This window comes from Aythya fuligula, chromosome 2, assembly GCF_009819795.1.
Source record: "Aythya fuligula isolate bAytFul2 chromosome 2, bAytFul2.pri, whole genome shotgun sequence".
Lineage (NCBI taxonomy): Eukaryota > Metazoa > Chordata > Aves > Anseriformes > Anatidae > Aythya > Aythya fuligula.
This window is the reverse complement of record NC_045560.1, coordinates 20,872,508-21,425,557: the sequence shown is the minus strand read 5'-3', so window position 1 is coordinate 21,425,557 and position 553,050 is coordinate 20,872,508. Positions and strand designations below refer to the sequence as shown.

Sequence of the window (553,050 nt, the reverse complement as noted above, 5' to 3'; positions counted from 1 at the left end):
CTCAGATAACTGGATCTGCTGTGCAGACCATAAGTGGCTTCCTCAAGATGCTGATGCCCTAAAAAGCTGCAGCACCTTTTATTTGCCACTGAGGGGAGTGCTTATCAAGATTGCAGATGTGCAAGGATCTATTCCCAGTCTGCTGCACAACATTTTGCTCAGAGCAGCTTGGCAGTGAAGCCATATCCTGGATTGTTCAGGGCAGGGCTCATACAAGAGCCCTTTTGGGGCAACACTGTCAAATCTATAGTTTCTACCAATGGTTTAAAGCAAGCAACTTTTATGTAGCAAACGAGAGGTCTGGTTATAAAAGAATATTAATTTCAAAATACATATATCTTTACCTGTTAGGGATCACTGGTACTTTCTTACCTGCATTTTCTGGATTCTCTTCTATGGCCATGATTACTATTTCAACCAATATGGAAAGCTGAGCTGATGCTCCCATATTTTCAATGCCTATGAGTAATTAAAGGATTTTGGTTGATCCTGCAATCTAGATAAATTATCATCATAGATTGGGGTGGGGAGAAGAGAAAACACTTACACACTCTAGAAGTCATAAGTGTTTTATTCCTATTTTTTTAATAATAATTCAGTGGGAATATTTAGCATCTCAGCATTCTGTGGAAGCCTAATGTGCAACAACACAAAATCTCTCTTCAAAACTACATAACTACATATATAAGGCTATTGAAGAGCTGTTTTATTTTATGGTTTTCTAACTATGTAGGAGACCTTTCTGATTGATTTAAATATAATTATTACTTCAAAATGACATCTCTAGCATTTTTGTGATCTGAAATATAGTGAGTCATTGCAATAATTAAGTTTGCAGCTTTTTTTTTTTTTTAAACTATATAATTTGTTGTAAGTGAAGATTTAAATATTCTAAGTAGTATCTGAAAGTTATGGTGAGTGAGCTGGCTTGAGAACTTACACCTAAAGATAGACGGATGTCCTATTAATGATCTAAAAAGACACCAAAATATGCTTGTATTTATTGACATCTAATAAAATTAACTACAGAAATTCAAGAAAATATTGCTGAAGTTATAACTGAGATTGTTATATCTCTTGTCTGTCTAAAATCAAGACTCTTCAAACTTGATCTCATATAGACTTCAAATTAATTAATTATGGGTTGAACATACATTTTACCATACTATTTTTTGTAGAAAATATACCAGGAAATATTACTGATTTTAAAATCAGATTCCAGTCAAGGAGGCCTGATTTTCAACTGAGCATGTAGAAGTAGCATTAGTTTCAGAAGTCTAGAAGTTAGATTTTTCAGAACTTCAAAGATATCATTCTTTCCCATAGTCAAAGATGATCTTTGCACTTGTCTAAAGCATTCAGAAGAAGCATAATGTCATTGATACATCTTCATGAGATCAGTAGCAGTAAGTAGTTCTTCTTACTCTCAAGAAGTAACAAAGCCCTGGCAGACTTCAGTCATACACAGTAATCTAAATGAAATTGCTTCTGAGAGATTGATTAGAGAATATTTTTGTCATTAAAAAGAAAGAAAGAAAGAAAAAAAAAAGGAATATCATTCCATGACAAGTAAATAAAGCTTCTGATGGATGAAGGTACTTGTACTATGAACAGTCAAAAACAAAGTGCTTTTCTCCTGGAAGAAATTGTTCATTTTGCCTGAGCAGTTTTACAGTTTGCATGCTAACCGAAAAACTATCCCTATGATTATGTTCCAGGATATTGAGTCTTATCTAAGCTTAATCCTGGGATAAATATTGTGAAACCCACACGCTATGTGAAGCAGTTACCCACCTATTCTAGCCTGTACACAGTAGTAACATCACTCAGAGAGAGTCAAATTGTGAAGTTCATCTAGATAACTTCAAGAATAGCAATTATAATTCTGAATACACAGCATCTGTGAAAATCTTTTGTAGTGCTGGAAATGTCAGGCTCTTAGCTGATAACATTGCATTTCACTTCATAGTCATAAAAAATCGGTATATAAATCTTTCATACAAAAACACATTTTGTTCTTGTACTGTGATCTGTCATTTTCATGTCACACTAGCTCTGTTCTGTGTATCACTTCAGGTTTTTAAGCTCCAAAAAAATCTTATTTTAGAATTTAGGATAAACATACTCTCTTTTGTTCTGGACATGACTGAAAGAAAAATGTGAAAGGATTTTATTCCATATAATGCCATGGTAAGTGTTAGGCAGCATGATATAATTTAAAGGTTAAAGATCTTAGAGATGTATATATTCTACCAATATGAACCCTTTATCATATTCATAATAGAAACAGGGAACTGAAAAAGTCCTGCCCAAAGGCAGTGTCAGCTAAAACTAAGCAGCTGCTGACAGATATAAAATCATCTTATAAAGTTTCTGACAATTATAGTGATTTCACATGTCCCCAGGCAACATATCCAAAGCTTATTTATTAATAATGTCTGTGTGCTTTTTAATGTCACCAGCTCCTTGGGACAGCTGGGCTAGAGTGGTCCAGATGTATGCCAGTAATAAGCTTGTGGTTGCTGCAGACAAGGCTGGCAGTGGCTGCATCCAAACTGCCTTGTGGGAACGGTCACTTGAATGCTGTACATGCAAAACTGGGCCTAAAACACCCTCTGGGAGAACGCTTGCTGGTGTGGGTGAGGGACATATGCATTATCCACTCACAGGATAGGCAGCTCTGCAGTAATGCCTCTTCATGGGCACTCTTTAATTTCAGTTAATAACTTATTAAGTTCTCATTTTGCTATTATCTGAATAGTTAACATTTAAAATAGCACAAAATTTGTCCATAAACGTGCTGTCAGTACACCTTCCCATTCTACATAATCTTAATTACCTTTCTTTCCTTAGAGCTTGACTGTGATGCCTGTCTTTTCCTTTCTAGAAGTTTAGGTTATGCCTGAATTCTTTGGTTCCTCTTTTTCCTCATGCTGTTTTTTGATATGCTGAAACCCTATCCTTTATAAGGTAGAGTTTACTGAGAATTGTACATGTTTCTGAGTACTCCAGCCAATTCTTAAAGTGCTAAGGCTAATCAAATAATAATAACAATAACAATAATAATAATAGTTTATTTATTTTTATTTTTTATTTATTTTTATTTTTTAAAAAGCTATATAAAGCTATATACAGTTTTGAAAATAATGCATGGAGTTGTTCTGCAGCCCACATATCATGTTTCGTTTTGATCTTTAATCCATACTGTTTTATGCAATGTTGTGCACATCTTTTGCAGAGCTAATCAATGTTCATGGTATAAGAAATGATCTTGCAACTCCTTGCCCATCTTCAGGTGTTTATATGTTTATATAGTGAAGCAGCTGACAAAATATTACTGAAGTGAAAAGTACTTTAAATAGTGCAAGCATTTGTTTTATGTGAAGAATTATGTTCATGAATGCAGTGACACTGTCTCATGCAAAATAACAAGAAAATGAATTCTTCACTGAAGCTTTCCAAAACAGACTTACGTTTGATAGACTGTGCTGCTGCCAACAAAAAGGGCAAGATTTCTAAAAATGTGGGCAGGAGCCCAAACTGATTTTGCATGCACATTGGCTTTGGAAATATGGAAATTCAGCTAAGTTCAAAGCACCCCATACATGCAGCGAATGTTTACAGATACAAATAGCATCTGCAAATGTATTTCTTGATGAAGTGCCTACTTAGATGTGTGTTTAGAGATAAGTGTTAATTGAAGACATTGGCTGCAGAGTATGTTGCCTTGGATAGTCCTTTAGTAGGGAACTGGCTGTGGTTCGAATCTAAAGTTTTGGCCAAGGCTTACCAGCTTTCTACAGATATTTCAGGTCAGCTGAGCAATTCTGTAATTCTAAGTGTCATGACATGAGGCCTTATATTCGAGGAGCTGAAAACATTTTTATAGATGTCAGTTAGACTTTGCAACACCATCATTTTATGCAGGTGTGGGAGTTACAGGATGTGTGGTTTGCCTGGAAGGGAGGAGGGCCTGATAAGTTGCATAAGTGCAGGTGTAGGAACAGAAAGACTACACTTTTCCTGTGTCCGGATAAGTTGAAAATCAGGGCAGCTTTGTGCAGTACAAAATTTTCTTAATCACTGTAGTGATTCTGGTTTGTTCATGGAAATCTGCTTGGAGACCACCAGCTCATTTCACAGTTGTTTGTCAAATGCATGTTTCTACGTATAGCCAGTGGCTGCAGGTTACTGTCCATCTTGTTTGTAACGACTGAGATGTTTGAGGAAGACCAACAGTAAGTAAAAGAAGTTGAAGCTACACTTCTTCAAAGTTCCCAAAGTGCCCAGTTTATCTTATCTGAGGACACTCTCCATCTCTCATCTCTTGTCTGTGTAGCAAGGAGTAGATGAGAGAGAAAGAGAAAAGGCAAGAGGGAGGCTGGTCTAACTGTGTGCTCATGATCAGCACTTGTCCTGCAATTCTGAACCATAAATTGAAAATACGACCATAACCGCTGCAGCTCTTTTCAGGCTCATTAGTGAAGCTCAGATCCCTGGCTGCCTAAATATGGATTGCTTTAGGTATGGGTTAGGTGCCTTTCCCCAAAACAGACAATTCTGCATAGAGTGACCAAAGTTGTGTGCCCAGGGTAAGGTCAGGCTAAGTAAACTAATACATTAGACAGTCCTGAGAAGTAGGTAAACTGCACTGATAGCTGCGCCTTAGGCAAAACATCTTCTGTTCCCAGACGGTTGTGAATTCAAACCCCAAAAAGGCATCACAGAAGAATAAATTGCATTGCAGTGATATCGCAATGCTCAGAATATGCCTGGAAGAACTGTGATAGATTTAGATGCCCCTCATAACACAGAAATCTGGAAACCATTTCAGATTAAAGTCATTCCTTAGAGCAGCTCACAGAGTTCCTTTCACTCTTTATAGGAACTCTCCTGTGTGTAACTGCCCAGGAAATAAAAGTAGGAAAAAAAAGGAAAACAAAAACAAAACAAAACAAAACAACAACAACAAAAAAAAGAGCCCTACAGATCTTTTTATCATTTCATAGTTAAAAAAATCCTTTGGTAACAGCTCATGTGAATGTCTGCTGTCTTTGTCTTCTCTGCTGTTAATTATGGAATTTCCTTCCTCTTCCAGAAAATAGGTATGATACAATTGCAGATGGCAGGTGTGTGAAGAAAGGACTAATGACAGAGTCTTCTTTTCAGGCTGATGAAGAAAGAAGAAACTTGAATTACTACAACTCTCCCACCTCCATATGGACGGACAGATTGGTCAGGGCATGGATCAGTGTTGGGCAGCTAGCTGACATACGGACTTTTTTCAGCTGACATAAACCATTGTTATTTAATATTTAATATGAAGCTTTGGACCTCATCAATCTACAGTTAGTGGGGGAAGAAAACAGCTTTAAATACATCTTTCTGCCAACCTTTCTGCTTCAATGAGTTTCTCATATATTCAAGTCAAATCCCACACTTAGATATGGTAGAGAGCTAACATAAAAAGAAAAGATTTAAAAGGTGTAGAAAATAGAAGTATTATCCCATGGAAAATATTTTGAAACATTTCTTTCTGGAAAGCATTTTATTTTATTTTATTTTTTAATACGGAAGGAAAAAGTGATAAAGCATGGGAAGAAAACAATACCAATCACAAAGATAATATAAAGAACAGGGATTTTTCCAGTTATTTTTAGAACTATATACTGATATCCAGGAAATACGACTGGACAAGTTAATTTTTCTTACATGAGCTGTGTATTTAAACAATAGTCCAAAGATGTATGCTGATTATTTCTAATGGTTACTGAGGTTCAGTTAGTGAGAAGCTGCTAAAGGGTAGTACAAAAGGTTGATGAGTGTATCTATAAATCAGCAGTCATGGAGCATACGTTAGCCTTTTGTACCTCAGCCAAAATATTGAGGTTCAAATGCTCTTGGGTCATTGGGCTAGGCAGCTGTGATATGACCCTTTGGTGCAAGCCTCCCATGTGGGCCCTTCCATCCCTGAAACATGTTGCCTGCAGCCCCAGCGCTGGGACTGGTTCCCTCAGATATCTGTCAGTATATAATGACTTTGGCTCTGCAGTTTACTCTCTCATTTTAGTATGCCACTCTAATTTTAGCACCCTAAAATTGTGGAAAATAAGAGAAGTTTCCATGCAGTCAGCTCCTTCTTCTCTCCATTGAAGGCTTGGGTAGGTCTCACCAACCCCTGTGAGCCCAAGGCCAATACTGCATGAGGGACTTAAAGATTTGGTCTTCACACCAGAGATTTTTGGGCCTCACCCCTACCTCCCATGCACTCTGTAGCTAGAGTAACCTTGTTCTGAGCTGCTTTGGCACAGTAAGGGGGAAAAGAAAGGGCTATATTTCAGTTGGATTTGTGTTTTGAAACGGTTCTGTACAAAAGCTGGCAGATTCAGTCCTATTCCTGGGGTGAGGGTGGCCCTGCCCAGCTGGTCATGAGATGCGGTGAAGCCATTGCAGGCCATGGCAGAAGGACTCAGGCTGTCAGTGAAGCCCAGCCCCAAATCTTTTTTATTTTACTCACATTGCAAAGGATGGTTGAGTTTGTTTTTCACCACATTTGCTTGCTTTTTTAATTGATCCTGTGTCCCTTTAGTTATATGATTGGTCTGAGGAGCTGCAGAACCAACTTCTTCCCCCAAACTAGGGTAACATTAGTGCCCAATGGGCCTGGTAAAGCAGCTGAGAGGCCACCACAGTGGAGGGGGCACCCATGACAGCTTCTCAGTGGCAGTCACACATCTGTTGTCATGGTCTTTCCCTGTGTTCTGTGACTGCCTGAGACTTAGTGAACTGCATGTCGAAACCCTGGGACTTACCAGTGCCACAAACAGAAGGAGATGGAGCAGAAGAGATTAATGGTGTGATTTTTCATACATATCTGAAATGGGTGACAAATCCTTTTCCAAGTCTCTCACTAAATAATCTGTCCAAGTAATTAATTCTTAATTGAAAAGATTTTTTTTTCCTAGTATCTCACCCTCCTCTGCTAAACTGATTCCATTGTTTATTTTCCTGTACTTCTTGTCCTTTCCTGAGTAGATATGTAGAGTAATATATTTTCCACATAGAGACATTTTACAACTTCACAGATCACTATTGTGTCCTTCTCCAGTCTTCCTTCCGGTGGTTTAGGTTCCTCCAGCATCTCCTTGGAGTTCATGTAATTATTCCACATCCTTCTGGGTTTATGGTATTCTTTTACGAGGAAAAGAAAAAAAAAAGTTTTAAAAAGTTAAAAAGTATTCTCTCTCTTTTAAGAGTTTCTTGTTACAAAAAGAAAACAGATGTGTAAAAGTCACAGACAGTAAATAGTATTCTTAGTTTGAATAACAAAAATAAGAGAGGAGCCTTGAAAACAGAAGACTGCTTATGGTTTTATGAATTAACAAAGTGGCCATATAGAGAATTGAGGTGTTAATTTGGAGTATGCTTAAGCAAGGTGTAGAGATGTTTTAGCCTTGGAAATCCCTACAAATTCTCTATGAAATCAGGCTGGGCTGATACCAAACACATGAAGTGAAACACTTCACAAGGAGTGAAGGACTGATGAAGTGGCTACCTATGTTGAATGTGTAAATGTACATCTTGGTCAGTAGAATATGTCACTCAAAACATATCATCTTACAGAGTTTGAAAAGGAATATATAAATTAGATGGTTCTATCAGATGAAGAGAGCCTTTTTCTCTGAAACATATTTCCTTTATTCCTACTCAAGAAAAGATCACTCATATTTGTTACTTGTGCTTGCCAAATCTAAGTTAGAAGAATGATAAGGAGATTGTCAGAATTTTTACACCAGTGAAATGCTTTCTTGAGTTGACCTGTAGTGTTTTTTTTACATCTTGCTTGTTTTTGCTTTGGAAGTGTACAATGTATAGCAGGTGTACAATGTTAGGCAACAGGTCCAACAACTTTCTGGTTACTCCTAAAGAAAAAGACTATTAGAGAAGTAGGTATTTAAGGAATATCTCCATATATCAGTGAAAAATCCATGCTATTTATCATTATCTTTCTGTTGAAGTCAGTGTAATCCAGAATTTCGCCTTCTTATAACAAATAAAATTTGTTGTTAAATCTGATTTAAGCATGTGTAACTCTCTGCTCCGGTATTCTAAGACTTTATACACGCATAATTTCTTGGAGATTACTGTTAATGGTTTAATATTACTACCAGAAATATTTCAGTCCTTCAGTCATAATGTAAGCCCAGAAGGTAAGTCTTATTTCATTTTAGTGTGCATCCTTTCCTTGCTTTAATTTCCATTCTTTCTTTCTCAATGTAGTTAACACTGTTGACCATTCTGTCACAATTAACTCATTTTGTGAAAATTAAAATAACAAAAACTTGGTGTATTTTTTACTTCTCTGTGTCATTGCAGTACTTAATGGAGCTATGCTTTCTTTGCATGCTGTTTTCCTTGTTCTAGTATATTTATAGAGCACATGAAATTTTCCTAATTTGTGATTAATTCTAGATGTGGAAACAATATGGTCATTTTTTATTATTAACTGCATTGTATTATTGCTAGTATAATACAGACCGGATCATATGGAGCAAATTATTCATCCCATTAAAAATATTCACAGCATTTTTTGTAGAAAATGTAAATCAATTGTATGACAATATGACAATTGTTTTTTCATTACCTCAGAAAAAACTTGCTGTCATTTCAAAATTTGTGTCTAATTTAATACTTCCTACTCTGGATAATAATAAAGTGCAGACTTTTTATGAGTTCCCATTCTAATTAGTGAAGATTCATTTAATAATTCTGTATTAGGGAAATGTTTTTTCATTTAAAGTTTCATTTTTCATTTGTATGTTGCTAAATTTGCTTTTAAAATGTCTATTTTCCATGTAGTACCCACACATGTAGTTTCTGGCAGTGCATAATGGACTTAAGATGTGAGGATGTCATAATTATGGTCTTCTGAGATGAAACATGTAAATCCCAATTCTTTAGAAAAAAAAGTAAATAACCAGACAATATCCCTCCTCAAACAATGTTAAAATTTGTTTCTCCCCAGGGAAAATTTTTGGTCTCCCTTTCATGATGAACTTCATGATGATGCTGCCTTTCTGCTCGATTTCTTCTTGCTTTCCATTTGCTTTCAACAGACATGTGCAAAAATCAAGAAAAAGAATGCATTAGCAATAGTATTTTCAGTCCAAGTGTTTGTTTTCCTTATTCAGTTTTTATTTTGACCTGTGTGGATTTTATTGTTTGAACTACTGATAAACAGCAGCTTTAAAGTGATAATTTTATCAGCCTGATATTTACAATGGATGCCAGATAGCACCTGTCTCCGCTTTCTGGAATTGGCCCAGAAAAATAATGGGTAACAAAGACTCATCACATCTCTATATCAAAATATTCAACTAAACATGGCACAGCATGACTAATTAATGCTGTAACACATGAGAGCAATCCGCTCACAATCAGTCCCTAATGGTCAGGACTGGACTACAAGCACAGGAGCGCATCAGCTGCTCTCAACCACTACATCTGAGTGTGTGGGAAGACTGGTGTGCTGGGACTGGTCTTCCAGCAGAGCAGATCCTAAAGCCTCTTTGATGCCAAAGGATCTCAGAGCACTTTCTGGGCTCAACAGAAAGGTCTTTTTATGTCACTGTAGCTGTCAGTGAACACCTGACATCAGTGTCTGGCAGATTATTACCTGAAAAGCAAGCATCATTAGGTCCCTCCTTTTTTTCATTTAGGCACATCAGATATACTGAGGTACAGGGTGCTGTTGATATTGCACTGTTCTTTTTCTCTCAATATTTGAGTAAGTAAAAGTTTATTGAACTGATTGTGATTTCCAGGTGAACCTCTAGCAAGTCAACTTCTACTCTATTAGTGATCAATCTCCTTATAGGATTAGTGTCTTGGATGTAGGTCTAGCAACTAACACTGCAGTCTCCCTGAATTTGAAGGAAAAGAGAATTGACAAATTCATGCTAAGGAGTATAACTCTGCTTTTAACCCAGCTTCTGATCTTTTAGATCAGGAATGGCCAACCTGCACCCGCACAAATGCATCTTGGTGGGATGGGGGGGCTACCCCTGTGGACAGCATTGAGATGAAGGCACCTGATGTTGCGTGATGACCTAAGTGCCAGGGAGCAATTAAACAATGCCATCTTCTGCCTGGCACTCCCCAAGGTCTGGTGACTTGCAATGTCAGGAGGTGTCAGGCACAGGTGTGACGATGCGATAATGATGAAGAACACTTCTGGCTTTACTTTTCCTCAGAGTCTGGTCCTAGGGATTTTGATGGCCTTGATCAGCCATCCCCTTCCAGGAACCAGCACAGTGCCTCATAATTCTCCATCCTGGGCATACTGGGAAAGGTGTAAGAGCATTCAATCTGTTAACGAACCAGTGTTATACTGCCAGATGTGTCAGTCAGTGGATTGAGGAACTGCAGAGGGCAAAGTAAAGGGACCATTCCCCTTTTACTTTTTTTTTTTTTTTTTTTTTTTAATTTTGCAATTACAAAGAGAAAAAAGAGGACTGTCTCATACTGTATCAACTCCTGAATAAAACAAGGCTGTTAAACTCTTGACAGAATAAGTGACAATCTATCTTTTATATAACTAGGCCACATGCCATAAGGAAGTGCTGTCTATTTGAGAGATACCAGTTCAGGCTAAAGAAAGCTTTTAAAGAAATCTTTCCAGGCAAAATGTTTGGCAGCTGATTAAAGGACTTAAAAAAAAAAAAAAAAAAAAAAAAAAAAAAAAAGTTCTAGAAATCTCAAATGTCTTTTCCAGGAAAAGGTATTGACTTAATTGTCATTGTTAATATATTTTGTCACTGTCTGAAAAAGAAAATTCAGTTAACTTTGTCCTTAACTTCCTAACTTCTGTACCTCCTGTGTCCTTGTACTTTCTTATTTCGCAATTCAATTTCTCCTTTTTATTTTAATCTTGCAGACCTTCCCAGAGACTAACTCTCTTTCTTGTATTGTCTTTTTGCTGACTAGCCAAGTATAAAAAAATCCTGTACTTAGGAAATGCAATCGTCATGGCAATGAAGAGGAGACAATGCCAAATTTCCTTGCTATCACACTTTTGCTACAGGTAAAGAATAAGTATGTTGCTACACTTTGAATGATATTCTCATGCTGTAGTTTGATTTTTCTATTTAAAAGTTTTTCTAAATAGAACAAAACATTTACCTGGTAGAAATCCACTGTGGTAATGTCAGAACTTTATGCAGTTATAGGGATAGTCTATTGTGGATCAGACAGGAACACTGTGTTTTCCAGGTTTCCACCAATATGCTCATGAGTTTGGTTCTGTGATCTATATAAGATCCCAGATCTTACGCATCTGTAGATCTGCAATGCATCTGTATACATGGCATTTCATGAAATTGTGGATGGCTCTTGGGATCACTGTCCGACAAGATTTGCAATTTCCTGTGCATTTTCATGGGAAAAATGGGGACTGTTTTAAAAATGAGACATTTTTCAGGTAGATTTGGGTCTTGGTCTCCTAATTGTATTTCTACAGAACTCAAGGTCAGTAAGGTAATGGGAATCTCATGTAGAAGGAAACAAATTTTAATAACATCCTGCACAGTGAATTTCGCTGAAATCCTGGTCCTTTAAAATTGAGTTCTGACTCATCTCACACATGAAAACATGAGACTGACATTTTCCTGATGGTGTTTTTTCACTGTGTGATTAAGGTGTTAAGGTGTTAGATAGCTGTTAGCTCCATGGGTGTTTCTTCAGGAGAGAGAGCTACAAAGTGTTGAGATATAATTTTCTGTCTATCACCTGCTTTCTCAAGGCAGCACAGTTTGCCATCAGTTAGAAGTCCAAAGGCAAAACTGTGCTGTGTGGTCATTTTTTTTTTTTTTTAAATATGGCATGTGACAGAATATTTCCCTATTTAGCACCCAGAGCTTTCTCTTCAACCAGCCAGCCTTTGAAACTGAGAAGGACTGATCACTGTCCTCTCTCCAGAAGGACTTTATTATCAGCAACACTCATTATACATCTTCTGGTGGAAGAAAGAAAAGAAAGTAGCATTTGCAATGTTCTCTGGCTTCTTGGTTGTTCTTTCTGTCATTCACAGTGCTTTGCAGCTGGCGGGTAAGTGCCTCCCGCTTGTCTCCTGTAAAACTGCATGAAAGTGCTTCCGTGTTTCCTGACATTTCAGAGTTCTTTACAGTCCTGCAACAGTGCCTTTATGTACATTATTAGTTTGGGACATATAGATGGGGAGTTCTTCAGGGCAGGCAAAAAGCAAGGGCGGGATCTAGGAGTTTAAAAAAGAGAATAGACATGGAAACAGAGACTGAATTCTTAATGCCTTTATTCATGTATAGTGGTAGGTCATTCTGAGGTCATTTCAATGACCTCAGAAGATCAAACCTAGAGAAAATTATAAGATAATTTTAAATGTCTATTTTTTATTTTTTACATCTGTGTTCTTATTTTTTGAACTGTTTTGAGGTGTTTGAGTAATGTTTAGCAAAATCAGTCAGGAAAAACTTAAGGGGTGGTGAAGTGTGGGATTATTTGGAGGACATTAAGGTGTTCACAGCTGATGGCAATCCAGTATTTACTGGATTATTCCTCTTCACTCTTTTGAACAGACTTTCTGAATTCACTGATACTGATAAAATGAATGAAGTAAAATTTGTGTGAAATAAAGTTGGAATACCTTTGGGAAGTTATTGTAGAACTGTAGCGATAATAGTACTTCCATTCCTTTCGTGACACTTCTATTGTAGATGTTAAGCAGACAACTTTGGAGAACCAGATGTCTCCTGAGTAAAACTAGTTGTTATGGATTGCCTCAGAGTATCTATATTTCTTAATTGTGCATAGTATCACTGCAGGGGCAGAGTAGTTATTTTATCTGTGTTGTAAATTATCAATTAAATTGATTTAATATTTTTGCAAGCTTTTTTTTTTTTTTTTTCTTTTTTTTAATTTTTTAAGAATATATGACCCCCAGTGATAAAAAGATGTATCACTGACCAAATTAAGTTATGAATCTCACAAACTTTGGAGGGAAATATAGTTGTATGTGTCACAAGGTACATCATAAAACAACAGAGCACACTCATAGATGTGCCTGTATTGATTCACTATTGCTACCAATAAACTCATTGTGGGACTGAAATTAGCGCAACTACTTCTACTTTACATCAATGTCAACACTGTGGACATGATCAGTGACACTACCCAGAGAGCTGAAGACCCAATTCCTGTTACAGGTGGACCTTCTAAATTCCACCAGCCTTTTCCATATTGCCAAGTGGTGGTCAGATGCCCCTGCTATCCAGTCCTTGCTACTTTCTTAGACTGTTTGGCTTGTCAGTGTCATTCCTAGTTTTATATTGCCTTGGCTCATAGTGGATACTGCAGGTCTTGTAGGTCAGTGAGGCCCATAAACCTTCTTTGAGGCCCAGAGTTGTTCACCCACATTTATTCAGTGAAAAGGAACAAAGATATGGCTTCAGGAGGGAAAGGATAAATGGCTCAGCAAAGATGGCTGTGACCCTTCTAGGACACCTGTAAGGTCTGGCAGCATTAGGAAAATTTGCAGAGGTCAGAAGGCCAAGCATCTGAGAACACATGGAAACAGGGCAATGGTGATAGCAGTGTGGTTGAGGGAATTCACATAACTAATATAAATAAATCCAAGAAGATGTGCTTAGCTCTGCTGTTGCTGCTGGCTGCCACTAATCCACAATATAGTGGCATATAATAAAGAAACACATATTCTATTGTCTACCTTATTGCTTTTTAACCAATAAAATTGATGTTGCAACACACTCCATTCAAAAGCATCTGATAAGAAAGAAATGCTTTCTAGTTTATGTGAATGGGAAATAGACTTATCATGTCACTTATCTTGACTATATATATTCTTTGCATTACTTTGTTTTACAGACACTGAAACATTTTTAATGTATAATAAAGTCAGCAAACTCTGTCTTCAGGCTTCTGTTGCACAGTCAGTTAGAACTGCGACTTGCCACCAAGACAATGAAGCACAAAAATTCAGGTGGATTACTGATCATCAGCTCATGAGTGTGAGACTGAGCCTATGCTTGGGTGTGCCACTGAAGGAAGATGAGTCTCTTATCACCCTATACCCATGTAACCAAACTAGTGAGCTCCAGTGGTGGGAATGCAGAAATGAAAGCCTCCTTGCAATTCAAGGAGAAGATTTGTTTTTCAGTCCTGGCAATGGAGAATATGATAATGTTATATTAAAGAAAGGCCTTAGTCCAAAGAATAACTGGAAGATGTATGGGACCATGGATATTTTATGTTCCCAGAGATATGAAGGTAAAGAAAATCTGTTCTTCAATCCATTGCACTAATTTCGTTGTGTGTTAGTGTTTTGGATCTTTGGTTCTGAATATTCTGATTCCTTCAGTAACCACCAGAGCTTTAGAAAATCAGTGCACTGGTGAGAGCTTTGAATTTAATTCCATATTTTTTGCATTATGTATAATATATATATATAAAACATGAATTCACATATTTTATGTATATAGTATACACAGTATAATATTACGGTATATATAATATACTCTATTAGTACTATTAGTATTTTAGTTATTTATATAAGTGCTGCCTTAATATAGTAACATAATTGAATAGTTAATTATGTGAATAATGTATTTCAATATACTATTATTGAAAATTATATAATCAACATATTAATAATACACCATAATGATATTCAATAATAAATATGTTACATAAATCAACAGTATTAAAATATTAATATTATATCATATCATTATTAAACACCACATAATTATATAAATATATATTATACTATACTACATTATACTATATTATATTATATTATATTATATTATATTATATTATATGTACTTATGTACTTATGTACTTATGTACTTATGTACTTATGTACTTATGTACATATGTACATATATACTTACTTACTCACTCACTCTTATTTGTAAGCATTCTCTAAATCACTATCACTCACCATATCCTGTCAGTATATTTTTGGGAGAATATAAATACTGAGAATTTTCTTATACAGCAACATGAAAATGAAATTATATCCTCGAGAGAAAAGCACAATATGGTTGAGCTGGGAAAAGGCTCACTGTGGGTGGAGGAAGCGTGGCTTTTGTGACTCAGAAGATAAGGATGCTCATGGCATGATTATAATTACCAGTGCAAGAAGTCTGATTGTTCTGAATGGCTTTCCCACATCCAAAACAAATGTTCTGAAACCACTAACCCATCTTGCAGAATATTCTCAGTATTCGTCCCCCTGCCTTGTATATGGGGCTGCTCCACTGTGTGTGAGGTGATTAAATGCTCACTAAAACAAAAACAGAGAAGAACCTGATGTTTACTTTTTTCCAGGAAGTAGAATATCCAAATATTAATTCCTGCTCTTGTGCATTTTATATAACTCTTGACATTGTTTAAAGTAGTACTACCTTAGGGTAGTGCTCTGGAGCTTTATTAATAGTTTCTGAAAGCATCTTGGTCAGAACAAAGAACTAGTTTTAGACTTAGCTGTTATTACTTCAAATAACACTGCTCTACAACATATATCAGCCGTTTAAGTTTGGAAAGGTTCAGGTGCAATTCTACCATTGGCATAGACTTCATATTTTTCAAACTTTTTTTTTTTTTTTTTTAATTTTCCATATTGTCATTATCATTTTGTCTTCTCAGAGACTTTTACACTGCTAGGAAATGCTTTTGGGGCACCCTGTGTGTTCCCTTTCATGTACAAGAAGCAATGGTATGCTGAGTGCACTGATGCTGGCCGATCAGATGGCTGGCTCTGGTGCGCAACAACTGCAGACTATGATGCAGACCAGCGATATGGATTTTGCCCATTAAAAGGTAAGATATCTGTTCCCACACAAGCCCCCCCCCCCCCACCTCCCAGTGTGGCATTGTCAAACCAGCACTAGCAGAGCATCAATGTCTTTATACTGATGGGTAGTTTACATGAATAGATTTTAGTAATATTGCCACATCCTACAGCATTCTACACAAAGAAATAACATGTGTTGCATAAAGACGTGGAGAAAACTGTGACTGAATAATAAAATAACATGCAGTTCCCTCTAATTGTGGTGGTGTTGCTGAGCAGCAGGGTAATTTTGAGTTCCTCTCTGTTTCCCAGGCAGGATGCAATCTGTCAGCATTGTACAACCTGTATAATCCCTTTCTGAGGATCCCCACTGTGATGGATGTGGGCATAAAAATAAGAGCTGTAGGAAGCTTGGTGACGAAGTTAACAATTCAGTCTTTGTGATTTTCATATGGATATATATATATATATATATATATTTGCTTAAGTGGTACATGTCCATTTACTGATCTTATTAAGACCTCTTCACATTGTCTGGAAAGCTGTCTTTCCACTCCCCTGACAGCTGCCTCCCATCCCTGGCATTTCTCTACTACTACTTCAATTGCTTTCTGAAAATTGTCCTCCATTTCTGTGGTCACTTCTCTCTCCATCTCCCTTTATGGCTTGATGCTTGACAAATAAGCTTTGGACATCTGGCACTTCTCAGCTCTCCTCTATCTTTGTCCCCATTGCTTCTGATCAACGTTACTTCTATTATTAAAACACTCCTTTACCCTAGTCCATTCAAAATGTGCATTTGGTTTGATTCAGATCTATAATCAAATACATTTTCCAGGTCCCTGCAATGATACCTATTACAATGAGTCTAAATAGCATGTGACATAGGGTCAATGAGTAATTTTCAAATCCTTTGAAAGCCAATTCTTAGTTCTTTTAATTTAACTTCATACTGGTTTTTGAGACTAATCAAGCATCTAACTCAATTTCATACTGCACTTTATTGAGCATGTATAGATCCTCAACAGATCAAAGAAGCAGAGATAATCAGGAGATGAGCACCACGCAGCTCAGTACTACTGCAGTGCGCCAGATCTGAAGCTGTGTGGCAAGCACATCCAGAAGCTTTTAGCAGGGGAAGATTTATCTAAAAGCAGTCTGATGTTAAATTCAGTTCTATAGCTAGGTCTCACAGATCTCAGTGGGAACTGCTGCCAAGAACGAGAAGGAGAACTTATGTATCTTTTTATAGATTTCAACTACAGTATCTGCCACAGCATGCCATGCAATATATTTCTCCATGCAATCACTTCCCTTGTAGTAACTCCTGAATTATGTATCTTCATGCAACAGGAGGGAACATTTGCCAGCACTACCTGTCAGATGACAGGCCTTAACTTCTTCCTTCCCTATCCTGCTTGTTACACTTCCAGTGCATTTGAAAGAATAGCACAGCCAACTTCCCATTCTTTAATGAGAATGTCATGAATAAAGAGAACCTTCAACTTGTTTTTCTGTGAGTGAATTACTATCACCCCATAATAACTATTTTCTCCACAGATAAAGAAACAACCTGGACTACAGATCTGTCAACAAATGTCCACTACCAAGTAAACTTGGAATCTGCACTCACTTGGCACCAAGCAAGGAAGAGCTGTCAGCAACAAAATGCGGAGTTATTGTGTATCACAGACGTTCATGAGCAAATATACATTAAAGGTAAGGAAATAAAGCAAACCCTGACATTCCGGATCCTTTCAGTCTATCATCACAGCTAAGGACTACCTGGTACAGTTTTGGCTAATGCCTATGGGCCTAAATATACAAAAGTAAATTAGCAAAATCTTTTAGAAATTGCAAATTCATCTCAAAATCACTGTCAGCTTTAAACAAAATTCATAGTATTCCAGCATCCTGCTAGTGTGGCAGTTTGACTTTCTATTTAGAAATATCTCATTTTAAGAGAAAAAAACTTCCTAAATGTAAATTAAAATTTCCTTTTTTTTTTTTTTTTTTTTTTTTTTTCATAATACGTAAACTTAAAAAAATTTGAAAGTAAGAGAAATGACTTATATTTATGCAAAAAGAAAGATATGTTTTTTGTCAAATGCAGCTTGGCACCTGTTTATTTATTTATTTATTTATTTAATTTGACAAATTGAAAAATGTCAGTTGTTCATACATCCCGTATCATGTATGAATAGAAGAAATATACCACCTGTGTATTTCTGGAGGAATTGCATGGAAGAAAGTCTCAGTTGTTTTTCTAATGATGAATTTAAATTATAAGACTTTTGCTTGGGAGTTTACACTTACACTACACCAATATTTCCACTTGAATATCTCCAATCTTGTAAAGTGTTTGGGCTATTCTACAAAAACACTTTAATTCTGAATTTACTCTGTGGAAACTCATTTTGCAATAGGTGATTGAAAGAATAAGAGAATGTTGTTGTTTACATTTTACATTGATCAAAGCTTTGGAATATTTCAATTTATCAGGTATCTTAATATCTAAAGACATTTGTAAATAGATATTTAAGAATTGCAAATCTTCCTATAAATATTATTAATGAATAATAATGATTAATATTATTTGCTAATAAAAAGTGATTTATAAATCTTCCTTTGGTTATTTAGAATTAACAGAAAGTACAGATTCTATGCTATGGATTGGGCTCAATAGACTGGACTTGAAGAGTGGCTGGGAGTGGACTGGAGGCAGCCCTTTCCGGTATTTAAACTGGGCTCCAGGTAGGTGTGACTTTCCTTGATTTTGTATTTCTGAAGACAAAAGATACATACCTCAAATACTTCTTTAAATTTTATTCTCAGTTTACCTGAGCATGAGAAAAAAATAGAATGTTAACATTAAGCCACCAAAACAACATGGATTTTAACTTTTATTGTGTTAGATTTAGAAAAGGTTTTGTCTGTATTTTTCTATAGCTTTTTCTATACTAATAGAAATCAGAAACTTCTATGTATTGCAAAAGTTTTTTAGGCCTGAGAATAATAATACAATCCCCATAAACACGTATTCTCCCATTTCTGGTCTCTAGCAACAATATTAATTTACTATATTTTAGTATAGTTACAGTTAGTATACTAGTATAGTTATAATTTATTATACTACTAGCAATATTACCAGCAAGTAATATTAAAAGTCAGAAGAATGAGTTACCTGTTCACGTACACTTAAATGATGATATATTAGACATCATGGAGGCATTCCCAGTACCTCAGTTCTTGTTGAAGGTGGAAAAAGCTTGATCTTTGGGGCTGTCACTTCTAGCAGTAGTAATCACTTCTGTGCATTTTCGGGCTTAGAGTTCTACTTGGCTTTCAGAAAAGTTCACCTTTTTTTTTTTTTGTACATTTCCCAAAGGAAGTCCCTCTCCAGAATCTGGAAAACTCTGTGTGGTTTTGAATCCTGAAACAAAAGCTAAATGGCAAAATTGGGAATGTGATCAGAAACTTGGCTACATTTGTAAAAAAAGAGACACTACTTTGGTACCCTCAGGTATGTTAATCTATGTTGATAATTAAAAATAAAAGCCATTATCTGAATTGCTTGGTATTCCTAATGGCAGAGACAAAATTAGAAATAAGATCTAATTTTAACCAGTACTGTTTTTGTTGTTGTTGTTGTTTGTTTGTTTTGTTTTGTTTTGTTTTGTTTTCTAATTCATTTTTTAAAACCTTTGCACCCTTTCTAGGCTGCTCTCCAGTCCACAATACACAGAATGAAAGAGTCAGGTCTCTTCTTTGAATACACACAGTACTAAGCATGAAAAAAGAGAACAAACCAAAAATTATTTTTGGAAGAGGGGAGTTAGTAAATATCTTTAAAGGAAGGAGAATGGACACATTGCAAAGATAAAAGATATTTTAAGTGAATAAGTATTTTGTTGTTGGTATTTCCCTTTGTATATATCTAGCTGCAAATTTGTCTCGATGATTTTCACTCTACCAACATACTTATCTTTTAGAAACTTGTAAGCAGTCTGTTAAGTGCAGATGATGACTTCTGATTTCCCTTAACTGCTAAATAGCTACTAAGTAATACAGAAGGTGTTAAAATTTATACATTAGTTTATTTTATTCACATTTGACTATATAATAACTCTAGAATTTGTGTTAATTAATATCTGTATTAAAAATCTTTAATTTTCCTAATTAAACATGCCATCATGGAATCATATTTGTGTTTAAGGTTTTCCATCCATAATTTCACTATAATAGGAATCTCCAAAGAAAATTCTTAGTTTAGAGCTTTTACAGAGAATGAGTGAAATAATTTTCAGCTTCATGTCTTTTGGATAGCATTTGAACTGCTCTAACACAGTGATGTTTATTTCTAGGTGATACTGGTTTTATTACTTGCCCAGATGGATGGGTACCATATGTAGACCACTGTTACAAAATCTTCAGGGAGACCAAAGGATGGCAAGAAGCTTTGACCTCCTGTCAAAAGGAAGGGAGTCACCTGGCCAGCATCCGAAGCCTTGAAGAGCACAGCTTTATAGTGTCTGGGCTTGGGTACAGTAAGTGTTTCCAGGTTTAAATTTGCTTGCTTGTTTTTTTGCTTGTTTTGTTTTGTTTGTTTGTTTTGTTTGCATGAAAGAAGTATTAGCTGCCTCAAATGAGGTGTAGAAATTGTATTAACATGAAACATTGCAGCCAAAGACATGCAAGGACACACAAATCTGCTAGTGTTAGTGCAGAACTATCCTTTTTGCTTCAACACTGATGCCTTCCTCTATGCAGCAACTTGCAGACTTACTCAACAGTCCTGATGTGTTTTGCCTTGCACCAGTGCAGGGGGCCAGTCACCCAAGTAAGAAGCTTTCTCAGTGAAGTATTGTGAAATATAACTGTGAATCTGTTTTATATGGAAAAGCAACTTGTACTGCTTTCAGCACATTTGGGGAATTTACAGTGTGGCTCTAAAGCATTTGCTGTGCTTTGCTGGTCACCCAGCACCAAGATCAGCAAGATCAAGAGTTTCTGCAGAAGCAATGGAAGGAACCACCTACTGAAGAAAAGTGCTGGAATTTACCAGAAGGAAAAGATCTGCAGAGCAAGCCAAGGGGGTTTCCCGGCAGACAGCTGTGAAATTGCTTGGGCTTCTTGAAGAAACCTACTTAGATGACTGGATCTAACATCATGATCTCACCATGGCCTATTTTAATAATACTGACAGAAATGTGTAGAGTCTGTAGACATGTTGCTACTTTTTGACCCTGTCAACTATTTTGCTTTTTCCTATGCATAGAGGTAGTGAAAGCCCTAATTAACTATTTGAAAAGTGCAAAATCAAGACAGAAAATTTTTGTTTTTCATCAAAAGTAACTTATCTGCTTAGTGTCCAACCATTCTCACAACCAGCTCCTACAGTGAGATATTTTTGCTTTTGGTTACTTTTTGGTTCTGGTATCATCCCTCAGTTTAATTACTATTGAGAAAATTGTGAATATCCTTCCAGAATTTTTTCTATCTTTTCCGAATGCTGCCTAAATTTACCATTCATTTTTCTCACTTTCCTTTAATTTAGAATGCCTAAAACCATTGGATCTCACACTGATTTAGGCCAGAATGGACCCTGAATGTCATATGGTCTGGCCCCAGCTTGCATGGCTAGCTTCAAAGTTAGATCTGGCTGCTGATGTCCTTTCACTGCTGAGTTTTGGGTAGTATCAGAGATTTAATTTATTGCCTAAAGAAATTATCTAGGTCTTGGGGGATGGACTTAGGGAGGGTTCTCTGCTTTTCTTTCTTTCTTTCTTTCTTTCTTTTTTTTTTTTTTTTGAAAGACAATTAAAACATTTATATTCCAAGTTAGATCAAAACAATATTTTAAAATCTGACCAGTGCAATAGAACCTGAAAACTAACTATTCACACAGTTCCACCATTGTACATCAGCATCAGCACTCTTCTTCCAGTGCTATGAGTAAAAGAAGTGATTTATTTATTTATTTAGATTAAGTAAGGGATTTTTAGGTAATCCTGCGTAGACCCAGGAGTTGGTCTTGATGATCTTTGTGGATCCCTTTCAACTCAGGATATTATATGATTCTGTTATTTCATTATATCTTATTTTTGCAACGCACTGAACACACTGTATTTATTGTAGTATGTGTGAAAAAATTAACATTTAAAATGATCATGCAACAAACTAAATACTGTTATGTTTGATAAATTAAGGGAGTATGTGTTCTAGAGCTTGAAGTTGCTGAGAAAGGGATGCAGCACCGTAAGAGGTCCTTTCTAGTTCTGTTTCCATGTTTTAGAGCCGACAGACAACCTCTGGATTGGTCTGAATGACCATAAGGTTCAAATGTATTTTGAATGGAGTGATGGTACACCAGTGACATACACAAAATGGCACCTGGGAGAGCCATCCAGCACCAACAACAGACCAGAAGATTGTGTACTGATCAAGGGCCAGGTAACATTATTCAGCATGGATCTGATTTTAACATTGAAACTAAATGCTTAGCAAAAGAATAATGTGCCCTGCTATTTCATCAACCATTTAGGGCCAGGAAAAAGGATGTGAGGAGAAAAGATGAGACTAAAATATGACCATTCATTTAAATAAATAAATTAATAAATAAATAAAATGAAAACATTGCTGCATTGTTAAAAATTTTTTCTCTTCAAGTTCATCTCAAAGTCACCACTGAAACTGGGGCCATAAAGAAGGTCTTTGAATGTCATTTGGATATATTCTCCTCTTCCTTTTCTTCTTGTGGCAATGGTGTAATGTGGGGATCCCTGCTGCTGCCTTTGTGTCTGCTTGTTTGCCTGTCCCTGTGTGGCACAACTGCCTGTGCCTGCTCCTGCAGACCAGGCTGAGGACCAGCTCCAGCTGAAAAGAGGCCAGGAAACCCAGCACCCATATTCCCATTCATCACTACTGGCCATAGCAGTACTACCATAGACCACTCTGCCATTTCACTGAGTGTGAGAAGATTTAGCTTTGTTATCAGCTTGGGGGACTGCATAAGAAAAACAATATGTTTCTGTTTCAGAGTCAAAGGAGAAAGAAAATTCTATTCAATTTCTTTAAGTTATTCATCTTAATCTCATTGCTATTTCTTTCTTTTTCCTGCCTCGTAGGATGGCTACTGGGCAGACTATGTCTGTGAGAAGAAAGCTGGTTACATTTGTAAAAGAAAACCTGCATCACAAATAGCTGGAGAAAAGGAAAGTACTGATGTAGGTTGCAAAAAAGTAAGTATAAAAGACTGAAACATTAATTTTTCAGATCAAATAAGGCCCTTGTCTGAGAATCATCCAGAAATATTTGAATTTGCATCATTTATATATAAAAACAATTTTTGTATTTATTATGGAATTTATCTCTCTCTCTTAATGTTACTATAAACTTTATTAAGCTACTTACATAAGCCATTTAGAAAGAATCTAATTTCACTGCAAAATTTTGCTAATTCATAATACTTATGATTATTTTGCTTCATCCACTTAAAAATTGTATAGCTCACTTAATACATGACACTACAATTATTTAAAACTCATAAGGAGATCCTATAATTACATTACAGGGCTGGAGACGATATGGGACCTACTGTTATTTTATTGGACATGCACCAGCAACATTTTCAGAAGCAAACAGCACTTGTGAAGGAGAAAAAGGTTACTTAGCCACAGTTGAAAGTAGGTATGATAATCACTTTTCTTTGTCTTTTGAATAGGTAAAGGTTATATGTTCTTAAATTACTCGTGGAACTACTTCACAGTTCTCACACAAGGACAGACAGTAAATTACCCAAGTTACAGGTGAGATCTGTAGCTGAACAAAAAAATCCTTTTTTTTTTTTTTTCTTTTTTTTTTTTTTTTTGTGTTGTTGATTTATGTAGTGCAAGAATGCCCTTGTAAGGCCCTTCCTCTAATCCAAAGCAAAGAAAAGGAGAATAGGATTCATCATCAGACCAGACAATTAGAATTTGGATAAAGGCTTTTGCTTCCACTTGTGTTACTGTGATCTCCCTTACAGGTATGAACAAGCCTATTTGACTAGCCTTGTTGGGCTGAGGCCTGAAAAATATTTCTGGCTCGGTCTCACTGACATAGAGGACCAAGGCACCTTCAAGTGGACCAATGGTGAAGATGTCTCCTTTGCACACTGGGATGTAGGAATGCCTGGTAGGTGTCGATGGTGGATGCACTCTGACCCCACGGTCCCTATTCAGGTTGGCATTGGCAACATCCACTGAATTTTATCATTTAGCCCTTCAGTATATTTCAAAGGAACTGGAAGTTCCCCAAATCCAACTTTTAATTTTAAAGGAATAATTTGAATAGCAGTTTTATATTTGGACATCTGATATACTTAAGTTTAACCTTTTGGCTCATCTTCACAAAGACAACCATTATCAGAATCTTGAAAATTGCCTGCTTTCTGATAAACAGGCTACAGACAGTTCCTGAGACCATTCTGCAGTCATAAGAAAGAACCTGAAATGGAACAATTGTATTAAGATTTTAAAGTTAGAATTACAAAATCACAGTATCAAAAATGATCATACCATATATTTTTTACTTGTGATGCTAAGAAAACTGCATTCACATCACCATACTGAAACTGTCTTTCAGCTAATCTGACCTGACAGAAGAAAGCTCTTGAAAAGAGCTTTTCAGAAGAAAATTTGGTTAAAAGACAGGTAATGGAAAAGGCTAGAACTAATGTCTAATTTCTATAAGGAAAGAGTGCTCACCAGCAGAGTTCTGTAATGATCTGTGCCAAAGCCCATGTTGTTCAATATATTTACAGATGATCTGGAAAAGGTGGTGAATAATCAGATGACAAAGTTTTCTGATGACACTAAATAATATCTGATAGTGAAAATTTGACTGTGATAAAATGCAGGACAATCTCAGGCAAATGAGCATGATCAGAAAAATGGCAGGTAAACTTTGATGCATGTATAGTGATACATACATGTAGGAACAAAATGTCTTGAACTGGCATAAAATGATGGTCTTATAGCTGACCATTTCATTTCAGGGGTGAATTATTGTGCCATGGTAGACATGTCCATTAGAATTTCAGCTCTGTGCTCAACAGGAATGAAAAAAAAAATAAAAAATTAAATGCTAAGTAAACTCAGAAAAAGAAGAAAGAACACAAATATGCCATTGTATAAGCTCATTGTATGCATGTGACTACATCTTGTGTGGTGTGTGCACTTATGAAAAGCACTAGTAACTGAGGATATACCACCTGATATAAAGTGTGCTTAATGTAAGTAGGAATGAAGTCCTCACTTGCAAACAAATGTTTTACCTATTAAAAAAAAAATATTTTCTGCCATATAATTAATTATGAAGGACATTAAAAAAAGTTAAAAAAAAAAAAAGCAGAATCTTCAAGTAAGAATTAAACAAGTTAGACTGTATAAGATAGCCAAAGTGTTTTTTTATTTCTCATAAAGGAAGTAAGCCAGGATGTGTTGCCATGAGAACTGGAACTACAGCTGGATTGTGGGATGTTCTTGACTGTGAGACAAAGCAAAAATACATCTGTAAACAGTGGGCATATGGTGCAACTGCCCCACCTATTCCAACTACTGCTCCAGCACACACATGTCCTGAAGGCTGGGTGTCAAACAAATATAGTAGTTCCTGTTTTAAAGTAAGTGCTTAAATAGTTAAAAGAAGAAAGACTTTGGAATGTTGGGTTTGGGGAGAAAAACAAAACAAACAAAACAAAAACACAAAGGGTGGAAGGACAAAGGGACATCTTCATCTGGCAATATTTGCAGTGAAGGGCGCCTATAAGAAAGATGGAGTGACACTTTGTTAGGGAGTATAGTGAAGGGAGGATGGCTTTACATCCTCACAAGGGGGAATGGCTTTAAACTAAAGGAGGGTAGATTTAGATTAGATATTCAGAAGAAATTCTTCTCTATAAGGATGACGAGGCACTGGCACAGGTTGCCCAGAGGATACCCCAACCCAGGAGGTGATCAAGACCAGGCTGAATGGGACTCTGAGCAACTTGGTGTGGTGGGAGCTGTCCCTGCCCATGGCAGGGGGATTGGAACTGCATGATCGCTTCTAATGTAAATCATTTTATGATTCTATGAATATCTGAGATAAGAACAAGGCCAAAAAAAACAAAAACAAAAACAAAACAAAACAAAACAAACAAACAAACAAAAAACTCCAGGAATCATCTGTAATCATCTGTAAGGGGGAAGAAACTGAGGAAGGAAGATGATGTTTAAGGAACTGGGCACAAGGTGAGGAAGAAAGATGCAGGAAAGAAAATCAGGAAGTTTGTGCCCCAGGGGTAGAATAAACTGGAGTAGAAAATGGAAGAAGGGGAAGAAATATTGAGTCTCTAAAAAAAAAATACATGTATATGGAAAAGATAAGAACAAAGATGAAACAACATAATATTTGCAACATTATTAAGACAGCAATGTTGAGAGTTTGCATTAAATAGTAGTAGCAGCAAAATTTGGCTGTAAGCTTGGCTCTTTATATCAGCTGTGGTCACTAGGTTGTGCAAAAATCCCATGTTTAGCCAAGGTATGTGAGAGCTCAGGGAATGAAATAAAGAAACAATAATGTCCGCCCACACACAGCAAAATGCCTAAGGCTTAACCTTGCTAAGAAAACCATGTTACCCCCAAAATAAAGGATAATACATCGCTTGAAAGATTAATCATCCAGTTTTTGTGAAGCTTATGAACATTTATTAGATAGCTGTAGCAAAGCTACAGATAACTTTTATTTGAAGCACACTCAATTGCAACTATCAGGCATATGAAAGGACTTTGATCAACAAATGAAGATAGAGTGTAAATATTGATTTGGAATCCTGCAGAACAGCAACATTCTAAGTGTGAGATGTTAGTATTTCTTATAACTTTATTTGAATTAATGAGGTCTTGTCTTTTAATTGTTGTTGGCTTTGTTATTATTATTATTTCCATTTCTTTCTTTCACTCAGTGGGAATGATATTTACTTGGTCTCCTTTATCCCCATATCATCATTTTCAACTTTGGTCAAACTCACGCTTATTCTCTTTTAAACTACCAAACTGTTAGATATCATACTGCAAATGCAAAGTGAGACATATATACAATGAGTTCAAACTTTTGCCCATGTCTTCAGAATCCTCTGTTCTGCCTTGGCCACAACTAATCTCCTTTACCTTCCTTTGGAGGGTGGCCTGGGCCCTCCTACAAGCAAAACAAGTTAAAGTGAATTGTTTTCCCTTCTAGCAACTCCTCCCCTTTGCTTGTCACTCTAGTGCAACTAATTAAACCACTCTAATGCAAAACTTTTATGAACAGCATAATCCATGCTATTTCTCATGTGGGCTATGACTTGGCTTGTATATTTGAGAAAGAGTACATTTCTTCATTTTTTTATTTTATGTGTATTATACATAATGTGCATTACATTACATGTTATGTATGTATATGTGTATATCTTTATTATCCATTTTAAGTGTAGAATATGTTTTAAAGTAATTTCTCTCCAGAGCTTTTGCAGATCAGATATTAAAAAGAAATCCTGGCTTGAAGCTCGAGATTTTTGTAGACAAATGGGAGGGGATCTAGTGACCATTAACTCTGAGGAGGAGAAAGAAATGTTATCAAGAGCAAAAATGTGAGTATCTGCTGTGTGTTTATCCTACCAGGCCTAAAAAAATATTTAATATGAGCTATTATAAACACTCTTAAATTATTTCTGAAACAGACTCCTCAAAAGCCAAAAACACTGTAATAAGCTTGAAGTTTTATCTACGCATTAGTATTAACTGTTTCATGAAAAAGGAATTGTTTATATCCAAGAGATTGAAAAATATGTATAATGGCTAATAGATATCATTCAAGAATACATAAAAATATGGGGGCTGGTATTTTTAGCAGGATAGAAAATATGACCAATGTATTTACTTTTGTCTCACTGTGACATAGTCAAAGCTGAGGCAATTTTCAAGAGGATCAGCCTCTTTGAATCAGTGAAGGCTTTTCCATTCCTAAGAAAACTGAACACAAAAACAATACTAACAATAATTTTGATAAATAAGCCATTGGCACTAAACAAGTGTACAGTGGCTTCTCATATGGCAAGTAGCAGGGCTAAAATGTGAGCTATTCTTACAGCACCATAGTTAGGGTATTGATGATTAGTTAGGGACTTTCTGATCTTTAACATCTTTACTAACCTAAATGATTCTATGATTCTATTATCTTTGTTCAAGAAACATCCATGGTCTAAAGTATGCAACAATTACTAATGTTTTTAAAGACTTTAGTTACATTTCTGAGTTGATACAACAGTCTTCACATAGCTCGTGATGTCAGAGCTAGCTCTTGGCAAGGTGCTCCGCTGGTTACATTTGTTGCACTAGTACAGTCAAACTGGGGATACTTGTTGAATGTAAGCTCTTGTACATTCCAGAAAAACTGTACAAAAGAGTAAAAGCAAGCAAAGCAAGTAAATAAGCATATAAATAATAGATATTTCCAGGGAGAATATAAACATCTGTATGATCTTCATGAAAGCTAATAAGATAATTATTACAAGTTCAGTGCACTTTGGAATCTGCTGTAGAAGTTTTCAAGGTGTGTTCCTGGATGTTGATTGTTTTGGTGTTTACACACTGTTCTGTCTTGTAATTTGTGTTAGGGTTGGTCGCTGTTCATTTGAAACATTTTGGATTGGTATATTTTCCTTGAATCCAGATGAAGGATTTGCCTGGAGTGATGGCTCTCCAGTGAGTATTTTAATTTTTCATCAGATTTGTTTGCTTAAGAAGTCTTGGGGTTTGTACACGTGCTTTCTGGGTTTTTACTCCTCCTGTTGAAAGAGAACTCTAATCCTGCAAACATTTATATGGTTGTTAAACTTGATAACCATCGGTAAAATCACAGCAACACATCTGAATACATGGAAATGATGTGCATTTCACTATGATCTGCAGCTTTCTGCACAGCATTCCAACATATTTTCTTTTTCAAGAATATAATATGAACTCATAATGTCAGAACATTAGTCATATCAGACCTTGTATCCTGTCTTTGGGAGTGGCCAGAAACATCTTAAGAGCTAAGCATGCAGCAAACAGATTTCACAGTATTCTCCTGTATCGCCCAGAAAGTGATGCCTCAGGGTCTTTCAGAACCAGAGCTCAGAACTTTATTCTTAATTCTATATTTCCATTAATTTATCCAGTCATCTCTTGAGCCTATGTAAATATCCACAAATGTGTGAAATATTCCTGCAGAATTCCACTCATTGCCCTCCATGCACTCCTACTCCCTATTTCCTATTTTTGACCCAGGCAAGGAACTTTTCCTCTTATCTTGTAATACATTTACACATTTGTTTCCTTATTTATTTTTCCTAAAGAGATCTGGACAAAAAATTTTGAAAATCCCAAGCAGGTTACAGCAAATGGATCACCCTTCCCATTTGGATCTCAGTTCCTTAAGGTAGCTCCACTAGGTTTGTAGGACAAGACTTCCCTGCTAAAAGCCACACTCATTACCCTCAGTAAAGGGAAGCCGTGAATGCTGAATTGAGGCACAGTATGGTCACAGCTACCACAAGGTTGTTGGACAATATCATTTTGAACCAGGTTACAGCTGATGAAGTGCAAACTACCTTGCTTGCATAGGATCAATGTGACTGTGTTGGGGCTGTGACTGTGTTCCAAACTAGATGGAGGCCATTAGAAACTGTCCATTTGCATGTTTTTATTCTGCCTGTGTTCAGAGCTTGAGGTACAAACAAGGCAAAAAGCCCTCTATGTCAAGACAGCCTGATCTCCCAGTCAGTGACATTTCCCCACTGTAAAAATTCTTGCACCTATTGTTTTTCCTGTATTTATCCTAGTGAGAGATGGAGTCTTTCAAATACCCTTGTTTCTTTTTACCAATGGAGAGTACACCTGCTGAAACAGATGAAAATATATTTTCTTCTATAGGTTAGGTACACAGTCTTGAAGGATCATTCAAGAAATTCAGGACGGTACAAGTTCTGTGGTGTGCTGGGTGGTGGGCCATATTCTATGAAGTGGCTCCTTTCAGAATGTGAAGCGCTACATAACTGGCTTTGTCAAATAAAAAAAGGTATTTTCATTCTTCTTTTTAATCAGGAAGCTTAAATAATTTTTAAAGTAGAAGTTTTCTAATGTAATTTGCTGGAGAAAGGTACAAAATTTTGAAAACTGTACTTCCAAACGCATGCCAAGATAATTATGTAGCATTATGTAGGCAAGGATTATTCAGTGATAGATGATCAGAGTAAATGAATTTATTCGTTGGTGTATATTAGGATGTATTAATAACCCATACATTTGTGAGGGTTACATAGATTGCAAACATTTTGTTTATTAAGAACTTTTTGTTTGTGTGCTTGTGGTGTAGGAAGTAAGGAGTTGTACAGTCCTTACAACACTTTTACTTTTATACTAACACAGGTAAAGCTAAGAAAAATAAATTAATATTTGTACACCAAACATATTTTTGCTTTAAGATATAACTAAATTTACCACAAATCAATTAAAAGGGTTGAGACAAGGTGATGAGAGATGGACGGAAGCAGAAGGCTTTGTCTTGCCTTCCTGCAGCGTTTCAGCCCTGATGCTGAGTCTCCTGGGGCTGGCTGAGACCCTGCCCCATTTTTCAAAGGGCGAATAGCTGAAGAGTCAGACATGCCATGTCACTTGCCATGCAGCCCAGCTGGCCATGGAGGACAATCAGGAGCTGCACAGTATTGGAGATTCCAGGTTTCCTGTCTGACATCCACCAAAACTTTGGAGTATTGAAATATTTGTCTGGGATATTACATTTGTCTGTGATGTTTTAGTTCTGCCAGATCACTTTTATTTATTTTTTTATTTTTTTTCCCCAGTTCCAGGAGAAAATTTTCTGCTGTTTTTTGTTGTCTGAATCCACTTAATGAAAGAAAAGTGTTCAGGATCACAGTTGTGTTGGTATGTTTGGCAGTTGTCACTGAGGCTAGCCATAGCTTTAACAATATCGTTAGAGAAAATTGATGAAACAGGTCTGTAAGCAGTGCTCCAAGCTCTCTTTTACAATTATTCAGTAGACATCTCTTTCTAGAAAAGGAATGGTTTAAAACAGTGGTATTTCTTTTTCCAACCAGAAGCAGAAACAACTTGCAGTCAGTATACAAAGTCATATTTATTTTTGCTTATGAATATTTGGGACTGAGAGAATATTTGAAAGAGTCGAAGGAATCTAGTGGAAATGTTCTGCCTCTTGATGAGAAGATCTTTCTGGAAGTTTATGATATATCTATTGGGGTTTCACTAAAGGGCTACAAAACTGAAGTTTAAAGAATTTCAGATAAATCTACTTTATCTTACAGACTGGAAAACTGATTTTCCTTTATATTTCTCTTCACAGGTATGTGGTCCAAGCAAAGTTATGACTCTGCTGGAACAAAGCACAGTTTATGATACAAAATTATAAGTAGATGACCATGCATATTTCATAATGTGTAGCTGAAATGTGTGATTAAGCCTGCTTCTTTTCTAGTCAATGGCAAATGGGTACAGAATTCTGCCCTGGTCCTCACTTGGTTCCTTGCAGTCAGTCATAAAAATGTGCTATATGGACACATTATGCCTTCTGTTCTCTTGTTTTGCAGGAGTGATGCTAAAACCTGAACCAACTGACACATATGGTAGGTTTTTGCATACATTTATTCGTTTTGTTAATTATTTTTTATCAAAATCATTACTCTAAAATTAACTTTTATGTCCTATTGATGAAGAATTTAAGAACCTTATTTATCTTCCAGAATATAAAACCACTGTGGATGGATGGGTCATATATGAAGATAAACTATACTACATCAGCAAAGAACAGGTCTCCATGGAAAAAGCCCAAGAGTTTTGCAGGATGAATTCTGCAAACCTGGCTGTTGTTAGTAGTAATAGTGAGAGGAGGTTCCTACAGAGAGCTCTGAAACAAAATGTAAGAATCAATATAAAGTAGAAATGCTTTTGACAGCCTGCTTGCAAAATTTGAATTGTCTCAGAAATAGAGCCATCAGCATTTTTATTAATTAATTCTACCTGAAATTGATGAATTCGCCCCCCCTCTCCTCTCCCTTTGCCCCAAATGTCCTTTGTTCCTGTGTGATTTGGTCTCTTGTTTGGCACCAGGCATGCTGAGGTGGTGAGGAAGAGCAGTGGAAAGAATGAGGTGTAAACTGTGCTGGTTTGGGAAGAAGTTGGTTTCAGAGAGGATTGAGGTTGGCACTAGACAGTGCTGCAGCCACAGAGGGAGGAAAAGACATGTACCAGTCTTTGAAAAGACATGTACCAGTCTTTGCCTCAAACTCTGCTTCCCTCTCCTCATCCTAAGGGTCCTCAGAGCTGCAGGTCTCTGCTGCTCCAGCTGAAAAGCTGACGTCTGCCCCTGAGCATGTAAACACAACTATGTTTAGCTGTAAACACATGCCTATTGCTGATGACTTCTGTAATTAATAACATATGCATTTCTGCTTGTTTTATTTCAAAGACTTTTTTTAATTAAAAAAAAATAAATAGTTGCTTTCTGTTTTAGGATGGTTACTGGAGTGAGTCAAGAGATTACTTCATTGGTTTAAAAGTGAGTCTGGATAAAAAGTTTAGGTAAGTTCAGATCATCACAGCAGCTCTTAGCATGTAGAAACAAACAGTATTTTATGTAGCTGGAGGTACTAAATGTGTTGTTTTACAAGGACTGAAGGATGTATATAACAAGTACAAAGCAGGATCCTAGAATAGTCTAAGTCCTAGTAGCGTAGCTTTTCCCAAAAAGAAAAATGAAATCAACATTTTTTCTTGAGTTGATACTTAGTCAAGAAAAGCTTGACATCCATACTCTCATGCTTTGTCAAGCCTGTTTCAAAGATTGGCCCCATAAACTAGAGAGATGTCTTTCTGTGCTGGATTTTGTACCTACAAGCACACACACATACATGTATGCATGCACACACAAAATATGTTTGATTCCTCAGAGCTTCATTCTTCATCTACTTTTGATCTCTATACTGTAGCTCCAGAGAAACCCTCCAGAATTAGGAAGGACTACATAATGAATTCAAAAGCTGCTTCTGATTGAGGTTTTCAGGGTAGTCTCTGCATACTCCCACCTCAGGAGGAATATAGGTATTAGCAGAAGTTTACACTACAGTAAAATTAACAAGTATTTCCAAAAATCATCAACAAACAAATAAACTTAAAATTATAGTAAAAGTTACTAAAGAGCACAATACAGACAGTGCCTACCTTCTCATCTGCTAGTTAAGACACTTCTGGGAGGTGACAGACTGTGCTTTTAACTGACCTGAAGCAGGGTTAGAGGAATTTTTAGTAGAACCTTTCTATATTTTTCCTTCACTACTGAGTGTCTGTAAACCATTAACCATGGAAAGAGTGAAAGAGAAGCACGAGGTTATGAGTGGCTGAGCCTGTGCCTGACTGTCTTCCTGATTTAGTACACAAATCAGGGGAGAAGGGCTATTGCTTGGGTCCAGTGAACATCTCATCTGTATAGATTTAAGGGCAATACCCTTCAATAGCAATTTATTAAGTAAAAAGCATGCAGGACTAAAGAAAAAAAAATAATTTTGATACTTCAGAAAGAGTAGTCTTAAAGGTGACAATGTATTTCTGGACACATGACTTAATTAACCTATTGAAATATTTCTCTTCCGAGTAAAATTTACAGAAGAATATTTTTGTCCTTAATTGCATCTACGGAAACATCAGGAATACTTAGACTGAGGAGCATAATATTATCTAGATGATAAAATGTGATCAATTAAGATAAATATATATATTTTTTAATATTCTCTCCATTACTTATTATGGCTAACTGAATAATGGTTTCTGATATTAAATGATGACTGATCACTCCTGCCTGTCAATGGAAAATATTCTTGGTGTTTTCTTCTGTTTTGCAACCAGCAATATTTTACACTTCAAATTTGGATAATCAAGTAAGGAGAAAAAAAATCTGTAACAGCCTTTCCAGTTTTAGCCAGTTCCCATTAATGCTCTTTGACATTGTCTTCATGTCGAGATGTTCATTAGAATTTTCATCTAGTGACTGAAGTGTATTAACTAATAACTATTTTTGTATCTTTTCTTTAAGCTGGGTAGATGGGACTCCAGTAACCTATGTGGCCTGGGCTCCTAATGAACCGAACTTTGCAAATAATGAGGAAAATTGTGTGGTAATGTCATCAAAGCCAGGTAAGTAACAAGTCTAAACTATTAGATTTTACTTCTCTTTGTTTGGATTATAACTGATGGTGTCAAACTTCTGCCTTTAGCTGCGATACAGTCTTTTACAGCTGTTTTTGGGAATTTCTGAAGAGGGACAAGCTAACAATATATGGTAACAGGCATAAACTCCAGTCATGGAAGAGTCTATGTCTTTAGAAGGGGGAGACTTTAGAACCACGTGTAATTTAATGTGGGCATCTGTTAACCTTTATAAGATTGACATTACACATTATAGGGTCTTTTACTACTTCTCTAAGTAAAAATCTAACAGATGAGCAGAGCCTATCTTTACTCCTATGAACTTGAGAAAATATTTATGATTCAGCTATAGAAGAAAGGGAATTGAAAGTAAAACCAATGAGTAAAAAATATCAAATATTTTATAATACACTCAAACAGTATAATGTGCTCTCAGATTGATCCAGAATTTCCTATCTCATCCATTTTACATCTGTTTTCTTTCAAATTTGTTTTCTGGTGTATTACCACTGCTGCCTGCAATGTAATGATGTCATGGCTTGAACCAGTCGTCAACAGGTAAAGACACTGTGGAGAGCCCTGGAAGAGCAGCAGGGTCAGGCATTCAAATTAAGCACAAAGTGCTACAGCTGTGCTACTATGAGAACTTCAACTGGCTCAGTCAGATCTGCAGTGGTTACTTTGCTCTCAGATCAAGCTGAAACCTGAGATATAAAATGCAGCAGATTGTGTTCTGATAAAAGAATATTCATCAGATTTTTTTTTCCTCATCCTCTGTCTTCTGTAATTCTCCTACTCAGTTGTCTTGGTGTGGGTGGGGGTAGGGAGGGTGGAATGGAGTTAACTGATGATAGAGCATCTCTTCTGAGTCACTTGCCCTTTCTTTGCAGTTCTTTATGTTATTTATTTATTCATTTTTGCAATTGCTAGGCAGTAGCCCACAAACTAATAGTGTTGAGCAGCAAAAGTCATAGAATCATAAAATCATAGAATGGTTTGGGTTGGGAGAGACCTTAAAGATCACCCAGTTCCAACCCCCTGACATAGGCAAGGACACCTCCCACCAGACCAGGTTGCCCAAAGCCCCATCCGGCCTGGCCTTGAGCATTTCCAGTGATGGGGTATCCACAGCTCCTCTAGGCAACCTATTCCTCACCACCCTCATTTTCTTCCTCATATCTAATCTAAATGCACCATCTTTTAGTTTAAAACCATTAGTCTTTGTCTTATAACCACACCCCATGACAAAGAGTCCCTCCCAAGCTTTCCTGTAGACTCCTTTTAGGTACTGGAAGGCTCCTATAAGGTCTCCCCAGAGCCTTGTCTTCTCCAGGCTGAACAACCTGTCTTCATAGGAGAGGTGCTCCAGCTCTTTGCTCATCCTTATGGTCTATGAAGACCTTCTGTTTGTAAACAATAGCTGATTGCATAAATATAGCATGCATGTCTTTTAATCACTTCGATGGTCTGAGAAACAGAGATTACCCTCTTTCTTACTCAAAACAGGGAATTATATATTATTGTTACAAATGTTATAACATCTTGACTTGTTTACTCAATCTAACTATTTTTAGGTTTGTGGAACGATGTAAACTGTGGTTCCTCCAATAAATTTGTATGTGAAAAACATAATAGCTCTATTAATTCAACGTTTGCTTCTCCATTGCCTCCTGGAGGATGTCCAGAAAGTTGGCTTCTCTTTAACAACAAGGTATGTCAACAAGCATCTTTAGCGAATTATGTATGACAGCGGGCCTGAAAAAAAGAACTGCAAAAATATGTTTTTATGGTTATGAAATAAATCTGCAGTGTAGTTACCCAGTCAGTACATGTTGGGTTGATAGCTGGACTTTTCTGGAAGTAACTAAACATTTAACTTTGCAGAGGGATACAGTAAAAATAGGTGTATGCTGAATAACTTTTAGAGAATATAGCCTGTGCAAGCTCAAAATACATTGTTACTGTTTAATAATACTTCTGTCCTGTGTTATGTATCTAAGTTAGGAACTGAAGCTTATAGTGGTTCATCTCAAAAAAAAAAAAACAAACAACAAACACACACCACCAAAAAACTCTTCAAGTGAAGTGATTTAGAAAGAATGCACTTGAACAATCCTGTTGGCTTGTATAGGAGCTCCCAAAGCTCTGAGTTCAGAAACATGATGTCAAACTACAATTGTTTTGAAAGCGATTTCACATACAGTCCTAGTCTGGAAGTCCTCATTGCTGTAACATAAGAATTTGTACCAACTGGAGGTGAAACTCCATTTGCCAAGGGCTGTTTTATCTGCTGTACACACTCTGCACTGCACTTGCATCCTCAGAATGTTAGGTCAACATGTCAATGATATTTCACACAGTTTGGCAGGATGAGCAGTTATAATCACAGTCATTAGAAGCAGGACAAGGAGCAGTGGAGATCGTTTTCTGCAGCTGTGTTACCCAAAGCCACATTTTCTTGAATTTAAATGATCCTTCTGTTACTGTAAGAAGCAGGCAGAAGAAAATGTGAAGCAGATTTATAGACCTGATGTCATTATGATAAATTTAGATGATACTCAATTCCTGGGTTGCACCTTATGTGCAAAGAGGGGCCAAATACCTACTTCAAAAGATGTATGTATTTTGTGCAAAGATCTTGCACGCCATTAATTTAGCACTCTTGAAATCTGTTATTTATTTTAGCCCTGATTTCTTCTGGAGAAATAGTGTCCTATAACTGGTTGATACTATTCATAAATAACAGTTTCCATGTTTGTTTGAGTAAATTGCTTGCTTTTTTTTTTTTCCCCAGTGTTTCAAAATTTTTGCTTCCAATATAACAAGAAAACTTGTGTGGCATGATGCACGAGATATTTGTATTAATCTGGGAGGAAACCTGGCTACAGTACCAAATGAGCAAGTGCAAGGTACATATACAAGCTTTACTGAAACATGTTACCTCTCAAAGAAAAATGTTCATCTCCTACTAAGGAAAATACTATACTTTCCAAAATACATAAGCAAATTAACTGCTGAAAATGTCTTATTAGCCAGGTCAGTTTATACTTGGTTTTAATTCTGAAGTGTGAAACAGTAGATAAATTATTATATGTAAGAAATAATGTGTGTTTCTAGTTCTTTCAGTTGCTCAGTTTTCATGAAACTTCCAGTCTGTTTTGAGTGTGGTTGCACAAATCTCTCAATCTGACATCTGTATTCTCTGTCTGTCTCTCTTGCTCTCACTGGAAAACTGGCAATATGATTTTCTGAAATGCTACATGTACATATGTAGTAGGCAATAGCACATTTTCTAATTTACTCCAGTGTCTTTTTTTTTTTGGGGGGGGCTATTTTTTCCAACCATAATGTTGTGTAAGTTCCTGCAGATGCTTTTCTAAAAGTTAGTTAAAAGTAGATGGGTTCTATATTGGGAAATATGCTTTTAATATGGCTCCAGTTTCAAATTTGTCCACATCTTTTCATGCTTTGGGTGAGTCATGATGAGCTTTCCTTAATGAGTTCTTTGCTTCTCTCTAGCTTTCCTCCACTATCATTTAAAGGATGCTACAACTAATGTTTGGATTGGGATGAATGATATCAACAGAGAGTCCACATTTCTTTGGACAGATGGGAGCACTGTTTCCTATACCAATTGGGTTAGCGGTGCACCAGAAAAGGCACAAACCTACTTCAACTATTATGACTTTGAGTGGTTGGCAGACAACACTGTAGAGGTACAGAAAATTTAAGTAACCTGTATATCTTAGACAGACAGATAATTTTTCTTAAGGGGAAGCTACAGCATCAATAACAAGATGCTGAAACAGGACCTTTTGCATCAGATTGGGGTAGCAAAGTACCTGATATCCCTTCCAAATATACCAAGAATATTTGGCAGAGATTCTGAAGAAGGACGTTGTGCTTTTCATCATTTTTATATTGTAAAATACCAATTCTGTAAAACAAGCCCAGGGAGGAATATTTTAAATCAGTTCCTGCACAAACCACATTACCACTGACATTAAAGTTGCAGCACCAAGCAGAGAAAAGTTACAATAAACCAAAATTAAGGTTATTGTTGAAACATTTATTTGTCTACCTATGTGTCCCATTTCTGGATAATATGATCCCACATAGTTTCATTAGTTTCTAATGGTAAAAAAGGACATTTTCAACAAAAGAGAAATCATTCTGCTGAAATTAAATCTCCTTCCCAAAGGAAGGACATGCATAGTTTCTGCAGAAATTGTAGGCAACTGGAAAGCTGGTCATGGAAAACTTTTGACAATTGCCATCAGTCAGAGTTTTGAGTTTTTATGATTAAAACTTGTTTAAGTCAGTATAGCAGAGAAACCTGGATATGCTCAGAAATGCTGAAAGATGGACAAGGCCAATCCTGAAACTAGGAGAGCCATCTGAAGAAACTCTTGAAGAAATTAAGAATAAGGAAGTAAAGGGAAATTTTGGTTGTTCCCCAAAATACCTGATAATGATATCTTGATAATGACTGCAAACAACTGATAGCGAGTTCATGCTTTCTGTTAAGATAAATCCAGACTATTGTTTTCAATAATAGTTCATATTTTATTTTTTTCATACATGGATTTTTTTTTTTGAAGTAGTTGTACATAATTGTAAATCAGCATTGAGAAGACATATTGCAGGTACCCTAATAAATTCCGTAGTCATTAAAGGATTCTTAATAAAACTAGTGGGACTGTTTTTGTAGACAGTTCTTTCAAACTTTGACTGATATCAGTGAGAGCCTAGGTCAAATGGGCTGTTGAAAAATACCGGGTCAAGCCAATTTGAACTTAGGCAAAATGAACTATTTACAAAGGTGCTCAACGAGTTCCTCTCTTCTCACCTCTCTTCTCTGTCATCAGTCTTGCATTAGGAATATAGGAGCACCTCACCACATCCTGTTTGCCATTTCTAATGATTGCATACATTGTCCTCTCTTTCAGACTGATTGTGTTTTCATCATACATTCAGATGGGAAGTGGCGAGATGATAGCTGTGAAAATGAGAGAGGTTATGTATGCCAAATGAATTCACGTGAGTTCTGTTTAACCCAGTCTCCTAAACAGCATAAGTAGCTCAATTAGACAAGCATAATATGAAATGCATGGAAAACCGATACGATTTTTTTCTAGATTTGAGCCTCATTCTGAGTCTCTCAGATTTTCTGAGCACCACCAGTCTTAAGAGAAGTCTGTTTTTAAAGTACTTTTTATGCTGTAGATATTACTGGAGAGGATCCACTATCTCAGTTAGGATTATGTACCTAAATTACAAACAATACTAGAGAATAATATTTGAAAACAGATTTCTTACTGAAACAGAAGTCATTTTGGCATCCTCTTTAAGTACAATGTAAACCATGGAGTTGCATACTCCTGTCTATCTCTGAGTAGAGCATGTAATCTTCATCTATGAATGTCATATGGAGTCTATTAAAATGTACAGCCTCTTGGCCGTGTCTTAATTGTTGAAAAACATTTTACACCAAAGCAAATAATGAATGTTTATTCTCCTGCTATAGATTTGTAATCATGCAAATTGTGTCAGCCCAGCTATGCAATAGGAATAGAGGAGCCAAAGTATGGGTAAAAAAACAGTTTTACCTCACCTTTACCACATCATTAGTAAAAACTAGCTGCCTCATTTCAATTAGCTTCTGCAGCTTGTTCACTCTCAATGTAGTCTGTGAGAAACGCATCTCACTACACAGCAAGTAAGTTTTTTAAGAGCTTTAGAGAGGCATTTTTATCTCATATAATCCCACATACAACTGTTCTTTACACATCACTGATTCACATGGTAGAAATAGACCCTGCTTGGCTCAAATGTTCAGACAGCATTCACCTTATGGACAGGCTAATGACTTAGGGTGAACAGAGTGGTGGTCAATTAACATCAAATATCAAAGTCTCAAGTTGTGATAATAGAGAACACCAGTAAATGCCTTTAAATACTAGCCCTAAAACCTCTGTACCAGTTACTCAGATATCCAGATTTAGTCAAAATATATAGAAGTGTAGGACGCCAAATATCTAATTTATGAGTCAGGCACCTAGCAAATATACTGCCTACTTCATGGGATTTTAATCTGCTTTTTACATTAACAAATTTGGTTTTAAATTTTTTTTTGTTTGTTTTTCATTTACAAATTGCTCATGAGCTTAAATGAATATTTTGGCCTTTTGCTATTTTGCAACTTTTTTCTTTTCTTTTAATTTCTTGTATGCTAGATAGCCATGGTATGTTTTAAATTCATGCGTTCAGTTTTCTCTCCGTAGTTACCACACAGTTTGAAGTACCAGCAACAAATCCATCATCTGACTTTGTCCGTTATGGTGACAGTAGCTATTTAATCATCCCATCTGAAATGCAATGGGAAGAGGCTAGAAAAAACTGTCAAGATAAACATGCAGAGCTTGCCAGCATTTCAGACGCCTACATCCATTCCTTCCTGTGGATTCAGATGTTGAAATATGGAAAGCCGGTATGGATTGGTCTTAACAGCAACATGGTAAGTGCTGGACAGATGGGAAGTTCAGGTGCTTGGTGAGCTCTCCTGCTTCTTATAGTCCTGCTGTATGCCCAGTTTGTAAAAGTGCTGAAACAATCATCATGCTAATGGTTTCACTGTGTGTGTAATGATTTTATGTCTGATTTTGACTGTTTACTGTCAAATAATCTTTACTCATCAAATTGCTCACAGACTAAATTTAAACAAAACAGATTAGAGGGGGTGAGTTATTTTTAATTGCTTCTCTTGGGATGAGATTTGATACATGACTTAAGATGAACTTATCTGATTTTCTTGTTGTGTTTTAGAAGTTTGTGTTACTTCCAAAAAACCTTCACAAAAAGTAATGCACTGTTGAACACTATTCATATGTATACTGCATGTAACTTATAACTACAGCATTCAGTGACATTGCTTAGTACAGTGAACAGTGTTTTAAAAAAAACGGGCAACAAAGGGCTTTAAAGGACTTCCCCCCCACACCTTTTTTTTCCTTGGAAAACTCCAATAAACATGGAATGTCATGTGTCAGAAATTTTTATGTGGAAAAAATGAACCAAACCAAAACACAATGTTACCAAAACTTACGAAAATTACCAAAACTTAACTGTTTTCAGACTGGGAGCTATTATAAATGGATTGATAACTGGAAAACCAAATTCACTAAGTGGGCAGCAGGGGAGCCAAAGGAGAAAAATGCTTGTGTCTATCTAGACCTTGATGGTACCTGGAGAACAGCATCCTGCAATGAAAGCTACTTCTCAGTTTGTAAGATATCAGATGGTAAGCAAATGAATGTACTCACAAATTGTATGATTTTGTAGAAGTGTGTTGTTTTCTCTCCTTGGGGTTTTAAGGTTGCATGATATAGACTGTTCCATATTTGAGATTCAAGGGAGCTTCCAAGTTAAATTTTCTAGCTGTAAGTTTGGTCATTGTATGCAGTTCAAGACCTGCAGACCAACAGAAGTGAACAGGAGTTGCACGGATTTGGTGAAAGTATGTTCCACTAATGGCACCTTCCTATAGTGACCACACACAGACAGCAGGCAGCTGTATGATGTGGGACTGCAGTAGTCATTAGACTATGAGAGCCTGCTGTGATGTGAAAATAAAAATTTGGGATGGGTGTCATCATTTCTCAGGGTTTCTTTTCCTCACAGTACTACAAGCCACTTAGGTATTGCAGGATGTGTTTTGCTTCCTTGTCCTGAGAAATGTGATTGGAGAAGTAAGATGTTTTGCACTGCTGACGGCCTAGCTTTCCCCAGTGTCTGGGCTGGGGGCCTGAAGGAATAGTCAGGAGCAGACGTCTAGGAAGTTAATGCTTAGTGGGAGAAATCCCACCCTACTTATGCACATGTCCCGCTTGGTGGGTTGCTCATAATACAATACAAATTTCAGCCCATATGTCATCTTTAGTTGTAGCTCCTACTGACCCTGCTCAGCTGCCTGGAGACTGCCCCGAATCAGCTGGTCTGCAAGCTTGGATCCCTTACCATGGCCACTGCTACTACATCGAAGCATCAATTGTGACAAGCTGGGCCCTGGCTTCCCTTGAGTGCACTCGGTTCGGTGAGAGGCTTCTCTATCAAGTGACAAGATTTGTAGAAATTTATACAAAACACACAAAAATGTAAAAAGATTGTTTTAAAAAGATCATTTAAATACTTTATTTACCTAAATCTGCAGATTTAGATGGGGCACAGCAGCTCCCTGTCAGTCTCTGGCCTCTGGGGCTTCATCCTGAGTGAAGCGGTGGGGAACCATGGCCACCAAGCACTTGCAGGGCTCTGTCCTCCACAAGAATCATAAAATCATAGACTTTCCTGAGCTGGAAAGGACCCAGAAGGATTGTTGAGTCCAACTTTTGGAGATGAAATGAGTGAAGCCAGCACGCATAAAGCTTTTGAAAGTTTCCATTTTTACAGACTTAAAAGAGGAGGTCAGTTTAGTAGTTGCTCATATAGGTTATGGTTGTTTGCTTGTTAATGCCTTTCAGGTGCTACCTTGGTTTCAGTAGAAAACATGGATGAATCTGACTTTCTGATCCATATGATACAACCAGTTGTAAACAAAGTAGGAGGCTTCTGGATAGGACTTTACAGAAATGTGGATGGTAATGTCTTATTTTCAATGTTTAATTTAAAAATGCTTTTCTAACATTAAAAAAATGAGGATAACTTTTACAAAAAAAATGTAGCATCTAATTTTACTTTTTTAATGCTTAACGTCAATAAATAGAAAGATATAATTCATGACAATAGGATGGTCCTTATTTGGTACAAAAAGTTTATCCTACTACTTGAGCTGGCAGATAATTTACACTAATGAAATGAAGTGAACAATATGATGATGCTTCTGCCTCCCGGTGAACATCACTGAATGCTTTGGGAGGAAGTAACCTCCCTGAATGTCCATGAAGAAAAGAAACTTCCTGCCTCTCTGACACAATCTTCAAATTTTAGTTAGCAGATTTGTTGAGTTGTGCCTTACTCAGGATGTCTCTTCTGGGTTTTTGACCTCAGCCTTCCCATTGTGAAAACAATGTATATATTGTGTTATAAATTCCAAGTCAATTTAGCTTCATAAGGTTTATTCATGGGGCAAGTCAATAAAAGGCAAGTAAACAGCGCTGGGTGCATGGGGAGTCTGGGCTCCTCCAACACGCACGCCCGTTACATCAGGCGGCTGTTTTTTATGCTCCTAGGCTAATACATATTCATTACTACTTCTAGAAAAGGCAGGTTTATTATAATTAGTTCCCAGAATCCGAACCCTCCCACTGGCGCATGTGTATCAGTCTCCAGTGGTCCCACTGGGGTTTGTTTGTGCTGAAGGCTTGTAGTCTTCCTTCCAGGCTTCGTACGTCAGTCATCCTTCAGCTTCCCCTTTCTCCTTAATCTCTTGGCTATCAGAGACTTGGATATCAGAGATTTGCACAGCGTCCCATGCAATAGTTACAATAGTTAGCAGTTATTCTGAAACCCCTTTGTTCTCTTATCTCCGGATGTCAGAGACTCAAGCTTTACCCTTCAAACCCTCTATTGACATGAATTGGTGGACCATTCCTTACATATTGTAATTAATTAGGCTGAATTATCTGGATGACTTCCAGATCATGTTGCTCACTACCACCCTGGAAATGCTAGAAAAAGCTCAGACCCAGGATGTGAGTTAAAATCAACCCAATAGTCAAAAAGTGCAAAATGGTCACGATAATCATTGTGACTTGTTACTGTCTCCACAAAGAAAGGTGAGACCCTACTGGCATTGTAACTGTTTGAGTATACTTTCCTCTAAAAACAGTGTTGCTTGACATGGTGACTTGACGTGTCTTTGGAAAGGACCCGGCTTCTTCCTAAGTGAGAAAAATAAAAAAAAAAGTGCAATAGCTATCAAAACTTGGATGATTCAAATGTTCTCTTATAAATTTGGTCACCATCTGTATAAATAGCTATACAAATTTCTCCCCACCCCTTTACCTCTCCTTCTCTCTAGAAATATGTTATGTGCATTGTGTTGATCTACAATCTGTTTCTAGTGGTGGCCAGAAGCTGGTCAACTGTCAATCTACATAGATCACAGAGTCATAGAATGGCTTGGGTTGGAAAGGACTTCAAGGATCACCCAGTTCCAACCCCCTGCCATAGGCACCCACTAGATCAGGTTGCTCAGGCCCTCATCTAACCTGGCCTTGAACACCTCCAAGGGTGGGGCATCCACAGCCTCTCTGGGCAACTTGTTCCTGTGCCTCATGACCCTCTGAGTGAAGAATAGATCCTGGATCCAACAATTTACAGCATGACTGTGGAAAAGCACCAAACAGAGCCTGTCTGTTCATAATTTCCTACAAGAAGGCAGTGCTGGAAAATTGCTCATCTAGTCAGTATCACTCTAATGCAGGGTGCTCCATATGCATATGTCACAGCTCTTCTTCAATATATATGAACTGTTCAGGGCATAAAGTAAAGATTTATGGTGTTTCTGGAGATTTATTGATAGCCAGATGAAACTGAATGCAGAGATTACTCCATTTAGTTAAGTGATATTGCAGGTATGGATAACCTGACCAATAACAAAAAATATCCTGCAGCCAATTCTATCTGGAAGATAATTACATAGTAAATTTAAAGCAGATTTCTAGAAGAAGCATACAGAAGCATGCAGCATACAATCAAAAGACTTATTTTGCCATTAAGTAGTATTTTATTAAATGAATTAGCTGTGAAAATAATTAATGAATTATCTCTCCTACAATAATCCACTGCCTTTTTATAAGGTCTTTTTTTCACAAATGTGAAAAAAATCACAATGAATGGCACTCAAATTCTAGCAGAGTCTCATTTCTAATATTCCATGCTGTGGCACTATTTTTGTAATATGGACAACTTTAGCAATTTCCAGAACTCAAATGTTTAAAAAAGTTTTTCAGTTGCAACTTTAATGAAGGCTGTTGTACTCTGGAATTTCTCATTCTATCTATAGCTATTTTGGGTGCCAATTAATGAAATACTATTATACCTATAATAATTTTCTACTGTTTTGGTGTAGCATTTCCTGAGCCACCTTACTTCAAGAATCTTCTAGCAAGAAAAATGATGTGGTCTTCTAATGAAAAAATGGATTCACTAATTTTTTCAAGTAATTTGCTGAGAAGTTATATATCTCATGGAAGTTTTTCAAAAATTTATTGCTCTATATGTTGCTCTTTAGACCAGTGGTTGTGGCTAGACAATTCTGCAGTGGACTTTGTTAACTGGGAGGAGAAAGAGACCAGTGTGGAGCACAATTGTGTGGAAATGACTGCACCATTTGGTTACTGGGCCAACACTGATTGCTCTTCTGAAAAGGGATTTATCTGCAAAAAAAACAAAGGTAAATCTTTGGGAATAGAGCAGATCTGTTTACTAGTAGCAATTGTACTCCTCTACAACAAGTCTGTAAATAATTTCTGATGGTTTGGTTTGGCATATCCCACTTTTTCAGATATTTGTATTTGCCTGTGTTTGCAGTAATGTCTGCTCTCACATGGGAATATGGTAACTTACTGTATACACTCTAGATTGAGAATGAGACTTTTAGAAGACTTTTGAATACCTAACACAGACATTAGTATGGCATCTGTCAAACACTTGTCCAAACTTATAACTTTTCCAGGAACTAAGTATTGTCATAATTGTTATAATCTTGCAAGGAAGATTTTGTCTGAATATTCAAGCTTCTTTTTCAAGCTTGTTGTACAGTAATTACATTACTGCCCAACATCAAAAACCAGAGTAACATTGGACCTGATTCAACAACCTCAAAATGCCTCAGGAATACAAAAATAACAGCTGGTTGTGTTGCAATATCAAGCAAACTTTCCTGTTAAAAAGAAGATTTCAAGAAAGTCACTACAGAACCTGTCAAATCAGTATTTCTGGAAAATTTGGGCCAATAGTTGATATGCCAGACCAAAGTTTTGAAGGTGAAAAAAATAAAATAAAAAAAAAAGCAAATTGCCTTTTCTTTTTTTTTTTTTTTTTTTTTCTTAAAGAAAGCACTATCATGCCCTTTTAATTTAGGTGCTAAAATCAATCTTACCTAAAAATGGTTTTTGCTGTCTTTAAAACTGTGTACTTTCTTTTGTAGTACCTGTGAGACCAGGTTTAATTTTACAAATTTTGCTTTTTGTTCTGTCCTAGGCCTGGCATGTAATACAGTGGGGAGTCTTGTGCCAGTCGATAGTGAATCGTGCAGAATGCTTAATAAAAAAAAAAAAAAAAATGAAAGAAAAGAGAGAGAGAGAGAGATTAAAAATACAACCATGAAGCAGTTATCCTCAATGCACTTTTAATTTTCATCTTTAAATAACCCTGTCCTTGGCAGTAAATGAGTTTACTGCCATTAAGATTTTACTAAGAATTTACGAATTATAATTCAGCTATTCCTTTCTGAGGTTTGAAATATATTTCTTGTTATAGTTATGTTGGGACTGTATGCAAATAACCAAAAGAATTAATATCAGCAGTTAACGTCTTAGTTTCTGTGAAAAAATATAAAATAAATATTATCAGCAAATAAAAGCTAACCACATATTTTATCTAATTAAAACAGTTAGAAAGCACTAAAATCTTATCCATGGAATCATAAGATATTCTAATATACATGTATAGCTATTCCCTGCCTAAGTAGGGAGTTACTGTTCCTTTGTATCCATTTATTTTAAGTTCAACTCTGCTTTTTTGTTGTTGTTGTTTTCTTTTACATTTTGCTTTAATAACTTGTCCCTCAGTAGTGAACTTGTCCAAACTGTAATGCAAAGGAACCCTGAGGAGAAACACTTTCTTGATAATTTAGGAAGTCTTCTTTCAGCGTAATTTTTCTTGCTGACTAAGAACATCTGGTATGTTTTATTTTTCCTCTTTTCTAAATTTAGTATATTTTTACACCTCTTTCTTAAACAACAACAATAACAACAAAAGATTTTTTAGTTATTTTATTTCTCTCTGTTCCTCTCTTTCGTATAGCCACATTGGATGATTAAAGACTTGGTTCACAGGGCATTTTCTAGGGAAGATATTTAAGAATCTCAGACTTCATTGTAACAGTGGCATCCTAGAAACATGAGGAGCTTCCTAGAATATACTATGTGAAATTAATCCCCAGTGTTGTACATCATGTTCTTAGTAAATTAAAACTAATATTAGAAGAAAAATATGAAATGATTTTTGAATGAACATAGAAAAAAAGTCAATATTTAAGTGTTATTAAATATTAAAACAAAGATTTTAATGAATTTACTAATGTTACATAGGAAGGTAAAACCTTAGCAACTTATTTTTTGCTTAAATTATGATGCCTTTTATAATAGACATATATGACATTAACACAATGGTGATACTTCAGGTTTTTTTTGTTGTTGTTGTTCCTGTACAATTTTAGTGAAACAGTCAAACTTATGAATTCTAATGAAGTGTTATATTGTTTCTCTCTGATATTCATTGAAGTTGAGCCAAGTGGAAGTCCTCTATATGAGAAAGGTAAGAGCTTTCATAAGAAAATTAGAGAAAACTTAAATAGGAAAACAAACAAACAAAAACCTTAAAATGAGTTTTTCTCAATCATCTCTTTTTAGAGAACAAGCTTTGCTGACAGTTACTGAGATTCATGGTTATAAATCTCTCAGGATAATCCCACATACACATGAGTTCTTGGGTGACTGGATTGCCACAGGGCTAACCCTGAGCTGACAAGCTCAGCAGTGATCCAACTAGTGACTAACATTGAGAACAGAGAGCTTTAACTTGGCTGTAAAAACCTATATAGGTGTATATGCAAATTGATTCCATAGGTATTATTGTAAATAATCGGATAGAAAAATATTGTAAAATTGACTTCCAAATAATTAGCACCCCTTAGCCATATATAAAGTGTGACCTAAAGCATGACCTAAATCATGACTGTTAAAATTGTGGCTCTCAAGATCTGCTCTTTATGGAACAAAGGTCTTGAGTTTTTCCCCCATTCCCTCATTAAGGCACTGGAAGATGCTGTAAAAATGATACTTCCGTGTATCACCGTAGTCCAGATCCACTGAGACCACATTAGTGTTAGCAAAAGTGATCAGGCTACTGATCAGTAACAACTCAGGGCTCAGACATACTCTGAACTGACTCCAAGTTCAGACAGGAGAGAAGAGCTCCTTGCTTTTCATGTTGTACATTTAATAATAATAATAGTAAACAATAACAATAACAATAACAATAACAATAACAATAATAATAATAATAATAATAATAGGGTGTCTCACAGTAATATGCATTCATTTCAGACAAGGAAAGGAATGAAGAGACTCATCCACCTGTTCATCTCTCTATTTGGCTTCTCCTTGTCTTGGCTATTCTCACTCTTCTTGGAGCTGGCATGGAAATCTACTTCTACAAGAAAAAAAAGGCAAAAACAACTATCAAGAGATACAGCCAATGAAACACTTCTAAAATTGCGGGTTTAGTCATTAAGGAATTGGTGAGAATGGGTTCTGTGGCACCTACTAATTTATAGGAGCAAGTTACATGCTGAAACTATATATATCTGTTGAAACTCTTCAGTGAAGACACCTGTGATTTTAAATCAAGCCCTCTGTCTCTTTTTGTGATAGCAGATTTTTTTATCATGTATCATTACAAAATAAGAATTACAGATTTATGTTGTACTTTTGTAAAAGTCAAGATGTTACTCCTAAGCATCTTAGCAAAAACAACAGTGTGAATAAATTGTCAAGAAGAAACTAACATACTGAAAAAAAAAATAAAAGTGAACTGCTGAGAATAAAAAGTTCTATCAAATATGATTATTATTTAGAACCGTATTTCTATTACTTTTTGAATCTGCAAAGAACTCAAAAAATAAGAAGAGCCCAACTGTGTTGAAATCAAGAAATCCTTTTGTCTGATAAACTTTACTCCAGCTGTCCACTTGTTTTATTGTTCCTTACAGCTGTATCCTCTTTAGCATAAAAATGGGGCTTGGGGCTTCGTATACTTGTTTCAGATAACTTTGGCATATAAAACTTTGCCAATTTCATTTTCTCCAATGGAAAACATTCCATACCCCATACCTCTCTATCTTTCTCTTTCTCTCAAGCTCAGAAGTAGACTTCTTTTTTTTTTTTTTTTTTTTAATTATTATTATTTTATTTATTTTTGCTGTCTGCTGATATGATTGTTAACAGTAATACATTCAATAATGTGAATTAAAATATTTTGACTTTTCCAAAGGGTTTAACATTGCATTCCTCCTGACTGTTACTGTTGTAGAAAAAAAATACAATTTTTATTAGTATAATTTTCAAAGAGTCCTCTCAGCTTTACACGGTGCTGGTAGATCCTTAGTGACATACAGCACTGCTTCTCTGGATGTTGGTGTCTCCTCTCCCACGTTTACAATGCCCAGTTTCCCAGTACTTTCCTTTCCCATGGGCCGGGCCTGGCCTTGCCTTGCAGCCTCTCGTGCATATGTGATGGCTGTGCTCAATTTAGCTCAATAGAGCCAACATTCGTCTATGCTGATCGTGTTAGGTACTGATTGCCAAAGGCTGTCTCTCAGAAGTGTCACAATATTAAACAGGAAACTAAAATAAACTAGAGTATAAAAACACTTGGCAACACTTAGAATATCACTTCAGCTGCATGCTGCTGAATGTTACCAACAGGCAAAGCACTGGGACCATCACTAGGACTATTTGTTAGTCATATGGATGCAGCAAGAAGCCACAGCCAAGATGCTGAGTACCAATACGGTTGCTCCCAAGCACCTTGGGGGCCATTTGAAGGAAAGGGAAGGGAGGTGCTCCCATCTGAGCAATCACTTTTTAATAAAAGGAGGGCTTCTCTCCCCATATCTTTGAATTCAGCTTGAGTAAACACCAGTCAGCTTGAGTAAATACCAACTTGCAATTTTTAAATGCAAGAAAAAGGAACTGAAAATTGAGGAATGCAGCAGATTATATGAGGAATCTACAAGAAGATAAACTTTAAGTCATTAAACAGCAGAAATCAGTACAAAATAAAATTTAGGTGAGCTGCAAATACCAATTAATCACTAACCACTTTGTGGGGAGTACTTAGCCATAGCACTTACCATTTTACACACAACTTGCCTTCTCTAGGCTATGGAGAACAATCAAGAAATTTAAAAGCAATAATAATAAAAAGGAATAAGTTTTCCTTTCTAGGCACTGGAACCCAGTTTTCTTAGCATAAATAAAATTGAGAGTTTAGCACACTGCTACATCAGCCTCTGGCACAAGCATAATGTGGCACGCAGAACACTCCCTGAGGCACTGGTAACCAGCATCAGTTCCTCTGTTAACTTTTAGCCTGTCTCAGTATCTGCACTGAGCTTTCCCAGTCGTTCTGCAGCGTTGGGGAGCTGAACCCTTAAAGCATTCATGCAGTTTCACTGATACAAATAAACAGAAGGAACAGCAGGATTTGTCTGCATGTGAACATTTGCCAACAGAACTTTGTCAGCATAGTTGTACAAGAATTGCCAGGCCAACATAAGTCTTCGGGTGAGCGCTTTGGGCACAGATTAAAAGGACCTTTTTGATTTTAGCTTACTTTAGTTTAGTTCTAGAACAAGATTTCTCCCTTGTTGGGAATTTCTTAGATAAACAAATATATAATTTTGCTTGACAGAGGTACTGCAGGCCTTAGTTTTCTTCCTGATGCAGGGAAACTTATCACTAGCCTGTGGCATTGAACATATTCACTTCTTTCAGATCTTCAACCAGTAGTTTTAAACAGCCCAGCCTCAACTATGATCAAACTGTGATCAAAGGAAGGAGTGTAATAGTGCTGAAAGCAAACAAACAAAACCTCCATAATTTTAGCCCTCAAAATGAGCAATAATGCACAATGCCCTGAATACTGCAGATTCTGTAAACTATGCTGTCTTCTAGACTTTTACTGTGACACTATGGTGATGTACTGAACCTCTGGGGTCTTGTCTCCCTCTTCTTCTAAGGTGTAAGAGTAAAAGCAAAGGTTAGGTTTTTAGTCCTTGATATTTTGCTGCAGGTTTCTTATCAACACTTTTCATCACAAGCTGCTTTTTTACAGATTTGGCTCTTGTAGCACCTCAGCATCTGACCCATTTTTAATATTTGCAAAGTCACAGAAGGGACAAACGTCTCCCTTCTGTTTATCATCTCTAGTAACAAGGATGGAAACTAGTTTTGGAAGCAACTTGCTCCTCAAAGAGAGCAATGTTTGCTATGTGCACTTCAGTTATTTCAAAATGCCATGTGACAGGATATTTCCTTATTCAGAGTACATCAGCCCTTTGACAGAGAGAAGGACTTGCATTAGCCTCACTCAAAAGGATTTTATACACTACTTTTGGAAGAAGATTGAAAGGAAAACAAAATTTGCAATGACTCTCACCCAGTTCCTGTTTTTTCTTTCCCTCATGCATGGTACATTACAGTCACTGGGTAAGTCTCCTGCTGGTTTTGTGTTAAACTAGATATGAAAATTCTTTTCCTTGGTCAGCTTTACAGTGTTGATTATTTTTATTTGTTATCAGATTTAATACAGGATATAAAGAGTATGTTAGGTACTGTACTGGTGGCTCTGGATTCAGAGAATTAAAGGAGGGATATTTGGAAATGTTGAGGGGAAAGCAGGTATTTAAACTGGTGTTTCTGTGAAAATACTAAAAGAGATAGGAGTGAACAGGAGGGTGTTGGGAGATGGGGAAAGCTCTCTCCATTTACCCTCCCATAATCTCCATGTTGCAGTAATCAGTCACAGGTATTTAGAGCCATATGTTCATGTTAGCTGTAGAAGTTTCTCTTCTACTTCAAGAAGTGAGGTAAGAGCAGAAAGAATTGGCTCCTCCCCTCCAGTCTGACCGAATTAGAAGAGTAGTTCTAGTCTAAAGGCATATGTCAGTCACTGGGTATAGCCACAGAGAAAGAAATAGTAAGACAATAATGTATGTAGAAAAAAAAAAAAGTGGATGGCTGTGTTTGCATGAATGTGAGATTGGGAGCAAGTGTTGGAAATTTCAAGATAAAATAACTCTTCTGCAATACTGTGATAATTTAAAAATATGAAGCATTGCTACCCTTAAAGAATCTGAGTTGAGGGTGAATGTGCAGTAACTCTACAAATACGGAAATGTGCAGTTGAAAATTAAACTTTTTACTGCTTAGTTATGTCTGTCACAACCTGACCAACTGAGCTACACAGAATACTACCATGCAATGAACTCCTTTATTATCTGAGATATACTTGAGGCTTTTCTGTCTTCAAGAGCCACAACTTATCATCACAGGGCGGAATTAGACTTTCCTACAAGGTGTATATCAAACTCTAAAAACAACATTTAAAACCCAAAGCAGACTAATGCAACATTTTATTTAAAATCTCTAGCTAAATTAAATTAATAAAAAGGATGGTATGATCCCTCAGTTTAGATAGGCAGAGAGACTGATAGGTCTATTGCTAGGAAATCAGATTTATGAGTTTATGATCATTTTCATACGTTCTCTTAACTCTTTCTTCCCCATAGAAACCTTTACATTAAGAGGAAATGCCAATGGACAGCCTTGTGTGTTCCCTTTCCAGTATGAAGGCAAACAATACAATGAGTGCACAGATGCTGGTAGGTCAGATGGCTGGCTCTGGTGTGCAACAACTGAAGACTTTGATGCTGATAAACTGTATGGATTTTGCCCACTAATAAGTAAGTCCTGAATTTTATTTATTAACTTGTCATGAAATGGTGTTGAGAAAGCAATCTATTGAGCTAGCAATGAGGTTTATTATCAGATACAAGCTTCACAACCTCATATCAAACATTTTCAGGGTAGCCCCAATGAAAAACAACTGTCTGAATATTAGCTCCAGTAGACAAGTGCTCCCTCTAAAGTGAGTGGAGGGGAAGAGTTCCCTCCAGAGCATGGTTCAGCCCAGCCAGGTTCTGACTTTCCTGTTGGAGGTGCTTGTTTCTCTTCAGGGACTAAAGAACTGAGGAGGCTCTTAGATGTCTCACTTTGTGGCTTAAGTGCATAGCATGACCAGCTTGAATCTAGACTGTTATCTTCCTTTCTTCTTATTACTTTTTATTCCTCAGGCGCATACTGTATCAATTCTCACTTACAGTAGTGGATGTATATACATATATATATATATATATATATTTTTTTTTTTTTCTCCCTTAACATACATATCCTGTTTTGTTTTTGTCTCCTAAGGATAGCCTAGAAAATGCTGTTGCTAAAATTATCCTCCTCTGCCATCTTTGTACTAAACCTATGTTTGGGATTCCTCTACCTCAGAACACAGACTGCTTTGCTTTCCTTGCCAACTGCTTTCCCAATAGCTCAACAATTTCACGAGGATTTGAGTTGTTCTGCAAACAAAGATTGCAGATGATCTATAGATTGGTGCTACACAGACCATTTTTATAGCTCCTTGGACTGTCAAGGGCCAGGTACTCAAATGTCTGAAGAAGCTACTTCTTTTGATGATGAACTAAGAGGGAATTCCTCTCCTGGAGAGTCTCCAGTGTCATAGTTCTTCCTTTGACTTCATCCAGGATTTTTTTTTCTTTAATATACAGACGTGTCTGGTTTACCTAGTATTAGTACCCATTTTGTGAATAAAAACAAATATTGCATACTGTCTCATACCTTCTAAAAACTTACAACATTTAAATAAGATTTTAATTTAAAAAATACACTTTTTTATTTGATGACTAATCCAATTTCAATTTTTTTAGACTTGATGACACCATACAGTTAATACTGTGCATTTTTATAGCTTTTGCAGCTTCACATACTTCATTTGCTTTTAGTTGATGCAATGCCAATCCTCTAAGAACAGCATTCAGTTTCACTTCTTCTTCCAGATGACACAGAAAGATTTTGGATAGAAGATGCTTCAACTGGCATTCACTATCAGATAAATTCAGAATCGTCTCTAACATGGCGCCAAGCAAGGAAAAGCTGTCAGCAGCAAAATGCAGAACTATTAAGCATCACAGAGACACATGAGCAAGCATATATAGGAGGTAAAATTATAAAGAACAGGACTGTAAAACCATAAGTTATTCATGGGAGTTGTGCTGCCCCAGAGCTCTACAGGACAAAGTTGGCTGCCTTGTCTTCTTCCAGCTCAGTGAAGAAGACAGGCTGTCAGGTGTGGTTTGGCAGGAGACAAAAGGGAGGTGCTCTGTGCCCTTACATTAGCAGTTTTGTTTGTTTGTTTGTTTGTTTGTTTGTTTGTTTTTGGGGTAGGGGGAATGACTGGTCATGAATCAGTTCTGGGAAGAAAGGGGCCCCATTCCACCTTTGCACTCCAAGCAGGAGTTGCCACATCTTCTGCAGCTTGCTCCATCAGGGAAGGTTTCCTCCACTTGCCTTCCCCTTTAGTGCACTCATTTTAGTGCACTTCAGTCAACAGCAGGACTGTTGACTGTTCCTCAAATGTACCTCTTTCCTCTGTGGTTCAAGGATTATTTTTAATAATATAGAGGATATAAATGATAACATATGATGGTGGCTAGATTTGCGGATACATTTTCATACAAAACATTGCTAGCGCACTGTCTTATTAAGCTTTTTGATGTGTTTACTCCGTGAAATCTGTTACAGAAATATTTTAGTGTAATACTCTTATGAAAATATTTTTTGTTTTGTTTTGTTTATTTAATATCTCTTATTTTGTAATGAAACAGGGACTTGTGGCAGAGTGAGAGATGTAATTACTTAATAAGTAGTAAAAGCAGATGTTAATTTTTCATTTTTGCTACCAAGATGGGATCTTTGCTATCTTTTTACTAACTCATTTGCAAATCTTACTTTTTTAATCTGTGAACTTCATTAATGTGGAAAGCAGTATTTTTAGTCTAAACTGGTTTAAGCTAAGAAATGTACTTTTGACTTTATTTCTTTTAGATATACTAATATACTAATAATGAGAATAAGGAGGTACCATGACTTTCTTTTCTAATTTAGAGCTAACAAAAAAATTCAGTTTTGCATTTTGGATTGGACTGAACACTTTGAATTTCAACAGTGGATGGCAATGGGCTGGGGGCAGTCCTTTCAGATATTTAAACTGGGCTCCAGGTAAGAACTATTTTATAATCTTTGAATGGATTCTGATAAGAAACCAACTAAAAACTACCCCAGCTGCTTTTATTTCAGGGAAGTCCATGCTGATTTTCAAAAGCCAAAGACCTAACACTTTATTTTTATAGTACACTTTCAAATTACAAAGTTCACTGTGGACATCCGTTATAGCTGGTTCTTTTATTTTCTCATATAAGCAAAGAACTTGTTTATGAATGGAGAGTCTCTTTTGGAGTGATGTATAACCCTGCAGATCAGAGATCAGAATTTTTCCATAACATCTTATCCAAGAGTATAAATTTAAATCAAGCCTTCCAAAAGTAGCAAAGTGTTTAGGAAATAGTGGCACTATGCTGTCTGGTCAAATTCTAAATATTATTGAGAGCCAGCTCATAATTCCTCAACACTACATGCAAAGCAGCACTGGGCCACCTGTAAGAATAGAGACAAGGGTGGGCTTGTGATGCTCCTCACATAGGGGGAGAAAGATTACCCAGAGAGGAGGAGAAGCAGCCCAGAGCTGGTGGCAGAGGTGTGGGTGGTGGGTGTGGAGTTTGCCACTGCCAGGGCAGTGAGGACTTCAATTTGGCCAATACCCAGTTATGTTCATGTTTTGAAAACTCTAAGTTTTCAAAAATTCTCTATCAGGCAATTTCCTCTGCTGTTTATAGATGTTCATTCACACCACAACAGAAAAAAGAAAAACTTTTATAGGAGAGTAGAACTGGAAATTCTTGAGTTATACTGGAGATATATAATTTAAAGGTGAATATTTTTAGTTATGAAGTTTTTGAAACAGAATGGAGACCTAGTTTCCACTGTTCTGTCTATGAGCACCAGGATATAATGAAAAGATATAGAAAGTTCCCAATATTATCCTAGGATGAAATCAAGATAGAGTCATTCATCTCACTCAGTGTACATACTCCACTCTCAAAACATAGACCAAAAACAGCATCCTGCAAACTACAACAGCAGTTATCTTATGGGGGAGGGCTTCTTCATATCAAGCACAGAAAAAATCAGAATAATCTCATGTTTCTACTGATCTTTTTGTTGATCTTTTTGTTTACATTTGTTGTGAGATACTATTTTCTCTCCTACTCAAAGGAAATCCTTTCTCAGCCTCTGGGAAAATCTGTGGGGTGATGAATCCTAGACAGAACGCTAAATGGGAAAACCAAGCATGTAACCAGAGACTTGGCTACATATGTAAAAAGAGAAAGTTCAGTTCAAAACCTGACAGTATACCCAAGGGTAAGTTAGTCAAATAAAAAGAAAGATTTTTCTCTAACTTCCAGAAAGAGCAATCTATAAACACCCGCAAGACATAAAGGTACGCAACATTTTTTTTCAACCTCTCATTATGTATTAATCATCCATCGGAGAATATTATTATTTTGTTCCTTCACTCTATCATTCATTTTAGTGAAACTGATAGAAGTTGCTCTGTCACAGTAACCAGTGTCAACAATCACATTTGCATAAATACAGTAGGAATTTTATGCTTCTCATTTGATTCAAATTAGCAATTGCCATTATTCCAATATTTATGTAAAAAATTTCCTCAACAGCAGTGTGTAACTCGATGAGTGCATACGCACAGAGCAGGAGGAGCAGCAGTATTCGTGCAGGCGGCATTTCATCCGTGGGCCATGGCTTCAATGACACCACCTTGTGTCTATGGACATGCCCCATGCAGGAGGGATCTACCAGAGGCTGTCATCTGGGAATGTTATAAAAACTACTCTTATAGCAGGAAGAAAACAGAGCTTTGGTCTCTCTTTCCTCCCAGAGTATAATTTTAAATTGCATCTCTGACATAATGTGGGTAGTTTTCAGTGATGCTCTACTTAAGATACGAAGACTTATCATTCTTATCACTCTATTTGCATATTGAGCATACTGTGCCTTAATGACATTTGTTTTTCATTTGAATGTATTTGCATTTCTAACTGCAGCTTTATGTTTATTCATATAGTACTACTTGTAAAAAGTGCTAGAGAGACCTCATTCTAGTGTTCTTTATTTTTCTCTTCATGAAATTATGCTGAAAATGTGTGCTTTTATTTTAGAGGAACTGAGACCTATTAAATGCACAAATGGTTGGTGGCCGTATGCAGGCTACTGTTACAGCATTCAAAGAGAACCCAAAACATGGAAGGATGCTCTGACTTCATGTAAGAGGCAAGATGGAGATTTGGCAAGTGTCCACAACATCGCTGAGTACAGCTTCCTAGTGTCACAGCTTGATAACAGTGAGTACGCATGTAGTTTCTTTGTCCCATCTGTAATAAAAAAGCTGGGCTTTGTTAAATATTAATGTTTTCTCTGAAATGTCACAAGCTGAAGGCCATATCTAACCTGTGTTCTGGTTGCTGCAGTTACATAAACAATGATATATATTTATCAAGATATAATCTACATTTTAAAACATTTTAAAGCAGGAAAAGAAAAAAAAAATATTCCTAACAGAGACACGTAAAAACCTCCAATAATCACAGTATTTGTGCCTTTTTGCTATGTTAATTGGTTTAGAAATGAGCTCCAAATCTAAAAGAAATTTAACTTCTTGCTGAGGTTAACCTCTTGATATATCTTCTTCCAAGAAAATAAAATTTTTGATTTTCCTTGGGTCTGTAGCAACCATGTGCCTTACATACTGGACTTGGTGACCACCACTGGTTGGCCATTACAGACCCTCTCATGCTCCCCTGTTAAAGACATGTTTTGACAAATGTCTTCATGGCTTGTGTATGATCAGTATGATCTCCTGACTGGCAGGACACACACAGCCACTCCCTGCTCCAAGTATTTTGTTTTACCAAGTCATAGGCACTCAGAAAATTTGCAAAAATCTTCTGCCAGTCATAAAAAGCCATGTGTTTATTTATTTCAGAATTCTTGGATGGCATCTGAGGCCAAGATACATACACTCTTACAGATCTGAACAGAAACCAGAGCTTTTGTTGAAGCACAAAATCAGCTGTCGCGTACCACATCCCACCTTCTATCAGTCACTGTTTGTTACGGGTTTGGAAGTATTCATAGTATTGCATAGCAGACCATAAGCAAACCTGTCTCTTTTCATGTTTCAGAGCCAACAGAAGAGCTATGGCTGGGTCTGAATGACTTGAAGGCTCACTTCTATTTTGAGTGGAGCGACGGGACTCGTGTGACATTCACCAGATGGCAGCGCAGACATCCCACCTACATGAGTGGTCTAGAGGACTGTGTTGTTATGAAGGGGCAGGTATAACTATGCAGTCATTGTGTAGAAATGCAAGCTAATAACTGCCTCAAACTGAAGTCACTTGTCCCTACATACTTGTTCAGGAAACTTTTTATATCTTAGCTTAAAATAATTTTCCCCATAAATTTGGCATCAGCCAGATGAGACTTCAGAGTACAGTGGAGATCAGAAACAGAAAGGCATTATTTTCCTCGGGCTACTTTTTGAAATTTCTTACCTGGTACAAAGCCAGGTTCAGAAGTTTTACGTTAGCCTTATTCTGCTGGCTGCAGCAATAAAAAAGGTTGTAGCTCTGGAGAGGGAGGAGAATGAGCAAGTAATATGTTATGCTATCATAGATGCTATTGGCATACCTTGTCTTCCAGTCTGATAGACCATTAAGTTCCGCAGTGTCATTTCATTAAGGCATGAAGACCCGGCATTAGGGCATGGTTCTTCAGCTGTAATGTGAGTTACATCTATCTGCCAAATAATCTAACCTAAAACCCTATAGTGTTTCTCACGGCTTGTCTGTCAGACTTTATTTTTATGCCACATGTGTTTGGCTTATTAGATACATGGACACACAAGTACACACATACGCACACACACACAAAGGCACACACAAAAAGTGTCATGAACTTTAAAAAATAAATAAATTGAAAATGCACAACTGATATGCTGCAGAACGTTATTAATGTTTGTCACTATTAGGCACCAAAAGAATTGACCCTAAACCAGATTTTATGGAAAAAAAAAAAAAGCTTTACATTCAATTTTATTTTTTACATAATTCTATTTTTAAAAGAAATCAGTCATTTTCAGAGTCTCTTCCTTGATGAATGAAATAATAGGTTTTACTGTCACACACTTAGATACGCATTATTTCAGTTTCATTGATCTCTTGTCCATAAGTATAGTGAAATAATGCCTCTGTAAATGCAGATCCATCAGGACCAGACGAGATATATCTTTACAAATCCTTTCATGAAACAGATAGTTATAATAGGCAATAATGCTGAGACTTCAAGATGTAATTTATTTCCTTCTTTCATCTCAAAATATCCTCGAATGTTAAACTATTCCTCAAATATATATATATATATTTAAATAAGTCTCCATTGACAATTCTACAGTCTTCTTATGTAATACATTTCAGTGAGCCTTGTAGTGAAGAAGGAGGGAAGTAGCAGTTTTCTTATGTTTATGAATGCCAATATTTTTACATGTATTTCTTTTTCCTGCTGTTCCAGGATGGATACTGGGCAACTGATGTTTGTGATAAGCAACTTGGTTACATCTGTAAAAAGAAGCCTTCACCACAATCTCTTGAAAAAGAGATGATCATAGACCCAGGCTGCCAAAAAGTAAATGTTCTCTCACAAATGTTGGGAAAAATGAATAGGAATTAATTTACTTGTTGTTTCTTCTTTTAGAGTCTTTACATTTGTTTGTATCTTCTACTCTTGAGGAAACTTAGTCTTTTCCCATAAGCAAATTACTAATATATGTTCATACTTCATTTGTACTCTGAAAATACTACAGAATGTCAAGATTCATTTATGTGTATATTAATACTTTTCTTTCACTTCCAGGTGACCCACCTTGTAAAAAAATCACATATATCTTTGAAATAATTTCATTACTATTCTCTCTACTTATGCTTGTAGCCAAACATGCAAAATTACCAAAAGGCACTTTGTCCCTTCTCTCAGATCTACTATTTACAGTCCCCATACATAGCAAAATCTTTACAGTAAGAACTACAAAAGAAATAAAATATTTTAAAATATAAGATTAGCTTTTCCATACCATGTTACTACTGATAGACTACTTAGTTGGCCTTTCAGTGATATCAGCAGGTTATTTTTTCCCAACTAGTATTTTTTCCAAAATTCACGTTTTATTAAATCTATACCAACCAGCATAAATCTCTCTAACAACAGGAAGAAGCATGGGTGTTTGGGTGATATTCCTTCTTTCCACCCTCCCTACAAACAAGCACCATCTGGATTCCTCTTGGCTCAGAAAGTTTCCTTACACATTCCTCTAAGGGTGCTAGGGGCAGCTTTGGGGAACTGTGCTTACAGCTGAATTAATTTCAGAATCAGAATATTTTTGCACTTCATTATGTCAGATCCTGTAGCTCTGGAAGACTTGGCTGCAGCTCCCTCTGAATGAATCACTGGTTTATTATGGTGAGGTTTGCATAATCTCAACCTTACAAAATACTGGAATATGATAGCAGAGTCAAAATTTTCTTTGAAAATTTGAAGAGATAAAGAGTAATGTCATGATGTCATCCTTTAAATAAAAAGGTCTTTGAAGGAGCAAACAAAAACAAAAACAAAACAAGGCTTTTTTTTTTTTTTTTTTTTTTATTAACAGATTTGCCTAGTCTTATCTTGTTTTTAAGCCTATCGGCAACAAACTAAACATCAAATATTTACATACAAAATAGTGGAGATAATTTCTATACTGAAGTTTAATTCAATTTCAAATTAAGAACCTCATGTTTTTCACAGGGTTGGAAAAGATATGGTTCTCACTGCTATTTGGTGGGTTCTGACCTTGTAACGTTCTCAGATGCAAATAAGAAATGTGAACAAAGTAAAGCCTATCTAGCCACAGTGGAAACCAGGTAGGAAAAATATCTTTCTTTCTACTTCCAAGTTAGTACTTCTGATGATGAAAAAAAAAAAAAAAAAAAAAAAAGTATATTTTAGAAAGCTTTTCAAACCATTTCAATAACAGTTTTCAAAAATAATCAGCAAAACAAAATTATCTATGTAGTAAAAAAAAAAAAAAAGACATTTTAGGGCATTTTATTTAACTAACTAAAACAATTTTCAGATTTTGAGGGTTCTTGAGTTCCATTATCTCTTAATTTTCAATTCCTAATTAAAGAAACCTCTATTTTGTTTTTGCTTTTCTTTTGAAAAGTGGCTACTACAATTTTCCTTTATTTACTGATGAATGTTATCTAATTATTGGAAATCTTTAAAAATATTCCCTAAAATACCACCTATGCCAAATTTTGAACAAATATAAGAATGCTTTCTGTACATTCCTTCCATAGCCAGAATGTGTCATCTCATGTATCTATATCTCAAATGGTCTTTGAAGGCTTCATGGCCTCTGAGGAAGATGAGTACTTTGAGAGACAATGTGTAGCAAAGCTAACAGTGGTTTGGTCCTGACTTGCTGGTAGATTTGAGGCATCACAAAGTCTTGGACAATAGCAGTATACAATTATAAACTGATGTGAGTTGTGATTTGTGATGTTTCACAGAACCAGGTGGAGAGGAAAGAAGATACCTTTGGAGGTAAAAATACCTTTGGAGAGGAAAAGGTGTCTTTCACTAAATATTTCTGACTACACTTAAGAGCTTGCTGAGGTGTTGCTTGAACTTCATTAAGGACCAGTTTCCTTGGGGCTGTGCTGGCATGGTAGAGATACATCTATTTGTATCAGATTTATATTGCAAATAGTATTTTGTGTTTGAATAATGTTTTCCACTTCAGAAATGAGCAAGCCTTTCTGATTAGCCTGACTGGTCTGAGGTCTGAAAAATATTTCTGGATTGGTCTCTCTGACACAGAAGAACAAGGGACTTTCAGGTGGACCAGTGGTGAAGCTCCTCTCTTCACACACTGGAACTCAGCAATGCCAGGTAAGCTCTGCATGGGCACATCCCTTGTGATCAGAGTCTCTCTGAAATTCAAGCAGGTTTCTGCTTTCCAGCTCCTCATATTGGAAATTAGAGCAGGTACTTTTGTGTTTACAGCTGTAGGTGACCAACACTGTCAGATCTTGTTTGCCCCTGGTATAACATACACTTGCAGCTGAGTGCCAGGTGCTGCTTTACTCATTATTTGTGAAGTTGTAGAGAAGCATATGTATCCTGAGCTAGACCAAAACCAACAAGGTAGAGGACTTAACAAGGTCCAAGGGTCTTCTTTTTTTTCAACGTTTTAAACACCTTTTTACAGCAACTCATCAAATTGAGAAAAATGACTATGAGCTGAGTATTTGACCCACAAGGTGCCTGTGTGAGAAATGGACAGCAAATGTCCTGCTCTACTGCATTTCAGCAGAACATATGACTGGAAACCGTTGCTTTCTCTGTAGCTAGTTATGTTTCAAGAAAGTCTTACTGTAGTTGATATCACCTTTCCTGAAATTGAATTACTCTGATATTGAGAATCACAAAGTAATTGACAGTCCATTTGCTGTAAATGTAAATAAAATCAAGTGCTATTTGTCCTGTGATTTGCCTGGCGTTGGCAAGATGAGGAATATTTGTATCCTAAATCCATTTTTGGGAAAGGTGGGTCTCTGAGACATACTGACCCTTATCTCAGCTGTGGCAGGAGACACTCAGAATAATTTTATATCCAGGATGGCTTTTAATCTGCATCTTCCTTTTCACAGTTTTATATGAATAAAAACAAATATCCTATTTCTTATAAAGCAATTAAACTTTGGTTTCATTCATTTCTTTTATATATCACAAAGGAAAAGAACAAGGCTGTGTTGCCATGGGAACTGGAATGAATGCTGGATTATGGGATGTCATTAGCTGCCAGGAGACAGCAAATTTTCTTTGCAAGCAGTGGGCAGCAGGCGTTCCTCCCCCTGCTCCTCCTGCACAGGTGCCTGCAGCTGCCTGTGCTGAGGGCTGGGATGGAGCCTCCCAGGGAGACTCGTGCTACAAGGTCAGTGTGCGTCTCCTTCCCTGCAAGCCTGAGCACGGGGGAGCCCAGGGGTCATTGCACTGCTCATCCTGATGTGCAGGGACCCAGTGCTGGGACATTTTTGGAGAATCATCTTCTCCTTGGAAGAGGAAAACCAACCCGTGAGACATAGCCATCAAAAATAACAAAACTCAACAACAAAAAGCTTGCTACAATGAAAATAGAGAGCTAAAAATGTTTCTTTTATTTACATAACAGGTGAGAACCTCACTCCATTTGTTTATGTCCAAGAATTTTGGAGTTCAAACAAACATATCTCAAGAGCTGTCAGTGTCACTTGCCTATGACATTATTTTCTAAGAGAAAACTTATGGGAGCCTGGTCCTTCAACAATCTTTTATCAGAGAATGTGATACTTTTAGATCCAGACTTAGTTTGCCATTGGTGACACATCAGCAAGTAAAAATTCTGTGCATTCCTTTCATTCCTTTGTTTTAGCAAAAAATGCCTAGAAATGTCTCTCTCTCTCTCCCTCTCTCTCTCTCTTTTTTTTTTTTTTTTTTTTTTTTTTTTTTTTAAGAAAAAAGCAAAAGCAAAATAGTACAAGGAAAGGTTAATAATCTGAAACATTTCTCTTCCAGATCTTTACATAAGTTTCCTCTCACTTTCTCTCTTGAGACTCTCCGCCTGTTCGAAGGACAGAGATGATTTTAGCTCTGTATTTAAAAGTCTCTCGACTTTTATGTCACACCCAGTTAATTACTGTTACTCACATTATTGATTTTGCCATTTACCAAATTGCTGCTTTCTCAAAAATGCCAAGCATACAATTCCTTACTTCATGAATGTGTGTACTTCACATCAGGAAGCAGAGCTATATGTATGCTTGAACAACAGAAAAATCTCTTCCTCACCCTGTAACAGCACCTTGTATTATAACTCTTACTGTTCATGCTATGTTTTCTGTTCTAACATATTGAACTACCCACCTCCTTCAATTTCTCAATAATTTCCTCCTTTCTACTGCACAATGCTAAGACTGGACTCTTCTATTTTTCTTTGAGCCTTTCAGTGGTCAAAGTTCCAATTAAGTGATAAATTATTGTGACAACTTTTGTTCTCCCTAGTCTCCTACACTACTCTTCCCTTATTATTTTAAAATAGAGGAAAGTAAGAAAAAAATACAGTCTACATTACTAACATTTAATATTATAGGTCTTGACAGATGTTATGTTGCCTTTCTCAAGAATAAAGAGATGCTGAAGTGGTACTGATCTTAATTACATAGTTAATTATACGTTATATTATATTTAGTAATTTATTATCACATTTTTTCTCAACAGTTTTTTGTGAGGGAGGGAAACCTAAAGAAGTCTTGGTTTGAAGCTGAAGAATTCTGTAGAGAAATAGGAGGAAATCTGGTCACAATCAATTCAAGAGAAGAGCAAACTTTAATAAGGCGGTTAGCATTGTGAGTACTTGCACAACATTTCGTTTTCATGTTAGTGCTAAATAAGAATTCTATCAAAATGTATTGGGAACTGGACAAGCGAGCAAATAAAAACAAGCAATTTTTAAAAGAAAATGGAAAGATATAATTTGGAAATATCATAATGAATTACATTTTCAAAAAATATGTATATTTCAACCTGAATATTTCAAATATTTCATTTTTTGATATTTCTGAAATTTTCATAATTTTTTCATCAATGGCTTTCTCCAAATTTGCTCAAGTGTGTACATGTTAGCCCTGTTCCAAAAGGGAGGTGTTAAATGGTTTGGCTCTAATTGTGCCTTTTTTTTTTTAATGGCTATGGTTCATATTTTAAGACACACATTCAAAAACCAAACCAAAACTAAACTAAACAAAACAAAAAACAAACCTTGAGCTAATATGTAACATAAACTGAAATGCAAGGAATTAATGTGGAAATCTTCAGACTATAAACTGAAGACTTAAATCAAACAAGCAAGAATTCATCTTCATTCTTTTATATAAATGCTGTAAATGCCACATTACACACAATCTAGAAATTATAGCATTTTCCCCCCAAATCAGACCACTACTTTTTGGTCGCATTTCATATTCAATATTAAGACATCTCATTGATAAATAATATATAGGTATTTAAACAAAAAACTGTGTTTCACATAGTGGTGTATTCAGGTGTAATTTCTAAAATTTTTCAAATAGATTTAAAACTATTATATAGAAAAGTCTTCATGATCTCATCCATTTTCATTTTATTATTTTTTAATATTGTGAAGAAGTGAGCATATTTTTCTTCATCTGCTAAAGCTCTTTGATTTAGCCTATTAAAATTTTGGGAAGGGAAAGTTTCCTGCTATATAGTGAGTGAGATAGGAACCTATTGTATCTGATTCATAAATATGAGGAGATAAACAACAGAAACTTTTAAATAAACTTCAATTGAAGTGTCAAGAAGGAAATCAGAGAAGTTGAAAAATATATATATTTTTAATTTTTTTTCATTCATATCATATTACATCTCTCTATTCATGCTTTACTTTTACTAAAACCTTTCCTGTGAACTCCTGCTACAAGCAAGAACTATGCTTCTGACTCAAGGATGGGAGCCCAGACTAGTGCTATGCCACTCCACTTGCTTAATTCAAAATAAATTCAAATAAATTCAAATTAAATTCAAGTGCAACATGCCTTGTCTCAAGAAAGTACACTTGGAAAGGGTGCAAACAGTGAGCCTGGCTATGGGCCAACAGTGAACAAGAAGCTCCCAATTCAGATATGACAGAAAAGTGTATGATTTCATGCTTTTTAGCACTTATACCATAGCTCCTTTTTCTACATTCAAGCATTGATATTGTATGATTTCTTTAGGGATAAAGGAGTGCACGTGCAGGGATTCTGGATGGGTTTGTTTCTCTTAAATCCTGATGAAGGATTTGCTTGGATTGATGGCTCTCCTGTAAGTACTTATTTGCTGAAGGTTAATTGCCCTTCTGACTTTTAGAATATATAGATTTTCATGTTTTTATGCTTTTCTTCCAATCTCTTTAAAATTTTGGCAGGTGCAGGGCAGCACTTAACACATCAGCTGAAGAGCTGCAGTGCTTAGCGATGGCACTATCTTAGCACTATCTTAGCACTCTAACAGAAGCACAAAGCTCTGTATTGTCATTCCTGGTGCCATGTTATACCCCATCTTCCACAGTACAAGCTCCTAGATCTTTGCTGCATCCCAGACTAGGAAGTGCTGTGTGACAGACAGTACAGAAAAATCAGCTTGCCATCTCTTACAAAGCTAGATAAACATGACTTTCTCCATCTATCTATTTTTCCTCCACAAGAAACATGCTTTACCATAAAGTGAAATTTTTCCACCTTCTCTGGGGAGCAAGGGGTAAAGTGAGCTGATCGGCATGACTTCCACAGCCCTCTCAGAGCTCTCTGAACTCCTTTTAATCCCATAAAAGAAGTGCTTGGGATGATGAAACCCTGAAATTGTGTGATGATGAGAAACACAGTCACTTCCACTCAGTTTGAAACACATGGTAATTGAGATGTATTTTCCACACAGGTAATTTATGAGAACTGGGATAAAGATGAACCCAACAACCATGAAGAAATTGAACATTGTGCTATGTTTAATAGATCACCCCAAATGCGCTGGAATGACTTGTACTGTGAACACTTACTTAATTGGATTTGTGAAACAAAAAAAGGTATGATTAGTTCACTATTTAATTGGAGTGATAAGCACAAGTTCAAAGGCAAATTGTATGGATTTCAACCAATTGAAAGGAAGAAATATATTTGGTATTTTTCATTTGAATGGTAGAGTAGTGAATGCAACACAAAAGGAGAGGAATGAACTGAGCTATTTCAATTGTACTCAGATGCAGGAAGTTAAAGATATCCCTCTTACTTTATCTCTGGCTTTATCTCGTCCTGTCACAAGTTGAATAAATTTGCAAGACAAAGATACTTATCTCTTTAGCAAGGATTTCTCTGCTTTTATCTCCTCCCTCAATTTTTATCTGCTCTGGGTTTACCCAGGAGACCTAAAGATGGAAGGGACTAAGAGTTCCCTGTACAAAAGATAAAAAAAGCTTTGGTTCCCGTTGTGAAACTAACAATGGGAACCAAACAGAGGGAGATGTTGCTATAGGAACCAGCAACTCTGAAAAGCTGATCAAAACCAGAAGCTAGCGTAACCTTGAGGGATTCCTAGAACCACCTTAAAAGCTCCCTAAAATTAAAAGAAAGCTGACTTCACACAGGGAATGAGTAGGAGGCGTGATAGTGTGGGCAAGGGAGAAGGAGCTGCACAAACAGAACTGGGTATACCTCATATACTTCTGCCAACAAACAGCTATCCTTAAACAGTGAAAAATTACTTACTGAGTAATTGAAAAATTACTTATGCAAATAGGAAGAATCACTGTTCCCTTGTGAGTAGATTAGTCTTGCAAATACACCACCAAACCCCTGACTTCTGTGCACCAGCCTGGAGCAGCACATTCTGTGCAGCCCTTTCTGGCATGCTGGGCAAGCTGCTTCATACAGATGTGGCTTTCTGCTCTTGATGGGATTACTCAAGGGGAGTTCAGAAAATATGACAGAGAGACTCTGATCAGTTTATCTTGACCCTAGATGATCTTTCAGAAGTTAAAAATAAATAAATACTTAAATTAGACCTTGTTATTGTGAGTATAGATTAGATGATAATACCTGTGAGAGGGGAGAAACTCAGCTGTTAATTCTCATTTTTCAGCACTTAACCTCATTGTTTGACCTGGTGTGCCTTGAAATCCATGCATAACGTTGTTCATTAAGTGTCTTACCATACTGCTCCTGAAAGAAGGAGTTGCACTGAGCATATTTTTCATAAATTATTCACTGTTGGTCACTCCCACAGCATTGCAAATGGCAGCAGGCAGCACTACTGGAGCTAAGTCCAACAGAGTCAGTCACCAGCCACTCATGTTGGTGGGTGCTGCCTATACAACCACTGTCTGCACCATCAGCAACAGCTCACCTTTAGCAATTCTGCTCACCTGGAAACCTTGTGGTTTCCAGAATTTTCCAGCTGCTTCTCAAGGAGTTAAAAACAAAGAACAACAACAAAGAACAAAAAAAAAACACACACACACACACAAAAAAACCATCATTTTATGACCATTCTATTAAAGTCTCTTAGATGGTATGACATTCATGAAGACAATTTTTTTTGTTGAGATGAGAACAAGGGTGCATATACAACAAATTATTATTTTTTTCCTTTTTGAAAAGCAAGGACAGTTACAGTTAATTAGGATTAAAAAATAAAATCCAAACTAGGTGAACAATGTAAATTCACTATGAATATATTTGAATAAACCTAGTACTATTCTTCATTATCTGCTTAAGGAGAAAATATTTAGAAATTTCCAACAGATTTTTATTATTATTATTATTATTATTTTGCTTCACTCTCATGTAAACTGTTTTTGTTCTTTCTTTAATAATGTGTTCCTCTATATCAAAGCTCAAAAGAAATGAGGAAGGCTAATTAACTGAATGAGTAGAAAGCTAATAGAATTTCTGTTGTTTGTGAAGAAAAACAAACAAAACAAAACAAAACAAAACAAAACAAAAAAAAACAAAAACAAAAACAAAAAAACAAAAAAAAAACAGGCATCCTAGCAGAGCTACCTTTGAGGAACTATAGCTAGCCCTTGGTATAGCATCAGCTTCATTGCTTCCTCCTGGTCTGTACTGTAATGAGGAAGTGGGGTATATACTGCTTCTCCATACATCAGCTGGCTCTCTCCAGGACTCTCTTAAAAACAAACTTGCCAAGTAAAGGGGAAGCCATCAGGATAGTAGGAATATATCTAGACAGTGGAAAATATGTGTGGTGTTAAGAAAATTATGCTTTCAGTACTTGTGAGTAGTTGACTATTTGATAGGTAAGCTTGAGAGTTGAATAGATGGATTATGATGTCTGGTACTTGTTCCGTGATTGTAAATAAATATCATTAGCACGATAAGCTTAAAATATAAAATACATTTTCAAACGGATGTAAGTTTCATCTACAAAGTGTTTGCTGCATATCCTGACTTATTTAATATAGTGTTTTTGGAGATACCTATGTACACATTAAACATATGTGTTTTTCACTAGCTAAATGTTTCTAAATTATCATTTAATTTAATATGGTGGTATATGCCCTAAAATTTTGAGAAGTTTGTTAAATAATTCATATTTGTATTTTCTTTCTCTGTTAATAAAATAATATATATTTTTTTGTTATTGTTATTATTAATAGACTATTGCTCATTATGATGTTTTATTTTACAGGTACACTGCTAAAACCTGAACCAAACTACAAGCTTGGTAGGATTTTTTCCTCTTTCAAAAGAAGACTTACGGTATAGTTTTTAGACTCTTTACAAACCAGATGAGAATGTAACATATATGCTTCTTTATCTTCCAGAATATCAAGCCACTGATGATGGATGGATTATACATGAGGATAAACAGTATTATTTCAGCAAAGAACATGTCCCTATGGAACAAGCACGGAGAATTTGCCAGAAGAACTTTGCCGATCTTATTGTCATTGAGAACGAAAGCAAAAGACAATTTATATGGAAATATGTAAGCACTGTGTCTATTAAATATTTCATATATCATATATTATTTATTTATATTTACGTCCTAATTATTAGTTCAGCGTAATGAATGTGGGCACTTTTGAAGCCATGATCAATTTCACTCTGTTTTACAAGTAAACAATTTGATAAGATTGTATTGGTCATGGATTTGTCCCTTGGATTTGTTTTTTTCTTCTCAGCATCCAATACAAAACAGTAATTTGCACCCCACATGCTCAGGCAATTCATAGGCAGCATGACTTATACTGCAGCCTTCCTGTAGGGACAAGGTCAGTGGCCACTAATGCTGACTTTTAACAGAAGAGCAGCTTGAAAAATAAAGAGAATGGTCTAGCTGTTTAGCTAGGCTAAAATCCTGAGCTACTGCCCTACATTACTTATTTGGTATATTTTTTCAGGACCTGTCAAGAACTAACATTAGGTAAGTAGAGAAAAAATGCATGTGAATATTAAAGGAGTAGCAAAGGGCAGCTCAGGGCTAGGTTGCTTATCTCTTCTAAGACATGTAGCCTACAGAGCAGTTACTATTATTTTCCTGTCCATTGGGTTCCTCCCTCCAGGATCTGTTTCTCTGTAGCCTTCTTGCAGTTCAGGTCTGAACCTACAACATTCTTGCCTGAGACTCAAATCATGTAAAAAACAAGCAAGCAAACAAAGAAACAAGGAAAGCATAACTGTGGAACTGTTTAGTGATTAAATTGCTTTTGTTTTAGATTAAGACAAAAGAGAGGGGAATATTTCTCGCAGTGGAATCATTTTTCATTGGCTTAGTTGTCAGCTTTGATCATAAGTTCAGGTGAGTAAAGGAAGAACATTAAAGATAGTAATGTACAACAATGATGGCAATTTCATGTCAGTCTGCGGAGGTATTTGTGTGTGCTTTCATCTTACAAGTTAATAATTCTTACGCATTTATCCTCTAGATAGATTTCAGAAGTTTGAGATTAGAAGTACTAAGCTTTCCTACATTTAAGCAAATAATCTTATTTATTTATTTATTTATTTACATCTGGGTGAACAAAACCAATAGTATTTCATGAGTAAGGGTCATTTCATTTGATGTCTTACACTGAGAGATCTGAATTAAAGACCCAAGCAACCCCTCATAAGTAGTGAGGATAAGCAGCTAAGTTTAGGATGATGTTCACCTAGTTCACTTTAGACATCAATTTTAAGATGAGATTAACTCTGATTTAGACCTCTAATGGCTATGTAGAAGCTCCAGAGGTTTAGACATAAGCATTTAACCATATGAATCCCACTTATTGATAAATAAATCCCAAATTATGTGAGCCTGAAGAATGAGCAATATCTCACCCAAAAGGTTGCTGAAATTTCTGGCAGAGTACCTGTTTTAGCCTTCTACAAATAGATTTATTTCTGGAGGATGCCTTTCTGGAATGAAAGAGAAATTCAAACTCTGGTGTTGCAGTCTCATCCAGACTGTAAGAAGCTGTTGAGTATGACATTGTTTATCTAGCTTGTGACAAAATGGGACACTGATGGGACTTGAATGTGATAATACTAAATAGGTGAGAGGCCGTAATATTTGCTGTGGAACTGTCCTTTCAGTTTTAGAGCCTTTGCCCTCTAGTCACTATTGATACCTTGATACTTTGCTTAGCCCATTTGCTGAAGAGACCTCATATCTCTAAATGGCTGCTGGAGATATCTGTCCTGCAACCACTTTGCCGTTTTTTCTTTCAGCTGGCTGGATAAGACTCCAGTGGACTATGTTGCCTGGGCTCCAAATGAACCCAATTTTGCAAATAATGATGAAAACTGTGTGATAATGTCAAAAGATTTTGGTGAGTAAAATAGCAAAGTGAAACACTTGGTTGAGCATCTTGAGGAGATAATGGTATCAAAAGCTAATATGTTTGCCACGTATTTAAATCTGAGGCTCCCCACATAGCTGAACAGCAGAGACAGTTTTTCATAACAAGTACATTGAGGTTAAAATCATGCCTTCACTATTAGAAGACAAACACACTGCAGTGGAAGGAGGATTGTATTTGGGCTAATAGTGTATGTGGCAACTGTTTCACCTACCTCTGGAAGGTTTCATTTGTGCTTTATGAATATTGTCTGTGTTATCCTCTGTAATGGTGGTACAAGAGTTTCCATGAGTGTTTCTATGTATTTCATTTATTTACAGGGTTTTGGAAGGATATAAACTGTGCTTTGAAAAATGCCTTCATTTGTGAAAGGCACAATTCAGCTTACTCAGGACTTGCTCCTACTGTACTTCTGCCTTTGGGAGGATGTCCTGAAACTTGGCTTTTGTTTCATAATAAGGTGAAGTAACAAATCTCAGTAGCTCTTAGCAGATTTGCTAGAGGTAGAGAAACCAATTATCCCTTTTATCTCACTATATATATATGCTCTTATTTTATACAACAGTCTTTTATGTGGTATTCTAAAAGTGAATTTTCATGTTTTTAAATCCATATGTAAATCTCAAAAAAGTGAACTTGAATATTTTGTTATAATTTGGACCAGATTATCTTGAAGGTCTATGAAAAGCATCTGTTCCTGGAATGGATTGTGGGAGTTGCTCATTTCTATTCTATGAAATATTTAGGTGTCCACGTTGTAATAATTCATAGAATTATTAAGATTGGAAATATCTCCAAGATCATCTGGTCCAACCATCCCCCTACTACCAATGTCATCTCCTAAACTGTGTCCCTAAGTGCCACATCCAACCTTTCCTTAAACACCCCCAGGAATGGTGACTCCACCACCTCCCTGGGCAACCCATAAACTTTTGCAGTTTCTATATTTTTTTTCCAGTTTATTTTAGATGTACTGTACAGAATTACTGTTCCATTATCCCAATGTATAATTGTAACCCCCTTTATCTGAGTGACACTGAACTGAAAATATGAACACACTTTCCATACATAATCAGTTACCACATTTCATCTTTAGTTGAGTAACACAAGCAGCAATTAAAGTTAAATTAAAAGTAAAAAACAAGCAAACATTGTTTTCCAATAAGTCGAGCATAAGTATACTTGGACACATAGACACTAGAAAAACGAAACAAACAATAAAACAAAACTAAAAATCACTCCCACAATGCAATCAATAGGAAAAGGATTATTTTTTATTTCAAAGGAGGAAAAGAAAAAGGTAGAAGCAGCATATGTCAGTTAAAAATATGTCCCTCAGAACATATGCAACTATGGAAAAAAATTTTACACCAGTATTAATAAAAAAAAAAAAAAAAAGTGATACTAATATACTGTACAAAACAGCAGTTCTCAATGCTGCTTCATTCATGTTTAATGCTAACCTAAGCACAGGGTTTAGTAATGTCTGTGGCACACAATTGAAAGAATTTGATCTGAGAGTTATCTGTCCCGAGTAATAGTCTCAATCCAGCAATAGTTTGTCCTTCAAAAACTTTACTTTTCAGCAATGTGACCCCAAACCTCTATCCTGATTATCTGCTAAATGTTTCAGTAGCTTTGGGAGGTTGAGAGCTCTGCATGTAAAATTCTGTTATTAGCTCTGTCTCCTTCTTGCTGGCTGAGTGGATTGGCATTTCAGCAGCTCCACAAATTGCTGCTCTTTGCATGCAAGGACTGGAACTGAATTAATCAAATCAAATTTAATTCGCTTTGACACCTGAAATTTTGCCTAATCCTTTTTTCTCCCTACAGTGTTATAAAATATTTGGATCCAGAGAAGAAGAGAGACTGACTTGGCACTCTTCAAGAAGTGCTTGTATAGAATTAGGGGGAAATTTGGCCTCTATTCACAATGATCAAGTGCAAGGTATGAAATCCCAACCTTTTGGTGTTAGGTACGATGCCAGTAAATGTCACTAAAAACATCATAATTATTAGCTAAAATTGTAAAAGTGGCTGCTGCAACCAAATATAGTCCTTCTAGAGGTTAGCTTAGATATTTGAGCACTCTGAAGTGACATATCTCAACTACTTATTTTGCACTGGATCACAATATTCAGGTCCTGTATATACTGATGACGGTGCACAGAACCTCATAGAAATACTGGTCCTGGGGAAATAATTGTAAAATAAATCACATAGTGACAATAAAGATGAATACTTGTGATTTCATTGCAATATAACCCCTCTGCCCCCCCCCCACCCCCCCTTCCCAGTAGGTTAGGTTACTAACCTAACAGTAGGAGAAACCTACTATCCACATCCATTTATAATCTTAGTGCCTTCTTTGTTTCCTCCTCACCTGTCCCTCTCCTGAATCCCTCTGACCTTCCCCAGCACCTTTCCTTTCCTATAAAACTCATTCTTTGAAGCCACTAAATGAGTTTTTGGCCCATCTAATGCTCCAAAACAGACTCCGTATCTAAATAGCTCCTGTGAAGGAAGACCCAGAGCTGCTTAATCCAGAGAGCAGACTGGAGTGAGCTATTATGGCACTTCTCATCTCTTGGCAAAACCATAGGGCAGAAAGAGCAGAAGGATCTGTTCCCTGTGGTTTTGGAAGGTAGGATAAATAGCAATGGCTTGAAATGGCCCCAGAAATTGAGGTTTGACAGTAAACAAACATCCATCAGAAATGACATATGGACAGTTTATGCTACCTTTAGGAAGGTAGATTAATCCTTTGAAGTCCCTTCTAACCTTAATTTCTATAATATTTCTAAGAACACTGTGAGTAGCATTTTTATCTTAAAAACTATCCCTTTGATATTTTTTATAGAATGAAGATGCTTCTGTTAAATTACCCATTTTTAAATATCTTTTGTTTTAGCCTTCCTCACCTTCAATCTAAAGGATGTTTCCAGTGAAACTTGGATTGGATTAAATGATATTAATAATGAGGGCAGTTATCTGTGGACGGATGGAAGCTCTTTTGACTATTCACATTGGGCAAGACAATTCCCTTTTAGGGATAAATATATTGAAGTTAATAGGAGGTATACTACAATACAGGTAAACAGAAACAAAAAAATCAGCAAGTGCATAACTTAGATAATATCCTCTAACATAGTGTAACTGGCCTGAATTCTGAATTCTCTCTCAGCTAGAATCTCTATACTTTAATGTCTTTAAGTAGAAAAAAAAATGAATAATATTTCAGAGATCAAGTCTTTAAAGATGTACCCAGTGATTAATAGGCCTGTTAAGAATATACATGTAAACTTATTGTCATTCCTTTGCAGAAGTTTAGAACTGCAGAAAAATAATGCTCTACTATAATTACTGTTAGACTTATTTAGAATTATTAAATTTAGGAGATCTAAATGAAAACATTCTATTAATATAAAATATATTAATATGAAATACATTATATTAATATATTAATATCTATAATATATTAACTGAAAATACAAATTCTACTAAATGTGCTGGGTTTCTTATTTCATTTAATTACTTCTTCTTGACAGCATGAATCCAAATGAAAGTTCAACAAGTTAAGTATCGATTATCATAAACCATATAGCAAAAATAGCTTTGGTGCACTTCAAGAAATTTTAATAATGTGACAAAATTTCTTACAGTAATCTGCCAGGGAAAATGCATTGGCTTATGATCTAAACCATGATACATTTCTTTTCCAATAAATTATATAATAGAACAAAAGAAAAAAAAATCAGAGAAGAAAGCTATTAATTTGGCCTCCTCAGAACTTCCTCTGTTAATTTGCCAGACATTTTGTTCTTTATCTACTATAACTTTATTTTTCAATTTTTCCCTAGACTGACTGTATTGCCATGACAAAAAGATCTGTAAATGAAGCAAGGCGCTGGGAAAACACTGACTGTCAGCATAACAAAAGTTATGTTTGCCAGATGGACAGCAGTAAGTTTTATTTTTCACCTTCTTTTTTGGAAGACTTACTGAACAATGTGAGTGTACAAGTCCTTAGTTACAATTGCCTGTCTGTGTCTGTAGCAATTGGCGTGAAGGAAGCAGGGATCCTTTCCCAACTCAAGAATTCCAGGTATGAAACCTTCTCTAGAATAAGGATCACAGAAAAGTTTTTGCTTTATGGCCTCTCCCCACCGACATACCTACCAGCATTCACAGAGTCTGAATACACCTACACGTCAGATCTGCATTTAGATCTGGTGCCTGCACATGACAAGTAGACACTTTGAAGGCAGGATTCATCTCATCCTGAAGGATGAGCTTAATCTAGCATAGGTTAGAAGACCCAGGCCTTCAAAATCCTGTTTTTATCTGTTGACTTAAAAAGGAGTTTAGCCATCTGTGAGATAGTCAACAGGCCCAGATACATGTATCTGAATAAGGTGATTTTGTAAATGTAAATAGAAAGCATGGAGAAAAGTCCAACAGTAACACCCACCATAGGTACATAGGTATCTCAGCTAGCTTTACAATACAGCAAAAGCCGCCCCCACCTCCAGATATCAGCCCTTCTCTCTTACCAAAAACCCTTCCTCACACATATTCCCTTGGGAGGAGATTGTGTGTGTGTGTGTGTGTGTGTTAATTAAGGTCAGTTACACTGGTTATTTCATCACTCCCTAGCAATGTTTTTGTAACACAAGACTAAGGATCAGAAGGGCAAAAGCTTCAGTTTTCTTCACATATCCTCAGGGTGGGAGACACATCCGGAACATAGCTACACTGCAGAGTCTGCAGGAAGAGAAATGGGAACTGCTAGGTAGCAAGTCATGTTCTGCAACTGAAAATACAGGAAGAAGGCACATCTGGGCCACATGCTTCAGGCTCTGTCCCATGCAAGTGCAGAAAGCTACACAAAGGCATCACTAGCAGAAACACTTTCCAGGGCATTCTCAACACCACATGAGCATGTATGTCCTTTTTCTGTACCCATCATCATTTCTAGGTCTTCGTCTTCTCCTTCCACATTTAAGGCAGAATTATATATATATATATATATATATATATTTCATTTTATTCTTCATTGAAAAGAAGAAGTAGAGTCTTCTTAGACTTAAATGAAATTTGTTCCTGTTGATTTGATCCCAAAATTGATCCTATTTTTAAACTCAAGTGGAATGGAGATTCTGCACCATGCTTTTACCTGCACTGCAGGAAGGGAACCTAGAGATAGGAGGAGAATTCCTGTGTGACGAGTATTCACATAATTTTATCTGGTGAGAGTGTATGTCTACAAACATGCACAACACTTCCTCTGCTTCTCCCTAATCTCTGAATGCACTATATATGCTATAGTTACAAACAATTCTCAGTTACCATTAAAGTGTGTCCTGCATTTTAAATACAAAATATTTTACTTGATATTTAAGTTGCCACACAATATTAATCTATTACTTAAAAGTTTTCTCCTCTTCCTCTCAAATCTATATCTCTTTCCTGCAGAGCCTGAACTTTTTCATTCCACAACTGCTCCAGATTTTGATTTCGTCCATTATAGTAACAGCAGCTATTTGATTATTCCTTCTAAAATGAATTGGGAAGAAGCAAGAAAAGCCTGCAAAGAGAAATCTTCAGATCTTGCCAGCATTTTAGATTATTACAGTAATATATTCCTGCTGCTGCAGGCAGTGCCATATGGAGAGCCCTTATGGATTGGGCTCAAAAGTAATGCGGTAAGTTTAATAAGTTGAAGCGTGGTGTGGTTAAATGCTATGGCTGGATTACTATCAGAAGGGAGATTTGTAGCACAAAAAGGGACCTAGGACTGGGGGGTCCATTTAACTTTATCCATCTTAAAATCATGAAACACCATCCCAGGCAGTGGAGAAGGATGGGAACCTCCGACAGCACTGGTGTCTTTGATAACTCTGGGAATCTTAGACACTTATATGAAACTACCTGGTTAACTTTTAGGTGACCAGCCTATGATCCAGGCTCACCACAACATTTGAGTGAGCATTAGCTTGTCAGCTCTGTGACTGAGTGCGAAAATGAATCTCAGCTTCTCTGATGAATGAAATTGTCCAATGTACTTACATTACGTACTATCTTTACCGTAATTTATTGCATCTTTGAGCTAAATAAATTACATTGATATTAAAAATTAGTTCTTCCATCAGTAATGATTTTCTTTACTAGTGTTTTTTTTTTTTTTTTTTTTTTCTTTCTTTTTTTACTAATTTTGTTTCTGCATTGATATATAACATAGCAAAATGTGTTTGAAACACAGTATCCCTATGGAGGCCTTGCAATAAATGCTTGATGTAGATTCTCCCAGTTGCAGAACTCCACAGGGGTTGTCTATCCAAAACAAATACTAGTGTTTAAGTACACTTAATATCAAAGTTGGCTGATATAACAGTTGTAGAAATGTGGTTTATAAAGCAGTCAAAATTCCATTGTGATCAAGTTTAGATCACCAGACATCATCTCACCAGACTTCTAAATAAATGAGCTGGCCCTGCTGGTGCAGAGTGAGACACTGAGCTTCTTCCCGTTCTTTGGGCAGTGATCTTTCTCTGATTATGCTGAGCTCAGCAGGAGCTTGTGTACTTGTCCTTTTGACACTTAAGGCTTCTGTTCCTGTGTTGTTCTTTTGCTCCTAAGAAACTTCCACTTTTCTGAGATTCTCATAGTAACAGCTGTGGTTTACTCCTGTATGTTTCTCCTGCAAACTGTACTTGAGCTTAGAGTCCTTGTTTGACAGCCAGCTTCAGAGCTCCAGTTCCCCTGAACTCTCTACAGGCTTTGTGTTCCTGGTGCTCATGTTACACTTTGTGGTGACCTGACTCTTCTGCAACAGTGATTCTACCTCACAACATTGCCCAGCAAGGGACTGAGCGCCAGAAGTACCTGGGAAGCCCCATTTAGCTTTCAAAAAACCTTCATGGGTGGTGTTCTGCTGTTGTACTTTTACATTGCTTTTACATATTAATCAAATTAGAATTTGATTAATGTTCTAGCAGGGCTTGCACAGAAATACAAACTGAGCTTCTAATATCACTGCAAGAAGGTGCATTTTATAAATCAGCGTATCTGAGTTTACAGTGTAGAAAAAATATATTAAAAAGTCTCTTTCAATTTTAGGGTTACGGATATTACAGATGGACTGATAAAAGGAAAATTGATTTTTCTAATTGGCACTACGGAGAACCAAAAGAGAAAATAGCCTGTGTCTACCTAGATGTCCACGGGACCTGGAAAACAGCACCTTGTAATGAAAAACATTTTCCTGTCTGCAAAATATCTGAGGGTAAGATGATTGATGCATGATGACATTTGGTTTTAAGGAAGAAATCTTGATGGATCTGTTTCAACTAAAGTACATATCTTTAAGTAAATATTACAGAATAATAACCCTGTGTGTGCAGTGTCAATACCTTTGTTTTGCATGAACAATGTTTTATTTTTAAGAAGTTGTTATTCATGGGCAAAGATCCTGCCATTTTATTGGACTCGGGTGATAAATGCAGTAGGATTTCAATGCTGCAGGCAGACAGGAAACACAGATTGTGAGAATACTAAACTTTTTACTACTTTAGAGTATAAAACATGAAACTTTTTGCTGACAGAGATTTTGTGAGAAGGATTAGAGCCAATAAAGCCCATGAAATATAAAATAATTTTTGTTCCTTCAATGTAAGTAGTGTTCAATAACAGCTTCATTGTAATTGTATTCTAAAAACTGGGGGAAGGAGGAGTAGTTATGTTTGGTTATTAATGAAATAGGAAGTCTGGTGACTGCTGATCATGTATGACAGTATTAGAAAAATAAAGTCTGTTGTAGGCTGAAACAAAAGTTCTTAATTCTCAGTGTTTCTATGGACTTCACAGAGGAATACTACAAATTAAAACACTACAGGCAAACTCTAGGATGGGAACTTTTTGTCCTTCATTTGTCCTAGGTCAACTGCTGTTAGCTGTAGTAACAGAGTTAATGGAAATTCAGAGATTCTTTTGAGCTGTTTTAGTGTAGTTCAGCTTTAATTTCTTCTCCAGGACATGTTCTAAGCTTTATCTCCATTCATTTGCAACTTTCATTTTACTTTAAAATGTATGTACTGACTGAAACTGTACTCACTGTTTCACCCCATAATGTCATTGATTGTGGGAAAATGTGAACCTTCTACACAAATATTCAATGAGCTTCCAATTATTTCATGTATTGTCAAACTGTTTAGAAACTTTATGTAAGAATTATCTCAAGGAGAATATTAGATTGGAAATTTCCTTAGTTATTTATGATTTGTGTTGTAACTCATTAAAAATCAAATTATTTGAAACTCTTGAGGGTTTTCTAGTTTTCTAGTTTTTTTATTCTTTTTACTGTATCTCTTATTTGTATGAAGTTGACAGTCATAAGAAATAACTGAAATTAAAAAACCTGAACACCCATATATTCTTTGGGCAGCCCAAGTTTCATTTAACTGGTAACACTGAAGAGTTCAGGCTCATATTGAACTGCTTAGCTGCAACTGAGCAGTTCTGCTCCTTGTCACTCTCCCCATAGTCACTGATAATTCTAGCAATTCAGAATACTTACAATACTTTAAGTAGTTTTAAGAAAAGTTTTTTTTTTTTTAATTTTTATTTTTTATCATAAACTCAATTTCATATCTGAAAAACTGCAGTGCCTATTGAATGAAAGCATCCATAATATCACATTTCTTTTAGGTATACTTCCTTCTGATCCGCCACAGGATATTGGAAAATGTCCTGAATCTGATCACATAGCTTGGATTCCTTTCCGAAGCCACTGCTATTATTTCAATGCCAATGAAATGAGCTGGGCTCAGTCTGTGACTCAATGCATTCAGTCAGGTAATTAGTTTTACTCAAATGGAATTTCAATCTTGACATAGAAAAGAAAATCACATTTAAAAAGTCTTGAAAACTACTGCAATTTCTATACATATGTGTATATACGTATGTACACACATATGTATATATGCAGATTTAAAAAGAAGTCAGTGTCTCTTTTCCACCATTGATGCTGTTTGGTTTTCACTTATACTGAAATAAAGGTGATCAGATTTTTGTTTTGTTTTCTTTCTTTTTTTTTCCTTCTTTTTCTCTTTTGCGGGTTTTTTTTTTTTTTTTTTTTTTTTTCCCTTACCAGCTGTGCTTAGTTCTAACACTGTAATATTTGCTTACATATATATATGTTATATTTATTCACAAAATTTCTACTTTTAGTGAGATTTTAAAGTGGGTGAACTTCTTTCTGGCCATATCTCTTCTTTTCTGTATATCTTCCTATGCAAGGACAAAAGTAAATGTTATAATAGCAATCACTTATTTTTAACTCAGGCTGTGTGATCTGAAAAGGATTGCAAGTACTGCCTGACAGCCCTTGCTTTACCAGCGATGGGCTCCCTGGCAGCCTGCAGAGCCAGGGGAGGGCAAATGCTTTCCTCCCTCCTCTTGGAGGTCTGGACCTGGCCAAGACCATGAGCTTTGTCTGTCTTCCACCCACACTGGTGAATTGTCTGGTAGCCAGGTACATCATCCATGTCTTCAGAAGGCTGTGAAAAAGAAAAAGAAACATTATGCTGTCCAAATTAAATGTGTCCTGTTTCACGTCATTAGATCCTCTTAGCCCTCTTCCTCCAGCACTTCTAATTTGCAAACGCTTTCAGAAAAATTAATACTAGTTTGAATTAAAAACATGCTTGCTGTGCAGTTTTACCTGCTACATAATAACCTGTCAAGGCCATGAAGAAGAAATAAATAGCGATCCATAATAACCATCCATAACAAAAATATTATCCAAGCACTTGAAAAATAATGTGCTCTTTTATTATTTTTTTTTCCTGGTGTTTAAAAATTGCCATCCTTATTGTGCTTTCATGTTTTTTATTACAGACTCACAGTCTGTGCTTTAAGCAGTCTCTGCTTAAACCCTTGCTTACTCCTACTGTCAGGAAGGACTTTTTATAGTTAATCTTGTCCTATGTCAAAGGCTGAAACTTTGGCTGACTTCTACAGCAAGGCGTATCTCCAACCATCTTCTGTTTGTTTTCTTATGTGTGATAGGTGGCACCTTGGCTTCTGTAGAAGACTTGGCTGAATCAAACTTTCTAGCAGAACAAGCAGACTTATACACAAGCAAGACCAGTGGCTTTTGGATAGGAATATACAGAAATGCAGATGGTAAATATTTGTATTTCTACATATAATCACAAATAGGATTCATGAAATGAACAGAAATACAATGTATTGCTGCTTTTGAGGAACTAATTCAAGGTAAAAGGTAGTTAAAACCAAACAAAAATAGATTTATAGCATATTAATTTAAAAACTCTTGAAAGTGTGTGGGTTTATCCAATAGGTGTGAAAGGCTGTAGAAAAGAAGTCAGCTTGGCTTCAGTTATGGATCTTGGCTATTCTCTGGATCCACCAGAGGGGATGCGCCTTCTTGCCAGCATTGGCACTGCCTCCATTCCAATATTTTTATTGTATATCTGGTTTAGTAGCAAAGGTGTGGATAGGTGTTGGGAATGTTTTGCCTCAAGAGGCAAAGCACAAAAGACACTATTCTATGGGAATGTAGGATGCAATGTGTAATTGAGACAATGATTGGGCCTCATTCCTAAATTCCACTGATTGGGAAGTGCTGTAATCTGTGACAATTTTGCACAGCTGCTAATTGGCTGCCATGTAACCAAGACTTCACAGAAGACACCTATCCCTGACGCATACCATTGATCATTCCCTCTATCTTTATCCTGGCGATGGGTCTCCCACTCCTGGTCTGTGAGAAGGCAATGCCCTCCCTGTTTGCTTTGTGCTCCAGTTGGGAATGCATCTCAGCAGGCCCCACCTTCTCCTGGCCAGGCAGTACCCATTGAAAGGACTGTGGGTGTCTGGTTGGAGCTCGATCACACTTCTCTGAATGGAGAAAATTAGGCTACCAGAGAAATCATCCAGTAAAAAACATGTAATTTCAAAAAACAAACAAACAAACAAAAAAACCACCACCAACAACAACAAAAAAAACCACAACATTAGTTTCAGCCCACAATGATTCAGAAAGGATTTTTTTTTATGATTCTGTTTAACTCATTGATAATTCAATATTTTTATTTTAGAGCTTATGCTAAACATAAATGTTTTAATTTTAAATAAGTGTATTTCAAGCTTTGCAATAAAAGTTCCTTAATTTTCAGCAAGTGCTGCTGAAAAAAGAATTTAGAAGGTCAAAAAAAAGAAAAAGTCTAATTCTACTTTGAAAAGTAGAACTCTAGAACGCTAGAACTCTAGAGAACTATAGAACTATAGAACTCTAGTTCTGTTTGAAAGTATAGTCCACTAGACAAGAAAACACGGAGATATGTAAATTAAGTGTTATGATTAGCAAATCCATAAATCATAAAGCTGAAATGCAATTATATTTTTTTTTAAGATGCGAATTGAGAGAAATAAAATGCATTAGAAAATAACCACAGAGGGGATTTTTGAAGAGGAAAAATAACACTAGTGAAGATCTTTGATGTGAAACTATTAGTATTGCTACTAACATTTGCACCACCAGGGCCGCTGCTTTGGCAAGACAACAGTGCCTTTGACTTTGTCAACTGGGGTGAAGAAGGGCCCTCAATGGAACAGCTTGATTACTGCGTGCAACTGTCTGCCTCCTCCGGGTACTGGAGTGCCATTCCTTGCTCTTCTGAAAAAGGGTTTATTTGTAAGAAACCAAAGAGTAAGTGACTTGTTTAATAATTGCTCTTGATGGTTATGGCTTTATTTCAGTAGTAATAATACAATATCTTTACTACAAAAGACCCACAATTTATGTCAAATAAAATGCTCTATTTACAGACTTATCACTTGTTTCAACATTCATCCAAAAATATTACAAATACATAGTATGTACTGTTCATGTTTTATTACTTTATAACTTCAGATTTTCTCACATTCTGTAATGAATATTCAATTAGTAACCAAAGATTATCAATGTTTTCCGGAAAATGTTTAAGCTCCTCTGTGGTTTTTCTCCCTTCCAACATGCACACGCATTTTCCTGGTAACATTAATTCCTGTTCTATGGAACAAGAGTTGCATCAATTATTTGCTTTTCTTCCTCTTGCTGCACTGTTACATGCTGTTCCAGCAAGAGATGGATGAAACAATTTCATTTAAATAATAACAGAACGGAAGCAGAATCCAGAGCACGTATAGTGACCTTTGAAAATAGTTGAAGTGTTTTGGTTAGCATTTATTTTTTTAATGTTGTGTTTCTGTGTAACTGAGGACCATCTGCTTTGGTCAGGAAGTAGAAATATCAGAATATAGTGAGCCAAGCAGCCATGTGGTATTTTTGAGTTCAACTGTTAATTTTGAAAAAGATTTATTTATTTATTTATTTAAAGTACAATTTCCTGCCCTATTTCGCAACCCCCAAGCTTCAGCACATTTCTGAGGTTCTGTCCTTTCTCCTAGCAGAGCAAAGCTGCAGCTGGTGTGGCAAACAACTGTACATGCTTTGGTAGTGGCAGAGCATTTTCTGAAATGGAAAATTCCTCTTTTAGGGCAACTTCTAGTTTTCTTTGGGTAGGTAGAGAAAAAGACACTACAGGAAGATAATGCCTTGTTACCAGTTATATCAGAAAGCACAAACTCAGGATCTACACATAATTTGTTTTGAGGGTTTGATTAGGAGTGGTCCTTAAGTGCCGTGCCAAAGTGCTGATAATATTCCCTTGACACCAGGCTCTCCAGCAGAACATTCTTTCTGAATAAGTACCCTTAACAACACAGCGAGCCCTGGATCCTCCCAAGGGACAATTTAACAGTTGTATTTCATCCTTGCCCATGAACAGGCCAGAGCTTAATGTCGTGCTGTGCTTCTGCTGTGGCTGCACAGCTCCTTTTGCTTGCTGCACTGAAATGCTCAGGCCATAGGCCAGCTTGCACCCAGCTTGCACTGTCCAGTGTGCAGAGAAATATCTTGCAGACAGCGCCATCTTTGCACAGCTGGGAAAAACTTCATAAGAAAGCTTGAGTTGATAAATGTTATTACAGATGCGAATGGATTACAGTGAATTAAAAATCTGCTGGGTCTCAAAGGAACCGTGTGCTGTACAGGAAAATTGTCCTATAGCCTTAGCATTTGATCAAGTTGTTCCCATCTGCTGATGTGCAGACCCAACAATGACAAGATTTATCAGCCAGAGGGGAAGGGAAAGCCAGCCTGATGCAGTCAGGAGCTATCTGTGCTTGGAGATTATTTGGTTACTAATAAAGAGTCAAAAAGGAGGCTCTGAAATGCAAAACAATGTAGTTTCATACGTTGAATATCAGGTTGAAATCAATCACACATTTTCATTATTAATTTAACAAATGTGTTTCTAGAAGATGCGTTAAAGTAACCTTGGTGTGCAGGTTACCAGATATTTAGCTGAAAATGGTCTGTCAGGATGGGAATGCAATTTTGACGAAACATCTGTCTTTCTCTTTGACAGCTATTCTTAAAGTAACTGCAAATATGAAAGGTAGGCTTTATTTTTCCTTCCCAATAACTTCAAAGTGACATGTAAACAAACACTTGTATTTTTTAATGTATTGAATTTATGAAATTATGATTTTTTATAATTTCATATGATTACGATTTCATGAAATATAAAATTTATGAAATATATATATATATGGTTTATATATTTATTTATATGTTTTTAGTTTACTTAGTTGCCATTGAATTAATTGCCATAATGATTTAGCAGTACCTAGAAGACACGCACAGCATCCCAAGAAAACTAAATGCTTCGGTAAACTGATCACCCTCTCTTTGCTCCTTCATATGCTCTAATGTCTGTGAGGGGGCTGACACACAGACACCGCGACAGATTTTTAATACAGCTCTCATCCTAAAAAAGCATGTGAGCGTATTTACACCTTAACAACCACAGCATCTTTGTAAACTTCCTATACTTGCCTCAAGAGAGCAGTTGAAGAAGGCCATGTTGGAAGTTATATTCCACTTCCTTCATAAACATGGGTTCCTGATTAACACCACAGTAACTAAGGGGAAAATTAGTCCAGTAGTCTACATATTTTTGGCTCTAATAGGCACGCTTCTAATAACTTTGTATTTATTTACAGATGCCAAAAAAGACAAAGAACATGGTCAGAGCACTGTTTGGATACTTACTCTGGTCGTCATCATTTTAGTAGCGATGGGTTTCATGGCTTATTTCTTATTCAAGATCAAAACCCAAAGTGAGACTCAACAAGCAGTGAGGCAATATAGCACACTGCTAGAGCACAGCAGTAACCTACCTGGAGGAGACGATGATAATGATCCTGCCAGCAACAGAGAAAAAGATGAACACAGCATCATCTAATGTGATTACATAGCTAAACTGTAAAGTCGAGCTTAAAAAATAATTTAGCCAGAACAAAAGAAGTCATAATAAATGTTACATACACCAGCTTACATTATGAACTAAAGTAGCAATTATTGCTTTTGTATGGATTAAGGACTATTGCTCTATGCTTTTCAAGACATTCTCTCAGGACTAAGACTCAGAGTACTGTGTAAAATCACTAATTAAACAAGCATGACAAATAAAAGATCCAGTGTGTATCTGGAGTTAAAAGATATGGATCAATAACCTAGTGTTTGTTTTTTTTTTAGAGATCTGTGGCACCATCACACACAGAACAAAGTACAGATACACATTGAGCGTTCGACACCACTCAGCCCCAAAGCCTGCCTTTTGAGAGTGCATACTGATACTCAAATGAAATGGTGTTTGGAATAACCAGAGATTTACATGAATTGCTTTCCTCCATTATCACACCTTTATTACACACTAAACAAATAAAATTGCCATAATATTGTAACTTGCCATATTGCCTTTCTTGTCATAATATTGTAGCTATAAGTGAAATATTTGTCCTTCATTCATGGAGTTTCAGAGCTTCAATTTAGATTAGTGATATTCTTTGACAATGTATATTTTGCATCAATTAAATATTACATTATATCAATAAAGGATCTATATCTTACATAATAATACTTCAGTGCTGTTGAATTAGCATGCTAATGCTCAACTGTGTTATATGGATTGGTGACCAAATGAGTCATGTACATTATAAGATTATAAGGAAACACAGAAACATGAACGAGGCATATGAATAAAAATAAATGTAAATAAACTATAAAATAATGTGAATGCCAAATAAAGCTGGAAGAATCCTTTCCTGTTTTATTTCACTTGACACCTCATTTTTCTTTGCCTTCTCTTAACCTCCAACTCTCTGACAATTCAACTCATGATAGGACATTGTATTCATGCTTAACCTCAGATGGTTCGGGCCAGTAAGGCAGTGGGGCAAAGAACAGCATCTTGGTAGTGTATCATGTGTACTGTGCTGTTTGTTTATTCTATGTTGTCTACGCAAGACTGGGAAAAAGAAAAAAAAAAAAGGAAAAAAAAAAGAAAAAGGAAAAAACAAAAAAAAAAAAAAGAAAGAAAGAAAGACCTTAAGGAGGTCCTCTGGTAAAAACAGACCCTTAAAAAGTGCATAGAAACTGTACAGGTGAGGTTGTTGGGAAGGAGAGGTTCATATGATGTTGGATTGGTGGTTGATGGATATTGAAGTCAAGAAGAAAATATTTCAGAGGACAGGAAATGAAGGGCATTCTGTGCTCGAACTATTTTTACTGTCGGTCCTCTTGATCTTACAATTTTTTATTTATTTTCCTTCATGTAAGTTAGAAAACGTACCAATGTTTATGTTTTTGTAAATACTGACATTGAACTAAATCCAGCACTCTTTGGTGGCTAGTGATAAAGCCAAGGCAAATGAAGAGTAAACAGAAAAACAAAACTATAAATATAACAACTAATAACATGATTTATAATTTTGATATTTTGATAGCTGATATCGTTAACATAGTTCTGCAAGACCCTATATTCTGTAAATGGATTTCATCAAGTCTTACATAAAGTGATGCATCATTCTTGCAGAATATACTAGGGGATTTGTTTTCATAATAAAGCTATGAAAACAGAGACAAAATTCTAAAGGTAATTTTTGCTGAATATCTTTTTCCTTCAAAACAAATAATGTATATTTTTTTGCCACATAGCTAGAATTGATTTCTGCTTAAGAAAGGGCTACAGCTTTTTTTTTTTTTTTTTTTTTTTTTTTTTTGAGAATATTTCTTTTTGCTTGTCTCACGCATGGTGCAAAGAATGAATTTTAAGCGTTAAAATTCATTCATATTTTATGTATTAAGTAATTCTGAAAGGTAGTTTTCAATCTGTTTTGTTGTCAAAATCATCAATTAACAGAAAGATTTGTACAGATTTGTCTAATTTGCATTGGTTCGCCTGAGTCAAATTCACATGAAATTATGACACAATAGTGTCACCCATTGATAACCTGAAGAAGACAAAATGAATGTATGTACATAGTATTCTCTTTGTCAACTTTCCAACCAAAATTAAATCATCTTGTTCCAGTTAACTTTTCACACTGTGATAGTTAACACTGCTTGGCAAGCCAAATTAAATACATCCTTTATTGCAGTGACCTGCTATATATACCTGCATATATCTGTATATCTGGTCAAGAACTTTTTTTTTTTTTTTTCTTTCAGTTTCACAGGCATGAGATTTAAAGTAAATACCCCAGAGAAGAAAAATCAATAATTAAATAATAATAACAACAACAACAATAACAATAAAAAATAGCAGAACTATGTCAAACTGTTCAAACTTAGTCACTTGCATCTGAATGGAAGGAAACAATTTTCAGATGCAAAGTTTAAATTTTGTAATCGTTTGTAGAATTCAAAATACCACACGTGACAGGATATTTCCTTATTTACAGCCCAGAGTTTTCTCTTTCAATTAAAACTCTCCAAGGAAGTGTTTTAGAAGGACCCAGCACCAACAACTCTTTTTGGATCATTACTTCAACAATGAATTTCTGTTCATCTTTTTGTGAATAAGAAGAAAGGAATGAAACCCTTGACTTTTTCTACAGTCTTAGTTTTCCTCTCTTTCGTTCATACTTCTTTTCAGACACTCGGTGAGTTTCATTCTTTATCCTCTGCAAAAATACATGTGAAAGTGGAAGCTTTTGTTCTCTTGCTCATTTCTTAAGCTCTTTAAGATTTTCATGCAGCTTGATTATCCTTTATTTCGTATTCATCCTAACTGGAGTTACAATCAGTAAAGATAGAGATATTGGTTCACTTTTAAAGAGAAAGGAAAAGTCTGGATAAGACAAAGCTAAGAGTCAGAAGTCAAGACAGTCATGCATTCAGCTAATGATTTCTTTTGGATGCATCTTAATTACTGGTTATGTCTATTATGTGAAGTAAATGGAAAGAGTTGTGAAAAATAAGAAAGTGTAAAGAATGAAAGAGTGCTTTATGTGTATATCCTGTCCTTAGGATGACAATGTGTAAGAAGCAATGGAGTCTGTGCTGTAATATTGGGGCAACTGAAAAAATATTGTAAAAGTCAGAGTCAAGAATGGCCCAGGAATAACCACTGCAACCTTTACTGTAAGGCAAAGAGATGCAGTGAATGCTCTGTAGCTGACTGTGAACAGACTTCAGCTGGCTTTCCCTTTTGACGTTAAAATAGTGATAAGGTTCAAGGATATTTTCCCTACCCATCCTTCAATTCATTAAATTTGTGGAGGATCAGGATATGAATTACAGCTTCTGAAAGCAGACACTGTGTCATGTGAGCTGTGCCAGCACCAGCCAGTGAAAAAAGGGTGCCTACCCTGCACTCTGCCAGATCACATGGGCCAACCCCATGTGATGGCCCAATCACAAGCATCACAATTATTAGTGAGAATTCCTATTATTAGACCCAATATGATTCAATTATGAGGGCAAAAGCTGAAATTTTGTATATTACACTTTGCACTTAAGTAGTAATCTGTAATAATTAAAAGATTTAATATAAGTTAAAACTTATAAAATCTAAACTTATCACTATAAAAAACTAAAACTAAACTAAAGGAAAGAAGAAACTGTGTTGTAATTCTGAATCCAGATTTGAAGAAGTGAAACTTTCATAAATTACAAAGCTGTTAAAAATACACAGGACCTTCTGTGGAGAGAGAATATTAAACACAGATATAACAAGAATTGTCATAAATACATTAATCAAAATTTCTCCAGCACTTTCTATTCTGCTCAAAGTTCGACACTGACAGTGCCCCTAACATCCTGTCCCTAGCTTAGGAATTTACTTTAATGTTTGGAAGGGTATTGCATATTCTGTTGTGCTGTTACTCTTGGACAAATAGAAAGATGTTACAGGAATGTACAGACACATGCCTGGTATCTCTATATGCTGCCCAGTATTGGTTCTTGTAACAATTTCTGAGTGATTTGGTTGTGTTTATTTGTATTGATTTCTGATGATAAATGAATTACTAAGAGGATACTGGAAGAGGGCAAGGTAATAAGTCATCATTTTTCATCCTTAAAAAACAAACAAACCCCAAACAAACTAAAAAAATCAAATAAACAAAGGTCATGTGAAAAACAAACAAACAAACAAAACAGAACATGTCAATTACAGAAGGCAAAGGTCAAATAAACTTAACTTATTAGCTTTATTAACCACAAATATAGTCTGGTGGAAATTTATGTGCAGGAAGTGATGGCAGACCTCTGAATATTCAGTGAGGCCTCTTTTAGAAATCTTGAAAGAAATGTATATTTCATCATGGATGTGGAAAAATAAAATCCAGTATACTCATGAAAATTCCATTGTACTGATGATATTTTTGAAGCTACGTCATAATATAATTTATGTATTGTTATTGCTCTGCACTATATTTACATGAGATGCATTTATTTTTCCTTACCAGAAAGAAAGAAAAGGCTTGAAAATGCTGTCTGACGTGACAAAAGTGACTCAAATTTTGTCTTCTGACATGAGTCAGGAGATTAGCATAGAATTGTCAACAAAATACATCTCTCTCCTTACAAGGTCCCTCATAATATGTTCACGATAAATACATTAATTCTGATTATTTTTTTTACAGATGATAAAATATTTTTAATATACAATGAGGATAGCAAACAATGCTTAACTGCTCAGAGATCTCATGAAGTCACAACAGCTGCTTGCAACAAAAATAGCGAATTACAAAAATTCAGATGGGTGTCTGACCAGCAGGTGATGAGCATGGCATTTGCACAATGTCTGGGAGTGCCTTACAAGCAAGACCAGTCTAAAATTTCTTTGTATCCCTGCAACAAGAAAAGTGAATTCCAAAAATGGGAGTGCAGAAATGCAAGCTTGGCAATCCAAGGGGAAAATTTGTTTCTCAGTGCTGGCAAAAGGAGAAAAGACAATATTGTACTGAACAAGGTGTCAGGTACAACAAATAAATGGAAGATCCATGGAACCAGGGATGACTTGTGTTCTCAAGGCCATGAAGGTAATGTTTGAAGATTAATCCTGACAGTGTCATGTACTCACTTGTTTGCCATCACAGACTTCTTTTATTTCTGCTCCCCTTAGTCTTAGCAGCTGTTCCCCCTGAAGCAATGTTGGATGATCAGTTCACACACTCAGGCTGCCATTCCTCCATCCAGAGATGCAGAGGTGCTTGGCTACAGAGTGAAAAAAAAAAAAAAAAAGTCATTTTTTTCTTCTATTTCTTTACTTTAAAAGCAAAGGTGGATCTAAGTTATTTTAGTGATTAGCTTTATTCTAAGCACTTTATTTAATTAAACAAGTTTAATTAAATAAACTAAAGCAGTTTACTAGTACTAGTGAAATTGTATTATCATTCTTGGATGAAAGACAAAAATCCTTAAGGTTTTTACCAATAGTAAACATAAGGAAATAATTCTGTACATGCTACCATTCTGTTACACAAGATATTTTCAGAAAATAGAGATTCCTATACGTATATTATCATTTCTCTTTTGTCCCCTCAGATCTGTTTACACTGCTAGGAAATGCCAATGGAGCTCCATGTGCCTTCCCTTTCAAGCTCCATGGTAAATGGTACACTGGGTGCACGGCTGCTGGCCGGTCAGATGGCTTGCTCTGGTGTGCAACAACACCTGACTTCGAAGTGGATCACTTGTACGGATTCTGTTCAACAGTCAGTAAGTCTCAAATGCTGAAATAGGTGTTATCACACAGCATTGTTAGGTAAATACATCAATACTGAAATGCTGTTACAAACATGGAAAGGAAAATTCTTACTTTTTTAGTAAAAAATTCTTTTTACTAAAAGATGTGTTGCCATGACATAACCTTCCTTACAGAAGAAACAGAACACATCTCCTGTGAGTCTACAGTCAAACTGAAGTTGTCTGGGTATGTCCATCAGTAGTTAATACCTGAGAAAATACCAATATGTTTTAAATATGACCACATTTAGCCAAATCTCAAAAAAGAGATGCTACTCACAGTCTATAATTTTCCATACCCCATTGCTATTTGTGGTAACGGTAGTACAACTGTCTCCATCCATGCAAATCTCTATTCTGCGCGACAATATTGGTCTACAGTCCATGGGAAGGTAGTTTGTTTTCTGAAAACAAAAAGGAAGAAGATTGGTTCACAGGTCTTACTGGAAGAGCTGCATCATCAGCCTTTCGCCTGTAAAGTTTCCCACGTGATGGCTTCTCCCTTGCTTTGCTTCATGCTACACTGAAAGCCAACAGATAAATGTATGTGCATCTGAGAACAGACTCTGAAGGACAGCAAAATATAGTGTTACTGAAAATAATGAAAATACTGCCTAATATTTCAGTGTTATACCACAGACTCATTTTTCAATCAAATTTGTCATTTTGATAGATAGGAGAAACAAGGTTCAGCTCATAATCAGCCAACAACCACCACCATCTTTTTCACTGACATTGCTGAAGATGACTACCTGGTGCAATATTACACACAACAGCTTAAAAGAGGCAAAACACCCTCCCTGTACAAACTGGGAAACAAGAAGTATTTGGCATTATATAATTGTTGGACATTGTCATCAATACCTGGGTCTACATTTCAAAATGAATATTAAATATTGAAATGGATTAGCAAGAAAGAAACACAATAGAAAAATAGGGAAGTGTTTTTTTGTTTGTTTGTTTGTTTGTTTGTTTGTTTGTTTTTGTTTTTCTCTGAGGAATGGTTCAAGAAATCCAACTTATTTTCCTTAACAAAAGAAAAATCTAAGGGAAGTTGTAATCACAGTGTATTAGCAAATACTCAGAGATCAGTTTTGCTAAGAAAAAGCTCCCAGAAGACAATTTCTAAGTTCTAGTGACCCACAAAGAGTAGAAATAGGATGTACAAAAAAAAATAATAAAAAAAAAGATGACATAACTTAAAGAGTAAAGTTTCCATCATTGAAAATCTTTGCATTTCAGCTGTATTTCAGAGAAGAATTAATTCAGATATAGCTTATGAGCTTCTGAAAATCTGAAAAGATTTTCAGAGTAGATAATGGCTAAGGTGCAGTTTTGTTTTACTGATTTATTTATTTTTTTTAACCTGAAGAGTATCAGATTTGGCAGAAAATTTGTAAATGAAGGATGAAAGATCATCTCTGTTAATGTCAATAGCAAACCCTCTTTTACTTAATAAAGAGCACACTAACTGAAAAGTATGGGTTTTAGGGGTTTAGGCTTGTTTAGAATGATCTAATTTCACGAGTAAATTTGTAGTTAAATTTTCTCATAACATTTTTTATATTTCTAACAAACTACACTATTAAATATCTTTTCTCTCACACAGGCAGTGACAATGACAAATTTTGGAGTGTAGATCCTTTGACAGGAACCTACTACCAGATAAACTTCCAGTCAGCTCTCACATGGCACCAAGCAAGGAAGAGCTGCCAACAACAGAATGCAGAGCTGCTAAGTGTCACAGAGATACATGAGCAAATGTATCTAAGAGGTGAGCAAACAAGCAATAAAAGAGTGTCAAGGAGTTTTTGTCTGATTAAAAATCTTTTGGTGCTTTAATCACATCACAATGAATAATTAAATTATTATTAGCATTTCCGCTGCTAGGAAAGTATTGACATTACTGTAAATTACACTTTTAAGAAGTGGAACTTATAAAAGCTGTGGAATTGTCATTTAAGATTAGTTTTATTATTATTATTCTTTGCAAATAATTTAAAATTTTCCAGTTAATTAAGCAAGATTTGGATCAAATTCAGAACATATGAACATACCAGTCCAAGAAAAGAACCTTATAACAAAATCATTATAGTAGATAGTCAATATATGACTTTTGTACTAAGAAATCAGTATTCTTTTTGTAGACCTAATAAAACAGATTTTTTAAAATCACATAAAAATTTTGTACAAAACACCAGTGAAAATCTGCATAAAGACTTTGTGGCTTTATGCATGAACTCTGTAGAATGAAGACCCTGAATTAATTTCACCAAACTTTACTAAACTTGTAAATGTTAACAGTTGCAATTCAGTAAGCCCTTTTTTAGGGCTTATTGCTTACATACAACCATAGAATAATATTAAATTCAGATAAAGTAATATGTCAACTAGTCTTTTCCCATTCTCTACCTTTCACCTGAAGAATAAAGTCTCTGAATTTATTACTAGTAAACACAGATTCTGTGCTGAACTTGAAAATCACTAACAGACATTTATTATCCTCCTCTGAAACTTGAGGTCGTGGAGCATTTCATAACAAATGTGATGAGAATTCCCACTCTTTTGGTTACCTAGATCTAATTGACAGCAAGAGATCCCCCCTCTGGATTGGGCTTAACAGTCTGAATCTCAACAGCGGCTGGCAGTGGAGCGGTGGCTTTCCTTTCAGATACTTAAACTGGGCAACAGGTTGTAATCTTATTTTGTTAACAGCTTTTTGAATGAATCATTCCTGACCGAATGTTGAATGCATATTAACTACAGAAATGTAGTATTCCCCATGAATACAATGAATTAAGTTTGAAAGGTTTATGAGACATGAGATTAAAAAACTGAGAACTATGATTTTTTTTTTTTCACTGTGTATCAAAAGGAGTTTCTAACAGAAGGGTTAAATAAACTCATGCTCTACCAGATGTAGCTAAAGTGAAAAGTGCTGAGTTGTAGCATACCATACTTACCTTCAAGTGAGCTAAAACCCATGTCTCCAGCTCACATAAGGGTTATCAGACCTTGCTGCTTGCAAGGACTCAGCTGTCCGAACATCAGCCTTTCCCTTCGCCTCCTACACTTTTCTTCCTTTCTAGTCTCCTCTTTAAAGTTCGAGAAAGGCTGTAAATGGAGTTCACAGCACTGGCAGTTTGTCTTTGAAGATCTCCTGCTGGTTGTCATGGTAGCAGTGTGCAGCAAATGCCGAATGTTCGTTTACTGAGTAAGTCCATCTTTTGGCTCTCCTTATGTCTCAAAGGCTCCCCTGCACCACCTGTTTTTGTCTGGCACAAAGAATGGGGGGAAAGCCCAGTGCCACTGAGCCTGACAGAGGGTTTTCTACCTTCTGTACCACTAGTCAAATCCCTTCAGGCTTGCAGAGAAGAGGAGAAGGTGGTGCTCAGGTCAAGCAGCCCACACCCTGGAGTTCCTGTATCCAGACACGATGACTACTATATATTTCCAGTTTAATGCATAACTATTGTAAATTGTATCTTTTGTGAGGGGAGAGACTCACTGAACTATGAACCTCTGTGAGAAGAGGAACACTGCTCATTCCCCTAACACAGTGGTCCTAGAGAACCTCCTGGAGGGCAGGATGCAGGCGGGGCAGAGACATGCACCCAGCAGAAGGGCATGTGAGAAGACCTTGCTTGCAGCAAGGAACAAATCTGCAGTTCTTACTGAGGGGGCATGCAGAAAAGACCTTTCTGAAGGGCCTGAGTGGACATTTTTCATTCCAGCACAATGCTGAAAGATGCTGGACTGGAAGCTAACATACAAAGGAAAGACTACCCTGCAAGGGCAATGTGGAAACAAGGAGATTTGCTTTCCCATTTTGTGATTTGGCATGTCTCATCCAACTGATTTGTTATTATATTTTAGGAATTCCATGTTATGATTTTTGTGCTCCACTGAACACAGTTGTAGGAACTTGAAGCCATTTAACATGCTCCCACAAAGAAGAATCACACCCTGCTGGACTTTGATCAATTCACATCACTCGCTGTTCAACTGCTAGACAACAGATCCCACAGATCAGTTATTATTTTTTTTTTATATTTTCTCATTTTTTTTTTAAATAATATTCACTCAATGAACTTGGTTTTGTTCTATAATACAGACATAGAATTCTAATTTTCATTTTCTGAAACTTCTTTTTATCACTAGCAGATCATGGCTCTTACTCTGAAGAACGTTTTTCTCTCTTTGCATCTGAAAAATTCCTTACCTGAATATCAATTAAGAAAAGATGCTGCCTTACTGTCTTCCTGCCCCAAAATATTAGCTGAAACTGTGTCCTTTGACTCCATGAAAGTCTCTTAGGGCTTTAAGCTCATTACTAATTAGTTCTATTAGTATAACAGGGTACTGACTGCAAAATGTACACAAAACAAGATATTTCATGAGTTATGAAACCGTGAGCTCTAATTTCCTACAGTTTGAGTGCAGCATCACTACCATGGCAGTATCAGGTACCCCTTCAGTGTCTGGAAGGGGTCTTCTGTCCAGTATCTACTGACTGGGCAAGAGCATTAGGTGTGCTGCAGCTGGTTGTGAGCTATACATTTGATGACTTTTAATGGATCTATGGCTGACACCTATGTATGGGCTGATTAAATGGTCAATGGGACAAGGAGAGAACTTGCTGCACCATTTCCATCAGTGTGGGCTCTAAGTTTAGTCTCTCTTTTGTGCAAACTGACAACTTTCACAAAACTTATAGGACCATCTTATTTTTGAGACTGTAATTCTGCAATCAAATATGGCAGAAAATGTGAATTATGCAACAAGCATTGAAAAAAAATGTTCTGATGGGTACTTTTAAATTACACTTCCTTATCTGCAGTAGAAAAATAACTGTAGCAATGAAGTCATGAGTCTATAATTGACACATGAAAAGGCTGGAAGTAAATTGTTCTTTCAGCTACTGACATAAAACCTGTGCTACATAAAAATAATTTGTTTTTCACTTAATGAAGGAAGTCCTTCTCCTGAGCCTGAGAAACTCTGTGCAGTACTAAATCCCAGAAGAGATGCTAAATGGGAAAACCAGCCATGTGAGAAGAAAGTTGGCTATATCTGTAAAAAGGATAACTTCACATTGGATCCTTTCAGTCTTCCATCAGGTATGTCAAGCAAATAGAAAACCTTTGATAAAAGCAAAATTTGTGTCACTTAGATGAAATTCCACAGCTACTTAAAAAAAAAAAAAAAAAGGAAAGGTCATTTTCACTTGATGTGAAACTGCTTTGTCTACTGCTTTGATGAGTAGAACAGAACAAAGAGTGTTTTATTTCTTAAACCAAATACATTTAAATATTGGGAATGTTCCTGAAACTTAGGAACCACATAAGCAATTTTTAAGTCATGCTAGTATACATGATTCCAGAGGCAATGATCTATCCCATGCGTTATCACAGAAGTACCAAGACTGTACATCCTAGTGTGAAAGAAAATAAAGTTAGGTGTGCTTCACCATCCCTGAGGCATGTTCTAACAAAAAGATCTAGGATTCTCACTGAAATCTGGGAGATGCCACCAACAGGCTAGAGCCTTTCTCTATGAGATTGTATGTGACCTGCAAAGATGGCAAAATAGATCGACTTCCTTCAGACCACTTTTCCACTGCACTGTTTTATTTTTTTCTTCTTTGGTGATTAATTTAGTGACAACTATCAGGGAAAGCCATGGAATTACTTGTGCTGCAGTAATAATGCCTGTATGAAACTTGCAAAATAAAATTGGATGGGATATATTGTATGAAAACATCGAATGTGCAATTTCAAAATATTTCCCCATCCAAAAGCGAACATTTCACACTAGTGAAGACCAGTTACCATGGGCTCCATTATTTTATGATTTTTTTTTTTTTAAATACAGCATGTTTTCTGTAAAAGTACAATGTGCAACAGCAAACAGACTAAAATGTTTTACACATCTGAGGAATGAATAGAAGTACTGCTTATTTGTAATCACTCAGTTTTCACTTGAATTAGCTTATTATTTGATTTCAAATGTCATTGTATTGTTTGCATCATTTAAAAACTTGAAATATGTATTTATTTTGAGGGGATGCGCTGCCAGTTAAATGCCCAGAAGGATGGTTGCCCTATGCAGGTCATTGTTATGTGGTTCATAGAGAGCCCAGGGTATGGAAAGAAGCCTTAACTTCCTGCAATGAGAGCAATGGCAATCTGGTCAGTATTCACAATCCTGAAGAGCATGGCTTCATACTATCTCAGCTTGGTTACAGTGAGTATTTATATAGGGAGGTGTTTATGACAATTGGGAAATTATATTATTCTAAATTTTACAGCATTTAAAAAAAGTTTCTTATTTGTTTCATATGATTATTTACAGGGAAACATACAGATATATAGCTAAAAATAAATAAAAAGAAAAAAATATCACAAAAATCCCCATAAACACGAGAGGAATCTTTAGCACTCTCTCTTTTATTTTTCATTGTTTTCAGTTTGATTTTCATTTGTTTTTGACTGCATAAAATCACTTTAAGCAAAAAACAACTCTATTTGGGCTACAGTGTTTGGGCTGATTTTCTGCCTCAGATACCTTGTAGCTATAGCTACAGGGAGCAGCTTTTACTGATAAAGCTAAGGAATTTCATTTCCTTCTGGTATCTCACTTTTTAACTTCTTGAAAGAAGAATGTGAATGAGATCTTAAAATTCCCTGTCATTTAATCCAAATAAATTTGTATTGAAACATGACAATTTCAGCTCATCTCCTTTCAGAACAGGTGTCTCTCACAGGTGGATTTTTGTTTTTAGAAGCTACAGATGAGCTGTGGATTGGCCTGAATGACCTCAGCATGCAGATGTATTTTGAGTGGAGTGATGGGATTCCTGTAACATACACCAAATGGTTGCCTGGAGAACCAACCCATGCAATCAATGGACAAGAAGATTGTGTTGTTATGGCAGGAGAGGTAAAATTATCCCACCTTTCTGCAGCATTATACTGTTTCATTTTTGTTTCTAGTATGAGTGCACAGAACTAGAGAATGATGTCTTTATTCACTCAAAGGATGGTTGTTCTAAATTAAATTAGAGATAACTAGATAAATGCTCATATCTGACTGTGGGTGTACATTATATGCCAAGCAAACCTTAACAGACTGCCTATGACATTTAACACAACCTCACATTTAAGCACGAATACTTGGAATTCATTCAAAGAACACAGAACTTTGTTTTCCCACTGAAGAAATATTGTAAAAAAATAACCAATAAAATTTCTAAAGGAAACACATCCTGTCCGGCTAATTTTCACCTCTTCCTAAATTGCACCTAGGATGGATACTGGGCAGACATTCCTTGCGATAGGAATTTAGGTTATATCTGCAAAAGAAAGCCACTACAGGGAGTTTCTGGGACCCTAAAGACTGATCCTGCCTGTCTGAAGGTAACAATAAAATATCTTCAATAATCTGGTTAACAAAAACTCATTGTCTTCACAAGGTCCACTTGACATTGAGATTATCTTTTTCCTCTAGTAAGTGTGTTTGTAAATCAAGAGTGATAATTTTCAATATATTCTCTTACTTACAGTAAAGCTATTCTTAATTTTGTTATTGCTATTATGAGTCATCCGCATTATTTTCAGAATGGTCTGCGAAAAAGGCTAAAGCCATTACTGTGGTTTTGTGCATATGTTATATTCTTCTACTAACCATATGTGGTTATCTAAGATGTAGTAGAAACTGGGAACCATTTTTGAACAGTGACGTGATGTAAGATGAGAAATCTAATTGCTAATGAAGTCAAATCAAAACAATCTTTTTTTTTTTTTTTTTTTTTTTTAATAAATGAATTTATTTTCAGAACAAGTTATTGTATCCTACTGCTTTTATTCTTCTCTTTATTTCTTCCATTTACTTTCCTGTTTACTAGTGCTCAATAATTAGTAACATTTCCCACAGGGAACATAGCAGGGAACATAGCAGAGGCTCATTGCACTAACTGGAACTAGGCAGATACAAAATATTGAGCACAGATATACATATATATATACATTAACCATTAACCTTTCTTGGGCGCAGCAAGTATACCTTGAGCTGGTAAAGAAGGGGAAACTGGAATTCAGCTGTAATTTTGAATATTTTCTTTCTCAATATAGAATCACAGAATGGTTTAGATTGGAAGGGACCTTAAAGATAACCCAGTTCTACCCCCCTACCATGGGCAGGGACACCTCCCACCAGATCAGGTTGCCCAAAGCCCCATCCAGCCTGGCCTTGAACACCTCCAGGGATAAGGCATACATAGCTTCTCTGAACAACTTATGCCAGTGCCTCACCACCCTCATAGTCAAGAATTTGTTACTTCTATCTAATCTAAACTTCACCTGTTTTTGTTTAAAACCATACTCCTTGTCCTATCACTACAGTCCCTGACAAACATTTCCTCACGAGCTTTCCTGTAGGCCCCCTTTCTGTACTGGAAGGCCCCTATAAGGTTTCCCCAGAGACTTCTCTTCTCTAGACTGAACAACCACAACTCCCTCAGCCTGTCTTCATAGGAGAGGTGCTCCAGACCTTTCATCATTGGTAGTTTTTATGCTATATCTTCAGTTGGACTTTTAAAGTGAACTGATGGGTTAAATCAATTAATTAGCCTAGTTACAGTTCTTTTAGCCTAGAAACGTAAGTACATTTGACTCAGTGTCTCACTATAACACAGACCATTCTCTGTGGTTCTGAGCAAAGAAATGTTTTATTCATCTACATCTGAATACACTCCCCATTCTACATGCCTCTGACTTTTCTTAGTTAAAATGTATGATTTATTAGTTGTTGAAAGAGAGGGAATCATATAAATTAAATCTCTCTCTGTAGGCTCACAAAACTTTATTATTATGTCTACTGGATTTCAAGTGAATACGTTATCGCATTAGCTTATATTAAAAATGTGTGGATTTAAAACTGTACATTGAAATTCAAGTACTAAAACATATGCTCTTTATCTACAAGTGTATTACATGTGCTCTTCTTGACAGGGCTGGGAAAGGCATGGCTTTTACTGCTATCTAGTTGGACATACACCTTTAACATTTTCAGAAGCAAAGAAAACCTGTGAAAGGAGTGGTGGTTATTTAACAAGTATAGCAGACAGGTATGAGAAGAATCTAAACATTGTACTTCTGGTGGAAAAATTATGACATTTTATAAAATAGTTGAGAATGTCAGGAAAAAAAAAAATGGAACCATAAAAGAATGACCTTTTTCTGGAGAAAAATATTAAATACAGTACATCTTCACTAACCAAATGTTCATTACACCTTCATGTTTTCCAGTACTCAAAGAAAAGATCACAATTGCTTCTTCTCTGTGTGGAGCAGTTTTTCAGTATATCACAGCCTTGACTACTGTTGAAGCTAGTTCCTCTGGTATCCACTTAAGTGAGGCATTTCCACAAAAAAGGAAACCTAAAGGGGTTTGAGGGTCATTCCCTAAAGGGAATGACTCCATTCATTCTAGTGTTGTATAGTTTAGGATGCTGAGAAACAGCAAACTAAAGGATAACTAAGTTTCATCCCCATCTAACTTCTCACCTCATTTCAGATATGAGCAAGCCTACCTGACCAGCTTTGTTGGTCTGAGCTCTGAGAAGTACTTCTGGATTGGTCTCACAGACACAGGAGAGCAAGGGATCTTCAAATGGGTGACTGGTGAAGGTGTTTTCTACACAAACTGGAACTCAGCAATGCCTGGTACTCTTTTTTATGTGCAGTCTTTGTAGTTTGTGTTTAAAAGCAGGATCTTAAAGTCCTGTGCTGGAGAAGAAGGACACAGAAGTTACAAGCTTTCAAATGTCATTTAGGAAATGGTGTAATGGTTAGGCAGATCTTTGTACCTTTGCATCCTCATTGATCTGTCCACAACTGCTCCTCTCTGTCCCCAAGATATCATGCTTGGGGTATGTCACATATATATGCTTTTGGAAATTAAGGCGTGAAATCTTGCAGTTTTGATGGGTTCCCTGCCCTGTATGACAGCATCCAACTGTAAATCTTTCCCTTGGCACCCAGCCTTGGTGACATATGGTCAACATGACAGCCTTCTTCAGGCATTGCTTTATTTCACCATGTGAAAAATGTAAAGGAAAAGAGACTTACACAAAGCATGTGTACACCTTTGCCCTTCTCACTGCCTCTTCACTTCTCAATAGCAGCAAAGACAGAGTAGGTACTGAGGACTGAGATCTTTGTCTGGTCTTGCCAGTAGCTGTTCCCCAAAGACCAATCCTTTTCCTGTGACGCTGCACTTAGTAGCATCCCTGAAGTCAACCTGCAAGGTTGCTGAAACTGCAACTGCAAGTAGTCAGTAGTCATTCCTTAAGGTTTTGGTCAAAGGAGACTATCTCAGGGCTTCCCTTCTGTAATCCCAGACAACCCTCTGAGTTACTGCAGCAAATAAAAACATTTCAGTAACTGAATCAACATAAAGAGGCATAAATTACAGTAGGATAATCACAAATATGTCTCAGCTAGTGTCATTTCCAGCTCTGGGTTTGCTTCTGGACTCTCCTGGGCTGTTTCTTGGTGACATCAGTTTAGTCTGCTATGACAGCACCTGGAGGCAGTCAGGGCTTGGACGTGCTCTGCCAGCACCTCTAAGTAAGCACTCCAAGCACTAGAGGGTTAGTTGCATAGATTTCTTGTTTGGTTGTTTTCCTTCTTTCTTTTGTGTGTATATATATATATACACAAAAAAAAGGAATATATATATATTCCTTTTTCATTGCAATTAGCTTTATTTAATCTACATTATAAGGGCCAATTTTTAATATAGAAAATTAAGAATGTGACAGGACAGCTTGGCAGCCAGATGTACCCATGCTCCCCACATGCTGGCAGGCAGATTGTTTTTCTCTGGCTCTGAACCCAGCAATATAAGGACTTTCTCACTTGCAACTAATTCCCTGCCCACTGGGTCCCTGAAAAACTCTCCTTGTTTTCATAATAGCTGACACATGGCTAATACCCGATCCTGTGTTGATGTCAGCCTTGGACACCTGCTGATTCTTTCAGGTCTACCTGCTCTTTTCTTCACTACAAAACTTCCACCCAAGTAGAAGCGGAATGAGTTCTCTGTATGTGCACATTTGGGGAATACAGAGGCAAGGAATCTAGCAGTTTGGTTAGGCTAGGAATTTAACACTGAGGTGTATGCAGTAATCTTAGAAATTAAGATTGATAGTAATACACTAATAGCAGCTCCACAATTGCTTTGTGGAGAGTCACAGACTATTGTTCCACTGATTCTGAGAGCAGAGAATGAAACTCATCAGATGACGGAGATAACATTTCAGAAAGATGCATGCTCCTTGGTGGAACAGGCTGCCAAATCCTTGCAGTGAGTGGCACAGGAAAAAGCTAGGCAAGTGAGTGTTCATGCATTTGGGCTACAAAGCTTTTCAGGGGACAGTGAAGATAGTGAAGTACTCTACTTGCTGGTTTCTTCTTTACAAAGCAGACACTATATATAATATTTCAAAGACTTTTGTAAATGAATTGTATGAACTGTAAAAATAGCAGGGGAAGCACTTTAAAACACATTTTAATTTTCTTTCGTATCTCACAAAGGGAATGAAGCAGGTTGTGTTGCCCTAAGGACTGGAAATGCAGCTGGACTGTGGGATGTTCAGAACTGTGAAATAAAGGCAAAATTTCTCTGCAAAAAACTAGCTGAAAAAATGACTCTTCCTTTTGCTCCTGAAAGAATTTCTTATTCCAAATGTCCCTTGGGTTGGGATACAAGCAATAGCACTAATTCATGCTTCAGAGTAAGTACTACTTTTTCCAATAATCCTGCTCATGAGATAGAAGAGTTCCAAATTCATAGGAAGTCTGAACTTCAGAGAATGGCACATTATTGTACCATATTGTAGTAAGCTTTTACACAGACTACTCATGGAAATCTCTGCAATGATCACTATCACTGCATCAGTAGGGTTATCCAAGTAGCATATTGTTTGACCAATGTTATATATGATCTTTTTAATGGAATGTTTTCCCTATTTTTGCCATACGTGGCAGTCAGCAGATATATTTTTAACACACTGTAAACATAATGTTCTACTCTAAAATTTATCTACAGCTTTTTGTTAGAGAAAACAACCAAAAGAAAACATGGTTTGAAGCCCGAGATTTCTGCAGAGAAATAGGAGGAGACTTGGCTGCCATTAATAGTGAAGAAGAGCAAAGAATGATAGAAAACTTAATAATGTGAGTAAAATAATATCTAAAAAAGAAAAAAAATATAGGTACCATTTCCAAAGACATCTTTGGAGTTGCTAAAATTAATCAAAATCCACAAACTATTAAAATTAAAAAAAGAAACAACAAACAAAACCAACAGAAAAAAAAATAAAAAAATAATCAGTTGAATGTTTCTCCTTCAGACTCATTTGTAACTTTATTCATTGAACCATTTTGAAAATAAATTGTCACTTCAAGTAAATATAAACATTTCACTCTTCCAAGAACACAATAATTGCAGCATCAATGAATAAAATCAATATACTGTATATTCAACAAAGCCATTTCCAAAGTGGAAAATTTTAGGTGGTAAGCACTTATTTGCTAAAGAGAGTTAACTGACCGACATCATTTTCTTTTTAAAATTTCAACTATAATTTCCTTTTAGTAATTCAACAGTTTAGTCTTTAAATCCTCAGAAGCACTTATCCTACCTCACCGTTACGGACCGAGTACTTATCAGCCAATTGTTGTGACTATTACATACATTTATACTCTTGGTTTCAAAGTTTTGACTACTCAAAACCTTCAGTAAGTGTGAGTTACTGTCCCACGCAACTTGCAAAACTTAACACAGCTAATGTGTCCTTTTCTTCCTTAATATATATTTTTTTCACATTCTAGAAAAAAATCTCCATCATCTCAGCCTTTCTGGATAGGTTTACATCATTTGGATCCTGATGGTGGGTACTCCTGGAGTGACAGATCCCCGGTGAGTGCTCAGACTTTCCAGTTTCTCTTCTGGCTTTTTCAATGTTGGAGTTGTTTACATTACTGGCACAGATGAAGGCTGTATAAGAATTCCCAGAAATGGCTGCCTTACCATTACATACAACTCATGGTCATTATTCTTCATACTGGTTTGGAAAATAAAAAGACCGATAAACCCCGAGGTAAAACCATCAAAACAGTGCTAACATGGGGTACTAGTTACAGAGACAATTATCTAGGTGACAAATATATGAGAATGGTTTTATTTGTCTGTGGTGATATATTGCAATGTTCCTTTCCCCTGCTTTTGATTTATAGCCTCATTCAATTCCACACCACAGCGAAGAGGTTTCATGTGACTTCTGGCATCAATTAAATGGTCTATTAAATGCTGTGTAAGATGAGAGACTTTTTTTTTTTTTTTTTCTCCTACAAAATGCTATATTGATTTAATAGCCCACATAGAGTCATGTGAAGCCACATGAGGAAAGTAAGGAGTGGTTTGAAACATTTTGGTGCTACCTCTTTTTCCTTCCAGAGTTCAGCTCTTTTACCTGTAAGATAAGAATAAAAATCAAAGCTGTGTTTATATTGTAGGTGAATTATACAAAAAAACTTTCTTTTGATGACACTGGATTTGAACATTGTGGAGCAATCCATGAAGAGTCTTTCAGGTTATGGATTACCATGCACTGTGAATACAGTCATGACTGGATTTGTGAAATAAAGAAAGGTAGGCTATTTCATAGAATCCCGAGTTGGAAGGGACCCACAAGGATCACTAAGTCCAACTCCTATTTTTTACTCTAAGATCACCTTAGAAAAAGAATTTAAGTTGCATCATGTTGTATCAAAATAGGAAATTTTGCAAGTTGCATGCTTGTAGAAAATTTGGTTGTTTTCACAGAAATTTTACAGAAGGAAAAATAGACCAATATATATCAATATTTTCAGAATACAATGCTTCAACTGATAACTATCAACTTTGTTTTAACATTAAACTGTATTTTTCTTGGATCTCTCAGATGGAGGGAATTTCCTTGTAGTTGCAGATCTTATGTAGTTATTATCATTTAAATCTTTTAACCAACCAGCAAGAGAATATTTTTATAATGTGACATGATGGTTTTTTACTCAAGCATATATGTCACACACTTCATTTAAAACAATTACAGATACAGCAACACAGAAAAACACGATGAAGTCCTGTGGGGGGAAAAAAACTTACAAAGATGATATTTGTTTTACATTTGTGTAGCTCCTGGCCTTGCATGTTTAGATACATTGCTCCAGTGTCCCATTCACTGTTATATTTTTCCATTTAAGTTATTTCTCAATGGTTCATGGGTTTTCAATCAAATGTGATTCTCCACAAAGTAGTGTCATGGAAAAAAAATAAGTTTCACCAACTTATGAATAGTAAAAAATATATATATATATATATATTTGAAGGATAAATTTGTTTAGTATTTGATTTTCTTGCTCAAATTTGACAGCATCCATACAGAATCTTTTATTGTTGTGCAGAGTACACCAACACTGAAGTAGTTTTACTTGTTTGTTTTCTTTCAGAAACAAGAAAGTTTAGTCAACCTTCAAAAGGCACTTACCAAAAGTTTACCAAGACAGAGATGTAGGGCTGAAATACATCCCAAACCTTCCTTCTTACTTTGAACCAAAGATACTCAATAAATATATACTTTATTGATAGAAATTTGAATCTCATTGAGATCATTTCCACTAATTGAACACTTAACATTGGATCAATATTTAGGAAACAATTTACATCTTCATTTCTTTCCCATTTTGTTACAGGGACACCCTTAAAGCCAGAACCTGTGGGTCCTTCTGCCAGTAAGTTTCTGTTTTATTTCCTTGCATCCAAAGGAACAACAGCAACTTTTGTAAGGACTGTGCAGAATACAGAGACTCCTCTTCTGTGTTGCAGTGTATGAAGTCACAGAGGATGGATGGATTATAAAAGGGGTCAAACAGTATTTCTTCAGCACAGAAAGTAGCTCTATGGAAAAAGCCAGAACATTCTGCAGAAACAATCATGGAGATCTTGCTACCATTGGAGATAATAATCAAAGAAAATTTTTGTGGAAATATGTAAGGAGAAAATTAATTTTTTACCATATATTTTACCATATACATCATATATGCACCCTACTGCATATGTTTGTGAAGTACAGGAGGACATGCTTGTTGCATAATATTACTACATTTTATCAGCAGTAGATTTCAATGTTCAATGAGTTTTGCCCATGACCAAATGTGTATAAGGAGCAATGAACAGGCAGATATTGACAAAACTGTCCTTTTGCCAGGATAGTTCTCATCTAAATACCATATTCAGAAGTGCAGTGTTACGTGCAGATTTAAGGCTACTGCCAGGGTAGTTCTGATGGTTACATACCAAAGAAAGATTTGTCCTTCCTCAGGTCAGGGACTGACTTGTAAAAGAATCTGTAACTTCATGAATTAATTTTGCTGCAAAACATATCAAAACCACCCATGTATTTCAAGAGCATTGCTTGAGATGATGCTGGCGGGCACATGGTGGGCCATGGCAGGGTCATGCTAACAATCAGGTAGCATAGGCATTGGTTCAGACTTCTGCCAGAACTCTGTTTGGTTTATTAATACCAAAGTATTCCCACAACCTCCTTTCTGTGTCACGTAATTAGATGTTTTCTTTTATTATGTGTGGGATAGGATATGAAAGGAGTAGCGGACAGACAGCTTGAGACACAGGAATTACACAACTGCCTAAGTACAGAAAAATTTACATTTACTTACTGCTAAGTGCCAAATTATTTTATACTGTTTATTTATTTATTTAGTTTTCTCAAGTGTTCTGTGTGTCTTTCAAAATTGAAAGCACAAACACATTTTGAAAGCTTTGATTATACCACCAGTACAGCAGCCAAAACTAGGGAATCATCAGTAAAAGCAACAAAGCAGAAGTATGTGATTTATTATATTTATTTCAACAGGAGTCCTCTCTGGTGACTAGTCATGATTGTTCATAAAACATGTATTCATCTATTTGCTTCAATAGCACAAAATATACACTTTTAAATATCAGATAACTAAGTAAGAGAAAGCACTAACAAAAAGTATATTTTTGTGTTTAGATATTAAAAAATGGCAAATTGGAGTCATATCTCATAGGATTAATTCGGAATGCCGATCAACAGTTTAGGTAGGTATTCAAGTGTTAGACATTAGAACGGGCTGCCCAGGGAAGTGGTGGAGTCACCATCCCTGGAAATCTTTAAAAGACATTTAGATGTAGAGCTTAGCGATATGGTTTAGTGGGGACTGTTAGTGTCAGAGGTTGGACTCAATGATCTTGAGGTCTCTTCCAACCTAGAAATTCTGTGATTCTGTGATTCTGTGATAATTCATAAAATGAAGTTTTGTCCTGCCAGAGTTCCTTCTGCAGGGACACCTGCAAGGGAGTTAAAAGCAGTTTTGGAGAGATATATTGCATATTGAAACATGTGCTCTCCCTTGGCTTAACTATTTTGTAAAATCACTGGTTTAAATGGCATTTTTATAAGGAATATCCATGCTACAAATACATAGATAAGATCTGTTAAAGATGAAGGTAATTTTGTTCTTGGACTTGGCAGGCAGGATTTTTTTAATCTAATGTTTTTTAATCCTAGTTTAAAATCAAATTATAGACAGACTCAGCTGTAAATATTTCAAAATACATATTTTTAGTATATAAAAATATATATATTTTTTTTTTTCCTGAACTGCCTGTGAACATTGTCTGATCAACAGCTACTGTGTGGATTTTTATTGTTTTTTTTTTCAGTTGGATGGATGGGAGCCCAGTGTACTATGCAGCTTGGGCAGCAAATGAACCCAACTTTGCTTATCATCAAGAAAATTGTGTAGTCTTAAATAAAAAAAATGGTGAGTTACACTACTTTTAAAAAATATATATTTTTATGGGTATAATTCTTCCCATGTTTGCTAAGTATATTTTGTCAACTTTAATCCATTCTTTCCCAGTAATCTGAGGGAAAATATACATAATGAAGTGTAGTCATTATAACTGAGGTTAACTGAGGGGCAACATTTGCCATAAGAGATTTGACATCGATAGGGATGCAAGGATAAAACAGTCATTGATTTTTCAGCTGTACGAGCAGTATGTTCTATTCAAATCAATAGCAAATTTTTCTTTCAAAAAAATAATCAGGGAGTATTTAGCAAAAGAATAGAACATATAAGCAAGGACCTAACAGACATATGGAGTTTCACATTTAGTTGTGTTTTCACTGTGAAACTGTTACTTTCCACTAGAAGGTTTAAATATAACAAAGCTGTTTGTGGGTTCACTCAGAGTCACCATGTCAGCCGTATCTTATGGCTACTACAGTCACAGCAGGATCAAAGTCCTCCTGCAAGCAGTGATGGAGGTAGAGTCTAGCTGAAGCACACAGTCTTACATTCCCAGACAGAGTGCCTTCAATGCTATAAGCATGGAAGTGAGTTCAGTTTTCCACAAATTTCTGTCTTTGAATCAATGTCTTATTATCTATATTTAAACTGATTTCAGGTTTGTGGAATGATGTCAATTGTGGTTTTTCAAATGGCTTTATCTGTGAGAGGCACAGAAGTTTCATAAATGCAACACTTGGTCCAGCAGTAACTTCACCTCCAGGAGGATGTCCTGAAGATTGGCTTTTATTTAAAAATCAGGTATCGTAACATGCATCTAAGTGCAATGATATTTGTCCTTGAGAAGATACCTAAAGCTACACAAGGGGTCTTTTGTATTCCAAATATCTTTTGACAGGGATTATCCAAAGTCACGTTAAAAATTTAACCAGCTACCTAATTCTTACAAAATTAAATCATAATTATAGTTATAGATTTTTTTTGAAGAGTATTAATCTGAGATACACTAGAAAACTGTTACATAGTATATACTAAAAACAAACTAACAAAAAAAACCTACAACTGAATTCAACTGAAAGCACTAATTGTAGTGTACAGTCAATCATTTGAGCTGGGACAAATCAGAAATAGTGCCTGATTTTTCCAAACTAGCTTCAATGTAATATACTTTCCTCTCCCTAAAAGGGAAAAACTCTGATGAGCTTACTAACCAAGGGCTCTATTTTCTAACATAAAGAATATTGTGTTGAAAGCACCCATATGCCAGTACAGTGTTGTGTTGTTTTTTTTTTTAAATTTTAATTTTAATTTTAATTTTAAACTTTCATTTTTTACTTTTACTTTTACTTTTATTTTTATTTATTTTTATTTTTATTTTTATTTTTATTTTTATTTTTATTTTTATTTTTATTTTTATTTTTATTTTTATTTTTATTTATTTTAAGATTTGTTAGAGTTATTTTCCGCAAACTGAGTATGGCATTCTCTGAGAGTGCTACCGGTACAGCAGAGAGGAGAGGGCACATGGGGCACACTCATAATTGCCAAAACTATTGCCAGGGTGAGTGTGGTAGTGTGGTGACTACATGACTATGCACTTTTAAAGAAATCATAATATACATTTATTTTTAAGAAGCCATCATACATCTCCATTTATAAAAGAGCTAGTAAATGGGAAAGGCTGAATACACACATGAGAATACCATAGGCCAAAACTACTTTTCAGAAAGTTCCGATGATTTCACATGGAGTCCTGGGCTGGGCTTCTCCAGAACAGTTAACACATTAAGTTCTCATCAAGCTCCTACCATGAACTATAGTTTATAAAGCTTATAGTTTATAAAGGTCTGTTTGAATTTTGTTGTGACATTCAGAGTTCCTTTCAAAAAGATATGGTATGGAGTAAATTTAAAAAGTATGAATGGTTTTGACTTGGTTACAGAGCTGAGCCCCTGCTAGCTCTAGAAAATTCTCCTCTTGTATGATGGGGCTAATTTCTACTTAAACTGGTGCAATGCAAACATAAATTCCATTTGGTGTCACTCACTGATGGCCTAACTTGTTTTTCGTAGTGTTACAAATTCTTTGGTTCTTCCTATCAATATTGGCATACTGCAAGTAGAGCTTGTATCAGCCTTGGAGGACACCTAGCTACCATAACAAATGAACAAGTACAAGGTATAGTACAATGACCCTTTAGGTAATAGCATTTATTCTGTAGACACTGGTCATTTTCTGCAAATAAGAATATGGCAAAAAGAGACAGCATGTAAATACAAGTATTTTATAATACACATACTTAACATGAGTTATATGGCCACAACACAAAACATTTTTTGAAGAACTAGAACTATCTATTTCATGCTAATGATGCTAAAGGTTGCTTCCTCCCATTCCATGCAAACTGCTTTATGTTATTTGTAGGGTATTAATTACCACAAAATAAAAGATCCAGATGTAGTGTTCATAGAGTTTGACACCAAGAAAAAGAAAGGAACCCATGGTCTGCTTTTGCCAGAAACAGAAAAAGATACTTTATTATACCTCTCTGAAATGACTGCCTAAATTCTGCAAATTAATTCAGCAGTACAATGTCAAATGAGGGCACTTTTTCACCTTAAGTGCATTTCTGGGCTTCCATTTGCAGTTCTGTCAGTCAGTCGGCTCATCTTGAGGGTTGAACTAAAGGAACTCATTAGACAAAATGGCAGTCAGGCAACTTTCTGCCTTTCTGATCTTGCTTTATAGTTCCAAATACTTTCACTCTTTGAGACTTTACATGGGCAAAGGACTAGTATAATATTGACATAATAAATTTTACATAATCAAATTGGGTACAGTTCTGATCAAATGCTAATTTAAATGCATTTAAATTACTTCAACAAAATGAACAAAATGCTTAAAAATTTGTTTATGAGCTGATGTCTTGACTGATGACATGACATGTTCACCTTTTTTTCTATTTTTTTTTTTTTTTTCCAGCTTTTCTCACTTACCATTTGAAGGATGTTTTTTATGATCCCTGGATTGGCTTGAATGATGTACTCAGTGAACTCAACTTTGTTTGGGCTGATGGAAGGACTGTCTCTTATACAAACTGGGCTCCAGGTTCTCCAAAACTTGTAGAACCCATTTTGTTTGACAGCCTACGTCCAGAAGATGGTCACAATCGGTTACAGGTAAATATCACTCAGAGTTTACAATGAAGTTAAATCTGGAGAGTAATATCACTTCAAGTAAACATCTCATGTTGCTTCAGACTTTGCCTCAGCCTTTTCTCCAAATTGTATGTGTATCTTTAAACTGGGATTAGAAATACAGTGTTTTAATTTTTGGGTCTACAAGCTAACTCAGAGCACAAGAGAATAAGATATCGTTGTAAGATTGCCAAAGAATTTGTAAGTATTCTGGGACAGAATGACAGATAGAATGTTCTTTTTTTTGTAGTAATTTTCTGTTCATTTTGGAGAAAATGTAAATGTAGAATTCAAATTTTAGAAGTTATCATGTTAGAAACATTTTCACATGCTTGATAAGTTAAATCATTTTTGAAAAAGGAGAGCATGCAAGAGTTCATTTTTTTTCTACTTCTTTCACATTTAAAATTGTAACTGAATTGTGAAGAGTTAATAGGTATAAATTATTTTTAGGTATCAACAAATTTCTAAAGCAGTTATTACCTAGGTCAACCCCATAATGTTGTAAACAAATTAGCTTTCTACAAATTTGAACCACATTTATTTCCATACCTTCCTTTCAAAACTTACCTTTCACTTTCTATGTCACTATTCTACTTGCTGTCCAACCATCCTTCATTTTGCTATTTACTCCTGCAGAGAAGTCAGAAATAATACTAGAGAACCAGCTAAATCTGCACCTCAGCCAATTCATTCTGCTTCTGCTCATTACATTCTAGTCAAAGGTGTTCAGAAAGACAATAGGATACAGCACAATACATTGACTAAACTTCACTACAGCTTTAAAAATACTCCTGGGAAACATACAGAAAAAAACAAAACACACACACAAATAAACAAACCAACCAATCACCACCACCACCACCAAACAGAATACACTAAGTTACATTCTAATTCTCTTCTTCACCTTGAACATATTCTCTCCTTCAGAAAATCCTCTTCTGAAAGATCCTGGAACAGGTTCCGCCAGGGAACTGGTCATGGCACCAAGCTTTCTGGAGTTCAAGAAGTGTTTGGACTGATTTTGGGGTAGTCCTGTGTAGAGCCAAGAGTTGGACTCTTTTTGTGTCCCTTCCAACTTAGGTTATTTTTTCATTCTATGATTTCCAAAGGAATGAAATATTATTGAAAAATAATATTTCATATATTATTGAAAAAGTTGCTCAAGCTTAAAAAGCAATTGCCCATCTTCTCTACTGTTTCATGATCGGCTTCTTTTCTTCTACCTAATCTTCTTCAGAGTAAGACCACAAAACCCACTAAACCAGGCATTCCTAAACTTTTTATATGGCAGCATAGCAGGCTGTTGCAGATTGTAACTAATTTGAAGTTCCAGCTTCTAAAGCACTCAGCACTTGATCTTCTATAAATAAGAGATATTCTAAGAACTAAAGTTGATGATAACTTACTGTCAAGGATCATCAGTCAGACACATCTGTAAAGAATAAGCACTATTTGTCTTTGCAAGCCAAATACAAATCATGGCCTTCATTTTTATTTTACTTTTTCATTTTTATTAAAAATATTAGAGCTGTTCATTGAGACAGAAAGTGTGACAAAGTTCTTGAAAATAACAGCATCTTTCAAATATGTCTTCTTGAAAATGATTATATGAATAAGCTGGTTGAAAAGATTTGCAAGACAATACCAAGGTGGAGCTGTCTATAACAGAGGAGGCCAGAAAGGAGAGAAAGGGAAAAATGGAGGGTGTTTCCAGAGCTGTAATAAAAAACCCACAATGTCAGAATTCAAAGAAAAAAAAAAAGGCTGAAACTTCACAGGGTTAGAATACTTTGTTTTATAACTTCTAATACCAATGGATGCTCATACTCCTTCCCTTTCTCCAACAGTATGATTGTGTTGCTCTGAAGAGAGGTCCTCCTGATAATACAGGAAAATGGAGTGATGAGCCATGTTATAAATCCAGTGGGTATATATGCCAGAAGAATAGTGGTGAGTTCTGTATCACTAAACTTGGGATTTATATCACAAAGATTAAAATTAACTTTTTATTTAACATGCTTTATGTTACAGTTTGTTTGTTTGTTTTTAGGTAAAATATCAATAAAACAAGAGCCCCTCTTTTATCTCAGTGCTACTTAGCAATCTTGTGGAAAAGCGAATTTAGGAAAGCAAATCAGAAGTTAGAAAAGCAAAATGATCTTATTTTAATAAGTGTAATTAAATAGCTAAAAACCATAAACATAATTACATAATTTAATAATAATCTATAGATATGTAAGTGGTAAGTAAGTTTTACATTCAAATAAACCTGACAGTCATGAAGATGATAAGTCACAAAGAGTATTTTGAAAAAGCAGAGCAGGTGTACTATTTTTGATTCATGGTATGAAGTTACCTCTGCTATGTAAAATTCTGAGAATTTACAACAGTACCAAGTTCCCAGAAGCTGAAAATGTATTTCTTTCATCCAGAAAGCTCATTGCTGTTTTGAAGTTATCTGTTACTTAAAAGGAATTAATGAGAAGATCTATTGAGAACTTCTATATGAGAAGGTGTATTCAAATTAGCAATTTTCTAGTAGGTTCATAAATAATATTGTTATTCATTTGCTCAAGTCAAATATATGTTCTCCAAATATAACTGTTCTTGTGTTTTGTTTTTCTTTTCCTTTATTCCTCCAGATCCTAAATTCTTTAAGTCTTCAGCAACAGTGTTGGATTTTGCTTTTGACCATTCTGATGGCATTAGCTATTCTGTCACTCGTTCTAGAATGAACTGGGAGGAAGCACAAAAATTCTGCAACAACAATGCCTCGGAACTTGCCAGCATTTTAGATGCATATAGCCAGTCACTGTTGTTCTTAATTGCACAGGAATATGGAGAGCCTCTGTGGATTGGTCTTAACAGCAACATGGTAAGAACACATGCAATACAGATAGTTAAGCTGACACAGAGGCTGAACTTACTGTATGCTTTCATCTTGAAACCTATAGGAATTTCTGCCACTATACTGCAGAAAACAGCATATCAGTGCAGTACCCATCTACATTGGCATTCACCAAAAAGGATGCAGTGGAGACTTTAACAAACTAAGAACTCTTTAAGTGTTTTAGCAGAAGGAAATACTCCTGCAAGCCGGTATTTAACAATGCTTTGTATGGTTTGTAGTCATTTAGAGGGTCTTGATGATAAATAGTGAAAACTCCAACATTATCAGTTTATTTTAATCTAAAAGATATACTAGGAACAACATGCATGAGTACATTCTGCCCTCTTCTCATGTGTTTTTTTACCTGAGTCATCAGTGACATAATATCTCTGGTTGCATATGAGAGATCTGTGAAGGAATGGTTTTGATATGTGTATCTATGTTCACAAATAATTCCAGAGTAGCATTACTCTAGTCGCAATAGAAAAATACAATTCTGGACAGAATCAAGGCAAAAATTAATTAAGGGAATCTTTAGTCTATATGATATAACTGTACATATAAAGCAATGGATATATGTTTTCATGGTGTAATTGCTCCCGTGAAAAAATTAGAATATAATGGGAAAAAAAGAAAACAACAAACTTTTCCATCTTTGAGACATATAGACCAGCTGTATGACAGGGGAGGTGAACATTTGGATGGTAGGTGTTATTTTTGACATGCTACACTCTTCCCCATGAATCACAGTCATGATAACTACAACCAAAGCAATGGTGATCAGCACTGCTTATTAAGAACACTTCCACCCACACCATCCAGGCCTTTTCATGGTGGTACCAACATGACGGTGGTAAACGGAACAAAAAACTAATTTGTGCCTTTACTTATGTCCCCTTTTTATTCACTTCCATTTCCCCAAACTTGAAAAATTGTTCTGAATTAATGTTAGATACTTTTTGGAGGGCAGAAAGAAAATTTGTTTGTGTTCATATTTGTGTATAACAGACACTGCAAATCTTCTTGCAATTAGTGTTTACAAGCACAAAAAGGTGGCAATAGTAAGCTGCCAGGCAGAGAAGGACCTGGGAGTATTGGTTGATAGTCGGCTGAATATGAGCCAGCAGTGTGCTCAGGTGGCCAAGAAGGCCAGCAGCATCCTGGCTTGTATAAGAAGCAGTGTGGCCAGCAGGGCTAGGGAAGTGATCGTCCCCCTGTACTCGGCTCTGGAGAGGCCGCACCTTGAGTACTGTGTTCAGTTTTGGGCCCCTCGCTACAAGAAGGACATCGAGGTGCTCGAGCGAGTCCAGAGAAGGGCGACAAAGCTGGTGAGGGGCCTGGAGAACAAGTCCTACGAGGAGCAGCTGAGGGAGCTAGGCTTGTTCAGCCTGGAGAAAAGGAGGCTCAGGGGTGACTTAATCGCTCTCTACAGGTAAATTAAAGGAGGCTGTAGCGAGGTGGGGGTTGGTCTGTTCTCCCACGTGCCTGGTGACAGGATGAGGGGGAATGGGCTAAAGTTGTGCCAGGGGAGTTTTAGGTTGGATGTTAGGACAACCCTTCTTTACCGAAAGGGTTGTTAGACACTGGAACAGGCTGCCCAGGGAAGTGGTGGAGTCACCATCCCTGGAGGTCTTTAAAAGACGTTTAGATGTAGAGCTTAGGGATATGGTTTAGTGGAGGACTTGTTAGTGTTAGGTCAGAGGTTGGACTCGATGATCTTGAGGTCTCTTCCAACCTAGAAATTCTGTGATTCTATGATACCAGTTACATGACAGTCCTCTGAGTATCTTGTGTAGTGAATATGTCACTATCAGCAGCCTTGAAATTACAACATGGATTTTACTTCCAGACCAAGGGCACATATCAATGGACTGACAGATGGAGATTAGTTTACAGCAAGTGGTCCAGTGGAGAACCAAAACAGGCATTGGCATGTGTATACCTAGATACTGATGGAACCTGGAAGACAGCTTCGTGCAGAGAAAAATTCTTTTCTGTCTGTAAAAAATCAGATGGTAAGCATACGTTTTAACTACAGGTTGTGGAGATTTATCAACTGTGTTAATATAATTGTTAATATAATTGTTAATATAACCAGTGGAAAAAAAAAAATATTTGTTTTGCACTAGTTTATAGGAAGGCATAAGCAGCTAACTACTAGATCTAAAAATTGTCTGGAATTCTTCGCAGAAGTAAATCAACCCATACTAATCATTACCAAAATTTCAAGAAAGTGAGGACTCAATGATTTCTTATCTATTCAGTCTAGGAAAAGTCCTTCATGAAATTCTGTATCCAGTTTAAGATACAGAAAAGTTTGAAAGTAGGGTTTTCAGATGACTTGGAAACAAGAATTATAAGGAAAGATTATAACTGGGCTTGTGCAAAAGACTAAGAGAAACCAGGTAATTAATTGTTGGGAATAATTAATTCAACCAGATAATCAATTTTAATTATGAAAATGAGCCCTAAAGAAATGGAATTAAATTATTCCCTATGTCTGGTATGAGTAGGAAAAGGAGGACTTAAAGGAAACAGGAAGGAAAGCCTTCAGATTTTAACTGTACAAAAACCTTTAACACAGGACAAAAATATACATAACACAAAATAAAAACAGATCAGGGAGTCTCCATCTTTAGAGGTTGTTAAGAACAGCCATGACAAACATCTGCTAGAAATGATGATATTATATATCAACTTCTTGTCACCTGTTAGCACAAGGATGAATTAAATAAACCTTTGAGGAACTTTCAAGTACAAACACCCAAACTTTCTGTGGAAGTTAGAATAAATATGATTTCACAATTCATCTAAGTATTCTTATGTTTTCTTCAATACTATGAAGATCTTGAACCATTAGAAACATTAAAATTACATACCAAATTACATCCCAAGAAGCTGTAATTTGACAAAAATCATCAGAGTTGATATATAATATCTCTGTCTACTTCAATATTCTGGAAATCTAATTTGAGAGCTGAATGTTCCTTAATGGGGAAAGAAATAGACTGTGGAAGACTCACAGGAAGAAAATGTAATTTGGCAGAACATTTAATTTTCATTCCATCTGCATTTATCTTCTCATCCAAAATCATCCTATTATATCAGTCACTATGGAACTTATTCAGGATGCAGTTTAATGAAAAATCCTGCAAGCCATGTTAAGTCATATCAACACTTTCTTTCATAATCATAGTTTCTGTTATAAGGTTTTGATGCTGTCAAAAAATGAGACCATAGTATCAAAAGCCATTTTAAAAATAGTGGTTTTAACTAATTAGGCAAATATTTATGCCAGAAAACCAGATGGATATTATATTGATTAGTCACTATAAAAATTGTCATAAGAGAGAATCCATACTTCTTATAGACTAGTGCATCTTCCTAATCACCTTGATTAACAAATATGAAGTAAAATATATTCACAAACAAAGCCATATGAACCCAACATGCTTCATTTCTTCTCTGACGACAAACTTAATGTAATCTTTTTAGTTTTGCCTTACTTGTATAATGAGAAACACAAATCTTATAAAATTGTTGGATTCCAACTACCTGATCTCTTACCAGTAATGGCTCCAACTGAGCCCCCTCAGCTTCCTGGAAAATGCCCTGAATCAAAAGGACACAAATCTTGGGTACCTTTCCATGGTCACTGCTATTACTTTGAGGCCACCAGGAAAAAAAGCTGGTCTCAAGCTCACCAGGAATGCATGCGACTAGGTGAGTATTGTGTTTTAGAAGGATTAAAGATGCAATGAAATAGATGAAATAATGGGTGACATTGCTAAGAAAGTCTTAGATTACTTTAAAACTTCAAACAATGCTTTTAGATTGCTTTTCTGAGAAAACTATATTTATGCTGTCTCGCAACAGAACTAAACCTTGTCAGATACAGGTTTATCAAAGGCATCTTTGATTTCTCAATTACCAGAAGAAAAAAAAAAAAAAAAAAAAATCCCTACTATTTTTATGAGAATTTGTGATTGGGTAGAGAGAAACTTAATATCCCACGGAGGCACAGACTGCAGTTACCTTCCTTTCCCTAAACAAGAGGGAATCCACACTCAGCATGAACTAGGATATAAACTAGGAAAGTTTTTCTTGTTATTTCCAGGGCACAGTTTATTAATTGGATTTGACTGGCTGGACAACAAATGAGATGGAAGAGTCACTTGGCTTCCATGAACCAGTAAAACACATTCAGCTGTTCAGCTCCTTCTCTGGAAAAGTCCCCACTGCTATGTGTGATCTGCGGAGAAGAGATGTAGATTAAAGGAGAGATGACACTACTACACATCTCTGATTTCACAGTTAACTGAGAATTACTGTGAAACAGAATATATTTCAGTGCGAGTAAGAATAGGAAACATCCAATATATCAACACCATATTTCTGAGTGATACTCTTTTAATTGCAAATACCCTGATAACCAGAATAAAAGATCATAGTTGGATGGTCCATATTCTAGATTCCTATGCTTTTGCCTACACACTACCTGGGCAGGCCAGGAAGGTGATTATTTTCTGATGAACACAACACAGCTTTGTGCTGTTAGGATATATGATAAGTATAACTCAATTTCTAGACATCTTCACATTTCTAATAGCACAGTGCTGCTAAAATGCTGCCTAGCCACTGGCAGGTGACAGCTGGATGCATGGTGCTGACAACATCATATGTATCACATTCAGCCTACCTGTAGTTTGTGGTGTGGTTGGACCTGTCCAAAAGTATTGTAGGAGAGCAATTTTTCTTCTCTCAATTACCTAAAGACTAAACAAAAATTCCTCTCTTCATACTGACTGGCATCCACACAGTTCAGAGGCCTGCTCAAAATACAATTATAGGGATACAATAACCATAAAAAGATTACTGAACATTATGTGTAAGAATCAGTAATATCTTTTAAGAGTTTTTGACTTAAGCTGCAAGAAAATGAGACATTGTGATGTTTTTTGTTAATACTTTTCAGTTGCTGATTTGGTATCAGTAGGAGACTATACTGAAGCAAACTTTCTGGCAGAAACCATTAAGATTCTTCATGGAAAATCTCCGAACTTTTGGATAGGGCTAAAGAAAAATGACATAGGTAATATCTTCAATATTTAATCATATATTCATATTTCATACAAAATGACTATGCATTATATTAAGAAAGCAAACTTGTGTATTTGAAAATATAAATATATATCAAACATATGTTTATTTGAAAGCAGGTTTACATACACTTAGAACTGTAACTGAAACATTAATCTACTCATACAATATTTTTTTTTATTTTCCCTATCAAAACCTGTTCTATCTAAAACATTGTTTTATATGTATATGCTCATTTTAAACGTCAGGACAATGGGTATGGACAAAGTCTGCAGTGGATTTTGTCAGCTGGCAAACTGGAGAGCCTGCAAACGAAAGGTTTAAAGACTGTGGAGAAATCTGTGCATTGACTGGGCACTGGAAAAGCAATGTCTGTTCTTTCAGAAAAGGATATATCTGTAAAAAAGCAAAAAGTAAGTAACATTTCTAATACACTGTGACTATTAATGTCTTGTAATATATTTAAACTGTATATTGTAGAACATGTAAAAATGTAAAATATTATAGCTTTAAGTGCAAAACCAATAAACTACAATAGCAACATTCAGTTGCCAAATACTGAAGAACAGGATACAAATACTTTTCTCAGGATCAGCTGGATATCCCATGTGGCTTCTGACTGCCTCCTCACAAGTCTGCAGCTCCTGCAAGTCCTATAAAATCACTATCAGCCCCGTGCTACTCTCATGCATACTTCAGGTATCTGTGTTTAGCCAAAAGAATGGAGGGACACCACTCATTTTTAATAAAAAGAATGTTTTCCTTACAATTTTTCATTAATTATCATGCAGTCTAAGTTCAAAAGCAGTGAGTTTTCTTTCATTTCAACTGAATATATTCTCAGAAAAATCTTGTTCTGATGAGTGCAACAAAAACTGTCTGATAATAAATGCCTGATTTGGCACTTACTTTCATTACTATCATTTGAACTGATAAAATACCTTATTGTGGCACTTATCATGTGGTAGAATTATATGTGACATCAGTGTGGCAGAATCAAGTTTAATAAAATGCTAATAATATCTTGATACCAAAATGATCACCTGCAAGAAAATTCAGGGGTTTTATTACCTAAGGAGACTAAATGAAAGTATTTGAGAACATGAACATTTTGTTTGGTAAACTACATATTTCTGTTCCTCTTTCCCTTACTTGATACATTTAGGAAGTACAATTGAAATACGAACCAAATCCACAAGGAGTGGTTGTTTCCAACAGAAGAAGCTAAACTCCTTTTCAGCTCATGTAAAGTTCCTCATGATACATTCCTAACACCTTAATTCAGGAAATGTTTCCTGTTCCAGAAAACACCTAAAAAATAATATAGATCCCATGTTTGTTTCTTCAAAAGAAACATATTTGAAAACACTTTTGGAAGTAACAGAAAACTGACTATAATTTTATTTCTTGTTGGGTATCTTGACTGAGGAGGTCAGATGCTTTTAGAAGAAAGTGCAAAGCATTGTATTAGAGGTTACACACGCTTAGCTCCATTGCCCTGGGAGAGCAGGTGGATTTACGGGTAATTCTCAGGAGCATCCAGACTTTGGAATTTTAAATTGCCTCATTTTTCTAAAGCATTCAGAATAAACATTTTCTTTTCCTTCCAAAAGCTCCTGAAAAGACAGAGATGTCACCAGAAAACACAGGTAAGTAGACTTCCTGTTAAGTAGAACTAAGGAGAAACTCAAATATAACAAGAAAATAATTATATAGTTTCTAAATATTGTTTTGGAGAGTATTTAAAAATAAAAATAAACTTAATAAACTTAATCTGTATCTTGGTACAGGAAATACAAGAGATTCTGAATTAAATTGTTTTATGATTAGACATGTTTAATTATATTTTATTCAGTTTTGATGGTAATAACAACTTGTTGAAGGGAAATTCTAATGCTTATTGCATTCTTCTGATTTTTAGTTTAGTGTGTTTTTTTGTTTGTTTGTTTGTTTGTTTGTTTTATGGATTCTGAAATCTCTTAAAATCAAAGGTGTTGAGGTGTTGATTCCATTTCATCCACTTACAGGAGAGAAAATGGAGGAAGCACTTTCCACTGGCATTATATGGCTGCTTGTTGTACTAGCCTTTTCTATAGTTGTAGCTGGAATTATAGTTTATTTCTACTTGAGGAAGAAAAGACAAAACCAACCATATATTTTAACCAGAATGAGTGGATCAGAAGCAACTGTGGATATACAAGGAAAAGATGCACGTACCAACATGTAGTCTGACAAAATACCCATATGTCCCAAATAACGAAAAGCAATCTGTGCAACTCTCAGTGGAATCTTAGGCCAGCTTTGCATTTTCTTACCCAAATAATAGTCTTCTCCCATCACAGATATAAATTTAATGGATTTATTTAAACATATTCACATATATATGCATTCCCTCCAAAATGCCCTCCAAAGTGTTAGAGTTTCTGCTGTTTCTTTAAGGGGGAGTACAAATACATTTTTCACGTAAACGAACATGGCTAAAAAGCTGGCTCCAGAGGTGTCAGGGCAAAACTCTGACTGATGTTTAATATGTGAAATTGCTTTCTTTAACTCATTTCTCCTTTTTGTATAAAGAGGAAATCATTAATCATATCTTTACATGATTTTTCCTGCTGTATTGCTTCAGTTATGATGAAAAACTGCTCGTTTCAGACTTGCAGCTTCACCACTTATGATACTATTTTTTCATTCACGTAAAACCCACTATAAAACCTACCTTGATGAACTCAATATTCCTTTGTTACCAGAAAATAAATATATATATGGAAAACAATTGAAAAGGCTCTTGTATTCCTACTTCTAGTCTGAGCTTTGAGAACAATTATGTCATTTTCTATAGCCTTGCATTTTTGCAGTTTTCTGTAAATATAAGCGTTTTTCCAGCAGGTTCAAATTAATAATAAAAATACAATATTAGATGATTCTGTTGGGTATTATTTTGGTAATGATGCTTGCAGTATGCAATGGAGATGCATCTTTTTAAATCTAAGAATGTATAACAAATGGCTATTTTATACTGCATTACGTAACTCTCCAGTTTAGAGAAATAAAATCACTTGTGTATTTCTTGAAACTGAATTCTTACATTTTTGTTGTAATATCATTTGATAATGTGCTCAGATTCAGAGTTTCTTCAACTGTACACAATAGAGGCATTTTCCTCAGGGGCAGTCTATTATATCATATTTTAAGACATGCAACAACTCTGCTGAGATACGGAAACACCTTGCTGCAAGGTTTGGGGGACAACTGTCACTAGCAGCCTCAGCAAAGAAGTGTCTGGAGGAAGAGAGGAGCTTCTACCAAGTATCTACAAGGGGAAACAGATGCTCTCCTAGGCCCATCTGTAAGAGCTGTTGTCAGGATTTCTTAAGCTTAAAGTCTCTGACTGACAAAAAGATGATGCAATTAAGGCTCTCTTTTAAAGAGAATAAGTTGTATGTGTGGAATAGGTTTCTACACCTATGTCTTGAGAACGCATTTTATTACCTCTACTATTTACCTTTCATCTGGATAGCCAGTAAACAATAAAGTCCCCTAAGTAAAAATATTATTGTTAGCAACTTAGAATGGAAGTAGCTCCATCAGGAATACTTTCTTGAGCTGTTTTATCATGAGCAGTCTTAAAACATGGGGCGCCCCTGCTAACTTATGTTTCCTTCTCAGCTTTCATTTTTTCCCCCTGCACTCCTTTGCTGGATAGACACACCTTACTCTACAGCTCCGTCTGAGTTTGTAAAGGGGTCTTTCCAATCATGGATATTGAAGGACTTCTCAAGACGGTATGACTCTTCCCTTTCTGTATGTCTGCATGACATTACTTAACCAAGAGACATGATAAAAAACCTGACACCACTGCCACCAAAATTATAGGTTATTTAAAGTAAAGATAAAAATGCAGTAAATAAAAAGTAATTTTACAATTAAAGCCCTTTGAACACTTTGTAAAACTCTGAGATGAAAACCCTTAAAAAATAATAACAAACTCTAACTAAACCCTAAATTACTACAGCAAATCCCATAATACCAACTCACTGCTGTTCTCAAGAGGAAATAGGAAATAGCTCAGAGAACTTTGGATAAAACTGGAATGAGAAAAACACCACCTGCTTCCCATTTAGATGACTGAAGATTAAATTGTTTCCTGGTATGTATTACATCAATCTGGGAATACAGTTACACTTGCCTTTTTGGATGAGCAAATAGGGAAAGTGCTTTTCCTGTTCTATACTTAAAACCAATATAAGCTGCTGGGTCTTATGGTATATATGTCCATCTCAGTGAGCCCCATAATTTAAATTATCTTTCTTAAAAAAAAGACAGCATTTTTAAGAAATGTATAATATAGGGCTCTATTTTTTTTTTTTTTTTAAGTTATTTGCAGGTTTTATGGTCTGTACCTGTGAAAATTGAGAAAAAAAGAAAAAATTGATCCCAGTATGCTAATACTTTCAGAATAAATAGCAGTTACAGAATTATTATCATTATTATCATTTTAACTACACAACAATTAAAAATGTTTAGAGTTTTTACGGACTGATATCCCTTCACAAACAACTGTTATTACAAATTTTAAGTAAGACTTTTTAACAGATCTCCTTGTTCTCTACTCCTCTACTTAGAACAATTTTTTATAGGGAGGAAAAAAAAATTAGCTTGTCAAGACTTTATATGGTATTAAAGATGATCACAAATTTCCTTTCTGGAAAATCAGGAAGTTATCTGAGATGTGCTGCAGCTGCCGCTATTCAACTGCATTCTTAACTGTTTTAATATAAGAGAAAAACATGCCCACAAAAGAAAAGCAGAGAAGATGAAAGACGAAAAATGTTACTGCATATAATCACTGTAGGTAGTCCAGGAGCTGACAAATCTCCAATACCATTCAGAAGTTTAAACTTTTGGTTCTACTTTCTTTACAGCAATGCTTCAGAGATGCTGTCTTGATTCATTTAAGTGGATTCTTTTTAAACAGATGGATCATTTCAATACTAGGAAACAGAAAAAGCATGATGGAGAAGAAAGAATCATATGGAAAGAGATGACAATAAAGGCAGTAATTTCACTTTTCTGGTTGCTCTGCTGAGGCCAGCAGAGACGATCATGTTCATGCGTTGCAAGAGACAGACAGGCAGTACCAGTAGCACCACAGTGAATCATGAGCCTTTGGAGACAGTAAATACAGTGCCCAAGATGATCAAATTTATTCTTCTCTCCCTCCTCCCTTCTGGTATCTGTCTAACTGCAGACCACAAAAGGAGTGATGAAACAATTCATCTTGTTATTTTTCCCATCAATTATGTACACACTAGTTTTAATTAATTATTTTATATTCTGCTACCTGTTTGCTTATTATCTTATTATCTTACCTGTTGTCTTCAGAAGGTAGAGCCTACTTTTATTTTTGCTGACCTTTATAAACTTCTAATATGTAACAGGCTGAATCACTCCTGGGCCATGTGGTTTACTTTATGAATAATATCAATTTGTACCATGCAAATTCATTCATTACAATTATAAAAATATTTTCAGCCTTTTGCTTATTTACAGCATTTTAAAGAGAATGTAAACAGAAGCAAAGTGTACCTTTTTTTTTTTTCCTTATTTTTTTTTCTTCTTTTCCCTACATATATATTTTAAAGCTTTAAACTTGGACAAAGTATTAAGACTTAATCCAGGTAGTAAATTGGTTTTTAAGACAATCTTGTAATCTTTACAACATACTTACAAATAAACCTACTGTATGTTAAGAAGGAACAGGCAAACACATTCTGTGGAAATGGTTTTAGGCCAGCAACAACTTGTCACAAAAAGAAAAATTCTGGACTCCTTTTCACATAATCTTTCCCTCATTTTTCATTATAATAATTTGCAATGACAACATAATCTCTTTCATGCACAGGCTCAACCACCTAAGACAACTGAATGGAATGAACTCATCCCATATAATTTAGATATGAAATATCTATGTAGTAGCTAAACTACACACCCATAGTCCCCATTGTGATCAATACAGAGAAATAGGTACATCGGGGTACAACTACTTGATCTACTCCAGAGAATCATGAGAACTAGACTCTCACTGATACAGAGAAAACCTAAACCAATTATTTCAAATGTAGCTACTACAGATATATTCAAATGGTTTAAATTCTTGTTGGTGTTTGTTACCTTTATTTCTTCAAGACATATTGGAGCAAACACATGTGGTGGTTTTACCGTGCTGGGCAGCTAAACCCCACAACCACTCTCTCACTCCCCCTCCTTGAGATGAGGAGAGGGAGAAGTAAAGCAAAGAACAACTCACGGGTTGAGATAAGGATAATTTAATTAAAGGGAAATAATTATAATAATTAAATAAAGACTACCATGAACTAAACAATTTAACTAAGGGGAAATAAAAGGGAAAGGGGAAAAAGGGAGGAAAACAAACAAACAAAATAAATGAAAGCTATATGGAAGTGCAGAGGAAAGAAATTACTCTCTACTTCCCACAAATGAGCGATGATTGACCACGTCCTTGAAGCAAGGCCTCAACGCACACAGCCGGTGTTCGAGAGGAGGACCGACGCCTTCTCAACGAGAGCCCACCCCTCCCCTCTTCTTCCTGTTTCCACCTTTTATTGCTGAGTGTGACACCACATGGTATGGAATATCCCTTTGATTGGTTTAGGTCAGCTGCCCTAGTGATGTTTCTCTCCTCACTTTTTGCCCACCCCCTAGGAGGGTTAGAGAAAGGCCCAATGCTGTGCCACTGCTGCTCAGCAGTAGACACAACACTGGTGTGATAACACTGCTGTTCCAGCTACAAGTACAGAGTACGGCACTGTATGGGCTGCTGCCGGGAAAGTTAACATTCCAGCCAGATCCAGTACAACCTCCACCCCTTATTCCATAACATTTGTGTCACACTCAGATCCCCATACTTTAGCATACAAGCATTCTCATCATTATCCCTTGTCCTTTAACAGGACAAGGATTTAACAGGACAGGATTAATAGGCAGGTGTATCTTTTCATTCCATAGGTCTTTCTTGGAAAATGTTCATAAGAACTGTTGATGATTAGGTCTTCATCTGCCAAAGTGGCCACTCAAGGCAGGCGGAGTTGGATGTCTGGACACCAGCACCAGCTTAGCTCAAGTTCTTGTTGCACTGCCCGGCTCCTTGCAAAGTTGACCTGTCGTTGATCCTACAGCATCTTCCTACAACATATAACTTAGATTATAGATTAGTTTTCTCTCAATGTCAAATCTCCTTGAGGCACACACTTGATATCCCCATTCTTTTGCATGACCCACCAGGTATACCCTGGTCCTTGGGCGAAGACAATCCCACGAGTGGGTTTGCCTTTTCCCGAGGCAGGAGCAACCCACACTGCCTTCCCCATCCACCTTCCTATATGCACTACGGGAACCTTAGCTCCTTTCACAGTGTGTAGGGGTTTAGTTTCGGCATGACCAGCACGGCTGTCAGACCCCCTGTTGTTAACTAGCCAAGTGGCTTCTGGTAGATTTGTGTCCCATTGTTTCCACGTCCCAGCACCTAATGCTCGTAACATAGTCTTTAACAGTCCATTGTACCTCTCAATCTTCCCAGCGGCTTGTGGGTGGTAAGGGATGTGGTACACCCACTCAATACCATGCCTCTTTGCCCAGGAGGTAACAAGATTGTTTCGGAAATGACTCCCATTGTCAGACTCAATTCTCTCTGGTGTACCATGACGCCACAATACTTGTCTTTCCAGGCCCAAGATAGTGTTTCGGGCTGTGGCATGGTTTACAGGGTATGTTTCCAGCCACCCAGTAGTTGCTTCTACCATGGTGAGTATGTACCGTTTGCCTTGGCGAGTTTTTGGGAGTGGTCCGATACAGTCAATTTGCCAGGCCTCACCATATTGAAACCCTAGCCATCTCCCCCTGTTCCAGGGAGATTTTACCTTCATGGCTTTCTTGATTGCAGCACAGGTCTCACACTCATGGGTAACCTGTGTGATGGCCTCAATGGTCAAGTCCACCCCTCGATCACGAGCCCATCTGTAAGTGGCATCCCTCCCCAGATGTCCTGATGCTTCATGGGCCCATCGAGCTACAAACAGCTCACCCTTACGTTCCCAGTCTAGGTCCACCTGAGCCACTTCAATTTTCGAAGCTCGATCCACTTCTTTGTTGTTCTGATGTTCTTCAGTAGTGCGACTCTTGGGCATGTGGGCATCTACATGACGTACTTTAACATCCAGGTTTTCTACCCGGGCAGCAATATCTTGCCACAGGGTAGCAGCCCAGATAGGTTTACCTCTGCGCTGCCAGTTGCTCTCTTTCCATTGCTGCAGCCACCCCCACAGAGCATTTGCCACCATCCATGAGTCAGTATAAAGATACAATACTGGCCAATTTTCTCTTTCGGCGATATCTAGGGCTAGTTGTATGGCTTTTACTTCTGCATACTGACTCGACTCACCTTCCCCTTCCATGGCTTCCACAACTCGTTGTATGGGATTCCACACAGCAGCTTTCCATTTCCGATGGCTCCCTATCACACGGCAGGATCCGTCAGTAAACAACGCATACTGCTTTCTGTCTTCTGGCAACTCATTGTATGGTGGTGCCTCTTCAGCACAGGTTACCTCTTCTGTTGGCACTCCGAAATCTCTGCCTTCCGGCCAGTCCATAATCTCTTCCAGGATTCCTGGGCGACTGGGTTTTCCCATTCGAGCCCGCTGTGTAATTAACGCTATCCACTTACTCCATGTAGCATCAGTTGCATGGTGTGTAGTGGGAATTTTCTCTTTGAACATCCAATGTAACACAGGTAGCCGCGGTGCCAAGAGGAGCTGTGCCTCTGTACCCACAACTTCTGAAGCAGCTCGAACACCCTCATATGCTGTGAGTATTTCTTTTTCAGTTGGGGTGTAATTGGCTTCTGATCCTCGATAGCCCCGACTCCAGAAGCCCAGAGGTCGACCTCGAGTTTCTTCTGGGGTTTTCTGCCAAAGGCTCCAGGTGAGCCCATGCTCCCCAGCTGCAGTGTACAGTATATTTTGCACAGCTGGTCCAGTACGGACAGGCCCAAGGGCTACTGCACGAGCTATTTCTTGTTTGATTTGTTCAAATGCCTGTTGTTGCTCAGGGCCCCACTCAAAATAGTTTCTCTTTTGAGTCACTCGATATAGAGGACTCACAAGCTGACTATAGCCTGGCACATGCATTCTCCAGAATCCCACGAGGCCTAGGAAAGCTTGCGTTTCCTTTTTGCTAGTTGGCGGAGACATTGCTGTTATTTTATTGATCACATCCATTGGAATATGGCCACGTCCATCCTGCCATTTTACCCCCAAGAACTGGATTTCCTGTGTAGGCCCCTTGACCTTGCTCTTTTTAATGGCAAAACCAGCTTTCAGGAGAATTTGGATTATTTTCTTCCCTTTCTCAAAAACTTCTTCTGCTGTGTTGCCCCACACGAGGATGTCGTCAATGTACTGAAGGTGCTCAGGAGCTCGCCCTTGCTCCAGTGCAGACTGGATCAGTCCATGGCAAATGGTAGGGCTGTGTTTCCACCCCTGGGGCAGCCGATTCCAGGTGTATTGGATGCCCCTCCAAGTGAAGGCAAACTGCGGCCTGCATGCTGCTGCCAAAGGAATGGAGAAAAATGCATTAGCAATATCAATTGTGGCGTACCACTTGGCTGCCTTTGACTCTAGTTCGTACTGAAGTTCTAGCATGTCCGGCACTGCAGCACTCAGTGGTGGCGTGACTTCATTCAGGCCTCGATAGTCCACTGTTAGCCTCCACTCGCCATTAGACTTTCGTACTGGCCATATAGGACTATTAAAGGGTGAGCGAGTCTTGCTGATTACTCCCTGACTCTCCAGTCGGTGAACCAACTCATGGATGGGAATCAGGGAGTCTCGGTTGGTGCGATATTGCCGTCGGTGCACCGTTGTGGTAGCAATTGGTACCTGTTGTTCTTCAACCTTCAGCAATCCTACAACAGAAGGGTCTTCTGAAAGGCCAGGCAGGGTAGACAGCTGCCTAATCTTCTCTGTGCTCAAAGCGGCTATGCCAAAAGCCCACCGGTATCCTTTTGGATCCTTGAAGTACCCTCTCTTGAGATAGTCTGTGCCAAGGATACACGGAGCCCCTGGGCCAGTCACAATGGGATGCTTTTGCCACTCATTCCCAGTTAGACTCACTTCAGCTTCCAGTACAGATAGTTGTTGGGATCCCCCTGTCACTCCAGAGATACAGGTGAGTTCTGTCCCTTGGTAGCCTGATGGCATTAAGGTACATTGTGCGCCAGTGTCCACTAAAGCTTTGTATTCTTGTGGTTCTGATGTGCCAGGCCATCGGATCCACACAGTCCAATAAATCCGGTTATCCCTCTCCTCTACCTGGCCAGAGGCAGGGCCCCTCTAGTCCTGGCTGGAGCGTCTGCCACTTAATTCTTGCAAATGCACAAATTCTGGCAAATGAGAGGTAGAGGTCCCTTCATCATGGTCAAGAATAACATCAGCTCTTCTACTGCCTCTGGGGTACTGCCCAATAGAAACTGGAGCAGCATTTCTCTTAGGAGCCCCTCTTCTTGCTGCTGTATTTCCTTTCAGTTCACGTACCCGAGCAGCTAGGGTTGAAGTAGGTACACCATCCCATTTCCTCATATCTTCCCCATGGTCACGCAGATAAAACCACAAGGTGCCACATGGTGTACGTCTTGGGTACTCTCTCTCTTGAGCAGGCGAATGCTGATTCTTAGTGGCTGAAGTATCACTCTGTCTAAATGAGGGGGAATATACTTGTTCCACGAGCTTGTCAAGTCCTTTAGACAGTTTCTCCACAGCTGAGACACAGGACTGTAGTGGAGCAGAGAGATTGTCTTCATATTGTTGAAGCTGGCAGGAGACATCATACATTGTTGGTCCCATCCCCTCGTCCCAGCGAATTGCTGCCAGGGTACTGGCATGTGCTGATGGTGCACTCTGCACAAATTTACACCACATGGATGTTGTGCACTGGACTTCATCGGGGTCTTGAGGTGTCTGGGCATTGTCCAAATCACTATAAATCATCTCCCGCACAGCTAATTCCCGCAAATGCTGGAGACCTTTATCCACGGTGGTCCACTTGCCTATGTGATATACAATATCTTCCTTATGGGGATATCTTTCTTTGATAGCTGCCAGGAGTCGTCTCCAGAGGCTGAGGGCCTGTGCTCCTCTCCCGATTACTTTGTCGATTACCCTTTCTCTAGAGAGGGATCCCAGCTGCTTGGCTTCATTGCCTTCTAATTGTAGGCTACTGGCCCCAGCATCCCAGCATCGGAGCAGCCAAGTGAGGATGTGTTCACCTGGGCGTCGACCATAATCCTTTCGTATTTCTCGCATCTCACTCAGGGATAAGGATCGAGTGATTTCTGATTCCTTTATGATTTCCGTCTCGTCTTCCTGCTGTTTTTGTGATGGCTCTGCTTTAGAGGTACCTGCCAATTCCCCTTCTCCCTCCTTCTTAGGAGAGCCTTCTTCCCTTACTAAACGAGCTGACCTCCGTTTCCATTGTTTTGACTTGACTATGGGGGCGACTGATACCATAGTTGGTTGGTCCTCTGGGTCAGCCACAGCGTGTGTTACTTGGTCATCAGATTCAGAGACTTCCTCCCGCTCTTCAAATTGCTGGATGATGTTAAACAGTGTTTGATAGGAATAAACCAAGACCCAGCACAATGCTGCAAGCTGTTGTTCTCCGGCATTATCAGGGTCAGGACATACAACTCTCAAACATTCTACCAAGTTTTTAGGATTTAGCACTTGCTCAGGGGTGAAGTTCAAAACTATTGGAGGAGACACTCGTGACAGGTATCTGCTAACATCATCCCACACACCGTGCCACTCACCACAAGACTGTTTCGGGACAGATTCCCAAATAAGTTTTCTAAACAATCGACTAATCTTAGAGAGAAAATGAAACCTGTTATTCAGAATTAGAAATAGCAATACATGGGTTACAGATGGATCTTCAAAATACTCCCAAACTGTTGTAATTAGCCCACTGTGAAAGAAGGGAAAGGTACCATTCCTAATATTATTAATAAACTGGTGTCCAGATGAGAAAAGGAAGGCAGTGTAGTTCTGAATATTCTCTGAAAGATAGTTTCCATGGGACCCAAATGATAACAGCGCAGAGCCTGAATTCCAGATTAAAACCAAGGCCAGTGCTTGGCAGCACAGCGAATTAAAAACAGTGAACACAGATTGTAGCACTTTGTCAGATCGGATATATAGGAGAAAGGAGAATATGACACGGATTGCATGACATATGAACAAAGCTATTATTATTAACAGGGCAATGTACATGGTTACTAGCAAGCAAGTGTGTTAGTTGTATGTGTTTAATCAATTCTATTGTTATCTCAACCCTTCGAGCCCCACGTTGGGCGCCAAAAAGGACTGTGGTGGTTTTACCGTGCTGGGCAGCTAAACCCCACAATCGCTCTCTCACTCCCCCTCCTTGAGATGAGGAGGGGGAGAAGTAAAGCAAAGAACAACTCACGGGTTGAGATAAGGATAATTTAATTAAAGGGAAATAATTATAATAATTAAATAAAGACTACCATGAACTAAACAATTTAACTAAGGGGAAATAAAAGGGAAAGGGGAAAAAGGGAGGAAAACAAACAAACAAAATAAATGAAAGCTATATGGAAGTGCAGAGGAAAGAAATTACTCTCTACTTCCCACAAATGAGCGATGATTGACCACGTCCTTGAAGCAAGGCCTCAACGCACACAGCCGGTGTTCGAGAGGAGGACCGACGCCTTCTCAACGAGAGCCCACCCCTCCCCTCTTCTTCCTGTTTCCACCTTTTATTGCTGAGTGTGACACCACATGGTATGGAATATCCCTTTGATTGGTTTAGGTCAGCTGCCCTAGTGATGTTTCTCTCCTCACTTTTTGCCCACCCCCTAGGAGGGTTAGAGAAAGGCCCAATGCTGTGCCACTGCTGCTCAGCAGTAGACACAACACTGGTGTGATAACACTGCTGTTCCAGCTACAAGTACAGAGTACGGCACTGTATGGGCTGCTGCCGGGAAAGTTAACATTCCAGCCAGACCCAGTACAACACAAAACAGTATTTAACTATGCATACAGTTTCCACTGTTATGATAAATTCATTATACAACATGAGTTAGCTGTTAGCCTGTGTAGAATTAATAACCGACGTACATCCACGGTGCTAATCAATGAGCTTAAAGTTTAAACAAATGAAAGATTCACATATATTTGAATTTAGTAATAACAATGCTATGACACATCCAATGACACTGTGAAGAATCATTCTGAACAAACAAAATCCAGGGTGAGTGTGATTAAAATAGTTGCAATAAAACAAAATTTTTATTGCTGTTATTTTGTGTGTTTTATTAATTCTTGTCTCGAAGCCCATGGCCTATGGCTTGGGATGAAAAAGAGATACAAAAAAACTGAATGACTACTGGTAAATACAGTGACTAGCTCTTCTGTCAGGGTTTTAAGGAAGCATTTTTAAAAAGACAGCATGGCAGATTTGAAGACTAGTGCAGGAATGTGGTATTGGAGATACTGCGCATACAGATGAAATGAAAAAAAATGAATACCTCAGAATCCAGTTACTAACTGATATATTATGCAGTGTCTGGCATGGCCCATACTAATCTTTTAATTTTTCTATTTTTTATTTTATTTTGTTTTTTATAATCTCTAATGTTAATTCGTGAAAGAACTCCAGGATACTCCACAAAACAACTATTAAAATCAATCTCAATAGGCGCCCACCTGCCTTTGTATTCTCATGAACACTTTCCAGGCTCAGTGCCATGATGGGTGAGAAATCAATTAAGCGTGCTTGCCTACAGTCCTATACAGTCTTTTTATTCAAAGTTTGCATGAGCTGATGTGTACAATATACCAGTGAACCCTTGATAAATTGTGCTGAGTATCAGAAATGAGGGCTGTGATGCTCCTACAAGAGATGCATATTGCTGAGAGGAAAATGGTTTACAAAAGTCCAGTCCAGTCTAATCCCCAAATTACGTTTAGTTCAGCTAAATCTGGCCAGAATATATTTTTATTTTAATTTATGTAAGTGGAGTCTCCAGGCAGGGAGCTACTTACACCCTCCAGTGCCTGTGTCACTTGGCCATCCTCCCTACCACATGGGTTGCCATGACGGCGTTCAATGTGGCAGGCCAAACCTCACAAAGCAACAGCGCCCAAAAGTCGAGGGGGACTTCCAAAGTCCTCCATCTGCACCTCACTCCTCCTCATCGGGCACGGCCCCTTCTCATGAGGAGCAGCTGCCTGCTGCCCCACACCCCGTTAAGGTGCCTGCACGGGAACTGTACAGGCGCCCACCCGGCCTTTGTGGGTTTTTCGCAGATCGGCGGCGGGGTGCATGAGATGAGGTGGCGGCGATGATAGCAGAGCAGCGGAAGGCAAAAAGAAGGGAGTGAGTCAGGAGCCGGCGAGCGGCTGGGCTCTCCGCGAGGCTGCGCCGCCGCCTTCGCGCCCAACATGGCGGCCGGCGGCAGGAGCGCCATGTTCCGCGGCAGCCGGCGGCGACATCTAGCGAGCGAGCGGCAGGCTGCGGCCGGGAGGGAGCTCCGGGCTGTGCTCTTTATTCTGTTTCACCTGTAGTAAACACAGACGGAAGCTCAGGAGCCATCGACGGTATCTGTGACATGACAGCGGACTTTCATCCCTGCTGGGGAGTGAATTACCTCAGCCTGAGTTGTCCAGGTTTTACTCCCACAGACAGGCAGGCTGCGCTCTCAGACACAGGGTTTGCTTAGAGCAAACCAGATACGACCCTGAGCATCACTGAGAAGCAGAACCTCAAGGCAAATAAATGAACTGTTACGGAGATGATGAGAGGGAAATGATTCTGATTTCAAAATTAATTTTTTAGCAGATGAATGACATAATGTGCTGGCCATCTTTTTCCAGTTGGAGTACTCTTACTAGCCTAAAGAATTGTGTAGGATTTTTTTTTTTTTTTTTTCCACATAGCTCTTATGTTTAATTTTTAAATAAAGCAAACACAGTAAAATGTTAATAATTGTCTTGTTTTTCTTTCTCTCCCCCTCCATTCCTCCCCCTCTTCATTTTAATGTTCCAGGTAGCCATTTGTGCATTATGTGGCAAATCAAGAACTGTTTTCCTCAGCTTCTCCTTCAGTGATAAAGTGTTTTTCGCTCTCAGAAGCATTCTACAGAATAGTTAATTGCTTTTAAATCTTAAAACTGAAAAGTCCACAAAAATGCAAAGTACATTAACTTATTAGTGACACAGAACTGTCAGGAATTCTTCTGGCTCAATTTCAGAAACTTATTTACACACCAAACTTGGCCCACTGGGGAATACTTAATGGCCACTTTTATTTCCAAATTTCTTTTTATTTCTTACTGTCAGGATGAAGATATCTCACTCCATCACCAGTCTTTCAGTAATTGTTCTTTATTGTCTTTCAGTAAATGCTGATTTTGGTGTTTTCATATTTTTCCAGACTTTCATTAGGTACATTAATTTCTTTGCAGATATTTCAAAAAGGTGAAATGGGATTGCACTTAGAGGCAATATAACATTGACACATCAGAGATCATCAGTATAATTGCTAACAGTACTTCTCTCTTTTTTTTTCTATTTTTGTTGCCTTTTCATCTGCTCACTAAAATGCTAGAGACTGCAACAGATTGAGAGACTTCAGACCCAGAAAGCAGGAATAATGGAAAATAGACTTGTACTTATCCTATTGGCAAGCATGCAGAGAGCAGGTGTATAAAATTTAATAAATTACTGCTTTTTGCAGTGAAAACTCACAACAGAAGCTTAATCCCAGGAACACAAGACCTTGTCAGGGTAAAGGAAGCAAGGTAATACAGATCACATAAGAAAAAAAAGAACTTTGAAGTTGCTGTTTGCTCTAGTACATAATCTATTCCTAAAAGAAATTTTCAAGTGCCAGAGGAAAGAATGTGACAAATACCTCATCAGTCTGTAAAACCATCTGTGTTTCTTGAGCTCTACAAAATAGATAGTCTAACTTTTTCCAAGTCTAACTTTTTCCTCTAACTGAGGTAAACACAGTAATAAGAAAATTGGAAATACAGATGAGAGTTTATAGAAGAGTAATTTTATTTTTATTTTATTTATATACATATATTTTTGTATTATAAAATCATGCCGCGTGACTCTGCTAGAATTGTAGAATTGTAGGGACCTGGTACACACGTGGAGCTCATAGGTCATGTGCTATTGCAGCTCACTTGGAAGAAAGAGTTAATGGCAACATTTAGCAATGACTCAAAATTATTCATATTTGTCAAAATTAGACACTGACTGTTAAAACCCACAGAAGATTTGTCCACTGCTAAGATACGAGATAATTACATGGAAGCTAAAAGCACAGCTATGAAAATCAAAATGATGTATGTGAGGGAAAAATAATCCTAAAAAATATATATATCAAAAACATGTTCAGTGACAGGCATTTAAGAAGCATTTGGTCAGTCCCTTGTAACATTCACAAAGCAATAAAGAGTATTAGGAAACATGTAACTATAACTGTAACTTTATGCTGTGTAGGTCTCTTGAGTCAAAAAGGACACAGAGGATCTCTATAAAAGGTAAAGAGAAAGGTTATCAGAGTAATCAATGTTGTGACTGGGTTATAGCATGCAAATACACTAGGAGCTTTCAGTTATAAAACAAGGTGATAAAGGGCAAATATTATGGAAGCATATAAAATCATGAGCTTTTTAACTGCTATGGGATAACATAGCATCAAAAATGGATTTCCCATGTTTCTGGAGGATAAGTCCATGGGTGGCTGTAGAATACAATTATCCAAATGTGACTGCTAGCTCAGGAGGTCTGTAAAATGTGCTTCTCTCTTTCGTGTATCCACTGATTTGGTTCCTTCAAAGCATTTTTTTTTTTTACTGTCTAAAATAGCCAGCTTTCATTTGTCTGTCACTGAAGAATTCTGAAAGCATATAGCATCGTTTAATTTTGTCTTGGAAAATAAAATTAAGCTTTTTATAAGACCTTGCCAGGTGTATTCTACTGAAGAAAATACACTCTCGTATTCCATGCTTGTTTACTTAACGATTTTCCAGTATTTGAAGCACAAACCTGAAAGATAACCTGTTTATTTGTATGAAATCATTCATGGAGATAGAATTTACTGACCAAACAGAAAACACTTCCTGTAACACTAAAAGCCACAAATATACTTCATCAGGAGAGACTTCTAGCTCTATTTACTAGTACACTTGAGAATTTCCATATTAGTGTTATAATAGGAGCTGAGAATATGAGTAGAAGGCAATACAGATGAGTGTTGTGAAAGATGTTGGGTGTTTGACTTTATACTTCAAGGTACTGCTTTTACATTGATTCAGGTGATTAGCAAGTATGTAGGGCTATGACAAATAGCTTGTATTCAAATAGATATTTGTATGGTACAGGCAATGCATACATTGAAAGGCCAGAAATCACCATAGTAATTGCCTACTTTAATCAGAGCCCAGTGATAGTAAAACTTACCAATTCTTCTACTGTATCTCTTAATTATTTCATAAAGAGATTACATATTTTCCCTCTACCATCAACAAACAAAACAAATATTTAACAATTTCCCAACTTTGTTCTTGTAGTGTCAGCTTTATTTCAGAAATATGCTGATATATATTTCCTGCAAATTTCCTTTCTGTGCATTTAACTGCTTCTGACTTACCTTAAAAACATCCCCTTTAGGACAATGTTCATGAACATAATGAATATTCAGCACCATCTTTACTTTTGAACTATGCTGGAAATACAGAGCAGCATAGTTAATTTATCCTTCAAATCAAAGGATACTCAGGATGCCCATTGCTTAACCTATAAAGACTGAGCACAGGGCAACAAATAATGCTTTCCTGCATAGCAGCCTTCATAGCAGCCATTCAAACATCTTATTCAGAGATATGTGTCTTTTGATTACTTGATCCACTGATTTGTTTTGTTTTCTGCTGTTCTGTTATCTCTGTCATTTCTCAGGGTTTACAGGAGGAAGCCAGCTGTCCTGTTAAATTAACAGTCTTTTCAGGAGGAAATCAACTTCAGTTTCCATTAACTGATAAACCTACAGCTTCCTGAAATAAAGTGCACTCTGTGTCTAGCTACATGACCAACACACGCTCTTCTTCTAGTGCTGTGGGAATGAGCGATATCTAGAAGCTGTCTGTCAGCTCAATGCTTTTTTTTTTTCTTTTTTTTTTTTTTCTTCTCCATAACTGCAGTTAAAGGGCAGTGAGCCACTGAAGAAATTGTTTCCTATTCTATAGAGTAAAATAAAGCAGAAAGGGTAATACTACATGTAAAGGTTTTAGTGGGATTAGAATTAACTGGTTATTCCATAATATCTTTTCTTATTATTACTCCCATAAACATTTGTTGGTTTTATCCTCTAACATATACATTAGGATACACTTCACATGGTTACTAACATGATTGTATATTTACTGGTTAGATAATGGACTGTCAGGAAGCTAATATTAGTCTCATAACAGTTTCTCTGTTAGTGTCTTTAGTTTGTCTCTAAGAAAACAAAAACTAAAAGAAACCAACACCAAAATATACTTGCCCATTTGTAAGTTATTTCTATATTCTATATTTATGCATGTGCATTTTGTATCTATATACCTTAAACAAAGGGCAAGTAAAGGGAAGCTACAGAAGACTGAGCAATCTCAAAATACGGATGAAAGGGAAGATGGATGATTTGTAGGTGAGGTGATGCAGGAACTATTCTAAGAGGAGAGTTGTAGTGGCTGGGTATCACAAATTCAGTGGAGTGTATTGGATGGTGGCCATACAACAAAAGTTGTATCTAAGGGAAAATAAAAACAAGACAGAAGTTAGGACAAAGGTTTGAAATCAGGACAGAAGAATCAGGATTTTGCTGTACCAAGGGGAGTATGCACACCACAGGGGCAGCGCCACAGCATTTCTCATTTTCATGTAATTGTCCAAAATGTTTAATACTGGCTGTATTGCATAATAGTTTGATTTATGAAGGTGTTTAGATATGAAGTAAGTAGATAAACTCAAGGAGAGAAAATTTGCAGCTGAACTTGTGGAGGCAATTACTTTAGTTAGAAGAAGGATCTTGCAGGAAAGTAGAGAAGGTTTAGAATAGTAGGAGAGTTGGAGAAAACTTTTGAACAACTGGAATCTCTCAGTCAAGTTAGAAGATTGCAGAATAGGAGTTCTGACTTGCTGTTCAGTGCAAGATAATGGAAACAATACTGTACCCTCAGTCCCTCATATCTCACAACCTCCCCCCTCCATAACTGCTGGTTTATTGGTGTGCCTGGCTGTGAAACACAAGTCATGATGCAGTTGAAAAAGTAGTTGAGCCCATCTGTTATGTTGCTAGAGAAAATTATGCTTGTACATGAATATACTAGTGAACCACAGGACAGGATTTTAGGATTCTGTTTGGTACAAATATATTTTTGTTGGTAGATACTTTTTTGTGCTCTGTAGCCATTAACATTCTTTTGATTGTTTTTTGTTTGTAAATGCCATAGAAATATCTTTGGACCAAACAGAAATTCCTGTAGCAATACACTCTCTTACTCTTTGGTTGCCATACTTTTGCTGTCTGGGAACTAAAAAAGTCGAGGAACACTGACTATAGTCAGGGATAATTAGTTTCAGGTTTTATCCTTGTTTGTACAGAAGATTGAATCAATCATTAAGTTGATTTGGTCGACTGCATAGACATGCCTATATTCATTGAAATGTAGCTTGACTTTTAGTTTAAAATGAAAAATGCAAAGTTCCTTTTTATAACAATACACTTTTTTTTTTTTTTTTTTTTTTTTTTTTTTTTTTTTTCCAGTTTAAGCAAAAGCAATTTAAAAATCACATGCAAAAGTGAAATGGGAAACCTACATGTAAACAAGCCCGTAACCACGTACAGCTGCTCCCTGAAGTTTACTTGAAATTCACTGCTGCCAAAAGTGGAGGTTTGTCTAATGCAAGTAGGGTTTCTCTGTGCTCCTATGCAGGCTCTGCTCACTCTAGTCAAGTGCTCTTTTCTGTACATCGTGCAGGATGTACTGGCAGGACTGGAGCATTATGTAAATATGATAGATGAGGTATACCAAATTAATTCAAGTTCAATAATTTGTGAGTATCTAGCCGGTGTACTTTATCTGTCTTTCCTGAAGAAAATGTCTCAGAGAATTGAGACATCTGCTGTGATGGATTTTGCACGGCAAATGTCAATCCCAACCAATGAGTTATTTTCTATATTTAAATTGGTTTTGGAATATCATAAATTGTACTTATGCAAGCCCTTTTGTCAGTGAAATTCATCTCAGTCTTACAAATTCAGCAGAGATTTTGGAAATACTATCTTTTCGGCATGTCCCACAACATAGCTTTTAACCTTGTGGTTAAAAAGCTATTGTAACAAATACCTATAACATATTTGACAGTTGAGTAACTTACAGACAAAAAAAATCTTTTTCAAATTACACTGTTTAAAACACTCATTTTTTGTTGTGCATTTTTTTTCTTAGAAGTGGTTTTGATAGTAAACCTTAATCCAATGCTTTGTATTGAATCCATTAAGGAAGCAATCTAAAATTATTTCCAACCTTAAGCAATCATTAGACAGAATTATCATTGCAGATGTGCTATGTTCAGTAATTTTACTGTTTTTGTTTTCTGCTTGTAGTAGAAAAATAGCGAGCAACTGCAAGTGCCATCCTCTCACACAAAAAAAAAAAAAACACAGTCAGTTATCCCAGCTGTGTGGAATCAGAAAAAGATAAAATTAATACAGAAGTTTAAAGGATAAATTTATTTTGTGGTCAATAGATTTCCCTGTTAAAAAGGACATGAATTTAAGTCTGAGTAGGGTCATCAGTATAGTGTTGTATTGCATAGGGAGTATGAGGCAATGTGTGAAGAAGGGAAATTTAAACAGTCTGCTAGTTTTCTTTGAGATTTTCTGCTAGTCTGGATTTTTATGGCAGTGTTGAAAACCATGTTGCTGAGAAATGAACTGCAGAACCGCTACAAGTTTGAGATTATGAATATTCATTTGCTCAATTAGCAAATTAAAAATGAAAGCTTGGTAGGTTTTAGTGATAGTGTTGCAGCTGTCTTCCATTCTTGTACAATAGTATGTAATCAAACTCCAAATGAATTCTTTGTCTTGATGATAAATTTTTATTATGCTGTTGTCATCCTTAATATTTCGTGTATGGCCCTGTGTGAAACATCATTTAAAAACTCCATTCTTACAAAACTGAATGGATTTTTTTTTATTAAACTAACTACTTATGAAGATGTTTTACACTCTGTTTAAGATTCTTATTCCTGGGTTATATTATCCTGGATAAATTCCCAATTTGAATTATAACCAAAGCTAGGAATTGAATTTCAAAAATGCTTCATATGAAGGTTTAAAGAAAATGTCATGGGAAAAATATCCAGGTGTGCCACTGCTTTCTCCAGTTTCCTGCCTGTGGATGAAGCCAGGATTTGACTTTGAGCTGCTGCATATTATGTAGTTTTTACGTTTATAGCCGCTGTAAGGGGACCATTGGAATTAAAAGTATGAATGGTCATTTTTTGAACCTTAAAAATTACATCAGCGATGACTCCAGTGCTTACCATCAAAAAATATATCATTGTATTTTATATGGAGAACATGAATACTGTTAAGGAAACTATTGGCCAGTTTCTTCAGAGCCAAAGATTATCTTTTAGGCATGCTAACAGAACAAATGTTGGCTTTGTTGATGTATATGCTAAATTATAGCACCCTCAAGCAGCTGGGCATTACCTACTGCTAGCATTTCCACCTGTTCTAGCATGTAGCATTATGTTTACTGTCACAATTCTGCAAATCCCCATGGTAGGGATGTGCCCTCTTAGGCACTGCTTCAAAGGCTCACAGTCTGCCCTGTGTCTGTGAATTGAATGTCTTAGTGCCTGGCAGTTCAACAACCCCCTGTCTAGTAAATAGCGACTGGAATTTATGCCGATAAGTAAGAAAATATAACTCAAGTCAATGAAGGAGGTTAATATATTTGGCTAGTCTTCTCTCACATTGGATCACTCCAGAGAAGCTCCTTCCTGAACTATTTTAATAGTATAAGTAATATATTGGATATATTACCCTAACACACCACTAGCCAATGGAATCAGCCACGATGGCTGAGGTAGGATGTATCTATGGATTAGCTTCGGCCATTCCTGCTCAGGTACGAACTCAAAGACCATGAAGAGTACAAGACTAGTCATACCTAAAGTGGTTTTAATGTTCTCTTGAGGCCATGAGTTACATCTCTCAACTCCACTGGGTAGTGACTCCCTTATCTCTGAAGCTTTCTTCAACCCTTGGTCAGCATGATTTGCTATGTCTTATATATAAAAAGTGTCACTAAATTATTCCTGTGTTATCATTGGTATGCTAATGACAACTGAAAGCAGTCACTAAAATTTAAGACAATGTAATCATGTTTCCCATGAGTCATCACATACACTGTTTTAATTCCTTTTCCTTTTAGACTAAAGGTGTTTCTGAGTGACTTGCAAGTCAAAAATGCAAGACATTGCTAAGAAAGCCAGAATAAAACAAAAGCAGACTGTATCCTGTGTTTATATGGAACTAGCTGAAACCTGGAAGACAATGGCATGGAATGGCATTCCATGGAAATATTCAATGGAATTCAAGGAAAATTACTTCTCTATAAACAGCTTGAAAGTAAGCAAATTAATGTAATACTTTCAATCTAGGGACATGACTTTTTCTTAAGTGCACCAAGGACTACACTTTAGAAGGTTAGATATTAACACAGAACATGGGGAAAAATTGGAAGTTTGTGAAGGACGAAGGATTAAGTACTTCAGTTCTTTTGTGATGGAAAAAAAGAGAGAAATCTAGGAGTCCTAAGGAGCAAGCATCAGCTCCTTATGAGCCAGCAGTGTGCTCAGGTGGCCAAGAAGGCCAACAGCACCCTGGCTTGCATAAGAAACAGTGTGGCCAGCAGGGCTAGGGAAGTGATCATCCCCCTGTACTCGGCTCTGGTGAGGCCGCACCTCGAGTACTGTGTTCAGTTTTGGGCCCCTCGCTACAAGAAGGACATCGAGGTGCTCGAGCGAGTCCAGAGAAGGGCAATGAAGCTGGTGAGGGGTCTGGAGAACAAGTCTTTTGAGGAGCAGCTGAGGGAGCTGGGGTTGTTCAGTCTGAAGAAGAGGAGACTCAGGGGTGACCTCTACAGGTACCTTAAAGGAGGCTGTAGCGAGGTGGGGGTTGGTCTATTCTCCCACATGCCTGGTGACAGGATGAGGGGAAATGGGCTAAAGTTGCACCAGAGGAGGTTTAGGTTGGATATTAGGAAGAACTTTCACAGGTACACTCAACAGGAGGCAGTAACAATTCTAATATTTCCAAGCTAACTGAGAGCTGTGTAGAACTGATAATAGATTGCAGATAATGTGCCTTAAGACACCAACAAAATGCTAAGAAACAAGATTTTCTGCAGGAATACAAGATGAATTGTTCATAGAAAACTGTGGTGAATACAAGCATCATTTATTTGTAGTTGAGATTTGGTAGGAATTCGTCATTTAATTCCTTTAAAATGTTTAACTAGTCAACAGATGAATCCATATTTATACGTTATTGTCATGTCAGCAGCAAGAGGCAGCTCCCTTTAGCTTCTATTGCAATGAACTGGCTGTAGGACTGCACTCTTGGAAATAAAGGTATGTTTTTTCCTGCCCTCAGCTTCTCTAGTCATAAGCTTCAGTGTAAGTCAATACTATATTCATCTACCGCCCCAACCTCAATACACATTTTACTTGTGTTGATTTTTAGAAGCAAGTACCTTGAAGAATGTATGTGAGAATGATATAAACTGCTTCAGACTACTGCCTTTATGCATCACTACCAAAGTTAAGATGACCTACAAAACAATATAATGATTCCAGGAACTAACTAAATCAAATGTCTGCTACCAGTAGTCACTAAGAAATACATAAGGAGAAGAAAGGGTTCTGCTAGTTCTGCTAAAATCTGATCAAGAAAATTCTGTTTCAGCTATGCCAGACTGGGGTACTATCCTCATCTTGAGTATTTTCTGAAGTTGTTGTTGGTCTCCACATCTCAGAAGTATATGGGCTTAAAATAGGTACAAAGATTAAGGGATAGAGCAACTGTCTTAAGAAACTGAAAGAAAAATACATAATTATAGTCTGGAAAAAAATGATGAGGTATATTGTTGGTGGCTGAAAAACTATTAAGGTTGTGTATAAAATGGATGCACAACTGTTATCGTTCCAGTTTTATAATATATGAACTGAAACTAGGAGATTGTGGTTTAAAAGGGAATTTAAAGGGAACAGACCATGGTGCTAGGCTTGCATGCACTAATAACATCATCTGTTGTTGATACAGAATAGTGAAATAGATAAAGCATTTCCTCAGAGCCAGTAGGACATTTCTTAGCCTTTATGGTTCTCTTTCTAGGTGTCTTTTTGGTTATTTCTTTCATTTCACTTCCATCCTTCTCTTCACAAGGTTCATCTCGCATTTTGATTCTCAATCCAGCCAAAAAGTCATGTATTAAATAGAATAAAATTAACTAGTGTCATGGACTTTAGAAGGGTTTTCAACAAAACCATAAATCCTTCTGAAAATCTAAGGGTAGAAAGAGAATTTGCTCGAAAAGTGTCTCATATTTGTGATTGTGGCTAACTTACTGATGAAGCTAAGCTAAGCTTCATGCTGGAAAACCAAAACACTTTATAGTTTTTTGTTTCTGTTAAGAATATGTGACAAGCATCATGTAGGTGTCTATGGCTTTCATTGCTAAATACAAGGGTGGTTTGATGTGTACCCATTTGAGGGTGTCCTTCCAAAGGTATATTACCTCATGAGGTAAGTCATTCTTCTTTGCAAAACAAATTTGAGAATATATTTCTTCTATATAATAAAACTAATATTGGCTTTGGTAACAATTTTAAGTTGTACTTTCACATTCTTCTGTTGCCAGAACTTTAATTGAACGTTAAAGGAATGAACAAAAGCAATCTTGTCATATACATTTGAATATCTGCCTCTAACACTAATCAGTCACCAGCTTTGTAGGAAATACATGCACTTGGAAATTGTTCCATACAGCAGAGGGCAGCAGTGGTAAAATGGCATGTCAAGTAGTGATTACTGTATGTCTACTTTTATCATCTTTAATATGACTGCTAGTTCCACAGTTCCAAGATTGTTTTATTACATCCTAGTAGGCAATATCCCATTAGAATTCACTAATTTAAATGAAGTATTTCTCATAAGCATAAAAATAATTGGAAATCCATTAAAAATTAATCAAACGCCAAATCTAATGAATATTGATTTTGTCAAATGGATTATTTTCTTTGTTTTGAATAAGCTGGTTTCTGGCATTCATAACACTGCTCTTCCATTTCTTTCATGTCTATAGCTGAGTTTGCAGCTTTCAGATATGAAGACTTTAGTAGAGTATTCCATCTACCCCTTGGTTTTGCACAAAACTTGCAGAAATGAAATATCTTTGAGCATTCTACTACTCCATCAAATATATTTGAAATGGGAAAAATTGTTCAAGACTTACTGTGGTGGAAGAAGAAGGGGAATTCGTACAGAGGCATGGAGGGTTTCAGCTGGCAAAATGTAGTTCCATGGTACAGATGTCTACAACAGAGACAAGCCCTACAGGCTCTCTTAACTTTAAAGGAAGCCATATATATGAATATATAACACTTTTTTATAATTTATGTAAAAATATATAAATACAATCTCTGACCGCAGAGTGCAATTCCCCTCTTCCAAAAGCAGACTATCAGAATAGGCCAGATAAAGTCTGTCTTAAATCTGTTTCTTCCAATGACTAGCCCAGACATAGACTTCTACATACACCAAATTTAAAGAAGCTTGATCTTTACTGCTTAAGCATCACTTCCTTTTTTCAATGTGGGAAATCACACTGAGAAAATAAAAAACCTTCCCCCCCCCCCCCCCCCCTTTAAATGAGGAAGAAATGGAAACAGAATAAGAAAAATACAATAAGGAAAAAAGGTAAATAATTGAGACTATGCTCATATATATATATAAAATAAATGTAGGATTTTATTATTTTATTTTATTTTTACAAAAAGGTGAAAGAGTTAATGAGCCTTATGCATATAATACAAAGGCTCTCTGGAACAGCATATTAGCTTTTTGGGAAAACATTCAGATCAAAGACAAAAGAGTAGCAAGCATGGTAAGAGTGGCAGCTTTACTGTAAAGTTTGACTTTTTAAAAAAAATGGTTAATTGACATACACCTACATATTTTCATTCTGAAAGATTTGATTTGGCTTTATGGCTGTATTAAAGAAAAGATGATATAAAGGAACATGCCAAGAGGGATCATGGAATATTTTCTTCTCTCTTGTATGCATATACTTCCCTCTCGCACAATATCAATAAAGACAGTCTTTGGAGGGTGTATCTCTTTATTATTATTATTTTTTTTTTTTCTGCAGTAAGAGAGCAAACTAATACATAGCCAGTTATCCCAGCTTGCAGACAGTCATTCTCTTTGTTTATGTTTATTGCCTTTAGTAGGTAAGATTTCCTAGTAGTACAGTTCCATGTCACTCAAAAGGATGAAGAGAAGCAATGCAAGGAGACTCATCACTGAGAAGATAGGGATGCATCCAGTACATTGGATGCATCCATTCTCCAGACTTTTGTCTGAAGGTACATGCAGAGTATGGGTTCTTAAACCCAGAACTCCCACCTCCCTTTTTAAACCTTGCCACTGGTTTAAAAGGAACCTTAGTTTTCCTGATGTTAAAGAAATTTGCATCAGCTTACTCTAGTTCTTGTGAGGATTTCTGGGGGGGGGGGGGGGGGGGGGGGGGTGGAAGGAGAGAGAGAACTCTAGGTAAAAAGAAAACCAGACCTCTTTATAAAGAGTTAATTAAAAATTTAACCTCAATGTGCTAACGCTCTGCATACTAATCCACACGCTTTCTTTGTCCAGCTAACAACTGCCAGGCACTGACTTGTTCTACTAGGCTACTTTGAACTTTACACTGTGCTGCAGATTGTATGTTGTTAATTGTAAGTAACTGTATCTAATGGTTAATAAATACACATCTTAAGCTCAGCTAAATTGTGAAAAGTGAGATTATACTTTGCATTTATGATTTTCCGGACTCTTGTGGTTCTGTATGTGTGCATGCATGCAGTACTTCAAAAAGTACTGTAATGCTGGAAACAACACCGAGCAAAACTAAATGAGTAGAGTTTTTAAAAAATTAAAATGTGAGTAATTATTAATAACTAAGAAGGCTGTATTAAACAGAAATAGCACAAATTCTGCAATTAATAAAAAGGTCAAATTTGACTTAAGAAGTATTAGTATGGGAGAATGCAATAAAAATCGTAACAAAAATTTAGAAAGGCAATCACATATTTTGTTTTATCATTTTTTGAACATTGTAAGGTAATTTGTACTGTGTCTTCTCCTCTTCTAGTTGTACTTCTGTACAGAAAAGTATAAATATAATGCCATCAAATAATGTATAAAATAAGATGGAAAAAAGAATGGTTGATGGGAATGTAAACAAGTAAATAAACACAGTCATCATTTATGATAAAAAGAGAAAAAAAGAAGAGCACAAATATGAAAGAAAAAAAAAAAGCTATCAAATGCTAAGGTTAAGGACAAAGAAAGGTTTAATACTGTATCACAACCAAAGTAACCAGTATGAAATCAAAGTAATCAGTAGTAAGTATGAAGAGGTATATCAAAGCCAAAGTAAATTCTAGCCCAAGTGTAAGGTTTAGATAAGTCTGTTTAAAAGTGTATGTAAAGTACATATAAGTATATTGATACTCTACCTTTCAAAAGAAATAATGTAGTGCCTTATTCTGATATGAAGGTGTTTTCTACTCTATCATAACCAAGCAATTATTTGAGTTAAATATTTCTGCATCTGCCAGACAGGATAGCATACTCTTAACCAGCAGCACTAGTCACAGAGAATTATGAAACATTAATGTTGCTTTTTAATAAATTTGTTAATATGTTCAGAAGCATGGAGAAATTTCAAAGAATGGAATAAAACCTTAAAAGTTTTCAATATTTTAAAAGGGGTAAACAGGATGAGAGGGTAACAGTAGGCTATTTCACCAGATGTCAATCCCAGCCAACAGCAGAGAAGGGCACTGTAGAATGTAAGGAGTTTAAAGATGGTAAAATAGTTAATATTAGTCAAGATGATTTTATGGGAAATAGATCTGGAAAAACAAACTGTGATAATTCTCTTCTAAAATTATAAATTTGTATGAAAGAGTTAACAAGGCAGAAGCCGAGACTTCTATGAGGCTTTCACCTGATTCCTGAATGATTCTGCAATTTAAAATTACTTTGTGGGATCCCATAAAGCAATATTGACTCAGTTAAACAAATAGTGAATGGTGAGTTAGCAAAACAGGTTTTCAGAAGGGTCTTTTTGATCCATTGCCATTCAATATTTCTCTCAGCACTGAGAAAGTATAAAACAGCTGAGTGCAAAATTTATAGACAAGGCAGAAATTCATAGGGTTGTGAGCAATGGTGGAACATTGTAAGAGGAATTCATTGAACAGTCATAACCTTAGCAAGCTTCCAAACTCAGAAAAAAATTGGGTCATCATCCCAGATTCTCTTATCTCCATGGACCAAGTTCCTGTAGTCTTTTTATTTATTTTATTTTTTGTTTTCCTGACCAGAAAGTCATCAACAGAAAAGTTGTATGAGGGACAAATTCCTTGTAAAATGAAGGCATTAGATTGCACTTTCCATATAAATGAACATTTTGTTAACCAAATAAAAGCTTTCATGCCAGGACAGGAACATCTTAAAACAATAAATGTCACAGATTAATTCTTCAGTATTTGAAAAAAAATACTTTGGAAGGTATTTTTTGCAAAACGTGAAGCTTCACTTACCCATAGTCAAAATAATCCATGAATTCTTTTCTTCTAGTATAAATAGATTTGCAATTCTTGCTCAGGAACCTTTCTGTAACAGGTGAATTTTGCAATCTTAAAGTAATGCAAGGCTTGTTCCAGAGACATATATTAATATATAAAACTGTATTAATGTCTGGCTCTGTTCATTTCAATAGCATTCATTTATTTTAATTCATTGGTGCTCAATATATGTGATATTGTGAGGATTGGCATGTGAAGCCAATGAAGCTGAATAGACTGTGGTAATTTTAAAGTACTGACATTTTTTATTACAGCACTGTGGCATTAATTCTTTGGCAAGTATATTTTATATAAAGAAATTCTACATAAATTACATGCAAAATATAGTCTTTTTGCATGTCAGTATGCTGCCTATGGCTGTAATTATAGTAATGTGCACACTTTACATTAATAACATGGAGGAAATTTGCAGTACTACGGGATTCTCATCTATTTGCCAAAATTTCTGTGATTAGTAAAAGGGCAAAAAATACATTTGCTTAGTCCATCAAAACAAGTAATAGACTAGTTAAAGAAAAAAAAAAAAAAAGTTATATGGCTGCATTTCTCAGTAAGCTGTGAAGTTCAGCAAGGGGTCTTGCAAAAATGATGTTTGCATTGTCTCCCATTCTGTTGCATGAAAAAATAAAATAAATAAAAAAAATATTAAGTGGTTTGCCTGGTTGATAGAACTCATAGGAATGTCCTTGTCATCTCTGAGTGAGTTCTCTAAAGAGTTTTCCTATTCCCACATAATTTTATTCACTGATCCTTTGAAAACCAGTAAATTGCAGAGTGCAGTTATTCATGGCATTTGTGAATGGGCAACTTGCTTTTGTTCTCGCAGCAGGTGCGTAGGTGGGAGAAACAACAAGACAAGCTGCGGTAAGTCGTATTGGCTCACTTAAAGTGAAAATCAAATAAATAAAAATCCTGTAACCAAAGATGGCTTGCTGCATGTATTAATGTTCTGTGTCTGGTATGCTATTGGGAAATTGCCTTTACTCCTACTCACTAAAAGTCATAAAAGATTGCATTTGTATGTGAAGATGATTTGCTATAGAGTTGTCTGAGATCATGATACCAAACATTAAATAAAATATGAATTCTGAGAAGTTCCTTTTCTTTTTTTCTCCCCACTCTTTTCCATTACTCACTTTCCTCCAACACTCAGCAGTTTCTGTCAGCAATCAGTTACTCTTTCAAGTATCTCTCCATGGTATATGTTCAAATTGATTTAAAATAGTGGTTTATCTCCACAGATTCTTGACCTCATGTCCTTGCTTGAGCATGCCAAGGTTGTTAACTAAGTGTAGAATAGATTAAAAAACAAAACAAAACAAATAAAACCATTTCATTTACTTATTTAATCAGGAAGTTTACCTTACCTCTGGTTCTGATACATATTTGTTGTCGTGTTAGAATGGCAAGCTATGTGGATTTGAGTTACCCCAGTTCTGCAGTACCTGAGGGCTTTTTCTTCCATACACACTATCACTCTACAACAAGCAGAGACTTATTGGATTATGTGCATTGTGCAGACTTTCTGCTCACCCTTCCCCCCTTATTAAAAATCACCAAAAGACACGCAATCACTTTCAAGCCAAAATGGCAGAGACTGTTACAACTAATGAAAGAATGATGTTAAGGAGAGGTACTTTGTGAGGTTTTGAGCCGTTTTTGAACTGTATCATTGAATCTCTCTATCTCAGCAAACTTACAATAGGCATCTACATAGCTCTGTTGTTATCAATATCCCATTTTATCAGGTGAATGGTGTCAGCATGGGTGGGTTGTAGGGGAGCAATGCTATTACAGAAAAGTTTCAAAAAAGGAGTTAGCAATTGGTTTTAGAAATTACTTTAAAAATAGTCCTCCAAGTGTTGTGCTGACAGAAAAATTATTTGATGACAGCTCATGACAGAAAGCAGAGGCAATGCCTTGTCAGGGGGTAAAGCAGAGGTGGAAGCTTGAGTCGCCATCAGTAACTTTGCCACCTCTGAGGAACTCATTTGCAAGCCAGAGAAGAAGGTTTGCAACACTTAGTCTTAAAAAGGGAAGTGAATTCTCATTTGAAATCAGTCATAGTACCCTCTACCAATTTTTATTTGTTGTTTTTTTAATGCATATGATTTGTAATAATGAGCATCTCCTTTTACCATCACTCTGTAATATAAATGTTAATGTGTAAGATACTGTCAGTATTATTATGTAAATCTTCTCTCAGCAGCTTTCAATAGTTATAAATCATCAAATGTGTGATTTTTGAATGATAGCTTCTCTCAAATTGAAGCAATTCACCCTCTGTTTATACACATTAATTGGATAGAATAAATTCTTTTTTTCAATTAGTAATTACATACAAACCACCAAATTATATATGGATAAACCTATTCTATGTTTGTTTCAAGATTGAGCAATCCACAGAATTAAATGCTGGAAGCTATTCCCTCATTATCTGAGGAACTATTTTTATTAGTGGAACAAATGTGGATGTAGTTAGCTTTGTTTCACAGAGCAAATTACATAAAGGCTAGAGGAGATGCATCTTATGTGTTTCTGCTTTTCAGTCATTCATATTTAAAAAAAAAAAAAAGGAGTTTGGGAAAGTAAAATATTTTGATATTGATGTCTGAGGGTTTATGTACTTGAGTAACTAATAGTGATTCTTAAAACGCTCAGCTTTGATCACAAAAGAGTTTGTGCATAGTTCCATGTACTTGTACTTTGTATTTTTGAGAACATTTGTTTATATTTTGCACTTCACTCAAGCTGCTGTAGTTGGTTTCTTTTATTTTTTTGGCAGTGTCTGTTGCCAGCTCTCAGCTTTACTAACACAGGACTGTTCCCTTTCAGCTGACCACCTTGGAAGAAGCATTAGCAGCATTTTAAAACTCAGGATTTTGTCAACATGGCTTTAAAGAGAATTACAGCATTTCTATTACTAGTAAGGTAGGCAGCCTTACTGTTTCACAGGACTTGAAGAGACAAATTTGATTCTAATTCTTCATTACCACGCTGAATGTGTGGAAGGTGGGAGAATGATATGACTGCTGTACTTGTTACTATGGAAATCTGTCAGTCATGAGTTTTCACTAACTTCCAGTGCAATGACATTGTAACACCATGGTGACATATATGTCAACTTTGCAACAGCATCCCTCAGGAAAACCTGAATATGTATTTTTTTCTTTTCACCAGAGTCTGAGCTACCCGTTTTTAATTGGTGCAGTTGTGGTACAGAATGAGTTTGGATAAAAGAGCCTGTTCTTCCCAGTGTTTCCCCCCAGAAAATAGAATTTTCTTAATGGAGGTGCTTGAAAAATTTCAGTTTCTATTCTGTTCTGGTATTTGCAAAAAGACAGAAAGTTTTGATGGAAGAAGAAATTCAGGTGCATTATGAAATTGCTCCAATAATGTGGTAAAATAGAGAACAGCTATGTTGTGCTTGCATGTATTATTCATTGTAGTGAAAGATTCTTCAATATATTTTATACATCTTGTTTGCTACAATAAAGCAGGGACCGTTTACATAAACTGATAACTACCAAAGTATGAGAAATACATTTAATAATGTGATGCTTAGAACTTGCCAAGAAGAACATGTACTAATTCCTATCCACCTCCATTGTTACCTTAAGAGCAGCTCTCTCCATAGCAACTGAAAACTTTTCAAGGCAGCAATAAACTAATCCTCTCCAGCTTCCAGAGCACCATCAAGAATTTTAAAAACATTGGACTTCCAGCAGCTAAATACTTCTGAGGATTCAAAAGGCCACAAAGCTAGATACACAAGCATTCTTTTTCCCTTCAGAAGGTAAGGAAATAATGTTTAGAAATCAATGCATCCCCATAACAATGATACATATTCATAAATGTTAACAGTAAAATATAACTAAATATAAATATATCAAAAGATTTCCTAGAATCTAAAACATACTAACCTTTAGTTAGTGAATTAATGCTAGTTTGAATTCAGCAGTCTTTTATATATATATATATATATATATATTTAATTTTTTCTTTTTAAATACTGATTTAGCAGAGTTTCCTCTAAAATAAACCACACATGTATCGTATTGCATTTAAAAGATGATGATTGTGTTTGTGGTTGTTTAACACATGCGCATTATCATCTGTAAATGTATATTGCTGCCAGCATCAAGAGAGTGAAAATGTCCTTTTTGAGAACATAATTGAAACTTTTTATTTTTCTTCTACATTGGGATAGATTATTATTAAAGCAAAGATAATGATGTATTAGGAAAGATAGTGTCAAGACAGATTTACAGTGCAAAATGTCTTTTGTATCTAGAGTTTTAAAAAGTTGAACTTGTTGCTTGTGTTGTGATTTTCTTGTTTGTTCACTGAGTTCTATGAATGAAATTATGTCAGTCTTGAAACTTTCCTCTGATCATAAAATAGCACTAATCTTTAAGTACATCCTGCTCATTCTTGTTTTGTGTTGTATAGCTGGAGTTTAGTAACGTTGATAAAGTGTTTTGAAAATAAAACCTGCTCTATATTGCTGCTTTGTAATATAATTACTATGCAGTTGTATCAGAAATAGACTAGTAATCTTTATTTACAGCTATTTTGCTACTAAAAAGCTGTTTCATAATGGAATGAAAGTGAAAGCTACAGTATTTTCCTTTTCTTACTGAAGAGGATTATTAGTGAATGCAATAACATAACACTGAAATGAAAACCATACACTTTACTTTTATGAGGAGGGAAGGGCAGTTTGAGTCAACCTCTTTTTGGTAATTCTACAGAAATTTTAAGGCCATGGTTGTCTTAGTTTCCTGCTGTTCTGGGCTGTAAAGCCCTTACAGGCTCCCTGTTGTTCAAAAACAGCTTGTCACTGCAAATCAGCTTAGCCGACCAATTAATAAATCCTTTCAAACATATTGCATTCACACTAATTAAGGGGTTGGGTTTTTTTTTCCCCTTTACTATTCAGATTCCTCAGGTTTCAAGTTTAAGCTGGAAGTGCAAACAACAGTCCAACATTCAGTGCATATCACTCACTGCAGGAAGAGGAGATGCATTCTCTGACCAAGCATCCAGCTCTTGGGGTGGTATGTTCTGCTTTCATATTCAGCGTGCTCATTGCTGAAGGACAGCTTGGGAAAGAGCATGGGCAGGATGGCAGCTATGCTCCCAGCCGAGGCAATCTGATGGAAGTTTTACGCGTTCTTTCAGCTGACAACACTGAGCTCCACATGAACCACTCACAACAACTGATCAAAATGTTACTGGAGAGAACTGAGTGCCCACAGCGGATTTATGGCATGCAAGAGGATTGTAATCTGGTTAGTGCTTCAATTAATGAGGGTATATCTTTACAGGATTGTCAGTGAGTTCTAAAATTGTTTATTAGAGTGAAACCCTCCTAAATACAAAACCTAAAGATGTAAAAGACTTGTTGTTGCAGCCAAAAATTGATAGTCCCCATTTTAATTGTTTCATTGTAAATTATTAATGTTAATTGTTTGATCTTGTAAAAAGGAGATATTCCAGACACGACAAGTATGCCTTAAAAAGCCTATGGTTCAGTCACATAACAGTAATAATTTTCCTTTAAAGTTTTCAGCTCTTTATTTTCCAGCAAGGTTTTTCTGTTTTAATTCTTACCTAACTATTAAGTCATGAGTTTGAATTTGGGGTACAGATTTCCACTGTGGAAAGACATAGGTAAAAACTAGGCTCCAGCTCTGTCACTTTTTGTTGTTGTAGTAAATTTAGTTCATAAAAATAAAACCCAGACAGGATTCTCACAGATTCATCTGCCAATTCACTGAAATGTTGAAAATTAAGGGAAAGTTTTGGTAAGCAGTTCAGGTCAAGGAAAATCAAAGACAGAACAATGAATCTGCAAATCCAAATTGAAACTGGAAATAGTCCAAGGTACAGTTTCACAGAACGTTTGACTGTCTAGTTGAATTGAGACTATTTTCAGAACTGATTCCTGATTTGACAAGAAAAGGAACAAAAGTAATAAGATCATAGGTTCTGGTAGGAGGGAGACAGTGACAAGTGAGCGACTTAGCTGAAAGTAAGTACAAAGGGCTTGGTCAGTCTTGGCTTTGATTAATGTTATTCTAGCTCTGGCTTGGTTCAGTGACCTACATGCAGCTGACTGTCTCTTTACATCAGAATTACAAGGATGCTCATAAAGGTGATTGCTTTGAGAATATACTATTCTTGTCAATCAGATTAGCCAATGAAATTGAGATATTTTTCTCCCGTGCAGAAGAAAACTACTCACTTCATTGTCTCTTCCTTCAAATGTTCTCCTTTTTTATATGATACCCAATGTGAAATTTTGTACATAAATAATGTAGGTGTCAGTTATTCCCTGTGGGTATTTGTTATAAAAGAATTGAGGCAGGAGCTTTTCCTCAGTTTACATATAATTCTCAGTTACAATATGGACCCAGATCAAAATCTGGGAAAGTATTAACTGGTAATGGATATAGATGTCTCCTAAACTTCACAAAACAGGGGTCTAGGCTTTCTTGTTCTCCCTCTTTGTCTTGCTTCTTTGGGTTGCCATAGTTTTTCTTCTATTGGTGATCTTTTTTTTTGTGGAGAGCATAACGACTGTGTCCCTGAATGGAAGAAATTGAAGTGAAACTTGTCTGGGGCTTACTTTAGTTAGGACTTCCATGCTCTTTAGGCTTCTTCTTGAAACATTTGTGTGGGAAAAACATGAAGAATTTCACCATTTCCAGTACTTCTCAGTGTTGGATGTACCAGTAATACTGCACGCATCCTTCAGTGCCACATGAACACAGTTCACAATAGAAAAACCATGAGAGAGACAGACGGAATCTTCAGTCACATGCAACCCACACGGAGCTGTGTTGAAGTATTCCAATATGTTTTAACAACATTGGGTAAGCCGAGATAGCAAAAGCTGTGTGAGAAGTCCTGTCTTTCAAGATCTCCAAAACTTGAAACAGAATGCCCCACCTTACATTGGCATTTTCTTTCTCATGCTCGTTGGGAATAACTAATTGATTTCAGACAATACTTTCCCTTCTAAATCCAGGATCCTTGTCATACCAGATGACTTTGGGTTTAGATTTCTTTCCTTTCTAATGATGTCTCCAATAGATATTTAAAATGAATGAAGTTTAACACTTTTTAGATCCTCTTCTGCCTTGTCATTACATATTGGCTCCCAAGACTCTTTAGATAGGGGCTGACAGCTCTTGATTGAACATGTGACAGTCCTTTATCTCCTAAGCACACAAAGGTCAGGTATTTCCTGCAATTGTACGGGTGGTGGTTTTTTGTTGTTTGCTTTGCTTTGCTTTGTTTTGTTTTTAATAAATTCTGGTCTCAAACAAAGAAAGTCAGCTCATGGTTCCCAGTTTCAAAGATGAGCTCTTTTTTTTTTTTTTTTTTTTTGTGGCAAATAAGTTTTTCTAAACCAAGACTATGCAGGAAGAGGTTATACCTATAAAATATTTCTACAAGAAATATTTCTACTTATATTTCTAATCTTGACAGCAAGATTAGAAATGATGAACCTATTTATTTTCTCACGATATCTCCTTAACAATTACCTTTTATAGGCTGACCATATACTATGGAATAACAGCATCTTTTACAATGCACCTGATTCCTTCTAATAAGCAATTTCCTTTTTAGTTATCTTCCTTGCAAGAGCAAACAAAAGCTTCGCTTGATTAAAATTTATCCTTACTGGGTTTTGAAATGTTGTAGAAACCTTTGAAAATCTTTCCACTACATTCAGGATATTTACTCTACTACTGTTGGGTATTTGAAAAGGTTAGTTAACTAACTTAAGGTCTTTACAGACAGAAAACAGAATAGCTACGTTCTCATAGCTGAAATACTAATGTTTAGAGATGTAGACTAGAAAAAGTTCAGCTTCTAGATCTTGATAAACAATTTAGGCAGGGCACAGTCGATCATATTTTAATCTAGTTTACGTATGAGTATAAATATTTAATTTGGAGATTACAGACACAGTTGTCTTTTTTTAGATTATTTGTGACAATTTTTGCTGGAATTATTTCTGTTAAAATGTGGCAGCTCTCTCGATTCCTCCAGGGAACATTGGCTTCTGAATACGACAAAGTGTGTTTGATTCTACTCTGCTTCTGTGTAGGAAAATGAACTAACATACAAGGTGAGCCACACTGCTGAACACATCATGCTTGTAGCCATAAGCAATTTAGTCTGACAAAATAGGTTCTTTCTAGGACTCATGAATTTATTTGAGTGTAATTATGGTCCTTCTGGACCTTATGGACCTTCACATGTTGTAGTGTCTTCTCATAAACATACAGTCTGTCTGCTCTGCCACAGTGGTTGAGATTAGCTGGCATGGCTATAAAATGGTTGGAAAGAGACAGTTGGGAAAAATAAATAAGTTAGCTACAGAATGAATGACAATAGTTACAGGATCTCTTCAAGAAAGACTCTTTATTCTGGAATTCACTATCTTATTTCCTGTAGCCTGACTTAGAGCCTTATTGGTCTTTTGGCCTAGTTTTAAAGGCTAACTTTAGTTTGAGCTAGCAAAAATTTCTGGAAAAATGTTTGTTGCATCAAGAACAATGGAGTTTTACATACATATTTTTATATTTTAAATCTATGACTTCTCAGATAGAAAGCCTACACACAGTGAGTGTATCAGTTCAGTCCTTCTTGAAATCCATTTAAAGGACTAAATGATGTTGAGATGACTTTCTGCACTGGACTGAATTGTTCCAGTTATCAGGATTCACTGAGAAAAAATAAAGATATGCATATGATCGTAGGGTCAGTTAAGTCTCTTAACAGTGCACTGAATATGATATAACTTCTGTTCACATACCTTGAATTAACGACAGTGCAGATATGGTCTTTTTCTCATAACAGAAACACATACAGCATGCGGAGGTGAAAATATGATTAAACTGTAGACCTTATCTAATATATTAGTAAAATCTGTTGAAGCCAGTAGAAGACTTTCAGTTCTCCACAGTGAAATTTTGATCAGAATTCTTTCTGTTTTGTAGTAAATCTTAAATCCCTTGGATGCTTAATGTTTCTTAAAAATAGAAGAGGCTCTGGAAAAAGACACAAGGCATGATCTTGAGCAATAGAACTGCAATGACTTACACATGCCTTCCTACTGTATATCCATCAGCCTGCATCCTCATAGTCTTAGGTTTGATCCCTTATATTTAAGAGATGAATTCTCCTATTACCCTCACTAATCAAATTTGCAGATGACTGGCAATGTGTTACTTGAATTGAATTTCCATTTATTTTAATTTTTTTTTGCAGTGCCTTGAACCAGATGCTGTGTTACTAATAGCTGGTGGAGGTTTAGAAGACCATCTCAGTGAAGAAGTATTTGAGAGAATTTCTCTTATTCTCCTCTACTACATTCTTCATCATAAAGACGTGTGTTCTTCAGAAGTCAGCTTGAGTAATAAGGATTATAAATTTTACCTACAGAGTATGCTCAGTTTAAGGCATGATGAAGACTGCTATTATTTTTCACGGAATGAAACAGAAGATACGTTAGCTGCAGTAAAGCTACATTTTAAAACTCCTGAAACCCAGGTAAAGAAATTTAAAATAACTTCATATTTGCTACTGATAAGCCTGTAAGCTAGTTCAGATATCATGTCTATATGATGGCTCTCCAGACTACTGGTAAATAGCAGTGTGAGATCACAGGCTGAATGTTGGTCTTTTGTTGTACATGTTGTTCAATGCTAGCCTTCTTGACTTGCTTTTGTCATGTGCTACCTAACACTTCCACAGACTGCTGAGAAGTGGTTGGGGAAGTAGCATGTTAGGGACTATTCCCAGTAGATAATTTAGAAAAATTGCTTTGCTTAAGACAGCTATAAAGAGTGTAGGTATGTTACCAATGATTGTACCTAAATGGCATAAACCAGAGCAGTTCTAAAACTGGTCTTGCTGTATAACAAAAATGATAAATCAGTCTGCTGTAATGAGATCCTTGCCAGAACATTTACTTCCATATCCATCCAAAGTAGGGTGGAATGAGGAATCTGTCCAAAGATCTTATGGCCTCCTTTAGTTGGGACACACATCTAATTATCTGTGAGAATGAATATGCCTTGCAGAGACTGATACAGATAAACTTAAATGTTAAATTTTATTATTAGTATTATTATTTTAAGTAGTCTATTGAGTATATTAAAATTAAAACATACTTTTAAAGTCAGGAAACAGGCACCAAGTTTTCTCAACACTATTTATTATTCCTTATCTCAAGTAGGACCTATAAAATAATAAGATATTATTCATGATTTCACAATCTAAAAAAAAAAATGTTTTCTTTGTAAAGGGCAATAAAATAAGGTTTTGCCTGATTAGATAACTCTTAAAGTACAAGTTGACCTGCTGTGAGAAGCCCGTTAGATCTGCTCATGATATATATTTAAATTTGGAAATTAAAATTGCAAACTTTGAATTTACCTTTTTTTTTTTTTTTTTCATTCAGTTGTAATATATATCATACTGTAGTACGAGTTTCTTATGTGAGCAGAAGATGGTGAGGAGTCCTAGCTGTGCAGCAGGATGCTGAGGGCCTCCGGTCCCTTTTTCTGTGTTCTTTGTGTAATCGTTTCCCATCATAAATTATTCATTGACCCGTACTTTTGGTTCTAAGTCTTGGTGAACGTGCTGATTTCCCCCCAAAAATCCAATGGTATCTGGGCAACTGTAAAGAGACATTGGTGGGTATTTGGCATGTCAAGATAGAACAACAATCCATAAAGTGCTTTACTGTGTAGTCTGTTTGTTTGTGCTGGCAGTATATTCAATTATTAAGTCTCTTCACTATGTGGGACTTATCCACTTACTGGCACGGGAGGGGGAGGGGAAGGAAGGGACAGGAGAAGAGCTTGTTTGTTTGTTTTTTTGTTTTAATGAAAGGTACTCAAAACATTATAGGCTATCTAATGCTTAGAATCACAACACTTGTGAAATGGGAAAGGGCCAATGGTGTAAGACAGTGATAGAAGAAAGACATTTTTAATGCCTCTTTATATGTTTTTGTCTTCACAGAAAATATCTTCAGTCATAACAGCTAATATGTTATTTATCATAGAGTCATGGAATGGTTTGGGTTGGAAGGGACCTTAAAGATAACCTGGTTCCAACCCCTGCCATGGGCAGGGACACCTCCCACCAGACCAGGCTGCTCAAAGCCACATCTCACCTGGCCTCGAACACCTCCAGAGACAGGGCATCCACAGCTTCTCTGGGCAGCCTGTGCCAGTGCCTCACCACCCCCTGAGTGAAGATTTTCTTCTTTATATCTAATCTAAATCTCCCCTCTTTTAGTTTAAAACTACTACTCCTTGTCCTATCCCTACACTCCCTGACAAAGAGTCCCTCCCCAGCTTATAAGGTTTATAGTTATATAAGTTATTAGGGCCGCTATAAGTTATAAGGCTACTATAAGGTTTCCCCAGAGCCTTTTCTTCTCCAGGCTGAAAAAACCCCGCTCCCTCATCTTCTGTTCATAGGAGCTTGAGCCCCTTGATCATCCTCATTGCTCTCCTATGGACTCACTCTAATAGCTCCATGTCCTTATGCTGGGGATCCCAGGGCTGAATGCAGCACTCCAGGTGGGGTCTCACAAGAGCAGAGCAGAGGGGCAAAATCCCCTCCCTTGCCCAAAAGTGACCATGCTGCTTTTGATGCAGCCCAGGATACGGTTGGCTTTCTGGGCTGTAGGCGCATGTTGCCAGCTCATGTTGAGATTCTCATCAACCAACACCCCCAGGTCCTTCTCCTCAGGCCTGCTCTCAATCCAGCCTGTATTTTTGATTGGGATTGCCCTGGCCCAGGTGCAGGACCTTGCACTTGGCCTTGTTGAACCTCATGAGGTTTGCACAGGCCCACCTCTCAAGCTTGCCAAGGTGAAAATTTCAAATGAGAGATGAAATTTCAGGTTCTGGAAATTAAAATGTGTAATGAAAGGACAGGAAAAAATGCCAGCCTTCTCCCCACAGTGTTTAAGGCATATATATAGACAGATGTAAAATATATGTAAAATAAATGAACACTGTATTGGCTCATCTAGCTGACTTTTCAAATTAATTTATATGGAAAAAGATAAATCAACTTTTATAATTTTCACTCAATTTTTGTTGTTGTTTCTCTCAAACCCAAAGCATTTGCAATGCATAAACAAGAAAGGCAGAAATAGAGGAAAACAGGGATACATTTCCAGGTAAATAAGAGAGCTGTAGCCTGCTCCCTCACTTCAGACCTGCACACATCCATATACGTAGGTGTTGTATATGACTGTCTATTGCATCTCTTTGATCACACAGGAGGGAAATCACCTTTTATCTGTAGAATAATTGCTTTCCGTATTGTCCTAGATAAGTGCCCTATAACAAATTATTGATTTCGTTTAATAAATAGGGAATGAAAATCACTAAGAAAATTCTTTCTGAAGTCTGAAATAGAGTTGAAATTACATTTTTTGAGTAAATGCCTTGTACCTCCACAAAAATTTCACCTTTTCCTGCCAATTTCTGGAGTTAGTTGTGGAAGCAATTGATGATGACATAGGAATAGCAGAAACAACATGAAAATACTGCTAAAGAAAAACATTTTTCAAGCCTTTTTATTTTATCCCCATTCTCCTGAAACTGTTCTCTGTTCCTTATTTGCTGTCCTGCTGTCAACTGCAGCTTTAATCCTAGTATTTTTTTTTTTTTTTTTTTACCCTGGTTGCTTGTGAAAATGTTCTCTCCAGTTTCTTCTCCTGTCACTCATTATTTAAATGGAGGTGACCAGGGCTGTCTTTATGCTGTTTTGTCCTGATTTCAGTGTGTTGATGTGAGTACTCTGGAGAAAAATGCTGATATAATGGACAGAGATGGCGCTGATGAAAACACTCTTCCACGCCTGGCTGCTTTAATCATTACTCTGGCTCTCCAAGGAGTCTGTATGGGGAAAGCAAGTTTGCCCTCTCCAGAATTCTTTATGAAATACATTTTCAATTCTTTAAACAGTACCACTGAGCTTCAAGTGACAGGTAAGCTATTTATTCATCTTTAGGTGCCTTTCACAACACACATTTTATGTAAACTATGTTTAAATGCCTAAAGGACTTTCTGCACTTCATTTTAGCCTTTTCATCAAATGCCATTTCATTTTATAGCTGTTAAGTAGACCCTTCTAAATTTAGAAAATAAACTCTTTGATAATTCTCTGGGAGATATAAAATAGTGTTACTGTGGTAAGTACTGTCATCAGAATTTATGAGTTAGTTTCTCAGTGTAGTCTGAACTCCAAGGGTGGCACTCTAGCTGTGAGGGCAGAGTTTGCTGAGGCTTCATTTACATTGCTTCTTTATGCAGTTCATTATGCTACTGTAACTATATCACAAGATTAATCTTGGCGTAGAGGGGATAATTCATGTATCGTAGCCAGGTTAGGCACTTTAGTCCCTCACACTTCACCGCAGACATACCCCCAGAGGAGAAATAGATGCAGTCCACTCTTATTTGAGCAAATATATATCTGCCTGATATATATATATCTCTGATATCTGCCCACTGTAACTTAAAACATCTTTATGGTTTGTGTTTCCCTACCTGGAAACACAAGGACCCATTTTCTTCAGGAGTTCTATTGCTAGACATATTAGAAATGCTACTTGACCATAAATAAATAGATGCATTTGAGATTTCTAAGTGGTCCAATAAAATAAAATAAAATAAAATAAAATAAAATAAAATAAAATAAAATAAAATAATGGAAGCATCAAGCTCTCAGTAGCTGCTACTAAGTCCTGTAAAAGATTCTGGATGCTTAGCAGTTTACGAAGCTAAACCATCACCTTGGGCCTACTAGGGGTTTAGAAGGCTATTATAAGATACCTACTTTGTTGTAATTACTAAAAGCAACACTTACAAGATATTCAAAGCACTTTTTTAAAGTTACATTAAATAAGTGTTAAAACAGTTAAAAAAGGTTTAATTAAGCGTAGGTAAACATGTTTTACCACTCTTAGAGTGCAAAGAACTTTATTGAATCACATAAGTAAATCATAAAGCAAAGAACAAAATTCTCAGTCCTAAACCTAGATTGCATTTGCATAAACTAGTTTTGCAGCAAAACCATTCCTTTAAAATTGCCAGTGTAGATCTTATAAAATAGTTGACTCACAAGAATGGATGGAGCCAGCTGGGTAGAGTGCTTCTAAATAGCTATATATGGTAAAATCCAGTCCCCAGTGAAGACAATAGAAAGACTTCCCTTATGGTTAGTAGAGTTAGAATGCCATTCAGAGAAGCTGAAAAATACTCTTAACTGGTTTGTTACAGTGTAAGAATATTTTAAGCTTAAGCTAATTAAATTGTTCCTTTAAATTTATTTAAATTCATAATAGAAACTGGAGAAAAAAGCAAGAAATGAGCAGTGTGGGAAAAAAAATAGAGTTGACTACATTTACAAAACAAATGCAGCTTGAGCTGTGTTCAGATCTGTTTGTTTAAGACAAAGAAAGTAGACAGATAACTGAGCACAAGCCTTTTTATAAGATTTACTATTAAGATTATATCATTTGCTCTTTCTGAATGATAACATTAAAAATAGAGGATTATCACATGGAAACATTTTTAATCTGATTGATCTAAATTCCTTTGAAATTTTGTGGACTGCTTATGTTCTTAATGAACAAACTTGGATTTACAGAAACAATCATAATGACTTCATCCTGAAAATGAAGGGGGGAAGGAAAGTAACCAGACTGAAAATAATGGAAGGGAAAAATAAGGAATGATGGACCATGCTCCTCATAAAACTAAGCATTTCATTAGCAGACACATCCATTGCACTCAGTTATGTCTTTGGTAGAGGAATATGAACTGCTTTTCAGTCACATCTCTTTTCCTCCGAGATAGCCATAGGCAAAGTATTATCACTGTGGTACTGTAAAGGTGGAAATGCTGAATAAGTAGTGGCTTCTAGAGGTGTTAAACTGAAATTATATGCGGTACCAAACTGAGGAAAGAAAAATATTAGAATGAGGAATCAAATTAATATTAAGGTTTATATAATTATATAATTAAGGTTTATAACCTTAATGTATAAAGTTTTGTCTGTTTAAATGTGTGTTTTCCTATAGTAACATTTCCTTTTATTTATTTATTTATTTTTTATAAATAACCAGATCTAGAACAACTCTTGAATGTGCTTACAGCCAGAAAGACCTGCACTGTAAATGGACAATTCCACAGTCACAAAAGACGACGTTATAGTATGACAGGTAGAGATATTGGAACCAGAAATATTTCAGTCAAAGCAAATTATACAAAAGAAGACTACCTGAAAGATTATTTTGAAGATCACGAAAGTAACACAGATTGGGATCAGGTTATTTTATTTTTATGTTTTTATAATGTTAGTGACATAATGTCAGTGATAAAAATTGAAGTTTTGTTGTTGTTGTTTTTAGTTATGAATTTCAGAAAGTCACATAGTTACCAAATAATATTTTAATTATTTATATTTATTTAAACATTGATAGGCAGAAGAACTTTATGACTGCTGAGTATATAATGAACATATGTTGTAAACTGTTAGGAGGGGCTAAGAGAATGATGAGTATTAGATAGAATCAACTGCTCCTTCAAGACAGAGGACTGTGGCTTCAATATTTTCACATATTTTTTTCATTCTTATGTCTCAGAGTTTATAGGGCCCCTTTGTAGAAAGAAAACTGGTTATGTACAAAGTAAAATATATCACAGAATCACAGAATCATCTAGGTTGGAAGAGACCTCCAAGATCACCGAGTCCAACCTCTGACCTAACACTAACAGGTCCTCCACTAAACCATATCACTAAGCTTTACATCTAAACGTCTTTTAAAGACCTCCAGGGATGGTGACTCAACCACTTCCTTGGGCAGCCTATTCCAATGCCTAACAACCCTTTCAGTAACAAAGTTCTTCCTAAACTTCCCCTTGTTCTATATGACTTCTTTTTCTAAAAAAGGTCTTTGTAAACTGAAGTATATTTCCAAACACTTTTATTATCCACCTATGGTGTCCAGAAGCTCCCTTTAGAAAATGTGTGAAGTCTGTAAGACAAAACTTTAGCTGCCAGCCAGTACCCTAGTTGAGGAGTTTGAAGGACAGTGGTTCATTACAGATGACATCATCCTTATCCTAAAAATTAAATAATAAATAATTGTTGCTTATAACAGCGATTAAGATTGTAATTTACTTCCATCCTTTAAACTGAAAGACATTCCTTGGACAGAAACAGGAGACTTCAAAGTATATATACTCTGTATATATTTTGAAGTATACATTTGAAATATATGTTTCAAATAATATGTTTCCATTGTTTTTCACTCTTTATACTTTAGCTTAACTCAAAGGCAATTTTTCTTCTCCCTGGAGATGTGCAGTTGTCTTTTGCTGAATGGTCATTTTGTGATGTGGAACTGAGACAAATGGCATCTGGTTAAATACTATTCTGATAGATGTTTATCTGCATAATTTTATTATATTTGGGAGTAAATAGCCTTTCAAGCATTTAACAGGGTCTCAAAATAACTTTAAATGAAGGCCACTTTAAGTCTATTTCCTATTAATTTTAAATTATAAAGCTCAGATATCAATAATATTTGTACAAGAAGCAAAGTCATTCCCCAGTAATAGAAGAATTTATAAAACAGAAGTTCTGATTTCTTGAACTTCTGAGAAAATAAGACTATAGAAAGATAGTTGTGCAAGGGAGTTATTTGAGGCTTCGGAGTCAAACTGAGAGCCAAATACTCTGTACAGATGCTGAGAAATCACGAAGGAACATCTGGACAGAAAATACTTTTTTCTTTATTGATTCCTAGCTTTTATTTTTTATTCCATTCCTCTTCCTTTTAGATATATCTATTTTCTTTGACATATCATTCTATCAGGGAGCTTTTTGTCTCAGTGTTGTTGCTAATTTTGTCTCTTGTTTTCTGCACATATCTGTGATAGCCATTGTGCTCCATGATTAACAGATGCTGCTACATATGAGGCATTGACTGGTTTACAGCTTCTGTTTGCTAACTAGATTAAGATCTGTAATTTGATTTTTAGATAGGAATTATATTTTGAAACATCATTCCAAAAAAATAAAGGTCACTGCTTTCTTTTTTAAACCATCATTGTCTCTACAGATTTTAAAAATGCATTTAAAACAAATAAGTAGTAGAAGGTCAAATAACAGCAATAATATTAAGTTCCATTAAACTATATCACAACAGCTGTGGATTCATTTATGATTCCTCATTAAAGAAACATTTTGGGGTGGAAACAAATCCATCCATCCATGTAGCCAGCTTTTCATATGACTGCAAATTCTGTTTTCATGTTTATTCACTATCACTCTCCTTATGTCTTGCTCCCTATGTTATAAAGTTTAAAAAGCTGGCAACTGGAAAAGCTGCACGTCCTTATGCCCCAAGACTCACAAGAACACTTTACTAAATGAGTATTAAGGATTATTTATGTTTGTGCATATGTGTATTTTCCAGATGAGACTTTTTTTTTCATTTAATATTTGTCATCATAAAATGACATGAAAATTTATGATAATATAGGTTCCTCTAACCCTCTCAAAACAGGGTCAACATCAAAGTCAAATCAGGTTTCACAGGGCCATGTCCAGTTGAATTCAGAATGTCTCTAAAGATGGTTTCTGGGAAACTTGCACAAGTGATTTATTGCCTTTTTTTTATTAATTAAATATAATTGGAATTTCACATGCTGCATCTAATACCTATTTCCTCTCACCCTTTTGCTGTACACCTCTGAGAAGGCTGTCTCTCCATCTACTATATAACCCCCATTAAGTAGGTGAAGATCTCCTGCATGACGTCTCTCCTGCAAAGAGAAAAAACCCACTAACCCACTGTCCTCAGCCTCTCCTTGCTGCTGCTCCCTGGTTGTCCTGGTGGCCTTCCCCTGTTCGCCAGTATCTTTCTCCTTCTGCTGGTTATTAGACTGGAAATAGTCCATATGTGAGCTCACGTGTGCTACATAGAAGGCAGTAATCATTTTCCACTACCTGTTGGCTATGCTCTTGCTAATGCAGCCCAGTATGCAGTTATCCTTCATTGCCACAAGGGCCCACTGGTGACTCATTCAAATTGCCGGTTGGGACCCCAGGGACTTTTTTTTTTTTTTTTTTTTGGTGCCATAAGGTTGTCCTTGCTAATCTTCATGAAGGGCTTGTCAGCCTTTGGTGTGTCAAGATACTTGTGAATGGCAGCCATACCTGTCACCATATTGGCTACTTCTCTCTACAGGGTTTCATGAGTGTGTATGATGCACTCTGTTCCACCACTCATGTCACTGACGAAGGCATTAAATTATACCACTATTAACCTTTGAGGAATACTGTTCATAATCACCTACTCTTCCAAGTGTTGATACCACTCATTGGTGTTGCACGCGTTTAGTCAGAAAACGTTTAGAACAGACAAACTGACCTATACTTCTAATTCAGTAGTTCCTGAATTCTCTAATTCTCTTCCTGCTGTCCTTGTTCTTGAAGGCAGGACAGAATAAATCCAGGCAGCAAGATCACCTACTGCCCTGAAGGGGTATTAAGGGGTATCAGATTAAATGTACCAGTACTCAATTCATTCAACTTAGTGAGCAACCAGCCATATTTTAATTTACAAAGATGAACAAAGGCAGGAAGACTTTGCTCTTCAAATAGGTCGTTTAAAAGTAAGGATAATTATTATTATTATTATTATTTAAATAATATTTTTTCTTAAAAACAAATAATAAAAAAACACCAACCAACCAACCAAAAAATATCTAAGCATTTTACAAGCTCCAGTGACTAAAAAAAGTAATATTTAGGAATTGTTTGATTCTCAGTTGCAGACTATTTTAAGTGAAAGAAACAAAACAGATGGCATTAAGAAATGAAGACTTTTCCTATAAGTGAGATAACATATTTGATATGAACTTCTTTCTAAAAGTTCTTAAAGAATTTTTCACTGGAACTATTTTAATGTTAACTGTTCATGTTTTAACCAGGAGTTTCAACCTGTAGATGAAAAAACAATTATTCATGAAAATATTTCAAAATAAATCTTCACAAGAAAACCTTCAATTTTCACAGAGACTTTATAAAAAGAACAAAAAGTAGATAAAGTTCTTGTGTGCCTCTAATAATAAAATTAAGTAGTCTTTAAACCGAATCTAGAGTATGTAGCATCTAGTGTACTGACCCTGAAGTGATATGCCATTGTTAAAACAATTTGAAAACCATCTTAGTCCCATACCTTACTAAAAATACAAGCATGTAGCTTGGAAAAAATTCAGTACTGCATTGATACAGAGCAAGACATTCATTTTTACACTAATAGCAAAGAACATGATTTGTGTTAGCATTAAAATATTTTTGTTAGTATGTACGATAATAAAACATTTAGAGATACTATTGTGTCAGATCCTCAGGTGCTATTAATAGGCTTCAGTAGAAATTGTGCTTCATACCAAAGATTCTGAAATATCTATATATCTACCTGAAATATCTATTTGAAATATAAAATAGTATCAAGTTTAAATTGGGAAAAAGAAGAATTAGAAGCGATTGAAGTTATTGAAATAATTTAACCTGAAGAGTGTATATGGAAAACAAAATTTTCTAGGTTGTATAACCCTCTTTCCTTCAACAATTGCATATTTCACCTCAGCATTAAATGCAAATGCATGTGACATATTCAGTAATTTTGTATACTTTTCTATATAGGTTTGTTTCTCTGCCAATGAACTTGTGAAGATATTTTTAAAAAATAGTTCATCATCCATTTCTAAGGAGCACTTCAAGCAAATCAGTCCAGCTATCATTCAGCAACTATTAAGTTGTTCATGTCAGCTTTCTGAATCCAAACAGTCAAAGCTTCCACCAACAACTTTGGAAAGTGAGTTACATTGTTGTTATCATCATATATAGTGTTCGAACTCAGGTGAAAGGGTGCAGGGGCTTAACTTTTGGAGACATTTCAGTCATTATTAACCTTAAACCAAAACAGGATGAGGTTCTCTGTAATTTCTCACTCTGATTTCATAGCATACGTGTCAGATAATAACACTATACTGAGAAGTGAAGGAATCTAAATGTTTCAATTTTATATTAGACAGAATTCTTTTTTAATGTGTGATGGGTTTGGTGGTGATTTTTTTTTCCTTTTTTTTTTTTTTTTTTTCCCATTTCATAGAGGACTGCAGATGAGCCATAGGAGGCCCTCATCAGTGGGTTGCTGGGCAGTGATTTTGCACAATTTCCACCAAGTTTATACTGGAATCATTACACTAATTATGTGGTTAGAAACATAGGTATGCTGATGCAATGGCAGGGAACATTAATTTCTGGAAGGGGATTTGGGAGCCAGGGATGAGCAACAGGGTTGAGTACCTAACAATAATCAGCTGTACTGAGAGCATCTCTTTTGATGCTCCTAGAAAAGTTTTGTGGGCTACAAATCAGTGCCTTCGTTACCTTTACCTTATTACCTACATTGTTAACTCTAGATGACTAGATCCATTAGGAAGTAGTAAACTTTCCTCATATCCTAGCTGGCCAATGATCCTTAGTTAGTTTATGGGAATGAGCTGAGCTATCATTCTGTGGTGTGCAAATTAATTGAATTTATGAACATGAATTAAAATAGATTAGATAAGGATGTGGAAGACATTCATGTATATCCCAAGAACAGTTACAGGAGTAAGAAACATGCAAAATAGGGTGAATCATTAAATCTCCCCAGAAGGTGACTGTCCTTTCTTGTTATATCTCTTCTCATTACCTGAACACCTTGCAATCTTAACTGCTTTTATATGCCTGTTTTTCAGATGGGGAATCAAGGGACAAAGTAAAGAACTTATCCAGGTCATATACAAGTTTCATAGCAGATTCACAGTTAGAGTGAGAGTCTCCCAACTCTAAGACTATCAGCCCAATCATCAATATTTTAGTAATCTCATAAAGGTGAGAGATCTGTGTAGATGAGAAAAACGGAACTATTCAAATACATAGTGGAAGGAGTAAGAGCTCTTTCTACAGCCTTTTTCCCATGCTGTTTGGTTAAGGAAGGTTTCCATGACCACAGAGATTTTCTGGCTTGAGACAGACAAAGGGCTTCGTGTTTGACCTACATGTGACATAATGACCTGAGCATAGTCTCATTAATTTTATTCTCAGTTCTATTTTACTGACATGCTGTGCTGTTTTGGATAAGTCACCAAGGCTTGACCTTTCATGAGTATCTACTATAACCTTGTATTTGGATGTGCAGTCTGTGAAATTTACTGTCTGATTTTATGAGGTGCTGAGCACTTGCAGTGCTATTAAAGTGTGAAACATTAAGTGACGCTTTGGAATATTTTGGCATTAGTTCCTTAATGTCTGTTTTTCATCAGTTTTACCTCCATCATAAGACTCCCATACAGATTAATCAGGATTCATATTGTGCAAAAGGCTGGAAACGTGAGCAGCATATAACTTTCAAGAATTTTAAGAGAAACCTTTCAAAAATCCCAGTAAACTGGGAAAAATAGGTTGCTGGTCCTGATGCGATAACTAAAGGGATATATTCTCACAACACACTAGTAAACAATGTTCTGACCAGACATTTTATGCTTAGATCCTAAACAAAATGCTTACATTTATTTGAGGTTTTAGGTCTCAGTCTGTTTACTGAATATAGTTTGGTTAATAATGTTGTGTTGACTGTAAAAATACACAGGTGATGACATAAGATAACAAGCACAAATCTGTTGAGACAGGGAACAAATGCAGACCAGCATTCACTGTGCTGCTTTAAGTGTCTCTAATCTGTACAGTTACAGTCTACTTAAGGCCTGAAATTTGAAGATATTGGAATGTATTACCTGTAAAATCTGAAAAAAAGTTAATTTTTTTAGGCTTCCAACTCTGTCATTTGAATCACACGACTAACAAAATGTATGTAGAACAGTGATTTACTTCTCTGTGTGCTTGTAGACAGAGGTGGTAAAGCAGCCTCAAAAGCAAAAACAAATACAAAACAAAGACTCAAATACAAACACAAATACAGATACTGAATGGTTAAAGGCGCCCTTGGTTTATTTTGTTTCCTTTTTCCCTACAGAATATGGTTACAGCACTGTTGCAGTTTTACTTATTACTATTGGATCTATGTTTGGTACAACCCTCATTTTATTTAACTCCTGTCAAGAAATCTATACACTCATTTTACAGCTGTTTGTTGGTTTGGCTGTTGGGACTCTTTCTGGAGATGCATTGCTACACCTTATTCCTCAGGTAGGTAATACACTCTTTTATGTTTTTGAGATCTTCACACAAGCACTTACACACACACAGTCACACACATGCACACACATTCACACATGGAGGAAAGTTTCATTTAAACTTGGCTAATGATAATCTGTTTAAAAATAACGCTTTCCACGAAATCTGTGAATCAACTATCAACATTCAAATTACATCTGCAATTTGTAGTTCAGAGAGAAATTCCAAGTAATCAGAAGCAGAATTCAATAAATGATTAATACAGAGAAAATAAGGTATCTATTTTCACAAACAAACAAACAAACAAACACCTTTTCAGATAACCCAGAAGTTGTGTGAAAGTCAGGTTCTCTAAAAATTCTTTCCTGAGGGAGATTCTTTAACACATGTTGGGAAAAATTGTTCATATGTTCTACAAAGCATCAACAGTTCCCTCAAATACTTCCAGAGGTCCAGGGGCTCTCAGCCAAGTTAATACTGCTGCCTTAAACTGTAATAACATGAATGGTACATTTTTTTTCCTAAATTCATAGAATAAATTCTAAGAATAGGATAGCATGAAAAACAGAACCATATTTTCCATTGTGTATTCATTTATTTTTGACTGAGTCTCCTCTGATATGACACAACTATTACAAGGAGACTTCCACTGGTCATGTAAAGAGATCTTCATACCTTCACTCGAGATTCTGATCAAAATGTTCTTTGTACTCTATACATGATCTCTGGAAGATGGACTGAGAGAGTGGTTTGAGGAAGGCAATTCTCAGTGAACATCAGACAAATAACTCCCTTTAATAAACACCTTTTAAGTTTGAAAGCAGTCTTCACCACTTTTAAGTGATATATCCAGTAGCTTTTAAAGTTGCTCCTTCCAGAAAGGATGCAAAGAAAGGCTACTACGCCCTTCTGCTGGGGAAAAAATTGAAGCATGCTCATCTTCTGCTGGGGAAAAAATGGAAGCATGCTCTTCAGCAGAAAGCCTTAAAGATTATTTTCAGAATGACTTCTGAAGATGAAGTAACTTTTTAGATTGTAAAGATCAAGTAACAGCCAAGTAACTTTTTAGATTGTAAAGATCAATATACTCCAAAAATATATACTCAAAAATGTATAAACGACAATTTCATAAAACTTTTCTGAAAATAATACAGCTTTCAACACTGAAAGATGATGAAGTGTAGTAGAAACTCATGATAATTCATTTAATCCATCTATTATTCAGCTGATTAGCTCAAAACAATTTAAAAAGGTGGCAAATTTGGGGAAGAAAATGAATTAATATTCACGATGCATTATTCTAGGAAAAGCACTTTGATTTTAAATGTTTTGCTTTATCTGTTTTTTTAGACTCTTGGTTTGCATAAACATGAAGTACAAGAGGTAGAACATTTCTATGAGGGGAAAGAATATATATGGAAACTTTTGGGAATAATTGGAGGAATTCATGGATTTTTTCTGATAGAAAAGTGTTTCTTTCTTTTGGTAACACCACATGACCAGGTACAATTTTGTACATTTTATCCTTTTACAAATCAATTCTATTTAGAGATTTTACAGTTTGAAAAGTGTTAAGATGAGTGTGGAAAACAGTTATCACTTGTATGAGTGAAATGAAGCTTTCTAAACTATTCCTACCGGACTGACCTTCAATTTCTATTTTGCTTTGCTCCATAGATTTTTTATGCTCTGTGAATGTGCTCCATATATTTGTAACTCAAAAAATTAATTGAATGTGGTCTGTAAGCATACTTTATGGCTAGCAGTGGAACAGGGGAAGAGTCTTTGTCCATATGAAATGGATCATAATCATTTACTCTAGTCTAGGTTTGAAGAGGAGAAAGACATAGATGTAAGCACAAGATGTTTTAAAGATATCTTAATTTTTCCAAATGGTTTTTGACCCCTATCCCAATGTTTTTGAAAATCCAATATAAATGTTGCGGTCAGTGGAACCCAATCTTATATTAATAATACCTCCCTGCTCAGTTACATGCTTATAGTAATTCTCTTATTTTATTTCAGTGTGGCTGATGTCTGAAAATATAACTATGCACAAGGATATAATGTAACACGGTGTGATGGCTCGTTAAGTTTCTCAGCATGGGAGATTATGTTAATGTCTCTTAAGAAGGCTAAGCCTCTGCTTGTTTTGTTTTACAGAGTGTTTAATGACTGGCCCGATTTATATATTTAGTACTGAGTCCCTGGTCCCCCGTCTTCGAGTTTTCCATAAGCATTGAAAAATTGAAAAATTAATAGAATGAGAATGTTTTGATAATATTGATATTCAGTTTGGTAAAAATAATAGTTATTATGTTACATACTTGGAGAGAATTATGTATCATCATCCCACAATTTTTTTAAACATGTTTAAAACATATTTAAATGTGTAACATATTTAAAATGTGTAAACATTTAAACAATTTTAATCTTCAGCTTTAAAATGAAATAAATTTCAACAAACCATTATGGTCATTTATGATCTCTTTGATTCGACTTTTTTTTTTTTTTAAACCAAATAAAGATTAGGAGATGCAGATGCCAACCAACAATCTTTTTTTTAATAGTTGTTTTGAAAAAAAATAATTCTTATAAATGCCAAACTTTCACAAAAGTCTGAGAAAGACTGCACCTGTGTTCATTGGGTTTCAGAACTAATTGCAAAGCATCTTCATTCAGCAGGGCCTTTCTTTAGTTAATGGGCACTGGGAACATTCCCATGATCTTCCAGTGGAATCTGAATTAAATGAACATTCAGTCAGAGGCAAATCTACTTCAACCATACAGTTGGTAGGTTACCAATGTGAAATACTTCCCTATTTTTATATCCTTCTTTCTCTGCTCCTCAACAAAATGAACCAAATAAATATAATAATCAATATTATTTTTCAGTCTTTATTGATTTGTCTTTTATTATATGACATGATTGAAAGGAATCTATAGATTTTGAAGCTTAAAATAAGCTTTTACAGAGACTTTTCAAACACAAATTTTTCCAATGACTTCTCTTAAGTGTTTCAGATTAATATAACAATACACTTCCCGTACTACCTTTTGTTGAGAATTTGTACCAAATTCTTGAAGATTTCACTCCTCTCTTCTTTTCAAAAACATCCTATATATAAGGGCAGACTCTCCCATGGGAAAAACTTTAGGATTTTCTGCAGTGAGAGCTAAGTTTACAATTACTGAACAGAGGAAATCTTGGAATGTTCTTGAATATTTTTTCCACAAATTTGAAGAGTAATACAAACAAGCTGGATATCTGGGAAGAGTGCTTGCCTATAAGAAATTACGTAATTTCCTCTCCATCTGTGGCGAGTGTATGGACAGATGTATCTTTGCAAAGTAAAGTGACTCATACCTTTTAACCTGTTTTCTCTTTTTCCAACCAACCTCTTCAGTTTATATGTAATACTTTGATGCATAGGTTTCTGCTTATTTAAGTCAAAGATCATCCATAGTGTTAACTCCATTTTAACAAAGCACTTGTGATGGGTAAGAGTCTCATATCTCTGAAGCATGGTTGGGAAATTGTCAAGTGAATGCAGAGCAAACAGCCTAGAGAAGAATGTTTACTAATTTGTGAGCCCTGTCATAGCTTCCTGTTTATGGTAATGAACAATCTAGTCATTCCTTTCAGCTGCAAGATCACCCTAAAGTTATGTATATCACATGAACTAGCCTGACTTAGCTAGTTTGTGCAAGAGCAGCCAATTTTTCAGAACCATGTGAGTAACAGTAAGAAAAACACTGATCAACTAAGAAAAGCTTATAAATCCTTCAGGTCAGTGATTAGTCTTGCAGTTTTGACTCAGAGTTCAAAGAAGTGGCATGTGAATAAATATTATAGGAGAAGTGAAACAGTTACTGGAATTCATATGACTGGCTGCAATCATGGGAATTAAAGACTTTTATTTTTCCTTTAAAATCTAGAATTTAAAAAACAAATCCTTTCTTTTCCCTCCTCATGCCTCTACAGCACAAATCCCACTTCTCAACCAACCTAGTACCAGCCAAGAAACATGTTCTGTTTTGCAGCCAGTACACTATAGTTTTTGGAGTGCTTCTTGCTGACCCTAACAAAGCACTTTTCTGTGCTGTTGTCCGTTGTTGACTCTTCACTAGCTGCCAAGCTGTAGCTTTTTTTTTTTTTTGGAGGGGAGGGAGGGGGGAAGAGAGAAGATAGTGATTAGAACTAAGCCCCAGGAATCTAAGGGGTCAGAGAGAGAGATTCCTCACCTTCTTTCTTCTCTTTCAACAATCTCTCAGTCTCTGTTAATTAAACATTAGGGCTGATGCATCAGTTTAACTATCTGGGGTAGGGACAAAACTACTGTCTCTTTCCTCACATGAAATAAGGCTAATTTTCATTCCTCATAGTGAACTGTACTCATAAGCTATTATGCTTGACCAGGGATGCCTGGTGCCAAGACAAAGACAAACTGAAAGGCCAAGAGGCAGGGCACTGGAGGTTGTGCCACTCTGAAGGGAAAAAAAAAAAATAAAAAATACCCCCCCTTTTAATTTTTTTTTCCTATTTTCTGAAAGTGTTACAAGAGTTCTGTTTGACAGAACAGTTTTCAGTCTCAATGTAAACAAAACACATCCTGATGGACTACAGTTTAATAATTGCATATGCTGTGTTTTCTGCTTTTAAAATAAAAGCCTTACAAACAACAGGAAGAGCAGGGAAGGAGGACTCAGCTACAGTGCTTGCAGCTATTATGAAACCTACCTATGATCATCTTTTTTAGTCTTGTGTTTTCACAGAGCAAATGTGAAGAACATGGAATACCAAGGATATTCTGATATATACACATTTTTCCTTGGAAATCCCATAGACACACTGTCTACCAGGAAACTACAATCATCCTGTTATGAAAAAAATTGAAAGATAAAGTTTGAATTAAGATGTTCTTTTTAGTTCTGCATTTGGCTTGGATTTTTGTGTATTAAAACAGAAACATGATTTTTGGGGGTTACAACAGTGCTTATGAATGTCTTTCTTCTTACTTTAATTAGACTGTAATCTTTTCTGATCAAGGGAGGTTTCTTTTTTATGTCTCTGCAGTATCACATTGCCAGCACTCAATAAATAATCCTAATGATATCTATGCAAAAAGTAGCAGCTATCTTTATAAATATAAATGCATGAATTTATCTGATATTTTCCTATATTTGTAGCATCAGCTGGAAGAGCCCCGTAACACTGTTCATCTTTTCCTTTTTATTAGAGAAGCCCAGAAGATTCTGAGGCTACTGAAGTTCCTCCTGACAGTAAGGTGATCAGCACAAAAAGTTAGTATCAATAAAAAGGCTAGGCAAGCAATAAGAAAAGTCTTAAGACCTAAGATGGAATTAAAAGTGTGAAGTTGGCTTAGCTCAGTGTTTGCTATGTGCTACATCACCACATCTGATGGTGCTTGGCGACATAATTAAATCTCTGCTTAAAGACCTTTACAGCTGCCAACTCTGTAATTGTGAAGTTCATTAATCTTACAATGTCCATGCTTTAGTGTTTGTTTACTCACCGTTCCAAACTACTTTTTCTAAATCCTTTGCTTAAAAAGAAACATTCAAAATTTAATATAAACCAAATAGTTATAATTGAAAAATTTGATGGGGTCTTTACTTTTAAAGGTAGTGTAGTTATTTTGTTTTGTTTTTCTTTTTTTTTTTTCCTTTTTTTTTTCTTTTTCTTCTTTTCTTTTCTGCTCATTATACTAATATAATTCTGTTTCCTTCTTCTCTTACATGGTAAAGCAATAGCCCCTTTAAACTAGAAGCAGTTTATTACACATATAGAATTCTGCACTCAGAATGGCTCTCTGGCTCTGTTTTAGGATAACCAGTGTTCTTCAGAGAGTTTCAAAGTAATTCTTATATTCTCTGTTTTGGTGATATTGATAAGTATTTGCTTTAAACTCTTATTCAAAACTTAAAAAGCATTGGTGGGAGCCCTGCACCTATTAGCTTTATGAAAATTATGGAAGAGAATTTGCTATGAGTATCAACCCTCTTATTAAAGCAGAGAAAATAAAGTTAGGATTGTTTAAGAAGAGGCTTTGTAGAAATAGTTATGGTAGTAATTTGATAGTTAATAGTTAGACTTGCAGCAACATAATTCAGTGAGATAATTGCTAGTAGCAAAGTTGCTTTAAAATAGGCTGAAAGTAAACGAAGAAAAGCATTCAGATTTGTTTATATATGAATCTTAACTTTCAGTCAAGTAAGTTCACTATGCTTACATTTGTAATTGCTCTATCATGTTAACCTGACCCCTCTGTTATATTATAGACAATGCACTGGAAAGACTTCCAGTAATTATACTATGTCTTTTTCAACAATCACCTACTTGAGTAAAAAAGACTAATAATATCTCAGGGCAGACCCTGATTTCATCTTCACCGGTGCTTATTACAAGTCACAAACTTAATGTAGTGCAGCAATCTATTACTTCTCTGTGACTCACGTTCTGCACTATTGATTATAAACTGCCTATAGTGTTTAGAAAGAACTGTGCAAACTGGGGACATCCATGTCTGGCTCTGTAAGCTGGCAGGAAAATCTAACAAGCCTGCCAATTTTTCTGAACCCACAGAGCTCCCAGGCAACTGGGCAGGATTTTCTGAATACAGTTGTTAGGCTTTTATGTGCAGTGTGTTGGTTTTTCTTTTTTTCTTTTTATTTTCTTTTTATTATTTTTTTATAATAGCCTGAAAGCTTCAGTTCTAGCCAGTCTGTGTAAGAAAAACATCTCCCCCATCACCATAAAATTGTCATATCTGGAAAAACATTGCTGAAGTAAAACCTTGTAATAACAACAGAGCTGGTTCTGCATACATCCTTAGACTGTCATATTATGTCTGTGTGGGACCAGGAAAAAACGTGATGCTTAAGATCCAAATTGTGACCCTGCTTTTTCAGTCATAAAAGTAACCCTCTGCAAAGTGTGCTGTCTATTCTGCATAGAGGTAAGGTGTATGAGTTTCCTGGGAGGCATTAGAAAGCCCTGCTTTTAGGATTGCGGATAAAATAGCGGTGCCTATGAAACGTGTTGCAAAGCCTAGACATTGAGCCTAAATATTGAGCTTCATTGCTACTTGAAGAGATATAATCCCTCCCCATGAATCCACTCAGCATGCTACCCAACTGTCTGGATTACAGGCTAGACAGAGAGACTGTCCAATTCCCTAGCTTGATTTTAGTACTTGTATCACCAGTAGCGCCTTTCCTCTCAAGAAGTCTGGTTTGATGTTGTGAGCATCAAATGTGCTGTTCCACACTAAGCTCACAGAACAGTATGGGAAGGAAAAACAGCCATCTGTGTCCAAGAGTGATGCTGTAGACAGGAATACTATGAGCCTAACTGCTATTAATTGATTGGAACAAAAGTTAGAAATGAGCATGCTGTGATACTGAGCTAATAGTGACACTCTGGGGCTTATTGCCTTTCATCTCTATTTTTCCACTTAATACAATCTCATAAAAAACAGACCCTGAAAAACTCAGTATTGAAATGCTTTACAGTATCAAAACAGTCAGCTGCATGAGACTTCATCTTCATTGCAGTTGTGCAATTCTGAGAGTGATGGTGGAAAAGCTCCCAATTTTAAGGAAAAAAAAAATAATGTAGGATGCAGGAAAACTTGTGTGAATTTCACCAACCAAAAAAAGAGTATGGAAACCCTTAGGGTTTATCACAAAATTGGACTCAAACTGAACTCTAGCTTTTAGTCCAAAGAGTTGACCTAAAAAAAGAAAAAATAAAATAAAATAAATATCTTCCTGGTATTTTAATTTCTGAATTGTTCTACAATCTCCCTTTTCATTTCAAGTGTATTGAAGGAAGTACAATTTCAAGGACATAACAGATAAGCACAATTGTCTTCTAACTGTTGTGACTTTTCATGATGTTATATGTGAATTCATAAATGAATAAATAAATTTTAACCTAGCAAAAATTACAATACTTTTTATGTTTAAACTTCTGGGCTTTTTTTGTTGTTTGATTCTTTTTCCTTTTTCCTAGGTAAGAAAATTAGCTTGTTAGCAATAATGGTTCTGGTAGGTGACAGTCTTCACAATTTTGCTGATGGCTTGGTAATAGGAGCAGCTTTCTCATCCTCAACAGAAACAGGTGTGACAACAACTATTGCTATATTATGCCATGAAATTCCTCATGAAATGGGTAAGAAATATGTATGTGAATTTTTCCTATTTCCTGATTGGCTTTGTAGTTACAACTTTTCCACACAATTCTTTCCTGTATGATGTCAGTAGAAATTGCTTATAGCGTCATGAACTTTAATGGGTGAGGTGGAATGTATCAGATGGGTATATGAAGAGGTTATGCACTTCTCTTTCCCCTCCACAAAAAGAAGAGGAGAATTCTGCCATAATTCTTGGCTACCGTCTCATCTCACCTTCTTCAGATGTAAATGGTGTCAGACCTGACTGACCCTTTATTCTCATGTCTATAGAAACAAAAAGATAGTAAGTTGTGAGAAAGAGCCATGTGTGCAAAAATGGGCATTCCTGACACAATGGGCTATCTGAGTTTTCATATACAGCAGAGCTATTTAACAATGCAACCTTTGTGCTACCCTCATTCCTGCTACTAATCAAGAATACCAAGATAACAAAAGAAGATGTATGACCTATTTTACTAGCAGACAGGACAGTAAGATAGTTCTGTTGAAAAATTTCCCCAATTATCGCCTTACTGTAAATCTTTCAACATGGCTGAAGTTCCTGATATTGTGCTGATGAACATATATATAATGGCAAGACTGAGTTGAGAATTTTAGGTTCTCCTTCCTTCCTCTCCCCCTCCCTCCCTTCCCCTCTCTCTCTCGTTTCCTCCCTCCCTTCCCTTGTAAAAGTACTGAATACCTAACTCCAAAGCCAGACTTTAATTCTGGTGCAATGGTACCACAGTGTCTAAGTCATATTTCCACATGGATACAGAAAAAAAAAATTAAATCTATTGCTGTGGACCCCTGATAAGATCATTTAATTTACAAGGAAAAATATGGAATAGGATTCTGATATATAGTTTAAAAAATCTAAAATCAGTGCAATCAATCAGTGAACTCAATCTGGAATCAGGCAGACATAGTTTTTTCTGACTTGCAGCACCTGTAAAACACTCAAAGACCTTGTAAATATACTCACATGATTTAACTGGCAAGTTCCCAATCAAAAAAAGATTTAGAAACTCTGGGAAAGCATGTGACTTCACTTTTGCATGTATCCAAGTTGGAAATATCACAGAACATCAAGAACTAACAGAAGCCACTCCTGTATACTGTATGCTATCTTTAGGAACAGCTAAACAAATACTTTTTTTTTTTTTTTTTTTTTGGTTGAGTTCATAACCAATTCTATAGAAATCTAAGGGCAATCCTCCATCCTTCACTGTCTTCTTTGTACATATCTTAATTATTTTACTTCATGTTTTATTACAAAGAATCCTACAAATACATTTATGAGCTAAATAATAATTTTTCTGTCTTATTTTTTCTCTTTGCAGGAGATTTTGCTGTGCTACTAAGTACTGGGCTCCCCACAAAGATTGCAATTTTGATGAATTTTATAAGTGCACTAACAGCATTCTTAGGGCTCTATATTGGCCTTTCTGTTTCAACTGACCCATGCATTCAAAACTGGATTTTTACAGTTACCGCTGGAATGTTCTTGTATTTATCTTTAGCAGAAATGGTGAGAAATTCTGTCTATTGTTATACTTTCTGTTTAACATATCCACATTACAGATGAATGTCAGATGAACTTAGAGGGAAAAAAATATTCACATAGGCTTCTTGGGAAGAACACATCTGCCATGTATGTGTACAGTGCTTAGATCAATAGTCTGGTTTTATTTGGTGTCACTGCCATTACAGGTGTGATTAGTAATAAAAAGGTGAAATAAAAGCTATAAAAAGAGTAACATATGAGAAAGGCACAGAGGACTTTTAAAAGAGGATTTATATATTGATATAAATCGATATATATTTAGGTCTGGAAGAATTGCTTAAAGGTAAATTAAAATAACATTTAAAAAAATTGAACCTGTACTTTTTTTTTTCCCTTTTTTTTTTTTTTTTAAATCTTATATAACTATAAGATTTAGATAGTTATATAACTATAAAATTTAACTTGTATATAACTTATATATCTATAACTTTGTTATATTTGGTCACATTTTTCTTGGTACTTTTTTTTTTTTTCCCTCTGTATATTATTCACCCATTATTTCAACATGAATTTGTAGTTTCTGAACTAAAATACAAGATGCTTATCCTGTGCTCTCTGAGGCCTGCCCTTCTATCTCAGAGAGGTTTGGATGAGTTCCTAAGCAATTAAAAACCTGTTATATTGTCTATTTTTTCATATTTTCCATCACTTTTTATAATGCCAGTTCAATAACGATGATCAAACTATAGAAAATAAAATCTGAAGACAAAAAAAAAAATTGGGAGAGAGAATTGGGAGAGGTCTAAGGGCTGTGGAAGAACATAGTGGAGTCACTCATGCCTCTGGACACATCATTTATTGAAGAGATGCCTAAATGTTACACTCATAACAACACAGACATTAATTACCTTGCCAGATTATTATAATTTTAAGTGTCACAAGGCTCTTTAACTAATGTTTGTTAAGATAAATTTGTTTTCAAGCTTCTGAACAAAGACTGAGTATATTGAGTCATTAGGTCCAGAGGTTGAAAAAAAAAAAAAAAAAAAAAAAAAAAGAGGTTTCTCTCCTCATAAACTGTTACCATGCCTTTCCCAAGTCTGGCTGTCTCTGTTTTGTTTACTACCACCCCTCACCTCATGCCTATGATATCATTTCCCAGGTTCAGAAACTATACTTGAAACCTCATATGCCATGTCAGTATTATAACCCATTAAAAAATCTACTTGTAATCATTGGCCTTAGACCTTGGGTGTTTTATAGTCCATTTTTTTCCTCCTGTAACATAAGTAATGTGAATATAAAATGCACCTAAGAGCTTATGAAGGAACTGACTGAGGACTGTGGATGTGTCAACTGTCCTGACTGAGGTTGTGAATAGCAGACAAGAACATTGTGTACCAAGATACCATTGTGTATCTTCTTCTGACACAGAGAAATTTGGAGGTGAGGTTGCCTTCCTATTGAATAATAGGCATGGATTTATTAACTTGGTTAAGGACTTAGTCATATCTTTCCTTCAGAGAAGGATCAGGAGGATAAAGTTCCCAGAACAACACCACATTTTTTTCCCAAGTCTTCAAAACAATGTGCCAGCTGTAAAGCCCAAGAAAAGACACAAATTTACGCAGAAAGAGAGCGCACATTTTTTTCTTGTTCTCAGGTCAACACTGTAACCTTGTTCTTGATGTGAGGAGAAGGAGAAGGAGAGAAAGAGAAAGATCTTGCTTCTCTCACCTCCCTGCTATGAACAGTAGGGTTTCCAATCAACTTTTGAAAAGTTCTTTTCACTGCTATTGGGTTGTTCATCTCTTTGCCAGAAGTGCAAGTACTAAGTATCACAGATATTTTATTTCAAAAAATTCCTCTGGCATGGCAGGAATCTATAGATCTGAAAAAAATCATGTGTTTGTATAGTACATCTCAAAAGATAATCAGCCATGCTTTATATATTTTTCAATTTTCTGCATGCAAATAACTTTCACTTTCTGTTGCATTCTCATCTACAAACAGCAATCATCAGTGTTCCTTCCAAAGGTGCACAAATACCTAAGGGTGTGCAAAGCATAACAATAATTTTCAGAATCTGTTTTATGGACTTTCACATACTTCCATGTTAGTTAAATAAGACTGAACAGTTTCACTGATCTCTGCATTGTGGAACATTGAGGGATATGAGATGGAGGTTCAGTCACAAGACAGCACTGTGAGATTGCTGCACAATCAAGATTGCACAAAAGTACTTTTGTGCTTAACTAAATAATTTTCATTCTTAAAAATGGCATTCTAGTTCCATTAATAAGCAGCATAGACTAATCATTTTAAAAATCTGAGGGGAAGGACAGTGGATAAAATGATTTATAGCCTTCATCATTTTTCCCCAAGGAATTTTGCAAAATTTTTCATCTTCCTAGCAATTAGGGAAGGTAGAATGGAGGAATGTTTTGATTTGCAAATGTGTATGCACAGGTGAAATATTACAATGTGAACTGATTGTTGGCTTCAAGATATGCATGTAAGTAAAAGCCCGTAATAATCTTGTCTTTAGATTCTGTTTAACCAAAATTAAATCCCCTGAAAAGCAGCTTTTTTATGAAAAGTATAATGAGATTTTTATGTTTGCCCTCTGTTTAGAGGTCATAACTATAATCATATCATTGCACTATTTCCAAAGATGTTTTCATCAAAAGCATATCTTTTCTTTAACATTCATTTAATCTGAAACAAAACTTGAGACACCTATACATGTAACAGAACAGACCAACTCACTCCTAATGAATTGTTTCTTTGATAAAACATGTCCTCTTTTCCTCTTGAGAAACAAACCTGCAAATCCTTAATCAGTCTTTAAAATGAGTATCTATGAAGTAATCATTATGGATAAATATTTATGAAATCACTTGCATTGTATTCTAAGGGCTAGGAGATCATTTCTGAGTGATTGCTCAAATCCTATAGGATTATATAGTTACTGACCAAAAAGACTTACTGTCTAATTTGAAAGGTGGAAGATAGAAGCAAGAAAGAGAATAAAGGTATCAAAGTAGTGTGAGCTAGCCAACCACTCCATGAGGTACCTAATTGAAGTATTCTCTGACTAACCTTAAACTTATCTTTTGGATTTTGGCGTCAAAGGAGTATTTTCAAAGAGGCTTATTGTGCTGTTGTGGCACAGCAGCACAGCTGTACCATATGTGCCCCAGCTTGGTAGAACTCATGTTTAACCAGCCCATGGCTTAGAGCCCTCATTCCTTCATTCAGAATGGTGTTTGCTGATTCTTCCTGTACTCACGGATAAAAATATAAGCTGAAGTAGGAATAGAGTAGTCCTTCAGTTAACAGTGACTCTTTGGCCTCAAACAGATTTCAAGCTTTAGCAAGTGTGATGGCATCCAATAGCTTGGTTATGGTGCTATTAAATTCTGGTGTTGTGCATCTGCCAATTGAATAGTCTTATGCTCCCCAACTGGAAGCACTTCCCTGCTGTGCCACACACATTCTGTGCGTGCAAGTTCACAAAGAATAGGGGAACCATCAATGATACTGTGGCAGCAGTTGGCTTTTATTTTCAAAGAGATAAAGAGGGATGTCACACTAGGTAAGGCTATAAAAATTATCTGTGCATTTGGTAATAAGCACATAGGTTAGGTGGAGGGAGCAGAGATCTACACTGGACACAGGAATGATACAGCCTGTGGAGAATTACTTTTTTAAACTTTCTTAGCAACTTATTTTACCCTGTGTATACCATAACTCAGCAGTGACACCAATAACAGAAAATAGTGACTTTTGCAGTGGAAGGGGGAAAAGTTTCCTCTTGTACACGGTCAGAGAACTTGTTCATCCATGTACTGGGGAAGAAAATAAAATAGACTGATTATAAAGATAAATTAGAAAGAACAAAGGTCTGGACTGAAAGCCTGGATTCAGGCCTAAGCTGTAATTAACCATTTTTATTTATGTACAAAACAAAAACCACATGCTCTGAACACTTACAAGATGACAGTTTAGATTTTGATTTACATCAGAATTCTGAGGTGTTTACATTTGCTCTAGGTTAAATGCTTCTGAAGCCCCTTAAATATAAATTAAATATAACTACATGAGTTTTTAAGATGCACATTTGTAACATAATTTAAACTGCTGCCCAGTAGTTTCAAAGATTTAGGGCTTCTGCATTTGCCTGTTATTTTTATGCAAAATGTTAAAGTGTGGGCAGACTTTTCACTCCAGTGCCTTCATCTGGGCCCACTCCTCTTTCCAGAGAAAGAGGAGTGCCAAAGAAGCAGACCCAGAGACCCCACTCTGAAATAGGTGTAAATGTGCCCCATCAGCCTCCTTGCTCAGCACCACTCCACTGTCTCCCAGTGGCTGATGTTGTTACAGCGTGTGTGAGGAGACTCTAAAAGAGCAAAGGAAATAAGTGGCTTCATTCCAGCACAGGCTGTGAGTGGAGCAGGAAGGCAAGGCAATGGGAGAGTGCCAGGACAACTCACTCATTTTTTTGCATATTTTGTTTTGAAGTTCTCAAAAAAAACAGACAAAAACAAACAAACAGCAACAGCAAAATAAAAATTAAAAAGTGCAGTGCCAGGCTGTTACTCTATCTTTATTTCCAAAATGGATGTGAAAATAGCAGCAGTTGTTAGTATCTCCCTTGGTGTCCACAATACACAAAGCATGAATACTAAGAGAGTCTGAGCCCGAGGCATTATTTTCACAGGCTCTATTGAGACATACTTTTTGTTTAAAACTTTGATAAAAGATCATGTATGGTGGAAGGTCAACATGTAAGTAGCTTCTAATATGATTATAAACAGATGCTGCTCTTTTACTTGATTGAAAACTTTCATAGAAAAATATTAAAGGTATTTTCTTTCCAGCATATTAAAAAAAAAAAATAAAAAATCTGCTTTCTACTTATGTACTTACCAAAGCCCAAGTAAATAGGAGCTCTGCCAGTTATTTCAGCAAGAGCAGGATTGACCCTATATATAGTACAGAAACAAAATAACTCAAACTCGTTTATTCCCACAAAAGGGAATCACTAATTTTACTAAATAAGAATTTCCTTACAGACAGCTGTATAAAATTACTAAAAACTATTGAGAAGTTAAGAAATTTTGTAATCTCATTTATATTTCTTTTTGGTATTAGTAAAAGAACCAAAATGGGTAGAATTTTATTAAATTAAATATTTCACTGTCAAGATCTGTGTCATTACAATGTACAGAACATGCAACAGATTAATAGCTATATTCAGAAGCGCAGTATTTTGAAACTCTTTTTTTTTAATGAAGTTTGTCTTGTTTTCCCATAAGACTTTTTTCCCAGAGATGAATATATCTGGCTCTCATTCTGGTGTCTTATTCTTTTTTTAGCTTCCTGAAATGACTCATATTCAGACACGGCGACCCTGGTTGATGTTTCTCCTACAGAACCTTGGATTACTATTAGGCTGGCTCTGCCTCTTACTTTTGGCTGTATATGAACAGAAAATTAAAATATGAGTTTTCCATCGGAAATCTTGAAGTACCACTTACGACAGTGGATAGCATTATTCACAGTTTTGTCATGTCTGTTATAGTGATATATAAATTAAGTTGTTGGGATTTTTATATCTGAACAGTAGATAACTATTTTACTTTATTAACTTATTGTTCAGATTTTTTTTTTTTTTTTTGTAGACATGAATGTTTAGAATTATGTTTTATTTGTTACTGAGTTTACCAGATCCCATGTTCAAACTCACAGGAGCTTTTGATTAGTTTTTATTAAGACTGTTCTAGCTGAATGCTCTAAGTGATCTCTGCCAGTCTGATTGAAGAAAGAATAAAACACTTTTATATGCAATAATTAAAGTGGACTAACCATATTTGAATAATTTGAAACAGAAAAGTTTGTTGCCTCATAGTATAAGGAATAAATGTATTTACATAAAGCTAAAACGCATAACAAAACTAAACAGTTAAATGCATACAGCAATCTCTGTATAGTATCTTCATCATTTATTTTGCCATCATAATGATCCTTGGTAGTCATATCTCACTGGTCCACTGTAGTAGGTACAAAATTTTGAGTGTAAGTGCTTTTCTGATTGTTGCATAGTTTGTCATAGATGTGATGGAACTGTGACACTCAAGCACTGGACCATAATAACTGTCATAGTAACCACTTTCTGCATTATCCTACTCCTGACAGATGTTTGAGGAAGATTTTAAGAAAAGTTGAAAGGATTTCTTCACGAATATCCCTTCCAGCCTTCTCAAATCAAGGGATTCCTTGTGCCAGATGTTGCTTTTGAGCCATCATGTTTAATAAACTCCAATAGTGCCTTCCAGCCAGCAATTAGCTTATTCATACAAATGCGATATGCATAGTGGAAAGAGCTTTTTCAATTGTCTAAAGTGTATATAGTTGTGCTCTCTTAGGGTCTGATTCCTCCTAACTGAGTGATTTTTGTGTAATTAGTCCTCTTGATTTTATGGGAATTCTACGTAAGTTACAGATGACTCATTTAATTTTGTGTTACAGAATCAAGCCTGAAACAAATATATAGATTCTGTCCTGACTCTGAGGTGCTGAGCAGCTTCCAGGAGGAACTGAGCAGCACTCAGCTCTGTGATTTCTATTATTAAGATGCCATTTTTTGGCACAAGGAATCCTCCCGTACCTAATTTACTCTTTTATTGGAAAGTTGAGGTGCATTCTTTTTCCCTTCCTTCATGTGTGTTAATAAGGAGAGCAAGTTACAGAACAAACCTATATTCTTTATTCAAACGGGTGCATACTTTTCTTCTTTGTCTTAATTAACCCTGAAAAACAGCTACATTGTGATACTTTTTGACTCTCAAAATGTTTTTTGCATGTATTTGGCAGCTTCTATTGAAGGCACAATATTCTCATATTACAGAGATCATACTCTATACTAGAGCGTTGTCAGTTCTTAAATGCTTCATTGGCACCACACTACCTTAACATCAAAATTTAAAATAAGTGTGATTTTTATCATTTAGAACAGCCTGGGCTTGTGGGCTTGTGGACTTCTGGTCCGTCACAGGCCACCCTTAGGAAAAAACACAAAAATCATTTTAAAGGTAGCTATGCACTCATTTTCAGTGCCTGTAAATTATGGGAATCTCTAGCAAATACCCTAATGCACATCTAAGTGTACATACACATACCTTCAAAAACCTTGTCACAAACAATTTATCCAAGGTCACACAGGAAGTTTCTGTGTGGCTAGGGAAATGAACCAAGCTGTTTAAAGTCCCAAAGTAAAATACAAACCTGTTTTATGTAGGTGTGCAAATATTATGACTGTTTTTTTCTGTGAGTTTAACTTTGAAAGCTGCCTAGTCAGCTAAGGAGTCCTAGCTAATGCTTCTCTTTTCAAAGGTTTCATTTTTCAGGAGTTTGTGCTTGTTTGTAGGAAGGTAAGATTTTTTTTATTTTTTTTTAATGTTTTTCCAGTATTTCATCTGTTTGTATTGGCATGAATTCAATGACCTTCAGCTGCAGCAGTCAATTCAAGCAATAGAAGGACACCACTGGACGTAAGCAAAATCTATTCTTGTATCAGATGGTGCAAATGAATATTGGAAACTTGTTATTTCAAAGAGCAGAACTACTGTGCTTTGTTTATATATGCTTAATGCTCACTAGAACAGGAAACAAGGTTACCAACATGATCATGTTTTGGCAATATTATTATATTCTGAAATATTTTTTTATCATCAATGTGTCAGAGAGAGGGCAAGTAATTTCTGGCAGTGTGTTCTTTACAGTTGCATACAAGCATAGGTTCACGTCCTGAGGAGATCTGTGAGCATACTGCATTTACATAAATCCATTCAGAAAATACTATCTTTTGTGTATATGTATATATATTTATCAGATTTTTTCATCACACTTAACAAGCAAGTATATTCATACAGCTTCCACCTCATACACAAATGCATCAATCAGAATGCCAGTTACTCTATTTCTGTTGCAGAGTTCTCACGTTTCCGTGGTGTTTATCAGTATGTGAGCAATTTGGTCACCATTTTGACTTGGTACCAAGTCTGAATACCCAGTCTCATTAGCCCACAGATGTTTGAATTCTTACGATACCTATGAGAGAACTTTTGCTTCTGCTTAAAGTTGGTTACTCTGCTTTTATTCTCCTGGCATTAGTATGTTTAAAATTGGATACTGAAGATGGAGCATTACCAGACATAAAGCAAAACTAGATTGTATTTCAGGAACAATGCATTTTACAGAGTATTGGAAACTATTTTATAGGTCACTGAATTTGAAAACTAGATCAGTTTAAATCTGAAGAGTTCATCTTTTTGTCAATGATCTCTGGAAAGCCCAAGAAAAAAGAGAGAATATGGTTTTGTGTCCTCACAAGAGGAAAGGTGGTACAAAAGTATTCCTACGATGCATTCTCTTTTTGTTTGTTTTAAATGCTGTAGAGTTTATTCATACAGATTTCAAACAAGTCTCTATTTAAAGCCAGATATTTCTTTCTGTTCCTCCAAACCTAACAGACAAAGAGCATAATATGCCAATGTTTTCATTGAGTCAAATCCTGAGTAAGGGCTGCAGAACTTCATCACTTGCAGCCTCTAAATCATGGCTGGGTATCTCTCTAAGAGGTATGCAATTACTCAAACAGATGTTATGTGCTTGATGGAGAGATTACTTGGTGAGGTTTTACAGCCTGTCAGGCAGTTCTGACTAGATAATCATAATGTTCCTTTGAAACCTTAAAATACATGAATCTATAGATACAGGAATTTTTTTCTGCAAGAAGAGGGTTAGTATTTCTCTCTTTCATCTATTCTTAGTTTTCAGACACTCTCATGATGAAAAAAAAAAAAAAAATTGCTTTCCTACATACACAGAAAATGAGATAAGAAGAAAAGTTGAAAGAATTTGTTTGCTACAGTATCTTTTCCTGGAAGTAAAGTGGTAGAAGGCCTCGTAAAAAATGCTTCCAACTCCAAATTATAAGGGATCCTAAGCATAAGAGAGTTGACTTTGTACCTCTCTCTCTCTTTTTCTTTCTTTTTTTTTTTTTTTTTTTTTTTTTGTATATGTTACACATTACCCAGTGACTCTTAAGATAAATAGTACCTTCTTTGCAGCCAGCTATCCCAATGCCCTTAGAAAGTTTCTGGAGCTCATCTGCATGTTTTAAATACTGCCATCTATTCCACTGTTGTATTTTATGCTTTAAACAGGAAGGTGGCATTTCTCCAGAGACAAAAAAATGCCGTTTTTAATGTAGGAGAACATGGTTGCTTTTGATATAGCAACCCTTAGCAAATACATTTGGATTGTTTTTCTTTTACCTTGCCATTGCATGGGAGAAAGTGTATTATCATTGTAACAATGTTTGGCCTGCATCTGGAAACCAACAACAGATTTACTTCAAAGTGAGGATTAGGGATGATAATTTTATAATAAGGGATTACTTTGTCAATGTTATTAGCTTCTCTTGCTTTACTGTAACCTGTTGTCCAGTCTTATCTTAAAAATAAGCTGCTTTCTATTGTGATTGCAGCCTTAGGAATGTGAATGCAGAAAATACAAGCAGTAGTTACACAACGGCTTTAATCAAAACAAAAACTCCTGTAATTTATTTTACTAGGGCTACCTTCATTCCCTTCTCCCCAGAGAAGCAAAAGATCCACACGCAGCACTGCTACTGTGGGTCACACAGGGGAATGTAAGAAGTGCCTTCTTCCTTTTATGTCTCTGATAATGGGCCGGAGCACAACAGGAGACGCCGTAGAGCAGCCCCATCGTATTGAAGTCACTGCCAAGCTCCCATTGCTGGCAGCGCAGAACAACATCCTGGAGCTAGTGGGGGTGAGGGAATCGTAGAGGGCTGGTGCTGCTTCCTCTGCAGAGATGACAGGAGACAGAGCAGGCAGGGTGGCTCCTCAGCTCTCCCTAAGAGGCCTTCCTGCAGCTCCCCCGTACTGCAGCGGGCATTTTGACAGCTGCAGAGAAAGGATCAAAGGTTTTATAGCCGTCTCTGCGGCGTCCTGAAGGGGCTCACTTCAGGGCAAATTCTCAGACGGTACGTGTAGTCTTGGCTTTGGATGCCAAGGATATCGTGAAAGCGATCTGGCTGATAACCCTGTGAGTGCAGGCTCAGGCTGTGCACTCCACAGCACTCCAGTGATCCAGTGCTTTAGACATGTCTGTATGTGACATCATTTTCATCCCACTGAAGCTGGCTTGGGAATCCTTCCTCATCCTTTTCCCTGGGGTCAGCAGAGACTATCCTGGCCTATCCCATAACAGAGAGGAGGTGGGTATAAGTGACTAGAGTAGGCAATTTTTGTGACACATCTCAGTCTTAATTTAAGACCACAGTGATTTCTGCTCTCTTTTCATGGCCTCTACACTGAAGTGGAATCATCAGGACAATGTCTGCACTGGTCTGTTGGGTAGGTGCCCAGGTTTCCCTCACCAAGGTAGGTGGTGGGCAAGTAGAACCCATGTCCCAGGCCAGACAACTGTTTCAGAGTATCCCAGGTGTCTCTGTCATTGCCTACCAGGCACAACATCCACCAGCACACCACCTCTCACAAAAACTCTTCTCTGACAAGGACTTTCTAGAATTTGCCATATCATCTTGTCTCTGGTATACAAATATCACAATCCATAAAATAGTCCTATATATGTGCTCTTACCTGTCATTCTCTTTCAACATCCATACTGATGGTTTTGGAGCTATGTGTTGCACATACTTGTGACTTCTGAATTTCAGAAAGAGCAATACAACACTGGAAATTTCACTGAGAACTATACAGAAGTAGAGATTATTATCTACACCACGGTACCAGCAATTTGATTCTTCTTATTCGAGAGACACTGCTATGAGTACTAGATATAAGGACAAGTCCTTTTTTTGTTTCTGTGCTGAAGTGTGTTGGTTTAGCCTTGGTGGTCTTGGGTGGTTTTATCAGTAGCAACTATACTGTGTCCTAATTTCAAGACTTCAAAGTCATTTTCATATTTCTGTGCAAATGTTTAGTTTTAGCTCTGGAGCAAGAGCACACCTACTTTCTGGATGCTGTCCTAATCCAAAAGGGTATGGGCATTGCATTTGTGAAGTTCACACACAGAAGTCACCTATACGCATGATACAGCAGTTCAAAAGCAAGTAGCTGTAATCATCAGCAAGTTCAGAAGGGCATAATTGGACAGTATACATCTGTTTAATATGTCCAGGACAGCATAGCAGCATAGATAGAAAATGACACTGCTGAGCTAAAGGAAGAATGCAATTCATTCTGCAAGTACTATACACATGAGGAGTCCAACAAGTATTAGAACCATTCTGTCATTCTCCAGGACCTCACTAATGATATTTCTAGTGCACCTTGAATAAGGCTTCAGAAGGAAAGATGCAATGGAAAATAAGTCTGCTTCTTTAATTTGGTGAAGAAATGAATGCAAGTAGTGATGCACTCTAAATTGCATTGTGATTCATCATCGTGTACAAATGCAAAGCATCTCCTTTTCCACTTGGAGACAAACAAGGCAAAACAGATACATACCAGAAAAGCCAGAACAAGGAAACATCTAAGGAGAAAGTTCTTGTAGTTGATAGGGTAAATGCCAAAAGAAACAACAAATATATAAAGCAAATCAGCTCCTCCGCATTGTAGTTCATTCTCTTTGGCAAACATTAAACCCACACAATTCTCTACAAATATTGCTTGAAAATATCGTGTCTAAGAAGTAGAGTTTCAACACTGGAAATAGTTTAAATATTACAAAACAGATGACTTTTAATAACTCTCAAACTTGAGACATGCATTGCAAATATGATCCATATGTTCATAGCCATATATTTTGGAAAATACATATTCATAGTTGATTAAATCAGTACAATTTCATTTGCAAGATTTAAATTCCATCTGAAGTAATGAGAAATGAAAAACTTATGAAAGCATAGTCCATCTTCTAACATTTCCTACTACCAAACCCCCTACTTCTTAATTTGGCTTGTTGTGCTTGTAATTAACATGAATATGCTGTTTGTCTAGACAACAGAGTAGCTGACTGTCTGGCATAGTGTTATGTGGCATTATTAGAGTGTACTAAGAAAGCACATGACTGTTGAAAATTCTTTTCCAGTACATAATATTTTAATATGCCATCAAAATTCTTAGGTTGAATTGTACTTAAATAACACTCCACCCTCGACCTTGATTCTCCTTTATGGAGAAATAATTACATGCACTTTACTGAAGGGCTATAGAAGGGCTATAGTGTCTTCCTTCCTTCCTTCCTTCCTTCCTTCCTCCCTCCCTCCCTCCCTCTCTTCCTTCCTTCCTTCCTTCCTTCCTTCCTTCCTTCCTTCCTTCCTTCCTTCCTTCCTTCCTTCCTTCCTTCCTTCCTTCCTTCCTTCCTTCCTTCCTTCCTTTCTTTCTTCCTTTCTTTCTTTCTTTCTTTCTTTCTTTCTTTCTTTCTTTCTTTCTTTCTTTCTTTCTTTCTTTCTTTCTTTCTTTCTTTCTTTCTTTCTTTCTTTCTTTCTTTCTTTCTTTCTTTCTTTCTTTCTTTCTTTCTTTTTCTTTCTTTCTTTCTTTCTTTCTTTCTTTCTTTCTTTCTCTTTCCCTTCCTCTCCTTGCCTCTCTTCCCCCAGAATAAGCTCTGCTATGTGTTAAATTTCAGTATTGTGGACAAAACCTAATTTGTTAGATCTTTTTCCAGACATTTCATAATTACAGCATGTGTAGGATTAGGGGCTGGAGGGACCTCAGAAAGGATGCTCTGAATTTTGAGGAAGCATAACTAGAGCTAGAGCAGTTCCTACCCACTTTCTGTTGATATCAGAAAACACATTCCAGCTTTCTGAGCATACCTAACAAAAGAAAAATAAGAAGATTTAATTGACGGTACAAATACCAGCACTGGTATTCAGCAGTAAGTTTACATCAGAATGCAAAAGATCAGAACTTCTGCACTTCTTCAATCACTGTTTTTTTGAAGTCTTTGCTTCCCAGATGAGATTTATAAGCTGACAATGGATATGTGCCTAATCTTTTTTTTAATTATTTTTCTGCAAAACAATAACTAACCACTTTCACTTTTACAGCATGCTAGCATTATATGAAGATTATATGAAGACATAGAAAAACAGTTTTTAATAATGGATAGTCATCTGATTTGAGTGATGTGAACTGGAAATTGCTGATGACCTGAAGTAGCTACTAATGAACCTACAATACAGTCTTGCAGATTACAATTTTGGCATGAATGTAAACCATAGCCTTAACAAGAGACTCTTTAATTCTCTTGTATCTCTCATATATGATATATTTCATATCTTTCTCTCTTTCTCTAGGATTCACAACACAAAAGGTATCCCAGGTTCAAGACAATAAGAACAAACCTATAGGTCCATAGTTTACTAGAGAACTACTTGTCTGTATGTTCAAAATGGATATTTTAATAGTAAAAAGTCCTCTTCCTTTTTTCTGCACTTATTTATGCCCTATTTATGTCAGAAGTGGCTGCATTTGACAACAAATTGTCAAGTTTGTTCCCCAGCGTGGAACAAGCTCAGCTTCGTGGTTTGCATGGTAAGAAACAGAAAGCCTTGGCAGAAGAGACATTCACATTCACTGTATATATGTTTATAAAATAGCCTTAGATTCAGGGTTCACTCTCTAACCATTTTAATAATCAGTGAGAATTACTGAGAATTATAGTGTGTAAGTGCATAAACCACTTCTGAGTTCTCATGTCATTTTTTTACTGGTGAAACATTACTAAAAGTGGTAATTTCTGCTTTGTACTATTTGAAACAAAAGCAAACATACGCTTTTTCATGTCTTTGTAACAACAACAACAAAATAAATAAATAAAAAACATAAGTCCACAGAGAGCCTCTATTGCTGTGATCTACATGATAAGGAGATCATCTGAAATACAGCCGACAGCCAGTACGGTTTCTCAAGCACTGAAAGTTCCTAGGCAGTATGTTTGATGAAAAACACATTGCATGTTCATTTATCCCCTATGTCTATTTAAAATGTAAGATATAAACATCTTTTCTATGAACGCACTCAACAAACCTATATCTGGTTTGCATCCTTCAGTCACTACAATGACATTTCATTAGCTAATCCACTGTGGAACTGAGTTTTAGCAAAATAGAAGCAAACTCAATTTGTTAAGTTTAACCTGATCATGTAATACCCTTCCAGTAAGTCTACCACTGTAATTTTGCCTGCCTTATGTTATTGCATTCTGGTGACAGATAGGCTGATGCAAATACTTCTTCCCTAATTAATCTTTTCCAAGAGGAAGGAAGGAAGGAAGGAAGGAAGGAAGGAAGGAAGGAAGGAAGGAAGGAAGGAAGGAAGGAAGGAAGGAAGGAAGGAAGGAAGGAAGGAAGGAAGGAAGGAAGGAAGGAAGGAAGTTGAAAGTAATGTTCTAAATGCATGGTATTACACCTTGTATTGTAAAAGGGTCCTTGTGACTTTTAGCTCTATGAAGATCAAATAAGAAAATACAAAACCCCTTGCAATGAAAGAGAAAAGCAGTGCTTGATATCTCTGTGACTATGTGTCTACTAAATAATTATCATGAGTGACAGCATAATGATTTTGGCACTACATTGCTTTTCTTTACCTGTTGGCTACATGCTCACATACCGCTATCACTCTAATTATACAGGTTTTTTTTATTTACCTACTTAAATGATAAAGAAATTAATCAAGCTCTTTCAGGGAAAATCTAATGAAGAGGGAAGCTCCTCCCCAAGACAGATTTTTCCATGACTTTTCAGTCATATTATCCTATCAGCTGAACTCTGGATCTAGTAAACTGGATATAAATCTCTCCTGAGGATATTCATCTTATCTTTCAAAGATCTGAACAAAGTTACTCTTCTCTTCTAGAGGCTGTCTGAAGGAGTTTTTTCTACCAAATTTTATAAATCAGCATGACAAATTAGAATGCTCACCAGTTAGGGGGATTCTAGTCCCAACACCAGAGATTTCTTATGCGTTTTCTCTGAGGAGTATGCAACATAACAAACAGAAACTGTTATTGGAGCAGACTAGAGTCTAGACACAAGTCTAGACACCTGAGAAACAAAGTGGAGTCAGGTCTGGAGGTTGACTAGTCCAATCCATTTGCTCAGAGCATTCTCAGCTACAGCAAATTACTCAAGGTTTTGTCAAGTTCAATTTCGAGAATTTCTGAGGATGATAACTGTATACCCCCTCTGGGCAATGTGTGTTCAGTTACCTTCATAGCAAAAATTATTTTTTTTCTTATGCTTAATTAAAATTTCCTGTATTTCCAGGATGACATATCTTGTCACTAGATACCACTGAGAATAGTCTGGCTCCATCACCTTTTCTCTTTCATGTCTAGGATAGGATAGGATAGGACAGGACAGGACAGGACAGAATAGGACAGGACAGGACAGAGCAGGACAGTTGGAAAAGACATACAAAAATCAAGTCCTGCTGCCTGACCCCTTCAAGGCTGACCATAAGCTGAAACATCACTGAGGACATTGTCCAAGCATCCCTTGGTGCTTGATGGGCAAGGGGCACCACCTGCCTTTCCAGGATGCCTGTCCCAGTGTGTGACCACCCTCATGGCACTGACATTTCTCCTCATGCCCAGCCTGGCCCTCTCCTGACACAGCTCTGTGCTCTTTCCACCTCCTGCCATTCCTCACCAGGGAGCAGAGGCCAGCACCTCCCTTTGTGCCTCCCTTCCTCAGGAGGCTGCTCAGAACCATGAGGCTGCCTCTTGGCCTCCTCTTCTCCACACCAGACAACCCAGGTGACCTCAGCTTCTCCTCACAGGACAGTCCTTCTAATCCTTTTACCAGCTTTGGTGTCCTACTGTGGATTCATTCAAGTAATTTAACATCCTGTTTATATTGGGAAGCACAGAACTCATGCAATATTCAAGGTGAGGCTACACCATTGCCAGATATAGTGGAATAATCACCAATTTCCTATTCATGGATAAGATCCCCTGAAACCTTCTTTTCTCTGTGTTGAACAGTCCCAAGCCTCTCAGTTTCTCCTTGTACAGCAGATGCTCCAAGCCCTTCACCACCTATGTGGCTTTTCTATGAGCTTGCTCCAGACTGTCTATGTGTCTATTTTCCTGGGGAGCCCAGCAGTGGGCACAGTAGTCCAGGTGTGTCTCAGCACTGATTAGAAGAAGGGAAGTGTGACGTTGCTCAACCTGCTAGCAATGAATGCTCTTTCTAATGTAGCCTGGGAGGCTTTTGGCTTTCTTTGATGCAAGGATATGTTTCTGGCTGACATCCAATTTGTTGTACAACAACATCCCCAAAGGCTTTGCTGTAAAGCTGCAAAGATGCTTTCCATCTAGTCCCCAGCCTGTACATGAGGTAATTTCTCCCCAGGGGCAGGATTTAGCATTTACTTTTGTTGAGCTTCATGAGATTCCTTTTTGCCTGTTTCTCCAGCCTGTCAAGATCTCTAAATGCGAGCACAACCCCTAGGAGTACCACCCTTCCCAATCTGTACCATGTTAGTCCTATTCCTTCATTGCCTTCTCTCTGGCCTACTACCTTAAATCAATCTTTATGGAGTGTTAATGGGAATATAGAAGCACCATTCCTTAGAATGGCCAATAAGCTTGATGTAGTGCAGCATAGTCCTTTGAGGAGTAAGAGACGGGGATTTCAACCTCCTCCTAATGAAAACAACAACCCATTATCCCCAGCAAAATTCTCCAGTTCTCCTTCTCCCCAAAGGCATTAGACACCTTGCATAAGGAAGGGGATCTGTGTTTCTCTCAACTATCTCTAGAAAAGATAGCAACCACACTTACTTATTTAGAGGCCAGCTCACACATTGGCCTCTTCAAACTTGAAAAGTTTGATGCATGTCTTCACTGGGCCCTACAGAAAATGCTTAGTTTCTAGATCCTGAATCCTTAAGAGGTACTTTCTGATTTGCTCAGACTGTGACAGAAACAAACAAACAAACAAACAAACAAAAACCAACACCCACTCGCCCACTTTATGAAGCTTACAATTCAAATTAGAGCTATTCATTACACTTATGTACCTCCAGAGATTATTCATTAATTGAGTGGATGCTCCAGGGTTGCAACTTTTAAACTAGGTGCCTGAATTCTGCTTAACTCCTGCTCCAACCATCTTAATAGTTTAGGAGCTCTGGCATTACAGAAACAAAACCAAATCTTGCAAGCTTTTGGTCCAAGGTCATGACATACAGGAACTTTCCCCCCACCTTTTTCCTTTTCATCCAGCATTGTACAGCTCCCCCAGTGTACAATATTCACTGTATACTGCTATAGTTTATAGAGAAAGGAGAATGAGAGATGAAATGGACTGCATACATGTAGTTATTTCATCTTTTCTAACACACCCAACCAGTCCACAACCCTGAAAATTGGTACAGTTTATGCTGTACAAAGAGTATTAGAACTACAGATTGTTATGTTTAAAAGTTTAAACAAGTAAGCCTTTTTGAAAAACAAAAATTGCAAATTGTACCTACTATCAACTCCAGCGATATCCGTTTCTACCAAAGCTACACAAACAAGAGAACGAACCAAAAATCAGTTCATTAATATGCTTGTTTGGAAATCTGAAGTTCAAAAAATAACATCTTATTTTCAAAAGTTAACAATTTAATTGCTATCAATAAACTTCTTCAGTTTCCTGCACTGCACAGTTCTAACTGTGCTGTGAGCTTTCCATGCTTTTGTTAATCCTCAAATGTGCCCATCAGATAAAGTTTTCTATTTGGATAGCACTTCTTGTCTTTCCAAAGTTGTTCATAACTCTGGAACCTATGCTTAAAAATGCCAAGTTGCTAAGATGTCTCTTTATCTGAGTGAATGCATCCTCAGTTAAAGCAATAGTCCCCAGTATTTCAAAGATTGCCTTGAGAGAAAACAAGAAGAAATTGAAGATAAACATGAATAATGAAATACAATAGTGAAACTAATATATCTCAAAGGTGAGCTTAATGCAATTTAATTGTTTAATTTAATTTAATACAATTTTTATAAACACCAGACCTTTAGATTAGAACAGCTTTCAGAGTGCCTGGATCAGTCCTGTAACAGTTTCAGGCCTGACATCTATGTGAAGTCTTTGAATTTCATCTGTATAAAGCAATGCTAGAACCCTGGAGGGACTCAAGGGGATTGTTTCAACTGAAAAAAAAACAACACAGCTGGAAGACATCAGGGCTCCCCTGGTGTCCTCCAGGGTCCCGATATAAGATGAGAAATCTGTACTCACTGAAGAGAAATGTTTTAGTACAATGAGATGATGTGTACAACTGTGATTCCTTCAGAAGACCTGTAGATATCTGTGAGTGGAATTAAAGCAGCATTTTTGCCTTATTTAGTATGTCATCAGTGCAGAAAATAACCAGTACTCAGGTAAAATATGGGACATGAGAAGACTAAAGACTGAGACATTGGCCAAGAAGGTCAATAGTATCCTGGCCTGTATTAGAAATAGTGTGGCCAACAGGAACAGAGAGGTGATTGTCCCCCAGTACTCTGCTCTGGTGAGGCTGTACCTCAAGTACTGTGTTCAGCTTTGGACCCCTCACTACAAGCAGGACATTGAGGCCCTGAGGCATGTCCATAGAAGGGCAACGAAACTGGTGAGGGGTCTAGAGCACAAGTCTTACAAGGCGTGGCTGAGGGAGTTGGGATTATTTAGTCTGGAGAAGAGGAGGCTCAGGGGAGACCTCATTGCACTCTACAACTTCCTGAAGGGAGGTTGTGATGAGGAGGAGGTCAGCCTCTTCTCCCAGACAGCTAATGATAGGACTCCAGGAAATGCCCAGAAGTTGAGCCTGGGGAGATTTAGATTAGATATCAAGAAAAACATTTTCTCTCAGAGTGGTCAGGCACTGGAATGGACTGCCCAGGGAGGTGATGGAGTCATCATCCCTTGTAGTGTTCAAGAAGCGTCTGGGTAAGGTGCTGTGAGATATGATTTACTAGTTTAGTGTGTATCATTGGTGATAGGAGGATGCTTGGACTGGATGATCTCATAAGTCCTATCCAACATTGTGTTTCTATGATTTTATGACTCTATGATTCTAAAAGGTGCTTAACAAGGCAGACTATACGTGAGAAAATGGCTCTCTAACAAGCAAAAGCTTCTGTACCTGCAGAATTAACTGACTGACTTTGTTACCTACACAAGCATTTTTCTGTTGTTTCAAGTACTTCTAATACTTCAATCACATATTTTCTCAAAGATTTTCCAGGTGACTACAACTAGTTAGCACTTCACAAAGGTGTTAAAAGTTAAAGTGGAGGACATTCAGTTGGTTTACTGCATCAGTGTTTGCTCCTGTTATTCTTTTAACAAAATGTTCAACATTCAGCTACTCTTGAAGAGCTTTTGGTCACCTTCAGACTCAATCATATTTTGCTGTGGTAAAATGAAATATAATTTCTTTCATATGATGTAAACAACTACAGAACTGCAAACAATTCTAAGTACTCAAAGGAATGTTAAGTTTCAGTAATACTTAAATCCCTAATAAATATATCAAAAGATTTATTTAAAGTGAAATATTTAAAACACTATTTCCATACGAAGCATAACCCCTACCCTTTTCATGACAGGATAGAGGGTTTAGCATGAAATCCATTATAATCTCACTGGTTTGTAATCCCCTCTGATTTCACCATGGAATTTTTCAGATATTGTTTCCTAACATCTATTAAATATAGAGAAATAAATCAGAAGCTGATGCTATGGCTTCTATAAAGAAACAAATATCTATTTCTCAAATGTAATTCCTTCAATACATGGCACTCATAAATTCACAGCAAACAATATTTGATGTCGCAAACCAAGTGAAAATACTAACTTTTTTTGTAAAGTGACCCCTACCTGTATATTGCATGTTTACCCACAGAACACATTTATAGTCTGGAAAATCTGGAGCTAATGAAAATGGTAGTAAATGCATTCTTAGGAATACTCTATACTTCATGCTAACCATTTGTTTATGATGTGGGCCAGATCCAAGATAGTAGAAAAGAAAATTAATAGCTATTTTCTGGCAGGAGAACTTACTCCATTATTATGCACTGGATATCACAACAAAGAAAGCCTGTTTCTATTTGGGATCTCCCAATGAATTGACAAGACATTTGGCTGTCATCCTCAGGATTTTTAGATATACAGAGCCAGACTTTGCAATAAATATTTACATTCGTTGTTTCATGTAAAGCACTGTGCCAAGACCAAATGAGAAAACGGCTTTAAACCTTCAAAAATGTTGAAGTAATATTTATTTTTTTTTATTATTTTTTTTTTATTGTAAAACATTCTTTTCTTTTAACTGTATTTGTGCTTTTCATTTGGGAATTCCTTGCAAGATCAAATTGCCTGAGGCTTTTAAGATAATGGAAGAGAAAATTTGGAAGTTGTGTGGCAAATGGGTTATTATCCTGCAAATTTGTTTTCTACCCAATATTATAAAGAGGTTTGGAATCTTAAATAGATATTTCAAACCTCTACAAAATTTTTTTTTAATTATTTTTTTTTGTAAGGAGATAATAATATCTATCTGACATGCTCTTATTTTAGGATTTACATAATTTAAATAAAGGTTGCTACAAAATCTTTAAAGATTTTTTTTCCTTAGAGGATCACAGCCTAAGTAAGCTAAGCTGCATTCACATGAAGTTACTATAGAGAAATGGGGAAAAAAAAAAAAAAAAGACAGTAAATGTACCTGTATTATTTCCTGCTTTGTCCTTCAGCCTGCAATATAACAGAATATTGGGGTGAGGGTGGTGGATTTCCCTGGAGTACCCAGATCAGACAGGTAGGGCACTGCTACTTTACTGTCCCAGATTTAAAGTTTCCACCAGTTGTGACTGTACAGGTAAGTTATATAAGGTAGGAATGAGATAAATGTATCATTCAGGCTTGTTGATTATAAGCCAAACTTTGGTTCTTTAGTACTGTAGTATGACGTTATTACATCCATAAAGGCAAACAATGTAGACTCAATACCTCAACCTGTTTTTCAGGCTACTGCACGAAAAGGGCTGTTTAATAGTCAATGTTATAAATTATCTGAAGAACAATAGTTCCAGCAAATATAGAGAAATGAACAATAAACCAGCTTCATTTTATGGTAATTTTAATACAGATTAAACCAGCTTCATTTTATGGTAATTTTAATACAGATTTTTCTGCCTAATCACTTCATAGAAGCCCAGAGCACTGGAACAATCACGCTCTAAAAATCTGATCTCCTTTCTGGAGTGACTGATCTGGTAATGCTCAGAGAACCTGACCTAATTTTCAGCAACCCTACTTGCACTCATGCTAATATGAAATGTGACAAGAGCACTTAAAAACCATTGCTGATAAAATCTAAGGGGCAAAAGGTGGCTTGTGTCTGTATCCTATCTCATTACCCCAGCAGGCAACTATACAAACTGATCTGTCTTAGCTGGAATCCAAGTGACTCATTACTTTAAAGCCAATTGCAATGCTAGCATATATTTAAAGCAGGCATTCTATAGTAGCTTGAAACATTCCCTATGACCTGTAAAGGAGATGACTATTTAGAAAGAGTGAATGTTTACATCATTAATGTTTTATCTTTCTCTTAAAGATTTATGATAACCTTTCCAAAATAGTTCATCTATATAGAATATATGAGGGATTTGACAAGAATTGATTGTTCTAAATGACTGTTAAAATAGTTAGAACTTGGATAGTCTCTGTCTCAATTCAGAGCTTTTCTACAGGAGTTTATCAGTGGAAATAACAAGATATCACAAATAGATTTTATTGAGCTGGCCTACTTGTAAAGGTGTAGTCATTCCAAGACAGCTGAATTCACAGAAAGTTTGTTTGTTTTCTTTTTTTAATTAGTAATATTTTTGTATGGTCAACTCAGATATAATTTATTAAGCTTGATTTGAGTTTTTGGATATGAAATAAAGATCACCTTTTCAAAAAGTTATTTTTACACCTGTTACAGCATGGTGTGATCATCCATCAGTATCAGCTAGAAACACAACCACTGGTAACATGGGTATGATGGTTACAAGTCTCTCAGGAGAGTTTTGTTGCTTATGAGTAACACTACTGAAATGTTATTTTTGGAAATGTTACCATGTGTAGTGTTTTTAATAGCATCATTCTCGCTCAGCATAGTGTTGTTAGAAGTGTGTTCACAGCATTGTAGTTAATCCGAGAAGGTTATGACTGCTAAAACCCATCTACATTTAAAACAATCACAATGAAAATTCTCTAAAGCTCTAGTAACAACACACACACACTGGTGAAAGAGCACTGATAACAAAAATTAAAGTGAGATTAAATACCAGAGCACATGAACATGGAAGAGCGTGTAAAAACATAGAGCAACAGAGATACTGTTGGTTTGATGAAAAGGCAAGAGCCACCACTGAGTTGACTGCAGTATTTAACCTCAAGAAAATGACCAGACTCATTAGGCAACAAATTATATTTTCACTCTGTAAGGTCACCTTCTATGTTTGATGGCTTCAGCAGCTATTGGATCAGTGTTTCCAACATGCTGCACTTGATTGGGTGTTACTCAATATACCAACTTGGTGGGTGTGTATAAGCAACTGTCAAATAAATTTCAAACTCTTAAATGGAGAATAACTAATCTGTGTCAATAAGCCTTGTTCTTTGATGCTGTTCCCCTTATAGCTATTTTTTTTTCCATGATATATATCAGCAGAATGTAGCTTTTTGACATTTTGGCTCTTTCTAAATGGGATGTATAGCTCTCACTATGTTTTCCTTTTAAAGTTCTTGCTGTAGAGGCAAAGGTCTTTTGGCATATGCATAATATTTTGCTAGAGTGAAAAGGAATTAGTCATGTAAGCCAACATTTAAAAAATCTTTCCAAACTAAGATTAATTGTCAGATGTTCCAGGAACTTTATCATCAATCCAGTCAGTCCTGATGTCCTTGCTTTGTGGTATATGTGGTAGTTGCTTTTTTGGCACAGTATATTACTTCCTAAACAGCTTCAAGAGCTGTAGTTACATGGCTTTTTGAGTGAACTGATTTTGCTGTATGCATTTTTAGGCTGCAGGAAATGTGACAATTCTGTATGGATTCTCTTGATTATAGTACAATCTGGAAAGTACCACCACAGGAGTCTAATCTGTCTTTGCTCTAAATGCATGCAGATTAGTGCTAACAGAAGTTGCGTGTCAGACTCACTCATAATATCCAGAGAATACACTCTTTAACAAGCATCACTTCCCATTCATGAAATCCTGATATATTTATTTCAGGCATTTTGGCCTCATAGTTTCCATGTATGTAGTCATAGCCACAGGGAGAAATCTTCAGTTAAACCAACTCCCCTTGAAAACAAAAAGGAAAATATACAGAAGAAATGTTAGAGGTAGCATGTAGTCACCACAACCAGAGATCACACAGGCTGCAACCATAAATCAGAGATGGTTTTTAAATAGCTGGCCAGCATAGAAGAAGCATACTTGTAGCAGGACAGAGCACAGTCCCTACCAGACACCTGAGCACTACCAGCCTGGGCAGGATTTACAGCCCTAGCTGTGCCCCATTGCTTTTTATTATCTGAGCTGGATCTCTTTGCCTGTTTGCAGTACAGTCTTCCTTCTACTGCTGAAGGGGCCTTCCTGAGACACCTTCACTCACACAGTCAAATCATCTTGTCACAGGACAACTGCTGTTCCACAGCAGGCTTTCATTTACCCTTGGCTTCATAAATCTTTGTGGATCAGCAGTGCTGTTTCAAAATCGTTTTGAAACAGGGAAGAATGTGATGAAATAATTTGGATTTCTAATTTGCAACAATTTGCTTTCAGTGAAGCCACTTACTGACAAATATTTAACAATTTATGGTTGTTTTTTTTTTCTTCTTTTTTTTTTTTCTTTTTTCTTTTTTCCCTAGAAATGTGAAGATGCAATCCATCTGAAGTTGTAATTTATTAAAAGTACTAATAGCATATTGGGGTATTTTTACAAAGATCAATATAAGTCCATGCAGGGATTATGAAAATGCCTCTTGACAAGGCTGATAGCTGTTAATCACAGATGCCATGGAGAACTGTAGGTTCTGATTGACAAAAATACAAAGAAATTTCACAGATCACATGGTCGACGTTGTCAGACTGGGATTGGTTCACATGTTAACAATCTGATTTATTTGTTGCTAGCTTGGATGGTTAAATAAAGACTAAAACTATTTCGAAAATGTTTTATATTCTATAGAAAACAATAACTTTTCATCAAAATCTCATTTAAACTCAATTTGAATGGGGAAAGGTATAAAACCGGGCTTAACAGAGACAAGCCTTGGGGTGATATAAGAATGGTTATATGATGGTGTGCAAGGTCCATCAGTCTGCTGCCCCTGCGGTAGAGGATGGACAGCAATGCAGCAGCAAAGGCACAAGGGACATTGATGGGTTAGAAGTCACCAAAGTGTCTGGGAATGGTCATGCAGGAACTGGGGCTTCTCACCCCAAAAATGTGGCAGGATCGCCACCCTAACTGAAGTACATCTATGCCAATGCACACAGCATGGGCAACAACCTGGAGGAGCTGGAAGCTGCTGTGCAGCAGGAAAACGATGACATAGTTGCCATCACAGAAACAAGGTGGGATAGCTTGCATGACTGAAGGGCTCCGATGGATGGCTACAAACTCTCCAGAAGAGATAGGCTAGGAAGGAGAGGTAGTGGAGTAGCCCCGTGTGTTAGGTGTGTTTGGATTGTCTTGAGATTAATAATGGTGATGACTGGGTTGAATGTTTATGGGTAAGAATCGAGGGGAAGGCCAGTGAGGCAGATGTCCTGGTGGGACAGGCCTAACCATGGCAAAGAGACAGTTGAAACATTCTACAAGCAGCTGGGAGAAGTCTCGCAATCACTAGCCCTTGTTGAAGTCTTGTGAGGGACTTCAACTTACCAGATGTCTCATGGAAATACAACACAGCAGAGAGGAAATGGTCTAGGAGGTTTCTGGAGTGTGTGGAAGACAACTTCCTGACACAGCTGGTGAATGAGGCAACAAAGGGCAGTGCCCTGCTGGACCTTTTGCTTGTAAATAGAGAAGGACTTGTGGGTGATGTGAAGGTTGGATGCCATCTCGGTCACAGTGGTCATGAATTAATACAGTTCTCAATTCTTAGAAAAGTCAGGGGTGGTTTTGATGTTGGCAGAACTACCATCTTGGACGTCCAGAGGGCAGACTTTGTCCTGTTAAGGATAGTGGTTGATTGAGTCCCTTGGGAGGCAGTCCTGAAGGGCAAAAGAATCCAGGAAGGCTGGACACTCTTCAAGAAAGAAATCCTAAATGCATAGGACCAGGCTGTCCTCACATTTTGAAAAATGAGCCAGTATGGAAGAGCACCGGCTGAACAGAGTGCTGTGGCTAGAGCTCAGGGAGAAAAAGAGGGTTTATGACCCTTGGAAGTACTAGAAGGAGTACTACAAAGATGTCATGAGGCTGTGCAAGGTGAAAATTAGAAGGGCTAAAGCCCATCTGAAGCTCGATCTGGCTACTGCTGTTATAGACAATAAAAAATGCTTTTATAAATACATAAACAAGAAAATGAGGTCTAAGGAGAATCTTCATCCTTTACTGTATGTGGTGTCCCCCAGGGCCAGAGCCAGTCACTGGGGCCAGTTTTCTTCAATATCTTTATCAATGATCTGGATGAAGGAATCCAGTGCACCCTCAATAAGGTTGGGCTCTTCTCCCAAGCAATAAGTAATAGGACAAGAGGAAATAGCCTCAAGTTCCCCAAACAGGGATTTGGATCACAAAGAGCGTAACCTGGGTTAAGTTTTACAGGTAGGTTTTGCTGTATGCTTTTGTTAATAAAGTTGGCCAGTCAAACCTAGTTCTCTTTTTTTTTTTTTTTTTTTTTTTTTTTTCAAATATAATAAGCACAGCGATTAATTGCATCTAATTATTCTAAATATGTTTGAGTCCACCTGTTTGTGTGATGACAATAGTTAGGCAGTAAATAAATTTAAGAAACTAACCCTTATAAAAAAGTGGTTGTTGTTTTGTTTTGTTTTGTTTTATATAAACTTCTTTATAAAGGAATTTGTCCTTTACACTTGTTGAATATGGCTCCAAATCTGATCCCTAACTTTGAATGTAATGAAATGGTACTTGTAATGCATCAGTCTTCCCTTTCATAGTGTTGTATCTGTTATTCTTAAGTATTTTGCTTACAGAAGCTTATGCTTAGTTGTGGAAATGTTAGTCAATACAGTATGTTACTTTACATTGATGGTTTGCAATACATTATTTTACCTCCTGGACATTGTTTTTTTTTTTTTTTAAGAATTGTTTCTGGAAACGGAATTATTTTTTTAAATATTTTCAGATATAATGTTGGTACTTGCACACTACATTTACAAGGAAACTACACTACATTTACAAAAAATCTGTATTTTTAATATTTATGTTGCTCATCAGTAAAAATGTATATTTGCACAGACAAACTAGATATACAGTAACTGTATTGATAGAGTTTTCTTTCTGTTTTTAAGGATTTTTTGGTTTCTATTCTGACAATTGTTTTACCCCCCAAAAAAACACAAAGGGGCATTCTAAGGAATGCAATATCAGTTTTGTGTTTTATGTTTTCCATGCTCTTTGTCTTATTTTTCTGCTTGGAGATGGATTTTTTTTGTTTTGTTTTATTTGACAATCATAATGGATTTCCTCTAAAAGATGTCATGTAGTATTTCTGCAATTTAATCTAATTCTACAAGATAAAGTTTGATCTAAAATTGGACTATGCACATTTAATGTGATCTAAAGTGTATTGAGGTTGCACAATACTAAAATGCAAACCTGAAAAGCTCTGCTGGGGTGCCAAGTGGTCTCAGAAGCACTAAACTCAAATCTATATTTCCTTTTAGGGTTGCACTTGTGAGTAAGGTAACTTTTTAATTTTTATTTTATTTTTTTTCTCTCTAAGAAACACCTCTACAGATGCTTAGATCTACAGTCTTTATCTGTCAGGAGAATCCTGTAACCATCAAGAGTAGTCTCTTCTGCAAAAAAAGGCTCCTTGGGACCAGGGATGAGGGGAAGAATAAATATTAGTTTTTAATCTAATGGTTAAATATTCCAAGAAGACAAAAATCTGGAGATCTGATTCCTGTCATTAAGGACATTTTAATTTATTCAATGCCTGTTTTGGTTAAAATACAGGAATGAGCTCACCTTAGAAACATTTAACTGCTCTGTACTTCTGTTTCCTGATCTGCAAGTTGTAATTTAACTGGCTTATTATACTATTATTTCTAATCAACATTTGACATCTGTGAATGGTTTCTTTCTGTTCAAGAAACCATAAATAAAAATGCTTGAAAAAAGATTGCATTTAAATTATACAGTGCAAGACAATTAGAAAAATCAGAAATTCAGTGTAATGAAAGCATTAAATGTGCTGGAATACATACTCTTTCTGCATATAAGACACTTATCTTGAAGTTGTTTTTCTCTTTCTGAATGAAGCATGGTAGCAAGTGTAGAAGACTGGTGAATTTTCTTACAACACAGAATTTTGGTATGCAAATGAAGAGATATATAAACACTGTTCTGGTTTATGGTAAACAAACTTTTATTGCAGTTGCAAACAGCACCATGAACGCTAATTAAATAGAGTTTATAGACTGTTATTGCACAATAGCATATGTGCAATCCAAAAAAAAACAGAGCAGAGACTCAGATACATAGTGAAGTGAGAGTACGGTGTGGAGTAGCATGCATTTTTACAGCAGCACTTTATGAAGAGTACTTATATGCAGCACATGGTTTTGAAATCTCTGAACTACAGGCATATAAGAAGTTTCTTTCTCCTGTGTGATCTTCACTTTCTCCCTTATAGATTGATATGCACTCTTTTTGCATTATTGTCAGGTAAGAAAAGCGAGTAAGAGTCCTTATTACAACTTTAAGCTTTCTTATTTAGAAAAAGAAAGAAAAAAGATTGTATGTTGTATACATACACTGGTGAAAGTTTCTATGGGGTTCTTTTAGTTTATAGTAGTGGCTGAACAAGTACTGCAGTCAAAACAATACTTTCTCCTGAAAGAGCCATGCAGCCGTTGAAGTTGGAGGGGCTGAATGGGTGACCGTCCTCAGATGTCTGCTTTAGGACATTGCTGCCTTTGCCAAAAGAGTGAACAAATAGACACTTTTATGGTTTGAGAACTATTGCACTCAACATATGAGTGAGAAACAAAAATTAGTCTTGGTTTATATTACTGTGCTGGATTTGAAACAGCAGGAGTCCAGGAGTTGATTCATGAACAATAGTTTGGCTGCAAAAAGCTGAAATTTCTATCCTGACTATCTCACTCTGTCTACTGTCATTGTTTCCTCTATGCTGGGTGACATATATAGCAAAACTGAATTAAGCAGTATTGTTTTTGGTAAAAGCACGTGGTAGAGATTTTTCTCAAAGAGAACAACCTCACAGTGGACCAAACTGCAAATCCCTGAGCAGATAGTCATATGATTCACTTTGATAAGTAATTTTTATGACATTGGCCATACTACTTATGTAAGTAACGTTCACCAATGTATTATTCAATTGTTAGGAAACTTACCCTAGTACACAGTGTTGCTTTTTTCAAGTGCATTTTATCTATTCTAAATGTTCTGTGTCAACCTGTAGAAAGGATAACATATTTTTACTATGCGTTTAATAGTAGATGAGCTTTTAGAAGATATCAAAATATTTGCTACAGTAAATATTTAATTAGTTTGTATAAAGTGCTTTGGAATACTTGTACGAAGGACGAATTGTGTTACTGTTTATAAGCCATCGTGAAGTATATCCAATAGAAGAGAAAACTCATTGTTTGGCATTCTGGCATCCAATTAAAAACTGGTGTATAGCACATTGTAACTTATGAAGAGTTCTGTGAAACTAATGAAACTACTTACATGAATGATTTACAAGAATCCTTTTGGTACTAATTTATATACAGCTCATTCACAAATCAGGAATACTCAAACTGTAGAAACATCCAGTGCTCAATTAATAGATAAACATGAACTATTCTCTTTTTTGATGCTTCTGTATTTGGGTGAACATGAACATTTCCACTGCAGTCAGTAGGGCCAGGCTTCAGGATTCCATCCAAACATGCTTTTCTTAGCCACTAGAACATGGCTAACTTTGGGATTCTCCCCAAGTTTATCTGGCCAAATCTGGATGCCAGCGAATGAAAGATCAGGTGATCCTGTTGAAAGATCAGCTAAGAAGCCAACAGGATTCATTTGGAAAATATTTGACTTCATCAACCTTCAGAAAATTCTTTCGTGTTACTCAAACTAGGTTATTTTAGAGTAATATCAATGTTGAGCCTTACTTAAGGAAGCTATGATATAAAATTGTCTCTGACTAGGTATTTTGAGGATCTTAAATATATCCATCTCACTGAAACCACATTAAAAAAAAATAAAACACATTGATGATTGAGTTTCTTAGCTTTCATGGGCTCCACAGTGATTCACTCATGGGGAAACATGGATTAATGTATGTTACTATCAAATCTGCAACAACTGATTTAAAGCCATTTATTTTTGTGGTGGGGTAATGGGAGTGTCAAATCTGAAATGTTAAGATTTGTCTTATGCAACAAACTCTTTCTTAATGTTGGCTTTGGTTAATGTGATATTAAAAAATATCTGTTTTCAATGACTCCTTGAACAAAAATAGTCCCCACATGCTGGTCTAGCAATACAAGACTGACACTCTCCTTCTAGCAATTCCTAGTTCAGGACTTCTTAAGTTGAGAGTAAATAAACAGATGCACACTGAGGATATTTAAGAAAATGAAAAGAATCAAAACAACTGTATTAAGTTGATTTGAATGTTGCCCAAATAAAGACTGTAAAATCTCATCCCAAAATAATTTTGTTCTCAGAAAAAAAAAAAAAAAATCATTTAGTGTACAGAAAACTTACTAATTACCAAAGACCGTGATCATCTTCCAGTCTTGAGGAGGAGATTATCAAGACTTTGCTTTCTATCACTATCTGAAATTAGATTTCCTTCCTGTTTTGCTAAAAGGGAAAGCCCACCTGGCTCTAACTTCCACTCATGCACAGAAGTTAATTAAACCTGGCAGTAACACGTCTTCAGTGACCATTTGCACCACAGAATATCATAAAGAATGTAAACAGAAGCAAGTTCTACAGAAGCAATTTTCCTATTAAGGGACATTTTAAAGCAAAATTAAAGATTTATTTTTGTGTTGCATGCTTTGTTGCATGGATAACCTAACACTCCGTCCCCGAAGAAACAATGCTTCAAGGCTCTTATTTTCTCTCCTTTGAAAATTATTCATTGAGGAAACTAATCAAAGAGAGAATGTGGATGGGTTTAATGGCTTTCACCATGAGCAGCAGTTCCTGTTGTACCCAGAAGGGGTAGTACTGTCTTGCTAGATTTGGCATGTCATGTGTGGTACAGGCTTACACACCATTAAGAATCAACATTAGCTGTTGATTCTTAATGGAATCCTAATTTTAAAAGTTGACCCATCCTATCACTTTTGCCAGTGCAATTCAATAATGGGATAAAAAAGGTTGTTTCAAAAGAAGGTATATTTATTTCAAGCTGTTTCTCCTATAAAATGGAAACAAGAACAAAATTGATTTTGTTTTGTTTTGTTTTAGCTTCTAATAATTTTAAGAAACCATTCAGATTTGAGAAAAGTGTCATGAAAAGTATTTGAAAGAGTATTATAGAATACATGATTTCAAAATAGTTTTAAAAATATATTAAGCTACAAAATGTAGAGCTTGATGCTTGCCAGTTTGTTTTATTTTCATGTGACAAGGAATATAATACTACTGTTAGACTTCTAGTAATTTTATTTTTTTTTCTACTGAAGTCATAGGGTATCCCATAGTGATAGGGACAAGATATAGGACAAGAGGAAATGTCCTCATTTGCACCAGGGGTTGGAGATTTAGGTTGGATATTAGGAAAGATTTCTTCACTGGAAGGGTTGCAAGGCTTTGGAGCAGGCTGTCCAGGGAAGTGGTTGTCTTACCCCTTGAGGAATTCAAAAGATGTGTAGATGCAGTGCTTAGGGACATGGTTTAGCAGTGCTATATTAACAGTTAGACTAGATGATCTTGCAGGTCTTTTCCAATCTAAATGATTCTATGATTCTATGACGTTCTAATAAAAACTATCATCTCAGCCCAATCTTTAATTTTTAAGCTTTTGAAGGACACTTTAAGGACAGTTATCCTAACAAAATATAACAGGCTTGGTATGACTCATACTAAATCAGTGCTTTTGATTTAATGTAGGATGTTGGAGCAGGATAGCACAGAATCAGAGGGGAGAATGGCAAGGTCTTATGCACTGTTTCATGCTTCTGGCAGACAAAATTTTCTCTCAACATTTTACTTTGGAAATGCATAAGTAAAGATGAGTTTAATGGCAACTAATTGACTGTGGCCAATACAGAATATACATCATGGCATTAATGTGACTGCTGATACCTTCTTTTCCAGAATCACTTTTCTTATGAAACTTGAAGGCTGGTAAAGATTTATTGAAAATTGCTTTCTCACAAAATGAGAAAACTTCAATTTTGGTCAGGATAGTGGGGCAACTGAGTAAAAGAAGTTTAGCAATAGGGGAGAAAAAAAAGAGGCACAAATAAAAGCTTTAAGACTTGTCTTCCTCCCCCTCATTTTGCTGCATAAACTCTAAGTGCTTACCAAATATTACTTTTCAGAAGCCAAAGCAACGTTATTCTGCAGTAATGTTTTCAAAATTGACCCTGTTTGCAGCTTGATGTTTATAGCCAAGCTGTTCTCAGGACTGGTGTGCTGCCAGGAAGGAATTCCTGCAGCCCTGCTTGGAGCGCTGTGCTCCTGCTGCCCCCCCTGCTCCACCCGGCAGCTGCACTTATCTGACAGTATGATAGCTCATGAAGATAGAGCAGCAGAGAATTAACCCTATGGAAAGGTAATTCATTTTCTGCTATATTTTAATTTCAGTTCCTGAACAGAGTGCTTCATGCTGGGAGAAGCACAATGGTGTGCAGTGGAGAATCAGGTTAGCACAGCCAAGGTGAAGAGTGAGGGAAGCAACTTCTGGCAAACGCCAGGCGTTGAAGTCAGCTCGATGCTACTGTGCAGCTGTGCCACCAGTGACCTGTGCTTCAGATCCATGAAGTATAAATCTGCAAGCTCTGAGGCATATTAACTCTGCTAACTATCTTGGTAGCAATGAGTTAACTGTCAGCCATGTTGATGGTTTTGCAATCCTCATATAGATTAGAGGCTGTCATTGTCTTTTCTTACACCATTCATTGTGAATGAAGTCCTGCTTTGCTGCCACAAATTAGTGATTGTTGGGTGGGGAACAACAAAAAAGAAAGTCCTCCCTAAAACAGAAAAACCCAAGCTGAGCATGGGGCTCAATGAAGGGTAGAGGAAAGGCCAACACTACAGAGCTGAGAAGAGCTCGGATGCTTGCTGTCCTTGGACACAGTCCGCATGGTCTATTAAAAGCTGTCTCTCATGTTAGTAACTCACATGGGCTCAGCATATTTGTGGGTGAGAGTGCTATAAAGCCTTTTTGTGCTCTTGTGATTCAAGTATTTAATAATAAGAGAGCAATAACACTATAAATAGGAACACCATAGTTGGTAAGGACTGGAGATACAAAGGAGATATGTGGTCTTAGTTATGACAGGAGGGCGAAGAAAAAGGAAAGAAAATATTAACGGAATCAAGCAACTTCTGCAGAAGTGCTTCATGAAACACGAGCTTCGTACACAACCCATTGACAACAAAATTGCCGTTTGTAAAATGAACAGCTAGCAAGCAGGAGCGTGCCTTTTTTGGTCACGTTTTGAAAAGGGTTGAAAAATATGTGCTTAGTAGGTGTTGTGGCTGTTGCAAGTGTTGCGAGCCTTCTTGTGCATTAAGAACATTTTTGCCAGTATCTTGCTCATATATTCCGTCATGGAAAAAACTGGCTCCTCCTAATACTGTCCTATGTCCTGTTCCCCCCTTTCGCCTTACCCCAAATATACCAAATGTATCATAACCATATAAATGAAGGTTTTGTTGCATATCACCTATACCCCACAGACTAAAGCACAGTGAACGCAAGCTGGAAGGACAGATCCACTCATTAAATTCTGCCAGCCAGTGTTGTGTCTTGAGACAGACTGATAATAGATTCATAAGTAAGCTTGTCTGGACATTAGCTGAGTGCTTTTGTTCAGACTTGTTGTGGGAAAGATAAAGTACAAAAATAAGGAGAATCTCTTTAGTTTGCACTTCTGACAGCCAGCTTGCAATTTATCGCCAGAGAAGATGGACTGTGTCTGTTCCGAGATATTAAATCCAGGTAACCAATTGAATTTGTGTTTTCACAGTATTGAATTTACTAGCTACAATGCATTTTAAGCAGAAAGTAGCACAGAGTAATAGGTAGCCAGCACTTCTTTTTAACTGATACTCCTAATGAATTTGTTGTATCAGGGCTTTAAACACACATTCATTTACAAGCATTTTAGTAGTTTCATAGCAGTCATTGTAAGCTCACAGGCCTATATGCAAGTTTTTAATCACGTCCCTTGGGCCTAAGCATTTAGCTTTTAGCTGCATTTACAGAAATATCAGAAAACCATTCTAGGCCTATTTGTACACACTCGGGTGATTGCTATAGATTATATCAATCCTGCACATGCATGCATAGTTACCTATAGAACACAATGCTGGACACCGACATTCTTGTACTGGTGGCAAAGGACAGTTACATGTGCAACGTGAAATACTCCTTGCTGTAGAACAACATCTAATCTCAAACAGTAAGAACAATTTTTTATTTTTTTATTTATTTTTTTTTATTTTTTTTTTGGGGGGGGGGGGGGGAGAGGGTTATCTTCTCTGCCAGCCTAAGGTTTTGTTGTTGTTGTTGTTGTTTCCCAACCCCCCCCCCCCCCGACAAACAGCTTATTTTTTCTTCTGGTGTCCTAAAATTTGCATGTTTAAAAAAGTCCAAATAAGCATGCACAACACCTCTCCATTGCAGATAAAAGTCTAAAAGAGAAATGCAGCAGAGTGATTTTCTGCTGAGAAGTGGTTAGGCATAGCAGGTTGTTTTCCCCTTGAGAAAGACTAGCAATTTGGGATCTCTGCATATTGTTTTTACACTTTGACCCTTATCCTGGAGTAGATGTGGCCAAAAACAGCATGCAGAGGGATGACAGCATGGGTATGTGTTCAGCTGAAGGATTTTCATTGCACATTTCAAGGTTAGAGAACTCCGTTCAACTGCTAAACAGAAGGGGTGGAACAGTTATTTTTTGAGGTTAACTGTGGCCATTCACTGCATCAAGGCAATAAATGATAATTATTGTTAAAGAATAGTTAGGTAGAATATCAGGACAAAAAATGAAATAAACTTACTAGAAATTTGTAGATGATTGATATTTTTTGTTGTGTTGTTGCTGTTTCATTTTGGTATACAGCATAACTCTCTGTATTTATCTTTATCTATAGTTACTGAGTCCCTGTTTTCTGCAGCCCTTGTATGTCTGTATATAAACAAAGTAAATCATTTTTATATTTTATAAAGGAAAGAAAAGAAGAAAAAGCAATCATAAAAGATATAGCCCTTAGAAGAAAAGTGAACTTCATTTGATATACTCCAGCTTTAATTTATGAGGAAGTGAAAAAACTTTTTCAACACAAATGTACAATTTACGCTTTCAGAAACTGTAATGCTTTCAAAACAATCTGTTACTCTTAAAGAAATGGTATACTTTAAAGGAAAAAAAATGGGATACCCTGCATGTAGTGAAAAATTCAGAGAACAATATGAAGGACAACTGCTACATGAATAAATAAATACCACTCCCTTCTTTGTGTGAGAGGAGGCTGACTTTGAAGGATGCCTGAAAATCCACCAAGTCCAGGCTGTATGGTCACATTGGATCATGAGCCGTTCATACAGAATGTTTTGAAATAGAAGGATAAATGGTTCTGAAGCTATAAAGGTGTTAGAAATAAAAGCCAACATCGTTCAATAAAAACACTCTGCTTAGCAATCATAAACAGGAATATTGTGTTAGGTTCTTCTGTAAATATTTGCTTATGATCTATGCCATTATGATCTATGCTTATGATCTATGCCCTTCTTTAATTATTGAGGTGGTCACAAAAAGTAACTCCATTAAAACAATCTAATTTGGAAGCGACAAAGAAATAATTACTGCAAGGCCTATGTTAGAAGATGAAATGTGCATTCTTCTCACCAAAAGTGTAAAGAGAAAACATCTTTTTGCTTATGGTCATCAAGAGAACATCTGGAAGCAGCCCAGGCTCTAGCACCTTTATAGTTTCAAGATACATCAGCCTCTCTATTTAGCTATTTGAATGACATGTAAACATATCAGACATATTTTTCACTTATACTTAAGGTTCTGTTCTGCCATACACAACAACTTGTACAAAAGTACTTTTTGAAAATACTATGACAACTTTTCAAAACAAAACAAAACAAACACATGCACACACAATAAAAACCTTTTTGGTTTGTGAAACTTTTTGGACAAGTGGAGTATCTGAAGCTTCTTCAGATCTCAGAGCTCTTCCATTTGGAGGGAAAGCCAATTCCCTCACAAAAAGTAGGTGGTTTCTGCAGGATATTTTCATATAAGAAAATCTGCAGGGCTAAGCTTATTCGGAGAGGAAGTTTATTGCTGCTATGAAAAAAGAGATAACCCCACAGTTGGGAAAAAGCTTGAAAGTGTTTCTTGAAGTTGAACTAGCTTTTGTGCTGTTTTTGGTTTGTTGGCTCTTTTTCCTGCACATGACTATTATGTTACTCTTAGTTATTGTGATTGTAAATATAAGGTGCCATAGGCCATAGGCCGTTCGAAGTTTATTTACTGATTGTTCATTGTTTTCAATGAACTGATAAGAGACTTCATGAATGCAAAGCGGTATCAGAAAGACCAGCTTCTCTCTTGTGCTGTCTGGAGCATCGCCTGGTCCAGTCCAAAGACAACGAGGAGATGTAACAAGCCTTCCTCTACAAAACATGCTCTGCCTGTGGGAGTTGTGTTGTGTGCTGATGTGCTCAGACGCTGCATCTCTCCAGCCCAGTCGTCATCTCGGGTGTGCGTTTTTTTTTTCCTGGTTTTGAAGAGATCTTTCAACCACCTGCCACGAGGAACACGATAACTACATTGAAATTTCCCTACTGTAGGCAGCGGGCTCCATCTCACCTGCCAGCTAGGAATTCCACCTCCCTTGTCGCGGTATGCGTGGAGATGTCCGAGGACGGGAAGAAGGAGTACCCTCGGGGCAGGGGACCAAGAGTTTCGAAGGAGCTCTGTGAGCAGCACAGCCCCAGCTGTGGCAGGGGGGCGAGATCGCTGAGAGGGGGGTCGGGGGAGGGCGGGCAACCGACCCCCAGCAAGCCTGCGGGAAGGTGCTGCCGTCCCGGAGGCTCCATGAGCACCTCACCAACGGCTCGCCCACCACCTCGAGGGGAAACCACAGCGCCCGCATCCCTCTCCCCCCGCTTCACCCCCGGGGCCCAACTTCTCCGCCCGCCCCCGCGGCGCCCGGCGGGGAGGCAGGCGCCGCCCCGCTGCCGCCGCCCGGTAGGTGCCGGGAGGGAGATGTTCGCTGTCACTTTCCCTCTCCCCCACGCACCGCCCCCTGCCCTCCCTCCATCCCTCCCTCTCTCCCTCCCTCCCTTCCTCGCCCGCCGCCGGCGGTGCCCCGTCCCCCGGCGCCGCGCTGCGCGCTCCCCGCCGGCTGCAGGCAGGGCCGCGCCGCCGCCCGCTTCCCCCCCAAAAAGAAAAAAAAAAAAAAAAAAAAAAAAAGGGGAAAAAAAAAATAAATCCTACTCCGGGCATGGCCGGGCGCTGAGGGGCGCCCCCCCGGCTCGGCTCGGCTCTGCCCCGCCGAGGGGGCTCGGCAGGCAGCTCCACTCCAATGGTGCAGAGCGACATGTCCAAATCGCCCCCCAGCCCGGCGCAGGAGGTGCAGATGGAGCTGCTGGACAACCCCCCGCCCGCGGCGGCGGCGCAGGTAGGGCCGGGGGTGGCACGGCTCGGCCGGAGCCCCGGGGCTGCGGAGGCAGCGGGGAGGGCTCGGGGCGCTGCCGGCCAGGCAAGGGGGTGACTGCCCGGGGGGGTACCGGAGCGCCCGGCCCTTCAACTTGCCCCCCCCCCGCTGGCACAACAAAGTTTGACGCCTCTGCTCGGCCGCCCCCCTCCCCTAAAGGGCGCTTGGGTAAGGCGTCCGGCGGGATGCTCGGCGCCGCAGACCCAAGAAGCCTGCGGTTTGGTTACCCGTTGGTTAGGTGCGTAGAGATGTGCTGCCGCTGGGATGTTCGCGGTGCACGTATAAATCACGGCTGAGGTTCTGCAGGGACCTGTTGTGCCTCTACCTGATGCTCGCCCCGCGCTGCTGCCGTGGCCCCATCGGGTACCCAGGCTGGGAACAGCCTCTGTGGTTGGGGGAAGGATCCCTGCTGCTGGCCCAGCACCACTGCCAGGGGGCCGGAGGTGCTGAGCACGCTGCAAATTTCAGCTGCTTGATTACCGTGCCGAAGGTAGTTGTACAGTCAGCTCGGAGATTTTAACAACTCAGGCCAAGCACACTGCCTTCATGTGGAGGGGTATGGAGAAGGAGACAGGGAGGGGATGTCAGCGTGCCTGGTGAAAGCTCTATTTTGAAAGGTGGTTCCTGTTTAATATACAAACGTTGCATAATATCTTCGAGTTTGCAATAGTTGGCTACAAAGACTTTCGGTGCTATTTTTAAACCCAGTAAAAGGGTGGTAAAATCTGATTGCGTGCGTTTTAAATTACAAACATGCTTGTTCTCGTTTGGACGGAGTTTTTTCCCTTTTGGGGTGGCAGTTTTATTTGCTGCTGCCAAAGCTATCCCTGATGCTTTATTTTATTTGAAAAGGCAGTCCAGTGTCATCACAGGAGTGCTTGATTGCCACAGGAAAATGCTGTCAGTCTCAAAGGAATCACTGAGTGATCTTTAGGTACTGGGGATTGGTGACAGACGAACAAAATCCAAGCATTGAAACAGAGGCTAGATTAAGCTGAAAAAGTGTCTCTTTGGATGTGAATTTGACTGCAGTCTCCAAGCACAGAACAGATATTGCAGTAGGGCCATATGCTTTGCCAGCTTCTCCAGAAGTGGTGGCAAGGGAACTAATTTCTGACCTACAAATAGCCCCCTTTTTATATCTTTTCAGCCCTAAGCACAGATTGGTGACTGTGAAATCATATGGTGCCTCGCTACTATGGATACGTGTCAAATACTGATCATAAAATTGGTTTTCACCCCTCCTTTTAACTAGGTATAAAGAACCTCTGTTTAGAGAGGAAGGATGGTTTGTGAACACCTACAGTATTTGTGTTTCAGATAAAGTACTTCTAATTTATAGAATTGGTTTCTGAACACTTACAGCCAAAAAGATCCACTTTTTAAGAGAGTGGTAATGCAGCTTTTTGGCTCAGTGGGTAATTTTCAGGTTTTGGAACCAAAGTCTATCAGGCAAAACAAGAATCACATCTTCTCCATATATTCATATTCCAGTTGTACATAAACCTTTGGTGTGGAAGGAATAAGATTATGGAAACAAAAGAACTTTTTGTCTGAATAATAACGTTCAGTTAATTCCTTAGCATGCACTGCACTGAGACAATTACTTTGATTTGGGTTTTTGCTCCATTAACGTGATTTCCAGAAAATCAATATGGTAAGATCTTGCTGCTTTAGAAAATGCTCACAGTGAGAAGGAGAAGCTTAATGACTGCATGTGAATCATTAAGTAGATTGCCTACAGGTCCTTCAGTTATGCCCACTGCTATCTTTTTCACTGAGGAACATGAGTATCAATCCTAGAAACATTTCATGCCAAGTAAGTAATGCATCTGGAAGAAAAAAAGCATGCAAGCTTACAGAGTGATATCACTCCTAAAAGTGTTCACTCCGAAGTACTACTTCTGGTAATTAGGATTTAGCAAAATATAATTAAAGAGCCTTTGTATACTTGTAACAAGCCTCAAAATTTCTTTTATCTAAGAATTTTACTTTTGCGAAGCTGAGGATTTCTTTTAATCTGGCTGTACATCATGGTTGATATCTTGGAGTATATCAAGGCTGTCCATAGATTTTGGCCAAACTTGTCACTGCTTGGCAGGGGCACGAATATAGTTAACATTCTGAAAGCAATTTCTCTGAAAAGATTCTTAAATATGTGAGCTATTCCTGGATAGTCTTTGAAAAAAATCTATTTCTTATTTTTATAATGTATTTTTTCTAATAACATCTGCAAACAAATAAAATCCCTATAGGTGTTGATTCTGGCAGTAACACCATACTTTTCCAGAGAACTTCTTTGTCATAGAATACCTTGGGGACAAAGTATTTATGTTTGTTTCTGTATTACCTAGAATAGGTAATAGAAAAGGTGGCTTTTAGTTCTATATTACTATAAATATATAGTTCTAGGTACTCTCTGTGATTTGAGTCCATACAGGGCTTGTGATATACCTTTAGATGCCCGCTTTTGTCCACATGTCTGCACTTGCTAACAGTTACACTGCTCACAACATCCGTGCATATGTCAGTGCAACGTAGTAGTTTTAGGTGTGACCCTTCTGTAATACACTCAGCAATTGCTTTTCAAAAATCACAAAACAAGCAAACAGTTGAAATATATTAGTGTGGTGATCTATATCTGATTTTTAAAAAATCAAATTAATTGCCTTATTTAAATCTTTATTTCAAGTACCTCTCAAACGTAGAAATCTGAATTACTAGAATATTCAAATTAGTCATTTTAATTAACGGAGATGGTATGCTGATTTGTTTATAAGATGTTACAGCACAGCGTATTAATTCCTTTCATGGTAATTCTTGGTTCCTCTTCTCCTTTCCTCCCCTCATATTTATTTATATTTATTTTCTGATCCTACTTCAGACTCCATCAATTCCCAGAAATCATTGGATTCAATTTCTATTTTCTCATCCTACAGCTTCCCGGGTTGTGTCATAGGAATGGTCAAAGCAAGTCAGATCAGGAAATTACATGGGATATTTCAAAGAAAATATAATGAAACCTTGTACCAGGCAACTATAGGCTACCTTGCTGAGGGAGGAGGTAGCCTTCCCTGGATGAATTACTCCCTATTCCCCATTATCATTTTCCTCCTGTTCTTTTCCTTGCCTTGTTATCTATCATCTGTCAATGCAGGTCGTAACAACCTGACACATTTTAAATGAAAACAGTTCCCTTCTTGATTGTTTTCCTCAGCTCCTTCACTTGCATTTAGATTTCTCCTATGCTCTGATACTGTTCCATGTCAGAGTCTGAAGGCTTCCCTTCCCAGTCTAAAGGAGCACTTGCTTGTGGCATGTGGAGGCTGCCCTCTGCCCTGATCCCAGCTGCAGCTGAAGCTTGCATTGCTGAAGGTGAACTGCAGTCATGGGGTTAGAGATGGGCTTGCTCATTTTTCATTCTGTATTGACCACAACTGATGCTGACATGAATTTTAGAGCAGCGTGCATGCTGGTGGCTCCAGAACATCAGCTTAGTTATTTGGCCCTGGCTATGGCTGTTTTCCTTCCTGGATCTCCAGCTGTCTTTTCAGTTGCATAGCACCATCCCCTCCCTGCCTGTCTTGTGGTAATGAGAAATAAAGGGAATAACCAGAGATTTATTCTCCACAGATTAATCACAGTGCCCTCTGCTGCTCTGTTCCAGCTAAGCTGATTTATCACAATTCACACCCTGTTTACCTGTTCTTCAAATAAACATTTTGCAATAACATATTTCCCAGTACTAACTTGTAAGAATACATTGTAAGTGATAAACAAACAAAATTTATATCCCTTTTCTTATTTAAACAATAACAATAGCCATTTATTATGGAGGCATGGAAGGTTTTACTCTCTTCTGGCAGCATTCCTACAAGCCAGATACAATCTTGCTGGAGCCTAACAGAGCATATACAAATGAAGAAGAGATGAAGTCAAACTCCCATTAATTGGACTTTCTCATGGTCCTAGGCAAGAGGTAGTGTTTTCTCTCCCAATGTGTTAACCTCCTTTCGGCATTGTAGTCCTTGCTGACAAAAATACATTTTATTAGTCTTTGACTAAAGAAAGCCCTTCATGTTTCAGCTGTTACTTTTCTGATGATTCTTCTTAGCTCTGAGGGGTTGATTTATATTGTCCCAAACTTCACCAATAATAGGTAGGGCTCTTGTGTGGTCATCTCTTCCAGAGACATTTACTTGCAACTTGGGTATTGCACATTATCAGCATATGTGGGTTACAGTTATTGTTCTTTACATTTTTCTAGACTGTGAAATCCCTCTGAAACAATTCAGCAGCTTCACTCCTAACTTGTTTGAGTATGTTAGCCATTTTCTAGAGGCAATCTCTGTTTTTGTCTTGTTTTGTCTCTGGGTTTATAATTTCAAACTGTTATGGATGAAAAGTTCCTGTATGCTTCCAAGCTTGGCTTCTCTGGAGTCTCAGATACTTTTACTTTTGCTTCTTTTTCTCAGTTCTTTTCTGTGCCAGGATAGAAGAGTTTCAAAATAACACAAAGCAACTGAAATCAACCTTCCTGCCCTCCAAGGGCTTGTCTTAGTCTCTGTCAGCAAGGCAGGGGGAAGCGTCCCTGTAGCTGGCTATGCTTCCCTGAAAATCTCTTTCTGTCACAGAGTCAGATCTTTTCTGCTGTTTACTTGTGTAAGAGAAATACAGAAATCCCTGGAGAGCACACGGGGAGGAGCAGGCACGTGGCCTACAACTATAGCATCCAAGCTTAAGAAGCTGCAGGAGGCACAGTGGGACTTGTATATGATCTCCAATGCCTAGTGATGTTATCTGCTCCTGTTTTGCCAAGTGAGGAGCAGACATCTTCATCATTGATTTAATGGGGGGACGGGCAGCAGATTTTGACCAAGGTGGTTTTTTGGGTTACTGGGGAGGAGGAGAGCAGGCCAGGTCTGGTGGAGTAGAAAATATGGGTGACCTGGCCTGGGGCCAGGGCAAGAGCACTGGGAGATGGCTCAGAAGCATAGAGCCTGGTGAGGATCGGGCTATTTCTAGTTGCATTGTTGGCAAGCCAGCACCAGTCAACAGAGAGGAGCATCGAAGGTTTCTCAGCAGATTTGTGTGTGTGTGTGTTTCTTTTGTTTTATTTTGGTTTGTTTGTTTGATTGATGTAGGTATAAGATTTTAAAGGACTGTGGAATGGACTTAGCAGACTCAGCACTGTAGCTCGTGTGAACTCAATGACTGTATATGGAGATCCTCACCTTGATAGTATTTCTCAAGGGAACCCATTGTCTTCTCTGAACTGTGTTATAGCAAATGGTGTTTGCTTGAAGAAACACCTTTGCTAGAAGGTTAGGTTTTGACACCTAACCTTGGGATTTTTCCCTGCTATAGGAACATGAGTCTATGCTCCTCAGGCAATTTCTTCACTGAAGGTATGTCACGGGGCTGAGTACCTATCACACGGCTGAACTATAATTGGGTGCATAGGGTGACCTGAAACCCCAGCCTTGAGACAGAGGCAAGCCGGGATATGTTTCTATGCCAATCATTTCCTTATTGTCCCCATTCTTATTGTGGAATGGAGCTGTGGAGTCCTGGGAAGCTTATCACTGATGTCTGTGTACGTCTTTCAACATTCAGCTGTACTGTCTGAAGGCTGACCACCCATCCTTTATGAAACTAGTGAGATTTGAGGTGCAAAGATGAGAAATATTCATGCCTCTTTCTGTAGTTGACCCATTATACCTAAAGACTTGATATATATATATATTATTTATATATAAGATACATATTTTTTAAGTGATAAGTGATACAGTTACTCACCAGATGACTATGCCATCCAGTCACTGAACAGTGTTGTTCCTGAGTGGTGGCATGCCTGGCTGTTGACCAGAGCATGGTCAACAGTTCAGGAGCACTGCAGGACCTACAGGACTGTTGCCATATCACAAGGAACTGATTGAAATAGATAATGATTGTTTTTTCTAAGAGATGAATAGAGATGAATGTACATATTCTGCACTGACTTGGGATACTATTCTTCAACTGGGACATGGGCATTTTAAAATATCTTTCAAAGTTTTTGCACAGGAAGGAAAAACACACTTTAATTTCTCACTTTTCTAGAAATTCTTTATTCTTTCATGGGGTCAATCAATTCCCTTACCTCTAGGTATTCTATTAATCCTTGTAATTGATCATTTGTTCATCTGAGATCATGTAAGCTTCATTCCAGCACTGGATTTTATTTTTTATTTTCTAGTTTTTTTCTCTCCAGTTACTTCCTTGCATCATCTGCTGTTTCAAGACCGGAATCCAATTTGATTTTGATGCGTAAATATTCCACACCTTCTTTTATTCTTTAAATAGGACCAGTAGGCTAGTTTTTTAACAGTTCATCTTTGCCACTAACCATGGTATCAGTATCAATGACTGACGCTATTCTACCCATTGTAGTTAGTAAAGGTTCAGGCTTACCCTGTGTATACTTCCCTTTGTATAAAATACCATTGGAGTGGTTGCTTGGGAAGGGCATTTTTAAGACTTTCACTGAAGATCAGTTCCTTAGATGTAGATAGTTGGTCATTTGAAATGTTTTATTACCTCTTCCAGATGATAGTATTTTGCTGTAGTGATAAACCATGCCTCCTGCTTGTCATGTGTGTTAGAGGATTAAATGTAACAGATGGATGCTTTTCATGTGTTGAGGCAGAACCTCATTAAAATTAAAGGGTTTCACTGAGCAACACTAATCTCATCTGTTTGCAATAACTTGAGGTAGTTGTATATGAAACTGTTAATTATCAGGAAACTGCTGTGCATGCCTTTAATACTTCATATGATTCCCATATTTTGTTTGATCACATGGGACGAATAAAAGTTGCACAATGTACTTTCATGTCAGAGTTGGAAAGCTTTGCTTCGTTAAGGCTCTGTTGATGAAATGTTTTTTGCAAGATGGCTTTGGTAGAATTTGTTTGTTTGTTTCTTTGTTTGATTTTAAGGCTTCACATATTCTGCTAGATACTTTAAGAAGCTGTAGAACATAAATGCATGTATTGTGTTTCTCTGGCAACTCCACCAATTTTAAAAGAACTTCACACATCTGATAAGCCATGCTACAGTTCTGATCTTCTAAACACATGTATACATAAGTTCATTTGTGTAAGAAGTTATGTTGAAATCCAGTCAGAATGTTTTCATCAGCAAACTTTCTATGTAAACAGTCTTGTTTATAGGGCTGAAATCTGTTGTATTAAAATTAGCTGAGTCAAGTTACAGGATGGCATAGGCAGCTGGTTGTGCAGGGTTTATGGCTGTTCTGGTAGGCAGGACTACTGTGTAGTTTAAGGAAGGCTGCCCCAGGTTGCTGCTTTTGCTGGCCAATGTCCGCACGTCGTGATTCAGCCCTTTATTTTTAGCTACCTAATTACAGCCAACTGCTGCACAGAACATAGATAAGGCAACTAATTTTAATATGAAAATCACAGTAACATAATGGGTTCATTGTGGATTTTTTTTTCCAGAATTGTAAGTAACTGTCAGATTTTTATTTTTTTATTATTATTATTATTTTGGTATAAAGGTCTTCTTCTTGCAATAAGCACTTATGGATTAAAAAAAAAAAAAAAAAAGCAAAACATAATGAATATGAGACAATGAGTATTCATGATTTTCCATATGACAGAGATGTTTAATCATTTTTTAAAATCTGTTTGTTTGTGGAAGACTCATCATATGCTTAGAACAAAGTTTCAGACATTTCTGACTTTGGAAAATAACTTGGAAGGCCTAGAAGACAAATATAATCCCAGATTGGTAACCTTTAAAATAACAAAACCAGCCGTCAAGTCACATATGCTGAAATTGACCTCCTTTCCTCTAATTCAGAATCAGTCCATGCAAAAAAGCAGCTGTTAGAACAACCGTCCCTACACCCTGTAGACATGGCCTGCCATCCTGTCAAACATTTCTTCTGTGTGAAGTTAGCATTCAGTTTGTGTCCTTGAATAGTCTTCACTTAAATAAGGCTAGAACAAAAATGTGCAGGCTGCTGTGCACACAAAATAAAGTAAATAAATAATTAAATAAATAAAAACCAGCAACTGAAAAATCAAGGTAAGCACAAGTTTGAGGTGGATTTGCACTGTGATGTTGCCTGAAATAAATCTTCTTAGTCGTTGCTACACAGGTAGAGAAGTAGTTTGTCTGTGCTTGTAATGCATTTTTATTCAGGTCTTTTTTATTTTACCCTCATAACTCTAGATACAGTCTCTGTTTTGCCATTGTAGTAATATTTTGCATTATAAAACTTGTAATATGATTCTATAAGTATATATTGAAGAAACTAGGTACAAATACAGGAATGTGACTGTAAAAGAGAATATATGTACATTTTTTCTATTATCTCCTTGGGGATTACACAATATTATAGTGTACATTATGAAATTGCCTAGATACTGTGATCTTTATGTAGTTTCTTTATACTCCTGAACTGCTATGTGGATGTTTTGAATTCTTCTTTTTTTTTTTTCTTAAAATATTTTAGTATCCTTCCACAAAAAAATGGAGAAAAGATGGTCAGAATGTTGACAAGTAACTGTGCCATCATTGTCACTTCAGTAGTAGCAATTTTTAATAACTGGTAAATTTTTATTAAAATCAGTTGCTTTATTTAAAGACCATCAATGTCAAAGATTTTTTTTTTTTATATTTTACGTACCTTAGTATTCTGTACCTTAGTATTCTTGTATTGTGTAGAAAAAGACAGTACTCTAAGAACTGTCTATTCTAACAGTAATTGGAAAATAATTTGAATAATATTCTGTTAACAGTGCTTCCAATCTACTTTTTATTCTTACAGATCTATGAAGTCCTTTGTATTAGCAAAATGTTCTTCTGTTGTCAAAGAGCCCTTTTAGAAATGCAACCATGTGAAATCATTCCTCATTCAATTTTCATTTTACATTTTGTGACTTACTTGACTCATCAGCAAGCCATATTTTCATCCCGATAATGTGCAGCATGCTGATTTTTGTATAGTTCTGCCTTAAACAACATGCATATAGTATGAAATCACGTGCAGTTAGTTTTCACAGAATAACAGAGTGGTTGAGACTGGAAGGGACTGCTTGAGGTCATCTGGTCCAGCCCACTGCTCAAGCAGGGACACCAAGGCTGCTCAGATGTCTAGATGGCTTCTGTAGATCTCCAAGGACAGAGATTCCACAACCTCTCTTTTTAAAAAATCATTAATTTGGCAAAATAGCTTGGCTATAAATCCATGTTTTTGGGAAAATTGTTTCTCTTAAGTTATCTGTTATGCTACTGAAATAGCAATATTAAGTTATTTTATTGACAATCAGCGTCAGGTTGACAGATCTATTGTTACTTGAGTCATTCTTTTGAAAATATTGGTATAATACTAGAGTTCAGCCAGTGCTCTGGAGTCCCCCAGAGTCAACATTAATGGTTCACATACAGCCTGAGATTGTTCTGTTGCATCTCTTGGAGACAAGTTATCTGCATTTATTGATTTGAAAAATTATCTTAAGTTAGTAGTGGCTATTTGTCCTCCTTCACAGTTATTTCTAGACTCCAAACTATTCTGTCATATTTATCATGTGTTAGCTATGAGTTAAAGCTCAGATTTTGAGGTCATGATCTTAGAAATCTGCCAGTATGAGATTTTAAGAGTGCCTCCAAGCCTGCACAGGAACCCATCCTTCCCTGTTATGAAAACTGATGGGACTCATGCCTGAAACTCAGCATGGTGCTCTGAAGATTGCCCAAACTCAGGGAAGAACATTCTTGATGCACCCAAGCAGAGTTTTATCCTGGGGTTTGCTGTCTCAGAGCCAGCTTGCCAGGAGTGTTGTGTTGTAATACATTCATAGGCATGTTCACCAATAAGCTGATCATATTTTCTTATGGTGCCTAAATGCAGGACCAATAGCAGCAGCTTAGAGCCAAAGACAGAAACAGGATGTGAATTCATGGACTTGGAATTCTAGGAAATAATAACGGATAAATAATGGATAAATAGTATAACTAATTAGTATATTGTTGTGGAGATATCAGCACACTAGCACGCTCTTATCAAGAGGATTTTTTGTTGTTGTTATGTTTTAAGGAGAACAATGAGATTTCTGTAAAGGAATTTTTATTCTTGGGAGAAGGATTGTGAGATAGTCTGGGGGAAGATATGAAACAATTCACTGAAAATTTAGCATGTAGGTGATGAAGGCTGGTAGTTGTTTTTTGGTTGGTTGGTTGGTTGGTTTTGTTTTCTCCCTGACTTATTGTAGAACTTGAAAGTTCAGTGCTGAATGCAAGATGAGAGCTAAGATTGGGAATAAGCCAAGGCAGACCTTGAAAGTGAAGACAAAGACCCTATTTATTGCAGGGAACTGTGGGAGGTATTTAAAGACAGGAGACGTGATCTAGAGAGATGGATTAGTAAAATGACCTTTACAGCAGAGTGATGAGCGAGACAAAATTGCGTTTATCAGTCTCGAGGAAAATAATATTTGAAGTAGTCAAGACATGGTTTTATTGCAAATTTAGATGAAGTTAAGAAACATGACTAGATACAAAGGGGTGTATCTCAATGTAGTTGTGCAGAATCAATCTTTGGAATTTTGCTTTACCTGGAAGGCTCGTAGCTGTGGTGTACTGGAGAGTGGTCCAGTATTACCTTTCCTAGTTTGTGTATTTAAGCTAGCTGCAAAACAAACTGTGTTTTTTAATTGTTATGACTTGTGTGAATAATACTACAAGGCTACACGTCTATAAATGGTCCTTCAAACCTGAATGTGAAAAATAAACATTCACGGCTCAATTGGCCAAACCTAGTTGTGTTAGTGAGTACTTACGCACATAGTCCCATCAGTTACTGAATGCGTGCTTATTAATTGGCACAAAGCTGATCATTTGAATCCCTGCTAGCCTAGCAGACGTCAATAATGCTTGTACTGAGAGCTGTCTGTGTAACATAAACTAACTCATATCTCTTTTTTTTTTTTCTTTTAACAGTCTTACAGTAAAGGGGCAAGAAGAAAAAATCGATTTAAAGGTTCAGATGGGAGTACATCTTCTGACACTACCTCTAACAGTTTTGTACGCCAGGTATGTGTTTTTCAGCTTCTTAGACTGGAAGACTTGCTGATGTTAATGTTCAAATTATTTTCTTTTACAAATTGTAAAATCAAAGAGTGATACTGTAGCCTGAGAAATAGCAAAGGTCTCTGCCAAGACAAGGAAAAATACTTGGTTGCTATTGTTTTGATCTTGGCAGAAAAATACTTTTTTATTTCTTATTCATTTCCATGTATAGTAGTTTTCTATTATTTTTATTTCTGTAATGCTGTCAGGTGATTAAGGCTGGAGAAGAAGGAGGTGGAGTCTTATGGAACCGCCTAAAGTTGCAACATTTGGGAGAAAGCATCAAAACCCTACCAGTCCTAGGGATTTCCTGCTTAAAATAGTGCTGTGCAAGGCAGTGTTAACTTCAAAGTTTTCCACCTACATCCCAGTGTTATTTTAAGACATGGGTTGGAGGGGAAATCCCTGGCAGCATTGTAAGGATGCTGAAAGGCCTGTGGAGGATGGAGGGGTGCTATAGGCTCCCATAGCCTGTGCCTATTCATGTGTGTTTGGGGTGCTCCCTCACACAGAGCCTCATGGACCCACCCAGACCTGTGTGGGTGCTTGGAGAACAGATCAAGCGGGTAAACAGAGGTGATGAAAAATGCAGTGAAGAGCACCCAGAGCCTGGTGTGGTCTTTGGCTGCAGGCCAGTGCTACTGAGGCTGTGTTTGCATGGAAGGAAATTGAATTTCTGAATGCTTATGTTGGAGAAAAACCTGAAGAGCGTGAAAGGTACTCTGACCATGCTTGTCCAAAGAGAAATACAGGTTTTCATGCCCTCCTGATTTAAGCTGTGGTTTTACAAGTGTAGACTTTGTCATCTTTTTTTGAGGGTTTCTGGAATTCAGGAGGTTTCATTGCAGAGTTTTTGGTTTTACCATAAGGAGACACCAGACTTACTTCTCACTGGCTTGCCTTCCTGTGTTTCTCCAGCTCATTCAGTGACTCCACTGCTGTTGCACTGGTTGTTTCAGTATGCATCTTCTGTTTACAAAATATTTCTGATTTTTCCTGCTGCAGTCATGCTGGCAGGTTTTGTGATAGGCTGTGGATTTGATAAAGGCAGGTCCCTATTAAATTTCAATGTCTGTTGGACATAGGTTTGAAATGTTACTTGATCATGAGAATTCATCAGTGGCAATAAAAAACATGAAGGTAGAAACCCTGGTTCAATAAATTATTAATATATACTAATATATACTAATAATATATTTAAAATACTCTGAAAAACAAACAAACAAAAAAAACCAACAGTCAAAGTAGCGTTTAGGGGTGGCAGCAGATCTCTCTGTCCCAAGCATTCTTTGTAAGGAAATCTGTGTTGCTGTTTTCCTTAGCCTCCTCATGAATGTTGAGCTCAGCTTGGAACATTTTTAGCAGACTACGAGTGTTTATTTTACACCAGCTGCACACAGTTCTTTGCCTTTCTCGTTTACTTAAATGAGTTCTGAAATTGGTCTTAAATATCCCTTGTTGCTGTCATTCATGGGAGCAGGACAAGGAGGATGGATGATCAAACTCCATATAGACGTTGAGGTGGATTCCTGTAGCCAATGGCGATCTGACGGACTCTATAGAGTGTGGGGCATGATTAATCAAATCTTTGAAAGCAAACTTACAAATCAGGGTAAGTGAGCTACAGTCTAAAAGTGTCTGTATCTTTTCCACTGCTACGAGGGGAACATAGACCATGACTATGTCAAGCACAGATTTTTAGAGAGGAGATTTATATATTTCCATGAAGTAAATCTAAGTTTAGTAGTTAAAGTGATATAATACAAATGACTGAAGGGTGAAATGAGCTTCAGGGAACAATCAGATTTAATAGATTGCTGAAGCAAAGCTCAGTATTGAGATGGTACCGTGACTGAAGATAACGAAGGGATGTTAACAGATAAATGTTGTTATTTTGCATTGTCCAAAAATTATATATATATATAAATACAAAACATTCCTAGTAAATCACATACAGGTACAGATTGAGTTGAAGCAGGTGTATAGGAGAAGTGCATCTTCACAGTTGAGTTTATTTCAGAGCTTAGATTGCGTCTTCAAGAGGCTTACCTGCTCTGATCCTCCCCCCGGGACAGCTTGCTTTTCTCCTGTATTAATGAAGATGTGCCACCAGCCACTGCGTAGAGTCACTTGCTGCTGTCTCAGCTGCTCCGCCCTTCCCTCAGTGCTGCATATTGGATGGATGTGTCTGTCTTCCTTGGAGGATATTTTACATGCTATAAGTGAATGTAATTGTGGAAAAAGTGAGTGCAAGACATTGCTGTTTCTACTGAGATGGGTGAATTTTGCAGAAAAGCAGCAGAAAAATAATCCACAAGCCAGTAGAATCAATGATGCATCCACTTAGTTTACTTTTATTTTATTTTAGTGTTACCTTAAAACTGGAAAGTAATTTTTTTGCATGGAGAGATGTTTGCAGGTTTTTTTTGCAGTTGCTGTGATCTATACATGGTTACACACAACGTCTTTGTTTTAGCAGTGCTCATGATGCCTATAGCTGCCTTTTTTTCCTCCACTTTTTTCCTTCCCCCTCACTTCCTGTCTCCTTTTACATTTACTTTGAACTTGTCCTGCAACTTTTATATGCATCTCTACAAATACTCCCTTCTGCAGTCAAGAAGGAATCCTGATTGTCCTGAACATTTATTGCTAAGGGCTGTCTACATTACTCATAAAGAAGGAGGTATGTCTGGAAGGCGTTTTTGCGTCTTCTTTAGCTGTTCTTAAACTAGGAGAGATGGGAAAGTCGTGCAGGTTCTTGTTGCAGGAATTGATGGGAAATGGTGCTGGAAGAGAGAAGTATGTCTAGTCCTGAAAGAATGGTCTGTATGTGTAAGGCAGTGGAGATGCTGTGCAAGAACAAGTTTTGTATAGGATTCAGTCATCTGAATCCAGGGAGGCACTGGCCATTTAAGTTAAAGCTGCTGCAAGGGAAGGGAGTTGGTGTCTATTACTTACATTGACAAAGCTTTGTTGTGTTTGCATTTTATTATTTCCTTAAGGACATACGCACCTCTGGCTCCAATATGTGCACCTGGCAATTTTCTTGCAATGCATACTAAATGCTATGCAGTAAAAGCTATGCCAACTTAGTTTTATTTGAATGACGAAGAACAAAGTGACATTTTATTCAAATTGCTTGAAAATTCCTGCTGTTGTATAAGGAGTATGAAATGCACCCTGCACAACTGTATGCACAATGATCTTTTCCATTTAAATTTGTTTTTCAAAGTACTGAAATAGGGAAGAGCCTTATATAAAAGAAGCATTAAACTGAAACAAGAGCAAATTTTAAAATGGTTCTGTTCCATCCAATTGAATCTCATCTGTACTGTGAATTTTATCTGTTACAGATTTTTATTTCTATTTTTCTCGTGATACTGAAAATCTATAAGGTTTTAGGATAATGCTTTGGATTATGTCCCAATCTGTTAATATTAGCAGAATTATTTGTTTAGTTTTGTCTCCAGAATGTTATTTATGAAGTTGGAGCTTAAGAAAATAACAACTTGGCGTTCCTTCCACTTGCAAGCAGCTCCTGCTTGACTTTTCAGTAGCAGGAGAGGGAGAGGGAGGGAAGCAATTTTTTTTTCCTTGTGTCGTGTTGTGAACTCGTATCGGCAATTACACAGTGTATTTGGAAAGGAGAAGCCTCACTGCACACCACGCTTTAATCAGCTCCTAACTAACTTTAATCAGTTGTCTTCAGGGAGATAAAGAACATTGTGTTACATAGTTTTCATCATCTTTTCTGAGCTTTGGAGTGATAAGCAGCTTGTTCTTGGGGTTAGCTATGAAAGACTGAATTGAATCTGATCTGTACTTGCTGCCATTTTGACTGATGCATGGTAATGATTTTGTTCCCAAGGGTTTTTCAAAATACGGATCAGACAAAATATTTTGCAGACAACACTGTGGCACTTCCCAGCAACATTATTTTAAGCAAATTGCATGTTCTGATAGCATTACATATTTTGTGGTTGCACTTCAGGACCTGTATTTGTCAAGGTTTTATTTTAAATCCTAATGATTAATCACAGAGGCAGTCTGAGTTGTTGGGATTTCTATGTATTGCAAAAACAGATTAGGTTGTGAAATAGACTGTGGACTATGGACTTGCTTACTGAAATATTTAACGTTTTACAAATCTATTTTTTTTTCCCTTTAAATATTGGCTTGATGCCTGTTACACTGTGTTCACTCAAAAACACAGCTATAAATAATTATGTAGGGAATTCATTATTCTGCTACTTTCCTCTAAGGACATGTGCCTAGCTGTGTAATTACCTATTGAATTTTATGAATGGTAAAACTAAGATTTGCACTGAAAAACTATTTGAAAATATTGACTAAGTTTTGCTCATAAACAAGCCTCTTAGTCTTGAGTTCACCAGAGATTTGGGCTGTGTCAGAAATTTCTTCTCATTCTTTTAATTGATTTTCTTCCAGATATAGAGCTTAGCTTTGATTTTCCTTTTTTGCGAGTGGAAGAGCTGTTATATTCAGATTGTACATGCAGCCTGCCAGTCTGTGCATTTACAGGCTGAGCCACAAAGAGGTAGTGCAGCCTGGGGACAGGTGTTAGCTTTGGTCTTACTGCCTAGGACTAGCAGTTGTCTGCTGAAAAACTGCATGTGCTTTTTCTGCTAGCACTATCCTTGCTTCATGAAGACTGTGTGTGAACAAGATAGATATTCTGGCTAGCCAGAATATCTAAATTTAAAAAGGCTCATTTGCAATTAAATATATTCTTACTGTCTTTGTGTGCCTTTAATTATGAGATATGTTTGGCTTGTAGAGAAAAAAGGAGCTTTTCAGGCTTGCCTGTAGCTTTTATACATAACAAAATGATATGTGTCAGAACTTTCTAGAGGTATTGTGCAAACACTGATTCTAATACACGAAAACATATACCTACTGCTCTGCTTAATTTTTATCATCTTTTATTCCTGAAACTTCTGTCTGGGAATATTTTGTTAAGTTCATCGTGTTTCTGGTCTGATTTATATTGATTCACTGAAGGCAATGCCAGTGATGCCTGTGGCCTGTACTTGCTATTGTGGCTGCAGTGAAGCTGTACATGACACACACTACAGCATCTGCTCATTTGAAACAGATTAAAACCTTTTGTGGTTTTGTGGGTTTTAAATTTGATGGAATTGCAGGATCTTATGTTTTTCACTGTGAAATACAGCGTTTTGAAGGGAATGTATTGAACTTGGACAAAGCCACCTTAAGTCATGGTTTGTATATAGAATGTGATTTTGGTACAGCTTTGTTCTTTTGGCAGTAGTGGGAGCTGGCAAGCTTCGCTGTTAAGGCCAGCATGCGACCATAAATCATGGTCAGGCAGTGTTGTTTCAGAGTGATGTGCGTTTTGTGTCAAGCAATATTAATCTGTCTTTAGTCAAATCTAGTGATTCTCTATTTGTTATGATACGAAATTAGATAATGTCTCTAAAAGTAGTGCTGGTATAGGAAATACAGTATATTTTATGTATTTCTTGTCATATGAAACATACCAGGTTGATAAAAGAAGAGTGGGTAAAGCATTTAGAGCAATGTAGGGATTCATAAGAATATGTCATTTCAGCTGTTGATTTAGGGTTTCATTCATGGCTGATAAATCACTTCCTCTGTCATGTGGTAAAAGGTAGCTAGACGGGGAGTAGTAGGAGAAAAGATTCGAGGAAAGAAATGGATTGGGAGTGTGTGGCTGGAGGAAGGAAGTGGGGAGGGAGGAGGAAGGCACTTTCCTTTTCGTGGCAGTTGTGAAACTGCACTCTGTGTAGTACTCTGTGTACATGGGAAAACTTCAGTAGGCTCATTGGGCTATACATTTCCTCATCTGTAGTAAGGGTTTGAAAAGTCTCCTTTTTTGGCCTGGAGAGAATAGAACAGATACCCCTATAAAGCATGGGATTTTGGCATGCGTGACTGGAGGGGACATGGCTGAGAAAAAAAAAAAACAGCGGAAAGGAAGTTCATCTGTGGCCTTCAATTCTTTCATGGGCCCTTTTTGCCTCAAATGGTTACTAAGAATAGAAATCAAACTGCTGCCATGTGTTTAAAAAAATAACAACAAACACACACACACATAAAAACACACCCTCTAACCAAAACAAACAGGCAAGACATCATAAAAAGTCTTCTTATACATCTGTTTACTCTTTCCATAGTTATAGCAGGGTATGAGAAAATTACAGGGGAGAACAACTAAATATAATATTTTATTAAAAACTGAAGGCTATGAGTCTTTCTTATTGCCTTGAACTGACGTACATGTTTGATATTACTTTGCAAACAGCTGAAGTCAACATATCCTTTTCCAAGCAGCAGTGAGAATGATGAAATTTTGAAGATGGGGCTTACACTTGTTGGCTGCTGAGATGATTGCCAGAGCTGCTTTTCAGATTGCTGAGGTGATGAGGGAGTGTTCAGAGGCATCTGAGAGGATGTATATGGCCCCCTGTGAGAGGACATGGGGAGATGTGAGCTTGAGGTGAGAGATGACACCTGTGTGGGTGGCAGCTATTGGACCTGCTGTCATGTCTGTGTCTTCAGTGCTCCCATTGCTGCCATCTTATGCATGCCTCCTGGCTCTGTGCTTTTCCTCTGTGTATGCCAGGGTGAGAAGAAATGTCTTTTGCTGGCTGCTCAGGGTATACCACAGCTGGCACCCAAATTTGGCAGCATCGCATGCATCCCTTTGTAGCAAGACATTTGAAGGACATGACAGGACTTGCGTGTCCCAGAGATTTCTGCAGGTGAGATTTCTGCAGGTGACAGGGCTGCCTCTGTGCCATGGGCACGGCTGCTCAGGCAGATGTGAGGTGTTTTAAGCAGTTAGGCAAACTGGTAGACAGTTGCATCATCTTTGCAACGTTGCTGAATGTACAGTTGGAGATTTCCATCATAATGAACTGTATAGGGAAAGGCTTCAAATGTCTTCATGAATGGTGATTAGTCTCTGTCTGTCTCTTTTGCAGTTTTACATTAATTGCAGTGTATTTTTGCATGACCTAAATGTACAAAAGCCTTACAGCTGCTCTGAGAACCTCCTTGTCTCTGTTTGTTGATCCTTTGGATGCAGGAGCTATGAGAAAAAACTGCACAGTTGTAAAGAGTTATGAACAAAATTAGGAAAAGGATTGAACAAGAATCAAGTGTTTTGTTTATTTTGTCCCCTGGTTCTCCCAGGAAATTCACTGTGGTTTCTGGTTCTCATGTGCAGCATTGTCTTACTTGAAATAATAATTTTGAACATTGTGGTTAGATGTAAGGTTCTATTATATGCTATCATAGCTGTCTTCTAGTTATAATAAACAGACTTACAAAATATCTGCAATAGGATGAGATTTCCACTGCATATGTTTAATTACATTTAATGCAAAACCTGTCAAAAATAAGTTATGAAGTTAAATTTTGACATTCTTACAGGCCTATTTAGTTGGAGTGGATTTGTTTTGGGGTTGTTTTTCCGATTTATTTATTTATGTTAATGGAGCAGGCCACTATAAAAAGAACATTTTTAACACTTTTTTTTTTTTTTTTTTTTTTTGAGAAATAAAGTATTATAAGCCACTTTTAAAATTCAAGCTTATATGTTAATGTGTAGTAAATGTAGCTGCTGACTTAATTCTTTTCACAGAAAAGTAAATTTGAAATTGTTTTTGTTATTTTAAATATTACATTGATTTTCAGGACTTGCATTTGTGCTCTATGGTTTTGATTGGGAACAAATATTTAATGCAAAGAAACAGCTTGTCCTTTGGTAAAGCAAATGTCAGCTTAGACTCCAAAATACAAGCAATTTCAAGGAAAAATGAACCCTGGTTGGATGCTGTGTAGCAAGCTGCTTCACATTCACTTCAGCAAGGAGCAGAGCCCATCCTAGTCACTGTCAGGGCTCAGGGAGTGAAGAAATGCACTTTGCAATTAGCCAGAGGGATCTACTGAGTCTTTTGCCTTTCACAATGCCAGTGCATTCCTGCTCAAACTCTGGAGTGCTTGTTTTCATATGTCACTAAGGAGGTACATTACAAGGTATACAAGTGACATCTCTGTCCAATTACAAAGTTACCAGCTTTATGGGCAGTAGCAGCAGAGAACTATCTTCTCCTGGCCTATTTATTCAGACAGTACTTCCAACACTGATTATATGTTTCTGTAGATTTGTATGTTGCTTTTTTCATCTGATCGCACTCAGCCTTTTCTTTTCTGGAACAGCAGTTGCATAGAAAAGCTTTGTGTTCCACTGCTGCTAAAAGTAACTGCAAATCTTCAAATGAATTTATAGTAAAAGGTTTCCTGGGCATTGAATTGAGGAATGACATCCATGTGTGCACAATTAGTGCATGTCCTTTCACTACTAGGCACGTAATATTTTAGTTCCCAAATACGATTGACATGAAAAATTGTAAGACCTGAAGCTATCCTATGTATGTGAAAAACTGGAAAGCTGCCCTTCCTTACCATTCGATCTTGTGGAATATCTGAGTTGTTTGATCTCTTTTCAAATGCATAGCGTTAATTCTAAGCTTCACATAAACTGGTAGCCGCCTAAGTGATAAATGATTGTCATTAAATGGTTTACTCACAGAATAACCAAGCCTTGGGTAGGAAAGTGAAGTGGTTCTTGCAGATGAGTAGGGAGCTGAAAGAAGGAGTGAGGGGTGAAGTGAGGGGAGAAATATATCTGTATCTGCCTTTTATATCTTTCTTCTTATTGTCTCCAGTGGTATTTCTGAATTTTCAGTTATTTTGCAGGATGAACCTGAAAATATTTGTGAAATTTGGAAAGGCTGTTACATCATGATAACTAGACTTCTGGTTCTACACTGAAGGAGATTGCTATCTCTTTTGTGACAGAAATTCAGCTGTAAGCCGCTGTTGATCAGTTGGCTTTCAAAGGGCTGTATATCACATCCTGCTTTTGGAGGCATTGACCTGAAGTCAGACACCAGTGAACAACTTCACCTAGAAAGTGAAGTGTGGCTAGTTGACATTACTTTTTCCTACAAACTATTAAAATTACAGTACATATCAGTAATGTCCCCTTACTACATTTCAACACGTTACTTGTATGGATACCTCTCTGAAAAATAAATCTTTTTTTCCACCTTTTTTTACATTAGGAAGAAATTCTTTTGAAAACAGTAGTGTGTCAAGAAAATGTTTGGTTATAATAAGAAAAGATCAAAGCTTAATTCAGCCTTGTTCTGGAAGTAGTTTCAGAGGAAACAGCCAGAGTTAGTAACAGAGCATAATCAGAAATCAGTTGGTTTTACACAGCTCGTCCCGATATTAATTACAATTTATCCATCATATGCCATTTATACTGAAATGGAAAAACATTTTCTGAAGTGGCTTGTGTTGTTACAATAACAGGCCAAAGTGAAATGATAAAATTTCACAGAATCACAGAATCATCTAGGTTGGAAGAGACCTCCAAGATCACCTAATCCAACTCATGAGCTAACACTAACGAGTCCTCAAATAAACCATATCACTAGGCTATACATCTAAATGTCTTTTGAAGACCTCCAGGGGCAGTGACTCAACCACTTCCCTGGGCAGCCCACTTCAATGCCTAACAACCCTTTTGGTAAAGAAGTTTTTCGTAATATCCAACCTAAATCTCCCCTGGCACAACGTTAGCACATTCCCCCTTATCCTGTCACCAGGCATGTGGGAGAATAAATCAATCCCCACCTCACTACAGCCTCCTTTAAGGTACCTGTAGAGAGCAGTAAGTTCACCCCTGAGCCTCCTTTTCTCCAGGCTGAACAACCCCAGCTCCCTCAGCTACTCCTTGTAAGACTTGCTCTCCAGACCCCTCACCAGCTTCATAGTCCTTCTCTGGATATGCTCCAGGGCCTCGATGTCCTTCTTGTAGTGAGGTGCCCAAAACTGAACACAGTACTCAAGGTGTGGCCTCACCAGAGCTGAGTACAGGGGATAATCACTTCCCTAGACCTGCTGGCCACACTGTTTCTTATACAAGCCAGGATGCTGCTGGCCTTCTTGGCCACCTGAGCACACTGCTGGCTCATATTCAGCCGACTATCAACCAATACTCCCAGGCCGTTCTCTTCTAGGCAGCTTTCTAACCGCTCTCCCAAACTGCAGCACTGCTTGGGGTTGTTTTGTCCCAAGTACAGGACCTGGCACTTGGCCTTGTTGAATTTCATACAGTTGGCCTCAGCCCATCAGTCCAGCCTATCCAGATCATCCTGCAGAGCCTTCGTACCCTTGAGCAGAACAACACATGCACCTAACTTCGTGTCATCTGCAAACTTACTGAGGGTGCACTTGATCCCCTCATCCAGATCATTGATAAAGACATTAAAGAGAACTGGCCCTAGTACTGAGCCCCAGGGGACGCCAGTACTGACCAGACTCCAACTGGATTTAAGTCCACTCTCCATGACTCTTTGGGCCCAGAAACCCAGCCAGTTTTTAGCCCAACAAAGCATATGCCAGTCCGAGCCATGAGCAGACAGTTTCTTCAGGAGAATGCGATGGGAATGTTGTGTCTGTATTTCCCATACTTAATATTTGCTCAAAGTTCATCAGCAGTTTGAAGATATCAAAGGGTAAAATTTGCAAAGTGTTTATGTTCTTGTTATTTTCCAAGAAAAGTGAACAGTATTTAAGCTGCTGTTAGCAAAAAGACAAAGAAATGAAAGCACAGTAACAGATTTGACCAATTCAAATGTCGTTATACTTTGCAATCTGAATGTAGAAAATGAGTTAACACCTTACATAAATGTGGTGATAAAGTATGTTTTTAAGATAAAGCCTCTGAGTCAGATGATACAACCAAGAGGAAGAGATACAGCTTTGGTTTAAGGCCTAGGAAGCAGTGATTCATTGGAAGTAGTCTGGAAAAATTGGCAGTGTGCTGCGTGCTTTTTTTTACTTTTTTTTTTTGTGGAAATGACTTAACCCTTGAAGGTTTAAGATTTTTCTGATTGTTTGATCAATTGTTCATAAGCAAGGGCTACTTAAAACGATACTTACATCTTATACACATTGTTCAGCCTGCACGCAATATTTATTTCTTTTAGAAAGCCTGCATGCAGTGTAAAGTAATTCGAATTTGCATTGCTAGGTAAAATATTGCTAAGGGTTTGGAATTGAGAAACCTCTTAAAGGCTATAATGCTGTGTCGAGACCTGCAGAAAATCTGGGGACTGCCTCCCATAGCTATTACTATTATTATAAGAGATAATCATAAGAAATGTATTTCTAGCTGGGAAAATCTTTTACAATAAGATACTTGGGCTGTTTCTATCCTCCCTCAAACTAACTTTCTCTGTAGTAGAAAGAAATATTCAGGTAAATTGCGGCTTCTCTTATAACTTCCATGTTTTCTGCAGATAAATATTTGAATCTTGCTAATACATCACATCTGTTGGATTTCAGAGCTTTGAGACTCTTTCAAGAAAGTTCAAAACAATGTATACATTTTTCTGGAATTTCTTCCAGAACTAGTTTCAAATGTTACAGATTCTTTTTTTCCAGTTTAATGTATCTGCTTTAATAGCCTCTCAAATAGACAAAACTACCGTAAATCCTGTAGAAACCCTATGAACAGATTATGTGAGTTGTTCTGTGTTGAAAAAGAGCCAAGAAATGTAATTTTTCTTCCAGTGGGGCTAGATTCTTTTATTCTCACTCACAGATAGGATCTCTCATGGCACAGTTGAAAATGAATAATCTAAGCTACAATTTAAATATATAACAAAAGATTGAGAAGCAAAACATATTTTTGTACACTGCCTGTAAATCCTAAATGTAGTTTCCCTTATATGTAAATAACACCTATTAACTTATATGAGCCACAGTCACATTTCTTATTAGACTCTGAAGACAGGTGCTCCTTAAGTTAAAATAATTTATTAAAGTTTTGTTAACTGATGGTTCTTGAATGATGAAAAAAATACTTTTCAAAGTTTACATCTAAGGTTTCTGCAAATCTGTTTGATTTATGGATTGCACGTTAACTCATGAACTCCCGGTCATAATGTGTAGTAAGTTTTGTGGAGTTCATGGATGTGGCACTGACCAAGAGGTTAAAGACACTCTGATGGTCTTTGTCTGGGCAGGTGAGTGAATACAGAGTTCTCTCAAGCCCTTCAGATTGGTTTGAAGATCTATGAACTATGCTTTATTCCATCAAAGTCACTCTTACAAAGAAATATATTATCTACGCTTTCTCATATATCCTTCCTATTCTTGTATTATGTATCCCTGGCAGGCCACTTTTGTTTTTTAATTTCTTGGAACTTGACAGAGTTTACTAGAAGGAAATTGTAATTTTAGAAAAGATAGTAATAATTCCTTTGTTGTCTGCTTTTAGGTTGTCACTTAACAGGATTTCCATCCCTTATTTCTGTCAGTCAGTTAACTTTCTTCAAGTGTCTATACTGTCATTGTCTCGGTCTAATGGATATGAGATAAAATTACAATGGGATAGTTCACATACACCTACCTATTTCAATCTCTTCTTGCATACTTTCTGAAAAACCCATATCTCAAAGACTGATACCATAAATAATTACAATATATTTCCAAGAGAAAGATTTTTAATTTAAACACTGACTCCTTCCAAAAGAAGAAAAAGCAGATAGCAGTCAACTCAGACCAAGGGTTTGAATCTTTTTGTGACAAAATAAAACTCTATGGTTACGTTTACATTTATAATTCTCTAAAATGTGGAAACTTATTCTGGATTCGTCAGGGCTGTGCACTTACAAAAATTGATAATTCTAGAAATTTTACATACTTATAGTTTGATCATGAACACTTAAAGTGTTTTAACTTTTTATCCTTTCAGCAAATTTTTGCTTTTCAGAGTGCAAATCAGAATTTACTTCATTTGGTCCCCATTATATGCTTGACAGTCAATGTGGTGAAATCCTATTTAACATCACTTGAGAATTTGGCATTTATTCTGGTATTCTTCTTTCTGTCAGTAGTTGGCTTTCTACCTTGGCAAGTTTTGTCATGTCAGTCTGGAGCTAAATACTTACACCATACTCAGAAAATCCTTTGGTCTCCTTTGGCATGTGATGTCATGCACTTTTTGTTATTCTACAGCTTGTACTTTCTGTCAAAGCAGGGTCAGCTAAATCTAAGGTTTATTTTCAGCATTCATCAACTGCGCTTTGGAGAAATCCTACCAGTTCTTACTTTCAGAAATGGCTAAAGGAGACCAGTAACTTAAAAAAAATAAAATATCTGTACCTTTTGTACTTCATCTCATGATAGTAAATCTAGCTATGGTAGTTTCATTGCTGATGTGTGGAAGCACTTGCGGGTGAGGTATATTTGGCTGAGTTACTAGTCACCAAGGGAAACAGAAAGATGTGTTAATAATAACGAAAAACTCTGTTTCAGTATTTCCTTGATTAAATAAGAGGAAAAGTTCATCCACAGGAAAAAGTAGGGTCTGAAATGTCATGATTTTAGCATATCTTTACTTAATTTGTGTTTTTCTCACTTCCACAAAACAACTGATAGGCAAAAAGTGCACAGCTTCCCTCATTGCCCCCTGTCTGGAATAGGAGTTGGTCCTCTCTGTAGTGTTTCCCCTGGGGTTGCTTTGAGCTGTACCTATTTGTACTGCACTGCTGGCTTAACACTGAAGCATGGTGTTCAGATGGTGGCATTGATCTCCTTGTTTGTTTGTTTGTTTCTAATCTTTGGGCTGCAAAATACTAGCCCATTTAGGCTTACCAGTTCTGTTGATCATGCAGGCCATCTACTAGTATATATAGAACTGGGCTGTATGAAATTATTAATTTTGCTGTTTCCAAGGTAGTTGTAATTTTCCATCAATGCAAAATTTGTCAGCATATGTCAGTGTATGATTCTGGGTCAATTTTCACATTTGAGAAGGAGAAACATTGAATTGTCATTTAGACATTGAATCCTTTGCTGTTATTGCTGTTATGTTGGTAGATGGCTTTGGACTTGGGGAAATCCCATTCCTAGTTTACACAAATCTTAAATAGTAAGTTTTTAGGCAGATTTTCCTGGCAGCATACAGAAGATTTGTGTGTGTGTGTGTGTTATAAATGTTCACTGTATTTATAAGAACAGTATTATTCATGGTTATTCAGAACACATACTTGAAGTCAAGCAGCTGCATCTTACACTTAATCTGGCAAACATTTACCTCTCTGTTTACTTAGAGCATCATCCTGTGATTTTTCTCTTCTAGCTCTTTATAAGGCTTTATTTTAGAGATCTCACTAACGTGGTTCTGCCAGTTATGCAGAATATTAGGGCAACCTGATCTAGGGGGTGGTATTCTTTCCCATGGCAGGGGGGTGGAATTGGATGATCTTTAAGGTCCCTTCCAACACAAGCCATTCTATGATTCTATGGGACAGGACCGTAACTTGGTCTTAGTTGTACTAACAGACCTTACTTTCAAATCTGTTTAACTTTGTATGCGTTGATACATACTCTGTGAAAGTGGTATTTTAATGGTCTGTCAAGAATTAGAAATACAATAGCTCTTCAGTTTCCAGTAGAACTGAATCACTCTCCAATCGTCAAGCATTGGAATGGGCTGCTCAAGGAAGTGATGAGTCCTCATTCCAGGAGGGATTTAAGAGACATGTGGACATGACACTAAGGGATATGGCTTAGTGGTTGGACTTCATAGGTCAGGCTGATGATTGGACTTGGTGATCTTGAAGGTCTTTTCCAACCTACATGATTCTGTGAACTTGGGGCACCTCAGTCCCTCTTGTTTTAGCCAAACTGTGGGAAAACCCAGGGTTTGGAGTACACCTTACTTGCACGCAGGCAGGAAGAGGTGTGCATGGACACCATCACCTCATGTGCCCGTGAAGGAAACTGGAGTTTGCAAGGCATACACAATCTGCTGTGTACTTCCAGAAGGTTCTGAGATTAGCCAGTGAAGGTACCACTCTCTGACGCTGAAGGGTGTTCCACACATTTATGTTTGTCTTGTTGGCGTGTGTGTCCCCATCTACGAAAAGGAGAAATCCAACCCTGTTTTGAAAGAGAGTTTTGACCAAACATAAATAAATAAATAAATAAATAAATGAATAAATAAAAAGAAACAGCATTGTAAATTGTGAGGTAAGCAGGTGATAACATAGTTTTGGAAACAGAAATGGAAATTAAGTTAATGTGTCAATACAGAGATTAATTCCAGCCTTTGTGAACAGAAGACCAAGAATATTAGGCTGAATGAAGTGAAATTTTCCCACTGCAACTACAAACATATTATATTGCCCAGTTACTGTATAGAGTATGTGATTTCTAGATAGAAATGATTTATCTTACTGCTAGCAGTCTGTAGTTTGTTGAGTCTCTAGGTACCTTTATGGTTGTGATTATTCACCTTTATGAAGGTGACTAAAGCATTTGGGTAAATGTTGCTTCTTCTGTTTAGGGTACATCCTTACCATCTAAGAGAGTGTCTATTAATTATTATCTACATTGAAAAACTTGCTTGCTTTTTTCATGAAACAATAGGATACAATTTGTACTAGCCTGTTTTAGACTTTTAAACTTTTTTTTTTTTTCTTTTTGCTTGTTTTTATCTTGCTTTAGGAGAAAAGGTACAAAGTCAAACCTCACTGTTGCTTATCACAATTTGTATATCTTCAGTGGATGCTGTTGGGAATAGTCAAGGCAGAAAGTGCCACTTCAGCTCTCACCCCAGCTAGCAGGACTCCTGCTTGTGCTTGACAGTCATGGTGAAAGACTAGTTCCTCCAGAAGTTGATTTGTATTACCTAAATTAATCTTCTGCTATGAATTATGCTCCAGAAGAGGGTAATTTTAGTTAAACTGGTACAGGAGGAACATCAGCAAACCAGCTATCTCATTTGTCTGCCTTTGGTTGGTGGTTGTGAATGGCCTCTTTTGCTCATACCTGTATCTGATGGTCAGGCTCTCTTCTCAGCTGATGTTGCTGCAGCTGTTTAGCATTAGTTTTATCTCTGAGTACAGATTCAGCACACATTGCTACAGTGTTTTCTGTGTCTATGTAGCTTACTTATTTCTATGGGACATTTCTGCATCTGTTCTACTATATTGAAATCATATGGTCTTTACCTACAGAGTGTAGAATACAGCAGCACATAAGCTGTTTTTAATTTTATTGCTGTTTTGCATTTAGGAATGACTCATGACTCTGGAGATTGAGTTGATAAAACATTTGCACATCTCATTAATCTAATACTGTAATTCCCAAGAAACATTACAGTGAAAAAGCCTATTGTTCAGATGTTGCATGTTGAGCTTTACTTTATTGATAATACCATGGTCCACATATAACAATCCTAGGTGTAATTTTCTAACAAATGAAAATACAATGCAAGGACTCCATTACAGAATCCAAAAAATGATGTCTTGGAACTCAGACCTCAGGGAGCATTGGATCAAGAGTTTTAAAAGGCTGCACTTTAATTCGGTTACTCATACCATTCATTGTCATTAATATCAACCTTGGTGCTTTTCTGAGCAGTGATATTTTTCTTTCTTTTTTTCACTACAAAGCTTGGAAATTGGTGACAGCTACCTGATTTAGCAAGAGATTGGTTTGAAAGCTATTTTAACACTCTTATTTTATGTAATGGTAGTCTATAATGTTATGCAGAATAATAAAACAAATGGAAAACCTCATACAGCCTTGCTTCCCTGTAGTTTTATGATTCTCATTTAGACAAGAATTTTAATGTATAGCATAGCTAGTGAGCTACTTTTAAATTTTGAGGACTAGATTCAATTATATTCTTGTTTGGCTGTCTATGTCTTTCTACTTTGTCTTGGAGTATAATGTCTCCTGTCTCCCCTGCTTCCCTTCCTGTCCAAAAAATCACCCCAAAACTCCAAAGAGAGCTAGTGAATGATCTATATATAGTCTGGTGTTTTTGTTTTTTGCAGTGTAAGAGAATCTGAAAGTGAGGAGAAACAGAAGTTAATGTGGACCCTGGCAAACAATCATTCCCAATATTAATTGCAATGGAATGTGCCTACTGCAGAAACAAGTAAAAAGTAGGAAACAAAATCAGTGGAGAGTCTACTAGGAAAGACTTGGCCATAACTGGGATTCAAATCTCTCCCTTCAGAGACAGTAGGTTTAGGCCAGGTTTAGGAGCATCCTGTTTTTGTATATGTGTGTGTGTATATATCTTATTTGATTTTTTTTTTTTTTCCTCTGGAGGACATAAAAATATATCTCTTGTCTTGAAAGTTCCAGTCAGGCTGGTGGGCACCTGATGTGTGAATTTGCCCCACAGTTGCTGGAGGGCAATGTTCCCTGACCTGCAGTGAGTTTTTGGGGGGCTCGTGTAAACGACATTTGCTCTGTTCAACATTGTATGCATTCCAGGGACTTTCTGTTTATTGCAAGTACAAGACTGGGCACAGACATTCCAGTTTAAGAAATACTTCTTAAACATCCTATAAGTTCAGATTTTGACTTCCAGTTTAGGTTGCAGATCATGCCTACAAGCAATGAAATCTAATGCATAGTATTATCACGTCTTTGCTATAGCAAATGTAAAAAGAAACATAAAAGTGCAACTGAGCAACAGGTAAACTGTATGAACAAATGTGCATATAATTAATATGTATTAAGTTACCTGAGATCTATGGACGACCTTGGATATTTTCCCTGTAGTCAGTCTTCCTTATCTGCATGGATTTCTTATGATAAATGCCGAAAAGTCACCTTTTTTTCATTTTGATGATTTTGCCCAAACTTGTATTCTTTTATTGTGACTTAAGACATAGTGTTGGTCTGTGGATAAACTCTGGTAAGGGTTTTCCTCAGTAAAATGGGAATTTTATCAGAATGTTATGTCCCAAATACTATCAGATTTACAGTAAAAATGATGCATACGTGACTATACCTTTCTGAAATTAATAGCCAGATAATCTTTGTAAGACTAAATAACAGTATGTTTGTAACATATGTTCAAAAATGCAGTTTTATCTTAGCTTTATTGTTTTTAAATTTCTGTAGAAGTTTTTTTTTTTTTTTTTTTTTTTAGCTTTTAATAGCAACATTCACTATGTGCTGCAGGCAATAAAACAGAGTAAATAATCTTTTTAGAATGTGTTGGACACACTTTCACATCACTGCTCTCTAAAATATTTACATTTATTACAATAGGTTGTTTTCTTTTTCTTTTTTTTAAAGTACATCTTCTTGGACCTTTTATTTCCTTTTTTATCCTTTAACAAAAAATAATAATTAAAAAAACATTGTATATTATGTAAATGATTAAAATGTGAATTGAATATCCTTTGATCTAGAAGCAGCTTTGGTTGAGGCCCCTACATGAGGCAGATGCTTAGGAGCAAGGGAAGTTGGAAGAATAATTAGAGGGAGCCAGAACATGATGAAAACTTGATGAGGTGCTGAGACAAGTGCTTCAGAGCCAGGACTCATCTCACGGTTTGCTGGATTTGGGGAGAATCTCAACAGCTGCTAGACCAGGCAGTGTGAAGAAGGTGAGGAGCAGCGCCATGAGTGGGCAGGGAGTGAGGACAAGGAGGAGAGCAGAACCCTGAGCAGCTCCTGGTGTCCCACGTGGGCCCTTCTTTCCCCTGGGGCCTCATGAAGGCTTTGGAAAGGTGCCTTGTCTTTGAGCAGTGAGCGAGTGGAAAAAAATGGTGGAAGAGAAGGTTATTGGGGGTGAAAATCTCAAACATTGAGGAAATGCACCTCCTTGTGATTTCTTTGATGTGTGGGGCCAGCTCTGTGAAGAATGAGCTGTGGATGGTTGTCCAAGCAAAGCAAATGTATGCTGTGTTTTGTTTTTTATCTTGAAAAGCAAACAGCAGTGATTTTTTCTTCACAGCCTCTGTCAGCATATGGGCAAGGCGTATGTGTCAGGCTGTAGTATCGCTGTGTGAGCGGGAGCAGGGCGTCCCTTTTATACATGACCCTTTCTATTGTGGTGCATGGGCGGAAGGGAGGGAAAAATGTGAAGTGCTTGAACAGCTGACAGTATTTAATATCCTTATCTGCTCAGAAATTTAAGCACTAAAGAGGCACGATCTGTAACAGCCATTTTCCCCTCTTGGAGCTGTCATCTGGACTGTAAGTAATGGATTATTTTGAGGGGAAAAATGCCACGAAGACTCAACTTGCTGCCCTCACAAATGACTTAATATCTTTTTTTTTTTTTCTTTTCCACATATGTTTGAATTATTTATATCAGAGATTCTGAAATACTGCCCTGGCACAGAAGTTGTAGGAGAGTATTGGAAGAGCTGGTTGGTTTTGCATTCTGGAGAGTGACTTGCCCTGATCTTGATGAAATGCAGACTTGATAACCACTGATGAGCACTACAGTGTCTTGGAGAAAAAGCCCGTGCCCCCTTGGAGCAGAGGTAGCTCGTGCCATGCAACGGCTGTGGTTGCAGTCCTGCGTGGGCTTTGTGTAAGCATTCAGTCAAATGGGGGAGATGTAGAGGCAGTGATTGGCAAACTATTACTTTCTACTATTACACTTTCTTTTGGAGGTCTGTTTCATAATGTTTTCAGCCATTGGTGCTTTTGATTTAGAATACAGTTATTACTGTGTTAACAGCAGCAGAACAAGAATCATCCATCATTCAAAATCTTTACATCTAAAATTTTATGCATTGCAATTAATTTCTTGATTAATAAATAAATGTGTTATTCAAAATAATATGAAACATTTTCACACACAGAATCACACACAGAATTTTCTAGGTTGGAAGAGACCTCAAGATCATCGAGTCCAATTTTGGTTTTATTTAGCAGTACTGTCCAATGATTTTGTATCAGGCTTTAAACCTTGTCCGTCAGTGGGCTTCCCCTTGTTGGTGCCATACCATGTTGTGTTGTCCACCTGTTTCTTTAATTGACAATTTTATTATTTATGTGTGAGCATACACCTATTCACAGAATATTGAGTGTATTAATGCTATTGAAATAAACTTCACATTTAATTATTATTATTATTATTATTAATAATAATAATAATAATAATAATAATAATTATTATTATTATTATTATTATTATTATTATTATTATTTTCCCTTTTCATCATTCCAGGCTTATGCTAGTTCTTTTATTCATTCAGCCTGTGGGATGATAGGCACTTTCTGCTCCTGTCTAAGGGCACTGACTGTCATGGTAGTCTAACAAAGGCTACTGCTACTTTCTAAAGATGATTGCTAAAGTTTAAAATACTTCATTGCTTTTCCTTTTGTATTTTTCCTTTTTTTGTTGTTGTTGTTTTGTTCTTAGATATGCAGACTGGCTCCAGTCATGATGTTTTTAAATTTATGCTTTTGTTTCTACCTTAAGTTAAAGGAAACCAAACTCTCTAACAAAATAAAATGTTTTCTCTTTGCTGAGATCAAGATGTAGTAGATCTACTATATCATGCAGAAATCTGTACTTTGTTTTCCAAGTTGTTCCCAGTTGTTTCCAAAAGTAAGCAAAACTAGATATGGGAAGAACAAACAACAACAACAAAAACACCACCACCAACAACAAAAACACCTTGAACAGGAAGTGAATCAGGAATTTAAAATTTTTCTTGCCAATGTCGGAAGTTAACATCATAAGTGTCTGTTTCTAGATAAGGGAGAAATCACCAAAAGTACGTTTTGATGTCATCACTGTTTAGAAGTCCAGGTGGCATTGTGCCTTGGTCCTTGCAGATAAAAAAGAATAGATCTCAGATATTTAACTGTCTGGATGATTCATGAAAAGCAATGAGACATGCATGATGATTCAAAGAAGTGATCATGGACTTGCTAAAACTTAACCCATGTTAGCCTATTGTTTTATTCACATTTTAAGTAATAAAAAACAAATTGCAGTATCTTATTAATTGTTAGTCTTTGTGCATTGTTTAATATGATACCAGATGTTTCCTCTTCTAATTAATCCTACAGGAAAAATATTTGAGCTCTATTAACAATATTATTAACTGACAATCCTGACTCTATAAAGCTTCCATCAATACTTTGATAAAGACAGTTCATTTATGTAATCTGTTTTTAATATATTTTAAGATACACTTTTAGCTAAAGAGTTGTGACAAAAGTGGGTTTTTGTTTTGTTTTGTTTTGTTTTTCCCCTAGAGATTCAAATGATACCCATTTTTACTGCAATTCAGGTAGCTCAGTAAGATGTTAATTAAGTACACACAATTGACTGAAGATGTAGTGACATTTTCCCCTTTGCCCTTTCCATTTGCCCTTTTCATTCTTCTTTTCTAATATTATGTATTTGATCTTACACTTTAAATTGGCAATCCCCTTAGCAGAATCTTGCATCATCTTCTACTTAAACTGGATAAATCTAATTAGCAAATTCCTGCTCCAGCAGCTCATGTTTGATATAACACTAAATTGAACACAAACTGGATAACTCTTGTTCGTGTTATTTATGTATGAGTGTGAGAGCTCCAATGCTGTTGCTGGTTCCATTACACTGGGCAGAGTTTGGTACAAGGGAGGCATTTCCTTTCCCTCTGCTCTCCGTGTTATCCTGATACTTGCACAATGGAAGAAGTTTGTTCTCGGTTCTGTTCCTGACCCACTTTTGGTATTACTTTAAGCTGTAGGGCTGGTTACTGGCTGCTTAAAACACACTCCTCAGAGCACACAGGTATCAATAAACCTGCATGACTGGCCTCAGTTTTGACTCTGTATCGCCACTGCAATGCCTAGAGCTTGCTTCCTGTAGGACACTGTGCTATTTGTTACCCATAATCTGCTTTTAAAATAATTCCTTCAGGTAAAATTAAATCTAATCTTTAATAGATACAGCTCATGAATATAGTAAGAGATTGCTAGTTTAGCATTTTAAAATACAACTACTTTAAAACAGAAGGGTTTATTGTTTAATTTACTTGCTAGGAGGAGATCTCAGGTGTCTGTAATCTGTCCCTGCCAGAGCTGATGCTATCATTACCAGGTTGCTTCTGCAAGGAGCACACCTCCTTTCACCATGCTAGGGCAGGCGATGGAAGCATCTCTTGCAGAAGAGACACGGGGCCCAACGCCTGACAGTCTGAACGAATCAAATAGTTCAGACTTTCCAGAGGAAAGTCCAAATCTTAGACCTGAGCATGAGCTGGAAGCAAATCCTGTGGAAGAAATTCAAGACCTCGAACCAGAGAACTTGCAGGAGTTTGCTGCTGCTGAAACTACACAGGACACTAAACCTGAGAACGGGCAGGTACAGCAAGGGGATACTTTAGGTTAAAGGCTTTTGGCATGTTTTTATGGTAACAATAATGCCTTTCTTCACAATTGTAATCAGATTGTTTTCTGAATTGTACTTGAGAAAGCTTACCTGCATTTCATAGACTTAGTGTGTTATTTCCATAGGGTTAGGAACTGTGAAGCCCCAGAAAAGACTGTGGTGCAGAATTGGTCAGTGCATGCGATGCAGACCTTCTTTAGTCTTTGCTAGGCAGTAAACATCAGTGTATGCTGCTAACATTTTCAAATGCTTGGATGGAATTAAGGTCTCTTCATAAGCTGACCAGTATACCTAACACATAGGTGTAACTCTGGACACTATCCATAGTGGATAAATTGAAGTTGTTCTAATGTAAGATGGACTTTTGTGTGCAATTTGAAATTATGTGCCTCTTTTCAGATTAAGGCTAAAAAGGCCTTTTTTTCTATCTGCAACATAGTTTGTATGTGGTGTTGTCTGTGTCTTTCTGCAGAAAGTTGCACTCCACCCTGCCATAGCACAGCTCAAGGAGATACATGTATATTGGGACTTAAAGCAGAGCAGATGAAAAATAATCTTTCTACATCAGAACAAACTTAAGGTCTTATTTAGTGTCATTCCTAACAAAGAAAAAATAAAAAAATATCAGGAATGAGAGACAGGCCTTGGTGAAGAGTCCTGGTGATCAGATCCTTTGCTCTGAGTCATTGTTCTCCTGCATTGGTGGAAGCAGATGTGTCCTAAACACTAGGACTGCTCTTCCCCAGAAATTTGCTCCTCTTCATGTTTCTTTCCCATTTGTGTGAGGTGTTCATCACTCGCTGCAGCAGGCACATATTCCCCATCGTATGAGAAATGTGGGCTAGTAGGTCTGTATCTTTTCCTCCAAGTCAGTAGTCCAAATCTAGCAGAAGCTAGGTAACAGCCTGCTTATGCACAACCTGCATGGGTGTCATTCTGTTCCTTGAATGCCTGAATGCCTGTTTTGTGATGAGGGCTTTGTCTTGTTTTTTTTTTTTTTTTTTTTTTTCTTTACTTTAAATTTTCATCAGCTGTCCTATCCTGAACTTGAAAATTCTGTCCCAAATACATTTTGTTAAAAATAGAATATTGCAAAAAGTCAGCACGGACAGATTGACTGCTTTTATCTGAAGGATTGTTCTTTTCAGAAACTCCTAATCTAGAAATGTTAGGAAGAATTCCGTGTCACAAAGAAAAGATGACTGGCTCCTGGATGAAAGAATACTTACTAATACGACAAAAAAATTAACAAGTGTCTAACATTATAACAATTCAGGAATCTAAAAACGTCTTTTTACAGAATGCTTTGATGCTCTGTCAGAAAAACCTTAACTTCTGATGTTCAGAGGGTTTTCTTTTCATCACTTGATGAGGATTTTTCTGTGCTTTAGAGAAAAAAAAAAAAAAAAGGATCAGGATGGGACAGCAGTCCTCTTAGTAAGGAACTGTTTGAACCACCTCAGTGTGACCTCCAGAAGCTTGTTTAGGTATTACAATTTTGAAAAATTAACTACTCTTAAAAAGGGACTTTGTTTTTACTTATGAAAATTTTGTCTTAGTATGAGCAGACTTCATTATAAATCTTAGTATTTAATATTTGATTCTCCTGTTTATCAATATTCTTACTCTCTACTAAATTACAATATTATTTCATCTATAAAGTTGAAGTGTGAAGAAATTCACAGAATCATCTAGGTTGGAAAAGACCTCCAGGATCACCTAGTCCAACCTCTGACTAACAAGTCCTCCACTAAACCGTATCACTAATCTCTAAATCTAAACATCTTTTAAAGACCTTTAGCAGCCCATCTTTTCTATCTTTCATCTAGGTAAAATTTCTATAAAGCTTTAATGATGAAATACGAAAACATTTGTTCATTATTTTAACAGTCGGCTATTTTTTGTTGTTGTTGTCGCCAGAATCAGGTGCTCACCTGATAGATTTCTCCATTTGCATGCAATTCTGTAGTTTCCACCAGAATTTCATCTGCAGTAATTCAAAGAAGCACATGTGCCATTGTTGGTGCTCTTTTTTGGTATGACATATACCACATGCTACCACGTGTTTGTGCTTAGCGTTGCAGAATCTAACAGCGTGCTTGATTAATGAGCAGTTGTGATCTTATTACAAGTGTCCTACATTCTCTAGGCTGGTTTCTAAAGTAGCAATTGACAGGAAATCAGCCCTGATGGGCGTCCTCCAGTATGTTAGTCAGAAAAGGACAATGGCTATTTTCAAAACCTGGCCATTAAATCTTGGCATAGTTTATTACTTTGCTTTGGCACAGCTAAACGTACAGTTTTAGAACATTCGTAATGCAGAGCATAGGAGTAAAGCTCCATGAAAGCACTCACCCCTTTTCTTTGTCTAATAGCTGGGAACAGTTCTTGCTGTTAGTTCTGTAATGTTTTCTGAGTTCATTTTACTGTTGCCGACTATGTGTGTGGGACCTCATATGTTATGGGGTTCTATGTGGACATGGTCCCTTTCAAAATGAAACAATTAATCATGTTGATAAAGTTGCAAAAATCTTGGAGCATTTACAGGACTTCTTTGCTTATGTTCAGAAGCTCTTTTTATTGTTTTTAAAATTTGTCTGAAGTGCATCCCAATGCTTCTTTAAATTCTCTAGTGAACATTTTAATTAGCTGAAGAAAAAAGGGATTCACTAGAAAATAAGATCACTCTTAGGAAATTTCTTAGTCTTAATACTTTGAATTTGATATAAATAAGATTAGGAGTGATTTCCATTAGTGTTTTGATGTGACGTAAATAAAAATAAAGAGCCATTTATAAAGAACTAAAGAATGCTATTGTTAGTAATGATACAGAATGTTCAATCTATGCTTTTAAAAATATTTCTGCCTTTTTAGGAATGTTAAGAGGCAAACTTTGAGTGTATTCTGGAAACTAAGTACTTGCATTATATAATGATGTGTGTGTAGTTCTTGAACTTTTAAAATAATGTTTAGTTTATGAACTTTTCAACTTGAGATACAGCAGATTCTGCCTGGTGACAGAAAGTAAACAAAAGTTACAACCTGCAGTTTCATTAGATGCCTGGACTAAATACAGTTTGTTTTCTAACACATCAGTATGAATGCCATTCATTCCCCAGCCTTTATATTCAGGGATGTCTGGTAGATTTATGGACCTTGAGTGTCTTTTTCTTTTGGTCTCTTTGTCTCTCCCTCCCTCCCTCCCTCCCTCCCTCCCCTTCTTTTCTGGCATCATTTTGTAATGATTCAGATATTCCACTATTATTCTCTCTTTAAAGTGAAAGTACTGCTTGTAAGAAGTGCCAGACAAAAGGGGTAGGAAATTCTGTTTTCTTGTATCTAGAACCATTACAGGATAGGCAGTGGCCAGCCCTACCTCCTCATCCAGATAAGAAAGCCACCATTTCCCATCAGTCTCGGTCTATGAGTGGGGAGTCCTCAGTAGTAAATGAGAGAAGATTGTTTTCTCTGAAGGCTGTGTTTGTCCTTGTAAAATGTGCATGTGCTTACAAGTGAAATGCTTACCCAAGTATTTGGGTAACCCAGAAGGGTTTGGAGACTTGCTTGGCCATATCAGCCATCTGGCACTGTGCTCCATGGGCATACTCCTGGTGCAGTGTAACTCTCGGTGATACTCAGCACCTTACCTGATCACTCTTTTACGTTTTGTTCTGTTTGCTCTGCTCCTTATCTTCATGAAAATAACTTTGATGGCTGGACCATGTGGTGGATAAGGAATTCGCTGGATGGTTGCACTCAAGGAGTTGCAGTCAATGGCTCAATGTCCAAGTGGAGATCAGTGACAAGTGGTGTTCCTCAGGGGTTGGTATTGGGACAGGCACTGCTTAACATCATTGTCAGTAACATGGACAGTGGGATGAAGTATACCCTAAGCAAGTTTGCCAATGACCCCAAACTGTGTGTTTATGTCAACATGCTGGAGGGAAGGGATGCCATCCAGAAGGACCTGGGCAAGCTTGAGAGGTGGGCCTGTGCGAACCTGAAGAGGTTCAACAAGGTCAAGTACAAGGTCCTGCACCTGGGCTGGGGCAATCCCAAGCATAAATACAGGCTGGATAGAGAATGGATTGAGAGCAGCCCCGAGGAGAAGGCCCTGGGGGTGTTGGTTGGAGAGTCTCAACATGAGCTAGCAACATGCGCTTGCATCCTAGAAAGCCAACTGTATCCTGGGGTGCATCAAAAGCAGCATAGCCAGCAGGGTGAGGGAGGGGATTTTCCCCCTCTGCTCTGCTCTTGTGAGACCCCACCTGGAGTGCTGCATTCAGCTCTGGAGCACCCAGCACAAGGACATGGAACTGTTGGAGTGAGTCCAGAGGAGGGCCACGAGGGCTGCAGAATTTTTCCTGTGAAGACAGGCTGAGGGATCTGGGGATGTTCAGCCTGGAGAAGAGAAAGATCTGAGGAGACCTTATAGTGGCCTGCCCCTAAAGGGGGCCTACAGGAAAGCTGGGAAGGGACTCTTTGTCATGGAGTATAGTGATAGGACAAGTAATGGCTTTAAATGAAAAGTGGGGAGATTAAGCTTAGATAAAAGGAAGGAAGAAGTTCTTTATTCAGTGGGTGGTGAGGTACTGGAGCTGGTTGCCCAGAGAAGCTGTGGATGCCCCATCCCTGGAAGTGTTCAAGGCCAAATTGGATGGGGCTTTGAGCAATCTGTTCTAGTGCGGGTCTAGATGACCTTCAAGGTCCTTTCTAATCCAAACCATTCTATAATTCTAACTTCACTGGTTACCCCAAGTTTGTTCAATAGGTCTCACACGAAAAAACATTAGTTTGCCTTGGACTGGCTCCTTGTTTTAACGTATGAATTCATACCAATAGTTTCTTCTGTCTATGTTATCTTCAGATGCAAACAAAAATTAGCCTGAAAAGGACCTGTAGACAGCACCATTGTCTCATTCCCAACATTTGTTACATCATACCTTCTTCGGGGAGTGAAATCACGTCATCTTCACACATGTTCAGAGTACATTAGAATGAGTAGATATTCTTCCCCAAAAGAATATGAAGCTCTTGTTTCTTTCTGTGATCAAGACCATGTTAAGATTGATAATACCCTTGGGGGAAGGCAAAATATATTCACAGTCAGGGATTTGAAGCAGCCTGATGTCTGTTTTCTATTCTTAATAGCATCTTATTTGTTAGAATTTACAGTGCCTGTGGTGGTTCATGTCTAACTTTTGTCAGATTGCCTAATGCTTAGTGAGTTTTCTGTGAATTCTTTTAATTGTATTTGAGATAGTTCCCCTGATCTTTGTCTTTTCGTATGGTCTGTATTAGTTGCTGTACTGGGGTTCACAGTGTGTTCCCCTGCATCATTGACCTGCCCTGAATGTGTCCTGTTTTATAAATGTGTAACTTGCTGAATCTGAACCAGCAAATTAAAATAAGTTTGACTTGTTCAAGCTGGTCCACAGTTTATTGGCACGTATTTGAACCTATGTAAGCTATTAGTTTCAAAACAGATTATTGCATTAGAAAGCTAATGCTTCTTTCAAGCTAAATTTTGCTGTCTATACTCCTGAGCATTGGTAAGCTGGTGCTGAAACAGTTGAAGCAAGTGCCCTGCATGACTTACCGTACCATGCAGAAAACCCTTTATGATCACAGCCTGCCCAAGGTCCTATGTGAAGCCTGGGTGAGCAGCTGGAGAATTATGAATCACTAGCCATAATGAGGAGCCATCACTTAGGCAAATATAAGTGGTGACTCAAGGGGCCCTGTGAACTGTGAAAACAGACCACAGCAGATTGGTTTCAGAGGGGCAGGTAGCTGAATGCCCAGCAACCTCGCTTCAGCAAACCAAGTAGTGAAAATGAGACTTAGCGTTAAATGCCAAGTGATCCAAAACACAAACATGAATTCTGTGTGTAATTTCAGATTCTAAATGAAAATTGGAAGCTTTCATAAATCAATAACAAGTTTTTAGGAGGAAAAGAAAGCATGAGGTTAAGCTTGGTTTTATAAAAGGCTTCTTTAGAGAGTATAGCATTGAGAATCATATTTATTATTGTCTCTCAAAAAAAAGTAATTTAGGCCTCACATTGCCTAAACTACTTAAACACATCAATGGGTGATATATTTCTCTACATTCCAGTATTTTTGGGTTAACGGTGTTCATTGCAAATGTCTTCTGTACTTTTTAATGCAAAAAAAAAACCCACCATCTAACATCTTTCTTCTTCTTCTTCCCCTTTCCTTCTCCCTCCCCTCAAATAGCCTTTTCTATCAAAAGAAAATATAAATAGTTCCACCTTTATTCTTGAAAGGCTGTTCAACATTCAGTTACTTTTACCTAATTTGTCTAGCTTTGGTTACTAATCCTTTGCTTTTGTTGTGACTTTTTCTAGGAGATGAAGGAACTGTTTACTGTTAGGAGCCTTTCCGGCTCTAGCTGACATGTAGTCCTTGTTTAAGTCATTTCTTAACTTTCTCACTGAAATAAACAGACTCAACTGCTTTAACATGGCTGAAGTCATTTTTCTAGCACTTCTCTAAACTTTTAGAGCTTTCATCAGCCAGCCTAAAGGATGTTTGGACACATATTACCTCAATAATCTTGCTAATACTGTAATACTACCTACCTGCCTTCTCTGGACATTTCTTTTATAGGTTAAAAGACCAGGTTGATCTTCTAAGCTACAGGCTGGTAGAGTTTGTGTGAACTGCCATTGTTCAGCATCCATAAGTACTTCCTAGGTTGCTGCTTTCCTAGGTACACTATTACCCACTGCCCCTTTTTAAATATTTCTGGGTTAAATTAACTTATTTTAAGCACACCAGATTCCATGTGAGTTGTCCATCATTGTTTATTTGTTCCCGAGTTTTTCAGATGACCCCACCAGCGAAGTAGGTTTTATGCAGAGACACTTTTCTTCCACTTTGTTGAATAGCTTTTTCTTGCAATCTTGCTGGCTCATTTCAATGAAGTTGGCAGAACAGTGGAGGTCATTATGTGAGCATACAGGTGAAATCTGGCCTTTGCCCACTCAGTATTTCAATAACTGGACAGTTAGTAAATGTGAAGCTTGTGGAGGGCCAACAAATATGTGCATAGCATCAGAAAAGACGCTGCCTTCTGCATCTTGCTCTTGCAAAGACGGGATAGGCTACAGGAGAGCAGCAGAGCTGCTGACAGTAGGGATTTGGCATGACGGAGACAGGAGACAGTGGGATGGCATGGTGGTTGTGGTAGGGAAACATTTGAGGATGTAAAATGGACAAATGTAGTTTTTGCTGGTTTAGGCTTCCATTAACTTCACTGAGCCAGTCTGATCCCATGCACCCATGGTTGCGCTCACTGCTCCCAGAAGAATGTTATGAATATCTTGCTGTAAATGTGTTCACAAAATAACATAGGGGCTAGGTTAGATGTCTTGTGTGTGTTAGCTGTGTATTTAGCTTGAAACGTAATTGCTTGCACTTTGCTTTCCTGTTGAACATTGCTTATTTGTCAGAGTAGTAAACACCCAACTATATCTGAGAAGAATGTTTTTATTTAGGATAAAAATGATTGTACTATCCTACTTCTTCACAGGGATAAAGTTCAAACAGGACATAGCTGTGGCTGGAAACACTAAGTGAATATTTTTAAAACAGCAGAAGAAACCTAGCATTGCATTAGTTCAGGTACCATGTGACAAAACTAATTATAGTTCTGTGTGAGACCTAGCCTGTGTTTTTGAAGATAAATCCTACATGGTTACGCAGCTGATGCATTATTCATGTGATTCTAGGGAGAGGTATAGATTTCTACTGATAGTTACATATGGATGGCCAGAACAGTAGTAGATAGTCTTGCTTGCTGTTGCTTGCTTGTGGCAAGACGAGTAGGCAGGCATCCTGCTGTTACTAGGCATTTTAGAATATATCCTCTGCTGTATAGAAAGCCACCAGACTATACAATACAAAGGGCTCAGTAAAAAGAAGAACACTTTTCAATGAATTTTTCAGTGACATTGATTCAGTTTCAACTAATATCTTTTAACAATGGTGTGCTTGTGTATTTGATATTTTTGGTCTAATTTATATTTTCTTTCTTAAAAATACCCTAGAAGAAATGTGTGTAAGCACGTAAAAAGAGAAGAAATATTAAATGGCATTCAATCATATTTTTCAGAAGAAATTTTAAAAAAAGTTTTCAGGTTTTCAAGCCAGATTACTTGAGTTTGTATGTGTTACTTTCTCTTGCCCCTCCCCCCCCCTTTTTTTTTGATTAATAGCTTCTAAATAATAATACATTCTGATATAAATATAGAAGTTAACTCATGTTGCCTGTCCTTTTTAAATTATTTGCCCATTGAATTTGCTCTACCAAAGCTATCTGTTATAAATATTTTGCTGGTGTCCAAGCACTGTTCAAATAAACTTTGTAATAACGTCTCTCAAGTCTGACATAGCAGGAGATTTGTTTTGGTTATATAAAGGTGGAACTTGACAAGATTAAGACACTGGGCCATGGAGCATTTGAATTTGAAGTTCAAATGTTCAGTTTGAGTGGAGTGTATACAATTACTTTGTACCACTGAAAACACTTTCTGTAATGGTAGGTTTCACTTATAATAAAATTACTATGAAATCAGGTCATGGTGGAGTATTTTATTTATACTGAAGATTGTGCTTCTCTTAATGGGATGGAAATTGGGTTAGTCATATCTCCCCAACCTTCTGTGATCCACTGATACCTAATTAAGCTTTAAATATCTACTCTCTTTTACCCTATAGGTGTCCACTCCCATATAGACTTAATGTTGTTCTCTGTAGAAATACCAGGAACAGTTCTGATTATGAGACCATTGAGGCCAGTATTGTATTATATACATCTGTGTAGTGCCTGTGATGTTTGTTAAAGTGGAATTTGAGGCTGAATTTTTACTATGCCTACTATTGGCAATAACTGGTTGGAGTGTGAGCTAATATTTTTCAATTTTATTAATAGAGATGTTTTGTTTTATTTATTTATTTATTTTTGTCAAGACCTTTTGTTACAGAATGCTGTTTTGTCTAAGGAGTTTAATGAGAAATATATTTTCTCCTAGTGGTTTTCACTTTATTTTCTTCTTCCTCCCCCCCCCCTTCTTTGGTGTTATTGAGAAAATTCCTTTGCCTGCTTGGAAAAGCACATCAAGTCCATTGGGTGGTCTACAAAGGGGCTGCCATCAGCTGCTTCTACAGTTCAAATAATCAGATTCTGAAGATCAGTGCACACAGAGCCACTCTTTTCTTTGCTTGTTTCAGAAGGTTTTGTGATCATATATAAGGAAAATACTTTAATAAATAAATAATAATAAAGCAACAAGCACATTTGAAAATGGGCAGTGAAATTTAATGTGAGTTCATTTCTGTGAATGGCAATTAATTCACCAGAATTCACATTTCATTTCTTGTCAAATACAAACACACTGAGTGTAAACTTGACGAAGTTGATCTAAAACTTCAATTAGTGTCTTCTGGAAATCATGCTGAATGATAAAAAGTGCTTAAAAGTGCTATTGAATGTCACGAAGACAGAGAAGGAAGTAATATTCCAAATGTGTGAGCATGATAGATTCATATGTTGAATATAAAGTTCAATAAAATGTGTTTTTTTTTTTTTTTTTTTGACCAAGATATTAAATAGGTTATTTTATATATATATATATGTATATGTGTATATAAATGTATAAATATGTTTTTAAAATAAATCCTTGGTTAACCTGAATTATTTTAATTCTTGTGGCTGCAAATATAATCAACTATGTTAATTACTGTAACTGAAGATATGTGACTGAGCAATCAAGCAAAAGAGGATAAAAAGTCATCATCACTTAGGTAATAGTTGGGCAAAACATACTGCAAATGCAAAATATAGTCCAAACAGGGGTGCATATGGAGATATTTTAGAGATGCTGTTTGAAATGGGTGCTGTAACTCTGTCTGATCACTGCTGAAATACGGCTATGTGTCCACGTGTTTATCACACAAGGGATAGCACTTTGTGGTCGTTATCGCCTATGACTTAGAAGCTATTTACAGGGTAAAGTGGCATTAAATTTTTACACTATGTATCATAATAGTAAATAAAAAAGATTCAGAATATAGTAATAAGTACTAATGTTCTTCTGCCAACTACAGTGTTGTTTTTTTTTTTTTTTTTAATGGTATTAGCAATGTTTATTCAGGTAAACAGGAAAAATATAGTCATCGATAGTTTCTAAAATATAAATTGCTGATAGAAAAACTTACAATACATGTATAATCTATGTAACTTTTAATAACCGTGCAGAGGCATGTTTATTCATTTAAATAAAACTAAAACATTTTTGAATAGTAAATTGCAGGATTTCTTTGCAAAATAAGTTTGTTATTTTTTATGCTCAGCAATCAGACTTAGGTCCCTTTGAGTGTAGTTTATCTTTGTCATTTTTGCACTACAGCAGCACAGAGATAAATGTGATAGAACTGAGATTACTACACGCTGCCAGTACGTGTGTATTTCTTTTTCCTAATATTTATTCTGTTGTACGTACTGATCAGCAGCCTGTGTGTGTTTCCTCTTTTTGTGTTTTCATATACGCTTGAGTAAAAATCCTTTGCTGTGTGTAATTGTAATCTTCAGTAATATTCTGTCAGTAACATCGAATGTTAAGTTTTGTCATGATTGTAGTGTTGCTACCAGCTTAAGGGATGTCTAAGGTTAAGGACACAAATAGATAAAAATGTGCTTCCAGAATTCCAATTTTGTCCTTTGTATTTTAATATTTTGTAAAGATTCTTAGTACAGTGAAAAACAAAGCATGGCAGTTATACAGTTCTATTTGAATTAGGCTGCAAGTACCTCTAGAGCTTAGTGTACTAAATCACTGTTGCAAAATGGTTTTAGAACGTCATGTCAGTTGTATTGACTGATTGATTCTCTGATGAAATGAAAACTGATGTTGCCTACAATGCAAATGTATTGTGTGTTTTAAATTTTGCAGTTGCAAGTCAACAACATATGTGAAGTTTTATTAATGACTGTTGAAAACAGCCCTTTATGTTATTTAAAACAATTTAAATTAATTACAATAAAGACTTAATGTGCAGAAGCCGTTGTTAAATTGTTCTTTAGCATACTCAAGGAGGAGATGAAGAAGAATAGTTTATCTTTTGTATACTTGCATAGTCTGTTTTGGAATTTAAAGAGTTACAGTAAAAAAGCAACTTTAAGAAATCATACTACAGTCATAAACATCTCAACAAGGAAGTTATTCATGCTTTCCGTCAGCTTCCATGTAATTATATGCAAGTTCTAGGTGAAATGTAAGTACAATCAGAAGATGAATAGTGAACTGGTTAATATTTGTGGATTTATATTCTTGGATACAGAACTGTTGCTCTTTTGTTGGTGTGGAAAATTAAATTCCATTTTTTATTTCTAAATATATGGCTGTTCCTCCTGCTCTCTGAATTTTATATTTAGTCCAATACACATGACATGGATACTAAGTTTACCTAAAACAAGTATCAATCTTGCCAGCCTTGACAAGGTTAGGGGAATTGTTCTGACCTTTTGCAGTGTCATATAAAATGGGATATATCTCATGATAGAGTTTTGCAGATGTCAGAGATGAAGTAAAACTTTCTGATAAGAACAGTTTTGATTTCATCTTTTAGTTCACCATCCTGTAGTAGAAGTAGATCTCTGTTTCAACAGAATTATCTGTGGCTAAAATTGATACATTTTATTTTTCACATTTTCATAGGTTTTAATTTCTCTGGTAGTGCACATATATTTATGATGCATACAGTCCCAAAGCAATTAAGTCATAATGGATAAAGCAATATAGAATTCTCAGATATCATAAATTTGATGTTATTTACACAACTGCAGGGAAGAAATCCTCTTGTACTGTGAACATCTGAGAATATAATTAGTATTTATTAATGATGGTCATTAACTCAGTAAGAAAAATATTTTGAAAATATGAAGCAAATTGCAGTAAACTATTTTGTCACTATATGAAATGTTTTCATATTAATTTTACGAAGGTTGGTTTAAATCTATTATTTTTGTTTGTTTGTTTGTTTGTTTATTATCCCCCCAAATAGTCTGTTTGCTCTCATGTTCCCACTTTTGCTGTGAGATTTGAACACATCAGAAACCAAAACTAAACAGAACTCATGAATTTCCATGACTTGGTTCTGAAAATTTTCACATCATTTTATTAGAAATATAAATGAACTCTAGTTTACTGTGAGATTTGAGGGTCTTGTTTTTTTATATATTGAGAGTATTTTAAAAAAAAAAAAAAAAAAAAGGTTACAGAATGATTTTGGTAGGCATCATAGGCATGGTAGTCCTTAACTAGGAATTTAAAGTGGACACTGCACTCCAGGTGTGTCCCAAAATGTTCCCCAATATTTTATAGGGCCAGAAGGGTCAAAATAATGACCTGAAATATTTTACCTAGGGGACCAGACTACATCTGGTCTGAAATAAAAACATTTCTATGTATAGTGGAAGCAGGTAGGGGCTTTGACATGAACTTCTTTGAACTACTGAATGGCTCCCATTAGCTAATATAGACACAGCCAAGAATATAACCTCCTGTGGATGTTACTGGCTTCCTCAGATAAACCATTGCAAGACTCCTTCTTAGCATCCCACAACCTCCCCAGTTCTTGTTTGTATAAGTGCTATCACATTTTGTTAAACCTATTATCGGAGTTAATTAAAAGTTAATATTATTTTGTTAGACTTTGGTTCCTTATACAGTGTACAAACCTATTGGAATATATGTTCTTGCTTTGACTTTTGGATAAAAAAGAATAAGGGTTGTTAGCAGTATGAGGCTCTTGTAAAGCCTTTGCTGGAAGTAAAGGATCTCAATCTTTTTGTTGTTTTATTCCCATTGCACCTAGATGTCTGGGTGTGTCCATGTTCCTTTTTTGTATGGTGTGAGAAGACAAGATACTGTGGAGCTTTTGTGCCCCCTGGGAGACAAACTGCCCCCAGTCGCTAGATTTTCTCATGGGCCATTCCCTGTGGTGTCTGAAGAAAGGATGGTGGCAGGGCATATGCAGTCATTGCCACAGCAATTCACCTAGCCTGTGCATTTTTTCCAGTGCTCATTGGATGTGGGCAAGGAGTAGGTTTTCAGGAGTGGTAAATATTCGGCCATAATTCTTTTCTCTTGGCTGCCATCTTGTATGGAGGTTTTTGATTGTTTGTTTGTTTGTTTTCTCATCTCAGTCCCTCAGGCTTTGCAGAGAAGGATGGTGTGTGCTGGAGCAGTCACCAGCACTGCAGTCCAGCCACCTTGCTCCCAGGGAAGTGAGTCGGGGGATGCACAGACCATAGCGGTAGTAGGCTAAGAATCCATGTTTTAGTTCATCCAGATGGTGAGGAAATGGGCTTAAGCAGCTGTCATGCAAGCTCTGGGACAAGTGTCATGCAAGAACAAATATCTGTCAATGTCAGATCCCTGTGTTGGTTTCTATAGTGCCCTTTCCCCATACTGGGGAGGTGGTTTTACAGTTATTCCAGGCTGCCCCTTTTCTAATTCATATGAACCCAGAGGGCTGTAAATACCTGCCCTCATCATAAGTGATGTTCTACAAATCAGCATCTTACCATGCCAAACAAATACTGCAATCATTTTTTTTTTCCACTGATTTCTGGTTCTACAAGTTATTAAAGCCTATTTATGGGCAGTTAATTTCCACCCAAAATCACTTGTAATACAAAAGTATTTTCCCACCTGAGTATAATGGTTTCTCTGATTTTCTCAAGATTTAAAATACTGAAAGGTAAAAATACTGAAAGGTAAAGATACATTCCCTTGATAACATTTAATCTACCTTTTGTTTGTGTGTGCTGTGCCTTAATACAGTAATATTCTGTTCAGTGCACGAACTGCGCCACACAGGTATCTCTGTGGTTATAGAGGAAAATGTATCTTAGTGAAGTGTTTTTTTTTGTTTGTCTGTTTGTTTTTATCCTTTGTTGTTTTCTCATATCCTAATTTCTTTGGCTTATAGAACCCAATTTTCAAAAGCCAAACAAGCCTTTATATTTTAGAAACAGGCTGGCTAAATATTGCTGTCTGAAATTATATGATGTTCTAAAGCAGTTCTGCAAAGTAAACAATAAGAAATATTATACTAGTAACTCTCAGAATATTTCAGTTTCAAACTAAAATAGTAACCAAATATTTTATTAGCATATGGGTTATGCATCACAAGGGTTATATATATTTGGTGTCTAAAAAAACATTGCTGATTTTTATGTGTCATTTGTGTTTAGGGATATAGAACTGGCAAATTTTAATTAGTGTTCTATTAAGTAAAGATTTTTTTTTCAGCAGTTTATGTAGATTTCTTGCATTTAAATATTATTTTAACACTAGAGTTGAGCATTAAGCTGCAATGCATTAGTCTCCCACTACTCTGAACCCCCCATTTTGTTTCCCGTGCTACGATTCCTTTTGATTACAGATGGTCTGTGTGATAGTTGCTATAGGAACCAGACCGTTTTACTTCAATCTCTTCCCGTTGCTATGGTGTGTAGGGAGCTGCTATGTGTAAGGTGTCATTTAGATGTTTCGTGATAGTCCCTGTAATAGTCAACTCACAATCAATATTCTCTAACAGCAGATAGACTAATGTGGCACACTAATTAATACTTTCTACCACCAACTGTTGGACACAACAGAAATTAGTGGAAAGTTAGTTTAATGACTTCTGCAGATACAGCCTTCTTTAAATGCTTGTCATCGGGAAACAACATAAAAATAACAACAAACATCTAAACACCTCAGTTAACTCACTGTTAGGCAGAATTATTTTTCTTGCCATAGTGAATTCCCTAACCAGGCACAAGGCACCCAGAAACTCTGAAGGAGAACCTGCAGCTGCGAGGCTGTTGCTGATGGCAGCTCCAGTTAGGACTGCAGAGTGGGAAGGGGAAGGGGGCAGCACTGCACCCACCCTGCCCTCCCACCAGCACCTGTCTGCCACCCTGAAGTAAAACCCCTGCAGAGCTGCTTGTGATGCTCCTAACATGTTAATGTTGCTGCTTTCCTTGTTGGATTTGGCACCTAAAAATCAAAAACCAGTTTCTGTTGGATGTCAAAAATTAGATTTTCAGGAAATGAGTTAAGGATGGCATGAGAGAGTCCTTAGTGAAACTGAAGAAGCTATATTGTACTGAAAGAATAATAAATCATCGTCATTACTGTGAGATTATCAGGTTATTTTTCATGCAGAACAGCTGTATCCAGAACAAAAGCCTCTGAAGCAGGTTAGGGAGGATGTCTGAATCCCATTGCAGATTTTCACTAATTACTTGCCTGCCATGATCGTCATTCCACTTTTCCTGCATCACTGCAGTAATGAATATCAAGGAGATTGGTGGATATTAGTTTTGTCCTGAAGCTTGCTCAATCAGCTGCTCTGCAGTTCTGTGTCTAGTAGTGGAAAATGGTACCGTTGGAGCACATCCGCATGCAGCTTTGTTTCAAGGGAGTTGTTTCAAGGGAGAGCCTTTGAGTTATGAAGTGGAAGTCATTCTGAGAAAGGAAAACTTGACAGTAGTCCCTTCTGACATGTAAAATGTTCTTTAATGTTATTTAACTGCTGGTAAAGGGGAGTGAAGAGAAATTCTTTGTTCTGGGGAAATTCTGTTTGTTCTTTGGAAACATAAGGAGCTAAATCTTTGCAAACATTTGGATTCCACTGTCAGTCTATGTATTATGCACTATTTATACATTAGTATAACTCCTCTGATTGTGGTTAATTGTTCAGATTAAGTCTACTATAAGTTCAATCAGAATTCTTCTCCAGCACAGCCAACTGCCTCACAGCTCACACTTCATCTTGTTTTACATTTTGCAAGGCATTTGCATAATAAATATATGGAGTTAAATGTGGTGAATTGAATTTTTTCTTAATCTGACTTGCAGTGCTAACATTGAGTAGCAGATGTGCCTATTACCTACCATCTGAGCAGCTGAATCAGTCACAGCACATACACTTCCCACTGTTTTTTATCACTTCTCTTCCTGTTTGTTCTTGTGACTCAGCTTAAAATGAAATAACTGAAACTTTTGATTTAGGTCCCATGCCTTTGTTCAGTAAAAAAAAAAAAAAGTATCTTCAAAAAAAAAAACACTGGATCACATAGCTATGATTACAAAGCACACTTCTTATACTTCTTGGTTCTTTGTCAGAGTTATGCATTTATCATGTTTTATTAACCGGTTCTAAATTTTACCCTTTCCAACACACAAATGTGTACAAGCCTTGCACTTGCAAGGTTTATATTTCACATACATGCTTCTGTGTGAGAAGGGGAACCTTCTGTCAAAGCCTGTGTGGATCTTAGGTTTGGGCCCATTAAAAGAATCGCCACTGTCTTATGATATAGCATGTCATGCTATAATAATATAGATTTTTATAGTCTTAATACTTTTTTAATATTTGCAAAGGAAAGGATAAACTCTATTAAAGAGTCAATACTGTACTGGCCCTCTACTGGTAAAATAGGTGCACATTTCAACATGATTCTTCATATTAAAAGTTAAATAGTCTGCTTAATTAAAATTTAAATCACCCAAGATACTTCAGCATAGAGAAAATCTGAAGCTGTTGCTGTAATAGTCAAAATAGGAAAGAAAAGAAAAAAAAAAACAACCACAAACAAAAACACCAACCAGCACATATTTTACCCTCCATTTCAATCTAATTCATTCTTTTTGTTGTTGTTATTGTAGCATGTGAGCTAATGAAAATGGAAGACCACTATTCCTGATAATTGAGCCTAGTCATTCAAGAGGCAATATCTGACATCTGGAACCATTAAGATATGTTAATTAATTTCAAGTGTTTGTGTTTTAAAAGACACTGTAAAGAGTGCTGTGCTGTATTTATGCTTTGGTTTATTTCCCAAATCAATCTCTATCTTAAAACATTTGTTTGTATGAATGGTACCAAAGGCAGGTAGGCAGGTGAATACATAGGGACAGAATCTTTTTTTTTTTAATTCCTGTGCTGGACTGTTCATCTGGCTTTGGTTCTCTCAAAGAAATGCTGGATTTAAAAGTTATAGCATAACAGTCTCAATTTTACCTTTTATTTTTCTGTTTTTTTGTATTATTTATTTCTATTTTTGTTTTATTTTATTTAGAAGGAAGTTCCAGTGACGTATTTGGTATCATATAAAATGTAATCCAGAGCTTGCTCTTAAAACGTGATTATTATTATTATTTTTATTTTGTAATGTATTATGTAATATGTTATTGTATATGTTTATTATATATGCATATATGTTTATATATTGTAAACTATGTAAATTATGTATCACATCAAAGCAAAAAATAAGTCACAACTTATTACCACTGTATTACATTACATTGTAGTTTATGTGCATAGGTCTGTCCATTTCTATCTTAATCTATCTTCAGCAAAAGAGAGATCATGACACCTCTTGCTTCTTTAATTGTGTACTTGTTTGGTTTGTAAAAGAAAAAAAAAAAAAAAAAAAAAAAAGGAATGTTGCCTTGAGGTTGTAGAAATGCAGAATATGAAGGAGATGTAATGAAGAGTGCCATGTGAGATAAGGAGCAAGAGAAGCTTATTTGTGCCATTTCAGGGAGAGACACTTATTGTCCAGTTGCAAGTTCTTTAAACTTCTCTATCGAAAGGGTTGTTAGGCATTGGAACAGGCTGCCCAGGGAAGTGGTGGAGTCACCATCCCTGGAAGTCTTTAAAAGATGTTTAGATGTAGAACTTAGGGATATGGTTTAGTGGGGACTGTTAGCATTAGGTCAGAGGTTGGACTCGATGATCTTGAGGTCTCTTCCAACCTAGAAATTCTGTGATTCTGTGAAGTTTGTGTGGAAATAGGCTGTGTGCATATAGTTATTTATTTATTAAATTATTTATTTATCTTAAAAGATGTTTAGATTCAAAATAGGACATGGAAAGCAAAACCACAAAGTCATGCCTGTGTGTTTTGTGGGGTTTACGTCAGTTTTACTGTAGGCAATATATTACCAGGAACATATCTTTTTTTTTTTTTTTTTTTTTTTTTTTTCTTTTCAAGAGATGTTTGATACTTGATACAATAGTGCTTTATGGTTTACCAAAGAGGTAGTTTTTTCTAACACTTGTCTCAGTAGAAAAACAGTCATAGCATGGTTATTGGATGTTCTTATATTTCTAGAAGTGAAGTTTACCTCAGTTAAAGAGTTGAGACAAAATGAAAAGAAGTTTCCTCTGTGATCATGATGTTTGTTGCTTCTTTGCTGAGAATGGCCATAGATTTAAATCTATCTTTTTTTTTTTTTTTGTATGTGTGGAATTGACTTTAATGACTCAACATGCTGTGAATATTAAGTAAACATTCATTGTATTGGTTTGTCAACGAAAGTGTTTTATGTATTATTAGCACTAGAGTTCTTGTTGGTTTAATGAATGTCTTTCCTCTGTCCTCATGCTTTTATTTTCTCTTTATGATACTTTTAAAAATTGTATGGTAATCTCTTTGGAACCCATGCTTTGCTCTGTTTGAGTTCTGTCAAGTACTTATGGTTGGACTTGGTCTTTTCTAACCTCAATGATTCTATAAAAGCAGACAAGATAAAACTAAGATTTAAGTAAATAAAATGGAAAAAATATACATAAAACTTAGGGAAAAAAAAAAAAGCAAAGTAAAAATTATCTTTATCTGTTTCCTCCCAGAATTCGGGAGACATTTTGGGCTATAACTTTATTACTCCTACTGCTGCTCAGCTTTTACAATTTGTTTGTGAGATATGGCAGGTAGAATAACTCATGAAAGAAATTTGTAGGAAGCACAATTTACTTCAATAAATAAATAAATAAATATACTATTGAGGCCCCTAGTGATGATCAAATCTACACAATCTGATAGAGCACAATATAAGTAATCCATCTTTGACAATTTCTTCATTCAAGAGAAAACTCCCTCCTCTTTTGTTTCATGTAAATCATTCTGTGTCTATTGTATATTTGGCAGCAGCTGTATAAAAAGATTTCCTATACTGTGAATGTAGTCGATTACTACAGCTGTCATTTCCCTTGGTGGAAGAAACAAAATAAATCAAAACAAAACATGCCATCTGAAGGGGAAAATTAAAAAACAAACAAACAGAAAAACAACAACAACAAAAAGGATCTTCAGGATTTGAATTGTAATTGTGGATTTGTTTTCTCTATTCTTTGTCAAAGTAGCTAGGTACTGAAAAGATAAACCTGTCATTGAGATTGAAAGTGGCTCTGGTACTGGAAGGTTGCTATCCTATTGATTAATGCAATGCCAACAACATGACATCTGTGAAAGCTGTACCAGCTACCCGTCTCAATGAGTCACTTACTGGTATGACTGTTCTTGGTTATTCTAAGACATAGGACTGTGTTGAGAAATGTCTTCCCTTTTCATGAACAGGATGGACCTGTTTGCCACTTATGCCTTTAATTTTGCTGAGGGAAGAAACAGCCTGGTGTACAAGACACATCCTCTTTCACCTACCTTAAAAAGTTGTCATGCAGTTCAAAAGTGAAAGATGTACTGAGCTCTTTCTTCTCTTCTGCCATTTACCCCACTTGTCTGAAGATTAGGCTACTGCCTGATTATATTAACATATAGATTTTAGCCTATAACTTTGATTTTGTTCATTTTTTTCTGCATTTGCTCCATATAAAATAACCATAACAGGTAGTTGTGTAAAACATGACAGTTTTTATGTTGATTATTATGATTCCATTTAGAAACAACAGGTGTGTTTTGAAGGGGAAATAGTTGTAAATGCAGAACCAGTTTCAGTTCCTGGTATAAAAAGATTTAAGTTAAAAATATTTAAATTTTAAAATATTTTAATAATTCCCTTTCTGGATGTTATTTTTTTTATCTGATTACTCAAAAATAATCTCATTATCTTGTTCGGTCACAGTGGCATGTTATGGACAAACTCGAGAGTCTGGCTAAGTGTAAGATGTACAAATTCTCCTGTGTCCTGGCAGCAATCATCTCTCTTGTAACAGAGTGTCCTAAAAGGAATGAATTATGTCACAGGATGGAAGAAAGCAAGATTAATGTAACTACTTTTAGTGACCTGTTAAAACTGTGATGAAGGAAAGTAAAGGCTGTATTGCTTTTAAAAAGAGCTATAGCCTACTCTTATAGAAGAGATCATCCTTAAATAAAGATAAAACAGTCCTGAAATAGAAGCAGTTAGGATTGTTATGCATTGTGAAGAGTAGGTGAGAGACTGGAAGGGATAACAGACCATCTTTTTGCATAAAGATGTGTTCTCTTTTGACTTTTATGAAGCTGTAAATTGGAATACCAGCTCTGCATTCCCAGCACTCATGTATTCTCTAGCAGTGTGAAAGGGTATGATGTACTCACTTTGCAACATTTTTTAGCTATTTAAGACCAAACTTAGTGGTGTTGAATAGGAATGACATTAGACATTCTGGGGCCTCCCCAGGCCTTCTCCAGATTCTGCAGGGATAATTTAAACTGAGCAAACTGGGCCATCAGGGCAGCTGCTGGGAGCAGATTTCAGGTCCAGAGATGTTCTTGTAGGCTGCACTACAGAGCCTAGGACTAGTCCAGGCTGTGCGTGGTCAGGGGGAGATGGCTCCTGTTCCCAGCTCTCTGGTAACACTGGTGGCTGCTTAGCAGCCAGGCTGGACTGCTGGAGCATGCAGGAAGGTTCATGTTTGTTTTACTATGAGCAAGGCTGGGGGAGATTCCCAGCCTTCTCTGTGAAGGAGGCAGTGGGCAGTGGGGAAGCATGGGGCCAGCAGCCAACATGGTCCTGCAGAAAGCTAAGCTACAATACAAATTGCTTAACTAGGTGAAGTGGAACTAAAAATGTATACATTCAGTGATTTCAGAATACAGAAACTAAACATTTCATTGAAGATGAAATGAAAGACTTGGGGTCATGTTTATGTCAATGTATACAACCTGATTTTTCTTTTATTGGAACCCAATTTACCTTCTTCATCTGCGACTGTATGGAGATTATTTTCTTGGAGAATATCTTTAAATGTGTGTAATCCTTTTAGCTTTTCATTCTCTTAGAATGGAGTTGCTGCTTTCCTGTTATGGTGGATGGTGACTCCACCACTTCCCTGGGCAGCCCATTCCAATGTCTAACAACCCTTTTGGTAAAGAAGTTCTTCCTAATATCCAACCTAACACACCCCTGGTGCAACTTTAGCCCATTCCCCCTCGTCCTGTCACCAGGCACGTGGGAGAACAGATCAACCCCCACCTCACTACAGCCTCCTTTAAGGTACCTGTAGAGAGCAGTAAGGTCACCCCCGAGCCTCCTTTTCTCCAGGCTGAACAAACCCAGCTCCCTCAGCCACTCCTTGTAGGAAAAAACATGGAAGCCAGGATTACTCAGACAAGTAATTTTGTGCACAATCTGTTAGGTGGCAAAAACTTTCTGACACCACATCAGGTTTAAAGCAAAGTAGGGCTGCAAAGTTTAAAATGTTTTCAAGTGAAATGCTTTGGTACCAACTGAATTTGTCCAGGCAACAAGTAGCTGGAGGAAGTAGAAATTTCATTACTTAATACCCCAGGGATGTCTTATTTGAGTTCACAAGACGTGCCATCTGGAAATTCGTGTTCATTCACATGATGCAGCCTTTTTTGGACACTAAAGAGCTCCAAGGTGCTTGGTTTGAGTTGGTTTGGGAGAGTCCAAATAAAATGGAGAGAAATATTTGAAAGTCTTAACAAACAAACAAAAAAAAGTTTCCATCTGAGTTGCCCAGGTTGCTGTCCATGAAGCTCGTCCAAACTTTGCTGCTGCATGTTGCTATTCCCCAAGTGCTGCCTCTTTTCTTTCTCCTACTTTTCAACCAGTTATCACTCTGAGTTCATCAGAGGTCACCGACAGCAGGGTATCTTTCTCTTTCCCCATCTCTTTTTTTCTTCACTCAAAACTTTCAGCCACCAGAGGCTGTGGCAGGATCCCTATGGACTGTGGGTCCTCTGCCAACTCCAGCTGAGCACGCTCAGCACAGTCATTATGACACCCTAAAGTAACGTGGGCATCCTTTTTGGGTCTTGTGTCAGGTTGGAGAAGACTTTAATGTTCTGAAGGATGCCAAAATTTTAATAATAAAGCAGGATTTATTTTTCTTATTAAAAAGTATTGTTATCTACTTAGCCTCTAGTTTCTAAGGATTTTTGTCTTAACATTGAGGCTCTTTGTGACTTGTTTTAGTGATGGGTGTGTTTATCCCTCAATGTTTCCTACAGAATTTATAGTTTCTTTTTACTTGGCTACTTATTTAAGCAAATCTGTAAGAAATTATTTTTATTGACATTCTTTTCAGTGAACCACTACCAAAACTGGCAAATGAGCCCGGTACTTAATAATGGAAGGAGTCAGGTAGCCATGAATGGTGAAATGTTTTATTTCTTTAGGACACTGGGCTACAAGTCAATTATTTTCTTATTTCTGTTTGATTAGAAACTTGACTTTTGTCAGCAAATAATAAAATAATCTTCATTATGTGCAGAAACTCCAGTGACTACTTTTACCTTACTAGATTGTTTATTGTTTGTTTTAAGGAGAAGTGTGTTTTATACAAGCAATGATATATATATATATATTTATATATATATATATAAAAGTGTTTTCTAGTTTAGGAAGAAAGAAATACGATGTTTCGCTGAGTAGTCTGAACCTCTTAAAAAATGTGTTTTATGCTGCATTTGAACTCCTCACTTCTTTACGTTATGGTTTGCCGACCAATATAAGAAAATTCTGTAGAAATACTTTAGACAGCTATTTTTTAAGAGTCCAGCAAGTTTTTTTAATCATTCAGGGAATAGTTGAAGTAGGCTTTGGAAGATACTGTAACTACTGTAAAAGAAAAGTTTTGTTGGATTTTTATCTTTGTATTTTATGTTTATTTTTTACATTGTAGCTTATGTTTACTTTTTTTCATAGCAGAGCAGTACATTCTTGAAAATTTCCAGTCATCTTAATAGCTAAAAAAGCTTGGCAAAATAATTGTAAAACATCATGTAATTATTATTATTATTATTTTTTTTTTGAATGCATTTCTTCTTGAATTAGTAATAATGACAGGTTTAGAGACAGACTTTTTTTCAATAAAATTAAAGAGCTTATGTCCTTTCTTATTATTTATAATGTATAATTAGTAGAGAATTACTTTCCCATTGTTTTCTATACACTGTATGTTAAGTATTATAAGGAATGGAGATTGACAATTGTTTCTTTAAACAAGAAGGCTACTGCAAGTTAAGTTTGGCTAAAACCTCTGTGGAATTTTACATATTTTGTGTTCATAGAATCAAAGAATGGTGCACATGGGAAGGCACCTTTGGAAATCATCAAGTCCAACCCACTGCGCAGAGCAAGCTCAGCTACAGAAGGTGGCTCATAGCCATATCCAATTTGATTTTGAGTATCTGCAAGGACAGAGACTTGCACACCCTCTCTGGGCAACCTATGGCAGTACTTGATCACCATCACAATAAAATAATTTTCTTATATTTAATTGGGATTGCCTGTATTTCAATTTGTACCCATAGTTTCTTGTCCTGTCCATGGACACTACTGAGAAGAGTCAGGCTCCATCTTCTTTACTTCTTTTCTTCAGATACTTATAGACCCGGATCAGATCCTCTGAGCCTTCTCTTTTCCAGTCCAAACAGTCCCACCTCTCTCAGCCTCTCCTTGCATGTCAAATGCCCTTCTTCAATTTAATGGCTTTTGGCTAGACTCACTCTGGTGTGACTCAACCTCTCTTGATGTGTGTGTGTTTTTGTAGGAAAGAAGACTTGCAAGATTGTACCCTGTTGGAGATATGTGGTGAGCTACCTGAGAGAGTATCTGTCTCTTGTCTGCTCTAGAAACTGGACTTTCTAAATGTGCTTAGTAGGTGGTGTGTCTTTTGTTCCTCTGGGTCACCCTCCTGCAGTGCCCTCTGGAAACTGCAAGATGTGGTTAGAGAGCTGCAGCAGTTTAAGTTAAAATCTTTACAGTTTGAGCTAGGGTTAAGGTAGGATTCTGCCAATGTGGTTCTGTCTGTTTATTTTAACCTCTCCTGTGACACAGAAACTCATAGATTTTATAGATACGTCACTGCAATCAGCAGTTTACTGACATGTTAAGTGACACAGATCTAGGAATGGGAGTGGATGCTACTGGGCAAAAATACATTCCACATCTACTGCGTGTAGCTGGTAACTTTCCAACTGGGCAGTGCAAATTGCTTTGGAATGACTCGTTCTCAGTCTGGTTTATTCTGTTCTCTTTCCTCCTTTCATCCTTCTGAGTGGGATGATTTTTATTGACTTTCACTTAGAGAAAAAAACAAAACAAAACAAAACAAAACCACACACACACAAAACAACTAAATAGTGTCAATACTCAGCATTAGCATTAGTTTTTTCCACTTTACTGTAAAGAGTACAATCAAAACTGCCAAGCACCTAATATCTGCAGTAGTTGGTTCCTCTTTGATGCTCGCATTCCCTCTTCTCTCGTCTCTTGGTCCCTTGATGCAGTGATGCTCTAGCCCCAGTGACTATTAAAGACTTTGAACTGGGTACAAGAAGAGGATGTGGTTTGCACTTGACATACTGCTGGTACACAAACACACAGTAAGCCCAGTAAGACTATCATTTTATGAGTGGGTAAATTGCTTAGTACTGTTGCTCACCGTACTCATGCCTTGGAGCTAGCCAAATTTGTCCTGAAAAAAAAAAAAAATAAATAAAATAAAAACACCCCAAAAACTCAGGATCCTCTGGATCCTCAGGATACTGCTTGGGCACTTCTTGCTACTGGCCCATATTGGAAATGAGAGTATATATTATAATATTGAGAACAGATATTTGGAAAGTGATTGTTTAGTAGATCTATGACGATTGAGGGACTAGAAATCTTTTCTTTCACATGTTCCTGAAAGTCAGATGGGGTTTGGTCTGCAGTATATTTGCAGTGAGTTTATGAATGTGAGTCAACAAACAGATGTGCAGAAATAAAGGAGAAAAAATAAGAATATCAAGAAAAGGTTAAAGAAAATGAACTGCAAGAAAAGGTTAAAAAACTGGCTGTCTTTCTAAAATATTTGCTAGAATTTAACCATATGGAGGAAAAGCATGCTTATGTTTCTCCTTGAGAGACATAAGGGGTGTTATGTCCTCTACCGTCAAAAGATAGCATTAAAAGAGAATCATCATGCCTGGTGTCAAGACACAAGACAGCATATGTGTTCATAGGTATTCTTTTCTAAACTTAAAATTTTTATTCAATATTTTCATTGTTTCCTAGTGCAGTAATTTCTCCATGTGTTTCAAACATATTAGCTAAAAACATTTTGCTTTCAGTGTTTTGAGACTTTTTTTGAGATAAATTAAGTAGTTAAATAATATTTACAGATAATCCCATAAAAATAAGTGTATGATTATTGACTTTTTATTATTTCACACAGGTTTTACTTTCTGGGGCATTTTATTTGAAACACTGTATTCAACTATAAAGATGCAAAGTCTAGTTTCAAGTCGCTTAGTTACTGGTAATTGTTCTTTGGCCAACTTTGCCACCTAGTGGCTGTAATTAAACAGAACATTTCTTCGATTTCTTCGATTAAAAAAAAAAAAAAAAAAAAAAAAGTAATATAGCACGGTACTGCTATATTTTTTCCTTTGCATTGAATTTTCTGTCACTTGTGTATTTGCATAACTTTCTGATGCATCTGAAACATCTCAAAATATTTCTGTGATAATCAACACTTTTTTTCTAATACTTTTAAAAGCTTAGTAAATGAGTGACTGCAAATATAGAGAAGTTCAACACTATACAATTTTTTATTTTATTTTATTTTTTAAGGAAGGAAACTTCTCATAATAGTATCAAAAGAAAAATTCTGAGCCCATTTAAAATCCCACATGAGAAAGACAATTTTAGGTCTACTTTTATATCTACTACAGAATGATTTTCCTCTAATACCCTTGAAAGATATGTAAAATATATCATCCTTTTTCAGAGACAGCCACTAAAAAGTAGAGAAAGGAAAAAACTGTGTCAGTAATGCTTTTGCTTCAGTATGCTATAAAGATATCCTTGGAGGCTGGTACATCCATGAATGGAGGAATAAAAACTATAAATATTGTTTTTTTCTCCCCTTCAGTGTGCTCCTAGTTTTGATGTAAAAACAGATCAAAGAACAATAAATTACTAGAGCCCTAAATTGCACTTTAGTATGTTGTAGTACCCTTATTTCTATGAAATACAATTAAGATAGAAACTCTGCAACAATTGTTTTCTCAGCATCCTGGTATCCTGTGATGGTGTACATTATGTGAGCAACTGCGGTAGACAAGAAGTGGTGGGGCACTGATGAACCCTAAAACCTTTGGGCAATAATCCAGCTGCCATCTCACCTCTGGGCTACATCAAGCTACTGTCAAGGCAGCTATCCAGTCTGTAAATTTAATATAATATTTTTATTTTCTTTTTATATATATATACACACACACATATATATAAATATGTGTGTTTTTTACCTTAACATATATATAAATATGTGTGTTTTTCACCCTTTTTTACCTTAATCAAGTGTTTGCAGCTGGCTTTCTTTAATACATTTTCTGTAAATTATAAATGAAACGTTGAGGGGAAAACAATCCTTTCAACAAGAAAAAGACATCTTTACGCCATAATATGCGTATTTTAAATTAACAGAGATATTTAATGTTGCAAAATGTTATGACCATGGTTGCAGGAAGCTGTTTTTTGTATATGGGTTATCTTCTTTCAATCTCTTTGAGATTCCAAAGCAAAAAAAGTTCTTGTTCTCTTAGCAGAAGAGTTACAGAAGCTTGATTTCCTTTTGATATAAGTACTTTTTTTTTTTTTCTTATCCTTGTGACAATAATGATTTCTAGGCAAGGGACAGTAAGCTCTGTTACTGATCAAATTTATATGTATGATGGTTGGCCAAACATATAGGCATGACACAGTTTAATTGCCTTGGCACAGCGTGTGATGTTTGTTTATAATTTAAGCTTTTTCTCAATAATTTGGTAATTAACAGGGTTTTGGGTGTTTCTTATTTTATCCGTCTTGAAACTTCCACTTTTGAAACCAATTTAAAATGGAATGGCGTGCAGAAACTGAGATGGTGAAAGGGAGGAGGATCTGCTAGGTGAAAAGAAAGAACAAGCAATCACATAAAGCTTTGTTCCCTAAGAAACGTGAGATAAAAATTTACAGAAAAGGGCATCACGCATCAATATGGCCTAGAGAGCATTCTCCACATAAAAAGAAACTAAAATAGCATAGTCATCTTGCTAATGTTGTCATAATAATATTCATATTATCAGATTCAATATATTAAATTATGTAACTGCTGGAAAACGTTCAATAAATCCCTGAACTAGAGGAATGAGTAAACATAGCAACAGGAAAAAAAGAGGGGAGGTCATACAGAATTTGCTTGTAATGAGAAAGAAGCGAGTCCCTGATTTCTGAGTTGAAGATTAAGGAGAGAGATTGTTAGTCTCTGAGATGCCATTCAAGATGACCTTAACAATGAAGGAGAAAACTAAGATGATTATATGTAGAAGCTGACAAATGTGTGTTGTTAATGAGATTTCTGATAACATCTGTGTATGCATGGTATGATCTGAACTCCTGGCAGAACATGCCTGAGAATTCTCAGTGGAAACAGTGGGATTGTACACAAATTGAAGGAAAGAAGAGAGGATACTGCATAGAAATGTGGTGTGTTCAAAAACCATCAGACAGGAAAATCTGAAAAGCAGGCTGACAATAGATGATGAATACAGGTAGAGGATCACAAGAGAAAGCAGTCTGGTGAGAACTGGGATAATGAAGAGATTTAGCATGTTAGCTAACTAGTTAGGATATGATAGGATATTTAGCACTAGTTAGGACATGAGAAAGGCTGTTGGCTTTATGAGGTCCCTTGTCCTATGACTACATTCACAACCGTTGTGTTTTGTTAGATGGTAGATCCCTAACTATTTGCATTTGTATCAGTTTATGGGTCTGCTCTTCTTGAATTTGCCCAGTCTCCTGTTCCCTTGGTAGTGTTCTTAGTACCACCAGCGGTAGCAAATTCCAGAAGTTTATGTTGCTGTCATAAAAAGTATTTTGTTTAACTTTGTTTACTTCATTACTGATCTAGGAAATTAAAACTATGACATGCTGATTACAATTTGCTGACAGATCTATATGAGGACAACTGTGCTTCTAGACAGATCATGAGGAATTTGGCTAAAATGAACACTATCCTGGTCTGTATGAAGCTGTCAAGCTACCACACTATCTTGGAGACCTTTTAACATGTTGCAAAATGATCTTGCAAAAATTTTGTTTTGCAAAAATTTCAGTTTGTGTTATCTCTCTAGATTAACAGGCACAATAAGAATTTTATGTATTGCTTCTTTCAGGATCAAATATGGTAACAATGAAGGATTGCATTATTAGAAGATAATTTGATTGCCTTATTAAAAGATAATTTGAAAATTGTTTTTCAGCAATTATGTATGAATACAAGATATAAGCACGAAGGTTTTAAATATTGCTAATTAATATATGCTAACTACCAAAAATAGCATAGTGATCACTAAATTAAAAGATTTGAGTCTAAATGTGCTTTGTACATTTAGTACACTCAGTGTATATTGAGAAATAGTTGTCTGCAGCTTCAGCATCTATATAAAAAATAGAAAAAAGAAAAGAGCAGTAACGCTCTGAAGTAAAGCCAAACAACATGAAACCCTTTTAATGAAAATGAAGACTCCTTAGTGCTAATATTCTTTTCCAGAGAAGGGCTGGCAGAGAAGAAGACATTTATAACATTAATAGAAAGTCAACAACATTCATTTCTGGTGGAAGACAGGAAGGTGGGAGCCATAGCTGGCAAAAGCTCATTGTCAATGATTAAATCAGCAAACTGTTAAGAATGTTAACTGAATACAGAAGCCCTGAACTAGTATTGCATATATATATTTTTAATTAAATTTAGTTGCTTAGATATTTCCTGGATGATACAGATCATATATGTATGATGCAGTAGAGGTTATCCATTTGGAATACCATAAATAAGTAGTTGAGAGAATGGCATTGTGCTGTTCCAAGTGGTGGGAGAGTTTCTGAACATCAACAAAAGTTGTCTCGGAAAGCCTTGAGACAGTCCAGTATGTGATCAATAATACATCCCATACAGAAAGATGACATATTATTAAGGTTATTTTCAGCAGTTTCCAAGAACCCTATTTTTCATACTAATCTTTTGTGTTTGTGTGCAATATATTGCATAATTTTTATCAAACGTTTTGTAAAAATATGACTTGGCCTATTTTTGAGAATTTTATATAAGGTTTATAGCTCCATTTTTGTAGGCAAAAGGTTTTGTTTTGTCTTTGATTTTTTGAAGGGGAGGGCCTGCATCTCTTTTTCTACAAATCATAAAATATAGACAAAATCAAGGGTTTCAGAAACATCTTATTCTGCCAAAAAGTCTTAGACGTATTTGTCACAATTTCTCTGTCACCATAGACCCATCATACAGTTTTCCGTGGATGCTTAATATGCTTTATTTATATATAGCTGACTGACTTAAAATATCTCCAAATGAGTTTCTCTGAAGTTCTACATGGAAAGAATGTTAAATAGTACAGAGTAAATTCATCCATTTAACAACTGGAAAATAAGCCAAAAATCTTTAGCTAAAAATAATATGTTATTTCATAAATGCTGACTCTGATAAACTATCTAATGGATCTGAAAAGCTTTATAAGAACGATTACAGTTAGAAGCAAATTAAACATTTTGATGTGAATTTAAGAATGCTTTCAAGTACTTGAAGTTGTTATGATGCAACTGAGAAAATCAGACCTAAATATTTGTGTGTATAAATTCTAGGGAGAAAAGCCTTTCTGAGTATCTATACCACTAAGCTGAGGTCCTAGAAAAACAGCTCTCAATCTCTGGAGTGTCACGGGGATTGACCAAGATATGTGAGTGGGGGAAGCAAATTTAACCACAGTGTTCAGGAGGGACAAAAAGTAGGATCTGGGGAGCTACAAGCTGTCTAGCCTCACTTCCATGCCTGTGAAGATGATGGAGCAAATCCTTTTGGTAACCATTACCAAGCATATGAAGGACAAGTAGGTGACTGGGAGTAGTCAGTGTAGATTTATGAAGGGCATATGAGACTGGACCAACTTTACAGCTTTTACAAGGAGATGATTGGCTCAGAGGACAAGGGATGTCCTTGTCAAGGACAAGGACACACAGCGGATGTTATTTATCTCATTGTTGGCAAAGTTTTCAAGACTGTTTCCAGGTCATCCTCACAGACAAAATGATGGACTAAATAAGGGCATAGTGAACTGTCAGCCTCAAACGGTTGTGATCAGCATCAGGAAGTTCATCCCAGCTGGAGGGCAGTCATTAGTGCTGTGCCCTAGGAGTAGATCTTGGGGCTAGTACAGTTTAATATTTAGTCTTACAGTTTCATCAGTGGTATGGATGATGGGGCAGAGTGTACCCTCTGCAATTTTTACAGATAATACAAATTTGGGAGGACTGGCTGATAACACCAGAGGGTTGTGCTGCCATTCAGAGGAACCTTGACAACCTGGAGAACCTGACAGGAACCTCATGAATTTCAACAAAATCCTGCATCTGGGAAACAATAACCCCATGCACCAATACAGTCTGGGGCTGACCATATGGAAAGCAGCTTTGCAGAAAAGGTACTGGGTGGACTCTAAGTGAACATGAGGCAGAGGTATGTCCTTGCAGCAAATGCCAACAGTCTCCTGGACTGTGTTACGAAGGGCAGTGCCAGCAGGTCAAGGAGGGTGATTACCTCCATTCTAGTCAGCACAGGGCGAGACACATCTGGAGTGCTTGGTTCAGTTCTGGGCTCCCCAGGATAAGAGATATGGACCTACTGCAGCAAGTATAGCCAAGGAACACAGATTTGATTAAGAGCTTGAAGCATGTGTCATATGAGGACAGGCTGAGAGCTGGGACTGTTCAGACTTGAGAAAGAGAAGGCTCACGTGGATCTCATCCAGGTGTATGAATACTTGAAGGAAAGAAATAGAGAAGTAAACAAGATGGAACAAGACTCCTCTTAGTGGTGTCCAGGGACAGGACAAGGGGCAACAGGCGTAAATTGAAATACAGGCAATCCTAATTAAATGTAAGAAAAATATTTTTATTGTGACAGTGGGCAAGCACTGCAACAGGTTTCTGAGACGGTGTGCAAATTTCTGTCATTGGATATACTCAGAACCCATCTGGACATGGCTACTAGCTATCTGCTGTAGCTGAGCCTGCTCTGATCAGTGGCTTGGACTTGATGATTTCCAACAGTGCCTTCCCACCTCCACCATTCTGTGATGCTATGGATAAATCAAAATAAAAATTTAATGAAACTTTTTAATAAAGGATCCTAAAGGTAGCAATAGGACAGTCATTTTTCTGTGACTTGTCAACATTTTTATTTTTTTTTTAACTCAGAAAAAGTATTCTGTCACTGCTCTCATTTGAACTGATATGATGCCATTTGAGGTAGTTGAGGCAGCTTGCACTTGCTGGCACTGAACATTTCAGATCCATCTCATTAGCTCTACGCAGTCACTTGATCAGATTATGGAAAGTCTGGCAGGAGCTTTGAGTGACCATGAGCTGGCAGAGGCCTTATCCAGATAGTGCTGGTTAGCTGAGGAAGCCAATCAAAGTAAATGATAACAATTTTCTGACAGTCTCTTTTACTTTTCCCACCTTTCAGTTTATATAACATGCAAAATTTAGCACTTGAGGAGAATACAAATAGCTGTATCACTCATTTACCCTCTAAGGGTTCATTCCTACTCAACCTTTCATGCCAGCCTGTTCATTTAATTTCAGTTAAAAACATTTGTCCTTTCTTTCATGCTGCTTCAAAATGTTGGAGAAGCCTTCTCTAGACATTTGAAAATCAGCCTCATGGATTAGTTTAAAACAGTTCTAAATTTCCTTCTTTTTAATGTACAAGTTGTTATATTTAACATCATTGTGTTACTGTTTCTTCCTGCTCCTCAAATGTCTGTACTAGCCTTTTGAATATTTCTTTATTATCTGCTAACCTCCTTTTTTGGAGGTGCTATCTCTTTGACCTCCATGTAAAGCCAAAATTATTCCCTGAGAATATTAACATTTGTATTGTCTCAATGATAATAGCTAACTAGAAGTTCATTTAAAAACACATTTCACAAGAAACCCAAAATTAGAAGGCTTAATTTGTTCATAGAGCTATCATTTTTAATGTTAGAGAATGGAAAAAATATCTTTCACTAGCTTGGTAGTATTTTGTCTTTTAGTGGTGTTTCCCAAGTTTTAGTTATTCTGGGATTAGACCTCTTCTTACATCTTCAAGTTAAGGTAGCGTGGAAGTATTTTTGTTTGTTTGTTTGTTTTAGACATAGTTAAGAAGTTAGGATTATTATTATTATTATTATTATTATTATTATTATTATTATTATTATTATTATGGTTGCAGACATGCCAAGAATCATAAGATTAGATTGTTGCAGTTTGCCTAAGGACTAAGCTCACTCAGAACGTATAAGAAGGAGAGTGATAAAAATTGCTGCCTGACTAGTCATCATTAAGTAAACACATCATGCAATAAACACTATTTTAAAATCATAGATGTGGTAATGAGAAAGGGGAAGACTATCAGCCACAAAAGAAAGTAAAATCCAGTGTGTGTGTGTGTTGAAGTAAATTTAACAGATAATGTATATGGTATGCTTTTGTATTCACTGCATTTTCTTATGGGAACTGTAAACAAAGTCATATTTGCAGAATATAAAATTTTACTGAGTTTCAATTACAGATAAATTTGACTTTGACATGCTTACGTTTCTTCTATTCCCCAAATATTCCTCCCTCTCCCACCCCTCCATAAAAGGCAACTTAGACTCATGTTAAAAAAAAAAACAACAAAACAACAGAAGTTTTTGTCATGGCAGTACTTTAGATGATAACCAAAGTATTCTAATCATTTGGGAGAAGGGGTCAGAGGGGCAACAAAATGATTTTTCCTGTGTTGAAAGTAGAGATTTCATGGTTGGATTATGTAGCTTTTTTTTTTTTTTTTTTGAGAATACATGCAGATGCACAGCAATTTCAGTAAGAGTTGTAGTACTGCTTTTTTAAGGGATGCTTCTGGATGCTCTGGGTAGTAATGATGAATTTTAGGAAGAGTTAGAAACATAGATGCATTTATCTACTTCAGAAAAAATTGAAACTTCAAAAATAATTTCTGCTTATTCATATTCTCGGCCTTAAGAATTCAAGAAACATATATGAAAAACCTGTATTATTATTGATAATTTCCAAACTTAACTTAAAAAAAAGAAAGAAAGAAAGAAAGAAAGAAAGAAAGAAAGAAAAAAGTAAAGTATATAAAATTTAAGTGAACTCTGGTTTTCATACTGATATTAATTTATGTATGGGTCTCCCATAAGAGAAGAAAATGATAATTAAAATATAGAGAATGAATTGTTATGTGTATGTATACAACTGCTATATTATTCTTTCTAGCTTTAGATTAGTTGCTTTGAACAAATAATTCTTTTTTATGGTAATGTTCAGTATGTCTTGACTTCCAAAAGCTTTTTTCTTCCCAGTATTTGTTAGTATTGCTATATTATTGCTAATGGCTTTGTTAAAATCACTCTAAGCAGTCCTGATCTGAAGAGTTGCATAGTCTGCATTGTTTGTTGGACTGATAAATTGCTTTTGGACTGTGAAATGGTTATGAGGATACTTCCTTATGTGTCTCTGTGAACTACCAACTTCTGTCATCCTGCTAAAAATAGCTTATTGCCTATATGACTGCTTGTTAGGATGTAAAACAAAGCTTACATGTAGGTTTGGGTGTATAGATGAGGTCCCTACATCCACAGTTTCCTAGTTTTAATTATATTAGTCTGATTACATATATTCTTAAGATCCTGTGAGCATCTGCAGATCCAGCTGAGATGAGTTAGTAGCCATACATTTTCTCTCTAACTGTGGCTTTACATAAAAATTACATTGGGCTTAGAGAGGCCAGTCAACCCACTGGTGTACATGGGAGCTGCTGCTGGTTGTTAGATGGTCTGGGGAAAGGAAAAAAAAAAAAAAAGGAGAGAGACAAAATATGCTAAATATGCATGTATATCCCCCAAATGCATAGATACTTAACACTTACTGATTTATTTATTTATTCAGAGTTGGACAGAATACTTGAAAAAGGTACTTGACATTGGCAGGTGTTAGTTGCATAAATGAAGTTGTGGCCAGTTTTTGGCTTCTAAAAGTTAACTTTTTTTGGTTACTTTATTTACTTGATAGCAGCACTGAGTCAGAGTACTTCGTTCTGATGTGGGCAGATCTTCATTATCTTTAGCTAGAAGAAAACTCCTGACTGTTCAGCTAGTTTAGGTTCTTGATGCCATTTTACCTACATACAGATAGCATCCTTGGCATCTTCACTATCAAGCTGGGGAGCCAAACTAATCTCCAAGAAGCACAACCTTCTTTTCCTCTACTCTTTTGAAGATGCTTCAAAAGAATTTTCTTGGCCATCATGACACAGCCTACATAAAAGTGAGATAGAAATATCACGTAGTATATGTAATTTTTCCATTGTAGATTTTAATAATAAATTCAGTCATGAAATTCAAATGAAAAATATATACTTTTAAAAAGTAATATACTGGTCCCCTGTTTAATTATGTTGAGGATATTGTATATCCTATTTTCCAGCTAAGTGTTAGTGGTGAAAGAGTTAAGTTTGTGTCAGTGTTTAAAAAAAAAAAAAAAAAAAAAAAAGTAAGTGAATCATGTATTCATCTGACCGGAGATGTACAGTTCTGGAGATGTTTGAGACTCTTAGACCACTGCCATAAAGTACTAAAAGATTTAATTTTAAGATATAATATTGCTATTAAGCCTTTTCAGTACTGGAATATTCAGTCACTCCCAGAAGGACTGCCTAAATGATGACCTGTGACCATAAACAGGTTAATTGAATCTGACCTGATTTCAGATGTATGCCCTTATTGCTTTAAGGATAATAATTTGTCATGATTTTTATATTTGCCAAAACATTATCTCAATTATCCAAGTATTTAATTAGCTCTGTTAGTGTTTTAGGAAAAAAAAAAAAAAAAAAAGGTGGTGCTGGTGGGGGGAGGTGTTAATCACAAAGTATAAGTGTATATTCTGAGTTTTGATCTTCTCTCAAGTTCTTTTTGTATCAGCAAAAGAGCCTATGCCTCTGATGTGAATCAGGTAGTAAGGACACTCAGCAGTCCTGCCTACAATTCATGTGAAACACGTATTGCCAGACAAAGCATCTGACTATTTGGAGGGTGGTTCTGTAGTCCTGAGAATCCAGAGTGAATTAAAGTCTAGACTTCGTCATTTTTTCAGGCTGTTGGGAAGGGATAAATAACAAATCAGATATGCCCAAAATAGAACAGAGGTAACACTGAAGCAAGGATGCTCTTCCTAGGCTGTGCATTGGGAAAAAAGCTGTAGTAGCAGCAGCAGCAATAACAACAGCAGCAGCGGCAGCAGCAGCAGCAAGAGACCTTCGGAAAGCCGTGTGTTGCAGTAGTCTGAGATATAAAGATCCTGTTACATCTGTCTTTCCTAAGTTCAGAATGGTTGATACAAACCTTACGCCACGTGTAGTAAAAGATGTATATGAACTCGGAATTTGCTTTGTAATAACTGGATGCTGAGGAAATAAAGACGTGCCTCTGTTTTTGTTGTCGGGGTTTTTTTCTGCCTTTTTTTTTTTTTGTCATCTGAAAAAGAAGAGCTTGATTTACTCAGAGAAAGTAAGTTTCATCCGTCTTCAAGATAATTTAAAAGGACAGCTTTGGAGATGGAGGGTGACTGCTTTTCTACCTGTTTCCTTGCACCTGGGGCTGAAAAGTGAGGAGAGATGGACAGTGTCTCAGAGGAGACAGGAGTGACCGAAGCTTGGTGAAACCATACACTGATTGTTGCCTGCTGTCCTCTTCATGCAGTGCTGTGGGCTGGTGCACCGACGGCGAGTACGGGTTTCCTATGTAAGTTTTTATTTGTATTGGAATGATGCTAACCTGTATGTTCAACTCCTAATATATTAGATGGTGTGATATGTCTCAGTCAGGTATTTTAATGTATATCTGAGTGACCAATTGGTGCACTAAGCATCTGTGAAATAAGTGTTTACAGCACAGAGACACAAGAATTATTTTCACAGGTATGAGTGTCATCTATTTTTTCAGAACTTGTTCGTACCAAGAATTAATTTTATTTCAAAATAACCTGAAGTGTTAACAGACTGCAAGTCTGACCCTTCTGACTTTTTGTTTGTTTGTTTAACTGTGTATTTTTTTCTTTGTAATAGCCTGTGTAAGTGGAGTCATTAGAATAGGTCATCTGTGTTTACCCATATATGATAACTGAAAATCAATGTAAGTTATAAAGAATGATAGGCTGGCACACACACACACACACAAAATGTACAAAAGACCATGAGTAACATAAAAATCCTGTTGTGAGGTAGTTCTTTTGAAAAAGAGCAGTAGCACAGTGGCAGAGGTATGGCCTGATGCTTTGCATGGTTTGTTTGCTTTCCAGAACAGGGTATTTCAATACTCTGGTGTGATAAGACTGCTCTGTATTGCAAAATGGCTGTCTCTAATAAATTCCACAAGGAAGGCTAGCGCCAAAGCTTAAGTATTAGTAATGAAAAAGATTGGCTATTAGCTGAAATATGTCTGAACTATACTCAGCTGACATGATAATCTCCTAATTCATTTATGTTTTAACATTCCTTTTCTATTCTGCTATTCAGTTGTCAGATAGATGTGATAAGAAGCAGGAGGTTCAAACGATGTGGCTAAGCTGCAAATTGAAATTGCTGAGTATTTGCAACAAGCAGCTTGTAGCATGTTGCACAAGAGCAAATGTATCAGGAGAAATAGTTCTGCTGTCAGGAGAAATACCCAGTGTGTTTCTCTGTCATATAGAAAGCTCTTATACAGAATGTTTAAAATGACCACAGAACAAGCAGGGTCATAAATAGGTGTGATCTAAATCAAGATTTGCATAGGGGATTGATGGAGAGAGTAAAATTACTGGAAACACTTCGCTCCTGTGGATCATATTTCAGAGACGTAAACAATTGGAAAGGTGAATGTGGCCATAGTAGTTTTGCATGGCTAACTTGACTTTGGATATATTTTTTTCTTCCAGATGCAACAGATGATACTGTTCTGTTTAAAAAAAATATAAATAAATAAAATTCAGGCAGAACAATGGAGATTAAAATAAAATTTTTGGCCAATAGTAGAACATAAACAGCACAATATTTTGCATGAAATATGCACAATCCGATGTGTAGTTCATTTTAACAATCAATCAATATAAAATCAAAAGTTGGATGTTTGTTATACAGCTATTTATTTGATGTATAGCTAGTCCCGCTGTTAAGCAGAAATTGAAATATGAATAAATTAAAAGCACTTATTTGTTAGTTCTCAGGCCAGTGGAGGTTGGACCATGTGAAAATAATGACATCTTGAGATGCATCACCCATCCTTTCATTTTTACTTATTACTTTTATTTAGCAGTAACACCAACCATTGTGAATAACATTATCTGGACAGAATAAAATATTTACCTGTTTGTAAAGTATGTTTCACAATCTGAAAGCGTCAGAATGCTCATTTGTAAACCACAATGACATCTACTCATATTTAGTCTCATACTAAACACATTAAAGTCCATGAACTCAAAACATCGCTTTTTGAGTATTTGTGGGTAATGGGGAGAAACATGCTTGGTGATTTTCTTATAAAATACTTAGGTTTCTACCTTACTTGTCATAGTTGTTGTATAACAATTATTGTGCATATGCTGCTAGGCCTTGGGGGTATTCTGAGTATCTTTAGCATGATTTATTGCTAACTGTATACAGAAATGGTACTTCGTCTTGGTTAGGATAAGTGAAATAGAGTTTGCCCTTGATCTTTTTGGTCTTTACATGAAAGATGACCGTGTTCTCAAATGACTTAATTACAATGGAGATTATCTCTGTTTTTTTGAATCCTTGATTATCCAAACCTGTTATTATTGAATTTTTTGGTGGTCCCCATGGCATTGGGCTAATTGAGGTTATATTGTAAGATTCTTTTGGGATGAAAGCACTGAAATTAAAGTGAGCTAAGATATGACCCTTTTTATTAATGTCTGGTTCACTGGGGAAAAACACCAAACTTGTATTCTGGGTTATTAGTTTACAGTTCTTAAGTTGGCTATGGTTGGAGTGGTGAATGATCCAGCTTAGAAGATTTTGGTTTATTTTAGAGGGTGGTTAGGCATTCTTTAGGCATTCAGAAATGTAGGATCAAGTCTAACTATTGTTTTATGACTAATTCAGCTCTTGCTGGTCCAGACCCTATAAAGTTGGGCAGATTTTGGGCATAATCAATCCCTTTGATTGGCTTTTGATTGGCTTTTCAGAAATGGACAGATCACTGCAATTAGTTATGTTGTTTGCATTGTTTGGAGGAGCAGCATTATGGTAGGAGGAGATGGTTGTATTCTTACATGGCTCCTTTCTGTGGTCTCCATGTTAGACTAATGCACAAGGAGATTAGTCCTGCACCTATGTGCAAAGATAAAATTGAAGGCCTGAGTAGAATGTATACATCCTCAACTTCTGTTCACTCAACACCACCAAAACATGATGTGTGGACAACACAACATTGACAAGATTAAATCAGTGTTAGGTGTCCTGGGGCTTTCCTGCTCTTTCTTCTGCTTAGCTCCATGTACAACCTGCATCCACATGTTTACAGTCTTTCTGTTCCTGTTTTGACAATTTCTCACTGTGGGTCAATAATCAGAGCATGGGGGAAGCTGTCATCCATTTAATATTCTGTGGCATAATCTGCAGCTCCTAAAGGTAGGGTGTATCATGTGGACATTATAGCTGTGTGTAAACACTCAATTCAAGAAATAAAAACTCTTATACTGAACATTTTCATGGTGAAATATGGAGATAATTCTGAATAACATCTTAACATTATGCCTTTAGTTGTGTCTTTGAGGTGGGACAATGACATTTATGTTGGATATTGGGAGAAATTTCTTTACTGAAAGAAATTGTGCAGCTGTAGTTGAAAGAGTTGTGCAGTTGTGCATTTGGAATAGGCTACTCAGGGAAGTGGTTGAGTCACCAGCCCTGGAGGTCTCCAAGAAATGTGTAAATTTTGAACTAAGTAGCATGGTTTAGCACTGAGCTTCAGTACTAGGTTAAAGGCTGGCCTAGATGATCTTAGAGATCTTTTCCTGCCTGAATGATTACAGAATCACAGAATTTCTAGGTTGGAAGAGACCTCAAGATCATCAAGTCCAACCTCTGACCTAACACTAACAGTCCCCACTAAACCATATCCCTAAGCTCTACTATGAATCTAAATGGGATCCATTTTAGATAGTATGGAGGAGCAGTTGCATGGAACTTTTCCAGCAGACAATCTCATCTCCTTCAGGAGCATGGAGTCTAAAACATTAGTACTAATTATATGTTGCCCAAAAATGTTTTCACAACTCTCACTGCCAGCATGTTGGTGAGCATCTAACTGCACTGAAACCTAAAGACTAGCTAGTATATTCTAGCTTTCAAACTTTAGTCCAGTCTGCCCATCTGTTGCTCCAGCCTTCAGGAGAAGTTGCTATCTGGTGGAAGTTACTTAAAAATTCTGAGCTGTCTTCAGCACTCAGCTGTTCTCCTAGAAAGGCACCATGAAGGCTGTTCAAATGCAGAGTCCAAGATGTTTCCTGGACATTTCTGGATAGACCTACTAGTTGTCAACCAATTTGCCTTTCTGTACATACTCCATCCTTTTTCTGCTGTGAGAGTGGTCTTATTTCCAGTGGTACAACATTCCTGTCCTACAGAAAAAGAAATGCTTATCAGGCAACAAGGTAGTAGTTGAGTATAAACTGGCATGTGAAAACACTGATAGGTATAGGAGAAGGGTCTGCATACTTTCTTGAAAAGTTCTTCAAAATGGTGAACTTGGAAGTGATGCAATGCATAGGTGGAAGCAACCTACTGGATCATATAAGACTGGCAAATCCAAATGCACAGAACACATTACTATGCTACAAAGCATACCTGGGCTGCCTGGATTCTCAGAGGGCATTTGATGCCTCTCTTAGAACTGTACAACAATTAGGGGATTGTAGCCAGGGACGACCAACATTTTTTTCTGGATAGACAAGCCACAGGCTGGACTCCAGTTGTATTTTTAATAACAGCTTAAAATCCTCCGTTTTCTATTCTTCCCAATGTTATATTTAATACTTATTCAGTAATAGTTTGAAAAGTAGTAGTTTGAAAACTCATCTTGTTCACTTTTTTATTTATTTTTTTTTTTATTTTTTTTAGAATTATAAAATGAGATTTTTGCTTAGCTGAAAGGACCATTCAGAATAAGTTTGAGTAAATGTTTTAAAGATTTTTCTCAGATACAGAACTAATTTGATAAAGGATGGAGATGATGTCTGGAAGGCAAATACTCATTATTATGACTAAAATCCTTTCCAAAAAACTGTTACAACTTGATATTAAACCAACCAACCAAAACTAAACAACCTTAAAAAATGCATTCCAAAACAATAGAAACTTTATTGAAAGATTGGAAGTGAAATTTATGATATGGCTTGCACTGTGTGTTTTAGTTTAATGTAATTAAGGAGCTTAGTACTGTTGTGTTTTAAGATGCTTCTTTTCTAATGGTGGGGACTGTAATTGGAGAGCATTCTGCCTGCAGCAGCAAGCAGGATACAGACAGCAGGCTTTTTGTGCCTGTGTCTGGAGGATATGTTAGACCTCCTGAGGGAATGTTCTCTTTTGGTTTTGTTAGGTTTTGACTAGTGTTTTTTGTCTGTTCCCTTGATACTGTAATCTTATCCATCTATCACTTAATCACGTTTCTCAACAGACCACTCTGTATCATAGCAGATTCTGTCCTTCTCCTTCTTCCTTTTGTTCACTGCCTCTATATCTCTTCTTCACTGCTGATTTATAGTGTGTTTTTTTTTTTCCACATTTAACTACTTTTTTTTTTTTTTTTTTTTTTTTTTTTCTTTTTACCACCACACACTCTCTGTGATTTTGACAAGCAGAAACCTTTCTTCACGTTTGCAAAATTTTCTGTTGACATTAGTCAGAGTCTTGTATTTTCTCTTCATGGGACTGCACCTGCCAGGGCTAATCTGTGACCCTTTCTGCTCTCATACCATCCACCTTAGCCTTCCATCTATCCCACTCTTCTCTGTTGCTCTTGTAGTGGAAACCACATCTATTCTCAAGCAGAAGTTGCAGGCTATGGCAGTTATTATTATGAAGATTTTCCTCCATGTTTCTTTACTATGTGTATTATAGAAAGAAAACCAAACTGTTGGGAAGGAGGAAAGGAAGAACAGAGAAATTGTGGTTTTCGGATAGATAATGAGACTGAAGTGACATCTTTTATCATTACCATGGAATATCTACACCTTAAAGGAGTTGGCTGGACTAGCAAAAATAGCTTTAGCTTTTTATGTGATTGGATTATCTTTGGTTCTGTGTGGGTCTGACTGACATAAAACTGTCTAGGAGCAATTTATAATCTCTGGATTCAAGGGAAAGTGTGCATTTTAAATATCTATTGGAAGTTCTTTAGCTTTATTTTTTTCTGCAGCCTACTTTTATAATATTTTACTTTGGTAATATGGGAAGAAAACAGTAAATGAATAAATTGGAGTAAACTAGTGTGGAAATATTTAAAGGGAAAATGATGTGAACCAAGACTCTGTGTGCCAGTCATTGTATACTAGCCAGAACAAGGACAAATGTTGCACTGTCCAAATTAAATGGAAATAAGTGTCCTTCATAAGTGTGAACCCCAACCCTCCCACCTCCATTTACATAAAGATGTCTGCAAGACTATTATGGTTATGTTGTGGATTATTACTGAAGCTAAACTGTTTTTGTTGTAGCTCCAGTTCTTTCAAGTGAAATTTCACACACCTTTTCTAATTAGCTTTTTGTTGTTATTATTTTTTAATCTATTTTATATAGTAGGTGGTCCTAATTTCTTATTTTTGACTCCTGTGGCTGCATTTAAATGACTGTTCCATTTTTCCAGCTTAGAGTTGAACAAAATAAGAATACATTTTCCTGTCCCCCTTCTTTAAATTCTTCTTTCTGCATTCCCAAGGTACGACCTTTGAATTTAATTTACTAGTGAAATGAGCTTCTTTTGAAAAACTTCTTACATTTACAAGTATTAAATGGAACATTTATAGCTCATTATGCATTCTGAAGTAAAATTATATAACAATATAGCTGATAGATAAAATATTGTGACAATAAGGGCCTGCTCTCTTTCATTCTGCATGTAACATAACTGTGCTTGAATAATAGATTAAAAATGTTTAAAATGTCAAGTCATCAGCAATATCATAGTTTTAAATACACTGAAATAGAGAACTCCTCTTTACTTATGTTCCTCTATCCTCATCTGTTAAAGATTAATTCATATTTCTACTAGTAATACTATAACTTACTGCTAAACTGGATCATCCCTCCACTAATTTGGAAATATAAAAGTAATGACGTTGTTTGCATTGCTCCCGGCAATCTGTGTTACATTCTTGACAATAATTTACCAATTTGCAGCTATAAGTCATACACTTATAGTATAGTATAGTATTGTGTGCTCTACTGCTAGTGTCTTAGAGATAACAAGTGGGAATCAGGATATGTAACCTCTGTCTCTAGACCTGTCAGTGATTCATCCCGTGACTGGGGACAAACCAGGTAAAAAGAGGCCCGAGGTGCGTGCTTTCCATAAAGCTGTGATTCTTTGACGGAAGGAGAATCCTGCTACTTAAGTATAGGTGTAGAAGTACACTGTTGTATACAAAACCTGAATAAATTAGTATTAAAAATGGACACAAGTATTTTAAGAGATTGTTACAAGTAAGATGTAAGCCCTTTTCATCCTTCCTAGCTGCACAATACCTCTTTACAGCTCAAAATCTGTTTACCCTCTGCCTTTTCCCCCACACTCTACACAGTGGGTTTTGGTAAAAATACTTACTTGGGAAAAATATTTTTCACCTTTCTTCTTAGCCATTAATTGCTTTTTACTTATTTATTTATACTCTCCTGCTTTTGCCCTGCTTCTATTGGCTATGATTTTTTTTTTTTTTTTTTATCTTTTATCTATTTTCTCATTCTCTTGTTCCCTGCTTCCTGATTTCAGTTGTGGAGGAAAAACATAAGTATTCTTGTCAATTTTAATACTTTTTTTTTTTTTTGATAAGTTGGCATTCCATAACAATTTTATGAGGCTGTGAAGTAATGATAAATCAGCTGTCTGTCTTAAAATGCTTATTGAGACTCCTGACTTCTCTGAGGACAGATGCCATCTTTAATGTCTTTGCTGATATCTTTATATCAAACCAGAATAGCAAAGTGAATAAATTACTAAAGGGAAATGAGAGAAAAATAAATAAATAATACTTTTAGATTTGAATCGTAAAATAGATTTGGTAAAGTGTTGAACACAGCAAGGCTGCTTCTACGAGTAGAAACTTATCTGCAAAAGTCCTGAAATGGTTCTGATACGATCAAATATCCCCTTCCAGCAGGGATGTTGAAAGAAAAGGTACCTGTTGGCTAGTGAATGAGAGAAGAAATGCAGAGTCAGGGTACGCATACCTAGGCTGGAACGGGCAGATTAAGATGACTGGAAAGAGATCAGTTCTTTCTTCTTCATAAGAGCTGAAAGAACATTTTGTTTAATTAACGGCTTAACACTGAACTTTTATGTATAGTAGAAAAAGAAACTTTCTACTTTTGTGGAATCTTTTAAATGTTTGATAGTGAAGGCAAGAAGAAACGAAATTAGGGCTGAGAGCTTTGATTTGCATTTATTTGAACTGTTCATAGGACTATGACATGAGGCTCTTTATCCCAGTTGTGCTGTGTTAATAGTTTTTGCCTATTCTTTATTTAAAACCTACTAGTCATCAGAGACTAGTAGTTTTTACACGCTCTTCCTCTAGATGGAACCACACTGCTGCTTCACTTGGCTGAAATACTGTAATAGCTGAAGAAAATGCTGCAACATGTTCTTACAATTGTGCATCTATGTTGAAGTGCACATGCCTGGCTAGGAGCATACAGTGTGGCATTAGAGGCATGATGCAAAAGAAGGAATACTCTTGGGTTTTGCATTGCTTCTGGAAATAACTAATTTGAAGGTAGTATTTGCAAATTTTGATCTATTATAGAGTAGTGAACATGATTATCTTTATGGGAATATTGCCCTCCTTATTCTGCATCTGGCAAAATGCAGTCAGATTCTTCATACTGTCCCTGGTTTCTGTAAACTCTATTTCAGAGTTTATAACCAGACTGTTAGCAATAACATTCACCATCCTCACATTTTATAACCTTTTCTGCTTATGGGCTTCTGCACAGAACCAGGTCTACTATACCAGGCATTGCTTCATTTGAACATCTTGCTTCTTTTATTGTTTCTCTATTTCCTTTTTTTTTTTTTTTTTTTTTTTTTTTTTTTTTACCAATAACTGTTCTTGTTAATATAGCTTCCATTTTCTTTACTAATGTTTTTTTCCCATATTTGTGATTATGTGTTTTTTCAGTAAGTTGCATATGTTTGTTTTCATCTGACTTTGAAATAGTGAAGGATGTTCAACTCATATCTTCCTAGTTGTAAATGTGAGCTAAATGTATTACATAGTATGCTTTCCATGTGTTTTTATTGAATTAATTTGGCGGCACAAGATTTTACTGAAACTGGATCTTTTACTATTTCTAAGAAAAGCATTTTTGAACAAGAAGTAGCCCATTGCGGGCCATTTAAAAGATTCAGAAAATAAACTAGTTTGGTTAGTTATCTGCCTAATCAGAATTAAAAGTAGTAAAAGATTACCCAAAAGAGAAGAAAAGAAAAAAGGTCTACTAGAGTTAATCTCATGTTTTCAGTCCTGTTCTCCTGGAACATTGAAGATATTCCAAAATAGTGTGGCCCCACATAAAACCAGCACCAGTAAATAAATATAAGAAGGTGGTTCTTGGGCCCCAGCAGTTAAAGAAAGAAAGGCTTAGTCATATGATTGCTTTAGGACAATATAAATTGATTGATGTTACCCTATTTGTTTTGTGAGCCAAAAGAAATGAGGCAATGGATTATCATCCATTTCATTGAATGTCTATTACCACATAATAATATTGAAATAACAAGTGATTAAATGTTGTTACAGGCTATAGATTTGTAGAAAATAAAATACTATTTAGCAGTGATATGACTACTATTCATGTATCTTTACTTTTCCAAATTTTGGTTAAAAAAAAAAATATATATATATATATATACCTAAGGAATGCCAATATTCATATATCATTATATTACAAAAACTCATCCAAAAATGTTCAAACGTGGGGCTAGAAGTGAGTGTAGTCTAGACTCTGTTTGTGTGAAATAATAAAACTCTTCAAATGAAGACAATTAGAGAAAGGATAAAAGAAACATTTGGAAAGGATGCCAAACAAGAATTCAGGAGACACTGAGAAGGAATGTCATGTACAGAAAAACTAAATGAAGAGAGGTCACATATGTGGAACCTTCTGGTATGAAAGAAATTGTTACTATTTTTATGAGTTCATTTCATTTAAGATATATGTATTAAATATTAACAAAAAGTACAACAATTCAAGTAATGTGAACTACTGATTTTTTTATTTTTTTTTTTACACTTTTTAGTTAAATGATATTGTCTAAAAACTGCTGGTGGTCATTAAGTGTTGCCATGTTTGATATACTGAGCCAGCTGTATGCCATGATTCATTAATCCCATCTATATGCATTTCATTAATCAGTTTAAAAAGTAATGCAATATTTGGCTATTTTTACTAATAGTTGACCTATACATATGATAATGTATTTGTGTGGATTATGTATAAACTGAAATACAAACCTTAGGAGAAGACACAAAGTCATCAAATGGCAGGAGAAGGAAATAAATGTTTCCCTGAGTGAGGTAAAGAAATGCTCATTAAACCAGGCAACTACATGAGATAATATCTCTGAGAAGGAGGTATTTACATCTCAGAGGAAATGAAACAGCATTTATTTTAATAAGAAGAATGACCATGCAGTTCTGTAAATCAAGAGGCAATAAATTCTCAATGACAAAGATGGAAGGGGGTTTCAATGATTGGAGTGGTTATGGAAGCTAAGTGCTTCACCAAAAAGGGGTGCTCAGTGAGGGCTGTGGCCTGAGGGCTAAGAGATGCAGAAAGAGGAAGAGTGGAGTAGAAACACAGGAAAGTCTGTGGAAAGTTTTCTGGAGAAAAAATGTCTTCATAAATGTTTTTAACTGTTGTTTGCTTCCAAAGTTGTAAGGAAGAATTTTTCTATTTGTTTTTACCTTAACCTGGCTTGTATTAGCTGTTGGAAAGTGCCTGAGTCAAAGCATGGGCAAACTCAAGCCTATCGTGAGTCAAACATCCCAATGTATTTACCACATATTTTGAAATATATTCTCTTTGTCCAAAATATCCAGATTGTGCAAGAATAATAAAAGTGTGACCTAGAAAAGCTTCCGGACAGTAAGTGTGTCCCAGAATCAAGTGGGTCTGCAAGTCCAAGGTGCTGGTAGGAACCAACACAGCAAAGTATGAACAGATCTTCATGATTTTCAATGACTTTGCCACAAACCATTTCAGAACTGTTTTGCATTTTATGATCTATGGTGATACGCTTGCCATTGCTGAGCTCCTGCCAGCCCTGGGCACAGGAGTTACTGTGACCCTTCCTCCAGGCATTTGCAAATGTGTTGTTCAGGCCAAACATTCTCTCCTTATTTTATACTTGGTTTTGAAACTGCTTTGCATTCAAAGAGATATGGCATCACCTAATAGTTTTTTTTTTATGCTAGTACTTACAGTTAAGGGGTTGACCTCAATCATACCATCATTTTTAAGGTGGATGGAGTGATCCTTGTAAATTTAAAAGAACCCCAGAGCCCTATATATTGAAATGTATTTGAAACACGAAATGCAATATCTTTTTCTTAAAAGAGAATAATTAAAAGTAGAACAGAGAAGATAGAAAACCTTTCCAGAAATAGTGATCTTAGTTGTCTAGGCTGAGGTCCCTGAAGTGTGTTCTGTTCTGTGAACTCTCTGCAGTCACTCATGGCCAAGCACTGACCAGATTCAAAGGAAATCTCTGCCTTCATATGCAAAGCTTTGTCACAGTAACAGTTCTTATTGTGAGACTCTATCACAGGAACACTGAACAAAAATGCTTTATGTACCCTTTGAGGAATGGCATAATTATAGGGGAAAAAAAACCCTTTGCTTTTCTAGGATTCCATAAAAGTACCAGAAGAATAGGGCAGATATTTTGCATTAAGGAAGTCATATATATTGGGGGGGGGGGGGGGAGGGGGGAAGGGAGAAGGAACTTTCAGATGGAGAATATGGATGATTGGTGATACAGAAGAGGATTTTTTTCATTGACTATTACATCAAAAAAAAAAAAAAAAAATACTGTCCAAGAACAGTTAAACCAGCTGTAAATAAAATTTTTGTTAAACTGCCGAGGTCAGAGACCCAAAGCAGTTTACTAGTTTACTGATAAAGTGGTGGTCATGTGTTCTTTAGTCTGTGGTTTGCAATGAACCTATATACTTCCATGCTTCAAAGTTAAAAGCATGCTAAAAAAAAAAACAAATTAGACTACAAAATAAAACTTGAATTTGCAGTCATTTCTTTAGAAGTTGTATCTTTTTTTATGTGTGTACCTGGCAAGTTTCTGGGGTGCTCTCCCAGTCCAAAGTTGTGTGAATTGCAAATGGATTTGAAAGTAACTTTTATGTCACTTTCATGTCATGTAAAATGTGAATTTCTGGTCTAGAAGGTAAAAAGGTGTTTTATTTTATTTTTTAGATAAATGATTACTTTCTTTATCCTTGATTCAATCTAGCAAATTAGATAAACATTAGAGAAATAATATAAGCAATTAATTTACTCATGTATAAACTCATACCACAATTTCAATAGATTATCTTTTTCAGTTCAATCTTCAGAGATTCTTAAGCATATTTCCTAAACTGAATATGTATAACATGCTGTTGTTATCATAGCATCACACTGTGTTATATAATTTGTCCAGTTGGTAGGATTGGCATGACACAGTGAACATTAGGACCTAGGAAAAACTGATTTGTAAGAAATTCCTTCTATCTGGAATGGAGAATTGTTTAGATTTCTTAATAAGAATTGGATAAGAAAGTAAAACATACGAGTTACTCACAGCTCAGGAAGATAAGATCTCTTGCTCAAGACAAGCAAGCAGATTAATTTAAGGCCTGTTTGAGGGAATATAATGGAGTATTGCTTGCCAAAGCTAGATAGACAACAAGCTGGAGAATATGTGCTTGGGACTGTTTTTAGTCCATTTTTAGCTTGTTCAAAGCTGGCATCTGTAACTGGCCAGCAGCAGGGATGTTGGTACAAACCAAAAGGAGTACCTAGTAAGCTGTGGGTCTCTACTGTGCAAGGGAGACCCATCTCCAAATGTACATCATTCTCAAGTCTTGGAGATTGAATCAAATATCAGAGTTCATGCAATTTATTAAAATGAAGTTTCCCAGTGTTGCTGATGCTGCCATTGTGGCTTCACATTTCTGTGAAGGAGGATAGAGGAGATACTTTGGAAGAGGCCACCAGCCCCACAACTTCTGCCTACCTCTTGTTGCCCTACTTCCCAACGTTACCCATGTTGCAGGCAAAGGTCGGAGTATTCTCTTCTATAAGAAGAGGTGACCTGAAAAAAATGAGTTTGCTAGTGTTTGTGAAGGCTAAGTAGACTTCAAATGGAGGGGTCTCGCATGAGCTAGGGCATAGCCTAAATTTAAGATATATTGCAGTCCCAGTGTTATGTATTGTGCATATTGTTGGGTAGAAATGTTTGTGTTAAATTATGGAGTTTACAAGAGTCTGTCCTGTTTTTTCTTTACCTTTCCATTTTCCAGAGGTGTTTGGTCCCACTTACTATCATTTCAGCTCAGGAGTATGCACTCTGTGACGCCATGCACAACTCAACAGTCCTGTTAGCAGGACATATAAATTGCTGAACATTGCTCTACCACATGCTAGTCCCAATTGCTTTCATCCATCAAACCCTGAGACACGCTCCTGAGCTAGCTCTGCTAGCACGACATTTATTTCAGTGCATGAAGGATGATGCAATTTGTGGCCTTTTTCCAATACAATACTTCGGATTATATTGGATTGTGTTTGGCAGCCCAGAAGTATAATATATGTATGTAATATACAAATATTACCTGGACAAACTGAACTTTATTTAATTACCTTTATTTTTATTTTTATTTTTTTTTCCTTTCCCTTCCCTCAGTTTTGCCTCTTCTCTTCAGAGCCTTTCTTGTTGACTTCAATTACAACTATGCTTTTAACCAGCACTAGGTGTTTTCCCTCAATCTTTTCAGGTCTGGCTGCTCCTACACTTCCTGTCTTCTCTGCCTGTAGATGCTTAAATACGAGAAGCAGAAATACAGACCCATCATATCATTTCATTTACAGCAAACACAAATAAGGATGAGTAAAGATGAGGTTAAAAAAGAAAAGATACAAGCCAGTATCATTCTTAACACACAGATGCCAAATGCTGTCATCTTTAAGAGCATGCTGTCATCTAAGAGCATGCTTTAGAGTGTTTTTGTTTTTAAATTCTTGCCTCATAGTATGTTGCTTGTCCTTAAGGAGAAATATAACATGGTTGAACAGATTCTAATTTATACAGGCTGATATACACTGATAATTTCATTGATTTAAATACAACACTGTTTAAAATGAAATTCTTTTCTCAAAGACTTGCACAGTTCACGTAGTGATTTTGAGTATCTCCAAGCTTTGTTGCCCGGTTTTAGCAATTTGGGTTTGAGTATTTTACAAAGTTGTGCAATAACAACAGAGAAGAAAATCCTACCAGTGGCAGAAAGGCTTGAATTCATCAATGCTATCTACTGGTATATATATACATATGTATCAGTATATATAATAAAAGTTAAAAGTTGAATAAATTCAGTATGTAGTCCTTTAAAACTTGGGGTGTGTTTAAAAGTTTCATAATCTTGGTTATTGCTGTAGTCTAGGTTATCTGGCTTTTCAGTCAGTGAAATTTCAATCAATACAAGACATGGCCAGAGGACATCAATATCAGCTGAGGGTGTATTTAATAGTGTTAGAAATAAAGCCAAAGTTAAAATACTTTCATGGCTTTGCTTATGTGTGTACAATGTTCCTGTTGTTCTATTATATCTAAAATAAATGAAATTGGCTTATCTTCTATTTCTTATGTGTGTGCTCTAAAGTAAATGTTGGAGTAGTCGTAAGGCAAATAACAGAAAAATAAAAAGGAAAATATTCAAGGAATTATGCCAGTAAGTCATAGTAAAGGATATTGCCCTACTATTTAACTAAATGCAGTGAAAAGCATTTACTTAACATATATATAATTCATGTGAAATCCATACAAAAGATGCATACAAATATCTCTTCCCATACACATTGGCTCTGAAAACCCATAACTTGGAAGTTTACTAAGCATCTGGAAGAGAGCAGAGTGGAGGCACGAAGCTGATCCATGCAGTCACAAGTCACTTGGTAGAGGGAGGAGATGATTACCGAGATATGGAGCTGGCAGGGACAGCAGGAGGAGGAAGAGGAGTGACCACTGTCTGAGCTGCACTATATTTCTGGCATCAGAAAGAAGACCATGTGCCTTGCCTTTTTTGAGGGCCTGCCCTATGTAAAGAATAACAAGTAGCATTTGGCAGCCCATGGCACAGGTTCCTATGTTATGCCTGTGAAAGCTTTACTGTAATGATTTTCTCTGAGTGTTGCAGTCCTGTATAATGTTCAACTAATTGCTTCAGAAACTTTGATGAGAAAATTAACAATACTTTTTTTTTTCAATGTTACGTTGTCATTTCTGTTTTATATCTGGAGAGCAGAGGTTAATTTCAGTGCCTGCTTAGTTTGAGGAGCCAAAGTGAAATGACTCTGGCAATGTGCTCCTGTTTCAGACAGCTCTGAACTGGGGACAGTTGCAGACAGCCTCCTGAAGTATCTTGCAATCAGAAGTATTCCATGCGTTTATATGTTTTGTTTGTTTATTTTTTTTTCCTGCTTGTGATAGTGCTAGGAATTTTATTAAAACCTATAAATTAAAAAAAAAAAAAAAAAGGCAAAAAACACTGCATTAGGTGTTTGGATAAGGAAATCAGTTATTGGAAAACTGAAATACGTTAGAGCTGTATGAATATATACTGCAATACAGTATTTAAAGATCAAGAACTGCATTCTGATTTTCCAAACATACCAGCTACATACACAATAGGATGGGTGATACTTAAAAAAGAAAATGCAGTTCTCTTTATATGAGGCTACAGCCTCACTTTGTTGGTGGAGCAGAAGCTTAGTAAAGTGAGCATGAGACAAGAAGAGAGACGATGGTCTAATGATGAACACATGCAGAGTATGTCTATGTTTATTGTTCAGTGGAGTTCATCAGCTGAGGACCTCCTGTTTTCTGTAAAGAAATTCATGTCCTTTTCGAAAATAAAATAAAGATTCCACCACAGGTACCTACAACAGGGCTAATTTCTGGACTTTCCAGTCATGTCAACATGTGTCAACCTCTGTGTCCATTAATTCGTTATTTTTTCAAGCAGGAATTTGTAATGCACTCTGATGGCATTAAAATTAGCTGCTTTACATAAAGTTTAGTAAAGCCTTCTGTGTGAGGGAATAAATTTAGTTCATTTTACTTGAGCACATCTCGCAAGCCATCAGCAGCTGCGGCTCTAAAATTCTGTGAACTAGGTTAATATTAAGAAGGAAGAAACTCAAATGCCAGCTGTTTTCCAACTCGTTTGTATGGGATGAAGTTTATGTTTAATAGCAGAATATATAGGGTCATGTCTGATCAGTCGCTTAATCTCTTTTACTAGTGACAGGGTAGCTTTGTGTTAGGTACAAATGTGAAAAGCTATATTTATATCCTCTGACTTTCAGAATGGAATAAAGTCATCAATTTCTCTGTGAAATATTTTTTTCTTCTTTAATATGTCTAGACATGGTGCATTTGAAAGAGAACTGCTTCTAATAACTGCTTAACATCTCACTGGGAATCTTTCTTGTACTTTTAAGTGCTTCACTGTGGAAAATTGCCACACTGCTGTAGGGATGTCTATCCAACCTTTTACTTCACCAGTCCAACTATTACAATTTGAACCTCTGTGTACTTATTGGAGGTAATGATCAAGTTTCATTTGAGCCCAAATCATTCAAAAATTAAACGTAGCTTTACAGACAGAATTCTTCCCAAGGAAGCTATTGCCCTTCTGCTGCAGGACCAGACCAAGAGCCTGGTCTGTAGGGTAACCACTGTGCTGAGGTCTGTGGATGTTGCAATGCACTTGGACGCTGCGAAAAGCCATGTTAGCTTTCTACTGTGTTAGTGGTGACTCACTTCACATTTTTAAATTGGCATCTAATTGAGTCTCTAACAGTTTGTTTCATTGGGGACATATGTATCATATTAAAACCACAGAAACTGTATAAATTCAACTGGGAAGTAGAAATTTATGCTTGTATGAGTACACAAATGTATGTTTATACTGTTTGTATCTGCAAGAATGCAGTACGTAGATGCATTCTATTAGCATTCTGAGAAGCCCAGAAGCTCTGAGCTTTTTAATTTATTTGCAGGTAATTTTGTTAGGTGGAACTGAGATTACCCTGGTGACAGACTCAATTATGTAAGACGACCTTATTTATGTTAATGTTTCTTTTGGTTTATGTATACTGGTTTGTGCCATTCCTTCCTTTTTCCAGGCTCAAGTAGGACTTGTACTCTTCAGCGCCTGCTCTTCCCAGAACCTGGCTGCAGACAGATTTGTCTCAGCCTAGTCCTTTATCAGATATAGTTTGACTGTAGTGGGGATTCAGCAAGAATCACAAAACCACAGGTTCAAGCCTGCTTAAGGATGCTCCAGGTTGCTCTTGCTTACATCAACCTATTAGTTTCAATGAATTGGGATTACAGGGATTATAGAGAATAACTGGAAATAATAATGAAACAAGTGTTATGAGTTTAATGTATCTGTTCGATTCTCAACCAGTGGAAAGAAAATTAGTTTCTGAGGTTTTTTATCCTATGTTAAAAACTAACTTGCTGCAGAATGGCACTGAAAGTATCTCCTATGCATTTATTTTCTATAACTTTCATCTGTTTTATTCCTCCCAGTATTAACTCCTTTTGTTTGTTTTTTTGGCTTTTTTTTTTTTTAATTATTATTGTTATTACTTTGTTTCCTCTTTTTATGGTCAAAGTCACAATAAGGGGAAATAATAATTTGATATCAAAGTATATGGAAATTGTGTTGTGGTATTTGCCTGTTACATATGTATAAAGAAATGTTCATGCATACAATAAATATCTTATGTAAGAGAAGATTTGTCACCATAACAAGAGAATGTCAACGGCAGTTTCCTACTGCTATTAAAACTGTATTATGAGATGAAACAATGCATTCATCTCACACAAGTAATTTATGTTTTACTAGAGCTCTATTCCAGTGATGTTAAGAGAGAATGAAGATGTGTAGCACACAGTTATTCATAAAATACATACTTTTTTGCTTTTGGTGAGGATCACATGATAGATTATAAATGTTTCAAAAGAAATGAATGGGTAAAAATACAACGGTCTTCACTGGTACTGAAACAGAATCCCATGAGCTTCAGCACAGGCCTCTAACAGACACAAAAGCACGGCCTAAAAAGCTTCCTATGATGAGGTGTCACCGATGAGTGAAAGGCAGCCACAACCAGTAAACCATGCTAAAGTGTTCAAGATTGGCTTGTACTTTTATTGTTTCCAGGCAATTTTACCTTGTAGGCTTCTACTCACGGCATTTTATGTTCGGAAAACTATCGCTTGCGCGTTGCCATCTGTGGATAATCTCTCCCTCTCTCTCTCTCTCTTTCTCTCTCTCTCTTTTTCTCTCTCTCTCTCTCTCACACTCTCTGGAGAGGCTTTTGTTTGGCCATCTTAATTACATTGATAGTCTAGAGAATTTTTCCAGAAGTTTTTTTACTGTTTCTGCCTTTCAGTGTTAGTTTTTAAAGTTGATGGTTTCTTTCTCAAGATGAGTGATATATATCTTTTCTGGTTGAAAAGATAAAATATTATCAGCATGGAGTACTCCTGTGGTTAGGACTGAACAAGAAGTATATCCTCTGACTTGTTTCAGCCAGCTCTGAATATCATGTCAGATATTTGAATGATCCTTCTCCTTGTGATGCAACAGCTTGTCCAGACAGGGGAAAATCATCGCTGGAAAAGTGCATAAATCCTGAGCTTCTGTTTGTCATTGTGCATCTGTTAACTTCGTATATCATGACGGATTGGTTCATGGTCTGCTTGCAAATGATTCTGTGGTCAGCATTAATAGCAAAGGGGATGATATGTGATTCATTTAAGAATGAATACAAGAAGAATGATCCTTAAAAATGAATGCCAGAGTTGTTCTAAGACTGAGCAAAGTTATTCCATATGCCACATGAGAGAACAGTTAAAGATTTTGGATAGTCTGTATCCCAGAAGGGATGCATAGTTTATCAGAATATAGGTGTTCCTCTGCCTACACATGCATCTTCAAACTATTTTACCTAATTGGGTTATACAATTATTAACAACAGGTTATAAATGAGCTTCTGTTTTAACATTGATCTGTATAGGTTTCATTGAAACTTTCAAATGCATACATTTCATAAGTGGTCTACTTGTTCAAAGGATGATGTGGAATGTATTAGTGAAATTTAGGGCTACATTGTGTATTTTCCTGTTATTGCTGTGATTGACATGATCTGTAATGATGTAAGGCAGCCAACATATAGTACACCAATTTTCAAAACTTTTCTGTACCTCGTTATTTTTGATATACTTTTTTTTGTTTTTCAAAATACAGTCAACATTCAATAGCTGCATTCTTTGCATATTATGTATATATATTTAAATTGAGTTACAGTTTCCTTAACTCCAGCAGAATTTCTGCTGGTTGGATTATACTTCAACATCTACAGGATAAAAATTATGTTCCTCTTAAAGAAAAAAACACAACCAAACAAACAAACCTACTGTTAAACTGCCCAATGATTCATACTGGCAAATTATGAATTATGTACTATATACTATATATCCTGTGAAATTATGAATTATTATTATGCAATAATTCATACAGATAGGTGTGGTTCTGCCTCATGAACTTCTAGACTCTACCAGCTGCTGATTTCCTAAATAGCAGTCAAGGCCCTCTGATTCTCCTAGTTAAAGCTGCTGATGAGCTGGTGATGAGTACTGTTTCAGCTCCATGAAATTGAACGGACTTATTGAAAGAGGAGGGATCCACTAAAAATCTGCATATCCCCCTTCATTCTAGCATATGTAAAACAGAGTGTACCAAACTTTTGCTAGTTATTTTCAGTATGAACAACAAATTTCTGGAAGACAATAATTGTTTTGAAATCAGATGATTATCTCAACTGGAAAATAAATGTTTGCTTTTCTGTCTGCCCCAGTCAGTGTAAGCAGTTTCTAAGGCTTCTTTTAACAACAACAACAAAAATGTTTATGCTGCTGTCTTTGAAAGGTGTTAATAATACATTAAGAATCCTCCACAATAAATGGACAATTCATAAACTAAATTTATGGAATCATGGACTCCTTGCATTTATACAAGTACATTAAATAATGAGTGTAAAGTGACAGATGATGGCTGAGCATAATTTAGGTCTGTATCACATGTAGGTAATATTATTAAGCTAGGAAGTCCTAGAAAAATGGTATTCAGTAATGCATACTACACCTGTGTATCACATTCATGGTGTCCTTCAGCTGAACTTAAATGATTTTTTTTTTTTTAAATTTATTTCATTGTCTCAGCCTCTTGTTCTGTTTGACCAATCTCCTTTTATATGTTAAGTTTTGTTTTCTTCTTTTCAAGATTCCCTACCACAGATAGGAGGCACAATTAGAGGTGGCACTATAATTTTTGTAATACGTACTACCTTTGTACTTGGTAACCTGAGTTTGTATTTAAATAACTAACTGAATATTCATATTTAAGTATAGTAAGGTCACTGTCTCATACGTTTAATGATATGCTTTTGGAAAGAGCACATTTGAATGTTTGTGAGTTGTATAGATACCAGCAGCAAGCTTCTGCAGGCTTTACCCTGGGAAAGGATGATGCTTCTCACGCATTCGGTGCTCAGATGCCACACACATACTTTTGCATGGAATCCACATTTGAGCAGCAGTGATCAGGTACACAGAGCACTTTAGGTACATAACACTGCTCTCTGCTATACCATGCTGTCTGGGTAATCTGTGAGACCCCAGTGAACTCTTCCATCTGGAAATGGTTTGAAACATTTCCCTATAAATTCATGCAGCTATGAAAAGCAGGATACTTTTTCCTTTTTTTTTTTTCTTTTCTTTTTTTTTTTTTTTTCCCCTCTTTAATGAATGTGCAGCCTCGTTTGTTTTTGCTGCACCATTTCTCTTAAAATGGACTGCTCCAAATGCTTTGATCCTGTGCGGTGAAGCGTAAGTATTTTGCAAATGGTGCTGGCCTGAGTGCTGAGTGAGAAGGCAGAGGTCCTCTTGCATAATCCGATTTCAATCAACTCACTCTAATCACTACTGATAGTTGCAAAATTTAGCCTGGATCTGCTCTGGTAATCTAGATTGACAGGACGTAAAAGTAAAGGGACAGAAGGACAGAGGAACAAAGAGAAACGAGCAGGGAGGGTGATTTTTTGCTCTTGCGTGAGCTCCTGGGACGCCTGGCTGTGCACGCACATCACCACGGCAGAGGTGAAGCGACAGCAGGTACCTGCTCAGAGTGGCAGTCCCCATCCTGCACCCAGGTGCCACGCTGCCCAGAAGCATGCCTTGTGTACTGACACGGGTCCTGACTCGTTTTGTTACTCAGAAGATCCTGGGGTTGTGAAATATTCAGACAGCAGCAGTTAAACAGCACCAGCGGGCTCTTTGACATCCTCTGCACATGCATTGCTCCCAGCATTGGGCATAATTCTCCTGCAAGCTCCAGGGCTGGAGCTTTAGGAAAGCTGGGTGAGTAGCCAGTACTGTGTTTTCCTGGTGTGTAAGTGAAGTGTCTGGGAGACTGAGTCCTTCTGAATTTCAGTTCTAACTTTTTCCAAGAGGAGAGCCAACTTTGGGTTTCATGGATATACAGAAATACAGCCAGCTTCTGCTGAAGACATATATTTCACAAAGATCTGCTTTTTTCTGACTGGACTATACATCAGGAAGAAAAAAATGACTTTTTTTATTGTTACCTGACCACATGCTCAGCGTGCCTGTGCTATTCAGGCACAGGGACTCCGTACACGGGGGTACAGAGGCACTGGGACTATCCCTCCATCCGACTTTCCATGCTGGTGGGGCTGCTGTTGGTCATCTCAGCCTTGCATGTTGCCATGCTAAAAACACCCAAGGCTAAAAATGTGTCCTGGGTAAGTACAGAAGGATGAACAAAATTCCCTTAAATATATGTATTTCTTGGAGAAATTACTTGTATAAAAGTACACTTCTCTCTCAAAACATAAATAGATCGTCGTAGATGGTAGATTAAAAAGTAACGAGTGATTAAATACCATAATTATTTCTTATTTCTAAGAATTAAGAGTAATAAAAATACATAAATTGGAGCATTGATATTTTGAAGGATCTTTTTTTGGGAAAATTTTTAAATGGTAGGCTTTCAACTTGCTTGTTTTTGATGTATAATTTTCATTTCTGCTAGTAAAGGTTTTATGCTACTTCTAAATCAATTGCAAAACCAGTATGGCTTTCAGTATACAAGGTCAAGGCCTAAGAGTAAGGTTTAAAGACTTTTTTTTTTTTTGAGGGATTAATGATTTTAGTTATATTTTAATTTCTATTTTTATATATTTCAATGGTTTGTGGCTGTGGACATTCTCATATGTAATATGATACAGATCTTTAAATGCTATTGAAAAAGCCCTAGGAGTTGTTTCCAAATGATCGATATGTTGTAATAAGTTGTAACACACAGTGGGATAAAGCAGACTGCGTTCAGTATATTTTTGTTGATTTTCTTCATCTTTACTAAGAAAGTACATTGCTGTTTTGTCCTTGTGCATTATTTCTGTGTCAGATAGCCAGATTCCCTGCTGGGGAATAAAGTAACACATGAAATATAATTCCAGAGTAAGTAACAGTGGCCTTTCCTAACCCCATTGCATATGATTATATAATGCTGCCAGGGTACAGCCTGCTGGACCCAACTAGCAGAATATCAAACTGTGGCTCTATGCAGAAAGCTGGACACACAGGCAGCTGCTCAGTGGATGGCTTTAGGGCTTCTTCTGTGAGCATACTGAGCCTCAAATCTTGCCTCAATAGTGTTGCCTGCAACTATATGACCTTGTCCAGAGAGTAGGGGTTATTCAGGAATAAAAGGACATATCTGCCAGGTACAGTGTTACAGATATCTTCTTCTCCCTGCTCAGTGATTAGAATCTATGAAAATGTGTTAAGTCTCAGACAACTTAGAAATATGTGTCCCCATGATGTATTTAATCATAGTTGTATTCGTATTCCACAACTTAAGTACTGGGGCATAAACTACTAATATTTATGGTGTTTCCTCCTGGAGGGAGAGATCTCCCATCTTTTCAGCTGTGATTGTCACCAGGTTTAGACATTTTGTATACTATTTCTGTTGGTTGTGTTGAGATCACCAAGGTCCTTGGTCTTACCTGGAGTTTTGCACTGTGGAAAAATCACCAAGAATAAAATAAATATGAACTGTCTCCCTCTTGATACTTTCATTACTGATTTGCATACAAAAGGAAATATTGTATGGTGTCATGGAAGTAGTAAATTTTGGTACTCTGTTCAGTTGAACAATTGATCCAGGGTGTACCTATGATAGCATATCCCTGTATTGTAAATATTAATGGCCTTTAGTTGTCTCACTAAAACCATAAACATGCATGTGAAATTGAACGACAATTTATGTGATTTGACAAATCTAGTGTAAAAATTGCTGGAATGACTTACAGGTCTGGAACTGAGTGCTACATAAAGAAATATATTCATCATCCAAGCCACTGTAGCTTTCAGAATTACTTCTACTTTATGTAATGTTTTCCCCCTTCATAAATAAATAAATAAAACTGCAAGAGTTATTCTTGAGGAGTTTTGATTTAATTTGAATTCAGTGTGTTCTAGTAGTAGTTGCTGGATATTTGAGATAGAAAGAGCAAAAGGAAGAAATTCAAAGTTTTATAAAAAGATGAAATTGTTTTATGCAACTCTGTTGCATTCACCTTATTTTCTGTGCTCATTCCCCTTAGTTTTCTTGATTTATTTTTTGTTGTTATTGTCTTGTTTTAAATTCCTTTCTCCATCTTCGGAAATAAAACTCACTCATTGCTAAGAAATGGAAGGTATAATTTTCATAGTAAGTCTAAAGATAATTTTATGACCAGTATTTTGAATGAGAATAAGTTTACCATAGGTATTACAATGAGGATGTTTAAAACAATTAATGAGAATTTTTCAGTATGTAATGGTGATTATTTTTTTAGTGCTATAATGTATTGAAAACCTGAGGTAGCCTGCAGTGAGGCATAAAGGCACCTTACAGAATCAGATTTGTGGTCGAAGTATCTCTTGGTTTAAATCCCAACAAGTGGAGATTATCTTCAACTCCTGAAAATCTGGAATTTGACTTTGGAAGTTTTACCTATCTGGTGATTTCATCTTGACTTTTATCCATATTCAGTGGAAATATGAGGGCTCAAAACTGAATAATGAGTGTAAGAAAAAATTTTGGCTATAGTCGAGCAAAGCATTTCAACATCTGCTGAAATTTCAGCATATTACCCACCTGCTTAAAACTTAAGCCTGTGGTCAATGCTTTTCCAAACCAGGGTGTTTCATAAATTTACGTTATTCTATAATTAAAGCTGGTGTTTGATCCCTGTGTCTTTAGAATACAAGTTTCTAAGGACAGGAAGCATGCTGTGCTTGTGTATCATTGTACAAATGATTGCTACCTACACAAGTCATATTTCTCATGTAGAGTTTCAGACTGCCTACCTGGGTGCCTTCCCCTGGGAAAAACAAAACAAAAAACAGGCCAAACCAAAACTTTCTACAGTGTTTAAAAGCTAGGAGGTTCCTAAGATCTTTGCCAAAATTTAGCACCAACACGTCTGACAGAACCCTGACTGATGTAAGATGTAAGGACCATCACTTCAGAAATCACAAGACCGAGAAGTGAAAGTCTCATGGCTTTCAAGAGCTGAGGTACTGACAACTTTTTTTTTTTTTTTTTTTTTTGTTGTTGTTTTTTTTTTTTTTTTTTTTTTTTTTTTCCATGCTACAGAAACCTTTCACATACCATTTGATAGATCTGCATGATTTCAGTAAGGCTGTAGGGTTTCCAGATGCAAGCCTTGGTTTCATGTATGTGGTCTTGAGGAATGCTTTGGTCACTGCTGCATATGATGTGTGACATTCTTTAAAGTTCATTAAATGGTCATGAAGGAGATGTGGTGACTTCAGTTTTAAGTTATATACAGAATATTTTTACTCTATCTCTAAAGGATGGTGCTGACACATGTGAATGCTTTTGAAAAGTCACTGGGAAGATCTGAGTCTGTCTAGACAACATGACTGTAAAATCTGTTTGTCATCTAATGCCTTGTGGTTGATTTTTGTTGTTGTTTTGTTTTGTTTTAATTTATTCTGTAAAATGCATCCATTTAATTATCCCTAAGGAGATCATTTTATTGATCTGTCTTCTATCGACATGTATTTCATTTTTATTGGACAGTGTAAGCGTTTTTATTATTTGTTACTTTATGTCCATAGAAGAAATCTACAACCTACACCTGTGAAAAAGCCACTAGATTGCAATCTTGAGACAAAATAAAATGCAGGACATGGTGGATTTTTTTAAACCATGTTTTTGACCTGCGCAGCAGATGATGGGGAGCATTTAAAGAAACTTTTAATTTTGAAGTACCACAGGGTGTTCAAAATAACGTTTTATGCCTGTTAATGAAATATTCCTCTCTGTATTTCTTTTAAAATATTTGGCCAGTCTATTATACTAGAATATTACAAAAAGTAAACACCTTTTAGTATTTTGTGACAGGCACTTAATTTTGTACCTTATGTCATTTTCAATGGTAGCATTGATTTTACAGAGTTCCACATACAACTTTTTTTTCCCCAACCAAATGTCCTTTGGCCTTTGGAGCCACGCAAGGCCTGCTGGAGGGCTGCAGGCTTTGACTCAGTGAGCAGAAAGGTCATCGAGCCACAGAAACCCCTAAATAAATTCCAGTTCTGTAGCTGAAAGCCTCCTGCCATACTTTGCTGTCAGTAGTTGTAGATCATGGTGTCCATTGCAAAACAAGTCAAGTCTGTGTGCCACAATGTTAGAGTAACCCTCCTTCCTTGGAAGACAGGTTTGGGTGGGTAGAAAATTTGCTGCATTGCTATTACCATAAGCAGGATGCTTGAAAGTGCATAGACAGTATGTTTCTGCTTTTATTAATATTTAAATTGAGTTGTCACTGTTGGTATTTAAGAGAGAAATCTTCTTGACTGCAAATTATCTATTATATCTGTCCTCTTACTTATTAGCACTCTTTGTCACACATCTCTTACCACTCAAATTCAAAGGAGTGGAATTTACAGAGAAGGAAGACTGACTTTATGTAATTAACTAAATTACAATTCCTGATGAATTCCCTGAGCTAATAAAAGTGAGTGATACTTCTATCTCACTTTATTACTTAAGAAGTTATATGATGGTGCATGTAGATTTGCAATGGTAAAGACAGTGATGAATGAAGGAGGAAAGATAGGATATAAATAATGAAATATGCTTTTTCCAGCTCAGAATGTTTCAATGGTGGATGGGACATCTGTGGTAAATATACAGAATACAAATTCAGTTATACTGATTACTGATCCAGAAACTTGCAATATACAGTATCTTGAGGGGAAAAAAAAAAAAAAAAAAAAAAAAAAAAAAAAAAAAAAAGTAAGAGAAAATGGAGATAAAGAAAATGACAAATTAGAGTTTTGAATGTTAAGAAAAGTGATAGTGTTAGAAAGGAAAGATTAAACAAATATGGAAATACAAGGAGGAAAGTGCAACTACAGTAGGAGTTCTATTTTTGTGTCTGCATTTTGGGTCAGTTTGGAAATAGGAATTTATATAAGTTTTTTGAAGAACAGACAGTGGAAAAATGTGAAAAGAATTGAAAAATTATCTGAGCACAGATTCTACTCTAAAACATGGAGGATAATGAGAAGAGAAATTTGCTGTACTCTTCCTAAGAGAAAGGACAAAAGATTCCCTCAGAGGGGTTCTTTTTGCATGAGGTACATGGAAGAGAGAAGCTTGGAGAGAAGCAGTCACTATTTACCGGCATGCTGTTGTTCTGGATGGATTAGTATTGATCTCATGAGGAGATTGCTTATAGCTACAAAAGTGGGTGAAGTGAGGAAATATTAAAGATTTCCATCTATATATAACATGGACCAGTAATAAAGCTGTTGCTCATTTCAAGGGTTTTTAAGATGTTATTGAAAGAGACTAGGCAAAGATCTGATAGAAGTTCTAAGTTCTAAGACTGCTGAGTGCAGCAGTATCTCTGTGGGCTTGAAGATCTGGCTGTGCAATAATCAGAGCAGTCCATGGCAATTGATTTCTCAACTCTGGCTTGCACAGAGACTTTATCCTTTGATAAACGATGGCCAATGTCATTAGAAGATTGAGATAGCTCAAACAGCTGCAGATATTTTTGGCTGAAATGCACCACTGTCAGCAAAACAAAAACAAACAAAAACCACAAAAACAAAACCAACCAACCAAAACCATTGTTACATTTGTTACATTGCTTGTAAAGAGGTGTTTCTTTCCAGTAAATCAATAGGCTACTGGTTTGGTTCTGTCTTGTCCAGGCTTAATGTGCGCTAATGTGATACTAAATCTGTCAAATAACCATGGACTAAAACGACATTGTCATTTGCTTTCCTTCCAGTTGTTATCAAGTCCTCCTTATTTGTTGGTGACAGCTCTTAGCATTCTTGCAAGATAGAGCAAGCTTCCTCGGCAAAGCTCTGATTAGGACTTTGGCTCTGGCTGCCAGTAGTCCAAGTTTTCTATTAATAGAGACAGGCTTGGGCTGGCTCCACGCTTCAAACACAAACCTGTGGGAAAGCTGCTGTGGCCACCAGGTTGTCTCTCCTTGCTTGCACAGACTCAGTGGTGCAGTGCAGAAAGTTTGGGAGATTTGAAGCATTAGGAAACAAAAGTTTACTTCCATACTACTGCCTCCTCTATTTTTTTCTTATTTCTTGGTGTAATCACCACTGATTTTGGTTGGAATTAGATGCATAATCCAGTTAGCATGAAGGCTGTCTGCACACGCAGAACATCAAGTGGTCTGTCAGCTGGTGGACTTGCTTCCCTGGAAATTTCTTAAAGTTTTGCCATGGATAAAGGAAGCTAGGATTCTGCACACATCCCCACAGCCTGTGTGTGGGGATGTGTGCATGTGGGCAGGACCTGTCTGCATATGTTGCAGGCTGGTGTTTGGGCTCAGCAGTGGGATGTGGCTGGTGTCAGGGATACCCTCCTGCTGATAAACATTCCCGGAGTACTTTTTCTCAATATCATATAATAGCAAGTATATAGCATATATCGCAGAACCTAATTGCTACTTCTAATCTCTACAGACTTCGAAATCACATAGATACAGAAGGGAAAGTCAGAGAGATGTTTTTCCCTTTATAAGAAGTAAACTTTGGTTTGTTTTTCAGTATCAAGAGTTAACAAAAAGACAGAAGAAGTTACCGGTTGCCACAGTCACAATCAATTTGAGTTGAACTAAACTGTCTAGATTAAGAGATTTAATTTTATTTTTTTCCTTGGTTTATTCTGTTTATTCTGGGATAGAGAGAGCACAGGAAAAAGTATACTCCTGTCTTTGAAGGTAATGTTGTCTGAAATGAAATAAAAAGTGAAGTAACAGAAGCTTCTGTGGATAAAAGGGAATTATGCCTGTTTCTCTCGGTGGTATTTGACATTCAGTTCTGGACAGAGGAATGCCAGTGTATATTCCACTGGGTTAGTTATTTCTGTTGTCACTTCTCCTTTTCTTTTCTTTGCAGCTGCTAAAATCAGAGAAGCTCATGATATAAATTTGCAATGTAATTTTCCTCTATTTGAATTGCAAAGTATAAGGTTGACTGAGGTCTGCCTGTTACTTAAATTTATGACAAATTGCCAGATACATCTTGCATTTCTGGAGGCATAAGTGGACCCAGAGAGTTTAAAGTTTAAATGGTTTATTTTTCCACTGATGCATGACAAATTTAAACATGTAACTGCATAAGCATTTATGAGGTCTTCACTCAAATCTTTAGTGCATTAGTGGGAGAATTATTCCTAAAAATGTGGTAGCCAAGGGAAATAAAAAGGGAGAGTAGAGACCAGCTACTGGGTATTTAGGACTGAGAACATACTGTAGTATTAGGAAGGCTCCAGAAATATAGAAGATGGGGAAGCATTTCCTCTTCATATTCAAATATATTATTCATATATATTCATCCCCTTCATATATTATAGATGACATAGATCTGTTAATGTTGTCTGAGACTAGCCCTGGATGTTACGGTCTTAAAGTTTTCTGTTTGGATTCATCTTGCTCCCTTTCTCAAATCTTTGTGCTGGTCATAGTTGCCAAACTTCAACTGGAATCCTGGATTTTGTAATATCCTGCAGTTATTTTATACCATCAAGTTATTTTGCCCTTCAAATAATGTGTGATGCCATAAAAAATAAAAAATAAAAATAAAAAAGCATAAAATAAGAAGGGCTCATGAAAAATATTCAAGAAATGTGTCCATATTTTAGTCATAAACTTTTGGATACAGTTGGCCAGAATTTCATGGAAATTTAGTAATTGTATTCTCGGGCTTTTGTGCTTTTGTGTATCTGTTTATTTCTTGCTGTCTATACTCATTCATAAGAGGATATTTATATTTAACTTTGAATTCATAAGGGATGTCAGTTCCCTTGAAAGCCTTCCTAAGTTCCATTTTCATTAGGTAGTCTGTTCTTGAAGAAAACTAAAGACAGTTTTTCCCATGTGGAAATTATTTCTGAGTATTTAGACCTAATCTGAATGTCTGTCTGTGCAGACAACGAAAGCAAGCAAAGTATGCATTTATATTATCAATGCTGTAGAAATAACTTTTTTAAAATTTCCATGATTAAAACAAAACAAAATGAAAAAAAAACCACACACACACACAAAACAAACAAAAACAAACAAAAAACAAACAAACAAACAAAAAACAGTTACCATAGCTTCTCTGAATGATCATGAGGAATACAATTACAAAGATACTAAGAAACGTTTATTTCTTGCCTCTTAAAGGGACGTTGGTTAGAAGGCTTCAAAAGTGGGGTGAAAACTGTATTGTCACTTGTTAACACAGAATATAACTGTTAATTGCTAGACTAGATACATCTGGGCAAACTGCCATCAGCTCAGTTACATTTTTGGTGTTGTCATATAAGAGTAAGAAATTACCTCAGAATGTTTATTTAAAGTCAGTAAATTCATACAAAAGTATGTCATGCAGAGAATGTATATGTACAAATAATGTGCAAACAGTTACCTGCGTGGAAGTATGTGTTCCATTCACATGAAGGCCTTTGGCAATGTGAATGTATTTCTTTTTCATTATACAACTCCTAAATACTTTCAGTCACAAGTGAAAGCATCTTGGAAATGAGAGGAGAGATTCAAAATCATTAACAATTCAAAGTAATTTGCCCTAGGAAAAAACAAACAAAGAAAAAAAAAAAAAGCATAAAACAGCAGAGAAGTAAATACAGCTCAAAAAGCTTTAGGGTTCAAGAATTCAAAAATCCAGACCTTTGCTTGAAGTCTTTCAACATGCCTTCTCAGCAGAGTCCTAAAGAGTTACCATTCTGTCTCACTTCCCACTGTCTCTGCTTCCTGATTTCCTTACCTTCATGTTGGCTTTGGTAAATAAGTATTTGGCTACTCTAATGGATTCAGTTCTATACAGCATATTTATTTTTTGCCCTATTTCCATGCCAAATGCTGTTTTCTCATTTTAGCATGTCCTTGGCCACTCTTCAGGCCAAATCCCTCTCCTTTATGCTCCTGCTATGTTCTTGAATGCAAAATATTAGTAGTCAACTGTGTGAGAATTCATTAAGTAAATTTGATGAACTTCAACAGGCACTTTGATAGTTACTGTAATATATTGTTATCTTTAGATTTTTTAGAAACTAATACTCAAGAGATGCTTTGAAAGAAACACAAATCTTTAAATATTCAACATTTCAAATCAATACTGTATTCTTCAGGTCTGAATTACTTTTTATTGCAGGGCTCATCTATGTTCAGTGTGTTCAGATTTTACTGTCTTTTTTTTTGTTTTATCTTCCACTGGAAGACTTACTTCCAATTTGAAACCTACCCTGTGGCAAAGAGTGAATTGCACTTCTTTTTTTACTATGATTTCCCTTGAGCCATCCAGTCATTTTGAGGTTTTACTGTCAGATTTCCCTCTACATCTACCTTGTGTTGAATAAAAAATACATATTCACCATAGGAGAAAATGACTCAAGCAAAAGAGAAGGCATAAGGAAAGATGTTATTTTACAGATTCTTGTAATTGCTGCACACCTCTGTGTGGTTTCCAATTGTTAAACTACAAGGCCTGTCTTACTCTTTCTTTGGCTATCAAAGTGCATGAACATCTAAAAATATTAAGGAAAAGATTATGAAATGCACAAAGGGAACAGAGAAATTGCACTGATGTTATCTCAGTTGTTGATATCTACCTCTCTATTTATTTCTCACTGGGAGGTATGGGTCAGATATGACACCTTATGACAAACTGCTTCCTCTTCATAAATCATCATCTCAGTCTGCTCCTAGAACTGTTCCTTTTGTTTTTGTTTTTGTTTTTTATTTGTGTGTGTGTGTGTGTAAATAGGATGTTACTGGAATGGCTTAGCGTATTTATGGCCTCTATTGGTCATCAAAAACTTAGAGCACTAGCTAAATACACTTCACTTTTATTCAGAATCATCTTAACATACAGGAGAAACTTCAGAGGACAACCTCCAGTTTTAGGGACTTGGGGCTTCTTCTCCATAAAGCCCTGATTTGCAGCCTTGGTAGTTGGTCTTGTACCATGACTTGCTTCTCTCAAAGCAGACAACTGATTTGTTTGGTATTTGGTTGACCACTTAGGACAGAGTGTACTTTTCACTTTTGCTGTAATCTCTATTTTAAGTGATTGAAAAACAAACAAACACACACTGTAACTAATAATTATTTAGTCTGTTTCTGAACACTTGCAAAACATGAATGCACAAGTACTCAGAGTGCATAAGTGGATTCTATACTAGACCTGGAAGACATTAATACATGGTGATATTCTTTGGAGTCACCAACCGTTGATATAAAATAGGAGCTAATGAGGCAAAACATAACTAGAGAATGGACATTAATTTTATTCTAAAATAGCATATTTTGGAGCAGATTTTTATTTTATTTTATTTTATTTTATTTTATTTTATTTTATTTTATTTTATTTTATTTTATTTTATTTTATTTTATTTTATTTTATTTTTTATTTTGGGGGTAAAATATTTCTTAGTATCCCAGAGACTCATGTGAAGAGATTTTTCCCATTGTAAATAGAAAATAAAACAAGCTGCATGCCAGTTATTTCAATGCTGACAATTGGACTCTTGCAAGGTCACTTTCAAAAGCCCATAAACTTAATTAAGTTCTATTGTGAGGTTTGAAATGAAGAGTAAGTTGAAAAATGTTGGACTGCCAGAAATTTTGAACTGTTCCCAGTACTGCAGCCAACAAAACTGCAGTAGAGAGGACAGGGCAGAACACGGCTATGATCCTTAGTTCCTGGCAAAATGACATAGAGATAGAGCAAAATCTCTTAAGTGACTTTCCAACTTTCTTTTGAACAGGCTGTTCTCTCAAGTAGAGTTTTGAATGCCATCAGCTCAGTTACATTTTTGGTGTTGTCATATAAGAGTAAGAAATTATCTCAGAATGTTTATTTAAAGTCAGTAAATTCATTCTGATTTAAACTCAGCATGCTTTGTAACAGTGCGAGGAAAATACTTGATATAATATGATTATACTGTATTTCTGATTAATAAAATAAAATCATTCACACAACTTCCTTCTGCACTGTCATCAGAACAGGCATGCAGGTATGCATCTTTTCACCTGCACAGAGCATGTGGGCTGCACTGGACAAGTCCGTTAGTGGGACCGTCTTTCTCCATCAGCTTTGCAGTCAATCACCTCTTTGAACTGTTGGACTGGCATCCTTTATAAGCAACCCTCTGAATGTCCTGCCTTTCAAAAACCAATGGGAAGCTTTTTTCAGATCAGCAAATCCAGTGACCAGCTCTTGATAGTCATGGTCCTGGGACTGGGACTGGCTGGTGTGGCGGGGGAGCATTAAGGTTCAGGGGCTGAAAGGAAACCCAGGGCTCCAGCTGGGATGTGACGTTTAGCTGCTGTGCTTCCATGGAGTGAGCTTGGTGTGATGAGGGAAGATATTTACCTGTCTGAGGCAAAGCCAGTAATAGACTTCCCCTAATTACCTTTATTCCCCATCTGTCCCAAGATTGGTATGTCTGACAGTGTCGACCAGGTTATCTTGGCCCTGTATCCATTGTTGATAGGGTTGCTGGCATCAGGTTATGTGCATGAGCAGTACAGAGGTCACAGAAATGGATCCATCATGCATAAGTGAGGCAGTGGTATCTCTGTAACTCTTGCTGCTAGTGGGAAAGAAGTGTGCTAAGTGATCAGATCCAGGTAAGAATGTGGATTTTAATTTGGACTGTTTCTGTGGGTGATTTGAGCACTCATTAAGAAATAGCTGCTCTTTTTTTTTTTGGAGCCATAATCAGAATTTATCTTCTGCATGAGATTATTTTATTTCTTTAAAAAAACGCAGAAAGTCAGGGCACTTTTTTTGGATGACGAGCAGTTGTGAAACTTCTATGTGTGTATGTAACTGCATCAGAGAGGGAAGGAGAGGGAGAGAGCTTTTCAATTGCAGACTTTACTGTAAATTTCCCTTAACACGTTGGTAAATTTGAAAGAGGTTACTTTAAGAGATGTTTGTAGGTGACCTCTTCCAAGGAACAACACATCTGGTGTGTTCTTAAAGTACCTCCTCTGACTTTGTGTTTGCAACTAAAATCATACAAATGTTCACATTGCCTCCTTTAAAAAATAAATAAGTCACTTAAGTTGAAATCTAAACCCAATTGGTCTAAACTACTGGAGTCATTTCTTCATTTTTAGGAGCTGAGCAGTGTTAGACTAATTCATGGTAGTGAATTAAGGACTTTTTTCACTTGCAGCCAATACTTTTAACTACTCCCTTGTATCTTTTTCCGTAGATTTATTGTTGCTAAGGGAAATTCTTTGAATCCTCTGAGAAATGTGGTATGTTCCCACACTAATGGAAACTACTGTATTCTTGTAGTATGCAGTTTTCAAGGAACTCCTCATGCTGTGAGTTACATCATGAGTCATGAACGCGTTGGCTCTGGGAACGGGTGTTCTCCTAGTGACGGTGTAAACTCACTGGTGTAAATATTGCATTTTTAAGAAAAACGAAGGAAAAAGCTCTTCAGCATCAACCTATATATTCCAGATTAGTTAATTGTGATGCTGGATGGCAGGCTTTGAATTCAGTCTCTTCCTGAAGAACTAGTACTTGTTCTATTGTAGTACAGTCCTACCAGCTGTGGTCATCAGGGGAAATGTTCTGCACTCAGTAAGCAACTGGGGCATGTTCTTGGATGCTGAGTGTCACAGAGATCACAGATTCACTGTGATTCAGTGAATCACATTAGTGTGGCCACTGAACATTTTAGGTTATAGCTTCTCCATATAGCTTCTCTATAGCTTCTTCCATAGTAAATGGTTAGAATCGAGGCTTAACTTTTAAGACTGGGGAAGACAACACAACCTTGGTCTGATCCCACACTCTTTGAGACAGCAACCAATTCCAGTTATGAGTTAGTTTAAGGGTGGAAAAATAGGTATAATAAAGCTCTGAGCTTTTCCTCCTTATCCCTGCCTGTTAAGTAATTGCAGTTGGGATTAGAGTAGTAACATAAATGTAAAACTCAACTTTAGCAATCATAAAAAATATCTCTTCCTTGCTAGCAGAAAACCACCTAGAAGTGGTTAAGAAGTGGCTAAGACTGTAGAGCAAAAACATTGAAAAAAAAAAAAAAAAAAAAAGCTGAATTACAAAATAATTCAGCCATAGAAATAGAATTCTTATACGTTATTTATTGGTAGTTTTAAGGCCATTATCAATTTCTACTTGTACATTTATTTTCAGGGATACTTTGTACAGGTTTTTGTCACAGTTTATTTGAAGAATGCATTCAATAAAGATTAAACATAGAATGAGCAGGTGTTGTAATATTTTCTGATCATGGACTTCAAGTTATTTACAATAATTTGTGCTACTTTTGCAATTCTGTGCCTAAGGTTATTTTATTCTTCCATTAATGCATTCTTAATCCTTTGAAGTATGACTGAGTGGATCTGTTACATGAAGTGTAAAACTGAGACATTATCCAGAACATCCTGTAAGAAACAGGTTCCTATTTTAAAAGTACTCATGGCACTTTCATCCCTTGCAGGCAATGTTTGTGTTTTGTTACTGGTCCAGTATTATTAGGGAGCTGATCAGTTCTCTAACTAAGTGGGTGCAACTTCTCTGCACCATTACTGACAAATTCTGCTCTCTGTTTATGAGGTTTCTAGTTTTTAATTTGCATGAATAAGCATCGTTTCATCTGTTTACAGCTGTCAATTAGAACAGTTGAATGCTTTTGTTTTCACAGAACTGAGCAAATGCCGGTTATCCACGGGTATTTATCATGGCATAGAGGATGGGGTTTGGGACTGTTGACTGCATCCACCAGTTCTCCCCAAGTGAACTCCTCAGACAGTCAGCCCAGCCGTGGGGTTTTGGGTGTTGAGTGGGAAAATCTTCCGTCATGGATGGTCAATCCATGGTCAAAAAGGGGAGTCAGAACTTTAAATCTGATAATTTTGCAGAGTTCTTAGGTGTGGTCACTCCTGACAAAATGTTAGTAAATATCATCCATCTTTTCAGTGTGTCTCATCCTGTTGAAAGATAACCTCCAGGTCCAGAAGCACTTTAGCTTCATGTATTTGTGAATGTCAGCTGAGGACTCTGTTGATCCAAAGGAAGGATGTGAGAAATAACTTCAACAAGACTGGTTTCTGGAATTTTTTAGACATAAAGTCAGCATATTAACAGGGGCTATATTTTTAGCCAACATTGCTTCCTAGCAACAGACCATTTACTGTACTATGGGCTTAAAATGTATTAAATAATTTTAGCTTTCCTACTTTAACCTCTGTGGATTACAGTAATGCCTCAAGGCTCTTTTCCTGTGCTGTTCTATATGCCTTCCGGTACAAGGCAACAAACTACAGTCAAGGCCATATTGTACTTAACCCCAAATGCTGTTAAACTTTTTTTTTTTTTTTTTTTTTTTTTTTTTTTAGCATCAGGGTGATGACATTTTTTCTGCTACCTTCTTACTAAGCAGCTAGCTAAGTAAATATTTAGGAACTCAGAGAGACTGCTATCCAAAAGCTGTCCTGGTTTATGTTCAACACATTTTCAAAATATAAAAAATAGCAAGTCATTCTGTAAAAGTTGTGAGTAAGAATGAAAGATATAATAAGAATGGGGGTGGTCTGATAATTTTTCAAATTGTGTAGTTATTTCCACGGGATAATGAAGGAATATATTTCTTCTAAAATAATAATTATTAATAATTATTTATATTTCTAAATACTTCTAAATATTTCTAAATACTTCTAAATATTTCAGACTTATCACTGAGTGATTTTCACATTACGGTTTATTTTTATATTCAAGTTACCATATTGTTTTGCAGAACTAACTCTAAATAGTTTTGATTTTCATCTGTAACCAAAGTGCATATTATGCTGAAGGCAAGTTGGAAACCTGTCTCGCTTGAGCAGCTTATTGTCTAAATAAAGACTGTACTGTTTAAAGAGGATACTTTGACTGAAGTATTTAAATGGTCTAGACCTGATAGTGCAAGAAGGCAAAGGTCATTAAAGTCATTTTCTCATTATCCTCTAGCCTTCTAAGTGCTGATTAAATCTGAAGAAAATCATCACCTCCAGTGAGGAACCTGCCTTTCCATCACCACAGTGCAACCACTGAGGTTAAAGCAAAAAATACTTTTCCATTCAACTTAAATGGATAGGAATGGCTATAGAAAGAAGAAAATAATAATACTTCACCAAGTTCAGGACAAGGATGGCTATTCATTGTAGACTTCTCAAAGTAACTGAAAGTCTAATTGAAGAATAGATTAGCCAAAGTCTTTTGAAATGCTTTAATTACTGTACAGTTCTAAAAGTATTTTGAAATGTTTAAATTTGGTATTTAATTGATTTAAATATATATATATATGTTTGAAAGATGTTAATATTTTCCATATACACAAATACTTGGATATTTGAAATATTCTAAACTTCCAAATACATTTTTAATTACTTTTTACCGTTTGAAAGAAATATACATTGATTTAGCCCATGTAACTGTAGTTCTGTCCCACTCAGCAATGAATTCACAAGGTACTAAACTCCGGAGGTTTAGGAGTTTCATGTTGTTGATTTATTTTCATCTTTTGACCTGTTTTATTTGCTAGTGTAAACTTTAAGAGATACCTTTTAACATGAGATTTCTGGCAAATTATCTTAACTTAAATCAACTTGTGATTTTGTTTGTTTGTTTGATTTATTAGATCTAAGCTAAGTGTTTTTCCAGTATTCCTGGAAGTTATAACCTTCTCCTTTACCCTTTCAGAATTCCTATGTAAAATGTGAAGTACAATCCTTGGGGTAATTTTGTTGTTATTTATGCATGGGTAAAGAAAATTACAGCTGTCAGGCTTTGAGCACACCATGGAAGATGTTTATGCAAATCACTGAGTTATTCTGCATGCTTAATATTATTTTGCATATAATCAAACACTTCCATTTGAAAAATAGAGGTGCTGACGGAAAATGGCTATTCACTCTAGTTGGTAAAGTCTTTTATTTTATATAAATAGGGTATATAAAAAGTAAACATATTGCCTTATTGCCACATCTCAGTTATTGCCTGGTAGAAATAAAAAGGATATTTTTGTCTTGTTTCTTTATTTCAGGTGCTTTTCTGTTTGATTACCAATTAATATTAACTGTGCTAATGACTATGTAGTATGGAAGTTGAAACTGAGATCTCGGCTGTTGGGCAGATCTTTAACTGTTACTGAGGAAAGGAAAATCAGCAGTGCGTTCATGACCTACGTCCAAATAAGTGTAAATTTCTGATGAGTGGCTGTACAAATAGCATACATTCTTAATTCATAAATCTCATAAAACTGAGTCCTGTATCAGATATCAATTTTTAAAATGCTAATCTTGTAAGTGCATTTTTCATTTTGTACTTGCACTTCAGTAAAAGTAAACTGGAAAAAAAAAAAAAAAAAAAAAGTGTATTCCTGGTATTGTACAAGATATTACGTAATGTTACAATACATTGATTTGGCCCCTGCTTCCAAAAATGAATTATTCAAGTAGCTCTGATTAGGAATGATAGAGCACGATCATTAACGTTGCTTTCTCAGTTTTCAGGCTGACAGAGCAGGTGCTTGAAGTCCACTAGTTTTCTGTACTTTTCATGTAGCAACATGTCATTATTTTTATTTTGTTAACCTTTGTCTCCATTTGGGTCTTAATATCTCACAAGTTTACATCTTGTTTCAGTAGCTCACTCCTGTTTGTGCATACTCTGAAGCTGCCAGATGAAATCTGGCAGGAGAACGAGGCAGAGATATTCTGGGATCAAAATGTTAGGAGCTGAGCTCTTGTGTCAAGAGCAAGATACTTCTTTCCCATAAGAAATTCTGGAGTCTTGAAGGACAGAGCTTTCAGGGTTGAAACACTGAGTTTGGACTCTGTCTTCTTTCTGGGTCCTTTTCTGGATCTGGTGCTTCTCATCCATCCATCATGAGCAGGTGGTACCCACCAGGCACTTCTGGGTGTGGATATAACCTGAAGGCAGTCAAGGAGGGCTGCTCAAAATTCAACCAGGAGCAATGCTGTGATACTCCCCTTGTGTGTTACTCTGAATACACAGCTCAATGTAAATGTGCCCATATTTAATCAATACCATTTAAGGAAAGGTTGGACATGGTGCTTAGGGACATGGTTTAGTGGGTGACATTGGTAGTAGGGTGATGGTTGGACCAGATGATCTTGGAAGTCTTTTCCAATCTTAATGATTCTATGATGGAAGATTATGCAGATCAGTTCTCTAGTGTAGTCCCTGAATTTTGCTTTTTTTTCAATCTAAAAATGCTGTATAACAAATGTTAGGATTATGCTAAGCTTGAAACATTATGTAGTGTTTTCTATATTGTGCCAGAAGGATGTCAACCCATATAAAAGCTATAGTTACTTAATGTAAATTATGTGTTGACTTTCTGATTTTCTCGTTTGTGTGTAATTTGACATAAGAAAAGATGAAATCATCAGATTTATTTCAAAACAAAAAGGAATAGAGAAATGAAGTGTCCATAATGATATGGTGATGGGACATCAGTGTGAGAACTGTGAGTGATGAGCTAAAAAACAGTTTGGAAAGTCTAAGGTTGTATTTTTCAGGTGCTATGTTTTCCGAGAGAGATGTTTTGACTGCAGTTTTCTATAGGCTTGAAGAATCTAAACTGTTCCTTGTGCAGCTGAGATGCAGCCTGCCCAGGCTGGTGGCTGCTGTGTGCTGGGAGGGGCAGAGCTCCTTACTCTGCTGCTTGCTTCTGCCACGTACAAAATCCTGACATGAAGTGAGTTTATGCTGTTGACAGTACTTGGTGTTTTTATCCTTCCATATTTTGTTTTGTTCCAGTTACAAGGTGAATTCTAGCAAGATTGTAGTAAAAACATGTCTTTTAAATTTAATTTAGTAAATCTAAATAGAGTACTCTGAATCATACATAAAAAATCGAGTAGTATTAAGATCCCAAGGATGAAGCATCACCTTGAGTTTCACTGAAAAGTAGCCTTGCCTGCTTCGTTAAAATAACCTTCTTAATGCCCACTTCTTTCTCTGCTCTAAAGCATTTTCTTATTCTACTGCACACAATCTTCACTTACCTGACCCCTCTCTAAGGATTTTGGTGAACTTCAGAAATGTTTGTAGTGGGCACTGTTTTATGATAAGCTATTATCGTTCTGATGGTATAGGAAGACCTCCATGTTCCCCAGTCTTTTAAGACTGTCTGATACGATATGTTTTGTGGGGAGGAACGTGCAGAACTTTTTCAATGTTTCTGTGTCAATATAGTTAGTCAGATTGTGTTCTTATATCATTCTTGGTTCCTAACACTGTATTACTATTAAAGCAGAACTTAGACAATTATTTTTCAACTGAATGTAATTTATTTACCAAGATAAATTTTAAAAAATATTGGTCAATGGTGAATATGAAATAGTTGAATGCTCATCAGAATCTCTGTTGTTGCACATACACCTAAGCATTTGTTTGGAAATGAGTCTGACTTGAAGAAAGCTACATACTTAAATCAGTTGACATTGATTTTTCATACTAAAATTGTCTTCAAGGAAATGTGAGGGAGTATAGAGTGCTGGGAAGCAGTTACAAATTTTCTTATGCTGCTGTAATTCATACTTCAAGGTTTTATATATTACTGCTTTGCTAATAAAAAAAATAAATCAGTGTGGTAGTCTCATAAGTGGAAGAGTTAAAAAAAGTTTTATCAAAAATACTAACTTTGAGTACTTTACACAAGGCAAGAGAAAACAGGGAAAAAAAAAAAAAAGTGAAATAAAAAAATAAGATGTAACAAAATCAATGATCTTTAAATGATACCAAGGTGTGCCAAGGAGACAACAATGAAAAAGAATAGAAGAAAAAATGTCATGGCACTTAGACAATAAGGACAGGTATATCCTGAAAAGTATAGTTATTGGTGTAATGCTCCTGGCTTCAATATCAGGCATAGCAGTGCCTCCTTTTAGCCTTGCTGGGCCCTCCTCTTTTTGTAGAGATGCAGATGTGAAGAAGTAACAAGTGCACCAAGGTCAGCTCTTCTTGTGCTGCATGGATGGTAGGATGGTGCACTGGACCTCATGCAGAAGCTAACCCTGTTGAATTTTTACATGGCATAATTAGAGACTGAATTTAGAGTATGGGAATGATGGTACTCTCCCCTGAGGCTGCAGCACTGCAGATGTCACTTTATTCCATGCAGGTTACAGCAAAGAGCTGAACTTGGATATATTTGTAAGAGTGGTCTTAATTTAGTAAAGACCTATTTGTTTGCAGGATCTGGTTTTATTTATATCATAAAGCTTAGTTTCCTGTGCTAAACCCTCAGCTTTATATCCAGGGTTAGAGATAATGAGCCCTAAGTGCAGCTCAGGCAAGGAGGTGCAAAATGGCCCTAAGCCTGATGGCCTCAGGACAATGACGTGACCTAATCTCAACTTTCCCCAGCTCTGCTCCAGTAGCCAGTGGGATGCTCAGTGCAACTCTTCTCCCTATGCTCCCCTGCCCTCGCTGGCCACTTTTCTGGGAGCCAGAAGGCAAATACTGCTGAAACAGCTGCTCTGTTCTAGCTGAGCCAGAGTTTCATTTTTATGCAGTCTGGAGACGCTAAACAAAATTATTACTTTTATCTTAAGCATTAGGTTGTATGCTTTCTGTCTGATACTCCCCTCCCCAATGTTGTGCTTGCATTTTATAATTAGTAATGCATTTTGTAAACATACAACAAATGAGTGAAGATGCTGCCCTTGCAAAGACTGGGTTTGGAATAAATGCTGAAACATAAAGGCTAAAATACTCATCTTTTTGACTTTTTTTCTCAAAAAAAGATATTGTTACTATTTGTATGTTGTAATACAAGCACAGTCAAGTGGAAAAGGTTTGGAAAATAAATTATAGCACTAGACAAACTGATTCAGTGGCATTGAAATGTCATTTCTAGAATTATCCGGCTTACTGGGGAGTGTTTCAAGGAATAACCTTCTGGCATGGCAGAATACAGTACAGGGATTAGACAGGGCTTGCTTGGTGGGCCAGATTCTGCCCTGTGTTAATTAGGATTGTGTGAGCATAAGTGAAGACAAGAACTGTGCTACCAATTGCTTTGTTATTTTTGATCTGTGTGGTATGTTTGGGACATTATTTTTACCTGTTAGGAGTGGTATCAGGGAAGGGAAGGGAAGGGAAGGGAAGGGAAGGGAAGGGAAGGGAAGGGAAGGGAAGGGAAGGGAAGGGAAGGGAAGGGAAGGGAAGGGAAGGGAAGGGAAGGGAAGGGAAGGGAAGGGAAGGGAAGGGAAGGGAAGATAATCAGATGATGTGCTCACAGAATTGTTTTACTAAGTCACAGTTACAGTTTAGTTTACAGAAATCTAGTGTATGTTTAGAACCCTGCTTTCCAGAGAAATGTGTTTGATTTTGACTTTGTCTAAGAAATGCTTCAATAATATCCTGTGAGCAGAACTTGGATTTTTGAAGGTTTTTGAAAACATCCTTACAGCATAATAGGATGCTTTTACAGAGATTTTGCAGAAAAGCAAGAAGGCTCCTAAGGAAGACACAGAATGAAAAATAGTTGTTCAGCATCTGGGATAGGCTACCTGATATAACAACCATCCCTGCTTGGGGTTGAAGGAAGGGAATAGAAAGTCAGAGCTAGACTTCTGGATTCGACTCCCAAGATGTGAGCAGAATAACATGAGAAGTTAAGATGGGCAAGCTTGACTCCAGAAGGTTAGCATGGGGCTTTGCACGCCTCCCTAATTGCTACTGAACAGTGTCAGAATGAAATACTCAGGCACAGCTTTTTGACTTTTGAATCAGTCCAAATGTAGAATACAGTATGCAGCACACTGCCTTGCACTTCGAGAGGCTGGAAGAAATTGGAGCTGATTATATAGCATTAATACTGTTATTTTCAATAATGTGCTTTTGATCTAGGAGTCTTTGCTATTTTTAAGAAATTAGATCAGAAGTTCAAGTGCTAAGAGGTACTATAACTGTGATAAGCTTCTAACATCATGAACTCAACTTTTGGAAGTGTTGCTAAAAGGATTAATGCAACTGAGCTAATGGTGTTCGGTGGGAGCTACCAAACAGCTTATTTAAAGGAGGATCTAGGACATAGAAGAAATACTCACATTTAAATTATTTTATGAAAAAAATAAGAGAATATATGAACTATATTTTACCCATTTCATTTCTACCTGAAGAAACGCCCTTCCGTGATGTTGGCAAATGGTGTGTGGATGGGAGTGAGGAAGAGAAATGCACCCAGCCCTGCCACTGAGCTAATGAGTGGCAGGTCATTTGGAGAGCAAACTGCTAATTTCCTGCTGATTTCCTGAAGTTTGCTGTGGGAATGATTGGGCCAGTTTTTAAAGAATTCATAATTCAATTTTGTAATTGTCTGGTTGGCAAGTATGTATTGAACATAACCAGATTTAAAAAACAAAAGCTATTGCTTGTAAAAACAAGCTTATTTTGTCTTGATATTGTGATCTGAAACAACTAATTTCAAGTTATTTTATAATTATTATTCATTTCTTCGCTGAAAAAAGGTGATATGAAAAGACTTAAAGCCAGATGTGTGTACCATTTTCAGCCATAGTTCTGCAAATACATTAGATATATATAATCCATGGAATTATAGAATAATTTATGAGTTAGGTTATACCAGTTTCCTTGTTTAGATAGTTGGAGAAATTTAATGATTAGCTATGCTTACTCTGTTTATGTTTATGTTTATTTTTTTATTTTTATTTTTTGGTACTCTATATGTAATTCTGTGTTAATTCTAAACATTTAATATTGTTATTCATAAGAATTCACATTTTATGTCCATCTTTATGGTATTTTTAAATAGTTTTTCTACTGGGAAAAAATGAGGACCTTTAAAATGAGTCCTATGATTAAAGTACAGGATTAGTTTGTATGTTTAAAAGTAGCAAATACACCAGAAATGACTAACTTTGATAATTTTTGCCAGCCGCCCATGCACCCTGAGATCATCAAGGAAGGTGCTGGCAGCTGTTTGTGTTAAGAGAGGATGGCATTTATGTCTCTTGTTAAATCCTTGATTGACGCAAACTGCCTAAATCTCTTTAGGAAGAAACAAGCACTGTGAGGCATGTTGGGATGGGTGGGCAGGAGACTTCTCTCATACACAGAGCAGTGCCAGGACAAATGTGTGTCGTGTGTTGCCTGCATGTATCTGAGGTGTTTTGCTGAAGGAGATGTCTGAGGAGTTGCAATCAATCCACTGTACACTGCCTTGGCCAAGCAGGCTGGATGGCTTGTGCAAGGGAGTAAACTTTGGCTCTAAAGGATTTCTTAAAATGTGATTGTACCTGAATTTGCTTACACAGTAAGATAAGGAGTAAGTTGTAAAAATGACAACTGAAATGGAAAATTATTTTTTTCTGATCTCTGTAGGAATTTCCTTTGATGGATCAATGATCCCAGGAAATTTGTTGTTTCTGAATGGCATTGAAGCATTGTGCTTTCTTTAAGTAAGCTGACCGTGTGCAAAGGGGAAAAACTGAAATCACATTTCTTAACAGCAAGAATATCTTTCTGTTTCTGTTTAAAGATAATGGATCATGACCCAAAGTGATACCTGGCTCTTGTCACTCTTTTGTGCATCCTTCCTCACTGAGGGGTGGGCTTGCCAGCTCAGCAATCTGTCAGCAAGGGGAGAGGATGGCTCTGAACACCTCCGTCAGAAGGGACCTGTCAAAAACATCCCACAAAGCAGATGTAAGACAAAGATGTTAGAGGTGCAGCAGCTTCCAAATGAACCTGAGTTTTCCAAGTACTTAAATGTTTTATATTCTCCATTGCAAATTAGTTATTTTTTGTCTGGTTTTATCTAATTGATTTACTATTGAAGTAATTTCACAAGTAGCTAGTCTGTCTTTAGTGGACAGGATTTCATAAGAAAACAAGGATTAAGATATATATTAAAGTGAACTATGTTGCCTGAAAGATCTCTGGAGAGGTTTCAGGTATTTAACAGAACAGGTCTGGTACTGTCAGTTAGTGCTTCTCCTTTCTCTTTGGTTAGTTTCTTACTGCCTGGGTGTTTTGAGAAAGTAGGATCTGGAGATGAGGTTTCCTTGCAGGGTTTTGTTTGTCTGGCTGGCTTTTGTGGAGTACCAATATAGAAAAATAATAAGAAAAAGTAAAACACTACTGGAAGGAAAATAAAATTAATTAGTAAATAAAAATTCAAAATACAATGCGAACAGCAAGAGATGCAGAGAGAGAAGAGGATGATGTGAGTGAGTGACAGAAGATAGAAGCAGAGAGAAGACAGAGAAAGGAATTAATCCAGAGTTGAAGGTGAGCTGTTAAACCAGCTTGAGTAACAGCTGCTATTGAAAACATGTGACATTAGAAATAAGCAGTTGTCATTTTAATCAGAAGTAATCTGAATGATCTAATTCTTAAAAAATCATTTTAAGACTTACAGATATTTGTTTGAGGTGATGTGGTTGAGAACTTAATGTTTTGAGATGTACCAAACTGAGATTTGGGATTCTAATAATAAGCTACCACTGAATAACAGTTCTGTAAAAAAAAAAATAAAAAAAATCTGTAACTCGGGGTTCAGTGTTGTAACTCAGGGCTCACTGTTGTCAGACACCATGAAACTGAACTTCTGCTTTTCTGCACTGCCAGTAGCATGTGCAGAGTGCATGGAAAACAACACAACACAAACGAGTGCTTCATATCTGATTTCTATCTACTATCAATGAAAGAAAATGTAACTCAAAATTCAAAACCAATATTTAGATAAGTATTTATTTAGTTAAATTCTCAGTAGGTATTTCCAAACATCTACTGAAGATGTCTTCAGTGTCTATTGAAATCAAAAAGTTGAATTCCCTATTTCTTTCCCATCCAGGAGCTGAAAAAAGGGGGTCTCTCCAACCCCTTCTGCCTCAGCTTGGAGGCAGGCAGAAGATTTTGGATGGGCAGAAGGGTACAGAGCATGCCGCAGCCTCACAAAGGCTCAGGGATGCAGAGTGATGTGATTTTCAGACTTTTCTGTGTCTCTCTCAAGCCTATGAATTTTCTCCAGAAAGAATAAGTGTAGAAGATAGCTGCTAGTTATCTATATATTTTTTTTTTCTATGTATTTTTCTTTTTGCTTAGTCCTTTGTTTCAGATTCAAAAATGCTTCTGTAGGAAAATGTGTTCTTTTAAATACCCTTGTGTTTTACTTTATTCTCTTTTCTTCCTTAATCCCTTTCCCTTCTTTTATTTCTTTTACACAAGTAGCTTAATTGCATTTAGAATTCACAGCATTTCTTTTCTAGAGAGTACACCTCTACATCAGGAGTAAAACCTGGAATATCTGTTTTGTACCAGAAATAGCAAATGGAAATTACATTTTTGTTGTTTGTGTTTGTTTGTTTTTTTCTTTTTCTAGAAGCTTCTTTCTAGCAGCCTCTTGTCTAAATGTTGCCCAGCAATCCTGCGGCATTCACCAGATCTGGGACACAAAATCATTCTCTTAATTCCCGCCTCTGATTACTTTCTGCTTCTGACTGTGCTCTGGAGCTGATGCACGCAGATTTAGTAGGTTTGATTTGCTGCACCACTGAAACCTTTTATCGGCCAAGAATAATAAAATAAAATTAAACAACAAAAAGCCTGTTCTCTCAGCAAATTGCAGACTCAGAGCAGCCCTGTGTTGAGGGGTGCAGCTACCTGCTTTGCAGGTCCACTGGTGGCCAGCAGCTTCCCCTCCAGGAGAAAGCATGGTCATCTGGGAGCCTCAAAACTTGAAATCCTGTCCAGGTGACTCAAAGGCAATGTATGCCTTTATTTGTATTATAACATAGTGATCTGAATATTGACTGTGTTTACAAGGGGAATTAAACTATGTGTGGAAAGGTGAGAAAGGAAACAGTGATTGGCAAGTGTCAGTGTCACAAGAGGTTCATGGAAATAACACCAATTACAATGAAATGTGTTCTTTTCTTTTTTTTTTTTTTGATTGTTTTGTGTCTTTTGTTTCTTTGTTTGTTTGTTTTTTTGTAAGATGCCTGCGAGTGTAGCAGATGTGTGTGGTAACCCAGGCCTTAAACCACCATCACCTGCATTAAACTAACCAGGCATTTAAACATCAGTGCTGTGTCCAGCACAGTTTGGTTTTCTAAATCTCTTTCCACACACTTTACCAAAGCTTTATAGAATTAATTAACTGAACTGAGTTAAGGTGGACAGGGAAGAAGATTCAGAAGGAAAACACTGGGATAGCAGCGGTGCTCGAATCAGAGGGGAGGTTTCCCAGGCTGTGAGAGCCGTGTGAGGTGCTCAGTGCACAGCTGCTGGCCTCCCCTGCCTCCTGAGGCTGGCTGCCAGAGATGGAGGGCAGTCTCTGAGGAGAAGGCAGGGAGGTTCACCAGAAAGGCAGGTGTCTGGGCTGATGTTGTGCGGTGCCAGCTGGAAGGAAAGCTCTAGACAAACAGGTGAGGTTATAAAATGAAAATACTCCAGTTGGCTTAGGATCGATGGTGAAACGATCATCTGAGTGCACCTTAAAATATATTTGTGGCCATAAATGAGGCTTTGCTTTGCCTTTAGGAGTTGCTGAAGCTGTCTGGCACTCAGGCTGCTTCGGTCCTCGAGAGAAGAGGAGCGTCAGGCACAGGTTCCTGCCACAGCTCGACCATTGTTGAGTTGTCAGAGTGGTCCCCGGTGTGTGGTTGGCCTGGGCTACCCTGCAGTCTTCCAGACAGCTCTTTGGCATCATCTGTGAGGCAGCACAGGCCAGGTAGTATTTCTGTGAGGCAGTTTGGCTTCAGCCATCCTCTTCTGAAGGGAAAGAGCATTAGTTTAATACCATGGACTTTGCAACTCCAAGCCAGTTGGCTTTGGTTTGAGAGAATGGTTCAGGCACATTGGATTTATTGGTTTCCAGCACAAGGAGCCAGAAGTAGTGTCCTATACTGTAGTCACTGATTTATCTTCTGGGGCCTTGTAAGTGTGCTGCTGACTGCAAGGAGTGGATCAGGAGCTGAAGGAGCCAGGAGAAAAGTCCTGGTCTTCCTCTAGCCCTTGGAGGTCCCCTCATGTTCATTGAGAAAGTGCGACTGTTTTTGCCCTTCTATAAATGACAGGCATTTGCATGGTAGAGATTACATTTTAGCAATCACTTGTAAGTCATGTTGTGCTTGATAATTTACAGAGCACCAGCTTTTTTTGCTGTGTAATTTTCTTGGTTTACTCTATAGCTACTCTGAGATGCATTACCTAATTCCACTGTGTTTAAAAAAATAAGACTCTTTTGGTTAGATTGTTTTCCATATTCTTCTGCTTTTTAAAAATAATACTTTCTGCAGATATGTTGTGTACTGAAAGTGAAACTTTTCAAACAAAATACCAAAATTGGCTATATAACAATGTTTAATAGGAAGTGCAGTGTCTACTATTACTTCTGGTTACAGGCAAAATCAGGTTTAAAGCAGGGTATGTTATGTCCTTGGCTCTTGGAGAATATTAAGGAAGTAATCATGGGAAATAAATGGACTGAATTATATTAGGAGGGAAAATAAAATAACACTATCAGCTGAAGTCTCTATTTGCAGAGATAATGTAACCTTCTGGGCAGCTCCTGCTGTTGTGGGCTGTCCCTCTGCAGCTTGGTTCGTGGTGGAAAGCACTGTTTAATGCTCCAGGGAAAACTCCTTCCCATAACCTGGTATTTGACATGACTACCATTCGTATTGACCTATGTAGTTTAATAGAAATGCATACTAGTTCCTTGAATGTCCTTTTTAGTTTGTTTGTTTTTGCCCTCCTGTGTACAGTCATCTAAAGGGATTGCTCTAATACAACAAAAGGTGGCTTGTGGCTTTTTATTTTACCAGAGGGACAGGTAATTCAGTCCTTGATCACAAAACCAGAACCAGAGTTAAAAAAGAAAACATAAAAGCAATGAAAAGGAAACTTTAAGTATATTTAACACCAGCCTCCTTTCCTGGAATTCATTCAAGATTTTGCAGAGGCATCTCAGTCCTAAAGCCTTAGGGGCAGTTTAGCACCACTGAACGTCCTGGGAGCTAAGTTTCAAATTACCCTTTAAGCTAACTTTGGAAGCTGGAAAACTCCTTTTCTGTGCTTCTTCTTTTCTTCTTTCTTTATTCCTTTTTTTTTTTTTTTTTTTTTTTTTTTTTTTTTTTTTTTTTTTTTTTTTCCCCCTCATCAATGTAATTTAGCATTTGACATAAAATAAGCTCTACCAAGTTAGACAAAGGACTTACCTTGCGGTTTCCAACAGTCGGCAGTAGGAGAAATACAAAGAAATAAAAGCACAAAGCAAGCATCTAGTGATGCCCTTCCACAGTACAGTTTATTCCCCATGAAATATGGCAGAACTGGAATGGTGGTACTATTAAGTTAGGTACTACTAAAGATTTATTTCATGTGTACTCAGTGGTTCTCTATGCATTTGTATTGCAAGAACATGTTCACCTGGTTTTTGGGTTCATTTCTGTCATTTGTATGTTATTTACTCAAGAGAAATATAGTTTCTGAACTTTCACTGCAGATGGTTGTGATGCCTCAAGGTCTTTCCTGTGCTGTTCTGTGGGACTGATCAAAATGCAACAGTAAGAACACTTCTGCCTTGAGGAGTTTATCTGCATCTAAATTCTGTTTTATCCATTAATTACCACCTTTATTCTACTGTAAAAAAGCTTTCAACAATTTGAAAGATTGCAACACTTTGAAGATTGTTATAGTGCTGTGAAATCACTTATCAAAAGAAGTATTCTATGTACCTACTGAATTTCTGGTTCCTCAATCCTTTCCTTTCCTCTCATGCAGAGACTGTGATAAACTGTGCAAAAGAGGGATTTCAGCACTCTAAATGCCAGCTTTAACAACTTTCCCTTGATCCTATGTCAGTTTGAGGACTTGGCTATCCTGAGACAGAGGAGGTGCGATTTGTTCAACTGAAAGATGCTTCTGATCTTGTTTCCATATAAAACTTGCTATGCAGCAGAGGGGAAAACTGCAGGAAAGTCCTGACAATCTGGATAGAAGTGGTCATATTGAAAGTGAGTGACATATTGTGCATGTCTTACAAAGATGTCAGGCCTTTGTAGGGGGGTCTCTCACAGCTATCAATTACTCTGATGCGGTAGTAAATAGGGAAAAAATGTAAAATGGGAAAAATTACCCCTTCATCCTCCGGTGCTGGTACATTGTGAAGATAAATTCTTTTTGAAGATATGGTAGTGATGAGCATCTCAGAAAATTCAAAGAACAAGTTAACAGTCTTCAGAGCAATAAAAGAGGCCTGGGGCCCAAACACTGAGGAGAACAAAGAGAGAAAAAAAAAAAATATATATATATATAAAGTAGCAGTTCAGTAAACATTCTCTGCACTGAAAAGTTTAGGAGTTGTCCGGAAATCAAAATATGATTAGGTAGGTGAGGAAAAGAGAATTCAATTAAAGCTGACCGAATGGTTAATTGCTTTATTTTGCAGTCTCACTAATCTTCTTTCAAAGTTAGCTCTGTGTATAATATATTTTAGCTTAACCTTGGTGTGAATGTTTTTTGTCATTCTTTTCCCACTTTAAAATGAAAACAACAACAAAAAAACATTAGACTGTTTATTATTATTAAAAGGAATGTTATTTGTTGTTGTTGTTGTTTTCTGTGTTACTTTCTGTTTTCTTGATCCTATTTGTATGTCTTAATTGGCAAGTAATTGCTTTCCTAATCCGGATAAGTAATGTTGAGCTGTGAACTGCAAAGTCACAGTCTTTTAGATTGATACGTGGAGACTCTGCTATTGGAGCAATGTCTGAGAAGGATCAATGAATATTCTGAACTGCCAGATGAATTAGCTATAACTCCTATTGGTATAGAAAGATAATCTCAGATATCTGTGGGCTGTAGCATTTCATGATAAATGTTTCTTCAACAGAGAATGTGAAATACCTGAAATAGAAGGAAATAGATAGGAGTGTGAATAATCCACTCTTATTGCATTGATAAAAAAAAAATAAAAATAATTTAGAAATAATTTATCTTTAGTCACTTTAATGAATTGTACTCTTTTTCTCAAGAAACTCTCAGAGGACGTAATCTGAAGACTGTTCTCTGATTCACAGTAACCAGTGTTAGTAACCAGTTACTAGATAGTAGTTCTGGCATATCTAACTACTCAGAGAGACTAAATCAACAATACTTTTCTGCAATAGGAATACTGAATTCTTCAGAAGGACCTAGTGGTAATCTTGCTAATATTTTATTGTTTGTGTAGTTACCTAGTTACCACGATTCATATAGATATCCTTTTGTGATATTTTTATTGCTGGTAGGAAAAAAAAAAAAAAAAAGTAGCAACTTAACAAGAAATTATAATTGCTCTTTACTTCGGGGAAAAGTATGATTAATAAGAAAGATTATAACAGTTCACCATGCTTCTTCATTACATTTAGCTGAACTGTCTATTTTATGAAGAATTTTCACTGATTTATAGCAATCCCTTCCAACTTATATTCACATATTCACAACTGCATAACGTGGGCTATGCTATGGTAGTTTAGCTTTTATACCTTAGCATTAGGCAGCCGCTGAGCAAAAACACAAATTAGTCTAGAATTTGTACAGTACAGGGAATAATGTAGGAGAAGGGTACTGACCTTGGACCTTTTCCCTCCCAGTAGTTCCAGAAGCAGCAATAATGATCTGCTGTGTTTTTTATCCCCTGTTCAGAGATGGACATGAACTTGTTGAGCACAGAAATAAAAAATACACTGGAATGCATTAAAGATATAGAAGATTGCATTATTTATTTCATTATTTTTTGGGAGAATATGTACTATATGTTCAGTTGAACTGAATTGTGTATCAGCTCTACTTTTCTGAAACACATGCTTCTGTTAAACAGAAATGAATTTATACATGCAGAAATTGTGTCTGTTTGAACTTGCAAAGTAGAAAAGGGCCCCAGATGTTACAGTTATGTAAGGGCCTAATCTAAAGCCAAGCAAAGAGCGCCTCGTGAGCTTCATATCATGCTAATAAGAATGTTTTCGGGAGAATTAACATCAAAGGAGATTTCAGTGAGCTGACATTGTCCATAGCTATTGTAAATGTAAAATCAAAATGTGTACATGGACAGTGTGCCTTTATTCACTGTGGCTGGAGTTAAATTTATACTTTAGCGGGGGAAATGTGACATGACTTACCTTTAATATAAACATGCTTCATTTAGATGTTAAGTACAACTGTCTGTTTCTTAAAGCTTTTTTTTTTTTTTTTTGTATATACTTTGGTAAAACTTACAATTTCTGTTTTTAAAATTGGAAGAAAAGGAGAAACAGAAGAATCCATGTTTATATCAGATTTAGACATATGGATTGACAAGTTACCAGGCTTTATCTAGTCATGTATTTTTCCATCAGCAAATGCCAGATAACATAATCCTTTATGAGGCAGTATTACAATAAATTCTCTTAATTTGTTTGCCATATGCTAAGAGTGCCCACATGTCTACATATAGATCAGTTGATGATGAGAAAAATTACTCATATTTCTAAAGTTTTATTACTTCTGAGATATTGCCTATTGTGATCTCTAGCAACTCGTTATCTGGTTTGTCAACAAGGATTTTTTTAGATAGGTATTCATTTTCAGCTTGGGGCAGAAAGAGTCCAAATACATCATTTTATCAATTAAAGAAGTAAAATAAAAATAGTACAATAAAATAAAAACAGACATCCACTAATGAGTTTCTTTTAGACTGAGTATTTAGGCTTTCAGTGCTTCTACTGACTTGTTTGGTCTATAATCCAAACATATAGTAAAATTTCATAAGGTTGTATTTAAAATTGATAGAAAGTTCTGATGAAAACACTGTGTAAATAGACAATATTTATATTTATTGTTAAAGCTACTTCTCTTCTCCATGAGTGCCATACAGGATTAAAGAATAAAGGAAAATAGTAGTCATTGGATGAATTGTGTCCCTATTCTATTAATAAAGACCTTACATTTTTCTGTAAGTGACTGAGGATCACTCACTTTTGTTCTAAGGCACTTTAATTAATTTGTCAGGAAATGCACAGCACACAGCTTTTAATAGACCTGGTACTTCCCAGGTGACAATTCACCCTCTTCGGCAAGAAAGGGCAGAAGTCAGCTGGCATTTTTCCTCTCTAGTTTTGTTACAATCTGTTGCTCAGAAGTTGTTTTTGTTTTTGATTTTTTTTTTTTTTTTTTAAGTATTTCCTATTCTGTGTCTAGAAGATTTAGGGAGATTAGGGAGATTTTGAAACTTTATGATCAGTACCAGGGAATTTCTTTGTTACTTTGTCTACAGTTTAAGTTATCTTTTTACTGTGTTTTCTAGTACAAAGTTCATATGTTTCAGTATTGTGATGCTGAAATTTGCCATAATTACAGCCTGGTCTTGAAAGCTTGGTTTTGGTGTTCTGTAAAATCTGCTGAAGGACAGAAAGTACGCCTCTGGAATCAGGGCTGCCCTGTACTAAATGTGATATTCCAGCTGGGACTATGATTGTGTATTCAGAACAGTTCTGATTTGCCCCAAAGTATTTGTGTCCCACAGCATGTGTTTAAACTCTTTAAGGATGTTGATTTTGCCAAAAAGCTAGCTCAGTAATTGTACTTAAAAAACAAACAAACAAAAAAAAAAACTTTATAACTTTATTAATATAGTATTGCATCAGAAATTGCTATACTTCTCACAGCCTTCTAAAATTGTAGCTTGGAGTTTTCTGTTTGGTTCCTCTGAAAAACAGTAGTGGTTTCAACATTTCCAGTTTAATAATGCAGCCTAGAAGTGCCTCCTGGAAGTCAAATTAAATTATACAAGCATTTGTTGATCTTCTGCGTATTTGTTATGTTTTCCTGAATCAATTTCACGTAAATAGAAGTATCTATTTCATGAGAAATAAATCTTTGGCTATCATATATATATGATAGGTCTCTGCTGATTTAATTCTACTGTTTTAATTTAATTTGCCATCTCAACATCTAAGATGAATATTGGCATCTGAAACTGTGGTAAGATTTTAACAATCCTGCATTCCCAGACTCTACCTTCCAAAAAACAACAAATGAGTAATCGTGTATAAACTAAAAACCAGATCTAGCTTCAGTGAGTTCGAATTTTTAATAATGTGGTATGCAGCTGTTGTAAATAATAAATAAAAAATAAATCACATCTACAGTGATTTTTGTTGGGGGAAAGTAAAGAGGATAACTTTATATTGACCTTGGTACACCTTAGAAGTGACTGTATAAAAATATATGTAGAAACCAATTAATATAAATGGAAATCATTCTGAAGTCCTTATCTCTATATATATCTATATCTTATCTATATCTATATCTACATCTATATCTATCTATCTACCTATATATATATGCTTTGATTCTTGTAGTGAGAGAAGTAGGTGTCCCTCTCCAACTACCTTAGACTTTATAGAGTCTCCTTACAAAGTCAGTATTATGGGTTTGGCCTTTGGAAATGCAAAATGTTTTCAGCTCTCACAGACCAGTTTTGACTTGATGAGACTTTGCTTCACATACTAAAAGTCTGTCTCCAAGTACAATCAGAAGAGATTGCCTGGCTCACTGAGCAGCTGGAGCCCTCCAAAATGGTTGTGCTTCTGCTACTCTCAGGAGTCGCTGCCTTGTCATTTATTGTCTTGGTGGTAGCAGGGGCAGAAAGCTGGCTCCCTGCAGTTCTTTGTTCATACCTGTTGCTCCCTGTACCTTATTCCTCTTTGCTACACCTTTGGAAGCCTCTGAATAAATACAGACATTTATTCTTCTTTCTTCTTATTTACATTTACCCTATACTCTTAATTTAAGCTTGTTGACCCTAATCCTGCAAACTCTTAAACGCATTAAGGGCCAATAATGGCATGCATGGGAGTTTTCCTGACACTCTGAGTGGACCAGCTAATGCATGGAAGTACTAGAATATGGATGTGGTAATTTTTTATTTTATTTTATTTTATTTTATTTTATTTTATTTTATTTTATTTTATTTTATTTTATTTTATTTTATTTTATTTTATTTTTATTTTTTGGAATGGTAGCTTTTATAAGCAACCATAGTTGAGGTTCATTAGAATGTATCATCTGCTTAATTGTAGTCAAGCTTAATTTTCCTTTTATTTGGGAGATTTCCCACCTGACTTGAGATTTCCAACCTGACATACTAGTGCCTAAAATCTCTGTTCAGAAAGGGGAGAAAAAAAGTAAAAAAAAAATCCATATCCACAAACATAAATAAATCTGATTATCTGTTTTTCACATTCAGACACTTCTCCGTGAGTTGTTTATTACTGCATAGCTAGTTGTTGGACGTTAACAGGAGTCCATGTGCGCTGCAAGGCATGCATCTGAGATTAATAAAACGTTGTATTACTCCAGCAAGTGTGCAGGCTTCTTTCCTAAAGCGTCAGACGTTGCTGGGAGCACAGAGCCCTCCCACTCCTACTTGTTAATTGCTGGTGACGGGTTCTCTGCTGAGCTGTAACCTAACATAGGAACTGAATCAGATCAACAGCTGAGAGAAATCTCCAACAAAGAGTATCACTTTGTATAGGCAAAAGGTTGGCATTTTAAACCAGGCCTTAGGAGGAGAAGAAACTCAAATGTTGGTTAATGCAGGCTGATTTGCTGGAGTTTTTGCCAGTTTGTTGCTCTGTTTTGGAGATTTCGCTCCTGGAGGAAGTGTTGCTGCTGCTGGAAGGGCTGGCCCACTTGGAGCAAGCCTGACATGCTCGACAGACGCCTGATGGCTCCTCAAGCTAAGCACGTTATGCTGGGGGTAAGCATATGCTGAAGGAGTGCAGGCCAGATGCTGGGGAGAGCTTTAATTTTAATATGAAGTGTACAGGCTGGCTAACAAATTAACTTAATTGCAATTAAATTGTTTCACTTTGCTCTCATCTAGCCAATAAATAGTGTTTAAAAATGTGCCTGCCATACAGTGGAAGTCCAAATTATACTTTTGAGCTTTTTTTTTTTTTTTTTTTTTTTTTTTTTTTTTTTCTTTTTAAACAGGTACTAAATTGCTGTCTTTCTGAAAAACTACAACTACTGGAGTTGAGCAGAAGTGAAAGCCTGGCTGCTGCTGCGAGCGCTTCTGCCTGTAACCCTGTTAACCATAGCTGAAATGAAGTAGCTTGCTGTTTGTCCTGTGCTCTTAGGATTGCGCTAAACGATTGTTTTCTCCTCAATTTGAGAGCAATGGGACTCTCTGCTGGCAGTACTTTGAAGTACATTCTCTGGACAGGCACAAGTGTTATGCTCTGATATTTCTGCTTTGGGTTGGGTTGTACAGCTGTCACAAGTGTTGGTTTGGCAGCATCTTCCCAGGTGTGTGTCCCTAGTGCCAGGGAATGATACCAGCAGGTATCCCAGCACCAGCAGTGCTTCTGAAATAAATTATAAATGGACAACAAATATGTTTTAAAAATTGTAATTGGGTGTGCATGGTTTTCCTTTTTGTGCCATAGGAAACAGAGGATGGAGATTTAAAATAGTAGAAATAACGTATTTCTGTAATAGTAAAAACAAACTTTAGCCAAATGCTTGGATCAAAAACTTGCTATATGAGAGATTTGAATACGGTTGCAGTGAAGAAGTATACCAGAGGCATGATGGTCACTTTTCAGAGTTATTCCAACAAAGCTCAGGGACAGTGCCTTGTGTAACAGCTGTGCTGCATCTCTCTTCCTGATGGAAAACAACTCTGAATTGTTCCTTTCTCTGGATTATTTGGGGATCTCCAAGTGGAAAGCGGAGTGATTATTGCTAACTTCCCTTCTGTACACCCATGGACAACTGCTCTTCACTCAGGATCTAAATCCACACCTATGTTTGGGGGACAGAGGGGACTAATTCATCAGATATAGGCATGTCGTGATGTAGGAAGGTATACAACTGTTGTCTACAGCTACGCAGAACTGTTTTTGGCATAGATGTTCAGGATAGTGGAAATCAGCTATTACACTTGTAACTGTACCTGCCTTTTGCATCTTCTAATATTATTAACATAGTTAAATGCTTAATTCTTTAGGTCTTAATATATCTTTTCCAATCACTTCTTAAAAATTGTGATGAATTAGTGTCTTTTGGCATTCTCCTACAATCCCAGTACAGTTACAAATGGAGAAAATCTGGGAGATTAATTCTGTATGGCAGCATGAAGCAGTCTTGAGCTCTACCATCATAGAGGTGCTGGTGGAAGGAGGAGAGCCACTGCTTGAAAGGGCGAGGGGGCCCAGGGGGCTATGCTGTAGATGTACAGGACTTGTGTAGCAAGAAAGCTGGATAGGTAAAACGGAAGACGGGTGGAAAGGAATAAAACTTGACTAAAGCAATTCATCAACATTCATCGTGCGGATTTCAACTTCATGACAGACCCTTAATAAGAAGAATGGACTGGGGAAAGGAAGAAAAAAAAAAAAAACAAAGAGGCAGTTTTATCTGTGCAGCTTAATCTGCGTTTCTGAACATTTGGTCAACCCTTCTTTCAAAATGACAGTTGAGGACTCTTCTTTTCCTGTTCCCTCAGTTTTTCTCCTAGTTTTTGGATATGTTTTGAGAGGGAGTGGACTGTTTAGCTTGGCTGATATGAATTTTGGCTATAGTCACTCATTGTTCAGAAGCATTTTATAGAAAACTGTGCTGGCAAATTAGCTTCTTTTCAGCAGTAACAGTCTGCAAACACTACATAACTGAAAAATGTATTGTTTAGGTGGCTAAGTAGAAATCAATGGGAGGATTGGGAAGATTAAAAGATACAGCCTGATTTCTCTTTCATATTTTTGACATGTATAATTAAGTACAGTGACTACTGGTGATAGTCTCTTAATGACAGATGTCCCTTGTAACAAGTTAACCACTGAGGTATTCTAGTCAAAATGTTACAATAAGATAAAATAATACTTATTGCATAACCACTGACATGTTTTCACCACCAACACAGTCCTTGTGACACAAAATTCTACAATATGGAAAGTTCTGTAACTGCCAGAAACTGTAAGCACATCAGGCGCAGTAATTCCTTATGGTCTGCTGAGGCTGTCATTGCATCGCGGGTGAAGTGAGGACACAGTGAAGTGATATCCTGACTTTTGTCAATTTATCCCAATATTCCTGAATTTGTTTTCAGCATCAGTGGCGTATGAAATTTCTGCTGCTGTTTTTAGTTCAAATTGTAATGAACAAGCCTGGAAATTCATAAAATCAAACAGGTTAGTTTTGTTATTTTCTTACTAGGATGGACAGTGCAGAAATGCAGAATAAAAAGGGTGTGAAAGAAGGGGAGGTAAAGGGCCTTTAAACTTCCATTACATTAAGGTTTACATTTAAACCTCAATGTTTACATTACATTGAGGTTACATTTACATTACCCAGTGGCTGTTGAGCCACTGGGCTGCTCTCTTGTAAAGTGATTTTTTGCTATGAGATAAAATGCAGAAGATATAATTGTGAAAACAGGTTTTCTAGTTACATATGCACATGTGATTTTTGCAGTCTCTTTATTACTGATCCCTACAATCCATTTTTATAAGTACGGTATTTCTTTACGTATTTTAATGCTCCACTGTTTCTGTGCATGCACTGCATGAAAACATGCTTACATTATGCTTGCAACTGCTTAATAACAGCAATCAATGTTCTGAGAAAAGAGTATAAAAAAAGTATATTTGTTTACATTGTTGCTCATGCAGCATTTTACATTTAAACAAGCTTCTGAGTATTAAAGCGTATGGACAGTCTTTGTGTAACAGCTCTGAATTTTAGGTTGGTTCCCTAAAACAAGATTTATGCGATCCCACTTTCCATCTGTTAGTTGTGCTTCTCTGTAACTTCAGTCCAATGGCCAATTTAAATAAGTCTTACAGAAGTCTCAGAGTTACTGAGACCTTCTTGGGGGACTGTCTGAAGCTGCTAAAGCTATTTGCTCCACATGCCAGTGTTTAAGTCAAGGCTCTCTCTGGGGGTCTTCTGGCATCTAAAAGATAGCATCCTGCCAGCTGATTAGCACAAATTTAACTCCAGAGTAGCTAAACCAAATGCTGCGTCTTGTTCAACCAGTAACTCATGGAAAGAGAAGTGAAGTTTGGTGAGGGGAGGGGAACTGAGTGTGCAGAGCATGTGGTGTGTAGGGAAATGAGAGCGAGCTAAAGGTATTGTGGAGGTGTGAGTGGGAAACCAGGCTTCATTACTTCTGCTGTTCACAAAACAACTTGTTTTTCTGCAGCTCGTCATTAATGATACATTGCATTTTGCAGTCTTTTAATGGATTTTTTTTTTCTCTGAATCTTTTGAGGCTGCTGAAAAGATGCTGACAGATTGACAAGTTAGAATACTCATTGCTTAAAAATTATTAATTTGACAGTAAACTAAATTTGTAGACTATTAGTATCAGAAAATCATTTTTTAAGATATGATAACAATTCTTGGTAAAAGTTAAATTTCCTTTTGAATGGGCTTGTTCTTATCCAGGTGTGTCATTGGTAGGACTTGCTCCCATTGCGATAGTTTTCACTCAGCATCTTCTCAGTCTGACAAAGTCCTCAGTAAAGTAAGCATCATCATTTCCATGCAATTTGTACTTGGTCAAAGCTTTTCTTTGCAAATTTGTGAGACCCAGACATGCATAGGCTTTGTTTTTCACCTTATGAAGAGACTATGATTTTGCTTACTTAAGCACCACTCAGTAGCTATGTTTCATTTGAAAGATTTTGGTGGTTTCTCTTTGTCATATCCACATACACTTTATTATTATATGATAATAAAATAGGCATATATTTCCTTTTTTTTCCTTTCTAATATCGTAACAATGGAAAAAAATGGATTTGAAAGAGTAATCTCGTCAGTATTTGCTCTCTAAAAACTAATAGATTGTAATATAAGGTATTCAAAAATGTAAGATTTGAAGTCTAAGTATTGCTTTTCAACGTTATTTCCAGCTCATCTTGGAAGCAGGATCACTGTGTACAAGGAATGAGTTACCAATGTGCTTAATTAGGTAACAGTTTCAGGAGCTCATGCTACAGTGGAATGCTATAAAAGTCAATTTCAAGCTAAGCACTTTGAGAACTTTCTGCCAGATTTCAAGTAAATTGGTGAGTTCCCAGAACATTGTGATATTTCTGGCTTTCATATTTTCTGGCTGAATATTTTCTGTTAAGAAAATATGAGCAGCTTCCATTGCTGTGCTTTCAAATGAGTCTCAGCTTTGTTATAATTTGTATAGACTTCGTGTAACTAGCAGCATAATTGCAGAAATCTTTTGTTTCAGGCGGAGAAGCTTAAGGTTTCTGAAGTGAACTGCTTGAGAGAATCTTTTTCTTAAGTTTTAAAAGCAACTCTGCATTGATGCTGGCTTAGTGTAAATCCATTATTCAGGTCATCTCATGCCCAACATGATAAACTCCTTAGGTTCAGTTTTGTGATGATAGGAGAGGAGAAATTAATGTAGCTTGGGATTAAAATAATGTTTTTATAGGTTACTACCATATTAAGATAAACAATTATGTATTTGATTAGAATCTTATGATATTCACTTTTTGTTGTCATTGTAGTAAATCAATTGTTTAGTAAACTTTTTGTACTCAGTAGGAGTTTCTTGGTGACTGCAGAAGTCGTCACCAAACTCACCTTAGTGTCACATATCTGAACCTGAAAAATGTGTGGAGATGTCTGCTGAAACACCAGAAGGTTCACCTTTAAAAGACCAGCTGAGGTGTACAAAGTTCAAAAGCCTCTCTCAGAGGATCATGACCTTGCAGTCTCAGGTTAAGAAGGCAAACCCAGTAGAGAAATATAGTTTGAGGTACACATTTTGAATTCTCAGCAATGACAACACTGAAGAACCAGGATGTTTGAAGCACTTATTTAATCAATGTTAACTGTGAATTGTAGCAACAGGGAATTAAAAAAATGTACAAAACAGAAAATTGTAGTTTAAAAATCACAAATTTATTCTGATCTAAAAGAATATAACTGACTTGGAAACAATATATATATTTTCAGTGTAGGAGAGAAAAGATTCTGGAACCCTATCCCTTATATTCAGGATCTAACACTTTTACTCCCTGCCAACGAGATTTCTGTTAATTAGGGTGGACAGGGCAGCAGGACTGCAAGTATATTACCTGCTGCATTTCATCAGGGGAGTTCTGAAAATGCCTTTCTCACATATTGCATTAAATCTGTGCATGGTATAACTTAACTATTCAAATTATCTCCATTACCTTACTAACTTCTCGCTTCACTTAGCAGACTGCTTGTTCTGACTCTGCTTTCACCGCAACACACTGAGAGTTATAGTTACTGCTCCTATTAGCCAGGGTTATGCTTCTGGCTCCCTGCTCATTAAACTGAAGTATGTTTCTGCAGTGCCAGGGTGACATTCATACTCAGAGGTGCGAGAGGTCATTACAACAGCACATATGCTGCCTAAATTCCACTTAATTCCTATTCTGAGCTCTGAAGTGGGTCTCAAGTGATACATAGTCCTTTCTGCCGAGCAGAGTTTTTCCAGCTTTTGCATTGCACCAGAACTCATTTCACTGGAACTCGTTACATTGTACAAACCAGTTCTCACAAAAATTAAACATAATTAATAACGCTTCTAGGGGTGCCAAAAATGCAGGCACCAGAAATATTACAAATATAGTAAAAATTAGGAATGGGAACTGAGATTTGAAGACATGATGAGGCCAAAGAAACCACATTTGGTGAGAATCAATAACTTAAATTGATGGAAATATGGAATGATGGCTTGTGCCAAAAATGAATAAACAAAAGCAAATTGAGCCAAAATGCCTTCTGTGGCCTGCTGTTATAGCTCTGCTAATCAGATATGCTTTCGCTTCTGAAATGAGAACAGAATGCAGAGTTATCAATAGCTCAAGTTTTACATGGACTTTTATAAATATGACTTTAAGGTATGATTGGGTTTGGTATATGAATTAGTGCCTCATTTTAAAAAACAAAACAGTTTTAAAGGACCCAGCACTTGGACTGTTCCACTGTGAAATATCGCTTGATAAATGAATGTCCTGAGGACCCAGAGGACAACCTCTAACTTTAGCATAATTTTCAGGATGTGGAGATGTGGCAGAGGTAGTTAATATAGCAGTTCATGGTGGCTTCTGTACAAGGCTACAAGCCGAAGGGATTCCCACAGTCGCTCCTCAGTCACTAGCGCTGGGAGGTCAGTGTTTGGTGATCATCAAGTTGCCTGAGGCACTTGAAATATAGTGTGCACCCATGAGCAGACATGTTCCATATATGAGAGTTGAAAGCCTCTCACTGGGAATAAATCCCAGTTTTAATTTAATGTAGCATTTGATGTAGCAGATCAGCAGCATGTACTGGTGACTTTAAAGAGTTAAATTGCTATTTTTTCAGTGGAAATCTGTATTTTCTAAGGAACATTAGCCATCACAGGCTATTTTTTCCAAGTTGTATAGATTTTATATATTTTACTTCAAAGATTGGTTCTTATTATTGCTGTTCTTGTGCTCCAAAGCATATACATTTCTCTTCTTGCAATTATTTTTTCCCCAGCCTCATAAAGCTCTGAGAAAGGTTACAGCTGTTTCAGAAGTGTTTGGCTACACTTTGAGTTGCACGTGTCTTAGACCAGGAAGGGCATGTTGACCACTTGACTTGCTCCTCAAGTTTGTATCCCCATTCTCTATGCTTCACTGCTGCAAGACTGAAAGAATATGATATTCCCCATGACTGCACTATATTAAAACAAACAGACAAAACCATACAAATAAATCTTGCCCACATATGGGAACAATCACCTGTGGACCAATCTTTCACCTTCATAACACCTCTCCAATATCAGGGTGATGCAGAGGACCTATAATAAACTAAAATGGTACCAAAACTTTGCTATGTTCCTCCTGACTCTCATTGCAAGTTGGGTTAAATGTTTTAGTATTTGACTGCAAGAATGACAGCCACTTGTAGCTTGTTATTTCTGTGACACTCTGAGAACATGCTCATGTTATCTTCTAATGCAGGAGGAGATAGCATGTGCCCTGAATGTATGTATATTTGCAAGATGAGAAGTCTAGTCTGCTGTTAATGTTATCACTGCTGTAGCCTGAAATAGAAAACTGCAGGCAGATTGGATTGTGTTAGAGAATGGTAACCATAATAACCAATAACAATCTGCAAATGATAAGCAGCTTCAGTGTTTAAAAATAAAATTGAAATGGCTTTCCAATAGTTCCATGGGCATACTTTCAAACTTTATTATTCATCAATTGTAAGGTTGTTATGGGGATCTAAGATGTGACAATAATCTTAAAGAGGTCTTTAATTATGGCATCTTCATTTAGTTGCCATTGTTTAGTAATATACCTGAATGAAATAGTATCTCATCAAATAAAATGTTACTTATCAACCCTTTTTCAGATGTACACCATATGTAGAACATTAAAAATATCCTATGTAGTGTATGGACTTTTATGTAAGGAGTGAACTTTAAATTTATGTATATGTAATACAATATACTGAAAAGAAATACAAAGTCTTCTGGATTTGAATGCAGAGCATCTCTGTGGTTTGGAGTCTGCATCATATTCTGGGATGCTGCCCAACACTTCTGAAATGAAAATCTAAGAAAAAACAATATCCAGTGAACCTTTTAATTGATTCAAACTATGTATTTTCAGGAGGTGCTTTAAAAAGAAAGGAAGGTGTTATCCAAGAGAACTGGAAGAAGAGGTCTGTGTCGAGTTGTCCTCCCCTCCCACCATAATTTACAGATAGGAACATTTAGCAGGGGCTGAATTATGTACTGGTAGTGAAAGGATATGAGCCTTCGTGCAGCAGCGTGGTTCTCTGACCAATTCTAACTCTTCTGGGTTAGTTTGCTTCCAGTCTCCTTTGCTGAGAGAGTCCGATCCACTTCCATAAAGTACTCAGATACTTCTTAGAACACAGTCTCATTTCCTTGTTGCTTTAACTACTGGGACACTGATTGCTTTGGTAGTTCATTCAAGAAGTAACTGGCTATAGGAATTGAAGAAGACCCATTCTTCAAAACATTCCTAAGGACAGGAACACACAGGCTTCAGTTTCTTTTGGTAGCTCTTTCATGGATCAATAACACTTCTGGAGATGCAATTGGGCACAGTTTATGCCAATGTAAATGCAGTGCCCACAGTTTTAGTGAGCACCATAGGAGAAAATGAATGGGACAGCTAAATTGCTAAATTTCATTGGAAAAAATGAAAAAATTACTTGCTAATTATCGTTTTCCAATTTAAGTAGCACTGTTAAACACCTATGTAGTATTGATGCAGGAGAGGATAGTTTGGAAGACAGGTAATTGAAGAGAAATAGCTCTTGTTCTTCAGTCTTGTATGTGAAAGGGAATGAATTTTCTGGAGTTTTCTGCCACAGGTAAATGAAAAATGAAAATAGGAACATTGCCAACATTCCCTTAAGCATGAAGCACTCCTTGTGTTTACAAGAAAATTCCTGTTGCTAGCTGTGCAAAAGAAAGTTACAAGCTATTGATGCTCTTCACTGGGATTTGAATGTGAATCTGAATTAGGTAAGAGGGAGTCAATTGCTTTCCATTAGAGTTCTTGAAGGAAAAAATAGTTGTTACTACTGGATGCAAGTTGAAAGATTTGTGTTTATCAAGGAGCGTCTGTTTAGTCTATTAACCTTGACAACCGTGTCAGCAGTTTTTTCTGTTTGTTTTCCCAAAGGCACTATGTTGAAGTAGTATGATATACAAGGTTATTTATAGTGGAGACGATTCATAGCTATGCTTAAAAGACATGGGTCAGAGTTTAAATACTGGAGTTGAATGCTGTCCTAGACAATTTGAAAAGTCATTATGTTTAATCTTTCAAAAGTAAAATCAAGGGGTGGAATCAATAACATCTCAGCATGAACTAGATTTTATTTATTTTTTTTTTAATATATACAAGTTTGTTATGGTTTCACAGGTTTCTTGAGGTAGGAAGGCACCTTTTGAGATAAGCTAGTCCAATTGCCTGCCTGGAGCAAGGTCAGCTAGGGCTGGTTGCCCAAGATCAGGTCCAGGCAGCTTCTGAGTATTTCCAAAGATGGAGACTCCACAACCTCTCCAGACAACCTGTTCTAGTGCTCAGTCACACTTACAGTAAGAGGAAAAATATATTATTTTTTTTCCTGATGTTGCATCTGAATTTCTTGTATTTTAATCTGCACCCATTGCTTCTTGCCCTGTCACTGGGAATCACTGAGAAGAGTCTGGCTCTGTCTTTTTTTACTCCTTCCCATTAGGGATTATACACATGAATAGATTTGTATGAAAGGAACAAAATTTACAAAAACAAACAGAGCAAACAGTCCACATTCATTGACACACCTATGGTTTAGATTGCTTACCTTTATTAACAGATGTTTCATATTGCTACTGCTGTCCTTGATTCCATGGATGAGTAAGGACTACTCTACAAGTAATTGAACACATTAGAACACTTAAGAGATAATTTCTTTTATTCTTGTGATTTACTCATCATTTCAGACTATAGTCTTGACTCTCATGGCCAAGCCTTCAGGTAGCTTGTTTTTCTTTAGTCTGAAGGCTGAATCTTAAGGTGCAGTCTGGATCAAGTGGTGTTTGTTTTCCTGTGTAGCTCTTTGTCACACATACTTAAAAGCATGTGTCATGCTGGAAGGTACCAGTGGAGGAGAGGAGTAATTCCACACTGTGGCAGACTCTTTTGCTTTGTTTCCACATTCTTTCTTTGCAGAGCTGTTTCTGTCCTTTTGTCACTCTGTGTTTATTCCAGCTCCATTGATATCCTAAACTTGCTTTCTTGCTGAATTCTCTATCCTATAGGATTTTAGGTAGTCCCTAATTGGTTGATCAGGCAGTTCTCCTCGGGCATCCCAGTTCTGGGTCAGCATCTTTCTGAGCTGCTCCACGGTATTCCCCTGTTCCCTGGTTATCCTAGCCTGGCTTTAGGCTAGTCAGCTAGCTATGCAGGTCTTTCCAAATCCTATTGGATTCCATGCCCTACCTTGAACACTTTTATCAGTCAATCTTCATATGTCTGCTGGCCTAGCTTTTAGTGTGTCCTTCCTGTAGGGCACGCTGCTTACTTTCCTAGTTCTGCACTTTTTTTTTTCTTTTTTTACCTTCCCATTCCCACTACTGCTGCTGTCCCATCACTGCCTGATTCCCATTTCCAACCCACTCCTCTCTCTGCCATTTCCACTTCTGTGCTTACTCTTTCTACACTGATCCTGAGATTTTTCATCTGTACTGCCTTGTGGCAAGGATCAGTACTGGAGAGACACTGTCCTTCAAGTGCTGTCCAGTCCCATGCCACACTGAGCCACCAGAGAAGGGATGCACAGAGAAAATCCACTGCTGTCACTTATCCACGGACTAGGAGTGGAGGCCATTCACATGTTGTTATAAGTTTAAACATCCTCAACAGGGGTGACATTTTTGCAGACTTTAACTCTTGAACCATAAAAGCTATATACAGACTTGCTTTCTGGAGCCCTAAGATAGACTTGGGTACCTGTCATGATGTTTCAGTTCAAGAGAGCAATGAGCAATTCAGCTTATTTACCGTCCAAGCTGCCAGACTCTGGCTGCTTGTACTGTCGGTAGTGAGAATTGCTTGTGACATGTAAGTCACTTATGGTGACAGTCTGAATAAAGCCCTTAGTCTCTGCTGAGTGTATGTGAACTGTAATCCCCCCTGCCCCCTGATTTCATATTCATGCCCTAAGTACAGGAGCTGATGAAACTGTTCAGAAAAAGATCACCACAATTGTTTAATACATGGAGAGCAATATGCTTTCCTTATTCTTGATAGTAGGAACACTTGTGACAGTTCCGTTGTTTTTGTTTTTTTTTTTTTTTCTGTGTTTATTTTTTTTTTATTTTTATTTTTTTCAATTGCTTATAAGAGCTGTATGAGACAAGTAAAGTAATAGGTGATGACACTACCTTTGCCTAGTATTGACAGGTGTGGTTTCACATTAAGAAGCTGTGCAGTAAAGCTGAGACAATTATGTTCAAATTAATAAGCGTATGTAACCATGCTCTTTCAGCATCAGTAGTGGCAACTGTCTTGGATGAGTGATAATTGCATTCTGTTAACAGTGTTTTATAGCTGTTATTTACCTTGATGCAGGAATGGTGCATGTTTTGTTTATTTGTGGCAACACAATATTATGATATTCCTTGTTTGAAGCATAATTCGCAATTGATATAATGTGAAGTGACCAGTTTGGCTGACAGATTAAACTACTGCTATTTTGTAAACATATGGCTGGAGGATAGTGAAAGGAAAGAAAATTAATATCTTCTGATCTCTAATTTGCTCTTTCCAAGAGTACCTAGCTTGGTTTTAACTCTGCATTTGAATATATACACTAACTTAAATCATGATTTATGAATCATGTCACATACAGTCAACAGAGGCCCAAAGGTCTGTTTTGACAGCGAAGGCAGATTGAGAGAAGAGTATTGTAACTCATGCAAAGAAACTGAGATAGTCAAGATCTGTTTAAAATAAGCAGGGGGCTGGGGGAGGAAGAATGGGGAAGATGTCTACACCATACTTGAAGTGCATCATTTGGTGTTTTTCTTAGGGAAGAGCTCTGGTCCTCTTTTCTATGTGGAAGACAAAGAAGTTAAGCAAGACAAACTGTTTTTCAGTGCTGTGTTTGTTCATGGTGTCTTATCATGGTACGTTGTGTGTTACACTCATATAATATATATATATGGGTAAGTATACACACACATCTATTTTCTTCAGGTATTACATGCTCACAACACTAGTAATTTTTCCTAGAGTTTATGTATAGTCCTGAGTACAGGATATATTGCCAGCAGCACTATGAGCTCTAAGGAAGAGCTCATATCAGAGGGTTGAGCAGGGAGGATATGGGTTTCCTAGTGCTGCTTTAAAGCTGTTACTCGATGCCAACTGGTGGCCTCTTCCCAGCTGTGGAGGTCAGCCTCTAACAGTGGGCAATTCCATATACCTGACTTATTTTGTATTCCTAAACCAGTTTTAATGAGATACATTTTTAAAGTGCTGTTTTAGTATGATATTTGGAATGCTGGCAGTGAATCAGTCTCCGAGGACTTTTAGTCTCTGGTGTTTTACCCTGCTCTTTGGCTGCTTCTCCCCTTTCTTGCCTGCCTTTCCTCGGGCATTCCTCTCTACCTGGTTTGGAGCTAGGGCAGGAGCCAGGTGTGGCCTCAGGTGTCCCTGCCACGGGCAGCAGGGATCGCTGGAGCCACGTCCTGTACCAGGAGGGTGCTGGGCACAGGTTGTCTGGTACCTGAGTGCCATCACGCTACAGAGATTAAGTTGCACCACGCTTCTCTAGCAGAGCAATCTGGGATTAATCAGCAGAAGGAAGCGATGGAGTGAAACATAGCAACGGAAAACAATCCTGGAATGATTTTTTTTTTTTTTTTCTTTATGAGAGAAACAGCGGGACAGATACCTCCCAGGCTTTCTGCAGAGCCTTCAGAGGACTCAGAGCAACCTTTAGGTGAGCTCGGGAATCCAGACCCGATTTCCACCTCCTGCGACTTCAAGCAGTCGCTGTGGCTCACAGGGCGATTCGCTTCACTTCGCTTCACTTCGCTTTGCTTCACTTCGTCTCTCTCCCCCCTGCCGCGGCCGCCCCGCCGCCATCTCCCCGAGGGCTCTGCCCTCACCACAGCGGGGCCCGGGGGGCTCTGCCCCTCCACAGGCCGCAGCCGCGGAGCCAGTCGGCGCCTGACAGGCGGCAGGAGTTCGCCGGGCCGCCCCGGTCCCGATCCCCATCGCGATCCGGGTCCCGGTCCTGATCCCGATCCCGGCCCCCGGCGCCGCGGGGCTCCGGGCAGCGCCTCCCCGGCCGCTCGCAGCGAGGAGCTGCAGCTGCGCGGCGGCACAGGCAGGGGCAGCGAGGGGCAGAGCCCGCCTGGCTGAGGCGGAGAAGTTGGAGATGCAGTCGGAGCCGGTGCCGTAGGCGGTCGGGGCGGCCGGGAAGGGGTAGCGATGTACCTTTTTGGCAGCGAGGAATACGAAGCGGTAAGAGAACGCGTGGATTTTCTTCTTACGGTTTCTTGTAACGCTGGATTTACCGGGCAGCTTTGAAATTCTGCTGGTGCTCTGCTTTCTGTGGTTGGACTTAGTACTCGCCAGTTTGCTTTGCAAAGTGGCATTGCTCTGCAAGTCCTTCAAGTAGCGAGGTACTACTTGGTAGCTAAAACTGAATTTCCTTTCCTTGTCACGTTTATTGATGCTGAAAATACCAAAATACTGGCTGTTATGAGGCTAGCCAGACTTTGGGCTGCACTTCCAGATAATTGAGAATTCTTCTCAGACTTTGCACTCTAGATGGACTACAAGTGGGTTGCAGAGCTGACCTTAATTGTATATTTGTGGGAGCGTTGCCAAGCCATTTCTTTTGTCCAGTTCATAACATGCCATTGTGATGTAATGTTACGTCCATCATAAGAGCTAGCTTAACAAAAACCCGCAGCACGCCCGTGTTAAGATCTGACGCTGTTTTTACTCCAGCATTAGTGTAAAATGACACTTTAAATTAGTTGGTGATGTAAGAGGAGATGAGAAGAAAACCGCAAATAACTCCGCATTGTTGCATAGCATTGGTATCTGACATAAAAGTTGCAGTTTTGCAGCCTGAGGCTCAAGCGCTGTGTTGTAAGCGGCGTGGATGGATTCTTCCACCCCCACACAACTCGTGACCAAGGCACGACCTGAGGAGCTATGGAGAAAAATAATGAGACCAAAGGAATTGTTTATGAACTTTGCTATAGGAAAGCAAAGCAAATTTCGCATGTTAAAAAGCGGCACATTCTTTGCATACAACTTGCAGTTGCAAATGTTTTGTTTTGATTATTGAAATTGTTCTTTGAAGTATGAAAGCGCCTTTTATGGCGTTCTGGGTTCTCCAACACATTTCAAGGAATTAATTTAGTTACTTTGGATTTTTTCCCCCTTGTTTTGTAATGCCAAACAGCTCTGTTTTTGAGATGCAGGAAACGTAGAAGAAGTTGTTGAGGAAAATAATTTAAATGCAGCTGTCTGCACATTGAACTCATTTGTGTGTGCAAGTCACACAAACTTTCACAGACCAAGCAAGGAAACTGAAAAGAGCTTGGTTTCTTCAAAGCAGTAAACAACATGGCATTACTGCAATTATGTTGCAGATTCACTGATTGTTTAAAAAAGTAGACAAGCAAGAAAGTTTCCAACTATAAGCTTTTAATAGACTGTTTTTCTTTACTCCATTGCATTGTTGTAGTTATGTGTAAAGGGTTGCAAATCTGTATTGGTTGTTTTTGTTTTGTTTTGCAGTCTCAGTGTTCCTCTACACCTTTTGCAGTTACTGTTTAGTAAAGGGAGTGGGAGCTTTGGGTCTGAAATATTCAAGTACATTGAAAGTCGCCTAAATAGCTGAAGAATGGTGCTAGGGCTGTGGAGCCCAGTGCATCGCTCAATCGCTTGTCCTGATACTGTTTCAACTTTATTAAAAATATAGAAGTTCTCTGTCATAGAAAATAGTTTAATGTTTAAGACACCTGTCCCAGGCGGGTGGGACATCGCATTCCAGTTCTTCCACGTAATTAAGCAAAGTGAAGTGGCATCAGTAGAAAAATGTAGGAAGTCCACAATGAATTGCATGGGTTTTGGTGTGTGTATGTTTGTTTTACCTTCAGTATCTCTAGAGGTCCATGAAACCAAAGTTTATTGCTTTGCCCAAACAAAATGTTTCATTAAGTCCATACCAAAATATCTTTTTTTCTCTCTTTTAAGCAAGATTATTCTGGGGAAAATACGGGTCTGCTTTTTTTAGTGTTATTTTGGCAGCCAAACTTACCAAGATGTTTGTTTACTCAGTGATAAGATTGTAATGGGGCTATTCTTAAAATCACCAAAAATAGAAAAGATGCCCTATGAAAGCTTGAAGAACAGTTTTATTGTTCAATAAAACCTAGAATCAATGGAAAATTTCTCTTTGTACAGATCTGTAGTTCATGAAGCCATATGCTCTGCGCTGTGGAAAAGGCATTTGTTTTATCTTCCCACACAAACAATTACTTATGAATCACTGAAGGACAAAGACAGTGAAAAGAATGACAATGAAGAATCTTGAGATTTTGTTTAAAGTTCACTATAAATTTCAGACAATTTAAAATGAGTGTGAGACATTCTAGCTGTGAAAGGAAAATGTAACTTTTGTCCTAGAAAGATTACTAATAAAATTAAACATTGCGTGATTAAACTCTCTCTTAAAGGAATTCAATAAAGCCCTCTTAGAAGCCCAGCCCTTGAATAACTCTCTCTTTGACCACTGTGTGTTTCATATGCACACCTGTCTATCTATGTGTGTACACGTTTGAAGCAACAGGAGCACGTGAAGTGATATTCCAACTCAGTTAACTTCAACAGCATAACTTTAGCTATTTAGACTGGTACATCCAGGTTTTGCATGTGGTTTTGAAAACCTCATTGGTTTTCTTTTTATTCCAGTGCATAAACAAACATCCACTATTAGTTAATTCTGAGTGCATAATAAGTCTAGATACCTGTCAGCACTGATACTCAATTTGTGTACTACCCGCAAACCTTGGATAAACAAAGATAATGTTACTTAAAGATCAGATATCAAAGGCAATGCTGGGGTTTAGAACGACTCAAAATTCAGAAAAAAATTGCTCATATCATGAAATAGAAATATTTTTTTAAAATGACTTGATAGAACCATGTGGCTATTGTCCTCTCCTGTTTGAATGCTTATTTTTTCATAAATGTTGACTCGGGATATTAAATGTCTTTAGCATTGCATTTTAGCACTTTAGGTAAAATGCGTAACCTCTTAAGAACTGATGGAATAAACATTTTTTTTTGTGCCATAAACTGGAAATGCTGAAATGTTCGAGTCTAGCAAGCAATTTTATTTCATAAATAGAGGAATCCATAAAAAGCTATAGGCCAAGCTATCTTATTTGTGGCTACAACTTTTTTTTTGTGTAGGGATTTCCTGTTTGCAAAATAAACTTCTGGAACAGAACAGAATTGGAATAGCTCGTCAAAACCAATGAAGAGTGGGAACTCCTTTTCATGGCTGTCTGGTAAATCATACTCAGCATTAACCTCCCAGAGCAAAAACATTTGAAAATTACTCCAAACAGCCTTTTTAGTCACTACATAAAGGATAAGGGAAATGTAGGGTTGCTTGGCTCTCACTATGGACTGCGTTTGGCCCAGCAGGGCTTTTCCCACAGCCACAGATCCTCTGCTCCTGCTGTTGGGTGAGCTTTGTGCAGGCCGTAGGTTATCTGCAGCCGTGTCCCACCACTGCCGTCTTCCTAGGCCCCCGGGTTTAGGTGCACAAACCAAGACTGTCAGGGGTTGCTTGTCTGTCTGTCATCGGGTCTGGGACATGTCGGTGTCTCCCTGCATCCCTCTGGGGTAGAGATATTGGGCTGTCTGCTAGCAGGATGTTCAGGCACCATGTTTGGATTAATTCAGATTTCTTCTGAAGACAGGTTGACTGTTGAAAAGGTGTTTTGTAGCAGCGTATTTCTGAAGTAGGGAGGAGTTTTCTCAGTAATTTCTCATTTAATGAAAATCACTGAATTTCCTTCCCTTTTGGTTTCATATGTCCTTCCTGAGGTCAATTAGGTGAATTTATATTTATTTACATGTAAATATTCATTAAATTTATAGCCAATCTAAAATGAAATGACAAAGGGAAGGGTATATGCTAGTTTAGGAGAAAGCGTGGTGGTCTGGGAAAAGATTTAACTCCTCAGAACTGCAGTTCATTTTAACTACTCCAAAACCTCTGCAGTTGAGATAAAGTGCTGATAACTGAATTCACAGTTTAAAACACTATCCTTCTCTGTCCCCATTAATCGCATTAACCCTTTGAACCCAACTTAGAGGGGGTTTGAACTGTATCTGTTGAACTTCCCGCTACAAAATGGTAGGCATGCAAGTTTCTTCTTTGTCTTCAGAAATAATTTGAAGTGAAAGGCTCTAATAGTCTATTGCTACAACAGAATTTGTCCCAAAGGAGCAGTATCAACACTTGGAGTGTGTGTTTGCAGGCACCTTGCTTTCTTTTTCTGCACCAATGAGTCTTTATTATTACTTACTATTATTTCTACCCAGTGGAAAAAAATCAATACAAAAGTTGAAAAGTCCTGCAGCCCCAGAATAGCCTGGTGGGATGAGGGAGATGGCAAACACAAAAGATCTCCATCAGAAGAAAAGCTAGGCCTGTAAATGTAAAGGGAAAGGGCAGTGCAGCTCAGAGGACTGAATAACCTGCACAAACAGGGAAATGGAAAACACTTTCACCACTTGGCACTGCAGTGCCTACAGTTTGCTTCTTGCTCTTCTTTAGTTGCCTATCTAAAGATTGACCAAGATCTAATGAGTAAAACTGCTGGTAAATTTGATGATTACTTCTTTGTTAGTAAACACTATTTCTAGAAATTTTAGAAGTATCACAAAAATGAAATACTCATAATTTCTTGCAATTAGAGATAAATGGTGTTTTGACAAAGGTGACAGGCCATCTATATACCATCTATATTACTTTATATTATGAGCCTGTTGGGGGAGAAAGGGGGTAGAAACACCAGAAAAACATCTGATAGCTTTCTAATTCTTTTTTGGAGTAATAGTGGTTTGTTTACTCAAGTTTTTGTAAAATACATGCCAGGTGATGGAGCATATAGGTACAGGATCATGCTTTTAAGAAATTATATCTGGTGTTCAGTACTTTGAACAGTATTCTCCTTTACATTTTTTTTCCTTTTAACTTTTAGCTACACTACTACTGAAATACATTTTCTCAAATATCACATGCAACTTCCAAACTTTTGCAGAAAAATAGCTGTTTTTTAACTGAATAAACTCAAAATTTGATTCTCAAAATCATTTACTCTTCATAGATTTCTCTATGAAAATATCTGTAGGAGAAATGTAAAAACCTCCTTATAATTTTGGTGATGCGTTCATGAGGTCCAGAGCAAGTGTTCTGTTTGTCTTATAAATCCAGCATTTGTCACTTGAATTCTCCAAGCAAAAGTTTTGAAGTTGTCAATTTAAATTAAATCTTCAGTTCCCTGGAGTTTGCTTATGTCCTTTTGCAGGATGGAGCACTTTGCGTAGAATATTAAGGATGATGTTGACAGATGCCAGTTATGGTTCCTGCAGGGCAGCCTGTTCTGCTAAGAAGTATGAAAGTCTGTCTGCTACATTTCTGAAGGAGTGGAAGGTCTTGCAGCAGTCTAATATTCCAACTGAGAATAGGTGCTTTTTGAGTGCTATTAGTGAATCAGTCAAACCCTGATTCCATTTGCAGCAGGCATACTGCTTACAGGGCTAATTTTGCTATAAAAAGGGGAAAAAAAAACACACCTATTTTAGAAACTTGCTATTGTAAGTCCTAGAAATCGGTCAGGAAAACACATTTATGCATTTTCAGTGTTTATTCTGAGTCATTGTTAATTACCTTATTTCATAAACTGAGTAAAGGGAGAAAGGATAATCAGGGTATTGTTACGAATGGAAAGAGTCACATATCAGTGTTGAGCAATGTTGTGTTTGTTGGTTTTTAAATTATATTGCAGATTTACACAGGACCATGCCATGTCTACAAATCATACATCAGGATTGTATGTTTGGGAAACTCACTCGAATTGCAAGCACGGTTCTGCAAATTACCTGTGGGAGAATACTTAAAATGAAACCCTGAGATTTGGAAAGACTTTTGTTGTTTATCTTAGGTCAGCCTAAGGCAGCAACATCTTGTGTCAGGTGAATATGTCATGAGGCACACGTGAGAGTAACTTGGAGGGCAGACTTGAAAGGACAGAAAACTGAACTTGTGATTTGTCTATCCTCAGACAAATCACTTGACATTTTGGTTTGCTGCCTTTAAACTTTAGACGATATTTGGTTCTCTTCACTTAATGATAGAGGTTTAACCTGTTAAGGCTGGTAAGTTGCTTTAAAGTTACTGGCCTTACACATATCAAATGCTGATATTTGATTAAGTTGCAACTGCAAATGATGTATGCATGTACTAGGAATGAAGTTAGTTATTCATGCCTAAAACAGGGTGTTTAGTGAGAAGAACGCTACGTGAAAGATGTGTTCACAGCCAGAGCTGGATGTGGGTTTGTGAAATAGATGCACTTAGCAGCCCGTTGCACGTGGATCCTCTGCAGCAGCCAAAGTGGAGAAGCAATACAGTTTTTCTTTCCTAAATTGGAAAAATAAGGGTCATTCTGCATGGCATCATTCCCCACAGCTAGCTTGGAGATGTCTCAGCTGTGCTTTAGGCATTGCATGTGAGCTCTGGGATTCCCCCAAGGGAGAGCTGTGGGCTCTAAGCATGCACTGGGACAGCCCCTGAACTGGTGTCAGCTGCTACAGTGAAATGCTGAGGAGGAAAACTGTGCTAAACTCATGCACAGAGAGGTCATGGTCACTTCTGTGTTACTGCCAGGGTGCACAGCATGCTTTCCAGTTAATGATCTGTGCAATTGTACTGAAAATATTTTTTCCCCAGAGTCAAACAAGTGTTTAACCTCCTGTAGTGCCAAATTAGATATTTTTTTTTTATTAATGACAGCAATCTTCGTATATTTTTCTTGTCTCCTTTCTATAATTTGATTCTTACTGACTGAAAATGGAGCCATTCTGATTATTGACAGTGTATTAGAATAGAATAGTATCACAGAATCATTCAGGTCGGAAAAGACCTCTGAAATCATTTAGTCCAACCTTTAACCTAGTACTGACAAGTCCACCACTAAACCATGCTACTACATTCTACATCTTCATGTTTCTTGAAGACCTCCAGGGATGGTGACTTTACCACCTCCCTGGGCAGCCTCTTCCAATGCTGTACAACCCTTTCAGTAATGATTTTTTTCCTAATATCCAACCTAAACCTCCCCTGGTGCAACTTGAGACTATTTCTCCTCATTGTACCACTTGGTGCTCGGGAAAAGAGCCCAATTCTCACCTCGCTATAGCCTCCTTTAAGGTAATTGTACAGAGCCTCCCCTGAGGACCCCGTATAAGGTGTCACCTGAGCCTCCTTTTCTCCAGGCTAAACAACCCTAGCTCCCTCAGATGCTCCTTGTAAGACTTGTTCTTAAGACCCTTCACCAAATATTAGAGGGATGCACACTGTGTCTGGCCTTCCCCTCCCTCCATCTCCCCATCATGACGCACATGCCAGCCTGTCGACTGTAGCTCAGCCATCCCTCACGTGGAGTGTAACTCATTTGTTTCTAAGTGTGGTGTCTTGGAGTATGCTCTGCTCTCTGAAACTTAATACGAGGATCTGCAATTAACTTATAGTAACAGGGATTTCTGACAGCGAATATGAGGCAAATTGATGGCAAAAATTAACCCGGACCTTTTCATACCAGGTTAATGCTGAGTGTCTGAAGGCAATGAATGTACCTCTTGCTGTGGAAATGAGACACAAGTAGCTCACCATAGCTGAGAAACAGGTTTGTAACCGAGGCATGCACAGGAGGGAGCCATGGGAAGTGAAGAAGGCCAAGTGGTTTCTGGCATTTAGAAACCAGCCACGCTGCCCAACTCCAGATGATCCAGTAGCAAGGGAGAAGTTGTATCCTTCCTTCTTCAAGGACTAGAAAATATGAGTTTTTGGAGGCGAGGGGAAGAGATGAAGAGTGTGCAGGCTGGCCTGGGTTGGCAGGAATAGTGCAGTTCATTGCACAGTTATGAAGGAAAAAACAATGAAATGAAACCAAGTATTTTCAAGTTGCACACACAGATAACTATGGGTGAGCATCCTCATGTTGTTTTCATAGCTCCCTCATTTGCTTCTCACTTTTTTCTCCCAGTTTGTACTAAGTGCTCATGGGGAAAAAAAACCACAAGGACTGCACATGAGTGCAGAGCCCCGTCTCTGTGTTCCCTCCATCAAACTGCACGAGGTATCCCTGTACCTCGCATCTCCTTTTCCATGTCTCAGATAGCATCAGGAAGGACGGGAGGAAGCCTTGCTCAGGACCTGGTTAAAGGAGAAGCTAATATTAGATCTAAGCCTGTAATTTGTTCCATTTTTTTTTTTTTTTTTTTTTTTTTTTTGTGTGAGAATTTACTAATACGGAAAAGTACAAATCTGTGTGTGTGTAAAATACAGAACTATTTTTCTTTAGCAAGTTTATTTAAGAAAGTATCAAATACTTTTTTTTTTTTTTTTTTTTTTAAGTGAAATATCCTACTGCAGCTGATCTCATAAAGAATTTACTGTTTTTACGTGTTAGATGAAACCACACGGTCTCTGACTTCCTTCATAATTAACAATAGATCTGTATACAAGTGAAAACAAAGGAGCAGAAAACTAAAGTAAATTCTCGGTGTCCCAGATCTCTGATAAGGCAAACCAGGCCAGCCAAAACCAAGTGCATGAGCTCACAATAAAACAGAGGTGTTCCAGAAAGCCTGTCATGACTAGGGGCAGGTATTGAAAACACTTATTCAGTTGTGATTGTGTAGATTTGTTTTCAGAAATGTGGTATGAATGTATGATAAAGTACCATTACCTTTGAGTAATTCAGTGATATTCCTTGTACTTTTAGGAAGAATATTTACTGATTTGTTCAGTGGTTCTGTGGTGTCTTGAAATCTGGCAAATCACAGCTCAACATCTCTTTCTGGACAGTTTACCTCAGTGACGTCAACCAGCATGAACTTTTACAAGAAAACACAAGCAAACATAGAAACATAGAATGGTTTGGTTTGGAAGGGAACTTAAAGATCACCCAGTTCCAACCCCCTGCCATGGGCAATGATACCTCCCACCAGACCAGGTTGCTCAAAGCCACAGCCAACCTGTCCTTGAATATAACTTCATGATTAGGAATAACTGAGTTTTTCCCTTCTGTATTGTCATCTGCTGTACAGGTCTCGCTATTTAAAAAATGGCTATTTTTCAGTGACAAATTTGAATGGAGTGTAACATAGCCAAAACAAACGTTAGCAGGAGAGGCACCAAGCTGGCTACAGCAGCACAGAACTAATGATGAGCTAATTCCTTGTGCTTCTCTGATTTACGTAGCTACAACAATGCAGAATTGGCTTGGATTTCCCTGCACACATCTGTGTATGTGTGTGTATATAGGTCCGCAGGCTTTGGGGAATTATTTACAACTTGCTCCCTGTTATGCCACATACATTCATACTTCATATTTAATTAGATGTCAGGAGACATCTCTAGTTAGAGAAGTCTTGTGGGTAAGAGATACTAATGTCACGCCTGTTTTAAGTCATTAATTTATAACTATTTATAACTCTCATGGTGGAACCCTATGCAGAAAAGTCACAGCTATTTAGAAGCAGGCAACCTGAATGTCTCTTGTTAAAGAAATGGGACTTGTATGTGCTGTGCATGGATATGATACAAGAAATTTCCAGAATTTGCAGGGGCCCCAGTGTGGTGTTTCTAAAAATAGAGTTATTTTAAAGTCTGTTCTCCAGTTAAGTATTTGTGACATGCATTTTGATTTCTGTGTTTTTTAGTCCACGGATAGATGGGAGTTAGCGAAAGGGGTACACATATAAGCTGTTTTATGTGAAAAATTGAAATCGTGACTCCCCTGCAGCACATACGGGAAGTTAAAGTCACAAAGGCATGTTCATGCTGTCTGCCGTACGTGCACGGCTGCCTGCTGTGGCAGACTGCCTGGTTTAGATGCTCTATCTCGGGTAGTGCAGCTCTGTTTCTCCCATCTACAGTGTATGATGCTGTGTCTGGCAGCCTAGATCGCTCGTTGCTCCCTTGACCTTTCAACACCACAGTAGTTATGACAGTTAGATTAAACACTCCTGGCAGGCGGGCTGAATATAGTCTGACATCATTTTGATAGGAACCTTCCACACAGGTGAATCAAAAGCCAGAAAAATCTGTTTCAGATCATGCGATCTGGAAGTTCACCCCTTTCAGGCACAATTCTTTTCTTCTTTTGCAGTTGAGTTTGTGTGTTCATGCCTGGATGGAAATAGAATTTTGTTTTCCAATCGGTTATGCTAAGTAGGTCTGATGAACCAGTTCCGAACAACTTATCAGATTAAACTTATTACTTACTTTTCTTCAATACTGGCTGTCAGGAAGTCTATCTTAGAAAAATCCATCCAGCTGTTTAACAAAGCTATGGGCATCTGTCTTTATGAAGATTTGCCTTCTATAAATAATAAACAAGCTCTGAACAATTGGGTTGACAAAATGAAGCACTGTTTGTTTACTCAGGCTATGTGTTACTTCCCAGATAGCAACTTCAGCTGATGAATAGGAATCACAAAATGCTGGGGATAGTTACTGCATTTTCTATAAGAATCACTAATTCTTCTTTCAGCAAATCTTTTATTTATGTAGAAACAGGTAATGCTAACCATGACAAGCTTGTTTATTATTTTGTGCGTGTCTGACCATATTAATAACTAGGATTTTTGCAGGGGAAAATTTAGTGAAACTTGGGTGTTTTGACAACTGTAATTACAGGACTGTAAAAACCAGCAATTTTAGAAGCTTTTCTCTGAGGAATGAATGAATGAAAGCCCTGAAAAGTTCTGAGTGTGTTTCTTTCTCATTTATAACACAATGTGAATCTACATATTTTAACTTAGCAATACATGATTGCATATCCATACAGTTTTAGGCATTTACAGTTCTAGGATAATGTACTGTCTTCTTTTATGATATGCAGTATAGTTTTATTGCTCTGATAAAAGTTGCAAACAAGTCAAATGGACTTAATAAGCATCATTTTTAATACAGTTTTGTCCTTTTTTAAGTCAGTTGCTGTGTTTTGTTCCAAATATCTCAGCAAATATTCTTATTAAAAAGAATTTGTTCAAATCAGAGTATTTGTGTATTAGTGCAAGCAAAGTAATGCTGTTGCACAGGTCCAAAAAAAAAAAAGTTTCCTACTAATATGAATTCTTAAGTCTAAGGTCAGTTAGACCATTACAGGAATTTTAAGCAGAGGGAAAAATAGTAGATGGTTCATAGAAGCAAAGCTGACACATGTATAACTATTATTAGTGTATTATATTATAATAATATGACTGTATTCCTTTAAGGAACAGCTCAAGATTGAAAGGAAAAGGTCCTTGCATGTCTTGTTATAATCTATATTTGCCCAAAAGTACATGAGATATTTACTTTCCTTACTGGAAGTGACTGCTTTTTCTATGTGATGAAGCTGGCTTTAATGAAAGTGGCTGTGTTGAACTCAATGCAGTTGTATTTCTTTGCATGTGCAAGCTGCTCAGCAAGACAAATTGTGAGGCTAAATGTCATTTAACTTCATAAATTATTATTTTAAGATGCTAGATTACTTTTAGAGTTCATTTATATATATATTTTTGGTATAGGAGGTTAACAAGGAAAATTATGTATTAAGTTGCAAAATTTCCACCCAGGGAGATTTTCAAAACTCAACTAGACAAGGCCCTGAGCAGCCTAACCTAGATTTCAATATGGCCCTGCCTTGAGCAGGAGGTTGGACTAGATGTCCTCCAGAGGTCCTCTCCAGCCTAATTTCTCATGTGATTCTCTTCAGAGCATATAGGCTATAGAGAAATATTGATGGCATTGAAATGGAAATTCCCATGTTTTATGGTATGAATAAAAACTCACTCACAGAAGTCAGCAATTGCCAATGATTTAGTTCCCATTGCTGAAAGATGCCTTATATAGGTCTGAGACTGTAGACCTTTGATCTGTAATTAATCCTAATTCTTTTGTCTTCATATGCATTCTATATAAACATGGTTATGCACCTATACAGAGAGAACTGAAGGACAGGGGTATTAGGTTGTTGCTCAAATATAGTCAATTTATCATATATATCATATTGTGGTTTACCACTTATATTTAAGAAAGTTGTGTTCTGCTTTCCTTAATTATCTTGTGGTCTTTCTAAGATGGAATAATTCTTATTGTTCACTATAATTCTGTTGTTTGTTATACAGGCATCCTGGCAGGAACATGGGTGGCCTTCAGAGATGCTTAAATAAAATCATAAGTCTCATTGTACAAGACTCTAATACCATATGTGAAATTATGCTTTTGCTGATTGACTTTCCACTAAAATTTAACAGCAAGAAAATGATTTTTTAATCTAGTTATCACATACACTTGTTTGTCGATACCAGCTAATAATTTAACCTGCTTTGCCTTCTGGTTATGAGTTTTGCCGTGCATGCATGGATGTTATTGCCCTCTCCCCATCAGTTATGTAAATTTTAAGGAAAAATGAATAATTTTGCTCAGCCATATCTTATTAGTACAAAAGAATTCTCAGATCAACTTGTATTCAGAGGTTTGATGGATTTCACAGAGAAGAACATCTGGGAAATGGTCAAGATAGGGCTCTTCTTAGTGTATTGAGGGAGAAAATACAGTCCAACTGATACCATTTCCTCCAACCATTGTGGCCTTGTCAGCATAGGACTAGGAAGATTTGAGCACTTTCTGTAATCAAATGCCTCCCAGTTATAAGCATACATTTAAAAAAAAAGGCAAATTAAAAAAAGGAAAAAAAAAAATGGTAAAAAAACTAACCATGAGTTATGCTGTTTTGCTTACGGCTATTTTAAATAAACCTGGACATCTGTGTTTGTAAGTGTGGTGGGAGAGATTAGTCCTGCCGGTTACACAACATGTTTTGTGGATCAGCTTGCCTTGTGACAATTGACAGCGTTGTCCCTGCAATTCTGTGGTAGATTTTATGGCGTGAATAAAATGCTATTCCATTTAAATGAGATCTTTTTTACTGTGATCAAGGGGGGAACAAGAAGGAGCTACTCTTGAGATCATTGGCTATCCTGATTGTGAAAACGAACAGAGCTTTAAAATACATGATGCCTTTTGAAATCACAAAAGGATCCAAGCCTGCAGACAGCCAACAGAACACGAAAGGTTATAAAAGAGCACATTTGTGTTACTGTGCCAAGTTCAGCAACACGCGTTTCCTTTTATTCTCCATGAAGAGAGAAATAATAAACTGTAATTTTTGTTTCACCCCCTGTGAACTCAGAAACTTTAAGAGTAAAGGGGATGCTAAGTGTATGAGTTACCACTGATTACAGACTGAATTAACTCTTGCAGAAGGAAGGATGGAAGAAGGAAAGCTCATGTCTGGAGGGAGAAGTTCTGGTTTTCTAAATAAAAAGTTACAATACTTTGTAACAACTGCTTTAGCTTTATTTAAATCAGTTAAGGAAAAATGTAAAATAATAAATAAATGAGTTACTAAATTCCTTTTTCCAAAACAGAGATGAACTGGAATGCATCTTGCATTTATTGGTGACTTCTGGATTTAACCTGACCAAGGAAGCCAGCTTTGTGTCTCTGGAGAGTATTCCAGGGGGGTTGAGTGTGAAGATACCTGAGTTCTGGCCTAGCAACACATATACTATGCGTCCACTGAGGTTTTGGTGGCAATTTTTTAAGCAGAAACTGGAGGAAACTCATAAAACTCCCTCATAAACTGAAGGAAATAATGAATTTTAAATCAGCATAACCAAATGTATTTAATTTCATTTCTGAACAATAGAACAAGAGGAAAAGGCAGCCTTTGGCCAGTGCAGCTCCAGAAGGCCAAAAATTGGCAGGGAGGACATGGACTTGTTTTAATTTCTTTGGTGAGAGTTAGCACAACATATTTTGGGACCTGGGATTTCCATTCTTGAGTTTGTCATCATTGCAGGTGCTGAAGGCTGTCTTGTCCTCTGTGACCAGCAGCCGGGTAGGGATGTGGTGTTCCAAAGTTGCTTGATGCTAGTAACATATTAGTGATGTTACTTTACAGTGATTTGTTAATCTTAACATTTTTAAATGAGCTGATTATTGTGTAGCACAGCTAGAAATACAGGCTTGCCACGGTGCAAGTTCTGCAAGGAGTATTTTGTTAGATTTCCAAAGCTGCAGATTCATCTAAAATCCTGAGCTCCTGAATACAGCATCTTGTGCAGTAAGCACAGAGAGAAGCACAGGTGCTACATCCAGGGGAATTATCACCCCACTCTGCTCAGTACGCCATAGACCACATCTGGATTAGTGTGACCAATTTTGATGCCCCCCAAAAAGAAAAATATGTACAAACTGGGGTGGACTCAGCAGAGGGCTCCTGGAAGGTTGGAGCTCGAGCCCTTGTGCTGCAATGAGAGGCTGAGGGACCGGGGTTTGTCCAGCTTGGAGATGAGATGGCTTCTTGGGGGCAGGTTGGACTTCAGATGTCCTGAGGCCCCTTTCTGCCTGAAATACCTTGTGGCCCTGAGAATAAGATGGAGTATGTTAAGTCTCTGACACCGGAGAGAGCTCATGCAGGTTTTTTAGTCCTCAGGCGTTCTTTCTGAGAATTTTGGATTTGTGAGCAAATCAAGCATATTTTGTGTTGATATTCAGTATTGCAGCAGTAGATAAAAGAGCAACCAGTGGTTCACAATTTGTTGCTTCCGCTCAAGGAGGAAATAGCTTGGAGAGGGATATGATGTAATGTGCTCTCTTGACCCAGACAAAGTCTGTTCTGAATCAGAAAGAAGTCTGGTCCTGATGTTTCTCATATGTATGAAAGACAGAAAATGTTTGGTCTTGTAGGTCAAATCTAGAGTTCACTTATTATCCTGGAAAGTGGCTGTTGTGTTCTACAAAACTTTGAACATTCTGGAGTATGAAAAATATTTCAACATTGAGTTCAGAAAGATCACAATATCTTGTGATTTTTTTAATGATTTCCTTTAAATTTTCTGTTGCAATTCATTTATGTTTTATTTTCCTTCAGGTTAGCATCTAATCATTGTCTTCAGTAGCTGGTACATTTCTGTTACCAGGTTGCCTCAAACATTTATTCCTCTTCTAACCCTTCCATCTTTATTTAAGTGGTCATATCTTAGGGATGCTACTACAAATCCAAAGTACAAGATCTGTTTTAGCAGTAACAAAAATGTACATAGATTTGTTCGTTATTAGAGAACATATATTTTCAGGTGGCACACTTTGTACCCTCACCCTCTCTGTGTGGGTGCACTGGGCTAGATACAGATTAGAGTTAAATCTGAAAGAGCCAACAAATGTGAACCTTTGACATGATGCAATCCATACATCAGCTGGTATATTTTGGATTTAGAACAATAATGTTAAAGGTAGGAAATGTTGGAGAGATACAATTTTCCAAGATTATTTCGGTATATGATAGACAAGAGGTGCAGGAAGTCTTTCCAGAGACACCTCTGCATTGCGGTTAAAGTATTACGCGCTGTTGAATTCTTGAAATCCGATGAAATTAATTATTAGAAATCTGGTAATATCTAAATAGTGTAAGGAGCCTCATCTTCTCAAAAAAACTGCAAGCGGTTTGTTTTGCTTTATGCCAGACCTGGAGGATAGGTAATGGGTGTGAAGCACCAGTCCTGATGTTTCCTAAGCAGCACACACAAGGCTGAAAGCTGGAGCTAACACCTGAAACCACAAGGACCCACGTGGCTCAGGATACACTTGGAAACTGAGCTTACATTTAGCCCACCGATGAGGCTATTTGTATTGTAGGTAGTGTTTATGGCTTGGAATAAATGGTGCCACGCAGTGTGTAAGCAGCTCACTTGGTGTTTCTGGCACTAATGGAGAGAGCAAAGCTGCAGATGCTTAAAGGACAGTTGTGGTTGCTAGCGATACCTGGGCTGAGTCACAGCCAGCCAGACAGACCGCTGGTTGACAAGTTTTAAGTGAGCCTGAGTTAGCGAACACTTCATTAATTATTTCATTAGTCTTCACTGTGTGTAATTTGACAACGGGGTTGAGAAGAAAAGCCCTCCTAATATAAGCAGTGAGCAAATTGCAGTGTTTTATGTCATGACAGTTGCTGATTATTGTTAACAAAAGATCATGACTGGAAGAATCAAGATTTCAGCAGTAGAAGGTGAGCTGGAAAATAAACTTGTCAGAGGTAGAAAAATGTTGTTTCTGACAACTAATCTATGACAGCAGCTTCTTCAGAGTGCACACTTGCCAAACTAACTCGAGTAGATATATGGAAATAAAATAATTAGTTAAACAGATGAATATGTTTACAGTGGAGAAAGGAAGGGTAGCAAGCATAAATACGTATTCAAAACAGCTGTTGCATTCGAAATAGAATATGGAAGACTTCACTCTATATGCTTAATTTCAACGTTTTTAAAAATTAAAAAAAAAACAAACCCAAACCTTCCGTTAGTTATCTGGAGTAGATTTAAAATATTAAATTAGAAAACCAAGTAGGGCTTGTATATATAGAGATAATTTAGTGAAATGCAAAGGCAATATTTTTTTCTTCAAAATTCTCCATTGCTAACAGCATTTCATGCTAAATTTTATAGGAAGTTATTTTTAAGTATGCAGAAAATCTTAATGACTTGAACCAAAATCCCAGATAAAAATATACTGAAGATCTGGAACAGAGAATCTAAATTGGCACTTTTAACTGAGCTGAGACAAATTGAGATGATGGTTGCCATGCTTTTCTGTAAATTCTTTCCTTTTCTAGTTGTCTTTCTGTTTCCTTGGTGTCATCTCAGATGTGTTTTCCATTTTTTCTCTTTTTAATTGAGAGCCCTTGCGATTTTGTATCTGACCTAATCTTTGTCTCTCTCTCTGTTCTTTCTTGTATATCATCTCATACCATTTTATATTTTAAATCCTTCTTTTTCTGTGTTGTCTTTCTGCAATTTAAAATCCTTCCTTTGTGATATCAGCTGTTGATTAATGCAGTCAAAATCGGTATTTTTTTTCTTTCCTGAAAACCTTATTTATTTTTTTTTTTTTTACCTGTTTCTGTCTTAGTAAACAACACCACAATGGAACTTGTTATTACTAATAATCTTGGTTTACCTTTGCCTAGGGGCTTGCACATATGGGTAAGTTACCATAGCTTTAAAAAGTTGTCACGAGTCAACCAAGTTGTGCTCAGATCCCTGTGTGTGCTGGCAGTCTGAGACAAAAGTGAGATGATTCAAGTTCAAGCAGCTTGCAATCATGTCCTTGGTGTATTTTTGTTACTCTGACACCTCTCTCTCAGTTGTTCCACTGGCAACATCTTACCTCTGTCGGTGTTCTGGCTTTTTCTTACAGCTCAAAATCATCGATAATTTAATGTCATCCTTTATATCCAATTAATTGTCTCAATGAAAACTCAAATTATATTTTTTTTTAAAAACAAAACAAACTAAAGTTTTTGACTATGTGATTATTGTTGATAAACCCTATTTTGGTGAGCTAGGAGACCTCCTTGGTTTCCTATCATTGCCCTCTTCCTAAAAAGCACTCTAAACTTTCTCTTTTCTCATAAGTGGGAGAATCTCTCTGTCAGAATATACAGAGCTACCAGATTATCCTCCTTCAGAGGCTTTCACAGAACTAATCTCTGCCATAATACATATAGAAAACTTGCTTAAACAACAACCCACCATGGTTATGCAATGATGAGTCATAATGCTGTTACTGAATGGTTAAAATTGCTTTTTCTATTGCGCTTGTTACCTTGATCCCTTTCTTACTCCCATTTTTTTCTGCTGACATCCTTCAGACTGCAGATTCTTTTAAGCAGGGTATGTCATTCACTTCACGACTGTACAATACTTAGTACAACGGGGCCTCCAAGTTGTCTCTTTTAGTTGGTTTTTGCAAAATATGGTAAACTGTAACACACCAGAACATCCCACAGATTTGGGAAAGTTTGGCTTTGGTTGAGGGGTCTATGTGTTTGTTTGATCGCTGTTCTAAGGTCTGCAGCTGCCCTTTTGGAAACAGTTTGCATGTTGCCAATAGTTTTCCAAGGAGTAGCCACAAAAAGCCAATCAGTCCTCTAAACATACGAACTCATGCTACTTTCTCTTAACAAAGCAACAACAGAAAGGCAAACATTTAGGCTAGTATTGTGAAAATGTTAGTGCAAATGTGTGCCTTTTTTGGGTGTGTGTGTGTGATTTTTATGGTTTTTCATTTGTTTGCTTGATAAAGTACCTGATACAACTGTTTCCCTGGTCTAAGAATGCCAAAATCTATCTAGGTTTCTGCAAAGCTAAGGTCTGTTTTTAAAAAACTCTTTCATCCAGCTGTTGATTGGATTAGCATCCTGGAAACCTGTTAATGTCCAGCTGGGTGCTGCGATTAAGCTTGCCAAAGTCATGTTAAGGGTAAAGAGAAGACTGGTTTTCTATATAATCTCCTTTTTAATCACATTGCCACCCTAAAGCTCCCAGCTGTTCTAAAATTTCACTCCTCCTGCTATATGAATGTCCCCTGTGGATGTAGATTCTGCTGCAATGCCCAATTTGCTGTAAACCAAAAAATAAAGAAAAATTCTAATCACTGTTGCTTTTGTTCTTAAATGCAAGCAAAGCATGTCAGTGACTGTTCTAAGAGTTGTTTGCATTGCCTATATGGTGCCTGTGGGAGAGCAGCTTTACAGCATTTAAGTGGAAATGGGCGTGTGGTGGGCAAACGGCCAGCCTCCGCTTGTGCCAAGGACTGGAGAGGGCACGAGGACTGACTAGCCTTTGAGCCTGCCAGGCTGTGAAGTGTCCATGGCCCTTACCCAAAGAGTCAAAAATTCCTGCCTCATATCCCCTTAATGAATGCATGTTCGCCTTCCTTTTCCAAAATATGTTTCATATTGCACGTACCACAGGTACATGCCAAACAATCAGAATTACTTTGGTATTTCCTTAAAAATACAACCCTTGAGTAATTAATTTTCCAATCTGTACAACATTGTATAGCACTTTTGGAATCAAGCCGTGTTTTGGGCTTTGAAGAGCATCTTTCAAAATAATGACATTGCTTAGAGGTCTAGAGAAATCTCCCTAAATAAGAAATTTTCACATTTGCCATCTCTGGCCATTGTGCCAGACTGAGGTACCCATTGTATTGGTGGTGTTTTTCTAATTGTATGGCCCACAGATTGCAGGTTGGTCAGTCTGTGAGGAAACATGACAATCTGTGTTCATTGTTAGCATGTTATAATTGAAATTTGCCCATGTCAGCAGTTTCACTTCATGCTAGATTTTAATATTTCACATTTTGCTTGTGTTTTGCATCACTTTTAAAGATTTTTAAATTAACTGAAATTTTTACAGAAATAACCTTTCAACATTTTCTTTTATGTTAACTTATTTTTGGCATTCCAGATGTAGTAGTGCATCAGATACATGGTGTATCATCTCAAATCATGCCCTAACCTAGTGAGACCTGGGTCTCACTGTGCTAACAAAGAATAATTAAAAGTATGAAGTCATATAGATCTTTCTCCTTTTGGATTTAAAATTCTCTTCAGCATGAAATAAGTGAAGAGATGAAAAATAGATCTGAGAGGAAATCCTAGCATTATAAATAAGGACTGTGTCTGCATTCACATGTACTCCTTTTTTCTTGTAAAAGCTTGTATGTTTGCACACTGTTTCATGTCTTCATTTAATAAATAATGCCATAAAAAGTCCCTACCTGAAGGAACTTGTTTGATAATTCTAACAAGATAATTATTTGAGAATTTTCAGGAGTTTGGAAAGTTACCTGTCCTAATGATATTCAATTCATAACTGGATTACCAAGCTAAAGAAAAACCCTGTGTTCTCAAAGGACCACTTTTATTTTTCATGAGAAAGGCATAATGTAAAGTCCATGACTGAATTTGCAAGTATAATGATAGCTGTATTAATCCAGGGAGAATTACAGGAAATCCAGTAACAGACCAAACACATCAGATTTTGCACTATGAACATAACCTTGCAGACAAAATCTGTGCCTAGGCTCCCACTGTACTGACCAAAGTTACAGGTGGGTAAAGAAAATTAGCGTGAAAAATAAGATCTCTAGAGGCACCACCTCATTTAACTAAGGAATTTCTACCTACAAGTGAAGGAAAATAACAACAAAAATAATCTTTACTGAGCAGTGTTTTTATACCTGGAAGACACAGTCTTAAGAAGATGATATACCCTTACTACAAAATGTAAGACGTTTGGTCTTGAGGAAAAAGGAACTCAAATATGATCACATGATTTTACACTAAGGGTGTGAAAAGTATGGCTTCATAGTAAAAAAAAAAAAAAAAAAAAAAAAAAAAAAAAAAAAAACTTATAGAAGCTACTCTAGTAGAATAAGTGATAAGATAGTTGGTAAATATTTGTCAAGTATGTCATTAAAACAGGGAATGATTTTTAAAACAAGCACATTTTGTAAACCTGCCATGCAAGGAGAAGAAGAAAAGGGGAAAAAGAGTAAAGAGATGGAATAATTATTAACATGAGATATCTCACTTTTCGTAGACAGCTTTCCATGAAAGATGAGGAACTGGGGGCTACAGCAGCAAGTATCATTGCAGCTCTCCTATATTGCAGTGGAATAAGATGAACACCTGCAGGAACACAAAATTTCAGAAGCACTTAGGAAAAGTCTCTGCTAGTCTCCAGAGCAAGCCCTGAAACTTAGTGTAACCCAGAGAGGTGGTGCAGTTTCTTTACCTGTAATGAACGGACAATATGCATCCATGTAGCAATATTTTCCTTGAATAGTCAGGGTACTTCCAAGTTAGATTTAAAAAAAAAAAAAAGTGAAACTACAGTGAACTAAGTTTTATTTTTCTTTTCATATGAAAGTAGTTGAAAGCATTCCTAGTTCGTATAAAAATAGTCGCTAGCTTATAAAATGAATTAATTGTATGATCCTCCTTTTCTGGATTGCCCTGATGTCAGACTTCCAATTTTTTTCTGTGCTCAGGAATTTACATGACCATGTCAGTCCCAGTGGGGAAATAAAATCAATGTTGAGTTTGATACATGTGATTTGTCAATATAATTAAAATAAATTTAATCATCATTATTTTTTTTGAATGTATGTTGGGTTTGCAGCCAACACGAGACATGACCAGCACTACAAATGATCTCTGCAGCTGGAAAGATAAAATTCCAGTTTTAATAATGCTGACCTAACATCTGGCTTCTCTAGGGCCACAGGAATTATTTCTCTGTGCTTTGTGCCTTTTTTATAGTCTGAGGACCAGTTAGGCAGCATCCCTTCTGGACAGCAGGATGAAGGACAGTAAAAGTGATGCCATGCCACTTCATCAGTGGAAAATGTGATGCATTCACTGTGGAACCACTGTAGAAAGCTAACACCCCCAGTGTCAGTTGTGTGATTGTGGTGTCAGGCTTGCTCATTGGTTTTCCTCTTGCTTAAAGACAGTATTGCCTAGGGGTTGATGTGTGACCAGGTGCCCTGCTCTGCTTCAGAGGAGCACCATGGAGCTGCAGAGCTGGGGAAGGGTTTGGAGGTGCCATCATTGCTGCAATGAATGGGTGCTGGGGGACCCTGGAGTGTTGGAGGCTGGGACTCTGTGGGTGTGGCTTTGTCACAGTCTCAGCTTTTGTTACTGCTTGATAATATCAATGGTTTTGACCAATGGTCACTATTGTGTTAACTGTAATAGCCTTTAATGTCTAGGCTAAACTTCTGGCCACTTGTTGCTGCTGTCCTTTGCCACTGTTACCCCCAGCTCCACTGGTGCAGTCACAATAAAAGGGAAATTTAAACAATAGGCACCTTTGAAATGTGCTTACAACGACTCTGGGCATTTCCCTAATGGACAAGATCTTTTAAAAATTCCAAGGAAAGTTTATTTTATTGTTTTATTCTGTTGCTTTAGCTCACTTGGCATTTTAGTTTTAGAAGATCACTGTAACATAGTAGATGTATTTGGACTGCTGTAAGCCCTTAATTTTCTTAATGTAATTTCCTTGATGTCTGTTCAAGGACAGGTTATTAAACTTTTAGCTGTAACTGATCTTTTTTATTTTATTTTATTTTATTTTATTTTATTTTATTTTATTTTATTTTATTTTATTTTGACAAGAATTCTGCATATCTGCCAGGGAACTGTAAATGTTCAGGATAATCATGTTTATGATTCAGTTTATGAAAGGATGGAAGGTGGCTCTGGAAAGCAGAATGTGGAAATGAAACGTTTCCTTTTGTTTTAGTCCTGTTAGCATCTAATATTTATGCAGTAAGCGGTACATTGCAGCATCCTTCCTTTTCTCATCTGTCAATGTCAGAAAAATGCAAGCAGTGACTAGGGGGTTAAATTCCGGTTCAACAGGCACATTTGGGGCTTTATGTCTCTGCAAGGGAGCTCGGTGCCTTACAGTGACGGGAAGCTCTGCGTGACAGGAGCAGGGCTTGCAGCAGACACGCATGACAGCAGCGAGACACTGTACCAGCTATTCCAGCTTTGCAGGGACCTCACGTTTTCCAGCTGTTTACCCTTGAGATGTAAAATGGCAATTTGGCATAGGCTACCAGCCTGGTGTGATGTGAGCATCTGCGTAAAAGGCTGCACATATGGAGCATGCCCAGTGCTCTGAACAGCCTGTTACCCCACCCCCAGCCAATCTAGGAAGAGATGAAATGAACTTTGCACTTGCAAATGTCACTGAATACATTTTGCACAGGATTTTAAAAGGTTCTCTTATAAGCACTATTTTTAACAGCCAAATCCGCCCCCCCAAACGCAAAGGAAAAAGCCCTAGGTATTTTTCTGTGGTCGATCTCAGTTATCATCAATTGAAGCCTCTCTCACAACATCTACCTGAAGTCTGGCTTATTTTACCTTTTTATCATTCAAGTCGATTTTTTTTTTTTTTTTTGGAGGTGGTGTGGATTTTTATTTTTTATTTTTTTGCCTTTTTACTGGCATGAGAAAATTTGAGAATTTAATTGCACTAGAGTACTTGGAAGCAGTGAGGCTGCAAGCTTGAAAGGCAGAGGGAAGAGAAGGAAGGCTCTCACAGCAGAGCATGGATAGGAAAGGAGCCGTGATTCTGCGGTGCTCAGTGTGCACATGTTTTATGAGATCAGTGCCGGGCGCTGCAGCTGCGGACAATAACTGAGCTGTCTGGCTAATGAAGGCCACCTGGATCAGGCTTCTGAAAAGAGCCAAAGGAGGACGTCTGAAGAATTCTGATATCTGTGTAAGCCCTATGTTTTCATTACTGGCATATATTATATGTATTGCAGAGAGGGAGGAAAAAAAATATGGTGAGGAGAGTACAGTTGTTTTCTGATTGAATTAGCAGAACTCTGTTTTGTATGCAGGGAGATGCAGGGGGAAATCAGAGCTGTCATTATTTATAGAGCTGTTCTGGCATTGTGACTGCTTCCATTGTGGCGATACGTGGACGTGTGTTGAGTCCAGACAGATTTTATTAGTTGGAAGTTGATTTGTGGTCATTTACATGTTTTGCTGAGGGGCAGAGATGGATATGAGCCATTTGCAGTTCTGATGGGGAAAGTGTGTCAGGTAAAGAGGTTGCCCTAAAACAAAAATGGATAGCAGAGTTTAAATCTGCTAGCAGGGATATTGTGTAATGGTAATTATTGATACTGAAGTTACATCTTGGGTATAAAAATCTGTTTCCTTGCTAATAATGTCATTGCTTAGAGTTTACATCTATATGGAGCCATCCTTGAAGCTGCTGTGTGTCCTTCAGCCCTGCACTGCACCACTGCTGTAACTCTACAGAGCAACTGGCTCTGCTTACTAAAATGCATATGAATAAGGACAGAGGCATAGTGCAGGAAATATAACACTGGGGAAGACACCTGCACTTTTGGAAAGTGTCCAGAAGAAAATATTTACTTAGATCTAATTTTACTAAGTGATTTTCCCTTTTTGGCAGTTATTCTCTTTTCAGGGATACAGATTTAATAGGAAAGGCAAGGTGCATAGCCACTTGTGCTTTTTTTGAACACTGAAACGACTTGTGACATTATTTTTCCTTTCATTGTGCAGGGTTCGGCGGACTCCTACACCAGCCGTCCATCCGATTCAGATGTATCTCTGGAAGAAGACAGGGAAGCAGTGCGGAGAGAGGCAGAGCGACAGGCCCAGGCACAGCTGGAAAAAGCAAAGGTAAGGTGTTATTTCCCCTTATAAAATTCATAAAGAATAAGATGTTCTGCTTTAAAGAGCTGTCATCTCATCCATTACTGGTACAAATGTTTATAATGTGTTAACATACACTGTAAGACCTGTTATAAAGATTTTCCAGACAACAGTAGGAATTATGTTTTTCAGGAAAAATCACTTAGAATCTGAATTTGCCATAAAAGGCATTCAGTTACTATAATCAGTAAGAACAATCTTATTTAAATGTGTACACTTTTTTTTTTTTTCTGAATATACTTATTAATTTTTAATGCATGTGCTCAAAGCTTAGAGTTTTTACTGAAGATGCTCATGGAAGTTTGCCTGTGGATCCCTATGACACTTAAAACTTAGAGTTCTAGAAATCAGCCCTCAAACATCCTGTTCACTTGAGCAAAGGATTGGTCCCTAAAAGTCATATGTAAATAGAGTCTGTTGGAAAGATTTTTTTATTTTTTTTTTTCTGAAGATTTCACTGGCTTCACTGGCTTTCTTTACAGTTTGAGTGTTAAATGACCCTGTGAGTAATATGCTCTAGGACTTGTTAAGATTTCTGCTTCTAACTCCATACTCCTGGCAGATAGTGACAGATTAGTAAGAAAATGCTAAATGAGCTTCAGATTCTTTCTGTGTGTTTAGTTAGGACTGTAAGGCTTTTAGCAGTAATACAATGAAAGAGCATGGGCTTGTCTTTCTCTCATATGTACTATATATTTAAATATTATTGCACCTGTAAAAATGGGGCTCATCTTGTTTGTTATTATTCATTTATCACTTCATTCTGATCTTTCCTTTTGCGTGCTGCCAGTCAAATCTTGCTGCATTGTTGTTTTCCAAGATCTGTTTTTCAATATAATTTCTCATATTTATATACTAAAATGCACTATTGAGATTCCTCCTCAGATGTATACCTTTTTTCCTCTTGTGTTCTCTGTGTTTCTCTCCGATTCCCCTCCTCCATTTTGCCTCGTTTTTAATTTCCTTATCTCTGATCTATCTCCCATTCTGTTTCCTTCTCCGCTGCCCATTTACGCCACCTGTTTTACAAGGTTTCCTCATAAATTCAGAAGTCCACATCACTGAGGTATTTATCTGATTGTTTAGCAAGGGCCAGCTCCATAAATAAAACAATAGTGTAATCCACAAGCAGACAACCTGAATAGGGAAGCTGAAGATGTTTTTTGGAAAACGAAGTTGATGACCTATATTTGATAAGAGTTCCTAATGCAGCTTTTTGATGTGCTGCTGGAACTTGCCAACCACAGGAGATGCTGAACATCTCTTTGAAGTCGGGTCCTGCTGCCCTGGAATCGGTACAGCAGAAATACCCCCAAATCAGCCTGTTACTTCCCTTTCCCCTTGTATCCCACAGCTATTGCCATTTGCAATCAGGATTGCTTTTAGTTATTTTTTTTCCTGTTAGGAAAGATGATAAAGACTGCTCTGAAATTTGGGTTAAATGTGGAATTTTATCAGTAAATGCACAATCTTTAAAAGAAGAGTTGAAGTAATAATATCCTGCAGACTAATCAGGGTAGCACTACAGCACTTACTGCTGAACTGATGCATCTCAGTGATGAGTAAATCTATGCGAGTGTTGCTATGGGAATTTGGCTTACTGATGCTGGCTTGAATGCATGGACAGCCCTTATGTAATATTCATGACCTCTAGCACAGCTGCCATTGTAGTTCATAGAGAAAAATGCTACCAGATTCTGAGTTTTTAAAACTGTATTTCTATACATCAAGGCAATGTTCTCACTCCAGCTGGCATAAGATACAGTCTCTAGGTCTAACACCGTCTGAGACTATAAGACAACTTGTGAACAGTCAAAGTAGCAAAGGCAACTGCCAAAATCAGCCTGCTATAACAATGGGTAGTTCTAGCAGTATATAAAACACAAAATGAATTATTTAAAACTCTTGTGTTTTGAAATAGATTAAAGCTCAAACTGTATGAGCAGTTTTGTTCCTTAAGCCAAGTGTTAAAAAAATAAAATAAAAACATTCCAGGCTATAATGCATGGAAATAACTTTATTTAGTGGCTATTGCCATGCAAAATGTAGTGTAAATACTAAAACTTAATAATATTAAATAAAATGTTACACCTATTTGTCAGTTTCATTTGAAATAAATGTTTTAAAAGACTTAAATTAAACCTAACCCAGTAGCTCTGAAATATTATAGGGTGTGCTTTTCTGTCTTTGCTGGTGATTCAATTCTTCACCTCCCTGAAACACAGTGAAATCAATGGAGCAGTAACTTCTGCTGGCGCTGCCTGGCTCCTGTGTGCACCCAGACTTGTTCCCCGCAGGCAGCAGCTCCCTGGCTGCCTCGCCATCACCATCACCAGCTATCAGGCAGAGCCAAGTGACACAGCTGCTTTAACTTTTCACCTTTTAATACTATGAGTGGAAATGTTGATCCTAAATAAAGTCATTATAATTCTGTTTGTCACAAGAATTAGAAAAGGCTGACATACATGAATAATGCAGCAGTGGAGAGAAAATGATAGTGAATTAAGGGTAGATTTAAAAAAAAACTGTTGAACTGTGTCGCGCACTTGGTGAAAACACTTTAATGACATCCATTTTCCTTTCTTACAGCTAGGGAAAACACCTAAACTGTAGAGGAAAACTATACTAATAAAGCACACAATGGCAAATTGTTAGGTAGATTGTAGGGTTTTTAATTTTGACTTTTTCTGTATTCTAATATCACATCCAATATGTACCCAGATAGGGTAATAAATAAAACAAATAAAAACTAAAAAGACTGTAAGAAAATATGCATTCTGGCACCTGGATTTTTAAAAGCATTGCTTCTCTAGAAAGTGGTTAAGCAGATTTTGCTGACTCACTTTGGCATGAGATTTACTGTAAGGAAGCAGGGGGCACGATGCATCTACGGAATCATCCAGGGATGGAAAATGAAGAGGCAACAGATGAGGGTACCTGTGGGCCAGCAGCTATTCCCAGGGGAAACAATTCTCCAAATGAAGCTGTTAAGCCTGAAGATAAAAACATTCTTGGTTAGAACAGTTTTACAACGCAAATTCTGAAAGGTGGATTGATTATTTATTTATTTATTTATTTATTTTGGTGTGGACTCCAGTCTGTATCATGAGTGCTAGGTTAAAGTAGATGTGTGCTGTGGCTGATGATGGCACCCTAACGATGCTGTGATCTAAGGACTTCTTCTGATGCTCTTTCCGAATTTCATACTTACATAAAAATTAGGATCTTATGCATTGCTAAGTCAAAAAATAAGTTAGCCTGATGACACTACTTGCTTTTTAGTGATTATATTTTTAAAAATGGTCATTTCTACAGTCAGTAATTGTGTCCAGAATAGGAAATCTCAGTTCCTCTCAACTCTACTTTGTTTGCAAGCCATCAACTAATCTACTGCCAGCATCCTTTTAGGAGTTTGTTAAAACTTGAAATATCCGTAATCCTGGTTTAAAAGTTAATTTTGATCATTTTTACACTAGGACTGTGAACCACTAAAATTTTGGTACCAGGTATCCCTTTGCTGACTTTTAGGCAAAAATACAGAGCAATAATGAAAGCTGACGTGTTGCTTTCTTGATGTGTGCTGTAGTAGTTGTGAGGCCTTATGACTGCAATAGTGCAACATCTTAATGTGCAACACATTGCCCCGTGCATGGTTTGGGGACCATTGCTTTGAAATATCTAGAAGGCTGGGATAATGCCTACATATCCCTGCAAAGCTGAAGGCATGAAAAAGATTGTCAGATGTAATTATCCAGTGCAGTGTGCCAAGACTAGTTATTTAAGTATTTATTCACTCTCAGGCAGGTTTCACAGCCTCTGAATGACCCCACGCTGCTAGCAGGCAGCTGCAAAGCTAGTTAAGGTATGTCTACTTAAGCTGCAGTAGCACTTTTGACAGACCAGAAGTGCCCATCATCTTGATGTGTGTCCTTATATTATGTCAGCATGTTACAGCATAGAGACCCTTTCCATTCTCTCTTAATTATGAGGACGCTGTGGTGCTGAACAGCATCCAAAGCCATAGCAACATAGGGTAGTGCTTTGTGTCAGCTGTTGTGTATGGTAATATTTCTTCATTGATTTCTTCTCATTTGCCATTTTGTTTTAGAATACTTCCACTGCATGTTATCATTTAGACAGCTAATGTTGCGTATCAGAGTTGCTGGGATTACATGTGAGCTGGCACAGTAGTCTAGCTAGGAATAAATGAGTTGTTGATCTAAAAGTACAGTTGCAAATCTGGTTGTTGCTTAGCTGGGGGCGAGTTCTGCATTGCTGGATCTACTTGAATCAGGCTGCAGATACTTATTTTATTTTTTTCTTCTTCATTTTCTTCAGTCATTTCTGCTACTTTTTCTTAAGATTGTGACACTGGGGCATCAAGCGGTTCTCTTTACACTGCTGTCTGTGACCTATAGTTTTCTTTTTGTCTCTGTTCCTGACCTATTTTTTTCTTCAACTTCAGTGCATAAGCTTGTTTTACATTAGCGCCTGTCACTGTGGGGATTATTTCCCTGAACATTTTATCCATTCTCACCGTTTGACTGCATTGTTTTGGGGACTAGAATAGTTTCTTCCAGTGGGGTCTCATGTAACCTGGAACCAAGTGCTCCAGAAATAGTACCGTCTCTAAAAAACATCTGTCACATCCCATTCATACTGTGATTACAGAGTGATTGAATCTGTTTCATAAGTATCCTTTCCTCTTCTGCTTCTTGAAGCTGAGTAGGGAAAAAAAGTGCGGTGATACATTAATGCAGCCTAAATTTAGATACCTAACTTGAGATAGATCTTTTAGTATCCTGCAGCTCCTTGAATAATCAACAGAAAGAGATGGATTGTCTCTGAGGAACAGAGACAGTTCTAAGAAAGTCCTGAGACAAGTATAGCTCATAGCTCTCTGCCAGCAGTTCACCTGCTGCTTTCGCACACTCCTGCTCTCTTAAGTAAGGATGCTTGGACCAGCCCTTGGTGTGGTTCAAGTGGCTGTGACCAGGGGTTCCAGGTGTGGGGCCAGATGCTGGTGTGTGCCTCAGCAAAGGCTGCACAGGCTTGTTGTGGGAATCATAGGAGAGGATGAGAAGTGTATTTGGGGACACTATCTGTGGCTGGTGCAGAGTGAGTGTGTTTGATGAGGCATGGGAAAGGAGGAATTAAGATATGCCTTTGCATGCTGTTCAGGCTGGCACAAAGCTGAGCAGTTCTGCTGATACAGATGTAGGTAGATGCTTCTGGTGGTTCCAAACAAAGTAATTTCCAGTTAAGACATATATTACCTGGTTCATTAACTTTCTTGAGGTTTGTTTTAGTGTCTGACTTACATCTCAGACAGTATGCCATATTCCAGAACTTGACTCTTCTCAGCAGATGGTCCAGCTATCTCATGCCATTGTTTGTTTGTTTGTTTGTTTTTGAGAAGTTAACATATGCCTTTTTTACTCAGAGATTACTGTCTCAAAAATAGAGGGGAAAATAAGATTGCAAGACATAGGCCATTGTTAAAGGTAACTAAAATGTTTGTAATCACCTTAAGATAAATGTTGAGATCTTGTATCTGTATTATCTATTTTCGGGACAATTTATATAATTTTGTCTTTTGTACTCTAAATGAGTGATGTGTATTTCATACTTCAGCTCCAGCTTAATGTAAAATCTATCTGGAGATTTTATCTTTTGTCTTTTATCTTTTAAAAACTACTTTTAAAAAGTATGTACATATAAAATATATTCAAGTTAGGCATTATTGATGCAGCCTTATAGTAGCTGTATACACTTATACATATATTTTTGCATTTTATACATTCATGTACAAATACATGTGTGTATATATTTTTGCATGTATTAGGTAAACAGAACAGGTGACTTGAGTTGGCCATATTCTACAGTTGGTAACTTTCAGTTATAAAGTATTTATTTTGTACACAAGGAGGACTGTTGTACTAAAGGATAAACTTCTGATGAAGTAGAAGTGTTTTATCAGAAAACAAAGTTTTCCTGTAATCAAAGCTGACAAGGGACTGCCAGGGGATTTATGGGAGCAGGAATGAGATGGAGAAAGGACTTCAGTGTAGCTGCAGGTAGATCACCATGCAGAGGTGCCCCAGCTTGCACTGCTGGAAATGATGAGGTTCTGTGTCTTGGAGAATAGTACAGTGGCGGAAAACAAAAACTTTAGTTGTCTAACCTAGCCAAAGTGCACATTTTTCAGCCCCCAAATATGGTTCTTGAGTCCTTGGCAAAGATCTGTCAAATCTCCCCTTCCTCCTCTTTAAAAAAAAAAAAAAAAAAAAAAAAAAAAAAAAAAAAAGTTTTTGTGGGGGTGGGGAGAGAATTATCTATTTCTGTTTTTATGCTTAATCAGGGGAAAAATGGTTAGAAGGTTGAAAAATAAGTTTTGTTGTGTGTTTTTTTTTTTTTCTTCACAATTACATCTTGTTTTATAACATTATACATAAGATGCCAATGAGTTCTAACTATAGGTAGCAGTAGAGTGTTTTGGTACAAAATTAGACTGACATCAGATGCTAATTCAAAAGTGTTTTCTTAGGAAACTTTAATTACATAAACTAGTTGTTGGCTGTGTAAAATCTAAAGAGAAAATCAGTAGGAGCCCAATGTAAACCAATGATACCTGGGAGGAAGATGTATTCCCAGGTTAGGAACATTTTAAGTGCAAGACTCAGCTTGAACTGTGAACAGTGTCTGGTTTCCACATTATTCATAGTATGACAAAAATTCATCAAAAACATTTGAAGATTCAGAGAAGGCCCCAGTGAAGAACTTCTGGTTGTTTTCCTGTCATTTTTCTTCTATATTCTATGTAAAACCAGTGCATACCCTAGAGAGAGAGAAAAACAACAACAATAACAAAAAACACACAGCCATGGTATAAACTTATCCTAACATTCACTTGTGGAGCCTATACAAACCTCAGAATACCTTCTCTGTACCTCCAATCCTGCATTGACATTTTCCTCTGGGATTTCATATTCACCTGGCAATCAAATACTTTTATTGGATCTGATATGAAATCTTAAATAACTTCTAGGTGGTATTCTCTAGCTTTATCTGAGAAAGATATCCACTGAAATATTAATTGTTGCACTCATTTTTCTTGAAAACTCTTCTTTATATAGTTAGCAAGGAGGAGATGATAATTTCATCCAGGATTTTATTTTAAATCCAGCATTATTGATAGCATCACATGTGCAAATGCTACCTAAGTTTTAAAACGTGGTACAATGATGATCAATACAGCTGTGCAGACAACTAAGGTGCTACTGATAGTGGTTGAGAGAATACTATGATTTCTTCCATTTTCATTTTCCTTACAATATCCAGCTGTACTGTACGTGGTCTCCTCCCTGTCCATATCAGGAAAATTGTACCATGCTGTAATTGTTATATTACTTTTTTATTCTTTCAGTTGCCTCCAACTATTGGCATGAAATAATGAATTTCTGGTTTCTTTATTATTCTTAGAGATGAGACTCCTTTCTTGCTTCTTTCTAACTCTTACAAAATTCTCTTTCCCTGTGAACAATTAACCCATTTTTTTCTTATGATCATAAAATTTGTTCTTTTTGTTCCTGGAAAAATATCATACTATCATACATCAGTGACAAATTACAATATTTAAGATAAATATATGACTGAAATACATATCAAAAAGATTGTCCTTTATTCTTTTTTTGGGAGTCTTATCGGGTAGATGCCTATTTTCAAGGTGACCTGCTGTTTATTATATTTGGAATCCAAAATACAGTTTGAAACTCCAGCCTTGTTTGCAGTACTTTGAACTGATCTGCATTTGACGAGTATGGAAAGCAGGGATCCACCCCCTGGTTTGGGCTTTTATTTTGCAAGTATTCTTGTGTTATTGATCTGCAAACTGTCCTTTTTTCAGTTACTGAAGGAAAAGTGAAGGCAAAAAACATCTTTAAAGGGAAGATGAAGGCTCAAGCTGCAGCTGCTTTGATTATTTTGACTAGAGATGTCAGAATGTTGAAGTAAGGGAAGAGATGCGCTTGCTGCTTTTTGACTCCATCTTTTCTGCCAATTATTTGTAAATTGAGTTTTAAAATGCTGCTGGCTTCTAATATTTCACTTGAAATGAAATGGATGAACAAAAGCACTTGGGGTTCCTATAACTCCAGGTCAGCTCTGTCTGTCATGAAAGAGATGCTTCCTGACTGAAATAAAAATGAGGAGAAATGCTGAGTACCTGCCATCTTGAGACTCAGCTGTACATGTTGCTTTTAGTAATCATCAGTAATAAATGGCAGTAATTGGAAAGGGAAATACATTTCTGACTTTCAATAATAGTCAAATTACAGTTGAAAGTATCCCTCCCAGAGGAGCTGTAAGGAAGCTCACTACATTTATCACAGTTTGCTGTTTTTTTTTTTTTTGTTTTTTTTTTCATTATTTTGACTCCTTACTCCCTTTTTTTTTGCAGCAAGTCAAATGACTCATACACAAAAGAGCATACTTTCTTTAGTTCTCCCCTGGTGTTAATCCAGCAACTGTGGTATTGCTTGATATTTTCTGCCCTTAACAGCAGGTCTCATGTGCTCCATGGACTTGAACTTGTGTGGCTGCCCCCTGTCTGGTGGGGCTAAGCATGGGCCTACCTCGTCTTGTTGCCTTTCCTGGCACTTGAGTTGTCAAATGCAGGGTCAAGGAGCATAGAATCATAGAGATTGGAAAAGCCCTCCGAGAACATCTGGTCCAACTACCACCAATATTGCACACTAAACCATGTCCCTGAGTACCACATCCAACCTTTCCTTAAGTGCCCCCAGCAATGGTGACTCCACCGCCTCCCTGGGTAAACAGTTCTAACATCTAACCACTCTTTCTGAGAAGAAATTTCTCCTAATTTCCAGCCTAAACCTCTCCTGCAACAACTTGAGGCTATTCCTATTCCCTCTAGTCCTATTGCTAGTTACCTGTGAGAAGAGGCGGACCCCCAGCTCCCAACACCTTCCTTTCAGTAAGATATAGAGAGCAATAAGGATCCCCTGAGCCTCATCTTCTCCAGACTGAACAACCCCAGTTTTCTCAGGCACTCCCCATAAAACGTATGCTCCAGGTCCTTTACCAGCTTCATAGCCCTTGTCTGGACATGTTCCGGGGCCTCGATGTCTTTCCTGTAGTGAGGGGCACAAAACTGAACACAGTACTTGAGGTGCAGCCTCACCAGAGCTGAGTACAAGGGGATAATCACCTCCCTGGTCCCGCTGGCTACACTATGTGTCATCATAAGCTGCTGAAGGACTATTGACAGAGCTCCCCATCTATTGGATGATGGGCAGTATTGCCGCACCACTTCGTAGTTTTCAGATAATAATAAGTACCAACTCAAAGACATTTAGACATCTCTAACCACTCTCAAAACTCCTTTACTCCAGAAGAGAGATTTGCAGCAAATAGTCCATTCCAACCATCTTAGGTGTTGCACAGAGTCCTTATCCTTGGTTCCCTGACAGGAGGATGAGGAAGAGTTGTGTTTCCAGTGTTTGTTCCTGTTCTGCTGGGAGTGACTTTAGGAATGGGATGGCTCCAAAAGCCTGTGACAAAGGAGGTTGGTGCCTCATTCTTGCAAGAGTAAAGCTGTAGAGCTGTGCTGCCATAGATGTGTTGTGCATGTGTGAACTCACAGAGGGACAGATTCCCTACTCCTACTTTTAAACTCCCTCAACATAAAATCTTCCAGAGCAATAACTCATCTTGGAATTTGGCTTAGTGCTAGGTAAAAACTTCAAGGCAAGCTCTCAAACCGAGTTTCACTAGAAAGCATGTGACTGAGTTGCAGGCCTGAGAATGAGTGATGGGCAAACAAGGCAAAATATTTTTTGGAAAGAAATATGGACATAATGTGGATTGATTCATGCAGATTTGTTCTGTGCTTCAATTTGAAGATCTGAGGAAAGGAGGAGATGGAAAGAATTGAGCATTGACGTTCTTGACCAATGTTCAGATTTGGGAGACTCAATTTTATTTTGCATTTCTCAGACTTGACTGTCTTTTCATCACACTTTTTGGTCGTGCTTTGTCTCTGTCAAGGTGGTTTTATGACAGCATCTTTGTTCAGCAGCTGCTCTGATCATTTATTTCAGTAGTGTTATTTCATAGTTGTGTCAGTGGACCACACTGATGGTCAGCTGACCATGATGGAGCCTCACAGGCAGCAATGTGCAGTAGCATAGGAATGTGGACTGAGGCTGAAAGCTCCATATGACAACAACTGGAAAAAAACAAAACAAAACAAACAAAACAAAACAAAAACTGTTCAGCTGATGACAGGAGCCCAGACAAATATAAATCAACAGTTGGAACATATGCATACCGTTCTGCGTGCATCTTTCATGTCACTGCAGAGAGACTGATTTCTGTTTATTCATGACTGGGGTCTTGAAGCCATGATCATTAATCCTAGGCACTGTGAATATGTGTCCTGGTACACGACTTCCCACAGATTTTCCCTGTATGTTTTAATCCTGATTTGAAGCTCTCACCACAGTGGTCTTTTATCAGGAGGGGAAAAAAAAAAAAAAAAAAGGCGCTAGATGTAATAAACCATGCCCACAAAAGCAAACTCCTTTATAAGAGCCTGGAATTGCCAAGATGAAAAGCTGCTGAATATGCCATAACATTATCTTATCTTCAAATGTTTGAAAAAAATAAAATTCATCATACTGTGCATCAGTAGTATAATTTAGTATACTAGTAATAATTGTGGACACAGGAAATAGTTCCCTTTCTGAAAAGTAATAATTAATTCCTTACTGATACTGTCAGATTTCATATGCACGTATGTAAAACAAAATTTCTTCATGTTTTAAATCAGTTTCTTTGAGATGTTGCATCAAGCACATTTTTCTGAGATGGATCATTTACATGGTCATATGAAGTGTTCAGTGACAGTATTGCTATGATGTTGTATATTTATATTGTTTATCTTTCTAAATAATCATAGCATCAAGCTCTAGAAATTATAAAATATACTATTCCAAATCTTGAATTTCATCAATAAACTCACTTCTTTTCATGACCTTCTGTAAACTAGAACTAATTCAAAAACCTCTGTGAAAAGACCTAAACAATTGTTTTCTTTGTTATTAAAATGGGTATTTTTGTTTTGAATGTTTTAAGTAGAAGTAAAAGAAATTAAGTGATAACATAAACACAAGCATTTATGCAGCTAGAGAAAAGAAAATGCACTGAGCCCACCTCTAATTCAGGGCTAAGAAATATCTTAGTATTTATTAGAAATATTGGAGAAATGGGTTGGATTCCATTTCTCATCATTTATAGCAAACACTTCAGTTTGTCTATCTTGCTCATTTCCATTTTTCCGTCTTTTATTTTAAAGACATTCTGCTTGGATAAAATATGTTTATAGAAACAAGTCATCTACTTTGAATGTCCTGACATTCTTTCTTTCTTTAACTTGGTTGACACATTTTCTAACAAGCTGAAAGTTAGGTGGAAATAAAAGGGGGAGGATGTCTTATCAAATTACTGAAATCTGTTGATGCTCTTTTGAGTGGAATAACTTTGAATGGGAATAGCAGATAACATGTTGGGGCAGTTCAGAGCATATTGTTTGAATTTAACTGGTAAATTAAGCAGTTACTCAAGGTTTAAGAACCCAAATTTATCTTGTTCAAAGAATATAAATTAATTCAGCATTGTGGTCACACATATTACTTTAAGAGTGTCAAAATATATTTTTGCAGTTTTTTATCACTTATTGCAGAATTCTAAACCTTAAAAATGTATTCTTTAAGTTCTCCTTATTGTAGATTTTTGCTCAGCTAAAGAGGTTTTCAGTTACTTTTAGATTGTCATTCTCATTTTTGACTTATGTTTTTCATGCTTTATATAAGGTTTGAGTTTTTTAGTACAGTAGAAGGAAATGAAGTTGTTAAAAATCCAGCAAATTAAGTGCATGATTCCTTTTAGCAGCAGCTGAATAGCTGCTGTGTGTTGCTTTAACTATATTAAGGACAGTAACAGCTTCAGTACATGCTGGGTCCTGTGTGAAATCAGTATCAAATATGCACAGGAAAAAAACCTTTTGCAAAGGTGGGGGATGCACATGCTCTTGCATAACACTGTCAAATTTAGCAGTGAGTTGAATAACACCCAAAGAAATTTCAAGTGTAGAGAGTAAAACTTCTCTAAGTATCTGTAAAATGACAAATGATGACTATGAAACTATGTATTTTAGCAACAAGCATCTCTGCTCCAATGCATCAGTCACTGTTTATCCTATGAAAGAGTGTTGGGTGTGTGAGGTCGGTGGTGTTGCAGGGTGTTACAGAGCTCTTCTGAAGCTCAGGCTCCTGGTCTAGTGGGAGGTGTCCCTGTCCATGGCAGGGGGTTGAAACTGGGTGATCTTTAAGATCTCTTCCAGCCCAAACTGTTCTGTGATTTTATTTCTGCACTTTGGCTATTGCCAAATATCCTTTTGAGTGTCAACTGTCTCTAGCCAGGCTGTCTGAAACATATATTTTGATTTTGGGTGACCTTCATCAAAATGAGATGACAAGAAAATATGGGAAAATAGCCACTGTCTATGCCATATCTCTGTTGCATAAAATGCACTTGTAATGGAAGTATTAACACTTCTGCCTTGCTTATTCTTTTCATAAATTTTCTTTACGCATTTGCCTTCTTTGAATTTTTTAAAGTAGGTAGACTTGTCTGTATGTCTGTTGGTACATGTTTTGTAATAGCTTTTGTTCAGTTGTGTTTATGGTGTCTTTTGATGCCAAATTCTTGTTTGACATAATATGTAAACATGCTAAATACTTGCGGTTCACTGTACATTGTCTATCATTACATAAAGTTACTTCATTTTGGGAAGTGACATAAAATAAAAGGTAAAATCTCACAATTTTTCAGTGAACATTCTGTAAGTATTTCTAATGCCTTTCTCATTTGTTATTCCCTTCTGAGTCCCAACATGCATTTCCTGAGCATCTCCCCTCCTGGGATGACCAACAGAAGCTTTAACAGCTTTTAGAGTCTGCTTTTAGAGATGGAAACGATGAAGGTTGCTTCCACTCCCTGACCATCAGTTCAAAGATTTTAACAACCTTGCTAAAAGCCAGCTCAGGCTGGTGTGCTGGAAGCCAGCTGTGGCTAGTGGGTAGTATTTAGACCCACAATGACACTGTCCTGCTTCCAGTCACCTGCTTTGAAACCTGATTTCAGCACAATCAGAAGGAAAATTCATTGGATTGACTTCATTGCAAAGCACATTTAATAGATTTATTTAGTGACACATAGATAATGCTTAAATGATTATTTCATCTTAGGGTCACAGTTGGATGAATAGGAGAAACATATATTTTAGTGTTATTCTAGAACTTGAAGGGAAAAAAAATATCTGTCATATATTAAATGGCCTCTAAATCACTCCTACTTTCCCTAACATGGAAAGGTGGTAGGTAGGCTGCATGTGCAGAAAGCCAGTTTTGAGTAACATATTTTGTTTACTGTTGAACTTTTAAATTGTAATATAAATCTGTATTCAAGCCTGGGATTAGTCATTAAATTTAGCCTAGTTAAAGTAGAAGGCAGCAGATAGAATTTAGCAATTTATTTTTAATGACTCCAATCAGCTCAGAATGTCTATCAGTGCTGGCATTTATTACGTTTATAATGTATGTATGCAAATGATAGATACAGGTAAAGAAATGAGCCTACCTTGATTGTGGAAGAACTCTAAAAGTGGCCACTCATGTTTTTACTAGCAAATTGTCAAATCAGCTTCAAAAAAGAAGCTGAATTCACATGAAAGAAATGGAAAGTTTCATTTTTATAGCAGAAGAGAAATCTAGACTTTAAATTTCACCAGTAAATGTCTTAAAACTTTTTTCATTTGTCTGGATTCCCTGTCAAGGCATGGACCTCATTTTCCAGGATTCATGTAAGACTTTGCGGGCTCTGGATACTCTGCATGCTCACCAAACAGGAAGTCAATGAAGTGGACTTTTGGCCTTAGCCTTTGAAATGATTGCTATTTCTTTATTCCCCATGTTGTTTCCCTATATTCTCATGTTCTTTAAGTAGTATTTTGTTTTTGTTGTTTTTCTTTGTTTTTTTCTTTTACATCTTCCTTTGGTACTTAAATCTTCCTGAGCATGCATTTTTTGCCATGCTGGAATGGTTAACATGAGTAGGCATTGTAATGTATGATTTTTGTGTTCCATTTTTCATTTTTTTTTGTATGTATCTGTAGTTTTCCTGTGTTTTTTGTTTGTTTGTTTGTTTTTTCCCCAAAATAAAATATCCTAGTTTGAATTAATGGTCATGTCTAGTGCAACATATGTAACATATTCAGTGGAGACTTTTAAGTGAATTTGCTGTATCTGGATAGAGCCAAGCAGAGTGACCAGTGTTCTTAATTCCTTCCCATGTACTGTACAACAACTCTGCCTCCCTCTCATTCAAGCCTTGTTTCTCTTGAATTTCGTTTGCAAACTTCTTATGTTCTTATAATTACCTGCTGTTCTTTAAAAATGCTGTATTATTTTGTTTATTATTTTTAATACTCTTCGATATTGTAGCTTGTGGAAATAAAATGTCAAAATGGTTACTTTTTGCTTAGTACCTTGGTTAACATTTTCTGGCAATCCTGTATCCCTTATGTCAATGTACTGTATAAACAGGGTGAGATGCAGCTGTTTTTTCTTTACTAAACTTGTTCTTCAAGATTGACAAAGACTCTTACATGATTACATGTATTACTGAGTTGTCCCCCTGCCATGCTTGCAGTTGTTCTTCTGGTCATTTTTAAAACAGGGAATCAGTGGTGACATTGGCAATATTGCTTACATTTGTGAGCAATAATAACTGTGAGAGAATAAGTCACAGTTGAGTTATTCTCTCATGCTAAAACATGGAAGCCTCAAAATGATGAAAGCCTTGTGGTCCTGATTTTGGCACCTCTCTTTCATTATGTACCATCCACTTAATACCAAATGTGTTCAAAATCCACTTTGGATGTTTCTCAAGAACTTCGTAGCTTCTTCAAGATTTGGAAGTTGTGAATAGATTTCTACTTGTATTATTTATTTTTATAGTTTGTGGAAGTTCAGCTGTTTTAAAGTCTTCTAATGTCAGATACTTCTTTCCTTGAAGATAACCACTGTTCCACAGTGTCTGAGTGTCATGTTACTGTTGCTTCATTATTTTGTTGGTTGGTTTCTTTCCTTCTTTGCTTTCTTGCTTAAAGTTGAAACATCTCCTGCTCTCCAGTTAGTGCCTTATGATGGCAAAGACTTCAGGGTATGCATAATACCGGTAAATGCAACTGCCCGCAGGACTATCAAATGGAAAAGGCCATATCTATAGTTGATAGCTTTTAAATGACAATGCTCTTTTGTGCTGATGAAAAATCACAAAAGCTTAGCTTTCCCGTATTTTAAGGTGGTATAGTTTTAATGTTTGGTGTATAGAGGTAGAATGGAATGTTCATAATTTTTTGAAGAATGTAGAATCAGAAAGTGCACGCTTCTAAATTTTGCATTTAGGTAAAAAAAAAAAAAAAGGGTTACGGCATTTTGAGGCAAAAATGGGTTATGGACATGGTGCTGGAAGCTGCAAGCTTTCTGGAATATGAGATAGCATGTATAGCATCCATTACTTAATTAATGTAACCTCTTTCTGGGAATTATCCTGTGACAAAATTGCTTCAGAATTTTTAGAAACTTGTTGAAGACATTAGCAGTGATTTGCCAGTACAGATAATGCCACCTCAGCTATCTCTGTTGCATTTGATTTCCTTACAATGAATTTCCCTTGGCATTCTCCCTTAGCATATAGTTCATAATAAGGGAGGAATATTGTCTTTCTGTGGAAAGTAGGTGTAATGATTGAAAATCTGCTGGTCTGGGTGTTATTGAACTGTGGATAATGTTCATACATGAAGCACATTTATATGTATCTCCCTTTCAACGTGACTATGTAAAGGCTCATTGGATAATAAACGTTGGATCTCTGAGCTTGCAAAGGTACTTAATGTCTTCCTTCAGCAAACATATTCTCTAAGTTTATGTAATAGTGGGCAGTAGCTTGCAAATCAGGAACACTGAAAGGGCTGTTCTCTTTACTGCAAAAGAGAATTTGCAAACACTAAAATCAGACAAAATTACAGTTATCAGCATTATGCATGAAAAGGATAAAGGCAGCGACAATATTTGCCTCGAATTCTGGATGTGACTCTATCTTTATTCTTCTGTTTAGGAACGTTTCGTACTTTTAAGAGCTAAATACAGCTCTTAACAATGTAAAACTGAACCTTTTTACCCAAAAGATTCCTCTTATTCTTGTCCTTTCCAGATATGTGAGTGTGCACAGGAGAAAAAAAAAATCTGATTGAAAATCTGATTTACAGTCTTGCGGGGGCAGAATTTGTTACATGTTTGCCTTATTATTTATTTATTTTTTTTTTTGATGTAGCTTGGTTTGAAATTTCAGGAGACCAAGGAAAAGTTTAACTGCAATGTCATACCTGCTTGGAAAAAACATGCAGCATTTCAAACCTAACTTTGTATAGAAGAAAACTGGTGCAGCATGATCGGATCTATTCCTGTTTTCTTTGCTTTACCTCTGCATTTAGTAATTTGTTTTAAAAAGTACAGCTTCAATAGTTTGTCCACATTTCCACAAATGAAGTTTCTCTTTATAACAGAAAAATGCATAAATCCAGTAAACTTTGGGTTTGGGTTATTTATTAGTTTTAGTAATTAAAAATGAATGCATTGCAAATCCTGAACCTTGAAAAGAGTTGAATGAAAATATGAGAAGTATGACTTTAAAAAGACCCGTCTGGATCATTCTTAGACAACTTCAAAGCAAATAATTTGAGTGATACGGGGAAAAAGCAACCCCACACCCCACCCCACCCTACCCCCCATGCAAAAAAAAAAAAAAAAAAAAAAAAAAAAAAAAAAGTCCCACAGTGAATTAATGCTGTCCATTTGTTAAGCTCAGTTTTGCTAGCAACATGCATTTTTCAAGGAGGCAAAAAATGTTGAGCTTTTGCTATTGTAATCTGTAGGAAAAATGAGCCAGATTTTTCTTTTCCCTACCAATACCAACATGATTTAGGTGGACTGACCTTTTGGGAGGCAGTCCTGATGTTCCAGCTGCTTTCATACAGGGATGTTTTCTCAGAAAGGATGTTCTTTTTATCACATTTTTTTTTCTTGTTATCAATTTGTTGCATCTCAGTTACAGAATAGGTTGGTTGAATTATGACCAATTTATGGCTCACAGATTGGCTTTGGAGAAAAGAAAGCTTTATTGTTTGGAAAGCTAAGAATGCCTTGCTAGCTCAATGAATTAACTATTATTTCAATTTCAAAAGTTTCAAATTACATGGAATTACATTATAGATACAGAAACTTTCTAATATCTATCCTATTCCTCTTTTTTTTTTTTTTTTTTTTCCTCCCCAGTGCACCTCTGGGTCCCAGCACTGAAGGGAACAGCTGGGATTAGGGTTGGGATACAGGGAATCATCAGCATTGGGTCCTGTGACAGGAGGAGTATGGTGCTGATGTTGGTGCTTTCTTCTTCCTCAGCATAGCATCCATCTTGGGTTGTACTCTGTCAGTGTGCTTTGTGGTTTTCACTTCCTTTGTTGGGCTCTAACTCCACTTTACATCCAAAGATGCTATTTTATGCTGGATACTGGTTCTTTGCTCTATTTTTACCCCTAAGACTATGTATGTGGGTTGTGATGGATGGGTTGCATCTACATGTAGGTTGCTTCTAGCCATTGGACTTCCATGGTTGTCCTGTGCCTGCACATTCAGGGCTCTGCCTTCCTCCTGTGTCTGTACTGTCTGCTGCATTTTATTCTAAAGTCATACCCTGTGTAGAGCGCACTGCCTAATTCCTTGTTATTACTATCTATAAGTTGCAGAAGTATATTTAATCTATTTATATAGATTTATATATTTATATATATATTTTATATATATATATATATATAAATATATATATATTTTTATATATATATTTTTATAGATTTTTATAGATTTATATATTTAATTCTACAACACAGTTGTAAAAAGCTAAGAGAAAGGTAAAGCCAACTATTTGTGCCAGTCACCTGAATACTAGGTAATTTCTGTTACAAGCTAAAGCAAGTCTCCAGACATGGCAAGTTAAGATCCTCATGTCTGTGTTACTAACATGCAGTCTGTGGCCTGTTACAAGAAACAACAGTGCTTTATCTGCCCTGTTGTAAGGCTGGATAGCATTTCTCCTATTTTCTCTCCTAAGCTGCTGAAAGCAGTAGCTTTGCACAGATACCACACAGGTGTCATGGTAGCACAGAGTTCTTGAGGGGCTGGGCAGAATTTTGTGCAGTTCCTCCTGACAGAGTTAGATGAGGAGAGAGCATGTGGCAAGTGCCTGTTGAAAGAGGGGAGGGAGAAAACCCCAAGATACTTCAAAGCAAAAAAGCAAAACATAGGACATCTGAGAACCATAGTTGGTGATGATGAATCAGCCATGAAGGGAAGAAAAGTAATGGGAAAAAAGATCAGAGAAGTAAATGCAATTTCCCTGTTTAGTTGCAGACCTCAAGAAGTCACAAGCTGAACACTGAAAACAATGTCATTTATGAAATTCACTCCAAAGTTTCTGAGCCTTTAGGCAAGGTTTGGGAAATATCTTCAAACCTTCTTTCACAATTGCAAGGACTGGAATACTAGCTTTTTTTTAATTTTATTTTTAAATGAAAGCTGACATTCTAGCTAAATCATATATTTTTTAAGACTACAGGCTATAAGAATAAGGACTAAATAATCCAGCACTTATAAAATTATGCATATGGCAATACTACTTGCTTACTTTCAGAAAGCTAACAGGGAGGATTGAGAAATGCAAACGTTCTGTTTGTTTCACCCTTGAAAACTCTTGCCCAGTGCATGCAGCCATCTGTACGTCTCCTGCTCGATTTTTTTCTCCTGCTCTTTTTTGTTTTAAATCTTAAAAGCTGAATAACTGCAGCAAGTAACTTAGCCAGCCTTAGATACTTCAGCACGTTAGGGACTTCTTGAGTTCAAGTGTTCTGGGAATAAATGGAGTTGGTGAAGATAATAGATGAAACACTAAGAGATTTCTGACATTTAGAAAGATGATAGTATCTGTTTATATTTTGTGACAAAGGCTATAGATAGATCTCTCTCTTTTTCTCTCTCTCTCTCTTTTTTTTTTTTTTCCCCCTACAGTGCGTTTGTATCTCTAAAACCATTTTGAAAAGCATATTTAAAATGTACAAATGCCTTGATGGGAGACTAAATTACCAAAAAGGAAACCAGTTTTCTTGTGAGAAACCTTAATGCTGTCTGTCCAGTGACTGTAGTCAGATTTAAGTGAAGAACCTCACAGAAGAACCATAAAGCATCTAGATTTAGTCACTGCTGTCATATTTCTATATTTAATCAAGAGTTATTATAGAAATACTCCTTTTAAAGTAGTAACAGTGTCATATGAGGATTATCTCAGAGGACTGCTTGTATCTCTTATGGTTATGACCTAAATTATCTATATCTAGAGCACACCACAGATCTTAATACCTGTGATTTCACGGTTTTTACGGGGCACTTCAAGGTTTAGTCAGTCCTGCATATGTGCAAGTAGCAACATAAGCTTCCTTACTGTGGCTTTTTAGACCTGTGCAGCATCTTGCCATGCTTCCATTCTTCAAACTGGCTATCCTGCAGAGGAAGAACAAAAACAAAACTGTTTGACACCATCTTAATCTATGTATGCTTTGTAGTTATCCTTGTTTTGTTTCAAAAAAAAAAAATGGTAGGGTTAGTAAGTTTGTGTTCTTAAAGAGGAGATTTACCTTTTCCTCCAAAGAAAACAAATGACTTGAGATTGCTTTTTCACCAGCTTCCCCTCTGACACTGTTTCTTCAATGTAATATTTTTTGCACTAGAGGTGCAAAAAGATATAATTTATTAACTACCCTATGTGATGATTGGTCATTTTTTTTCTCCAGGATTAATGTTGAATGAAAAGTCATTTATAATTATTGCATTCAATTAATAGCTCTCACAACAGATATGTTCTTGTATATTAGTTATAAATGTTGCTAATGGAAATAGTAACGTTGAGTGGAGGACACTAACCCTGCTAAATTGATATGGAGTATACAGTTATATAATTGGAGAGCTAATTGAGAATCAAGGATATTGTAGTAAATGCAAGATTGTTGGTGGCCATTCAGTGAAAGAAGAGACTTTGTTTTGAGCACTCACTTGATTAGCGTATCTTTATAAAACATAATTTTATATTACATTAACAATAGATAAGATTTCAAAATGGCTGGTTTATCACATTTCTAAAATAGTTGATTAGTTACTTATGTTCTGTTGTCACAATGGTACACTGCAGGATACTTTATTTTAGATTTTTATCCAATAGGTTATTTTGTCTTGATTAGTTGTTCTTCTAATTGTATTGAAACTTTCTGACACATATGAAAGTTTTCTGACAGTGTTTACAGGTAAAACAGAATGTCTGCTTTCTAACAGGTTTGTGTGAAGCTACATAAAGAAATAAAATTATGTTTCCCTATCGTTTCACTGAAAGGTTGAGAACTTTCCCTAGAATAGAATAACTTCTGGAAAGGTGTTGTTATTGTTCATATTTTATTCTTATTTAACTTACTTAAAACTCTCCTTACACTTCTCTAAAACTCATTTACTATTAATTTGATTTGAACTCATTAACCCCTAATCCAAATGAATTTTTAATCATCGTTTGAGGTGAGTGTATACCTTAAGATCAATACAGCTTAGTTGCATATTGGAACAAGAAAATGAAGTAAAAATTTGCAGCCCATATTACAATTATTTCACTTCTTATTACCTATTTATTTTTTTTCCCTGTGTTTCTTTGTGAAAATTCTCCTGTCCTTCAGTGGAAATAGTTGTCTTTGGTTTTGTTTTCTGTTTGCTTGTTTGTTTGTTTCTGTCTCCAATATCTTTTATAGCAATGAAATTTTGGAAGACTTTCATCTATCTAAACAGAAAATAAACCTCCAGTGTGGAAATTGATGACTTTTCAAACGGCAGTAACAGACTTATGCCAGTGTCATCTAGTAGAAGAGTTTTGAAAAAGAACAGAAAAGGTGAAATCTTGAGAAACAGCTCATGAAATGCTGAAGGGAGAGAAATAATGAGGTCGAGGCTTCCAGTAGTTTGGGAGGTTATGGGATGAGAAAGCCAGTAAGCTACCATTACCCTTGGGTTGACCACTTTGATACAGTGAACAGAAAGGGTGAAGGTTTTATGTTGTTTGCTCCTTCCCTCTTCCTTCTGGGAATAGTGCATCCCTTTTCTTGGCTTGGTCAGCAGTAATCTCCTGACCTCAGGAGGCATTTTCCCAGGAATTGAAGTCTCCTCCCTCTCTTCATTCCCCTCCCATGTCTCATGGGATGGTGCTTGTCTCGGCAGCCTGACTAAATATCCCCCTCGGAGAAGAAGGATACATCTTCCAAGGTCTTTTCATTGTGGTGGTGGGATTTTCTCTTCCAAGAGAGGAAACTGTTTATGATGGAGGATCTGCTAGGTGCTTGTCTGCTATGCTTTTAAAGGCTCTAAGCTTGTCCTAAGCCTCTCAAGGATTACTGGGTCAGCTACAGCTTCTGATTCCTGAGGAATTCATTGGTTGCTTTCAGTGCTAATGGTTCAAATCTGGGATAATGTGATTTAGCCAGTGCCAGCAGCATGCTCATCACTGCTTGCTTGTAGCATAGGGCAGAAAAACACTCCTGCAGGTTGCTCAAAAGAACACAGCTTTTTCACAGAATGTCTAGACGTTTCCTTTTGTTGAGTTTACTACCTAACTTGATTTGCATTTAGGGTAGCAAATGTAGTTTGTAAACCCTAGATCCTTTTTCATACTGGATTTCTCTTTGCTGAGGCTGTCATTTTACCATGCTACCATCAAAACACAGAGGTTCTCCAGCACTAGAATTAAATATTCTTTTTCTATGACTTTGAATTTTGATTGATTGCAAAGTATAGTTGACATTTGTACATTAGTGGCACTGTTATATACTTGTAGTGTTTTTTTTTGTGTTGTTGTTGTTGTTGTTTTTTTTTGATTTGCTTTTGCTTGCTCACTTATCATAAAACTTAAAAGAACTTACTTTGTGTAGATTTTTACCCTATCTATCAAATGTGTGTGAAAGATTGGAAACTTACTGGGAGAAGGGGTCATGGTGTGTGGGATGGCAAGCCAAGGAAGCACCAGAACACAGTCATGCACAGCCACTATTTTAATGCTGTGAGTTCATTCCGTTGCTTATGCATTGTCTCAGAAACACCTTGGGTCTGTGCAGCTGGCTTAATTCCAGTGCTTCTGGATTTCAGAAGCAAAGGAAAATACAGTCTTGATACAAACACCAATATAAAAACAATACCCTCTCATTGTGAATTAAGAAATGGCTAATGTGATCCTGTGTAAGGAAAAAAAAAAAAAGTGGAATAAAAATGAAACAAATAATATTGATGCTAGTAAATCAGAAAGGGTTGGAGCTCTAGGGCTTTTATAAGAACAATCAGTTACATGGACAGAATAGGTAATACAGTGCTAGATTGAAGAAAAGGGGGAATAAATTAGCTATTTCTGCCCTAAAAACTGTTTATATCTTTTGTCTTGTTACATAAAATAAGAATAAATGATAGGAGACAACTTAGAATAATAGTTGATAAGGAAAGTTAAATGGTGACGGCTTTGTACCTTTAGTTGCAAAAGTGTGAATGTCTGTAAAAGATATGATTTGTACTGGATTTTTTATTTTATTTTTAATACTATAGCAACAAACAAACCAACCAACCAACCAAAAACCACAGGCAGGGTGGTAGAATTTCTAATCCCAAGCCCAGAGCCAGCATTAACTCCTCTGCAGTTAGTGCTGTCTCAGTCTGAGCAGCAGTTATAGCACACAGGCCTTGGTCAACTTTCCTTGTAGAGCAGTCTGCCTGCAGTACACAAGGGTTTGTTTGCTTCTCCTTTCTGGTGAGTCCATTCCATAGTCTATCCTTGTGGTGACAAAGAGCGGAGCAAAACAGAGATCTTTCTCATTTTTCAGCGTGCCTGAGATCTGCTCAAAACTCCCTAAAAACTTAAACTAGAACAATGAACTTCATGAAACTGAGAAGACTGGAAATGAGAAAGATGACTTCTGCCCTGAGTACAGATGGTCTTTTTTTTTTAAGGGTTGTTTTCTGCCCAAGAACTTCCTGAGTTGTTATAAACTCCATCTCGTCTGTTTTGGGATCCAAGAAAAAAATCTTTCCTTCTGTCACTTTCGGTCTTTCATTTTTTTTATTCATCTTTCTCGGCCTGCATATTGCCACTGCAAACTGCATATGAATGCTTTATGAATTTTTGTGTGGCATTTAGATGCCACATAATAAACACATGAGAAGCTTGTTGATTATCAGAGATAATCAGAGAATCAACTTAACTAACCTCTATATATTCATATAGAGTCTGTCTGTTTGCTTTGGAAACAAAACCAAAAAAAAAAAAAAATCACTAGTTATATCTCTGTTTTGATAAAACAATATTATGAGATATGCAAGAGCAAAGAGATTAGCTTTTCTGGTGACTCCATGAAGTCCAGCATGTGTTTGACTGGGTGAGTGGAAGTAGCAAAACAGAGAAATTTTGACTGTTTTGTGACTATTAAGTTCTACAGTCCATTGCCTGGTAGTTAAAGTAATCTTTATTGTTTGTTTGTTTGTTTGTTTTGGTAAAGATTTAAACAGTGGCAAATGATCCCACTTTTGACATAATAGCTGGCCGAGACTGGAGGTTAAAATATATATTTACATTTAAATGGGTTTAATGAGGTTGATATTTTATTTTTTAAAATAAACCCATGTAAATGTGAGAGTTTAGGTTAAAATGAAGTGAAGACTTAAAGGGTTTTCAGAAGATCCTCAGGAAGTCTGTTCTCCATCAGTTCAGTATGAGTTGTACCTAAACAATTCCTGGTAAGTATTTGTGTAACTCATTCTTAAAACTTCTGACAGTTAGCAGAGAACGTTCTTATATTCTGTTTTCTACAACTCTATAATCATCTTTGCTGTTCCTGTCCAAACCAATTCTGTTCTCATACACCCTATGGAAGCACTATGCACAAGGTTGGGCAGCACATGCTTCTTGTTGCCCCAACCCTCTCAAATCACATGGAAGAATTGTTCTGTCCCCTTCAGGCTGTATTCTTGCCTACTCATCCTCCACAGGGTACTGCCTCTCACGTGTGTGTGACCATCATTTCTAATTGTGATCCAGTCCTTAGATCCTGTTGTTAGGACAACTGTCAAGTCAGTTATATATTTAGCAGTCGCCAACTCTACAAATATGAAGCCTGCTCATCTGCTGTGCTCCTGATTAAATTGTGGCCTATTTTTATTTTGAATAATTCAGAAAGACAATTTTTGAATTCTTGTCCTTTCTTACACTTTTTTGTTGTTGTTGTTTCTCCCAGTTTGCTATCATCTGTAGACCTAAAAAGGACTTTCTGTATCCTATCATCTAAATAGTTAAATACTGATTAGAAATGGACAAAGGACACAAAGCTGCAGAAAATCAATTAACCCGTCTTCCATATTTGATGTCAACCTACCATCAGCTTTTCCAATCCATTGAGCAGTCCCCTTACTTAAGCACTTTTAGAGCTTGCTTGTTTAGACTGTTTCAGGTGCAAAGTTCAGAGCATCAATCAGAGCAGCAGAGAGAGAATCCTCACTGTCTGCGTGTTCTCCTACAGAAAGAAGTTAGGACTGCGTGGACTTGTCAAAGATGTTTTTCTTGTTATCTTCCAGCATTTTCTGCATAACCTTTTCATTTGAATTACGTTTTTCTAGAAACTGAACATAGCCTTATTGTTCTTCTGGTGGTCCTTTATCCCCTCTTCCTATGGATCAAAGATTGCCTGAGAAAGATATACTGTAGCTTGAGTGCTATTAAACCTCTGTCTCTCACCTGTGTTTTTCCTTCCCTATCCTTAATTTTTTATTCATTTGCTAGCAGGGTGTTTGTTTCATTACTGCATTTTTAAAATTATTAAATATGCAGGAGTAGAGAACTTTTAAAAAATTGAAGACTAAACCAGAAATGCATTGTGTTTCTGCTTTGTTAGGAACATTGGGTTTTAATGTTTGTTGTTTGTTTGTTTATTTATTTATTTTTTACTTTGGGTGAGAGCTCTCTCTTCTTGATCATCCTTTTACTATTAATACACATTACAAGTAGGAGGAAAAATGTCTGAATATTCCTAACTAATCGTATATAATTTTATGCTGCCTTTTTGTAAAAAAAAAAAAAAAAAAAAAAAAAAAAAAAAAAAAACAAACAAACAAAAAAACACTTATCTGTTGTTTTTGTGTTATTCATGTTTTCATATTAGTTTTACCCTTTAGTATTCTTTCCTAAATTTCAGGTTATGTACCTGCTATCTTTTTTCATATAGGTTAGTTTGTGCTTCTGCCCTTAATATTATTTCACTAAGGACCTGTCACTTTCCTGAACTAATTTTTCCTTGAGATCTGCTTCCCGTGGGAAGCAGTTTTACTTGAGAATATACTGAAAGTATATTAAAATCTACTTTCCCAGAGATCATTGCATTTGTTCTTCTATTATCATTCTTTCCTCACTGCTGGTAAGTTTCTTCATTTTATGAGAACTGCAACATCTCTCCCTTCCCTTTCTTAGACAGTTTGTAGCATTTGGTTAGAAACAAATGTAGAAGATCCCCCTCTATGTTGTTTTCCCTACTTGGGTTTTCCAGAATGTTCAAAGGTATTACTCTGTATCGTCGTTTGCTCCATTCTCAGTAAATCTTTGTTTTAATGGCATATTTAAACTACTTTTATATGATTTGTATTTATTCAAATAAAATTGTCATCAATCACTTCCTTCTCCAGACTTGATAACATCTCTTCCATTTCACTTCTCTTGTTTTATTTTTTCCATTTTATCCTTAAATCAGGTACTTTAAGTGAGCTATCTCAGTCTGCATTTTGAACCCTAGAGGAGGTCCATGTGTTTGTTATGCTAGACAGCATCTTGCTTTTCCTTTCCAGAAAATGTTCATGTGAATTCTAATTATGCAAATTGTTATCACACAACTGTTTTGTTAATTAAGACATAATTTTGGTTACATGGTGGACTTCCAGTTCATTTCACTTCCCATATTGGTGACATTGCAAAGTGACAACACAAGATGTATGCAGTTTGTTGTGATGAATAAACTGATGAGTTAGTCTTCTTCAGTTCTTAACAAATGGAAGGATGCTACTTAATTTGGTACACAGTCTGCACTGTTTCATGTGAAACCAATCTTTGTATCATCATGATGTGCTATATTAAATAACAATGTTTTACAATGAATATTTTAAAAATCAAGCTGGTTGTGTGTTAAAGTCATAAAAATTACAAAGCTATGTAAAGTTAGTATTGTATTCATTGATTCATTTTAAGTAGTTTTTATTCCTATTGTGCACAAAAGGATTCAGTTTATATGTAAGCTGGTAAACAATACTTTTGTCTTCTAATGTGGCCTCAAAAATGAGCAAAGTCATAGGAATAAATGAAAGGAATCTTGCATTTGATAACAAATAACCAACAAGTTTAAATAATCTTCTTTGCCAATGTGAACACCTGTTCACTTTGGGGAAGAAATACAAAGATAAAATTTTAAGAAAATATATTAAATTATGACAACAGATTTTTTGTTGTTGTTCACTCTCCATTCTCCATAGTTTATAAACAGTTTTTTTTTCACAAAAATAGACTGTTTTAACGGTATTGTGGGTTAATATCCTCCTTTTAAGTTTGACTACAATCTCCTAATTTCTTTAAGTAAATTGAGAAACACAATATCACTACTAATAAAATTAACTTAAATTAAATACATAATTAAAAAGCAGAAATCTACCATCTGTTTCCCTGCATCCCTAGTATTACCGTGTACACATGAATTGTGCCACAATGGCCATTTCCAAATGGCACTAATGCACAAAGGGTGCTGAGTCAGACCTGCGTACACAAGGCCTTGTCACCAGGTCCATAGGCGATGACCTAGATCAACTCTTTCTAGCAAAAGGTACTTGTGGAAGGAAAAAAATAACACACACACAAAAAAAAAGCCAGAAGTGAGGGACAGAGGAGGCAGAGGAAACAAAACAAAACAAAAAACAAACAAACAAAAAAAGGACATCTGTTGGCCAGCTGGGAAAAGAAGTAAAGAAGCGATGGGGTCCCCAGATGAATGTCCTCCTCTGGGCATCCCCCCAGTGCATCTGTTGGTGATAACAAATAATGTGGTTTCCCTAAGGTAAACTCTGTGTAGAGCAGCAGCTGTATCGTACAAGGGTATTATCCTACTCAGGCTCGTTCTCTGGTAAGACTGTGTGGTCTACTCCACTTGCTTTGGTTCAGTCCAAGGAACTACCTCCCAGCATACCCACAGAAAATGTAGTCCACTGAGGAATGTAAAGAATAGTGTAAATTAATTATTTCAAGAAACCCAAATTGGATTTGTCACCACTTTCCATTTTGATGCCATGCCTCTTTCTTATGAAGAATGCAATTCTGTGTCGCTCTGTTTCATGCTTTTGTAGTAACTCTTGCTGCATGCAACCTGGAATTAAACATTAGCAGTTCTACATCTATAAGAGGAAGGTTTATTGCCAGCCAGTGTTTCATCTGCTGGTTTGATGACTAGCTGTGCACCAGCTGTATAATATATTCTGTAAGGATAGCGTCATCACCGCATTTCACTCTTGGATCTCATACACCCACCAGGAAACCTGTTTTATCTTGTGCTGGGAGCAAAGAAACCAAATGAGATGTTATAAGGAAAAGGATTTTAGGAATGTTAGGAAATACTAAAGAGAAGTAAATCCATTTCTAGTATGTTACTTTGAGGGATTGTTTTTGGAATGGGATGAGAGCTCTTTTAAATCTTTAGGCCCTGATTAGGGGCTGCTCTTGGCACAGCTTAGATGAAGAATGGCCCAGATCCTGGCTTTTAGCCACTCTTATGTTGGCTTCTCCCCAGCACGATTCTGGCTAGTTCCTGGCTTATGTCAGAGAAGTCTTAATGTTGCTCTGACTTAATTCTCAATCTCCAGGGGTCTTTTCTGGCAGAAAGAGATCACCAGAACATATGGGTAAGGCCGTGACCCTGCTATAAAAGGGCAGGAGAACTGCAGTGCAACAGCAGCTCTGCTGGTGCTCAGCTTCGCAGAAACTCTTCTACGCAAGGAGAAGGAGTAGGGAGGGGTGAGTGTTCACAGGTGTTCCCAGGTGTGCATGGCCACAGCGATGGCTGGTCTGAGGACCTGAGATCATGGGTCTCACCTGAGGGTTGAAATTATTAGTTGATTATAATAGCTACAGGAGGACAAATAAACAAATAAACTTTACAGCAGATAAAGCCGGTGTCACAGAATCTATTTTGTTTTTGTTTGTCATTCTGCCAAAATTAAGATATTTGCCCTAATATTTTTTTGTGCTTCATGTTGCCTTCAGCTGAATATTATTTAAAATATATATAAAGATCATATAAAACTATGTGTTTCTGATTAGCTTTGCTTTAAATAGCTCTAGTTCCCAAGTCTCACAGTTGTTCTGCTTTCAGCAAATATTTGAAAAGATCACAGCCAAAGCAGGCCTCAACTCTGTCTAGGGCTATTCCTATTACAGAGCTGTAAACCATTTGCGGTCTGTTAATTCTGCAGTTGGAGTTGCAAGGAGTTTTTGGCAATGAATATAAAGATTTTAGTTGTCCTGTCAATAAATGCAAATGTCAACACAACACTAAAATGTATTATTAGTTCAGGGATCTTTTTGTTGTTTGTTTTATTTAAACATAGAAAATTGTGCACTGGCCAAAACAAAACAACAAATACATAAATAAGCATTATCGGGTGTTCTAAAACTAGAAAATTGAGGTGGTTTGTGTTAGCTTAACTTTCCTTCTAGTGTGAATATATAATGCTATAGTTTTTACTATGTAGTTTGATCATATTTAACACACAGCTGTTGATTATTTTTGGTTTTCTTTCTTGTTGTGGCCCAATGTTGTATGTATTGCATATTGAGAATAGGGAAGTACTGATTTCTGTAACATTTTCTAGTTTTTGTGGGGCCTTACTGAGAAGCTGAATGTTATGTGAACAATGATTTATCTTTATAGGATAGCAGTTGGGCAGCTAAATCTCAGCTCGAGATCAAAAGTTTCCATTAATACTGAGTGTCAAATTCAAGAAACCTTTCAATCATAACACTGAGTACTGGGTAGGGTTTCATATGCTTTGACAGCTAAGGATTGGTGCTTTAGTTCACTAGTTGGGGAAGAAAGAAGCAAAATGTGATTTGTGCTATTTTTAAAGATAAACCACTCCTTACTGACTGCTTACCTCTTTTTGTTGGACTCGGTAAGCCCAACTCTTTAGCCACAGTTAATCCCTCAGAGGAATTTAGGATGCTATAGATAGGCCTTTATGTTTCATATATTTTTGATCTATCTATCCCAAGGGGAGATCCATCCTGCATGCAAATAAGATATACTAGGGTGGAAGACAGCATATCATTATGAAGTTAATGGCTGTACCATAATAATGTACAAAATTAGAGCTTTGTTAAAGATACCACTGTTTGCCTAAGTTAAAAGCAACTCCATTTTGACTTTTCCAAGGTCTGGAATGCTTAACTTTCAACTTTAAGAAATGTTCTTTCAGCAGAACTTTAAATGTATGTGTCATGCTATAATTTCTGTAATCTGTATCTAGGCTGTCATGGAGACTTGGAGTAGAGATTCCATTTGAATTTAGATATGGAAAGTATCTCAGATAGTGCAGGATTTAAGAAACTGCACTTAGTTGATGAGTGGGATAACATAAGCTATGCACATAAATTGTAATCATTTGAAAGGCCCACTGAATGAGATGTAGAGTTTACCATCTTCTGAAATAACTTCTAAGTTTTTGTTCGGTGTACTAAGAGCTAATATGACATTTGACTTTTCAAACTCTAAAATATCACCCCTTAAACTTATATTCATATCACTTCTGTAAATAGGGCAGTCTAGCTATGAAATGTATGTTTCTAACCAAGAAAGAATTTTTTTAGAATAGTTTTTTTAAAAATGCATGCTTAACATATCATGTAAAAATAAAATGTTTTAATAACATTAACCTTTGACTCTAGTGGTCATACAGATTTTCTGATCCAATTGAAAAAGAATGAAGTGTGAAATTATTTAAATACTGGAACTAGCAATAAAATTTGCAAGCATAATACTGAATTAAGAAACATTTTCAATTCTGTACCTCTTTCAGAAGGTTTTGAAAATAGCATCTTAATTTTTAACAGCCATTGCATTATTGATTTATTTAGTGTTTGCTTTAGTTTGCTGTGTCACAGATTTATGCTTTTCCTGGACAATTTTCTGTTTGTGAATCATCTGAAAATGCTAATGCAGATCTTTTCTCTATGTGAACCTTGGTTTAGCCAACATGCTAAGATTACTAAAATGCTGTCTCATAAGCTTAAAATGTCTCATAAGCATAAAATGTCCTCACTTGTGACATTGAAAAAAGAACTTGAAATCCCAGCACAGTATTTTTATTGCAAATGACAGCTTTCATCTGCTGGATTTTGCTGCCAGAATAAGCATGTTTTCAGTAAGCACAAACAGACTTCAGCTGTGCTGTTTCCAGTTGTTCCCATCGGCTCCCCATGAGGGTTGTACGGCAGATCCACCTTTCTGGCATACTTACATGCAAACAACACCATGCCACCGATGAGTTTTGACTGATGGCATTATGCTCTAATAAAAAAAGACCCAGCTCATATGAAAAAGCTTTGTGTGCGTCACTAAAGCTATTTCAGTCTTTGCTGGCTCCTGAGCTGAATGTAAACCGACATCGGTGACTCTCTATTCAAATATGATTTCGTAAAAGGAAGTAGGAAGCATGACTTTCAAGCTGTATGTGAAGAGGAGCTAAAATAGTAACAAATGTATCTCTAGAGAGTATGAGAGGACAAAAAATTCTCTTAAGCGTACCTATTGTTAAGAAAAAAAAAAAAGATCTGGCAGACTCTTTTGTGCCAGCTGGATGTGTTAAACTTTCCTTCCTTTCTTTGAGAATAGGCCTCCCAGTCTCAGACAGCCTCAGTAACCGAAAGGATTCAGAGATTTCCTCAGTGGATTTCACCAGTGGGCCTCGATCCTAAGGACAATCACACTTAAGCTTTAAAAACTCAGTTTCCATGTTGTTCCCTTACAGCCTGTTTGGAGAGGCCAAAAAGGCTGATGGCGGCTGTGGCTTGTGTAATGGGGATATCTCCTCACTTGCTGCTCTCCTGTCAGGGTGCACAAGCTCGTAGGTGAGAATTTGGCAAGTCGGCCTGCTGTAAGATGGCAGTGCAAGCACTGGTAACAGCTGCCCATAGTTCATGTTGCCTTAGTTTGGAAAATATGTGATAAAATACACTCAGATCCAATTACTGACTTGGACACTGGGAAATGATGAAAGTTGGCTCCAGAATGAAATGTTCTGGCTGACTGTCTCCCAGGTCCCTCAAGACAGATCCATAATATCAAAAGTCTTAATAATTCAGTAGTTTGAATCTCATTATACAGTAGCTATACTTAGGCTGCTTCTTGTTAACTACAATTTTGTTGTGTTTTGTTCTCCCAGCATATTTTTGTTTTTCAGCTTTGTAAGAAGTGCTGAGTACAGCACCTTGCACTGGGAGGCACAAATCCAAGAGCTGAGCCTCAGGCATTAGATAAGTTATGGAAGCACTGCTGTCTGCTGTAGTGAAGTAATAAAATTGCTGTGTTAACCTGAAATAATACCCCCTTGCCCTCCAATACCCACATAATGATGCTGCTGCTGCCGCTGATAATAATAATAATAATAGTAATAAATGTATATTTTTAAAAATACTCGTTTTAGGCCACTTGCAATTAAAATTGGAAAATGGTGATTTCCACTTGTAATACTGTTTGATTTTCCTTGTAGTGCAGCATAAAATCCAGTATTTGTGATCCATTAGTGATTTTATATCCTTAATCATAAATATGTGGCTAATATGGTCTTTTTCTTAGCAAGAGGGTGGTCAAATACTGCAGCAGGATGCACAGAGAGGTGCTGGTGTCTCTGTCCTTGCAGGCACTTAAGACTCACCTGGATGCAGCCCTGAGCAGCATGGTCTAAGCAGACCTACTTGGATCAGAGGGATGGATTGGACAACTCCAGAGGCTGCTTCCAATCAAAGTTACTCAGTGATTCTGTCTTGCTACCAGCCTTGTCTGATGCATACACCCACACAAATAAAAGAGGGCTGAGTCTTTGCTGGGAAGTTATATTATTGATCGCTACTTTTACAGCAGGTTTACTCTGATTTTCCATTGGGACATCCATGAACTGTTGTTGATTCCTTAGCAATGAGGTTGCTGAGCAGAGGTTGGGCGATTATTTAACTGTAATGTGGCTCCAACAATAATCAGTGTTTAGGATGTAAATTTGTGAATTGTATGTATACTCAGGTGATTTTGATTTGTTTCTTTTGTAACAGCATTATAAATTATTACCAAATAATGAATTTAAAAGCTAAAAGTTCTTTTGTTAGTTTTATTTTTCCATTCTTCACTTGAGCTACTTTTGTTTACCATGTTTATTTCATAACATGGCAAACTCCCTTAAAATAATTGAGTTGTTCACAAAAATCTTGTAATTCTCTAAAACATTTGGCTTTTGCACTATATGTTTGACTCTCAGCCATCAGCAGGGCAAAACAAAATGACATATTTTAAGACTGCAGCTATTGCACTGTCACATTCCTATTGATCTTTGTCCTATGTGGTGTATAAGTTTCGTTTATGGCACAAACAGTATGTATGGGGTTGTTCTGCAGAAATAGTGCCAAATGTAGGTCATCGCTTGACATATTTACTCCTGACCAAGACTACTAAAGAGAAGTTTGGGAGTAGTATCATCTTTCCTTAGCTGGAAAAAAAAAAAAAAAAGTGTTTTTTTAAATTTTCATGAGTGCAAACCTGGTAGTGTTTCAAGTGAGACCCATTATATTCATTACCCAAGAGAAAAATAACTCGTTGCTTTCAAGCTAAAGTTACAGGCATCCATGAAAAGTGGATATGAAAGATGCATAACATTATATATAAATAGCAAGGGAGGTGACTTGCTTTAAGATGAATTTTCTGAACTTTAACACAGATGCCAACATCAACAAGCACTTCGTCAAAATTATAACTGAAGTCGTTTTCTGAGTCATTTCTGGACTTAACTGGCATTATCTTCATAAAACATGCAGTCTGATCAGCATTCAGTTTTCATTTAAGCTTGTGTAAATGCAGCATACCTCTACTCTGGGTACAATGAAGTAAAGTGAGAAATGAGATGGATGGATCTGAGACCCTAGATTCTCATCACCTACTGCTGAAAAAAGGAAAGGCAGCTTTAATTCCTGCTTGTGTTCCTTCAACATTGCTTTGTGTAGGACAGCCTCAGGTGTAAATGAAAATGTCTTGGAGAATGCTTTAACCAGGGAATGGAGATACCTTGATTATCAAGCACCTTTCCCAAAATTAGTGACCATGAGGGAGATGACCTGTTCTGTGAGCAAATTCTGCGTCAGAAAATTTACCTACTTGGCGAGGATCCCTAGGGCGGCATGCACTGGGTTTATGGCACAGTATAAAAAATCTAAAATGAGTTATCGGAAAAAGATGGTCCTGTCATGTTTTAAGTACTTTACTAGAAAACAGGTTGTATTTTTTAGGGTGTAATATTTCTCAAGTACAGATTGAGCCAAGCAGGTGCTAATTTGCTTAAATCAACAGAGTGAGATAGATACTGTGCAAATGCTTGTGTACGTATTGAATGCAAGTTAGTCATAAAACAGATGATAAGGAATATAAGTAGTAGAGTATAATAATACTGTAAATAGTATTGACTTAATAGTGAGAGTTTGCACAAAGATGTTTAAAAGTGAATATAGTTTGTGAACGAAAAGGAAGAAATGAGATCCAGACAGGAAAAAAAAAAAAAAAAAAAAAAAAAGAATACTAAGTCAGGTCCCCCTAGTCCCACTTTAATTTATTTCTGTTACAAAAAACTCCTCAGCCAAAGTTTGCTTAACAGTTGGTGAATATGGTTTCATTGATTTACGTTCTGCATTTAAATCAGAAGCTGAAACTGGTTTGTGAAGAATGCCACACCAGAGTATGCCACCTGCTGCCCCAGTGGTACAGATTATGGTGATGTTAACAGACTAGCTATTGTTCTCCTTGTGGGTTATTCTGTCCGTTGAGGGAAAAATAAAAAGAAGTCACAAATCTTCATTTTGAAGATGTGTACATTTTCAAGCTGCGTTATTCCTTTCAGGAGAGAGAAAATGTTAGTGTTGAACATCTAGGAATATCTGTCCCTGCAGTCCTGCCTGTGGATTAAGTGAGTGCTAAACTACCATCACATTTTCCTGGAGATTTGGAGAATGAACTGAAAGTACTTAACTGTTTTGACCAAGTTTAATTTTAGAACTGTACAATATGTAGGCAAATGCTAGATATATTTTAAAACATACATATGTGTATGTTTCAAAAAAAAGGTTTTTTGTTGTTTTGTTTTGTTTTTAATTTTATTTAATATAAGGTCCTATATATTTTTTTGAGATCCTTAGGAAAGTAAGGAATTGCATAACAGACTTGGATTATTTTACTCCAAGACAGTAGAGTTAAAGAAAAGAAAAGGCACTGAATTCTACAGTTCTGTGGAAGTTTCAGAATTATTTATCTATGTAAAAAAGCTAGCATTTAAATTTTATAAATTAATTAGTTTTAAATGTTCGGCAAGGTTAATTATTGTTGTCTAATCCCATGGTAATTTAGTCTCCCTTTGTACCAGTATGATGAGTGTCTAAAATGGGACATGAACTGTTTTGGAAGCTAAATGTTCTGCTTTGCTTTCTACTTACATTTTCACATTAATTTTTCAATTGCAGAAAATGAAAAAGGATTTTTTTTTTCCTGCTACTTAACTTTCATTTTCAGATGGGTATGGAGTAGTTTTCATTTTTTCTTTTCTTCTTGAGTAGCCTCTAATAGGAAATTTTAGAATACTGAGAAGTATGTCAAGGACATTAGCTTGCTGAAGTTGTCTGTTTGTTGCAATGCAGCAGAGATTTTAAAGTCTTTAGTCAGCCTAAAGTCCTTCATCCACTGATACTATTAGAAGTAAGTCACAATACTCTGCTGAGCATTCTTTTATATTTGCTAGAGGATATAGGAAATGTGAGATAGGATAAGTAAGTGTATTATCCCCCCTACCAGTGTTTGGCAGAGATTGTTCCTTAATATTTTCATTCTTGTTCTGTAACGCAGAACAAGCTTTGCAGAAAACTTGTTCTTTGTAACAATGAATGATATGTTCAATTCTCTGCTATTCAATGATAATGTATTATTTAGGAGATTTGACAACTTAATGCTTACTCATATCCATATTTTCCGATATTGAAATGAATAATAGCATATAAATCATCAACTCTGTTAGTGTAGAATTTTTATATTGAAGAAAGTTGTGAAGTTTTCTATGAATATGTATATTTAAAAAAAAAAAAAAAAGGAACCGATAATTTGTGTTGGCTTTTATTTTTAAGGAAGATACTTGATACCAGTGAATTCAGTATCTATATGACTACTTTTTTTTTTTTCTGGCATACTTAATTCTACCATCTCATAGATACTTAGCTATCTGTGGCATAGGAACTGAGTGCTTGTTGAAACTAAGAATGTTAGAGGAATTGAATCAGATATGACGTTGGGTTGCTAGGAATCGGACATCCGTGTTGCATCAACACTGCAATGTTTTTAAATTGTTATGGAGGAATCGCCAAATTTTATTTTGTGGATGATCATTCTCATAAATGCCCATTTTCAGAAATGTATTCATGAATGCATAGTCATGTTTTGATGCCCTTCTAACAGTTCATCTGTTTAATGACAAGGTGAACTTATTAAAGGACCTGGGTGTCTAGCTTTTACGTACATCTCACTTGTACTGGAATCCAGAAATCCTGTTAGGTGTCCTTCTGCATCAAAATGGAATAGTTCAGGATATTAAAAAGTTGCAAAGCAAAATAAGCATCTGCTCATTTTTGATTGTGTTGTTATATGTATATATATTATATATATGTATATATATATAATGTATATTTACATATAATTGTTTATATGCAAATAATGTTTATCATTGTGGCTATCATTCTCTAATATAGGGTGGTATCTAATAAGAACATCTAGTAAAATAATCTTAATCAATCAGTTCCCTTGCCATACATATTTTGCTACAAATTTCCTGTTAATGGATGAATTTGATCAGAATAATGTAACCGGTGTGTCCACGTATGTTTTAAATATAAATTCTGATTTGAGCTTTATTCTGTTGCACAATGCAAATGCAGTCAAGCTTTTCATATAATTTACCTCCTGACTAGCATCTCTAACATGTTCCAACAGCAATAGGATTTTTCTCATTGAAAGAAGGCTTAGATATTTTAAATTATTGGCTATTTGATTGTTGCTTTTTGCATAGTACTCTACTTTTTTTTTTTTCTAGTTTGTTAATTTTTGATTAAAAATTTATGTTGTTGTTTCAACAACACTTGAAGAAGTGATCTCCAAAAAAGCAATTAAGTGTTTGTAATATTCTAAATGTAGCTAAACAAGAAATACAATGCACTCTTGGGATGTGTTATTTTGAAAGCTGGGAGGCAAGCAGAAAATATAGGCAGTGGTTCATAGCCACAGTATATATGATGCATAATACATACCTAAATTCACAGGCAAAGAGAACCAGAGTAGGAAAAATAAATAAATAAATAAATAGTTTTTCTGAGAAGATAAAGAAGCACTAAGATGTACTGCATGAAAAGTCTGAATAATGTGATGTCAATACACAAGTGCCAAAACTTACTCTTTAATTATTTCCATGTGTGTTTGTTGTTGTTGTTTATTATAACGTATGACTTATCTCCAAAGAAAACATGTTTTTGATTTGTGTATTAAAGGAGGTCCGTTAAGGAAAAATAAGTCCTAAAACATTCCATTTTCCCTTAAAAGCAAGAGAAAAACAGAGTCACTTCCCTATTTTCATCTCTACCCGTTTTGCTATTTGTAACTAAAAGCACGTGAGGATTTGTGGAGTTTATTCTGAACTTGTTGCTGATATGGAAGGTAAATTGTAAATTGTCTTTTGCCAGACAATCACATGGGTTGGGATAAGTGTTACTTTCTGTCCATAATACTATCCGAAAGTGAATTTTTAGGCTTCTGGAAGAATATGCAAAGATGGTTTAAGTAGGTTTTTGTTAATTAATGTCCCATTGCACAAGGAAAAAAAAAAAAAAAAAAAAAAAGAAAGAAAAAACCAAACAACTTTTTTTCTCCAGAAAGTTTCAGGAAACTGTACTGAGCAGATTTGTTTTCAACTATAATTGTTTTCCATGTTTAAGTGTGGCTTCTGTAATAACGTAATCCTGCGGTCATGTGTAAGAATTATGTTGAAACGATCACTTATTTTTCACTCAGGTGACTGATATACCAGTTTTTTAAAACCTCAGATCTAGTCATCAACTCCTTTTAGACACTGAGATGGGGAGGAGAGGAATTAGTAGCAGAACAATCACAGCCAGGTAACTCATAAATATGTTCAGCCTCACAGCTTAAATGGTGCCAGTTTCAGCCTGGAGAGCCCTTCATCCACAGCCTTTACAATTTTTCCACTAACTCTCAAAGAATGAACAGAATTGATAAAGGCTTTTTCTGATAGTTTCCTGAGGATCTCTTTGTACAAATGCCTATTTAGATTTTAAATACCACATAAATATGAAGCCCATGCCTATTTAGATTTTAAATACCACATAAATATGAAGCCCATTCCACAACTTATTGCTAGTGAAACTGTTTCATTTTTGGACACTGAGACAATCTTGACCCAATGTTACGAAAAAGCATACTATTTCTCCTTCTAAATTAAAAATCCTCCCTAGAATATGCACTTAGATGTAAATTGTTTGACTGTGGCAGTTCATTCAAATACAGGCCTATTTAAGCGGTTTTAAAATGTGCTTTATTGGAACCCCGTGGCTTTTATAGCACATTAGACCTAAATTAAGCAGCAGGGAACCTTTTCCCCCTGTCATTTCCAACTGTCCTTTCCAGGCCAGGTAGCATGATATTGTTTTTGGAATTATTTATATGTCTCCATCACTATTTTATCATGGTTTTAAATGCTGCAGATTTCTGACCTCTAGCATGGTGCAAGTTGTCAGAATCAACCTGGGTGGAACAGTCAAGGATTTTTGGTAATCAGAAAAATATTGCATGATTCTTGGTCTCAGGCTTTTGGGTCTTCATTCATGAAGTATGCAATGTGTTTTCATATCTTCCTTCTCAAGAAGAAATGTAAGCAATTCCTTACATAGGAAATGAGGTGGTTGTTATTGTTGTTTTCACCTTGTCATCTTAGCAAAATATCATACTCTTTACCCAAACCATAAAATGATGACCCGTATCAACTATGTCTGCTCTTGGTTGTATTCAAATTGGTATCAATGAAATCATTACGAATAAAACTAAAACTGTTGTCTGGCAAAAGTTCTAATATATTTTGAGATGAAAAGTTTTGTCACACCCTCCTCAACCAGTTGTGAGCACACGTGGGTCTCAGTTCACAAAGATATACCAGCCATAATGTGTGGAGCCTTTAGACCAGACCTGGCAAGCAGTGTGGAGGATTTGGGGTGGGACAACGGTGGGTCCTAGGAATGCTGTGCTTCGTATCCTCTGCCAGGAGAGCAAGCTCAAGGCATTTTTGGGGGGAGAATAAACCACAGTGGAGGTTTTTCTCCTGTGTTCTGGTTGCAGCTCCAAGAGGAGGAAGCCCTCTATATAGGCTTGTATAGGCTGCACTGAGCTGGATAGCAGTTCTTGCTACCTGCTTAACCCTTCCTGTGCAGAAAGGCTTTCAGCCTCAGTGTGGGCCCACAGGACCCACTGGCTGTTCCTGCAACTGCTTGTTGAAAATAAAACTTGAAAAAATCCTGTAACCTACCGATACTGACTACCGGTATAGGTATGAGTTACGGGAATCAACCAGTCTCTCTGTGGCCAGTATTTGGTGATGGCCTGACATAACCCACACTCTCAGAATGCCTCTGCAGCGAGGCACCTTGCTCAGGGTCCCTGATGGGTGCTGGATCCTCCTCATTGTGGAGTTTCCTGAAGGCTGTGTTGGGGCTGACATGGGACTCTTCATAGTGCAAGGTAGCTGTAGGCAAGCATGGCAACAGAACTGCAAGCAGACTTTCATCTCAGCTGAGGAGGAAGTGCTCAACTTCTGTTTTAGTGCTGGGGATAGGTAACAGATTAGTGCTGCTGATGAAATCTCGGGACTCCATTTGGCTTCCTTAAAAATAAATGTAAATGTGCCTCATACTTCTTATTCTTCCTTCCATTGCTGATGTGAGTGGGATTACAGTGTGTAGGCAGTGGAGCCAAATTACAATAGGTTTAGCCATAACCATGTTTGAATTTCATGACTTATATTGTGTATATCTAAATTCTCATTATTATATACATTTTAATTGTATTTCTATGTATATTAGCAAAACATAGTAAACCATTGCAATTTAAACTTCAAGAACCAAGTACTAGGCAAACCTGAAGTCTGACTCCCTTGTTCTAATTCCCTTCTGAAGTCAATAGGGGCCTTGTAATTGCTTTGAAAGCAGAATAAATGTTGCATGCAAGTGCAAGCACACCTCTTAAATATACTGCAATGCAAGTGAGATGCATGACCACCTCAGTACAGAACTATGGTTAGAAATCTCCAATAAATCTCAGCCAAATGAAGATCTATTGTGCAATTCCATCATAACTGAGCATAGTATATGGCTTGCCAACTGTTTTATGATTCTAATTCCTGATTTGGTTTAACCCAAATGAGTTCAGAGTGCTAGTAGCTAGAAAAAAAAAATCTTGCAATCCATAAAATGTGTTGATATTAAATAACAAAGGTAAGTAAACATGACCCTTCATAATGTTTTAAATGGATAGTTTATAGCATAAAGCATTTTGAACTTCTCTGTTTAACAACAGGAAAAAAATTATGCTGTCCTTTAGTTCCTAGTGTGATTTGTAGAATGTTGATTTTTCACAACATGTTGATCCAGCGTACATTTAATATGGACTTTCGCTCTGAGTTTTCCATGGCAACTAGAGATTTTAGGTGCTTCAGTCTTTCTGTGTTCTCAGTTGCTAGTAACTTTTGAAGACTTTGACCTTCTGGATGAGCCTAACACAAGCATTCCTGATGATTCAGTTGCTTTGGAACAAGGCGTCAGCCATTTGCCTCACATAAATTGACTGTCATATGATCAGCAAATATTTTGAGAAGAACAGCATATGCTTTGAAAGTTCCTTGTCATTTTTATTATTTTAAAAAGACAACTTACAGAAATCATCTTCTGTGCGTACAATTGTATATATGCACATTTGTGAGGGAAATCCTTATGGTTTTTTTCTTTACTTTGCAGACAAAACCTGTTGCGTTTGCAGTTCGGACAAATGTTGGTTACAGTGCAGCTCATGATGACGATGTTCCAGTCCCAGGCATGGCCATCTCATTTGAGGCTAAAGATTTTCTTCACGTTAAAGAAGTAAGTAAAACTTAAGGAGTAAGTGAATCTCTTTAAAGATCTGTTTGAGTAACAGTGCTACCATTTCTTAATGGTTAGATTAACCTCCCAAATCTTCAGGTCCTGTTTTTCATGAAAGTTATTTCCCTGACACAGAAAATATTTTATTGTTAAGAGCTACATACTGAAGAATTGAAGTCATAAATTTCAAGATATACATATCAATTGTCAAAAAACGTACTTTGAGTTTGCTGCATTGCTTTTCTTTTTCTGTAGTTTTTCTTTGAAAATTTTCAGGTTTTGTGGACTTTCAAACACTTAAACTCTTGTTCTTTCTCTCCTCCTTGCAAGATAATTAAAACTTGGTAACTTTCCTTTACAAACCTTCCTAAGCACCCTACTGCTCTATTTTGAATGATTTCATTTTACCAGATCTCCCAGGTTCTGGTCATATTCCATTGTATTTTGCCACAAAGTGGTCCATCCGACAACAGAGATTTGTAGCAGAAGAACTGGAAAATTTGCTTGAGGAGAACAGCGTAGTCATACACTTGAAATTATATGTTAGACCCATTTTAGATTATCCAGTTTTTTAATGCTGAAAAAATCCCTCAGTCACTACAATTCATGATGCATAGCAATTTCTGCTAGGACAGGTACTTTGTAGAAGCAAGAAGCTTTCCCTAATACACAGATAGAAATGCAGGTGGACAAATACAAAGGAAACACGAGAAGCGGACTTTTAGTACCCTGATGATTAGTGATCAGCATTTTCCATATATATGAAACACATAGAAAAAAAGGATGATTTGGATTCCAAGCAAGTGTATATAGCAAAGACAATGTTTGAAGTCTGATGATAATGCAAAAAAGAATTGCTTTACTTCTTATGACAGAAGTAGGGATGAGCAGGCACAGTCTTGGCAAAAGAAAACCATCAGCATTTTCTGATTAATCTGGTGTAGTTTGGTTAGATTCAATGATTTTGTATGATTATCTATTCCATCTATATGTCAAATGAGCTGGTAATCGCTGACTTCACATCAAGCCTTTCCCCTGTTTCCATGTGAACCAGAAACAGGCTGTCAGCATATTTCTGTTAGAATATATATTTTTTTCCTCATAGCTGAACTTAGTCTTTGGTGTAAAAATACATGGAAGATAATGAGGAAGACAGAGTTTCCCGAACTTTTCCTAATCTTCAGAAATACCTTGAAAGGAAGCTTAACTCAGCTGAGGTGTTATATTGTCTGTGGGTGGGTGCATGTAGCGCTGTGGAATGAAAAACAAGATGAGACTGCAGTTCTTTATGCAGCTTCAGGTGTAATACAACAAGCACTCTGCACTAATTGTCTTTAAAAATCAAAAACCTTTTTTCCCCTCTGAGCAGTTCAGGGAATTTGGCTGTCTAGTGATGTTAGGCCAGAGCAGGGATGTGGCTGGGACCCTGCGCCCCAGGTCAGGCTCACTGCCAGGCTGGGAGCCCAAGGAATCAGACTCATTGGGCAGTGGCTGCTGCTTCTGGGGGGCTCCGACCTCTTCTGGAGGGTGCTCAAGCAGCACCCCTTCCTCAGCCTACGCATTCCCCTGTGGTGGCCCTCGCGTACTTGCTCTCCAAGGCTCTGTAACCAACCAGACATCTCTCCTTCATTCATTTTGGTGCTCTCTAGAGTTAATGTAGGGAGAACTGAAATCTCTAAAATTTAATTATTTCTGCAGATGAAAGTAAAAAATATCATATTATATACACTGCTATAAAATGTAGCGTTGATTTTCACATCACAAATATTTAAGAAAAACAGCAACAACAACAACAAACAGCAGTACGACAATCTCTTGTGATGTTTGACTGCACAGCAATACCATATAGGATTGATGTTGTCCTGTTCTTATCTGTGAGGAGTTTTCTCCAATTTATGCTGCTAAGAGGGCTCAAGCAAGGAAAACCTCATTTTTTTCTTGAGGGCTGCACTGATTAAATATGAGGGAAATTTGTTTTTATTATTAAGTTAGAGTCATTAAAGCTCAGTATATATAAAGATGACAGATTGCGTCCTGCATCACAGTCAATACTGAATTTTTCAGGGCTTAAATGCATGGCCATAATTCTACTTTGCATTTAATTCCTCTTTGTATTTCACTTGGCTCTCCAAGCTCTCCAAGTCTTAAAGAGAATCACTGATCCCTCCCAGCACCCTGAGAGCTGGTCACATCACTACCAAAATTCCCGCTATTGCTTTGTAATATTAGGAAGTGTTATTTGTGGTATTACTTTCTCATAAAACTACCTTATCACAGAATCACAGAATCACAGAATTTCCTAGGTTGGAAGAGACCTCAAGGTCATCGAGTCCAACCTCTGACCTAACGCTAACAGTCCCCACTAAACCATATCCCTAAGCTCTACATCTAAACGTCTTTTGAAGACTTCCAGGGATGGTGACTCCACCACTTCCCTGGGCAGCCTGTTCCAGTGCCTCACAACCCTTTCAGTGAAGAAGTTCTTCCTAACATCTAACCTAAAACTCCCCTGGCTCAACTTAAACCCATTCCCCCTCGTCCTGTCACCAGGCACGTGGGAGAACAGGCCAACCCCCACCTCGCTACAGCCTCCCTTGAGGTACCTAAAAAGAGCGATAAGGTCACCCCTGAGCCTCCTCTTCTCCAGGCTGAACAAGCCCAGCTCCCTCAGCCGCTCCTTGTAGGACTTGTTCTCCAGGCCCCTCACCAGCTTCGTCGCCCTTCTCTGCACCCGCTCAAGCACCTCGATGTCCTTCTTGTAGCGAGGGGCCCAAAACTGAACACAGTACTCGAGGTGCGGCCTCACCAGAGCTGAGTACAGGGGGACAATCACCTCCCTAGCCCTGCTGGTCACGCTGTTCCTAATACAAGCCAGGATGCCGTTGGCCTTCTTGGCCACCTGAGCACACTGCTGGCTCATATTCAGCCGACTGTCAACCATCACTCCCAGGTCCTTCTCTGCCTGGCAGCTTTCCAACCATTCCTCTCCCAGCCTGTAGCTCTGCTTGGGGTTATTGCGCCCCAGGTGCAGGACCCGGCACTTGGCCTTGTTAAACTTCATGCAGTTGACCTCAGCCCATCGGTGCAGCCTATCCAGATCCTCCTGCAGAGCTTTCCTACCCTCAAGCAGATCGACACATGCACCTAACTTGGTGTCATCTGCGAACTTACTGAGGGTGCACTCGATGCCCTCGTCCAGATCATCGATGAAGATATTAAAGAGGACCGATCATCGATGAAGATATTAAAGAGGACCTTATCCTCCTTTTCATATACTGACAACAGCAGTTAGCGTTGAGACTTTGCAAGTATGACTGCTTTTATTTTTGTAAGAAGAAAAATTCCTATAGATTTAGTACTTCTATTAAATTCAGAATCGCAGAATCACAAATTAAGACTAGTTTTGTCTGTTGTTTGATAGGAAAGTTTTAATAAGTACTGACTGTTCAGATTTTAATATAATGGTGTTGTTTTTTTTTTTGTTTTGTTTCATTTTTTGATTATCTGTCTCTTCCTTTTACCAAGCTAAGCAATACTACTTCTGCAGATTTTGTGTATAACGTAGGCCAGATCCATATAATGGCAACCTCTGTTGACTCAATTACTATAGTCTTCCTCCACCTATATTGTCTTACAGAGTATTTGAAATACACATGCATGTCTTTAATTAGCATGTTGTAGCAAAAAGTTATAATTTTAATAAGATGTTTGAACTAACACAGCTTTCAGAAAAGTCTGCTCCTAAGGGGCCTCTGCATAGGCCACAGCCTCCTCCAGGCCACATCCACCTGCTCCACAGAGGGCTCCTCCACGGGCTGCAGCATGGAGATCTGCTCCATGTGGGACCCATGGGCTGCAGGGGGACAGCCTGCTCCACCAGGGGCCTTTCCACAGGCTGCAGGGGAACTGCTGCTGCATGCCTGGAGCACCTCCTGCCTTCCTGCTACGCTGACCCTGGAGTCAACAGTGTTGGCTCTCACCCCTCTCTCCAAGCTGCTGTTGCACAGCAGTTTGTATTTTCTCCCCCCATTCCTTAAATCTGCTTTCCCAGAGGCCCACCCGGTGTTGCACCCTGGCTCAGCTCTGACCAGCGGTAGGTCCCTTCTGGAGCCAGCTGGAGGTGGCTCTTCTCTGACATGGGGCAGCTGCTGGGCTCTGCTCACAGAGACTATGCCTGCAGCCTTCTGCTACCAAACCATTGCCACATAAGCCCAATACAATGTATGAATAAATATTATTAAATTGGAGCACTCATTATCTCATACTTAAATGGCTGAAATTCAGTTAATTGAAATATGTGCATATGTATAACTGTAATTTTTTTTAGTTGTCCAAAGATATCCATTCCTTGTGGATCTGTCACTGTCTGCTTAACATACAGATCACATGAGCGGTATTTAGGTAGGTAGTAGAAGATATATAGGAAGTGGAATGTTTTCATATTTCAGAAGGTAGTAGTGAGTTCAGAGAAGCAGTAGAGTTTAAGAAGTGGTATTTTATTTAAAGTATAGAACTGATTTTAATACAGTAAGAAAAAAACAGATTGTAAAAATTGTTCGATAAGAGCAGATCAGAAGAAATCTCAGGTGTCCACTGAGGAGAAAGATCAAGGGAGAACAAAAGAAACTCTAATGTATGAAGAGAAAAGACTGTGAAGCAGGAAGAAATAAAGATGGTGAAATGGGTGGAATTAACAGCCAGGGAGAATCATGATGTTTTGTGAGAGAAAGTTTCTGCTTAAGTACTGTAGCATTTTAATAATTTGGAAGGTATAATTATTTTAATGTATTTCTGAACATTACCACTATTCTTCATTGCCATAATAACATAGTACAATGATTAACTGCAGGGAAGAATTACATAAAATGACTTAGCTGCAAGTTAAAAATAATAACAAAATGATCACAAATACAGTAATTTCATAGTACATGACTTTTTCTTTCCTTTTTTTTTTTTTTTTTTTTTTTTTGTAGAAATTTAATAATGACTGGTGGATAGGACGGTTGGTAAAAGAAGGCTGTGAAATAGGATTCATACCAAGCCCAGTCAAACTAGAAAACATGAGGCTGCAGCATGAACAAAAGGCAAAGCAAGGGAAATTCTACTCCAGGTAACAACAACAAAACATTAGAAGTAGTAGCACTCCTTGTAGCAGTTATTTTGGAAATCAATGCTGTGTATGCTGTAGATCTTTTTAATTGTTAAAATTGATGGTTTCAAAAATTATAAGTCAATGAAAAAAGTAGTATTTATGTATACGATTAATAATGTCATTGCCATTGCAGAGTGCAAGTGAGTGCTTAGGTTGGTGGCCTGTGATGGCCTGTGATTTTGATTCTGGTTTAGTTTCATACAGTATTTGTAGATACACATTGCAGTTAGTACATTCGTTATGTGCAAGCACAATTTTTGAGCTAAAAATCAATCCCCCTAAGTTCTATAACATTTTTTTTTTTCACAATACTATATGTACTATACTAAACTATTTTAAAGATGATTTCAGAAATTTCAGAGGATGTTAATATGATTTTTTTTTTTCATAAAGCGAAGCCCATGGCTGTTATCTAGCTGTCAGAGAAAAATGTTTTGATCTGTCTCATTTGTTGTGTCTGACTGCAGCCATAATGACATAAAAATACAGATTCAGTATCTAACCGTATTGTACAATAATGTAAGATCTAATACCGTGATCTTTCTGTGGAATTCTTAATACAGTAGTTTTCCATCAAAAGGTAACACATAGAAACAAATGCCATTTGCTTCTCCTTGATTATATAGGATACAGAAATATTTCTATTATGTTTGAGTGGGATGGAGCTGGAGCTGAGAAAACATCTGGGAAACATTTGGGAAGTAAGAAAGGCTTTTCTGCTCCAATGGGAAGGGCAGCAGTGTCTGAAGAGCAAGTCAACATGAGGAGGAGACCAGGATGCTGCAGCGTCAGCTGTCTTTACTGGCTGGGAAATGCTTTCCCTGAGTGTCCCATCCTCAGCAGGAGGAATCTGGTTCCTTACTTGTCTCCTGGCCTTTCTGATGCAGCCACATCTGACCCAATGATTTGGTCACTTCCCAAATTGTAAAACCTTCTGTTCACCAGAACTTCTCGCTGGAGATAACACTGTCCTACACTACAAATGAATTTACTTAGTGATTATAAATATTTTTAGATAGAGAAAGTATCAACTAGTACTGCCGCATTAATTGTTTGAAGAGAGAAATATACATTCTTACCTTCATTTCAGTGCTTTTCTAGTTACAGTAACAAAAATGTTGCTAAAAATATTTTTCCATTTGCAACACTTGGGTAGGCTTTCACAAAGCCTGACAAAATCTTAGGCTGTTTTGTCTTCATTGGACGGGCTTCTTTTACCGAAGTGCTACCTTGTACCAAGACAGCAAACAAATTTGTAGCTTAATTAAATTGAAAAGACGCTAGACAAACACACTGTCAGTTTCATTAGGGTGCTCTTAATAATTATTCTGTTAAACAGATATTCTTATTGGTTTAAAAATTATGTATAGTAATAATATTAATTGTCAGTAATGATCAGATCACATTAAGATCACAGTAAGAGCATATGTAGCAGAATGAAGTTGCACAGAGCAAGGAGCGTGATTGGTGTTTGCACTTCCTCAGTCTTAAAAATGTACATGCGTTTAGTGTAAGATGTATATTTTATACCACTGTCAGAAATACTGTTTGCTTCTGGTCTAACAGCTCATTTATAAAACAAGTAATAAATAGGCTAGAATAAATACTGATAAAGCTATAAAACTTCAAACTAATTTGTTGCTTTACTCCAGTAAATCAGGAGGAAACTCTTCATCCAGTCTGGGTGATATAGTTCCTAGTTCCAGAAAATCGACGCCTCCATCATCTGGTGAGTAGGTCATGAACCCTCCAGATTACAGAATCAGGCATTTCATCTGCTAAAATTTATATTACTTTTAGTTCTGTTTTTCTTATTTCCAGTGTGTTTTTGTTGCCCTCTTGGTCTGATTTGGGTTCATTTGAAGTAGTAGAGTTAATGTCTGCAAGGGTAGGCAATGATAGGCTCTTAGCAATCCACAGAGTTCCTTCTTTGCTTCTCCTGCAAGTTTTTATAGCAGAGGAATAGTCAAGTGGTGATATAGTCTTGCGATGAGATAGTTAAAGACTTGGTCTGGGGAATCCTGCTGAACAAGAAATATATTCTGGTAGAGGAGGAAAAACAGCAATAAGAATAAAAATGCTCATGAAGTCTCTGCCATAGCATCAACAACGACTTTTTTTTTTTTTAACAGGAGTTTTCAGTTTCACAGTTCTGATAATGAAAATCTGCTTCACATAACTATAGCATACTGGTTATCTTTTTTTTCTTTTCTGACAGAAGACTTTTTTCATGAGTATTGTTTTGAATTTAGAGCATCAACAGACTTAACTTTGGTTATGTTAGATTTAAGAAGTATGAAGCAAATTCTTCATGAGTTCATGTAGGACACTGGCGTGTAATCTTTATTTTCTCCTCAGAGAAAAAAAGGACAGTTGGAATACTTGAAATCACAAAAAAATAGTGAATATTGCTAGCACCTTGCCTACAGAGACAAAGATGAGTGTTTTCATGTCACGTTAGTTTATATGGAGCTGGCATACAGAGCAGGCATCTTAAAATGGTCCTGAAGATTTTAAAGCATTTACATGGACATTAAGAGAGAGACAGGAGTTCAGTCAAGTTATGATAGTAGCTTCATGTGGTTAAATTAATTGAAAAATGTATCTGTCCTTGTGAAATCATAAATTTGTTTGTAATGACCAACTTTATTACAGTTGTGGTTTGTTTATCAAAATTCCACTTATGTTCCCTATCTGCCATTTTTGTAAGAAAATACGTAGTTTACTAATATGTGTCTGTCACAAGTTGGTAGAACACACTTTAATCTTTTGTGGCTTTACAAAGGCCTTTAACTCTCCTATTTACTGCTAAGGCCCCTTTTTCAATGACTGCGTTTTTGCAGTAGAAAGTGTCCATAGACCTATATTGTAATTTTCTAATTAGAGCATCTGAAATGTTATAATATTTTTATATACTAAACCCACTTAGATAGCAGTGCATATGAAATTTTCAGAATGTTGCACAGAATTTAAAGGTAAGGGAACAGATAGCATAATTAGGTTGCCCACTCACTGATTGCTAGTGATGCTGTAATTTTCATTGCATTGAGTCATTTCTTCAGACAGTAGTTTCCAGAAACATAGTTTTCTGGAGAAAGAAGAAAATCTATTTAAGTTGTTTCAGTTACATCGCAAATTTGGAGAGTATTTATGAGTAGATTGTGTTTGCTTATACTATGATCTTTATATTTGGGATCTGCAGTATTTTGTTGCTTATCTTAAAACATACCAAGGGTGAAAGAAGCATAATTTGTAACTAACGAACTCAAAAGTCAAGAACTCACTTGACTTTGAAGTGCAGTTCGATTCTGACCTGGTCCATTTCTGCTATTCCCAGGCCTCCTCTTTGCGAAAGTGTAGTAAATGGCAAACACATCAATTATTTAATAATTTGAAGAAAAGATAACAAAAATAAGGTAACTTCATGTTTTGACTTTGAGTTAGGGTTTGTTTTTTTCCCCAATATAAACTAGTGCCACAAAAGCATGGAACACAGTGAAGAAAGACTGAAAACAAGTAAATAAATCAACCCATACAGTCCTCACTGACTACCAAGCAGGATGTGGATAATTGGGAAAATGAGTTTGGGAAAAAAAAAGAAAAAAAAAGACACAAAAAATCAGCTAACTAAAAATAATTGACAGTTAAAAAAAAAACAACACACCTGTCACAGATGTTATGTAATGGGAAAACTGAGAATGAAAAATGAAGATATTGATAGCTGATCAAATGCTGCATTTCTCTTTTACAGGAAAAACTTAACAATCCCAATTTTCTTTACAGATGATTTTAGTGGAGGTGTTCTAATATGTCTTATTATGAGGGGTTTATATAGCGGCTGTGCTGGCCTGTATTCAAGAAAAGATAATATGTTCTTTTTATAATTATGAAGAGGATGAAGGAACAGCTTTGCTAGAAGAAAATGTTACGTGATTTCTGTGGCTGTTTTTAGGAGCAGAAGTATAGAAACAGGCTGCAGATCTGCTCATGGGCTTTCCTGGCAAGGTCAGCCTCAAAGGGAGAGGTATAAACTCAAGGCATGTCAGGGATTGTGGCATTAGATGTGTAGACAATTCAAATGGGAAAATATACTCCTCTCAAACGGAGGAGATCACTGTCCCAAGTGTCCCTTAAATCAGCAGTTGCACATAGCCTTGACAGAAATATTTGTGTGTTGCATAATTTATTGGCACAAGCTGCTGTATTAATTGATGTCCCACTCATCAAACAGCTGAAAGCAGGTCACTAAGGTGGTTTCATAATAGTTTACACTGATTAATTATAGTTTTGGATAAAGTCTATGCAAACGATACTGCTTACAGATTATTTAGGGTTACATTCAATGCATGATAATGGCAGGAGATGATGGGCCTGTTACCAGCGGGTGTCAAGAGATGGGTAAGATCTTTTCACGCAAGGGTGATGTTGTACAGCATGTTTGTAGATCACTTTTGTGTATGTACTTGCTTTATGAAAACAATGGTAATACAGTACCTAAGATCAGGATTGGGTGCTGTAAACAAGAAGGCGTATAAACTGTCTGATTTTTTGGTTGTCAGGTATTCATTGGGCTTTGCCTTCAGGATGGCCTTGCATTTTGAAGATGTGTTTATTTCTGAGTCTCTGATGATACTTTGCAAGCTAGTTACTTGCTAAAGAGGGTAGCTATTTTATATTTATGGTACAGGCTTTGAGTGCTGTTTATTCCCTTGGGAAAGGTTGAAAGAGGTTTGTTGTATTCAGCTCCATTTTGCTCTGCCTATATCCTCACTCTTCATACAGGATCCAGGTCTCTGAGATAACTTGGATCTATTTTCTCTCTTCTGATACCTCTTTTTTTTTAGTTTTCATTATCAGTAGGTCTGTTTATGTTATTTTTAATAAATGTATCTTATGCCTACTGTGCATATTCAGTTAAGGTGACTTAAAAATACCAACTGTAGTATGCCCTAAGATAAATGTTTGTATTACTGTACCACTATTAGGCTGATTTTTATTTTTTTGGCTCCAAAAATTATTATTATTATTATTATTTTGATTTCCAAGTACACACCGGTAACATTTTAAATTTAAATTGATGATGCACATTTTTTATTTAGTGTTTATCACTATAAAACAATGCAAATATTGTTGGCCAAATGTTGTTGGTCAGATTCTGTTTTTTACTTTTGTGCAAGTCTCGTTTATTCCAGTGAATTAGTTTGGATTTACACTGGTATAACAAAAAAACTTGGCCACTCCTCTGTTTTCTAAGAGTAATTATGTGTATGTCTGATTTAATTCTGTAATAAGGGATCAGAGGAAAACGTTACAGTAGCTGTTACAGACTGCCTCGTGTTTTCTAATCCTAATGTACTGCACCTTAAATTTTTTCCCATTGTTTTATTGTGTTTTGTATTCATGGTTGTTTTTTTAAATTTTTATTTTACTCTGAACAGGATTTTTCTTTATTTTTTTTTTATTTCCTTTTTAACCTTTTTTTTTTACTTTCCCTGTCATCTGATAATTCTGAATTGTTTGTCTGTATATAGCTATAGACATAGATGCCACTGGCTTAGATGCAGAAGAAAATGATATTCCAGCAAACCATCGCTCCCCCAAACCCAGTGCAAACAGTGTAACATCACCCCACTCCAAAGAGAAAAGAATGCCCTTCTTTAAGAAGGTAACACCAACTTCCAAGCTCCCATTTGTCCACCTGCTCACCTGCACTGCGTCACATTTCTAGTCCTGTTAATTGTCTGCGTCCTTTGACAAGCCAATAACATGCATGCTTTGTTGTTCTTTGTTTCTTTTCCATGCTGCTGTAGCTAAGCAGAAGCAGAAATCGGTAAGTTTATATCAGCATTACCTATGTTTATCCTGCCACTGGCATCATTAGCATTATTACCCCAGTTTAACAATGCAGCTATCCTAAACTGAAAGAAGAGATTAATCAAGCTATTAGAGGATTCAGTACACTAAAAGATAAAGTCCTAAGTTCAGTGAGCATCCATGAAACCCTGCTACAGTACTTATCCTTTTTGATGGAATGAATAGACACACTTTGAAGGCCTTCTAAATCTCTGAGGAATTTATTTCTTATAAATATATATAATACACCCCTCTAGTGCATGCTTGTTCTTTCTATCTCTTTTTCAGAGTATTTTTTTTCATTAGAACTCAGTCTATTGAAATAATTCTTGGAATCTAATCAGATACTCAGATTGGATTTACACAACAAATAGTCAGAATCCTTGAATTTTTTACTTAGTATTTCAGCTTCTAATTTACTTGGTGCAAAATCTGCAGATGAACAAGACCAGTGGAAAACTGCAGACTTGTTTCGGCAGCTTACTGTGAGTTTATCCTATTGTCATGTATAAATTACTAGACAAACGTTCTTGCTTTCCATCGGTCAGATTTTTTTAGTATCTCAGCTATTGGAAATGGTACTGATGGCTCACAGGAGAGACAATGTCTCCCCATATACAGCCCAAAGCACTGCAGAATTAGGCCATTGGCAACCTGTTACAGCAAACTGTGCCATATGCTTCTAGGATCTTTGCTGAATATGTTATCAAGACACTAGCTAGCAGCCAAACTATGAAACTGGATATTACATTTCTACTTTTGTTTTAAATCTTCTAATTCTTCATAGCTCTTCTTCATTTGTTTTAACCACTCACATCTAAAGTAACAACAGACTATATATGGTGCTTAGAAACAGTACCAAGTGACACTGGTGCCAGTGCTATTGGATGCTCTCCTGTTTAGCTGAATAAAGCATTTTATTCTCTCATGAGCTCCTTTAAATACTATATCCTTCTCATCTTCAGTCACTAGTATTTTCTTCAGTAGGGTGTGTTAAGTACCATGTCATTCACAGCCCACTGTGGAACTTAACAGCAGTTTCTTGCTTCTGAATAATTTATTCATTAATCGTATTTCTAACCAAGTATAAATGCTAAGGAAGCATGTTGATGTATATTAGATGCTAATCTGCATAATGCATCTTTAGAAGATGTGTTTTGTGGACAAAAAAGCATGTTGCTGGATAGTGACAAATTCTATCTCTCTTAACTGTGTGGGGCCTCTTTTCTTCCATATCACAGTCTTTACTGGTTATAGTTGCTTTTCTAATGCTGCCATTTACAGTAAAAACTGAATGGGCATCCCAAACTAGTCATTCATGGTCAAACCACTAAGGTATATAATCTGAACTACATTAGTTTTTATTCCAGGTTCGTGTTTGAACTTGACTCTGCAAGTGAAAACTGTATAGCTTAGTGCCAGGCCCTTAGAATATTAAATTCACTAGTACTGAATTACTTAGGCGCTTCCATTAGATTGCTTAGTCAATTTTCTGCTGATATCTTTGTTACTTCAAGCTGCAAAAATTAAAAATAATATTAATAAAGCCTGTTTCAGCAGAACAGATCTTAAATATAACCCATATTCCATCAAATAAGATAGCTTCTGTACTTTTCCTAATTTTCAAAAAGCTGGTTAAGTACTAGCATGAATATCTTCAGTTGAGTTTGCTGCATTAAAATAAAGATCTGTTGCATCAGGACACTCATACTATAAGCACTGTCACATCTGTAACTGTTTTCTCTTAGGAGCTGACTAATACATTTATCAGATTATTAGTAATATCAGCAAGAACGTTGGAGGGCTGCATTTTAATACTGGAATGGTGTAATTGCAGGGTTTTGCTTTGAAATGTGTTGAGTTAGATTCTGCCCTGTTAAAGATAAGTTCATTTGACATGCTTATGATGCCTTGGGCACCGGTATTCATTCTTATGTTACTAATTATCTGGTAAAGCTACAGGTAACAAAAAAGAAGATAAACTATATTTAAAAACATTCGCAAAAATGTTTTCCATGTTTTAGACTGCTTTAGACTGCTGCTTGTGTAGCATTTTGTGCTGTCATTGTATTAATGTCTGTCTGTGTTTTTGTGTTTGGAATGTATATACTTTAATGTTATTGTGAAACATCTTGGGATATGTTGAGTACTGAAACAATGAACAATGACTGTCTTCTACAGTCTTGACTGATGTATTTGTACTATGTAAGCATCTGAAAAATGGATCTGGTATACCATCTTTCTGTATCACCCACAGGCTCCTGGGTTTGGATTTGAAACATTTTTCCCCTAGACAAAGATAAACCAAACGCTTTCTGAAAAACAAAAAGCCATTTCTGATAAGACAACATTAGTCATTCTTGGATATATATATATTGGATAGCCATTTATTAAAGAAAATAAAATTTTAATCTGCTTATATTTTGTTTCAATAACAATATAAAAATGTTGGCAGTCTTTGGAAACAGGCAATCTTTTTTACATTTCTAATTCAAAATGTTTTTTTGTAAATCATGCATGATACATCAGTAAGTAGTTTGGTGGATATTGTACTAACATAATCCACTCTTGGGTGGTTATGGAAACTTCCTAAAGTGGAAGTATTGCTATCCCAAGTTCTGTTTATGAAAGTTTTCTGTAAATACTAACTTGATCGGTCATTATTTTGTTTTCTTTTGGAAGTGAATTGTGGATGCAAATGTTGAAGTCAGATTATGAGTGCTTCCATTAGAATTTGCAGTGGTGTCATGATGTTTTGCAAAGCGGTACGCAGATTGGAGCGCAAAGGATATGTTAGACTTCTCTCCTCCCTTCTTGTTTTATTTTTCTCTTCTGTAATTTGCCTAATAAAATTTGTTGGGAAAACAGATGTCACCTCTCTAGAGTCAATCGTATCAAGTCATTAACTATTGGAAATAACATTTTCAATTAACCAGTCAGGAATTATGGGGTGGCACATCCACACATCTCCAGAATAACAGTTTTCGAGCTACCCAGAGCAAACATGAAAATAGTAAGAAAACTGAAAGTCAGTTAAAAGCTTCTTCAAAAGAAATCCCTGAACCTGTGAACTTGTACCAGTTTTCACGAAAAGTTAATGAATTCACAGTTCCTCAGTTGGTGACATCACTGGAAATTCAGAGTTCCTAATATTGAAAGTAATGAGCATTCTACCTAGGTGCTGCAATGCTGAGAGCTTTTTCTGTTTTACAGACAGAGCACATCCCTCCCTATGATGTAGTGCCTTCTATGCGACCAGTAGTTTTAGTGGGGCCTTCTTTGAAGGGATATGAGGTAAGTGATTGTTGGGAATAGTTCTATTTTGCCAAAAATATTTTGCTTTACGTGAATTTAAATGTTCAAAATTAATTAAACTGAATCACATATTTTTTTTTCATAGATAAATATATACAGCTTACACTTTTACTAGATACCTGGTCACATGTATTTTATTTCATATCCAATTTCAAATAAATAATTAATTACTTATATTCCTATCATGTTGTTCAGATACAAGATTTGCTGTCAACTTTAATTACAGGTTTTTCCAAATTAATAACATCAAGTATTATCAGTTTCATATGAGAATATTAAATTGCTGTTTGTTTGCTTTTAGGTAACAGATATGATGCAGAAAGCATTATTTGATTTTTTAAAACATAGATTCGAAGGGCGGTAAGTACTTTGCATTGCAAATTTACTGGAGTTCAGGTTCTACTTAGGCACTAACTAGTTTTTAAGAAATAATGGCGTATGTACCCTTTGTTTGGAGAGTGGGCTATTTTTTGTTGTTGTTTTATCAGTCAAGGGAAGGAATTGTCCCATGCTACTCTGCGCTGGTGCTGGCTCACCTCAAGTACTGCATGCAGTTTTTAGCACCACAATATGAGAACATAAAACTATTAGAGAGTGTCCAAAGGAGGGCTACAAAGATGGTAAAGGGTCTAGAGGGGAAGATTTATGAGGAGCAGCTGAGGGCCCTGGGTTTGTTCAGCCCAGAGCAGAGCAGGCTGAGGGGAGGCTTCATGGCGGCCTGCAGCTCCCTCACGAGGGGAGTGGAGGGGCAGGCGCTGAGCTCCGCTCTCTGGGGACGGTGACAGGACCTGAGGGAACGGCATGGAGCTGGGACAGGGGAGGGTCAGGCTGGGGTTAGGGAAAGGTTCTGCACCCAGAGGGTGGTCGGGCACTGGGACAGGCTCCCCAGGGATGTGGTCACGGCACTGAGCCTGCCAGAGTTCAAGAAGCATTTGAACAATGCTCTCAGACACGTGGTCTTGTTTTTGGGTGGTCCTGTGTGGAGCCAGAAGTTGGACTAAAGGATCCTTGTGGTTCCCTTCCAACTCAGGATGTTCTATTCTATATTCAACCACCTATCAGGTGATTCTATGATATATCTCAAAAGATATTAAAATGACCTTAAAAAGTTGTTAACAGATCTTAAAATGAAAAAAAAAAAAAAAAAAGTCATTTTTACTGATAACTCTTTCTTTAATACTGCATAATTGAGTTTGAAAAAGGGGATTTTTTTCCCTGTAGCAGGTAGGAAGGAAAAAAAAGGAAAATTTGGTACTGTTCATCAATTAGCAAATAAAGATAACTAACCAGTAGCACAGACAACATGCTGGATTTCATTTTAAGGCTAATGGGATTATCTGTGAGGAGCTGTGCCAGAAATAGCACTTGATTATGTTTTTAGCTTAAGTTAAATCATGCCTAAATTTTCAAAATAATATTGCTGATCAGTATTTTGAAAATAATTCTGCTTTTCTGTATTAACATCTGGGTCTGTTACGTTTTATAGGGCTTTACAAAAAATATACACATGTTGAACTCATTGGGAAATGACTTCTTTGGTTACATTTCAGCTGAATAGCATTTGAGTGTGCTTTCTAGAGAGGAGCTCTCCCTGTTCTTAGCAAATCCACTTCCTCCTTTTAAATTGCAAATAAAATCATACAAGGAAGAACAAGGGAATACCATCAGTCTGATTTAACCCTCAGCACTGGAAAAACGTGACCTCTAAATCTCATTCGACCAGAGTTTAAAGGGGAATTTAGACAAAGGGTGTATTTTGACCCTGGAAAGCAAAACAAACTGGGTTAATCGTTTTCCTAGGAAGAAGAATATCCAGAAGGTTATGTACCAGGTCTGCACAAACAGCTGGAAGTAACCACTTTTTTCTTGGCTTATGTTTTCTCCTAAACACAAAACTGAGCTTACTAGAGATACTTAGCCCAGAGTTTTCGTTTGCTTCCTCACTACTGTGGTTTGCTTCTCTGTGTTGCAGTCTCCATTTATAGGAGGCCAGCATATTTCTTGATCTTTCTGGAAAAATAGGTAGCTCTTGCACTCAGTTTAAAAATCAAAATACATGCTAGTAAACTGAACAATAAAGATCAGAGTTGCATGGCTGTATTAGTTTGTCTGTGGAGCTTTACCTTCACCTATTAACTCTGCATATCCCTACATTTCTTCTACATATGGTTGAGGTAAGCCAGGTTGTAAATCTTTGAAAAGATTTAATCAAAATGAGGGAAACAAGAAAGCAGACTATTTAGTCGGAGACAAATTACATCTCCTTTCAGTGAATGGGGAGTTTTAGAGCCCTGAAACTCTGTAGAGTTGATGCTGGGCACACTGGGTGCAAGGTCTCACCACAGCAAGCCTGGAGTCCCCAGGGAGGACAAGTGCGTCTTCTGCAGTATGTCTCTGCCCTGCCCATGCCTCCACTCTTGCAGATCCATGTAGCTTTGCAGTCCATGGTCAAAATGCAGTAGCATTTTGGTGCTATGCAGAAGGGAAGGTGTCTTTACAATAGTTCTTGTAACAATAGTAGTTTAAAATATCTTCTTTTTTGTTTTCTTTGTTCAAAGCATACTGTAGCAATGAGAACTTGTTTTCCTTTAGTCTTAGACATCTTCTAATATTAGACAAATCTCTTTTCTCCCCACAAGATAAATAACGTTGTTCTATTTTGTTTTGTTTCTTCAGTATATCAATTACACGAGTCACAGCAGACATCTCGCTTGCCAAACGCTCAGTATTAAATAACCCCAGTAAGCATGCGATAATAGAGCGATCTAACACGAGATCAAGCTTAGGTAAGTAAATGATGCTATCTAACAAATGGCTGTATAGTGCACTACTCTCAATTCATACGTGTAAGCTAAAAATAGCCTTCTCTCTGCTGTGAAACAATCATAATTCTTGTATTTCAGAAATCCTGGCTCTGGAAGTCATTTTTAAATCATTACCAGATAAACTTCATGTAGTGCTGATTTTGATTTATCCTGCTTATGTTCACTTTTCATGTTTGTTCTTTGCCTTGGTGGGAAGAAGTAACTGTCCATAAGCTAAATAAAATCTAAGCAGATGTTCTTCTGGTTATATAGAAGTGACAGTATCAGAATGTCTCAAACTATATAGATGTTATTGATTTTATGCATTATCTTTAGTGAGGTTCCAAGTAGTGATGTCTACTGATATCTTAGACCTGAAAAAAAGTGTTGAAGTACACATTTTATGATTTCTTTTTAAGAGACAAAGATAGGGCTTTCTTTACAAGACTGTATTTCTCTTAGAAGTTTTTGAGAGAAATTAATTTCTCCTGGACACCGCATCATGTTTTGAAATCTTATAATTTTGTGGAACCGGAAACAGTATCATTCAGCCTTCTGAATGTGTTCCTTATCATATCTTATAACAGAATTTCTGAGCACATCTGAGCATTGACTATTTCACATTTGCATAAAATAACTGTCTTTTGTAGAGTACTTTTCTGCCTTATAAAGTTTGACTTCCCTTTCTTGAAGGCATATTTCAGAAAACCCTTGTTTTCAGCTATGTGAATCTTCACTTAGAAATAATCTGATGGCTTCCATGTTTGTCTTAATTTGAGTGTTTTCAAATATAAAACGTACTGTAATGTAACAATATAATGAATATCTTTATATGCAAGAATATTCTTTAGTGTGAATTTCAATTTTGTGTCCAAAGCCTGTTAAACAGTGTAGTAAAAAGATGAAGTGCTACTGTTTTTTATTAATAGAATTGAAAATTAGTAATAAAGATGGAGGTCACCTAGTCATGAAACATGAGCAGAAAGCATGGGAATTAATTTCCCAGACTGAACATCAAAGCATGAGGTTACACTGCTGTACAATATATGCAGTAATAAAAAGAATATCATCTACTCCCCATGCTAAAATATTTTTATACATGTAAAATAGAAAATAGGTATCACTGTTCACCTTTATCTCATGCAAAACCATACCTTAAGTCTATCAACATCTTAGAGTTATTTAAGATGGAAGTGTTGACAGAATCTCAGTTGGAAACATCCAAAACATGGCTGATTATGTATAAATGTTTATAGGCAGGTATGTCTGTCTATTTGTTGAACTGATGCCTGTTATTATTAGCCAATATTTCCTGCTATAGATCTGTTTTTCAGTTGCTTATAACTGTTCTAAAATTTAACTGATTTATAAAATTGTTTTAAATTATCTTGGGAAATACTAGATCAACCAGGTCACTTTTAACACAGTAGGACAAAAATTAATTTTACCTGTGTTAAAAAAATCTCAAAACCTTTTATTTCAGAAGCTCCAATACTCCCATACACTTAATAATCTAGCAAGGTTTTGAAATTTGTGAGCTGAAATGTATTCCAGTTATGTGCTCCTGGGTATTTTTATTAAAATAATGAGAAACCATGACCAAGTTCCTATAAGCATTAGTAGAAGCCTCAGTTAATGCATGCCAAGCTTTGTATCTGGATTACTTAAAGACTTGGCTCCTGCTGGACAAGGTCCAGCGATGATGCTGAGCAGAATCTGCCCCCAGCGGATTGGATCAGGGCAGAAAAACACAATGAAACAGGAAGGTACTTGTGTTCAAGCTTTCATTATCTACTGTGCTGTGCAGAATGGAGCAAAAAGATGTTTAATTTAAAGGTGTTCAACTGAAGGAGTAGGGAGAAAGAAAAGCTTGTGAGAGACTGTTACAGAAAAGGTTGGAGTTACCGAGTAGAAGCTAGGAAGGTTGAAGCTGCTGGTGAAGCACTCCTAGGGGCTGTGCTCCAGACTTGGGGGAAACCATGGGAAGAGCAAAACCAGTCAGGAAGAAAGCCAGAAAGGGAAATGATGATGGCGGGGTAGTGGATTGGGAGGAAAACTAAGATGGGATAAAATAACTGGAGTCAGAAAATAGAACTGTTTTTGTAAGTCAGTGAGAAAACCTTTGTGCAAGGGCAAAAAAAAAAAAAAAGGAAAGAAAATAAAAAACAGAAAAAATACAAGGAGTGTTACAGTCTGTTCCCTTGCTTGCTGCAATGTACATCAAGGTAGAATTAGAATCAGAATCCAAAAGTATCATTGTAGCCTGTCTTTAGGTGGCCTGTTCTAGCAGTGGTTCACAAAGAATATGACAGCATATCACTGCTGTGAGTGCTTAGCTGACTCAGGTAGCAGAGGTGAGTGGCAATCTCATACCAAACAGTGGAATTTTTATTTTCAGTTTACGTGATGAATCTGCTATACTTGTAAGTCACCAAAAATCCATTACAAGAACATTATTAGATTTTCAAATTAAGCTTGTGCAAAATAAAGCTTAGGAAGCAATAGTATAAAGGTTAACTATTCAGCTTAATACCACAACTTATGTACTCTGCAGTTTAGTCTTTGGTTGTGTGTTTATGGTCTAGTTTTCCATCAGTTCTCTGCCTTAGTTTTTCTTATTTTCTGAAAAATGTATAAATTTGTAATGGGAAACCGGAACTGCTCAGAAACAAGTCAGCAACTGTTTCACTTCCTATTAAGTTTGCATAATACATAGGGCAAAAAACTTCAGGAAGGCAAAGGAAGGTCTCTAAAAGTACAATAGGGCATTTTCAATTTAAGTTTATGGCAGGCCAGAAAATACTGATTTGAACAATAACACTTGTGGCGGTATATCTGCTAGTTTTGACAGAGAAGATTTGTTGGAACCAAAATAAGGTAAAATTATTTTCATAAAGAGGAATATTCATCATCACCCATCTTCTACATTCAAAGCAGCTCATACCCCAGTAATTAAAACATTTTTGAGCTATACAACACCCAGAGTCAAGCTTCTGCTGCATCTGGTGTGGAAGAGGGATCACAATTTCAGTGTTAAGTATACTGAGCACTGATCTCTCTCTTTTTGTTCAGCAGACGTTGATTCTCTGTTCAAAAATGGGACTGCTCCAGTGGGAGAGGTCTGCTGCCTACAACCCAGTAGTCTATAAGCTACAGCACAATGTGCCATGATCATCTGTTTTGAATTTCAGCAGCCTGCACTCCTCACCCAGGGCCTACAAGTAGCTGGCAGTGGCATCTTGTAAAGCTCACGAAGGGAGCTCAGAGCATTCTGTGCTTGCATCATGGTGACCAACCATGCCTAGAGCCAGGCTTGGTGCTGATGGAGCCTGGAGGAAGGTGCAGGGGAAGGGGCATCCCCTTGGTCCCCTTCCTGACGGGCCCCTTTGCTGCACCAATGGCAATTCGGGCTCACCAAGTCGGAGGTGAGATGCAGTGTACAAGGAGTGGAAAGGCAGGCTCTTTTTTGACCAAACTAGCAGTAGTGGCTCATACTGTTTCTGATACAGAGTTTCTCATATGGCATTGGACTAGTTGTTTACGGGCTCTTTATAGATGGCAATTCCCACCACCACCCCTGTACCTTTCTGCATTCCTCAAGCATGATTTATAGAGGTACTAAGTATTGTGGCTACAACTGAGATTTGGGCTTTGAACACATCAAAAGATAATGTATGTCATCAAAATCAGCATTTTACACGGTAGCATACTGATTTTAAAAATGCAGATGGAAACCAGGCAGTATTTTATGAGCTGCTGGAGCTACTGTTGGGTACCTTGCCAAATACCAGGTTTACGATGCTTTGTTCCCCAGAAGTCCTCTTACTTTAGACTCTTTCCCTGCAGTCATTCAGCTGGGGAGATATTCTTTTCATGCCCTACCTAGCTCAAAGAAGTTTTCTCTTCTCTCAGGTCAGTACTGATGTCATGTGCTGACAGTACGCAGTAGCATCAGGAATGTCCTGAGTCTTAGTACTGACTTTTAAAAGAAGCTTCAAGGTTATGTTCTATTTTGGAAGAAAGAATCCCCAGAACTCAGAGTTTCCTGTAGGATGGCTTCCATCTTCCTAGTTTGAAATTAATTTTTAATATAGTAATTGCTCTGAAGAATCAGGTACTGTATTTCCAAAATTGAACCCCACTCCCCGCCCCTGAAATGAGTGATAATATGGTTATTTTCTGACATCCAATTTTATATCTGGAAAATAGAAATAATTCCAGTTTTTCACTGAACTGGGATGCTTTATTGGATTTTATTGGAGCAGTGAAATACCACCACAGTAAGTTCCATAAGCTAGCTCACAAACAAGTTATTCTTTCAATTTTCAGAGAAGTGTTTGAACAATGTGCTCTAAATGAGACATGTAACACACATTTGACGATGAAGGTGAAGTAAATGATTCAATAGCTGCTTATCAGTTGACGGTGTATGGAGTTGTGTGCTGGTTAAGACAGTAGCCTTACAGAAATGTTACTATGTGTTCTTGAGAATGTTGTCTTATATTACAGACCACAAAAGGTTTTATTTAAGACAGCTATCTTGTCATTTCCTAACTTCTAAGTGTTAGCTTTGCAGCCAATACATATGCAACACATATTAATATGTATATATATGCTCTGTACCAGTATGTATTACTAAAAGTATCTCAGTAAATATATTATTAAAAACATCAGTCATAAATAAATCATTAAGTCAGGACTCAGGTTACCTTAGTTCTTTTCTAGCATCTACTACAGGTCTGCTGATGGGTTCTGGGAAGTAAGTTTTTTCACCTATATTTTCCCTTTTGAATTATAAGAATAATAGGGCTGTTTTTTTTTTTTTTTTCCAAGTTACCTCAAGAAAAAGAATTTTTGCAAACACTGTATTTGTGGCTGTTTTTGTTCAGTACATCTACAATGACTTTATTCTGGTCTGATGTATAGAAATAATATTTATTGCAATGAAATTTGATCTTGCTAATGAAGAAAGAGTTGGGATGGGCTTGCTCTGAATGGGGGCTGCTGGCTCCATGGCTATGGGACAAGAGGCATGAGTTGCTCTTGGTCTCCTCCTTGAACAGCCAGCAGTGCATGAATTGAAACCCATGTGCCTATTTCCACATCCAGTATAATTTAAAAATGTCTTTGTATTATGGCAAATGCAGCTTCCCCAGAACTGCTCTGTGTTCATTCAGATCCCTTCCAGTTTCAATGGGAAATGTTCGCTTTCTCACCCACCTTCATGTAGCTCAACAGTTAAGTTGACTAATTTTTGGCTAAATTATGCTCACATTTGTGAGCAGCTGTTGTAACTGCAGCAGAGAAGGCTATTTTGTAGACCTTTGAAAATATATCCTTTTTTTTTAATGTAAGTATTATTTTAATATATGGCTCTTGTTCTAGAAATGAATGAGTATGGTACAGAGGTAATGTGCTTAATATATCAATACCAAATACAGTTGCCTGATAATTCAATGAGCACCTCTTCCCGTATCCCTCAGTATAGGTTTGCAGTATGGTGCATATTGTTCATAAATGTTCATAGCACAGTAAACAGCTGAGTGAGTTGCCACTATTTGGAACCGATTTAATAAATAAAACAATTAATTTCAAGGAGGCATACACAAACAACATGGTAATGAGGAGTAGGAATTAGCATGAGGAACCATCTTCACAGGATTATAGGGAAGTCTCAATGGACTTAATTGACACCTGTTGACTGAAAGTTTGCTTCTATAAAGTAATCAGGTAAAAATACACCTGAGGATTTGTTTCATTGGAAACCAAGGCTACCGTTAAATATTTATGATTCTCTGAGTATTCTATTGTAAAGTTAATGTCTCAAAGAATCTTATTAAAATATAGTGACTGACTCAAAGATTTAGTAGGAAAGTACAGTTTTATTCCTCTCCTATATAAATGCTTGTTCTGTACGTTAAAGGGAAATGTTTGCTTGTCAATACTGCTATCTGTGTAACATGTGAAATGCTAGAATTAAATTTAAGGAAAGGGCAATTGGTTCATTTCTTTAAAAGAACATAAAAAAAATCTATTATTTTTAAAAAGACTTTACTCTCTAAGCAGGTACAGTAGATGGTTAAATCTCATTCACCTGAAAAGCAGTCCCAATTGGCTTAGTTAAATTTCCATATGTGTACATGCCATTTGCAGAACTGCTGAACCAGCTTTGTGTTTTTGCTGCATTTCTTTGTCAAAATGGTCCGAACCTTTTTCTTCTTGTTTCTGTGTATGTTACACTTGTTATAACCTTGCCTCATGCTGTATGCTTTGTACAAGAACCTGATTGTCTTGGCTTTTTCCATTCTTTGCTTCATTAATGCTCTCCCTTTCCAGATGTTTTGGGTATGTATACAAGCTTGCAAATTACTTTTCCTGCTGTTTTGTGTTCAATGCTTTATTGTACCTCACAAAACCACTTGTGTTTCTAGTAAGTGACTCACTGATAGACAAAAGCCAGTGCTGTACTGTGTTGCTAAATTTGTTTTTGTTTTATCCAAAAATCCTTCATTAAGCAATTCTAAAAATAAAGATGAGATTGACAAGTAAACACTTAAAGATTAGGTTTTCCACTATAAATTTCTAAGGTGTCTGTACCTAATCTGCATATTCTAACACACATACGTGAATGCTGATCTAAGATGTCATTGTGTGTATAGTAAATAGATTGCAGTCCAAAGGCTGTAAATCTGTTTATTTACTATTGTACCTAACCGTATGCACATATGCCATAAGGCATTATTATATGCACCTAGTTTGCATGTTCACTAGAGTGTGTCCTTTGGAAATTTGTCTCAAGACAAATATAAAGCTCCCATTCACATCATTTCATTGATATTGCAGAGTTTTGTCTTCTGGAAATGAAACATAAATGCTTGAAGAAATAGTAATGGATTATCAGTGCAAATTTCAGCCTTGTATTTTTAGTTTCTTGATGTATATGAAAAAAAAAAAAAACAACAGTTCAATGTTTGAAACTATGGTAACAGTTTACACACACCTTATGTATATATGATAATATTGTTACGTATTCTGTTTGATGATTTAATGACAGGTGTTGTATATATATGATGTTTCTAGTAAATACTGCCCTGATAATAGTGGGGTTGGGAGGGAAGCCTAAAAGAGTGCTAGTTAAACCTCAGAAGACTCCTTCCCTACTTACAGAGGACATGGAACACAAATGCAAAAATTTGTCTAAGGGTGTATTAGTCTAAGGGAATCTAATATAGTTCAAAGAAAAAAAAAAAAAAAGTGTTCAATTTGTTAAGGAAAATTTTGTTTGTCTCTTTATAATGTATCTTAAAAATAGCTGGGATGAAGGTCTAGAAGTATCAGTTGAAGGCATTAAATCCTCAGATTTGGTAAAGTAATATGCTAAACCACAAGCTGCTTTGAGCCAGAAGAAGCCACGAGCCTTTGGGTTATCCTGGGGACAGGGCTACACTTCTTTTAACAGAGGGGTGGGAAAGAGTGGCATGAAGACCCTACACTTGTTATAATTTATATGTCTGAACATATAAAATGTTATATTATATGCCTTATATGTCTGAACATGCTCATCCATCCTTCTGGGCCAGCCCTGTTGTTTTTTTTTTTTGCTTTGTTTTAACATTTAATATCAGTGTTTCTCTAATGAATTCTCCAGTTAGTTTTGTGACAGAACTTTGATGCTCACTTTTCCGCTATTCTAACTTACAAATGCTTTTCTTGATACAGTGTTGGCAAAGTATTTTAATGAATTTTTCTGTATGCTTCCAAAGGACATATGAGAAAAAAAAATCTTGATTTCTGTAAATTAGAGAGAGCTCTCAGCAGTATGTCACTGTATTTGCCTATGGTATTGCATTGAAATACATATGATTTATAACTGTAGTGAAACAAAGCATGTTTTAGAGACAAAGCAGAGACAAATGCAAGAATATTTTTAAGGTCATAGGTATGTCTGTAATAACTAAGGTACCTGGATAGGTGAATTAAATATTTTTAATAATCTATTTGTTTGCTTCCCTGAAAACTTTTCACACCAGGAGTTTATATTGATCCAGTATTTTTTCTTTGTCCTAGGCTTATGGAACTGGTAAAAAGTTGGTGTCTGTGCCCAAGAGTAAGGGTTTAGGTTGTTCTACCAGAATGCAAAGAAGTCTGGGTTTCCTTTCTGTTCATCTCTGCTAACAGAGATATTAGCTCATAACTCCCATCCCCATGACAGGGCTATGATCACCTTTATGAAGGTTGTCAGTCGCTCCTGCTGAGTCTTATGCACTTCGCATAATAATTTAACTTTCCCTGGAGAAAGGACTGGAATCCAGGTCCTCCCACTCTAAGCATCAGGCTACTATGTTGGTATCTCTCCCACTCAGTGAATGCATAAATTTTTTAAGAGCAGTATAGCATCAGCAGAGGAGATTGAATAGCCATCAGTGGGGTGGCTCCCTATCCTATCTGGGAGGAAGACTGTATGTTTTTATTTATGTCTATTCTGAATAAAACAACAAACCTAGGGACCACTTACTTAGTGTCTATGGACCATATCTGTAAGCCAAGTAATGAGGCATGGTGCAGAAGTATCCAAGTTAGTGGCAGCCTGATACGGCCACATCTATCATGATCAACGAGGAGACACTTGCTTGGTCTCCTGAGCAAAATAATTGTTGGACTGGTTCCTTGCAGTCTTTACTACCCATGTACTCACTAACAGAGTGTAGGGGAGCTTAGTGATGGGTACACAGCCCCTTCTGAGCACCTGCAGTTGTGCTAGAGTCATTTCCATGCAGCTTTCCCCTGTGTTCAGTGTGCTGTGTCCATTTATCTTTCTGCTGCCATCTACTGATTTCAAGCTCCTTTGTTCATAGGCCGCTAAACTTTACTTCCAGTTCAATCTTGGCAAAAGAATCATCATTCCATGAATGCTTTTGTTCATGCTGAACCTCAGCAAACAGAAAGCAGAAAGCCCCATTTTCCTGCAGCACCTCACCTGGTGGCTTCCCAGATGTGAGCGTCCAGCGAAGCAGTAGCAGACGCCCGGTCTTGCTGCTGCTCCTCTCCCTTCTGCCTTGGGCCTTGCAGCGACTCTGGCTCTTGAGCATGAGTAATGCACACTGCCACTTCCCTGAAGTATAGTCATCCACATTCCCACCCCCCCCCTTTTTTATGAAACATGCTGGTGGTTAAGGACTTAGTGGACACCAGGGAAATGTAACTGTATTCACAAAAAATTCTTTTATGTCAGAAGTCACATTAAAACACCTGTAGTCCAAGTATCTTCTGTCCCATTGCCTGAAGACTCAGCTAGAGTGGTTATTCCCTCTTACTTGCTTACATTCCCATCTAAGACTTTTTCCTTCTTAGCTGGCTATGCTAAGGGGGCATAGAAGCTGCCTAGCCTTGCTACCAGTATGGGGCAGGAGATCGAGGGGAAATGGGTGGTGAAAGATATTCATGGAGATGGGAAGCTGCTAACCTATTACAGTGCTGCTGAAGATTCCACACTGTCACTGTTCTTTGGTCTCAGCTCTCTATTTTAACTACCAGTGACATTTATGTTTCATGAAAATTAGTCTTTGCTTACTTTGGTCAAAAGTCAGAGAGAAAATCTGTGTTAAGTATCTTGTTGGGAAGGAATCTTCAGAGGTACAGAATTTGCGTTCTGAGAGATGTGACAAAAGAAAGATAGAAAATAAAAAAAGCTAAAAAGAGAAGCTATTAGTACTTTAGTAGTTGCAGCCATCTTACATGTAGTGAAAAGGTGGAATACAAGGAAGATTTTAAGAAAAATGCAGGCATTTCCAGAAGCTGGAGAAGTACTACAAGGGACAGGTGATCAGGACCTATTTGGCAACACTCTTAGCATTTTTTCCATCCATTCTTGGTTTGAGAGGTTGAAGCACAACATGTTAGTTCAGCAGCCATGCAGTGTAGGTCCTTGAACTTTTCTTTTGTACCGGAGTTGAGAAATATAAATACTGAAGTGCTCTTTAGTTGATGGAGAAGATATCTCTCCACCTCAAGACTCAGGTGGAAACTGTTAGTTCATAGGACCACAGTTACCTGCAATTATTGCCCTGAGTATGCTTCACAAAAGAAGATAGTGAGGCATCCTCTGCCCTAGCAAAGGGTTGATTCAAAAAGTATAGCAGGAAATCTAGTATACAGGGATGTATCCAACTGACAGAAAATTGCTTCCAGCAGTGTAGCAAATGCTACTTCTCCAGCCAAAATTATGATACACTGGAAAAAGGCTGGATTTTGCTGGTACAATTTGTCTTGAACAAGTGTTTTCAGCAGTCTGGAATGGTCTTAAAAATGATGCATTAGTTGTTATTATTATATTGACTGAAGTGTTGAGCCTGGTTTGAAATTGCAGGAAGGCAATTCAAACTCATCATCAGAACAGTATGACAAATTGTCTCTGATCTATTTATTCTAGTTGCCACTTGGACTTTAATTAGGGATAGACTATTGACTATCGTCTACTAAATCACAGAGACAATGGTATTGAATCATTCCAACAATATTTATATGCAATGAAGTTGCGGAAGATGTTACCGTGAGTGTGCCAAGAACCATCAGAAGTCCTGTCTTCAAAAATGTTGGCCTCATTCAGACAGCAGCTGGGCCATAGTGCTTTTATTGACAAGCAGGAAAGCAAGCAACAATGCTGTCTGTACCAGAACACCACGCACATCTCACAATCTTCTCTGCTGTAACAGACTGATGGGCATATACACAGCTACAACTGCAGATGGATGGAGGTGATCTCTAACAGATCCAATACAATGTAAACCTCCTCCAGTAGAGAACATCATATATAGATTTTTTGGTGGCCATTCAAGTTACTATTTAGTTTATAAAACAATCATAGTAGTCATCTATTGACTTGGAGCAAAAGACTCAGCTAAATGGAGACTAGCTGATCTTTCTTGGAAAATTTGCAATCTTATCATGCTGCCTACTTTATTCAGTTTCTGTTCTAAGACAAAAAAATAATCTCCTAATGCCCTTGAAAGGGACATCTGTCTTTGGAGAGAGAGATGCTTCTTTTGTGAATGGCTCTTCAGGTAGCCAGACCAGGTAGGTTGTATTTTCCAGCAAATAATGTTTGTCACCAGCACAATAGATAGCATGCTGATAGTGTAGTTTAAATAAAATCTCTAATAAGTAAGTATTTGATAGCTCTTGCTGACATTGTCTGTCGAGTATCTTCTAATATTTACTTTAAATTATATAGGTATCAAATATGGTTTTGGTTCATGGAGTGTGCACAGTCTTATAAGGAGAACCCATATGAATTACAATCTTGTTGGGTTCACATAGACATGTGAAAATCACCCAACTTGTTTAATTTCTTAGCAGACATACGAAGATAGAAGTAGAGATATGGCAAGAGTTGAGCAGGAAGATGTCATTCCATTTCAAGAATTATTTTGCTATTTAATCATTTAGTTTTGTTTCCATTGGAAATTAAGCCAGTTTCTACATCACTTGTGAAAGTGGACACAGTACATCTGCCATGGAGAGGTTTCCCCTGGAAGCTACTCCCATAAAGCAGGGTGCTAGGGAGCTGGAAGCATGAGTTAGTAGAAGACAAGATGATTTTCTGTGAGAAAATCACCTTTCCAGAAATCATAGGGTTGTGAAGTTGATACTGTAGTACAAGTTACATTATTGATTTATTTGTTCTTAAAAGTGTTTTACATGTGCTAACCAAATATTTAATCTGGCACCATACGGAGGCCAGTATGTGAAGGAAACCCTGTTTTCTGGAGCTTTGGTAAGTTGAAGTAAATGGAAAAAGAGAAGCTTCTGCTGACATAGACACCTCAGTACAACTTACAGCTTATCCTGGGTGCTCCAGTTTGAGCAAATTTATTGCTGTGTGGAATTAATGCCTGAAATGAAATTATGTACATGTAGAGAATGAATGGCATAGGGATTGGCATGTGTACAGCAGGTGTACTTACACCATTTTTTCCTGTGTACATGCGTAGGGTCATACAGGAACATGTTAACAGTGTCTCTCCAGGTTGGAATCACACAAAGTGGTGGAGGCTGAGAGGGCAGGGAGTACCCCTTCCCTCAAAGGAAGCAAACTGGGCAAAACGCTCTGGCTAATGGTGCCATAGCGTTTCCCTAGTGTGCCAGTGACATGGGCGGTTAATGGCTACTGCCACTCTCCTCATGCCTCGGTGGAGCAACACATCAACCTACCCCAGTTTTTACATTTCTTACTACTAACTGCCTTTTAACATTTCCATAACTCTAATTCTCTACTTATCTGCAGCTGAAGTTCAAAGTGAAATTGAGAGGATTTTTGAATTAGCAAGGACACTGCAGTTGGTAGTGCTTGATGCTGATACCATTAATCACCCAGCACAACTGAGCAAAACCTCTCTGGCGCCCATTATAGTATACGTAAAGATTTCTTCTCCTAAGGTAAATATTTTTTTCTGTTATTTGTGCTGTGTTCTTTTTGTTTTGCATCATTAAATGCAGATGGTCATATGTCCTTACTAAAGTTCAAAGAGTTATATGTTGCTATTACTTTCCTTTGAATACTATTAATCAACAAATATCTTAAGTGTTGGGTTACCAAAAACCATTTTGGAAAAGATGCTGTAGCTCCAATCTGTTTGTAGTTTGGGATCATGCTGTATGTGTTCGTCTGTCCTTTAGTATCAACCACGTAAGTAGTGCTTACAGTTTGTTCAATCAAAATAATAAAGAAAGGAAAGAAAGATTTTAACATACTGAGTATCAGAATGATTGGTGAACTCTTAACACCTCCTGGTTATGTACTTTCATTCTCCAAAAAAACCTACACAGACCTTGTGAAGAGGTACTTGGAAGAGAAGATCAAATGGTTGGAAGATGGAAGAGGAAAGCAATTAAAGAGTTTCAAATTAGAGACAGACGACAATAGACACAGCAGAGGAGAACAGGAAGGGAACTTTTTACTGTTGATAACAGAAAATTAAATGCTGGGGAGTATGTGAACATTAGCTTGTCCTACATGTAAGCAGCATGAGAGATGCTCCTGAAGCCAGCAAATGAAGAATTTGATCTGCTCAAGTGGACAGCTAAAAGCATGAACATTTTGAGTGGCTATAGATGTACATTAAGTCCAAAGCTCTTCACAGGCCACTGACTGAAAAAAACTTTCTAAAAATTAGTGGGAGAAGGATCAAACCTTTTTCTTTTTGTCTCCTCTACCAACATACTTTTGTTAATATCTTATTTTCCACAGGTTTTACAGAGGTTAATAAAATCTCGAGGGAAATCTCAGGCCAAACACCTTAATGTTCAGATGGTGGCAGCTGATAAACTGGCACAGTGTCCTCCTGTGAGTTATGTTAATTTATGTCTTGTTCAGTTGAGAACATCTGATTTCTGTTCAAAGGTGCCTTTACTTTCAAGCATTTAATTATGTAATTTCTGTAATTTCTAGGAATGTTTGCCCCCTTCTGGCCATATTTCACTATTGCTTTTTTTGCAGAATGCCTCCTGTCTGGGTTCTTCACAAGGGTACAGGGAAAAAAAAACACTCATTGTCATAGTTACTTGGATGTGTGCTGAACACATACGCTGCTAGAACAAAACGAGTTTTCGTTTTACCTTTTCCTTTTTTTTTTTTTTTTGGGTGGTGGTGGTGATGGTATTTGTCTGAAAATGGACTAATGATCTCTCTTGATGACTGTGCAGTTTAGGATAAGGCAGGTGGTAGCTCTCTGTGCATATGTTACCACAGCTCATCACTGCTTATGTTCTTGGTCACAATTTAGGCAAAGACCTCTGGGGTACCATGTAGCTGAGAAGCTCTATGGTTCTTCTGTTGATGTGCATTTATGCAAATTCTCTCAACTTCCACATATAAAGTGAAGGTGATGAGACCCCAGATGTGTGCAAAATGTGGCAAGCATTGTTATCTGCATACTCAGCTCCCAAGAGTATGTTAAGAACACAGAATATTCAATTCAATTGAAGTCCAGTTCAATTGCAGATGTGGAAATTTCATCATTTAAGTTCAAGCACCTCCGTTAAGAGACTAATCTCCTCAGCTCTTCAAGAAGGCAACGAACAATGCTAGAAACATGCATAAGGTCTCAGAGATGCTTTCAGGAGAACTTCCGTCTCCCTGACCAAGGAGGAAACCCTCCTCCTAACTGTAGATGGTTGTAACTAATCTTACACATAATATTTGCATGGAACTTGGAAACTAGATGCTCTTTCTTAATCCTGTTTATTACTATTATAAGTTATTTGTCTCAGTTTGCCTTCATTTTGACTGAGTTATTCTAGGTGTGGAGGTTGAATTCTTTTTCTTCACGTTCCATTTTGTTCCAGTAGCTTTGAAGCTTTAATATTCAATAATAAAATTATTTAATATGATAAAATTCAATTAATATTTTTTTCTGAATATTTGAGTTTTAAAATTTGTTCAAGCAGCTTTTTCCCATCTTTATTGACTATTGGTGCTACTAAGTGGAAGTCACGAGGAATTGCTTTGGCAAGTATAACGTTAGCAGTATTTATGATTGCTGTCCTTTGTATCACTTGCACAAAAAAAAAAAAAGTGAAATATCTTAACACAAGTGTTATAAATGTGGTTCATTTTTGATGAATGGAGAGTGTGATAATCAATGTCTCTAGCTGATCTCCCTTAATCAGGTGGTTATTCTCACTAAAACCTTTCCTTTATTAGGAAATGTTTGATGTAATTCTTGATGAGAACCAGCTGGAAGATGCTTGTGAGCACCTTGCTGACTATTTGGAAGCCTACTGGAAGGCCACACATCCACCTAGCAGCAATCCTCCTAACCAGCTTCTCACTCGCACACTTGCAACAGCTACTCTTCCTATTAGTCCAGGTCCAAATATTAATTTACAGGTACAGTTTTTATGTAATCTCTTCTTTTTTTTTCCCTGTCGACTTCCCCTTCCAAAGCACAGTGTTGGTCTGATACTAGAATATGCTGAATACGTCTTACAGCTGGTGATAGAGTAAGTAGTTTTTCAGAAGACAGTTGCCCATTTTTTGTATAAAAGCCAAACACAAACACATTATGGTTACCACTGCTATATTCACAGTAGCATGTGTTAGCATATTGACTAGTGGGCTGTTTTTGATGCCAAAGGCTAAGCAAACTTGATTGAAAACATATTGTGATTTGTAGTGGAATACTTAAGGTTTCATTGTGCCCAGAACGCCACTGTGCCTGTAACGTGTACCAGCCACAAGCATTTTTATAACTGGTTGTATGGAATCTAGTCATAGTAATGAAACTGGGCTAATGCTATGCATTTTCCTGCCTCTGGTAAATCTCTAACTGATAGGCACGCTATCTCTACTAGGCAAATTCCAGCCCCAGAGGCCCTCCGTGACAAACTGGCTTAAGTACAGAGCAGATCCACAAAGGGTAGGGGGAATCTGTGCTTATCAGTTGTACAGTTGTAGAGGTTGAAAATGGCTAACTGAGTTAGTGACGTCTCAAGGTCAAGGTGGCCCTCCCAGTGTTTCGTTTGCTCTTTTATTCGTTGGCCATTGCTATGAAAAGTACCTATTTCCTTCAAGCCAAACTCTGATATAAAAACAGAGTCCTGCCACATATTGCACAGACAGACCTCGAGAGGCAGTCTTCTCTGAACCCACAAGCTGGGAAATTCATTTTTTTCTCACCTCTGCACTGACCTGCCTGTTGTTATTGGACATAGTGTCCTCTCTCTTCTCTCTTCACTTTTGCTTTATTTAATCATATCAAGATATTCAGCATAAAGAGAGCCTTTCCTCTGTATATGTGTTGCATGACTTGAAATGAGGACTTTAAAGATGCTACTTCATTATAAACAGTGAGTGACACCTTGAGGTCGAGATTACAGTGGAGATTAAAATGCATCTGTTCCAGCTCTAGGAATGTCTTATTATATATGAATTTCCACCTAAGTAACAAATTTACACCAAAATTGTGTACCTATATATTAGAATTCATGACTTTGGCTAAGAAAAATACGTCCTTTTAGAAAATGAAGGAACAAAAAAAGTCTCTGCACCCAAGCTGATATGCTGAACATTTGTTTTTTAAATCGCTCTTTGTTGTTATGGTCTTGCAAAACAATTGTGTGTGTGTTGAAGAATTTATTTCCCATTAGAAGGCCACAGACTTATCAGGTTCTCTCTTTCATGAGGAATATTGCTTTACCAACCTTACAGGGTATCTCCTTCTGCTTTCAGAAGCAGTTGCAAGAAAGGAGAGACTGTAAGCTGTAGCTCATTTCTGCCTTTTTTTCTGTCCTCAGAGCTGAAACACCCTGAAAAAATTGTGAGCTGGAAGAATTTCTGAGTATGAAATTCAGTGTCATTGTGTGCAGACTTGCTAGATAAACTTCCTTTGCTTTGTAGATCTGTTAATTATTTTGCTCAAGATTTTTATCTTTTGGGTGTGGATTTATAATTCACTTACTCATAATATTAACCACCTGCCCTGGAGGAGTTATAAAGAGGTTAATAACACCTTTTTGAATGTTGTGTTATTTGTATCTCCTTACAAATTAACAACTTTTTATTTTAAAGACTAAAAACGAGTGTACTTGTAGCTTCACGGTTTGTTAATCCAAAAGGCCTGTTAATCCAAAAGTGTGGAGCAATGGGGGTCCCTTGTGGAATGTAGAACTTAATGTTCCTTGTGTTTCATTTTCCTATGACACACCTTCAGCTGACATCTCAAACCTGCCTATGTCAAGGTCGTGGAATAGAGGGGGTTTACAGTAGCTGAAACCATTCTCTCAGTAATGATGAGACCCTCTAGTAGGAGAATTTAAAGTGCATGCCTTGTACTATTTTTATGAACTGCTCTAGAGAGAAAAACCTTGCCACCAGGCATTTGGACTGGTAGGCCCACATCTGCACTGGAAAGTATTCTCCTCTGGGTCCAATGTGGCACCCCTTTGCCATGAGACGTAATTGTTTTTTGTATTTTTGATAGACCCAGGTCTATATTGTAATGACAGATTTGTGTTGCCAGCTGCCAGAGTGGTATTTTTGTAGCACAATGCTGACAGCGTGCGTTGCATGGCATGAGGTGCTTGAGGAATGCGCTGGTAAACACCATATCCCACCTGCCTATTTGATGGGCTGCACTTTGTAGCAAAGTGTCCTGATAACTGACCTCTGTTCTCAGATTTCCTTTTGTAGGGAAATAGCTGACGAATTCCAAAAAGGAGACTGGGATCAAGCGCATGGTGTAGGTGATTAGGGGCCCTCTGGATGGAAATAGAAAACAAGTCTAATTGAGTGTGTGGACACAGACTTTTCTCTCTCATTTCAAGGCTGCTTAGGCTTCTTTTCAAGAACCCCTACTTCTTTGCAATTACAACCTGAATAATGAAACAAGTTTATCTCAAACTTTCTCCATTTTAGATGAAAACCTTATGAGATTGGGCCATGAAATTTCTGCACTGCAAAATCTAATCCAGTTCAGAGCCCTAATTTGTCTGTGAACCACAAAGCCAGATCTTAATCCATACTCAAACTGTACCAGCTCAGTGTCCCTGTAATACTTAGTTTCAATGAATTTGCTTACAAATGCCAGTAGCCCCAACACTATTCTGCACTTGCAGGGTAATAAGAGTATTGGTTCTAAATGTATTGACTGTGCTCCTGCTCACAGCTCATTATAGCAGAGGAGTTGCATCTGAGTTTCTAAACCAGCATTCTCTTCAAAGCAGGTTCGGATCTTGCATTTGTTCTCAAACCACAGCAATGACAGATTTTATTAGTCACAATTGTATAGAGGTGCCTACATATTCGGCATTTGGCCATATGAGAATTAAAGGGTTTTCATGTGTGTATCCAGTTTGTGAGTCTTAAAAAGTCATGGTTACAAACTAATAAAAATGTGTTTACACATCCAAAGCAGACATTGCTTTACTCTTTAGCCTTTCACTTGATTCCATTTATAGTTCACCTCCACAGAATCAATTCAATTCACCTTGAACACATCTACTAATGTTTACAATTACTACGTTCTTTTTCCAGCAAATCGCAATCATCCTGGTAATCATAAAAACAAGAACAAAAAACCTGTATCACCATTTCTGGCACCTTGTTCTCATATATGCTGTTTGTTTCAAACGAGGAACACATGGAGCAGCGCAGTTAGTTACTGGGAAGTTTATAGTACAAAATACTGTCTGAGAAATGTCAAATATGTCAAATTTCTGATTTGAAATATGTTGCTTTTGATAAAATCGTGATAAAATACAGTTTTTTTCCTGTCCAATTTCCTGTAATTTTACTTGTTGGGTTGCTAGGAAACCCACCTGCCAGAATCTGTGGCTGAAGGACAACATTTCTTCCTTCTACCAGCTCTTTTCCACAACATACAAAAACAGAAAATACGTCTGTGAGCTGCCCTAGAGGCAATCTTATTTTCAGAGATATGAACATACGAGGACAAACTTTAGACTAACTTTGGTAACTACAGTACAGTCTCACAAACAAATGACTGTATAACTCCGTTAAAACCAACTTTTAATTTTGTGCCAGTAGCAATGATTTTGTCTTGAAGTTCTTAAGCTAATGTGAGAAGGGTAATTCAATTTCACCATAAACTATTTAAGATTTGGCAATTAAACTTGAAAAACCTTTGGCTGTGGTTTGGGAATAAAAGTGGGTTAATATAATGAAACCCCAAATTGAGTTAAATAATGCCACTTGTTCATTTTGCAGTGATTTCAAAGCGTTATGCTGGCGAAGAGTAGGTTTGATATTACCTGGTAATTTTTATTTTAGTTTTTTAATAGCAGTGGTGTGTTAGGAAGTTCTTTAGGTGATAATACCACTGTCCTTCTGCTTTCCTTGGCAATGGTTTGTATTTTTGGATTCTTAAAATTATGAAGTTAATGTTTTAATTTTTCATTACTATGAGGAAATCAAATTATTGCTGAGAAAAACAGGAGGTCAGTGATACTATTAGTATCATAATACAAACTTTATTGATTCCAAATCCGATTGCATTTGTATCTTAAAAAAAAAAAAAAAAAAGAGAGAGAGAGAGAGAGAGAAAGAAGCTACTACAAAAGAGCCAAGGTTTTGTACTTTGGTTCTCTTCCGGAGTCTCCTAAGCCCTTTGTAATCGCTTTCCCTTAGTGTCTGTTTCCAAGCAGGCATTTGTAAACTCTAAACTGATATGTGCCCTCTCCTGGCATGATGTGTCTTTAATTTTTCTGCAGTTTGTCCTGCTTCTGCATGCTCTCTTTTTGTCTGGATAGCAATTACAGCTAACTGACACAGTCAAAACACAGGTGACGAGTCAGTGTCACAGACACTGCGTGCCACCCTCCTTTCTGATTAGAGTGAAAAGAATTGTTTGTATTATAATACTGAATTTTCAGTAAAAGTTGAATTCAAATGTTTTTCTTTTATAGTTTAGATCCAAAGTGGAGTGTTGTGTACTTAAATTTCATTTGTTTCTTGATGCTTTCTAGTTTAATATGGTATTGGGGAAAGTTTTAAAATGTATACTCACGTATGTGAACTCATTGGTGGTTGTGACAGCAGGGATCTCAAGGAGACCAGAGGAATGACCATTCAGTCCCTGAACGCAGTGGTTCACAAATTGAAGAGGAAGCACGGGTTGAACCCATCAAGAAATCCCAGCATCGCTCTTCAACCCAACACCATAACCATCGCAGTGGTGTTAGAGGCCTTTCTAGGCAAGAAACTTTTGACTCAGAAACACAAGATAGCAGAGATTCAGCTTACATAGAGCCAAAGGAGGACTACTCACACGAGCATGGTGACCACTATGATTCTCACAGGGATCACAATCACAGAGACGAGTCCCATGGGAGCAGTGATCACAGACATAGAGAATCAAGGCATCGCTCAAAGGAGAGGGACCGGGAGCAGGACCACAATGAATGCAACAAACAACGTAGTCGTCATAAATCGAGGGACCAATATTGTGACAAGGATGGAGAAGTGATATCTAAAAAACGTAACGACGCGGGAGAATGGAACAGGGATGTTTACATCCGTCAGTAACTTTTGCCTCTGGCACTCTTGTGTTTCTTTGAAGTCTTGTAACAATGCCCCTTGAAAATATCTTTGGGTTGTTCATTGCAGAACATATGGTATCCTTCTGTATGCTGATTTGTATTGCTGTTGCTTGCATAGCAATAGCATGAAATAGAATATTCATATACTTATTTTTTTGGTTAGTGCTATATGAATTAGCGTAGTACAACTGCAGAGTTCCTGATGTTGTACTATGCTGTTTTTCAAGCTGTTTTTTGGTAGCTGCCACTTGAACAATATCTGTTGCCATCAAGGTGTTGTTAGTGTTTTTTAAAAAAGAAAAAGGTACATTTGATGTTAAATAACTTCCCGTGTATTCAGCAAGCAAGAATCAGCACATAAAAATCTAAAACTTTTTGTCTGCTCTGATTTTTAATTTGTAATGCACTTGATTTGCATATTGATTTAAAAGCCACTGTCTGTTGCTTGTACCTCTGGTGGTCTCCATTTGAGGACGGAATTCAGTCTTGCCTTACACACAGGGGATCATAAAGTCAAAATCAATTTTCTATGTATTGGTACTGTGTACTGTATATACAGTTTATAAATGTTCTTTCTGCCGACACCTTCTTACTATATAAGTTTGATCACACTGTTTTAGAGTCCTAATGCCAAGTCAGCAGATTTGCTTTTGAATTACTGGCAACTGGAACTAGCCTCATTTAGGAAATCTGTAACAGTGTTCAATCTAAATACTTTTTTCTTCTGTAGCAGAAAGCTTATACTTCTGTAAATACAAATGAGTGCTTGAGACAGAGGATCTAACCAATTCTTATACGTTATGCTGTCCTTGCAAACCCAACTTTGCATTTTAAATTTTTGGTAAAGATAACTAATTTACCACTATATATATAATTCTTCTCCGTACAGGTCACAAAATTGCAATGGACACTACCTAATTTTTGTTCTGTTTTCAGAATAATAGAGAGCACACGTGATGGAGGTGTGTACGTGATTGGGTGGACAATGGATGGACAAATGTGTGCATGTGCACATCAGGCAGCAAAGTGTGAAAATCTACTGAAGAAAACAAAGGTTACTCAAAAGCCCAATGTGTTTGTTTCTTCACTCTATTGTTGATTTAAAAATCCAAATTGCAGTCAGGGAATATGAGGGAGTTTACTGACCCAGGTAATTGAGAAAGCATAAATCTGCTGGCTCTTGTTCAGACTTCAAGAGAGTAAAAACAGGCAAATGTTACTGTGAGTGTTTCACTGGAAATGTAAAATCTTTGTGTTTTAGAGTATTTGTTTTAGTAAGAAAAGTTTACACAGCTTGTGGAGAATTATTTTGTTGGAAAATAAATTTTTGTAGCTTCTCCACTTTTTCTACACTTGCCAATTCCTCTGCATTCCCACTTTGCAGCCAGCTCACTGCTTTGTGCTGCCAGTGAGAGCTTAGAAAAACGTGACAAAGTACTCTGTTGCGAGCTTACTAGAGAAAATGCATTGAAATCAAAAGGAGTGAAAACAGTTTGTTTTGCATTGAACACCTGTTGCACTGGTAAGTGGGGGGAAATTCATAATTATCGTTGGCTACAGGTTCCATACCCTTGCCTAGTGTAAAGGCTGTTCTGCATCACGTATAGTCTTTGTAGTAATTGTATGAATGAAATACTTTTTGTATTTCACTGTAAATATCACATTATATAAAGACTGTAGTGGGATAATAATTCATTTAGCTGGAATTTCTTTTTATTTATTATTTTAATTCTGGGAATATCAGCATTGCCTGATTTTTGAATATCATTTTAGTGAAATGGAGGTGCATGCTTTCTCTAGCATCCAAGCAGTTCAGTTTGACTCTCTTACACATACCTTGCTCTCCCTCATGCTTTATATGCATTTTTTACAACTCAAGAGTGTGAAATTCTGCTGTCAGATATCTTGACGTTTCTGCTAGTGCTGCTGACCGTTGTGGTTATTCAAGGGTAGTAGTTGGTTCAAAGCATGAACTGTGGGGAACACAAGGGTATATTTTCTAGAAAGAAATTTCTCAGCATTTCTCTAAACATCTAAATGACTTTGTAGACAAAGGAAGCATAGGTAAGTAGACCTGTTGTATTACTCAATGGATATATAAGAATATATAAAAAAGTGGCTTTTGATATGAGAGAATTGTCAGGGTATCAGTGGAGAAAAACATTGAGTTTGTTATTTGAATCATATCAGATGGCATTTTAATGCAAAAAAAAAAAAAAAATTGTCTTGCTTTCTATATAGCCTGGCTTTAGGTATTTTACCAGCTTCAGAAACTGCTGTTGCTCCCTACAACTGTTACACGACGGTTTTGTCTTGCAAGAAGTGATGTATAGATTCCACTACAATACCTTGAATGTTTTTTTGTTCTTTTCTTTTTTAAAATTTGCTACAGGAGGTATTAATTTCCCACCTTTCTTAAATTATTTTGAAGGAATGTTTGGCAGAATTTCAAAGCACTGAACAGTATATTAAAACCATGGATTAAGGTAACCATGTACAGACAAATAAAGAGAAAATAAAGAGCACAGTCCAAGCCCTAATATTTAAGTATGGTCTAGATATTGATTTATGGAATATAAATATCTTACCAAGAAAGGCATGTCCCCGTCCAGTTAATGAATAATCTTTTGTATACTTCAACTAACAATGTATAGGCAACATACTAACGCATTTCTTAGGCAGACAGTAGGTTTATTTTAGCCTTGCTAAGGTATTTTTCTTCAGTTATTAAGAGTGACAAATCAGTTGTAATGTGAGCTTGTACTACAGATTTTGCACAATACCACCTGCCTGCTGAGCACTACTTTGAAAAGCACTTTAACAGAATTATTTCAACAAGAAGCTTTAAAAATACTCCAGCTGGAGGACATATCAAAGGTTATTGTGATGAAATGTCTTTGCAGAGTTTTGCAAATAGAAAGTTTAATATTGTTTGCATTAGGATACTAATGAGTTCATATTTCTGTATCTGGTTTCAGGAGCTTTGAATCTGAGGAATGCTAGAGGTCCCAGTGAGCTCCAGTCTTCTTATGTGTGTGTGGTACAAAATAACCTGTAAAATTTCTATTCAAATGAATCAGAAAGATGATAAAACCAATGAGTGAGAAGGGAGGAAAATAAAACAGTTGAGTGATACATAGGTCTTGTCAGCTCTACTCTATATTTTTCTAAAGGATTACAGTATACGGAAGGAATGTGATACAATTTAACATTTCTGTGTATATATGTTAGGTGTTAACTTTTTTTATATGTCTTTTCAAATGAGTACACATCAGTGTTTTTGAGCAGCTCAAGTCTATCAGTTTAGTATCACAGACATCACAGAAGAAAGGATTCTTGAGGAGGGGTTAGAAGGAGGTGGGAGTAACAGTCTCCAGACCTGTAAAGGAACAGGACAGTGGGGACAAATAAGCAACAGGTTTATACACAATTAGCATCAGTAGGTGTTAAGAGTTGGTTAAGTGTTAAGAGAAGAAACTATTTGAAATAGGTCCATAAATTTTATCCACTGACTAGGAATTGAAAAATGAATTTGCAGATGGGAGAAAAAAAAAAAAAAAAAAGAAAAACTTTTCTAGAGTAATTGTGAATTCATAGTCTGATATCAGGAGTTTAGAATTTCAGAGTCTTTGACAATTTATGCTTCTCAATGTGTAAAATATAAATAGTGACTCCTAAAGATTTGGCCCTAAATAATGAAGGCAGGTTTTAAAGCTACAGTTTAAGTGGAGTTTGTTAAATGGAGGATAAAGAAATTCAGTTCTACTCAACAAATCAATATAGATACCTAGTTTCACTTTTCTCTGCATTTGCATGCAGATCTTTTGCATCCTATCCCCGAAGTTCCTGCTCAGTTCAAGTATCCTGCCCCTTTAACTTACTATCTTTTGTGAAATTGTTAGTAATCATCATTTTTAAGCTCCATTGGTTTGTAAAGTAATATTCATGTTCTGTGACAACTGCAGAGGGTTTAAGGTGACATATCAGCATTCCCCATAGCTGGAATGCAGTGAGTGGTCCCGATGGCTTTTCGGCAGTGTCTGTCCAAAAAGTACAAGGTTACAGTAAACCACCTCCTGTGGCATTACTGACGCCTCCTCAAGATGCATTTTTGTTTCTGGTTACATTTGACCTCTGATTGCTTTGATGCATCAGGCTGTTTCCCAAATGCTCGTTCTGATGAACCTGTTTTTTGTTCTTACAATTTTGACTTTAATTGTATTCCCTCTGTGAAAATAGCACACTGCAAACAACTATTACACAGTCTCGACAAAGACCAGAGAAATTCATTTTCAGAATGTAATATAATATTTCTGGTGTACATTTATGTATATTTATTACTTTACTGCAGATTGTTCACCAAAATTTTAGCTGTTCTATCATCTTTAAAATACATGGATGACATTATATTGTGAATATTTTTATTCAAATGTTATTCAGTCAGATTTACTGTTCGGCAATTTGTCTATAATTTATTTCCCTACTTTTTATATAACAAACTATGTTAAATATGTGCTTACAGTAGTTTTATGGACAGTTTCTTTTTATAGCCTATCACCCTAGAGATGTGTTCCTACGCAGCCCCAAAAAAGATTTGTATGAGATATAATAGAGATTCAGCTGGTTCTTCTATATTATCTGTCTCCTTTGTTACTTTATTCTTACCAATTATCTATCAGGCATCCTACTTGGCAGTAAATTCTAACAGTAGAAACTGGATTTGTTCATAAAGCTTTAGCAGTGAACAACAAAACATAAAAAAGAAGGCTTTTTATTTTAAATTACCAACTCCAAAGTTATTACTTGTCAATCATCTTGACTAGCCTGTTTGTTACTAAAGCATTCCCTCTTCCTTAAAGAGCACATGAAACCCTCTGATCTAAAAGTTGTTGGGCTCTATGACACATGAATAATAATACATCATACTATCCTAGGCTGTCAATTTTCATATTTTTATATTGACCAAGATAAATATTTAGATTTGGCACCATTACTAATAATCTATTTCTGCAAATAGGGAAAGGTACTTTTCGGATTCAATTTTTTTTTTTTTCCAGACAGGATCTGATTGTATGCCTAATCTGTTTTGTAGGGTTTATCTTTCATTAAAATTACAATAACTTTTTTTTCCTTAATTTAATATATAATATCTCACAGTGTGAGATATATATACGTATGTATTATATATATGTATTTCAATTGTTTTTCAGCACCAGACACTGAAGCATGATTCAGTCTGCAAAGCATTATCAGGAAAATAACCACATCTGGTATTAAAAAATACATATACACCATACATTAAGATTTGTGAAAAGTACTATAATTCCTGTACTTTTAGTTAAAATTACAGTCACACTGGAAAGATAAACAAGAACATCTATCCAGCTTTAGACATCTAACTTAGCAAGCTTTGACCACAGTCAAAATGAGGCTGGCTCCTTCCAGTGATGATTTAAAGCATCTCAATTAAGTTCCTGTTCTGAACTGCCTGATGGAGAAATCTTTTTCTCTCTCCCCTTGTGTTATCCCCTCTCCCTAAATTACCAGCAGAGAGGTGGTCCAGGGGAGACAGCTGAGGCTTAGCTCTTTAATATACTGACTGCTTATTCAAGTCTATCAGTGACTTTTGCAGAAACAACTCTAATAGTTAGAAGTTCAGATATCAGCAGTGTTTTTTCTTCCATGTTAAGTCTGGTTTGCAATTACACTGGAATCAAATGTAAGTCATTTGCTTTTTTTTTTTTTTTTGGGGGGGGGGGGGGGAAGGGTTAAGAAATTTCTCATATAAAATCAAGATCACCTTCTTGAAAAGACTGTTTATAACTAATAAATATGATAACTTCTCAAATTTTCGCAAAGAATTCAGCATTGCACAGATCCTGCTACTGAAACTGGAGGCAAAAATTCCTCCCTTTATAGGTATCTGCAAATTTCAATATATAGTCTATGTATGCTGATTAATGTTTACAGAGTTTATATATTCTGAAAAAAAAATGCTTTTTTACTAGCACCAAGTTAAAGATTTCAACATGTACTTACAGTAAAGGACTAATACATTTTGTTACCAAGTAGTTATTGTAGTCATATTTTGACTAAAAAGACTGTAATTTATAATACAAGTGATTACAATTGTAAATGGGTTATCTTACCTACTACTGATGAATCAAGATGACTTTAAATCTTCTTTTGGCATGTCACGGTTAACAGCAAGGAGTGAGCTACCAAAGTAAGCAAGAGTTCCCTCCTTCTAGTCTGCTAGGATAGGCCTAATAGAGTACGTACTAAGCAGCCTTAGCAGAACAGAAGAGGAGACATTTGATTTATTCAAGAATAGTACAAAACATATATCAAAACATTTATAGCAAATATAAGTACACAGCCAGACTAGTGACAGAGTTTTATAAATTGTTTTGAATAAATGCAAAAGCACTTCTGACAGTACGAAAGCAAACTAGAAATGTCAGTCTTTAATCCAACCAAATAATCGTGTGCAAAATAAGGTATTTTTTTCCAGATAATGCTTTGAAAATCAGTGGGAAAACAGCAACAACAACAAAAAAGCCCACAACAAAACATAGACGTCAGTTTAGGTTTTTGAACCATGCTTATTTTTTCCCTCCGATTTTCGTGCTATTTCCAGCAGTACAAAAGAGAACACTATTCAGACAGAGAACACCTCTGTAACTGAAGCAGAATTTTTCAAATACATACGACACATTTAAGAAATTTAGATTATTAAAACTTTGAGCAGTGTATTAAGTCAGTTCTCATTAGCATGCTTCCCCAGTTTAAATTTTCATATGATTTTAGTCGTTGATGCTTTCTAACCAGTAGAGTTAATATTCTTAGTTGTTTGAAAGGTGATTTGCAACATTTCAGATGATATTATGCATTGTTTTCTGTCTTTTGATATATTTATCACAGCTGTAGCCCCTTCAACTGCAAATGTTTGATTTTAAAATTGTCACTTGTCAGCCAGTCCAATAGGCTGTTTGGGAACCAATACAGTTTATGCATGGGAAGTTTGATGTTGAAACAATATTTATTTACATTCCCAGAGTGAGATGGTTTAATATATTCATGCTGCTATAAAAGACATGCTACAAAGCCTAATCGTATTTTGTGTATATACTATGTGTACAGAGAATCTTGCTTGTATTAAAATAAAAGAGAAATGAGGTTCTAAGTATCAATTTATAAAAGTTATTTGTAAAAATGTTACAGCGTTTCCTGAAGCACTACTTAACAAAGCATTAACAATCAGTAAATCTCCACTGAAACTGCTTTTTTTCCAAAATCCACAGTAATAGTTCCCACCTATTGATGATTGCATTTTCTAAAGGACCTTACCTCCCCAGTTCCCCCCCAAAAAAAAGAAAAAAAAAAAAAACACACCCTGTTCCTGCATTTCCTGCACTAGCCAAGCTGCTCGCATGGCGAGAGCCAACAGACTGAAGTGTGATTGAACATGCTTGTCATTCAAGCAGTGACCTGCTGTCACAGGAAAGCAAACTGACCCCAAATGACCGTGCCCTTCCCCCAGCCCGCAGCCCTTTCCCAGCAGAGCAGCTGGCAGCTTTTCTGGCTGCCACAGCAACCCTGCCGTCAGCCTGTTGGCTTGGCAACGGCGCAGCACCAAGAGCCATACTTCAGCCTCACAGAGGTATTTTTTTTTCAGGTTGTATTGCTGCATGCTTATTTACCATTCCGTTTAATAAATTTTGCAATAAAAAATCCTATGCAGTCCTTATTTGCCAGTGAAATCAAATCATCTTCCTGGGAATCTTGCAAAGCTTTAATATCCATTCCTTGCACGGTTGCAGCAGATGGATCAAATCTCTGCAGCAGCTTCAGCTGATCAAGTGCCAGTCCAGCTCCCCTCATGCCTTCTCCTCCGATATGAGGTTCCTTTGCAAGTGACACAGAAAAGCAAATTACTGCATCAGTGAAAAGTTCCTGGTTTCCTACACGTACTCCTCTAAGGCTATGCAGAGCTGCCTGCCTCTTAATGCGGCCGAGCTAGGTTTGTATCCATCACACTGGGGGAAAAGTTGGAAATCATGCAGCCCTGCTTTTCTTGTCTTAATGTGGCAGCTGTGTGCATGGGTACATGCACCAGACCCACAGACCTCTGAGGAGGTGGTGGTGCAGTCAAGCGCTTTTAGCCCAGTAGTTTAGTCATTAGGGCACTTACAGAGGACAGGTACATACACAGATCCAAATCATTTCATCACCCAAGAGGGAAATCACCTACATCACAAAAAAGCTGTTATCACCAGCCAATATGTCTGAAAGGTTTTAGTTTTTTTTTTTTTTATTTTTCCACTATTAAGTAAGTGTTGAAGCTCTTCTGTATACTGATAGCTTTAAGTTGTCAGAAACAGCGATCCCTTAGTCAGTTACTAACATACTTAGTACCAGTAGTAGAAATAACTGAATTCTTTACCTTATAAACTTCAACGGGAGAGGCTGAAAGTGCCACTCCAGAACTCTGCCTAAAGAGGCATCATTTTGGAAGATGATGATGCTGCAGAAAAAAGTTTGAGCTTTGGGTTTTCTTTGTTATGTAATTAGACTAATGGGTAAATGAAAATACTGTAACTACCCCATACGTGTATACATGTATATGACAGAGAAAGAAAGAAAGGAACAACTTTAGTGTTCTTCAGTTTAGGAGAGGACATTTAGCATCAAAATCCTAGAAAGGAGCTGTGTTTAAAGTCACAGCCCTCTTCTGATGATGTTTTTTATTTAATAAATATGGTGATTTGTGGAAAAATCTAATTCTTAGCTGGGTAATTCCTCCAGTGCATTAAAGAGAAAAAAAAAAAAAAAAAAAGCCGGAATTGTAATGGCAAAAGAACGAACTCCTTTGTAAATCTAGTCTGGTATAGTCTGTAATGCAGCAGAGAATTTTTGAGCCCTCAGACTTTGCTGACACACGAGCTCACCCAGACAGCACATGATGCGAGCTAATTGCTTAATCATGTACTGTGTGCTCTAAAGCTGGGCAGCCGAGAGGCTGCAGACTGAGTCTTCTCTTGCTTTCCCTCAATAGGATTTCAATGCTTTCCAGGTAAGAGACAAAAGGAGGTGCCTGTAGCAAATTGAGAAAAAATAATACACAAAGGAAGAAAAGAGGTAGTGACTTAAGCAATGAAATTGAAGGATGGAAAGGTAAAAGACTACTGAAAATATTACACAAGGTGAAGTGACTTGCTCGCTCAAAGACCAATTTCTTTTCCTCTACCTTCTCCTTTTCCCTTCCAGTTCAGTTACTGCATTTAAGCTGATACACAATATACCCTGTGTGTAAATCCCTAAGAGGCAGTAAGTCTGCACAAAGGATCGGCTGCCATGCAGTAACCTCCACCTATGAGATCAACACCGATGGCTCCATCTCCTGTTTTGCCTTGAACAACATGATTCCAGGACCCATTGTAAAAGTGAGAACACGGGAAACAGTGGACTGGGTGTAAAGCAGGTGTCCACTGAGAGACTACAGAACATGGGAAATAAATGAAGGACCATAAGGTAAGTCAGCCCTAGGCTCTAGCTTCCTGTTCATTGCAAAAGATCACCTTAGTTTACATTACTGGGGATCTGGTTGTAAAATACTATAATCTGTAGGTAAACAAGCCAGTATCTTATTTAAAATACACAATACACAAAAGTTTTATTTTTATATAGATGCCATTTTTTTGTGTGAAAACTCAAGACATACTGCTGGTGAGAGATCAAGTCTATGAAATCAAAATCTTGCATTTAAGTTAAAAGGGCTTGTGTTTTGATTTGTCATTCTATTGAGTATGATTTTCTATCCTGTTAGGTAAAACGTGCAATCTCAGCTGAAAGAGATTGAATTGAAAAATACAGAGAAGATGGAAATAGATGGGATGTTTAGAGTTGTACCAACAGGTAGAAGAACCATGACAAACAAAATGTTTTAATAAAAGCTTCAGTTCTCTTAAATCTTTAGCAGCCTTCTTATAATTTCTCGTGTATCTCTTGTGCATCAGATGTATCTAAACTTCTTAAGACAAGTCATTACAGAAAGTACAAGTTAAACAAGTACCAGATCTAAGCATTTCCCCAAAGCCATGATTATTAACACTAACCCGCTCCAATATGTCACATCAGCAAAGAAGAAGAGAGCCACATATGGTCTGATGATAAAGTATTTTTGAGGTACTAATAAAAGTGATATATTTTTGAAATGCACGCATCATACATACAAATTCTAGCATCTCCCTATATACTACCTACGTAGACACCTTTATGTTAGACATTGGCTCCAGAAAAGACAAGGTACAGTCTTGGGACACTGAGCCTGAAATAAATTTATTCCCTCATTCTTAAAGTAACACAAAAATGGTTCTCATACATATAAAATCTTCCTTTCTCAAAGTACCGTGTTCTTCCAATTTATTTCCCACTCTTTTTTTTTTTAAGTCTTCACTACTTCAGAAGCTTCAATAAAAACTTGTTCACCTCTGCTATTAATGTGCAGAAAAACAGAGTAAAATATATTAATATAAAGTAAGAATAGCAAGAGAAATTTTAACCCGTCTGAACTATCTTTTACCCCTCTTGTGTTTTAAATGACTGTTGTACAAATCAAAACAACCATAGTACACAGTGAGAAACTACTTAATGTTCCCTAAGTGAAGCTCAATTAAACATGAATATAGGTTTAGAAGAGCCTCAGAAGTCCCTGCATTATTTCTATCCCGAGCTGTTAGAATTCTCTCCAGTAAAAACGATATTTATTGACAGTAAATACACTGCACAATTTTACAGTGCCAAAACAAGCTCATTGGCTTGTGTGAAGTATGCTGTAAATAGCAGTACCTGTCCCTGAAGCTGGAGACATGGAAAAGTTTCTAGGGCCCATGCAACTTGCTCCTCATTTTCAGAAAGTGTAATCGTACATGTACTATACACTAGAACACCTCCTGGCTTCAGCAATTTCACTGCCTGCAGAGAAAAAACAACAGTTTATATTTAAATGTAAAAAAGCTGCATATTAAGCAACATTAACCAATAAATCAATTAAGCTATATTATTAAAACTTAACGCTTAATTAACTCAAATCTTTCTGTCTAAGATAGACATTAGGATGCTATTTCTTCTCAGGGACTACATTAAAGGATTCCATGGCATAGAATGGCTTTTCTTTCAAAATCAGCATTATAGCTCATGCAGTTTATTAATGCTACTGATATGATTCACCTTGTAAGATTTGTTATTTGTACAGCTCTGCCTATCTCAGACAGTCGCATTCTGTTTTCATTACCTGTTGCCAAGCATCAATATACAGTATTTTTATCAGTGATATTAGATGTCAGCTATTGCCACATATTTGGCATGAAGTTATATCTATGCTGCTTTTCAAGCTGTGATTCACTTTGAATACATATAATTCAAATGTAGGCAAGAATCATGGAATCTTGTCCTTCAGCATCAGCCCAACCACTCTCTTACTAGCAAGGGAAGTTGTAATATGGCCTCCCAGCTTTGTACTCCCTCACATATCCCATATAGTACCTTACAGCACCACTGCAGGGAAGTTATATGCAGTGAAGTTGCAAGAGTCCATGCTGCTGCACAGAAAATATTTTAACCTGCTCTGTGACTTATATTCTTCCAACTATTATAAACAGAAATGGATGAAACTGAAAGATTAAAAAAAATAAAAACAAATACAAAAATTTTTATATATGTCTTACACGTATCTTTCCCATGCTTCAATGAATTGACTTTACCCAGTAGCAGATATGATAGAGCAGAAAGACTAATTGAATTATATCTTTACTTAAAGGAGGGATTTTATGAAAGACTGGAGAGCACTGTCTTGTTTTATAAATATTTAAACAGTCATAAATGATTTCAAATTTCCTCCTTCTCTTTTGACTTCATCAGCTATGAAAGAGAGAAAACAAAGCTGACCAAATGGCCTAAGTTCTTTAACTTGTTCTCCACAACACCAGATGCAAGAGGAAAATAAATCCCCAAAGATCTAACATCTTGAAAGAACACCAAGTGATTTGTTTTTTTTGGGAATTCCTCAGTCTCTGTAGCTATCAGAAAACAAAGTCTTAGATGATGTTGGGTTTAGTTCTAAAACAGGAAATTCCAAATTTACAGATACATTAAACACTACTTCCTCTAAGAAAAAAAAAAAAAATTTTGGAAATCTTTTGGTGTACAGAGAATAGGAAACTGAAAACTAGGTAGATTTCAATTTATGAAAGTTACTCAGATACTTGAGCTTCAAAGGACAGGCTGCACCCTAGGAGACATCTGCAGAAGAACAAGCGTTCTGGGAACTACTGGTCCCCAAGGACTATGATAGCACAAGATCTCCTGGGAAATCAGGCAAGATGCATAAGCTTCAGTATTCTTCAAACAAGTTTAGGGATAAGCTAAAAACTGCTGATGACTTTGTGACAGAAAAAATTTTAGTTGGGAAAGCAAAGAAAGAAGAAAAGCTTAGCAAAGATATCCTCCGATAAAGAAGAAATGTCAGTACTTAAAGCTTTGCAGTATTATATTATAGCAAATAAGAATAGAATCTAAAAGCAGCTAAGAACTGCAACTAGGAATGAAAGAAAGTGGACCTAGAAAAGGGCAAAGAATGAACATGAAACTTATATTCAGAAAGAGGGACATACAAAGAGGGAATGGCAAATAGTTTCATGGATTTTTTCATGGAACTCTGGCAATCCATTTGCCTTGAATAGAAAGAACTTTGAAATTTTTGGCTCCGGACAATTACATCCCAACACCTAACCCCTGAAAATATAGGGAAGATGAGGCATCGTTTGGGGGGGGGGGGGGGGAGGGAGGGGAAATAAGTTTTACCCTGCAAAACTATTGATGTTCAATTTAATTTAGCTACTCAATGATTAATACGTACCACAGTGAAAAGCTTGCGCTGCAGTGGCTGATAAGACATCACTTCCTTTAAAGTTGAGGAATAAGACATGGTTGGTCTCTGCCCCATCCCACTACATGGAGCATCAAGAAGAATCCGATCAAATGACTCTGGTAAGAACGGAGGTCCTTCTGTGAAAACAGCAATGTAAAATGTGGTTGTCTTTCCTTGAGATTTCACTACAGATAATGACAAGCTGTTAGTGCTTGCTTGACATAAAACATTTAAGTGCTATAGATGGTTTCTGCAAAAGTGATTGCAGTTAGAGACAAGCATCAGCACTGCCTGTGGTAGATTTCATCTCACAGAATTTTTAGCATTTTGGGAGCTCAAACAATACACGATCGCTTTAGACAGCAATATTTTTCAACTTTAATATTTTGAAAGTAAAATGTAAAAATCAAATCTGTTGAAATACGATTGGTCAGAGGTGCTAGGTAACCAGCTGTACATACAGGTTGTTATGAACCACAGACAGCTCATAACTGAATTAAAAAGTGTGTGAATCTTCAGTGAGAGAAACCTTACGACTATTTAACTATTAAGACTGCCTGAAGTAACATAATTGGACTATCTAGATAATAACTGTGATGCATATAGAACATAAAGAGCTTCATAATAATGTGAAATATTACAAGTTCTAATGTAATACACATGCTTCCTCCACAGCAGAACAATTTAATAAACAGTGATTGTGAAGACAAGAACTAATTTTGAATACTGCCTGTACAGATAAGGGAATATGCAATTTCTAGATGCAGAACCTATCCTTTCAACTTTCCAAATCCCACTAGCTCAACAGCCCAAAAGTTTCTGTTGTCTTATTGCTGGAAAAACTTTTCAGCTCAGGATTACCAAAACAGAAGTCTAGGCTCCATATGTGTATCTGTGAGTAACCAACAAGGAAGAGTTTTGCCTCCTTTTCTCCTTCTGTCCCTCAGATATGCAAGCTAGGTCACAAGTGAAAACCAGTGGGTGACTTCACACTACTGCTGCCTAGCTTGTTCCAGCACTGCAGAAATGAGTCTATTTTGGCACTACCAATTTATCTACCCCTGATTCATTACTACAACATTCAAAATATGTCATAATTGCAGGGCTGTACAGAAAAGCTTTCATGATCTCTCAGTATTATAGCTAGCTCTTGTTCATCTGTGTAAGTGCTACAAACCACCTACAATATTTTATGCTCATAGATGATTAAGAAAAATACCTTTAAGAACAAACTAGAAGGACAAGGAAGGTGAATTATGCAACCTGATCCCTACTTAGGCTAACCAGTGACTGGGATGAGATAGAGTGAGAAAGAACAGCATACTTTGCACAACAAACTAAAAATAATCTAGACAGCAGATACTGTTCAAATCATTTCATCATGGGAACAGAACCAGTATCATAAATATGGTACCACAGAAAAGCAAATGAAATGAACTCAAAATAATACACTGTGCTTCTATAGAACTTTCCCGTAAACAGCTGAACAAACATTAATGAGCTAAACATTGCAATACACCCGGGAGCTAGGTATTAATAACCCCATTTTACAGATGAGGCTTCTGAGGCAGGAAAACCAAACAATTCTGCAGAAGTAATTTATTTCTCAGGCTAAGCCAAACAATTCAGAGTATGGGGTTAAACATCTTCATGAAAGAAGGTTTAAAGCTTCATCAATCTTTGATAGTATCTGGAATGCATTTCTTTTGAGCATATTAGGTTATGATAAGGACAGTTAGTCTGAGCTTTGTATTTACTTTATGGAGAAGCTGATAATCACAACAGAGTAGAAAATAATAGGACATCCACAGTGCCGAAGCAACCTAGCTATCTGCCAAGATTTCAAAACTTGTGGACTCGTGGCAGGTTTAATACTATTGATTAAAAAAAAAAAAAAAAAAAAAAAGATTATTACTTATTCTAAATACTACTACTACCCAAGTTGTTTACTTTACCTTGTTCATCCTCTCTCTTCTCAACTGAAAGTGCCTTTGTTCCATCATAGCAAAATGCCTTAATACAATTCAACTGTAGTAATTCAGCGTTCTGCTTAATTTTTTTGACCTTGTTAGCTATCTTGTCCATTGCTATTACTTCACCCTGAAAAAAAAGGTTTTTTAAAATCAAAAACATAGTGATTAAGTGGATGTGCAATTCCTGATTTTTTTTCCCTTTCAAGCAATGTAATGAATGAAGCTTATTTTTCCCTAAATATTATTATTCTTAAATCTACACACCAGTAGTCCTCGTTCTCCAAAGCCAAATCAGTAGTCCTCATTCTTGTGAGCCAAATCACCCCTTATACAAGCACTCGATGACCTGGTACCACTGCTTCTTCCCTATCACCATTCAACATACTGCACATGCACATTAACATCTGATGGTGCTTGAAAGTTGTTACGTCTGTTGCTAAAACAGTGGATTTACTGCACATGTGCTGTACTGTGGATATACAGAGATAATTCCCTCTCTTTAGAGTCTCTCAGGAACAAGAACACAGACTGAAACAGGTCTTCCCCATCTGGCCCATTCCAGCCACTACTGGAACTATTTCCTGAAAGACATCTGGATAAAATGGTCTGGGCTTTAGACAGTGTTTTTTATACTGTTTTCCAATTCCTATTTTAAAGCTGTACACTCTTTCAGCACACAGCAGTAAGCCACAATTTCCAAACATCATCAGTTTCATGAATCCAGCATATTCCTGAGTTGCATGCAAGGAAAGCAAATTTTTCCATTATAAATAAGTCTCTAACATTCAAAAAGTGACCTGTTGAAATGTCTGATTTCAATTTGCAGCAAATAAGGTTTTAAATGGGACAATGAGTATTTGTTAGTTTGTGCCCATTTCAGTAATAAACAAAATACACTGGTAAGCAGAATGTTCAAATATTAGCTTGCTGTTATCTGTGCATTCTCACAGAGGTAAGTGAAGTACACTATTAAAACGAAAAATGGTCAGACTTTCTTTATTGAGACAGAAAATGCCTAATGACTCCTCTTACCTGATCATGCATTAATGTTGCGAGATGGGTTGTTTTTCCTCCAGGTGCAGCACACATGTCCAAAATTCTCTCTCCTGGTTGAGGGTTTAAAACATGGCTCACAACCACTGAAGGCAAGTTCTATCAAAAACAAAAATGGGACCATTTAGATCTTATGGTCTGTACCAAAACCTGTATTAAGAAATGATGAATATGTTTAAAAAAGTAATTAATCTGTGAAGATACTTAAGATATTGCTGTCAGTTCCTTAAGAGAAAATTAAATATTGTGATTTTTGTATAAAAGAAACAATAGATGTCTGAAATCACCAGTGGCTTTTTTTTTTTTTTTTAATATTTTTATTTAAAGCTGCATCCAAGAGTATCCATGACTGAAATTTAAATATTCATGACTAGGGAGACACCACTGCTAAAAACAAAGATAAAATAAACTGATACTACTGCAGACATAGAGTGGCTTTGTATATTACAAGTATTTTATGTTAACCTGGTATATTGGAACATTTACTCCATGAATATATTGGTGTAGTTTAGTATCAAGCAATCAGATTAACAGGCAGGAGTTTAAACTTGATCAATTAAGGTACTGAGAAACTGTGCTACTAATTGTATTAACTGAACAGATACACTGAAGAGAAGTAATATGCAGTGTGAACAAATAAAAAAATGCATTGTACAAAATAAGGAAATACTTCAAAAATTATTTTATAATATGGTTGAACACAAAGGTACAAAAATCTTTTAAGGATGACCTTACTACATGTTCTCTTTGCTTAGCAAATTTTCAAGCTCCATGCCACAGCATTCAAGAAAATGAACAATAATTAATTCTATCATACACTATCATACATGGGCCTTCATCTCACACACTGCAAATTCCTGTCAGACAAGCCAGTCTCAAAGGGTTGTGATCAGTGGCAACAAGTCCAGATGGACAGTCAATAGTGGTGTACCCCAGTGGTCAACACTGGGGCCAATGCCATCTAACCTCTTCAGAAGGGACGTGGGTGATGGAACAGAGTGCACCCTAAGCTAATTTGCAGAGGATAAAAAATTGGGAAGAGTAGTTAATAAACTGGAAGGTTATGTTGTCTTCCAGCATAACCCTTCCAGAGGTCCCTTGGAAGATTAATGGACTAACAGGAACCTCATAAAGCTCAACAAACATGAATGCTAAATCCTGCACCTGGGAAGGAATAACCCCATGCACCAGCACAGGCTGGAGTCTGACTGGAAGGCAGCTTTGCAGAGACGGCCTTGGGGATGCTGGTGGACAAGAATTTGAATATGATCCAGGAACACGCCTTCCTGGCAAAGAAGGCTGACAGCCTCCAGGGCTCTGTTAGGAAAAGCATTGCCAGCAGTTCAAGGGAGGTGATCCTTCCCCTCTACTCAGCACGGGTGAAGCATATCTGGAGTGCTGTGTCCCCAGTACATGCATATACTGGGGTGGGTCCACCTAAGGGCCACAAAAATACTTAAGGGATTGGAGAACCCGGCATGAAAGGAGAGGCTGAGAGAGCTGAGACTGTTTAGCATGTTGTCTAAAAACCTTGCCACGTAAACCCACTACATATGTAGAAGTCTCAGGGGGATCTTATCCATATGTATATAAATAACAGTTGGAAGAAAGTAAAGACGATCAAGCCAGACTGTTCTCTGTGTTATCCAGTGACAGGACATGAGGCAATGAGCACAAATTGAAGTACAGGAAATTCCATTTAAAAACAAGAAAAAGTGTTTTATTTATTTATTTTTAACTGTGAGTGTGATCAAACACTGAAACAGGTTGCCCAGAAAGTCTTCATCCTTGGAGGCATTCAAACCTAACTGACTGTGGCCATGATATGACCATGATATGTGGGTTTATTTGACATAGAATTTACATTTGCTTTATGGATTGGAACCACTTCTTTGAGGGCTGGATGGCTTGCTTTTTCTTTTTTTTTTTTTAACCCAAGGAATGTTCATACTTACAGTAAAAAAAAAAACACAACAATTATGGGCATAGTCTCAGACATCTACTTGAAGTGTTCTTTTTATTATTATTATTATTTCAACAAACTGAAATTAAGAAATTTACCTGATCTAAGAAAACTAGAAAGTTCCATGATTTCATCGTCCTACATTTCAACATAGCACAGGTGGCCCATTGTCATGTTTGCATATTTTAATCAGATTTGTTGTGGGTGGGAAAAGTAGCATTAAAGCTGCAAAAGAAAAAGCTGTCTTGAATGAAGTTCAAGTTCTCTTAAGCTTAAAGTCAATGGAATATTTGGAGATTTTCCTCATTATCTACAGAATGATGTACCCTGAAAGAAGCTCGTATTTTGTAGTTCATAAGCCAATTCCAAAAAGCTAAAAGTTCTGTGGAATATCTGTGCAAAAAGAATTTTTGCTTTTTAAACTATCTCTTAAGTCACTTTGAAGTCCCTTCTAATATCTCAGAATCAGTGTGGTTAAACTAGCTTCATGTAGATACTACGTTCATTTTCAGTGCTTTGTTTTCTTTCAAGCCAAATAGTGAATTAGGTTCCATAATACATAATCAATGGGTTCTTAGAGGATATTCATTATTCTGTGAATAGTAGAGATTTTTGTTTTTGTTAAAAACATACCTGTAAAAACAAATGACTAGGGAGCACATTGTCAAAGGACGGACTGAGGTAGACTGGCTCTATCATTCTGATGCCCATTCCACTGAAAAGCATGAAACAAATTGTTTCAAGAACTCAGATTTATCATTTTAACAGTATTAAATTAAAATCATTGTGCTTATTACAGAAATTTGAAAGAAAATCTTGCAAAAATAAAAGCGTTTATAAACTGACTAAGAAACATACTTTTATAATTTAGCAATCTGATATTCTTTAAGATGACATCATTAAGTTGGGTAAACTGTAACACAGAATCTCCTACATTATAAAGTGGAATGATATGTAAAAAATTGCATAAGGAAAAGTTACGTGCTTTATACATAAGACAAATGGATATCTAATCCAAGCCTTAACAATACAAGAAAATGCAGAAAAACAGATTAAAATATGTTAATTTCAATACATAACTGCTTTTGGCTAACCAGGTATGCATTAGGGCACTAGCACTTAAATCTTCCTCTGTTTTTCTAGACTGAGATTTCATTCAAATAACTACAGAAAATCTTTTTCAAAACACTTATTTACCTGCAAAACAAAGGTTTAAACTTAGAAGCAAACAGAAGTTTCAAATACGGATGAAGTTATGACATAACTTTGTTATGTTAGGATAGGTTTACAAGAGACTGGACGACAATAAAAAGAAAATCACAAAACACACAAAACTGAGTCTGAAAACAATACTCTAATGTTCTGAAGATAACAAGAATATTATTTTGTATATGCACTGCACAGTCCTACAACAAGAAGGAAGGATATGAGGAAGCAAACTCGCAGACTACAGATCTTACATACTGCCAGTCTATGTCAGCAATGCCACAAGAATATAATACATCTACGACATTTAAGCTCTAATACACCAAAAATCCCCTAACAGTGTGATCTTTGTTACTATATCTTTTGCAGTTTGTTCTTATGATGTAAAGCTTCAGTCATTAATTTGATGTCACACTCTTCATACACTGCTTTTTGTACACATTTTAGACAACAGAAGAAGAACAAGCCATATGCTTTGGATACAAACCAGAGAAGCAAGTAATCCTTAATTAGATAACTACCGTGGCAGATGCTGTTATATTTTTAAAGATATATGACCTGCTCCCTTCACCCTCCAAAAAAAAAAAAACAAAAAAAAACCAACTTGCAAATATTTTTAGGAGATAGAGAAATGGGCAAGGCTACAGCTCTGTTCCATCCAAATAAGAGAAGAATTTACCAAAATATAATTTTACCACAGATTGTTCTGTACTAACATTTTTTCGTTCTATATTAATATCTGTTCTATATTAATGAAGTCATATGCTAAGCAAATTTTGAAAAGCACTCCATTTACTTCCTCCTGTCTTTCAAGTAAATTGGTATCTGGATTCCATTACGCAACTAAATGTGTTTTCTGCTAATATTGACTGTAGAATTTTAATCATAATTTGGATTTCCTTCACATGCTGCCACACAGATTCATTGTATTGCTACCACCTTAGCTGTGAAGTGACAAGAGAGCAGAAGGGACAACACTATTATATTCTCAAAAGCTAATGCTTCCCCCAAAATAGTGAAATACCTACCTGCCACACAGGTCTCAGTCAAAGCCAACTTTGACTTTCATACAGGGTACAGAACATTTTTAAATGCCTTCTCATCTTCTCCCTTCCCTTGGAAAAGCTGTAGGTAAAGATTGCAGTTACTAAGCACTTACTTCATTGGGCCATGTGAGCTGAAGATTTCACTGCGACTCAGTTCTGAAATCCCATTTCCAAGGAAAACCTTGACTCCTTCAAATTCTTTGGCTCCTCTTTTACATTTCCCTTCAATATCCGAATATACTGAGACCAAATCTCCAGCTTTCATAACTGAGAAAGAAATTTTGAGATTAGTCTTATACTTGACAAGACAGTAGTGACCAAATATTTTAGGATTTTCAGTAGATTACTTCAACTCCTATATCACAGCATAATTTAGATTTTCTTAGTGTAATAAAAAAAACACACAAAAAAAAAAAAAAAAACAAAAAAAAACACTAACTGACATCAGGCTTGAAAGTGTACGTGGTGAATAGCTATCAATTAGCTAGAGGTATTGAGAGCCACTAGATTACAAATCAGACAGCTTGACTTGTTTCTTAGAGGCTAGACAAACCTTCACTTTATTTATTTTTATCACCACATGGTCACCCAGGAGTTTTAAGCATGCTCTTCAGGATTCAGTCTTCTGTGTACTCCAAGCACAGAAGTACTTCAAACCACACTGGCTCATACCCAGAGAGACAATTATTTCACAAAGACAGTAATACTAAATTTGTCTAATGAACTTCCAATAGCTATGTAGAACATAACTACAGCTGCTTATCCCCAACAGTTGCTTTAATACACAAGATTATATATTCCTGTTAACATAAATTTTCCACTTTGGCTCTCTTTCCTCTACAGCAACTGCTGTTCTCAGTAATCCTATAAAAGTTTTACTTCTCCAATTAAAAGTTTTTAGGTATACAAAAAACTCCAGGTCTAGGGACTTAAATGAGCTTTCTGAGCTGGAATAAAAAAATAGATGGGAAAGGGGGGTGGTTTAGGTGATTTTGTAGAATAGTGAGAAAGCTCTATGCTTGGGTAAAAACATGCTTAAAAATAAAGGTCACCACTAACTGCAATAAACAATTTTCTGAAACGACACTTCTAAGGTAGCTGACTGGCTGGTGAAACCAGAAGATACAACAATTCGGCTTCCCAAGAATTCTGTGAGTTGCATTTGGGAATCTTTTCTTCTACTTTTCAAGTAGCCTTCTGAATTTTTAAATGGTAGTATCTGCTGGATGGCCACTGAACATTCCTTTGTGTGTGTGTGTTTATGCGTAGCTTCCTTTTATGCATGACACAAAACATTATGTGAAATGTGTAACAGTAACTTTTGTTACTGTCTGTTTAATTTTCACAGAACAAAAATTTGCAGCAATTTAACCCATCCAACAAGCACAGTATTTACCTTTTTTTTTTTTTGAGTATTCAAGCAAAAAGGATTTTAATTCACTCTCTGTTGATAACTGCCCTTTCTGTTAACTTGGGTAGCTTATACTGGTACTTCACAAACACGAAACTTAGAATTCGTACAGTTAAATTAAACTCTCCTTCCCTTCCCCCCCTTGATAATTAGTTTATTCTCATTTGGGTTGCTAGTTCAGTGATTAAATGTCTGTTCTTGCTGTATTCTGTTTTCCCTAGTTAAAACTATCTGTGCTTAATATGGCCTTATTATATTTGGCCTGCAGGAGCATGCATTTTATTTTCAAATCTGCAGTTCTCCTGAAGTGTTGCTAAAGTTTTAGTTATAATATCATTTATTTTCTTTGAATTTGATGTTTTATGCAAAACTACATGCAGCAATTATGATAAATCACTACTGACTCGAAGAAGGATTTTAATATTTATGAAGTTGTCAAAATAAGCATTTTCAACAACTGCTACACAAATATGCTTATTTCTTTAGCAAGTCCTAGATTAACAAACATTCCTGTTCAGTGAACTGGACTTACGCACATGCTTAAAACTTCTTGAATGTGTTCTTTGGCAAAAGAATTAAGTTAAGTGGATAGAAAAAGGCTTTCCTGAATCACTTTGTTTAATAATAAAGACTATGATCATCAGTACATCTCATCACAATAGAATAATGAGGTGAATCATTCAAAATTATACTAGTTTCACATAAAGTTAATTTGACCTTTAAATAAAAAATAAATAGGCTTGTCTAACAGGCATTGATAGATGGAAAAACACAAATTTCTATTTCTTAAGAACCTGGCATTACAATTGAAGGTTTTTTTTTCATCTAGAAGTTTCTACTAGATCTCCTAGATCTCTCAAATCAAAAGAGATGAATGGTAAGAAAAAAATTACCAATGGAAAAAAACATCAATTTTTGTAACTTGGAATATGAGAGGATCATAAAGGCAAGTGCCTTCATGGCTTCATGAAGAGAGAACACATCTTCAAGTACTGTTTACTAAATTATCACCTTACATTCACCTACCATCCAGATGCATCGGTTGTGGAAATATTTTTAATTTTTTTTTCCACAACATTGGAAAGCATCACTAGTAAAAAAAACACAAACAAAACAAACAAAAAAAAGCCAGCCAGGTTTTACTTTAAACATGACTTAAATAAATATAAGAAATTTAAATTTTATAAAAAATATAATTTTTTAAATAAATATAAGAAACTGAAATCTTTGAGAACTAATACTTCAGCTAGGAATTATGTATTGTAAAGAACTTGTAACAATGCAAGTGAGAAATAATTACATATAATTTATTGTAAGTATAGCACAACAATACTGAAATTTTCTAGCAAAAGCTAAATAAACTTAAAATGTGTATTTACACTATAATACAACTATAAGATTCATTTCAACTGTGAAGAGAAGAAAAAAAAGAATGGCACTATTTATCTGAAATTCATCAGGGTGATATTTTTTCCTTCCTATTTAAATCTTAACTAGATGTATTTAGAGATCTCTTACATTTTGAGGTAGATATGATTCCAGGAACATAAACATGTGCTCCTCGAAGTACTGCGTACCCACACTGTGCTCCAACAATGACTTCAGATTCATGTTTTTTTAAATCCTGCCTGAAAACAAGATATAGTTAAGTCAAAAAAAACAAAATACTGAAATACATATATATCTCCCTCGAATAATCTATGTGGTTCATAACTTTTTTGTGTGTCAGTTACATATTTTTTCTTCTATATTATCATGTATTCAATGTAAATGTTTCATTTTACTTCCAAGAGGTAAACTGAAGTATGTTAGTTTTCACAAAGGAAATACTTTCAATAAAATGTTCATCAATTAATTCAATAAAATGATAAAAAAACTCCGAGGGGCAAACAGAGATGCAACAAGGGAAATACTCCAATATAGCTTAAGAAAGAAGAACGAATAGTCATTTTGTAGGGGATAAAACTTATTCAAGAGTCCTCTCAGCATTATTGATTCCAGTCTCCCTACCCCTTGCTCTGGAGTTGATCCCAGGGGAAGAAAACACTGCATTAAGCTATTTGTTTATAACAAACAAACTTTCTATTCTAAAACTATATCCAGTAATTCTCTACATCCTTCCTGTCGTCTCACCCGCCCCCCCCAAAAAAAAAAAAGTTTTATTCTTTACTCTGCCACCTACCTGGCTTTCCAGAGAGGATGCAGTTATGTTATATTTTCCCTATAAAAACTTTATCTCATAAGGAAAAAGACGTCTCTATGCTTTCTTTTAAGGACTAAAACTCTCACCCAATTTGACTGTCCAATAGGTCTTAATATAAAAGAAGTTTTATTTGTAGCAAATTAGTTAACTGTTTAACAAGAAATACGTAAATACGTGGGTATATGTAAAGTATATATTGTGACATTTTACAGTTAAAGACTGAAAATTTCAAACCTGGGTCCAATGGCAGGAATTAATAAGATGTCCTGGAGTTCTGGGTGCTCAAGAACTGGAACACATATTCCTTTAAATTGCTGTTAAAATTAAAAAAAAATAAATTAAAAAAAAAAAACACATACACTTGTTAAGAATGAAATGTAGTATTGAAGTAGTTAAGTAGACTGAAAACTATTTTTCCACCCAGAATTTAAAGCTGTAGAGTACAAAAAAAAAATTTAGTGAAAACAGTTGAGAGAGATTGGGAAATGCTATGTTGGAAGGGACACTCCATAATAAAAACACCGAATAATGAACAAATAGAGAAGTATCAAGGCTGTAAAGGGATTCACTGAGAGAACTGACTTCAGGGATTGGGTTGGTGTCCTGACACTCATAACCCTACCACTTGTTTATACTCTCTTGTGAAGGAAAGTTGTGTCATGTTATCACCAGGTCACAATAACACCACCAGGGAAACTTGGGTCTAATCTGTGTTATTATTTGGATGCTATTAATTATAAATTACAGTAAAAATCAACTTCTGTATTTTCTGTTGTACTACACATGCCATGCTAGAACACTTTTTATTTCTTTTAACAATGTAACTTTGATTGGATACTGAGAGCTGAGCTGTGTGTATAGTTGCAAAATAAAAAATGAAAGGTTGCCAATTTAAAACTACTCCTGGACTTTAAAAGGAGGATGTCTCCTTGTGTAAGGCTTTTGAAATACAAGCCCAAAACACGCAAAACCATAAATCAGTTTGCATCTGATAAATAACTATTTTCTCTTAAGAAAGAATACAATCAATGTGCACAATTTTATTAATAACTGTTGTGCCATTTCCTTTTCTAATATAACCATAATTGAAAATATAAAAAGTTTACAAAAAGCCTTTTTTTTTAATTCAGCTTTCAGCAAAGCATGTTCCCTCAAAGTAAAATATCAATTTCCAGATTTCTAAAATCAAGCTAAAATTAGCATAACTCGTTACCATTCTAGCCAACAGAATACTGTCAACTGCCTCTGCATCACAGAAACATCTTGGCTCCTGTCATCCAATAGCTCCCCATACACCCACTAGCATTAATAATTTACTCAAATAACTGGATCTTTTTAAGACAGAGTAAAGACCTAGGATAGCGTTTCCAAATAATCTGCTTCTTAAACATTATTGCTTACATATTATCACATAAAGAAACGTTTAATTAAGTAGAAATGAAAAACATGTAAAGATTAAAAAACAGGAAAAAAATCATGGCAGCTGCTGGGCATCACTCTAGCAAGATTCTTCAACATGTAGATTGTCTCAATTTCTTAAAAAGTTTGTGCAGGGAAACATTCATCCAATCTCCTTTAATCTTTATTAAAAATAAGTTCTAAACATGCTAGTTTAGACACAGTATATTGAACTACAGTTTTCAACTGTTTCTACCATCTTCTCTAGAATTACATGTTTATTACTTAAGTATTCCAATCCTATCTAAAGTCTGTATCTGCCATCTACAAAAAGACTTGGTTGTCTTTTTCCTTCTCGTCTTGCTTTTTGTGGATGTATTAGCTGCTGAATCCTGCTAGACAATGAATTTTCATTTAACATTTAATGCTGACAGGAAATCAATATGACTGCATAATGTTAATAGCAGTCGACACGTATTAAGTTAAGGAATAGTTTCCAGTAATGAAAAGCTCTCTTAATCAGGCAAAAGATGAAAAATCTTGTTATTTTTGCTGTAACAAAGAAATTGCACAAACCTTTTGGATCTCTTCAAACAGCATTTTTTTCACGTGTTTCACTGAGGACAAGTGGGTGTTGACTCTAACAGTTGTGAAAGCTGGTGGATGAGATAGATGACTTAACAGAGATTGATATTTACTCTCTGCTTCCTTTGCACCTAAAGCAGTTATAAGCTAAGAGGGAAAGAAGAGAAATTTTAAAAGTATTAACAAGATTCACCCAGCAGCTAGCCTTTTGCTCTGTAAAAACAACATAAAATAAACATTATGTAGAAATGTAAGAGCAATGGTTGTGTGGTTTGCAGTAGTGAGGAATGTCTATGCAACAGAGGTCTAATCCCAGAGATAACCTTATAGATTTCTTGAAAAGGACTTGTTCAAAAATGGTCTTATTAGCAAGATGATTCCAAAAAGGCTGCAGCAAATACCAAAGGCAACTGCTAATGAGCTTTGTGATACTGAAGAAAGAATACGCCAGAGATGGACAACCAGATTCAAAATTATCAATTGATAACTCTTAAACTGATATAAAAAACATCATGTTTGTGTCCCTTGACATTAGTAATTCATAACTTGTCTATAGTATTTTTGATTTTGGGCAAGACTGGGGCAAGAAAGCTTTTCTCTTTAATATTATGGATTAATATGTGGTTAATTTCCATTGTGACCATTCTTTAGCAGGATCCAAAACTGAAGCTTCAGATTTACTGTTTAGTTTAAATATTTCATGTCACTTTGACCCACCAGTCCTAAAGAATAATTTTATATTCTAAACTGAACTACATTTAAAAATCTGTGACTAATATGAAGATAATACCTTGTTGTAAGGCATTAGTCAAACAAAATATTAAATTGAAGGAATGTTAACAGTGTTCAATGTGTATATTTGCTGATGAATAGTAGCAGCATCTGTTTCACATACCTCATTATTTCTGAATACTTTGGTGAGATATTCTTCAACTTCACGATGGAAAGATATTTTGGGGAAAAAAGACATCTTCCTTCAGTGTTTAAATTCTCCTGGCAGAGATCTGAAATAAGCAACATATTTTCTTAGCAGTTTTTATCAGAATCTCTAAGTTTACAAATGTAATGTAAAACGTATGTAACAAAGTAAGCTGCACTACCCTTCTGGTTCTTCTGTTCAGACAATGCAATTTTACTTTTTTGAGTAAAATAGATATCAATCAGATTATGACTGTAATGTTATTGTTAATTAGATTTCAGCACAGGTTAAGTAAAGGGTTTAGCATTTGCAGTGTAGAACACACTCATTGCAATGACGTTACCAGTTTCCTTGTCATACCCTTTTCAGCCCTACCTTAGAAGGTAGGGCTGAAAAGGGTATGACAAGGAATGAAAAGGATATGACAAGGAATACCTTCCAGTATCACTGTCTGAAACCTGAATGTGTCACCACCTCTAAATACTGTCCTATTACTCCTCCTTATGGCAACTTGCCATCTACTCTGAGGATTCACTCACAAGGGCTCCTCATAAAATTCAGCTTTGACTTCTGAGTCCCAACTTTGAAACTTTTATCCTATTACATCATCATATCTACTCTTTTTTAGAGTATCTTCTATTTTTGCCCTGTCAGATTTCTGTTCTCAAGCTGAACTTTTTAGGCTTCCTCCATAGTCCAAATGATTCAAATTTCATAACCGGCAACATGCACATGACTAGGGACAAAGATTTTTTTCCATATAGACTTCAAAAATTACAAAAGCGCTGTAAGCCACAGTTCTCTGTATTTACAGTATGTATTTAATTCAGAGAAGGACTAGTGAAGAATTAATGCAACAGAAGATCTGCTGAACCTTACCAGAAAATCTTCAAGCCGTCTGGTGAATGTTTACATAGTTAGCAGATACAGGATGTTTCTAGATGCTGCTTTAATTCCTTCTGCAAAGTCCAACTATGAAGTCCCTATTGTAGCTCAGCCTCAAGGCACCTTTTACTTCCTTATAGTTTTTCTCTGCGGTAATAAATCTGTGTAGTAAAAAACAAAACTGTGCAATAAAACAAAACAAAACAAAACAAAACCACTGTGTAATTAAACACAGCTATCTTCCCAAAATTGTGTCTGCCCATCCCTTCATGGTTTGTATTTTTACAGATTGCACGCGTTTTAGTCTGAAATGAAAATACCTACGAATTCAGTAGTTTATTTAAAACTGTTTAAATGGCATGAAAGCCCACACACTCAGTGAGGTTCATTCTGTCCGTACCAAAGCAATGTGGGTATGCCATCCTCCTAAACCGCTCGGGGCTTGAATCGGAGCCCCGGGGGTCCCGAATGAGGCTCAGGCTCCACGTTTTTCCCCCCAGGAGGACAAACCCGGGCTGGTTTGGGGAAGCAGGGCCCGGGCTCCCTCCCCGAGCCCCCCCCGTTGCTAAGGGAGGGACCCGGAGGGCCCCGCGCCTCCTCCTCAGGCCCTTCCCGCTCCCCCCCGGCCCCCACCTGCCGCCGCGCCGGTGCCGCAGGAAGTCCCGCCCCTTCGGCCTCCGCGGATTGGCTGGAACCCCTCTGGGCGGTGGCGGCGGCGCGGCTGTTGCCATGGCAACCAGGAGCAAGAAACCGCGGCCTGCCCCGCCCCGCCTGTTCGTTCCCGTGCGCGGTGACGCACGCGGCGCCGTGACGCGGCAGCCGTTAGGGGCGGGGTTAACGCTCGCTCCCCGTCCGCTCCGCCCCGGGGCCGCTGCGGGCCGAGCCGAGCCCCGGGGCCAGGCATGGGCCTCGTCTTCGCTAAGCTCTGGAGCCTCTTCGGGAACCAAGGTGGGCGCGGGGGGCTCCGGGCTGGGTTGGGCTGGGCTGGGTTTCTCTCAGCGCGGGGCTCCCCGGCAGCTCAGCTCGCCCCTTCCCCGCCGCTCCGTCCCGGGCGGCCTCGGGGCCTGTGAGGGGGGGGGGGGGCTCGGGCGGTGCTGGAGGCGGTGTGGGGACCCCAAAAAGCCGCCTCTGAGCCCAACGGAGCGACGGGTCCTTCCCGGTGCGCCCCGCGGAAAGGGCTCGTGCCGAGCTCGGTGGCTGCGGCTGCCGCTAGCTCGGTTACCATAAATTAAAATACGCTCCTTCATACCCGCTTATTGTATTGTAATTAATCTCGTTCCCCCAGCCTCCGTTGGTTAGGGGATGGAGTGCTCGAGCAGCTCCTCGTGTGTGCTGTTTTTCCTTGAGGCCCGGCCAGGCCGGTGGAGGTATTGTTCTCCTCAGGCTGCCAGTGCCGGCTCCGTGCCCACTCTCCATCTGTTACCTCCCGCAGCGGGGTTACTGCGGCTTTGTGGCTCGATCTCAGCACGATTTCACAAGTTGTGGGAGCAGAGCACACCCGGTGCCCCTTTAATGGCCTTGTCACCAGGAGTGAACTTCTCGGAGCCTGTAAATAGCAGAGCCGTGTCTCCGTGCCGTGCTTAGTACCATCCGACCCTCTCATACCATTTTCTCACCCCGTGGGAGTGAGGAGTAAGAGCCAAACCGTTTGTCTTCCCCTCCACTCACACGCTGTGTCCTCGCATCATTCGTGAAGCCTTCTATCAAAGTGTTCAGAATGATTACTTTCCATCTATTTGATGATTCTTGTTTTTCTCAAGTGAAAAAAAAAACATTTGAAAGGATTCAGGGTCCCCCTTACTCTCCAGAAATCTGTGAAATACTTCTTTGGTGTTTATTAAATATTGCAGTCTGCTGCTCCCTTCCTTCCCTCAAGGACTCCACCAAGATGTGGTGGAGTTCTCTGTGTGCAGAGATCTGATTAGAACATAACTTCTGGTGGCTTTTATTGCCGGTCTGTACCGTCCCCTATGATGGCAACATTTATTTTCAGGAAGGGAGTAAGAGTTACAGTTTCATTGTTTTGGTTTCTTTCTTTGTTAGTATATGACATCACTGAGTTATGTTGATTCCGTTTCGTTAGTGGGGGAAAAAGTCTTTTTTACTGTATATTTATTTCTAAAAGTTATTTTTAATGTGTTCAAAATACTAACTGTTAGTATGACGTTATTGTGGATGAGGCAGTACCATGAAATGCTTACTATTCACCTTTTATCCCAATGGGAGGGTTCATGGGGTGAGTTTTAATCATTTTTGTTTTGTTCTCTCCATTGTGGCAACTGCAGAGAGTAAAGTGAGTTTCTTTTCATGGCCAAGATTGAAATTCCACCGTAGAAAACCTCTCTTCAACAATAAATTTGTGGCCAATCTACTAGGATCCTCTAAATGCACAGTTATTTTTCCCATAATGATGATGTTAATTATAAAGGCAGTAATTACTGATTTGTTTTTGTTGTTCTTCTAGTTATGTTAAATCTAGACTTTTTTTTGGGAGATGAGTTTGGAGAATGATTCATGGACTGACCCATGAGACTCCTAGTTGAGTGGACTGGTGTGGTTAAAATCATTGTGTTTGCAAATGAGAGGGAATATTCCAAATATAAAAACAGACCCAGATGTGTGTGGAGCATGTCATCAATCAGTTCATCACAGCTAGCACGATTTGTGCTGATAGTCTGAGGTGCTTGATACTAGCAAAATGAAAGATCCAACAAAGTGAAGATTTAGAAAGTGCCATGTGGCTTCCATCGAGGAGAGGAATTGTGCCAAAGTGCTAGAAGATACAGCTCAGGAAGTCATGGCCATTTCGCTCTGGTATTAATTACACAGTGCGGTTTTACTTTATGTAAAGGTTAATAGCAGCTGAGTTGAAAATGCCAAATTTAAAAGGCATTTAATCAATAGTATCTAGACAGCTAAATACATTAAGGAAATATCAGCTGGTGAGCTAATGCTGTTAACTTACAGGAAAGAGGTAGTCAGGTAGCTTTCTCAAAAACTTGCATCTTAAGATACTAACATCTTAAAATAAGCCCCAGGCATTTTTGTGCCTCTGGTTTAAGCACAGTTAAAGTAAATGCGTGATGTACAGAAAGTTGATTTCATTCGGAATGATTTCTGCAAAGCGAAAAAAGACTCATAACGGAGACACTTCATATCCTACTAAAGCAGTGAACATCACTATTAATTTACATGTCTTCCACTTCTCTGGCAATTTGTTTCTCTTACCATTCTTTCCAATAATAAGGATGAGGTACTGGAGAAAAGGTGGAGAGACTTGATCTAACATGTTCCTATAGGCATCCAGTGATACTCTAATCTCTTCTACTGACCTCTTCTGGCAGCATTTTTCTCTTTGTATTTAACTGGTTTAGCCCTTTGTAGAGGTAGCATCTGAGTGTTTGTTTCTGCCAGGGAGCTGAGCCTGTCAGTTCTGTTCCAACTCGCCACACTTGCAATAGAGACTGTACCAGGTGGTTCACCCTATTTTGTTTGTGGTTTGGTTTGGCAAATCTGTACTGGCCCGTGATGGAAAAAAAAATAGTTGAAATGGTGCTATGTGACAATGGCCAATGATGGAAAGTTTTAGATAGGGAAAGCTTTCTTGCTTTCTCCTACTCCCCTTGCAGAATGTGCTTTCACTTCTATCACAGTGCATCAGCTACTCACCAAAACCAGTATGTAGGATTTTGGAACAAGACAAGGTGCAGTGCAGACAAGCTTATGGAATTCGAGTGATGCCTGTGCTGATCTGTGTGTGGATGACTACGAAAGAGGAAATCTAAGAGTGTCTGCCCTTAGAACAGTCTGTCAGGGAACATGTATTGTGCTGTTGTGTTTAGTAGGGTTTGTTTCCAGACTTTTTGGCAGTAGCCTTTGGACAGTAGCTTTTTTATTATTATTGTTTGTTTGGTGGTAGTAGGAATGATCAAAAGTGGTCCAGGGCCTTATTTAATCTTTTTTTATTTTTAGTGTTTTCCTGTGTTCATGCCTTTACAGTACAGACTGAAAATGGACGATTAAACATTTCTGAGCTTTTCAGCTCTCAATATGTTGGCTCTTAATCGAGGAGTAATTGAACGATGCAAACTGATGTGTAGGTATTTCTCTTATAAGAGAAACAATTGGTGTAAAAATAGATTGTTATCTTTGTTCTAGGTGACTTACTGATGGCTTCCTGATTCTTTTTCCGTGTTTTTAAAATTGTCAAAAAACATTGCCTGAGTATTGTTTTCACCTAAAATATTGTTGCCTACAGCCAATTCAAATCTAGTTACAAATTATTGTAAGTTCAAGTTGGACTTTTATTTTTAAACTCATTCTTAAGCTATGATTAAGAAAGCAAATAACACAGTCTAAGCAACATGTGGAGATATGAATAAATGGTGGAGCAACTAACTTAATGCCTGTGTCAGGACATATCTGGATAAAACTTGCTTGACTTATTCATCATTATTTGTGTAACTCTTAATGGAGGTACAAGGAAAAGAGAAGTGAGTATAGCGACCTCGATAAAGGCAACTTTTGACTCTTGCAGTACCTTATTCCTTGTGTGCATGTGTGAGTGCAGTTTTTAAGAAGTTCACATCTGTATTTTAGTTGTTTCGAATGACAGCTGCTCATAATCTTCTAGGTTGCTCTGAATAAATGCTATAGATTAAAAATAAATAAATAAATAGAAAATGCTGCTATAAGAAAAATAATGGTTGGCTCTAAATCAAGGTGGTAGAACTTCTGTAACTCCATGGGTTACTTCATTTAGGCTTGCTGGCAGTCCCCGGACCATACAGTTAGGCTAGCAGAGATCATTATCTGGAAATCCATCTGGGGTTTGATTCCGGTTACTAATGAAGTTTATAGCCAATTTTTCATTCTTGTTAGTAAGTCTGTAAATACAAGATCTATTTAACACAAGAGAACTGCTTGAATACAAGATTCAAAGGCAGCTTTTCACTTAGTGTGCATAATGCATTCTTATGCTGAAAATTTCTGGTAAAGTTCTGTTCCTCCTGCCTTCTCTTTAGCAAACTTCCATCTGCCTTCAGTTTTGAAGCCTCTAAGATGTTTTTTTCTTAGCAACTGGACAGTGCTGTTTGGTGCCTGATAATGATCAGTACTCTTTCCCTCACTGATTTCTTCCAAATACAGAATCTTGCCCATCACTAAAGTATTTAGCCTTTTGTTTTTCTTTGTGGTTTTATTTTTTTTCAAGTTAGAGGAAGAGGCAAAAACACTAACAGAATCTTCAGTTTCAGATCCTTTTACAAAACCCTTATGTAGGGGAATATATAAGAATAAGTGAAGAGAAGAGCATATTATGTCTGTCTTCTGACATCTGCAAGATCATAACTTTCCTGTTATGTTGTAATATTGAACTGTCAGCAGTTTTTTTTAACAATACCACTTAGATACATTTTTTAACAACTGCCCAAGAAAGGTTAATAATAACGGAATTCTTTGGATTCTTTCAAGTAGCCTGTCTTTTTTTTTTTTTTTAATGTGCTTGCTTTCTTCTTCTAATTTCTACTGCATTTTTTTCCTCTTTCTACCTGATTTATAAAGACTCTGCTCTTCTACTGTGGCAACTATCTTAGGGATTTTCTTCTTCCATTGCCAAGACCATAGTGAACTGGGAAGATATTCAGGAGTACAGCCCAAACTGATACCAATACCAGCCAGTATAAGAAACTTGGGTTAGTCTCGAAGTACAAAACACAAAGAGCATAAATCGGAGCCTGTGATTTACCCCATAATCATCCTTCCTCTTAAATGAAGCATCTGCCTTCAACTTGTTGCTCTTGTAAACAAGTACTTGTTAAAGCTTTGTTCTGTCTTAGTATAACAATTTTTAAGGTCATGTGTTTATCTGTTAATGTATGCGTACAAGTAAAAATTGTTGTCTAACCAAACTAGACAGAAATTCAACTTCTCTGTTTGTAAGTGAAGAGATTTTTGTTAGCATAGATGACAGTTCTGAAAGCAATGAGTTGTTCCAATTTTAATAAAAGGTGGAGACAGCTATTTGCATAAGATATTGATGCTTTAATCTCATTAATTTTATCCTCACCTCATTAATTAATACTTGTATGACTTCCTTGTATGTGGATGTTGAGTTACTGTATAAAATGCTATTTGACTACAGAGCTAAGCTGTGCGTGTCATCATGCTCCCCCAGCCATCCCTTTCCCAATTAGAGTTGAATCATTTGCATATTGGTGGCTTTTAAAAAATCGTCTGACTGGGGAAAAATACTTTTATTTTTTTCTTACTTTCAGTAGGCTGGTACCATTTAATCATTCCTAAGCGAGGCTCTGGATTCTGATGTAAATGTGGGAAAGAGCAGATGTAATGTTACTAAATTTTTGTTTTGTTTTTGTTTTCTGGTTGGTTGGTTTCTTTTCCTTCTTGAAAGTAATGCAAACAGAGTGTTGCGAAATTAGTCATATTCCAGACAATAGTTGAAAAATATGGTTGTTTTGAAAACAACAGACGGGTATTTCTGTGTTTAAACTTTGAAAGCCCTTTTAACTGTACTGAATTTGGAGAAGAAAAGGAGAGTCTAGCTATGTGGAATGTTTTATTAACGTTGAAAGCAGAGAGGATTTCATACTACTTATATATCAAGGAAGATTATTAATCAGTTGTGCTGCTTTTTCTGGTTGTATTGCTGGACTTAAGGCTAGGGTAAGGTATTTCCTTAGGATACGTTGGCAGGATGTAACAGTACAGAAATCAATATGGGGAAGTATGTTTCAACGTGTGTTAGGGCCATGTCTCTTAACAAAACTTCTAAAAGTCCAAAGGAATTTACTAAAATCCCTTTCAGTATGAAAAACCGGAATATACATTAATAGATCTACATCTTAACAAATTCCTTATTCTTCCTTAGACTACTCACTTGTGGATAAAAAAAACCTACCACCTTGATATTTGATAGACCTTTTAGTAATTTGTGGTAGTCTTGTAGATTTGAAAATGGTGTTTTAGAGGAAATCTCTGAGCTGTTAAGCAAGTTTTATTTTGGAATAAGTGCTTTTAGAATTTTAAATATGACCCCTTGTGAGTGAGCCTGTTCACAAGCTTTTTGTGTGAGTTTTGCTTCTGGTATCTATTTGTAGCTTCTCTCTGCTCTCAAGTGATTTGCATCTTTTGTCAGTAGGCAAATTGGTATCTTCTGACTTCTGGCATGTATCAAAAAAAAACATGTTGTAATTGACTGGGCTGTTGTATTTGAAATTCTAAAAAGGATTAAATACAGAGAAATGGATAAGTTCTGGAGTTAGTTTGTTTGTTACCCCAATGCTTGGAAAAATAACATTGCAGCATTTGGGAGATAGCTGTTATATAAGCAGAACTTTTCAGCTCAGAACTTGAGTGTTGGAATTTGTGATCTATTGGAAATAGAGCTTCCTCTTTGTACCACAAAAATGATGGTGGTGTGGTCCCTTAACTAATGGTTATTGTTTAGCCTTGTGTTTTAGGCTAATGTTTTCTGCACACTTTGGATTTGCTTTGCATCATTGAGAAACAGACTCATATTCTGTAGAAAACTAGCTCTTTATTCTCAATAACTGGTGGTTTGCTAAGATTTGGCTTTGATGTACTGTAAATTTTATTTTGGATGTTTGCTCATCTTCGTAAGAGAAGATACTGATACGAGTTAAATTATTTTCCTCGTATTTTTCATTCTTTCCTTTTTTTAATGGAGTCATGCTAGTAATTCTTCCTTTATGAAGACTTCCAATACTGACTTGTCCTTAAACTGTAGTCTTAAGAGAAGATGAAGCTTTGTCGATTTTTTTTTTCCCTAAAAGCCATCACAATGTATTTAGACCAAAAAGCCGTTACTTTCTTAAGTAAGAAAAAGTGATTAACCAGAATTGTAATTATTGCTGTTTCTGCTAGTTTATTCTTGTCTTTTTTTTTTTTTTCTGTGTACGCAGAGCACAAAGTAATCATAGTGGGACTTGATAATGCTGGAAAGACTACAATTCTTTACCAGTTGTAAGTATACAAATTACTCTTTTTTTTTTGTTTTACTAGTTGTCATTGATTTAATAATTGAAAATTCAGGTTTGGAACCTGGCAGAAAGTCTAGGGGTGCGGTAGGTTGCAGTTTGTATGTGAATGGTGTTAGTTCTTCTAAACATACTTAGATTTAGTATTGAAATGCTAAGTGGAAGAACTGAAATATTTTAAAACTGAATTGTAAATCAATTGAATAACAAAATTTCACATACAAGCACATGTAAAATTCATGCACATGTAAAGTATCAAAGCCTATTTTTATTGGTAAACTTTGAAAAAATAATTTGACTGAGAACGGCAGAGAAGAAAGTGATTTTTATGTTAATGGGAGTTCTAGCCACTGTGCAAAATCCATAAATGTTTCCAAAGGTTTTCTTGTTCCAGTGGCTAAAATCTGTGATGGAAGTTTTCCTCAGAATAGTATTTCAACTTGCCTAGGTCCAACCATAAACTTTTTAAATAGCATCATTGCAATGTATCATATCACCCTCAAATCTTGCAAGCGTTGCAGGAGTGTCTGTGATAAATACAAGAATATTGACAGGTACATAGTTAACGTTGTAATTATGGAGAAGGAGGAGTGCATAATGAAATGTCTATCTATATATTTAGATATGAAAGTAGCAAAGGTTATTTTCCCAAAAAACACTTTAAACTCTTTGTCAATATTTAACGGTAGCTAAAAATTTCTCAGTTCTAAGTAAACAAGCAGTCCTTCAGAATTTATTTAGTTATCAAATTGCTAAGTTGAATGCTCTTCTAAAATTATATCCTGGTTTGCATTTTGCATGGTTAATTGCTCTCCTTATTTGTGATCTTCAGAAAGGTGACTTCTCATTTTGAAATTAGAGCATTTTAAGAACCTAATTTATCTAAAAAGTTATTTGAAAAATGTCTTATTAAAAAAGATGACACTGTTAAAATGCATATGCTTATGCTTAGTTATAAACGTTTTATATGCTTATTTTGTATTGTTGATCTCTACAATCTGCTACAAAAACAAGTACATTTGAATTTTGTCAACCACTAAATTCATATTAGTGAAAAAAAGGTTAGTTTAAATAACAGCTCTTAAATATTTTATTTCCATAGAAATTCATATGTATAGATTGTTGAGAAGTGACTTTTTTAAGTTTTCATCAGAGCTAGAAATATTTTTTTCTGCAACAAATTTGTTGTGATTGAGCTGTGACAAGCCTTGTGAATTTTATTGGCTGGTCTTCATGATGTTATGTTGTTTCCTTTAGCTTAATGAATGAAGTGGTTCATACTTCTCCAACCATAGGAAGCAATGTAGAAGAAATAGTGGTGAAAAACACCCATTTCTTAATGTGGGATATTGGAGGACAAGAATCGTTACGGTCATCGTGGAATACCTATTATTCGAACACAGAGGTATGAGAAGCTACTTTTAAGTATGCAAATTTAATAAGCTTAAAATTATTTTTTTTAAGAGAAACATTGGTAGATTTTTATCAAGTTTGTAGTTGTATTGTTTAAGTCTAATGTGTTTGGTATGCAGCCAATTTCCTGGTAATATTTTAAGTATTTTTCATGTTTACTTTAATGTTGTTTGATCTGTGGTATAAACTGTGGAGTTAGACTTCTGTCATAGGCAATCGAAAAAATAAGAAAAAAAAAACACAAAAAAATAAATTGAGTTATTGCATATTTTTTGAGTGGATTTTAAAGCAAATTTTTCCATGTACTCCTCAAGTTCAGTGAGGGTATGCAATGGTTAACCTGGCTTCTGTACATCCAGGCTGAAGTGGTTCTGAAGTAATGATAACTAAAGATAAAGAGCAAAATTTTATCTAGGCAGCAGTATTTAAAGTTCGTCAGCTTGTGGCTTTTATCTAAAGGATAAAGGAAAACCTAACTGCAGTACTCATGAGGTATTGATGAAGCTGCTATTGCTTGAAAGGATGGAGTAGAATTCATCAACTGCTGTTTCTTTGCCAAAAGGTTATGAACACAACATGCACTTATATAGTAAGGCTACAGAAATTTTACCTTGATGTAAAGGGTTTTAAACTTTTTTTTTTTACCATTTCTACTAACAAAATAGAGATGCTTTGTAGATGTTATGTAAACCTTACGTGAAAATAAGTGTAGTGTTTTTTTTGCTGTATCCCCCTCTTTGAGAGAGGAGAGGTTAGAGTGATCCAATCCAGATGTTCAGAAACTTTTCATGTATTAAAAGCCTGGTGATAACATCTCAATCTTCAGCTCTAGTATTTTAAGCTTACTTTTAATTTTATCTGGAAAAGTATGGGTACATGTCATACAAATACGCAAGAGGGTGAAGAACATCTGTGAGTAATATCTGGCAGATAAGTTTTTGACATTTGTTCATTGAATATTCTTTGATTTTTGGAATTTGAGTAGACCTGTGTCTTAGTTCTTTTTTTTGATCCTTTTGGAGATGATCTCCATTATGTTCTGCATAGTAAGCGTGTGAAATCCAACACTTTCTAGCATTTGGAAAGAATTTATCAGCTTTGTCAGCTGGAAACAGCTGAAGAAAAGGGTCTGTTTGGTATGCTAATCCTAGCATCCCTGTTATGAATAATTGCTATACTGTTCCTCCTCATCTGCTAGACATCTCAAAGCCACAGCAGCATTAAATTGACTTAGTATTTCATAGTTTGTGGTCATTTTCAATGGGCAATGAATCTTCTTATTTTTTTTTTTAAGGCACAGTGATTTGGAGCATATGTTGGAGAATTGTAACGGTGACTTCTAGTCCTCCTTTTTTGTTACCGACTCACGTGCAGCTTTTATGTGTCTTTTCTCTCTTATTCAGCAATTGAAGCAATCTAAAGGAAATCTTTGGAATGGTGGAAAAAATTGTAGAGCATACCTATTATTTAGTTTCAACTTAACTTGATTGATTCTGCAATTCTATTTTAAGAGAGAGCCCAGGATTTGCAGGGAGCTCTCATGGATAAGTTATTCGCAGGGAGAAAAGCAAAAGGAAAGACAGTAGAAGAGAAAAAGGGATGGCAAAATATTCCCAGTGGAGAGCTGGGAAGGGAAGCAATGGAGACTCTCAGATGAATGTCATCTCCTGTGTTTCCTCTCCAGTGCAGCATGTGTTCCCTGTAATTCTTTTATTACAGTAGCTGTATAATTTTTATAAGATTCCCTCTTGATCTCTTTACTGGTTGCTGCAACCTATGAGGCTATTTGAGCAGCTCAATGTGTACTCTGGTCAGGGCAAGTGCTGAACACTGATCAGTTGTTATAGTTCGTGTATGCACACTATTGCATAATGTTTACAAGCTGTTTAAGTGTATCTAACTTACTATGTAACACTATTTTTTTTTCCCCTTCTAGTGTAAGTATATAATTATATAGCCTTTTAGTATAAGGCTGTGAATTAAAATACACCAAAAAAAAAAAGAAAGAAACTGGGGTTAAAAGAGTCATTTTCACACTAGTGACAATTGCCTCCCATGGAAAATTTGATGTGCCATTTGATATGCCTAGCAGTGTTAAAGGATTCACAAGTGCCTGACCATGAGAATAATGCCACTTGGAAGAACATTAAGGGTCAAATCAGTGCCATAGCTGTCTCCAAATGCCTAGGTAGAAGGGTGCAAAGTTGTGAGAGGCCAACTTTGCATTACAGAGGTTAAGGTGTTGCACTGTAATGCTAAGCCCTCCAGGTACATAGCTTTCTGAGGTCTGATGTAGGACTTTGAAATCAGTTCTCTTAAGCCTTGTGAGGGTGGTGATCGTAGATTGTTAAAAGTCTTTTTTGTTTTTTTAAATATGGAGTTTCGATTTCAGTTTTGTTTTCCTGAGTACAGGAGCAGTAGTAGACTTAGCTGTTTTCATTGATAACTTTGTAGCAATTTTGTAATCCATGTTTTAAGTGTGATCCATGATCTGCAGGTACTTTTGGTACCTACATCACTGTTTTGTGTATGATGTGGGGGCTGAAAATCAAGCCTGGTGATTTAAGTGTGGTACATAAAAGTAGAGCTTAATAGCAGTGCTGAAATGTATAAGCAATATATGTTTTTTTTAAAAAACTATAATCTATATATAGGATTCCTGGGGCACTGACAAAAGGCTGTAACAATAAACTTCTTGCTCTATTTTTTTTAATGTGCTCTGAAAGTGTGTGTCTTGCATACAACGACGTGGTAGTGATCACTTGAAAATGTACTTTCTATAACTTACGCTTTGTACTTTACATATTATACTATTGTTTTTTTCCCTAGTTCATCATTCTGGTTGTTGACAGCATTGACAGAGAGCGACTTTCTATTACAAAAGAGGAACTTTATAGAATGCTGGCTCATGAGGTAAAGTAGGGGGTTGGGATAATTGTTTCCCTTTGTTGTGATCAGTCAAATAGCACTACATGCTTCCTATATTTACAGAAGTTACACTGTCACAGAAAAGTTGAGCTTAAATGTGCATGCATGTTGACTGTTTTGAAACCATATGAATTATAAATGAACAGTGAAAGCTATCATGAAGCACTCTAGTAATAGTAGGGCTTGCTTGATTGTAATCAAAAATTTGAGTGATTTACAATGTTTCAAATGAATGTGTTTTTACTTTAAAGTTCATTAATCTGGTTTGGATTTGGTAGTAAGGAGCAAACATATTACCTAAAAAGAAGGAAATGAGACTTCTTGTGAAATTTTTTTTTTGTAATTAGTTTCCAGTGTTATAAGATCAGAAGATTGTGAACTATTATCTCTTGAAAACAATCAGTAGGCCTCAAATGTAATAAGTACTACTTGTGAGTTTTCATCTTTGGATCCTAAAGGTTTATTGTTTTTCTCTTAATGGAGAAATTGTCTCCAAATTTAATATACAATTTAAATATGTTAAACACTTTAATTAAATCTGCCAGCTGCCTGCATTTTGGATTTGTTTTCCCTCTTCTACTCCTAAAACCATGCAGCCCAGTTTGTTTCATTGCATTGTGGAATCCTAATTTCCATACAGAAACAAAACAACTTTTTATTAGCTTCTGTTTTTCCTAAAGCTGCTGTGGCATTATTAGAGCTCCCTTTTTGGAACAGCAGTAAAGTTTTTTTTTTAATTGTTACTGTTTTAATTACTACAGAAATTGCTTAATGAAGTGGAAAGTAATTTCAAGGGAATGATATCTAGCAGGGTTTTCTATTTGAGTAGCATCTAATACATTTTCTTGAATGTTTATCCAGTAATAAATCCACTGTCTGGATGGTTTAGAGCTCTGTGAAGTGATGTTAACAAGACTTTCTTTAGTTAACATAACGAGCATATGGACAAAACCAAAAGGGTAGTAGTATAATACATTATAATTTGATTCCCTGTGGTGAACACTTCTAAATAAATTGGTCTCTTCAGTATTAATGTAATTGTTTTTTAATGCAGTAAGGCTGTTAAAACTACCTGTTACTGTGTAATTGCATACAAGCTAATCTACTTTTTTTTGAGACATTCAGTTAACGCAATAGCCTGTTAGTTCTATATAATAACTTTTTTATGAATACTTTGAACTACTTCTAGGATTTACGGAAAGCTGCAGTTCTCATCTTTGCAAACAAGCAGGACATGAAAGGCTGCATGACAGCTGCTGAGATATCTACATACCTCACCCTTAGCTCCATAAAGGATCACCCATGGCACATTCAGTCCTGTTGTGCTTTGACAGGAGAAGGGTAAATGTTTACTGTTTAAGTACAATAATATATGGTAAATGAAAACACGCATTTTTCATTGTCTTTTAAAGCAGTATTCTAGTATTTTTTTTTACCAGTATTCCAGTGTTTTTCTAGTGTTTTTCAGTTTTTTTCAGCTGTGCTATATATACAGCCTTTACAATAATATAACATTTTTGTGGCATCACCAATTATTTCACAAACATCAGTTCAGAAACGTTAGTCGTCCTAGGCTGCTTCTTTTTTTTTTTTCCCATAAGAAACCTTGAATAATTAGAACTCCTAAAACTGTGATATCATTGAGACCAACTTATCCAAACAAACAAAGGAAAACACAATAAACGACTAAGAGTAAAATCACTGAGTGATCCTCTTCAGGATGAACTGAGAATAATCTAAGGAGATTAGCACCATGACAGGGAAGCTGGCCTTCTTTGGTAAATCATAATTTACTTTAAAAAGGTGAAGTTAAAGGTGGTGTAGACTAGGTAATTGAATCCCTAGCAAATCAAAGGGAATCCTGTCTTTTGAAATGGAAAGCCTTTAAATAGAGATGCAAAAGGAGTGAGCAAGCAAATTAGATCCCATGTGATCCTGTTGTTCATTATAGACATGCTTACATTTTTTTTTAATGGTATTGTGGAATTCGTGATACACTGCCTTTTTTTTTTTTTTTTGATCCAATTCAGTCTGGGTAACTGAGCTTTTGTCTTTTAGTCTTGGAGTGAAAAGATCTAGTGTTCAGTTAGGCAGTTTCTCATGATCTGGTTCTATGTACTTCTGAGTAAGCAAATTAAAAGTAGCATGTTCTAGATTTAGAACAAACATTGAAAAAGTGCCAAGCTTCGATAAAATAGCATGTTTGACCAGCTTCTTATGGCTAAAGCCTAAGTGGACTTAATTTAAAACACTGTGTATTCTGTTCATGTTTCATTACCCATTCCAGATGATTTTTAATTTTAAGCAAATGATTTTAGCTGTAAGAGAAGTAGAAAACACTTTTAAGATGTTGCAAGATCTAGTACTATATAATATCTCTTTATTTTTCAGATTATGCCAAGGCTTGGAGTGGATGACCTCCCGTATTGGAGTGAGATAGCTTTTTTCCAAAAGAAGAGACTTCTATTTATCCTGTGAACATGTACATTTTTCTGTACTTCTGGCTGCTGAGCCAGTGACCATGTTTAATTTATATCAGCCAATCTCCAAGCTGTACTTGAATCAAGTGCAGTTGAACTTGAAACACAAAGTATTTTCTTAACCTTTTTTTAATACACTAATCTTCAGCTGGATGGACATATATGAATCTGTTTTTAAGCATTTAAATTCCTCTATGTATTCTAACTTTTTCAATGATAGCTTTATAAAATCTGTTTTGTCATTGTCAAAATTTCATACTTCCTCTTTCTAAAAAGTTTCTATAACTTACTAACATAATAAATCAACATAGTTTGTTTAATAATGAAAAAGTAGTGAGTAGTTTGACTGTACTCTGGCATAGTTTTTAGTCTCCAAGGATAACCATGGGGGACTAAAAAACATTCAGTTGGGCTTCCTGGAACATCGGCAGAGTTGTAGCCAGCACTAGCTATGAATGCAAAAATTTAAATACTGAATGAGTTAGTTATAGTCAATAATTAAAGTAGCTTTTAACCTAGTATATAATTGAATTTCTGCCTTAAAAGAAATCTGTCCTTCTCATTTTGTCTAAGTAATTCTAGGTTATGACTCTTTCACCTGAAAACAGATCTCTGCACAGTGGTTAACATTCTTTTGTTATTAAGTGTTGGTTTATTCACTTAGACTTCAAATACCATTTTTAAAAATAAACCTCTTGGTAATTAAATTTGGAATCATGGCAGACAGTGTTATGTGTAATCTGTTAAAATTTTAAATGCTGTACATACATGAGCCTTCCTCACCTTTTATTGAGAGTGCTGTTTTCTAAATGAATGTAAAATCAAAAGGGAAGCCAGATTTATAAACAGAACAGAATCATGGTGCTGTATCTGTGGATTTGAGAATGAAGCTGAACTTGACCTTATTTACATACTATCAAATCTAAATGTTTTTAGATTCCATTGCATGGAAAATATTTTGCCTTATATTTGTTTTTACTGTTATTTGCAGGATTAGAGACCTTCTGATTTTGTGGTTTGAGTTACTCATTCACCTTAACTTTATGAACTGGAAGCAGAAAAAGTCGAGAACTTCCAGTTAAAAAAAAAAAAAAAAAAGGTGGTAAAAGATTGGACCTAGTAACTTGTAATTCAATTTGAAGATGAAAGATGATGATAGATCTGGAAAGAGAATCTGAAACAACAGATTCTGTGTTAATTGATCATATTGGACACACAAAATGCAAATTGGGGGGGGGATCAATACTAGACATCCATTTCCAAGAGAAATCCAGCTAGCAATGAGATGTCTAACCTACATAAATGCTTAAAGTACACAAAAGCACCTTTCTGCACTTCTATATGCGTGAACATGGGGCATGGTCACTAGGAAAAAATTCTAATTGACTACAGTCCTTTAATGACAAAATGTTTTTGATGAATTTTGTTTTAATAATTCAAGCACACTGAGTTTTTAATAAAATTTTAAGTTTTGTAAATTTTCAATATGATTCCATTTTTATTTGAACAAAGCTTAATGAAATGTTAATGATGCCATCAAATATAAGTGTTTAAAAAGATTTTGAATACAAGTTGAATCAACGATTGGTTGCTACATATTACTGTTGGCTAGCAAAAGTCACATTTAAAGGAGAGACTACGTTGAGTGTCAAGTCAAAATGCTCAGAAAATATTACAAACCAAAACTAATACTTAAAAAGAGAATGCAAAACAAAGTTAAACTCTGATACTAAAGCTTATTGCTGTGATGTTCATGCTAACAACTGTTCTAATTTGTGAAAATAAGTTTTGTTTTGTTCCTTGGGAAGTAAATTATAAATGAAAAAATAAATGATACTGTGAATGAGGTTTCTTGTGTGGTGACAATTTCTGTTTGTAATTTAAATTTATTTTCAACTTTATGTAATTTAAGATGTGATCCTGAATATGTTTGTTTATATATATATATATATATATATCATCATCTGGATATACAGCCCTTGAACTGATAGAGCTTTTTTTTTTAAACAGAGGTTTTTATATTAGAATTAACAAAATGTTTTAATACCTTATCGTCTCCTTTACAGAAAAACAATTCTTGACAAGAGCAATTATTTTGATGAGCATACTACTTAATTTACTACAACAGTTTTCCATTTATGATATCCATTTGTTAATAGCACAGCTGGTGTGTTGTGGCTTTTGAAAAAGGCTTTGTGTGGAATCTTCAGGTTCATATTCTTCATCACCTTCAGAGCCTATTAGAGGAAAAGTGGTTCAATTGGGGTGTTTTAGAGCATTATAGCTTTTTTTACTGCCAAACATTCCCTCCCCCCCCAAAAAAAAAAAAAAAAAAAATTCTTTGTTGTTAAGTAATCTTATTTCTGTGAAGAAGGCTAACAGTATTATTGGCTACGTTGTGGAAGGTATTGTATGTCTGCTCTGCTCAACAATGGTCAGGCTGTATCTGGAGAACTGTGTCCGCATCTGAGCCCCCTAGTACAAGAGAGAGAGAGACATAGTGAAAAGAGCCGGGCAGAAGGTTACCAAAGGTCATCAAGGGACTAGAACACCTCTCTGCTGAGAGACACCTCTCTGCTGAGAGAGTTGGGTCTGGAGAAGAGGAAGCTCAGAGGAATCTTGTTAATGCGAAAAAATACCTGAAAGGAAGATGGAGCCAGGCACTTTTCAGGGGCACAGTACCAGGACAAGAGGTAATGAGTGCAAACAAACATAGGAGGTTCTATCTAAATATAAGGAAGCATTTTTTTATTTATTTTTGCTGTGCAGGTGACCGGAGTGGCCCTGCTTGAGGAGGGAGCTTGGACCAGATGGCTTCCCTTGCTTTCTTACAGCCTCAACCACTGGTATTCTGTGATATTGAAAACACTTCAGCTCATCAACCAACACCTCCAGGGCCTTCTCATCAGGGCTGCTCTCAATCCATTCTCCACCCAGCCTGTATTTGAGCTGATGATTGCCCCAGCCCTGATGCAGGACCTTGCACTTGGCCTTGTGGCCTCAGGAGGTTTGCACAGACCCCTGTCCAGGTCCCTCTGGATGCCATCCCTTCCCTCTTGCAGAAGGCTCAGGGGAATCTTGTAAATGTCTGAAGGGAGAGTACAAGGAAGATGGAGCCAGGCTCTCCAGTGCTACAGTGCTAGGGCAAGAGCTAGCGAGTGCAAACAAACACAGGAGGTTCTGCTGAAACATCAGATAGTGATTCTTTACTGTGAGGTGATGGAGCACTGGCACAGGTTGCTCAGAAAGGTGGTGGACTCTCCCTCCTTGTAGATCCTCAGAAGCAACCTTTACTTGGTCCTGGGGCAAGCTGTTCTAGGTGGCCCTACTTGAGGAGGGTGTTGGACCTTGAGCAGTTTCTTTCAGCATCAACTATTCTGTAATTCTCTGAAACACTGCATGATTTTTGTTTGTATGTATATGTAGATAGTAAATATATGATAGGATGTTTTGCACTTTGAAAATGCTCCGTGCTTAATGTACTATTGAGAAAGCTGTTAATCATCTTGTCAAAAATTACAAATGTAAGCAAACATTAGAAACATTCTCAGGATACTGTGAGCACTTTTTCCTGAATCCAATTTACTCAAAATACAGGATGTTGCAATACAGCAATTGATAAACATGTTATAGTTCATAAGATCATACCCATTGTGCTAAAACAGTATTTCATTATGAGAGAAGTAGTTTTGATTTATCAGCTTCTATGAGCAAGCACCTTTGAGCAATATTCATCATGCTTGGTTGAGGTTAGAAGGATCAGCTTTTTTGAAAGTAGTCTTTCAAGAATTGGAAGTTTCTTTTACTTAAATTGAATTTACTTTATTTGAAATGTAATCACATTTTAAAATGACTGCCCTGATGTGTTCCCCCTTTGAGCCAGCTGTTTTTATTTAAATAGTTTATATGAGAAACTGACATCATCGACCTGGACTTGTGCAAAGCATTTGACAGTGTCCGCCATGATATCCTTGTCTCTAAATTGGAGAAACATGGATTTGATGGATGGACCACTCGGTGGGTAAGGAATTGGCTGGGTGGTTGCACTCAAAGTGTTACGGTCAATGTCTCAATGTCCCATTGGAGATCAGTAATGAATGGTGTTCCTCATGCTTTGGGACTAGGACTTGCACTGGTTAACATCTTTGTCGGTGACGTGGATGGTGGGATTGAGTCAGCAAGTTTGCCAATGACACCAAGCTGTGTGGTGGTGTTGACATGCAGGAGGAAAGGGATGGCATCCAGAGGGACCTGGACAGGCTTGAGAGGTGGGTCTGTGTGAACCTCCTGAGGTTCAACAAGGCCAAGTGCAAGGTCCTGCATCAGGGCTGGGGCAATCATCAGCTCAAATACAGGCTGGGTGGAAAATGGATTGAGACCAGCCTTGAGGAGAAGGCTCTGGGGGTGTTGGTTGATAAGATCAACATGAGCTAAAGTGTTTTCAATATCACAGAATACCAGTGGTTGAGGCTGCAAGAAAGCATGTGAGGCTGAAGATACAGACAAAAGCCTATGAGGTAAGTAAAAAAAAAAAAAAAAAAAAATTCCATGTATACCAAGTAAGCTGCATTTTCATCATACCTACAGCTGGCTTGCCTCAACACCACCACCAATACCCCTTAAGTAAGTACCTTCTGTTTCTTTGTGTTCATGGTTATCCTCCAACACCAAGCAGTCTTCATTTTTTCAAGAGAATTGATGTCATTGTGATCTCATCTGGGGACTTAAAAAGTTCCATAACTGGATATTCTTAAAAAAATAAAAAACAAAAAAAAAAAGGGACAGCAGTTCCTAGTACAGGGGCATAGATTTCCCAAATTATAGCCCGCCTGACTGAACTAACACTCAGAATCCACGTCACAGCTTGTTTTGATACCTATGGGCGCTAGCAGTTTCTAGTTTTAATCTTTCCAATTTCTTCTGTATCAAATTTAAAAATTGCCATTAACTACTGAGATTCTTCTTCTGAAATGTGCACTGTTCAAGAAATAACAGTGATTTAAACAGATTTATATTATACTTCTCTAAATTGTTTGGCGCCATGGCTTTTACACAGTTTTACACAGTTTTTGTATGCAGTTGTGATCCCTGTCAAAGTTTTCGTCTCAGTCTTTTCCTACAAGTTGTTTATTTTTTTGCAATTTCTTGCCTATTTGGAGAAGCACTTCAATATTTCTAAACCAATATTTTTTTTATCTGTTTAAACACACTGCATACAGTAATAGGAAGAGAATTTGAGCAGAGATACTCAAAATATTTTTATCAAAATAAAAGTAATTGAAGAGTTCTTCTGTACATTTTTAGGGAAAACATTTCATCTTCCATCCTTACCCTGGGTTGGAATCAAGGCTTACATTTTTCCTAAATGTAGTCAGTTCACAAAACATCTTGGTTGGACACCTGCTTCCTTTTGTCCCAGGGGAAGCTCCAGCTTTGCTCCTGATGAGACTTTCACATCATTTCAGCCATGGGAAGTACGGGTCTTTGTTTGTTTTCATGAAGGGTGTTTGTTTTACTGTTGCCTTTCAAAGTAAGAGGAAAACAAGTCGAAATGGAAAAGCAGGAAATAAACTTGTTTGGATTTTTGTGTGTGCACTTGACTGCTGAGTTTGCTCTTTTGTGTAGTCTGCCATGTGAAACAGACAAGCAGACTACAGCAAAGAGGGCAGATAACGATAAACATGATCATGATGCCTACACTAGCAATGAGAACCTGCATCTGGGAATGACCTTTAACTTCTTTTATTTTTATTTGTAATTAACTTGATGATGTTATGATGATGAAAATTTTTATATTTTGTTTCTGTTAAGAAAGGTGCACAGGCTGCATGGTGTGTGGAAGGGGGTCAGTGCTAAGTTTCTGCCCTGCCTGCCATGAGGCAGGAGCATGAGGTGCTGAAAAAGCATATTTGGAAAGCAGGTTCTGGCACTGAACTGAATTTTTACAATATCAAGTGTAGTACGAGTATTTTTTTTTTTCCTAACTTTCTCAGTTTCTGGGATCACAGATATCTTGATCTTTTCTTTTTACTCTCTCTACTGGGTGTTGATAATCACACACTGTTTATTGCAGCATAGATCTTGCTCCTGTTCTTCCATATGTGCACGGCATATCCTCTAGATGGCAGGAGAGGATCGCTTTAACCATGCCAGACCTGCAAAACTGGTGTGCTTCTGTGTGGCCATAAGGGATTTTTAAAATACCTCATTAGAAAAGAGTGGTTGTGTGTATCAGCTAAATTGTGGGAACCGCGCTTAGATACAAAGGAGAAAGCACAGAGGAGAGGACAGCTGAATCCCTTCTGTTGCAAAGCTTTCTGTGAGTTCTGAAGAATTCTGAATCTCATTTCTATAACTTAAAAGCATTTTGTCTCTCATCTATGGCTAAAATTATTTGCGCTATTGCAAATTATTACCTTTTATTGTAGCTACATCTGAGAATAAAGACAATTAAAAGTACCACCAACAGTCTTTCATTGCCCATCTCATTTCTGTTGCAGAAGAAGTAATGTATGTCTCCTGTGAATTGGCAGTAATTCTTGCTATTCTGTACTATTGGTTGTAAATGATTCAGTATTTATCAAAATATCTGAAATGAGAGAGGTAAGGAATGTGGATTTGTACCAAACGTTACAAGGTTCATGAAAATAAATGAAAGCATCTGAGACGCTTTGGTGCCTGCAAGAATTTTCTTTCTTTGAAATTCAGGTAAGGGTGAGAGGAGAGACTAGAGCAGAAGTGTAGTGCTGAAATACTGCTTCTGGCTGAAGAAAGGTTGGAATGGAGTGGGAAAGCACAGTATGGTGACATGTCATGCTATTAGTTCTCCAGTAGTTATGTAGTTATGGAAAGCTGTATGAATTTGCCTTAAATTTGACAATTCATAATAAGAAAAAAAATGCAGTCTTAAAACAAACAAACAAACAAAACAGGATGACAACTTCTACCAAAGAGTGTCTTATTGATGACTTTGATGAAAACAGTGGAATTTTGCCAATCTGAATTTTACCTAAGGCATGGTTGCCAGTATGAATTATTATGTGCATTCACAACCATGTCCTTATGGTGGTAAAATTAGGATCTTTGACCTTGCTTCTTGTATAAAGCAGAATTTGAAAAAAAAAAAAAAAAAGTGTTTTTTTTGTTTTTGTTTTTTAACCAACAGGGCACTTCAGACACAGAAAAATACTTTTTCCCTGACTAACCCAGAATAGGTAATAATATATTACATCTGCCTCTCTAGCATCCCCCTGTTTGGCACTTAGGGCTAGACAGCAAAATAACTCTCCTTCTGTCCCTGCTAAATCTTTCCTTCGTGACTTTGCAAAGCCCAGTGTCATCATATTTAATCATAGAACTGAATTCAATCCTCATCTGTGCAGCACATTTACAGAATTTAAAATCATTTCCTGTAAAATACTTTGAAATATACACAAGAGGAAAACAGTGTTATATAAAACTAAATGTGAATGTATAATTCCTCTTTTTATATTTCATGGCCTCATAATTTATGTATTTATACAGATGTTGTTTTCCAAACTACTTACATTATTACTATTGACAGGAGAATTGCCTAATACTTGGCACTTCAAGTGATGTCCACCACAAGAGTTACTGCTGGCCAATCTTCATTACAGGTGGAATTGACTTGTATGGTCTTAAAAGCTTAGCCTCCTTACTGGGAAAGAAATGAAGTGGTGAACAGTGTGGAGCACTTGGAGAATCAAGTCTAAAAAGACCGTAATTTACTTAAGCTTTTCTCTAAGGATATTCTTTAATAAAGTAGTAAGCCAAAAAAAAAAAATCTTGAAACTCACGTTCTATGTGTTTTTGCAGCATGCCTTTCACAGCTAGTTGTGAAAGTGTTTCATGCATAAAAGTTCAGACAAATCTATAGGGGTGAGTGTAAGCAGTCATGACCTATCTCCCTCTGTGCTCTGAGTCTGTAGGAAGAGATATGACTCTGTTCACAAATCTGCTCAGATAAATGTACTAGCACAAGCACAGGATTGTATTAAAAACACACACACTTCAAGAACTGAACATGCTTTCTGAGAAAGTTGAGATCTCCACACCTTGATTTCACCTGTATACCCCTTCTGTGGCTGGAGTGTCCAGCCCTCAGAAGCTGTCTCCAAAGTCTATACAGAGGCTCCTGTGCTGCACAGTGGTGCATGAAGTGCACTCTGCATCCACAAAGCTCTACCTCCAGAGATGGCTTTGGTTTCACTGCACTGTTTTCCAGAAAAGATCATGATTACCAGTGAAGACACTGACAGCTGAAATGGAAGGCGCAAAGAGATAAAATGGAGTGAAGTAAGAGCTAAAATTTTGAGATGTGATGTAACCACTGATCTTTTGGGATCAAAGACCAAAAGGATCCCGTTGGTCAGGAAGAAGTCTACTGAATTCTCTTTCTCAGAAGACATGTTGCAAAAATAGAGGTGATAAAGCTGACAATTACTTCGAAAAGTCTTGGTAACTTGCTAACACTGGTCAAAATCTTTTACAACAGTAAAAAAAATATAGCCATTTTCTTTGCAAACAAACGAACAAACTCTGGCTTTGGGCCTCCTTTATTGTTCAAGATTGTGTCCTGTAAGAAATGTTTTCACTGATTCATTTGAATGCTTTTAATTTTTACATCAGCTACTCACAAATCTCCTTGGATTATTATTTTGTTGTTGTTATTCTGTAGACAACAGAACTAAAGCCAACAATTCAAAAATTCACCCACTTTATTGAAGTCATAAAGGAAGCTGCTGTTTGAAGACGTTATGCTTGGATGTTTGGTATCTTAATCTTATGTTGAGAAAAAAAAATTTTGGTCAAGCTTTAAAATTTGACAACAAAAATCTTCAGCCACCAACAACATCCAAATTCCAGTGTTGAGGTAAAAAAATATATATATATATATGTATAGTTAGAAATATTATATATATATATGATATATGATATATATTGTTATATGTTATATTGTTATATGATATATGATATATCATATATATAACATATATAATATGTTATATTGTTATATGATATATTGTATATATCATATAACAATATATATACAATATATATATACACAATATTTATATACACATATATAGTTAGACATTTGCTATAGATGTCAGCTGAGTATACTACAATTAGACAAAGGCTGGCTGAAGAAGCCAAACTTGTAGGAGAATAAGAATGACTAATTTTTGAAGATTTATTATATTTTTCTCTTATATATAAAAAAAAGATGCCCATTCTTACCCTCCTCTGTCCAGAGAATATTGAACAAAATTGGTATTGATCTTACAAAGGCCTGAACGCTGTTCTCAGCTCTGGCAACTGCTTTTCCCATCAAGTGATTACTATTGGACTCTGCACATTAGAAAGATGAATACAAACTCAAAATATTTTCTGCTGGTCTTTTTCAGTAAATTTCAAGATAGCAGATACTTGATCAAATCAATTTTTGTTTTAGTAGAAAAGCTAATCTGCTTTTGCTCTAGAGGAAAATTGGGAATTAATTACTGCAGAATTAAATCCTATGCTTCTGTGAGAATAAACATACTACAGGAAATATCCATACTTCAAGTATGGACTTGGAATACGGTATGTAATCCAGCAGCACTTCTTCTTTATAGGACTATCTAATTAGAAGGTAATGAACACAATATTGGACTGTTTGGAATTTCATATACTGATTCTCTTTAAATGTTGTAGAAAGTTTCTTTCACTTCCTATGATTTTATTTTTTTTCCCTTTTTAGTTGCAATGAGAAGGGGCTCTTACTTTAACGTTATTTGTGTATATATGGATAATAACCAATCCAATTCAGCTTAATTCAGCTGTTGTTCTGATTGTCTCTTCTGTGCAGTCATTACTGTACAGTTAATATTTCATTAAAAATAATAATAAATAAATAAAGAAAACAAGGTAACTATGATCAAGTTAAAACAAGGAGGGGGTAAAAGCACTCTCATTCTAAGGTCAGGGTTTTTTTTACCTTGTCAGAATCTGTGTCTACATTCTGCTGTGTGACTAATTTGGAAGGTTCTTTGGGAGTAAAAGGATCTTGAGTTTTTGTTTGGTTTTAATTGTACTGAACAAGTAATAAACAAGGGGTTCATGTGCAAGCCATTGGCTTTACATTACAATCTTTATCTTTTCAACTGTTCTATTGACTTCTTGTCAGCTGGGATTTTTCAGCACCGAACACAAAATCTGTAGCATTCTTGGGCAGAGACTATGCTGGTGACAGAGTAGTAAACCATGGCATACTGCTGTGCCCTGTTTTCCCTCTGCCAGGATTTCTGGTTTAAACCAAAGACCCATAGACTCTCCCCATAAATTACAGACATGGATTTAGGCTAAAAGTTGTCCATAACACTTATATAACATGTCAAGTAAAAATTAGCCATTGAACCTATAAATCTCCTTCAACATGCATACTAATGAATTCAGGGTTATGAAAAATTGACTTACAAGATTCATAAATAATTGATTGCTTTGAGACACAGATGTCAGTTGGCTTTATTTTTAAAGCCTAATACTGAAATACTAAATTGCTGAAATTATGTTAAACACCATTGAAACTTCAGGCAAAACAGATCCAACTTAGGCAAATAAATCTATTTTGTTTCAAAGGAACAAAGCAATAAAACCCCTGAAGCAGGCATTACCTGAAGGTAATTGACTGCATCTATGAGTTAAATGTACCAAGGAAGAGAGAAGACTACTTCTAGCTGACAAGGTCAATTCTCCCATTGCTGTGTCCTTTCTGGGTGATACTGGTATTCTGAACACATCTGAAATTGTTAAATAAAACTTTTGAGAGCAGGATGATGTCCATTTTAAAATAAAAGATCTATTTGTTATTTTTAAATATACAGCCAATAAAGAAATTTCCGGTAGAGTAATGCATAGAAATTGTACTAATGCTATATATAGTAGCTAAATACCTGTCATCACTTGTGGTTGCATGCAATGCTAATGATTTTTTTAAATATATATATATTTAATATATATTTATTTATTTATAAACATTGACTGTAAAATGACATTGTGTGATAAACTCAGCAGTTAAACGTTTGCATATATTTTCTGTAATTGAACATCCCTGTAACCTCTATTTCTACTGTGGATGGAATCCTGATGAAGAAGAAAAATTAAATATATTGGTGCCAAACTGGGCAGTGATGAATGAAGCTTGGTAAGACGCCTGTCTGCTGGTTCTGAAACCATTAGGTAGTGAGAAATTGGACATATCTGCTTTGTTTCAGATGTCCAAATTCAGCTGGTGAATCCTACACACAAGAAAACATTATGTTCGCTGAGCCTGAGGAACATGAAATAGATGGGCTTTCTCAAGCCTTCACCTTAAGAAACATCCTCAAACTCTTTCTGTAGCTATTTTGGTTTGATGCCTCTCATATCAGCACTCCCTAGTGGAGAAGCAGATGTCAGGACACATCTTTCATGATATTTGACATTTTTTCCTCTTTCTGCTAATACTGTATATAGATTGTACCTTTTGTATTGCGTTAGTTTACTGTTCATTAAATTAAGAAGCTTCACCAGCTTAGAGTAAAATCTTTACTATAGCATTTGAGTTTCTTCTGTTTACCTGCAGATTTTCTCTCAAGAGCAACAATTACCATGACCTGATAACACCAGATTGTTCACCTGCATCCAATTTGAAATAAACACTCTGCTTTCCTGAAAATTGATGGCCCATTCACTTTTTACAGCAATGTTGTTCATTTCCTCCAATATGTTAATAATGTTGTTTCCAGTTTTGCTCATGCTGCTTATGGTTTGCTAACACTTGCATTTTCTGGTAAAATCATGGGAGCCACTTTATTGTTTCAGTTACATTTCCAAGTATTGGTCATATTCTCGGTTTGTGACTCTGCCACACTTTATTGCTCTGTGTGACTTTTTTTTTTTTTTTTTTTGCCTTGACTCCATTGTTAACATCTGAATGTCCTTCTGCTTCATTTCTCTCACTTTTCTTTTTGTTTGTTTGTTTTTGGTAACATTTTGTTTTGCTTTGTCATGGTAGCGTTATATGCTGTTCTGTATGTAATACATGTAAATATAACTTCTACTTTAGTGATATTTGTCTGGAAAATTTGTTATTATTTATTTAAAAAATAATTCTGGCTCTAGTTACTTAATATTTTTCCTACTTTCTGTTTTTTATTTGATTCCATTTACATAATCTCTGAAAATCACAAGTTTGTCTTTTCAGCCTTTAGTTGCAGACTCTTTCTGCCTTAACTTATTCCTTATATTGTCTATTTAAAAGTGTCCATCAGCTATTTCAGAACTAGCTTCTGTCTGCAGAAATAGAGAATCCTATGGCTGTCTTCCTTCCTTGAACTGACTCATAGTAACCAGAAATTGAAATTGCTTTAAACATTCTTCATTGTCACTGTGAATCACGGAGCTGTTTTGGCTAAAAGTCAACCTTTAAATGACTTCAAGAGAAATAATAACAACAGTTAACAGGGCCCCTCTCCTGGCTCTTCTTCCTGAAGAAAGTGAGGTAGAGGAATGTGGAGAAAAAGGATGACTTCTCAGTAAATGCAAAAACTGTCCCTTCCCACCCCGCCTCTCAACACACACACACAACTTCTTACACTTCAGCACATGAGAAATTTTGTCAATGTAAATCATGTTTTGGAAGATCAGGGAACACAACCAGGATCCATTGACTTATTTCTACTTCCCAAAATAAAATTCAAAAATGCAAAAGTACACTTCTCAGCAATGTATCAAATTCAGGATCCATAAAACAAACAAACAAACAAAAAAAAAAAAACAGCCTTTGCTGCAATTTTATCAAAGATCAATGATGCAGCATGCAGCACTATTCCAATTCTAAGTGGAACTGGTGTGAGAAATACATGTAAAATCAAAACCCTGGTGCTTACTAAACAAACAAAAACCTCACAGACTCACAGAAACTTCCTGTCCCAGATCTTGCTCCTTTTTTTTTTTTTTTTTTTTTTCCCTAGCATAAATTTAAGTTCAATAACAGCCTCTGGGAGATCTGGACTTGTAATGGAAAGCTGTCACATTCCGTCTGATTCTACATGCAAATCTGCTAACTCTAACAGCAATTCAGTGCTTTATACTGTTTACAAATAATCTTAAGATGTTTTTTTGTTGTACAGCATCAGGTTTTTGAAGTACATAGCATGATAATAAGACAACCAAATTTCATGGAGATCAAGTTCTCGTATAGTAATTTGAATTCAAAAAACAGCTCTAGGTCAGAGATTTACGCCTGTTATTTAAATCCTTGTTCTTTTTCCTCTCAACAAGGACAATGCAGCCAAAGAAAATGGGATTTGGCAAAAGGGAAAGCTTAGGTACAGCTGAGCTATACAAGGTGATATTCTAGAGATAGCATGTAAAAAAAATATAATAAGGAGAAGAAAAAAGAATGAATATTTTATCTATGGTTTCTTTGTTTCTATCTTTTCCTTCCCTGGCTTCTAAGTGAAGCTTCAGCTCAGAAAATTTTGAGTTTTCTTTTCAAGATTTGTATATTACAGTGGATAAGGTTAATAAATTGGGTTACCCAAATAACATTTAGAGTATTATAACTGTGAATGACATTCTTATATAACTAATATTTTGCATGTACTGCACACCTTTTTCACTCGAATATAAACATAAAATACCACTTAATAACCTGAGATAAGTGCAAATGCGGATAATATGTCTTTTAAATTCTTCCTGCATACAACAGTCCTACCACCAAATACTAGCTGAAGTCTAAAGAAGATTGACATGTGATGTAAAAGGCCTTTTTTATTTATTTTTTTCCCCTAAGATTTAAACTTGTTTATTCAGTAATGTTTTCCATAATCTTATTTGATCTTGGTAGCTTCCTCTAGAGATCAAAGAAACATAGTTCCTTTTCATCATTTTCTTTCCTCCAATATACTATACCACGCAATGCTGCCCAGCTTCATTGTGATTTTAAAGTTTAACGTCTTAAAGATATTTCATAAGTTCCCTATATGTGAATTTAATATCACCAGCCTGCTTTTTCCAGCTCAATTTTCCTTCATTTGCCATCAAAATAGAGGAAGCATATTTAACAGAACTATTATAAACTAGCTTCCTGGAAGAAGAGATCTCTGTGTAAAATATAATTTTACAATAAAACAAGTGGCCTCTGATGCAGATTGGTTCAGACCACATTCTGTACAGAAATGTTTGGTTGCAAATGGCAAGAGTAAAAAAATAAAAATAAAAATGATCTCAGACTTCTGAAATATTATACTGATAAAATAACATGGCAATTGTGTGATTTCTATTTTCACTCATGACTTAAAGAAAATTAAAAATATTAATGTAATTGGAAATGCGACTGAAAATGAAGTTAATGGTAGATCTCTATTTTCTCAATGTATTTATGACAGCAAAATGTTCTTTGAATACATAGGACACAATATATGTCCTAGAAAGCTACAAAAGAAAGGTCCTTAAAATGATCGGTGATTTAGACTCAATACAGCTTCAAACCCGCAAGTTGGAAGTTGGAAAATTTTGGGATTTAATATCTTGGAGGCAGTAAAAGTTAAATGCTAGAAGAACGACATATTAACTGCTACAAACCATGAAAATTACAGATTATCAATTGCCTGTAAAAGATATTCACACCACTGTAGAACAAGGATTGAACGCATGAGTGACTGATATGCAGAGTCAGCTCCTCTTTCAGCTGAGGATGAATTAATCATTCAGCAGATACCCTGACAACATCTGCAGTTGTGTAATGAGATTTCTGACAGAATTTGCATGGTTTATTCTGTGTGTATGCAATATTTCAATTTAATAATCTAAAATTCCTTCTATTCTGATGAACCTTCCACTGAAGCATTAGATTTCTACCCAAGATACTGATCAGTACTGATCAGTGATCTTCCATGGTACTCAGTGCATCACTTGTTAGCTAATCATATCTTGTGCTCTATACTGGATTATTCAAACTGCAGAGGTCTTACATAAGACCGTCGGTTTATCACCATCCACTTAAAGAAACTTCAGTGAAGAGGAAACAATGCAATTACACCAAACCCATGAGGATAGCACAATGTAGTTTTCCATCACTTGTTGAAAAAATTTGGTCATGTGGTAACCTGTGAAAAGTAAATACGCTGTATCACTTCTAATATCCTATATATGCTTTACTGAGTTTGTAAGAAGTTATCAGTCTTAAAATTCTCAAGGTTCTGCTAAAGAGAACAGAAACAAAAAACTTTGCATGTGTGTTTTGACACTGAGAGTTAGCAAAAGTACTGCATCAGACTTAGAAGCATGAAACATGAGAGCCATTTAAACTGTCAAAACATTGAACATGTATTTTTAAACACAAAGTAGATGTTAAATAATAAAACCTGTTGTATTTTCATTGTATATGTCACTTAATGTATAACGAATGGCTTTAATGCTCTCCAGTCAGTCTGCTTAATTGGGGTGCATCCTGTAAAAAGAGCTTCATCTGAAATGTGTATTGGCTTGAACTATGTGCAGCTGTGCTGAGCTTTTTGGGACTGTAGAGTTTGCTATCCGTAAGGATAATATCTTATTAAAAATACATTATGCATAAAATTTAAATAGTAATTAAAAATGAAAAAATCATGAACAAACACAGCTGTGTTTGTGTGTATTCTTTGTCACTCTCTCTCCCCATAAGTTTATATCTTCACTCCATTAAAAAAAAAAAAAAAGAAAAAAAAAGAAAAAAAGATTTAAAAAAAAAAAAAGATAAAAAAAAGGAGATACAGTTGTAAAGATTTTTTTTTTTTTTTAATACCTTAAAAATTCCTCTACTTTCTGTTAGCAAATTAAGACTTTTTGTCTTTATTAAACCCAATTTAAAAAATTGACCTAGTCAAAAAATAAAAAAATAAATAAAAATATTGCATTAAGGGAAGGTATTAGTGGTGGTGAAAGTATTGCAATGGAATGTCTCTAAAATGACTCAGGTATCTCCTAAATATTTAAGCTAGAGCCAGCACATCAATATATTCATTGCTACTTACGTTTGGAGTCTGTGCAGGGATGTGTATTTCATAAAGACATTAGCAGGTAATCCCTACTCCGAGGAGAGAACCATCTTAATGTAACCATTACCTGCTAAGTGAGAGCTGGGACAAGGAGAAATAGACTAGAATGATGATGTTGTCATTCTTACTCAGGAACTCATGAACAAATATCGATAGTTCAGTTCATTTTCTTTTCCCAGTTTGGCCACTTACTCTTCCATTCACTTGTTACAGTGAAGTGTTTATTCAAACATTTCCCTACACTAGAGAATATTATATGAAAGAATGTGGAGCAAATACCATGTGAAAGGTCGGAAAGCTCTGCAGGAGGATCTGGATAGGCTGCACCGATGGGCTGAGGTCAACTGCATGAAGTTCAACAAGGCCAAGTGCCGGGTCCTGCACCTGGGGCGCAATAACCCCAAGCAGAGCTACAGGCTGGGAGAGGAATGGTTGGAGAGCTGCCAGGCAGAGAAGGACCTGGGAGTGATGGTGGATAGTGGGCTGAATATGAGCCAGCAGTGTGCTCAGGTGGCCAAGAAGGCCAACGGCATCCTGGCTTGTATCAGGAACGGTGTGACCAGCAGGGCTAGGGAGGTGATCGTCCCCCTGTACTCAGCTCTGGTGAGGCCGCACCTCGAGTACTGTGTTCAGTTTTGGGCCCCTCGCTACAAGAAGGACATGGAGGTGCTTGAGCGGGGCCAGAGAAGGGCGACAAAGCTGGTGAGGTGCCTGGAGAACAAGTCCTACGAGGAGCAGCTGAGGGAGCTGGGCTTGTTCAGCCTGGAGAAGAGGAGGCTCAGGGGCGACCTTATCGCTCTCTATGGGTACCTCAAGGGAGGCTGTAGCGAGGTGGGGGTTGGTCTGTTCTCCCACGTGCCTGCTGACAGGACGAGGGGGAATGGGCTTAAGTTGAGCCAGGGGAGTTTTAGGTTAGATGTTAGGAAGAACTTCTTCACTGAAAGGGTTGTGAGGCACTGGAACAGGCTGCCCAGGGAAGTGGTGGAGTCACCATCCCTGGAGGTCTTTAAAAGACGTTTAGATGTAGAGCTTAGGGAAATGGTTTAGTGGGGACTGTTAGCGTTAGGTCAGAGGTTGGACTCGATGACCTTGAGGTCTCTTCCAACCTAGAAAATTCTGTGATTCTGTGATTCTGTGTGATTATGCATCAGAAAGCTTTAGGTCATTTAGGAACTATTTGCAGACACAGCTATCCAAGGCTTAAAAGACCTCACTGATGTGACTGTAATTATCTGCTCCGAGGAGTCTGGGGAAGAATTGCATATGAGGAGAGCCCCACAAAGGCTTTCCTATTTTTTTTATATTCAGGTACCAACTTGGATTGAGATCTGTCTTGGGTCACAAGTTAAAGTGTGTTTGCACACTTGTTCCCCTGGGACATTTATTTATATGCCAATGCCACCCTGTAGTTTGACACTGCAGGAGCATGAAAAAGATTTCCTAGTGGCTGTGTTCCTTGTATGTACCTCTGCCATAAAACCAGTTCCTAGTGAACAGTGAATGTGTTATTCACCATTAGTATGAAATATTAAGAAATAAAAAAGTAAATAAAAGAACTTTTGCCTAAGATAAACCATAGATTTTTGTTCAAAGTGGTCTAATTATTTAAATATGGTGATGATGGTGTTTACTTTTTTTTTTTTTTAACCTTTATTATTAAGCAAATAACTTGGAAAACCATTCAAGAAGGAACAGTAGTTCCTTCTACTAGTAGAACTACTACTTCTACTAGTAGTTCCTAGATAGAAGTGTTCTATCTCTCTCTCATCTTACTCTGATCTTGTACATTAATTTTTTACATTTAAATATATATTTCAAAAAGTTATGTAAAATAAGGAAGTAGCAATCAGTTTTGTCCTGAGAGTTTACTTTTATTTCAGATATAATCCAAAAACCAACTGGTTTCATAGATTGCATAGCTAATACAGGTATTTGAAAAGCATCATTTAAAATACACCTTTAACCAGATCTACAGCACTTTATAAGTTTGTTCAAATATTATTTAGTCTGTTGTCTTTGCCAACCAGATGAATTTCAGAAGCAAAGTAATGTGTCAGACAATTACAGCATCTGGTGCTATATTATGTAGAAGTAGCTGTTGTGCCTGGAGCATGTCCCATTGCCAATGTTCATAATATGGATGGATTCTCACCCCTTTCCCATATCTGGTCACAGCACAGTTGTGTCAGACCAGAAAACTGCTCTCCTTCACCCAACCAAGTGAGATGTGTTCTAGCCATCTAGCCCTGAGAGATTCAGGTATGCCAATATGTTTGCAACATGCTAATAAAATAATTCAGTACCTCACTACCCATCCTTCATCTTTTATCCACTCCTGGTTCCAGACTTCCTCTCAGAGGTGCCCATCTCCTTCTTGCCTCCAAAACAGCCATTATCTTCCTGCTTAGGAGGGTCAGAAAAAAAGCAAATGCAATGAGAAATGAAGATTGCATGCCAAGAACATCCTCTGAGCACTGGCCAGCCAAAGAAGAGACAAGCCAATTACAAGTGCAGTAGAGCAGAACACCTGTAGTTACATTCCTGCAAAACAAATTTTCATCATTCTGAGTCCTCCCACAACTTAAACCTGTGTATTTGTCTCTTAGATTGCAAGAGTAACATCCTTTTTCTTTTTTTTTTTTTTTTTTTTTTTTTTTTTTTTCTCAAGATTATGTTGCTTTTCATCATTCCCTGGCTTCAAAAAAAAAAAAAAAAGAAAAGAAAAGAAAAGAAAAAAAAATCATTATTTTCTTCAGCATCTCCATGCTGTTTTATTCTACAAAACATAACATAACTCATAGCCCTAAGTTCAGCTGTTTTGCATTTAATGATTTTTTTTTTTTCCCAATTATCTTGAATGAGTGCAAACAGGAGAATGGAGGCAGAGAATGCGAGATGTGTTTCCAAAAGATGGAGTTCACTGGCACTTTCTGAGCCGCCCTTATTACTCCTGGGGAAACATTGCCTCAATAGTTTCTAAAACTACTCTTACTTATTTCCTGAAAGTTACTTGTCATAGAGATAACTGATATATATTGCTGTACACTGGATTTTTTTTTTCACTGTTACTTGTTATAGATTACAGAGGTGCTGAAAATGGAGATACTAAATAAAAAGTCTCTCAGCTGACTAACTTTTCTCTTACAAACAGGTGATAAATGTTTCTGAAAATGAGACATAAGGAATTAATACAAGAAAATATAATTATATGGGAAACTGAGATTAGGGAAAAATGACCAATAAATGAATTATTTAAATCTTCTTGCTAAAAAGAAAAGCACCAGCAAGCTACTTAATTATTCAAAGGGAAAAAGGGACCCATTAAGTGGACTTGGCACAGTTTAAAATGCATATATGATAAAACCTTTATGATATTTTTATTTGCTTACTTGAAACAGTTTTGGTCAAAGCTCCATTCAACTATTTTTATTTTTTTTTTAATTTATTTTTTTTTTAATTGGATTCACTGGCTCCTGAGGAGGGAGTGGTGCATTATTTTGTAAGCCTTTTGTTAAACAGGATGGGATATGTGCCTAAGAGATATGCATTGCTGCCACTGTTCAATGTAGCTCTGGTCAAGCACAGCAGGGTTGTTTCATGCTACAAGAGAGCTACAGCAGAGTGTGCAGAAAGCTTTCAAACATGAAACTGGAAACGTATACTGGTATTGTGGGGTCTTGCAAGACAACTTTTTAAAATTGGAGATGTAGAAGGAGCTGATGATTGGGTCTTTGTGAGTTGTCTGAAGGAGTTTTTAGCAGATGTCAGAATGATGGAGGAAACTGTGTGAAAGGGAAGAGGTCTGTCATTTGAGGAACAGGCTGAAGAGGTGAACATGAAGAGGCTGCTGAGCACTTTGTAACAGACTTAACCTCATAACAGATCTCATAACAGACTTTTGGCTTTGCTGTCTCCAAGTTTCCTTCCTAGAATGGACCTACTGTATAGTTACTCTGTCAAGGTTGTTGAGATACCCTAGAATCTCTGCACAACTGTAAGCAATCTTAGTAGACCTGACAGAACTGTGGGACATATTTAATAACACTGGGACGTTTGGAAGTTCTATCCTCATAAGCTACGGAAGAGGCTTAAGGTTCAGATCCTGCATGCTGATGTAGTTTCCATATTGCTTTCTGTTTGTTTCCACTTGCTTGGATCAGCATTTCCTGCAACTGATCCTTACCAACAGCCCTTTCTTCAAGATCACACTAGAAAAAGTATGTCCCCACAGATGTAGAATTAACCCATGTTGTGTTTTGGTCTTTGTATAGGTACAAAGTTTTAAATTACCCTGTATAACTACTGATCCATTCCAGAATCAGTGACCTGTCCGAATAAAGTTGTTAACATTAAAACAGTGGTTGTCATATTCTCTAAAGGAGAGAAAGCTCAGTCCTCTTATTGGCTCAGGTCTGCAGTGTAAGACATTTTCTGAGGAAAATAATTATTACACTCACACATCCAGTCTTTCCCAGGCAACAATTGCTTTCCCTTCCCTGCCCCACCCCTTCCCCCTTGGAATCAATTACTGAAGGATCTACCTCACCACTACTGTTAATAAAACTCAGCCATCATTTTTGTGGGTGGTGAATAGGCTTTTAATATTCATTTTGTTCATTTATAATGAAATTAATTTTTTAACTATTCTCAAGTTTTATTTTATTTTTATTTTTTTCTCTTTGCAATCCAAGATGTAACATTGGTCAAACATCAAAGTTTAGATGCACCCTTTTGTCATGGAGAAGTTTGTCGTGGCAGCTTTTACAACCTTGGGTGTATCTTTTCCCAAGTTTTATTCCTGGACATTTAATAACCAATGGGAAAAATGCTCAGAAGCAGGAACCTGATCAAAGCAGCCTTTTCCTTCTGACAGCTGTTAGATCATGGGTACTTTTCCACACAGCTCTTCAGAGGGACATGTTGACAGCAGTACTGATTGCAGAACTATAAACTTCCTTCAGATCTTTAAAGTGTAGTAGGATATGGGAACATCATTACCTCAGAGAAAGTCTTACTGACCGTCTGTGACTACAGTCAGCCCTGAGGGCATCCTTTGTAGAAGTATTGTCTGAAGAACATCCAAAAAATCTTGTAGAAGTTTGCAGCACTAGTGATATTAAAATGCCTATAGGTCTTTCTGCTTGTAGCAGGAGAATCAGGGTCAGAGGAGCACTGGAAAGAAGGCTTATACTCAGAAAGAAGATAACAGAAATTGTATAAATGTATATAGAATTTTAAAGGCGCTGAAATCTACATGTATTAGTTGTCTTTGTGACCCTGAGGCACTTGCAAGTTTTTTTTACAGCTTTTGGTGAAACAAAAGATATCAACTTATTTTCCTGTTTATCTATTTCTTCCCCTGTCTTGATATGAACAGGTTTATTTTATTGGAAAGCAAGTCACTGGATAAGAGACAAAATGATAATCTCCATTCCCTATCTTCACTGTCTTTCATGATGGCTTAGCTCTCCTGCTGGACCATGCCTGGGAAGCAGTGCAAGGTCTGCTCCCTTCTACCTAAGTACTAAGTGCTAAGTACTAAAGTACCTAAGTACTAAGTGCTCCCTACTACCAAAGTACTGCTTGGGGCTAGGATGCAACAGCCTGAATGAGACTGCTGGAAGCTCCAGGCACACATCTTTCTCTTCCCAGAGACGAAGGAAGAGGTGGCATATGCAACAGCAACAGCCCTCATCTTTGCATGTTGGATGTGATCCTGGTCCTCGGAAGTTCTGGATGTTCAGTAACATAATTCAGTTGCCTAATGCCTCTCTATCTTCAGTCTTCAGATTGTGACTCAAAATCAATGAGAATTGATTGCAAGTCTAGTGCTGCTAGAAGTTACTTTTGTTTGTTTCTTTTATCATGAAGAGAGAGAGGTGTCAGTGAGAATTCTTATTGGCTTAACAGACTACTGAATAGCTTTGACCAATATAACACTAAAATTACTTTTTGTTCATGATGATAGGAAAAAATAATCCTGAATAACATGCTGTTATATATGCCTGCCTCTTGAGCTTACTCTACAGATATTTCTCCAAAACTAACATCAGCTATGTATGTGAAAAAGAGAAATTCAATTCAATTTGGCTTAACAAAGAATTTTCACATTCCTTATCATGTTTCAGTTTTCTTGTCTATTTTTAACAGATACTACTACATTAAATCATTCAAAGACATCACAGGAAGACACAAAGAACTGATAAAAGTTTCAGGTATCCTTATTATACTCTGCTGCAGGTTTTATATCCTAATCTCTGTAGCATGCAATAAAAAATCAAAGTTTTAGAACATTTCTAAAAACACAGAGAATAAATAAAGAAAAAAGTAAATGCGGATTATTTATTTTCCATTTTAACGCTTAATGTTATTGTATGTTGTTATCTAGATGACAGGAAATGTTAACAAAAATTAAGTAGACTTGATATTTTCTTCCATTATACAGTTCCATTTGGATTAAAATTCTTGTTTCTTTAATTAGGAGGAAAGAATACAAAGAAAATAATTATAATTCTCCATTGTGGACTTACTCAGGAAAAACATGTCAGCAGCTGCTCTTTGACTAGAGTTCTTTGGCTAACATCTACCCTGTTATTTTTTAAACTGATAAATTATGGGAGAAGGAACATGGGCTTGGTACCTCTCTTGTTGGAATAAAAATGTCTTATTTGGAACCAGTCAAGTTGGGCTTTCTTCTCATGATGTGCACTATGCATAGAATTAAAATTATATATATTTATTCTGATGTTTGATTAAATCATACCTTTCCTAAAATAGAGAGACAGATTTAGCTTTACCCTGTTTCATATCATTTAGTGGGGAGTATCAAGCAACATCTTCTTTGAGAACTACAGCTCTCATCTTATCTTGCTGAATAAGATAAGATGGATTTTATTTTATTTTAGTTTAGTTTAGTTTTATTTATTCTTTCAAAAATGAAATAATTTGTTTTTTTTTTTTTTTTTCTTGAAATTACGATGTTTATTATGATTGTAACTACTTCCTTCATTTGGCTGGAATACTCCTTTGAACTAAGTGCAGCTCAGTGTGTGAGAGGAGGTGAAGCCCTACTCAGAGAGGACTCAACCATCTTTTTCACTGCTGCCTGTCTCAGAGGGTCTCTGTCCTCCTTCAGGGAAAAGGAGGAAAAGTTATTTTTAGTAGTCATGGACTGCTTTTGTAAAGTTAAGCTTAAACTGCCTCTTTCTTTTTCCTTCTTTCCTTCTTTCTTTCTTTCTTTCTTTCTTTCTTTCTTTCTTTCTTTCTTTCTTTCTTTCTTTCTTTCTTTCTTTCTTTCTTTCTTTCTTTCTTTCTTTCTCTCTCTCTCTCTCTCTCTCTCTCTCTCTCTCTCTCTCTCTCTCTCTTTCTCTCTTTCTCTCTTTCTCTCTCTCTTTCTCTCTTTCTCTTTCCCCATGACGGAAAAATCCCAAACCACTTCCAGTGTTCTAGTGCTTTGCAACATGCAAAGTGGGGCACTGGAAAGTACTCTGCAACATGCAACTAGTGGGGCACTGGAAAAACTGGTGTCTGTACAATATCTGGGTGGGGTAGATGTCTCTTGGACTGATTACAAAACAAACAAACAAGCAAACAAAAACAAAAAAAAATGGAATTTTTTATTTCAACTAGAAGCTTGAAAAATTAGAATACAATATTTTGCATACGTTTTTGCTATTGCTTGTTTCAGCCTACTCTTACTGGGTGCATTAATATGCTTAAGATAGCTATGATCATTACACCCACACTTATCATCAGTGTACACCCATACCCTTGTTTTTGTCCACTGATTTCTAGTATTACTTGAAGCAAATCTCAGTTTTAGAGACATCTCGAGAGTGCTGTGATTTAAGTAATAGTTTAAACTTCTATTTCAGCAAAATATGAAGTTCTTTCTGCAGGAAATAGCTATGTGCTATTTGAAATCCAGAGGGCAAACTCTGTGCTGTTTTATCTATCATTCATCCCATGCTTTTAAAGTTAAAGATCCAGGCATGAGGGAGTAGCAAAATTCTGCAGAAATGGGAAATGTCAAGCACTGATGATCTGTGGCAAGCATGAGTTTTAGCACAACTGAAATTTTCACTTTGAGTCCATCAATCCTTAATTGCAACCACACATTTGGACACTGAGACCTCTGCAACAGACTGGATAAATTAATCAACCAAAAGAAACAAACAAAAATGCCTGGTAGACATTGTGGATGAGATTCATGGCTCCTAAATTTAGACAATTAAATATATAAATTTTCATATATATTTCCTTAAATATATATAGTTCCTTAAGCAGTTGGGACATTTTGTATATAAAACCATTGGCTCATACTGTATTGATAAGAACTATGAAAAATTCAGGAAATTAAATTAATATAATAGGTCATGATTTGAAATTGAAAGCTTATAAATCTACACATTTAAATCAAGGCATAGTGTGTTTCTGTGTATCTGATTTTAAAACCTGGGTTTTATTAAGACAGAGAACTACCTTATAAATATTTTATTAGTAGCGTTAATATTCTATTGTTTAGTACCAAGATAGGGTACTAAACCCAAAAATTTGGTAACTGCTCTGCAAATCAGCTTTGGTACCACTGAGGGATATATTTAGCAGACATGCTTTTATAATTAAAATGAAAATTAAAGTAAATCTAATTAAAATGCAACTATCTCCTTCCTTCCTTCCTTCCTTTCCTTCCTTCCTTCCTTCCTTCCTTCCTTCCTTCCTTCCTTCCTTCCTTCCTTCCTTCCTTCCTTCCTTCCTTCCTTCCTTCCTTCCTTCCTTCCTTCCTTCCTTCCTTTCCTTCCTTCCTTCCTTCCTTCCTTCCTTCCTTCCTTCCTTCCTTCTTTCCTTCCTTCCTTCCTTCTTTCCTTTTACCTGTCTTTAGCATGACAAATATCAATGATATTTTGTTAGGTAGTTTGTTAGACAATTCAGAACATTACAATCTGTCTCTAAATCTTCAGTGATAATTTTATTATCTTTGAAATTTTGTGACGTACTAACAATAATGACTAAATAAAACAGTTGTTAATGCTATACACCAATACTTCAGCTTATCTGTTTGTATTAATGAAAGATATAAATGCATTTAATGTGGAACTCTTTTTTTTTTTTTTTTTTTCCTTCATTGCTACCACATACCATTGAAATAAATCATAGAATACAATATCCTGAGTTGGAAGGAACCCTTAAGGATCATCAAGTCCAACTCTTGACACCGCACAGGTCTACCCAAAAGTTCAGACCATGTGCCTAAGTTCACAGTCCAATCTCTTCTTAAATTCAGACAGGCTCGGTGCAGTGACCACTTCCCTGGGGAGCCTGTTCCAGTGTGCAACCACCCTCTCTGTGAAGAACCCCTTCCTGACGTCCAGCCTAAATTTCCCCTGCCTCAGCTTAACCCCGTTCCCGCGGGTCCTGTCACTAGTGTTAATAGAGAAAAGGTCTCCTGCCTCTCGACACCCCCTTACGAGGAAGTTGTAGACTGTGATGAGGTCTCCCCTCAGCCTCCTCTTCTCCAGGCTGAACAGGCCCAGTGACCTCAGCCGTTCCTCGTACGTCTTCCCCTCCAGGCCTTTCACCATCTTCGTAGCCCTCCTCTGGACACTTTCCAACAGTTTCATGTCCTTTTTATACTGTGGTGCCCAGAACTGCACACAGTACTCGAGGTGAGGCCGCACCAGCGCAGAGTAGAGCGGGACAATCACCTCCCTTGACCTACTAGCGATGCCGTGCTTGATGCACCCCAGGACACGATTGGCCCTCCTGGCTGCCAGGGCACACTGCTGGCTCATATTCAATTTGCTGTCTACCACGACCCCCAGATCCCTCTCTTCTAGGCTGCTCTCCAGCGTCTCATCGCCCAGTCTGTACATGCAGCCAGGGTTTCCCCGTCCCAGGTGCAGGACCCGGCACTTGCTCTTATTGAACTTCATGCGGTTGGTGATCGCCCAGCTCTCCAACCTGTCCAGATCCCTCTGTAAGACCTTTACGCCCTCATTTGAGTCCACAACTCCTCCAAGTTTGGTGTCATCAGCAAACTTGCTCAAAATACCCTCTATTCCTACATCCAGATCGTTTATAAAAATATTGAAAAGTACCGGCCCTAAAATGGAGCCTTGAGGGACCCCACTGGTGACCGCCCGCCAGCCTGACGCAGCCCCATTTACCATAACCCTTTGGGCCCTGCCCGTTAGCCAATTGCTCACCCATCGTATGATGTTTTTATTTAGCTGTATGGTGGACATTTTGTCCAGTAGGATCCTATGGGAAACCGTGTCAAAAGCCTTGCTGAAGTCCAAAAAAATCACATCAGCTGGTTTCCCTTGGTCCACCATACGGGTGATCTTATCATAAAAGGAAATCAGGTTAGTTAGGCAGGACCTACCCTTCACAAACCCATGCTGGCTGGGACCAATGACTGCTTTGTCCCCCAGGTGCGCCTCAATAAGTCCAAGAACCAACTTCTCCATGATTTTACCAGGCACTGACGTGAGACTGACAGGCCTGTAATTGCTAGGGTCTTCTTTCTGACCCTTCTTGAAAATTGGCACAACATTTGCCAGCTTCCAGTCTACCGGGACCTCTCCAAATTCCCAGGATCGTTGAAAAATAATTGAAAGAGGTTCCGCGATGACATCCGCCAGCTCTTTCAGCACCCGGGGATGAATCCCATCCGGATCCATGGACTTGTAGGGATCCAGGTGGAGTAGCAAATCCCGCACACGTTCAGGGTCAGTTGGGAGTTTGTCATCCCCACCGTCCCGGCCCTCCAGCTCAGGACACCCTGGGTCCCGAAGCCCATCATCGGCATTGAAGACAGAGGCAAAGAAGGCGTTAAGCGTCTCTGCTTTGCCTACGTCATCGTCTGTGAGGAGACCTTCCCTATCACGGAGCGGCCCTATGTATTCTTTAGTTCTCCTTTTTCCATTCACATATCTAAAAAAACCCTTTTTATTTTCTCTCACAGACACAGCCAGCTTCAACTCTAGCTGTGCTTTGGCCACTCGAACTTTCTCCCTACAAACACGAACAGCATCCCTGTATTCTTTCCATGACGCCTGGCCCTCCTTCCAGTAGCGAAACACTCTCTGTTTCCGCCTAATCTCCATTAGAACGTTCCTGGTCAGCCACGCCGGCCTCCTGCCCCGCCTGCCTGACTTGCGATATTTAGGAATTGCCTGATCTTGTGCTTCTAGGAGGCATCGCTTAAAGAGTGACCAGCACTGGTGGACATCGAGGCCTTCAAGAGCAGTTTCCCAGGGGACCTTGCTGACTAGTTCCCTGAGCAGCCTGAAGTCCGCTTTCGCCATATCTAGGGATGAGGTTTTGGTGGCACTTTTCCTTCTGTCACCATAAATTTTGAACTCAACCACTTCATGGTCGCTATGACCGAGGCGGCCACCAATCACCACATCTCCCACCAGACCCTCTCTGTTTTCTAGCAACAGGTCTAGGAGGGCACCTTTCCTAGTTGGCTCCGTTAGCACCTGCACCAAGAAGTTATCATCTAGGTGCTTCATGAACCTCCTGGACTTGCTCGTGTCAGCCGTGTGGCACTCCCAGTTAACGTCCGGCAAGTTGAAGTCCCCCATAAGGACAAGGGGAGTTAATCTCGAGGCCTCTCTTAGTTCTGTAAAGAATAATTTATAAATGTCCTGAAATAAATTCTGAGATCTATAGTTCACCACATTTATGATTTATCTTTTAAATATGCCTGAAATACAGGCTGCATAGAAATAGCGTGCTAAGCTGCAAGTGTTAAAAGATGCACATCTTTGTTCAAGGATTTTTTCTAATACAAGCAAATGGTTACTTATAAAAACATGAAGATAGTAGTGAAGAAAAAATATCTCCTGATGGCTTTCCTAGATACTAAACCAAAAGGCTTATAAATGCAGTCTAGCAAAACTTCATTGAAAAATATGAAATCTGAAAAGAAGGAAAAAGGTCTGAACTTCAGGTATAAAACATCAGTGCGGTGTAAATACTTTTTTTTTTTTTTTTTTTTTTTTTTTTTGATACATTGGTCCAGCTCTTTTGTCTTCAGTGTATGAATAAGATGTAGTAACAAAATGCTAAACTTCAGTCTAAACTGACAGGCCTGTAGTTCTTGCTCTTTTTGAAGACTGGCATGACATTGGCCTTCTTCCAGTCCTCAGGCACCTCTCCTGTTCTCCATGACTTTTCAAAGATGAAGGAGAGTGGCCTAGCAATAACATCTGCCAGCTCTCTCAGCACCTGTGAGTATATGGCTCACTAAACCTCTGAAAAGCCACAATATTGGGAAAATCCATTGGTGCAGGGTTCTGTTGCAGAAGGGACTGTGTCATTTTTCCTCTGAGTGTTCAAGTACTGCTCTGAAGACAGAGGCCTGCTGCTCACTCTATCATCCAATATAAAGAAGAGCCAGAAGCCCATGAAGATGCTAGAGGAACAGAATGCAAGCTATATTCCATGCTTATCACAACTTTGTGTAAGATGATCAATAGTAGCTGCCCCACTCCTTAAAAGACTGTATCAGCTACAAAGTTATGGGTCATCTGTGGCTAAAAGAATCTTCTTTGAGTTCTAGATAACTAATTGGCACTTAAATAGCTATGCCGATCTTTATGTTTGCCTAGCAATTATCTTCTACTTTTGTTATTTTCTTCTGCAGTAATTTACAGCTGACTGTATATTTTCATCCTTTCTTTTACTATTTCTTTCTTATAAATAATTTATCTCTACTTTGCATGGTCGTAGAAGAGATAAGTTAGTCACTTTTTTTCTTACATTAAGGGGTAGCATAATCTCACTGGTTATTTTTGTTCATGGAGGCTTCTGCTCACACCAGATCTTAATAATTCTTTTGAAGCCCCTGAACTTCCATGTAATATAAAGTCTAGCCATTTTATTTTTTTAACTTCATGCCATCATACTTAATCTTTTTACGGATAATTTTTTTTATCCACTTTGGTAATGGGCACGCCAGTCTTCATTCATGACAATATGTGTTATTAGCTCTCCTCTCATGAATCAATCATAGCTCATGATTGATTCATCATAGTTTCTTCTTTTATCTTATAAGCAATCTGCCTTTTCCACTTTTTATAATATATAAAGCCATTTGGCTATTTTTACCTTGCATTTAATCACTAAATGGGATAGCTGGCAGATCGCAATAGATTAGTATTTCATTTGATGGTGTTGCATTTAGAAGACTGAAGAACTAAAAATAGTTGTTATTCTTTATAGAAAAGTACTCATATAAAAAGAGAAACTGAGCTGAAACCCAGATAGAGCAATGCTAGATAGCTAGAAATATGAAACAACTCTGTAATATAAAAAAGGAAAATGGTTGTTCTGCTATTTCTCTAGCTTCCATATATATATATATATATGCTGTGCCATAAGAAGAGTTGTTAGTTATCCTCTCATTCAGATGGGAAATATTTAGGGCTCCTCAGATTTCTTTCTTATTTGACATAATAAATATTTCTTCTCTTTTAAGCCTGGTTTTGTAGAGAAACAAGAGACATATATTCACACTACCAGTTGCCAAAAAAAGTGATGTCATTTTTGGTACCTTAACACTTCTCATTTGCCTTCTAGTTGCCAGTTCAAAAGTCCAGTAGGTCCTGGATGACATCTGCTAATCCTGTGTCTTGAGTGTTCAGGGTATAAAAACGGCACTAAAAAGAATGTTTAGGTGGTTGAATCCATTGCTGTCTGTTAACCTGTCATTTCTTGCCAAATTGCATTGGAGCTTATTCCCTTTCCAACAAATTGTCAGAGTGATGAAAACCTTATAGGTATCACCTTTTCTGTGACTCCTGTGAAAGCTGTCATCCACCTAGAGGCTGAGACCCAGAACTGTCTCCTGACCAAAGGAAAGACCATTGCACCTCAAGCTTCGGTCAGCACCCAGTGCTCCTCATCAGCTGAAGCTCACAGATGGTGGGGACACAGGCAGGATCTGAGGGGTGTTTGCAAAATTTTAAGATACCTTCTGCTGAAGTGAGAAGGGGATCAGTTTCACTCCAAAACTCTTAATAAATCAAGGAGTGTATTTTGTTTGAAGATGAATAGAGTTGCTCTTAAACAAATCTTCCTTGAGATAAGGTGTTAGAATTGATTTCCTGAATTTCATTTTTTTTTTTTCCTCACTTCAAATGTTTTATAAGAGGATAACTGCAGCTTGCAAAGTATGTCCAAATCTGATCTGAAATTGCAAATTGAAGCTTGTTCACAATATGTACACTATCTGACCTTTCTTTTCATACATTTTATTTTTACATATGAACTTCTCGTGTACTTTTTTTTTTCCTCTAGTACACTTTCAAGTTCCCTGTCGCTCTTGCTGAATAGAATACATAAACCTGTCTGCTATAATTTACATAATAGTCTGAGGCACCAGAGCATTATTTTTCAGCTATGTATCTGTTGTCTCATTTTTTTTTTCTGCTCTCTACTTTGGACTTGATTTCAACTTCTATTATTTGTAATTTAATTTCTATGAAGCAGATTCTTGTGATATAATCTATCAGCAAACTGTTCCTAAATTTTAGGTAACATGCAAGTGTTGCTTTTACCCTTTGTGGACAGAGCAGTTTCAATGTCCACAGACTTAAATTCAATGTTTTACCATTGTTAAGACACTGTATAGTGGAAAACTTGTAATGTCTTGTATGCATCAAATACTTATGCATGAATATGAAATATTTGCTTTTGTTAATGTGCCTTTAATATAGGCAGATAATTGTATTCAACATGTTGGTGGATTGACAGACTTAATATTTATCCTGAAACCCGTATTAATCATGCAAATTCTAATCCTTGAGCCCACTGCAAAACATGACATAAAATATTGATCTGAACGGCTTGCTTGCACATAGCTACTGGACAATTCAGTAGTGAAATCTCTTGTTTGATCCTTTTTCCACTTTAACTTGATTCTGTATTATGTTTCATTGGCTGCTGGCAAAACAGAAGATTAATTATAGGTGTTTGACTGCAAGATTTCTATAGGTTTTAAATTCCTGAATGTCTCTCTTTAAGTCTGTTATAGGAACTATAAACCTTTTCACTGGATTTAAAAGGAGTTGGACAACATTCCAAATACATTCATTCCTCAAATAGTTTCTCTTTATAAATACATATACACTGTCTTAGATGTGGCAGAAGTTATTGCACAACTAAATATAACTAAATTCTTTAATGGAAGTTGAACTGGAAAGACCAGTATTAAGGACCCAGCTTGAAGATCCAGCTAAAGTTTCTTGTGTGATTTGCTGGAAGTCAAAAGTTACATGGCTATCAGTGGGTAAATTAATTTGGCCTGTATTTTTTGGTTTATTTCTAAACTTAGTGTGGGCAGTCATGTTTAAAAATAAAAATAATAATAAAAAAAGTGGTAGCTACTCGGGCTACATTCCAAGAAAAGTTCTTATACAGAATCACATTGCACAAAGACAATGCATTTTTCAGCTTTGGCATAGTTGAAAATGAGAAAAATGGTAAATTTCTGCCACTAATCCTGATTATATATTGCCCCATTTGGGACAATGGCTTCTTGTTATCACACAGGGGTCTCACACTATTATCTTTAGCACTGAAGAAAAAGTAGGAGCTATAATAGGATCTTAATAGTGTTTATTTATTTATTTATTTATTTATTTATTTTCAGAAAACAGGTTTCCACAAAAATGTTTATAATGTGAAACAAAAAAATAATTTTATCTTAATACATTCACACATTTTCTCTTTGGAGAAGCATTTTCTGCTAGGAAAAAAAAAAAAAAAAAAAAAAAAGTTGCTCATACTGAAATTATAGTTATCATAATTATCAGTTGTCTAACAACTTCTTTACTGACAGTAGTGCCATGATGGAATTTTTAGGTACAGAATGTCAGTGGCTTTTTTCCTGTTAGTACACAAATTTTACAAAAGTAAAACATTTTCTACCTTTTTTTATGCCCCTGGTTTCTTTGCTTATTGTGGACTGGACTCTCACAGTACTACAGGATCTTGCTTATTATTGCTGATGTAAATTTTGGCACCAGCATCATATATGCTTTACTTCTGTATTTGATGATGCAAATTCATCTAATTTTTTCAAAGAAAGAAAAGAAAAAGGGAAACATATGAATGCACTACTTAAAGAGGATGTTTCTTTTGCTGTGCAGATATATCTTCTGATGTTCTGCATAGAGTTTCTGTTAATATTTGATGCCAGTGCTTTTGATCTAAAAGCATACTATCTGTATGAAAAATAGGTTGTAATGTTCTTTTTCTGACTTTAAAAACACTCATTAAAGTAAGTTTCAAATTCAGTGTTGATGCTGCTCAAATCAGAGGTTATGCTAGGTGACAAGCTTATGATCCTATGATGCTATCTCTACCAAAGGTAAGTTGTCACAGAAAAGCAAATATTTTGGTTTTGTTATAAAGCAAGTGCTAAGTGGCAGGATCTACTTCATCTTCATCCATGCTCTCCTTTCTCTTCAGGTTTAGGTGGCAGTGAGTAAAATCCCCTGCTGTATGAAGTTGTCAGTCCTGTCAACTTCACTTACTGTTTGGTAAATTAATCTTTTAAGTTGAAGTTTAACACTAGCTTTATTACACCTTCCTTTATTACAGGACAGATTCTTTGCTTTATAAATTGGAAAGGTAAGTAGTTTCCTTCTGACACTGTCTCTACATGCATATTTTGCAAATAGTTATATTCCTCTCTGTGGGCTTTACTAGTGGGATCATTTTCTAGCACTTCATTGCTAGAATGCTGGCAGATACATCATTGTCTACCTGCTATTTAAAAGGATACAAAAATATGACTAGATAAACTTCATAAATAATTTTAGAATTGTTTGAGGTCAAGATTGTCAATTCTCGTGTTTTTACTTAAATCAGTTTTTATTCTTAAATCTAAAAAATATGTAGGTACTTTATAAGACAACATTTACAAGTTACCAGAACTCCATCTTTACACACAGAGACAGTTATCTCAACAAACAAACAAGCAAACAAACAAAAACAAAACAAAAAACAAACAAACAAAAACAAACAAACAAACAAAAAACAAAAACAAACAAACAAACAAACAAAAAACAGGAACAGCTCTTCAGATTGAAGTATTTTAAGACATTTTAAAATGCTGTTTAGAATACAGAAGTGGAAAAGGTCAGGAAAATGTAAATTAAGGTAGAAACAGAAGGATCATAGTTTTCATCAACAATCTAATTCAGACTAGAATAAGACTAGTTCATTAGTCTTAAAACTTGAAAAATTCCCCCCCCCCCCAACACCCCAAATCAGCTCAGTCAATCTCAGATGCATTGATCATATTTATCTGCTCAATAGGAGAGGAATTACACTTATATCATTAATTTATGCCCTCAGCTTCTAACTGCAATAATCAACATTGCAAAGCTGAAGTATCAGTACTTTAAAATTAACATCAATAAACTTAGCACCATGAGGTTTAAAATAAAAAAATACATGTAATAAATAGATATAATTCTCTTTGCCCTCAATGTTTTGATTCTTCTTAACTTACTCAGTTTTGTCACCTTTCATGCAGGAAAAGAAGCGTAAGTATTTATTTTTGATGCATGTATTTTTAATAGAGACTGGAATTCACATTTGATTCTCTAAAAGAGCCTTAAGAATTGTCAGAGTAATGACAAAATCTGGAAGTTGATAAAGGAAGAAAGTTTTGTTTTATTTTATTTTATTTTATTTTATTTTATTTTATTTTATTTTATTTTATTTTATTTTATTTTATTTTATTTTATTCCAAGAAGCTGTAAGAAAAAATCTTTCAAGGGTCAGTCCCTAGGCCATTGATGTTCTGTTTTGTCTGACAAGGGTGTGGGATAATGGCTTCTGAAATCATTCTGCCTTTTGAAAATAGGTATTAGAAAACTGTTGATGGAGCAAAAACACTTCCAGTATTCTAAAGGAAGTTATATATGCTTATGAATAATTGTTTCATTACTCACATATAAAATTAGCTTTAAAAAATACCACTGTAACCTCAGAATAATCCTAAATGCTGAGTTATAAAGTGTCTTGTGCCGAAGGCCTCTAGGCATTTCCTGCAGTGGTGTTCACACCAACAACTAGACTGTTACTTCTCAGAAGCAAGAACAAATTTTCTACCATGACTTTCACATATTCCACTCAGTTAAGTGTGAAGTTCAGAATTACAAAATGTTTTTCACAAAGGCAGGCTCATCTGACTGTGAAGAGATGAAAAACTGATTAGGCACAACTCACATGTTCTCTTTTGTGTAACTACATAACCATAGTGGCACAAAAATACTTCTTTACCTCATGAGAATCAGTGTTGGTTCTCAAGTGTGTGCAGTCATTATGCATGAACTTGTCTTGATCTTTAACAAAAGCCAAAAGGGAAAAGAATATATTAAACAAAAAGAAAATATGGCCAACTTGGCAGAGTCCAGGTACTGAATCACTATTCCTTCACTTCCAAGTGAAAATGATTGATGTGTTGTGATGTGGACTCAGCCCAACTGCTGTAGCTTGGCCTACATCAGCTCCTTCTGAAGGGAGCAAGAGCTGGTTCACTCTAGCCATAGGCGGCACAGTTCTCTGAAGTGAGTGTTCATGAAAGCATACGGAAATTAAAAAGGGAATAAATTAATTAGCTGGTATGGAACTCACTTAGCATTAAGGATGCGAGAGAAAACACAGCCAAAAAAAATGGTGAGAAATGTGTAAGTCAAGTAGAAGCAGAAATATCTATGCATTTTATCTTAACTTCTGTCCCCTTTTTTATTTTGCATTTTCCTTGATCCTACCTCCAATCTGCTGTATGGAATTAGATCGAAAATTCTCCCAGCCAAGTATCCTATTTGTCATAAGGAACTGATGCCTAGCAAGGAGAAAGAGAGCTGAACAAGTATAGACTGCATTTCCCTCCTATGCTCCTCCACTTTCCAGCGGTCTTCAGGTCTCAGAAAATTATCTTGCTTTCCAGAATGTTTCCACCTAGAACATTAGAATTTCCATGAAGCAGCATACAAAAAGCAGATGTTGACAAGTAACATGCTTAATTTTTGGGACTTCATACTTACATTCTTCTTCTTAGAAGACAGTGTCTACTGACTTTCTTTTCTACCATTCTGATTGTCTTTGGTGCACGTCAGTCACAGCAGAAGAGCTGGGATGAGCTTCAGGCCCCAAACTGGGCTGATAAAACACAAGGAAAAAATATCTGAATAAGTAGGAGAAAGATAATCTTATTAGAAAGACAAGCTGTGAAACTACAGGAAGATCAGAGGGAAGAAGGGATAAAAAGTTTTATGTCTTGTGTTATGTGGAGAAGCTTGTACAACTGTCTATGTCCCAAGAAAAAATAGGTTAGATTAGTGATTTAACTGCAATTTAAGAAAAGATGAAGACTTACGAATACTGCAGATAAACAATTTTATTCCCTCTTGGTCCAAATACTAGTATTATTAAGAGAGGCAGAAGTTTAATATCAAATTAATTTGATATTAATTCATAATTCTATATTAGCATATTAAGGCCAATAATCCATCTCTCATCTTTCCCCTTCTACTCAAACTTCTACTGCACTCTCTCCTTCTCTTCTTTCTTTCTTTTTTTTTTTTTTTTTTTGTTGTAATTCACAAAGAGGACAAGGCTATGTTCTCTGACATGCTTTTTTTTTAGTTAGTCTAAACTGTAGCTTTTTTTTTAAGTTGCATTAAACAGACTTTTTTTTTTTTTTTTTTTTTTTTTTATTATAAAATAGCTTTCCCAAACCTGGACTAGTTCTTGTAGCTCTTTTCTGATTGTTTTCCAGTTTGCCAAGTTCTACTTTAAAGCATCAGCAGAAACAGAATGTGTTATCTGCATGGAAAGGCTCATTAGTGTTTCAGATGGTAATTTAAACTTCTCTCTCTAGTCTTCCCAATTTACAGTATAAATATATAGTGAATAGCATAATGGGACAAGATTGCAGGTGCTACTATAGAATAATAATAATAATAAAAATACAAGGAGATTTTTAAACATTTTTGTGATAAAATTCTCTGAGACTCCCTGAAAAGTAGGAGAAAAAGGCTTTAGCTTTAGGTTTTGATGTAGGCTACTCTTCACTAGATGAAGGGACCATCCTGTACTTAAAAATAAAAAATAAAATAAAATAAAATAAAATAAAATAAAATAAAATAAAATAAAATAAAATAAAATAAAATAAAATAAAATCAGTTTTATGATTTGGAGCCTTTAAGAAATACCTTTTTTCTCTCAGGATTTTTAAAAAATACTTTAAGTAGGAATGTCAGAACATATAATTTGCTGTACAGTAGAAACATAGTATCATCTTTACACGTTATCTAAACACTTGTGTAGACAGATAAACACTTCTTACTTATACATCCATCAGCCAGATGTGCTAAGGACTCTGTTTTCACATCTTATAGTAGCTGATCTTTCTACTGAAAGGTTGTGAAAACACCAGGACTTTTTATTTCCTCTTAGCAGTAACTTTTTCCACAATTTAAGAGGAAAATTAATCCCTTCTTACACCTCTATGGATTTCTGTTTTATTATTCAGTGTGTGTTTTTTTTTATGTCCATTGTTGTACCTGTATTACCTTCAGTGGGAAGTCTCCAGATGATGCTAGAGAACAGGGACATTTGTGGTCACGGGCTGTCAATGGAGCAGTGTGATGTCTCAGGGATACAGATGATGGCGGAGAAGAGGAGAAATTCACGAATTCCACAGATACTAACTTGTTTGGATGAAAAATGTCTATCCATAGTAAATTTATGCATGTGGCACTGTTTCCACCCCAGCTATATTGTAGAATATCTACACAGAATCTACTCACCTGCACAGATACGTGACATGCTCTAGGTCTGTTAGCAGTGGAACATGAAGTGAATAGCATTATATCTAATTGACATAAGAAGGGGAATTAATTTCCCCTTCATAAATTTGTAATTTCATAAATTACATTTAGAATATAATTTAAAGCTGTTTTAATTTTCTTTTGGTTAGGTTAGAAAATGTCCTGTCTGCAAAAGCAAGATCATAGCAGATAAAATAGAGGTGATAGACTGCTTACATTACAGAAAATGTTTCTGTGGATATCTTCAATCAGATTGTATCAGAAAAAGTCATTGAGTTATGCTGTTTATATTAGTTTGCCTGTACAATTAAATCTTGATGATTTTAAAACTTAGTAAGGTAAAGTTTCTTTCTAGCAATTTATAAGTGCTCTTTTATTCTAATACTAAATTCTATTAAAAACAAAACAAAAAAATCTTTGGAAAAAACAAGAAATCTTTGGAAAACCAGAGCACTAATTTTCTTGGCAACCACTGAATTTAAGGTTCTGTCATTTCAGTTGTTGTATATTAGCTTTTCATAAGCTTCAGTAATTCTATAATTACTGAAGTAACAAAACAAAAAAATCTTTGGAAAAAACAAGAAATCTTTGGAAAACCAGAGCACTAATTTTCTTGGCAACCACTGAATTTAAGGTTCTGTCATTTCAGTTGTTGTATATTAGCTTTTCATAAGCTTCAGTAATTCTATAATTACTGAAGTATAAGTAGTTCTTTCAGGTGAAGTTAAGAGGTTTAATAAAGGTTATTATATAAATGATCAGTTACTAAATGCTTAATTCTTTTTTTTTTTTTTTTTCTTCTCACTATCTCTGAGTAAATTTTAATGGCAAAAATATAAAGTTTATCAAAAGTCAATAATATCACTTAGCATAAGGCAAAGAATATATTGAGCTGATCATGCTTACTGCAAAATCTTGTCTGAATACTAATTTGTATATTACTTTATAGTTTTGTCCAAGCATTGGAAATCTGAGAGGCTTTAATCACAAACAGATCATATGACATTCTCTTTGTCTCTGTTATAAACGTCCTCAACATACCTTTTATATGAGATTTCTGGCATAAACATAGTGTTAAAAATGAAGATAGCTCTTGGTGGCTAGTCCCCCAATTTTTCAATTAATCTTTCAGTGTCCATTTAGGGAGATCAAGCAAGTGATTCTAAAACCACTGAAAGCTGTGCATATCAGAAAAGGGCTTTTGAATAGCTCTATTTGTTGTACAGTCAGTATAGACAATTAAGTAGTAATAATCTGATGCATTTATGGTGACCTCTGACACTTAGTAGACAGCCACGGTATTTAAGACCAGTTACTGCTATTTCTGGGCTTTCTTAGCTATAAGCTATAGTCATCAGCACTGACTGATCAGATCATGAATGAAGCATGATTGTATGTATATAAAATACTGGGGACAACCTTCTATCCAGAGGAAGATGACCATAACTATAAAGGGAATGAAAAGTAGTAAAGATTCAGAATGAATACTAAGTCTGAAGTTTTACTTTATGTGACATTGGTAAAAAATAAAAATAAATAAAAATAAATAAAAATAAAAAAGACTTTTTTTTTTCCTTTTTTTTCATGCCTGTCTGTTTTGGTATTTCATCTTCAACTAGATGTTAAACAGCATGGTCTGGTGGAAGGGTGAAAGTAAGGAACGGGCTGGAATATGTTGTCCCTCATATTTAATATAACTAGATATTTGGATGAGTTTCCCTGATGTCTTAGTGGTTTCCCTACAGAAGATCTTGAAAATGAAATACAAATGAGCCAAGCTTTGTATTTAGTTTGCAATGGTTATTCACTATTTCTCTTTACCTCTAAAACAAGATTAACCTGTTGGCTGCTATTAACACTAATGGCAATTCTGGTCTGGTGTTCCACCATGAATAAAGAGATTATCTGTGAGTGCAATACAGTACTCTGTGCATCTCATTTGATTTGATTGGGTGTGCTTGAGGAAAATGGATGCCCAGCTACTGTAGCAGAGTTCCTGTAGACTTCTCACTTTTGTATTATTCTGTAAATGAATCTAGGCAGTGAGAAGCTAGTTACTGGCTACCTGTGATGCTTTCTTTAGAGGTGTTTGTCAGCATGTTTAATGATAGATTTTTCCTTTTGAAGAACAGATGTTTTATTTGATAAAGGCTCTAACTGTGATCAGAGGTGGAGCAGTTGCAAACATTCAGCCCACAACACAAACTCACTTTTCCCAATATATGATGTTCCCATCTAGACTGCAAATATATAGTTCCTTGCCATGGAAGACGGTGTGTGGGTGAAGGACTTCTTGATCATCTTACTCTGATATGGAGTTGGTATTTTGTTAGAACACAGTGAAAAGAACCTGAAAACATTCTTGAGTCTGATAATGTAGACAGGGCTCCAATAATACAGATGTAGCCTGATATGTTCCCACAAAAGCTATCTTGAAAAATAAACTAAATTATTTTTGGCATCTGCTACCCCTGATATCCACTAAAGCATTTTGTGGAGATGAAACAAAAGTTCCTGAAGGAAAATGTTGACTTCTCATGAAACTAAGAGACTAAAAAAATCAGAACCTACAAAGGACACTATCTCTTTGAGCCTTTTAGGGTAGCAAACTACATATATGAAAATAGTTTGAGGGCAGTATTTTTCTGTTATCTACCTATTATTGATTTTTTTTCTAAGACTTTTCAGAACTCTCTTTGTCTGTTCACATGGCTGACATGAAGAGAAGACTTTGGTACTGCGTGACTGTTAGGTTTTGCTAGTCTTTTGACTTTCCGATTACTTGGAGTGATTCAGTATTACAATTTGATATTGATATATCTATGTCATTTTAAGGGCTTCCAGCTTCTTCTTTAGAACGAAGAACAAAGCTAGTTTTGTAAAAGAACCAGATAATGGTTTGACCATTGATTTTCTTTATATTCGCGTATAGATCAGAGAAAGATGAGTGTATCTCTGGGAAATTAATGTGACACCACATATTCTTTTCTTGCAGCATAGGTCTTAGTTTTGGAAGGCTGCAGTATTTTGTGTAAGTATTAGAGTTTTTGATCAGTACTTAAAGAGTTACAACATATAAAAAGTCAGATTAGCTAGTCCAGTGATTCCATTTTAAGTTATTTTCTATCAAAGTAGTGAAAGATATGTTATAATTAATATTATTATAAAATTCAGGAATTTTATTTTATCATTAATGTTGTTATTTGTGAGATTTTTTGTTTGTTTGTTTGTTTTGGTGGGGAAAAGCACTAGTGCAAATCAGGGATTTCTAGTAGTAATTACATCCTATCATCACATACAGATGTGCAGATGTTTATGCTCTAACTCTGGGAAAAAGATTTCTATGTTTACATTTTCAGTCCTAACTGATTTATAAAAACTTGGTTTTTAAGTGTATTTCTGTTAACAGAAAATGTAAGGATCTGCCACCAGATGGAGTATTGACTCTGGATTTCACATATGCCTTTAATAACAAGAGACATAGCTCATGCCTATAAAACGTTAGAGTGAAAATTACAAGACAGAATCTAAATTATTTATTTCCGTGTTCAAGTAGGTGGGCAACATGGGAAACTAGAAGCTGAAGACAGTCAAAGGTGATATTGCCTTATATTGGAATCATTTGTTTATCTGTTCTAATCAATTTGTGATTAGTTTCAAGCAGAAATGAGTGGCTAAATTTGTTTATTCATTTTTTTATAGATTATAATGTAGTACAAAACATTTTCTTAGAGTTGTAGTTTAACCCTGTCAGGGAGCTCAGCACCACACAGCCATTTGCTAAATCTCACCAGGTAGGATGGGGGAGAGAATCAGGAATGTAAAAGAGCAAGAACTCGTGAGTTGAGATTAAGGCAGTTTACCAGGTAAAGTAAAAGCTTTGTGCACAAGCAAGGCAAAGCAAGGAATTAATTCTCTGCTTCCCATTGGTAGGCAGGTGTCAGCCACTCCCAGGAAAGCAGGGCCCATCACACTTAACAGTTTCTTGGGAAGACAAACACCATCATAGAATTGTTAAGGTTGGAAAAGACCTCCAAGATCATCTGGTCCAACTGTACCAATATTGTATCATCAATATTACACACTAAACCATGTCCCTGAGAACCCCATCCAACACCTCTGGGCAACCTGTTCCAGATGTTCCCTCTCCTCTCCCCCAGCTGTTATTGCTGAGCCTGATGCCCCGTGAGGTGGGTGGGACACCTCTTTGGGCAGCCTGGGACAGCTGTTCCAGCTGTGTCCCCTCCCAGCTCCTGGTGCACCCCCAGCCCCTCACTGGTTGGGCAGCATGTGGAATAGGAGAGGCCTTGGCTCTGGGTGAGCACTGCCCAGCCACAAACACATCAGTGTGTTGCCAGCATTATTTTCATCAAAAATCTAAAACACAGCATCACATGATCCTCTACAGAGAAAATTAACTGTCCCAGACAAAACCATGACACTTGGTAATTGGCAACTTGGTAAAGGCTCTAGCACAGTTCATATTGTCAGCTTTAGCAACACCATAGCCTCCATAGAAGGAGGAATGGCTTCCTTGTCTGACCATCCTCAGCAAAACCCTACCAGATTCCTCACTTGCCTAGATCTGTACATTGTAACAGTCAATACAAAGGATGCCATGGATTTTGGTCTGTTCCTCATTTGCAAAAGAAATGTGCATTCTTTGCAAAGAATTTTTCTCACTGTCTGTATTGATGGAGATATGTGCCCGTCTACCAAGATGCATCCTGGAGCACTGGTCTGCCTGCCCACAACTGTTAGTAATAAAGAAGAACTGAGAAGAACTCAGCATCCACTAAGACAGATCTTTAAGAAGATATTCTTCAGCTTGGAAGCAAAGCAGACATAGGAAAGAGACCACAGCAATCTTCAGTGCTGTCTGGGGCTCCACAGGTTGCAGCTGAAGTTCCCTGTATCTGCAAATCTGCGTTTCTTTCAGGCTTTTCTCTTTTGCTTCACTGCTCCATGCCACTGGGGGCAAATGAACATGCTGGAACCCACACAACAGAAACTAACACAAGTTTTTGGTTCTCTCTTCTCATTCATTTCTAGATGGTATACAGGCCATAAACAATACATTAGTATGTTGGACAGATTCCTCTGCAGTTGTTTAGCTAGTAACTCAGCCAACTCAATGTGTGTCCTGGTAAAAATCACAGCATTTTTTTTTTCATAATGAACTATTATGTATAGTATATGTATATTATATATACTGCCAAATATTCAGCACCTACCTTTCTCACCAGAAAGTGCATGTTATAGTTTTGCAGTGCAATGATCAGATGCTCTGCCTTGTGCTGTATATTAGTATTAATGGAAATAGGGCTCTTACAGAGACCTATTGCTTGTCTCTAGTCCCCTTCAGCACCACTGATTTAATATTAATACTTCCTGCTAGGAATCACTCATGTTCACAAGTTTTTTTTTTTTTTTTTTTTTTTTTTTTTTTTTTTTTGTGATAGAAATAGTAGAAATTCTTCTTAGGTGAAATTCAGTCCTATAAGTTTGTTCTGATGAGATTTGTATAATGCTTCTCCAAGGGCAAATTCAAAACTACATTTTAAAACTGTCATTTTTCTATGAGTGCATTGAATAAAATGGTTTAAATAATGGTAAAGGGAATAAAAGAGAAAACAATTTCCTGGTATGGCATGACAGTGGCCCCTTTTGTATCATCTCTTCAGTATATAAATGGAGCTTTAATTCTTATTTTGCAAAAGTTTACACTTCTGCTTTCAATTCCACCTACAGTTTTTTGTTTGTTTGTTTTGTTTTGTTTTTGTTTTGATATGCCTCTGCCTTTGCTGTCACACTTTTTGTTTTTGCCAAACAACTGTACTTTGTAAGTACAGTTGGCTGTACTTTGGGCGCTTTGATGATTTATGTATTACAGAATCTTTCATGAATTTTGACATGGAATACAGAGAAATTTTATACTATAATCATCTAGCTTTCCTGATGTGTTTGTAACAACCCATAAACATTTCAGATTCATGGTTCAAATACCTGAGATGTCTCATGGGTTCTAACATCTGCCAGTTTTTAAAATTCAGTTGTGATTTCTACTTAGCCTGTCCATAAGAAATAAGCACTTTCATATGATCTTGTAAAGATGGAAGCAGGTACTGTGTTTGTTTTATTTTCTTATTTGTCTCAGCAGTAGAGGTCCAAATCTTTTTAAGTATTAGAAAAGCTGGTAGTTCAACACTGTATTACCCTGTTTTCCACTCCATATAATTTTGATTTTTAAAGTGCAAAGTGAGATTTAGCATGATAATTAAAAAGACATAATTTGCAATTACGAAGAACTTGATAAAACTAGTACAGTAAGGTTAGCTTCATAAAACTTGTCTATTCCTTTTAAATGTACTTCTTTTTTCTGCATCATCACATCTTGCTGTTTTCCATGTTCCAGTATTTTCTAGAATTTAAAGAAGTCTGATGGTACCACCTCTGTAGCACAGGCATATTGTTTTCTTTATTGTATTCTTTCCTCTTTGGACAATAGTTTGCTTCAGTGATTACCAGTTTCCTTTGGCTGGGGTTGTGTTCCAAATAACTTTTACATTGATTTCTCATCTGGATAATCATAAGCTAAGCCACAAATCTTTTTATTTATTATTTATTCATTTTATTAATTTAATTTAATTTAATTTAATTTAATTTAATTTAATATTTATTTAATTTAATATTTTTTATTATTTTATTTTATTTATCTAATTATTTATTTATTTTATGTATTTATTTACTTTTCTGATGTCTAGAAGAAACCATGGAAGATGATACAAAATGGCTTCCACTTTGTGTTATGTGGTTTTAGGATTTGGTTGTGCCATCAGTTGCACAAGTAGTGGATTTTCAAATAACTGGACAAAATTTGGACAGTTCTCAAACGTAGGACTCTTTTTAGTTTCAGTCAAAGTTCTAGGTACTAATTACTTTTAAAAATTTGTTAGATAATTGTGCTTTTGAAAGCTCTATTCCACTTATTGTAAAAATCTGAGTCTACTTTTTTCTTTTTGTTTTTCTGGGGGAAAGATTTCCAATGATTGACCTTTGGCAATTGTGAAGACATAGGAAGCAAAAATTCACACCTTTTTATGTCCTGCAAAGTGCTAGCTTAATTCTAAGGATTAATAGCACCAGTAAAAAAGTGAATGTGAAATAGAGTTGTCTGCAGAAGCAAATTTGCACCCTTCAGTTCCCCATTGTGGTGTATATGATTTCTTTCTCTTATAGTGTGATTGTTTCTTATACCTGGAGAAAGGATGATATTGATAAAAATACATACAAACATATTTGTATATAACTTTTAAGAATTTTCATATATGATATATAACATACATGTGTGTATGCCCATGTACACTACATTATTATATAGTATTTTATATGATATACACATATATATCATTGTTTAGCGTAAATAGCTGATCATGTCTAAACTTTAAAGAACAGACAGTGTCCTGAGATAGGGAAAAGTAAGAATAGGTACCAGCCTGCTCTAAGGCTGTCTCTCAAACTTTGTCTTCTTGAGCATTAAGGTTTTCCAGACTAAAAACTGTCAGTTATTGCTGAATGCTTTCCCTTAGACACACCAGCTGAAAGGGAGAAATAGCCATGGTATCTAAGGTAAAAACACCATTCTCGTGACATATATTCTACATATTAATTGCATATTTTTTATCAGTATAATCGCAAATTTGGTGAACAGGTCACCCGTGACAATTTGAGAATTCACTTATTGCAATGAGTAGTCTCCCTGGGCATGACCTGGAAGTATTGACATTTAGACCTGGTGAGAGTGGGGAACTTTGTAAGAAATAATTTCATAAGATCACCTATAAGATGGATTTCCAGTTTTAAGTACCAACTCAAATTCTATTTCAGATTTGTGTTGGAAAACAAGATAGTTGCCTGAATTTTAAGAGTAGGTACTGATGGACTTTGTATGCTTCAGGGGTAGCTGCAGCTATGAACAAGATGGTTCATATCTTCTGGTCTAGACCAGGACAACTACAGATTTGGCTAGCAAATAAAATACCTAAGACATTAGAAGAAAAAAATCTTTTGAGATGAATGAACACTCCTTAACATGCAGTGCAGATTACTTAACTCTGAAAGCTTTAAGATTCTGATGGAGAGCTTCTGCAGGATCCCCACTTATGTTCAAGTAGTGAGAGAAAAAAAAAAAAAAAGAAAAGAAACTTGACTATATGATTTTCAGGAAGAACAAAATTATTTAGAAAAGTGATATTCAAGTCTAGAACTAGTGAGAATCATGTCTCCATTGACGTCTAACCTGCCTGTGGCCTACAGGAGAAAGAATGATAATATGGCATACATGCAGGGCTGCACGCCATGGTGCACATGATGTGATCTCCTTCTGTAATTTCTGTTGAAAAATCCATATATGTAACTGTGAGGTTATGAAACAAAGCAATCTGTCTGATCATGTAAGCTGTAAAGAACTTGTAGTTAGAAATACATGTAGTTTCTTCTGCCTGTAAATAAAACTACCAAAACCATCAAACAATTCAGTAAATTGTTTTGTTTCAGTGGGGACAATACCATTTAGTGTTAGACATTTTTGGAGCCTGCAAAGCCTAGACACTATTGCCACTTCTGCAGCAGAAGGAAGTGAAGAATTAGAAACAATGCACTAAGTCAAGTGGAAATTTTTATTATAACTCTGCATGCTTCCGAATGCTGATATCTTCTTATTCAAAGGATTTCTATTCCCAAGTCTTTCTGTGTCAGGCTGATAGAGGGCTACTTGATTGGTTGCTTAGAGGCTAATCTTGGGAACTGTAAACAGAGGCTTGTTAAAAACAGAAGACATCTATTTCAGAGCATATGAAAAACAACCTAGGAAAAATGTTTGTTCTCTTTGCAGTGTCCCTGTCCACTTTGTAGATTGCTTTTTTTCTTTATTAACCTGTCTCAAACAAAGATTTTATTTAGATAGGCAGCATAAAACTGTCAAAATGTGGTCACAAACATTTTTGGTTTTATCCAGTCAGTTCTTCCATGCACATTGATGACCAGAATGAAAATCTGTACCCTACAATCTATGCTGGCCTAGATAAATTGGCTGGAAAGATTCTAAAATTTGCTTTGCTTATTTCTGCCTGTAGAGCCATAATGACAACCCTTTTTTATACCCTGTATCTCTGACAGACCAAAGAGTTATTGCAAACTTTAGATTTTTGCAGCCCTCAAAGACAGCTATTGAACTGTGAAAAAATTGTAGCTTCATGTATATATGCAGTATGTAGTCTGATATGCTGATGTTTCTTCCTACAAACACTTTTAGAATGTTGTTTGTAAGAAACCAACCCATAAACAAATAAATAATAATAGCTAAAAACCAAACCACTCCCAAAGAGCAAACTACCCTTTCTTCAGAAAAACATCTTCAAAAACTGCTGATGATACATGTTCTCTAAAGGAGCAGATTGGTGTGGTCACTGAACTGGAAGGTCTACACAGGAAAAGTACAAAAATAAGCATGTTTTCACACTTTATCTTAGCCTGGTTACATGCTATGAAACATGAAAGTATTGTCTTCTTCTACAACAGCTTTACTTTCATTTCTATTCTTCATGAATACAGAGAGCAATCTATGGAAGTGCTATTACCAGTAAAGCTGAGCAAGTGTCGTTTGGTTAGAAGAGCCTTTACTAGTAGGACTGATGTGGAAAAACAGCACAGAGAAACTTTAGCTATTGGTTATTAGAACATTTTTCTTCTTGGTTGAAAGCTCCTAAAGCATGAAAGAGAGTAATTGAAATACAAGCAAAAGGGGATCCCCTGAAGATACATTCACCATTGATTCTTAAAGAACAATCTCCTTCTGGATTTTTTGTCACCTTATAGTTCAGTGTGCAAGCAGTTTCTGTTCATTATCTCTTTGGTAACCAGATTAAACTGGATAGAACATGGTTTTCAGAGGACGAATGTTTTTACTTTTCTTTGCTGCATCTGTCCTGGCAGTCTTCATTTTCCCAGTATTGTATTTAATACGTTTTAGCCCTCCTTTGTTTCTTATAATGCTATTTATACTCTTTTTGAGAACATCCTGGGAGGGGAGCTATTTTAATTTCTCATAGTTATCTTTGCTCCTTGGATGCTAACTCATCTTTAAATTAATTATCTGATGAGTAGTTAGAATGCTTTTATTAGAGTATTAATTTAGCTGAGCTTGAACTTCTGTTACTCTAAGAGAAATTCACTCAAAATTTCCAACTTTATTTGCTTATGGATATGAAGACATAAACCAGCTGAGAATCACTCTGAGCTGGGCTCAGCATAACTTACTGGAAATTAATGAAGTTCTATTCACAAAAAAAATATCCACCTGACAGCTGTGGAGTGGTAAATCAGTGTGCCATCTCTGAAAGATAGATACTAAAGTATTTATAAAATTTATTATTTCAGTAACTGCTGCAAAATGAAAGTTTCATTGAACAACAAGATAACATAGTGAAGCACATTAAAATTGCCTAGGTATGCAGCTTGATATGATAGAAGGATAATTAGACTTAGTAGTACTTGAATAAACAGCCACAACAGACTTCATTCAGGAAAATTACAATTAAATACTATGCAAATCTCAATGCATTCTTTTTTATATGATATGATAGGTTGATAAAATTCTAAATGCCTACCACTGAAATCATCTCTGTTAATAAGACTGTGCTTAAAGTGGAATTAGAGAAATCTTTCAAAGCATTAATGAAGCAATTTTTGATGTGACCCTAATATGATGTGACAATCATGTACTTAGCAAAATTACTCATGGGAGTCTGAGCTGTTGCTGTGGAAGAAACTTTCTTTAGTGCTTTCCATAGTATTAATGAGTTCTGAGACCTTTACAGTAAATAAGGTAGAGAAGATGTCAAATGTAGCCTGAACAGCTTCCTTGTGTTTTTCCTATTTAATTCCCAATTTGTTTGGCATTCAGTTTGAAGTGGCTACCTTACTCCTAGGAAAATTTTTCCCATTGTCTAATTATTCCTGCTAAAAGTTTTTCCCTTTGTGAAATCCAAATTTCCATTTCCTTTTTCCTTATCTTTTCCACACATTTATTTTTCCACCTTACTTGGGTTTTTATGCCTTTGATTTTCATTTGTTCTCCACCCCCCCCCCTTTTTTTTTTTGTTATTATTATTTTCCCTTCTTCTTTCTGTTCTGTTGTCTTCCTCCTCTCTGTTCTTTGCCTCATTCACTTATAATTTCCATTGCTGTCTTTTATGGACTTCCCTAAGTCAAATGATTCTTCTAGGTTAAGCAGGACCAGACTCACCTAAGCCTAATTCTAATTTCCATTTGGAAATGCCACTTTTTAATTTCTCAATGTAGAGCACATATCTCCATCTGTCAACTGAGGATGATGACTCTCATCATGAATTGTGTGGTTCAATCATTAATGTTTAAAAGACATGCAGACTTCTCTTTCAGACTATAAAACTGAGCTTGCAGTTTCAATTTTACTGTATAACTTCATTTAGAATTGCTAACTAATTTATTTTCCCACTTTGGTCTGGATAACTGTTGTGTCAGATAGTTTTCTGTGCCTAATTCTGACTATTTTTTTTTGACATAGAAACTACTAGAGTCACTGATTTCTTTCCCCTACACTTTGGTACCTCTTTAGCTGTGAATTTCTTTGTCCTGTGTATAAGATTAGTGCTATAAAAGGGAAAAAATATATCTACCTTGTACACTTACTGGCCCCAAAATAGTAGCTAGTCACAACATTTTCACTGCAGCATTGTTAGGTGTCATCCAAAGAAACAGGTGAAGCAGGATTGCTTTGCTTAACTTTCAAGTCATGCATGCTTTGCTTAACTCTCTCATTAATTTATGTCATTAATATTCTGAACTTTTAAAACTGGTAGCAGCAGAAATAAGTCACTCCACTAATATAATGTTGGAAATTATGAGCTTTGTTCCAAGTGCTCATAAATGCCAATCATGACATAGAGTCCCTTTGAATCTAAAAGTGTGTAGGCAAAGCTGTTGAGAATGCCTTTACTGAAATCCCCATATCACCTGTGAAGTCTCCTTAACAGTCACGGTTAAACTATTATTTACGAAGATAGGTATGATGTCTCACCATCTTAACTATCTCAAAAAGCCAGTCATGTGACCATACATGGAACAATGGATTATCTGAAACCTGTAAATGTGAACAACTCAAACAAAATGTGAGCCTACCACCACCCAGTTTTTCCTCCAGCTGTCATTTCAATAGTTTTTATTATATGTGTTTTAAATTGTCTTTCCTTCCTTCCTTCTTTCTTTCCTTCCTTCCTTCCTTGAATAAATGAATTCAATCATATACTTGCATATAGCATAATTCCACTAATAAATTGGTGACATGGACACAAAATAAGGTTCTACTGTAACAGAATCTTCCTTACCGTCAAGGATTTGAATAAAAGATTATCCATCCAAATACTTTTTGATTCTAGGCTAGCAAAACAAGTTTTTGTTAGTAATTTGATAAAATATATGTCTGTCTTTCAGTCTAGTTTATTTATCTATGTCTAAAAATCATGATAAGATAGATACAAACATTTAAACTCCAAACTCTCTTGTATATGTTATAAAAGTAGATTTATTAAAAAAAAAAAAAAAAAAAAAGTTTCATATATTCATTGGACGAGAAGTGAAATCATCTTATGAATATGATTGATATGAAGCTGTGTTTCTGTTCAGTTGTTCTTCCAAGGTAGGAATTCTTAAATCCTCTAAGGGCCAGAAAGTTCTCAGCCTCGTGCAAACTGCTTTCCTAGAGACAATCACCTAAGTTGCATTCTGACTGTCATAGTTTTTGATTCTCTAACTACACAAATTGAAGTCTTTCTAATAATCCTCCTGTGTATATAATTTTCAGGGGACTGCAGTGATATAAACTATTTTAGTTTCTGGATTAGTGCAGACACATTGCAGTGGTGCTGCTTAAGACTACTTTTTGAATAACCATTGAGACGTAAAAAGAAAATACAGGGAACATTGTATTAAGGAATTTAACTTAATGTAGTCATAGATTCTAATCCAGTGATATTTTTATTTTTATTTTTTGTAAAGTTTTATATCAGCCTTCCTTTCTGTATTGACAGTCCCTCTTTTTTACATGTGACTGGTTCTGTTTGCAAAGTGTTACCTTGTTCGAAAATAATCAAATGTACCAGAAAGCTTCTTATCTCAGAAGGAAATTGTTTTTCAGTGAGAAAAAGGAAACTATAAGATAGAAAGTGGCAAGAAAAAAACACTATGAAAGTGATGAAAAGAAAATGCTAAGCTCTTTATCAGCTTTAAATTGGTACTTCTCTCAAAGTCTACAGAATTATGCCAATTATAGAACCACAAATTCAGCAGATCAGTAAGCTAAAAAGTTTTTAAATGAAAATATATATTATTTGCTAGCATTTTGTTTTACAACAGATTTTATTTGAAAAAGAAACCTGTATTTCAAATAAAAGCAATATATTCTAACATATGTGGTAAGCCACATTTTCCTTATCTCAGTTATACATTTATTTTTCTTTCTCTTCTTCTGTCTGCTTTTTTAAAAGATAAATGTGCAAGTTACGGTCTCCTTCCCTCTCCCCGCCTTCCTCCCTTCCCTCCCCTCACCACCCACTGAAATCCTGACAGTTAGCTGATTTTTATGGATACACACACACACACACACAAAATGTGTTTATCTTAACTAATGGAATATTTTAAAAATTGATTTAATTAAAGCAAGCAAAAAAAAAATGATTTTACATTAAGGTACAGACAAACAAGTTAGTTTGAAATACATCAATTCATCCTTGATAAATTGATAATTTATGCACTCTTTGAATATGATAAGTATTGAGTTAAGCCTACTTAAGTCACAGTTCAACAAAAATAAAGTGAATAACATGGCTTCTTTTTGCTGTAGGGTTGGAGTGGACAGATTACCTTAGTATTGTTAGGCTGTGTCAACTTGATCAGATGTCTGAGTCTCTGGTAGTTTGAGACATATTTTAAACTAAACTTAAATATTCTTTGTGTATACTTCATCAAATTAAAATAGAATACAGATTCCATAATATCATTTTGACTGATTTAACCCAATAGGAACTTAAATCAAATTAAAATTAAAACAGTTTAAGACCTAATTTGGCCATCCAGAACAAAGATAAGGTCAGAATACTCCCAATGCTAGAGGTGAGTCATTTGAGGGGGAAATGCTGCACATTAAGCTTCAGAAGAAGGAACTGGACCCACATGAGCTTAAAGGAACCTAAAATCATAAACCAATCCTATAACGGAAGCCTCAATTGAAATTCAAATAAAAAGCAATTGGAAAACGCAATTTAATTATCAAAACAAGAAACAATAGTCACTAAGACATTTGTGTCTGGTCTTAACAATTATTTTATGTGTTTACTTCTAAATTACATCTAAATGCATTCTAAGTGTTCTGAGTGTTCCTGTAAGTGCCTTATTATGGAATTTGAACACTCATTTAATAAATAGCAATATATTGGATAAAAAAAATAAATTACAGACTTTCTATTTGTAGGAGCTACATGTTAGACTTGCAGGCAATTAGTTAGCTAACTCCATGAAATGAAGTTTTTTTTTTGTTTGTTTGTTTGTTTTTTCTATAAATCTAGGAGTGGTATGTTTGTTTTTCACTAGTTGAAATAATGATCAACTTCAAGTCAAGAATATCAGGTTAGCTGTTACAGTAAGTTAGTCTTCAACCATTTCATAGAGGCAAGTATTTTCTAGGTAAAGCAATATTATGCACATTTAAAAAATCTCCCATTTTTTTGTGAATAAGTATCCATAGATGGTCGTAATTTTAAAACATAATTGTAAGTTTGCTATCCACAAAGGAATTCAAGTCTCATTGTGATAAGATAAATGTTTACACTGATCTTTGTTAGAAGGGTTCTCTGTTGGCTTTAAGTGAATTTGTTGTGCCACTTCAAAATTTACTATGTCTTAACATTGACCTAAAGCTGAACTATAAGAACTACAACCAGAAGGAGTTTTTAAATGCAGGAAGGAAGGAGTTCAGAATGGCTGTGTCCAGGGTGGAAGTTCAGATATGCCTGTTTGCTTCATTGCATACTCTAAAGACACAGACATGCCTAAGAATGTGTGTCTGAGGCCTGTTAATTGACCTCATTCTCCTTTTCATTGATTGATTCAATTTTTCATTATGTTTAATCAAATCAACAAGAACAAGATAATTTAATTTGTAATTAATATAGCTTTCTCTTTAATATTGATGAGCTTC

The 553,050-nt window shown here is 36.7% G+C and overlaps 7 protein-coding genes across 20 annotated transcripts; 6 read left to right on the top strand and 1 right to left on the bottom strand.

Moving 5' to 3' along the window:
• The first annotated feature begins 11,950 nt into the window (after positions 1 to 11,950).
• LOC116485495 (macrophage mannose receptor 1-like) lies at positions 11,951 to 56,079 on the top strand. 2 transcript variants are annotated; one of them, XM_032180892.1, is made up of 30 exons: positions 11,951 to 12,105; positions 13,918 to 14,319; positions 15,703 to 15,876; positions 17,411 to 17,569; positions 18,491 to 18,604; positions 19,239 to 19,373; positions 20,215 to 20,397; positions 22,146 to 22,303; positions 22,978 to 23,091; positions 23,424 to 23,539; positions 23,877 to 24,025; positions 25,315 to 25,514; positions 27,379 to 27,506; positions 28,533 to 28,620; positions 29,833 to 29,977; positions 31,524 to 31,559; positions 31,677 to 31,852; positions 32,447 to 32,514; positions 34,022 to 34,122; positions 35,709 to 35,845; positions 36,929 to 37,043; positions 37,654 to 37,850; positions 39,084 to 39,174; positions 40,419 to 40,651; positions 41,269 to 41,434; positions 42,074 to 42,226; positions 42,654 to 42,770; positions 45,368 to 45,529; positions 47,644 to 47,676; positions 48,468 to 49,240. In XM_032180892.1, the coding sequence occupies exons 1-30, from the start codon at positions 12,048 to 12,050 to the stop codon at positions 48,620 to 48,622; spliced, it is 4,263 nt and encodes a 1,420-aa protein (XP_032036783.1). In that variant the 5' UTR covers positions 11,951 to 12,047; the 3' UTR covers positions 48,623 to 49,240. The 2 variants fall into 2 exon arrangements, 1 of the variants encoding a protein (XP_032036783.1); XR_004252884.1 differs by lacking the exons at positions 41,269 to 41,434; positions 42,074 to 42,226; positions 42,654 to 42,770; ... (1 more) ...; positions 47,644 to 47,676; positions 48,468 to 49,240 and adding exons at positions 54,899 to 54,906; positions 56,068 to 56,079 and having other exon boundaries at positions 40,419 to 41,178.
• Positions 51,525 to 86,073, top strand: LOC116485496 (macrophage mannose receptor 1-like). The gene is made up of 28 exons (XM_032180893.1): positions 51,525 to 51,632; positions 54,056 to 54,217; positions 55,164 to 55,277; positions 56,391 to 56,537; positions 57,356 to 57,538; positions 58,379 to 58,533; positions 59,766 to 59,879; positions 61,038 to 61,153; positions 62,038 to 62,186; positions 63,032 to 63,231; positions 64,554 to 64,681; positions 66,071 to 66,158; positions 66,771 to 66,915; positions 69,537 to 69,572; positions 69,673 to 69,836; positions 70,567 to 70,649; positions 71,561 to 71,661; positions 72,012 to 72,151; positions 73,525 to 73,639; positions 74,603 to 74,784; positions 75,552 to 75,654; positions 77,167 to 77,396; positions 78,811 to 78,976; positions 80,398 to 80,544; positions 81,760 to 81,876; positions 83,258 to 83,425; positions 85,188 to 85,217; positions 85,825 to 86,073. Exons 1-28 carry the CDS (start codon positions 51,572 to 51,574, stop codon positions 86,064 to 86,066), a joined length of 3,786 nt encoding a protein of 1,261 aa, XP_032036784.1. The 5' UTR covers positions 51,525 to 51,571; the 3' UTR covers positions 86,067 to 86,073.
• A 2,539-nt stretch (positions 86,074 to 88,612) lies between these two features.
• Positions 88,613 to 122,923, top strand: LOC116485494 (macrophage mannose receptor 1-like). Its single transcript, XM_032180891.1, has 30 exons — positions 88,613 to 88,767; positions 90,754 to 91,152; positions 91,658 to 91,831; positions 93,468 to 93,632; positions 94,436 to 94,549; positions 96,832 to 96,978; positions 97,922 to 98,104; positions 98,643 to 98,800; positions 99,166 to 99,276; positions 100,870 to 100,985; positions 101,435 to 101,583; positions 103,459 to 103,658; positions 103,973 to 104,100; positions 104,758 to 104,845; positions 105,442 to 105,577; positions 106,660 to 106,698; positions 106,793 to 106,956; positions 107,985 to 108,052; positions 108,677 to 108,777; positions 109,427 to 109,569; positions 110,841 to 110,946; positions 111,751 to 111,947; positions 113,816 to 113,918; positions 114,611 to 114,843; positions 116,708 to 116,873; positions 118,429 to 118,581; positions 119,834 to 119,950; positions 120,207 to 120,371; positions 121,572 to 121,607; positions 121,986 to 122,923. The coding sequence occupies exons 1-30, from the start codon at positions 88,698 to 88,700 to the stop codon at positions 122,183 to 122,185; spliced, it is 4,329 nt and encodes a 1,442-aa protein (XP_032036782.1). The 5' UTR covers positions 88,613 to 88,697; the 3' UTR covers positions 122,186 to 122,923.
• Positions 122,924 to 152,736: 29,813 nt separating this feature from the next.
• Positions 152,737 to 186,691, top strand: SLC39A12 (solute carrier family 39 member 12). Of its 4 annotated transcripts, XM_032182068.1 has the most exons (13): positions 152,737 to 152,859; positions 154,006 to 154,357; positions 158,355 to 158,636; positions 161,898 to 162,105; positions 164,248 to 164,450; positions 168,843 to 169,014; positions 171,223 to 171,395; positions 172,734 to 172,886; positions 174,066 to 174,176; positions 176,624 to 176,687; positions 179,422 to 179,580; positions 180,925 to 181,112; positions 186,470 to 186,691. In XM_032182068.1, exons 2-13 carry the CDS (start codon positions 154,088 to 154,090, stop codon positions 186,596 to 186,598), a joined length of 2,112 nt encoding a protein of 703 aa, XP_032037959.1. In that variant the 5' UTR covers positions 152,737 to 152,859; positions 154,006 to 154,087; the 3' UTR covers positions 186,599 to 186,691. The 4 variants fall into 4 exon arrangements, with proteins under 4 accessions (XP_032037959.1, XP_032037957.1, XP_032037956.1 ...); XM_032182066.1 differs by lacking the exon at positions 174,066 to 174,176 and having other exon boundaries at positions 154,006 to 154,123; XM_032182065.1 differs by lacking the exon at positions 174,066 to 174,176.
• A 31,348-nt stretch (positions 186,692 to 218,039) lies between these two features.
• Positions 218,040 to 461,942, top strand: CACNB2 (calcium voltage-gated channel auxiliary subunit beta 2). Of its 9 annotated transcripts, none has more exons than XM_032181701.1 (14): positions 218,040 to 218,241; positions 229,288 to 229,380; positions 380,245 to 380,364; positions 421,096 to 421,218; positions 426,192 to 426,328; positions 428,023 to 428,099; positions 432,181 to 432,200; positions 435,437 to 435,517; positions 435,840 to 435,898; positions 438,215 to 438,324; positions 450,626 to 450,777; positions 451,589 to 451,684; positions 453,044 to 453,229; positions 457,898 to 461,942. In XM_032181701.1, the coding sequence occupies exons 1-14, from the start codon at positions 218,146 to 218,148 to the stop codon at positions 458,381 to 458,383; spliced, it is 1,836 nt and encodes a 611-aa protein (XP_032037592.1). In that variant the 5' UTR covers positions 218,040 to 218,145; the 3' UTR covers positions 458,384 to 461,942. The 9 variants fall into 9 exon arrangements, with proteins under 9 accessions (XP_032037592.1, XP_032037591.1, XP_032037589.1 ...); XM_032181700.1 differs by having other exon boundaries at positions 457,895 to 461,942; XM_032181698.1 differs by lacking the exon at positions 432,181 to 432,200 and adding an exon at positions 431,902 to 432,035.
• Positions 461,943 to 465,780: 3,838 nt separating this feature from the next.
• On the bottom strand, positions 465,781 to 486,632 carry NSUN6 (NOP2/Sun RNA methyltransferase 6). Of its 2 annotated transcripts, none has more exons than XM_032181708.1 (13): positions 486,604 to 486,632; positions 485,965 to 486,131; positions 485,062 to 485,170; positions 484,158 to 484,313; positions 482,418 to 482,497; positions 481,499 to 481,608; positions 478,683 to 478,836; positions 476,951 to 477,032; positions 474,334 to 474,453; positions 473,284 to 473,428; positions 471,317 to 471,465; positions 469,249 to 469,374; positions 465,781 to 466,305 (listed from the first exon to the last, which is right to left on the bottom strand). In XM_032181708.1, exons 3-13 carry the CDS (start codon positions 485,134 to 485,136, stop codon positions 466,093 to 466,095), a joined length of 1,410 nt encoding a protein of 469 aa, XP_032037599.1. In that variant the 5' UTR covers positions 485,137 to 485,170; positions 485,965 to 486,131; positions 486,604 to 486,632; the 3' UTR covers positions 465,781 to 466,092. The 2 variants fall into 2 exon arrangements, with proteins under 2 accessions (XP_032037599.1, XP_032037598.1); XM_032181707.1 differs by lacking the exon at positions 486,604 to 486,632 and adding an exon at positions 486,371 to 486,455.
• A 165-nt stretch (positions 486,633 to 486,797) lies between these two features.
• On the top strand, positions 486,798 to 501,531 carry ARL5B (ADP ribosylation factor like GTPase 5B). The gene is made up of 6 exons (XM_032182443.1): positions 486,798 to 486,918; positions 493,914 to 493,974; positions 495,246 to 495,393; positions 498,231 to 498,314; positions 499,519 to 499,670; positions 500,721 to 501,531. The coding sequence occupies exons 1-6, from the start codon at positions 486,873 to 486,875 to the stop codon at positions 500,767 to 500,769; spliced, it is 540 nt and encodes a 179-aa protein (XP_032038334.1). The 5' UTR covers positions 486,798 to 486,872; the 3' UTR covers positions 500,770 to 501,531.
• Positions 501,532 to 553,050: the final 51,519 nt, after the last annotated feature.

What these genes read in the sequence shown, in the direction of transcription:
- SLC39A12 (XM_032182068.1), top strand. Translation starts at nt 154,088, where the DNA reads ATGCATTCTCTGACCAAGCATCCAGCTCTTGGGGTGGTATGTTCTGCT. An exon ending in TTAAAACTCCTGAAACCCAG is followed by an intron (nt 158,637 to 161,897) that starts GTAAAGAAATTT and finishes TCCTGATTTCAG; the next exon opens with TGTGTTGATGTGAGTACTCT. An exon ending in TGCTACACCTTATTCCTCAG is followed by an intron (nt 171,396 to 172,733) that starts GTAGGTAATACA and finishes CTGTTTTTTTAG; the next exon opens with ACTCTTGGTTTGCATAAACA.
- NSUN6 (XM_032181708.1), bottom strand. Translation starts at nt 485,136, where the DNA reads ATGTCTTTTTTCCCCAAAATATCTTTCCATCGTGAAGTTGAAGAATAT. An exon ending in ATTCCTGCCATTGGACCCAG is followed by an intron (nt 481,609 to 482,417) that starts GTTTGAAATTTT and finishes TCTTGTTTTCAG; the next exon opens with GCAGGATTTAAAAAAACATG. An exon ending in CTAGTCATTTGTTTTTACAG is followed by an intron (nt 474,454 to 476,950) that starts GTATGTTTTTAA and finishes TGTTTTTGATAG; the next exon opens with AACTTGCCTTCAGTGGTTGT.
- ARL5B (XM_032182443.1), top strand. Translation starts at nt 486,873, where the DNA reads ATGGGCCTCGTCTTCGCTAAGCTCTGGAGCCTCTTCGGGAACCAAG. An exon ending in ACTACAATTCTTTACCAGTT is followed by an intron (nt 493,975 to 495,245) that starts GTAAGTATACAA and finishes TGTTTCCTTTAG; the next exon opens with CTTAATGAATGAAGTGGTTC. An exon ending in TGTGCTTTGACAGGAGAAGG is followed by an intron (nt 499,671 to 500,720) that starts GTAAATGTTTAC and finishes TTTATTTTTCAG; the next exon opens with ATTATGCCAAGGCTTGGAGT.
- LOC116485496 (XM_032180893.1), top strand. Translation starts at nt 51,572, where the DNA reads ATGACTCTCACCCAGTTCCTGTTTTTTCTTTCCCTCATGCATGGTACA. An exon ending in ACCTGACAGTATACCCAAGG is followed by an intron (nt 56,538 to 57,355) that starts GTAAGTTAGTCA and finishes CTTTTATTTTAG; the next exon opens with AGGAACTGAGACCTATTAAA. An exon ending in AGTGTCACAGCTTGATAACA is followed by an intron (nt 57,539 to 58,378) that starts GTGAGTACGCAT and finishes TTCATGTTTCAG; the next exon opens with AGCCAACAGAAGAGCTATGG.
- LOC116485495 (XM_032180892.1), top strand. Translation starts at nt 12,048, where the DNA reads ATGTTCTCTGGCTTCTTGGTTGTTCTTTCTGTCATTCACAGTGCTTTG. An exon ending in AGTCTGGATAAAAAGTTTAG is followed by an intron (nt 32,515 to 34,021) that starts GTAAGTTCAGAT and finishes CTTTTCTTTAAG; the next exon opens with CTGGGTAGATGGGACTCCAG. An exon ending in TATCTGCAAAAAAAACAAAG is followed by an intron (nt 45,530 to 47,643) that starts GTAAATCTTTGG and finishes TATTCATTGAAG; the next exon opens with TTGAGCCAAGTGGAAGTCCT.
- CACNB2 (XM_032181697.1), top strand. Translation starts at nt 218,146, where the DNA reads ATGGTGCAGAGCGACATGTCCAAATCGCCCCCCAGCCCGGCGCAGGAG. An exon ending in ATTTTCTTCACGTTAAAGAA is followed by an intron (nt 421,219 to 426,191) that starts GTAAGTAAAACT and finishes TTTTTTTTGTAG; the next exon opens with AAATTTAATAATGACTGGTG. An exon ending in GTCCAAATATTAATTTACAG is followed by an intron (nt 453,230 to 457,894) that starts GTACAGTTTTTA and finishes TGGTTGTGACAG; the next exon opens with CAGGGATCTCAAGGAGACCA.
- LOC116485494 (XM_032180891.1), top strand. Translation starts at nt 88,698, where the DNA reads ATGAAACCCTTGACTTTTTCTACAGTCTTAGTTTTCCTCTCTTTCGTT. An exon ending in TACTTCTTTTCAGACACTCG is followed by an intron (nt 88,768 to 90,753) that starts GTGAGTTTCATT and finishes TTTTTTTTACAG; the next exon opens with ATGATAAAATATTTTTAATA. An exon ending in ACTATCTCAGCTTGGTTACA is followed by an intron (nt 98,105 to 98,642) that starts GTGAGTATTTAT and finishes TTTTGTTTTTAG; the next exon opens with AAGCTACAGATGAGCTGTGG.